We start from the raw sequence: 562,459 nt of genomic DNA on the forward strand, positions 1-562,459 counted from the left end.
AACATGCAGCCAAGTTTGTTCTCGAAGAAAAACAGCGCTACTTTTACCGACAAGGCTCCGTGTATCTCTTGAGAGTTTGACGGGATGAATTTGGTGTCGGTGGATATCTCTACGCCTTCTCGAAGTCAGGATCGAGTTTGAAGGGTGGTAGTGGTGACGCAAAGAAAGATCCCCGATCTTTTGATCATAGAAAGTTAATTATATTACAGCTGGTTGTGATAATGGACTTAAAATCATTTTGATTCATTACTAAAATGCAAATGGCAGCAAGGGCGGATCCAGGATTTTTTCTGGGGGGATAAGAGTCTGACAGGAAAACTGACTTCTAATTTTTGGGATTAAAAACAAAATACAACAATTACTGTACGAAATATTCTCTTTATTTTAATATCAAATTAATTTATCAATATGAAATTAAATGAATGAGGCTGCGCAATACACAAAACTAAATGAACGTAATGATAACCACATTAAAAATCCTTTGTATTTTTTAAGCGTCTCGGGAGAGGGGGGGGGGGGGGGAAATGCCTATGAATGGTAATGACGTGACTTTTCGGAGTAATCCGAATGGGCTTAAAAACCTAAACCTGAGCTAAAACGGCTTTTAGATCGATGCATTAATAATATCAGTTCGATCGAAGGAATAAGTCCTATTTTCTTAGCAATATCATTATTAAAGTATTCCACCCGTTAGGATAGGTTTCCATGGAGTACTTAACAAGCATTCTGGCAGCCTCCCCTTCCCTTTAATAATGAAAAACACTTTGTACTTTCAAAGTGTTTTTCATTATTAATATGGAGCCCTTCCACCACGTAAATGCTTCAAGTTTCGATTTAATCCTCTTCCCTTCCTTGACATTCCTCTTCAATTCACAGTAAGGCCTACTCCCTTTCATTCTATCTAAATATCCTATTCTCTTCCTTCCTTTCCCTCGTCTACCTAACATTATTCCCTCTAATAACGTTTTCAAAATCTCCTCCCCGCTAAGCACTCGCTCTATTCATACCTTTTGTCTCTTCCGTATCTCATCTAGAAGTTGCCCCTCCTCACCCACCATGTCCAGCACTTCGTCGTTGTCTTAGCAATAATCATTAGTAAAATATTTTTTTAACTATTCGTATAATATCATTAAAATTTTATTTTGTATTGAAGGTTATACGAATAAACAATGCCTAAAAGTGCCCGTGGCCATGGTAGATGATTCCTTTCCAAAAACCCTCAGAATATTTTTCTGACTTGCCATTAAAAATTACTGGATTTCGTTGCAGTTACATTTTAAAATGCTTTATCAGTGACTAGTGACAACTAATTTAAAAAAAAGAAGTTGCTAGGTCAAGTATGATTACAGTTAGTTTTTGTAAAACCTTTTAAGAATTTATAGAGATTGACGAAAGAGCATTAATTGAATGATGCTTCTTCAGTTACAATTTCAATATACTGTATCCATCATCAACACTTAATTAATACAAGGTACTTGAGGATTTTCTCTTGTGAAGCAAATGCAGAGCTAATGTGGATAACCCTATGCCCTTTCTAGAGGCGCTATTGGTCATGGCTCGATAGTTCAGTATTTTAAGCAAAGCAACGATTATTATAAGGGCAAAATCAGTAGATTAAAAGGACTAGTCACATTTTATAAAATAAAACGGTTACAAGTAAAAAAACACGCAAAATTTAATCGCTATCGGTGAATCATTTACTTTTATTCTACTACTCCCCGACCCTACCATACAACAGTGATTTCGAAATTCGTAATCGGACGTGTCAATTGCCAAGCGTACTCTCGGGCTGTCTCAGGGACGAGCCAGGTCGCGTATTCGAGGGGATATGCATGGCGCGTGCACCTTCCTCCCAGATACGTGATGGTGCATCCCAAGAAGGTGGTCCGGAAGGGGTTTCGTGCCGTTGGGGACTCGTTTTTGACTCTCTTTGACAATGCTCCGGTTCCTCGCTTTCCCTGCCTTCCCTTTCTCATTGCTACACCAACGATGCCTGCGGAGAAACAGCCTGCCCTAAGGGAAGCACGTATCAAGAAAGCAACTTAAAATTATGACACGAATTGTCTCAGTTATAATTTTTTCCACGAGAGGGCATTGTGCCGATTTGGAAATCTCTTCTCCTGCTAGCCAAAAGGGACTTCTCCGGGATGAAGGTGAAAAATCCCCAAGGGGTTGAGGTTAAAGAAAATGCAGGTGTTTTTCTTATTGCCTACAGCAACAGTAGGCACGTAGCCGTGGGGTGGTGTCTTCAGCCCAACCAGAAATGTTATTACTTGTGGCTTCTAACTACCCTCAATGCGTCTGAAGTTCTTCATTTTCCGGAACGCACTTTCCTTAACTTATTTTAGAATTGAATTATTAGTCTGTTTTTTTACAAGTTATTATTTACATTTTATTGCAATTTTTTGTTTTGGTTACGAATGTATAAATTAGAATTTTTGGGGCAACAAAATTTGATAAAAATGATATTTGACTATTATGTCTTTTGTTAACCAGAGGCGGGACGCCGCGGCGTTCCGGCACCATAAGATCGTGATCTAGAATCATGTTTTACCCTGTCCCTTGCGGAAAAATATTACGTGGTATTTGTCAGGACCCCTCCCCCTCGTGTGATTAGGTGAGAATGGGCTTGACCCGCCTCACAGTGGGCGGAAATCGGAAAAAGCCGGACAAAATTACAAAATGGCTTTTTTTGAGTTATAAACTTGAAACTTCGCAGGTATACTCAAAAATGATTGAAGTTTATTGATATGTACTTCATTTGACATAGATCGTACCCGTTACTGAGATACGGAGGCTCAAACGTGAGCAAATTTCCATAAAAACGCCCGTCTTCAATTTTCTCTGAAAATCTTCCAAAGTAAGTGAATGGTGAAGTTATAGGTGGATTCTTGCCGAATAAAAAACCACATAATCTGTTAGCATGGTGTTTTTTCTTTAATTTTCCGTAATCTTAAAGAATACAGCCCATAAATTCTTACCGTGCAGTAACAAAATGGCGGATACTGTTTTTCGACGAAGTTTTACATTTAGGTAGAGTTTCAAATAGGTTTTCGGCAAGGTCGCGCAGAGTAACTTATATGAGAGCATTTTTTGAAGATTTCTTGAGGTCTTTATGCAGTTTTCTTTGAAATAAATTTGCGTCGCCGGAAATTACATTGATTTTTCGATCGCGCGGCAGGGTTCTTCTCCGCGCGTCGGGAGTTGGATTAGCCGCGCCGCGGTAAGGTTATTGAAGCTGTATGGGTTTTAACGCTCAACATTCACCGTTTTTATGTTTTGCTTCAAGACACCGATTCTCAAATGGTCTATGGTGAAGACAGTGGAGGTTTTTCATGCGATGTACTTGCACGTTTCATCGAAGTTCATTTCGTTATCTTTGGATACGATCGAAGACCATGCTTCTATTAAAAGCGTTCAAACCTCGACAAAGTGAGTTGTTTTCCTGGGACTCATACAAAAAGACCTACCAGAAAGATACCAGCTGAAACCCTTATACCTTCTTCAATCACCGATCCCTGACCCTCAGGATTCTAATTTCGAAAACGGTCGTTTTATGACACCCTGGAGTGGAGCCCTTGGCCGTCTTAACGGAGGTATTTCCATGGGAACGAAAAAATGAACGATTTTTGTGTCGCTTCAAAAATTGGCTCGCTGAATCCATAACATGTCCGGAATATGCTTTGCATTACTTTCTCAATACTTCTACGGGAGTTGGTATTTTTGTAAAAATCTATTTCTTTCAAATTTATTGAATAAATACTATTCCACATTTAGCTTTACGTTACAAAATTCATACGTACCGACGGATCAATATTGACATAAATGGCGTGAATTAATTATTTTGCGACAACGTTGCGCTTGATAAAGGAAACTTACCCATGCGGGACTCGAACCCGACACTTCTTTGACAGGCGAGCATTTTACCCCGCCGCACAGTGGGCTGAAATCGAAAAAAGCTGGACAAAACCTCGAAAATGGTTTTTTTGAGTATGGAAGTTGAAACTTTGCACAGTTGTTGCCAACACATTAGTGCATTTTTTGACGAAAAATATTTTTCTTAGACTAATTTTTTATATAAAATACATAGCCTCAAAGTTGAACAAATTTGGCGCAAATTGCCCGATTTGAATTTTTTTCGAAATTCAGCAAGTATAAACTAATGTCACACCTTTAGTATTAATTCAATAGCAACAACAATTAATAAAATTGTTAAACGGTTTGTTATCATCGATTACCATCAACTTTCACGACTTAGTTGTTGTATTTGTGACCAATACGATACAAAATGGCGGACCCTGTTTTTCGTCGAATTTTTGTGTTTATGTAGGATTTTAAAAAAAGGATCACCGAGTTACCTCGAGATATTTGCACCACATATACAACAAAGTATATAGATTATGATAATCGGAAGTACAGCTGCGACCACCTGCGACGCCGAAATTAAGATCGATTTTTCGAACGTGCGGCACCGCCCGGAGCTGGCTGCTGGCCACGGGAATTGCCGTACTCGACGGATGTTGGATAGTGAATCATTTTAAGCAAATTTATTGAATAAAAGCTATGATATATTATTACTACATTTATTTTCCTTATGTTGTAACCTGTTTTCTTTACTGTCTTGTAATATTTATCGTCGATGCAGTACAAAATGGCGGACGCTAATTTCAGTAACATTTTTGCCCGTGTGTGGCTGTATAAAAAGGAGGACACCGAGTTGCTCTCAGATATTTACATCGCAATTGCATCAAGCCTTTTAGAGTCTCCATCCACGGAAATAATCTGCGACCGTTAGCAACAAACTAAATAAAATCGATGTTTTTACCGTGCCGTGCAGTCCGCGGCTGCTCCCTGGGTTTAGGGAATGTCGTGACGAAGCGTACATCATAAAGCGCTATGAAGTCTTTGCTGTGGATATGTTTTATTCCAACATAATTATAACTATTTCATTTCAAGTTGGTTTGTTGTCACTTTAGGTAAATTAATTCATTCCTCTATCCATTTTTACTGACTAGTGACTATTTACCAAATTCCCGAATGCAAACTTGCTGACTTAAAACTCTGACAACTCCGCTCGTGCATTTTACCCCTTGGATGGGTAAAACGTCTCTATTATCCTGCTTCTTACCTCAAAGACAAAATAGATTTTACAACTAGCCGACCAGCCTGCAGCTGGTTGGTATTTGCCCGTCCACCTCATGCGGTAGTCGCGAAAAGGGTCTTTTTATGACCCCACGTTGCTCGTGTGCGGTCCCTTTTACCTTTTTTCGGAAATTCCGTTTCCAGAAAGAAATGCATATATGAATTTAGGTTTGAATAAACAGTGAAAGAGGTTAGTTTTGCTGTGGTTATTTTGAATGCACTCGGATACACGCGCTTTGGATATTGAGTACTCCGGGGAATCTCATCGGTTTTCTGCTTTAACTGCATTGGCGGTGTAAATCACTCATTCACCAGGCATCTATCATCCAAACTGGTAAGAGATTTTCTTTTGTAGTTATTTAACCCTATTAATAATATCTTGCCTATTTTTTAAGCGTCTGGGGTGGTGCAAGTGCCCCCTTGCCCCTAAATGGTGAACCACGTGCCCCTAAATGCTCCCCTATGGTGAACGAGACGAGCTACGAAAAAAAGGACTCCTCAATAAATTGGTGGCAAGTCTGTAGTTTTCTCAAGTTTTTTCTTATAGATCCTTTAGTAGTCAGTCGCTTAGTTTATCCTTTGTTGCAGGCCTCACCCGTCCCATTAAGCTGATTTTCTCCCGGAGAGTCAGCGTTGCGTAGCATAAAAGTTCAACTGTTTCGCATAAATGTAACCACGATATCCGCAGTCATCAAAATGTTTCAGTGGTTAGCCAAATGACCAGTGCTTAACGATGTCTCCACCCATGGGCCATTCTAGCACGGATAATCTTTTGGCGGGTATAGGTGTAGGGAATCTTTTCATGGGAATTTTGCGATTCAGAACGCGTCAATTTTTATTCGATACGCAAGGCGAGATGTGAAGTGAAAGTTTTCGCTAATTGGATTTTTAAGACTTCGTTTCAAATGGCTTTTGTTGCGCCGATCAAGTGGACTATCGGGGACGCTGTTGAGGAGAACCCATTGAAGCAAGCTGCTCGGGGAAGAAAATACCAAAGCAAGAATCGGTGTTGCAATCCTTAAAGCCCGCGGGAGTGCATCGGCTTCTGCTCAGATTTCGGTGATACAGAGGTTGAAAGAAACGGCGATGTAGATATGTAAGGCAAGGGCGCACCCAGGATCAAAACTAGAGGGAGGCAAGCGGTGGTCGTTCACGTTTTAACACAGAAAAGGTTAAGGAAACCATTATTTTTTTAAATGTATCAGCGCTTTATAATTTTTTAAAAATTATTTGCTCGAAAAATATTTTTATTTTAAATACATGTTTTATAATAATATCACTTTTCTTGGATTTAAAGAAAATTTGATCAAAACTTTCGTTTTACACTAAATTTACTTTTGCTTCTGGGGGGGGGGGGGCTACCCCCTTATGCCCCCCGTTGGGTACGCCCACGGTGTAAGGCAAGGTATTTGGTAGATGATGTTCGAGGAAGAGCTTCTACAGCAGTAAATATTGGATAACAGCTAACTATGTCTATTTTATTGGAACCCTTGATCGATGATGTATTTGCCTAACTAGTTTCACAAACACTATGATACTGTATAAGATTATTAGCGTTACAAAGATATGACCAATTAATAAAGATATTAGCGCCATGACGGAAAGGTGGGGAAAAAAGCTTTATAATGGATGGAATGTAGAAAGAAACCCGGCGTCGACTTTAGGTCGTTATTTAAGATAGGCACCAATGAGATCTTGGCTTAACGTCTTTAGCATCTGATGGACCGGGGAATGTACTTCAAATTCCCTCAATACTGCACCACTAGTGGTAATTGGGCATCCCCTAAACACTCCGCCCATTTCCGGGCTTTCAACCTGATTTATCGGAATGAGAAGCTAAAACTCCAGCCACCGTACCAACCAGGGGCGCAGCTAGGAATTAAGGCTGGGGGGGGTTTAGATGTGGGGGTGTGGAATATCCACCAGGATAAGCGGTAGGTGCGGGATTAATAACTTGCGGAATTTTAAGATAAATGGTTCAAAAATGGTGAGTTTTACGGCTTTGTGAGGGATATATTATTAATCCTTACACTATTCCATTAGCAATATCAATCCAATTACGTAAAATGTATTAAACTTAAAAATTTCTCTGAGCTCTGGGGGAGGTTTTATCCCCCCCTCGCTGCGCCACGAGTACCAGCCCCATCCCAAGTGATCATTACTATATAGTGATAATTATAGCTCATTACTCCTCGGAGGTTTGCTCAAGTAATCTTATACTAATTGTAAGATGCAGATCAGGGTGGTGTCTTGACTCCATTTCCTTATACCCAGGTGACAATAACTAATTATACAGAAAACTTCGCCCGTTATTTTGTGGAAGCCCAATGTACTTGAAAAATAGACTTAATACAATGATTTTATTACCCAAGCGGTTTAAACACTTCAGTTCCGTTTTTAAAGGGACTAATTGGGGCTGAGTTTCTTGAAAAGCGCTTGTGTCCCTTCTAAATAATACTGAAGTATTGAAACGGGTTGGCTAAAGATATCATTATGAAGTAGTGCAAAGTCTACTTTTTAAATTACCTATGTATGTTACCAGCTGTTTCCTAAAGATTCAGTCTCGAAATTCATAATGTAATCTCAATCCCTACCAACGTGATAGGTATATCGATAGCCCTTTCTGGCAGTAATCTGTGTAAAGTTTTAAAAATTGGACTTCAACCTTAATAGCAGGGGAATGAATTTTGGTTACCATGGAAAATGAGCAGCGTCGTAAGGAAAAGAAATTCTTTTAGTATAGCGTCACCACAATTACGCCGAATTTGCCTCGGGCCCGCATACTTGTGGGAGCATTGCTAAGATTTATGGGAAAATGTTTATGGGTTTCATTGCATGACGGGCAGAGAAGAACGGTTAGGGTATTACTACGCAATTCAAGCATATATCCCCAGAAAATCACCGTTATGAGTTTTCCAAAATGTATTGCAAAATTATTTCTGTATGCAACATGCGCACATTCATATCGAGCGAACTTGAAGGTTAAGATGATTGTACAGTGAAATCGCAGAAGGCCAATAAAAAACAAGTTAAAAACTGTGTAGTAAAATTTTATGAGTTTATTAGTCACATTTAACAAAATCTCGAGGAAGCGCGAAGGAGACGATGCATTCACTTTATTTATCAAAGTGATATTGTTTACCATTTTCGTGGAAGCATGCCCGAGCGTCAACAACCACCATTATCTTAACGGAAACGATTGATAATGGAATTCTTTTGTGATGAACGTAAGATAGTTTGTGTCCTCGGTCGCTTTTCCCAATTACTTATTTCGCAGTTATTTCTCGGGATGAGTCATTGAGGCCAAGCGCAAGTTATCACTGCAATGAAGTGATTGAAGTGGTTGTGTTGCGAAGCATAAAATTAATCACTTGCTTTCCAATGAATACTATCTGCTATACGACAATTAATTTTCAGGGATATTTTGGGTTCGTCTATTATGTAGTTAACATGACCATGAAGATGGGGATTCTCGATTCGGAAATATCATTCTTCAACTATACAAATACTTGATTGAGGACATTTTCAGTGTGAAAACTAAACCAGCCCAGTCTGAAATCCGAAAATTAGTGTTAAAACTTAGAGGAATTTTGAGGGTCAAATTGATCGACCGAGTAAGTAAAAAGGAACTCCAAAGAAAAGTAGGAGTAGGTAGACGTAGGAAAATAGATAAAAGTAGGAGAGAGGTGATACTTCACGGAAAACTTATCAATTAGATGGAAAAATTAAGACAATCGTGTAGAGAAAAGTGGGTGGAAAGAACGGGAAAGCAATACCCCGAAAAAATAGAAAGGGCCAGTGAAGACGGATGTGAAAGAGAAGAAATACGTCTGAGTGAAAAATCGGCTAATAAGAGAATTTAGTTAAGTGTTTAGCTTCGCTAAACCAATCTTAGGATTTTTTACCAGTGTTGTTGCTGATGTGCATTGAAACAACATATATTTTACTGAAATTGACCGTGGAGAATTTTACTCATCATGCCAAATTAGACATTTTTACGCAGTTCATAAACCGTGCTAAAACTCTCACATGGAGATTATTTTTCCCCGTTGATTTTTTTTCGTAGAACAATCAATATACAGGAATAAGTCCTTTTAAAGCATCTGAGCTTTCTGTTGTTATGTAGTTCTTAATTTTTTCTCCTAATAAACACTTCCCTATTTATTTTTGGCTCACTGTCCTTCTCTCGGCCTACAATGAAAGAAATTATGCCCTGATTTTCCACCATGCACATACAGGACTTGCGAGAAGTGTCGAGGTAGTCGTTATCCCTGGAATCCAAGCTGTACGCGACGACTGCGGGAAGCATAGATTGTTGGGTGCACGAAGGGCATGCATGCAGGGGCGGATCCAGGATTTCTTTCTGGGGGGGCACAAGCAAGGTCATATTCAGGATTTTGTTCTGGGGAGCACAAGTATACCTCGTAATACAAAACGAACGCAATGATAATGGGACCGTATTGAAAATCTTGCACATTTTCTAGGAGTCTGGGGGGCACGTGCCCCCGTGCCCCCCTAGAACCGGCCTATGCATGCATGTAAGTATGCTAACAGTTTACCGCGGGGCCCGCCTCGTATATAGACGGACCTTTGATCTTGTTTTTCACATACGTTTGTCTTTCAAATTAACCCGTTGAATTGATGTATTCGTTTGCCCTAAAAAATTCCCCGACAAAAATATTTTTTATTGGTGGAATTAGGGAAGGGTTTCCTACGAGGTATGCTTTTTAGGATGAATAAGAAATATCCATCTCCTCGCCGTGTAACCCAAGAGCTTTCACCTTCACTACGAGGCACTCCCTAACTATTTTGAAAAGAGGATTTTAGTGAGATAAAAGTTTCGTCTTTCCCCCAAACATCCGCGGGCTTGAGACACCTAGATGGAAGCATAGAAAGTCTTCGGGCGTTTCACAACCTCAAACATCTGCGGTTCCCATGGGAGAGTAATATCACTTCCAATTAACCCCTGTTATCAAAATATAGGATTTGTGAATGGCGCAACGGTAATCTCTAAAGCCTCTCTCTCTGTCAATTAGCATATTTTTTGATTTCCAGTGGCGAAGTATTTATACCCGTGGATGCCTGGAAGCCCGATTTGCAAAAATGTGCATTTCCTTCAACTCCTACCGCACTATTAGTCCAATGTAGTGAGTATCATAACGCTATCTATACAATTTTATGGCGCCTTTACTATTTTTCCTTCACTTTCAAAACTTTTTGTCTATGACTCGCCAAAAAATTTGTTTATTTCATTTTCGTAGGCTTTTTATGCGTAGAATGGTATATTTTAAGTGATTAGAAAATGTACCCGAATGAAAGATGTTGTTAAATTAAATACCTATTTTCGATTTTAATACCCTGGTGGCTGACTTTTCTGAACTTTCTGACTTTACACTGAGGGGAATGGATTAAGCAATTTTTGTAGCCATGGAAACCTGTCCCAGTGAAGAAGTAGTCACCGGAATGCCGTGAAACGACGAGCATCGCAAATTAAGATTAAATTACACATTCCCGCGATGGGTCACCATCCCGTATGAAGGCTGCCGTTGGAATCAATGCATGCCTATCATTTTTATATTGCAGACGTGAAGAGTAATTCTTCAGGAATAAACATTTCTGAAACCACAGTTACAGTAATTTCTATCGTAACTCTCGATGGTTAACCTACATTATTGTTCCACGGATAACCACATATTCAAATTCATTGGATTTTTGACAGCATCAGCAGTTTTACATCTCTTATTGTATGTTGTTGATGCTAATATTTCATATTACTGCGAAAGTCAAATTTGTAGCATAATTATTTGGAGTGATATTTAATTATATTTTAATAAAAAATAAATAAATCCCAGCGCCATCGAATGGTAGCTGCCAACAAAAGAAGAAATGATGCCCTTATACCCGTTTCTGAAGATTGTACAGCTTGTTATTCGTAAACTGGAGAAATTATGAAGGAAGCATTATTAATTTTTTAATCTAAACGTCGAAACTTAGGACCAAATAATGTGCAGAATTCCACGAAGTGAGAATCATTCCCTGTCACCTGGACTCAAACCAGGATTCTCCTAACCCAGTGGCGCAGCGAGGGTTTTTTTTCGGGATAAACCCCCCCCCCCCCCCCCAGAGCTCAGAGAAATTTTTAAGTTTAATCCATTTTACTTAACTGATTGACATTACTAATAGAATAGTGTAAGGATTAATGATTCATGCGTGTTTCTTAAAATATCCCTCGCAAAGCCGAAAAACTCACATTTTTGCACCATTTATTTTCAAATTCCGCTATTTATTAATCTCGCACATACCGCTTATCCTGGTGGGTATTCCATACCCCCACTCACCCCGGTTGCAACTAAACCCCCCCAGCCTTAATTCCTAGCTGTGCCCCTGTCCTAACTCATATCGCATGATTTAACCTTGCAGATCCTTCTATCGAAATTCTCTATGGCTTTAGAGAACGAGATGCTGCTGCGCTTCCGGATACAATTACAATAACAGTTAAAAGCATGGACCTTCTGCAAATTCAGATGAATGGTCCGAATGTACGTCAGTCTATCGATGTTTAAATATTAATTCCTTTTTTGCGAGCATAAAAATACACCAACATCACTATTTTTTTAAATGAGATTTTTGGTTATTTCGTCAATAGTTTAGCAATAGCTTTAAATTAAATCAATTATTCTTCGAATTTAGCATTTTTGTACATTCAAAATGAAGAAATAGAATATTTTAGCTATCGGAAGATTTACAACTCAGTTTCGCTACCGAACGAACGGTACGGGGTTCAAATTCCAGGTGGATTCTTTGGACCCCATGCAATAATCCTTAATACGGGTGGCTCAGGGAATGAAACTGACCCGCCCTATCTCTGAATGTGTGAAATTCACACGACTTAAACTTAGTCTGGGCATGCGCAACGCGCTGCCGTAGTGGTAGGGGCATTTCAGTTTACATATATGATCGGAGAATAGAATAGTGCAATAATTGATGCACTTCATTTCAAATGAACTACCAACTTCGTTGGCTCTCTCTGTTGCAACCTTTGATCCACTGCCTTTGGCAACTGCCTACTTTGCCTTGTTTGCATTCCGGCTTTGATTATCCTTTTCATAACTAGATTCTTCGTGACGCCATCAGTAGGCTATACGTTATTTTTCAATAGCCAACCTTAATGGATTCCGTAAGCACTCATCAATGCCCATGTCTCCTGATTCTCCGAATTCCCGATTTCTTCTCAACTATTACCGCTTTCCCTAGAAGTCAACACAAGTGTGTTGTGTTATCTTCCGTTTGCTTTCATTGGTAAGGGATTACGACAACCTGCCAATTCGGGTGTTGACCTGAGTTTCGGGACCATTGTGAGGAAATGCTAAGTCTGCTCAAGCTGAGACCAAGCGTACCGGAACTTCACCGCGCGTTGGCTCATGCGATTTTATTTTAGTGAACTTTGAGGTGCGTGCCCTGGCCGAAAGTGGAGGATTGAGAGGCGCTGGTCGCGTCAAGGAATACACAATCAGTCAGCCTTCGCTCGGAATTTCGCGCTCGAAGAAAACGATGCCAAAAAAGTTATCTGCTCCGAAATGTTTTTGCGCGGCTCCACGTCTTTCACGCGGAAATCCCTCTGAACTCATGTTTATTATTGTTTCCGAGGATTGGGAATAGCGTATCAAAACCACGAACTCGACAAAAAAGTTATTCCATATACAATTTTAAGTAGCCTCGACCTGATTAGCCATAGCATTAATGAGAAATAGGTTATATGCGTGGGGGGCAAAATGTTAGAAGTAATCTATGAATATTTATGAGGTAAAAAAGGTGCCTCGCCGGGTTTACACCCTCGAGGATTCGATTTTTACGCACGCAGACTGCCCAAAAATCATCTAAAACTTGTAAATGTATCATTTCATGCGTGTTTCTTTGGTTCAAATGGTGGCATGTACTTTCATGAGGCAATTAAATGCAATCCTCACTAATTATAAGGAAACGGATGGCAGCACAATGCCATCGTCACAAACGTACCTACGTCTTCTCCCATCTTTAAATTCTCTAATAACTTGATTGTTTTATGAAAATTTTGAGACGCAAAATCTATATCTAATCTCATCAGAAAGGTTTTTCCTCCCGTTAATGTCTTTAACTATACGGTGCATTGCGATACGGTAATTTTTAAGCGCGTTATAATCCTCTACAGGAAAAAATCGCTTCTGTTGAGAATTATTATTTTAGCTTTGTTAAGTTTTTTTTTAAATATTAACGGGACATATCAATGCACCAGACAAATGTCTTCAACTTCCTGAAGGACAATGGGTGTAGAGAGAAGTTTATTGATAAAATCAGTGTGGCTCATGGGCGAGGGGCAGGAGAGGGCAGCTGCCCCTCCCCCCATTAGAAGGAAAAATCGCACGTCTTTAAAGGTAAATAATATTTTTTTCAAGCAAATAATTTTCAAAACTTTTTAAAAAAGAGTAAAGAGCTTTTAAAGTTTCTTTAAATTGTTGGTTTTATTCACCTTTTACATGCTTAAATCTTACCTATAACTTGAACAACCATGGCTTGCCCCCCCTAGTTTTGATCCTGGGTACGCACTTGGTGTGGTTGAAGGTTGCCTAAATGCATCCAATCCCTTTTACTTCCAATCCTTTCAATGTGCAGCTGAAATCTTATTTAATCTTATCTCCTTCTTGATCTTACGTGTTTTGGCTAAAATGGATTGACTATATAGTAAGTAATTCCTATCAAAAAATAAGAATGAAATCCAAATTTTACAAGCAATCAATTTTAATCTATTGAGTGATAAGAAGAATATTTGAGCTGAAGGGGCATGTGTGATTCGTTAAAAAATACGGTGTAATATGGGTGGCATTTGCCAATTTACGAATTGTGTATTACTTCAATGGTCGCACTGTGTTGTGGGATGTATTGAAAAGGTCCGTTTTCTCGTATAAAATAAGTGCATTTTCAATCTTTCTAACATAGCGGGAAAACGACTGGGAAAGAAGGGTTGAAATACTTCATTTATACTGATCACCACCCATAGGGGAGTTCGATAAAATTCTAGAGTACATCGTATATTGAATAATTTTGATTTGGTGCTTTGAAATATTGAAAAATGAACAATATATACTCAAGGGTTGGATAATTGAATTTGTTAAGAAATTTTTCGATCATTAAGCCTCTGTAACTAGAGGACGTAGGCAATTTTCAATATATCTTTCGACAACTTTATTCCTACACTTGAAACGGCTATGTGGTGCTACTGAATTTTACTTCTCTTGTCTTGGAAGGGTGGAAGAGGGCCATCGGATATTACCGAGAGGAGAAAGGATGCGACGGTGAGGGATTAATAGCATTTGAAAGTGGACGTGTAAAATCAGTGGCGGATCCAGGAAGGGGAATCCTACCAATCCAAAATTGTATTTTTTGCTGAAGCAAGTAATTGAATGCTGTGAGATTGAGGTTTATCTTTAGATTTTTACGGTTATTCTATCATTGGAGATGACTCCACCTCGCCTCCCTAACATTGCTCCCTCTAATTCTACCGCCAACCAATATGGTCGTCTATGGAAAGCGAAACCTTCGCGAATCATTTCTGCTCCGTAGAACTATTTTGATATTCTTTTGAGGGAAGGAACTTATCTCATTAAGTATTTTTCCCACATCCAAAAGCGAAAGGATAAGGATTCTTGGAATGAATGCCGGGTGCGCGTGAAAATTCATGTATTGGAGAGGCAAGATGGACTAAAGAGAAAAGGTTTTTTGGTATGACACCATGCAAGGGAATATATGTAGCAATGGCGTCACTTTCAGTTGATCACGAATCACAATTCATGACTTGGGGAGAACAATCACGTACTGAGGACTAAATGAGATGGTAGCCTTACGAGGGTGTTTTTTCACCGGTTATCTATCTTTCCTGGGTTCTCATCTCATGAAAATGAGGACTCAGACACGTTAGTAGCGGATACAGAAAACACTCAAGGGGGGCGCATTTGATATTTTGAGCTGCCTGTACTTTTATCGTAATGAAAATTATCTAGTTACATGCAAAGTTTAAGAAAGTTTTATTTAAACAGATAATACACATGTACATGACAATGCCATCTTATGACATAAAAAAACTACAATTGTGGTTCTGCAATGCTCGGCAATGAAGTCGGCCCCGCAAAGGTGTGCAAGGGCTTTAGGAGCACCTATCCGGTGACACCCGATGTTTCGATATAGTTTCATTTCATAATGTCTGCCAATAATCAGCGATGAAATTAACTTTCAGCATCACGCAAATGAAATTTATGGTTTTCCGATGCGTGCGAATTGACTACCTATTACCATGATAGGCAACCCGCACATCAACCCAGCACCCCACTGAAGCAAATTTCTGGCTACGTTCCAGTTAGGCCTGCATAGCTAAAGTCTGAATCTCACGATCAGGATTTCCGTACCTTAGAATGATAGCTCCAGCGATTCATTTCCAAGTACCAAAAGAGTGATCGCCCAGTTACTGCAGTTTTCTGAGCCACTGGACTCCCGCTGAACAGGGCCGGATTTACCGTAAGGCAAAATAGGCACGTGCCTCGGGGCGCCTTCTATTAGGCATTGATCTGTACTGGAGGCGCCTAGAAGAGCACCGCCGTCAGCAGGCTTGTTATGTGGGTTCCGTCTGCCTGCAGGTGCCCTCTTTGCTAGGACTTTAAATGTGCTAACTGTTTCATGTAGTTTTACTCCAAGCTGTTTTTTGAATTGTTTATGTTTTCCTGCGTGAAAATTCAAGTATAAACTTATGCTGTCAGCCATATATCTGTTTATTCCTTTTTTTCCGAACCTTACCTCATGCGAGTGGCTATGCCTTATAAAAATCGGGGAGGTGGGGGGCTCAAGTGAGGAGGGGCGCTCAATGGGGAAGTGACTTTGGGTAAATCCGGCCCTGTGTATACAACTGTCGTTCAATTAAGCCAAGCGGGCCGAAAAAATCGTTGTTAGCGGCCGCGCGTTTTGAAGGACGGAAAATGAGATTTGCCGAGTGATGGAAAAAGGGATGGGATTTCCATCCCTCGAGCAATCGAGGAAAATGATCGCGCGAAACGGTTTTTTTGCCGCCAAATGGAGCTATCGCTGGAGCCGTCCCTCGAAATGGATGGAAAAATGATCATGTGATTCAAGCTTTAGTTATAAGGCTGAGGCTAATGAAACAACAAGCTGGATGTGATGCGGTGGAAACATTAGACATCGAGAAATATAAATTGGAGAATAGATGTCGAAAAAAAGAAGCAATTTGGACTTTTCCAACGGATTGTGGGAATATGAACTTGAGCAATGGGTCAATGAAAATTTAGTTGAGGCAATGACATTAGTGTATACAATCAGGTACAGGCGCATATCTAGGGAGTGACAGTCGCTCCCTAAGGCCGTTTTACACGGGGCACGTACTTGCACAATCTGACGTGTGTGCGAAGGCGCAGTCAAAATTGCGTCGTGTAAAGCGGTGAATTGCTAGAACACATGCGAGAATGCTAGGGCTTGTGATGGCAAAATAGCTTCCGTTCTAATTTCGTTCATGCATTCGCGCAATTCCACGCAATTTTAGAAATTAATGCAGCTTAGCATTTGGACTTTTCCAACGGATTGTGGAAATATGAACTTGAGCCATGGGTCAATAAAATTTAGTTGAGGCAATGGCATTAGGGTATACAATGCTATCTTAAAATGCTGTATATATTTTCACCTCCGGATGCATAGAAACCAAGGGTTGTATGCAATTTGTGCGCATATCCCATCTTTCTTTCAAACTAATATTTCAGTCCTACGTATTCACAAATAGTTATTTTCTTTTAAAGCTAGAGGGTTCTCTGTTGTTAGACAATATCTATCTTAGCTCCCTGCTACAGTGGGAGGCCTTCATTGTGTCAGTGTTGTAACTAGGAATATGTTGGGGAGGGAGGTGGGATGGCCGGAGGTGGCGATCCCCCCAGACAATGGGGGCGGGGGAGGGGGTGGTCCGGGAAAATTTTTGAAAAATGGCATGCCTGGAAATACATTTTACATCATTTTGGCTCTAAAAATTTAACTTTAAGCTGGTGATGTTATTATACGTCACTACTAGACAATATTTTTAAATATTTTTTTAATTTCTCTGAGGCGCTGGGGGATCAACCCTCCCACCCCCTCCATAGTTACACCTCTGCATTGTGTACAAGCAATTAGCTCATTATAAAGAAGTATACTTTCAGTGTCCAGCAAGTTATATGTTGGATAACAAATTTTTAGTTGAATGGACATTATAGGGAAATTTAAATAATATTTTTCATGATGGTCAGTTAAGTGGGATTCTAGTTCTCTTATTCAGGGGCGCAGCTAGGAATTAAGGCTGGGGGGAGTTAAGGTGCAACTAATACCGGGGTGTGTGGGGGTATGGTATACCCACCAGGATAAGCGGTAGGTGCGAGATTAAAAAATTACGGAATTTTAAGATAAATGGTTCAAAATGGTGAGTTTTACGGATTTCTGAGGGATATTTTACTAACCCTTACACTATTATATTAGTTAATATCAATCCTATTAAGTAGAATTGATTAAACTTAAAAATTTCTCTGAGCTTAGGGGGGGGGGGTTTATCTCCCAAACCCCACCCCCCTCGCTGCGCCACTGCTCTTATTTACACTAAAAAGATAGCATTTGACATTCTATTAGATACTGTCATGCACCCCTAATAGTGAAAGCGATGAGGGAGCTATTTTGTATAAAATTTATAGTTTTGGATTTGGGTTTTTAGAATCACGGGTTAACAGAATAATATATGTCAACTGAAATTAGATGTCTTTTTTTGTTAAAATGAACATAACTTTTGATTTTAAGGCTCTCAAAATATATGAAGCATCCTATGGAGCAGGACTAGAGACCCTCATCAAACTGACCCTAAGGCTCCCTATCCTGGGGGCAACACTAGGTAAAACACATGGCTGTAGCCAGGTATATATTTTGGGGCCTGGGAGGAGGGTGGGAGCTCATTTGCAGGACTGAACATTCTGAGGGTTAGAACCCTTTGACCCTTCCCACTCTATTCAGCATGGGCTGGACTCCCTGCATCTGGGCCTGTACACCACGTGCCTCCATCTTCAAGTGGCAGCTGCCTCCTTATGACTATGCTCATCAGTGGCCTAACTAGGAAAATGCTTAGGGGGGATAAAGGGCCTGGAGGGGCAACTACCCCCAGGAAATGAGGGTTCGGGGATTTTCACAACATTTTGGCTCTGGAAATTTAGGCTTCGCTCATAAATCAACCGGAAATCATCACAACATGTGTTGAGTCAAAAATACATAATAGTTGTAAATAATTGTTTATTTCTGTAAGCCAATGGGGGGGGATCTATTCCTCTCATAGTTATACTGCTGATGCCCATGTTACTGAAAATAAACTGATAGAATTTCATATCATTTGTATTAAAATTTTTACAGAGCTATGATATCACTTACTAGCTTTTGGTTTTTTTTTAGTTTTTTCCTCTGGTAATAAATATATATACAACGGCACTCAATGTCTAGTGTTTTTTTACCAAACTGAATGGTATTTCTCTGCATATCTCTCATACCTACCTATAAATTCTGATAAATGCAATAAGGGTCTTCTATAACAAGTTTTTCACAAAGAGATTCTTCGTTGCATTGGTTAAAAGACTAAACCTGCTGCAGGAAATTATATTTCCTTCTAGGTTTTGGAGGTATAGGAAACCCCAAATATTTATAAGGGCTCTCTCCCCTAATACATATAACTCTTGAGACTTTGGTTCATAGATACCATTCTATATAATTTCATCATCAGCTTATAAATTTTCAATACTTTAAATTTTGGAGATTGTGCATTTTTAAGAATAAAACAAGGAGAGCATGGATACATGATAATTTAAATTGAGCTTCAAGGGATATACCTTTACTGCAAGAGTGTCAATAATTTGAAGTATGTTGTCTTTCTGCTGAGAAATGCCCGCTGTGGAGTTTCGTGTTCCAGTGTGTCGTTAAAATTTAGGAGCAGGGATGAAAATACATTTTAGAGGGAATAAATAAAAATTAATAAATACAACAATGTAATAAAAATACCAGTAAAATGAATTTTGAGAGGCACTTGCTATAATAAAAAAAATGAATTCAACCAAAATACAAACACATAACTACATTTTGGTTGGCTTATTAGTCTCATTTAACTTCTGTTATGTAACACTAGCATGCCCGAGTGGGTCAATTTGACCTTCTATGACCATGTATGCATATTTTACTAAAAATACGTATTTCCTTCCCAGTTTAATTATTAATATTGTTTATAAAGCATTTGGGAGGGTATTAGAAATTTTAATTAGACAACAATATTAAAAGTGTAGTTGTTCAACAATTTCTAAGGTGTTATGGGACACTAGCTTCCACAAATTTGTGAATACCTATCACTTTTCCTCTGATGGGTTCGAGAGGTACAAAGATTTTCAATGGTATCAGGTTAAAAAAAAATTACAGTAACCTTTTGTATATTTATGGTTTTTTTTTGGGAATATCCCGCGTCAGGTTATTAAAATGGCCGACGTTTCTTCTCCTATGCCGGAGACCTCATCAGGATCATTTGCCTTGATGAGGTCTCCGGCATAGGAGAAGAAACGTTGGCCATTTCAATAACCTGACGCGGGATATTCCCAAAAAAACCATGAATCTACAAACATGGACCGCGAAAACTTTAGTAATTTGAGTAACCTTTTGACAAAAATCAATATAAAGCACACCGTCACATTGAATACAAAGGAACAGTAGAAAGTCTTCAAATGAATTTGATAGTCTGAGTCAAAATGAGCCATTTGGGCATGGCAGGTATAAGTGATGAGAAAAAATAGAAAAAAAAATATCAGGCCTAACATTTGCACAGTGGTAAAGTAGTAAGGTAGTTTAAAGTCATGATATATGAGTCTAAAATTTATCTTCCTTTCAAAATAATCAACATAAATATTCTATTTTTGGGTCATATTGACCCAGCCGGGCATTATAGCGCTAAAGGAGAAAGGTGAGATTGATTTAAAGGAAATTTCTGTTTCCAGGATAATGTTCGAAGAAAAATTATGGGAGGTTATCTGCTTTTGGCAGGCTTGATTAGCATGAGGTTAGTGGGTGATTGGAGCGGTAAATGTGAGATGTTCATGATAAATGAAAGATTTGTTTTTAAGAAACTTTCTATATTTCTAGCACAATATGCAAATTTGAATGACAATGTTCTTTTGTTCAGAATGAATAGCAAGAATTTATACCAAGTTAGACCCGAATCCAATCCAGTTAATGGACTCTAAAACACAATTCATATGATCAAACCACCATAGTACATGCAGTAGAATATATTCAAATTATTCATTTGGTGTGGCCCAGAGGTGTGCCCACATGAAAGTTATTATTATTTCTTGAGAGTTTTTTCTGATATGTATGTATTAATGTAGTAACAGCAGCATTACTCAATCCACTGAGTTACCAACAGCAACATTAAAATGGCCCTCAGATGATGTCAATAAAAATTCAGTTTTGAAATTGAAATGTTCCTGTACTTCCTACAAAGCATGTGGTTGAAACTAGCAACATTTCAGTGATGCAGTCTGCCCTGGCATACCCTTGGCATTCATAGGGAAATTTTGAGATCTTGAATTATAGCTGATGTTTTTATAATGGGTCATTTTCGTTGTTTCAAAAATTTCTTCCCTGCCATTCGTAAATTACTGTTGGCCATCATCAACCTTATATAATTAATTTATGTAATGAAAATAGTATTTAAAGTGATATCTAAAGAGCCTCGAAATGTAGTTATTTTAGCCTCAAACATTAAAATTGAAACTGAATAGAGAAGCAACAAGGACAATGACAGTGAAAGGAGCAATTTATACAATGAACCAACCCATTAGGTGACATTTTCCAAAATGAGTAAAAATTGAAGCGAAGGATGACCAACAATTAGTTCACACCTGCGACTGGCATCTAAGCATAGAATTAACCAAGTACTCTTGGCTTTAAACCACGCCCCTATCATTGCTGATACTTTCAATATAACAGAGAAAATTTTATCATGGCTGTCTTTTGCATGTCTTGCATGGTTAAAAATACAGTCTTTAATTCTATGGAAAGACTCAAAATTTATGATTTATTCATGATTTCAATGCATTTGTGAGAAAATAGGAGAGTCTTCCTAGTTACTTATATCTTTGAGAGTACTCATTCTGACCTAGGGGTTATTTATTGATTACCATCATTTGCATTGAAAAGTGAAGAAAATAAATAATTCAATCCAGGATTATTGATGTAAGTTTGCTACCCAATATAATAATTCCTTGTTTAGAGGAGCGAAAGACTTACAGTGGATCTAAGATTAGTGATGACTATAATAGGAGCCTCAAAACCATGGTTCAAATGGCAGGAGCATGAAATCCACATTATCCGTGAATGAGGGAATGCTTCCTCAAAAAGATTAAAACAGAACTAGGAGAAAGTGAAGTAACTTGCTTGTACAGATAATATTGCTAATAATCGATACCACTTTTCAGAGGAACATAATTCCATGCCACTACAAACTTTGAGCACTTGCAAATATGACAAAACGAAAACCTTTTCAATAAGTAGCCTCAACACACCCTTTCAAAATACTTGGTTAATCATTGAACCTCATGCAAGTCATGAAGTTAAGTACTTTTGAAGTTCTCCTACAGGTTACCTAACTACTTAATTGTACCTCATAGAGTAAATAAATATAGTTTAAATGAGCATTCGAGATATGTACCACTTATTAATGATTTCCTGACACACAATTCAGGTGAATTCTTCTTGGGAATTCCACCAGGTGAGTTAATCAAGCATGGCCAACTTTTCATTGGCTAAATCTGCTGTTGTCCTCAGGACATTGACGCAACTGATGATGGCAGAGTTAGCCATCGACATCTTATCAACTCACCTGGTGGAATTCTTGAGAAGACTTCACTCAAAACATTCAAGATACCAAAGAAACTACACCATTGAAGGTTCTATGACCATGAATAAATAGTCAACATAAAGGTGAACAAGAAGAAATTCATACTAGGCCCACTTCCTCTATAAGTATATGCACTCTGAATGTATCATATACATCATCTATCAACAAAATGATGGAAAATCAGAGGGGCTGGCTAACACTGGGATTCTATTTTAACTATATTACTGTAAATTTAAATGGAAGCCACAGGTAAGATGAAAAACAAACAATTTATGTAATACAAAGTTTATTAAACTTCAATGATAATACATCTCAGCGATAATATAAAAAGGCATTAAAAAATGAAAATGAATCAATGTTATGAATGCTTTAAAGGTACATGAGAAGATAACACGGCTGTTGAATTGAACCTGAAAAATGTAAGGACAAAATGAGTGAAGGAGACACAGGAAATAGGAAACGTACTGCAATGGAAATTAGAAGCTATTTTCACTCACATGAAGTATCTATTTCCCGAGCAAAAGAAGCTTTTTAAGCTTCAACTTCTTCAACAGAAAAATGGACCTTTGGTCAGACGGTGAATTATTCCATCCCTTTGATTCATCTGTAGGGTCGTCATCCAGGGGTAGAGCTATGGTGACATACACCATCACTGCAACCAGCATCAACACAATTGCCTAAATGTAAAAAAAACACAAATTTAGAAGGCAACTACGGACACTTCCCGCTGCGGAAACGTGGAACAACCCAATACAAAAACACGGCGCAAGAGGAAATTTAACGGCAAGAAAATAAGGTGAAATGATTACAAGATGAAACTTCATCGTGGTCTTTAAAGCCGGCTTCTGAGACTATCGTCCTCACTCAATGGATACGGTTCCAAATGTGGTGAATGACTGCCGCTTGTCAAGTCTTATATACTACCCCGAGTTTCGAAAGCCCGCGCGAAGTGGCCACTTTCACTACATTACAACACCCAGAGTCATCTCCGTCCTTCTTTCGGTCTTTGTCCGAAACCTTGAAAATTCCGAGCCTCACCTTGGCTATAATATCCGAAGGACTTCCTGGGCTTTTAAGGTATTCCTTGTTGATGAAGTCATTTGCTTTCAGGCGATCTTCGTCGATGTTGACGGACACATGACAACGCCCTTCATCTTCATCACTCTATTACAGGTGGCTACTGGCAGTTGCACATAGAACTGTTAGCTTAATACCTTGCAGATCATTCCAGAATCAATTCCTTCGCCAATTCACTGTTATCAGCGTTTACGTAGCCAGTTTAAAATATGGATGTAGATCCACCCGAGCTCGTACTTCTCATCCTTCGCAGCCATCACAGCTGTTGGATTTGGACACCTTCGAAATGAAAAGGGAAATATTTATAATACTCAGAAAATATGGTAAAGTTATCACTTAATCCTAAAGTGCTTTAATTCTTACAATCACATATATATAAATAACTCTGCGAGCTAGTTCGGGCGGATTACAGCATTGTCGAAATGGGAGCGGAGCTAGCGCCTGATGACTTAACCTACTCTACGTCAGTTGTATGCATGTAGATATTTTACCTTACCTGTTTGAAATTTTAATAGATAAAATAAGACAAAATTATTGTTTTGCGCTGTTGCATGATTCAGAATGTTCGTTGATTGTGCAACATCGCCTTGTACGTTTCTGCCCTCTATTCTCGCTAAGTAAAAGTAATCAATGTGCTGTAGAGGGGTGAAGGAAATGTTGCCTGGAAAAGCCTCGTTTCCAGTTTTCCGTGGCGGGATGTAGGCAGCCATCTTGGATTTTACTCTTTGGGAAGCCGGCTCACCTAAAAATACTTTAAGGAATTGGAAACTAAAGACGCCCTCAATCTGGCTCGTATTTGTAATTGAGACGGTTTAGATCCTGTAGATAACCAGGAGGACAATAATTTGGGCTCGGAATGTATTAGGTATGGAGAGTTTAATTTTGAAGTTGTGTTCCTAGCTTATTACTCAATTCAAGTCCTCGGTTAATGGCGTGCTTCTCCCCGTCGGAATGTATTAAGCAAGTCTGGCCCGTGAACACGAGACGAGGAGTGGTCTAAAATGCCTTATTAAAACAATAATTTTTGTTTGAACGAAAGTGCTGTATTCTTAATTTTATCGGAAATCCAAACTTAAGTTAGGAAATGGTGTGGTAGACGTGATGTGTCCCGTCTAGTGCGTGTGTGGTGCCTAATATGCTCCTATTTCTATAATTTTCGATATGAATACCAATTTCTACGCTTTATAACGGAAAGGTTTTCCGTTTAGTTGTCTTTTGAGGTGGGTGGTGAGTTGCTGTAAATCCCATTAGGGACTTGAGGTGATATTACACTAAGCCTGAAATTCTTCGTAACTCGATTTCTGTGGTATTTCTTCCGAAGGGCACCTCTTTACATCTTTAACGGTTTGAAGGTAGGCCAGTAGTATTATTGTAGCGGTATTTTTAAATATATATTTCATTTTCCGATGGTCTGTAGTGTGAGCTCAGATTTTCATTTGCTATATTAGCGCCTTCCTCATATCATTGTCATTCATTAAACTCAATAACGCCAGGTTTGGCATCAAATTCACTTTAATTTGTTATTGTCTTGGGTATGTTGGATATAAGTGTCGTTTGTGTTGGTCAGTATCCACATCGCCTTACTTGTTGTACATCATCATCCTAGTTGTCGTACTGTGCGATCGCAGTAGATATCATCTTTATGGTTTCTACTAGTAGTAAATTACTAAAATATGTCATTTGAGACAATACCATTGCCGCGTGGGTGATATTTGTGTTTTATGGCCGATATTTGTCTAGCGTTACTTGTCCATGGCCGAATTATGTTCTACAAGTTATCTAATACCTTTAATTTTCTTATTTTCTCCCCCAGTCGTTATTGGTAATGGGTTAGGGTGCCCTTGAAAAATCTTGTGTAAAAGTAATAACTACTACGTGATTTATTTGCACATCCATTTCGTGCTTTGGGATTAATTGTGTTTGTGGAGGCGTGGTTTAAAGTTATCGCCAAAATGGTGTGAAGGTGGCGAATATATCGCGCATAAATTTATTTATTCTTTTTAAGCCCTATTCCTGATCCTTTTTACTCACTTCATGTTTATGCACGTTTGTCTCTGCCATTTGCATTGCAGGGGTGGTTGTATAGCTAGGCTATATTATTTATTCGAAAGGACCAGTTTGCTCCATTCATATACCTCAGAATACTTTTCCATATATCGTGGTCGTAATCTTACTCTTGTATAAACATAAATTCAATTCATCGGAGCTCATGTGTGAGTCAAGATTGTAAATGGCGATATGACCAGAATTGTTTTGGGCCTACTGCATCTATGTAAAGTACGATCAAGTAAGTAGAAGGCTCAAAAACCTAGATATCGTTTTGATTCTCAGGTTTTGCCTGTAGATTTTCCATTTGTGGGAAATTAGTGAACTTAAATGGATATAGTTTTTTTCAATCACGGCTTACCCGTGGCAACTGGCAACGTCATGAAACGGTCCTCAAGCTAATTGTGAAGTAGGGCCTTCATCGTCGGTTACTTTAGTAGAATTTCCAGAGAAACCTAAATTGTAAGCCTCTTCTCTTAGGTTGTTGGTAAAATTTTTGTGCTTAACCTATCAATGACCATGCGTGATAGAAGTGTGTATCTATTGTGGTGTATGCCTTAAGTGTCAATAATTACTTGTGGTTGGTTCATTCGTTCTATAGTCGTGTTTCGACTCTTTTTAGGAGTCCAAAGGCAGGCTTATGGTGCGGCTTCGATTTCCTTCTTGAAGTGGTCTGCTGCCTCCACAACAGCTTACCCACGACCACTGCTGCCCTCACTTGTTTCACACAGTTTTTCAACTGATAAACCCAGATCTGGATTGGGAAAGCCGTACATGATGTCTCTCCCTAGTCGAGCCCGAGTGTATGCAGATGTCAACTCTCACAAAGCCCGCGAATACTGGGATTATGAATCATATGTGGTGGACTGGGGGTAAGTAGTGGTGTATGGAAATTTTGTGATTTAAAGCTCATCTTGATTTCATCTCAAGGCATGCTGACTGTTCTAGTAGCTTGTGTTTACCTTTGCTGGTGCAGTTTTTTGTAAACCTCTTTTCCCTGAATTCTTTCACACTTCACCAAAATTGTAATAGAGGTAGGCCGTTGTGTAATTAGGGTCAACCTATGTGTAGGTTTAGTTTCATTAAATGCTGTATCATTTACAAATAGTATGGTGATGTGGGTTGAATAATTGTATGAGGCATAAATTCAGTGAAAGCTGGCGTATATATTTGTGTTAATATCGCATTAGCCATAGTAATGCCTACAGGGATAATATTTTTTTAAGGTGCAAGTGACACTGTTAATGTTTTAACTAGTGCTACACCGGTTCCAGAAATTTATGATTTAGATTGTTATACAATTTCATATTCTCAGGCACCATTACCTGTAAATTATGATGGCGAGGTGAACTTTTCCGCCATAACATTTTTAGTATGTCTCAATCAACTAAGGAAGGAAATCACTGAGAAACCAATTACTGAGGGAAACTGAATTTACAGAGAATGTTTAAAGTATTTACTGGAGAGTAAGGCCATGTTTTAGAACATTATCATAAAAACATTTTAATTTCCACCTTATGTCCAGTTAATAATAGTAGTAATGTTCTGTTACTTATTGTTGATACAAGGAATAAGATTGTGTCATATCCCTCCATCGCCAAGTCTCTGCTTACCATTGAGACTTTTAAAGCTCGTGAGAAGGAATGAATCTTTGATGCAGCATTTCACGGAAAGTTTCATATTAATGCGGTAGTGGTAATAGTTATGTTTAAGTAAAGGCATGCGGTGTTAAGTTACTTGCCTATTTAATTATTTTTTATTTTCTAATGTAATATCAAAAATTATTTACTTCAGCTCTCAGTTATACATTTAAAAAGGGTGGAAGATTGGACTACAAGAGTTAAATGCATTACCTTGTTTTAGTGGCTTCATGGGTGGTTAAAAGTTGGATGCGATGTATTACATTTTGTATTCAGTTATTTATTCAATATTGGTGCTACTAATCCCTTAAACATCAAGTTATCCTTTACGTGGATGCTATTCCATACTAATTTCAATCTTGCAAGCCATGATATGTATCAGTCCCATCCTTTCTTAGGTTTTAGGGTAGATATATATATTATTTTTGGAGACTTTTGGAAACTCAATTGTATTTAATACTACACGTTCAATGGTTTTTGTCAACACATGGGTGTGCAAATGGGTGTTGTGGGTGTTTTATGGTACACATTTGAATGTAATGTGTTGTCTCTTAAAAAAGTTTAAGGGCAAAGTCTGGCACCACTTCTGCTCCTCCTCCTCAAGAAAATTTAGTTTCTGTTACCTCACTAATGATCATGTGCATGACGGTTCATTCGCAAATTTTTACGTTATACACAGCAAAGGGTTTCATTTGCATGAGCATGCAGCATGATCATTCACCGTGTATAGTGGCCTCCAGAACTTGAGCTTTGGTTGATGACTGTTATCAATGTAAGGCTTCACATTTTATATTCTAAGAGCATAAAATGATTGCTATGGTGATACTCTGTTGCAAATTATGGATGATGATATCTGATGACATTCCAGGTGATGGTGATGGCAAAGAACGATAAAACATGGTAGATAAATTTAAGTAATATGCTGAAGATGTACTATTTCTCTGAGAATATAATTTTTAGGGTTGGATCAGAAAAGCTACGACATGACTAGGTTCTTGGCATTATTTACTTGTGGCTGAACATAAACATTCCCACGAACTTCTTCCTCAGTCGTGTATTGTATGCCGTTTTCAATTAGGGGCAGAAAAAACTTCTTTCTTGGCTCCTGGCTTGGATATAAAACAAGAAAATGTGTTTTAGTTACATCAGAACAGGTTTTCATAAAAATTATGAACAACAGTAGATTATCTAAAAAGTCAACCTTTTTGGAGCTAACGTGTGGTAAGGTCCTCACCTACCAATCAAGAGGTCGCGGGTTCGAGTCCTTCCTGGGAATGTTGCTCCTTTCCAGGGCATGGTTGTTTGTACTCATTTAATTTTTGTAAAATGGCCAATATGTGCTGTATTTGGTGGTATGGGAATAAATAAAAAAATCCATCCTACTCGGTCACGAGGCTCTTTAACCAGAGATTCTCATTAGTCGTAGGTTTAAATGTGCAGACAATATGATTCATTAACTGGGATGCAGTCTTATGTGCGAGTTGAATCTCATTTAAATAATGGATATCAGTAGAATTTCATTTTTTGTCAGTTAAAAAAAAAAAAAGTTTTTAGAAACATGGTTTCAATTTTGTTTTGTTATTCAGAATGTTGATGTGTTCTTGTTCGAGCCTTATGTAATCTTTGTAAAGTTTTAGTTGCCTGACACCGAGTTGGGAAAAGAAAGAAGTTATGTAAGGAAATAAGATTGAATATTTCACCTGAAAATATTATATAATCATATATCATATAATAATAATATATCCATGAGGTTTTCTCTAGTAGTAGTGATGAGTTTAAGGTTTCATTATTTTTCAAATTTGGGAGAAGCTCTGTACCAAAAGGGAAGTACGTTAGCTGAGTGGGCAAAGTGCTTAATTGCTGTGGAGTGCCAGTTTCAAGTCTCTGTTGAAGTCTTGGGGCCTCACAAATCAAAATCCTCCAAAGGTATCGGTGTAACACATTCAGGGTTTAGATGGCAGTTTCTTTCACAGGGACTTTTATTAGCCTTTTGGAAAAAAATGACCTTGGAGACCAAATTTTTGATTGTTCTGTTCTATGTCTATATGTTTGTAAAATATGGGGTACAGCAATCAGATCTACCCCACTGACTGCGACTTTGCACTGCCAAGATATGTCCCAATTGTCTTACTTCTGCTTCCACAGACTTCACTGTCATCAAAAGGCCATTGGAATCATTAAACTTTGGTCGAGGGAATGATTTTTTTATTTAACGACTTGATTTTCTGCCTTCATCGAAAGCTGGATATTTGCACACTTTTTATATAGCTCTATGGCCCTTTTTTTTACTGCTTTGATTTTTTAAAAGATTTTAATAAACACCATCTAGGAGTGAATATAATGTCAAAAGAGATGACTGTTATTTGGGCTTCATATTCTTGCACTATGGAAGCCACTACATGGGATATGGGTGATAAATTAACCTATTTTAATTCTATACCTATTTTTTCTTTTAGTGACTGAATCTTAAGGTATATCTAAAACCACAGTAATCACGTAATTATTTATTTGCTTAAAATTTTAGAGGTGTGAATGTTTTTTTTCCTTGCGAGGGTATAGTTTCTGGTTAGTGTGCAATTAGCTATGGGTTATAGCCTGCACTATTGTAAATCTTGATGTGCTACATTGTTTATCACTTGTCATGAATTATCATCATTTCTATTTTGGCATGAGGAGCCTTAACTATTGGGCAGCTGTATGCATAGTGTACAGTCACTAATTAAATTTTTTAATATTCCTTTGGGTACCAGTCCTCATAGTTCTTAAAGAACTCATCTCCTTTATTACAGGCAGCAAGATGACTATCAGCTTGTTAGAAAATTGGGCCGAGGGAAATACAGTGAAGTATTTGAGGCCATAAACATCACCAACAATGAGAAGTGTGTAGTAAAAATATTAAAGGTAAACTGCTTAGTCCTTTTATCCTTCTTGATTTAAGTGGCATGTTATTCAATATGAGAAGAAACTTGTACTTGTGTCTTTTAATCTCTGATAAATTTTTTATCCTTTACCTTTTAGCCAGTGAAAAAGAAGAAAATTAAGCGAGAAATAAAAATCCTTGAAAACTTGCGTGGTGGAACGAACATTATTACTCTTCAGGCTGTAGTCAAGGATCCAGTTTCTCGTACACCTGCCCTTATATTTGAACATGTGAACAACACAGATTTCAAGCAGCTTTACCAAACCCTTACAGACTATGACATTCGTTACTACTTGTATGAACTGCTCAAGGTAAGATTTTAGTGTGGTGACATCTGAGAAATTCATGGACTTATTATTACCTAGAAAAAGAACGTGCTTATTATTGATTCCTCATGTAGTGTAGGCTGAGTGAAACATATCTGGCATTCAATATTAAAAATTAAGCTCTTATTTATACATATTTTCATGGTTTGAAGGAATTAATCTGTAGTGCATTTTATTTACATTAAGTGAATTCAAAAGGTAGCTGGGTTTTGACTGTTTGTAATTTTTAATGATTATATATTTTCCAGGCTTTGGACTACTGTCATAGCATGGGCATTATGCATAGGGATGTAAAACCTCATAATGTGATGATTGATCATGATAATCGAAAGCTTAGGCTCATCGATTGGGGTCTGGCTGAGTTTTATCATCCAGGTCAAGAATATAATGTGCGAGTAGCGTCCAGATATTTCAAAGGACCTGAGTTGCTAGCAGATTACCAGGTGATTATGTTTTAATTTTTCATGGTTTTTAATTGTGTGGTACTATTTTATTTTAAACTAGCTGACCCGGGTATGTTGTGCTGCCTAGTTATTAATGAACAGTTTAGTTACACTATTTATAAATCAAGAGAGACTGTGCTGATTTGAATAATTCTTGACTCATTGTAATAAATTAAGAAAAAATTCAACGAAACTACAAAAATTAGCATTATAATGGCTTGTTGGGAACACATTTTCTTCATTCAATCTACATAGTATAGACCGGGGCACGCATATGCAGGGGCATTTATTTCAATGAATTTTCTAATTTTTATGTCTTTAATTAGGACATTTTAGACATTGGTTTTATAAATCAGTAAATAAAGTCAACATTTTATGCATTCATTTGTTGTCCTATTTTCATTTTTAACTGTAAAAAAATGTTTTTATGTCCAAGTCTTGTCCCGTTCTTGGGGCAAGTTTATGCAACGCTGGACCGATGCTTGACTGACGCTCAACATCTCGCGAAAATTGTCTCTTGAGAGCAGCAACAGAGCCGCTAGCAAAACTAATGGTGTGCGACATATAACTCGGTTTGGAAAAGTGCACTGCGTAAACATGCCCCAGTGCCGGATGTCTTAAATGTGCCTCGGTCTACCGTGCACATTCGTCTTTATTCACTTGAGTCAAGTACCTTCTGATATACAACAGTTTTTGTTTTGTCATCAGGCAGAAGAACAAATAAAGTGGATGGTTAACCATCACGTGAACATGCAATATATATTTGACCATGCGAAAAACATGGTGTTTTTAGATTCAGAGCGCAAACACTCACCTTGTGATTTTCTAATCGTAGTCGTGAATGCAACTTGATGTGAAATTAATTTCGTTTCTTACTCGAAGGGCATATCGGTTGGGATCATGGGAATCCTTTGAATTCCTTGTCTTTGAATTTTCATTTGAGTGTAGTTGTGTGAATTACATTGATTTTCAGTTTTTCAATTAACAAATGTATTCCATTGCATAGTTTTGGTTGGTTTAAGGATTCAAAGCATCATGAACACCGAACCTATCTTCAGCTCTAAATTGACCCGTGGTAAGCCGCGCACATCTGAGTACTTGAAAAGTTCAGATGGTTAGTTGGTGATTTCGTCTTTGTTTGTTACACTGTCAATAGATTTGTATTGAAGCAGAGTATAAACTATTTGATCCCGATTTACCAAGTTTCAGTCAAATCGTTTGTTGCCACCAAAAATGTTCGCTGAATCTACTATTTGTGATTTTTGTGGTTAAAATTGATTTTTTGAGGCGTAACTTTGTGAAAGCGATTCATAATTAAATTAAAAAGAAGAACTTTGTGCTTTCACATTAATATTTATTCACGACCATGGTTTCAACGTAAGACATCATCAGGTCTCCTGACCTGAGACGTAAGACGTCATCACCTGATGATGACGTCTTATGTTGAAACCATGGTTGTGAATAAATATTAATGTGAAAGCACAAAGTTCTTCTTTTTAATTTAATTTTTGTGGTTATCAATCAAGTTTGTGAACATTGATAAGCTCTTTCGATGGTACGAAATTGCAAAACTTCCGAGGAAATGAAGTCATCCCGCTTGATTCGTCGACAGGCGCACGGCTGTTACACTGTTAGTCAACAATTGCTTGGAGATTTGTTTACACACACGGTAGAGAAGTGATTGTTGACATCTCAATTTGAGCTGGGCTTAGCTTGCATCAAATAATTTTAATATTTTAAATATATTTTAACTGTTGAAATGTTTTAAATATTGTTAAGAAGCTCTGTCATTAAATTGGTTAAAACAAAACAAATCATCTGGTTTTGACCTGCTTGATAGCTTTTGCAGTGTTACCAACTTGACCAAGATCAATTTTTTTTAAAATCTTACTACTTTTTAATGTTTTTTCTGTTTTCTGGGTCTGAGACTAATCCAAAAAAATAAAAATCATTCAAATCGGTACGGGCATTCTCGAGTTGTTAATGGTGTAACTAACACAATTTTTGACTTTGTTTTATATTTATAGATAATGAAAAAAACTTAATTCTTCCATTAAGCATTTTGAAACCTTGCTATGCCGTGAGCTAACTATTGATTGAAGAATGAACTGTGTTGAATTGCATTTGGAAGATGGAACTCTTGTATGACCTTTTCCAATTATCCTTGTGTGTTGGGTCATAGTTTTTGTGAATAAGCTCTATTTATTTTTAATATAACACAATAATGCAGAAAACGGAGTATGAATCATTTCTCATCGAGTGTAGTGTTAACTTTTGTTCCGTAAAATTAATGAGTGTGTTGTTTCTGGCATTCTGGTTTTGTGATAGGGTAATACATTTTCCTGGCATTTTTGGAATAGCTTAAGGGAAAAAACATCTGTGGCTGCAATTCCTAATCTATTATGACCACTATCTAATCGCTTCTGATGTGACATGTGCACTAGTAAGAGTTTTTATATGGTGGGAGCATCTACCCCTCATTTTTGTGATTTAGTGGGATATTGCCAACTACTCTTTCATTCTCAGCTCTCAAGATCTCCCCCTCTTATCAGCATTTAATCGTTCTCCCTAATTACTTTTCCCCAGACTCTGTCGCATGCTTCCTCTTACTCCATTCATCTACATGTTTTTGATCCTATGGCAGTTAAGGTACATAGCAACATCTGTATAGACAATATGGTAAGGGAACATGGATTGGGCCTAAGTACATTTGAAGTAAAGATGTATCTATCATCATTATTTAAATTGCAGTAACCAGGGGGGGGCAGACACCAGAAATTTCCATAGGGTTATTGGTTTAGATCTGATTGATTGATAATGCATTCAATTTTTTTTAGCATCCACACTCAAAGCAACAGGTGGCCTTGTACAACTTTGTGATAAGAAATTGTAACTGCAGTATGCTCACAAACAACTTCATTATGAAGTGAAGTCATGGACTGTACCAAAGGGTTATGTTAATGTGTTGTAAAAGAAACTATAATCGAATTTTGCTTGTCATTAAATGATGTCATGTGGATGTAACAAACCTAAGTCATGGTCCGAAAAGTGTTGAAAAAATGTTGCAAACTTTGATGCTCATTTTACAGGATATTGAATGTCCTCTTTGCTTAAAAATCACAAAGCTTGCCATCTGCCCCACGCCGTAGAATTTTAGGATTTCTGGTCTAGCAATGGTTGTTTCTGAATAGCAATTATATCATGATGGGGTTGCCAAGGGATTGGCAGTCCTTGAGGGGCGCTGAATGTATGGGAGGCATGAGAGTGGCAATTCAAGAAAATAGTGGGCGTCGACATCACACAAAATATTTTTTTCCGTTCTGAGAATCTTATGGGGAAAATACTTTTGTTAGAAAGGATGTGAAGTTGGGAAAGGGTTCATTTCATCATCCATGCAACAATAACCTTCCAAAATAATGTCTGCAATTTTTCGGTCTTCATCACTTGCAGTTGCCATTACAGACCCACTGATTTTCTGATCACGGCTGTGGTCATGTAGAGAATTTGATACTTACCAAGGTTGAGGCCCGTATTCTTAGTCGACCCTGTAGGGCCAGCTGACCCTGGATACGTCATCAGCTCCTACATAAACCGATCTTGCCCTAAATATGCCACATCAAGCACTACAAATGGCCATTTTTGGAACAAAAAGGGTCCTACTTAATGCAGGGTGCTCGAACCAGCCCTGCACCATACAAAAACATGGCGGCCAAATTTCGTCTGCTGATCACTTTGATTAAACTGCAATTTTTCGGTCTTCATCACTTGCAGTTGCCATTACAGACCCACTGATTTTCTGATCACGGCTGTGGTCATGTAGAGAATTTGATACTTACCAAGGTTGAGGCCCGTATTCTTAGTCGACCCTGTAGGGCCAGCTGACCCTGGATACGTCATCAGCTCCTACATAAACCGATCTTGCCCTAAATATGCCACATCAAGCACTACAAATGGCCATTTTTGGAACTAAATGGGTCCTACTTAATGCAGGGTGCTCGAACCAGCCCTGCACCATACAAAAACATGGCGGCCAAATTTCGTCTGCTGATCACTTTGATTAAAGAATCTATGTTGTAATGGCTATTTAGGAAGACAAGCTTACACAAACCATTTTAAAATGTACAGTAACACAGCAGAAATTAATAATCCTACCACATTATACCCATCAAGTGAAACAAATAATGAAATTGGCTGAAGTATGAGTACAATAGTGGTATACATTCTTGTTTCTGCGGATATATATTAATATTTTTCGTGTAGGCGCTCAGTACACTTTTGAGAAACCAATATTGTTTGCATGCAATAATAGAAAACATATTTTCATGCAGCTATTTGCCACATAACAAACTTAAACTATGGAAGGTAAAAGCGAATGATGAACCTTGATGATGTAATGTAAGTTCTCACGTCAATGATCATATTTGTCCCACAATTATCTCTATCTTGTACATACAGCTTTTGAAGTAATTTAAGGACAGTATGATTCTACTTCTGGCTCGATATGAGAGTATTTGTAGTGATAATTATTGTACCAATATGACCTGGCGGACAGCACCGATTGTTCATTTACCTTGAGCCGTTGCCCTAACAATATGCCAGAAAATTATTGGACGTCTTTTCTTAGTTGCATAGTTTGGTCTCATTACGCTACCAGAGTGAAAAACTGGCACTTTGCCATCATCTATTCCATTTCTGGGAACTTGACGACGGAATTACCCCCCACCACTTATGTAGGGTTGACTGAGAAACGCATGTAGGGGCCTCTTGTTATGTAGGGATGGATATGTAGAGTCGACTAATAATTCAGGCCTAAGTAAGGATTCAACGTGAATAATTTGTTTACTGGGGATATATAATAGGACTACAGGCGGATTTACATGTTGAATGATAAATCGCATGATTATGTGAATGATCTTTCTACGATCTTTCACAATGGAAAGTGGAAATTTGGCGAATGATGAAACAAGCATGTGGTGTCCATCTTTCAGTATCTGCGAGCAAAGGCAAAGTAGCCAGCTGAATCGAATGCCTCCACTCTGGCATAGCAGTAGAGTAGTTGGAGAAGCAAAATGTGGTGAATTATTGAGTATGTATTCATATAATACGTGGAAGAATGCTAAGAGGAGGCATTATTCCAATTCATTACTCTCTGGTGGAAATTGATACTATGGTTTTTAATACTTGTAAATCTGATCAGTTGTTCAGTTATTGCTCAAGAGTAAACTGTGAAATGGTTCATTGCTACCCATATGGAATCATTGAAAAAAAATCCTAAATTAGTCATTGTGACAGTATTCAGAGCCTGCTTCTTTTCTTGCTTGGGTGCACTTTATCTTTGTTAAGGTTTGGACTTTTTCTTATCTGGCAGAATTTTAGCTGTTTTACTGCTAAAGTAAGTGGGCATTTCTACTGTTTGTGCAACTTAGGAAATGTCATTGGAAAAGATTTCAGAGATAGTGAAAATTTGGGCTAAAAATGATGCAGCACATGATATTGCCGGTGTTAATTGAAATGGATTTCTTTGCATATAATTGCCTGTTATCTGATTGCCAACCATGTAAATGAGAGTTAAACTATTACAATTTTATTATTTTTATTATAGTAATAGCACTAAATAATTAAAATTGTATAAAACAATGATGTATTGGATGACTATTTCGTTGAGAATGCAATTTTTTTTTTCGATGTTTCTAAAAAGCAATGTTCACACGAAGTTTGTTGATACAAGCCTCCAAATTTTTGGTCCTGTGAACTTCGTTATAATGGGAATTCCCTGTTATTCTGGACAGTAACTAATAATATGGATTGTTTCATTTCTTCTAATTTAAATTGTATTTTTTTTCAGATGTATGATTATTCATTGGACATGTGGTCTCTAGGATGTATGCTTGCCAGTATGATTTTCCGAAAGGAGCCTTTCTTCCATGGCCATGATAATTATGACCAGTTGGTGCGCATTGCCAAGGTGCTGGGTACCGAAGAATTACTAGAATACCTTGACAAATATAATATAGTTCTTGATGCTCGGTTTACTGATATATTAGGGAGGTGAGTGGCTTTTTAATTACCTAATACTCAATATGATAGTTCCCTTAACATGTTATTTGCTCATTGCTGTGATTTGCTCATTGAAGTGATTGCTCATGCAATTCCTTACTATGGGGTATTTACTGTGGTAGTAGTGTGAAGGTGGACGTGTTGTTACAACAAAACTTCAGCAAGTCAAAACTGAAGGGACAAAAATTTTGCAGAGGATCACAACTATGAAGACCTAGCTTGGCTCTTTAAGTTCTGCTGGCTTTGTTTAATAAACGCTTTTTTTTGTAAAATGATCACTACAATGGATTAGAATGTAACTTAAGTGGAAGCCGTAAATAAGTCTTGTTGAATTTCATTAGATAGAACCTTTACTATGAACTGGGGCATGAATTTACTTCATTTTATGCACCATCTATTGCCATTTCAACATTATATTACTTCCTTAAGTATGTTATTGAAATTTATGCCATTTGACCTTGCAAATTGTGTGCCACCTTGTGTTTCCTTTGTGAATAGCATGTTGGTGGTTGTAACTATGATGAAATTCCCCTTGTCATATTAAGCAAACAGCAGAATTTGTACATTCTTGTGTACATATATGTCCATGGTCCATGGCAGATGATGTATGAAGTAGAAAGTTTAAGATTAGAGATCTGTTTAAAATTTAATTGTAGTAGATATGAAGTTATTATGGCAGCTTTATCTACTATGCCATCAGTTATCTTTCATTGCGAAACTATGCGTGAGCAAGGCAATATGCCCACCTAAAGTTAGCATTGGCTGATGAAATAAATGTCGCACACCTTTTTCTGGAGTTACAGTAATACCTTGATCTATCGTTTCCTCATTGCCCGTTCTTCTGCTTGTATTGTTTGCCATGCCTGTCGTGAATAAAGTCCCTTGTGCTTTTGATTTCCACATGCATTGTATCCCTAAGTATTGTTTTCCTGAATTATTTCCAAATCACAGTTCCTGCATTGCCATTCCTGCTTTCTTATTATGAAAAAGACAAAACAAAGAATTAACACCAATGTAGCATTTCAGTGTTATATGCATTGAGGTTCAAATGTCAGTTGATCACCACAGGATCCAGGACTGATTCTTCACAACTTCTTTGTGCTAATAAAAAATGTGTTTTTCAAGAATATCTGTCCAAAGTGGCTGAAAATTATATTGAAAGTTTGCAAACCCAAATGCTCATTGACAATGCAAGTCAAATGAGACTGTTACCTCTCGTCTCTTTCTACTGGCTGTGACACCTACCTGGGAAAGGTAGAGGAAGTGGTGTTTAGACATTTAAATTAGAGTTTAATTAACTGAAGTATTTTTGTGACTTTTATTAAAACTCTGATAAATAGGCATTTCAAACAAACTGCTGTCAGTTATGCAGCTGTTACAACCATGTGTTTGAGGGAGAGGAATTCTTGAGCATGGCCATGTTCCTTCTCATCCAGTGTATGGCATGGGCCTGAATTGCTATGGTGTAATTTCTTATTTTGGCTCTGTTACCAATACTCTTTCACAGTGTAAATTCTTAGAGTTATGCAAATACAACCACACTTGTTGGAATTTATCATTTTGCCCCGATTTCCTGCTTTTTCCTTTTATAGCTATGCTTGTGATAACCTGTTGCCTCTCCACTCTCTGTCTCATGGGTTGCGTTGTTCCTCCAGGTCAACAAGAGTTCCAAGGAGGTTTCTATTAGGATGAATAGTGCAGATTACTCTATCATAGCAAGTATTTCATGGGAAGCGCAGCCGTAGTGCACATTCTACCCCATGAATTTTTTGCGTGCTTGTCACCCTTGGTGATAAGTCTAACGAACTAATTTCTATCTCTGTTACTCTTGCTTTGCAAAAGAAAAGCTTAGCCAAGTGACTTCGTAAACTTTATGTATTTTACTTTGTTAACTATGTTACAATGTGTATAATTTATTACGTCGGTTGTAATTCGGTCTGCAGTTCTATTTTTTCCTTAAACAACATCAAGGTCAGATGATCAGGACCACATAAGACAGAACTTTTGCTAGCGGTTATTATCCTTTAAATTATATTTTCAAATAGCGCAAATTGATTAATGTAGTGATATTGTAAATTCTGCAAAACTATTTTGTGTAAGAATTTAGCTTTCCAATCTGAGAAGTACTCAGTGGGTTGTGCATTATTTCACTGAGAGTATAATTTTTAGTGCAGGATTCATGAAAGCTATGACATAACTAGGTTCTTGGCATTTTTTACTTGTGGCTGAACACACACAGCACCCATACCACTCTGCATCAACTGAAGGAGCTCATGAACCAGTATGCCCATTGGTTGAGGTTTAAATGCCAAGGTGATCCAATCTGATAGCCGTACTATAGTAATGCACTGGTGTTAAAGAGTTAGTTCTGCGGATCTAGTTATGCGGAGCGTCTGCTGTGGCAGGGAATTTTTCCTTCTATCCTATATCTGTTTATTTACTTGTCAGTCATAGACCTTTTGACAGTACACTGTCAATGAATTGTTGTAATGTGCTTCTTGCTGTATGCTGTACTCAGTAAAATGAGCCTTGTAGCTGCGTTGAGATAGTGTGTGTATGCAAAATAAACTCGTATGTAGAATCATTGGTAACCAAGGATGACTATCTGAACTCCTACCAATTAGCAATTGTTGCTCAAATATGTAATGATCAAAAGCACTAATCCTAAAATGACTAAGTCCTCAAATTGAATGTTGTTGGAGCGATCACCGTCAATGGGAGATTCCAAGCAATAAGGTTTCATTTGTCTGCTCCAATGATATCTTACCATGATGAAATGTATTGTTGAGTTGAGCTTACTACCATCATGCAGTCAAAGTTATTTAGTGCGGGGTTATCCAGAGAGTTGTACATCCCAGATAACATCAGCAAAGAAATAAACTCCTTATAGTGCTATTGCAACCGCAAGCTCTATACAAGCAGATAATTTCCCCTAGATTCTTCACACGTGCCAACCAACAAAAAATCACTTGCTACTGTGCTACCATCACTATTGACGGCACTCACTTTAATGTACCTATCCTGTACCTATATCATCAAATTAATAAGTGCCAATTGTATCAATGGCTCTTAAATTAGGCATTCGGTACCCATGTAAATCTCAATTCTAGAGATGGGTCGGTTCCAGTACCTGATTCTCAGTACTGCTGGTTCATGCCTGTGGAACCGGTATCGAGAACCGATTGCATAAAGTCTAAATAAATTGCTTGTTTTCTGTAATCTTGTGTATGTCTTTGGCATGTTTATTTCAAGATTTATTCATGATATTTACTTCTTTCAGGCATTCTCGGAAGAGGTGGGAGCGATTTGTTCACAGCGAAAATCAGCACTTAGTATCTCCTGAAGCTCTGGATTTCCTCGACAAGCTTCTCCGCTATGACCATCAAGAAAGGCTAACAGCACAACAAGCAATGGAGCATCCTTATTTCTGTGGGTTTATTTTGTCTTTTGCATGATTTCTTTTAATTATAGCTTGGAGTTGTAGGTTATTTCCATGGTTAAGTCTTTTTATGGGTTTGAATTGCAATTAAGTTTTTGCCGGAGTTAATCCTTCTATTTGCTATCCTGCTGTTAAACAAAATACGAAAATGAAAGCCTTTCCTGACAAAATTGCATACCATCAAGTTGGAGTAGCTGACAACTACTTAGCATACAATAGCATTCATCTCCTACAACTATACAACATATTACAGCTGCATACTACTCACAGGTTTAGGTACGAAGAAGGAGGTTGTAAATAAACTGGAGGGGGCACCACTGGTTTCGAATGTTGAGCGCAGTGTGGCAGGAAAGCGGGTGCTTGGGTAGGATAGCCGCACTTACTTTGACCAAAACATTGATAATCCCATAAGAGTCAATGCTGACTATTTGGTGAAATATTTGGTCATGATCGTTGTTATGTTAAAATAAACTATTGCAAATGAAGACAGTAAACCTTTATTTCTACCATCATGGGAAGGTGTCGTGAATATATGTATATATCTTTTCCCTAGGAAGAATTTCGTTAATACGAACAACGTTATTACGAAGCAAATCGTTGGTCCCGACGAAAAGGCCTATCCAAGCTATAGGAAAAGAAACGTTATTACGAACCTCAGTCCCTGTCCCGGCGGTTACAAAATGAACTTAATTGCGAATTCCCACACATAAGCAATGGCATTCAGGTGGGTATTCACTACGCTAAGTTTTAATAGTCGCGCCAGGTTTAAGTTCTCCGTGTGTACTGTGACCAAGAGCGTCAATTATGGTTATTTCTTCACCATAAACGCAGCATTATATAATAAGCTTCATTCCTGGGGAATCATGATAACCGACTCATTACAGCTCGTAAATTTGATGCACAGTTAATCCTCTTCCTACGCACATTCGATTTATGAACTTTCACAGATACCAGCATGCAAAAATCTCTAATTTGGCACCTTTTGATTTAGCCATTACTATGCGGAGCGGAGTAGAGGAACTCGCACTCGTGGCATAATCTGAATAAGATATCATTGAATCCAGTGTGAAGTTAGGAACTGTTCAGCGTTTCGCAGGTTCTTCCTTTCCCCGGAGAGTAATTTTTTCTGCTCCGGCTACATTGCACGCCCAGCTAGATCAATTCATCTCAATCGTTAGTTAGAGCACAATTTTATGCAGTGTTGCATTCTGCAGGATAACCGTACTCCTCGATGCCTTGCATACAGTCCGGTTGGCGAGAGTTGCCTATTGGCGGCACAATAGGTGGAGCAGATAACCATGCACCAGCACGGTTTACAGCCAATCGCTGTCTCCCAAATGCACCTCACACCATCGCAAACACCGCTCATACAACATTGTCAAAACACCGACATAAGCCTGATCCACCAAAACATGCCATTTCTTCGAATCACCAAAACAAGTGATACTTCCGTTGGGGCCTTCACGCTCGCGTCCCTTCCGGCTCCTTTCTTCACGGAGCTCTTTGTAGACATTTCTCTTTCTAACTTGGCAACGCTGCCCCGACCTAGACCATTCTGCCTGTCATAGGACAACTCTCGGCGGCTGGACCGTAGGTTTATCAACTTAGCAACAAGGTCTTGGAACGCATCTAGTATTACTGTATTCGGAAAGATATCAACCCTTGATTACATCATGCCGCATTCTAATTTATGAGAAATTGAAACGTATTTTCCTGTTCATATATATTTCCAAGTAATTTAACCGCATCTATCATATACCGTATATCTCCGAATATAGTCCCCCCTTTTTTTCCAAAAATGGCCGCGGAAAAGTAAGGGGGGGGGACTATAATCGAGTGTAATCCAATTTAGCATACTAAAGGTGACCATAAAGTAATAAATAACGGCATAATGGCTAATGTTCTCGTAGTCTTTCTATTTGAGTATATTTATGAGGATTATAATCGGAGATATTAGTAAATACTGCCACGTTTTACCGGAAATTAAGACAATTTTTACCACAAATGTTGTACAGATACGATTATTCCGATTCAAATAGCATATCGAATATGCGTTTTCACGGAATCCATCGGGTAGCCGCTAATTTTTCTTGGAAAAGTATTGTTAGAATAATTCAATCGACACTGATCACTTAATGACGCACAACAGTAAATAATTAAAATGAAAACTAGACACACTATCATTACATTAATCGAACACTAGAATTGAATCAATAGTATATGTACCCGCCGCTCATTTAATAACTACACGATTTAAATAATTGCGAAAAATAAACAGATAAAGTGAACCTTTCGTGACGATTTAGCATTTCATTGCGTCCGTAGCTACTATACGTCCGTGCGGTTCGTGTTTACAACCACTGCCTTTACCGCCTTCACAGAACAAGAATGCGCAATAGGTGATGCATTTGTTTCTGAAAAGGCGCAATAATCGACGACTTTAAAGAAGCGCCGGCATTACTGCATTTGATCGAAATACAGCGACTCAGCATCGAAAGTGTAATCAATTTATTGAGGAATATCTTCAATTCGTCAGGGTAAATAGGATCGATAAATTACATCGCATAACGTTTCGCAATTATTTCCGCGATATTTTCTTTATTAAAAATAATTTTACGTTCAACAGTGAGGTGATGGATCAAGTAGAAAGATGAGGATCAATCCTGCCGCAGATTAGAGGCCTTCAAAGACGGAGTTTCGATGCCAATTTAAAAATAGCCGTTGCAGAATACGCCGTAAATCATAGTATTTACAGCGCTAGCAAAGCGCTAATACATCGCGGAAGTCATTTCGGGGGTCTCGATGCGGCAGATTCAAAGAATTAGAGGAAAATATCTTCGAATTTGTGCGCAAATGCAGAGCAGAAGCTCTTTGTGTAACTTATGCAATTATTCGCGACGAGGCATTGAAAATTGATATAATTTTTTTTCAGTTTTAATGTTTGTTGGAAAAAGTTTATTTCTTAATTTTATTACTTTGATATTTGTAAGTCCTGTAGTTTAATTGTTTTGCTTAGCAGGCATTTGATAGCAATATTTTTATAATATTTATAATTTATTTAACACAATTTTATTTAGATTTCCTAAATTCTTCAGGTCACTTGGATTTGTGATGACTTGATGGGTGTGTTACACTGGATCTAGGGAAGTTTCAGGGCCAAATGCAATACTGTTTATGGGCTTTAAGTTAAAGCTTATATATTGATATTGTCTGTTGTCATTTGGAAATCAAAAATATTAATAATTTGTGAAGGTTTAAAAAATACAATAGCCTTGGATACTTAAAAAAATTTCACATTTCTTCATTACATCTGGTTAAGGAACTATAAATTACTGATACATGCAATGGATCACAACATGTTTTAGGTATAGTTATTTTGTTGTGATGGAAAATATGTGAACAGATTTGTTCTTAATCTTCACAGAAAATAATAGTTTTTATCGAATCTAGAATCTTAACTTGCTAATCACAGAAAAATTGCCTTCCTTTACATTTTAAAATTTTTCCCAAAACTGAGGTCTCAAAATTGGGGGGGGGGACTATATTCGGAGATATACGGTACTTTTTTTTCGAAGATTCCTCTAAGAAACGTTCATACTAACTTCGTTATAATGAACCTCTGGTTTTTCGGTCCCGTGAACTTCGTAATAACGAGCGTCTACTGTATTGTCATTCACCATGGTTCTGGTCTGCAACTAGCTAAGCCAAAAATAACTTTTTACTAGTGTAAAATATCCATTCCCCTGCACTTATATTAGTAATTAATAAGATTACAGTCAATGGAAATCTTACGATAGACGACCGGTCGCATTGATAGTACAAAAGTACCGTATAAGCGTGTGTAAGAGGCGCACCCCTATTTTGAGCATCGAAGCTATGAAGAAAAAAATTTTGCTGCATATTTTTATACTATCGCGCGGTTTTGCAGACGTATGCCTGGAATTTCGGCAGTTATTGAAATTTCCTCTTTGAATACTAATTGAAAGAGGAAATTTTGATAACTGCGGCGGTAATAGCGGCATAAGAGGGAGTAGAAAGAGTTCCGATCCTCTCTTCGCATACGCCGTTGCTCTACGATGCTTGTCCTATTCACGAAAAATTTTGTTTAAATGCTCTCACAGGAGTATTGCAATAGAATTGCTGCTGTGGAAAAGTTTAAGGCAAAACACGACAGGCATATAGCATGAACCCTCCTAAGAACTTGGACAACAATCGGGGCAATCTCAGCGCCGTAGGATAATAACCACGTTGTAGATTTAACGGAGCCACACTCGGCCCTCCATCAGCCAATACCTCTGCCGTTGTTTTTTCTTTTCCGAGACCCCACAGGAAAATATCAAGTTACAGGGGAACAATGGAAACGTGTTTCACCCCGTCTCACCAACTGACCTTGATCGATCTCCCAGTTTCTGGAGGCCAAATGCCGGTGAGTCATCTACTGAGCCCGAAGATATCTCGATAGCTTTCAATTATTGTATGACACGCACGAGGTTCAAAAAAGGAAAGAGATCTCGCGACGCATATCTGACAGAATTTAAGTTTTTTTAAGCTCTAATTGTTTGACACAAAGATTTATAGTTACAACAAGGCTACTAATATTAAAAATAGTCCAAACAGTACAATATCAGAAGAAACAAACGTAGCATAAGCGCATTCAAACAAGATGAGACGGACTGGAAACTTGAAGGCAACGCAAACTGCGTATATCACATTGCTGCGCCTTCGCCCCTTCGCTTTGAAGGCAACGACGTCACATGCATGATCGGACATGTTCGTCCCTTGCTCCTTCGCTTGTAGCCTCGTTGCTTCGGAGACAGAGGGATCGCTCTCCCTCCGCGCTCTTCACTTACAAGCAATTCTGATTTCTTCTATCCACAATTTAGTCCAACAATGGACACACACGTTTGAATTTTTTTTAAAGCGCAGGTTTTGACACCAATATAATTTTCAGTTGCAATAATCCTCATATTAGCGTCTGAAGATGATTTTTGAAAAATCAGGTCCTAAGCGTAATGAAAATTACTCAGCAAGGCAGATATTGACTATTTACCAGGTATTTCCTTCAAAACTACGCGATTCTCTACGTTTGATAAGCGATTACTATATGCAGTATAAATGCCGCGGGATACCCACTCGTGGCAGTAAATTTAGTGCGCCCTCCGGAGCAAAAAACCCCGCGCGATCTTTTCCATGTTCGCCTCTGGGGTACTGACGTGACGGCGCTATGCTTACAAAAAAGCAAACAGGAGCATTTTAAAAATACGTCATTTAGGGAGAAACTCCCCTGCCTGCTGCTTGTTTTTGACCTAGGGTTTCAGATGACTGACTCACGCTGAAAACCAAGGCCACTCAGTTCCCCTTGGACTTGCGACCGGTAAAGGGGGGGGGGGAAGATAAGAAGTTTGTGTAAGAGGCGCAACCTCATTTTCGGCTGCAATTTCTGGGAAAAAAGGTGCGCTTCTTACACGCGCTTATACGGTATGTTCACAATGATTAATTTACTACCAAGATATGACTATATGGACAGTTTAATATACACAGTAGTATGACGGACGATCAGAAAACTCTTGACGAAAATCAAGTAACCGTTGCATTTTCATTTTATAAATCAGAGGTGATATAAGGAATAGAATAATTAATTATAAACGTACACTGTTTGAGACTTAAGTCTGAAAATTGTCAAACCAAGGAATTCTGGTGGAATTCTGACCATGTGTAAAACTAGAGCACAGCGCCTCCAGATATTAACAACCTCCTTGGATACGAAGGACTGGACACTCATGGAAATTGTTAGCATGGAGAGTGAAAATGGAAAATTACTTTATTCAAACCCAATTTTCAGCCCAGAATTGTGTAAGGTGTCGTTTTCATGGTGTACAATACAGGTGTGCTTAAATTTTACTTCGTGTGTCTGAAGTTGAGCAAGACACGATAGGTAACTGCCATTTTGGCAAGCGTTTTAACTTATGTCATGAGGTTTTTGATGATTTTAATGAGTTTTTGGGGTCACAATAAACATTAATACATTAAAAAAATATGATTGAACAGCTAATTTGATAACAGTTTACTGAAGCATTTCTGTGGACTGAAGTCACAATTTTGAACAAGAATGCATTAATATGGCAAAAATAGCTTTTCAATGGGTTAATTATTCTTTCCCATCTTAGAGTTGCTAGTAAACAAAAACCAAAATTTTCTGGGAGTTCCTTGTCCCTCAAATAGAAGAGGAGTGCAAGTTGTTATCACCTTACATTATATGTGGGCTGGATGGGCTCATGAAAGTAAAATGCCAAGTGCAATTTTTCATATAAGGCTCTCAAGAGATGTCTGCTAAAATTGATAAATAACCTCATCAATAATGCCATTTAATGTCACCATTGTGAAAAATAAATAACCAACAATTGTAAATAAAAAATTCCACAAGAATTAATATGTTGTCCACTGTAGGACATGTAAATCAGTGCTACTGTGATTCTCTCTGCTTGCAGTTGGTTAAGTACATAAATATTCGATTAACATTCAGTAATGCTTACCTCTAACATTATTAAAAATTTGAGAAATTTAGTGCATGTCATATAAAGTGAAATTATGAAAGTGTAGCAATATTTTGTGATTGTTTATACTTATGTTAATGTGATGAAAATAATTGGTGGTTTTTGAATTTATATATTGTCGTGTCTTAAAGGTGTTTATGCCCTTTAACCCTAATAACTTGTCTCTTCTTTCAGATCCACTGTTGAAGGAGCAAGGGCGATTAAATATGATCTCCTCGTCTCCTACTCCCATATCAGGCTCAGGGCCTGTAGGTGAGTAGACCAGCAGGTAATGGAATCATCTTTACTCTCATCTTAATACATACTCAATATCTTGGTTAATTAAGTTTGTCTCTCCATTTTTTATGGTATTACATCGAGGCAAATTTATTTGGCTAAGAGTTATGTTGCATCAATCATGTTTTGTGCTTTAGTCATTGTTTAGGAACTTAATGTTGATGGTATTCTTGAATAAAATGTTTGGGTGTCTTTATTCTGTTTGAATGCTTCAATTTAACAAAGTGTGGTTGGATTTTGAAAAAAAGGTTTGAGGTTGCTATTTTGGGCAGTGAATGTTGTTCTACTTTCATTGTGTCTGTTGGGTTTTTTTGCTCTTGTAAAAGTCTGGTGGCCTATGATAATTTTTAAATGTTGATTGTTGTATCATCTTTGATAGCTTTATTTTTTGTGTGGTAATTTTAAGTTACATCTGCAGTTTTGCTTAAAGAGCTACTGGGAAAATAATGCCTATATATTGAAAATAATGACCTAGTGTTTTGCTGGAAATTTTATTCATTTTCAAGTCTGTGGCAGAAATAAATGTGGCAAGTATGTTAGGACCCATTGTATAGGCTCAAGTGTAGGTATTTCAAAACCACGCTTACACCACTTGAATATCCTACTTCGTTTCTTCCATTTGTATCTTAAGGCTAGTTATGCATTGATTTTCTTCTGCCTTTTGATTTTGCCTGGTAGTATCCTAATAAGGGTTTCTTACTTCAAATATGTTGGTTCTCAGCTTTTTCTGTTTTGAGTATCTGGGATAGTTATGTCTTGTATCATGAACTTACTGCTGCCGTCTCTTTTGATGAATCTTCCAGATGTTCAGTATTGCGGTAATCTTTCTGATGATTTCATCACTTATTTTATATACATAAAATGTGCATGCCACTTATGGACCCTTAGTACAGAATCATCATTATACTTCCTCACTGACTTTTTTCTCGATAAATAATTTCATTGCTAAGATTCATGCCTGTGCCATAGATCATTAAACTGCAATGAAACAATCCAGTAGCTGAGAATCTTCACTAAAATTTTATCTTAAACAAATTTTTCTGTAGGTTCATATCCTCCAAATGGTTATAATTATGCTCTTCAGGTACATTTATAGTTCTCAGGCTTTGCTTAAATGCTTTCAAGAGTACCACTACCCTTGCATGAAAAAAGTGGTCCCTGGTCAAGGCATTGGTCTTTTTATTATGAGATCAGCCACATGTTGGGTTATCAGGCTACACTCTTGCTATTGGTAATATTACTTGTTGATTGTTATTCAGCAATTAGGGAGTAGAATTAATTGCATGATGTTTAGTTTCAATTAGTATGAAATCCAATTCCTGGGGATATGTTACATGTGTATGCAGAAAATTTCATAGTGTGGGGTTTGTGCTACTCCTTTTTTGGGCTGCCAGAATAGAAATTGTCTAATAGTTAATTTCACATGCTATGTAACCATTTGCTAGATAAGGAGAGTGAGCTGCTCAGTGCATTGCCTTTGTTGTATTTTCTTCTTCATTTATCATGGCTATGGTCATTCAGTCTCTCATTCCATTTGTGGTAGCAATCTTCTTTTGGTGCCTGCTCTCAGTGTACAGTTGAGGCAGAAGCATAGTAACTAATAATTTATTTTCAAATCCTCAACCATGACTTTGATCATTCAATGGATAGCTAAACTTGCAACTGTAATGCAAATTGCTTCCTGCAGGGCCACACACATCTGATAGGTAAGGATAGGAGCCAGGCATACGATAGTATAGTGGACTCCTGATTATCTGGGTGCAGCTTATCCGTGTTGCAGATTATCCATGCTTGAGTTCGTACTCCTTCGATGTTTTCCACCATCTTCGTAAAAAATAAATAAAATCTGAAGCAAAAGCAGCTGGATATTTGCATTTTAATGTATGGCTGCAGCGGGCCTATTATTTTCATTATAATTCCTGTCAAAAAAATGGAATTATTTTATTTACTTGATGACGAGGAATGTTCTGTTTACTCGGACGTCTGATCTAGCATTGCAGATGCCAATCAGCGGCGGAGAAAATAACTAGAGTAATTTTTCGAAGATTCTTGAATTGTAAACGAATCTTAAATGATGCCCTGGACTTGCATATGGTAGAAAACGGCCCAAAGAAACCAGAGATTTCGTTGCACTCGGGGATGTTTATGCCATAACTAGTCCAGGTTAAGCTGGAGAGGAAGGGGATAGTACAAGTGAAGGCAGCGAGGGAAGTGGAAGTAGAGATAGCATGAGTCATAGTCAGGCACTTGCTTGCGAAGGCAGTTTGTCATAAGCCTTGGTTTCCTATAACCACATCTGGGCGATGGGATGATCGTGCTCCAGCTGCCATCATGGGAGTTCCATGTTCCCATTTTCCAAGCATCACAATGTGCAATCGCACTCAGTGATCACGAATCTGCGTCCCGGGCAACCTGTGTGAGATGAGGCATGGCACCTGACAGTGTAGTTTCCGATGTCACGCAGTGCTTTTGAAGCATTCATGCAAATCAAGGATCTGAAGCCGTGATCTCACTGCCATGGATGCACTGTTTTTGGAAACTAGTAATTATATGGAGCAGTAAGAATACGAGTGCAATCACGTTATTGCCACCAAAAAGATCGGGGAAAGAAAGCTGCTAATGATTCTGCAAAGAACCTAAAATAACATTATATGAGCGTAGATAATAATAGAATGATGGATTTATGTATATGATGTAAATTACAAGAAATCAAAGTGAAAGTTTGGATTATTCGTGCCACCTCTCTCCATCATGAGCTTGGATAATCAGGAGTGTGCTGTACTTCTATTGAATCTTAATTGCGAAATCATTTTTTCCTTTCCTCAGAATGTTAGCTCCAGCGATAGATTTTCAGGGACCAAAAGAATGATTGCTCGGCCCAATATTTTCTGAATCACATGATCCAGCTTTTCCTTTCCCCATCTCCTATTGCGTTTCATTTTACATACTAACTGTCATTCAATTGAAAGCTAAGTGTGGTGTTACAATCGCTGTTAGCAGCCACGTGTTGTGATTGGCTTAAGTATGGTTCTAGTGATGGTTTCAGCGACGGAAAAACAGATGTGCTGAGTGATGGAAAAAAGGATGTAATTTCCATCTATACAGTCATTGTGGAAAATGATTGCATGAAAGTAATTTTTTTGCCATCATTGGACTGATCACTGGAGCTGACACTCAAAAGGGATGGAATAAATGACTGTGTGATTCAGGCTTCAGTGTCACCACCTGAAATACACTTAATTTGTTGGACTTTGCACTTAAGGGTGGGTTTGTAATTGGGCAACATGAGAAGAAAAACTGGATTGTCTAATCAATGAGCATTAGGTACTTTTGCAACCTTTCTGTGGTTGGAAACTGATTTATGTTGTTGAAATATATTTCCGTGCATCATAAATGAATGGTTCTAATAGGGTCATAGTGGCTTTAGGAGATGGTTTCTTGGGGAGGGAAGTTGAGGAATGATATGGTTGGAGACTAAAACTGGACATTATGGAACCTTCGTTGAAGGGGATTTATTTTTATCATTAACTTTGATTCTTTACACATTTACTGCTCAATCAGTTAATTTCAATCATCGAGGAAGGATGTCTGAAAGCTTCTCGTGAGGCTGGAGTCCGGGATCCTTTTATCAGCAGCCTAGTGCTTTGTACTCTAAACTATCACACTTTCTAATGATGAAAATGTAGAAATGCCAATCGAAAAGGTTGATGTTGATGAAGATAGTTTTCCTTGTGAATGCTCCTGGTGAAATCTTCTTAAGCTACTTTTGTTGCGGCTGACATTTTTTGTTAAGGAGCTTATCTCAATCCTGATTATATTTTTTATCTATGCATTTTGCAAAACATCTATTAAAACATCGGCAGTCATGAAAGAACTAATCTGGGGAAAGCTTTGGCAAAATGGCATAAGAGCCTGTGGGTCTTAATTGTTTTGGCCCTTTTCACCTATCAAACCACTGCACAGGCCTTGTGTACATTTATTTTGTTATGCTCATTTTTTAGTTGATTAGCTGAGGTTATGTATACCCAAATTTTCTTATTCTTTCTACCTTGTTTATTTTGGCATTTTTATAGTTTACTTTGCTCAACCTTTGTTCATTAAAGTTTCTTCGGGAAGTGAAATTTTTTATAAATTTTGAGTTTGCGAAAACATTATATGATGTTGCCTTTTTGTGTTAAAATCTTTAATGAAAAATTCAATGTGTAGAAGTTTCAGCCCTAATATATACTCTATGTCAAATGGTCTCCATTTGCTCTCAAGCCTTATCTAAAAACTCAGTTCTTTTTAGGCCTCTTTTAGTTTTTATCTCTTCATATGACCAACATTTTCGAAGCACGTATGCTGCTAGTTATTTTTCCTTTGCAATGTATAATTATGCCTTGTCTTGTTTTGGTTGTCTGTTTTCTTAAATCTCTCCTTATATACTACTGTCTTGTAATCTATGGCTCTTTTTTTTTTTTTTGAAAATTCTGAATTAGCAGTTGTGTATTTCATTTATCATGATAATGGAATGTTACATTTAATTTCTATTGTTTGTTTGAATTGTTTATTTATCATGAAGTACTGTTTTCATGTTTGAAACTTTTATCTCTTTGCAACATATCAAATGTTAAACCTCCAAAAGATCTGGTTTGTGTGGTGGCTAGTGTGTTAGCTTTCCACCTTGTGGTGTGGGATTCAAATCCCAGCTGTAGCAGAGAATTTTCAGAAGTTATCCAATTGCTGCTTCAATGTTGTGTTGAGGCCACTTTGTGTTAGCACTCTCTCTAGTTGATGAGATTTTGAGTTTTCCGTTTGTCAGGAGCAGACTGATGCCGACACCAGGTTTCTCTCAACCTTCCCTTCCCTATGGGCCATGACCTATGTCTGTTGCCTCCTTAAAGTGTACCTTTTAGCTTGACCTATCAAGCTTATTTTGGATCATGTTCGTCCAAAATTCAAGATGAAGTAGCGATAGAGGTTTTCATCTCCAACTGTTTTGTAGGAAAAGAAAAGAAATCACAAATGCCTTGTCATCATTTTATTAGTGAATTTTTGTGGAATTGATATAAATGACTTATAGTTGGCAGAAAGATGATTAGTTATAGGTGCCTGAGTAAATTGGCTTTTGAAAGTGCACTTGTTCTTATGTTCATTTTCGTATTATGTTTTTGGCTGAAGATGTTTGTTCGTAATACCCTAGTTAAAATGTTTTGCATGATTCCTGGTTAACTCTGCACTGCTGTATCATTTTCATAAGTTTTAATGTTATATATTTTTGTATTTAGCATATATTTATAATTAATTATTTAGCATTGTCTGCATTTTGTAATGTTTCAACACGTAATGCTTGCTTGTTCATAAGCCTTCCTCACTATGTGCAATCTTTGTTGACTGTGTTTCTCTCTTCTACCTTGGCATCTAATCGCGATTGAAGGAGCTGGAGGGAGTGGTGACAGAGGAGGGGGTGGGGGCTCAGTGGCCTCTCCAGGCGGACCTCAGCCCTCTTCTTCATCAGCTCCTCAAGGAAACTCCTCCCAGCAGTGAAGCCAGCGCCTCGAGACGGTTCTTCAGGCGAAGTGCCAGTGAGTGGATGTATGCATTTTGGAGAATGCGCGAGGGAATGCGCTTTGAGAAATCATCCTGCTGCCATTGGAAGTTGTGTATATTGTGTGGGGCAAAAGGAAAGTGGACATTCAACAACTTGAAGGTGCAGGGGGGGTTTTTGCCACCCTGGTTACCCTCTTTCTGCCCTCCTTTCAAGGTCAATGTGGGAACATAAGAAATAGCTGACCCTTGGCCGTATTGCCTGTGTACTCTAGTGCCGTGTGTGTTGGAATGTGCATTAGTGCACTGAGGATATTTTGACAGGGACGGGAACCGACGATTCATTATTATTTTTTTATTTGAAGCATTGTTGTATCTGAAGTGCTGGTGCAGAGCAATGATTCAGTTGAGCAGAAGCTCTTTAGGAGGAGTATTTGTGTGAGTGCTTGCTCTGTAGGCATACCATTTGCAACTTGTATTGGCTGAAAGTTGTTTTCACTCCGCAGGAGAGAGGAAGTGGGAAAGGATGAGTGTATTAAGATTCGTTCAAACTCACTGAAAACCCTTTCTGATTTATTTTTGGCACCAACCTCTGCCTCTCTCTCTCTCTCTTCTGCATGTCTCCCCTTCCAGGTCGCTGTAATTATGTTCATGGTCTCCAATACTCTGGAGTCGTTCATGTCTCTTGTAATTTCCCATGTCTTTTGCATCCTTAACCTCCATGCTTCATTCCCATCTTGAAGTTAATTATATTGTATGCACCATGTATATGTCATGTTGACAATATGCTTTTGACTATTTGGCTGCATTTTGAATTTGAAAAAGGTGTGCATTTTTACCAATATAAGGGGAGATGTTTTTCCATGTGGGCAGAAGTAGCACCCATTTTGAGTGGTTGAATTTGAGTCTGTTAACCTAATCCTTCATTTCCTATCCAAATACCCTTTCATTCCCATGAGGATGTTATCTTGAAATTTTAAATTCTTAAAACGAATCGTCATTTAATTGTTATGGCTTCTGGGATGAAAGTGTTAACAATAAATCAATGGTTCACGTGAAAAGGTCTAGTTTCCTTATAGATTGTGAATTAAACTAGGAAGTGCAAAATTTAAAATTTCTACAAAAACTGAATTTTATGTAGAAGAAAGTATTACTATACATCAGGTGTAATGTAATTCATGGCATTGCTTCAAGGGAGATAAGGTGAAGGTGCAGAGATGTGATTCCTGAGCTCATGGGTGTTAATTTTTATCCATGTGTGCATGGTTTTGATGAGGTTTCTGTTAGAAGATAGAAATGAAAGGTTATGATTGGGCAAGAAATGAAGGTTAAAATAGTCTCTTTGGGGAGCATGGGGCATGGGAGGAATTGGTTTTGCATATTTGTTGTGCAGTTACGTCAAGTGGTTGGTGATAATGTTTTAACCAGTTGTTCTGTTTGAATCTTTTGTCCATTGCCTTTCAACACCATTAGCCCATTGTTTGCCGTCCTAGAAAGCTACACAATTCAGTTCATCATTAATGTACCTCCTGTGGTTTTGTGTGCCATAATTTGTCATGGCTGATGGAATTCCTCCCAAGTAACTTGGTGCATCCTGTAACCTATCTCCCTGTTGAGGAATGCTAATTGAGAAGGCAGGTTTTTTGTGTGTGAATGAAAGTATGAATGGTTTTATTGAATTGCATCCCCTTTGCTGAAAGCTGAAAGGAAATGCCCTAGCTGAGGTATCTTGAGTGATGGCTCTTATTGAGGCTTCGTCATGTGCTGGCACCTGATTGAACCTCCTTTCTTGTGGCTACCTCTCTCAATACCTCTGGTCCCCCATGGCTCCTTCTATTTCATTTTAACATTTTTCCCTTCTATCTTTTTGCACTGCATTTTAACAATCTGGCATTTCTACTTCGACTGATCCTCTTTAAAATTTATTTATGAGTTCTGTTTGGGTTTAAAAATTGGGTTGTTTATTTACATGCAACTAAGTTTGACCACACTAAGGTTGAGTTTCTCAATTGATTTTCATCAAACATCGCACTTGTCGACCTGAATTGATTCTTAATGATGATTTCATAATGATGGCCATTACCCGTGAAATACCGTTGAATTCAAAAGTTAAAACTCATCACATGTAAAAAGTCAGCCCTAAATTTGTCGGACATGAATTACATTTTGCTTAAGTTGCCATCAAGAGGTTTTCTCTTACCTTTGTGAATAAACTATTTACAGCGATAATTGGTTGCTATAAATATTATTTGAAATTTAAATATCAACATGATAGAGCTACTGCCCAGGCACTAAGTTTTCTCTATTGTATGCCTAATAGAAGCACTTATCTCTTCTGGTAAAATAGTTTGCGAACAATAGTCTTTTACTAGGCATATCTGTTGTGGTTTGTCCTTTAATTTAATTCTTTACCCTTGCTGGATATTTGAGGAATCTTTTCTGCATTAAGTAAGAGGATTTACCAATTATATATCAACTGGAGGAGAACACTTGAAGGATGGGAAAGCTGCATTACTGTAAAAAATGTGAAATTATCATTTTTTGTTAGTGTGAGCTTAAAGCATGCTTTGCATAGAGAGAACAAGTACTATGCACTTATTTATTTGTATGAAGCCATATATATATGTGTGTAAATAAATATATATATGTTAACATGAAATAAAAAACTTCTACTGGATTTGTAATAATTTAGGTTGGCCTTGGTGGGTGAGATACTGTAAATGTGTGAATAGTGCTGGTGGTGAGCTGAAAATCCACTGGCCACAAGGCTTACTCTAGTTGCGGCTTTCCCATTCTATAGCACCTCATTTGTAAGAACACTAAATTCCTGATGTAATGAAGAAAAATCTCCTGGTCAACGTGGAGACCATTTGAATGAGTTATAGTAAATTGTGATGAAAGAGAGAGAGAGAAAATGACTGTATGATGAATGTGTGTGACATGAATAACAGTTGTTCATAGTTTCAAGAAGCTTGAGTGGTGACCTTGTTTTAATGTGTCAACTCAAATACTTCATTATAAAAATGAACCTTTCGTGTGTACAATTTAACATCTGTAACATTCGGTACTTTGAGAAAGGGACTGTAATAAACATTTTTTCATGTATAAAACGTTTAAATAACAGTTTAAGTCAGTTTTTCAAACTATTTTAGTGGTGCCATAAGTTATTACTCCTTTGGACCACAACTCACTCTGTAAGTATAGTCACCATGCTGCATTTTGTACATAGGCCTTTTCTCAGGTTGTCTTTAAAGGTATTCTTTCGTAAGCATCTAAATGGGTTTGGAAGTGGACTTCTATTGGGGCCACCATGGTGCTCATCCTTAAAATAGTATACTTGTATTTATTATGATTGTACATTTTACATTTGTTAGATTTAATTATAGCCAATAATTTTTAAGTTTAAAAATTTTGGTCAATAAAACATATTGGTTATATATTTTTGTTAGTTTTCAAAGAGAAGGCCACTCAGAAGGTGTTGACCAAGATCTTGTTATAAGTAATTTGCCAGGAGAAAGTGCCTTGTTAAGTATTATCTTGCTTTGTTTTGAGTCCATTTTAAGCTATGGTGTTTTCATAGGATTCTAAGAAATTTCAAAAAGCAGTTCCATTGAATTAGGGCTAAATACTCTCGTATTTTATGTTGAGTTGCCCATTTACTTTGCATGAAAAACACAGATTAATCTACCTCATGGTTGTGGCATTTTGTGTTCTGTGTGTTGCTTAGGCAGCTAAGACTTAGTCACACTGTTGTTTCCTTGGTTGCAAAATTGAAATGGGTGGGGTGGTTTAAATGATGAGTGAGCAATGGTGTTTAGTCTCAAAATTCTGAAGGAACTACTTTAAAAAAGAAGCAGTCCTTTCTAGAATGGGAGAGAACAAAGTGCTAGTTTTTCAAATTGTATGTATTGGAGTTAATGCATGCATAATTCTGCTCTTCTAACTTTTCAATTGCGTATTCAATGTGAGCATTTTTTAAATTTTATAATGGTGCACGAAAGTTTTTTTTTTTTTTTTTTTAAGTACAAAGGTAATACGGTACCAGTTGCTCTCTAAAAATGGCTAGATGCATAGATGCTGGTACTTTTAGAAGTCTGGCTTTGCCATTGTTTCTGTTTCAATATCAATTTTGCATGAAATTAGAAATGAACTGGATCTTACCAGTGAGACTTTTGAGATTAAGAAATTAAAAAATTCCCTATTGGGGAGATCACTCACTGAGATGTAATTCAATCTTCAAGTGCCGCCTTTCGTCAGCATTTGATATATTTGATTTGTGCATTATTGGTAATTTTGATCCAATAAATGGATCATTGTTTTTCATTAAGTTGTGCAGGAAGAAAGACCTGCCTGGTCTCCTTTGTTGTTATTAGCTAATGAAGTTTTTAATTCAAAATAAATTTTTATGAAGAATTGGAGGTGTTAATAATTGTTTGAACTCAGTGAATTGCTTTACTTCATCTTCCTGATTATCTGGACATTTAAGCAATGAAAATCTCATTGGTGATTGTCATTTTAGTATTTAATTCTAATGTCAAGCGAAGCTTGTATGCTGTTTGATGCGCATTGGTTTTATTTAAGTTTGTAAGTTTTGAACTACGAAGAAGAATAATTTAAGCTGGTGGGAACTCCAGTAATTTTCTGCCCTTATGATTTACTTATATAACTTGGTAAGTATGAAAAATAATTTTATTTTCTTGTGATGGTAAACAATTATGATACAGGTTTATATGAATATGATATTTTGTACATTTGAGTGATTTTCTTCAGGTTGGGCTGTACTCCCTTAGTGGTCCATATGGTTTATATTTAGTGGAAGATCTCAGTAGAGGAATATGGGCTTCCTCAGCCATGGCCTTAGGTAGGGCAGCTTGATTGTTGGTTGACCTGCCAAAAAAAAGTCCATTTATATAGCAAGCCATCTTTATTGGATGAGCAGGAAAATTAATTCCCATATGGCAATGATTATCTATTCCTTGGGACTTTTGGTTGACATGCTTTTGATTTTAATATAAGGTGAACTCTGAGGTATTCTCAATTAAATGTAGTGGAATGAAGTTGGGGAATCATTTTCTTTCTTTAATTCATGTGCTTACCATGTTGCTGATGGAGGATTAACTTATTTTATCATCGATAAAAATTGTAGGTGGGGTGTTGAAAGTGAATGAAATGAAGATTTGTTTAAATATTATATATTCCTCACTAAACTTAAATATGTAGCAGATATTTACACATTAAGCAATGGACCCGGTCAGAAAAGTGGTGGTGAGGGGAAATTAAAATAACCATCTTACAGTATAAGAAAACAATAATTGTAAGCCCTTCAGGGAATTTTAAAAAGTAGGAGCCTGATGCCAAGTGCCAATTCTCCTTGATGTGTGTATGAATATTGTCAAAAGTAGTGACTTCGGACAATATTCATACAAACTCGGTTACACATCAAAGTGCCATCCTGGAAGTGTTGGCTTTGGTAAATCATTTTTCTCTGGAGTAACAATTCTGTCAGCGAAGAGGTTAATTGAAGCACTAATTGGATTGTATAGGCAACGTCTGTAAATCTCATTTGAATGTACCTGAATTTAATACCCTCGTAAATATTAGCTTAGGACTGCTAAAACAAAGCAGGAGAATGACCAGTCAGGGAAAGTGAGCCATACTTTCATATGATACGAAGGAACAGAACGAAATTAGTAGGTCCTATAATTATCAGAACATTTACAACCTCCACCAACTTTACTTCCCATCCTTTCACATAATTTGTGGCAGAAGCATATTAATTAATATTGAGCGAAGGACTGTGCATGCAAACAAATTTTTTTGGAAGTTTTGCTCCATCATCAGCCCAGTGTATATAAGAAAATTTTTTTCATTGTGTTATTATTTTGTTAAACATATAATAGATAACCACACCAATGTCACCTTATCTTGGTAGTAGACTAAGCATTGCATTTTGTAAATCTAGTGTGTGCAGATTAGATAGTGCAAGTGTTGAATTTGGTCTGAGCGTATTAGTAGGAAGCAAAAATTAATTTTGAGCAGATATATTCTATATGCATTGAGAAATATTACCAATACTTTGTATACCTGCTCATAAAGTTCATTATATTTTTTATTTTTATCTCTGCAATTGTCAACAGTTACTGTCTTCACATACAATTAGGTAAACAGTGAAACTTAAGTCAACTTAATTAAATTTTTCTGTCCTGTGATTCATATTTGATATCCACTTATTTACTTAACCTTTTCCCTACTATACACGTATATATACGTGCGGACATTTCCTGACCCGGAAGACGACGGGCATATATTTACGTGTGAGAATTTCCTGGCCAGGACAACGAAAGCTGTATATATACGTTTTCTAGCTCTCCCCCTTTTAGGGCGGTCGCGGGTTTACGTCGTCTTTGTCTCGGGACCCAACCCTACAGGGTTCAGGATTTACCCTCGGGGTTTAGGATTTACCCTCGGAATCCGGGAGCAGGTACCCGGACCCCTCGCCTTTTATTACCCCTCTTAGCGGTAAGGGACAGCGGTCGTACAATTGTTTATCCAGTCAGTTTTCGAAATAAATATTAGTTCACTTCTCATGAAAAATGAACTAAGAATTGAATTATTTGTCTTTTGAGGAGCGTTTACAATTTTTAAGCGAAATTCTACAATAAATATTAACTTATATCTCGAGTTATGTATAAACATCAACATGGAAATCGTTGCTGCATTAAATGCGTTAATATTGACCTTAGAACTTCCTTTAAAATTTGACAATGCTCAGAAAAAAAATGAGGAATTCAATTCAAAGTCTGCAAGTTACGTGTAAGCAACAATTAAGCATTTGCTAAATATGTATAAGCAATACATAAGTTGACCGCGAACCAATGCCGCAGGTATGGTCATAAACCCGGAAAGGAGGGAGCACAACTACTCTCGAAGTCCGAGATAATGTGGAGTCCCAGCGGGAAGGGGTCGAAAAAGGTTCAGCGAGACCCTTCTTAACGAATGTCCTCCAAAAATGCTCCGTATCACTAGAAAGAAGTCTCTTGGGGCTCAGTACAGCAGTCATGCTAAGACGAAAACTCCGCCATCTCGAAAGGGTTAAACATAATGGTAGCTTCAGGTCATCATGTATTTATGCAATATTAATTTTAAGCATTGGCATATGTAAAGCAATCAGAATGTGTTACTTAATAGTGAATAGATAATAAGTTTTCAGGGAATTGGAGAATGGTATTCTTTTTCATTCACAGTTGAGTAATTCAATCCCTTTTTAAGTGAGTGAGGGCTGCAATTGCTCCTCAGTAGTGACCAATGAGTAAGCACACTACCGTTAAAAGTTGAGTTCTTTTCATAATAAAAGTCTCCTCATGAGTCCTGGACAAGCCCCGCAAATATGGAGTTAAATCTGTCATAGGCCCAGGTTTCGTGCCTGCTTGAGTGCTGGGTAAGGCTCCACATTCTGATTACATCCAACCCTGTTGAAGATGCAACTGGCACAAACCGTTCAGGGCAATTTGGGGTTAGAATGGCACCAGCCATAGCAAGTTCATCTGCTAATTCATACCGAGTAATGTCAAAATGTTATGGCACCCAGTTGTTTTAATTTTGCGTGGGCTAACGTGAATGATAAGAGTGCCTTCTGATAACTGATGTGATAAGTAATCCACCAATTGAAGATGCCCTAACTGGCTCATTGGCTGAAACGACCTTGTGAGAGTCACCTCAGGAATCAAGGCTTGTGCATAGTCACACGTATGCCCATGATTGCAGATGGGTGTTTGCGCAGTTATTTGGAGGTTGCCTGCTGCACTACCCTCATACCTTCTAAACTACACAGCGTTGAAACTTAAGCTGTTATTTTGCTTGCTCTAACAGAAACAAAATGGATGCAAAAGATTATTATGCAATACTTACTCTGAAATCATTTGTTAAGCTCCCAGATTAACTTGCAACTTTGCCGCTGATGGTATAGGATCAACTTAATGCTTGATGGCGATATTTGGTGGAACTTGGTGACAGGAAACAATAAAAGACACACTGTTTTATGTTCCACAGAAGTTTATTTGACCGACCCAGGTTTCGAATATACACTATGTCATTTTCAAAGGTGAATATACATACACAAATTTGCTAGCTTATTCATACCAGGGAGAGGGGGTTAAGGCAGTGAGGAGGCGGTGATGGTGGGAGGGGGAAGAGCTAACGAGGAAATGGATTTCTTAAGGTCAGTGGGGAGCGGTCTAACAAATGCTTTGCAAAGTTAGAGGTTGAATCACCTCTTACCCAACATTTTGTGTGTTCATTTGCCCTAATTTTTATGCCACGTCCAGTCTGACCAATATATGTATGCAGAATTACAATTAGGAATATTACAATACAATTTATATACACCGCTTTGGTCCTTGTCAATAAATTTAGGCTTTGAATTAAATAAAAAATTGCCAACCATTGTCATATTATAAAACGTTAGTCTTACTTTATCTATACGAAACATTCCAGTCACCAGATAAGATAGGGGGCCAAGGAATGGTATTTTCCGTCAAGAGGTTGCAGATCTGTCACTGTTAGGAGATGTAAAGGGCAAGGTTGTGATGGTCTCCATTGCCTCCTTTTTAAGAATCCTATCAAGGACTTTGTCAATCATAACAGATTTATACCCAATTTGAACTGCAATTAATTTTATGGGACTGCAACCATAGCAGCGATTTCAATGTTAAGGTTCTCCACAATCGCGGTGAAGGAAAAAACGTTGGACTTTCTTGAGCATTTAGAAATTTTAAAAGCATGTCGCAATAAAAATGCACGTGTGGTAAACGACCTTTTGTACCCCTTCCACTCCTCTCCTTTATTATCAGTTCTCCTGGACTCAGCACATAAACCCACTGTCCTTGAGGAATCCATTTCCTCGTTAGCTCTTCCCCCTCTCACCATCACTGCCTCCTCACTGCCTTAACCCCCCTCCCTGGTATAAATAAGCTCGCAAATTTGTGTATATTCACCTTTGAAAATGACATAGTGTATATTCGAAACCTGGGTCGGTCAAGTGAACCTCTGTGGAACATACAACAGTGTATCTTTCATTATGTTTCCTGGTGGTATAGGAACTCAACCTGCTTGGATAGTCATTTTTCTCATGAATTGTCATAATTATTTGTGTAAACATAATTTTACTCAGATTCGGTCTTACATTTAAAAGATGATTCAGCCAAAATTGGGTTGATATCTGTTAATGAGGTGAAGGGTAGTGTTAGCTTTAATTAGGGAGAAGCCAATTGTCACCTTTCCCAATATTTTTAGAAACTTCCTGCTGCTTGACAATGCATTCAAAAATGTGGGATCAAGTTACAAGAAGTAATTGGCAATGCTAAATATCAGGAGAACACTTCAGTGCTTAGCTGTTTCCTAAGAAGTGATATTATGTAGATTATTTTTTATTAGACTTTGATGCCGTACAATTGAAGTACAGAATGTGGTGACTAGTATAGTTTGAAATTGAATTTAATGGCTGATAGATCAATTTTTTCTATAAAACTTACTTTCAGTGGTTGAAAGACTCCAATTGTTTCCAGAGGCTCGTTGCAAGCTTCAGAATTTCTGCAATTTGAAACAGATAGGCTTGGCAAAGAAGTATTAGTGGTAAAGTTGAAATAATTAATGCTGTTAAGTAGCTGCTGCATGCATTGAAGATATTTACAAATCAAGCATTCAGTTATGTGCAGAGTTTTGTTTTTTTTTCAACTGATCAACCTTAGAAAGCAAAAAGATTTTAGTTGATGCATTTTGAACAGTATTTCATGCTGTATATGCTCTGTTGTCAGTGCACCTCCACCATGATACATAAAATCTTAATTTCAACAGAAAATATGAACAAATTTTCACTTACATAGCATAACAATCTCTTTGGTTGGAGCTTAGTCTTATATGCATGTACTAAGAATCTGTTAATGGTGGTGGCTGATGAAATGCTTTAGCGTTATGATAGGAGACGGTCCCGATAAAGCAGAAAGACTTTAGTTTGTATTTGAATTATAAATAGTTTTAGCACAGATGGTCAGCCAATTGAAACGAAGTTTGCTAGTAAAATATTTTAGCAGCTGACAAATAAATTCAGGCAGTGAAGCTCAAGATGCACAGTGAGGAAAAATTGCTCTATGCATAATAAATAACAAATGGCTTGTATTCAAACTCCATTTAAGATCTTGGGTGCCCCTCTGTCTAACCATATGTTGATAGCTTTGAAAGCAAAAGTGACAGAATATTACAAATCTAAATTAAAAGTTGAAAATTTTCATTTTATCATTGTGAGAAATTCGCTCAAGTCAGATTTGTTTTTTTATTAATTTCCTAGAGGGAAGTAGAGTATACTCTGAAGAGCACACTTTTCTGGAGGGATTAGAAATTGTGTTGACCTAAAAATATAGGAATTGTCCCAATTTATATTACCTTCATTGAAAGCAAAAACAGGTCATAAGATAGCAGATCATAAGAAGAAACAATCGAAACCTTCACCAATGTACTAAGAGAAGAGTTCTATGCAAACCTTTTTAGTTGATTTTCGTTTCTTACATCACACACTTTATGCAACTATCGACATCATTACCTTAGGTAATATTGTAGAGTATGTCTTTAAGAAAATAGATGACAATTTTCTCCTGCTTTTAAATTGCATTAGTCTTGACCAAAGCGTTGAATGGGTGAATCATGTAATTGTTAGGCTCTTTTTGCTACCTCAGAAATGATTTTTACTGGTTACATCAAACACCTAAGAAAAGCAGGAAAATAGTGGGATGTGGGTGCTCTAGAGATTACAGCTGCCTAATTTTTCTTACTTGCCACAGCTACGCACAATGCATTAGCTGAGGACACCATTCGCTCAGGTCCACCCATCCTGTCTATTTTTTAATATACCTAGTTAGGTACATTATATTTTACCTGAAATTTGTCAATGATGATTATAAATGGCAAACTTAAACGAAAGGTGGAGCTGATTTATTGAAATGGCATGGCTTTCTAATGTGCGAAAATTGAAAACAAAATATGTATCAGAGTAGGCAACCCACGCGCCACCAAAGCTCTCTTGGAAGCAAATTTAATTCCTGCTGTCTATAAGTTAATCTCATGTTTTGTAAACGAGAGAAAGTCTGTAATCTGTAAGAACTATTTGCGAATGTGTGCGGTTCGAATCCCGGTCAAGGCGAATGATTTTTCCTTTGCGGATTTTTCACACAATTTGTGCATTGCGGGTGACTCCGTAAAAGTTATCACCGTGGCTAGTCCTGGTATACTTAAACTTGTGAATGTGTGTTTCTCATTTGAATCTTACCCATTGGTGCATATACATTACCGAAATATGACTCCCGCGTATTTTGATTTGCTATTTTTCCGTGCGATTGAGCAATTTTCAATATCCTCTGCAGTTTCTGGCAATGGTTGGTGCGCAGTTTCAGGTAGCAGGAATGCAAGCCCTCCTCCAAGTAATCCAAGTAAACCCAGAATCAGGAATGGGAGGTAGAATTGCACATCAGCCTATTGTGTTGGAAAAAATGGGAAAAATTTTCAATCTGTAAAAATCAATGTAATTATACCGTGGAAAGATATCAGTTCACATTGGATACCAAAATTTTTTCTGCAGTACTTTTCATGTTTGTTTTACTATATTAGGGAGCGGAGGGGTTATTTACCAAGTAGACGATTAGCGGAGAGGCTAGAGATGCCATGTGTCCAGCAACATGCACAAAACTAGTTCCTTGTCCTCTTAACCTTGTTGGAAGAAGTTCTACGAAGAATTGCAGGCATGAATTGAGAGCTGCAACTACACACAGTCGACCTACCACAGCTATTGCAGTTATCCATGCTGTAGATGCTAATTGGGTAGAAAATAATGGATATATTTTACCAAATGCTGTATGGATTAAGTATAATTATTGGATATTATGCAATGAAATAATGTCGCTATTCATTTTTTCACATGGATAAAAGAAGATTAGTAAAACCATATTCGGCAAGAACAGCCCAAGGGTCTATCTACGGATATGGATACCAATCTAATTTGTTCATAAAACGTATGCATTTTGTTCCATTGCATTTATAACCCACTTTAAATATTTTCATTTCAGAAAATACAATCAGTTTTCAGCCTATTTTCATCAACAGTTCCTCTGTAAAAACTTTAGCCATTAATTTTCCCTTAAAATGAAAATAAGGGGTGATAGGCTATTGGGATTCTGTCTATGATGGAACGTGGACAGGCTGACGTAACAGCAGAAAAATTTGGAGGTCAGCCTTGCTAATTCTGACTGGGAAAAAAATCAGTACAAGGAATCTTATTTACTGTCAAAGATTTCTAGGAATATGCAATTAAAATTATATTGTGTTACATTACATTGTATTATATTGCATCGCAATCTAATTATGTATTACATACTAATATTTTATGTATGAATTGATGCTATTTAATATTTAGGGATAGTAGAATTTGGCTCACATTTTGGTATGGCCACTATGATTAAATATGATATTCCTGAAAGAGCCAGGGGTATTCCAAACGAAGGCCGTCGTCCAAAGCGATTCAATGTGTAGGCAGGTAACATGCATGCTGGGGCTTCCACTACTCCAGTGACACTGAATGTTAAGAATAAGTTGGTTCCAAGATTTTCAACATTTCGGACATGCCCATCGTAAACAACCGTTAGCAGAACCCTGAAAGAAAAAGTACAGTTCATAACAGATTATTGATGCCACTCCTGTTGTCACAGAGATAAATATGTACATATATAGATTTTTAGCAGCTTCTGATGTATTGTCATGAATTACTAACTCAGTTGTAATTACTTGAAGTGAGTGAAGTGGTTGTGTTGACCATTTGGTATTTATTTATGTGCTTTTTTTGGTTTAATTTATCTTTTAAAGTGAAGTCAGCAAATTATTTTATTTTTAAACTTTCATTCAAATTGACATTCCTGAAATTGAATGATTTTGAGAGTGCTTTAGGCCAGTTTCATAATTTTTTTTATCAGGATTGCATTATAACCATAAACATTATAGAATCAGTTACACTCTAAATTTTACTGTCAAAATTCCTTGTGTGATAGCAATGGGTAACCTCAATCATCTCCAGTAATTTTTAGGCTATAAACAGCTCTCATGGAATCTACTGATTGAAATTCGTAGAAAAACTAGACTCATATCAATGACTTTTTTGAAATAGTATTAATAATCTTATCAAATTACAGGGTTCATACCTGCGAGGGGCAGTGGCACAGTGAGGGTGAGTTTTGGAGGATAAAACCCCCCCAGAGCTCAGAGAAATTTTTAAATTCAATCCATTTTACTTGATTGGATTGATATTACTGATAGAATAGTGTAAGGATTAATAAAATATCCCTTAGAAAGCCGTAAAACTCACAATTTTTAATCATTTATCTTAAAATTCCACAATTTATTAATCTCGCACCTACCACTTATCCTGGTGGGTATTCCATACCCCCACACACCCCGGTATTAGTTGCACCTAAACCCCCCCAACCTTAATTCCTAGCTGCACTCCCGGTGAGGGTAATTAGATTGTGGCCAGGGAAAAACTTCAGAGGCACAAAGGTGGTATCACTAGTTGAATGCACGGAGCATTGCTGAATTCAAGAGGCAAGATGGGATATGTGATGGCCCGTGTGTTTTTTGTGTTCAGAAAAAGAGATAATAAGGTGAATATGAGGTTATAAGTGCAAAATTTGTCAGACCTGATGTGTCTGAAAATTAATTTGCGCTAAAAATTTGGCTGAAACTAAGAAGGCTATAGAAAGGAGCTCATAATAATGAGCAGATGATGAGGAGATGCCTGCAATATGTAATGGCGAGCTAATGATAAGTTAAGTTGTTTTTGTGATCATTAATGTGATATTTAGTAATCTCAGATTTTTCAACAAGGACGGCTTTGATTTTTCATTTTTTTTTTAAATATCAACTGGAATATGACTACATTCCTAGGATTAATATATTTTATGCTGCAGTGTACCTTGCTGCATTTTTCTATGAAGTAAGAAATTGAAATTGAAAGTGGAAAGTTGGAATGAACCCTGAATTGAAAGATTTCACGGCAAATATGTTGTGATTTCTGTGTCCAACTCCCAGTGCTACTGTGCAGTCAGGGCCGGATTTACCACAAGGCAAAATAGGCACGTGCCTAGGGGCACCTTCTGTTACCTCATGCAAGTGGCTATGCTTTATCATAAAAATTGGGGAGGGGGTGGGGGTCAAGTGAGGAGGGGCACTCAATCGAGGGGTGCCTATAGTGTAACTTTGGGTAAATCCAGCCCTGTGTGTAGTTCAGCATTGGTGACAACAGTTCCTCAAACATAGAAAGTGTCTTGAGGTCAAAGTGAGTTCTTTGACTATGCCTCCTGAATTATGTGAGAAATTTCTGTCACTAACATTGGCCTACTCCATAGCTCTGGAAAATGCCAACATATACGTGTTATGTTAGTTAATTTTAGGTTGATTGATATCAGCGAGCAGAAATGATCATTGACAGTTCTTTTTCTTACACTATGCCCACCTTCATATTCCTTTCCTCACCAGAGAATCAGCATGAGAAGAACCCTTTTGCGGAGTTTTGGAGTTCTGAATAAGTCTGCGGTAGATGCACTGTACTTTTCTGCTTCTTCTGCCAGCTTTCTCCCTTTCTCTCTTATGTCATCGTCAAAATCTTCTCGTAGCTTCCTTCCATTGATTTTTGCTACCTTTTTCAAAATCTTTGCTGCCCGACTGTGTTGCCCTTTTGATAAGAGCCATCGACTGGATTCAGGCACTACCCTATTAATATCAAAGAAATATATGATAGAAAGTAAAAATGAACTGACAATGCCAAATTTTATAGATAATAAGTAATTCTTTGACTTCCATTAGTAGGTTTTAGGTATTTTTACAAAGATGTTCAAAAAATTTGAAATGTCACCTTTGATTGGGCATATACTTACAGTGGTGCCAGAACAATGGATGCTACTGGTATACATATCAAAATAGAGAAAAGGCGCCAGTCCCATGCCAAGTAGGCTACCCATGGCAAAGCAACCAAAGCCATTGTCAGGAAGACAGCAAAAGGTAAATTTGCCATAAGTGCCCTTTTTTTGGTGTCCACATACTCCAAAACTGCAAAAACAAGGGATGCATTGAGATTATAAACGTCATTAAAGAGTATTGTGATTGGGAGTTTCTGCTAATTTTTAATTTAATCGTAAATTATGTAAAATATCCAGGTATATTTTATTTGTATCATCCCCTTAATTTAAATTATTATTATTAAGTATTTAAGCACATACTGTTGACCTAAATTATGTGCTTGCATTGGGAATCGCATTAATTATGAACCTTTAAAAATAAAATAAATTAATTGCATTGTTTATCTCAATAACATTATCAATACTGACTGTGAATGATTGGGTACTATGTTTTTGCAAAAAAATGTTCCAATAATGTTTCTATATATTTTTACTTACTACAAATATATGCCATCATGTAGCAAGCATCGTATCCCAGGCCATTAAAAAATCGTAGAAGTAAAAACATGGCATATGGAGACATGGAATCATTGGTTGTTGTTATGGAAAAATTTTGTTGATTGACTCCAACTGAAGAGTTAACAAGATGGAGAGTACTGTTCAGATTCATTGGAATTTCATCGTCCATAATGGCGGAAACTTTCGTTGGAATGAATGCTGTTCCTATTCCAGCGGCAGCAGAGACAGTGTTGGCTGCCACCAGAGATGGTACTCTCCCCCACTTGTCAGCGACTGCTCCCAATATGATGCTGCCCAATGTTGCTCCAACAAAGAATGATGCCTGGCCAACTGCTGGGCGCCAGCTATCATTGCAGACCCAGTTCATCTGATTAGGACAAAATTGAACTCAAGCATTTGATTTCAACGCATAGTGCACGTTTATTATTCAAGTAAGTATGTACATGGGTAAAAATTTTTGAGGCTAAAAAAGAAGATAGTAATCATGCCTTCCCATTTATCTTTCCTTTTCAATGCTAGGGGTTGGGCTCACCCGTATCTGTGTTCCCGGAAATGAGGACAGTTTGTTAAAAGAAATGCAATGTGGACTCGTTTTTCTAAACTGCCACCTTCAGTCAAATTCCTATGTTCTACCCTTTTTCAATTTTTAAGGAATGGATGTCCAGGTGATTGCAAACCTGGGTGGGTAGTTACAATTTAAACTAGGTGATAAAATGAGTTTGTTTATTCTTAGAGAAGCTGATAACCCTCTATGGTGAAAGTTGTTGCCATAAATATTGGCTGTTTGCAGTTGCTAATGGTTCCCTGGAATTGTAAAATTTAAACTTCTACTAACTTAGATTTATTCACTTGGCTTAAATTGAACTTAGTTTGATTCAGTTAATTGAACAGTTTATAAATCTTTTGAAATAGTGTACAGACAGTTAATTTTGCCCTAAAATTGAAATATATCTGTACAAATGAGAACATATGGTAATGAATCACTTTTGAACATGCATTGAAAAAGGGATTAAATGTTTCATATAATAGCATAGTTCGTACTTACATCAGAGACAATTGTTGGGAACGTAGCATTTAAATCATACTCCCAACCATACTTGCAAGGTATGATGGACCAAGGCCCAGTGGAGTTTTCTTTAATCTGTGAAAATAATGATTTACAATGATGACATTAGTTTTATAGACTTAAATTGTTGCCATCAATTCTAGATGCACTTAGTTAGAATGTGATTATGAGCAAACAATCTGAAATGGAAAAAAGCTATTTGGACTTGTATTTCAGATTGATAAGAAGATTGAATGATAGAAATTTTATGTTATATCAATGAATTTTTTGCAAACCCCAATTCCTTTGCAAAAGTGATGGGGACTTCTTTATTGGCAATCGCAAAACATGTATCATTTCTAATGGTAGTGAATTGAGAAATAAAAATAATTCTCTGATCCAAAAACTAAAGATGCAATACATACACAATATAAAAATATAGAAAATTGCTATATACATCACGAAAAAGGCTACCTAATGCCTCATATGGATGAGTAGTTTTTTACTGGAGAAAATTACTTTTAGCATCATATTCCAATATAAAAATATGCATTTATGTAATTATAAATTTGGATTGTAATGGAAATGTAGGGGTAGGCCCCCATGTGTAGCATATGGAGGTGTACCATGACTAATTATTTTTATTGGTGGTATAAGCCACTGAGAAAAATAATGTTGTAGTGTAAATCGCTGGTTTAATGCCACCTGTCACAGTTTTATAAATTTTGAACGTAGTTTTTCCTTGGACTAATGGATTTAGCAATTAGGTTTTTCGGCCTATCCAAAATTCAAATAAGTCAAAAAGGCAGAGTTTTAGGCATCAGAACCCTCATTAAAATAATTTTTGTGTGTCACAGGCACATGTAGGAGGGAGGAACCAGGGGTCTCATGCCTCTGCCAAAGTGAAGAAAATTTTAAATGCTTAAGCTGTCCATCGCCTGCCACTTGGAGTTATCACAGTAATTCATATTAGTCTACTAGTTACGTTGTGCTTCCTTATTTTTTTAGATGCATATTTATAATAAATATAAAATTATCATTTAATGCCCTTTACAAGGGGCGGATTCCGCATCAAATTTGAGGAGGGGGGTCACAGGGGTGCAGTTAGGAATTGAGACTAGGGGGGGTTTTCGGCACAACTAATACTGGGGAGTTAGGGGGTATGGAATACCCACCAGGGAAAGCGGGAGGTGCAGGGGCCCTTCCCCAGAAAAATTTAAGAGAAATGGTTCAAAATGGTAAGTTTTACAGCCTTCTGAGGGATATTTTAATAATCCTTACATTATTCTATAAGTAATATTAGTCCAATTAAGTAAAATGGATTAAACTTTTAAAATTCTCTGAGCTCTGGGGGGGGGGGGGGGGTTTATCCCCCAAAACTGGAGGGGTCATGCCCTGGGTTCGGGGAGTGTGGAATCTAGAAAGTAATACTAATCCATTAAGTAAAATGGATTAAGCTTTAAAATTTCTCTGAGCTCTGGGGGGGGGGGGGGTTTATCCCCCAAAACCCCCCTCGCTGCACCACTGCCTCAAACTAAACTTCGCTCTCCCGCCCAACGATATGTTCTATGTGAGGTAGCGCAATGTGATTTCCTGAGGATTGACGAATGATGGAAATTCGACCAACCTGTGCACTCGCGTCTCCAGCGTAGCTTCTGTCGTACATGCTGCATTGGCTCCAGTGACCGTCGGCCGTCGGAGGGATGGATATGGACCGCCGCACGTCTTGCGGAAGGTGGCCGAGTTCCGGCACGCGGCACCAGTGCTCCGGAGAGTGGGCGAAAAATATTTGGCCGCAGTATATGGAGGTGTAGGCGAACATGACTGGGAGAAACACGAGTGATAGGCATTTCTGATATTTTCCAAACCCTCCGACTTCATCGAGAATCCCCTCGAAGTCCATGATTTTTCAGTCCTCCTCCCCGGCAGTGGTCGGCTTGCCAAAGCCCGTGGTGTTGATGTACTTCACGACTCCACGCCGCGTCAGAGTATTTTATCTGAAATGGAATGGAAAGAGATTTTTTATTGGTAGATTCCATCATCTTCTCTGAGCTTAGTGCTGCTATGTTATCTTTGCGAACTCGCGGATGAGCTAATGCAAACTTTTTTAGTTGCTTTTCGTTTCTTGCGTCACACAGTTTACGCAACTACCGGCGTCGATACCGTAGAGTATGTCTTTAAGAAAATGGGTGATAATTTTTTCCTGCTTTTTAAATTGCAGTAGTCTTGATCAAAGAATACGTCATGATTGGAAGTATTAATTAACAGTCGTGCGAAAGATTAATTAAAATTAAATTAGACTATTAACATTCTTCAAATATGACCATTTTCGTGTCCTAATTTTTTGTACCAGGAAGAATTTTCTTTAGCGAAAGCGTATTAGGCCAGGAAACTATTATCCACCGGCGTAACAGCTATGCGATTGTCTTTCTTTTGGGGCTGAAGGAATGTAATTAGCATTGGTCTTTATTAGTATGAATTTAGTTAGGTCACTCGTCAAAAATTGAAAGGGTAAAAAATGTTTTTGTTGAATTAACGTAAAACATGATACCTCTCCTTTTTACTAACAGCGAAATCTTCAGTTGTGAAAAGTAGTTCAAACTCTAAATCTTCTTTGCATGAGAACATAAAGTAACCTTGAGACATTTGATCTCATTTGATATGTATCGAAAACGAATATTCTGTAGCAATGAAATTACTTCGTGCTAATGATAGTGTACTGCTGCTGTTTTAAAATTAAGCTCTCTCTTCCGAATAGGCGTTCTTACAAGAAACTCTGATGTTCATGAAAGTCTTATGTGAGAGAGCTTGGAATCGATAATCATGGTTTTGGGCGAAAAAATTGTGCAATGCTTTGCAAAAATTGTGCAAATGAATTAGGAACCGTCATGGCCTGCGAATCTGACAGATAATAATTTTTCATATTTGATACGGATAAATAATTTTCATAAAATACAAAACTTCAGCAACCCACATTTCTTTAAGCCTGATGAAAAAGTCAAGTCTTAAAACAAATAAAATATCAAGGCTTTCTTAGTGATCACACCTCTTGTGAAAAGGACATGACAAATGCGGCAATGCCAAGGATTGCTCTTTATTACGTGTAATGAATGGTATTTTACATCCAGTAACTCCGTGAAATATGCCCCTGTGCATTCCACATGTGAGTTGAAGGAAGCATGCCTTTAAGGATGTTGAATACTCGACCGGAAGTATACTTCCGGCAGTACGTAATCTATCAAACTTTCATTTTTAATCAGGGAAATAATACTTCATTACGAAAATAGGTGCCGCCGCTGATGTGATATAGTCGAAGGAACTTACATTCTCATCCAGGAGGTGAAAATAATGGCACTCTATACACACATTTAGGCAGTCAAGGAAAATCGACCCTCTCCAAAAGTACCGGAGAATCAAGGAAACGGTACTTAGTTTTAGATACAATGATAGGAAGACGATTATATTCACCTCCTAGGGGCGAAGAAGGGGCCACCTTTTTTTGCGGGTAACGAATACAGGGACCGAGCATCTCGCGGAGTAGAGAGATGCATTTCTACCTACTGCCAATGGCCTCCTCGGGTTGTGGATGATCCACCCAAGTAGGGCACCCTTTTGCTCTTGGGATGTGAAACATCCCTAAAGACGTTAGATTCACAAAATGTTCAACGGCATACGATGGAAAAAGCTTCGGGAATGCACTGGGAAGATCCGAAGGGGTATTCCATATTTCAGTGGCTAAGATGAGATGAACAATTTGGTTCAATTCCGAAGGTAAAATAGTCCGAGCGGGGAAAACCAATGAGATAGATACATCTACAAAAAAGGTAGGGGAAATAGAGAGAGTAAACGTGTGAAGCTGCTGTAAATAATTCTTTGGATTGACTACCAGAGGTGGGAGGGAGAAAAGAGACGCTCTTTTCGAGGTACGGAAAGTACACTATTGAGTGGTTGTATCTACCCAATTATCGTTCATCTCATTAATTGTTAGTGAATCGAATAATTTCTGCGACAGCCGAGAGGATTGTGCTCAGTTGAGTTAAAGACCTCATCACATCGAGTATTTATCATTTTTCGTTGTGGCACTTCGAATTATGCTCTGAAGTGTGGTGGGTCATGAACGACAAGTGTACGTGGGTTCTTAAGAACCAGTTATTTCAGCCGTACGACAGCTGGGAGATTAATGGCTAATTTCAGAGATGAGTCTCGTCTTATAAGAATTTGGCCACGACGCAGCACAATTTTTTCTATCATGAATATGTGACAAGGTCATACCTCCAATGTATAAATTATCTACAGTTTGGTTTCTTGATTGTTAGGTAAGGTCATTGGTTCACTCGTATTCGCATTCGTTGGTGTTGGCGTTAATAGTCCTCGTATTAAACCAGTGCTGATTTTTCGGTACCACCCACTCACCTTTCTGAGCTTGGGAAAATATATCCTTGCCTCGCGATTATGCAGCAAAAATTCAAGGTCTTTCGTTATCTGAAGATGATTATTTTCAAATCAATGAGTAGGAAATTGTGCTGGGAGCATGTACCCTCTCTATAGTCTCTTTCATAGCTGCCGCAATAGAATCTTATTGTAGCGCAATCCTCGCAAGAAAATATCGTATGAGCGCGGTTGTCTTTTAGCTGGAATAATCAGATGTTTACTATCAATTAAAGCTACATTCACAAATAAGTAAGATGGATTTCTACAACGTGAAGGCATCTACTATTCAGTGCATGCATTTGCATATTTATTTATTGAGATGAATAAAATGTAATAGAGATTTGTTTTCTTTCCGCCGGTTGTTGAAGATGAATGTGTGTGAAATGTGACATATTTGATGTGAATGCGCAAATTTTCCTCGGAAATCCGACATAAGGCCATCCAGATCCTGTGACGATTTTATACGTATAACGGTAACCTAGGTTCTTTCGGCTCAATTTGTATAACTTATGTAAGTATAACTCCCTCATTCACATTAATTCCAATGCGAAAAAAATCCCCTGGACCGGGAGTCGAGCCACGGTGCTTTGGCTGTAATTTTTTCGCATTTGAAATTTTTTTCTCATGGCAGTTACTGTGAATTTCACCGCCGTTCACGCAGCAGGTTTGAAATAAAACACTTATTCTGCCAAGCGCTGGTATAGGGGCGTCCATTAATTACCCGCGTGAGGTGTTTTTGGCGATTTTTGGTCCCTCCTCCCTCCTTAGTGATGTATTGTGAGATTTGGCTCGACTCCCTCCCTCTAAACTCACGTGAGATTGTTCAAAATACTTATTTTCAGTGTAAATACATTAATATATGCTTCAATGCCTTGGAAGTACTAAAAAACAATGTTTTAAATTATTTTCATAGAGTAACACGTTTCACTCAATTCGAGCCAGTTTTCTAAAAATTTTACACTGTTTCTTGTGGAAAAAATAACGTGATACTTGCCAGGACCCCTCCCCTATCTCCTCCACGTGAGACTGGGTGAGAATCGGCTCGACCCCTGCCTCCCCCAGACCGCCTCACGTAATTAATGGATGCCCTCTATGAGGATTGGGTAGTGGCTTCTTTGAAGCCCATAATCCCACGCGTTGCCATACTGATGGACTATAAGGGTCCAACAGTTAGCACCATAGGACATCTGTAAAATTGCCGTGGGAATTTAATAACGTGGATAGCATAATGGACTGTGCAGTGGCCTGGAAATTCAAAGGTTCGTGGAACGATTACCAGTCCAGGGAAATTTTTTCTTGTGGCAATTAATCTGAGTTTCACCGCCGTTCAGACGGCAGGTTTGAAATAAATCACGTATAGATATATCTCATATTTCGTAATTTTCATTGGTTTCCATCTCCTGTAAATACTCTTGGTTTGTGCCAACTCAAATTTTCTCTACCTACGATAGCATTTTAAAAGCAGATAGGTTCGAATAAACGATTGTATTCGCAGGAAACTTTCAAACCGTGCAAGACGCACCAAGTGTTTTAGCGGAAAGTAACTTTTTAAAGGAATTTTTGGAACATGCGTCTTCGAACACGGATTGAGAGAACTCGGCCTCAAAATCCTTTTTGAAGGAGCAAAAAATATATTTAAAAAATGAAGAGTAAGGCCAGCAATGTACGGTCATTTGGCAGCAGTGAACGGAGCTAAACCAATCAAAGGACGTGAACAGAGAGGGTGGACCATCCTCAAAATGCTTGGAAGGGACTTACCAGACAAACAACTGATCAGCGAGCTGTCTAACAATAAAGCTGGTTACTTAAAAAGGGGCTCATATCATTCGGAATTAAAAATTTCAAGCTACGAATTCCAAAATGAATCTGGAGCTTGATTAATTTTAATTCAAAACGACTTAATTTATACCATAAATTCCTTGTTTATCAGTAGTTTTGTCTTCTTTTTCGCTTTTATTGCATCTTAGAGGCGTAAAATCCCTATCATTCATTCTCGTGCAACTCGTGTGGAAATGATTCGGGTGATTGCGCAGATTCTGGCGATAGATTACAAATAATATTATTACGCACAGTTAAAATAACCCGATCTCATGTTTGTTTGAATGGGATATTAAACTTCTTTCCATGGCTATGATGCGGAGTAGATATTTGTCCTTTAACCGATTTTCTTTCTGCCTAAAACTGTATAAAAGTTACCTGTGAGTTGCTGAAGGAATTCCCAGTCCACTATATCTTCATCTACCGCCCTCTCTGTTCAACAATGAATTCGAAGGAATTACCTTACTGGTTGAATAAATTAGCTAATAGCTGGAAACACCCTGCAGTCTAGATCTAATCTATTTACATTTTTGAATTAGGAAAATAATAAATTTCTACAATTCCTAAACAATGCACATTTACGCCAGGAATACTCGACACAAAATATTGCGGAAACAAATTCGGCATCTGATGAGAATCAATAATTTTAGGGTGCTACACTCGACTCGAATCATTCACCTCTTGCCCTGAGGACCTCTTAGTGTGCTTGTCTGGCGGTTTTACGCGCTGGTTGGTGTTTTATGGTGTTAAATCTGAAGGTACGGCATAGATTCGGACACTCCATGCACATCTACCACGTCTCTGAAGAAGACGCATTCCGCCTCACTGATCAGTGATGGTAGACGTCGCGTCGGGATGGAAATGCAATTCTCCCATTCCTCGCAGCCGCACCGTGAGGTAGTGCATATTGATCACTTGCTGCGTGCTGTGGAAGACTTGGATGTCCGTTGTTTGTTCCTAACGAGTGGACTTCTTTGGATTGCCTATAGTAATTTCCGATACCAAAGAAACAGACAGGATCAGAAGGAGGGATAAATAGTCCTAACAATTCACTTATTATCGATACTCGCTTTAAAAAATGGGAAACTGAGCGCGAGTGATTGATTTAATTTGATTTCTTGAAAAGCATTTGATTTCTTCGATGGAAATTATATCTCAACGTTGCGGTTGTAGGCGCTAAGAATATCTAGTGTAGGAATTGCTTGAAAGGAAAATTAAAAACTCCTACGGAAAAATTGATTTACGTTTCCTCGTTAACTAACTATAATTTCTTCCCAGATTATTTGTCATTCATTTTATGTTATGTAATTTATATTCGAATGACCATCTTTCTTTAGCTTCTGTTTGAGGTATTATCTTTTATTCACTCTCAAGCTACACTCTCTTGAGTTATACTCTTGTTGAAATCCGCAAATTAAGTAAGGATTTTATGATTTAATCTCTTTTTTTTTTAGAGACAGTACACGTAAACTTTTCAGATATATTTTAAAGCAGAGACTATCTTTCAGTCATCATTAGATATGCTTTTTTTCAAATTTTAGTTTACCAGTTAACCAAATTTGTAAATTGCTTCTTTATTCCTCGACCACTTTCTTTTTAGGTAAATTCATTCGCTGGTGTTTTTTGCTTGAAATTTTAATTTGCCACATTTATCTCCTTTTTATTTCTTCTTTTTTCCATTAATATTACAATTATGTATACCAGTTGCCGTATAATGTTCATTGTGGAACCTGTTGAATTTCATCCCTGATTATGGAATTAAAGATTCCAAAACTTTGGCTGTGGAATAAGAATTAAATGACCAAACATAAAAAATCTTCGTAGCTATCAAATTTGTTAATGCAGAACGTGGTAAAATTTCGAACGTTTATTTTTAGCACTCTGGATTACGGTGAGCTCTGAAGCTAGGCCTCGAAGCCTTAACATGTGTCACTTATAAATATTGTCTTTTATAAGCTTTTATCTTGCTGAAAAATTTAAAACGTCCAAAAAATGTTCACCCACGTGGATTCTACGATAAATCGGTGGCTTGTAGAAATGAAAGCTGATTTAGCGCAATCGAGTGATTCCATAGGGCCGAAATTTAACATTCGGTTCGGAAAAACCAACCCTTTGTTTATGAATGGCAAATTTTACAAGAGGAACGTCATTCTGCACATTTGCCTAAGCGGTGATTTCACCGAGTAAAGCTCGATACCTTGAACTGTGTTGATAGTATTTTTTGAAAATTTACTCATGATAATATTAGAAATATTCTCACTTCTTTACTTTTTCAAAAGGCCAGTCTATATTTATGTGACCATAAGTTCGTATTACCATAGAGTAAGTATATTACATATATACTTACTCTATGGTATTACCATTCTGAGAAAGGGGACCGACGAATAATAAAAATTTCCTTTATATTCATTAGCGAATATAGGACTATGAAACACTCTCTCATAATTTATTTGTTATAGTAAAAAAATTCAGGTATCCCCTGGATGATGGATATCATACCCTGTCGGTATTGGGATCCACGACCTTATGCTTGACCGGAAGGGACGTTACCTCACCGCCACCGAGACCGCCCAATAGTGTGGCATGTGTCCAGAGTAATATTTTTGTAGACCTCGATTTAAAATTCAGCATTTATAGTTGGTTCGTAGCTGCACGTTATGATATCACAGTTATAGACATTCCAAATGGCCGTGCATAAAATGACTGGACATCATTATTATCGTTTTTTGGAGTAATAAACCGGTTAAGGTGGATTTAAATTGAACTTGATTTTTTAATCGGGCGTTTCTATCTATAGGGTAATTCCCGTTATTATGGTACAAATTCTAAACATTACTAAAGCATTATATCAGTTATGGTAGTTGTACATGGGGCATTTTGAAAATTTCCCCGACCATCATGCCCTTCAAAAGTGAACTTTCCGTTGCAATACACTAGAAGGCCTGCTCCATTTCATTGTCTGTTAATCGTATTATCTTCCTTTTTCTCTTCCGCTAAACTAACATTCTGCCTTCTAAAACGGATATCAGCACACCCTCCTCGCTCAACACTCGCTCCATCCAAATTAACACAAGCCAACAAAAAAATTTTGTTTGGAAACTTTTTTATTTTAATAGCTGATCTTTATAGATTTTTATGTGCCGAATCTAAACCTGGCCTTAGTTTTTTTGTATCACCCATAGTTTCCAAGCAATATGTATTTTAATATTTAAAAACTAATTTCTAATTTTAGTCTAATACCCCTATATGGTATGTTGGGAAATCAATGAAACACTATGTTACATCATAAAATTGTTTGTATTTACTTTTAAATTACTTACAATAGTAATGTAGCGCGATAATACAGGGTTCACTTGTCAACTGGAATAGGTCTACATTTTCCCCCCTTGAAGGTTCTTGTGTAGCTGTTTCTGCGATGAATCGCTTGCTGAACTTCTCGGTGAAGTGCCAACAATAATCCCCCATTATCTTCGTTCATTATATCTACTTTTTCAATTTTATTTTATATAAAAAAGCTGTTAAATTCTATACATATATTGTTTGATTTCATAAATTTAACTGTAAATTGTGAATAAATGGTGGGTGATACAACATTTTAAACATCACATTTGAATTCAGCAACTTAAAAAACATAAGAATAAGGTATTTTCAGTAAAAAAGTTTTTTCATCGTTGGCCTGTGTAATAAAAGAAAGCTTAACATACACGAAAAAGTTGTGAGTCGAGCCACTGAGATGCAACTTGAACTATTTTCCAGAATTTTCATATTCATGCGTTCTCTGCTGTTTCGAACGGACCGTATTGGTGACGTAGCATGATGGTGGCGACAATATCCAGCTACTGTGCTGCTAACACACTTAATTGGAGCTAACTAAAAATCTTCCTGGATGCAGGTGTATGACCGAGAACGGGTGCGACGTCCTTGTGGTCTCCAGTAATTGTACCGCTTCATTTGATTTGACTACTTAGCGCCCGTCATCACTGTTGCCTTTTGGTCGTGACTGTTTATCTCCAATCGAACAGATTTTTCATAGAGTGATACATTAAGCGGCATAAAATCCGTTAAATGTATCTTGAAGGTCTTGAAATATCGAGACCTTCGCAAAAAAAAAGTGTTTTTGAGTTATGGAACTTCTTCATTTATTAGAGTATTATAATGACTGAGATAGGTTTATATGCAGTAATTACGAAGTATTCTGACAGTAACCCCTACCTTCATGGAATTATCTTCTCAATTCACAATGCAACCCACTCCATTTCATTCCATCTAAAAAAATCCAATTCTCTCCCCTCCTCTCCCTCGTTTAACCAACAATCGGTGGAACTTCTGAAGTTGAAAAAATCATATTTTTCAAGAACTTAATTTTAGGGATGGATTAGCGTTGTTCCTATGTATCTTTATACGGAAAAATGTATGGAATGCTGTTAGCAGTTGAATTGGAAGCGTTAAAGTAAAAAAACGACCGTTTTAAGGGTTATGAAACTTATAATCTTTCTTAATCGTTCTTATAATCGCGAAAAGTTGGCTCTTGGAATGGTGTTCATAGGAATCATAATTGTCATACTATGCCCAGAAAACTTTTGATTATCAGTGATAACCTTATAAAATAGTTGAGAGACGACAATGTGTCCCAGTTTCACGATCATAATGCCGTAGGCTTTTCGAATGAATGCATTTCCCAGATGTTCAACTCCTTCCCATTATTATCCTATCTAAAATGCCTCTATCGACGAAATAATCGAAATTTAAATCATCAGTTAAGCGATCATTAAAAGTCATGTATGTTATTGTTTCGCGATTATGACGCCTTTCATTTAGACACTTTCAAACAACACAAAACCATTCATTATTTGAATTGACTAATCTACTGGCTGGGTGAAGACATTGTTTATCTTTCATTTAGATAACTTTAGCCCCTTACCTGAAATAGCAGTAAAAATCGAGACAATTAATCAAGACAGAGTGAGATATCTGTCTGGGTAAACCGATAAAAGTGTGTCATAGCTGCAGCTGGAGGATTCAACGGCGCCAAGGAGTAGGTGGAGAGGCGATTGTCTGCTGCGCTGGATAGAATCTGCCTCATGGCAGTGTACTAGACGAAGGACAGCTGCTAAGAAGTATTCTACAAGTAATCGAAAGTCAAGATTGGTGTTTATAACTCTGTCCTAGAAAGCACTGGGAGGGGATCGGGTTGGTGTGGTGGCTTGAGTGTTTGGATTCCCCCACGGCGGGATCGGGTTCAAATCCCGGCGGTGGTAGAGAATTTTCACAGACTGCCCGATCTCTGCTTGTATGTTGTGTTGAGGACATTTCAAGCGCAACACTCCGTCAATAGGATGGGACGTTAAGACCTGGGTCCCCTCAAATACCATAAAAAATCAGTCACTACAATAGGATATGTCATTGAATGGATTGTGTGAACTAATTCAATGCTAATAGTTGATACAGTCAGTCCCGGAGTTATGATGCCACGTAAAAAAACGAAAAAAAATTTTGATTCGCTTTTTTAAACTGATAATTTAATGATTATCTGAGTAATCTCTACCTATTTTGGAATGATCGAATGCATCTATTCAATTTTCGTTGACGTAAATCGAATCGCACATATGTCAGGGTAAATAGATGGCTTACTGTATTGTGCTGAAAATAGTACACTTAGGGCCATTGAAGTAGAGAGTTTGACGTTTTATATAATTTTTCGCACTCCTCTACTCTCACGTGAGACAATCTAAGATTTAGGTTATCCCCTTCACTCTCTCCTCTTTCAGTCTTATGTAAGGCGTCAGGCAACGTATCGTGCGGAGGAAATCTTATTCTAAACCTGACCTTCAACAAACCAGTGTGGATGACCAGAATTCATCTGCGGCAGGAACCAGCGTGAGCCGCTAACGGGTCATTCAGGCGTTACGTAAGACGTTTTGGGGGCCTCTTAGGGGATCTTCTTTCATTGCCATCCACAATGAAGCGGGGGTGGAGGAGAAAGTTTAGAGGACATAAAACTAACTTACATAAATAAGAGACAAACAGCCATTGTAATATTCTCACTTATTCGCGCGCTGTAGAGCGAATAAATTAGTGTGGAAAATTACTACGGCTGTCTGTATCTTATTGATGTGAAATTCCACTAACAATAAGTAAAATTGTCGAAAATCGATTCAACTTACATAAAATTTCAGCCCTTAGTGAGGCAGACTTATTGGTCTTTTTGTTTGTCACTAATATAGAAAACGAATGCGGGGTATCTGCTGTCAAGCTGTCTTTCATGCTAAGTTTGTTGTCAAGCTATCTTTCAAGTCGAGTTTCTAAAATTTACAATAAACATGCAAAAACATTTTCTGTGGCTAACATTAATTAATTGTGATAATGTTTCAGTCAGTTATAGGAGGAGCTAAGGGGAGTTCGGAGGGTAGTTGCTCTCATAAAGAACCTCCCGTTTGTTTACTCAAATTTAGCTAAATTGACCGGGACCTTGTATGTTAAATAGCAAGTTGTGTCAATTATAAAAATAAAGGTAAGTGATCAGTGATGCCCCGATGAACTACTGTTTCTCTTTCTTGCAATAACATAAGAGAATCAATGATTTAAAGTGTTCGGAATATACGACGAGTTATTTCAGGACTGATAACTACTATTTACAGGCATTACTCTCTCGTCAGTGTCTCGGATAACCTTAATCTACGGTATTCACATTACGATATACTGTTATCATTTTACGAGACCTTGTTTTATCATTGCCGCTAACTGCTGTTTGTTTTTCACATTAATCCTTTTGAACTGGCAAATATTATTGTGAAAATGCTCCATAAACTGGACGAAACTTCATGTAAGATTACAGCATTGGACAAATAGCGTGACAGCATTAGAAGCATGTTATTTGTGAGCGGATTAAAGATAATAAAACAGAAGTCGATTGTGAAAACACCGTGTCAGGAAAATATGAAAAGTATAAGGAGATTAAGTGAATTAATGAATGATTTAACCCTTTCCCGGCGAATAGAAAGAATAAACTTCTTTCGGGTTTGCGTGCGGTTAAGCAAATTTCGAGGCAGCCAACGTTTCGGGTTCCTTCATGTTAACCATTCTCGAGGCCTTTGAGTAAATTGATTAAATTAGCCTTGAGAATCGGTAACGAGACATAACCCGAAACGCCAGCTGCCTTCAATTTTCTTACCCGCGCGCAAACTCGAGAGAAGTTTATATATGGATCACACAGGCCAACAATGAAAAAATGTTTTACTGAAAATACCTTAATCTTTTGTTTTTAAAGTTGCTGAATCCAAATATGATGGTTTTAAAGTTGTATCATCCACCATTTATTCAAATTTTACAGTTTAATTTATGAAATCAAGCAATATTTTTTAGAATTTAACAGCTTTTTTATACTTTAATAAAATTGAAAAAGTAGGTTTAATGAACGAAGATGATGTGGGATTACTGTCGGTATTTCACCGAGAAGTTCAGCAAGCGATTCATCGCAGGAAAAGCTACACAAGAAGCTTCAAGGAAAAAAGGGAAAGAAAATGTACACCAATTCCAGTTAACAAGTGAACTCTGTATTATCACGCTGTAGTAAATACAAACAATTTTATCACGATGTAGTGAACAGTAAATACAAACAATTTTATGATATAACGCAGTGTTTCATTGATTTCCCTGTATACCGTATAGGGGTATTAGACTAAATATTAAATACATATTGCTTGGAAACTATGGGTGATACAAAAAAACTAAGGCCAGGTTTATATTTGGCACATAAAAATCTATAAAGATCAGCTATTAAAATAAAAAAGTTTTCAAACAAAATTTTTTTGTTGGCCTGTGTTATTGAAATTTGAAAAAGGAAGAACTTACTTAATTCATTTGAGTAAACGGCCGGTGTTCCAAAGATGATTAGGGTTGGTTTACCTTCTTGTCGTAAATGATGAAATTAAGGACTTCGAAGATAACGTATAGGAACGATATGAAAGGCAATCTGTTGTTACGTGCAGAATGAGGAGAAGGATAGCGTCGTGAGTGAATAACGCCAGCGCTCTTTCGGAACTGGAGTGTCTCTCGAGAGGCACGTGTGTATCCAAGGCGGAAAATGAAAGCGATTTGATTTGACCGTTGGGAAGCTGTGGGCGTGTTTAAATGCGGGGTGGAATGAACTTGGGAGGGAGTCAATGGTGAACGGAGCCCGGGAAAAATAAGCAATAAGAACTTTGAAAGGAGAATAGACAGTGCAAGGGAACAAAATCTAGGTCTATGCGTGGTTAAAATGAAGGTACCGGTGGAACTCGTGTGGTTTGACCGGAATTCAAGTATGCATCTCCGAAACTGATATTCATGTGGATTGGTCGAGTGATTCGATTTGAATAGATAAGGATGAAAGAGAAGTTGTGAAGAAAAGACGGGTCTTTCAGTAAGCTGCAGTTGTGAGGCTGGTGGTATTGGCCAGATAATATATATATTTTTTCAGGCATAAGATGCCATAAATCTGTAGAAATTCATCTTGAAAGAAAAGTTTCATTCCATTCTTATTTCAAACTGCAAAAAATGGAAGGTAACGGTTTGAAGTCTCTGAAGAGTATATTATTGTACATATATACCATTGATCAGATGTTTTAATGGAGTAGATGGGGATATTTTAATAATTACTTTTTCCCCTGGTAATGAGTCTTGTCTTTAGGTACGATATTTTCATATCAAAATGCCTATTATGAATTTTGAAAACCTCTCCGAAGAAGCTTGTTATTGTCGCTGTCAGTTCCTGGTAATATTTTCCATATTGTGATTTGCATAATTATTTATATTAATACGTCACTGTCACCCCAACCCTCGAAAATGATGCATTGGTTAGGTCATATTTATGTATTGTCAACAGTATTACCTTATATCGTACTATTAATGATAACTTTTAGCGATTTCCTTATATCTATCCCTCTTTCACTCCAGTTGCTTTGTTTTTCCGGCAAGAAAGCAAAGACCGACTACAAAATCAATGGGTGTCTAATTAACATTGGCGATTGATAACTATCTATCTATTATGTAAGTAGGTATCTATTAAAAAAAAATATCACTGAACGCGGATGAAGCAGCAATAATCGATAGAGTTCCTTCCTTATATGTTAAATTGAAAGATTCTTCTTTATCTCTTGGATTCTACGAAATTGATCGAAAAAACTTATTCAGAATATCTATGGTGTGCTCATTTCGATGAACTCTAAAGTTGGCTAATGTATCAGCTATAAAGGCTATCGGCTAATATCATCTTCGTAAATATTTATTTACCTGTGTTATCTCTATTTCTTTTTGGATTGTTCCCAGATTTAAGGAAATTTTGTTGGTCACAAACCTAGTCGGTATTTGATCCAATGAAATGTTTTGTAATCATTTCGAAGCGCTACGCAATATTTTCCAGACACTGTAAATTTTGGTGGACTAGCCAGATAAACCTAGGAGAATGTGGAATTGGATACTCCTATGGCTATTTAACCTATATAAGCCGCTACTACGCACGCTGTCGATGAGGAGACTCTAAGGGCTTCAGAACCCCTGTTTTTTAGATTTTAGATTTCACTCAAAGGTATTGCCCTCGACGGGACTTATTCTCGTAATATCATTTTAAATTGGAATATTTCATCCGTGAATTTGCACTCTATTTTAGTGATAGTGACTTACACTTATCATGTGCATACGTAGCCCTACGTGCGCACATAATTAGTTCTAATTCGGAACTAAAATAAGATTTTTACGACTCAGATGAATAACTAGCCCCTCTGTCCAAAAGGGGTTCCAAAGTTTATATGTTGTATGGATTAATCAATGGAAATTACTTCCTGTAATGATTCTTCAAAGTAGCAAGCAATGATGCAGCTTCCGAAAGCGCAAGGTTATGTCTCGCAAACTAGATTTCAAAACATTCAAAAAGTGATTTCTGCTTTTTATCCTACTTTTTGCCTGCAATGATGATAAGGATGGAAAACAAAAGTAATGAACTCCCAGGGGTTCACTACTTATCATGCTTTCATTTTCCACGATGGAAACGTTTCCTACAGGAAAGGCTGAGATTTGTGACATTATAAAAGCAAGGTGTCTGTTATTGCAAAAAAACTTAGGTTTCTCAGCGTTGCTGTTGGGAGCCGATCAACGTTGGAGATGCTTTTGTGGCACACCGATTCATTCTCTTGCTCTCCTCGGAGAACACTATAAGCGCAGCTCTACATCCCTCCATTGGGACGTAGAAAAGGATATCTTGGCGCTAAAAATCCTTGCTAAGCTATCGAAGACGTCCGATTATCCCACATAATTCTTCTATTACGTAAACGATCGTACCTGTGCTAGACTCAGTATCTATCCTCAGTAGCGCAAATGACCTTATTTCTTAGCCTAACGATCATTGCCTTCAGCTCCAAACAGTGAGTGTAGCGGCTTACGACTCACGCGAAGGCTAGCAGTCTTCGGATGCGCCGAGTGGAGGGGTGAGATGCGTGGGATTGGCAGGGAGTGTGCAATTAGTAGTTTAGGGAAGGAGTAATCTTAAGGGATGCAGGTGAAAGGAAGAGCATGGCCATCAGTTGCCATCACTGTGCTTAGACAGCAAAAACATAATTTAAAACTGATTTGGAAAACATGAATAACCACGGAGTTGTCAATTTGTAAGACCGTCCATCAGCTCCACTGTATGGATTATGGATTGGAGGCATTTACTATTAGTGATTTTCTGATTTACCTCTATAAGTATTTTATACTAGACATATAAACTACCCTAAATACTATTTTTAGTATTGTATATGCAATAATACCATCATTATTGTTTCTACTTTATTTAATAGAACATAAATATAGTTTTGCTGCTACTGAAATACTGAGACTATTGAGAGCTAAGGTCACTCGATTCCTCAAATTCTCTCCGAGCCCTAAATATGAATATGAGTGAACAGCCGTTTAGCCGGAAATATATAATTGTATGATAATGCATATGCTGTTGATATTTTTTTGCATTGCGTCGAAGAAAATAATTAGCAGCTAAAAGTCGACGCTGGTCTTAGCTGGAAGTCAATGCGACAGTCATTAGCCGAATATATTCAGTCCAAGATCCCTTGCCGCGCACTAAAATATAGTAAAACTCATTACTCGTCAAGTCCCGCCTCTTCATGGACCACCCATGTACATATTTATTTAGACAGGTTCATATTTTATGTTTTTATTATTATTATTTTATTATTTGTATGTACATATTTATGTTAATGGGGTATGTGTAGATGAAATGAGACATACGCGGATGGTATTAAGACAAATGTGCGCTACGCCATCTCTTCATCATGGTCCAACTTCTTCGTTGTGATCGCTGGAAAATATGCCGTAACATTTTTGTGATTTTAGGGCACAAATTTTTTTAGTAATTTTGTCCAAGCTGAGATGTTCTAGGGGAAAACTTCGCAAATAATGCGTCTTGTCGTTCATGCGTCTTTTTTCGTGCTTATATGCATGTTTTGGACAACATTTTGGTTTTTACTATTGCATTTGTTGTATTCATATTTGAGATATTTCATCAAAATATATCTTAAATTAATGCCAAAAGTGATGCATATTCAAAGAATTCACGGTGCACTTCCTGAACTCTCTTATCATATTAATTATTGATTTTCATGGCCGATAGATGCTACCGAAGAATGATGAAGATAAAACGGATCGACCGTGTAAGCAATAAGAAAGTGCTAAGGAGAGTGGGAGAAAGGATAAGAAAAGGGAACTCTTATAGAAACGTTGAAGAAAAGACAGGACAACGTAGTTGGCATTGATTGATTAATTATGAGACATGATGGCCTGATGAAAACAATCGCAGAAGGTGGAAGGGAAGAAGGGCCAAGGGACGGCCACGAATGACTTACATAGGATGGGTTTTAAAGGACATAAAAGAGAAGGAATACGTCACTACGAAAAGGTGAGCAGACAGGAGAGCGGAATGGAGAGCTGAGTCAAACCAATCTTAAGGCCGTTTTACACGGTACACGGAATTGCGCAGGTTGGAGCTGCATTAATTTCTAAAATGGCCTGGAATTGCGCGAATGCATGAACGAAATTAGAACAGGGGCTATTTTGCCGTCTCGCATCCACGCATTCTCGCATGTGTTCTAGCAATTCACCGCTTTACACGACGCAATTTTGATGGCGCCTTCACACGTACGTCAGACTGCGCAATTCCGTGTACCGTGTAAAACGGCCTTTGTCGACTTATGAAGATGATGAGCGATATGAAAGTAAGCGAATTTAACGCAATCATTTGCCTCTTTCCCTAGTGGAAATTTGCCCTATTTGATGGTTTTGAAATCATATATGAATGGTGCGGACACTTTTCCTAGATTCTTGCCGCTATTTGCTTACGTGCAGAAAAGTGTCTCGGGTTTTACACCGGTTGATGTTTTTCATGTCTCTCGAAGTTTCGAGCAGCGTTTTGCTGTTCATCCTCAGGGGATCTTCCGAAGGGAAAACATCAACCGGTGGAAAACCCGAGAAACTTTTCTGCACCTGATACGCCGGGAAAACCTAAGATCATACATTTTCATACGTGATTTGCATGTAAGGCAGGCACGCACGAAGCCAGCGACTTTCTAATTCCTCTCAGTTGTTTTATCAGCCCACGAGTAGTGGTTTATCCCGGAAATCCTTACTCATGGCTTGGCAAACGATCAACGTAACAGGTTAATAACGAATTCATTCGGATGCATCTCGTTGCCTTCCGGCTTGATGAAGAGAAAAGTGGGTACACGTGGCGTTACTAAGACATAAGTTGTAGCTCAAGTGAATTTGTTCGCATTTTTATGGCTCGTATCATCTTAGAGTGGATTATATAACAAGTCACTTAAAAAGTCACGAGAAAAATAATATATTCAAAAGCTGATTCCTATCTCTCAAGTTGATTCTTGAGTGCTTTATCTATTTTAAAAACAGTGTAAGGGCAAAGCTAGTATCTAAATAAAACGTAATCTACATTAACGTGTTACTTGAATTTATTTCATATACCCCATGGCTTGGATTATTATTTTTGGACCGAAGTGATAATTTTCGCCCAATGAATGAATAATTGAAATCAATCCATTGACCTGAAAACGTTTTCTATACAGAGCGTAGAGGCCATTGCAGCAGGATATTTTATTCAACCCATGGCTTAATATTTCCTATAATGTCTATGTTGATGAGCTTGCTAATGATTACATTTTGAATTGCCACTTCCAACTCATTAAAGTTCAAAAAAAGTTTTACTGTAATTCTACATTAACTTTCATTATTTTCCATGCTCGAGAACCACATGCTAATCAAAGAAAGGGTTAACCAGTTTTAGAGAATTGACGACATAGTAAACAAAACCTCGCTATCCGCTAATTAAACATGTCGTTATTATTCTCACACGGGGAGTATCACTCTATAGGTAGCCTAAATCGTACGTAATTCCTAACCACGTGGCTACTTTTGCAAGCAATCCCATTCCAATTTTACCACCCATTCGATGTGCAACGAGAGACGCACTAATCAACCTCGGTTTCAGTGGCATAGCGATGGGGGAGGTCTGGGGGGTCCGGACCTTCCCGAAATACGAAAATGCATTACCTTCCTTCATAAAAGGAAACAAAATATTGAAAAATCGTGAATTTACAAAAGATTACTTTGACAAATGAAGTTTTTTCGAGTATGTAAAGTGTTACAATTAGTTTAAAAGCCTCTATCTAGTACCGTGTTTTTCAAAAAGTTTCCTCCTGGTTTTGAAACCCCCCCGAACGAAATTCCTGGCTACTCCACTGCTCGGCTTGAGTGTTTCTTCAGAATTACATAAATGCTACGGTCAATGAAAATTTCTCGTCACGAATTGAAAAATGTGGCATGCTCACTTATCATTCACGTTCTGGTATAATTGCGAAGGAAGTGAATATCGTCTATTCATTGTGGTGAGGTCGCCATTGCAATCCCGTTAGCGTTCTATCAAGGTTATGTATCCTCTTCACCCTCCGTCGAACAAGTTGTGAAAACTTCAAATTTATGCTGATATTATTCTGTAGCAAGGAAGATAGTTTCTTCTGTCGAGAGGCATAAAAAACTATCGTAATTCCTCTAAAATCGGTTTATCGATTGATGCGGAGTGTTTACAGTAATAAAAGGAATATAAACAAGTCGTTTTGGTCCATGAGATTCAAGTCACGCCATGTTAAGTTGTGAACGATGTAGAAATGAGTATATAAGTAGACATGGGAGCCGACAGTTAATAAGTATTTGATGGCAGCGGCTAATTTCTGCCGGCGTCCAAGCCAAATGCCTTTACGGCGCGATATGGTAATCATCAATTTAAAGTTAGGTAATAAGAATTAATTAGGGTAAAAATAAGATTAAATACCAAATATGCATCTTAATACTGAGTATATTTTGGAAAATTCACCATAATGTTCTTCGTCAGAATCAGCGGCATCGGCACCGCGATGTGGACCAGTTTTCGGTGCTGGCGGCACTCACCTCTAATCCAAAGCATTTAGTTCAGTGAAGAGTGCTGGTTTTTCACCAAGAGGATTGGAGATCGAATCCCGAGGTGCTGGAGATGTTTTCTTATGATTCTCCATCTTCAATTGGCTTTTGTGTAACAGCCTATTGGAAGCAGGGGCAGCAGCTAGGAATTAAGGCCGGTGGGGGGGGGGGGTTTAGAGAGGGACTGCATTTAGAGAACCAAGGCTAATATCAGGGCGCAGATCTCACGTCTGATAGTCTTATTCAGCCTTGTATAAGAAATTCAATTGAAATAGAAAGTTTACTTGGATAAATAGTAGGTACATATTAATGCACCTATGCGGAGATAAGTGGACATTTGCCAGAAGTTTCCTTTAGATGGGACGCTGAACCTTGCCAAAGACTTGTTATATAATACATTTGAAGGCATTGCGCGGCGTAAAAAGAGAGAAGCGTGTCTCAGAGGTAATACCAATGTCTCTACTAGGTCACTTTAATTCACTTTCTACTTCACGAGACGAAGGAGGCAGGGATGACTTGCCATTGCGGATAGGACGCCAAGACTAGGTTTTCACGGCACCTTTTGTTGAGAGTCGAAACCGACACCGGATATTCCCTCCATCATCCTTCCTCCTCTCCTCTTGAAAACCAACCTATTGTCGCACTTCATTTAACAAGGATAAGGTCAAACACAGGAGTATCTCTTTGATTCCATAATTATACATTTAGGAGAATAGCCTGAAATGATGATGATCCAACTTCAATGGAGGCGATCAGATAAAAGTAATTCGCTGATAAAATCAACGCCGGCAATAAACAGAAAAACTAACTTTTTTTCAGTAGAGTCATCAATTCCAACTACAAATGATTTTACGATGAGTTTTTGGATAGTTTCGATGCTTTACATGTAATAAAAGGTGGAAAATTACAATGATAAATTGAATTCCCAAACAAGTTCATTTTATGGTAATTTATATTAAACTAATGAAACCATTTCCTTCCGTTTACCCGTCCGCCTGGTAGTACTCACCCTGGTATAGTTGCTATGAGTTCTCGATAGTGTATCCAAGGAACTAATGACGCTTGTTGGCTTCACTTCACCAGCTACAGTCTCGTGGACTTTGTGTCGTGGATTTATAGGAATAAAGTTGCCCTCCTATTGATACCTCTTGGTTCTTATTGGCTATTTTAATGAAGGATACCAGCCGATACGATGCATCATGGAAATAATGTAACTAGGTCAGGCGAATTATGCTTTTGCTGCCGTAGGAAGATACATTTCTTTGCGCTGACCTCAATTTGATGGGTATCGGAGTTGACATGCACTACGATACTTATCAAGCTAAAATTTTATCGTGAAGTATTCGTGATTTCTGTTTTTTGCATCATGTAGGTTTGAAAAATCATTTGCTGAGCAGTATGCTTGAACACCAATAGTAATTACTAGTTTCCGATTGTAATGCAGTTTTCCTTTTTTCCGAATCAATTATTTGATTTCTGTTGAACTATGACTGGAACAATGGAACTTAGAAGTATTTAAACATTTCAACTGAAACAATGAAATTGAAATCACACATTGAAGTTTCATAACCTGAAAATAAATTGTTCCGATACTTACAGGATCGAAGGCCATTGCTCTCTTTACTTGGGTATCTTAGTATTGAATAATTAATGGGCGCTTTAGAATCGGGTCACATAAAAAACCATTATCTCTTGAGAGATTACTTTCTTTAATTATTTAGCTTTTTAATTTCTTTATTTAAATTAATTAAATGAAATTCACCATGATCCTCGGAAAAAATGCCAGATTTTTAATCTTGTGGGCCATGTACGACGTTTCATTTACAGTCGCTAGTCACGGAATTCCTTCATCTTGTCATCCTTCTCAATTAGTTAATAGTTTTTGCGATCTCTTCACTATCTATAACATATTTATCTATCCTATGCGATCATCGAAAGTGCTTCATTTCCCATTTATCAGAAGTGTCTCTCTTTAAATTGTCACAGTGGCAAAATCCTTTTTTTTGTGGGGATGCATTGGCAGTGAGTGTGTAACAATCAAATGTAAAAAGATGAATGCAGAACATAGTAGACCGCTCCCATTCATGGCGTGAACTGTTACTACATCGTGGGGTGATTCGCAGCGCTGGTCATCGATCACTGATAAGCTCGCAGTGCCCCACTTATAGATGCATTTCTTCTCGAAATGGGATATAAACACGATCTAGTTTCATCTCAGAGAATTGTGTCATATTGACACTGGACGTTGACCAAGAAAAGTTAAAAGCTCTGTCTATATTTCGCCAACATTATGTGGGTGTTAGGGAGCAAAGTTGAGTGCTTTACTCCGGATTGAAGGGTCGCGGGTTCAAATCCTGGGTGAAACCATTGGAAAAGCCAATGCATAACTGCACGGGGTACAAGGTGGCCTATGGAAAGGCCTTTGGCTACTTTCTACCGTGAACTCGAGAATTCCATACGCCTGTGGCTCAGGCCGTGGCGAGCTATTATTAGTAAAGAAACTCAATATATATTATTTACCCCTGGTTTCATGGTTGTCATTGCCTATCCATACCAGTCCACCGGATAAATCACTTAGCGTGGAATGGGTCTTGTTTGATTCTTTATTATGTGAACTTTCGTTGGAAGCCAAATATACTCGCCTCCATCTCTATGAAGACTTGAGAAAATTTATGCAAAAACAGAATCACATTTAAATCTAGGATCAGTGAACTATTTTAGTATTATTTCGATGCTGCTACACATCGAAAGGGAAAGTTTTTGCTTTGCCGTATGAAATCAGTTGTTCCGGTTATCACGAATCCGCCGACACAGATCGCTTTTGCCGTGAACAAATAAAATGAATCGTAATGTTATTTAATTTTTTTTTCGACGGTTTATTCTTTTCCCAGTACAGATGGCATGGGGAAACAATTTTTACTGAGGAGAAATGCACTGATAGCTGTTAAACAACATGTTTTGTAATGAATGATTTATAATGACTAAACTCAAGGAATAGTTTTTGTCCAAGGTATCATCGCTGTTTAATATCTGCTAGGGCAAAATTCTACTTTTCATCGGAATTTATCAATTTACTTGTCACATTAATATGGAATGCAATTGAAATTAGATTTTTTAGCCTAATGTGGCACTGCGAGAAAAATTTTACCGAAAATCCGATTTAAAGGGATTGGCTGATAGCATGTATACTTTCCTCATATTCTAGCAGAGGCTAGAAAAACCGCGTTTTTGCGGGAAAATGCAAGCAAATGTTTAAAGATTGCTATGTGATTGAGAGCAATACCTCTTCCACCTCGCCTGATAGTAGAGAAGAATTTCACTCTGTATCGCCCCTATATTCTCTGGCTAGTTGCGGCGCGGCGAAGGTAGCTACGTGCTGACGCTACGTGCATTGCATCCATTCGAATATTTCAAGGGCAGGCTGGAATATTCTTCTCTTGCCGTAACTCTCCTCGCTTAAGCCCAAGATGGGAGAACTTCGTGCCAGTAAATACGTTGGGGGCATTTTTCGAAATTCAAACGTGGTTATCGTGGAAATCCTCATGCGGATGTAGTTATTAATTTCTCAATTGTGTCTCTGTTTTGTTCAAATTTGTTGCGAATCTTTACGAAACCACATATGTTCCTTTTGTCAATATTTACCAATTATTGTAAGAATTTCTAGAGATAAGCTTTTCCCAATTAGTTGATGTATTTTAATGCTCCAGTTTTATTTTGTGTCTCTCTTTTCGTTGGGAAAGTCGTGCTCATCGCTCAATGCATACTTTAGAAGACATTGCATTCACATAAGAAGATGTAAATACCATCATTTTATAAAATTTTGATAAACGTGCCGCAAGATTAGCTAATCCTGCTCAGTTCAATATTTGCCACTATTTGGCGCCTACTAAGATAGATATGCAAATATATCAAGTCGTTTTTCTGGAAAGAAGTTTTATGAACAAAACTATTCAATATTTCATTTGGTGATTTGAAGACTGAATAGTATTTAGAAAAGGAGAGACGCAAACGGATAATGCATCCCAAAAATACGGAAAACGAGGCTGAAATTTCGGATGCTGCTCCCGGTGGTATCTTTACTGCGCCACGTACAAAATTTTACAACCATTTTCTTTAGTGTTCCTATATTTTACTGAAAATATCTTACCCGTCTTTTATTGTGGTTTAAAATTTTACGCTTATATCTTTCGCTTATTATTGAATTTTGAACAATGCATATTTATAATTATGCATAATTACTTGAACATTTACTTTTAAAGACCAGTTAAAAAATACCTACATCTAAACAGTAGAAACGGGGGAGGATTGGCGTCGCGAATAACAGACGCTCCACAGGTTAAAAGCAAGGTCTTCTATCTCTCCCCTTGAGTTCTTATATACCTCTAGAACCGATTGGCATTTGCGCATGCACTTTTTTCCGAATGGGTTACACCGTCTCCTTCTTACAAGCTATTAAAAAATATTATCGAACGTAGTTTACCTTGCGGGAGAGGTATTCGCCACGGTAGATCGATGCGGGGCTGGCCATACGATTCAGCACGGAACACTTGGCGACGGTGTGCAATCGCCTCGCCGGTATCCAGCGATGGAGTGATGATTCTAGCTTCATGAGTTGTTATCGGGGTTGTCCCACGCGGCTGACGCCATGACCCCTTGGTTGGGCGCTGGGAGGAGAGTTGTTGTGTTTGGAGGGTTGTAGGTTTACAGGAGGGAGAGGGTATTTTTCTCATTTCACCTCGGGGCCAAGCCGCTGGTGTCACTAGCGTCGAAAAACGTTACTCTGGTGAGCATTCTTGGTACTATGCGTTGAATCGCGAAAATCAATAATGCGACGGTCCTGAAATGCGATTGCTTTGGCGGGTTTACAAATTGCTTCTAAGCGTAAAAAAATGGAAGAATCAAAGCTCATGTTGCGTGCATCACCATTGGAAGGAAATTACCGACATTTTAAATCATGACTAGCTCCTTTGCTTTTAGTAATCGAAATAACTAAGTTAAGTCACTTAAAAATCTATCTTTTTAGCCTTAATTTGGCCTTGGTGAAAATAATTTTCAAGTTGAGGTTTACGTTATATATTTGATCACTTTTTGAAGCCATATCCTGTTGCAATTTTAACCATATAATGAGCATTAACGATTATCATGTGCAAGCTATCGAGTCGGACATCCATTGACGTCAAATCAAAGAATGTTAATGATTAATACAGTGGACAACCAGAGAATATTAATTCCCCAATAGGTATTACGAATCAGAGTATGTTTTAAGCATTATATTGTCGGCGTGTAAGATTATCAGGTGCTCTCAAGGCATGGTAGTTGAAGTTTGAATCACAGATTGGGTTATCGTTCATTGCATGGGCGTACCCTGCGAGGGGCAGTGGGGGGCAGCTGCCCCCCCACTGGAAGCAAAAATCGTAGAAGTCTTTAAGCAGAATCAGCACTGAATTGAAACGAAAGTATTCAACAAATTTTCTTTAAACCCACGAAAAATGATATGCATTAGTTTAAGGTATGTAACTAAAATAAAACCATTTTTTTCAAGCAAATAATCTGATAAACTAATAAAGTGCTGTTATTATTTTCTCAAATGTTGGTTTCATTCACCTTTTCCATGGTAAAATGTCACAACTTGTATTGCCCCTCCCCCCCATAGACCATGGCTTACCCCCCCTAGTTATGATCCTGGGTTCGCCCTTGGTTCAGTGACCTCGGTTGTGCTACATAATTGCGTCGCCTTTGCACCTTTTGGCTGGTGGCCATCGAGGTGAAATCGGAAGGATTTCCGCGTTTCGTAACCACGCGGTGTTCTTGAAAGGACAAGTAGGAAGGGGTGGACCACTAGTGTTTACCCACCCGAACTTGACGAGTATTTCTCAACCCACAAACTCTTGAGCATCGTCTCTCGCTGACATTGAGTGATGAAGGTACGCCCCACACTATGCCGACCTCGTCATTTGCGTCGCTGTTTTTTTCACGGCCAAACTCATCTTTTCACTTGAAATATTCGCCAAATGGACATATGACAAAGGTCGCCGTCGTAAAATACCGTGAAAATGTGTCAACTCTCGTTATCTATACTTCATACACTTCATTAGAGAGGTAAACATTAGTGCAAAGCAGGGAAATCATTCCATTCGGTGGTATTTATTGTTCGATGGCAATAATTCCTCAATATCCATGAGGTTCTTCACCTTTTCCACAACCCTCCTAATCATGCTTAATCTTCTTCTTAACGCCTTCTAAATCCTTTTAAGCAATACTAAAGTGAAATTTTAATTGGAAAACGTCCTATTTTAATTTATTATGCCTTTTATACACTATTTAATAAAATTCAGCAGTCTCCAACTTTATTTCGCTCTATTTCGCCATAAGGGGTAAAAAAAAACCGTAGTACAATTTCACACTTCCTCACGGGCTGAGATGTCTTCCATACTGTCGGCAAGAAAATAAACTGCGAAATACTTATTCCTTAAAATTAAATATTTTGATTTTCTTTCACAACCTCCTGAACAAATCTTTTTCCCCATTCTGCCGCAGATATTGAAGATTTTGGGATGGTTTTTCCCTAGGAAGAATAATAAAATTCTGTTTCGAAATATCTGATTAACTCAGGAGAAAAGTGCTGAATTTCATTTAACTCCATCCGATTACAGTGGTCTTGTTGGGTTAAAACGCGCTCCGATCTTCCTTAGAAGAAAGACTATCAGTCGTGACGAGGAACCTGAGAGAGGTCCCCGAAGAAGCCTTCCTGGGCGCGTACCAGTCATGGCAGAGTTGATGGAATATGTAGAAGCCCAATGGCAGTACTTTTAAGAATTTAAAGTGTTGGTGCAAATATTTTCAAAAAAATTCTTTAAAAAATTAATTGCATTACTTTCAGAACGCATCCTATAGAAGTGAGGAAAAGCGAATGAAAACATGAAGTATGTAATTATTTCCTAGTTGGCTCTGCAGAACAGCATTTTAATTTGAGGAAGGCAGGAAAACATTTTTATTTGAATTTTTGAGATGCTAAATTTCTTTGTCATAAAGAAATCAAAGTCAGATTCATGGTCGCGTCGGCTATTACGTTCCTCTTCGAAAATCAAGGTGTTTCAACACGATGCTAATGGGAATCAGATTACTGAGCACATCTCATCCCCTCATTGAAGTCTTGGTTTATTTAAGATTAAACAGATTTTTTCTTCCTTGTCCTAGTTTAAATTTTGGAACTTCTAAGCCAACGAACTGGAGGCGCTGTTTACCAACAGTACGGAAGTAATTTTCAATGAGAGCAATATATTCTGTTCCGCCAATTTTAATAAGTAATGCACTTTGAAATGTATATTAGCGGCAGCAGCTTGAAATACGGAAATATTCTATGAATTCTTTCATTTCTAATCACTATTGAGCTTTCGTCATGCATTAAGGGAGAATCAATGTACACAACTAACCGACGTAGGATGGTGTACTATTAACTACGCTTTTTTGGTCTTTTAACCTTGTTACCTCAACCGGTCATTCACTTTCCGGTACCCGACTTTAGGAAAGTATCTCATTTTTAATGATATCATAAGCCTTTGATTCTAATTTCTACATAGTTTTGTATATCACCGAAAAAAATTGCCACTTCCATGTAGTAATGTAATTATTTTCTTATTTTTACCACCATCGGGATTACCCCAAAGGCCTGTCAAAATTACCCCAGAGACTGGGAAAATACCGACTTATAGTAACAGTCAGCGAAAACACTTTTTTTTACTTTATAATTGTCATTTGTTAACATAACATATCATACGGATGGAGAAAATCCCTACAAATTTTCAAGTACTTCAATAAAAGACGTAACTAAATTAGTAAAAATCTTAAAGTTAAAAATGTCTTAAGGTGTCGAAATTGCCCCGATCTACCCTACTATAAAAGCCAAGTCACCACATTGATAGTTACGAAGCATACGAGATAAAAATTCAGGGAAAGTTTGAAAGATACATGACAAATTTGAATTTTAGTCGTATTTGCACTTGTATTTTGTTGAAAATTTAATTTTATATCTCTAATTTGGCACAAAAAAATTTCTTAAAAATTTAAAAATTAAGCACTGGTCTCTAAAACCTCCATTTGTTAGATGTTAGAAACTTAATCCGCTATAACTCGTCTGCTTCTTTGACACATGCCGTCCACTTTCACCTCAAATCGGCGAATATTTTTTACTGAAATATTAGTGTTTGCTTACCGGCCAGTGAATGCGTTTTTATCTTTTACAAAGAAGATACTTGACGGGTGTTTCGGTGAATGACTTGTCAGGGAGACTGGTTATTCACTGGGGGTATCGGCTATGGCTTAACTTGTAGAGCTGCGTGGAGCCAATGCCACCGTAAAACTACCTGCGTGGTGTCTAATTGAAGTTGGCATAACCTTTTATCTAATGAGAAATAATGTGATCAGAGAGTAGAACCACGACTCAATATAGAGCCCCATAATCGTCAAACTCATACTTGGCGGGGTTTGTCACTGTCGACTATAATCCATCTGGTGGCCGATAAACACACGTAATCAAATGAGTAACGAAAAATAAGGGAGGCAATAAGGGAGGCTTTGGATGTTTTCTTTTAAAATTTGTGCATTTATTTTACTAAATTCATGCTCCAAGTTCGATACGAATCGCAATATTGATTGAATAGTAAAGGTAAGGGCATTTTCCACAAAATGTCCGGGGAAAATTCGGAGACAACAGCTGAGCAGGATTCGTCAGATAATTGGTGTGTGGAATGCTCAGATGATGAACGCTATGAAGGAAAGGTCAAGGCAAGTGAAAATAAATGAAAATACTCCTTATCTCAGTGTCTTTCGTATATTTTGAGGTAATATTGTGCCATTGCTCTCGATCCTTGATGGTATTGTGGAAACATTTTGTGTTAACAGTCTATAACTCATTCTTATGTTATGCATGATTTGTGCATTCAGTGTGAGATAATAAAGTAGTCGTGGGATATAAAGGACAGAATTGTTATAGAGGAGACGTTGATGATGTGGAATTGTTAGTGACGAGGGCGGGCTGATGTTAGAAATGAAACTATATCCCATTGGAGTAATATCCTTATTTCCTTTCTAGGGATCCCGAGGGTGGGAGCCCCCCGCAGACGATATCATACGTCTATACGAAATACTGGACCGAGGAGGTTCTGTAGAATTGGAGTGGCAATGCCCAGGCCGAAGGGCTCCATCACCTGCAGAAGCCGATTTTTACCCAGATGAAGAAGAATCTCAAGAAAGGTTTGGCTATGAGGATTTTACATTCTCTCTCATTTTTTAACGCTATTACTTTCCGCATGGACTATATTCTTACCAGTCATGTTTCTCCGATTTGGAAGTATAGAAATGTCACTGATATTTTTTCATATGATAAGTTGGGACAGATGACATATTTCCGATACAATAATTGATGTTGTGCTATGAATTGTGAGAATCTTCGGTTTCCCCTAAGGATGTATTTTAGTCAGGTTTATTTTTAGCTCTCAAAAGTTATGGACAACCATTGGATCATTATGTTATTTTATTATTAATATTTTCTGAGGAAATAGCTGTATTTTAGTTAGCTATTATAATAATTGGTTCATGTCTTCTTAATTCATACTTGTATTTGAAACATACTTTGTTGTTCTTGTAAATGAAGCTGAATGCTCCGGAGCCGTGTGAGGAAGATATGCCACGAAAGGAATTTGTCTCTTGTAAAATTTGATTATCAAAATATGAATTATTAAATGGTTTTTGAGGAATTTTAACTGCTTGTCTTTGAAAAGCCTTCCTACCCAAGCAAATAACCTATAGCTCACTTATGTAGCATGAGAGCTCACTCATGTAGCTGTCATGCTACTTGAGTGGTGAAGTGTCCAGTCATCTCCGCATTTGCTCATGGCTAAACCAAAATGAAAATGATTAAGATGACTTAAAGAAAATGTCAGAATATGAATAAATAACCCAAAAAAAAGAGGATATCTGGATGCTAGAAGTCATACTACTTATTCTTATTTATTTACTCTTTGTAAGCACAGCCAAATTTATCTCAAATCATGACTGCAACCTTGACTTAAGCTGTAATTGTATGTTACACAAGGCAAAAGTTATCTGACATAAATGCTATCCTTGGAAGAATGTTGCTAAACTTAAGGCTTTCTGTGAGGGAAGATGTTACCAAGGATTACAAAATGGGTATTAGTTGATATGCATATTTGGTAAATGGGTTGAATTTAGATTTTAGCGACAAAAATTTTTTGATGCTTGCATAGTACATATATGTGGGATTATCAAGTGGTCAAAGATATTTTAACCTTATGTTAAATATATGAGAGAATGAATATGGTTGAATACTTGCCTTTCAGTGTTCCAGAAGAAAAATCGGATTTTGATTTTGCAGAAGACTTTTCTGGATCAACACTGACTCCTAGACGTGCAATAGGTGCAGGGACTCCAAAGGGTAGTGCCAAAAAGAAGACCACAAGCTTAGATGGTGTGTTATCTAACATACGCCGTCATAGACTTATTCAGCAAATGGAAAGGGATGAAGCTACATCGTCAAACACGACTCCATCCCAGCCTGTGTCGCAGGCTTCCTCACCATCTACTTCTGCAGCAGCAACAACAACATCTAATTCAGGGAGTAACACTAAAAATCAAGAATCATCAGACTCTTGATATTCGTTCATGTGACATTGAATACAAAATGTGAGTTAAAAATTCTCGTTGCCTTTACTTCATATCACGTCGTATTTACTTCATAAAACCATAAATATTGGTAGAAACTAACTTTTATTTCGACTTGTATCACATCTCACTCGTTTGAAAAGTTGACTCAGTGTTAATTCAGGGTGCAAAAATTTTTTATTGCCTTAGGTTCATTTGTGTAAATCTTTTTTTCCCTCTGCTGTACTCTATCTAAATGTAAAATTAGTTTCAGTGTCAAATACAGTGATATATCAAAGTACAAATGCTTTCTTGGAGGATTGAAATGCAGTTTGTATGCATTCTTCCATTTTGCTTTAAGTGATAATATTTCTTTTTTGTTTTTCCTTGGAGTGAAACTTTCTTTGTTATGTAAATGTTCTTCTTTTATCAAGGAATGATTGATAACTTTGATTGTATGTGATATTTGAGTGTAACATGGACTGTATGTAATTAAATATAATTTGTGATAATATGAATTTTAATAGTTATTCCATATATGGCATCAGGGAGATATTAACATGGTTAAGAAATTAGTCTTACATCTTAGAGTTAAATATCTGAGACTTAAGTTCCTATCAATACATATCAGTAACAGAGTAGATATATTTAGTGGAAATCAAAGGTTTACCTTTTCATTAGTTAGTAAAGTGAGTGCTTGTTGATCCAGAAGTGAGTTTGGCAGAATATAATGATTGAAATGAATGAAAGATGGTATTTACTAGTAAGTACACCATAGTTTGTTTAATATAAAATATTTATTTTCAAGGGAAGTCCCTTCTGTTGATCTCAGACCAATGCCAATGTTAGATTTCTCTCTGCTGTACGTAACTTCTCTTTCTTCATTGGTGCAAATGACCTTTGTTGTTTCTCATTTTCTTGCAAGTGTTACATGAGAAATCTCTTCTTTCCTTCTCCATCATATTATTACACTCACCTTTGTAACGTTGTCCTACTAAATAATATTGTTCCTGAGCATGGCTTCTGGTTCACGGTGTTTTTATTACCTCTAGCTACAGAAGTGTAGAAATCAATTCTAATGCTGGAAAAATAAGTTTCCTGGAACCAGGTTTCTCTAAATTCAGTCTAAGTGCTCTTGCAATTTTAAATTGTTATGTTTACACTTATCCTAAATCTCTCGCCTTCTTGTAGGAATGAAAATTACTGAAATCGACTTTTTCCAGCATTGTGATGAAGTCTTCGATGCAATACATATGTGGTCCATTTTGGCCCGTCATTTTATGTTGAAACTTCTAACAGTTTTTCTTCCATGTCCTCCACTCAAAAGAAATACACTGTTTCTTTTTGGATTGTTCTTTGATGGATGCAAATGGAGGTAATACGTTTGACGTTTTGCTAATGCAGAAATGACCACTATCAAGAAAATAAAATTCAAAACTTTTTCAATGTTATCTTTGCATTTGCAATACATGTATTGTAACAGTATAAAAAGTATGTAAGTGTTTTAAAATTTGCAGAAATCACTTCTGGATACCTTCATGCGAATTCTGTCATATTTAAGGAATTACCTAATTTTCCATTTGACTATGTATATCTTTCCTGGATTTTTCCCTGAGTATGGGTATTCCTCCTATTTTATTTCCTTGCTGTTAACATCTGTGCAGCTTTGAAGTGTGCATTTGTGCAGCAGTGTTTCAGCTATGAAGTGTGCATTCTGTTAAAAAATTATAGTTCCACAGGTATTCCTATATGTACATACTAGACTTTTAAGTGGATACTTTTTCCTGTGATGTTGTTTGAATCCTGCTTTGTTATTCACGAGAAAGCTTTATCCTTGGGACACTGTTATCACATTTTGAAAGGCTATTGGCTGTCGATTACATGTAAATATTCACTATCGTGAAAATAACCAAGGCTGTAGCAAGTATGAGGGTGTCAGGGCCTTTGAACTCCTCTTCTAGTAATTTTGGAGATACATTCTTAAGTCTAGGGTCAATCATCTGTCAGATGTTTAGCTGTTTCTTCAAACAGCATTTTCATGATCATCAACTATTGCCCATTTACTTTTTTTTTTTTACATCAGGTGCTCAATTTTAGTCTTCGCTCTATTGATGAAACAATTTGTCAGTATTACTATAATGATTCCCCTTTATACATTTAATTCTGTCTACATATTTCTCAACAATTATTATAAATGCTGTTGCATCCTATATCTTCACCTTGTAATGAATCAGATTATTGCATACATGACAATGTGAAGTCCATTTGCTTTTTAGGTTTCATGAGGTAAAGAAAATCTTTGAATAATGCGTATAAGCGGGGTTGTAGAATTGTAATACACCCTCTCAACCTTTTGTTGTTTATCACCCTAATCCATTTCAGAATTCGGCAGCTTTAAGGGTGCATTCACACTGAATGCCCCCTCTATACGTGTACATTATCACTAAGTGTTGCACCATGTAGAATCAACCTTTTGTTAGCAATGTAGCTATTCAAACCAGTGCCTGTTTGTCAGGCGTCGAGCCTTGTGTTAGGATAAGTGAACTAGCAGTGTTTGTTAATCGCCTGATGTGAAGGGATGCACATCATGGAGGAAGCCGTCATAAATGCTGTTTTTGCCAGGGAAGAGATTTGGAATTATGTATGTACTTGTACTCTTCTTAATTTCCCACCATGCTCTAATAATTTGGTATGAACTCCCTGCGAAGTGTTAAGCTTAGCACAAGCTCTAGTTCACTACACATGGCATCTATTGGTGTTTTTCCTCATTGACCATCAGAGAATCATGTTGGCAATCAGTGTAATTTTACTTATTAAGGTACTACTGCTGGATCGAGGGTGACTGCAAAAATGTTTTGATTTAGTCAATTCCTTTTGTCTCCATATTAATTGGTTGTCTTTGATACTTTTTGAGGTTGTTTATTTGATATATTTTTGGAGTAGAAATTTTTGCTGTGCCTCAGCAGTTAAATCATAAAATGGTGTCTTAATTTAAGTGACAATATTCTCCAAAATAGAAATTTCTGAGAATGATTTGAATTTTCTCTTTCAAACTTACCTTAACACATTCATAATAACTCAAAATGAGTCACTCTTTCATTCAGTGTCTGGGCCTTTGTGTATCATCCATAGTGACCTATGTGTAGTGAGTCCCAGTCCTCTGTGAAATGTGATTGGGATCTTATTTTTACCTATCTCTACACTTCCTCTTTTATTATGTACTCCCTCTGAAGCAACTCATCAATCTGGTATATCCTTATCAGGCCCAACCATGCACAGAGTCCCCCACAATATCACACTGGGTTGCTCGGACGTATTAAATCTTCTTAGTGAAATTTAATAAAAAGATGAAATAATCTTTAAGTTAGGTACCCTTAGGCTTCAATGAGAGTTTTGTTTGCAAGAGTTGAATGACTTAAGGTGCCTTCTATCTTAGGGCATATATTTTTTTTTAATGCAGCAATAACTTTAAATTCTTTAAATGAGTAATTTTTTATGATCTGATGAACTTGGTACCCATAATTAATAATAGCTGGTAATACATCCTTACCTCCCCAATTTTAAAATGGTCTCATTCTAGGTAGATCTTGAAGGGTTTGGACTTCAATAAATGCATCTCTATTGTAAAATTAGGGATAAGTCTGTTTGTAAAAGTATTTTTAGCTCTATGTTCATTGTTTGAGGCATGTAAAGGAACAATTTAAAAAAGTTTTCAATTTCACCTAAGGAGGTGGTTGAAACAGCAGAGAAGTATGAAATACCTCTGATTGTGTTTTCATTAACTACAAAATATTGATTACAGATCGACAAAATCATTTAGTCTTCATTTAAATTCTTGGATAATGATTTTGAGTACCTATTGGAGGGGAGAGCTTTGCTTTTGTTATTTGCTGGATGTTACTAAGCACATTCTTCCAAGGCAAATGTAGATCTCTCTTATGGATTGCTAGAGGAAGATACTAACACGTCAAGGCTAGAGGAAAGGTTAAGGGCAGTGGGTTTAACACTCCAGGTAAACCCTGGAAAAATAAAAACTATCAAGTCATTTGATACATACCATTTTAATGCTAACCTTAAAAATAACATTCAGTCTAAATTGGACTTCATAATTTTACTTTTTTAGACATCAATTCTTTGCATTACTTACATTCTCTATAAGGCCCATGGAACTTTTGATTTTATCACAAAGGATCACCCTGTCAAGTGCCTCAAATATTATAAAAAGATGCTAAGGCATACCTCCGGGTAAAGATTTAATTTGAAGTTGTGGTCTGGCTTTGAATGGAAAACATAGGGTGCACACGTTCATATTTCCAAGAATTTTACTCACCATTTGCTTCATCACCTTTTCCCTTTCAGAAAAGTTGGGTTGTGGAATATTTTAACTGTTTGATTATTTGAATGTTTTTCAAAAATGTATTTTACTTTTTCCCAATTTTTTCACTAGCAAGAAATATCAGAATTATTGGCAAGTCACATAGAGCCCTGCACTAATATTTAGAGAATAGGGCAATGAGAATTTTTGATCCAGTGAAATATGCTTTCACTTTACTGTGTGAATGTAAAATTAACATAACTAGGATAGAGTTAAATATTGGTAGTAAAGGGTAAGGTACTCAAGATAAAAGCTTTTGCCAATACTTTTGATGGTGCGATGATGTAAACATTGAAGGCAGACAAATAATTATACATATTACGAATGTTGATTCATCACTTTTTTCTATTGAAAGATATAATCTTTCATTGTACAATTTCTTACAACATAAACCTGTGCAGAGCTCTTATATTTTCTATGATACAATTTTTCATCAAATATGTGTGTCTATTAGGTTTCATTGAATCAATTTCTTGATTCCATTGATTTTTTTCTATCTAATATTCAGTTTAACGTTTGTTGGAAATAAGTTAAAATTCCATATTAAGATGTAAAAATGTTAACATTTGTATTATTTTGCCACAGTTAAACTAACATGAAAGCCTACAATTTGTAATAGAATTTCTCATTGCTTAGTAAATAGGTTGATAGCCCTTTGTGAAACTTGTTATTATTGGGTTTGGTTTGGTTTAAAAAAAGGTTAATCTCACTTATGTGATCATAATAACCTGTGTACTTTGTTGCACAGTGTTATGAGAAAGCATAATAGAAATTGTCCCAAATGCTATCATTATTTTTCTGTGTTCACCGAGTATTCCATCTGCCACATGTATTCTTTTACTTCTAAAACATTGCATCTCACTCATCATCTGAGACTGAAAATATACTTATATCCGCTCTTTTAAGTGAAATGTGACTAAGGTGTTTCTTTCAAGCATATTTAATTTCAGAAGGCATTAATGGTGATGAAGTCAAGTCCTACCATGTGGCTATTTAAACTATTATGTTTTGCCCTGCCAAGCTGAGCATTCGAATTTTATGTGATCATATTTAATCATTACATAAATTTTAGCCATACTTATTATTGCATGGGCTTGCATTACTAAATGAAGGGGTTGTAATGAAATATATCGTTTTGCCTACCAATTAAATGTCACTTGTGTTTTGTTTATTCAAATGTTAAGATGACCATGATTTGATGATATGCAACTCACTAACTTTTGCTTTTTTCCATTATATTTATTTGTGTCCAAAATGTTTGGCTAATTTTTCAGGTACCATGTGATATGCACTGCCTAGTTTGTTAGGATTGGCTCTCAATGAAATTTTGATGATCAATCCATGCTAGACTCCATAATTGATAAGGTACCTACCACTAATTTTGGAGAGAAAATGTTGCAAATTCACAGCAGGAATATTCTGAGATAAAGTCTAATGGCATAACATGTAGCTGAATGGAAAAAACTAAATCAATATTCCAGCTCAGTATGAGACCTTTTGATGTTTCATATGTTGGATTACGCCCAGTATGTAAGATTTTTCATAATATTTTCCTTAAAGCCAATTGCTGAATATCAGTTTTATTTTTATTTTATGCAAAAGAAGTTCTACCATGCTTTTAATGTTTCATGGAAGTGTCAAATAAGAACTAGTTTGACCTTTTATGTAATGGTTATTTTCCAATACAAAGTTTATTGTGAAGGAAATTCATGTGGGAGGATTTTTTATTATAATTTCAGAGTGGAATGTTTAATATATCGAATACTCATAGTGTAATTTTTTAAATGAATAACATGACATTTTATTATTGAAGGAAAAGTGTGGTATGGTGATGAAAAGGAGCATTTAATGGTTCATTTACATATATTCATGAGGATATTTGATACTCATGGCTGATTGTGATCAAGTTTGGGGTTATAGGTATTATTCCATGGGATGGTGGGCTGTGTTTCAATTGTTTTGAATGGCTTCTTGAGATAAAAAACTTAGAAGCCACTGGAGTTCATTAGTTTTGCTCTTACTTGTGTCAAAAGTGATGTCATATCTGGTTGTTTTCAAATCATGTAAACATTTTAAGCTCGTAAGTACATCCAAACATACTTTGGCTGTAGAAAATCAGACAATTTCTAACGTTGAGTCACCGGCAGGAGCACATTTCCTGTTACAGTTTTACATTATCTTAATGTAAATCAGGAATAACGTCTCATCTCCTTATTAGTATTTGCTATCCCAAGTACAAAATATATTTGGTCCTCAGACGTAGCCCTGGGCTTCTAACTTCAATGCTGCCTCATACGAAGGCAAACCTGATGAGTCTATTGGCAGGCTAGATGATTCAATTGTTCCTCCTACTGCTCCTTCATCATTAACTCCTGTGGTCCCTTCTGAAACAGCTTCTTCCCACTTCCCCACCGCCACTTCGTATGATGGTGGGGGCAGGGGCACCGAGAACACATCATCAAATTCAGGGCAAGTCCTTGGGTCCTCCGACATGTAGAACACACCAGATCCTTCGTAGCACTGCTGTTTAAAATAAGAAGCAATCAATTAGACCCTATGGCGTAGCAAGGGGGGAGGTCCGGGGAGTCCAGATCCCCCCCCCAAATTTAAAAACACCATTACTTTCCTTCATAAAAGGAAACAAAATATTGAAAAATAATGGATATACAAGAGACTTCTTTGACAAATGAAGTTTTTTTCGATAATGAAAAATGTTAAAAATTAGTTTAAAACCCACTACCTACTTAAAAATCCCCCCCCCCAATTTTTGGTCACCACCTCTCCCCCCTGAATCAAATTCCTGGCTACCCCATTGATTAGACTGAGAGAATTTAGATTTATTTGCACTTCCAATTGCTGTTAATTGGTTTTTAGGTGGATTTAGAAAACTTTCATCATAGCTACATAATTTAAATAATTGAAAAATTGTTCTCCTGCTAACACGTACTTACGTGATTTATTTTTGAAACATTGAATATGAACTTTATGGCATTGTTAAATGTGGGAATTGAAATGTGGCATATGGTGCATTTAGATTGTATTTCATGAGCAATGAAAATTATTTCATTCAGGTATCCAGCAACTAAAATGAAAAGTGCATCTTGACTCATTACAATTTGTTGGTATGTAGCCTTATTTTTTTTAAAGGATTGATTTAAAAATTTTGATGTTATGGAATGGGAAAATGGTTGCAACTTCCTTCATTAATGTGGTGTGAGGTAATTATTTAAATAAATATATGTATGAATTGATGGGAACATAACTAGATATCAAGCTTTAAGTTCAAGAAATGTGTTCTAAATTTACTTCTGTCTGTAAATTGTCATTTACTGAAGTGAACATATATTATGGTAGCATCCAAATAGGAATATGATTTAGGGGGAATGGGATGGCCTAGGATGGCGACCCCTTCTACTCACCCCACCCCCCCTAGGCAATGGGGTTTCCAGGAAAATTTTTGAAAAATGACATGCCTGGAAATACTTTTTACATCATTTTGGCACTAAAATTTACCTTTAAGGAGATGCAGTTATAATATATCTAAACAATAGTTTTAATAATTCTTTTATTTCTCTGAGGCTATCTCTGAGGGATTCTATCCCCTCATCCCCCCCTAGTTACCCCACTGGTAGCATTTGAAATAGGCTTGTTAGGCTGGGAGGATAAGGAATTGAAGGGATGCAGAGGACAGGCTGAATATAGAAATCCTGATTTTATGCATTACTTGGACAAGTTTATATATTTTATGGATCTAGCTCTAAAAATCACTTCATAATCGTTGACTCCATATTTTCCATCTGCCTTAATATGGCATTGAAATTATTTCATTTGATAACTTGCCTCTCACATGTAAAAGTGGTTAGGTGAGAAATGAATTACGCATTTTAATCATCTGCAAAACTTGTCATTTACCATTGTTTCAAGTGCAAAGCTTTATGGTTTCTGGGCGTTTATTGGAATTGCGTTATTTGACTGCTTGGGTATACCTATAGTTTTTTGCACAATTCAACTATACGTAATGGTAAAATGTAATGTCTTTCTGTCTTCAGTAGTATTGGAAATTGATAGCTCTCTTAAAAATGTTTTAGCAACTGGTGATGGATTGGGAGAAATCACTGATCATTGCTGTGTTAGCAGGGCTCCAACAATGAACTTCAGTGTTTTGGGGCAAAAGATATTGAGGAGGGTTGTGGTAATCTGACTTAATGGCACTAAAAGCTGGTGCATAGCAGATGAATGAAGTATATGCAATTCCACCTGAGAGTATTTTACCCTGGCACTTAAATTTTCATCAGTAGATTTTATTACTTTTTAAAATACTAGTTGGAGCTAACAGATTTTGTAAACTTAAAAAAATAAGCCTTTTCAGCTTGAGGGCTGTGGTCTGGCATAATTATGAACTTGTGTTTTACAGGAACTATTACTGATACATATCCTGAAAATTCCTTATTTGAATGGCATTATGTTACCATAAATAAAGGACAAATAAAATGAATGGTTCTTTCACAGAAAACATTTTTGATGCACACAAATAATGTTCTTAAATAAACTCTTCCTGGAAATTATGGAGGAGGTGCTGACCTGTTGTACAAGGAATTCAGCAAAGGTAGTGGGGGTTTGCTTTTCACATTCTTGCTAAAGTCTTCAAACTGACACCCTTTCTGCATTTTCATGTGAATGCCTTGATTCAATATTTTGTTTTTGCTAAGTTTCATGGTACATTATGTATGGAATTCAAATTTATGATCAGATTTTACCTGTATTGTTTACCCTGTCTTTAACCTTGGTGAGTACTGTGTCAGATTCCATTATGGATAAGATCTAGGCTGTTGCCCAGGGCACTGAAGACCTGGAGTCTTGTTCAACTTGAAAACCAATTCAACACAGATGTACCAGGTACTGGAAAAATGCCCTATAGGTTATCAAATATGGGCGCCGTTAAAATGTTGTTGTCTTTCATGTATTTTTGCAGTTAAGTGATAATTTTAGATCTGTGACATCAGCAATAGACTATTTCCCTATACACTGACATTGCTGGTACTGGCTGCTGGTTTGATTTTTAGCATGTATGTAACAAGGGAGATATTATGTGAACATAAAACCTCTTATATGGCACCTGTTGAGTCAATATCCACGTGAAAATGTGCATTCAAAAGTATGAAAACCGACAGATGGTGCCACCATCGGCTGGTAACTTGCAGTGCTCATCATCTGCTCCACATGCAAGTGCTGTGGTGGACATAATGTGAAAGCTTTCATCAAATTAATCATATAGTACATATCTGTCATTAGTGCCAGCAGCAGTTTTGCTGGTGCCTGCCAAACTGGCGGGATGACACCTCTACTTAGGGTATTGAAGCTCTAGAAGCATGGATAGCCTGACATTGTGTAAATGCCAAGAGGAATTCCTCTACATCATTCTCTTTAAAAGCATCGGATAACACATAATAGGTTTGATTCTCCTGACTCTCGAAAATTTCCCTCTCACAAGACTAATGAAATACATATGTAGTTGAAAAGGTAACTGTGGAGTGTTACATATCACCGATATTATGAAAAGTTAACTTAAGTGTATACCACAATTTAACACTTTCTTTCCATTCTATGTATTGATTGCACAGAATTAACCCACTTACGGCCAAGGGTTATATTCGGTAGAAATTTTGTAATTTATCATCATATTTAGTCTCACTATGTGCTAGAAAAAAATATTGAAAAACTTGAGCCCCTAAACAAATTATTTATACCAAAAAAATAATTGCGCAATTTTGCACCTTTGGCTGTAAATGGGTTTCAAGTTGTGTTTGTCATACAAGGAGTCAACATATAGGAAAGAAAGAGAGGGTAGAAAAGGTGAGGTGTGGGTGATTACCGATTCTGGAGATGTCTATCACCATCAAGTTCGGTCATGGAAGATGGTGTTGTGGAGAAGGCATGGATATTACAGGAGAAAATGAGGGATTAGTGCATCTAGTGAGAATTGTTGTTGTTGTCACATTGTTGTTGTGCCAAACGAGGCCCCTTCTTTTCAAAAGGTCACTTTGGCATTCCTCTTCCATGTAACGCTTTGAGATCTCTATTCAACCCTCAAATTTTACTTTCCCGTATTGTAATGCTTATTGCTTGGTCACTATATCCAATACAGAGCAACATGAAATTATGAGTATATTATCAAACTTCGGTAGCTTGATGAACTACACAACGTCAAAAGGGCGCAATCGCTAAGAAAGTCATATGAGAAAAAACAACTGAGTGCCAAGAAAGTAAGGACCGATGTGTAGACCTCCATGCTCTGTCACCTTTGGGTATGAATGCATTCTCTGGATCATCTTTTCTTTGCGTAGGTATGTTTACGTTCATCAGTCTGGCTGCTACTGCTTTGGCTACACTACGAGCTCACTACTTCATACAAAATATCTCTGAAAACTGAGGTGGTCATTTCTTATGCAGTGCCAGATTTAGCACTAGGCGAGGAAAGCGGTCACTTTAGAGCCTTGGCCTCAAAGGCGGCCTCGCAGGCTCAAGATAAAAAAATTGAAATGAAATTTGAAATATTGATAAGAAAATTTATTGTTTGTGAGAATTTTCAAATGTTGCAAAACAGAACTTGGATTGGTGAGGGAGCAGGACAAAATACAAATCATAATATTTGCTTTAATAGAGATATGCCAGTGTAGTGCTGTAATGTTGAAGTGACTGTACACAGTGGTTGAGCAATTGGGGGGGGGGATCCAATACAACCCCATTGGGTCGAAACACACACTAGATAAAATCGAAATTTTTGGGGGTTGCTACTTTGTACAAAAGCATTTAGCTATATTTTCCGATATATTTACCAACCTTAACGAGTTGATATACAAATAAGGTCTAAGGCTAGGGCTTATATTACACGCTTTTGGTATATTACAATCTAGTGACAGATTCAGACAAGCTAGGGGTGTTAAAGCCCCACCTTCGGTATCCAATTTACTACTAGATAGAATGGTAATTTTGTTCGGACCCCCACCAATGTTAGGAGGTTACCCTCCATTTAGCCCCCCCCTTGTCCTTATCCTGTATCCGACATTAACTGTACACTTGCGAATCAAGTTCAGGAAGCCCGAGGGTGGGGTGTAGCCGAGCGGACGCTGACTGTATGGTTTGTTTACTATTTTCAGTACACTATGTATGTGCGTCAAGGACGTATTCACCCACCTCCACCCTAAGATTTGGGTGGGGGGATCTTTGCCTATCTTGCTTTGGGGCCTCAAAGTTCTAAATCCGGCACTGCTCCGATCCCATTCGATTAGATAAAGAGAGGCGTTAGAGAGGGTCCGGGAAGAGCGAAGTGCGTGGGCCTCACCTGCAGCTCGAGGTTGTTGTTGAAGAGCGGTCTGGGGCTGCCGGCGATGGCCATCTCCTCGAGGCTGCGGATGTCGGCGCTGGTGACCACGCCGCACCCGTCGCCGCCCATGCACTCCTCGGCCATCCACTCCCGCTCCAGTCTGCGCCGTCTCTCCCGCTCCTCCTCTTCCTCCTCCTCGCGCTCCTCGTCGCTCTTCCGCATGCCGCGGTGGCAGCAGTAGCACACTAGGACCAGCACCAGGATCAGACCACCCAGCATCGCCCTGTCCACGAAGAAACACAAGGTATGAGCTGCTGTTTAGTATCACATGAACGGAAGAAAACAAGTTTCCAGGTGCCAATTGAATTAAGTTTATACGATCGCAGAAAAAATTGTTTTTCGTTTGACTTCGGGAACCATCAATAGGGGGGAGATAGTACTTTTACCTGCGATTCATTTGGTAAGCGCTATTTCACAAGTCCAAAACCGCAGTTTATACAGTTGTGAATCCTCAAATAGGCAGACTGCCGAATGCATACTTTGCCTTTAGCGTCAGTGATTTTTAAATGTAGAGGCATTGGAAATTCTAGAAGTAGCACAATCTCAGGCAGGGGCGGATCAAGGCCGTTGTTTTGAAGGGTGCTCATTACTTACTGCTACGCCTTGCTGGAATAAAATATATCACAGTGGTGATGCGTCGGAGGTCTGAAATGCGTAAATAAGTGGCCTTCAGATATTCATAAATTATTTTTGAACTTTTTTTGTTAAGGTGGCGAATTTAAAACTTACACTGGGGGGTCACCTAACAAATTGCCATCTTTTCAATTTTTCCAGAAATGACGACGAAAGAGGCGGCCCCACGCAATCCGACGCAGGTCTCAGTAACGTCAGGGCGTTGCAGGCATTGGAGGCAAACAAGTCTCATGTCAAGATTCTCCTCGGCTAGGTTCTTCCTTAGCCCCCACCTCCTGTATCCCCTCCCGCCCATTCTGTCTCCCCCTCCCTCCGTCCCACTGAAGGAGCGTAGAGAACGGATGGGTCTCCTCACTCCCTTCGTATGGTTGAATTGATCAGTTGAATTGGAGTGCAGGGCTAGATTGCTCGTTTAACAACGCGTACCTGATACCTCGACGTACGTGAGTAGTCTAAACCCTCCTTCGGTCCCCTTCTCGCTCCCTTGGAGTCCGAAATCGGAACCAAATCCCTTCGGCCCGGCTTGCACATCACCTTGTGGTTGGCTGACGTGTGAATAGCTCTTCTCCTCTGCTGACGACCCTTCTCTTCTCGTGAGAGTAACTCAAACCCTCGCTTGGGGAATGGCGGTGATAAGGGTCTGGGGGCCGATGCCTCGGAGTAAATATAGCGTAATAGCCCCAAAGCAGAGTGCGCAGTAGCCCTGAAGCCGAGGCCAATATTGAAACTCTAAATTAGATGATATTACTAAAGCCTGAATCACACGATCATTTTTTCCATTTCTTTGGAGGGACGGCTCCAGCGATGGCGGAAAAAATGAACGTTTCTCGCCATCATTTTCCGCGATGGTCAGAGGGATGGGATTTCCATCCATTTTCCATTACTCTGTACGTCCCTTTTTCCGTCGCTGAAACCATAGCTTGCACGCTAGCACCGTCCTTCAGCCAATCAGAACGCTCGGCTAACTAAGAGATGACATAGTTACCTTTCTGTGTCACGAAATAAGCTTTTTTGATTCAGATTGATGTCTCAGCAAACTCTGATTTGAATTCCGAAATCTTAAAATAAATAAAATGAGATATATTTACTCGCCATTCGCAGAGAAAGTTGTATGAAAAAACACCTGAATGCGAAGAAAGTAGCGTCCGATGTGTGGACCTCAGTGCTTTGGCGTCTTTGGGTATCAATGCATTCTCTCGATCATATTTTCTTTGCGTTGGTATGTCGACATTCGTCAGCGACTGGCTGCTGCTACTATGGCTACACCACGGGCTAACGCCTTAAAAAAAACATTTCTTAATCGGTTTTGAGGTTTCCGCGGCGTTTCTACTCATCAGAAACAGCTTTGAAGCGTTCCTCCGCGTAGTTTTGTCCATAGGCGACGACAGTTTCACCAGCCTTCTGCCGACAGAATCTCATGACGCCAGGAGCATGGCTGGAGTAACTGTCGTCGCCAATGGACAAAACTACGCGGAGGAACGCCTGAAAGCCGTTTTCTAAGTGAATTGCATCTTAAAACTGAGGCGGTTATCTCTGATCCTATTCATGAAGTTTTCTTGGGGCTTCACTACAGGTAATTGGGCTAATTAGTTCCAACGTTTCAGTGGCCATGTCTGCCACCGTCTTCAGGGCTAAAAGCAATATTTTTTAAAACTCGTAGATCAATTATTGTTTAAACAATTAATGTAACACATAGCGTTTTCGTGATTCACACTGGTAAATTAGTGGTTAGCAATAACTAATTTATGAGTCCTACACCCGAGAGAACTTCATTAATACGGTCTAACAGGAAGTATAAAATCATGTATCTTTGATCGTTTTTAATCACTCGCGTGGGATTTCGTTCTCGCGTGTTGGACGCTTTACCGCAAAAATCTTTATTTGTATAAGCGTAATCTTACGAAGTCTTGAACCCTTCAAGCATTTGTTAGTCTCTGCGCCGCGGCGCGCAGGTACTTTGAGCATCATGCCAGCTTTCTTTAAAATGCTCTACAGTGGCGTTGAAAAATGTAATTAAAAAAGGATTTGAAGGAATTGCGAGCAGTTGGAGAAACAAGTTGACTCGAGGGAGGGAAGATAAATCGATTTATTTGAAAAGTTTTTAACGGGAACATGCTAGCTTTGAATTAAACTTCCTTCGGCTGTTTTATTTGTGATACAAATAAGTCAAATTCTTCGCCGCTAGGATAAGTCTCTCTCCATTCTCTGACAGAATCCGGGCAAGGTAGTTTCCCGTAAGCATAGTTCTAAATTTACGAGTTGTACTATTTAGCATCTTATTCTGTCAAATTATAAGATCTTTGTAATGCTGACGTTGCTTCGTGGTAATCATAATTTTTGGCGAGAAAGGGAATATCATGAATTTTTTTATTATGTATCATATTCATATTTGGTCATAAAAACATGTGAAAACTTTGTAATGAAATGGGTAAAAAATATCGACACACCCCGTTGCTACAAATTAATAAATATGTATTCTGTGGACTCCCTCGCGGCGATCTTCTGTTGACCGTTGGTGAAATTACTTTCTCCAAGTTTTTTCATTCTCGTGTCAAAAAATGATGATTTGTCTTTTAACTGACAATTTAGGGCCAAAGTCTGTTCCTAATTAGAGCGAATGCGACCGACGTGACGGGTAAGAAGGAATAATTGATTCATCCAAGCTGTATCAACGTGTTGAAAGTTCTCCCCCTCGTAAAAAAAATAATCTCGACTCGTCCCTATATCGTTTTTGCGTCAGTCCCGCATTTTTTTCACGCCCGCAAAAATCACTCCCAAGGCGTCGTGAGAGGGGTCGATAATTGACTCCCGCAGGTCATGTACGGTCAGAAGTCTGCTGCAGCACCATTCGGCGGTAATGATCCCTGTCGGCCACCGGATTGCGGTTCGTGTGGCCGGCCCATATGTTCCACCCATCTCTTCCGCGTGCACATTTCGCTCCCGTTTGTTCGACGTCCATAATTAAAGAGGAGGAGACGGTAGGGGGAGAAACCCGATTTCGGAATTGGCCTACTCTGGCGAGAGCACCACGCCAACTGGCGACCTCGACTCTTCCGACATCCCCGCCGATTTACTGCTCCAACGTCCCCAATCCGCGAAGACGACCATATAGTCCAGTAAGCAGATGTACCCGTTGTGATGGAATTATTATTAAGTCTTTTACCTGTCAAAGTGGGTTTGCATGAAACATTTTACGAGTCATCCTGCCTGTTCCATATCCCATAAGTGAACTTCCCTCTTCAGTTCCCAGTAAGGCCAATTCCATTCATTTTCTATGCATAAACCCATGGGCGGTCTGGCCAGGACGGCTGGTCGGCGATCGCCGAGGGCCCCGAGCTGAGGGGGTCCCCACAACGTTCACTTCTATCGTGAAGCGAGCGAATATGAATGGTATAATAAAAAACTCATCTTACTTGAATTTATGTTTTTTTTGCAACCATAAAGTTCTGCGTTTTCATTGTTTGCTTTATTTACAACATAGTGCAAAAAGATTACACTAAGAAATAATTAAAGGTGCCAGCAGATAAAAAGAAACGGTTGCTAATTTAGGCCGTTCTACATGCGGCACGGAATTGCGCAGGTTAGAACTGCATTAATTTCTAAAATGGCGCGGAATCGCGGGAATGTATGAACGGATAGAACAAGGGCTATTTTACCATCTCACGTCCATGCATTCTCGCATGTGTTCTAGCAATTCACCGCTTTACACCACGCAATTTTGACTGCGCCTTCGTACACACGTCAGATTGTGCACGTACGTGCCTCGTGTAAAACGGCCTTTTGAGAGGGTTATTCGGAAAGGTTATTTTAGAGTTTTATTTTTTAAATTTCAGTGCGGTTTCAAGGAAAAAATTCACTCAATAGATAATAGAACCCTAATGCATTGTCATTTGAAAATATTTTGCTCCAAAAAGGTTTGTGGAAGGTCAAATGCAGTCACAAGCTAATAGCAAGAATAAATAGTGTACGTACTTTTCAAGTAGTTTTTTTTTACAGTCAAAGGAGTTGCATGCTGGAGCCCTCCCTATCCCATGTCAGTTCTTCTACTTCCTGTGGTACATCTAATTTGCATGCAACATCACCTGCCTCAATTATTCGTATTTTGGTCTTCCTCCTTTGATTATTTGCTCTTCTTTTTTCCCACAATTATATACGAGGTGGGAAACTAAGGGGTACAAGTGATTTTTGTCTCAAATAAGTTAGGTAAAGTTAATTGTTAGAAGAAATACACTAAAATTGGTTGCCAAGGGATACGAGTGAGTCTCAGCCAAGGCCAATGGCCTTGGTCTCAGCAGTCCTGTGCTGACATCGAGTGGAAAATCAAATGCACAATATAAAATATCTTATTCATCTCGTTTGTATTCTATACCTAATTTCTGTACCTAACTGTGCAAAAAAATAGAAATCACTTGTACCCATTGGCTTCCAAGCCACTCATATTCGATGTAATTTTTTGTCTTGACATCGCCATTGTTGATGCGGCCAACGTATATGGGATGGTGTTTCACAACGCCTTAGTTTCTGCACTGAAGTTTAGCTCCATTTCTTTCTTCTGGGTATCTATTCTTAAAATCTGATCAGTTTTACATTGGATTCTCTGGAGGAAATATCAGATCAACGAAATGTTTAACTTGCTATTTTATTTTCTTTCCGATAACTTTGACTTTCTAAAGTAAAATCTGGTCGTGGAATAGCGCTTGGTCTGCGTTTTGATAAACTATAGCGTTATAGATTTTGGAGAAGGAATTTCACTACCAACATTATCTTGAAATCGTTTCTATCCCAAAGTACGAAATAATTTGTTGGGAAAAATTCAGTCACGCGAAAATAGATTGAACTTGGCTCTTTCCTTAGTCTGACTAGTATTTGCCTCATCTGGAAAAGAATACACGAATCACACACTGACATATCAATGACATTGAGTGTGGGAGGGAACGATGCCCCGTCCTAATTCCTCAGCAAATACTAAAACAGTTATAGTAATAGGGTGGTTTCCTATTATTTTTTTATTGCCTAAATCGAAAGATTATTACTCCTGGAGTACGTATTTCACGCTTTTAGATTTTTAAATGACGATATCTATTTTTCGCGATTAAATGAAAATTGAAAATTTTCAAGCGCGCGAAAACGAGACGCTTAAGTATGAATGCCGGGAAATCTCTCTCCGTGTGGCGTAAGTATTTCTGGTTCCTGCTGCCGCCTTGTGAGGTGACCTTGAGGCGAGTTGAGCGCTGATACGACGCAGGCTGCTAGCGGGTAGCTGAGTACCCTGCTGGCTGGTAGCGCTTGGCTTAAATAAGGATTATTAATACCTTATCAAATGAAGAAAACTTTCCGACCTTAGCCAGTTTTAATAAGTGATTATTAAGACATGTTTCCCTGAGCTCTGCGCCTCATGCATGCATTGGTAACCTCAGACGATGCATAACTCCTATCTTCTCGTATAGAAACTAGGTCCCTGTGACGTCACGTGGAGCGGCATCGCATGGGCGCCAATCTGGCCCTCTTCAAATGAGGATAAAAATGGACCATTGCCATTCGTCTAAACCGGTATTTCTAAAACGAAATAATTTTTATACTATGAATACAGTAATGGTGGGTAACGAATCGCAATAAATGCCTTTCGTTTTATTTGATGAAGGAAACTACCCTATTGCGGTAATCCAACGAAATAAGGATGAATTCTCTCCAGGCGCCACAAAATGCAGGTAACCACTAGCCCCCCACCAGCTTCAACATTCTTGTCTTATGATGGCAAAAATTATGCACATTTGAAAATTGACTTTTCATTTCGCTCGCCAGAATAATGCCATTTTTGGCATTATTTTTTAAATGACTGAAACTCCATGAAAAATCTTTGAAAATTATTCGTGGCCAAATTTTAAACCACTTACATTGATGTACGAAATATATTTCATGAGAAATATCCCACATAGTGTACAAGTGGGAGTGGGGAAGAAATTCCATAATATTTGCCGACATAGATGCAAAATGTGTTACAAAGGATGAAAAAGAATCGGAACAGGAAGGAAAAAAGCATTAAAGGGAAATATTTTCGAAATTTAGCTTTAAAGAAGCGGACTACGCTTTGAGAGGAGAAAAGATACTAGGGGCTACGGAAGCTTTGAATTCTGTGCTAGATGATAATAACGAGATAAAAATATCTTGGTCAAAGAAAGCTAATAATGAGGAAAAGTTCTTGTTGTAGATCACAGGAGTTTTTTGGTTATGAAAAAGCATACTTGGTAAAATGGATTATGAAAAAAATGAATGCATGAAAGGGTTCGTAGATAGCCGGTGCTTGCTTATGTTTCATGGAAGTTAATTAAAAAAATATGGAACAGTGACTTCAAATAGATTTTTGTGTAAGATTGTGCTTTCTATTAAAATTTTTAAGGACTAGATGAGTAAAGTCTATCAAAGTTTAGTAAAGGGTATTGGATCTTCTATCACTACGGTAGTTATGAGAGTCACAAAGAAAAATTAATCAAAAGAATTAAACGAACTCATTATTTCTATTGTATTAAGCTCATAAGAACTAAGTCTATTAGCAGTAATTAAAAAAGAATAATCTAGCTCCGCTACTAAGATCATCAATGGAGATGGGGAATTAAGACTGGTTATTTTTCATAATTATTATTATATAGTAAATATAAAGAATACTTTATGAGATTACGCAAATACATGAATATAAGAATTATTTTTGCATTAAATACGAGTTTCCGTCTAAACCTCGGGTTTAAATTCCAACAAGAATTGTCGATAGCTACTACGTGCTAGCTTGGTTAACGCCTGTTGAATGCAGACTTTAAAAAAATCATTAAATATAAACATCAAAAGTATTTCCAACTCTATTTACTTTCCCTAAATTCGACTGCGGCTTTTATTTTTTATCAGACTTTGGTAATTTACTCTCTCTCGTGTGAAGATGACTTTTTTGAGATATTGCCTCTTTTGCTTAAAAAAAAAAATCATTTTTTCATACCTCAATATTTAATAAGTTTATCAACAAATTTTGAGCTATTTTAAATAAATTTGCCATAAAAACGTGTAACTACCTGTTACCCATCAAATTTGGCTATCAAAAATGGCCAATTTTTGTTGTTTTTGCTCTCTTCATGGCCGTAAAAATGTCAAAATCGACATTTTTTATGATTTTAAATCAATATTGAAGTTTATGTTACGCTTCCCGTTTAGCTTAAAACAGTTCTTTCACTATTTAGTGAAAAAATCAGAAATCACTCCTCAGTTAAGACATTTTCAAAATTCTTGCCTTATTGATGGCCAAAATTATACCCATTTGAAAATTGACTGTTTTACTTTGGCTCGCCAGAATAGCCATTTATGGCATTACTTTTTACAAGACTGAAACTCCATGAAAAATCTTTGAAAATTATTAGTGGCCACCTTTTATATAAATATGCAAATATACTCTATGAGAAATATCCCAAATAGTGACCACGCATTTTTATTGGAGCCTGAATGAATTGGAATGGAATGGCTCAGCCAGAAAACTCGTGGTTGGTGCCATTGTCGTGATAGACGTGGCAAATTATGATTTTATATTTAAGTCAACTAACTAAAAATGTAGCAATGAATGTGGAAATATGATTTTTAGGTCCAAAAGGGAAGAAGGTGATTTTCACTTATCCCTGTATAAACAAGGATTCTAGAGATAGTTAGATGTGGAGCAATGATTTAGTATTAACTATATGCGGAGCAGTTTAGGTATAAATTTTAGTGAATCTGAGAATAATATAATTGGACAAAAAGAATCGGGAATGAAAAATTTCATTCCACGAAAGTTGAAAATTACCAATCAAATAGTGCTTCAAAGACTCATCATCACGTTAATTTTCTCCATTCGGAAATGATTTTTGCATCTGAGAAAAGAGAATGCCATTGGTAAGTTAAAAAGAGATTTAAAAACTGCCGTAATTGGGTTTCTCTGAGCTCCCCATGGCTGATGGCATGGTCTCCAAGTACACACACACCTATGCTTGCTGCGGAGGGTTCTGCTTATTGCTCAGGTACGGGAAAAAATAATTTCACGTTCGCTCGTGGATTGCTGAGAGATTGACATTACTTCTTTTGTTAGGAGACACCGAAGAGAGGGAGGGAGTTGTGAATAAATGCTAACCAACCTCTCCATTATTTTTCTTTTGAAGACCTCTTGAAAAGAGAGAAGCATATGGACTGGATTGTGACGGTCTGTCCACTGGAGTCCTCTCCACGTGAATTAATCCCGCGGTCTGTACATTAACGTCCTCCTGGCTTGTCCCCACGAATCATTTTTTCTCTTCTCTCCCTCTCTATATTCCTTCCTCATTCGCTTTTCTTTCCGATTCCCGTGATGCTCCAAGTGGGTTACCGCATTCTGAATAAAACGTACACGGCCCTTTTGATTTTTTTCTTGAATTCTTGGTTCGAATCCAGGAAACGGTGCATCCTCTCTCTCTTGGTCTGCCAACGACCCGGGGAAATGAGCGTGCCTTTTCTTTATTCCCTCTCTTCTTCGCCGGCAGACATCATTCTCTCTTCGACGATCGATTCTCGCGTCGTGCAGAGTTTTGCGTACCTCTGTCCCGTCTCTACTTAACCAACGTTAAGGAGGGATTTTTGAGAATGCACGGTTTAAAAAATTACTCCTTGCGTATGTTATTTAAAACATGTTTTACTGTCATCGACGACAGGCGGAAACTTTGAATATCTAAGTAAGTGTAACGAGAATGTGGGTGATTAAATCTTAATTATTTTTAGCTTACAATTTTTCAAGACATTTTAGACGATCATGGCGCCATTTTCATGTGGCTACCGTGATATGACTTAAGTTATTGCATTCATTCGCTAGTAACTAAAAAATTGGTTCGGCGACAAGCCCAGGTTTTACTTTGGGAGGAAAAAGTTGACCCGGGGTGAATCAAAATTTTCATGAATCACGTTTAAGAGATATTTGGTATTTTAATAAGGTATTTTTTTCGTGCAGCTTACCAAAAAAATAATATTTTACCGAAAAAATACCTGTCGCTGCGTCTGTTTATACCAACGCAACGTCTCTCTCCGCTGATGGAATTTCCTTCATTTAGAATCATCTACTTTCTCCACTGAAGTAGGAGTGCGATCGGTGTGTTTACTCATGATTTTGCTATCGGTATGAGCGGATTTAACTCTTTCAAATTCACATCAATTCAGATGAATTGTGTCAGCCATTGTTGGTGACACCATGGAAAACTGAGGTACTAACTTTAACATGATTCAGAGATATTGTAGTTGAGGATGGTTTCATGAAGGAGGAGGATTAAACTGCTAATTTTACTGGAAAATTATTTTTTTTAAAACGAGGTGTAGGTGTATACGCTAAATGTGGTGTAAACTGGGCAATAAAATGTTCAAGCTTCAAATGGAAAATGGTTTGTGGTGTTATATTATTGGCAGCATTAATAATTTCTGAAGGTATTCCATTTCATATAAATGTCATTAAATGTATACTGGTATTGTTCGTAGCAATCAAAAACTGAGGTAACCAGAATTGATTCTCAGAAATTTTAATAAAGAAGTTTCCTCTGTGAACATATGAAATAATCGACAAATATTCCCTTGTGATACACCTCCACGACCTTTCGATGACGTCTTGCATCGAATTTGGGGTTGGCGATAAATTATCTCGTGTTACTAAAAATAGTTACCCGTTCTTAATTGTGCTTTTATATCGCCAAATTGCATGATAACAATTTTAAAGTATTGTAATGAGCATTTATGATTTATTTTTATATGTAATATATGGAAGTAATGAGTACTGACTAAGCTGTAATTTCGGTTGAGGTGAAGATTTAAAAGCATGTATCTTTAAAAGGCATTGCATTCAAAGGACTTTTTTACGAAAAATAGTTACTATGTAATAATAGTTTCTATGAAATAAAATACCTCTTGCCTATTCATTGATAATTAAGCAATTGGGGATTAAAACAGTAAATAATCGTAAAGACAGTAGTTTATCATCATGACGCAAACACGTATTAGTGTTTGCATCACTTGCGGCTCGAGAGTAGCTCGCTAGGTAACACATCCATACTTGGGTCATTAGTCTCCGTTGAGGAGAAGTTTTCAAGGTCTCCAAGGCCCGCCAGAAATCACCTTTCCGCCCCTCGGGTTGGTCCTCCCCGCGACCGGAGTTTATTCAACCGTGTGGTCGTTACTAACCTTTTGGCCTCATTAGATTCTTCCGACCTTCGATCCTCGCAACGGCAGATCGTTTCGTGACGAAGGAAGTCGCCTCCTCGCGCCATTCAAATTTCAGAATTCCTCCGATGGCGTGCCCAATACTCCGAAAAAGGTTTTTACGGCGGGTTCGGTGCGAATGAGATGGTGGTTATGCGGTTGAATTCTAAATGCGCGGCCTGCGAATTCAGCGGCGGGATCCAGGGATTTCCCATCCAGGTTTTCGCCTTTCACCTCGCGCGGCCAACTTTAATTTAATGCGTGTCGGGGGAAACCTTCGCCGCGTTTCCATTTCGGTGCCCGTTTGTAGATAGGGTGGGCACACCCGAGCCGTTTCGGGGTGCCGTAAATGGTCTATGCAATGGGAGATATATTGAAAGTAAAAATTGTAATGAGTCCGCGAAAACTTTCAGCTGGAATGGCGTTTTGGAATAAAGTTTGTTGCGCGAAATAATTGGAGTTTTCGTGAGGGAGCGTTCCACGTGAAATGTATTTAGGTATGATGCACAGAGAGTGGGGAATATATTAGGGCGTTGACTGGAGCGTAGAATAGGTGGGTACACTTTGTGAATCGAGTTGACCTGCTTTTCGTAGGGCTCGGATTCAGTAGTCTTTGGGTGGAATACTAAATTATGTACCGAGATGTTTAACTCAGGGTGAAAACTGTGAGTTATGTCTCGGTACACAGTTTTTTGATGCATGATAAGTTTTTTCTTTAGAGTTATGTGCTTTGAAACTATATAGTCATCGACCTAAAATGTTGCTTGTGAGCGATTGTACTCATAAAAGCATAAATATTTTTATTTGCTTAGTCTATAGTGAAAAGCCCGGGGAATCATCATAAATTCCAAGCACAATGGTTATTTACCCGGCTCACATCAGTAACTATGAGTGATTTAAATGTACCCTTTGTCCCTTCTATTTAAATTAGTATTTCAGTTCAGAAATTTGTGTGGATTTATAATAATTTTGGCAGAAAAATTATTTTTTTTTCTAATTAGCTTAATATAAGTGTGCAAATGATATAATTTCAGCAAAATTAAAAAAAAATGAGAATACCAGATTTTGCAACGTTGTTCACCTATATTGCTATCATTTTATTCTCCATCGTTCCTGGTAATTTATTATCATGCTTTTTTATTCGATAAAGACGGCAAAAATACAAGGCAAAACCCACCAAAAATAATGTCGAAATAATAGTGCTGAAAAATCCGAGATTAATTAGTTTTTAACAACACTATTGCAAAGTCGACATTAAAACGAATTCACGTCATATAGCCTTTTTACACCTTACTTACCGTCTCTCATGTATGACAATGTGTTCGTGGTAATTATATGGCTGTTATAACCAATGAAAATAATGTTCTTGACTCTTTATTGACAAATTTCGATGAAAAGAAAACTAGGTTGTAAAAAAAGGGCGGTTAGAAAAGTAAGTTCCGTTATGGAATGAAAAATATCACAGCATTGATGGAAGCTTTTATCATGCCTCTAAAACGTTTTGCATACGCGGTGATAAGGCACATTTAGGATGTTGTCTTACCTAAAAACAAGCTTTTGTGTATCCATCGAATGTAGTAGTACCGCTAGTAGACTGCCAACCATCCATCGACGCCGTCCTCGAACTCAATGTCGTGTTGCAGTTTATATGAGTGATAAGTGGCTGTATTTTTTTATGAATGAGTGGAAAAAATTCAACCAATGCCCAGTTAGATGTATATGCAAAAAAACTGTCATTAGTAGTTGGAGTTATTCTTGAAAATGTGTGATGGATGTTCGATGGAAAATGTTAATTTTTGATGAATATAAATATTTAACGACTCCAGAAATGATGTTGCTTACATTTGAACTTTGCCCCTGCATTTATTTGTTGTTCAATGATGAGAAAGGTAACTTGTCTGAAATGTACCGTCACCGTAAGCAAATGGACAGAAGGTAATTTTCGAGGTCCTGGAAAATGAGCGATTTGGTTTGGAGTTAAGTAATCAGGGTTTTAATTCATTTTTTAACATGAAACCTTGAAAATTGGAAACAGGTATTCGTTTCTGAAAAAATATATATGATGGAGATTCGATTCAATCCTTCCTAGCCTCACTGCCATACAATTTTATCATGACTATTTAAAAAAATTCATTTTACACTTTTTTAATTGATAAAGAGGTACCGCGTCTCTGATGCATTCTGCCGGACATCTTTCCTCTGCTACCAGAAACCTAATTGAAGTAGCTTGCCTAAAGGTATAATTATCGTACAGATGAACCATAAAATTATGAATCAATAGTTTAAAATCTCTAAATAAAACTTTTTTCTTCGTAGTCCTCGTTCAGTTGAATTTTCGACTGTAGCGACATAAAAGGATGTCTTCCTCTCGTTTGACCTGTCCTTTTTTTTTGATGTGTTACTCGTTTTAAACTTATGATATCATCATACGCCTTAAAGACTGGCAAGTTTTGATAAAGATCTATGCCTTTAACTGAGTAAATTTAAACGAAACATAACGTAATCATAACGTGCATTACACGGAGAGAGGATGGTAACCTGTTGGGTTGAGCGCTTGGCTGCGTAAGGGTCCCGGGTTCAAATCTTGGGTTAAACAAGCGAACATTTCCAAGTGAAAATCCTTTATTTGTCAGATGGCCCAGAAAAAGAGAAAGGGAGAAGCTACCTCCCCCCGCGACCCTGTTTGCATGAATTCATGCGCCTACTCGTTTGCCTGGAGGAAGCTCTATCCTCACAAATCCAAGCCAACATAAGGGACAAATCTCTGAGGAAGTGAATGAACGTGAAATGAGTTAATAATAATAATTTCGTCTTTATTTATTAACCAAATATAGGGCTACGCAGCCCTTTCGTTCAATTAAGTTGATGGACACTCATTTACATCCATGCCCTGGACGGAACAAATCCACCCAGGCGGGATTCGAACCAGCGACGCCGGGATTAGCATACAAGAACTTTAAACCCGCTGCCACCGATGACGATTATTAGAATTATGGGTCACCAAAGGGGCAAACAAAATACGGCCGCGATGCGTCCTCTTAATCTATGAAAGTGAAACGGAGGATGTTGGTATTCTTGTGTTTTCAAGAGTCTTGAATGCTTGTGGCGTCCTTTCTTTTCTCCTTTCAACGCGCTCATCCAAGGTAGAAAATCCTACCCCTTCTCTCTCCCGCCTCGATCTCAACGCCAACTCTCGCACTCTTCCGTTTTTTATCCTTCTCCGCAGTCACCTCCTTTCATTTCATCTCTCCTCGCTTCACATTCTCGCCACCGCCGACGAGAGTGCCTCGCCACTTGAGTGATGCCACTTTCATTCCGCGGAAGGCCCACTTATCCCTCTCTCTCTCACCCTTTTTTCGCGGAGATTAAAGCACGCGCGTGCCGTGGAAATGATTTTGAAAAACGCGTCGAGATTAACCCGATTCGGATCCTCGCCACCCGGAAGTCACATTGCGTCTCGCTCACTTGTCACTTCGCTTTCTCGGAAGGACTTACACGATTAAAAAAAAAAATTATTGTTGTGAGTGCCCGCCCAGTTTTACCGCATCACGTAAACTTTTGTGCTCTCCTATCGTTGAAATTTTCTTCCTTTAACCGTGAAATGTTTTCATGCTTAATTTCTCTAGTGCGATAGGAAACCACTTTCATCGGAAAGAAAAGTTTGCTTGGCACGAAGGTACTGTAGCCCATTTTCGTTCAGGAAGGTACCTCTAGGATTTCAATTGAGACTGTTGCCTCTTTGCTGCATACTGCTGGTAAGGGACTGAAAATATCTTCTGTAAAAACGCAATTTGTTTCCAAGAAAATTCGCTTTACGATAGGGCTGCAGGTGATTATATATTATGTATTGGTATATATATATATTATACCTATTTAAAATTTTGTCGGAGTTAGAATTATCTGAGTCGTACTCTATCTTTTTCATGGTTATTCCTTGAAAATTATCAAAGCCTAATCGTCATAATGGTAGAAGAACATTGAACTTGTTCAACTCACTTGCGCTCGATTGCGCTTTTGTCATGACTATTTGATTGTATCGCACTTCTGCTTTCCTCTAAGCAGGAGATATCAGCATCCAATTAATTAATGGCGTTTACGTGGTTTTGCTGAAAAATCTCTTTCAATAATTCGCATGGAATGCCCAATAAAACAAATCACCAAAATAAAGTAATTTTTTATGTAATTACCATGTTGTTGGATGACTAGCTCCGTTCATAGCCACAGAGTGTTAGTAATTACGCTAGAAATTATGCCAGGCCCCACCCGGTAAACCCGCATGATGGCGTACAGAAATGGCGTTCTTTCAGAAAATTTAATTTAATTCTAAAATTAAGTAATTTAATGAATCCAAAAATGATGTTACATTTTTCAGCCCCGCATTCTGTATCTGCTTGTCACTCCACGATCACAAGAGTCTCGCTTTTGCAATTCCCCATAACCTAATTCAACATCACCGGAAAAAGCTAATTTACGAGAATCCGCGTAATTGACGGTGTAATTAGATTTTGAAAATCGGATATTTAATAATATTTTTATCATTGAACCTTGAAAAAGTGGTAACAGCTTATCATTTCTGAATGACATCATAAAAATTCCGCTCAATTCATCCCAATCACACTTCCCTTCAGAGTTATCATGGCTGTTTTATCATTTTACTCCTTTTTATCCACCAAGTAACTCCACAATTCATGAAATGGAAGCATTTCTTGAAGTTTTGCGGACAATATTCTCCCAAATGATATCCATGGATTTCCCGCTGGGGAATATTTCCGAAGGAGAGCTAATTTCCGATAAATCATGTAATTAATAGTGAAATTAGAATATAGAAAATCGGATATTTTATGTATTTTTGCCGTTGAACCTTGAAAAAGTGCTAATAGCTTGCCATTTTTAAAAATAACGTCGTAAAAATGCCATGCAATTCCTCTCACTCACACTGCCATTCAGAGTCATCATGGCTGTTTTATCATTTTGCTCCCTCTTGTTCCACCAAATAACTCCACAATTCATAAAAATCCAAGTCTTTTCGGTAGCTTTTCGGACAATTTTCCTCCAAAGGATATCTATGGATTTCCAGAGGAGATTTTTCCCCATCACAGTCTCCCATCTAATTACCTTGGTTTGGTGAGGAAGAACCGGATACGGGGCAACACAATGATTGCTCAAATCCTTCAGCCAGTCGCAGCTCTGTGGCGGTCGTTATTTTCCGCAGGGTTGCTGTCGCTTCTTTTATACGCAAAGGACTTGGTCGTCTCCCACCCTCTTCCCATACTTCCCTTCCCCCGTCACCTCGCCTTCCGGCGACCCTATATAGTTCCGTCTCCTCACAAGAGACTTTTTCTCTCCCCCCCATAACCCTTTTCTCTCTCTCTCTCCCCCTCTGTTCGCTCTCATCTTATCCTTTTCTCTTTTCGTATCCTATCCCCGTTCGACCCTTCACAAACCCTTCCTCTTCTCCTTTCCCTGGCATATTCCAAGAATCTCCTCATTGAAAGTTTGGCTCGGTTAATTAACATTGTTATTCGGATATCCTCTCCCCTCGCGGTAATTAAGGAAAAATATCCCCATACTTTCCATTCTTCGGTTCGTTTCGTGAAGGGGGGGGGGGTTGGAAGGGGTTCTCGTGGAAGGAAGGGATGAAAGAAAATGAAGAGAAACAAGGAAAAAAGATGCGTCTTCGACTCGGCTCGGTAAACTCCTTTTCGACGTGCAAAGATTACCAAAAAATGACGCCCAAAATGCGACGTAATTAAGGTTTGTTTCTCGAGCTCTTCGGGCACTTGAGACGCCATTTATTTCTTGCTGCCAGATGTCCGCGTTCTCTTCCCTTTTCCTGCGATTAATGAGGGTGCCATTTCGTTAAAGGAAAAAATGTTGGTATGAAATTTCTGGCTGGATTAAAATTGATATTTTAATTTTTCAACCGATGAGGTGATGTTCACGCAATATTTTTTTTATTCGAGTTATCTCATTTTTCACTTCACTCGAACGGTCAGTAGGATTATCCTGCATTTTTGGAAATGCTCAGCTTGTGGTATCTGGCCTTCCTATTTCAACACAAACTCAACGTATTCGTCGGCCCTGTCGTCTCCATTTCAAAAATTATTTTTTTAAATTCACGAACGCATTTTTAAATGTGTGGTATTCCATTTTAAGGTATCTTGGATGATTTACTATTACCTATACCACTTATTTTATAATTATTTACCCTTGATGATGATTATTTATCAAAACCCGGGTCGCTTTATTAAAAAAATAGGTGGTATAAGCAATGCATATTCATCCAAGAAACCTTAATTATTTTTTACTGTTCTTTTTTATGACGCCCCCATATTCGCGTTTTAAAAGCTGTGAATTATATGCCCCACTTCCTAAAACTCTACTGACTTCATAAAATAAACTAGGGCATGATATGATACAGCATATGCTCACATATTATTTCTTTTCTTTTTCATTATCTGAGAGGTTTTTGAAACTTTTTTCCTTAATCCATTTTCTCATACGAGCGTAGTGAGGACCTTTATTCGGAAGATTTTCTGTAAATTAGAAAACAGGGCTGATTACCTGGCTTATGCTAATGAATTTGCTATCCTTTACGTTTCGCAAGCATACGATGTAAAGGGTTTATTCATCTACGAGAGAATGTGCTATATTAAAATTGTTTTTAGGATAAATTTTGAAGGAAATTCTTGTCATATTATGATAGGACGAGTGCATAGAGGTACCATGAAAGTCATGAAGCATATATTTTCTCATTGTCTCAGCAACGACCTTTATATGAAATCTCCTCTCAATTTTTAGAGAGGCGGTACAGATCCTCGTTAAAACATGAGTGAATCACGATGCGGTTCATGTATCGCTGGGCTTTCCGCGGTGTACACGAGCTACCAGTTATGAAGATTTCTATCATCACATCCGTGAAATTTCCCTCCACTCACGTAACCTCCTCTCTCTCTCTCTCTCCGCGCGGGTCAAAAAAATATGAAAATCTTGAAAAAAAAGACGAAAGGGTGAGCGCAATGGAAAAAAAGATAGAGATAACAAACCATATCGCTCCCCGTCTCCCATCACCGGGGCGGCGGAGATTTTGCTTAATCTTGCTACGCGGCTGAGTGGATATCGCCCCGTCGCGCCCGAGGTGTGTTTTAAAACGGGTGGATTAGTGCCACACGTGTTTGTGCCTCCATCTCTTTGTGTCCCGTGTAACTATCGACATCCACTGGGGTGACTCGAGGCGGGAAACGAAAAAAAAAATGAAGAGCGGATGAAAGTGTGTTTCGAGTGAAATTCCTTCGCGAGGCGGGGCGCCATGCTCCTCTCTATGGCGGCAGCAAGGGGGGTGTTTCACCCCGGGATTCAGGTCGATTAGCGGGGAGAAAGAGCTCCTCGCCTTTTGCATATCATGAGAGAGTGTTAGTATTGGTGTGTGCATATGGTCGAGGGGATTTAAAAAGAATATACGAAAACGAGCGAGGCGGGAGTGGGTTAAAGGTGTTACGGGGTGGGTTAGGCAAGGATTAAAGGGGGTACTCCCTCGTGTACTCGGAAAAAAACAATATTTAGGGATATATTAGACCGGGGATACAAGGGAGGGGTGTCGCTGGTAATAAAAAGAGACGGAGAAATTGGGGCTTTGATTGTACTCTAACATGTATTGAACATGTGACATGCCGATTTTGAGTCTCTGCCAAATTTCTGCATCTAAATTCTATCCAATTAGTCGCCTCAATCCGCGTGGCGGGAGGATACCATCCATAATAGACCCTGAGGAACAGTTGCTGAATACACTTATTTAAAGTAACTTATTTGTACAAGATATGCTGGAATGTCATCATGATTACGTTCAATTTGATTTCTCCCCAATCAGACTCCGTGGCTGAAAGGCGTCTTATATTTGTTGGGAGGTTATCTATATTGATGTGCGGAATAATTTTACCTTACACTATTTTAATCACAACTATTGCAGTTCGGTAATTTTAGGTGTCATGGCGTAAAAATCAGAAACTTTACTTGTTCAACTCTACTAATTAATATTAATATGTCATTCCTTATCTCGCCCTCAGCTCTATACTCCTTTGAGAATTTTTCTAGGATAGGTACTGGGTAAATCAAGGGAGGCTTTAAAAAAATAATAGTTTTTTGGCGAAACTCCTGGAAAATATATTTCCTTGGATATTGGTCTCATTATTAAATATATAGTCCATATTTTCACAATGAAAATTCAATGTATTGGAAATTCTAAGAAATATTTCTGGAAATTATTTGCCATCAATACATTTTCATCGGTAGACAGGGGTAATATTTCTGGTGAATTTTCTATGCGCGAAGTGAGTCTGCTAGCCTAAGAAATAGGAACCACTGCACTTAAAAGAAAGGCGTATTTACGGGGTAGTTTTCGAATCAGTGATAGACAGATAAATGATCGAATCGAATCTTAATTTTAGCGTTCGGCTAAGCCTCTCTCCTCTCAGTAACTCTAAATCTCATGCCGCCTATATGTGTGCATATAACGTGAAAGTGTAACTTTAGGTAAAACATGTCACGTAAAACAGGTATAACATTCGTTAACGCTCCCTTGATTCTCATGTATCTCCTGCTTTTTATACTCTATGGGCTATCATTTATATTCAACCTTTTAAGTACGTGTATAGGGTTTGCATAATAATTCCATTCTCTTGATTGAAGCTTTCGCGGCTCATGATGATTAAATAGAGACATACGGGAGTATGCTGCGTGATGTAACGAAATCGGTCACGATGTTTCGTGACCGATTACTGACCACTTCCATGGTGAACCATTGCCTTGAAGAAGTGGCCAGTAGTCGTTCACGAACGTCGGAGCAATTCCGATACATCACGCGGCGTGCACCCGGCTGTCTGTCTTTAATCAATTCCATACTCATTTATTTAGTTTTGAAATGAAAGGTAGTTGCACTTTCCCCAATAATTTTATGCATACGACAGGTTTCGGCTCACCGAGTCATCATTTGGTACAAGGCCTTGGATCAGATGATGGCTCTTTGAGCTGAAACGCGTCGCACGCATTGAATTATTCTGGAAAAGTGCAACTACCTTTGATTTCAACATGTTGAACTTCCACTAATCACGTCTGAATCAGTTGAACTAATTTATTTTGTGTTTTCATTTGAGCCAGTCACACGTGCCATCTTCCATATCAGAATTCTGCACCATTGGCGATTTCGCGGCACTACTGAAAGGTCATTTGATCCTCTCATGGAGTTATAACCATCTCGTTGAACAGCGTTATCTTCGGTCGAAGTGGTTGCCGGTGTATGGACAAGCATGTGGTGATGCCATCAAATTTGACGCGCGGTCCTAATGACAATCTGTTCACCAAGCGCCGCATGCTGTCGTTCCATTCCTCTGAGTCGACGGCCATATTTGAGTATCAAACTTCATCAAAAGGGCGTTATGGGTACATTATGTTCACGGACAACATTTTTCTCAAACAGGTTCTTCCTCCGGCTTTAATCAAAAACAAAATGCTTTTTTCTTTATAAATTACGCCATCACGGTTAGACTAACATTGTAGTGTTACATAGGAAACCCATACTATTTAACCTTACAAAACCTTGCGGTAAAGTAGTATGAATTTGATTGGTAATTAATTTATTATCCACCAAAATGAGTCAACTCGGCACTAACGAGAAAAATAATTATCAATTCCATCACTGCGGAAGCTTCAGTACCAGTTTCAGAATTGTTAGTATGAAAGCTGTTTTCCTGACAATTTACCCGACCCACATCACAATTCTAGGATAGCGTCGAAAGTGAGTTGACAAAACAAGAGCATTGTTGGGGTGAAAGTACTAAGGGTATCGGCAGGAGACTTTGGTGAAGTAGGATGGATATTCAAGAGTCTGGGGCGGAATGGGAGGGAAAAACAGTGGGGTGGGGGAAGGAGGAGGGACGGAGGGGGAGAATAGGGGAGGGAGAAAGAGGTTGGTTAAATGGGTCGGAAAGGAAAGAAGAATCGAAGTGGGTGACGGGAGAAGAAGGAGAGGGAGGGAGACCTAAGATGACTTTAGAGATCCTCGCCATCCTTTTAAGGGTTAACGGTCCTTGAAAGTCGTGAATGTCAAAAACCCATGGACTGTTCCCTCGGAGGGGGATGAGGGGGTAGTAAGCATCTCTCTCTCTCTCTTTCTCCCTCTCGCAATAAAAACTTCGGAAACGGAAATCGGTTGTCGAGTATGCGGCGAGGAGGAGGGAACGAATGAGTATGTGCGGCGGGAAGAATTATTCGTGATTTGTGAGGTCTTTGAGCGCGGAGAAAACATTATTAAAGGGGTTTGGGGAAGCGTTGGGAAACATTAAAATTTTTTCAGGTTTCGTGCTAAATGGGGATGTGGGATCGCAGTAATGCATTGAAATTCATGTTTTTTTTTTGATCGATCAGTCCGTTGAGGAGATGTGGATTTGATTAAAGGACCGAACACAAAGAGTTTTGTTCTCTACGTGAAAAATTATTTTGTAATCATAGTAGGTTGTTGATAATCGTTAAAATTAAATACTTGCCTCACAATATTTTGCCATTGAAGTCGTTTTGTTTTAATTGAAAAAAAGAAAGACTCATCACCAAGTATGAGTTATGATTTCGAATACAATTTGATTATTATCATTCTGCCATTGTTTCTTGTGTTGTTATTGTTACCCTGGGTTACTAGGTCTGATCCCTGAAAGTAGATCCGAATAAAAATATTTATTTGTAGCGTGCAGTAATATTTTACGTACAAATAGCAAAAAAATCACACGCAGAATAACGGGGTTTATCGTACTGAGAAGTACAAAGAAACATATAAAAGTGTGGGTTAACGTAAATTTAACCTATTTTCAATGAGTATTACTCGCTGTCCAATTAAAAGATAATTCTCTGAGAACGTTTATGAATTAGCTGCTCTCACGATGCTTGTTTTTTTGGACGGTATCTCGGGCAATGATCAGTTTTGATTTTTCATGTTTCACGCTAAATAGGGGTGTGGTACCGCAGAAGTGCATGGAAATTCTCGTTTTTTTTTTTTAAATCAATTAGCCCCCTATGGCGATGCGGAATTCATTGAAGAACCGAACTCTCGAACCGAGTTGTGTTTTCTATTTACAAAATTATCTTGCAAGCACACAAATGGATGACAGTCTTTAAAATTAATTTAGTTTCGTATGACAAAACTTTAACTCTTATCACGGGGAAGAAAAAAATGGTATATAAATATCCTATAGACATTGTTATTTGGGTAGAAGTCCAGGAATCAACGCAATGCGATCCAAATGGTACCAACATTTGTTATTTCAGTAAATGATTTTCAAACCGTTGCGTTGATGCCACCGTTAATTTTAAAGAGTATTGTCATATTTTTGAGTTGAAATCTGATTTTCAGGCAAATGAGAAGCGTGAAGGGAAACGATCGGCAAGTGTAAAAACCTCATTTATTCAGCCACCCGATAATAAATATCGAGAAAAAGGAGTTTGAAAAAGAAAAAAGTGGACTCAGTGCATCTTAAATGAGTCTCCAGGGATTAAATTTGGGGAACACTAATTAAGAGTGAGAGAACACTCCCCTTCTAAAGAGAAGAGAGAACTCTAAAGTATACGGTAATCTCCAAAATGATTTTTAATCAGCATTTATGAGTTTATGAAAATATAACTGTATGTACCCTTGTGTCCATGCCTAATCGGAATATTAGCTGATCTTCAATCATCACCTCTTCTATAAGTGATTAAAATTTGTTAAGCATTATTCTTTCCATCAACTGTGCACGTTGACCTACAAGACCCTTTTTTTAAAATTTAGAAATATTAAACAAATATTTTCACCTTTTTATTACGCATGAATCGTCGATAAAATATAATGATAATTATAATTTTTATGTTGATAATAAATAATAATCAAAGCTTAAAATCTATGAGTGGTCTAATTTTAACATTTGTGTTAACAAGTAACTTAGGCCTAAGCATAACAATTTAAAATAATGGATCTCATATTATTTGTTTGGAGTTAATTATTATTTAAATTATATGATGAAATACTGCTTAGGATCCGTATTTCTCCCGCGAATGTATTGGAGGTTCTGACTCAAATTTGCCTAGAATGCTAAGTTTGGAACCGGCGTTGAATATTGAGAGGGCAAAGATCACGAAACTATCGAGTACCTACTCCGAGTACGGAATCGTTTTCAAGCCAATATGCTCCACCCGGGCGTGCTCTGCTGTGACCGCAATGTTTTTCGCATTCCATCGTGTTTTTCGTTCTGCGTCGTTCAGTCTTTCTGGAGTGGATGAGTGCTAGTGACGGTCGAACATTTTTGCCCAATCAATCCGGGGAAACGTTGACGCACGCATAGCGCAACATAACCCGCCGCAACGTAGATGCCAAACATAATCTCATTGGTAACTCAGAAAAGTTAATTTTCGCGACCGACAAATCCCCTCGTTTGATTGGAAGGCGAAGTCGGCACGTGGCGAAAAACATTGCATTTCGTGGCGAAAATGTGCCGACTTTTCGCGCCCTCCTCCATTTGCTTCGACTCCGCCGAAAGGCATGCCGGGTAAACGAATGGGTCGAGTGGGCGCCCGCCCGCCGCAAACATCGGAAATAGCCACTTCTGCGGGGGGTTAGACTCTCTTTCCTTTTTTTTTATTTTAAACGGCAACTGTTCGGTCGTCGACATTTTTTCCTCTCCTTTTGCATGGGGTTTTCGTTCCTCCTCGACGGAACCAACTCGCTTAGGCGAATCAATTCTAGGCGCGCGCGAAAACGCGCGGGAAGGAAGAAAAAGTGGTGGGGAGGGGTCGAAATGAGGAAATGGCCGCGGTTGGTTGGTTGGTTGGGAGAGGGAAATAAAAAAGTGGAGTCGCACGATGCAGCATGGGCGGATGTGCCTCTCATTTTGTTAGTCCCGAAAACGCGTTTACCAATTTTCAGGCATTTTGCCGCCTTCTAACGGAGTCCTCTTCCTCAAGCGTGAACTCGATGATTGGTGAGTTGCCTAAGTGGTTTTTTTTAGCAGTCGCTCTGTCGCAGAAGTGCGAATAAAATTTTGTGAATTCAAGTGGCTTTCAGCTGATGTCATAAACCCTGTCGAACTGTATAAATATATGAATAGTTTATTGACGCAAATAAATTTTATGGCACGGCCTTGGTGCTACACAATGAAACTTGATGTGCGTCTGTATCCTGTTTTGTACAATGCAATCTTAACTCAAAATAAAAAGGAAAGACCGATGGATATCATATGTTTTCTATTTTCATAAGTACTATGGAGGCAAATTCTCTGGGAATTTAATCTTCTCGCGTTTAACTCTCTTTCATTTCATATTATATCTTTTCCTTTTCCATCCGCACACGTCCCGCACGTTTTGAGCATACCCTCATTCCTTCCTCAGTTTTCTTGTTACATGGTTATGCCATCAATTTCTTATTGCTGATGCTGCTGATAGTGGGTCTTACTGTCAAATCTTCATGTCATTACAAAATCATATATTGGAGTACACAATGATAGGTAAAAAAAGTAAGCGTGATCAGAGGATCTGTGTACAACTTCTTCAGCCACTCTAATTGTCTGTGGATAGTTAAATTTAAGAGGAAGATGAGACATTTTTCATAAAGAACGCGTGCACTTATTCGAGACTTAATAATTTTAGAATTGGATCAAGAAACTTAAAAACCCATATCGAAATATTTCTTAATTCTTTGGTCTTGCAGAAAATAATTGATATGACCTTGCAATTCTAAACTTTAAATTCTTTGCAGCAATTATTTTGTATAGATCCACTTCCATTTCATGAAATATGTATTAAATTAAATTATTAATTATTAAATATTTTTCTGAGGTTGCATTTTAATTTCAAACTGACAATGTGGCGAATTTTTTCGCAATTGTGTTATAAATATTTTCTGAAGCTTATAGCAGGAGGCCATTGACCTTAAAGAAATAATGTAGGTAATTGAAGGTGCCGGAAGTTCGCACGATAGATATCGGGGAAAGTTGAAGCCTTGTTAGAAGCTCTAACCGGCCTCTATGTGCTTGAAATCCAAATGTGAAGGTGAATAGAGACGATGCAATCGGCGTGAATAAGGAAAAATGAGGAAGCTCTGAGACTAAAGCATGGGTAAAATCTTACGAGAGGAAATTAGGAACAGGAAGAATATAATTTTAGGGGCATCCAAATCAGTTAAATAACATAAAATCCATTTTGACATTTAAGTAAGGGTTAAATACCCAAAAACCCACACATTGGGAGTTGTTATTATCATTGTTATAGAATTCTACCGATTAAGGCAGGTTTCCATGGAGTACAAAAGAAGTAGCCTGGGAGTCTCCCTTTCCTTCCAGCCACGCCTTATTCAATTCACTGTAAGGCCTACTCCCTTTCAATCTATCTAAAAATCCTATTCTCTTCCTTCTCCTCTCTTGTTTACCTAACATTCTACCCACTAAAACAGTTTTTAACATCCCCTCCCTGCTAAATACTCCCTCCATCCATACCTTCTGTCTCCTCCGTACCTCATCTAAAAGTTGCCTCTTTTCACCCACCAAACGCAGTAAAAAAATAGTTTTAGAATGTTATGGGAGAGTGATATGTTCTGTTATTATTTTTTTTGTTTTACTGCTCGCTCACGTATTATTCCTCTTGATGAATACTACGTCATTAAACCTCTTCCACGGTACTTAGTTGATAAAAAACGTAATTTTTACTTGCTATTTTCCTCTCATTTTGCTCTCTTTGAAAAACCCTCGCGTCAATTATCTGGAGGAAGTTGCACAAGCAACAAACGTTTCTATTGTGGTTGTCGTGTATGAGGATTTTAATTTTGACAAAATTAAATTATTCAGACATGCTGCAGATTTATTCCTTAATAATAGCGCAATAAATCGGAGAAAAAGATTGATCATAGTTCTGCTATGTTTACTAAAGGTAATCTGACATATTGTGATAACTACTTAAGTTTCAAAAAAAATATTTATTGGTTTGAATAAAAATTGGGGCGTGATTAAAAAATATGGAGCCCCAAGCTTTTAATCTAGGTAATCGATGACTTAAAATCAATCTTTAGTTCACAAACGAACGGAGCTCAAGCTTTTGCTTGCTGAGGAATAAACAAGGATATATTTTCAAAAATCAAATTTTTGCCAAAGGCAGAAAGCGTTACAGAAATGTACCAGAAGCAGCATCGTCGCTAAGAATGCCAGAGATGAAACCGTGATGTTCTTGCATAGCAGGGGTGTGCATGTGTTGCTTAGTCGTGTGGACTTGGTGTTGGGAGGGGAGGATGTGATCTCTTCTCGTGGGTGCAGTTTCCTCAAGAGTACGGGGGGGAGGTTGAATCAGCGCCGCTCCCGTCCCAGTCTGCACGATTTCCTTTTCCTCGGGAAGCGGGAAAGTGGAGCGGCCCCGGGTGTCGACTTCACAGGAGCCAGCCAGCCAGTCGGCGCTGCGACCGAGGTAGACAGCTATGTGAGAGAGCGTGTGGGAACTAGAACGGGAGGAGGTGCAGCCACGTCTACCGGGTTGCCAGTTTTTTCTTATAAATTTCCTGCACAAATGATGGCGAAAAGTAAGCTAGGATGACCCATTTTTATGCTTTTAGCGTATCTTTTTATAATCGATCGTTATTTTATATTCGTTATCTCGGACATGAATCCATAGAATTGATTTAACTCAGTGAAATGTAAAAAAATTAGTCTTCGTCAAAACTTTCGCGGGTACTCGTCACGTTGAATAAAAACTTTTGGGCTATGTCGCCGCTTCAATTCTTGGGTGGCCCGACCGATGCTGGTCGCTTTCTCAAGGGATTCTGAAGAGTTGGGAATTTAAATTCATATATATAGGTATCTGTGTCAGGTGGTGGGGGAGGAGAGCGGCCAAGAATTCAGCAGCTTCAGAATCCCTTGAGAAAGCCACCAGTATTGGTCGGGAAACGTTGGGGCCACCCAAGAATTGACGCGGTGACATAGCCCAAAAGTTTTTATTCAACATGTAAAAAAACCCTTTGTAATTCCAAATAAGTTCAATAACAGACCCTTTGTTACTTCCACAAAATGTTTATAATAATTTCAATGACCGGAAGTGTCTATTATTGGTAATATGGAGTCCTTCCACCACGTCCAAGTTTCGATTTAATTCCACATAAGTTTATTACTTTACGACCAGATGATGACGTGCTTCATCAAAACCTAGGGTGTACAGTAAGAAATTTATGAGGAATTACAAAGTGTTTTGCATTTCACTATAGATTTAATATGCTTTCGTTTGGTTTCTCTTCGAAGGGCCTCAGGTTCAAATCTCAGAAGAACCCTTCGGGCACACTCAGCCAAAAACCCTCGATGTTCGAGATGCTCCAGGGATAGGACTAGCCCCCTATCCTTAATGTGTGAAATTACACACCTGATACGTGGGTAGGTTCTGCCCTTATCTATCCAGGCCAACCTTCGGGTTGAATTTAGTACTGAGATTGCGATTTTTTTTGCAAAAGTAAATTAGTTCCATTGTAGGCGTGGGAAGAGTAGCTTAATGTAAAAGAAAGCGTTTACTTGGAATAAATATTCTATCCAAGGTGTGAATTAATATAATATGCATTTGTAATAAAGGTAGTTTTTGACCCTAATTCCAAAATATTATCACATTAATCGTGGGAAGTTATTCTGGAAACATGGCATGCTTCCTTCGTTTTATGTCCTTCGGTCCACGCCATAATTGCGCGATGAAAAAGTTGAGCGGCTAGTATTATAGGACTTAGATTCCCTGGGCCATCGACCGGGAAATGATATCGGAAATAGTGATTTGAGGTTATGTGAATCATCAATGATAAATGCACGGGATAGGTGCTCTGTATTATTAAGGAAACGACGAGGGGGATGTGGTTCCTTATTCATGTTTATTTTTTGATCTTGTTCTGTTTTTCTTTTTGTGGGCACACGTTTATGCTCATGTAGATGGAAGTTCGTGTACAGGTTGACGTAGTGGCTCGAAAGCTAAATAGCCATTTCCAATTTGAGTTCAAATACGTCATAGGATTGCAAACTTACGGCATGCATGTCCTAAGTGGCACGCAGGGCTGTTATTTTGGTACTCGAAGCTCGAGAGGCGGCCCCGGGCAATTCCGCGGTAAATTAGGTCGCAAAGCTGAAATAGAAACTGAAATTAATTTACGTTCCAGACGGAAGACAAAGATAAGCGCTGTGTGCGTCATTACCCTTGCTACCGGAACAATACTTTTTAGTCTAGCGGTGCAAAAGTTCAAGCGCCCTATCCTATTGTTGTCGATCCGATCAGCTATTGTTCTTACTTCTTGGTTTCAATTACTAAATTTTATTTTTTTACGTCGTCAATGTGGTGTGAATACTAATTTTTTTACTGGACTTACAGATATTTCAGCTGTGTTTATTTAATATTATCTTTGTCATCATCCATGGCTTATAAGGCAAAATATAAATGTCGACAAAATTATTGTGATAAGCGTATTTTAATTAGTATTTACTTTAGTTATGTCCTATGCATTCTCTACAGATGAAATTTTTGGATTTTTAAATCTCTGTCCATTACTTAGCTTATACATAGTTAAAGATAGTAGTAAGCATTTATAGTTTTGGAAAATACGCGTAAGAAATAAGCGTATTATAATTTGCATCTACTTAAGTCCTATGCATCCTGTGGATGAAAGTTCTGATTTTTAAAAAATCTTTCTATTCATTAGATTCTAGTTAGATTAGTAATGGAGAGTATTATGCTATTTATAGTTTTGGAAAATACAAGTTTCCACGGCGGAATCCAGAAAAGGCTCATTAAAATGTTAATGAGTAAGCAATTCTTTGATTCCCCGACTAAATTGCATGCTTTTCAGTGATTTAGTAAAATTTTGCAAAATTATCAAACATAAATTTTATTGAATATTTAAGATAATGTGCTAGAAAAAAAATAAGATTTCCTTGTGCCTATAGAGGCTCTTAGTAGCGCAGATACGGGTCGCAATAAAAAACTGCGGAAAATCCCAATGTGATTGATTTCTTCCACCAACGGATGCCATATCATGGTCCTCCCCAAACGGCTTTGAGTGTCACACTACTTGCTCGCGGGTGGAAAGAAATTCATTCAACAGCAGTCAAGGTTTTCCTTCGATCACTTTGTTCATTTCGCGTAATAATATCTTTTGGTGGCGGGTCTCTCAAAAATGCCAGCGGCTGCGTCGCATTGGCGTGGTGGAAGGATGGAAAGCTACGGGGGAAATGCACGAGAGATATAAAGACGTGAAGGAATGAGAAAGAGGGTGGGCACACTTCGAAGACAGCGGCACCATTATGCACGGGTCGATTTTCGTGAATTCGTGACGTCACGGGAGTGGGGTGGTGACGCGGGCAGTGTAGTTGTGGGAGGAGGCAGGGGAATTGTGGGTAGGCACTGGGGGTGGGGGACGTCGGAAGTGAGGGGTTTGGGAATGGTGTGTGGAGGGGGGCGTGGTTGTCGTGATGGAGTGGGGAGATTTTTCGGGAACAAAGAAAATGGAGGACAGACCGTCTTCTGAGCTATAAAGAGCTATGTCCAACGGCACAACTCAAGCCTCGAGATTTCTCTCCGTTAATATATCGCACGCGATTTCTCAGAGGATAGATCTTGCCTCGGGTTTCAAAGAAACGCGGTACGTATGTACTGCTGCCTTCCTATCTCCTATGTACGGCTATTGAAATTTTCAACATTTTGCTATTGATTTTCCCTTGTCCTTTGTAGGTGATTATATTAATCCATTAGCGTTAAATTATTTTATATGTTTGTATTCAAACACATTGGCCTTCATTAATATTTCTTTAGGTTCATTTCTACGATTTATTTCGTTCTGTAATAAATTTTATATCAGTAATTGTTGGGCAATAACCTTTCTTTACTAACATAAATTTTTCTCCATCGAGAACGCTCTACGAACGATTTTTAAAAAGTATTATAAATATTAGTATTGAGAAAAAATTTAACGAAGAGATGAAAATATGCGATTCATTAAAAAATAATTAATTGTTTCAGTTCTTCAACGAATGGATATACAATGAATGTGGTCATCTAGACTCTTGTTGCTCTCAAGATTATTTCGTTCTTCTACTCGTGGTGTTGAACTGCTTTCTTCGGAAATAATTGCGTTTTCCTAGTTATTCCATAACTTAGCTTATTTGTTTTATACTAAACAGTAAATTTTGATCAAATCCATTGCCATTACTTTATTAAAAGCGTTGCTCATCGTATGTTATAGAATGGAATTTATAGTTTAAAGGCCTGTTTACACGATGCATTAACACGTACGAGTTACTGTACGTTTGCGTGAATGATTTTTGTGGACCGGAACGGAACATTTACAAATGCATGAACCAATTTAGAACAGGATCTATTTTCTGTGCATGCATTCGCCCAACTTGGATGGTTACGCGGTGAATTTTGGCGTTCATTCTCGCGTTCATTCTCACATTCATAAATTTAGACATTAACCCGTACGTGTTAATGTACCGTGTAAACAGGCCTTGAGGAAATACCAGCTTCCTCTACCGTTTCCAGAAAGAGTCCTTAAATAACATGCAGATAAGATGATACTTCTGTTCTTCTCCTGTCTTTTTTTCGTGGAATTACAATTTAATGAATGTTAAAAAAATTGTAAGTAATTAAATAAAACCATATATATATGTTAGCGTATACTTCATTTCCATGCTAACAATCGATTTTGAAGTAAAAACTTTCATTCTGTAGTTGGTATAATATCGAAATGGATTGTAGTGAGGAGGGGGAGAACTTCGGAGTGGCCTCCGAGTGAAGCAGTGCTGCAATAATACTCCCTCACGAGAGGCGTGTGGCGCGTGCACGACCCAAGTTAGCCGCGGAGAGAGCCCGAGTCGCGATGGAAATCGATGACACGGATGGAAATGCCTGAATGTTATTGTTATCAGCTTGTTTTCTTGCCCGACTTTCAAGGTCCCACGCCCGCGATTGGCTGAGGCAAAATGAATTTCGACAGGAGAAAGCGAGAATCGCTTATGGTGCAGTGTAAGTTTTTTTGGAGGGGGGGGGGGGGTTTGTGCAATTTTGAAAATAAAGGAAAAATATTTAGAGGGTCTCGTAATCAATATACCCAGTATGATATGTTATTTAATATTAATAATGTGATATTGGTAACCGGGTTGGAGGAAGGAATGGAGACATATGGAATGAAAATAAACGTAAAGAAGACTAAAGTGATGAAAGTGGGCAATGTAGATGGTACGAGGGTGAAGACAAAAGAAGGTGAAATAGAGAATGTGAGAACCTACAGCTGCTTGGGAATTTTGATAACAGAAGACTGGAAAAGTATAGGAGAAATAAAAAGAAGGATAGGAATGTTGAGAGAAGTTTTTAAGAGGAAGAAAAGAGTGTTGTGTAACACGGGACTGGAATTAAAATTGAGGAAGAGATTGGTGAAGTGCTAGGTGTGGATTGTGTTTATGTATGCATATGAGACTTGGACGATGGGGAAGAGAGACAGGGACAGGATTGGGGCGTTTGAGATGTGGGTTTGGAGGAAGATGGAGGGAATGCGGTGGACGGATTGAGTAAGGAATGAGCAAGTGTTGAAAAGGGTAGACGACGAAAGAAAATTAATGAATAAAATAAATAATAGGAAGAGTAAGTGGCTGGGATATGTGATGAGTGGGAATTACATTTTGAAGGTAGCCTTGGAGGGAGCGGTGGAAGGGATAAGAAGAAGGGGAAGGCTGAAGTTTATTGACAACTTAAAAATAGGAAAATATAGAGAGTTCAAAGACATTGCCAGAAACAGGAAAGAATGGAGACAGCGTTGGCGCAACGGACCTGCCGACGGGCAGAGCACCAGAAGAATGAAGATGGACGAATATAGGCATCCGATTTTTACATGTTAGGTATGGTATAAAACCTTAATAAGAAGACGGAACAACCTTATAGGCCACATCTTGAGACATGATGGCCTTATGAAGACAATCGTCGAAGGACAAGTGAAAGGCAAGAATGGAAAAGGAAGACCTCGAACAAAATATATGGAACAAGTAAAGAGAGATGTGAAAGAGAAGAAATACGTAGGTGTGAAAAGATTAGCTGATAGGAGAACTGAGTGGAGAGCTGCGTCAAATCAATCCTAGGATTGTTGACCAGTGATGATGATGATGATGAGGTATGGTATTGGAGGAGGCGACCGACAGCTGACGTCATTTGCACCATGAGGGATGGGGTGGGCAAGGAAGGGTGGAGAGAAACCCGGCGTCGGCATTAGCCTGCTCTTAACAAAAGGCGCCAAGGGGACCACGGCTTGTCGTCCCATCCGACGGACGGACAGTTGCGCTTGAAATGTCCTCCACACAACATTCAAACAGGGATCGGACAGTCTCTGAAAATCTCTGCCACCGCCGGGATTTGAACCCGAGCCCGTCGGGTGGGAAGCCAACGCTCTAGCCACCATACCAACCCGATTCCCTTTATACATGTTTAAAGAAATCTGCATAATGGTCGAAAATAGGACGGTGTGATTACTGATAAGTCCGCAAAAAGGCTGGGAATGAAGACTTTGATTTTCAGGACATATTATAATGTTTGCTACGTAATGTAAATGTTTACATTGACTTTTGGGAGTGTGGGCTGAGATACCAAGCCTAAGATGTTGTTTAGTTGTCACTCCTCGATAATTATTTAGTAAACCCTTAATGCTGCATTAGAAGGTGGTGCATTTTCATGAAGTGTATCAAATGTGACGAGAAAAAATTGATTTACGAACAAAGAATGCATTCGAGGAAACTGGACTTTCGGGCTTACGCGGAACCGACGAAGGAATATCAACGCTGGAATGGGAGGTTGTAAAACTTTTGTCTAGTGGTCGTTATATAAACCTAACTTAACCTGTAGAAATCCTTCAATCGTAATCGCCGTGGTAGTGCATGTCTATCTTATTATTATTATAGTATTCTACCGATTAAGTTAGGTTTCCATTGAGTACTAAAGAAGTGATCTGAGAGCCCTTTCCTTCCAGAAATTTTGAGGCAACATAATCGATAAAGTGTTATTTGACTATTATGTCTTTTGTTAACCAGTGCTGAAACGGCGTTCCGGCAGCATGATACCGCTGCTGGGGACACCAGAATGGCATCTGAAAAAATTCTAGTTCTAATAAAAATGAACGTTGACGCGACCATACTCTGGGTTCTATGCGTGAACGTAACATATTCGCTGAAAACAGAGACTGACATTGTGTGCGATATTATCACCGCAGCTGTTTTCGGTAGGACGAGTATTTAAATATGTATGTATTATAGCATGTGTAAATGAGCTTGTGGTTGTATGTCGCTTGCCGCATCATTGAGCGGTCACTCGATTTGAGCGGAACATCTTGAGTCACGGTGCATTCGGCTCTGGGTTACCTGGCGATGAGTCGAAGACAAATGTGGGAATGTCTAAAAGTCAAAGGGGCCAGAGTGACACATTCATTGCTCTGATATCCTTGGAGGGAGGGTGAGGGTGATTCACGGTTGCTTGCAGAGTGTAGGAGCAACTTCAGTTGGCGTGTTTTGTGCGAACGGTGTGCATGGTCGTGCGTGCATTTTCTCATCGATAGTGAAGAGTAATTCTGCGTGCTATAATTCGGATAGTATTAGTCGATTCTACCTAGACCTTGAAAGAGTATATTGTCTGCGGTTCAGCCCTGGAAATTTGTGTGAGCCTTGGAATACTTCAAACAGCAGGACAAAACGTGACGCATCTACAATGAAGGCAATTTTCAGCAGTGGTGAGTGTTCCGTAGATTATGCAATGCGCTATTTCATCCCTAATACCGCGAATATCACAAAAGAAATTCCTTAACTCGGCCTTTAATTGTGTCACCCACCGTGCATTTAAATGGGTTTGCAAAAGTTGACACTCGCGTCGCTGACGGGCAAAATGATCCGAGTTTCACGGGGAAATAAGGGATAATTGGGGGTGTTAATCGGATTTTATATACATGATGATGTGATCTATCAAATTCATTACTTTTCAATGCTATTCCTCGCAATTACGAACATAATAATGTAAAATTTTGAAAAAAAGTGGATTGCATTGCACTCATCACCGCGCCGCGGACATTTTTGAAAACCGATTAAAATGCGACCGAAGTGGCAACAGAAATCAGCCTTCTACGGGATGGAATTGGATCTCCTCGATGCAGTCCCCTTGCCTAATACCATCAGCTTGTCGCAATTCGAAGATAATTAAGGAGAATTGTATTTTGAATGTTGGGAGCGAGAGTTTTGAGTGGCGATTTTGAATTTTCTCGTATATCTCTTCGGGTAAATGCATTTTATGTCAAAAATTACCTTTATAAAATGCTTTACAACATCCTTTAAATTCTGCAAGTATTTAGAGTAACTAAGGTGACTGTATAAAGCACCTCGTCCTCAACTGTTTAACATTTCAGATGTCTTTTTCACGAGTTTTTCACCGAATGAGGTGTTCCATAACAAGTATGGGATATGTTTTGTTCGGAATCATGGTTCGTCTGACCATTAGCTAACCCTAAAATATTTACCCAAGCGATGGAAAACGCAGCTTATCCATTGAATGGTTATTTTGGCTTCCAAATGGTGAATATTTATGTTATGCAATAGCGTGATTTATCCCATCTACTATTACTATTATTGTTAGTTAGCTGACCATTTTGTCCCAAGCCCGTTTTGCCCCTCGAATATTAGAAGGCGGTGCCTTCGTTTAGGTTTTCCCGGGACCTGATTGGGTGAATTTTACACAATTTATGGTCGGAGCTAACAACAAAAAAGTGGATGAAAAAATGACCGCAAAGCGCCGCGTCACCAAGTGCCACGCTAATTTTCTCGTCAATTCAAAAGCAGCCATCCGAGCTATTTAATATCTGTGACAGACATAATGTTGCTCTAATGCTAAATATCTTCCACAAATCACAGCACTTGCGAGAATGGTATTTTGATTCGACGAGCGGCCCCTAGTCAGCAAAGGAACTCTCAACAATCACGAAAATCGACATTTATTTAAACGGATTAAGTTAGTAGACTCGGAGGTTATGTGATAGGCTTAAATAACTTCGGCAATGAAGATTAGAAATCTTTCAGAGAGTGTGGGGAACATTGTCTCAAAACCGCATGATGTTTTCAGACTCGACTGAGACGATAAGAGTGGTATTTAGCTAAAGCGCTATTATATCAAATGCGTCACGTTTTGCAGTGTTGTTTGAAGCTCACAAAATTTGAGGAATGAACCACAGACAACGTACTCTTTCACCATCCAAGTAGAATAAACTAGCACTATGCGGGTGTTAGTACGCACAATAACATTTTACGATTGAGGAGAACATTTACACGCGACTATCATACCAATTTTAGCTCCAATTTGACCAGGTTCAGTGCTATTTTTTTCTATGAACGCCTAAACTGATGTGGTGACATTGAAATCTCACGCTAAGTGTTTCTTAGCTAAATTATTACTAATTTTTATCCTTGGAATCGGCCCGTATACTTTAAAGAGGAGGAAAGAGGGAGCAAATTACTTGAAGGGACTCTAGGATGGGGGTTGCGCGAAGGGAAGGGGTTGTAAGTGGAAGTAAGGGAGGGGGAGGAGGGGAGTGAAAGGTTAAAGTAGTGGAAGGGGGGGGGATGAGGGAGAAGAAAATGAGAGGGTGACACGAGATGGGAATTGGGAGAAAATGGCGGAAAGAGCGGTTCAGAGAGTGGTGGAAGTGTGGCTGGTGGAAGTGGAGCTGGAAGAGGACGAGGGTGAGGGGGAAGTTCATGAGGTTCCACCACGTGAATCAATTCGTAGGAATATAATGGAAGGAAAGATTTCAAACTTCTACGCATGCCAGCTGAGAGGGACGATCAGTCAGTCAGAATTTTTTTTGAGTAAATTGTCTTAGGCGATAGCTAGTGGAAATCGAGAATCGATATCATGTTAAAGATAAAAAAGTTGTTTTATTTCCACATATATTTATTTCTTAACCGATCTAGTTTTCTATAGTATACACTGTCATTATCAACTAGTATGTCACTCACATTATCAAGTCGGTATTTTTTAAATTTTGGGATTACTTATTTTTCAAAGTAGTTAAATGAAATAGAGAAATATAAAATGAATTGATATCGCAAGAGGGGAAAAAATTGCATGCCAGTTGGGGTTCGCCATCTCTGGAAGATTAATTGTAGGCTGTAGTATATAATTTATATACTATTGTACACGCATGATATCATTCCTAATCTGGTACCCATTATCCTATGCGACACCATTTGACTATTTAAGGTTATCATTTAAATCCATATGCTTTCCTGCAAGCAGCCTAAATAGAGCGTGTTAGCTCACCAGTCGTTAACCTGTTAGAGAATGCAATAAAAAATGAGGTGCTGTTGTGAGAAGCTTGAATGCCTGAGTTTGAATAAGCATTTGTTGAAGTCATTAACAAGATGATTTCCTCCACCTGTCCCTACGGGGAAATATCTCTCTCATCGTTTTTGTCGAGCCAGAAAAGGTCATGCTTTAAGGTAATATATTCTATGTCCCTCTGAAATATATCTATTCTTTGTTTCCAAAGCTATTTCAGTCAATCCCATTGCCCCCGTGTCTCCTAATTTAAATCGTATACAAATTGTCGAGTTTCGTGATTGACGTGCGTTCTTCGCTGAATAGGAGTCACTACTCAAATCACAATACCATTCTGTCAAATGTTGTTGTGGAAGATATATGTTTAGCGTTAGATCAAGATATCTTACAGATTTTAAGTAGCTTAAGGCCATTTTGTGCGATTATTTTTTAAAATTTCAATAAAGATGGATTTAGTTCTTTACCTATACGAGATACCAGTAGTGGATCTAGGATAGGAACAAGGGGGGGGGGGCTAAGTATGGGGTAAACTCCCAGAAGTATTGCTGGTCCGAGCAAATATTACCATTCTATCTAGTGTAAATTGGATGTCAAAGCCCCCTAAGCCCCCCCATCGATTCGCCACTGCGAGATACCTTCCTTTATTCTTCAATACTGTTTACATGCGAAATAATTTTCTGAAAACGGGGAAGAACAAAACAAGTGACCACGTTCAATGGAAAGCATGAAAAAAATTACTCAAAATTTTTATTTTTTCGGTTTGTTCAATACATCTGTGGTTTCAAATCTTCGCGTATCACTGTTGAAATTTCCTGCAAACATTTTGAGGACTACAGGCGTTAAAAACAAAATACGTGAAATATTTAGGCGTATTTTCATTCCGTAATGGACTCGACTCGTGTTGAACGAGTGGTCGGAAAGAGTTAAATATGCGTCGCGGGTACATTCACTCAACTTTCGCGGAGTTTTTGAAGCCTCCCTCGAGATTCCAATCTTGTCGCCCTGCCGTAGCTCATTATACTAATCATACGTATGTGCTCCAATGTAAAATCTATTTCGCCGTAAGTAAAAACTGTCGGACATTTTTTTCTCAATTTTATGTGGATAGGAATTAAGCTTTGCAGTTGTAAAAGGAATTTCTGCGGAATTTATTTCTTATTTGGGAGTTTCCACGCAGAAATGATGTAAGTGCATTTAATTTTCAGTTTGTTGTACTACGAGTATACCGTCTGAAATTCAAAATATTTGGCATTCCATGGTGTCCATTCCACAAATTCTTATCCGTTCGGCGACGTGTCTATCTTGTTTCTCTCCTGGAGGTAATGCAGTTTTTTTATTATGAGCACCTTATTACCCTGGAAGAAATGTTTTTTTTTGATTAAGAAATATAATCCTTGTACTTCTTGAAACTTTCGAACGAAAACTGTATTGTTCCATGAATTGAAATTGAAATACTAGTTGATGCATGAATATGAAGATAATAGCTAAGTTACAGTGGTTGTTAGAGTTTTTATTTGCTTGTGATTTTTCAGTTTCACCATAAATCAATGGGAAGACCTTATAGAAAATTACAATAAATGTTAGGGTATGCGAAGCGGAGGACATGAGTGCTCGAGTCTGATTTATCATTTATTAAAGTCCTCTATTGCTTAAAGGAAAAACGAATTCCTTTTCGTTCGGCAACGTATGTCTTTTTATGACACACCTAGAAGTATTATGCAGTTTTTAGATGATGTGTTCCATGTAGCTCTGGAAGATATCCCTTTAATTTTTTTAGTTTTGAAATCCAAGCCTTGCACATAGCCTTCTAAACTCTAGCCGTACCCAACCAAGTCCGTGTAAAAGCTATGCAACCATTGTATTAGATTTTGATGAATACGCCGGAGTTTTTGATGAATCTCTCCTCTCTTCTTTTTATTTTCTAAGTGACCAAATATTTCCGCACCGGATTCCACGTGTTTGATGCGTATTAGAGGAGAGAGGTCTGACGAGTATGAAGTGGCTTCTCTTTATCTTCTATCTTTTTCGTCCGAGTACCTTCCTGCTACACGCTCGGCGAATTCATGGCTCTGACGTAAATATTTGTCGCATATTTTCCCAAGCTTGAAGTTTTGGTAACTCCCCGATATTTGACTTCATCTGAGGTCTTTGCTTAATCTACCTTAAACATATACGTGGGGATAATTAAAGACACCATACCTCCTCTCATTTCCTGAGATCTAATCTCCTCTCTTACCTCTACGCATGAAAGTTGTTTAGGTCGATGAGAGGATTTTAAATTTAGAGTCTCCATTAATATTGCAGCAGACGACGTTGACAGCAAATAAACGAAATTTAACGCTAGTTTGAGATTTGGGGTCGTTTTTGTGCATAAAATAACAAAATGGGGCCTCTGGATAAAACTATCATTTGTAATAAGCCGGATATCGCTTAAACAGCATCATATTTCATTCAATAAACAATTACTTTTTAATTGAGATCACTCAGAAAGTTGCTTGTGAAATATGTAAGCTTTTAAGGCTTAGCTCGCATGAATTTGATTAAAAAATAAGATTTCCATTATGTGCCCTGTGAAAGACCAACCGAAATCGAGGAATAAGTCGTCAAATTTCTTTTTCGATTCATCTGAAATGAGAATTTCCCGAAAAAAGAGCATGCATTGTGTTTCACGAGATCTACCCTCCCGAAACTCGTGTTGGGCCTTCGAATGTTCATAATATTGCTAACAACGATATTTTTCAGAACATTGCGTGCAGTCGCTCTTAGCGATATTATTTTTTTACTGTTACTAAGGAAGCAGCAATTACTCGAATTATTCATCAAAGTTTATCACCATGGAAGTGTTATATATCTTGCGACTCAAGGCCACGCCATTTGAACTCTTTGTCATTTATCTAGACCAGGGGTCTCCAATTTACTAGGCCACGAGGGCCACGTTCCAAGTTCCGAATCGCCCCGCGGGCCGGAGAGCAAATTTGCCGATGACTGAAGTATTCGATACCAAAGTCTACTGAAGAATCCTGTGGCGTATTTCTTATTTACGAACAGTTGAAGGCGACTTTGATGTGCAATACAGCGCTGCAATGCTCCTAGCGGCGTCTCACAGAGTTAAGCGAGCGAGAATCGCGCGATACTTGAAAAGAGTGCGCCGGATGAAAGCCATCCCCGGGTCGGATCCGGCCCGCGGGCCGTATTTTGGAAACCCATGACCTAGACTCCTCACGAATGCGATTCGAGGTGTTACTATTTTTAGCGTTATGTTACCGACCAAAGTTGGGCATAGTTTGATGAACCACTCTCTTCGCAGAAATACAGATTCTACAACCACTCTCTTCGTTTGCTCACTCTGTACACTCAAGTTTCTTAACTACGATCGTTAATTCTTCACCTACCATCCCACGTGACATCCGCGCTTTCTCTCACACGATCAAAAATTCCTATTCTACCTCTTCGTTTATTACGGCCTAAAAAATGAGCCGACAAATATGGGGACGTTTTGCGTAAAAGTTTTACGCCCCTTCCATCTTCTCTCTCTCCGGGTGTCGACCTTGATTAAAAGTCATTTTTTTCCGCGGGAGTATAACGAGTTGCGTGAGGACGCCACAAAATTTATCGGCAACGCCGCAACGGCGTGGCGGTGGCGGCACACATCGACGTAATTAAATGGGAAACTAAATGAAACCGAAGCTGCTTGCGGAAAAAGGATGGAATGGAGGAAAGGGTACCTGAGGAGGGAAAGGAAGAGAATCCATATCATCGAAGAAGAGAGAGAGAAAAAGGAGAGAAAGGGAGGAGATGAATTCGAAAGGGCGAATGTGAGTGAAATGGAGGAAAGAACGGAAGCGGCGTTGCCAAATTTAGTACTTTGCTCCAAAAAAAAAAAAAAAAAAAATTGGGAGAAAAATTCACGTTCGCGAGGTGAAGGGTTTTGTTCGCGCTCATTTTTTATTCCTTTTTGTGATATGGAGGGCGTAAAATAGAGCCTGGCTTTGTGGCAGAAACCAGGACATTGAGGAAGGAGGATGGAAGTTGGTCAAAGGCTTTTGAGACATGAGTATGTGGGGAGGCGGCGGTGTGCAATTATGTGGTTTACCCCAGAAATTTTCCGCGAAAAATTCTTGTTTCACTCTCATGTAGTCTAGGATTGATTGAGAACCAAGTATGTACATTGTGCTTTAGAAAGATCTGCAATACTTCAGGAGGTGGTACAATCTGTAATTATTTAGTAGTTGGTAGGGGAGACAATCTCAAAATGGGTGAGATTGGGAAATTGTATTGTTTATGCTTGCTCGTTTAATTCAGGAGGTGGTACAATCTGTAATTATTTAGGAGTTGGTAGGGGAGACAATCTCAAAATGGGTGAGATTGGGAAATTGTATTGTTTATACTTGCTCGTTTAATTCAGGAGGTGGTACAATCTGTAATTATTTAGGAGGCCGGAGGCGGATACACATGAGGGGCGCAGGGGACGCGCCCCCCCCCCCATCGTGTGGCTACCTGCATTGCCGAGCATTGCAGAACCACAATTGTAACCTTTTTATACCATGAGACAGCATTGTCTTGTACATGCGTATAATCAGTTCAAATAAAACAATCTTATATTTTGCATTCAACTTGATTATTTTTCATTATGATAAAAGTATAGGTAGCTCAAAATATCTTAAACTCTATCCACTGTCCCCTTGAGATTTTTCTGTATCCGTTATTGTAGTACAGTGTTAGAGGAGACAATCTCAAAATGGGTGAGATGGAGCAATTGCATTGCATTGTTGTTGATACTAATTCGTTTAATTAATCTCAAATATTAATCATTTCAGAAAATTATAATCGCATGTTTTCGTCCAAACTTAATAATTCAATGTCCTTAAAAATTTAGAGTATTAAATAAAATGTCGTGAAGGCTGGATACCCAAGAAAAACCGTTTTCATGGTAACTGCAAAGTGCACCCAAATAATGTTTGCGTTGCCAAAACTCAGTAACTAAGGAATTGCGACCCCATGTTTATGGATTATGGACAAAAAATGATTAAAATTTGTCTCCCCTACCACCTACTGTATATACCTTTCAGGAGGAATCTACAATACCTGAAGTATTGTAGATTCCTCCTGAAATGTCCTGTATGGTATTATTCTAGATTGCAAACCTGTTAGTTTGGAAAAGAAAATTGGAGCAGCTGGAGTTTAAACATATACAGTTTAAACATCTAGAGTAGGAAAATGAATGAGGTGAGGATTGGTTGTTTGAATGATGTAGGATATTTTTTTTTTAGAGAGTCAAAACGCAAAATAGATGGTTGGAGAGACTTCTGAGGTGTGGAAATTTAATGTAGTTCAGGATATTAAGTGGGCAGAGAAGATGAAAGAAGGGGAATTGCTTCATTTTGGCGTCGGAATGAGGGAGTCCGTAGGATGATCTAAAGTTAGAATTTGTCCATGTTCTCCTATATGAAGATTTATGGAGAACAAGTGGTTATACTAACGTAATTAACCTCTTCTCTTTAGGATATATAAAAAATTATTCTGTTAATTTATATTTAGCGCATTATTTATTGAATGAAGAGGCGTTTTATTTGTAAAGCGGTTGTTTTAATTCCTTTCAATAAATGAAATAATGGCTATGTACTCAATGCATTTTGAATTTTAAATTAATTATTTTATTTATAAGTTTTCGCAGTTTTTGAGAGCATTATTTGGAAAATTATATGCGTACATTATCTAGAAAACATTTTCTGTTGTTATGAAGTGGCATATAACCAATATAACGTGGAAATTATTTTAAGAAAAATTAAAAATCGATATTAAATAAGTTTCCGCTAAAGACTTTAGTTCTGAACAGTCAAAACGTACCTGTATGGCAAAACTTACTAATTCTAAATTGAGGACAATGACTATGTTATTACAGCAGCAACTTACATCATTATAATTTTATTTCCACGTCACAAAAACGATTTAAGTTCGTAGAATGTACGTGGTGTCCTCCAGGAATATCGCGGAGACAATCCCCATTCGCGAAGGAAATACGTTCCGGAAGCTATTTCCGTCGCTCTGGGTCGCAAACATCCATACACACGTAATACGGTCCTTCTTTTCGGCTGCCTCATTGATTGTTCCCGGCGTGCCGATGGAGTGGTCTCCCGCTCGTGTATTTACGGCGTTTTGCGGCTTTATTTTCTCCCAGCGTCGCCTCCGTCCCTTCATTTTTTTTGCGCATCAATGCGACAATTTTCAACGGCTCGGGTTTCCGCGTGAGCGCACGAGGGGCTTTATACGGTATTTACTTGCTCGAATGTGTGGCTCGAGGCATATGCGAGGAAAAGTGCCTGCCCCCCACCCGACAATCAGCCGCGGCGGAATGTGCGGAGAAAATATTTGTCACGGAGAAAATGGGCGAGGAGGGATTTTCATAGAATCCATACCCTACTTGCCGAGGGAAAAGGGAAGCAGGGCAGAAGCAGTCGGAATAAGAATAGCGATTTGCAAGCGCTAAAAGGCATCATAGGATTTACCTTACATCCTCACGAAACATTAGGGTGGCTTGTTTTAGCTGTAGGTTTTGTGCGCCATAATATTTGCCCGGATTCCTTTTTTTATTTAGCTGTAGCTTTTGTGGGTAATTGAGCGCTAACTCACTGATAAAGCCAATTTTTGGTTTTCACGTTTTTCACTAGTGAAATGGGAATAAATTATTATTTACTCTGGCACACCCACAATAATTGGCCGAGCGTAAGATCTAAAAGCAATTTTCCTAATAATATTTAAGGATATGATTTCAAATAATTATAAAAAACTTATATTTTATTCAAGCCTTGGTTGGTAGAAGGCAGCATTGATTAAATTCAAGTATACTGTTAAAATTTTTTTGTGTATAGGCACTTGCTCTCCTAATGTTATTTACATGGATTGTTTACCTTGAGGTCGTTATGTTCGAGTAAGTTTAGATCTTCTGCTGTTAAATCATCCAGAACCTGTCTTTGGTAACTTATTTTTAAACCATTTAAATGTCATCAAAGAAGCCCGAATACCCTTCTTTACTATATTCGCCGGGAAAGGATCAGGTTTTACTTATATAAACGTCAATTTATGTATCAGAGGAGTAGGTCTGGATTGCATGGTATATCTAGATGAGATTAGAACGGAGTTAATTTGGAAATAACAGGTGGTAAGAGGCTTATATAGAAAGTACGAGTAAGTACCGTTTTGCTCTTGCACCGTAGCAATGTTGCTGTCATTGCTTTGAGAATGTGCATCAGCCTCCTTGTCACGTTGGCTACAGTTTACGCCTTGTTCTAAAGGGTTCCAGTCCTGCTTATTATTCCCGTTTCCCAAAATGAAAGACTAGCTCTTTTAGATATCAGAATTATTTGCTTTCTCTTGTGTATTTTCTTATCTGAGTGCCCTTAGAATGTTTCAGACTATACCTGAACCCGTAGATATTGAGATTTGTTCAGCTATTCGGTTTTTGGACGCAAGGAGCATGGAGCTGGCCGAAATTAATGGTCAAACAAAAGACGTTTACGTGAACATGCGCGATGATATACTGAAAAAAATGATTAAATATTTCAATGAAGGAAATGAAAGGCAAAAGAAATGTCCACGATGAAACTCGGAGTGGTTGGCCATGTATTCTCAATGATGGTCTCATACTCTCTCGCAGTCTTTGAAAAAAGAAGATTTCACAATCAAAAAGCTATCTGACGATTTTCCCTAAATTCCAATTCAATATTACTTTCTAGCTGTTGAAGTATGAACTAGCAGGTTAAAGTTTTCAAAATTATAACGAAGTGTTAAACTTGTTGCAGCAATGGCTGTAATCTTGAACGGTGTCGTTCAATAAGGAAGGACTACACAAGTTGGTTGATCACTATGCTGAGTGTCTCTACAAACTTGGAAACCATGCTGAAAGTAGTTTTAGATGCATTGTTTTGATTACCTAAAAATTCATGCTTGAGGAATTGTTTTAGTTTTTTTTTTTAAACGGTACGTATTTTCTGGATAGCCTCATATTTCTTTTGTTTTCGAAGGATTCCGTTCTAGAAAACTGTGACCAAAAGTACTTGTTTCTTGGCACGTAATGCTAGGGATTATATCGCAAATCCTATAAATTAAGTAGTAAAATCCGTTTTCCTCGTTATTTTTATAATGTCGCCAACAATTTGACGAAATGAACAATTTGATGAGACAAACGATATTTGAATGGCTTTATTTTGATTTTTTTTGCAAATTGAACATATCAGGGTTCTTTGCTGTACATTAGTTTCGCTTCATTTCTCCCTAAGTATTATGAGACGAAACGCGAGACGACAAGAAAAAGAAAGCGGGCACTTTATCTTTTGGATTCCTAATATCTCGGCTAAAATTGTAGAACAAAATCAACGTTTACGGACCCCTTTTTGATTACTGAAAATGATCACGGAGCTAGTCTTTTATTTTGGTAAACGGGATAATTATCCAGACGGGAACTTTTTAGAAACACTCGACAACGAGAAAAATGAAACGGAATATATATCGTATGGACGTAGAATTTATTTGTTTTATTTGCAGAAATAAGAATATTTTGGAAGCCCAATTAAATGGTTATTTCGGGTTAAAAACTCGTCGATACCAATTCATAGTGGTCTATTGTGCCACCAGATACGCTGCTTTGGTAGTATTTCTCCTATTTTCTCGATAAGTCCTTGTTATTGGCACGTGTCTTCCACTGCTTTTCAAATGACCTTTCAATCAGTCTGCGAGCATTTCATTACTTCTGTTCATCCATTGTAAGGAGTAAGACCCATTTATTTTTTCCCAATTTCAATTTCCTCCGCCTCTATTTTCATCTGTCATTTTTCTCGTCTTGAAAGCCGCAGTGAGATCCAATTCTTCAAAAGTGATTTATGAAACATTTTTATGCAGGAAAACTCCCAATATGATACCCAATATTTGTTTGATAAAGGGGTATATACCTTTGTTGCGTCAACTTGACATATCTCTGAGATTTACCTCCAATGGTCTTGGTTTATGTCATCGTAGATATATGTATATACTTCGTAAACGAATTTTACCGAATCCAGCCTAGGAACAATCGTTTGAAATGAAAAACAACTTTTGTACTAATGCCATAAATATGATATTTTCGCGAAGAGGAGAGATAATTTTTTCCTTGACTTGAACTCAAATCTGGATCACTCGAACTCTCACCAAGTTCCTTAATTAATTGAGATACCTAGGCAATTACGGTAATTGGTTGAACTTGGATTGACGCGTGCTTAAGTGTTAGTTGACCTAGTAAACTGAAAAAGATGGCTAACCTTATTTGCTTAAACCACTTGAAGCAAAGTGGAGGGATCCTGCTTCAAATCCAAGTCCAGGCAAATCATTTTTACTCTCATTAAACATGACTCTTCACCTGCGCTTGTAAAGGCTCCTTGCAGGCTGTATTGAAGTTGTGATAATAATCCATAATTTTTGATCAATTAAACGTTAATTATAGTGATTAGATTTTTTTTTAAATATTAAAGTGCTATTCGACGTGTTTCATATTCAATCCAAGTTTTCATAATATTTTAAACAGAAATATTACCTTGAATGTCGAAACCATCGTCGGTAGTGTAATAGTTTTATATAAAAGTGTGGAAATTACTATTTGTAATTTTTATCTAAAGTTTATCGCATTTCCGTCAAGTGAAGCCTGAAACGATTTTTTTCTGTAAATATCCTTATGTAATGGACCAATGGGTTGCTGCCTAATTCACTTGAGTTTTATGTACTGCGAAAATTTTTTTTTATACATCCGATTGGTTTTAAAGATTTAACGATAGTATTAGTTCCACCTAGATTTGAAATAGTTGAAAGTCATTCTTTCCTATAAGCTTTATGATTTTCTCTCAAAAATATCGGTGAATGTGTATCAATTTTTTCAATTTCCATGGTGTGATGCATTTTCATTTTTAGTTGTTTTGTAGGAGTAAAAGTGTTATTAATGGAAGGGAGAATCCCAAATGTTTTTAAATCCTGCATTTATTCAAAAAGTAACTTGATGAAAGATAGCTAGACGATCATGTCTCCATTCAATCCGGTCCTTCATTGAATTCTAAATGAAACAAAGAAGTTCATGAAACAAAAAAACATTCCTACAAAATGGATGGAAATGTTGGTAGTGCTAATAAGTGGCTTGTGAAAATTAAACCTGATAAATAAATGAACCTTATACGGTGGTTAAAGATTTGAAAGAAATTAATTCCTTAACGCTGTACTCTTTGATTGAAAGAGTACGGCCTTAGGGAATTAATTTATTTCAAATTGAACCGTGTTCAACTGAGGAAAAAATATTAAAATTATCTTCTTACCGATACCTTTTATTTGCATGATTTTTCTTTGAATGGTCCTAAGTTGATGCTGACGAAGATTTAATGTATTATAGGAGATGGAGTGTTTCCTCTGAAAAATAAATGCGCTATGACCATCGTTTATTCTCAGGTGAAGCCCCAAAAACGTCTGGAACTACAAAAAAAAAAATAAAAAAATGGAAGCAATATGGCTGAAGCGAAATTTTTTTGCTAGCTGACCATGCTTTCTTTCAGCCTCCAATCGCTGCAAAACATGAAGTAGCAAACAATCGAGCTGCCATATTGGATTAATTTTGATAGCTGTCTTATATTTCCTTCCGTCCCCGGCAAAACAAGGAGCATCGGAGTCTTCTCCTATCACTTTAAATCGCATCGCATTCGAGGAGACTAGACAGTGCAGGGAATGGATGGCGCTGGCTGGGATTTTTCCGAGCGAGCCGTTTTAATGTTGGTTTTGTTGTGTACACTGAAGTGGTGAGGAGGGGAGGGAGTGCACTCGAAAGTACAGAGCGGGTGTGGAGGACGTTGGAATGGATTGCGAGAGGGGGGGGACAGTCTCAGAAGAGCATGCTTTCATGGCGTAGGGTTCGAGCCAAGTGTTATTCCACTGAGGGATCCATTTCACATATCTTCTGGCTCAGTGCAGAGCAAGACTTTCTCCTGCTCAACAATTCTCCAGCACAGTCGCATGTCTCAAATCCTGAAATGAAATCGATTTCCGGACCCAGGTCCTCCCGTGGATAAGATTTTAAATCATTATATCATTCGTAAAAATGAAGCATGGTGAGGTTTGAAGAATTAAAATTATTAACGAACTAATAGAGAATCCAAACATTGAAGAAAACTTTGGCGGTTTATATTTTTTTCCCAAATTTTCACATTGTGAAGTATTGCATTGGATAAGAGCCCTTTGCCTTTCTTATTTCAATGGTTCAACTTCAGGGCTTGTTTGATTAGTCGAGGGAATAGAGTACCCTATATTAAGCCATAGCCATTTTATTTCATATGTTCAGGGTAGGGCTTTCCCTGAGCAGCTTATTAGTTTGAGGATGTCTGAAGGCTTCACCCGGGATATGAACCCAGGACGCTTTGATTAACAGCAAAGCGCTCTACCCACTAGGCCACTGCTCTACCATTTGCTTTGTTTATATTTAATCCAGATTAAGTGAAACATATTAGGTTGGTGGGATTGATAATTTGGGGTGGATTTTGAGAAGGTAATTTGGGGAGAGCATGCTTTCATGATGTGGATTTTAACTCCTAAAAAAATCCACCAGAGGATCTTTGCTAGAACTTTTTCATATCTCAGGGCACAAGTCTAGTTCAAGTTTCTCTCAAATTCGAGTATTCTAGCTCTATGAAACTTCGAATCGGGAAACTTGGAGCCGGAGCGATTTTCGGACTAAGGTTCTTGCAAGGAGAAACAGTAAAATAACTAATTTCCAAAGACTGGAGTGTGTAAAGATCATCATTATAAGGAAAATGTTGCAGGAGAAATTTATTAAATAGTGTGGTTAATTTTTGTTAACTTTAAATAACATGACACAGAGAGAAACTTCCAATTCATTTGCCCCCACCAAAATGTTGTTTGAGGTTGGCGTTGATTTTTCTCGCTAGAGTTTTTACAGGAGTGGGTGACACTATTAAGAATTACACTGTCTGGTCCATTGTTAAATACTTAAAAAATATCAAATTTCTATAGTTTTAAATTGATGATCTAATAGGATGGAAGTTGATTCGTTCGTTAAGGAGGACGTAGGGAGGATGGTGTGGGTTAAAAAAATCACATGTTGAAAGTTGAAAATACGGATACATTTTTGGGTGAGCTTCCGTTAATTAACTCCCCACAAAAATTTCTCCATAGCGTAGAATTTGATCCTGCCAAAGTCGTTAGCTGAATCACGTTAAAAAAATCGGATCGAATGTTGGCAACACCCCCTACCGGAGCATTTACTTAATGATTATTTTCGAGTTGTTACTGCTGACATAGTTGTACACCAATTAATCTAAACTGGATTATTTTACATTTACCAGATTTTTTTATAACTCGATTTTTAAATTAGAAATTTTAAGAGCGTCCCAATTCGATCCCATGTATATGTATATAGCAATATGTATTGGAGGTTTGTCTTACGTCAACAACACGGGCAGATCTGTATTTTATGGGCAAGAAGAAAAGAATAGGAGATGACGAAAGGAACCTTAGATTTTGGTTTGGAAGGATAGGATAGGTGAAGGGTAGAAAAAGGTAATTGAAAAGAAATGTTGAGTGAGGTTGTGGGGGTGGGGGGAGGGGAATAGTGAGATGAGTAAGAAACGAAAAGGGAGAGGGAGGTAGGGGTGGCTGTCTCTTTTGCATCCCGCCCCACTTTTCTTTCCCCTCCACTTCTCTCCAACCCCTTCTCACCCACTCCGCGTCCGCTGAAACGAGAGTTCCGCCGTCTTTCAATTTGGTGCTCGGGAAATGAACCACGAGAGTAGGGTACGGCGGTGATGGGGGGGAGAAGGTGTATGGCAGGGGGATTGGGAAGGAGGGAGGGAAGGTTCTTGACAAATAAACCCTTGAGGAAAGCGTTGTCGGAGTCTTGAAGCTATATATGCATGCTCTCTCTCCTACGAGCCCTGCTCTTTTTTGTTATCACCATCCTCCTCGTCCCCTTTCTCCGATTCTCCATCTTCCGCGGCGATTTCCTCCACGTGTAGTATGCACCATGATTCAAGACCCAGTTTTTTTTTTTATTTTTGGTTCTCATTCGTATTCTCATGTATTTTTGTCCCACACTTTTTGCCGCTCATCATTTTCTCGTCCCGTGCATGGATGCACGTAGTGTCCGCATATGATGATGCTTCCATCTCCACAAAAGAATTGAAATGGAGAGAAAACAGTTCTCCTAACACTTTACCTTCTTTGCAATCGTACTCCTGTGTATGCCGCCTCGGTTTTACTGTTGCACAGCAGTTCCAGTATTTTGTGATGACGCTCATGAAATAAAAATAGCCCTATTTTTCTGATGGTTATAATTTTATTCTCATCATTTTTGGTATTTAGCCATGTATCATTTGTTAGCAATCGAAATTGCGAAATCAAAACTTTGAAACTCAGAAGAATTTCGCTATGGCAAACCTCGAGGTTGAATGTGTTCACGAATGTGCAATCACTTTCAAAAGTTTTAGTACAAAGTTTGTCGATTCAGTTCTACTTTTCAAGAAAATTTAGCTTCCCTTACTTCCTGTTCAGTCCTTGATTACTCACCACCAATATTTCGTTTTTGTATGAATATACATGAGCTCCATGGGAGAAGTTACTTCATTATTGCAAAAGTATCATTCTCTTTCGATTTCGGTCGGATGTAATGATTATTCCGTGAGAATTTACGGCGCACATGCCCCGGTTTTCACTATTGGATTGTAATATACGTATGATAACGCTTTCTTAGTAAATGACAGGGGAGGGATAGTAGGCATAAATTGGATTAGAGAGCGAAATAGGAGATTGTTTGGGTCTCGGTCGCAGGATATTTAATCTTAATATTTATTTCAGCTCGTTCAATTGTTTTTTATTTATTTGCAGTTTTCTACGCGTCGTGAAATTGGCTACAGTTGATTTGTATATTTTATGGTAATGAGTCATATACAAGTTAGGGATTGGGAAATGGCTGCATTTTCGTTTTATGAATGGCTAGAAATTAATGGTTGGGGATTTTCAAAAGAGGGTAATCGTTCGATTATTCTGTTTCCATTATTGTTGGTTTTAATTATTTGCAGTATTCATTTACTATGCACTTACCTAATTGATCCCATTGAGCTCATGTATATTCACACACAAGCAAAATATTTGCGGTGAGTAATCAAGGACTGCAAAAGAAGTAAGGAAAATTACATTTTATTGAGGAGCAAATGTGGCGCCACAAACTTTGTCCTAAAACTTTTGGAAGTGACTATATGTAGAATCTACGTATGATAACTTTTGAAAGAGACTATATGTGGTATCTACATCTGATATATTTTTTCCACTCCACTCCATTTTTATGTAGTGATGTTCGGTTGAGTGCTATTTGATACTCAGGATAGATAACCAAAATTCATCAATGTTCTGTTACGGTAATTCTCTAGATTAACTGAAAATACGCCGAATTCATATCAATCCTCCAGATTTTAATTTAATAACTTGATCAGTAAATTTTTGCACTTGATTCATTAGTTAAATTACTTCATTTTAGTATACAAAATCAAGTTTAATATAATAACTGACCCGGATGTCAACACCTTCTGCCATCTACTGGGTATTAGTAGATTTATTACTAGGGTATTATTAGTACGTTATGAAAGGTGATTATATTGAATTGTTAAGGACTAAAACCAAGTTATTATAATCATCAATTCCGAAAGCTTCCAATAAATTGAGAATGACATAATTACTTTAATTTTTTCACTTGAGAATGTCTTCACTGTCGCATTTCGGTTTCGCTTCGTGTGCCATGCTCAGGAATCGGCAGAAACGAAAATCCAAGAAATGGAAAGAGCCGGACCGCCACAGTCCAATCTCTATTTCAAACTAAGCCAACCTCACTACCGTCACCACCACACCTTCCTCACAGCACACGAGACGAAAGTAGGAAAGGAGCGCGAAATAAAAGAAGTGTGCCACGCGCGCCACCGTAAACGCCAAAACAAAAGCGGATCTCTCTCCGCGACGGCGTGGATGCCGAGAAAGGAGGAAGAGTAAGGCGGGTGGAGAGACGTGGATCCTTCCGTCAGAATTTTTTTCATTATTTTCCCTCGCATCGAAAGAGCAGCAGTAGCAGCCGAGACTCTCTGTGCGGGATGCAGGTCGTGGAGCAAAATGCAGTCGGCCCAATTAGGGACCGGTGGGTAATTCAACTTAATGCCCGAGGTAGGGATTCCTCGCGGGGCCATCTCCTTTTCCGCCGCAGGGTAGCGTAATTCTCCAGGGCATAAGTGTCACCGGGTTTTATAAAGTCGGGACGGGATCCATGGAAAGGATACGCTCAAGTGTCGGTTTTGTTTTGATTATTTTTAAAGAAGGGGACGTTTTTTTATTTTTAATGATCATAGTTTCCGTAAGGATGCCTACGTTGAAATAGACCTAGGGGAGAGTTAGGAGGAAAATATAGGGGAGAGATCGGTGCGGTTGCTTCAAGTATTATAAAAGCGCTGTCCCAGGGTTTTTAAATGGTGTTCTTAATTTGACCGTTGGGGAATACACCGTTGGGTATATCTCTATTTCAGTTTTTGACGCGTCGCTCGCGTTGATTTTGCTGGCCTATTTAATGCTCATTATTGTTGATGAAATGACTTTAAACATTTATTTTTCCATATTTATTTGAATAAAAGAATTTACGTGGTATCCAGTGGAGAATTAATTAGACTAGACTTGTTTCGATACTCGATATGTGGAAAATCCAAGTCATTGCGATTGCTTTGACTTTATCCTAAAAATCCATCACATCAATAACAATGCAGTTCATGTTGCCTTCGGATTCGAAAAAAATCTTATTTATTTTACTTGTATGTATTTCCTTATATGTTTTACTTTCCTTAGATATTTTCTTATAAAATATGCGACAGCAGTGGTATTTTTGGTTAAAAAATAATGTGTTTTATTAAATCAGCTTTCATTTTAAGTCGTTTGATGTACGTTTCATCATTATCTTGCATCAATTCAGTGCGTTTAGCTATTTTATTTTAAGGAAGATGAACTATTTTTGGATGGCAAATGAAATATTTTAATTGAATTTTAATATAAATTTCATTTTCAGTATTCATAATTTACAGCAAATTACGGTTTACTTCATTAGACTAGTAAACAGCAGATTGTTCGAGTCCTTGGAGTGAGGTAGATATGATTTCCTCATCATGTCAAATCATTCATCTTCAAAAGGTTGCCTTGGTGATGGTAGAATTACCTCGATGAATGGGGAACATGCATGAAATTTGTTCATCATGCTAATGACAATTTTCTCACGAGTCCAAATAAATATGCCAAAACTTTCCTTGTACCCCACAAATGTCATTAAATGCTATTTAAAATGCTCGAATATCGCTCTAAGTCACGTGACCTGAAACGCCTTCTGACGTCATCGGAAATCGGTAGAAGCCTGAAACGATTTTATAAAAGCTATCGATAATAAATGTGTGTGGCGCCATATTTTAACTCTCCAAATATGATTATTATTATTAGTATTCTACCATTTAAGGTAGGTTTTCATGGAGTATTAAAGAAGTGAGCTGGGAGCCTCCCTTTCCTTCCCGCACTACCTTCTTTAATTCACTGTAAGCCTACTCTCTTTCAATCTATCTAAAAATCCTATTCTTTTCCTTTCCCTCCCTCGTTTCCCTAACATTCTACCCTCTAACGCCATTATTAACATCCCCTCACCGCTAAGCACTAGCTCCATCCATACCTTCTGTCTCCTCCGTATCTCATCTAAAAGCTGCCTCTCCTCGCCAACCATATCCAGCACTTCGTCATTCCTTTTCCTCTCCGAACATTTCACCCTCTCCATTCTTCTCCATACCCACATCTCGTATGCCTCCAATCTTCTCTCGTCTTCTTTCCTCAGTGTCCACGTTTCCGCACCGTAGAGAGCTACACTCCAAATCAAACTCTTCACTAACCTTTTCTTTAAACTCTTACACAACGATCCTCTCAGAAGCTCCTTCCTGTTCATGAATGCCTCCTTCGCTAATGCGATTCTCTTCCTTATGTCCTTACTACTGTATCCGTTTTCCTCTAACGTACTGCCTAAATAGTTGAATTGCTCAACCTGCTCAAGATTTTCACCACCCACCTTTATCTTGAGTCTCACATTCCTCTCTCGTGATGCTTTACAAAACCGCATAACCTTAGTTTTCTTATGATTAATCCTCATCCAATACTCCTCGCAACGCTCGTATAACGCATCCACCAGAGCCTGAAGCCCCCTCACTGACTGGCTAATCAGCGCCTGATCATCCGCGAATCTCACTGAATTGAACATCATTCCTCCCACTTTTATTCCAGCTTCTAACTCATCCCACGCTTCCCTTACCATCTCTTCAGCGTACACGTTAAAGAGCAGCGGCGATAGAGGACAGCCTTGCCTCACACCTCGGCCAATGCTTGCCCACCCAGATTCTCCGTCCGCTACCCTCACTTTCGCAGTCTGGGCCATATACAGATTACGAATCAGTCGTCTATCCCTCCAATCTACACCTATTCTCTTGAGAATATCCATTAACTTAACCCAGTTCACCCTATTAAACGCTTTCTCAAAATCCACTAAACACGCATATACGTCCTGGTCATATTCTAGGTTCCTCTCCATGAGGGACCTCATTATTGCTATTGCATCACGAGTTGACTTCCCTTTTCTGAAACCAAACTGATCTTCGCCCAAATACTCGTTTGCCCTCGCCTCCATTCGTCTGTTCAATATCCTCAGCACCACTTTCGCCGCATGCGATATTAGGCTGATAGTCCTATAATCTCCGCATTCCACAGCTTTCTTCTTTTTCGGAAGCGGAATTAAGACCGTCTTCACGAAATCCTCCGGCCAACATCCCTCCTCATAGATCCTGTGCACTAGTTCGAAAAACCTTTTCTTACCTTCCTTCCCCAGATTCTTCAGAAGCTCACACGGTATATTGTCCACGCCTACTGCTTTCCTAGCCTTCATATCACGGAGTGCTCTCTCTATTTCCGAATCTAATATCTCCGGCCCAAGATTATCCTCCTCCACTGCACTTACCTCCTCTAGAGTCAATCTCTCTGGTTTGTTCATTCCGTCATACAGGTCCTCCACGTATTCCTTCCATCTACTCTGTACTTCTTCTCGCTCGGTTAGCATCCTCCCATCTTTGGCCTTAATTTTAGACATGGCTTGTCCTCTTTTGCCGCCCGATAGCGGCTTCACTTTGGCGTACAACGCGCCTATTTCTCCATTCTTCTGGAACTTTTCCATTTCCTCACACTGTCTTTTCCACCAAGCCTCCCTTGCCCTCTTAGTTTCACGTCGTAATCGATTATTCAGTTCCCTATACATTCTTTTTCCCTGTTCTGTGTCCACGTTCTTCCACTTCCTCCTCTCCTCCATTTCCCTTATCATGTTCTCCGTAATCCACGGCTTCTTTATCCTTCTACTGTCAACGTAACCAATTGACTTCTCCGCCGCTTTGACTATTCCCGTTTTAATATTATCCCATCTTTCCTCAACAGGCTTAGTACTTTTAATCTCCCGTATACTAATGTCCACTAGTTCCTGATATTCTCTCCTCATACTCCCCTTCAGGGCTTCTACGTTCCATTTCTTCGCCTTCCTAACTTTCATAAGTCTTTTGAATCTTGCGTTGCATTTCATGAGCACTAGATTGTGGTCCGAATCCGCATCCGCTGCGGGGAAGCTGCGCGAGTTTTTCACACTATTCCTAAACCTCTCTCTTACCATAATGTAGTCTATTTGATATCTCCCCACATCCCCTGGACCTTTCCATGTGTACCTTCGCCCTTTATGATGATTGAACCACGTGTTTGTTATGAATAATTTGTTTCTCCTACAAAATTCTGCTGCTTTCTCTCCCCTGTCGTTTCGTATTCCTAGACCAAAATCTCCTATTTCGTGCCCATTCCTCCCTTCCCCCACTGAGGCATTCCAGTCCCCCATCACTACCAGATTTTTCTTACCCGGTGTGTCTCTAGTTATTTCCTCGAGCTGTTCATACACCTCATCTACTTCTTCCTCCCTATAATTGCTAGTGGGCATGTAAACTTGGACCACCACAAGGTTTGTGGGCCGCGCCTCAATTTCTACCACCAGAATCCTATCGCTTACCTGGTCTATGCCTACCACACGCTTACCCATCTTCCCGTTTAATAAAGCTACCCCTCGCTGGCTTTCCTCCCCACCACTATATATAACTCTATACCCATCACTCCAATAGTTCCCCCCATCCCTCCACCTCACCTCGCATAATCCTAAGATATCTATCCTTCCTTTATCCATTTCTCTTTTGATATTTTATAACTTCCCCGCCCTCATCATTGTCCTCACATTCCACGTCGCTACATTTATAGCTGACTTCTTCTTCTCCATCTTCTTGGTCTTCTTTTCTTCTTTCTTCATTGCTGCTGCTAATGATAATGATGATGATAAGTCTCTGCAAGGATTTCGCATGTTGACGACCCCGAGGACCTTGCCGACCTCGCTGCCGTGCCCGACACCCGCCCTTTGCGGACGGGTCCCGGGCGATGAGATTCCGAGGCTCATTTGGTTGTACTCCATGTTTTCAGGGAAGAAATAGTTGGTAGGGTTTCCCACTTCCATTCCCACAGTGTTTTTCACGTGACACCATCACGTGGACTACCTTTCGTCTGGCTCCTACCCTTCGACCTATCTGGCATGGGTGGCCCTACCGGGAATAATTTAGAAATAATCCCGCCAGTGCAGCTCTAGGGGTCATCGGAACGCGCAAGTCCACCGCGACAAGGTTGTAGCCCAAGGGAAAGGCCAAATATGATGGGAAGCGAAAATACTAAATATGTTAAGAAATGTACAATTAAATTTGAAAGTTATACTAACAGTAAAGTGTGCGTACGAAGTATAGCTCGAGACTATTGCATACAAGGCGACTCAATTTTGTCTCTCCGGCCACGCTGCCCATCTGTTTTGAGTCTACCTAGAAGAAAAATCGAAATCGAGAGTTTAGCTCAACATTTTTCAAGGAAATGAGCAGCAATTTTAATTTTCGCCGGTGAAAAAATTATGCGATGCTTATTTATACCATTTTAGCAGGCCACCCGTCGTTTCTCGGGAAGGACAGTACCCAGAAAAGCGAGAAACTTGGAACTTGGATTTCATGATCACATAAGATTTTTATGTTTTATCTTTGATATCGTGTCAAGAGGTGTGCCTATTCGTCAGCATGTCCAACCGCAGAGATTTATGACGTGACGTAACAAACGGTAATGAGAAAACAACGCAAAGAACGCAATGGATACAACCGAAAGCAATCTACGGAGTCCGAGAGCATAAGATGCACCTGTGTACTAACTTTGGTTGCAATCCGTGCCGCCGTATGGAAACGCGTAGCGGACAAACAAACACACATCCCCTTTTATGCATATAGATTTTGTTGGGTATGACGGCAAAATTTCTCCTGAACGTAAGTTATGTTGCACTAATTTCTCATGCAGTTATTAAACCGAGTGTCTTCTCTCTTTGTATTCGTGGTCGTTTCTAAGATTGCCTGTTTTCTCAACGCAACTCAGTCATACTTATCGATCTGAGCGGCCATTGACCCTAATACTTTGTGCCTCGGGTCGATATTCAGAAAATTATCTGACGTTTACTCAGGCGATAGAGCGTCACCTAGGTAACAAGTCACCTATATGGGATTCAATAAATAAAATATCAAAGTACACCTCTCAGGAGATAAAATATATTTTTCAACGTAATGGCAATACATGATGGTTTGTTACCATTGATAACAGAAATTTTTACATGATTATCTCCCAAATATGGATCAAGTTAATGGTTAAGTCTAATGGACGAGTCTTCTACTCAATTTCAGGAACTGATATGATTGAAAAATTTAAATAACCTCTTTTTTGTACAAGAAATGTGTTGCTATAGCATTGTGTATTTGAGTATTGTACCGGAATTGTTATTTAAGGTGCAGCCACAGGTGATAGTGAAAAATATAACTGTCGATGATTTCATTTAAAGAATGAATCTCCTAGAAGCTTGAAAATGGAAGTATTATGTTACATTGTATTTATCAATCATCTATCACCCTAGTCTCTGTTTATGGTTTTTTTAAGGAAAGAAATAGCAAAACTTCTTTATCCATCAAAAGTTAAAAAAAAGAAAAAGAAAGGCATTAGAATTGGCAATCCATATAGAGTCGCAAGTTTTAACGTCGGAATAGGTACCAGAAATTACGAAAGCACATTCTATGAATTTAACATCAGATAAATCATTGTGAATGTATTATCTGATCCAATTCAGTGCTCTAAAACAACAAACTGAATTAAGAACACTACCTCTATGTGCAGTGTGTTTGGAGGCTGTACAAATGATTGTTCGCGAAATGTGAGCTTTTTCGTGGGAATCCACACCGTTTTGATGAGGGGGCTTTTGTTGACTCAATGAGGTAATTCCAGCGTAATCTCGCCTAATTAGAATTTCATTCACATTCACTTGGATTCCATTCGAAAGGTATACTTGTGTGATTCATTGAATCATTGCAAAGGCATAGGACGGTGGTTGAAATTTGAATCGATGTTCCGCGATAATAATCGAGAGCACCTACTATTTTGCTTTGAATTTTGAACGAGTGGCATAGGTCACATCAGCTTACCCAGGAGGGATTTTCGTTGCTAATTACCCTCCCGATCCAAAATGAGTTTTCGATTGAGGTCTCATTGAGTTTCGATCGAGGCTAGAAGTAAACATTAGGATGTTTTCGTGAGAAGTTAATTCCTGACTGATTCTTCAGTATTGTTTATTTTAAAGCAGATTTTAGCATTGAATAATCGTTCCCCGTGCTCATTGTTTGTGTTAAAAGAGCTCTAAAAAGACACTACCCTTTTATAGAACCGGAAATATTTTTCGAATAAACTGCCGGGATAAATTGCGATTTTAAAACTCCTTGAGCATTCATAAGTATCGCTTCTAATATTTCGAAATGATTTGATTTCTTTATATATAAATTGGTTTTGCAAAATTCCTCTTATTGGAAATTGATAGAAAATACAGTCCAGCAATGTTAATAGTAATTATTATTGGTCTTATCAATGGAGCTATGTGGTAAAGATGGGTACAAGTCAACTTCCTAACGATTAAATTTCCAAATCGTGATATCCTCTTGTTCCTATAATTGATTTCCTTTTAAATTGGGTAAAGTGTCGCATTATAAATAAATTAAAGTGTTTTCAAAGCCATTTCATGAAAGTGACTATTTCCTCAATTTTAAAGGCCATGAAAAGGGTGAAAATATGATTGAAAGGCGGGGAGGTTATGCGTCAAAAGCCACACACTATGGGAATTGGGAGGTAAATCAATTTGTATAACCTCGAATCAACTATTGCTGAATCCTCTGAATTCAATTCAATAGACACCTCTTCCCCATTGGTGAAACTAAAATTTGAAGCGGTTTTTCTTTTCTCGATGACGACCCTTTTCACTGACCTTGCTGGACGGCCAACTCTATTCAACTGTCGTCGAGCACAAATCAATATTAATTTTATTTTTCTCTTCGATTCTCCTGTTTCACTGGCTTAATCTGAAATTCAATCCTCGACTTAGCATGCTCGAAATAGAGGTCTCTTGATTCGCGACCGCAGTTATGCCGTTGAATGCCATCATAGGGTAAGGTGCCTGCGACAGTTGGATAATCTCCCTCGTGTTTAATTAGACTAAGGCCTTGAAATTCGCGAATAACCTTTTCGAAAATCTAATTAATTGTATCAGATCATAATCATGCAGGAGTTTTGTAATGGTTGAAACCGTATTCAATTTTGTTGATTACGTCGAAAATGGAGATTAATGTCCGCCAACGCACAATTTAGTTGAATTATCTGCCGTCAAAAATCCAATTTGAGAATTAAAAGCTTACTGATTGACAAGTATATTAACTTCAAACTCCTTTGGTGAGTAGCAGCTGATAATCTCGTTAAAATTTAAGAGTGTCGGGGATTTAACAGTGATTTTACTATCATTACATCTGCTACATAATACTTTTAATTTCGCCCAAGCTATACTTTTTCATGCAAATTCTAACGTATCAGTGTTTGAATATATGATGTTATATAAGTACAGCTGTAGATTAAATCAAAGGGATGTTTTATTCTAGTTGTTTCTGGTGCAGTTTGCAGAAAATGAGGACGTAAAGTTATCTTTTTGGTCGTTCTCTTCGGGATATTATATTATAAGATTCGGAGAAGGTAATAAATTGTTGTCAGTATTACATAAATATTTATCAAATTACCATTTCCCTCCATCCATATCATTCTCTCTTTCAGTTCTAAATTACCTGTGTTATATAAACGAAAATAAATGCTTCTCTTGAGAAATGTTCCCCCTTGGTTTATGGTTTGAAACTCTTTACTTGTTTGTTATATTTCATGAAATCATTCTTGTAGGTGTGCCGAAGTTATAGTGAAACAAAATGTAATGGCTATCCAATTGCTTTAAGAGCAATATATCGCAGTTTCTTAAATATTTTCAACGGTCGTTTTCCTAGCAAATAGCAGATCCCATGCGTAAAAAATGTTTCCTGGTCTTTTCGTTCCGTCTTTTACGCAGTAAGCAAAGTTTATACAGTATGCAAATTGGAAAAAATAAAATATAATGTGAAGTAAAATTGAATTAAAACGTGTTTCATTCACATGAATTTCATGTGCAGTTAATACTCGCACATTATGTCAAGAAAATCGGTTTTCCTGTCGTCCATAGTTGTAATAGAGAGATACTTCACTGATAGGTTTAAGTGACTACAAGAGGTTTTATAGCATCTGAAATGTAACTTTTATATAAATTTAACGCAAAACGTCTATCTAGGCAACCCACAGGAAGCAACTATGAACAGCAACATATGCTTGACCAAGTGGACAAAAGCCCTCAAACGAATTTGGCATTGGTCAGATTCCTTTCGTGCAGAGCGTAAGTAGTACTATGGGTAGAAATTTAAGGAGTGAGAACTTATAGAAGTAGGACAACTTGGGAAAAATATTCATTGTCAGCTATAATATTAAAAAATATCATGGGTACGTGAAATACATCACACCTATAGTATTTACGCAGCCATTATTACAAAGAACATTAAGATCAGGAATCGCAAGCATTTCCAGACATGATGCGTAGTAAATATTGAATGGAGACAAAACCTGAGTTACTCATGGAAGGGTGAAATGAAATGAAAAACGGCAATGAAATGTCTAAATTGATCGAAAATGGAAAATATTCATTGAGAACATTTTTTTAAATCAAACAGCTTTACACTTCATTTTAGGGGACAAAACGTTTTCTGTTGAATGTGGTAGCTGTCAATATCTGGCGCCATACCCATTCTGTATTAATGTAACCATGTTTTCGAATAAAAAAACGCATGAAATTATTAATTTTTCACTTTGAGTTAGTTTTTTAGAAAAGATGTTTGGCTTGGTAACAATAATGATTTACCTTGGCAAGTAATGTTTGCGGCATTAATTTTGGCCAAAAACGATCATCTACCCGAAGAAAGCTTACAATAAGCACCGTACAACCCCCAAGTTATTGATGCCCTCCCAAGTTTTTCCTCTTCATTTCTGCCCACTCTAGCCTGGATGGAAAACTTTCCACCTTTGCGGAAAATTAAGCCCTGGGGTAGCTCATCGTTGGGCTCGTGAGTTGTTAGCTTATCTGCCATGGATATGAGAAGTGAAGCTATCTTTCCGTCTGCTGACTCCGATACACCGTCCGGGTCGATATACCGCTCCGTCATGCCCACTCAACCTTCCACGGGAAATCCGTCGTAGACAAGAAATTCAATTGCATCCTCGATTATTGGATGGAAACCTTGGGGAAGCATTGTTACTGGGTAAAATCTGACATAAAACTATAGGAATATCTATCAATGGATAAATGAAGAGATGAGGATACATTTTTTATTTATCGAATGTATCCACGTTGTCCAGCTACTTTCGATGTCTGATAATTTTATTGTTTTGGAATCTTAGAACTTTGATAGCGTCATCTAGAAAAGGCCATGGAACTGTCCGTAGTTTATATTTGTGTGAGGCTAGAATGAATGTAAATGCCTCTATTTCAGTATGGTTTAATATGATGCTCCAAACTTTTTCTTCGGGAAAAAGTTTTCTTCATGCCGTAAGCACCATCCTGAAAGCCCATTTATGAACTCATTGGCGTTTCATCTTTACCTTCACATTGTGAACAGCCTCTTGTGGTAATATTACGTGATTTTTCTAAAAATACTATAATTCGGTAAGTATTTTTGAAGGTTTAAATAGTAAAGATTTTTTTCTGTATGTGCGTATGTATTTTAGTGAAATCTTTGTATCATGTGTGAAAAACTTTTTTTTTCCGCAAATCGTGACTTCACGACCGACCGTTTGCTAATTCAGGCAAGCAGTCATTATTTGGTCAAATTATACAAGTCATTATCTAAATTTTCATAACTCGTTCAGAAATGACAGAGCTCACGTAAAATTTTGAGATGAAATCATTTAAAGACTATAAACTAACAAGTAACGGTTTTCAAAACAAAAGGAAGGAAGGTGCAATAAAACTAAAGCTGGCTATAGCAACATGCATTGATAATTACGATTGAGTTTCGAATGGTTCACTTGATAGTAAAATATATTATTGAGGTCTTTCACTCTCGGCTCAACACGCAGCGCGATTCATAAATTCTAGTGATGGATGTGCAATTTTTCGGTGGAGATAGTATTTCAATTTAATAATTTTGCCTTTTCATTTTAAATTCCACATTCACTAAAATGTGGTATCCAGTAAGTGCACGTCGTCTTCAGATGTCCATTGGGAATCAAGGAAAGGATAATGCTACTGATGATGATCGGACGGTAGCATCACGTTACGTCAACAAGTGTCCACACCTCTTTTCGTTAAAGAGTGAAACCGTGGTTCTTTTGTTGTCAATAATACGATAAATAGCTGAGTAGTGGATCAATGATGCAATTTAGGGGTTGTTTTGTTGATTACCTAGATATCACTACTAGTTGACACCAAAATAAATGAAAATTCAAGTGAGCGACTTAATATCAAGCGTACGGTGCTGCTGTGAATGGAATGAGCGACTTGTGAAAACATAGATGAATAATTCTTTTTATAAAGTTTCTTGTCATCTTTTTCATGTTTATTTTCACTGAGACATCGTGAAACACTCTTTGAAAAGTTTTTGAAATGCCATCATCTGTGCAAATAACCGCCATAAATTTCTTATATTTCTTTAAGAGAATATTATAATTCTATCCATAATTAGAACTGCTTACAAGATTATATTCCCTGGTCTAATGACGTAAGCGAGGAGGAATGAATTTAGAGGGCAGTTTTAAATTTGAAATTGAGAATAAATCGAGATTAAAGGAATGAAAAGGATCGTTCTAAGAAAAGATAAGGTTCTTTTCACCCCGTACATGTATTTATAGCGAAGGCAAACAGACTCGCGTGCGGAACGAGAATGGAAATTTTCTCCCCTCTAGAGTCGCCGCCTCGGCCATGTTTGTCCCGTGAGAGCGCCTGCTGGTCATTGCTGGGGTTTAGGAGGAGGACTGTTCGGAGGGGGTGAGTCAGGGTTATGAATACCGTTCTCGAATCTTTATCGCTTAATTTACTTTGCGATACCGTCGCCGAACATTTTTTCACGTCCGTCGCTTCGAGCCTCCCCCCAACTCCTATTTGAACCTCACCCCTACCAGTGCGCCTCCACCAGGAACATGGGTCACTATTTACCCAGAGGCCGTGGTTTTGGGATGGAGGTTCATTACTTCCCGCGGCGCCCTGGTGGTATGCAATATGCTCTCTGCGATTATGCTTTAGGTATTCCTCCATTATTTACCTAAATCAACTGTGATATGAAGCTTAGAAGTTGGCAGCAGTAGAGAAGCCAAGAGTAGAAATATTCGAAATGTGGTGCTATTGAAGAATGATGAAGATGGAATGGATTGACCCAGTAAGTAACGAGGAAGTGCCAAGAAGAGAGGGAGAAAAGAGAAGCCTCATAAAACCCTTAAGCTGAATACGGGACAACTTAGTTGGTTACATTGTGAAGCATGATGGCCTTATAAAAACAACTGTAGCAGGACAGGTGGAAGGGAAGAAGGGCAAGGAACGGCCACGAATGACTTAGATAGGACATGTTATGAAGGCTATAAAACAGAAGACATACGTAACTATGAAGGCTAGAGAATAGGATAGAGGAATGGAGAGCTGCGTCAAACCAATCTTCGGGTTGTTGACTAATGAAGAACTTATTATAAATAATACTCAAACATTGTTTGTCAAACTGGTGAAATAAAAATTTACATTGGAGACGCAACTTAATGCTCATCATATTTTCAATTTTTCCATAAATTACGGGGGAGGGGAGTGAGGTGGCCAGCCCCCTTTATTTTCCACTACTCATTGGTAGAGTAAGGGAGGTCGGTAGTTTTCTTACCTACCAATGAAAGGGAGTAGTCAGCCTTATTTTGAATTAAAGAGGAAAGAGTTCGAAGAAAGGGGAGGCTGCCAAAATGCTTCTTAAGTACTCCATGGACAACCGCCGGTAGAACACTTTAATAATAACAGTAATGATTATTATTTTTTATTTATTCTGGTAAATTTCCAGGTTATTAATGAAAAGTTACAAGAGCCCGGGTATTTTAAATCACATTCCTAATTGCTACCTCCACTTCTCCTGCCTGCCCTTTCCTCTTATCCTCCTCTTACCCTCACCATTTAATCGACCAGGAGGATCAGATGGCTTTGAGTGGTGTGCGTGTGGCTGTGTTGAAGAGGGTGTGGGTCGCTAGATGGCGCCGCTTTGCCCGAACAAGCGGACGGATTATTTTTACGGATCACGACGGGCGTGAACGTGGAAAGGTTGAAGCGTGACATTTTCGAGGGCAGTGAATTTCCTTTGTGGTGCCTTAATATAATAGTTCCATTATAATATAATCCTCTTCAGTTACCCACCGTCAATTAGCTTACTTAACAAAAGTATAACAATATCCTTCAACTTCAGGCATTTATAGTCGTTGATCGCAACGAAGTTTAGAATATTTATGAATTATTGTGTTTAGTCGTCGGACTTCCCTTATAACCTGTCAGCCACATTCATGTTCGCCACACTTTAGCATTTATCAAGTTCAGTCTTTATATTCACTAAATGAATGTCTGGAAAGCGCTCGACGTTTTCGTAATCTATTGCTGCGGACATAATTAAAACAATTTAAATTAAGATATTTGATGATTTTATGTGGTTATGGTGCAGTTTCCATGTTACTTGGTCAGCTTATGGTACAATTGTTTCAATTTCAAGTGTGATATTTTTGTTCTTCAACGGGTGTCCTAAAAAATGTGGAAAAAATATTAATTTGAAAGAAGCTTCACCGCTAATAGGCCAAAAATACGATTAGTGCCGTCAATAGAATGCATATCCGTTATTTGAAGATTAGATTAGAGGCCACATGGTTTTATTGTCTTTCCGGCATTATTCCTTCTCTAACTTTTAAGGCTGCTTACGTCTCCACAGCGGTAAAAAATAGGAGGTAATGAAAAAAAAATCTAGACTATATGCTATGTCTCTAGGAGAATGATTATTTTTTTTCCTCGTTAGAAGAGAGCTATTACATTTTTTCATAAATATGTCTGATGATTGAGATTCGGTTTAACGACGGATTACCTCATTGTTAACTTTGCACCATTTCATCGAATAAAAAAATACTCCCAGCTAAATACTAGAATACGACCGATGAAATTAGCATCAACTGTTCGATATCATTGAGACTAGATGCAATCAGCATGTAAAATCATTAAATTTTAACGGAAATTTGGGAGGAAAATGTTTTTCTCTCAAATGCAGCCTTTAAATTTTGAAATTTAAGTTCTACTTTGGTCTCTTTGAGATTATGTGTCGTTCAGATACTCTCTCTTCTATTATTGAAATGATTTATCCTGAATAAGTCTGTCATATTTTTCTTATGCTGGTTTTATTTGATTGCATACTTTTTTTCGACGTTTAAAAACTTCACTCATAGTCTGCATTTCATTTAGTCTTACCTTCTTTGCTTACATTTACACACCCAACTATGGGTGCTTTTATTCTTATCGCTGTTTTAATTCCGATATTTAAGAAATGACTGATTGTAACTTTGATGATGACATTGGTAAAATATAAATGAATTTGCTATAAAGCAGCTTGCATGTATAGTATGTGACATTAATTATATTTAAAAAATGTAATAAGTGAAATAAATGAAAGTAAAATATTTCCGATGATATATGGATTAAAAATATAAGAAAATACACAAGTGATCATGATGTTAAGGAAAAGTAACAGAAAGTTCGAAAAAATCTAAATACCTGCCGGAAAGATAACCTATCTATTCATTGTGACAATTTCCTAAAAATTCCGTGACTGCAAATGTAACCAGTGTGCAAAAATTACGTTTTCATAATTTAATAAGGCATAAAATTATCGTAAAAATAATGAACTTGCATGCTGCTTTAAGTTAGCAATGTAAAGTATGTATGGAGTTCAACTCTTCTTATTCTTCTTTGCTTTTAAGCGATTTTTAAATGCTTAAAGAAATTGTTCTACTACCGGGTGTCAATAGGCTCAAACGGGTATTTGAACCAAATACATAAAATTGAAATAATCTTATGAAGTATGCTTATCATGTAAATTATCAAATATTATCATTTAAAAATTTGGCATGTTTTGATCATATTTTTTGCTACATACGATGGAAGACATAATAATTATAACGAATGGTAAATTAACTCTGACTATCCTGAACACAGAGAGTTTATATTGAATCGTAAATAAAAATGAAAAGTAGTTATCTCGCATGAGTTTATTGTTAACATCATTACAATTGGTTTCTGAAAGATAAACTTTTTTTGCGTTTCGTTGATGAACGTATAGACATATAATGAGGAAATGACGAGGAAATGGGTTCCAGATAGAAGCCTGATTTTGTGCGGCTCTCAGGTGATTGTCTTAATTTCCGTGGCTGTTTTTTTGGAACAAGAGCGTTGTTGTTAAAATACACATAGAGATGGCATCATTAAAGGAGCTATCATTGCAATGATTACCATTAAGGAACTCAGAAACCATGTTGGCCCTCTGATAGGTCAAACGACTGATGCACAATTTTGAACATTTTGAAAGTTTTATTTCTAATTTTCAGTTTTATGCTTTCAGTTGAAGATCTTTCTAGGATGGTTAAATGTTTAGAAATCTGCCATTAAATTAAAAAAATCGGCGTCTTGAAGTGGAATATCAGGCTAGTTATCCTATTATCTTCATGTTAATGTTAATCGTTGCACTTCTCCGGCGATATTGGTATTTTAGTTAAATAAGGTGCTTTCAAAAGTAATATTACAAAATATTCATAAAACTTCTGTTTTTCAATGTTAGATTTCTGAAAAATTTCCGCGTAATATCATCGCAGCTTTAATGGGAGGTAATATGATGTATCTCTTTTTTGTAGTAGTATACGGACTCTCCTCGGTCATCCCATTTGATAATATGATCATGAAACAGGTGTAGTTTATTTCATAATATTTAAAGTTGAATGAATAGGAATTCGAGAACTAGCGAATTTTTTTTCACAAAAGGGGATACTTCCTCAATACGTTAATTCAAAAATTGTCAATTGTGAATGAATTGGTTCATGATATGCATCTTACATGGATGAAGCTATAAAAAGAAGAGTACATTTTATAATCTGGATAGATCGTACATGGTCTCCGAGTACTGCGGTCAACGTAATGTATGCCTCCTCCAAAAGTTCCTCCGATTTATTTATTCCTGGTATTCCAAACTCTCATTTGTGATTTCTATCGTTGACCTTCACCTTGCCTGAAAGCCGGTGAGCCGAAGTCGGTGGATAATATTTGCGCTCGATAATGCTAAGTGCCTCTGAATATGCCACTTTTAAATGCTTTCTGTGCGTTTTTTCTAGCCTATGCTGGTTCCCTCCAGTCTATTGATTGGTATGCAAGTCCTGCCTTATGTATCGGTAGAGGACGGAATATGGATAAAAGTTTTCGTAAAAATTAGAGCTCAAATTCACTCAGGAAACATAAGTTGAATTACAGAGGACCACACTTGGAAAGGCTGAGGATATTGGGATATTGAGAACTACTGTTAAATTTAAAATTATATGAAGTACTTAGTATATGCTCATGCCTAGAAGATCCATCGCTGCAAAAAAAGTATTTATAAATTTACATATGAATGTTTTACTGTAAAATCCATTGAATTTTGTGGTAAAAATTTTAAATGCATTCAACCCTAAGTATACTTTTTTATTTCAATGAAATTTTTTTAGAATAATTTAAGTAATCTTTCCGAGGAACAATTTTTTAACGTTTCAAAACTATTATATATTCAAGTGCTACCTATGTGATTTGGACCCTAAAAACTCAAGAGAATATTTTATTGCTGCGTGTACTGAAGCCTGCAAGTAACAGATCACTTACGTGGAGGAATGTAAGCGTAGGATTAGGCTTTTAGCGAATCAAAGTATGTGAATAATGGTTACATAACTGGTAACTTTTAAGATTTTCCAATTGGGAAGTTAGTTATGGCCACTTGTTCAAGAGGTCTCTCAAGACGATTTTCCTTACGCGCTGCATGCAATTTGTGGGGTTGCCGGGCCATCAGACGCCTGCTTGATCGATGCACCTGCATTTCGTTGCCGAGGGGGAAGTTAATCAATATTCCAACTTCTAATACCAACCGCTTGCAGCTCACTCAATTGAGAATATTAATGTCAAATCATGCATGAGAGTTACTCAAGAAACTTGGGTACCTTTGAGCAGCGGCGTAAGTTTCTGCCGCTCGAGACAGATGCCTAATAGGCCGTCCCTTCCCCCGCTCTATGTGATAAAAATATGAGAATTGGAAAATATTTTAGAGCGAGAAATATGTCACGGAAATGTAACATCTTCAATTATTTACCACCAGTGACTCAAACTACAATAAATTATAAATCAGTTAAGAAAATGTTTCACGGATGTTAATAATTACTAGTTCTAACATATAACGTGAAACACAGTATCTTTAACTATTGGAAAAAATATAAAAGGAAGTATTAAAAATATTGTAACGGCTTAAATATGTTTCATAGTTTTTTGCCGAAGAAATTAATTAAGCATCAAAATTTTATATAAATCTAGATACACAAATAAAACAATTTAAGGATTTTACTGACGATTCTTTCGCGCCTAGCATGATTCCTCTTGAAGCTATTACCCCATTTAGTACCTGTACACCTCTGGCATGATCAGTAATTCAATACATAATTTTAATATGCTTTCATGAATATCAAGCGAATAAATGCTTCAATAGAAATTCCCATGCTACTCATTAGCTCCACCCATTTAGCTTATTTCAGCTGGCATGCATCCTACCTCTCTTACATCATCCATTAACTTTGTTTCTGCCCCTCATTCGTTTTTGGAATATCTTTTTTTTTGACCAACTTCAGAATTCATCCGTCAGAGAATTGCAGAAACTCTGAATGGAAATAAATCCGTAACTCACCTTAAGCAGTGCTAAGCAAGGATACATAATTTGTAGTGAGTGCCATAACACTATTACATCCCCCAAACTTTCTTCCTCTGTAAGTTCTTACCTGAAAAAAAACACGAGAAAAAATTAGTACAATAGGCAGAGAGGTTTTTGCCATTGACATTTATTTTGGATAAAGAAATCGTGAAAAAGAAAAGATGACAATCTCCCTCAAAAAGATATCAATAAATTGTTATTTCCTTGTTTCGTATTAAAGTCTTATCGGATTTTGAGTGATAAAGTGAAATGCATTTAAAAATATTTTTGGCCATACATATCAACTCTGTTTGAAATTAGAGAATCTCAAAATTCAATCATAAATCTCAAACAATGTTTCATCGATTCTTATCGAATTAATGGCCATTACAATTGAGATTTTTTATTGACTTAAAATATTTCAATCTATATTTCAAAGAAGAAATATCGTCATTTTTTGTATGAAAGGTTAAAAACTAGTGTTTCCAGTCACTTTTGTCTGTAAAACTTGGGTTTACCATCCGAGAAAGGCGTACTTTTTGAGATGCTGTGGAATAAACGCCTGTACTAACATAGGCGATGAAATGTTACCTTTTTTCGGTTTCATTCAAATGAAAAAATGCCGATCCTCTCAAAAGCCTTGTTCATCAATGATCCTTTGAAATATTCGCGAAGTGGCGTTTGTTCTTTCCAAATGGCGTTCGTCGATGAAATCGGGTTGATATTATAGATTCAAAATATAAGAGAGTACCCCGCCTTTCTAATTCCATTGGCGGATAAGCCTGAAAATTTGTCTTCAGAGTGATGTAATTAAGTCCACCAGTTTCGGCTCTCTTATTTTGTATTGTTTATAAATTGTGTTTCGCTGTTTTTGAAAATGTTCAGAATTCAATGAATATAGCCCCGGAATTATTACTTATTATTTTTAAAAGTAGTCTTTCAGTTAAAGTATGTTTGCATGGAGCATTTTGCCAATGACCACGCCTCTCCACCATGCCATTCTCTAAATTTGGCTAGCCTCGGTGGTGGCGGAATACGATCATCGCCTGCCAAACCGAAAGTCACTGGTTCGAGTCCCGCCTGGATAGGTTGTCCCTATCCAAGGCATGGATGTGTTATAGTCCATTGTTATTTTGTTATAGCTCTCAGATGTAAAGCCCTAATAGTGCTGTTTTCGGAGTTATGAATATAAACTTTAAAATATTTGAATTCCCCTCTCAAATTTCCAAGGAGATAAACCCTGTCTCACTCTGTCAATATATCCTATTCTCATGTCTCAATTCTCTTACTTACCTAATATTCTTCCTTTTAACACGGACTTAAAAATCCCCCCCCCGCTGAGTACTCGCTCCATCCAACCCTCTGCCTTCTCCGTAAGTCACCTAAAAATTTCCTCTCACCCCATCTTGTTTATTAGCACTTCGTTGTTCATCTTCCATAACGACCCCCCCATCTTTATTTTCCTCCACATCAAATTCTCTAATATCTTCAGGCTTTCTCCTACTCATTTCAAGGGTCTACGTTTCCGAATCGTAACATCATAGTTAAGTTTCAGAGCAGACTGCCGAAGAGCCATTTTTTCAAACGCTTACATAACGATCCTCTTATTAGCTTTCTCCTATTAATAAACGCCTCCATTGCCATATGGCAACTCGGAAATAACATTTTTTTAGTGGGTCTCGTTTCCTTCATAAAAATTAATGGCGTTAAAAAGTTAGTATTGACAAATTTTTCCCGAGTTTTCACGGAAAGATTTTGACTTACTGAATATTGTTCTATTGTATGACAGAGAAATTGAAAAACGTTTTTCAAATATTCTTTTCATGATGAACACATTGGTTTTTAAATTATTCTGACACCTTTTAAAATAGCTTCGAAATTAAACTTTATTCAAACCGTTTTTCATCAAAATTTGCCCAGCCGCCCTTTTAAAAATGGCTGCCCAAAAATATTTCGCTATTAATTTTTTTTCAAATGCTATTTGATGATTGTCTACTTGTAGGGAACCAATGATAAAAAAATCAGGATAATTAAACATTTCGAGAAACATTGCCTGGGTGATTTGAAATGGATTGACCCCATAGCAATTCCTTTCCTGATGTCCGTATCGCTAAAATATCTATGAAAAATAATCGAACAAATTGTTTGAACATGGAGGCATAGGGCCAAGTGATGTAAATAGGTTGAAGAAACAAATATAGAGAGGGTAATCGGCGAACGAGTTATAGATGTGCTGGCTTACCACTCCGCGGACCTGGGTTCTAAGTCCAGCGGTAGTGAAAACTTTTGAGAGACCGCTCTATACGTGCTGAGCGGAGTCCAATTCATGCAAAGCTCTCCATCCGTCGGATACGACGTTTAACCATGTTCTTATGGGCGCCTTTCGTTAAAACTAGGCTAATGCCGACGCCAGGTTTCCTTCCACGCTACCTCCCCTTACCTTCCCCTTAGGGCGCAAATTCCTCAGCTGTCGGTCGCCTCCTCCAAAGACCATACCATAGGGAAAAATATCTGATGCTTTCCCGGCGTATACTGGTAGTAAAGGCTTCTCGGGTACTCCACCGGGTAATATCAGCCCTCTATTGCAGCCCGCTATATCATACCATAAGAGTTAATTTTTCTTAGCAGCCGTGGAGGAGATCACCCGGTAGAGCACCCAGACAACCCTCTTTATTATAGCATTGGAAATGTTTTTTCTTGGCAGCTCTTGAAGGAGATTACCCAGTGCTCAGGGGCAGTCCGGCCAGGTCGGCTGGTCGGCGATCGCCGAGGGCCCCGAAATGAGGGGGCCCCCAAAACGCTCACGTCTATCGTGAAGCGCGTATGAAAAGTGTAGTAAAAATAATCAGATCATTTCAACCAAAGTTTTTTTGCCATTATAAAATTCTGCTTTTTTGCTACTTTATTTTCAGCATAGCGTGAAAAGATCATATGAAAAATTAATAAAATAAATGTGTCAGAAGATTAAAAAGAGAACCATGTGCTTTTTTGAGAGTTATTTAAAAAAGTTATTTTAGAGTTTTTTTTTAGATTTCAGTGCAGTTTCAAGGAACAAATTCAGTAAATAGATACTAGAACCGTAACACATTAATACATTTTATAAGATGTGAAATTCTCACTTCGCGCAGCATTTTTACTTAAGAAATTGCTCTTTATTTACTAAATTTTATCTAGTTTTTAACATCCAGAATAGCGTCAAAATCCGTTTCAGTGCATGCATTATAAAAGGTTTTTCCGGAATAGGACTCCCCATAAGGAGGGCCCCCATCATGAGCCCCAGCAGAGGGCCCCCAAACACCCCAGACCGCCCCTGCCGGTGCAGCATTCAGACAACCCTCTCTATCATACCATAGGAGTTAATTTTTCTTGGCAGCTGTGGAGGAGATTACCCAGTGGAGCACCCAGACAACAATCTTCATCATAGCATAGGAGATGTTTTTTCTCGGCAGCCATGGAGGAGATTACACGGTGGAGTACCCGAGTAGCCCTCTCTATCATAGCATGGGAGAAAGTTTTTTTCGTAGCAGCTCAGGGATGGAGGAAATGGAGAAGGAATGAAGAAGCTATCGTCGAGGGATTCTTCCTACTTCTCCCGCTGCTGGCTCCGATGGCCTTGAAGCCCGCGGAGTGACGGGAGACGGTGCCCAAGGCGAGTGGAGCTCCCCCCTCTCCCGTCTCTTGCTCCTCTGGGGCACCGCGAGGTATCTGGGGGGGAGTTGGTGGATTAAAGGAACTGAGGGAGGAGAGTCGGCTTTCTTTTCGGAAGAGCACGGTTTGGCTCGGGGGCGTAGAAAGATGAAGGGCGGAATAAGAGAGAGAGAGAGCTTTAAAACGACCCTGGGTCGACAAAAATCCATTACTCGGTTCTTTTTAACTTCTTTTCTTCCTCCTCGTATATTCTTTCAACTTCTTGCCGCCATCCCATGGGATGCACTCTTTCAAGGGTGTAAAAGGCGGTCCGTGGCCCGAGGTGCATCTATCTATGCATGGGGCGGGAAAAATATAATGCCCACGAGGAACTGTGCCGTTCATTCCTCATTTGTTTTTACGCCTCAGGTCGTTTTTCCTTTTGGCGTGTACCAACTCTCCTCATTTTGGTCCGCTTTATCCGGTAGTTACGCAAATCAGGTATTTTTCGCTATTTTTAAAAGGAGGAATCATTCCCGATCAATCTATCTTTTTTCACCAAAAATTCCTTGTTTTAAACATATGCTATCATTTTGAAATTTTCATGGTTTGCAGAACCCCGGACAAAATTTGCCTGCATTTCAAATTTGAAATGTCAGAATAATGTTTTGACCTTTTTTTCTGACTTTTACCCCGTTCTATCGAGGAGTTCCATAGTATAAAGGTTTAATGGATCACGCTATGGAGTTATATAGAGGTTATCTGCGTCAGAAAAGATTGTACATTGAGCATTTGACTTAACAACACTTCCTATCAAATTCAAATTTTTCTTAAGTTTTTTTTCATGTGTAGTACAAATATAACTAGGAAGAAATGATTTTAGCAGCAACGATGAAATTGTAAGCAGTTAACCTTAACCGAGTCAGCTGAAAGCGCACGAAGTTACGAAGATTTTAGAGAGAAAAAAAATCATTTTTATTGACCTTTACTCAATCTGTGATCTTACAAATTTTGTAAATAAAGACAAACGCCTTGATAATTTTTATTCTAAGTGTACGTGGAAGATATCATAACTGGTCTAAATGACTGGTATTTATCTCAGTGTACGTTACTTTAGAAAAGAATCGGTAACAAATTTCTCCGACTGAGTTGGAGTAAAACCTGAAGTCCTCTTAAGGGAAAGGCTATTTCTGCTGACTTCGGCAGTTGCCTGACACCACAACGTGAGCAGGAATACTGTCCAAGTTTCTAAGTCTTCTCCATCCCTTCTTCATGCAGTCGAAGGAATGTTTTTCCGCCCCCCATGCGCCTTCGTTTCTCATTCAAGAGCAGAAGAGGCAGGCCTTGGCGGGAAGTGCATCCCTCTTTCGAAGAAAAAGTGAAGATCAAGATCCGCAGGAACCGTCGTTTGCGCTTCGTTCTTCATTTGTCCTCTCTCTCGCCCCTTTCCGTCTATTTATCGCTCCCCCGTCTTCTCCTTAATGCGCTTGCATCCGTATCTTCACATTTTTCTCCAGTCCTAGTTCCTCTTGCTGCTGTGCGTGTGAATAAAACGTTTTAAGATTTTTTTCCTGAATTCCCCTGTTCTACCTAAGAGTTTTATAGCACAAGGGTTCGGTCGACCACGCAATGGAGTTATAAAGGGTAGGAGACCGGATCTATATACGCCAAGGTGAGTCACAAATGTGAGAAAAATCTCTTTTCTTTGTAAGTTCTCGTCTTTGTGGTTAAGGAGAATATAATTTCTTCGATTCTCTTTGAAGCTTACTCAAAAGGATATGGTTTATGAACGAAAAAATGCCTCTTTATGCTAGGTGGAGAATAAATTGATAGGAAAGTGATATGGGAAGTAGGATAAAATTTCCTCGCGCGGAGTAGATCGTTTACAATCATCTTAGGCCTCAGTATTTACCACCTTTAATTTTTCTTAAAGCTTACATAGATATTAAGAATACATTATAATGCAATGAAATTCTTTGAATGGGAAGTGTCCCTTGAAATATTTCCCAAAAAATATGTCGATATGGATGACATCAAAAACAGTTCGTCAACGCATAACTTTATTTTGTTTTATCATTGCAATTTTCTTGGATCAACAAGTGACTAATGATGCGTTCTCCGCTATAGACTTGTATTTCAGGATTATATACCGTTTGGATATGCTGATTTGACTGCTGTGATCAGCGTGTTGGGTTCGAATACATAGATCTTTTACTTTTCCTGAAGTTACAGAGCTTTAACACCACAGACCTTTGAGCAGAAAATAGCTTTAGCTAGAAAGCTTGGGACTAAAATTATTATCCCTTACTCAAAAATCGTAAAAATAATATGAACACTACTTTAATCTATGACTAAATATGGGCATAATCGTAAAATATACACTTTTTGGCAACACATGTGAAGTATAAAATTATAGGCTTTTCATGTGTGAGTTGACTTATACTAAACTGTCACCATCTTATACTTTGCGTAGTTGTATGGCTAAATAAGGGCATAATAAAACAATACAATCTTTTTGGCAACACATGCAATGTAAAATTTTAGGCATTTCATGTGTGAGTTGTCTTATACTAAACTGTCATCATCTTATACTTTGCGTAGTTCAAAGCTTCGATTCATACCAGTTACATATCATGTGCCAAAGAGGAAAAAAGACAACCCAATGGAAGAAATTTGCCGGGAAAAAAAGGCTTCGACTCGACCGGGACTCGAGCGTGGACCTCCAATTAGCCTGACACATGTGCAACCAGTTACACCCGCAAGTTAGAGAGATGTGGGCTAGTATCCCGGCCTGGCCAAATGATTTTTTCACTGTGAGACACTTCCCTGAAGGCATTCGTTGGGAGCGTTTCCACCGAGAGTGACCAAAGGAGACAACCGCTTGGCTTGTATCCTTTCCTTGCGCTCGCTGCTGCCGCGGGGTCCGTATTCATTCCATCGATTTCTGCGAGACACCAGGGGAGGGTGTGGGGTCGGTGGTGGACCAGGAAAAAGCCCATTGTCTTGGTGATTTATAATCAAGATTCCTCAAGGGGTCGCCCTGCCCACTCATCTCTCTCTCTTTCTTTCTCTCTTTGCACCATCCCTCTTCTTACGCCCCCATCCCCCACCATTACCCCACGCTATATTTCCTTCTCTCACTTGCCACGCCGCCGTGGGAAGGAAAAAAAAAGGTTTTGTCTCTCTAGTCTTTGCCTCCAGGGAGGAAGATGAGCACAAACCTTACGCCAGAGTATGCTTGCAGTAGTTAAATCATTCTCAAATAATTGCGATGCAATCGTCTACGTTTTGAATTCCCTCTATGTGACCGAATCACTATAAATTCAGTTATGCTTAATGAATAATAACGTACAGCTGATATGAATGGCTACGAGAAAAATATATAAATTGGCTGAATAAACTACGGGCAGAAGAACTTGTCTTTGGAGCTGCTTTTTGACATTGTATTCAGCAGTTAATAATTAAAGTAGTGATACTGATTTGGGTTTTACCGCATTATAGTAAAAGACCATGAATTGAATACATTTTTGACTTATTTCATCGGTGTGTATTATTTACATTGTGTGAATTGTAGCTAAATTTGAGTTTCATTTTGTAGGAGCTACTGTTTTGTGGCTCTTCGTGCAATCCTCAGAATACTTCACTGCCAAGGATGCATGTAACTCTTGGCGAAGTAGCCAAAAACTATTAAGTCGTCTTCATGGTGCTACGCATGGCATTATTTCTGCAAATTTGAAATGCAGAAATGTCGGTCATATTACCGATATTATTTAATCTCGCATTAAATCAAGAAATGAGTTCTCATCTAATTATCGGTGCACTTTATTTGAAATCATTTACTCTCGTTTTTCCTACGAAACTCATTGACTTAAAAAACATGACATATAGAATCTTTACCATAAGGTTAATTTATTTCCACTGCAAGAAAGGAAGTGCCACTGAATTTTAAAATGCATTTTCGTACCAAGTAAATCCTAAATGTGGGAATTTCTGTAAGTAATGTCAGAGATTTAGTCAGCTCGTAACCAAAGCAACTCTCCCTTCTATTTTGTTCACATGTACCTTTCTACTATTCAAAGGATTTTTTACAGATTGAAAATTTTGAGCCCGTATAAATTTTTATATGGTAAGAGGTCCATTATGAGTGTATTTTAACTTGAAGTGGTCAGTAATTTTAAGTATTTCATCATAATAAATTGAAGACTCACCATTAATAAGTGAATTTTAAATGTAGGCTATCATTGAACGGAGCTAATGTTTCATGCTATAACTCAGACTTGCATTAGGTTAGTTAGGATTATACATGCTTCCTCCCTAAACTGTAGGCTTGCGTGTGGCTTTTTCCTTCGCGAGATAGATGAAGTCAGCCGTCAGCACTCCGCAAAATGCAATGATTCCACTCCTACTAATGAAATGGGAAGAGATGAACTAGATAGCTGATGACCCTCTGAGCCTCCTTTTGAAGAGAAGGACAAATTAAAGTACATATTGTCATGGCGCACATGAAAATAAAGAGCACATACCCTTAAATTCCAAATAATCAACAAAAATACCTTGCCCACCTGGCGACGTATAAAGTTTCTTAGCTTTGTTTATCGGGCCTCACGGGGAAAATCGTTCCGATCGTTGGGTTCAACGTGGGCGCGCGGCCTTGGAACGGGGGATGGTATCGCGAGGCAGAACGCGAGAACGCTAGTTAACTCAGCTTTAAGAGTAATTTCAATCCATTCAGTTGATTTTCTCTCGCTGAGTGTGCGCCGCTTTTCAAATGGGGAGCTAATCCTGGCTCATACCCATTTGCCTTAGTTTGCACCTACGGTTGCACTTGACACTTTTAGGTCACGATGAGTTCTGCTTTAACGTCAGGATCTGACGCATGTTATCCCGGGGCCGCTTTCGTTATGGATCCTCCTCAGTCACCCGCCTATTCCAATGTAAGAGGTACGCCCTTTAATTTACTGCTTTCGTAATCATATCAGGTCCAGTTTACTGATCAATTATTGAACTGCCAGTATGCAACTTATTATCTTCTCTCTGGTTATAAAGTCTGAAAACCCAAATATGCACCTTAATGGTAAAGGGAAGGTGGTATGAGATATGATGATTTGAAGATTGATTCGCCTTGAACATTTTGACCAACACAGAGTTGATCATTGCGAGTATTTGCCTATTTCTCACATTTGAAACTTTTTCCCCGGCATTTTCCAGGGTTTACTCCTGTATGTTTGTTTAATTATTCTATCGATTGAGGTAGGCTTGAATGGAGTATTTAAGAAGTATTCTGGCATTCTCTTCTTCCTTCATGGACTTACCTCCTCATTTCATAAAAAGGCCTATTCCCTTTCATTCAATCTAAAAAGTCGATTCTATCCCTTCCTCTACTTCGTTTACCCAACTTTCTACCCTTCAATACCGTTTTCAACAACTTTGAAACGTTAAGATGATAGACCTAGTTTTAAATAGTAATACGCTGCAAATAAAGACTAAATGCGATGAGGGTGGAGCGGGAGTGATGGGTCTCCTTAACATTTAGGGATCGATCCAGCATCCTTTTAAACATGATTGGAAATGGCCCTTGGCGCAGTTTCGGTGCATCTTGGCTCTAGTCCGCATAAACGCAAATAACTCCACCCCGAGGTCGATTTCAAACCTGTGAACGGTGGTAAAACTCACATTAATTGCCATGAAATTCCCTTGTACTGGGGGTCGAACAGCAGACCTATCGCTTGTCGGGCCTCTTCGTAGACCACACTGCACTCCGGGTTCTTTAATTTCTATTGTAATTTTACCGAAGTTTAACGGTGCTAATTGTCCTTGCGGTCCTTCAAAGATGGCAACGGTAAGCCAAAGGTCCGAAGCACGGATATTACAAAAGAGAATTCTCGAGTCGGCCTCGAAATGTGTTATCAAGCACCGCGCATATAAATGTGTTTGCAGAAGTCGCCACTCACGTCGCTGACGGACAAATAGATCCGAGTTTCACGGGGAAATAACGTATAATTAGGGGTATTAACCGAATTTTAGATTCATGATGGTATGATTTTTCAAATTCATTGCTCTTCAATGCCATTCCTCACATTTGCAAACACTATACTGCAAAATATTGGAAAAAGTGGATCGCATTGCACTCATCACCGCGTCGCCGACATTCTTGAAAGCCGATTAAAATGCTACCAAAGTGGCAACAGAAAGCAACTTTCCAAGGAATGGAGTTGGGCCTCCTCTATTCAGCCCCCTTGATCCGAGGTTTGATTCCCGGTCCTTGGGAATTTTTTCTCATGACAATTATTGCGAATTTCTCCTCTATTTATTGCATTCTACTCTATTTAATGTGTTCAAACCTCACCTATTATTGATTATTACAATTCGGATACCAATCCTAACCAATTATTTCCAGTGTTCTCGGTACCCAGTCATCGAATTGGTTGTAGATGTTATGTAGGACATGAATGAATTAGGGGTGGGAACGTCGACTTTGTACTTGCACGTTTTTTTGGTAAAATTCTTAGCAGCTGGCACGAATCCCGCGAATATTTCGAGTGCGCTTATCCTTTTCTTCAACGCATAGGATCGTCAAAACGTAAACTTTGATTCAGGGGCGGAATCTCTGGCGCAGATCCCCTTTTCTGTGTGCTTCGTGCCAGATTTTTTTTCTCCCCGGATTCATTTTTCTCCGTGACATCCATCCACCCTTACTCGATTATTTTTCTCTCGGTCTCCCCTCGTTACCCCCTTTCTCCGCAAGCTCTTCCCTCACCCCTCCCCTTTAAATGACAGGTGCTGCGTTTCTGAGCTTAGTATCCGCGAGTTGGAGAATTCACTCGGTCGCCGTAAGACCCTATCGTTCTACCGGCTTGGGATCTAATCCTCCGCTGAAATAATCATTCCTGATACCGAGATTAACTTCGTCTTTTCGGAGGCGAATTTTGGCAGATAACGGTTTCAGTCGTGTATAGAAGATGCAAATGTATAGAAAACTTCCTTTTATTAGTTCTGTATCTCCGCCGAAAACTGGTACGATTGTTTTTATCGGTGGCTGATACCAAACTTTTTTATGCTCAACCACAAGACCATGGCCGTAACTTGCATACCTTCAGCGTCATTTAGTGCAGAGGGAATAAAAGATATGCGATTTCTGTAGCCTCTTGTGGAATTTATGTTCATAAATACGCTGAAATTAATTAGATTACACGAATATATCTTAATATTCTAAAATTTCAGAATGAAAAGCAATTATTTCCTCAAAAGTATAAATTTTTAGTTTTTATGTGTTAGCATAAAAGGTAGGTATTTTATCACAAATCATATTTTAATAAATGGAAATAAATATTACGTGATTAGTGCCGTCAATTTCATTAAAATAAGTCATGCAAATTGAAAAATATCACCATGACACTGTTTTGAAGTACTTTTGGGTCGCTAAAATGCATTTTCATATAGATAATGCGAGACTCACATTCCACATCGCAAATGCAGATCGATTTGTCCACCTTTGTTTAGCATACACATGGAGTACTCCAGTAGTTCTTGGTCTGAATGCTTAGGTACCTGTTAAGAGGTAGCGAGATCTCCTGGGAAATAAGGGACCTGAATGAATTCTATGGTCCATTTCTCCAAATGTTTCAAAATAATAGCTTAAATTGAAACATATCATAACTTCTGATAAAATCTCAGTCGAGCGTTGGTTATGTATTCCCTCAAGTGAATATAAATGTATGAAGTGAGAGACTTGGGATTAAAAAATGCCCAGTGTTAATACAAAAAAATTACCTTATTATCAAAATTGGTTTGAGATTTCTTTAGATTCCTGTTTTACTGTAGCGTAATTTTTTTATAAAATTAATCCTAATCGCTAAGAAAATATAAAATAAAGATTGAGTTATTACGAAGAGATTTGGCATGATGGCTCACTGTTCATTTTTATTAATATCTTAACTTTCCATTGGCCTCATTGCTCTATTTCACGGCGTTATATTTTCTAGTGAATTATGAACTGATTAGGCTGACAAAGATTTTAATATTTCCAAGTGGTCACGGTCGAAAAAATATTTACCTAGCCTTATTCATCTCTTGTCACTGTGTGGTACTCAATTTTAAAATTCCCTTATATATTTACATAGGTGGATTTAGGGGCACATGCGTTATTAGGTTCCTTTTGTTTAGTGTATTACGGCACCTAAATCATTTAATTTCATATTTGATGTCTTTCAAATTAAAATAAAAAGAATATTTCGTACATTAAGTGTTGTACATATCTTGTTTTCAATCTCAAATATGAGAAGACCGTTTGTCTGTAAGACGTCCTAGTGCCCCTCCAGAAATATTCTGGATCCAACCTTGTGTATTTAAGAGCACCGGTATATACTAAATCAAATTTGGAGAAAAAGGGATGCGGAAAATGTTGCAGACTTGCAGTTAAAAATGGTAACTCCTCGATGTGTTGCCCTTTAATCTTCCTTTTATTCACGTATTTATCCACTGCAGTAGAGTTCAACCGAGCTTCATACCGCTGAATGTTAGCCGTGTAGTTTTCAATGCATTGGGGAAATAAAAGGGCTCGATCAATATTTTGAGTTCGCGTATGCATTCAAGTAAATATTAGGGGTGGTTGCGAAATTCCCTTGTTATAATTTACAAGAGGCTCTATTGTATTTCAAACGATGTGAGTTGGGGAATTTTTCCAGCGTGAATGAGGAAATAAAATGCCTGCCAAAGTTTTTAATGTTTTTTTTTTCGTTCGCGTCGTTAAAATTGAACTGTTTGAGTCCAATGTGAAAAAAATAACTGATCCCATCCGTGGAGCCCTTTTCAATGCTAAAAATGACGCATGTGAGGACTTACTTAACTGAGCCAATTTTTAAGAGCAAGTAATGGCGCACAAAAAAATGAACGCCGTGCTGGAAGTATTTTATGCTTCACTCACTCAGATATTCAACCCGAAGGTTGGTTTGGATAGGTGAGGATAGAGGTCACCTCGAACTAATCCGCGGGCGTTCGAATTTTACATATTCAGGGTAGGAGGGTCAGTTCCTTTCCCGAGGTCACCTCGCACATCGAGGATTTAGTTTGGTGGTGTTCGAAGGCTTCACCCGTGGTTTCGAACGCGGGACTCCTCGACCTGCAGCCAAGCACTCTACCCACTACCAAGCTCCACAAATGTTATTAAGTGTCGTTTAAATTTATTTCCGTAGATTTTTCGTTTATTCGCAATTTTTTTACATCTATAGATGAAGGTGGCGTATCGCTGCCATCATGAGGCCATTTACTTGCAGAAAATAATTCCGATGTATATATACATGTCCCGCATGCCGTGGAGGTACTACTGGTCGACGGCTCCGTCCGCATAATTGTACCTATTATGGAGAAATATAAATCGACGTGAAATATATGCAAATGGGCAATCGTAGAATCAATTATAATATGTTTTTGAGAAAATTGATAGATCAGAGGGAGGAATTTATAATAGGTAGCTGTTTCCTCCATAATACGTAATTGAAACACCGTTTATTGCCCTAGAAAAAACGCTAATATTTTAGAGGGTCGGCGAAAAGTCATAAGTAAAGGCAAATATACGCAATGATGCATTCTGAAATTATATTAAAAGAAAAGTTTGTAATTCGTTCACTGGCAAAGAATCCGGTAGAGTAATTTTCCAGTAATTGCTGCAGTTATATCCTTAAAGTTACACTTACTTGGGGTGTAGAAAGTTGCCTCTTAAAATTCATTGATAATGAGATTATTCCTCGAGGTTTCACGTCGCTTATATTATAGATCAAAAGGGTAATTTATGATTGGGATACCTAAAGAACTGGTTGAAAATGCACTTAAAATAGCTTGAAGCATTGGGAATGTCTAGGGAATACGTTAGAAACAATAATGGAAGAAGGAATTAATGGATGTAATTGATTATTAACAACCAAAGTTCAGTATATGAATATAGTGAAGTAAGACGTTCAAGTTAAGATTTACGATGAAATCAAAAGACTTTAATGTACTGAGGTTTAAGTGGAAGGCTACATGGAAGTAACGCTTGAATTTAATTTACAGTGTCCGGCGATATCTGGTGGAAATTGTGTGGAAGTTTACCATTTTAGTTTATTCTCATGAACGCTTGAATCGATGACTACTGTTGACGAAGAGGAGTGTTCTATCTTTTCCAATGCTGGAGAGACCAGATCCTTTGACGCATTTCTAACACGGAGGAAGTTATTCTTCTCCGCATTAAATACGCAAGTTACGATAGGTTGAATGGTAATGCTCACATAAGGATTTTCAAATGTTTGTGTTTCTTTTTTTTCTCCCAGCGTCTTTTAGTCGAGTCCATGAGCCATTTTCCACTTCTCGTGAGCAGATCCCGGGTGATAAAGGCTCCGCTTTCGACGGATAGCTATGGCTCCGTACGGAGTTAGTATGTATGGCTTACGTCACTCAGTGCTGCACGAACAACTCTCGTGATGAGGGTGGTGATGTAAAATGGTGGGAGGAGGAGGAGGTTATCCCAGCCAACATAATCTTTAGAGATGCGCCGAGGCTTTGCCGTTCAGGATCGCACTTGAATCTATTTCCCCTCTTATCTTTCCTCGTTGATATCTCTCTCTCACTCTCATATCCCATTCTAAAGATAACGCTCACAGCTTCCCCATCACTTCTATGGAAGCACGCTCATCGGAGCTGCAGCTAACTAATTTCGGTGGAATATTCACCCGTTCTTGATGTGGATCGTCATCATCCTCTTGATTTTGGAATGAAGATAAGCTAGCTCCTTTAATTCATCCACGCGTGTTTTCGAGGTGCTTTCCTACTTCGTTTAAAAAATACTCTTGTAGAATTCAATGGGAATGAAATATAAGGGGAAATAAAAAAATATATTGTCTTTCAATGATAACTTCTTGAACTCGTCTTGAAAAATTTTTTAAATACAAATTTAGGTCTAAAAAGCTCATATTCGTACCATCAATTTTCTTTTCAATACTGCTAAAGTCATCCATAATAGCAAGGAGAAACGGTGGAGGAAAAGGCGTAAAATAAATGAAATAAATCACATATTGGCATTATGCGCAAATCCCAGCCGTGCATCACGGTGTAATGCGTGTAATTTAACGTCAATAAATGTGTTAGTTATTTATCATGGTAGATGCAGAAAAGTTTCTCGGGTTTTCCATCGGTTAATATTCTCTAAGTCTCCCGACGTTTCGAGTAGCGACTTGCTGTTCATCGTCAGGGGATCTTCTGAAGAAGGGGATCTTCAGGGTAGATGTTTAAGGTAGATGATTCAGGGTAGATCATGGTAGATGTTTAAGAGAGATGGGTGATGTTGTAGAACCTGTAAATTTGCTTCTTAAACACTAATTATATAATAGAATAATTTTTAGTTTATCTTGGTATTTGGCCAAGAAAAGAGTTAATTTTGCTTTTCCAACGTATTGAAAGTTGTATTGTCTTCTTCAGGCTTGGGAACTTGATTGGGGAACTCGGAAATACATATAGAACGTGTATTAATTTACAAATTATTTAAATATAAGTCAATATTATGAATAGTTTATAGATCGGTCCGTATACTCAGACTCTTGAATGTGTAGTTAACGACTCATTTGGACTCTCTACTTCCTGTATTTGCCAACAGCAAATTCCTTTCTTCAGCCATTCTATAAAACCCTGCTGCGTCCAATTACCTCTTTGCCCTTTTCACTTTCTCGAACATTCTTCAAAATCGCATAAGACTATTCTCATCCAATGCATTTCCATCTTAAGCTTTTCATTACTGATTATGTGAAATTCTAACTGCTTCCATAATTTGAGGTTTTTTTATATCGTCTACAGCAAATTGAAATATTAAAATCATCTGTTCAATTAGTGTACTTTAAATGTAAATTATGTTTTGTCTCCTTTCAGGGCGTTAACCAATAAATTGGAAATTCTTTCACATCCAAATCAAAAGTTTGTTGCATAATTTATCCCTAGTTATTTAAATGCCTTCTCTTTCAGCGATCCTTCCCGTCCTGAGTTATTTTTGGACCTTTCATGGATTCTTTCTCGTCGCGTCAAGAATTTCTCTCCACATTTTCACCTAGTCGAGCCCACCCTCGTTCATTAGAAGCCTGCTATGCAGGATTAATGCCAAGCGAATTCGTATTTTTAAATATTACCTTCCACTTCAATCTAGAATCAAAAATATTTTTTGAAACATAGCTAACGTGTAGAAGCAAGCCATATTGTACGAGAGTACATGGGATATCATTGGTATAGTACCGGCTATTCTTTTTTAACACATGGCTGGAGAGATGTCAGTGATACGGTTTTAGGATAGGTATGTATATGAGAGCATGTTCCCTCTACGATAATATCTCAATAACGGCACGTGTTTTGGTGAGAAAATTATTTTGTCGTAGGACACATAAAATAGAAGTGTGCTCGCCATTCTATCCGCTGAGGTGGCATACCTGTATGTTTGCATTCAGTGTTGGTGAGCTTCTTTTAAATTACGTGTGAAATAATGGTTGCAGATTATAGAGCGTCGACTAAACAACGCGGTTCATTGTATCAGTGAGTGACAAAAGCATCTTCGTGAGTGGTATCTAGATTAAGCATTACCAGAAGTGAAACTCCACATGGCTTAGTGGGTCGCATCTTTCCATCTCAGTCGTTCTTTTATGATGGCGTTTTACTGGTTTAAAACTTATCTTCACATCTTGAAATTTTCAGGGTATATGAAGTGGACCCAGGTCGAAATTGGGTACAGAGCAGGGAATTGTTCACATTTTAATGTGTCTCAAATTTATAGATTTCATCTCATCGTTTTCTGAGATGTAGTTTTTTATATTTGAGATATAAGAGAATATCCTCAACGGCGTACTGTGTACACACTAGACACACAAGGTGTAAACATAAGTTAATATGCAGGTGTGCCACCTCTGCGAATGGAACATTGAGTACACTTCCATTTTATGCCCAAAAGTGCAGGCCATGGTGGTAGCGGGGGGGTCCTCGCCTGACGAATCGCAGGTCGCGGGTTAGATCCCCGCCTTTATATCCAGGGCAGGGATGGTTTTAAACGTGTATATCTTATATTGAATTACTTGTAATTGGGGACACCTGTAAGAAATATAGGAATTATTATTATAAGTTGAGCACTAACACACCAAATATAAGGCCAAATACGAGTGATCGATATGGGGTGATGGGTTCTCTTTGCATTTAATTCTGTGATTTCTTCAATAAGTTCATTGGAAAGTATGACAGGCTTTTGATTGCACGACGGGCCTCATACCACCACGAAATCTGTCCTCTGGTTGGATGAGGTTGTGAGGGTGGCGGAAATCGAGGATGACATCGTGCGGGGGAGGGGATGGTTGACGGGGAGTGAATGAAAAATGTACGCGAGGAATGCGATGACGTCGGAGATAATTATGACGTACTCCCTTTCCCTCTCATGCTCTCATATACACAAACCCAAGTATATGCACGTGCAAGATTATAACCCGCTAGTCTCTCTCTCTTCGACGGGAAAGGCCCCGCTGATATCTGTGGATATGAAGGATCTGAGGATATGAGTGGCGGGCGGAGGAAAGAGAAACTGGCGGATATCACTCAGAGGTGAGACAGGCATTACAGATGATGGAGAGTTAGCTATGGGGTGCTGTAGCAGCGGCCGAATACCTAAAATTTCATTATTAAACGATTTTAAATTTTCCTGGTGAATACTATACAGGCATTCCTCTTGGGCTCTACACCAGGTTATTTCGGTTGCATTAGCCGAAGCTTCGGAAATTACTCGTTTTCTATTTTCAAAGTGTGTTTCTGTCTCAATGTAGGATAGAAAGGACGTTAATAACTTTGAACGTTTCATTAATTTAAGGTGGAAATCCAACTCTTGAAACACTATAGAAATTAAAAGCTATATATATATATATTTTTTTTCGGGTGTAGATGGGTTGGTCTCCGTTAATGTTTATTTTTTTCTTTGCCAACTTTTAGGAATATTAATGCGTCTCCCTCAGGGTTCGAAGAGATTATTATAAAATAGATGTGGTCGACAACCAAAATATCAACCATTTCACTACTTTCATATAAAATATATTATAACCAAACTTTACTGGAATTGAATATTTATGTTTAAATTTGATGCCAGGGCCGTTAACTATTAACTTGCGTGCCCTGAGTCTGATTGGTCGAAGTCGGTTTCCTCCTCCGAATCAACTGAATTGAGCTTATGCAGAAAACAGACCACTGGACTATCTTCTCCATCCATGTACCTAAAGCCGTGATTTTAGTGCGTGTCAGTGCGTAGCTCAAAGGTGGCAATTGTTAGAGAACTATCGGCAGATAATATTTGAGTTGAGATTGAGTTTCGAAACTAATGACAACAATTTAATCAAATAATAAAAATTCAGAACAAATTCAAAATTAAATTTTGCCACCTATTACGTAAAAATTTTACATTTTGATCAGTTAATATCTCTGTTCATCCGTTTTTTTCGTGCTGTTTAAGGCTTATATTTAAAATAGTGATGGGAATGAATGACTTCGATGGTCATAAGTTATCACAGGGTGTTAGTAAATTAAATATCGTTAGAAAATTTCCTCCAATACTTGAATTTAGTTCAATACAGGTTGCAATGCATTTTATATTATCTTTTGGCCCGTAGAATGACTTTAAATCGCTCATGAAGTAACATTAAAGTATTTTTGGGAAATGTACATAAACTTTTAATTTACTCATAAGTCAGAATTCCTCCAGATTAAGTCTGAAATAACTTCCTTCCAAATCAGAGCCAAAAGAAGCGAACTTAACAGGCGAAATATTTGTTTTTGCATAAATTTATATGATAATGTCCCCCAATTTATTTTATGCCATTATAGACCCCTTCCATCGCGTCATTGTTCTAATTTAATTCATAGTAGTCATGGCACTTAATTGTGGTAGAAGTGTGGTATTTTCCTCCTGCCCTGGGCGGCATAAGCCTACGCTACGTCGCTGGGGGTTGTGGAGTCGATGCTGGGAATGTGGGGGGGGGGGGGGGGGGGGGTAAGGGTGGTCGAAGGAGGAGTTGAATTTGGAAGGGGATGAGACGGTGTCATTAGTCGGGGCAGACGGAGTAGTAGGGATTTGCCGATCCTGGCCCATGACGTCACAACGTTCCCTTTCACTCCCGGTGCATTCCAGACACGTGCCGAGCCCATAGCTTCTCCCACTCGAGTTGGATATGTTCCCATTAGCAGTTACCAAGGTCTTAACACGTGTGGTTGCAACGTGACTCCTCCCACTCCTGCATATAAATGACTCCCGAGTGATTATTACCTCATTCAACGTTAACATGACCTCCAGAACTGTTGCTGAGCTGCGAAGAGATCCCGAAGCCTCCCTGGAGGACACCAATCTCCGGGTGGAGAAGCAGTCAGATCCGGATACTTACATCGTGTACATCCCTCAACGAGGCACAGATTTTGTGCTCTCGGTACTTTTTAACGAAGTTTACTACTGCGTATTCCGACACCAGAGAAAGATATTTGAAGTGATCGGACATAAAGTGACTTTCTCCGGCTTCGAGAATGAGAATGGTGTAGTGGAGAGATTTAACATAACGAACCAGGATGACATCACCGATCCGGAAAAGCAACGCCTCGCGGACAAGCAGCACCCAATCATCTGGTTGGATGTGTACGAGTGCTACCAGCCCCGAGTCTACGCAAAAGGAGGAGGAACGAGGACTCAAAGTGATTGTATTGACGGACCAAAACCTGTTTGTTATACAGACCATAGAAAATCAAAAGTGGATTATGGTACCACAGACGCCATTAAAGGTACCCGTCTGAGAGTGATAAAGTTTATACTCAAAATTGAAGTTGATATGTATATTTATTAACAATAAATATATTAAATACTATACTATGTGTTTTTTATTTCGAAATGAAAGACCAGGGTAAATTTTAACAACAAAAGTTTATTTTCTTCAACCACACACAGATGAGTTTGTTACATTGTTCACCATATACATGGTTTCATAGTTCATTTCCCCACTCATACTTATGTTATAATCCTCTTGAAACAATTGAACAGCACGTCTGAGCGCAGACAGTTCTCTAGCACTCTCGTTTAAATAACCACATTCGATTAAATATCCCCAGATACAATCATATTGTCTCAATTGTATAGCATCGTAAATGATCAAAGTGAACATGATGATGTAAAACAATAAAATGATACATTTGACTAGAAAATCTAACATATTTTATTTCGTATACACCAATCAGCTAGCTTAAAACAATTTTTTCTGGCACATTGTAGATTACCATCCATATGAATTTCAATTAAACAACCCTCATTCGTGGTCAATTTCGTGAATGAAGGACACCCATAAAGTTCCAGATTAGCCACACAAATTCCCTTGGGAAGAAGACTTGTTAAGAAGGCAGCTTTTTGAGCACCCTTTGTGAATAGATATTTAAAATTTTTAGTATAATTGTGAAGTATACTCTCCAGTTCTGAATAATCCACATCTCCAGAGTATTCGCACAAGCCGTGATAGTTGTTTCTCAGCCAAGAAGACTCTTTTGTAAAGAGCAATCTCTGTGGTGATTTAAATAACCACGTATTACAGCATTTATTCTGGACAGCGATAATTGCCAATTCTTTGACAATAAAATGTCCATTGCTACCCGTAAATCCTTGAAATTCGACAATGGCACCCATCGTGATGTATGTCCAACTTACAAGGTTTTTACACCCAATGCCAGGGGTTGAACTTACATCAAGACTCTCTAACTTACGGAACTTTCATTCACGCCAGAGGTTAGAAAGCCTTTCACTCACACAGGCTATTCATCAGCCGAACCATACGCTATGAGTACCATCTCTAATTCAAGTCTTTCAAAATCACAATCTGTGATATTCTTTGCTAATTTTGTGGCGAGAAAATGTCTCACTTTGTCACGACTAGCTGAAAGTCTCTGGAGAAATAAATCAATCAGCTTGAAGAGTTTCACCAATGCAAACCACTCTTCTTGCTTTAAATTAAAGGTCTTTTTAATAACCAAATGAGTCTTCCCAAAGTAATTCGCATAAGCCAAACAGGAAGTTAAAAAATGCTTTTCTCCTTTGTAAAAGAACAAATCCACATCCTTTTCACAGTTCAAGATGTTTGCCCACTCGCTTTGTGAAACAATTACACTTTTTTTTCCAACTTGATTAAATTGCACAACTGATTCAAAGTCTCTACCAGGATCGTAACCAATACACACACTCTTTGTCTTTGTTTTGTTCAAATAATACACAGTTTGAAGAAGTAAATTGTCCGATTGTCCAATAGAAGGAATAAAATTTCCAGCAGGTTTCTTTCTCTTCACCGGAGGAGACTGATGGTCTGCATCCACCGATGACTGCATGACGACTGGCGTATGGTGACGTAACCGTCCTTATTTAGAGGTTGATGTAGGAGGAGGGGTGGGGGAACAGTCATCCGGGCAAGGATCAACTTCGGTTTTGAGACGGTTATACTGGAACCACTGGGCGAGAGAATGTGCATCTCTCAATGCGCAAGTGCTGTTGCGCAATTTGTGACAAGGATTGAGGCAGGAAAAGGCAAGAAAGGAACATTTTTCGGGAGGGGGACAGTTTAACTCTTTTTCGAGAGAGATGAAAGTGCGTCCCGTCAGATCGGTCAGGAACTCACACTCTGCTTCGCTGAATGCGTAGAGAGCGGTTGCACCCTCAGTCATAGCTTCCAGGGTAGTTGAAAGTTCGGTGTGTGAAATGAATCCTTCGTTGAAGGATGTCTCATCTCGCTGTAAGGGGTCTGGGAAACGTAGCTTCTTTCCTCCAGCGATGAGCTTCCCATGTTTCTTGAAACTGCCCCAAAATAAACGATTTGAATCCACGTCGACGGCTGCAAGCTCCGTCACCCCGCCTTGGCTATAAGTCACAGATACCACGATCTGCATTCTGCGGCTGTTTCTTCTCAAATAATCACCTCCTCTTCCTGCTCATCGTATTTATTCGGGAACAGCACCGCTGAGCTCTGGGATGACATTTGGCCCGCCGAACCCGCTTGAAGGTCTGATGAAACAGCTTCAGGGCTCGACAGTCGTTGAGATGAGGGATGGTGTGATGAAAGTGTGCGAGGAATTTGTGTAGTGTTTGACCTAATGATTTACTAGCGGTATAGAGGCAGCAGTATTCACCGCAAATATCCGAACGAAAGCTTTGAATTTGAACGTGATTGCGAGTGACTGAGAATGACTTTAAAAAATTACTTATATTTGAAACAAAAGGAGGTAAGCCGTAGGAATCAAAATACTCTGCATAATTATTATGCAAATAGACTGCAACCCAGTGTGAACCCGGTAATTTAGATGGATCTAAATTTATTATGTAAACTCCATTTCGTGGTGATTTTGGTAACCTATCAGATGCGTAAACTCCGCGAAATATATTGAGTGGTCTTAGTAACCTGTTAATTTGAATTCCATCCATGACTAAAAGTTTGTGATAATGTTTCTGTTTTTATCAATTTCCACTGTTGCATCATACTCTGAGAAAAGTAAACACGTAACCGTTCTCGATAATTCGTTTTCAAATCTCGCCTCTATTCTCACCACACCTCTATCTCCTAAACTTATATAGTCCTCATTACCCGAATCATCGGGTGTTAGATCGAAGACTAGCATAAAATAACCGTGTCCAAACATATCGTAAGTGATTTGATTACCCCGATTGTAATGCTTTATCCCACTTCCTGAGAATATTGTGTCATACGCTCGCGCCCAATACTTTTTACTTGAAAAATTGCATTGTAACCCCTCGGACGGAATTTGCACACCGTTCACAAAGAGTGAAAAATTCTCGAGCGAATAGTGAGAGAGAGCAAATGGATTCTTATTCAAACTTCCCGCATATGCTTCATTATCCACCATTGTAAAAATAATTAAATTAGGTATTCGACCCACGATCGCATTGTCAAGGCTTAAAGTTCGTCCACCAGAAGGAACAGTAAAAGTTTTCAACTCGGTACGCTTGTAGTGATATTTGGCATTGTTGTTTTCCAGGATTTTATTATGTGCAACTAAAATGGATGGGTTAATATCGAAATGTTGAACGTATAAAGTTGCGTCTAAAATTTTCAATAGTCCATCATCATTCCCTCCCATAAGATGGAAAGCATGATTAGAGAGCAATAGTCTTATACCGATGTCTACTCGATCCATCATTAATTGTATCTGATTAAAAACATCTACGTGCAGTTTACCATACAACTCAACCTCTGCACTGTTCTTAAACCAACCCTTACGCCTTGTATAACCAGAATTTGAAGTATCTGTCAAGTTAATATCGTCTCCCGTGTCCAACTCCCACCCCACATTTCGTAAATGTGTTTTGCTCGCATCTGTTCCATAATTTAACACATTTTCCAGGTAGCTTCTGTAATGGTAATTATCCTCTGATGGTGTGACCAACGTCCCATTGAAATAAACGTTACACTGCTCGAACAGAGAGTGCAAAATATTGTTCACTACTCCCGGTTGATTGGTAGCGGATTCATTGTAATCAGTCCCGTCTTTTTTGCAAAGTTTCACTTTAAGTCTAAGATATATACTATTCAAATCCTTATACGCATCCCCAGAGTCTTTGATCAGGAATTCTATAACCGATCGATTATCTAGCGAAGATATGGGTTTGTAGGACACGAGTCTTTTTGCCAAGATGTTAGTTTGCACCGGCGGATTGGGCTGAAATAAATCCAACGAAGTCAGCATATGCTCTGCCATTATCGCGAAAAAATATCTCCTCCAACAACCTTCTTTCCTCTTCGACTTCTCATCGACTGTCGCTTTTTTCTTACGCAGCTATGTTTTATTTTATTTAACCTTGGACGTTTCGCAATCCTCAACCCACCCCCAGACATGCCTTTTATCTTTTCCTCGGCCTTGCGTTTCAAGTTCTGACCTGCCTCGTTTATTCTACTGCGCAGTATCTCCTTAACTGGTTTTGTTCCAAGGTCTCCAAGAGCTGCTGCCCCAGCGCTCGCGGCCTCCTTACCAACAGTCTTAAGCCCGCTAAATAGCAAAGGTTTTGCAAATCGCCACAATCCCGCGAGGAAACTCCCGATACCTCGTCCCTTTTGCACCCTATAAGAAGCTCTATACAAGGATCCAATCTCTCCTCCCACCTGTTTTGAATAATAACTATAATATCGATCCATCACCGGCGCCATCTCGTCTTAAAATGATGTACTAACGTGAATCAATTCTTTTTTATAAAGTGTAGCACAACTATCGAGCTTTGCTCCCCACTATGAAAAGAAATTGCTTCACCGAGTTTATCTGCAAAAAGAATTTCAACACTCTCGATATTGTTTTTCTCCACGGGAAAATAATAAATCGGATTGAAAGTTTGATATTCACCAATTTTGACATTTATGATGCGGATGCATCGACTCAAAGTGTCACCCACCAACTGCGGTTTTATTATATCTGTGTAAACGTAAACATTTTTTGAGGAGGTTGCAATGCTTCTTTTTCCTCTGTTTCCTATGCCGTCTTTAGTGTTAATCTCTACCCTAGCATCATCGATGATTTCAGCTAACTCATCATCTGTCAACGTTGAATCTTTAAATGATAATCTAATAAGAACAGCCGATAATAATGATAGGTCATTTTTTATCTTTTCCTTGCCTTTTCCACTAAAGCCTGACAAAGTTCTATTGAATAAGTTAGCAAACGAATCATACGTTCCCGGAGACAACGAGTATTTTACTCCGCTCGCAAAAATTTGCGCAGACCGTGGTAATATGCGTTCATCAACTCCAACCTGGTTAATCCTTACACTCAGTTTATCAATATAACGCATTACTTCATTTGAAATGTACGTTTGTTTTTGTGTACTGGAGGTAATATATGGTTTTGAAAATGCCGCCGCAATACTGTCATAAGTACCAATGGGAATTGTAAAGTATGAATCATCTAAAAGTTTCACATTTATAACTTCTTTATCCCCTCGAACTAATCCCTCTTCACTCCGGGTCCTATTATCCTTAGGAGGAAATTCGTCTGCTACGCGAGGCGCTGGAGTAAAGTTTTCGATAACAGCTGGTGTGTCTTTGGAAACTTTTTTTACCTCAATAGAAGGAATCGAAATCTCAGCTAGACCGACATACCACTCGTTATTTTCTAAATCGATGCGATGACTCAACTTTGTACGATAATGAGCGATTGTATTTCTTGGGAAAAAATCCCTCGAGCTATCGCTGGGTAGTGTAAGATAAAATTCGTTCATATTTTACGCACGGAAGAAGCTGAAATCCACGAGTTAAAAGACGGTGGGTATCCGTCCCACTTGATAAAATACTCCAAATTAGGACCACTCCCCCGACGTCTCAATATTTTCTCGATCCTGTACTCCGTGTCAGGAGACACGTTAACTTTGACTAATTCTTCCGCATAGAAACTACCCTTTATATCCTCCCCGTTCAAATCATTCAATTTATAGGTTGGTATTAGTTTCATTCGATCAATGTTTGTAACTTGAAATATTTCCTTGGTATAATTTGGTGTGTATCCTTTGGTGAATGGAATCCTCTCTTTACTAATCCTCACATAATCACCTTTATTAAATTTTGCATCCGTCTTCTTTAAGCTTTTTCTCCGACTAGCAATGATGAATGCATTTTTAGCATTCACTTGAGAGGGAGCGATCCTAATGCTAGAATGCGTACTATGGTTATAAGAACTGATGAGTTTTGGAAGCACATCGATATATTTGTAAGTTGCGTATTTTGTAAAATATTTATACATTTTTGTCTTGAGAGTTCGATTAAAGCGTTCCACGAGGCTAGCTTTAATTTCTGGATTATTTGTAGTGTAAAACTTTACACCTTGATTCGAGAGAAAACTTTTAAACTTGCTATTAACAAATTCCCCTCCCTTATCGCTCTGAATTTTCAATGGCTTGCGCTCGCGAAATATGACCTTAAATGCTTCTATAATTTCCTCTGGTCTTTTTGACTTGAGAGGACTAGCCCACGCATAACGGGAAAATATGTCTATTACGGTTAAAATGTAACAGAACCCGTTGTTGTATTTTTTCAAACTTCTCAAATCATTTAAATCACATTGCCAACACTCATCTATATAGTTTACTTCGTAACGGTTTCTAACAAACTTTTTTCTCGCCGGCTTGTGACGCGTGTACGCTTCTTGAGATTCCAACCACTCGCGAATTGTTTTTATAGGGATTCCAGTCGCTTTATTTAATTTTTTATCTGTGGAAAAACCAGCAGGATGTGCGGGATTGTTGTACACGCTAGCTATTACGTCGTGTCCCACTCTGCCCCGAACATTTTTGGTACCCTTTTTCGCTTGCTTCGCCTTGGAATTGGTCTCGGAGATGTCCATCGCTCCTTTGGAGATGTTCTTTGCTCCCTTGGAGGTGTGCTTGGCTCTCTTGGAGTTGCTATTATCCGCTTCATTTTTCTCGGTGGAGAATCGCTTTCGATTTGTTCCTTTATTCGTGCCCATGTCGAATCCAACTCTGAATTTGTCCTCCTAATTTCGTCTAACCGCCTTCTCATTGCATCGCTACCTTCATATAGCCGTGTTGGTGGTGAGTGTTTCACTATCGGAACGTGTACGGGAGATTTAAAGTCTGACACTGAGTCGAGATATTTATCGAGTATTCTTTTATACAAATGCCACTTCTCAATATCCTTGAGCCCTTTACTCGCTAACACAAGTTTCATTTCCTTATCCAATTTACTCAACCTAGCCTTTGCATGACTTCGATCAAAGACTTCGGGACTCACTACGAGCATTTTCTGCAAACTCATTTTCCCAGCAGGCTACCGATCACACCGCTTAAAATCGAACCCAGTAGTAATGGCAAAAAGCCACCTTTTTGTACGAGAAGCGCTCGTTTTCTTTTTACACTCGTCCTCCGTTCAGCCAACTTTCTCAGTGTGTTACGATGCTTGGATAATTTTCGTTTCAATCGCTTATCGATCTTATGATTTCCGTTTAGAGTATTGAGGCAACAATCGCAAATTGTTTTAATCAACTCCTCGTCCGAGCTATTCAATATGGCAGTACGTAATTTAGGCTTTGCAGATTTTAGGACGTGGAGCAAGTGTTTATTGTTCTTCAACCTTTTCATCGCGTTGGGGCATGTAAATGACAGTGGCCCCGTCTTGGGGAAAAATTTTGGTTCTAAAGCGGAATCTCTCCTCCGTGTCCTGACCAAGATCTAGAACCAAATAACCGAATGGTTCTTGCGTAACCTGTTTATATACCCTCTCCAATTCCCCCGATTTTTCCGGATAGACCTGCCTAGCTAAATGACCAAATTGTAACTTATCTCTGGGATTTTTGAACGCTACAATATACTTTGAATTCAATGATATGTTTCTCGATTGCTGGCTTTGATAGAAAATATTCTGCGTGATCAAAAACACCGAAATGTTAAAATGATGGCTACCTCTGGTGAATAATCTACACACATCTTTGCTGTAGGCTCCCTCACTCATTAAATCATCTATAACGTACAAAGTAGGAACACCACCAAATTCTTCGAAAGGAGGTATTTCAGAGTAAAATTCAACTGGTATTCGTATGTTAGGCTCACTCCCTGGGGCACAGCACCAAACCACTTGCTCTATTGGACTATCTATCATATAATCCAATTTTTCCAAAAACTGCGTGACAAATGTGGTTTTTCCACAACCTGACGGACCCGCGCAGATGCATGTGAAAGGATGTTTCCAGGCCAACGTCATGATTAACACTGGAATTATGATTACGATGAAACTAGTTTTTATCAATTTCAATCATTACCAAATGCCTGATCATGTGTACGTTTCCGTGGAATTTTGTAATGTCCCCAAGCAAGCGTATTCATTCCATCCTCGCAAATATATCGTTTATCATCGGATGCATTTAGTGTCACCTTATTTATTTTAACAGTGTATAACTCGTGCATTTTGCTACGGATTACGTTCATCTTTCGAAATTGCGTCGAGTTCTCTCTTAAACAATTAATATAATCACCAAATTTTAGGCATTTTTCCTTCACAGATTTCGTTATCCCCTTTGCCTTCTTTTTTTCTTTACCCGATTCCATCTTGAATGAGTACAATTTGCTTCTTAATCCAACGAAAGCCGTTATAATGAGACCATCGCATTCGTCTTTGAACTTTCCAATGACCTTCTTGTTTTTTTCAGAATAACACGGATGTTCTTTTGGATAATTCGAGGTGTCGAATGCATCTAGGTATTCTAGCATATCTCTGTATACATCATCCGTTCTAATCTCATACATGAAGCTGTCAGTGTCTGTGTAGGCGAGTGACAATTTATTTTGGTACTTGGGCAGCATGGTGCGGTAATGAAAGTCGTACATTAGAGTTTTGCTGAGATCGAGAACGCAGAAACCAATGTATATTGGCTTAACCATTTTGATGGTGGCTTTCCGCATGTGAACGGCTACTAAAGACTCGTTGAAAATTGTCCTATCCAAAAATGTCGATTTATTGATTAATTTTTGAAGTCTTTTTTCGCTTGTCACTAATTGCATATTCATCCGTTTCCTTACATTCTCCATTGTCTTGCCAAATACGGCGTTATTCATGAGCTTGTAAAAGTCCTTCTCAAATTCATTTTTAGCAACTTTTCGACGATCTGTATTTAGGTCAATATAGGTCTTTAACCACGAAGACTGTTTGAACTCGATAACTCTGTGCACTTTTTTGAGTATGATGCCTAATTCTAATGCCTGTTTCAGGTTCATGTAATGAATTACATATTTACTTTTATTTTCGAGGGTGGTCAAAAGTTTTTCATGTTTACCGTTAGGTGGTGTCTTGTTTTCCGGGCAAAGAGGGAAATCTGAATGCGTATCGTGCAGCCAATGTGGGTACTCAAGATCAACTTCGAGAATGTATCCAGTTTCACTGTCATCGGGAACATTTTCCACGCTAAAATCGTCAATTTCCTCCTGTTTTAACCACCGAAATTCACCGTAAGGAAGGGGTCTGGAGAGTGCCCATCCGTAGAGATTATTCGCGTCAAGATAGGTTAAAAATATCGAATCTTTACCTGGGTCATAACCTGACATGTACTTATTGTTCGATTCACAGTATCTTTTACAACACTGTGAAATTCCTCCGCGAATTCCGTTTTCGATCATGAGTATCATATCGTAATCAGTCAAAAGCTCTAGCTCTATTTCGGTATATTTTAGCATTGCATCAAATGTTAAACCTGGTGCAGTGTAATACCACGCCGGATCTAACTTGTAGGCTCCGTAGCACACGTCACGAAAGTTCTCAAAAACATCGGCGAGAAGAGTGACGTCACTTTTCAAATAAACATCACTGTAATCACCGAGTGTTTCACATCCAAACGAAGACCATACGTTCAAAGCGTGACCATAATCTTCGTCTGACACATGCTCGTCGTTCAATCTGTTGTAAAAATTATCCTTGTCCGGGAGCAAGGTTTCATCGAGCTTATTCAACGAATCAGTGTAATCATAGGGATAAACCCCCTTTCGTGTAACTAGTCGCGTCTTGTCACCAAAAATTTCTGTGGTATATTTAAATTTAGTCAGGTTCGAGACTAGAGAAGCAAGAGAAGCGGGCATAAATCGAAAGGTATCGACAAAACGAATTTTAAAATTATCCTCTATAGACTTGGAAAAAGTGATATATTTTTCTTCAGAATTTGGAATAATGAATATTTCCCTCTCATCATAGTCTAGCTCTCGTACAATGAAATGACCATCATACGCGGACAGGTTATGAATAAAAATTGGAAGAAATTGAGGCATCTTATACTGCACATTGCAAAAGGAATGAGCTGGACCTCGATACTGTCCCGTCAGGTGATCGTGATCCCTAACCCTATCCTCGTTCAACTCTTTCCCACAAATGTGGCACGTCGATGCGTTTTGGAAAGCGCTCTCTTTTTCCTCTGTGAGTGGTGTTATAGGAATAGTATTTTTGTACAACTTGAAAACCTTCTGGGCTTCATCTTTTATACTGTCAATAAAAACACGTGCTGCATTAGGCCCTCGATACAATACTGGCTCCTCGCATCCGTTTGGAGTCATCATGATATAACAAAAGCTGAATGGCTCATGCTTCTGTATGATGTTAGTGAACGAAGTATTAGAACACGGTTCGCATGTGTTTACATTTTTCAGTAGACATTCAAAATCGGCATATATCACGTAAGGTACACGGAAAGTGCGATTAATGTTGGTAAATTTCAATAATTTATTGTCCTCGTCTGGTAGCACTATTTTACTTGGTGTCCCCGTTCCTCTACATAAGTCTTTGTGAGCCTGCAATTTTTGTTCGTCATGATAAAGAGTAAGGCAACGTTTGCAAATAAATATTTTGTGCTGATGTTTTGTTATTTGGGAGCCTACGAGTTTTTCAAAATTCTTTATCCAGCAGTAGTGAGCAGTTGTTTCATTGGTTATGTAGAGGAGGTCGCGATGATCCTCGAGCTCACAATCTACAATTTTCAAAGGATATACATTGTTTTTATCATCTAGTCCAAACACATTAATTGAAATGTTATTGGTACGTTCAAATTTAGGGATATCCTTCAGATCAACCGGGTAATCGACACATTCCCAATGGTAACTTTCATGAAATATATTAGTATTATACTTTGAAACTCTCTGGGGGTTTTTAGCGATATTTTTTGCCCATATCGCATACTTGAAACAAAACTGGTCTTCATTTTCCACGTTTATAACTGCTTTGGTATTTTTTATCTTTCGTGGCAAATCTATATACGTTGAACCTCGAAGGGGGGTGTATTTGTTAATACGGAGCTCTAAACCTACAACTTCAGCCAAAGTCCATCCTGACCCTTTTGCTTGAAATTCGGACTTTTCTTTTAAAAGTTTAGAAAATTTCTCGTCCACAATCTAATTTAACTGATCAACAAGTAGGACACGGTGATTACTAGTTTTAAATGAAGTATCTAGCTCCTCATGTTCTCCTTTTCGAAATTTGCAAATTAATACAAGGTTGAACTTTATACTTCTGTTCGTCCTTATTTGCTCTCTAATTTTCTCAATCAATAGATTTTTTATTCCATCGAGAAAAGTTACGACGTCCTGAGCATCCCCCTCGGGAGTTATCCAAAAGGTTTTAAGCCTGGATCTAATTGCCGATTCAATTTCATTGAACCCTCTCCCTATTTGCTCGTTAATTTTCATCCGGTGTGCATTGGTATTCTCATGAGGCATAGCCTCATCAATGTTATAGAAGATTTCGCAGTAAGAGCAAAATTTTCTACCATGTGCCTTATCTAATGCATCTTTCATTTCATGAGAAGTTTCCATTTCATCAATACTATCGTTTTCAAAAGCTACTTTTCTGTAAATGCACGCTAACGCTTGTTCAAGATCCTCTTTAGTTGTGTATGCATTGTTTTTAAAGTTAAAAATGATGTCTCTAATGGATGACATGATTAATGTGAGAAATCTGAAAAAATAGAGAAAAGTTTAGCTAATTCTTCGTCTTGGATCAGATGTAGGATTATAAAAACGTTCAATTCTAACCTCGTAACGAATGCAATCTACTTAAAATCTCAATAAAAATAAAATGGTAGTGTATTCTGCAGTGATTACTTCCTCAAGGTAGTATTTTAAGGTGGGAACTTGGAATGTCTAAAAAGTTAGACTTACCAAGATCTAGATGGCGATGATGTTGTCTTCGTTGAGAGCAGATGACGTTGTCTTTGAGGAGTAGTCACCAAGAGGAAGTTCTCGGATCAAATGACGAGATTGCAATGAATGCTTCCGTCTTCGATCGGTATTTATAAAAGGAAATCTTCTCCTCCTACTCTTCAGCGGATGGCTGCCGAGTGGGTTGAGAAGACTGTGAATGATGTCAGCTGCAGAGGTATTCCAACAAAGTAGAAAAAAAAACCGAGGTCAATCCTCACGGATAGATGACAAAGTTATGCATTTCCTTACACCCAAATAAGGTAAGGAATGCGCAAAGCTGCTACTGAATGACGCCAGTAGTGTGGAAAATACCTAGCTCAATTCTCCCCAGGTGGATTGCGAAGTCATTCCCTATTTCCTTTCACCCCAAATAAGGTAAAAAATCCACAAATAAGGGAGTTATAGACCATCGCACGAATTATCTCCAGAGTAAAGGGGTCACATCCTTGGAGTGAGGTGATTTCTTTTACATACAAAAGATGAGTTGTCACTTAGTCATCAACATTCAAATTTAAACTATGGTCTTATTTGTTCAAATAAGGGAGTTATATACGGTCGTAGGAATTATCTCCAGAGTATAGGGGTCACATCTTTGGAGTGAGGTGATTTCTTTTACACACAAAAGATGAGTGGACACTTACTCATCAACATTCAAATTTAAACTATGGTCCTATTTGTTCAAATAAGGGAGTTATAGACCATCGCAGGAATTATCTCCAGAGTATAGGGACCACGCCCTTGGAGTGAGGTGATTTCTTTTACACACAAAAGATGAGTTGTCACTTACTCATCAACATTCAAATTTAAACTATGGTCCTATTTGTTCAAATAAGGGAGTTATAGACCATCGCAGGAATTATCTCCAGAGTATAGGGACCACGCCCTTGGAGTGAGGTGATTTCTTTTACATACAAAAGATGAGTTGTCACTTACTCATCCACATTCAAATTTAAACTATGGTCCTATTCGTTCAAATAAGGGAGTTATAGACGGTCGTAGGAATTATCTCCAGAGTATAGGGACCACGCCCTTGGAGTGAGATGATTTCTTTTGCATACAAAAGATGAGTGGACACTTACTCATCAACATTCAAATTTAAACTATGGTCCTATTCGTTCAAATAAGGGAGCTATAGACGGTCGTAGGAATTATCTCCAGAGTATAGGGGCCACGCCCTTGGAGTGAGGTGATTTCTTTTACACACAAAAGATGAGTTGTCACTTACTCATCAACATTTAAATTTAAACTATGGTCCTATTTGTTCAAATAAGGGAGTTATAGACGGTCGTAGGAATTATCTCCAGAGTATAGGGGTCACATCTTTGGAGTGAGGTGATTTCTTTTACACACAAAAGATGAGTTGTCACTTACTCATCAACATTCAAATTTAAACTATGGTCCTATTTGTTCAAATAAGGGAGCTATAGACGGTCGTAGGAATTATCTTCAGAGTATAGGGGCCACGCCCTTGGAGTGAGGTGATTTCTTTTACACACAAAAGATGAGTTGTCACTTACTTATCAACATTTAAATTTAAACTATGGTCCGATTTGTTCAAATAAGGGAGTTATAGACGGTCGTAGGAATTATCTCCAGAGTATAGGGGTCACATCTTTGGAGTGAGGTGATTTCTTTTACACACAAAAGATGAGTTGTCACTTACTCATCAACATTCAAATTTAAACTATGGTCCTATTTGTTCAAATAAGGGAGTTATTAAAGATTTTCTTACAAAGATACCTGCTACTAACCTATATTCTCCTAATACCATCATTCATATATTGGCCCACCGAATCTAAACTATTTGCTCTATCAAAATTTTTCAAACGGAATTATTCCTTTACTCATCTCCCCGAATTTTAGAGGAGAAAACGAGATTACTAGGACCAGGATTTCTACCATACCCTTAGTATCCTAGGATACTTAAAAAATTTCATCCTGTTTTTTGACCGGGAGTCGAAGGGGGATATTGAGCATAACACGCTCATGAATTTTCTCGGTTCTAAAAGCAATAGAAAAAATAGGAAAAATCCGAAAAACTCAGTTTTACGGATCATATTTACCTTAAAGCGGCAAACTCCTTCGGCTTCCGGGTCTCTGATGATTCTTCCGGAATTCAATCAGAATTCATAAAGAATTCCTACAGAATTCACTTCTTGAAGACCTACGCGATGATTCAGTTGGACCGATGGAATCAGACTAGTTCTGAGACCGCTGGTGATTCTCTCAGTGACTGCACGACCTTATATACTGCTTAGAGGGTACCGTGGAAGGGGCAAATCTAGGCGTAACCTACCCATCCCACTTGGATCGCTTGGAAACGACTTTCACTTATAGCCTTGCCTCCTAGGCGTAACCTACCCATCCCACTTAGATCGCTTAGAAACGCCTTTCACTTATAGCCTTGCCTCATACCGTAGACAATATGTGCAGTTTTGTGGAGGGTTCTGAAAATGAGTATTTATCGCTGTGGTGACGAATTTTCGGAAATGCTTAAGTATTCTAGATTAAATTTGATGATGATAGGAATTTGAATGGTGATCATAGCATAAATATTAACAAAGTTATTGCGATTTTTAATAATCAACAATTGTTTATAAGACAAGATACTATTTATCTTGATAACTATGACTTGTATCGAAAAAGTGTAAGAGATATTTTTTACTGATAATTACTTGCTCTTTCACTTAAAAGCATTTATTTTCAAAAATGTTCAATAACAAAGAAGTTAGAGGTGTAATTTCGGTTATTTCCGATGCCGAGACGGGGAAATACGATTCACGTTGCAACCGCACGTGTTTAGACCTTGGTAACTGCCAATGGGAACATATCCAACTCGAGTGGGAGAAGCTATGGGCTCGGCACGTGTCTGGAATGCACCGGGAGTGAAAGGGAACGTTGTGACGTCATGGGCCAGGATCGGCAAATCCCTACTACTAGACGGAACTTCATCGCGTGCGTGAAGAGAGAGGGAGAGGGAGCTTAGTTTCCGGGAGACGGGTAACGGCGGGATGTCAATATTGTTATTGGTGTGGGTTCGTCTTGTCTCATTCGAGTGTAACAGGCGTATCATGCTCGAACGGAACCAAAAACGACCATGGAAGGCGTATTCAAAGAATTCTACCATCCGGATGGAAAGGAAAATTATGTAGAAAAACTACAGCTAATAATATTTGAATGAAATCCGAAGATCCAGGCGTGATGGAGTGGAATGTTTCCATACCGAAATAATTTATTATAATTTTCCACGATTATAAAATCGATTACGACCAAGGTTTCAATGTTACTATATCGTTTTCAAGGATACGGATGTCGAAGATGATGTAATAATATTGAAATCTATGTCGTAATAAATTTTATGATCGCGGAAATTTTCAAGTTTTTATTTCCACATGAATATTTGGAGTGATCTGTATCGATTAAGATAGGTTTTTGTTGGAATTGGATATAGGAGTTCCACCAAACGCTCCGAGGCTGAGTATTTCTTGTTTTAAATAAAATATTTTTGCCTATCGAGGAATGCAGTTCTTTCGATCTCCTCACCACATTGCGCACAATGGAAAAGAGTGAAGATTGCCATTGTTTTTACTTCGATGAGGACCATTCCTCTCGTTGTGCTTCTGCATGTACGAAAGATAGTTTTGACATGTGGGAGATGTTTTTATTTATTTCCCTCAGAATGGGGAGTGGAGTGCGGGAGACGGAGTAGTCTTCGTTGCGTGTGTTGGAGCAGACTTTTGTTTTTGGGGAGTGGAGTCGGGGCGAGAGAAGCGTTGGCTGGGAGGAGGAGGGTGGGGCGGAGACACGCGGATATCGATGTTCCCATCGGAGTGGGTTCATTATGCCTCGGCGGCCCAACTCTCCTCATTCATCCCAACTACCTTGCTCTGAAACGTGGAAGAAATTAATGAACTCACGCATCACGCATTAATTATAAATTTTATAATAATGTGCACTCTGTCCCGGTCCCTGAATTTTACATTCCATACTCTGTTAGCATTCGAGAGACCTATAGTAGGTCCCTAATCGGATTATCGTCTAATGTGGTTGTCAGTTGTTGTTCTACGAATCACTTACGTGGAAACAGTCTCTTTTTATGCATTTTTATTTGCGAAGATTATTTACAGAATAACTCATAACGAGGTGGAAAAACATACCTTCTTAAAAACATACCTTCTGAGAGCAATGATAATAATAACAAATATTTTATTCCAACTCTTATGATACAGATGAAACAATAATAGTAAAGAAAGCAAGGGAAATCCTCTATCAGAGGCATGCATTAAACGTCAGTAGTCTGAGTGTATTGGAACTTTACTAATGCGTGTACTTTATTTTCTATGAGCACGTTGGGTACAAATCCCTTAAGTATGAAGAAAAGTAAATTATAGTTCTGAAAATTACTGATCTAACATACATGATGGTCATAAATGAATAAAACGATAATCATTATAGTCTCAGGCTCAACTTTGTGGGAGTTAATTTCAACAATTAGAAAGAACAAACTTTGTATTTATCCACCAATTCATTTTCGTCGTAGGTGCAACTAGTTTCGACGAGGTACCTGAGGATGACGCCGCTGCGTCGAAACTAGTCGTACCTACCACGAAAATGAATTGGTGGATAAATACGAAGTTTTTTCATTTTAATTGTTGAATAAAACTACTTGTGAAAAGTTCACATAGTGGAGAGATTTGAACTAGAGTGCTTCGAATGAAAAGGCTACAATTAGCTATCGGACCCAACGGAAAAAAATTAGACCACTGGCAGCGGATCAATGTGTTTTTAATGCTATTTCGAATTTACATAGTTTCAAAAATGCATTTAGTGAAAGAAACACTGTGTAGTGATTTTGTCATATGACTTTAGAAAGCACATAAAATTTCATTCATTTGAAATAGGGCTGAATGTTATCTATAAAAATGTCATAACTCTTAAAAAAAACTCAGTTTTCTCGTAATCATACCTCGAATATTGGAATATGGCCAAATTACGACGCCGAGCGAAATTTCTTAAAAACATACCTTCTGTGAGTAATGATAATAATAGCAAATCTTTTATTCCAACTCTTATGATACAGATGAAGCAATAATAGAATTTCCAATAACAATGTGGAATTAGATACACCAGTAGAAATTATCTGTTTCTGGGGTTCCCATCATATCATAATAGGCAGAATTCTTTCTCATATGTAAATTTTACATACGTCCCAGCAAGTCATTCTACTACAAGAGGATTTAAAAAAAGATCGTAAAAATGAAAATTTTGAAAACGAAATAAAAATAAAAATACTTTTTAACATACTTTTTCGCAATATATACAACATCACATATTTAAATTTAAAAACCAAAACAAAAATCATACACGCACGCTGTTTCCATACATTTTCAATTTAAAAAAATAAGATAGCGACTGGAAGTTAGTTAAAATTACCACTTGCGATTTGATGATGTGTTTGAACTGTCAGGACTTGCGCTGAAGAAAATCATCGAAAGAACAAAAGAAAATTCTACGGTCATGGTGAAAAGGAGAGGCGGAGGAGGCGACGGAGCCCATGCTACGCTTGACCCGCCGTTAATCTAGTTAAAAAGTGGCGAGCGGCAGACTTTGCCGCTCCTGGTGCGACTCAGGAAGATGAGGAGGAATCGGAAGCGGGGAAGTGGCCTGTAGTTTGGGCGTCCTTGTGTGTGCTGGTCGGGTGAACTCCCTTTTGCACTCCCTAACACCAACTCCCCTTTGAATTTGTCCCTCGTGAAAGGAGGCCGCAGTTCGCCACGTCGTACAGTGGGCTAGAGCCTAAAGAATTCGCCGAAATTATAAAAATAACGTTTTTAGAGCAAAGAAATTGAAGCTATAGAACAATCCATGATAAAATATGTACAACAAATTGTAATTTTCACACTTTAATGTATAACTCCACTACCATGGTTTCGACATTCGACGCCATTTTCTTTACTTTTCAGGCCACCTTAAAAATCACATAAGAGTATCAAAACCGCACCTTTCTTTACTTTTCATGTCACATTGGAAATGACAGAATACCAAAACCATGGTCGGTAGGGGAGTTATACACTAAAGTGTGGAAATTACCATTAGTTGTTTATATTTCATTATGAATATCGCATTTGCACCACGTCAAGCCTGGAACGATTTTACAGCATCTTTGGAACAATTTTCAAACATGATTGGCAATAAAAGTAAAACGTGTTAATTGCTATGTTGAATCGCCGATTTTTTTTAGTAAGAGACATGCAAGCATACTCAAATTTCCTTAGACATAGCTTTTTTCAGTTTTCTTTGAAAATGCTAAGGATTAACCACCTTTTGAAGAAATTAGAACATTTCAAGGGGATAAAAATGGTATCATTTACATACTATAAAAACCACTTCCGACTGGCAGACCAACTAAATTATACAATTTTTGGGGTGAACCAGAAAAAATAGGACAAAAAGTCGTAGAATCGGACGTCAACGCATGAGCTCGTATAGAATCTTCCAAGAGCGTATCAACCCATGGGCTGGCTTGGATCTTCCAAGGGAGTTTAGTGTAGTTGTGGGTGGTTCTTTGTACCTTTGCAGGAATTTTTCTTTGGCACAATAAACAATGAAGGAAAATAAGGTGAATCAGAGTAATCACGTAAGTCCTACTTTACTAATTCACTCGCACGAAACGAAGGGCAATAATGTGCGTAAAAGCATTTTGGAGACATTTCAATAAAGTACGAGGAGCGTAGTAGGTAGAGCACAAAATATGAACTTGGGACCCGTCTATTTGAAAGGTCTTAGGTTTAAATCCGGAGTAAAATCTTGGGACACCCTCAAATAAGAACCTCGAACTGCGTGGTGGTCTGGGGAAAGGAACTGGCCCTCTTGCCTTGATTGCGTAATGTTCACACACTTGTGTCTAAGTTTAAAGTGAGCTCCACCATCACCTAGAATGTGCCTTAGGAAAGCAATGCGATGATTTGTTAAAAAAGAAACTTATTGCACATATTTGTAGTGAATCGACAATAACAGGTATGTGTCCAGGAAGGCTTCTTCTGGGACCTCTCGCAAGGTCCTCGTCACGACTGACTGCCTTTATAATAAGGACGAAAAATGTGTTCATTTCAGGGCTACCTTAATCTGAGGTAATGGAAAGAAACTAGGGTGACTTCTGGACTATAGTTGGGTTGGGGCAGCGTTTGAACTTCGTATTTTGCTAGGCCCTCGAGGACTCGTAGAGCGTTGTGGCAAGGCGCTTTGTCGAGATAGTGTAGCCAGGTAGCGGAGATGTCTTTTCTCGTCTTGATGACCCTTTTTCGGAGTTTTTCCTGCACTTATATGTAATAGGCTACATTAACTGTCTTTCCTTGAGAAATAAATTCCTTACGGACCACTCCTTTTCTTCATTAAAAGGCAATGAGCTCTGATTTCACTTTTGATTTGCTCTTCTTGCCGTTTTGGCGATTAACCTTTTCCTGGCCCTTCTTAAAGGCCTTTAACCACCTCAAAGCTTGTGAGGAGGACAGAGTAGAGTCTCCGTAAGCCGCATTAATCATTTTTTTTGACTCCTCAAGAGATTTGTTCAGTTTAGCATAAAACTTAAGCTCTGCTCGATTGTCGTTTCCATGTTTTTCATGGCACGGATGGCACCCAGAGGTTTACAATAACTGATGTCCTGCCGCTTTCACAGCTTGGAGAGCACTGAAATTAGTTTCGTTGTAAAGGTTAGCGTTGACTTCACCAACTTTAAGCGATTTGATTCCATCCAACCGATAAGAGCGGCGCAGGAAATTGAATTGCATTACTTTCGGAACGCACCCTGTATCCCGGTTACTGCATCATTTTTGACCCATGACGGCGGGGTAAAGTCCTTGCCTACTAATGCCTAGGTCGCGGGCTCAAATCCCGCCTGAGTGGATTTTCTCCCATTCATGTCGTCTTCGTGTCCATCAACTTAATTGCAAGAAAGGACTGTATGGTCCTGCATTCGGTTGAAAAAAAAAGACGAAGTTATTATTACTAATACTGTAGTGATAGAAAAGTCTAAATATGGCTTATAATATGTATTTATACAAGCTATTTCATCTGAATTTTATGAAAATTTTTATACTTAGTTTTTAAGCGATCAATTTAATATGGAACCAGCCTACAAAACTGATGAGGTTTGGCAAGGCCATAATTTCTACGATTTATTTTCTTGCTTTTTTTCGTATTTTATATATATTCACAAAATTCATACGATATAACTTGAATACATAAGATATAAATAATGTTTATGTGTTTTTATGTACACATAAGAAATATTATAAATTTCAAAGTTGGACTATTTTACAAAAGAAACTAGTATTTGTTTACAGGCATGCTATCTCAAATCAATGTACAAACAAAGAATATGTATATTATTATAACCTATCCAAGTCAACCTTCGGGTTGAGTCACTGCATGAGTGAGTCGAGTCATAGTCTCCCCAAGCCCCTCCTCCCATCCTTTGGAAACGATTGTGATCTCTTCCTGTCCCTCCGTGTCCATTCACATCACTTTGCCTTCCACGGCCGTGTCCGCTTCCTTCGCTGCCTTTCCACCGCTCGGATGCCCCCGCCTCGGTCCCTTGAGCGAGTGCTCGCCAAGGGAAACGTCCGTCCGCCGATTTCCACCTAGTATCTTGTGTGCGCTCAGGAGCGTGGAGTTTGGTTGCCTTTCGCTCCTTGCGCGTTCTCGGACCAGTGGAAGGGTCTCCCTGGGTCGGTCTCAACACTGTAAATTTACCATATTGTCAAAGTTAGGAGTTTCACATGCGGTATTTCATGGTCTCTTGCAGCTTCGCACGAAAAGCCCGCAACACTGTATTCCTCCCTGTGTATTTTCGAGAAACGATTACAAGTGGAAGCTGACCTAGACAGTGGCTTTAAGTTACTACCCCGAAGTTCAAAACGATAGCCCTATGATAAATTTTCATTGACTAATATTCGAAGAGTTCTTCCTGTTTTTCATATACTTAATTTCATTTCGTGGTCATCTCCTACGTCATTGGTATGGTTCCTCGATTTGTTCGAATGCAAATTTTCACGAATTAATTATTTTTTGCAGTTTCTATATGAGGCGATAGGTAAGGTCTTAGCACCTTTCTCAGTTTCGGAAAAAATCGTTGATTACGCTGCGAACATTAAAAATCGTGGAAAAATTACAATAAAAAATAATACACCCAATTTTTCATTCGCGAACATCAGGGATCCGTTATCGTCGATAATAATGGTGACTATTTATAATGTAGGCGCCGGTGCGTACTTGCTGCAATCTATCTATCACGTGACCACTTCCTTGAAAATATATTTTGCGCGGTGCTCAACGGATGCATTGTGCTTGTGGTGGAAGCGAGTGGCCCGGAAAGGCCGTTGTGATTCGTCTCGTGCACGCTAGGGCTGGAGAAACGTTGCTCCGTTGTTGAGTATGCGTGGCTGGATCGAATCTCTCTGCCTCCGCCTATGGCGCCACCATCGTGTCACGGTCATTTTACTCGACGAGTGTGTGGTTCAAAAATAAACCCTGGAGGGCGTGCGATGGTGTCGACGTATTGGGTACGGAAATGCAGTGGAAGTGTGCAACCCTGCAGCAATTCTCAGGACATGTCATAGCATTTCAGCTTCGCAGATACCCCTGAGATACAGTATGCCTCAACGGAGTCGCGGCAACGGTAGATTACTATTGTGGCTATTGTGCGGCGAAGGATGGTTCAACTGTTTCACTTTCAGTATTTATTTCTGTACGGATATGCGTCTTATGGGGAGTTATTAAATAATACACAGCTCAATACTTTAAAGAAAAGTTTATAAGTACAAATAATAAAAAAATGCGCTGGTTGAATTGTGAACTTTGCATTATTATACTTCGTATATTCATATGGATTATTATATAAAATAAAATCTAACTCTCTCAAATAATAAGCAACGACAAGGTCTTACAGAGGTCTCAATAAGAGGATGCAACGGGTTCGTGGTTTTATGCTTTGATATGAATCTATGTCCATAATAATTGGTTTGCGTGGATGTGATCATATATTTTTCCGTTAATATTTAAATAATTCTATTTCTTCATGTTGTCGTTGGGGCGATTGTAGTAAGCCTTTAAATTATTATGCTGACGGAAGGAAAGTTTTTACCGAATCTAAGGTTAATTTTCCTTTTACCACAATATAGAGTCAATTTATAAGAATGGGATTCACCGTACGTTAGCCACCCTATCTGATACCTTTGCAGGCATTTGGAGGCTTTTATTCATCGTGTTCCGCAAAGTTACATTTAAAAATTTTTAACCCATTATTTACTATATAAGTTTTAAGCACTTTCATTTACCAAATAAAAGTGCTTAAAACTTTTCTTTCATTTTACAAAAATCTCAATACCTAAAATAAATTAAATGGCCTTGGATATTATCAAATTAAAGTAAACGAAACGACAAAAATTCAAGCCGGTGAGGAAATAATAGCACATTATACTTCGGTTTTCGCATTTTTTTGTTCGTGGGAAACATTAGGGCATGCCCCTGTTGAAACACTAACTAGCTGGATTAGAGAAAGCAGTGGTCGTAAAAGGGAAGAAGCTCACTCGCTCTAGATTGAATCAAAGCGCGCAATTCATCATCCTTATGCGGCGAAACAGTGAGGGGACGCGATAGGAGAACCAGTGTGCTACGGTCACAATCACAGGTTTATGTTTACATGGCATGGAGATGTGAGAATATGACGGTAACGTGGTTGTATAATGCTTTTAGAATGCACGATGCGATTAAGTTGGGGTCCGTAGATAACGTCCTCATGCGCGGGTTGCTGCAATTAGTCCAAAAATAGAAGAATTTCCGAGTGAAATCATTTTACCCAGCATAATTTAGGTGAAGTGTTCTCCCAGAGAACACGCTCTGTTTTTTTATTACCTTAATTTAATTCTTCGTCCGCCGACGACGCTAACGACTATGCCGTTATAAAATACTATCCTCGTAACGAAGAGGAACTCCCCAAAATAAAAATGGTGGATGTATCTACGAAAATAATGTACTGAGTCAAGCGCATGCATCTTTTTACGTTATCTATGTGCACACCTGGTGGGAAATAATGAAAATTTTAAGAAAATGTTTCGTCAGTTGAAAACTTGTTAGTGCGAAAATGAATGATGGGCGAAAGGAATCTTTGGAAAATATTTCCAGTATCCAGCGAATGATGTTAAGGGTTATTGATTGATGTTTCTTAGTCTGTGACTACTCCCTAGGATTCAGCGGAGCTTCTGCGCTACGTATGAGTGTAGTTTGTAGGATCATTTTACGTAAAATGTTTAGAAATGAGTGGTATGAAGGCCTAGATACAAGAGAATCGCGTTCCAATTACGAACTGAGGACTTCAAGGGTTTTGTATTTTATGAAGATATTTCATTTCATATCTAAGATCAAATTTCCATTTAGAAATTGATTTAATATATTTTTTTAATTGTTTATTAATTAATTAAATGGTGAAGCTCTGATGTACATATCTGTGGGGTTTCAAAGGCGGTGACTTCACCAGAATATATTTTTTTATCACCTCGTTCTCCTCGGGGCTAGAATTTCATCACCTACCATACAAGGCATATTTTGATTGCAGCGGGGCTAACCGTCGCAAAAACTGAACAAATAGGGTAGGACTACAGAATACCCGAAAGTCACAGGACCACAACGTGAAGATGTGCCGTCTAGTGAAATTCGTTACGTCTCTAGCGAGTTATGTAACTATCTCGTTGTAATTCGTCGGAAATAAATATATTACTAATGAAGAAGGTAACTGCTTGCCTCTCATGAATCAGAGAAAATTCATACCCTGCAAATATGATCGAGTTCGATTGGGGATGAAATGTACTTAAGGATGAAAAAATATTGAACGTGCGTAAAGGATATGAGACAATATGGCAGTAATAAAGTAAGCACTTACGATAATCCTACTATCTGTACGTCCGATAAAAACGACACCTTTCTCTTCAGCTATACATTTAGGGGTGATGTATGGATTGAAAATGCTAATCTAAATGGCAGGGATCTTATCTCAGCTTGTAATGTAAACATTCTCTGGGATCAGGTTGGTATTGTGGATCTAGAATTGGCTTTCCATCGCGACGGTTGTTGTTCAAATTGTTAATAGCCAATAAGTTATAGATGAATGTCGATCTTTGCTCGGTTATTTTGCCTCTGGAGACCAACTGTATGAGACCTGTCCGTCGAAGGTGCGAGCTCTATGGTCACTAAGAACATACTAACGCCGGAACAGCGTATCTATTTACTCCACCAACGGCGAATATTTTACATCGTAGGTACATTTATGTGTGTTAACTCCTATGTGAACCCATGCCTGTGGATAATTGCACAGTGAAAAGCATCGAATTGCATCAATGACGGAACGCAAAGCTGGTCGGGATCTAATTTTGTTTATACAAGTTTACACACGTCTCTATCTCTGACGTATATTCGATAACACAAAACATTTCACCTTGTGAAACGGCCATAATTTCGATTCCGAACTTTTTCAAGCGGTTTTATCGTCAATCCGTGAGCATACTAGGTGAGAAGGGAAGATTAGAATATTCCCTTGAACCACACATCCAATAGATAATGAGATACCAACCCGATTGTGTTAAAAATTAGTCTTCTCGTTTCTTAAGAGATAGAGCTAACGCTTAGAGGAGTCAAACTCGGCGAAGTCTCTGCTTTCTTATAAAGGATATGAAAAGGTCAACTTTGCTGTATTTCCTTGAATCCAATGTTGAAGGCTAATTAATGTTGATGCTCACGTTTCGAGGTGGTGGTATAATTTTGTATTTTCCTAGAATATTTCCGCGAAAGTTCATGAATTCTGACATCATTTCTCAAGACATTACGGTTCATTACATCAAATCCTCTTGGCCAATCTCGCCATTCAACAAATTCATTCATTCAGTCAACGCTCCCGAAACATTATCCATATTTTTCACACCAATGGTATAAAGAGGACTTGTTACGAGTGAACTCATCACTTTACCCTAATTTTGATGCACAAATGTTGAAAAACATCCAGTAACAGACAATTGTGGACAGTAAGGATTATTTTGTATTTTATTTTCCATGGCATCTCATCCGATGTAGTTGACTCTTATTTCCTCGAAAATAAAAATGAGAGCTTTATTCTGCCGATTGCATCGACTTCTCATGGAAGGTAACTTGTCACACGTTCTGCTGGTTATGGAAAAACCTAGAAAGTCATTGTTTCCTGATTATGCTATTAAGTAAGATACTTCTTCACTGAAATAATGGTTAAAGATGCGGTAGCAAACTTTCCCACTGTAGGCTATGTTGAGCTTCATTTCGGTTGGGATCTAGTACCCTCCTAAATATTTCAATACTCCCTGGATTTTTAAATAAATAAATCGCACTTTGGAATGCGAAGCGATTTGTCCATATTTTTTTTCATTGGCGCACTCGAAAAAAAATCATCGGAGCGCATGAAAAGGGAATGAAATTAATACCGGCCTTGCATTTGCGTCGCTTGAATAAGTCAGGCTATTCTCGAAAGAGAACCAGGTCAAATGGGGCCTCCACGTAATTCGCTTCCCGCGCAATTCGACGCGACTCTGCCAACACACGCATCCTCATTTGTCACGCATCAATCCGTCATTTTCGTCAAAAAGCTTACCCTAATTTTTCCGCCTCCCATCGAAGAATGACTCGAGTCATTAATCTCTCGTCTTATCCTCGAATGAAGTGCAGTGACCCTCCCTGAATGAGATCATGGATCGAGTTCAGTGGGAAGGCTCAACCTTCGTGGCTTGCGTGCGTGTTCATATTAACGGTCGCTTTTCAGTTTATCTATTTCCTCAACCAAACTCGGCACTTTTTGGTGCAGTTTTGATGGTGGGTGAATTAATTTTGTTTAATTTATGCATGATAAATTAAAATAAGAGGCACTATGTACTTTCCACTCTTATTTTGATGCTTGGCAACCGGTTTCGACGTGTTCTACGTTAGTTGATTTGAAAAGCAGGAAAAAAATAAGGGAAATTGAGCTTAAGAATGACGTAGAACACGTGGAGACCGGTTGCCAAATATTTAAATAAGAGTGGAAAGTACAGGGTGCCTTTTTATTTTACTTTAACACTTTTTAGTGCATTTGATGATAAAATTTACTCATTTCACAAGTGCACTCGGCAAGCGGAGATAGGAAGTAACGGAGTTAAAGTAAATTAGTTTCGGTTTAAAGTTGACCTGGGGCGTGGTAGCCTAGTGGGTAGTCTAGTGGTAGCCGAAGGGTCCCAGGTTAAAAGCCCCCCATCGGACACCACAAAAACAAAATCCTCGAAGTGCGAGGTGACTCAAGCGAAACTAACTTGGCCCCTTACCCTGAAAGTGTTAATTTCACAAGTCTGTGGCTTAGTTTGGGGTGAGCTCCACCCTCACCTATCCAAATCAATTTTGGGTTGAACCACTGAGTCACTGTTATTTTACCTACAGTTATTTTATGATGAAATCGTCAAGTGAAAATACTCAACCACGTACCATGTAAGATTCTTGAGGATTTTTATGAAATTATAGTTATCTACCCCAAATTAAATTATTAAAATATAATTTTTGTGCCCCAAAAGGTACGTGATTAAAGCTGGTAAGAGACAGTTTAATTTTTTTTTCTCTGAAACCTCGCCAGATTTGAAGCTGACTCTGGTTATTTAAAAATACAATTGGAAATTTTGCTGTTCTTGTAGATCTACACAAGAAGAAAGGTAGCTATCTACACGTTTGATAAGTTTTGACTCAACAAATTGTCGCTTGCTCAACCGTAATCCCACATGATTGATTCCCAGTCAATTTTTACTTTATCGAGAAGTGATAACATTGCTTATTCAAGAAATCACAGGTGATTGGAGTTACAGGTATGAAACTTCTGTTTCCAAGTGATTCGTATTAAGGTTTAATTTAACAGAAAATATTCCATGAAGAAAATACTCGTGTTAACTCTTAACAAACTCTTTTTAAAAAAGAATTTGAAAAATTTATTGCTAAAGGAAATTATAATTTATATGTAGGTGTATCAAGTCTCTCAAACATTTTCATTTCTAAATAAATAAAACTTTGAAAGTATATGCGCCCGTAAGCCCAATCCAAAACTTAATTCTCTCTCTATACCTGTTTGTGAACAGATGATTTCATTTGATGCGGTGTTAGCGACGTAATAAGTTAACAAATTTAAAAGATAGAAAAGCGTGCTAAATTTTTGATTAATTTTTTTTGCTTCAATTGACATGTCATTTGCAATTTCGTGTTATTGCTAGATAAAAGTTTATTGTTTAAATTAAACCTATAGAGAGCCCAAGGCGATCCGTAGGATATATTGTTTCTAGGCTATATTTCGAAGCTATTTAAAAAAAAATTCCTCTCAAACGTGATGAAATTTGAGCAATGTGGCTTTTATTTTTAGGTGAGTTTGACATTTGAAGTTTCTGAACACCCTCATAAGCTTTAATATTAGTTTATTTCTTTTGAATTTAATTTCATTTCTTTAAAGAAATTTCATAATTCAAGCCTAACAAAGTCATTTAATTCTTACGAAATGCTTGCATTTTATTAATTTGGGACATACTTATTAAAGCAACAGTTATTAATTTTCTCTCGCCTTTATCGAATTCCTTAACTTTTTAAATGACAAAATATGAACTCCAGCTTCACGAAAGACATACCACCGCGTTTTTATGCGCATTTCAGCAAGTAATACCGGAAACATTCTTGAACTAAGGAATTAGGGCTCGCATGTTCGCTGTGTGAGGCATATTTGACAAAGCTTGGCTATTCCGTGAGTTTTGGATTATTCTATATTAATGCCATTAATGATGAAAATGTTAGAGAAATCCCATTTCATTCGCAATGGAAATGTTTCTCATTCGCAAATTGAATAACGTCATGAAGTAATGGAGATATGAGTCATTATATATTTAATGGGCGAATAGATTTTCTGGTCTTATATATTTATCTGCTGTTGGTACTTTATGCTCTAATAACTAGTAGAAAGAAAGGAGTGTGAGAAGACTAAATTTGACCTGCTGCACGTGCGAGTAAGAATAGAGAAGTAAGAAGCTACGAGTCCTAAACCCTCCCCAAACAATAGCGGTAGGCAGGAAATCCGATCCACCGATTCGATATATGCACAGCATTTTTTCCAACCTTTGGCAATGGGTGCGCATATTTCGGGTGAAATATTTAGTTCCGCCAAATTTCGTATTTGCATTGAAGAAGACATTTAATACCCTGCCTCAGAAACTGATTTATGCTCTTATTTTTAGTAAAATTCTGCCTATCAGCCTCGGATTGGAGCCTTACAAAAAAGCTTTCGCTCTTGGCCAAAATCGCAGTCGGCTGCTAGTGAGTCTTTTCCCATTCCAAGTTTTCGCGGGAGAATGGGCAAGGAGCCTCCACTCTGGCGGATTAATCGGAAACTTGCGGCCGAATCGTCGAGTACAGTCATAATCGCATGGTGAAGCGAGAAATCGTACCTCCCTTTTGCCAGCTCCACAGAAAGCTCCTGCGCAAATCCGTTCATACTTGGCGGTTGACAGTGGAACCGAGGCGAGTGAACGGTCGAGCTAGAATAGGCTTGGGCCTATTGCCTTAATATCAAGAGGGGACTGCACTCAAATTAATAGAAAAATTAAGATTACTTTATTCTAAAAGCAGTGAACACTAAATCACTGAACCGAAAATGGATATTTGATTAATAAACGAACAAAAATATATAGGTTAAGATATTTTATTATCTCTTATATTATTTACAAACTTAAAGTTAGGTAAAAGGGTTTCATAAGCGTAATAACCTAGGACCTCTTTTCATCTAAATTCGGCCCTGGGTCGAGTACAGCCATACTCGGTTAACTCAAAGCTCCAGGAAACAAATTAGATTCCACCATTAATAGTGTAAGTTGACAAGTTTGGGAGGCGCTTTGCAGATCTCTATTTCGGAACTTAAACTGCATCACTAGGCCCTCTTTTGCAGTAGAGGCGAAGTTTAATTTTCTTTGAGGTTCAACATTTCTTGTTTAAGATAGTATGCGTGCACATTTTGCAGCAGCAAATAGCATACTATCGTGTTTTGTTTTTCGCTTTTTCGATTTCAGCTTAGCATTTAACATTCAGCTTAGTTCTCGTTGATCCATGAATTGGCCTCACCAGAGTGATCTGGAAAGCGTGATGAATCATTCCAAACCAAAATTTATGGAAACCTACGTCTAATAAGTTAGGCTGGTTTTAGACGTAAGAGTACGACGTATAATATCTCTGTTGGTGAAATCAAAATTGCTCAAGCTAATGCGCACATGCCCTCAAGATTTGGGAAGTAATAAAACACGACAATCCAACGTCTCTCCCATGTAAATACGGAATTAAAAAAGAAATACTTTCACATAAACTCAGACTGCGCAGTTGAGCATGTAATAATCATAACAAAATACATGACCTTATAAATAAGTTATCTCTGAAGTAATGTAGTTTGTTTCACTCTCAAATGTATCCTCAGTTCTACGCATTTTTCCGATCTATGCTTATATCAGCCTGTTTAGCCATAGTTAGCCATATATTCCTTTATTTATCCTTCGACATATTCCAAATTCAAGGTTAATTTTTAAATTTTAGTATCAGCATTTCATTCAAATGTTATCATCAAATTCTACACCTCTTGAATTACACCCGATTTATGACCCTTTTCGTCTGCAAAATTGAAGAAAATGCATTTACTCTGGAATTCTTCATTAGATTTTCATTTATCAACTCAAATTCTCACCGCTAATTTTCATAGATTACTTCTAGTCCATATTTCTTACGTGCGAGTCTCGCATTGAACACAAGTCATCTACTAAGCAATATTTTAATGCGTTAATTATTTGTCAACGATGCTAAAGAAGTTAAGAAGAAAATATATGAGAGAAATTTTCCCGGGATTATTTTTTCCTGTTCGTTGGATTTAATGAAATGATAATTTATATGCGGCTAGTGCGATGATAACTAGGATGCATATTTGTGTACTTTTAGTCTAGAAAAATTGAGAATATCAGAGCTTGATTTCTGTTCCCAACGTAATTTTTCCTAAGGATTATTTTGTATTAAATAGCAATCTATGTCAAGACGAAACCAATGTTATAAATTATGCAGTAGGTATACTAGAAAATGATCGGGGAAGTGGGCTCTATTTTACAGTGGCTACGGCGAGGAAAAAAAATGCAGCACTCTCCTCCACCTAAGGATACAGGGATGCATTGCCTCTCTAATTTCTGGGATATCTATCCACCCTCGAGATCATAACATTCGTCCTTCGCGAGAGATTCCAATATCGTTGCCGAGGTGGATCCTAAGGATGAGCCCATAGATACCGATATACCTACGTACGCTCCTGTTCTCCGTATCTATACGCTTCTGGTTTCAATCCCACGGCATGGAAGACTTCAAGATCTCTCGTGCCACGGAGTGAATTTTCCTTTTTTTTGAGCTATACTTCTCCTCCGAAGGAGAGCTGGAACGCCATAGGAAATCACATAAAAAAAGTGGAAGACGACGACTTTGTCTAGATGCTATATCCTTTTGAAACCGATCCAAGCACTCGAACGGTTCTTTCCTCGCATTATTATTTTTTTTCGAAAATTCTCCCTCCTTTTACTCGCGAGACATTTTGCGATTCATGACATTCATTTCGAATAAATCGAAACTTCGACCTCGAGGTAAGGGACGGACGAACAAAAAAAAAGAGGAATGGCGGCGTTGGACGTTTGCGGAACTATCGGAAAAGTCTCATTAACATAGATGTCCTCACAAAGTCTCTTTTTCGCTTTTCATTTTTTTCTTCCCTCTCTCCTTTTCCAATGGAGACGGTGGGTGGTTGTCTCCCGCTTGCTTGGGAGCGCTTGGAAAAGAAATTCCTGCCGCACACACTCAGCTCACTCCCTCTGTCATTCTATTCCTTCTTGAGACGTATGGGCGAGGAAAGCTGGGGGCGGCCGTAGATATCGGTCGATGACAATGCTACAGATAATTCATGATATCCTCCCGTGTGCCAAGGGTCGAGTAAGTCACGATCTGAGTACTGGTTTCCTATCCCGAAGGCTCTGCTCCAGCGACTGTAATATTATTTTTTTTTTCAAATAATTTCATTCTTCTCTTTCCTGGGGTGTAGGGAATATGGTGTCCCCTCTGGAAATATACCCTTGGTTTGCTTACTTGACGGCAATAGCGTGAATGGTCGGTTTAGGCCATAAATTAATGTGACTGTGCTGGAATGGCTCATTGCAGCGACATTTTTTGAGCTTGTTATTAGGAAGATTCTGCAGTTATTTTATAAATAAACTTAAATGGTGATTTAAGCCTTAAATTTAATTTCTCTGAAAAAAAAGCGTTCACTGATGTCTTGATCTAGCAAATAATACACAGGATAAAATATCAAAACTTGGAAATTAATCACCGATTTTTTGTTCGAAAACAAAGCGAATGTTGGACTTTCTCGTAACCTGAGAATTCTAAGCCCTATATAATCGTCTCTTATTGGTTATAGTTACCTTTTTGCAGTAAGATCCATCATTGTTTGATTCACAAGAGATTAGCCCGTCAAGTTTAATTACTTACCTACTGCTATTTATCACCCCATGGGGTAGGTATAAAATTTGTACTAAAAATAATTCAGTTCCGTTAGAGCTGTAATAGCGCTTAGAATAACGCTGTCGAATTAAAATTTGCCCTTTAAATTCTTTTGATTTCCAACCTTCAAGTCTTTTATTTCCCGTCCCTTTGTTTCTGGGTGATAAGCTTTTTAGTGTGGACTACCATCCTTGACGTCTGTCAGGCGAATTGTAATCGCAAACGTATCTATGAGGCACCATTTATAGTAACCAAACGGTGACTCCCTTTGTAAAATGATTTAAACATGCAATGAATAGAATATAATGCTAAATTGTTGAGGAAGAAATTATTTATCTTCTCATAGAATGAATACTTGATAAATCTTAATCCTTTTCTTCTTTATAATGTCGATAGAAAAAAAAATTGCTAAAATTAGTTGAAATCTATATTCGATGAAACGAACCGTGATTTCGCACCGTGCACCTAGCCAGAGGAACACCTATGTGAAAACGGAGATATAAGTATTTAGATTTACATATATTAGGTTCCGTGCAAGCCACCACTAGGGTGTGTGGCAGGGGGTGATTCAACACCAAGTATCAGCTCACGAAAGGAGGATCTCAGAAGTGGAAACGGAGAGGGGATCAGCACTGAGGGGTTAGAACCAAAGGCAACAGGAAAGAGAAGGTATTTTCCTTGATTTTGAATGACGAATAGCATGCAAAAGATGTCAAACTGTGCCGTACAGAAACCAGATTCAGTTGCCTCTCACCAAGGCTCGCGTGAAGGATATAAATTCTGATGTTTGCGCATAAGAAGGGGTTTTCTATTTTTAGTCGATTTGTTTGGTCATCAAGTGGTCGAATTCTAGGACATAAAGGGTTTAAGATTTTATTCTCCTCTTTTTATTACTTTGTTGTCAATAAAACGAAAATTTTTGGTTTGAATAGTTGTTGCTTTCACAAAAAAGTGTTAATTTATCATATAAATTTTAGTTTTCATCATAATAAATGTAAAGCGAGATTTTACTAAGGTCAGCCTATGGATTGTGCTAAATTTCACAAATAGTAAATGCATGACATTTGAAACAAAAATCAAAGCATTTTTTGAGAAAGCAATGCGTATTATTTAATGTGTGCACCACTACTGACGCCAATACTATGTTCGCCTCAACTCCAAATCCCCTCAAATACGGATTGTAGGTACTTATCATAATCATTCTTGTAATTTTCTATGCTACACGAATATGCCGAATAGTATGAGTCTTATTAGTTATTGATCTTCTCAAAATAAACAAATTAGTGCACAGTCATTTAAATTTTAGTAATATTGTCGCTAACTCAAGCAAAGGTGCATTTGAAAAAGCGTTCAAGGTGAATAATTAGGTTACAAAAACACTATTGTCAAATGTACACGACCCAGGGGAAAAACATGGTCTCACTGGTGGGTAATTGATTATTCTCACTAGGGTGGATTGGAAATGTATGCTCTAAATTAAGTAGAGAATTCTGTTCTGAAAGTTAATATAATATTGTAATAGAATACCAGTCTCTTATGCACATCAGTGAATAAATGGAATGAAACTTTTCTCAATTTTTGGAAGTATACGAGCGATTCTGGAAATGTCTACTTCTGAAAGTAAAAGCCAAAAACGTAGGATTTCAACTGCGTAGTTGTCATTTTTGTTACAAAAATTGACGAGGTGATGATACTACGAGATGAATGGCTAAGGTGATACTTAAGGGGTCATTAAACGTACACTACGGTGATAAAAGATACCAAGTAACATTCTTCAACAGTTTATCTATTTTGGTGGACTCGGACTCCTGAGACTTTATTTTATATGCGACTTTTCCATTTGAAAATTCACCAGTTTATACACGTAAATTTCGTCGAAAAAATAACCAAATGAGGAGATAAAAGAAAAGTGAAAAACATCTATTGAAAACGAAACTATTGAAGACTCTTGCAAAAATATTATTAGGGATTAAAATTGCGAATAGATGTTGGCAAAATGTTTAAAAAAATGAATGAATGTATTTCCAAAATAAAAATCAATATTAAAATGAGTTTTCTTAATGTATTTCCATTCCAATGAAAAATTTTCTGTACCGGCAGAACGCTCACTGCTGAGCGCGCATCGTTATTTCTTTCCTGTGTTCAACCACTTGAACTGAAAAAAAGACTTATCACGTTTAGCGATGTAAAAGTATCGTATAATGCCAACGTAATTTTCATTGGTTGGCCTTCAAAATATTTCAAACCCTCCGAGCATGCGCCACGAGGGATGCAAAACTCATTTTTGTATTAAAAATATTTCTTTTTTGTCAGCCAGCGATGCCGAGGAAGTCTCTGCGAGTATCATCTAAAGGGGATGCACTTTCTATCTATATTTAGAGTTTGTGTCCGCAGAGGGCGCCGTATGAATGTCGTGGCCTGGAGGGAGGCATGACAGCGTGGCTCTTCCTTGTCGCACGGAGGTGGGGCAATGAAGGGGGTGTGGGGTGAAGGGTGGAAAAAGTGGCAGATTTTTCAGTGCTATTCCAATTCCCACTTGTGTCATGTGGAGTGCACTTCAAGTGTGGAACTCTCTCTCCCCGACCTTCAGATGGACGTTGAAGCTCTTGCAAGCCCCCTTCCTCCCCCTTGGCACCACTCTTTAAAAGGTCGGCCGTTGCTATCGCGAGAATTCCTTTTTTTTTCTCTCCACCTTTTCGCCCCGATTCAAAAAATGTCTACCCTAGCCTACTTATCCAACCTCTCTCCCCGGTAAATGGCACAGATATCGTCATCCGCCGGCCTGCTTCATTAATAACTACTTCCACTAATCCTGCTTAATGACTTGAAACGCCTCAGGAGACAGCTTCGTCCGATGAAAGTAACGCTGTGCCTTTTATACATCGCCGCTTCTTTCGCGATGGAGTGCCATTTTCATAAATTTGGGAAAGATTGCTGCCGACAGTAATTTTTACGCTTTGGTTAGTTTTTTATCCCTCGTCAGACTTGGAATCAAAGCCTTAAAGATAAAATATCACGTGTAAATCTCCCCATTATGAATTACATTTTTTGAATTGCATTATAAAAATAGGCCATTGTTGTTTTAAGCAATGTAGAGGGTTAGGATAGCCACGATATAAATGGTGTCAAAGTAAAAGGAATTAAGCAAAGCAGTGATGGGCTAGTATGTGAGGATTTAACAAGTTATTAAGGGAATTAGAGCGGATTACTCACCAATTATTAGGTTTCTGTCGTTGAAGTGCATGAAAATTTTGGTATCGATTTATTAAGGGGAAATGTTGCCTTACGGTAAATGGTCGTTTAGGCGTTAATGAGACAATACGTACAGAAAACAAGGGTCAAAACCGGGGGAAGTACGCAGTAAATGCACACGAAACAATCATTTAATCCAACATAAATCGAAACAGAATATTAAATTTGCAAGTAACATCTGCCTCGGAGGGAATATTTATTCTTTCGCCGGCCTCGGTGGCGGTGGAGTAAAGTCCTCGCCTGCCACACAAGAGGTCGCGGGTTCCATTCCCGCTTGGGTAGATGGTCCCTATTCAGGGCATGGACGTTTGTGTTGTACTTTGTAAATATTGGAAACCTTGGTGTAAAAGGCCGTGCTGTTTACGGGGAAGTTGGTAGTAAAATAAATAAATAAATATGGATAAAAAATTTCCCAGATTGGTAAAAGTCATTAAACATCCAAGCCAAGTGGCTATGGAAAATATCCATCGCAGGAGCGTCTGCGTTTATTTAGACCAGTGCATATTCCTATAACTCAAAAAATTGCTAAGTAATGTAAACATTACTGATTGTCTCAAATAATTATGTTGGTAATTTAAAAAAATTCAAATCGACTATAAAATCCACTCTTTTTATTTTAATATCAATAAGGATTAAATACACCATGTTGTTTTATTACCATGACGACCGATTTTCAGGTTGCAGATTTGATTTGAAAAATACATGCCATACGCTTAATGCGAAATATGCCTCAAATTATGGCCCAAATCGGGCGAGATTCGATGACCGGAGGCAAACGTTATAATGTATATATGAAGGAGAGTTCAATTACGAATTCAAATGATTGGAAATAAAATATAAATATTAATGAGTTTTGGAGACCCCGGGACGTAAAGCTTTTCAAATTATGCCCGATCAAAAGGATAAATCGTTTTTTATTCTACTTTATACGGAAGTGCATTTACCATTTGTTGTAGCTAAGTTAGCAAAAACACTGCATTGAAGCTATATTATTAATGAAAGGAGGGTTTCATTTTTTCTTTGACTTTGCTTTTTAAAACTATGTTTTGCTGAAGTAATGTAGAATTTCTTTAATGGTTTCAAAGATCGCTGCACGCTTGTACCGAAATGATTACACTGCATGCTTTCATTGCATTTACATTAGAGGAGATCCCGATGTTCAAATTGAAAACAGTTTGCATAAATAAATTGTTGTGATAGAAAATTAGAGGGAATTTTGTAGTTGATGGCTCTTTGTAAACATAGAGGGTGATTTTTTACTATATTATGTTACTGTGATTATTTCCTTGTCAATTGTGATATTAGTAACTATATTTTTTGACATTGCAAGTTTTACGTTAGTATTTGAATTTTGATCAATTTTGCACATTATTTTTTTAAAATGATGCTTGAATTTAATAGGCAATACGGATGTTTTAAACATTTAATTTCCCAAACTACCGCCTGATTAGTCAAATGACCAAGGAATGAAACTTTGTGTTTAGCTTTAAGTACTTAACTGATCGGTTTTAACTCCGTTGTTTTGAATTTTTTAATTTTTTTCCCCAGAGGGAATTTAAAACATGTCATTTTAAAGATTATAATATGATTGTAAAAAAGGGTTGGGTGATTGAGGAATCAATGATTACCCAGGAACTGAATGACTTCCTCTAATAACATTATCGGGACATTGTGTTTATCAAATTGTCAGGCTAATACAATTAAACAAAAAAAATAAACATGTCAGCTAGATGTGCTAGCAGCTGAGATTATTGCCCTACAAATGATCGCCACAATCGAAGCTTATCCTCTATAGCGAAGTGCTATTTAGAGGAATTTTATGTCTTTTGAGAGGCATTTCATGGATGAAAGCGTTTTATGGATTTAATATTTCGCTCAGATCCGGGGTCCTCCGTTTTTATCCCTCACTGATTCCAAACTCTGGTTCCCATAAAATTTATAATGGAAAATGCATGATGATATTATTACTCGTAGTATGACGGCAAAATGGTATAAATATGGCATCTTACTCTTCCCGATCATGGTTTCAATTTAACGCATCGCAATAATAAATTGATTGACCATTACTTTTTGAAAGATTTGATTTAACATTGAATTTATATCTCATTCCTAGGGCTTTGACATTATTTGATCTGCAATAGAGTGCACGTACACGGTTATAAGCTAAAGTCTGCCTTAAGTGTGTGGGTAGGGTACTAGACCTCTACACGCTCTGATTGAAAACGTAGATTTGAATTAAAAAATCCCCATATTCCGCCGCTGTAATTTTTTTGGTATCAGCCACAGCTATGTATTCCTTTTTGGTATTTTTCAACGATGAATTGGGTGCAACTAGTTTATGGCTGAGATTTTTTTGTTGTACCAAAAATTTAGACGACGATAATATTTTAGAACGAACGTACGATCGTAAATGATTCAATTCTCGTTTCATTCCTTTTCGCGGAAGAGCGTCGGCCGAGACTGTCAACTTTATTCCCCATTTGTATGGAGGATATGGAGCCGTGCGTTTAGCGACGCGGGCTCTCTCCCTGGGCGGTAGGACGCAGAGGATCAAGGGCAGGAGAATGGCTTTCCGTATTAGTCGCATAAGGGGAGAAGAATGGGGTGGGCGAAAAGGGGGTGGGATTGAGTTGGGGAACAGAGGCATCCGGGGGTGTGGGTTGGAAAATCCTTTCTCGTCCCTCTCTCTCATGCTTCACAATCCGACTCCGCTGCCGGGGTTCAATGAGATTTTGGCGGCAGGAACCGAATGCGGTGGCTTCTTTCTGCAATCCCTTTTCTCTGCCTTTACTCTATTTCATATAGATATAAAAGTCCCAATTTCTTTTTCTGATTCCCTCTTGCGTTCCCATAGAACCTCCGCTTAAGCCTTTCTCTCTTACACCGCATCCATATATGCCTTAAGCCTCCTTTCAGTTAAAATGTTTCACGCTGAATCGGAGAATAATGTGGATAGTTTATCGTTTTGTTCCCCTGGTATTTCAAAACGGGGGGGCCCGCTGAATTTTCGGCGTGATATTTTCTGGGGAACATCCAGATGTGTAGTGATAAGGTGATGATTTGATATTGAAATAAACTTGTTGCGAAAAATTGCGATTTTTTTTGTCTCTTTACAGCGTTTTATCTATTTTGATTAGCTTACTATATGTATGTTCTAATTGTCATTGCATTTGATTTCGTTTTATTTTCAACTCCCAAGGTTTCTAAACTCTTCCCGCAATATGGCCAGTGTGCAAAAATTATTGACCGACTGTGAATAGATAAAAATCCCCTTTTCTCTTGGAAATGAATGAACAGCAATTGTTGTTCCTGCCCGGTAAACTCTATGAATCATTTACCTAGTTAATTTTTCAGCTCCTAAGTGATTTTGATTACTTAGTCATGAATGAGTGGCAGCTGGATTGGTTGGTGATAGATTTTTGTAAAAAATGCTGGATTCATCTAATAGTGGTACCACGAAATTGTTTTGTATATCGTATACTCGCTAAGCAATAAAATTCCGTCACCTTTTTTATATCGATTCTTATATAGATTTTTGTCCTTTTTCGTGATCTTAATTGGATCTGGCAATTTTAACTCTGCAATTTTTATGCAAAAAGCAGATGTTGTCTCTCGCCAAACGACTTGTGAATATTTTTTTGATTACGACGATAGGTGCAGTTTTTCTGACTTTCCATCATGTCAAAATATTTTCAGTGGAATCCTTTCCTCTGAATCCAAGTCATGAGGGCAAATCGTAACCATGGAAACTTGAACCCGCATCACGCACCCCGAACTTTTGGCTCCTGCTGATTGGTAGATATCCGTAATTAAATTGTTTCATTAAAAAATTTCAGTCGTCTATCTGGAGTCAAAATTTAGTCAAAATTTAAAATTTAAAAAAACTAGATTAGGACTAAAAAATAAGGATATTTATTCACACAGATAGAAGAATTGTCACCCGTTTCATTTCGTTTTCCTTATTATTAATCTGCGGTTTTTTTCCGTCTTGACCTGTTTTGGCGACAACATTACAATCTTCCAAAATAATGAACATTTTTTCCCTCCTACCTGTTTAATTACTTCTGCGATATACTAATATACATTTTCCACCTATTCATCTTCATAGTCTGTTATTGGCATGTAAACTTGTATCACTATTGTGTCTAACGGTTTGGTGCAGATAAAAATAAAAATAAAATAAAAATCATTATCATAATCATCCTTTTATTTTAATGCAGTAAACTGTTCACACGCATCCTGGCAATTTTTCTGAACATTATAACAACTGCACCATTACGGTTAATAAATCCTGTGCGGAAAATCCTATGCCTTCCACTCCAAAAGTCTTTTTCAGACCACTTTATTTCACTGATTCTTATTACGTCCTGGGTCAGTTTTCACATTTCCTTGATAATAATTTTTGACTTTATTTGGGAGTCACACTGTATTAACGCACCTCTCAGGTTTCGTGTAGAGTGGACCTTATCTTTAAGATATCCATCCGTTTCAGGGAACCGATCGCAAAGCGAATTCCATCATATGTTGAATTGGCATTACTTTTGGCCGAGTAATCAGTTATAAAGAGGATCAGCACATATAAATAATTCAATGTTAATAATTGTATTTTTTTTACAAATAACACATAGAATTTTGTGATTGATTATATGCAATGCGAGTGGAAAAAATCAACGAAATTTGGAACGCCAAAAAAGCCTGCGAAAATCGGCTGAGATCGTACACCGAATCCATTGAAAGTCGAATCTATAGTAAACCGGGTGTCTGCGGTATCGTGTATCTACGGTCAGTGCACTTGTAATCTGAGGTAGAGAGGCGCCAGCCGAGGAGACATGAATAAATATCGGGACGGAAAAGGATAATAGAGGTGCGGGCAGGGGTTGAATGAGGTTTGGTCGGATGGAGGGAGTGGAGGAAGATGTGAGGGTTTATTGCTTTCCTTTCGACTCAAATGGGCATAAATGGCGTGGCATTGATTTTATGGCCGCAGAATTAACGGAAAGTGCCTTCGAAGTGCGATGCGGAAAGGGAGAAGGAAACAAATAAATAAACGTGAGGGAGAAGGCAGTGTAGGGGGATGTGTTGTCGAAGGAAGAGAATCGTGGAGCGAGAGATGTGAATAGGTACGGTCGGAATGGGATAAAGTCTTTCCGCGCTCCGCATCTGTCGAATTGGGACGATGACGGTGGCGAAGGGTATCTGAAAGTAGATCAAATCCCTCCTCGCTCGCTGGCGTGGTAAAAGACTCACAGAAGTGTGTTGACGCAGATTCTCAAGGAATTACAAATGCATGCTCGCTGGACGATTTTGGGCATCAAAATGCGAGGACCAAAGAATTTATTTGTGGGCTTTTACGTCGTTGGCAAGCATCGAGTGACGGACAAAAATGTTCATCGAAAGAAGATTGTCTACGACAGTACGCAATTTTTGATGTTTATCGATATCAGATGGTCATAGGAATAAACGTGAGTGCGACCATCTCATATTGGTTTCAAATTGATCCATTGTAGATCAGTTATAAAATTGATTTCTATTGGCAATCAACAGACAATCGAGTTCGGTCAAAAATCGCTCGGGCTTAACATGCGATTCTTAAGTTCATTATCATGCATTCGATGGACGAAAGCATCGACAGTTATTTCCATCAATCGAACAGTCAAACCGTCGTCGACTTATGACTTAGAATTAGGCAGGATATCAAAAGTTGTGAGTGTTTTGAAGGAGTTGAAAGTATGTCTCCAAATATGCTCTTTTATTGAATTAAATTCAAAAATGCATCTGTGGATTGAGCGATCACATATTCTCATCCATGTTTCTCATCATTGAGGTTTCCGTACCGTACAACGACACTCCATAATTTATTTAAGCTTATTGTATGACGGAGAATATTAAAGCATGATTCTCGGATGCATACGCAGCTGGTAACGTAAGTAAGTTGTGTCAACGTAGCTTACAATATGAATTGAAATAATATAAAATATGAAATACAAATACTATATGAAACTTTCTACCTCCTAATATTTCATATCGCAACGTATCTATTCTTGGGTGAAATTAGTTGGCTTGGATGTTATTACTTTTAATTTTAGGAACACAAAAATTTCAAGTAGGGAGGGAATCAAAGCTCTGGATTTAAAAAGTAACTTTGTACGCAGTCACGCAAACGGACGCAAAGTTATGTACACCAAGAATGATAGTAGACATAAAAAATAATTTGGCTCAGCTGGGCTTCGACCTATCATAAAGCGAATTCTCTTGTACGTTGAATTGGCATTATATCCAGACGAGGAGTCAGATCATCAGTGTATATAAATTTCTCGATGTTACTATGCTTTTTTTTTGCAAATAACACATGGATTTACATAATTGATTACATAATGGGCGAGTGGGAAAAATCGACGAAATTCGAAACGCAAAAAAGCGTGCGAAAAATCAGTTTAAATAGTATGCACCGAAGATATGCCACCAAGCCATCTAATTTCTCTGTAAATCTCAGCCAAATGATTTTTCATTGCAAATTTCATTCCTGGTGGCGAAGGAATATGGTGAGGATAGAAGAGAAAAGTTACAGTAGGAATATCGAGTCTGATCTCTCAAGGTTATAGACGCAGAAATGGACGGAGAAGATGTTCGAAGGAAGTAGGATGGGGTTGAAATCGTGTCAGAGACCAAAGATGGATCGGATTAACAAAGTTAAGAGGAAACGTCATTACAGGGACTGGCAGCGACCAAATTATCGTTCTTTTCCCTGAGAATGCCTACAATCGCATTAACTCGGGCTGACGGCCATGGAGACTTGTGACTTGTTTTCGGGACAATCTTATTCAACAATGCAATTATCGGAACTCTACCTACCTGTCAAGTGGGTAACGCCATCTGCATCCAATACGTTTGGATACAAATTGCATGTTTTAATACTTGGCGTACTATCGTAATTATACGGGGGTTGAGTTTATTTCCTGCATTTTTTTCTTTGAGGTCCCGGAAATTTATTATTTTGGTGCCTTTCAATTACGTGTTGGCGAAAATCCATCATTTGTTAAATTACTGGAGTGTGCAAATTTCAAAGAGGAAAATTAGTGATTCAATTATAATAAAACTAAATTTTGTTATTCCGGTTTCAGAGATTTCGTAACCTAACTTAATTTGAATTCGGATGTTCCCTTCTTCGGAAATAATCACTCAAAGCCAATTACTTGATCGACTTAATTTACCAACAGAGAGATCAGGAATGATTTATCAAGAAAAAAATAATGATATCGTTACCGAAACGCATTAATAGTTATATACATCTTATTATAAACAATTAAAATACTTATATGTTGAATTTACATGCCGATTTCTGTATAAACAATGATGTTCAATCTGCATTTGACGCTAAACATTACTTATATTGTTTAAGATACCCTAATGTATATGAACCCATGAAAAGTATATGATTACTTGGGATGAAATTACATCTACGGCTACCTTTACGATTCTGGGCTGATTTTTGAGTACGTGAATTTTCAAGCAATTCAGTTATAAATATATTTAAACCATGCGGATAAAATTCACTTTATTTACCATAATCGATGTTTGTGCTCTTGTGTTTATCCTAGCCAATTGTTTAGGCTCGTGTTTTTAAAGTTTATAGTTGCAATTTTATCCTCCTCAGTCATATCCTTACCATATAATATCTCCATACCTCGGAGGTAAAGGAAACTATTACGTTCTCCTAATTTTTCAGGATAGTGGTTTTAATATTTAAGAAGAGATATAACCAGTAATGACTAGAAGGTTACCTATAACATTGTGATATAAAAATGTTGGAAACTTTTTACCAAACTTTCTAGTAATTCCTAGCTAAAAATCTTAATTTAAAAAAATCCTCCAACTGCTATCGTAAAAAATGAGGAAAACGGACATAGTGTCCTTTACTCTGAGGCGCAGATATAGACTCCACATTGCTTTCCAGATTCGTTCGAATTCGCTAACCTTGCCTGCGTCTAATCTTTTTCCCCGCTCCGTTCAGCACAACAAGTCTCTCCCATTCATCTCTCGCAGTGTGTTGTGCGCGCATTCCACTCTCTCCTTTACCCTCTTAATACCCATAATCTTCCTCCCACACCCTCCCTCTTCTTCATATCCTCGGTCGTATTTTCATCTGAGTGGCCCTGAATGTTTTTTAATAGTATCCACCGCTATGGCTCATCCGCCCAAAAGACCAGGCGCGATTATGGTTGAATAAGAAAATGGACTGTTTAATATATGAGGGGATGCCAGTTCAGCCATTTTGGACCCATAAAGCTCATCCTATATACTCGCTGGAATTAAATTTTCGTGCCGCCATATTTAATTAAAAATACAACCCATTTGAATTGGTTGCTAGAATTCCTTTTATATTTCGAAATCTGTATCAATTGTGATTTTTAGGCTTTTCTCACGAAAAAAATACTTTGTAAGTTTCTTCAGGTTAACAGTTTCAATAGTATCCATCACTCGACAATGGCAGTATCTCTTCCATAACATCATTTGCTATTCGTTTGGTGTCTGACATAGGATATTTGAAAGCCTAGCCAATCTCACAATTCGTATTATTGAAGCGTTATAATTTCTTTTTAATATCAAGCCGTAGTTTATCAACAGTTATTTGTTCTCCAATTAATTTACGTCCAGGAATGGGAAAAATGTTGTACTTTTAATGGGAAACTCCTTACAAATCATATGAAAGAAGAAGCCGCATGCTTTACCGACACTTTGTCCAATTTATTAGGTTTACCCTCGGATAATCACTCACGATATGAATACATGCCTAATATTTGACCTACTTAGAAGTAACATACTTTTTTTTACAATAAAGAGAGGACTCTTCCAAGCACTTGAAGACTCAACCCCTTGCATTTATGTACCTATAATCCTTTTGAATTAACCTGAAAGTTGTAGTGTAGTTGAGTAGGGTCAATCTTCTCAGTAGGTTTTCAGTTAGGAGTTAAATTACTTTTCCTTCGCAGTTCGTGGCTGAGTAATCAGTCCCAGTAATTCGGTATTTAATTAGTGCATTTATTTATTTATATTTATTTTCATACCACCGAAAACAGCTCTGTATGGCCGTTTACATGGGTGTTATTAACGTGTAAACAGTTTAATGTACACAAACAACCATGCCCTGGTTAGGGGTAACGATCCCAGGCGGGACTCGAACCCGCGACCTCCTGTTTGGCAGGCGAGGACTTTACCCCGCCGCCACCAGTAGTTATAACATGACTAACAAAAGGTACCATCCCGCGGGCGTGCTATGGTTCCAAAGTTCGATGGCTTGAGTTTCTGAATTTTTATTTGGTGGTTTTACTTGTTAGAGTCTATTGTCGTTTCTCCCTCTGTTCTAATTAATCAGAAATCTATTTCTCATCATGGTGGATCCAATCTGCCGTTCTGTTCTTTTACGCATGATCGTCGAGAGGGATCGAACTTCTTCATTTTCAACCATCTTCTGCGTCGTCTGCCATTGGATCCGTACATTCTTTGATCTTCGAAGTTCTTCTCTGGCAAAGAGCCTCAAATATTAATTTTTTTCGTGCCGAATTTTTAGAAAGGTCCATGTCCCCGACTTGTTCCCACCCAACTTCAGTGCTACCAAACGTACCGATTTCATATCTACCTAGTTATATCTATTTTATTGCAGCATAGCATTTGATTCCTCTTCCGTTAGTTCATTAAATTCAGTTTTACTCTATTTATGACACCGGCATAATCTCTTGAAATCAAATAATTGTCAGAAGGTGCACTTGTTGATTTCAAATTTCCATCAATTTATTGTGATTTACGAAAATTTGATTTTTGGTTCAATATTAATTATTTTTATCAGTTATTCATCGTCATTACCCTTGCAAAGTAATATTTTACCCACAGCTTACACATTACCCAAATTTCCAAACTTTTGAGCCTCATTGAATAAGCATTGGCAATTCTTGATGAGTTCATTCACTCAAAAATAATTTGAAAAACGTGGCATCTACCTGATATAGTATCATTCACTTCTTTTAATGGTGAGCGTTTTCCACCCGTATTTTCAATTTTAATTATTTATATGAGGATCTAAAATTAAATTACATTCCATTTGCTTGGTTATTGGTGTGTTTTACTTCATTCGCATTTCTTAAAGTGCTGCACCGTTGTCATTATGGATAAATACTGTCAGCACATCTGGTATTTCGTTGAATGTAAGTCATTCATCATAGGTATTCTGACTTACCCGAATGATAATTTACTGTTAAGGTATTCCGGCGGTTGGAGTTAACCACAAATATTACAGAGGAGCATCTTAAAGTTGGTCCCTTAAATGTGTTGTCATCCTCCGCGCTAAGAAAGTCGCCACTCCTAGAAGTCACTACTCGCGTCGATGACAGAGAAATTGATCCGAGTTTCAAGGGGATATATGGTGTAATTAGGAGTGTCTACCGAAATTTTCATTCATGATGATGTGATTCAAATTCATACCTCTTCAATGCTATTCCTCGCATTTGCAAAGACCTTAATGCAAACTATTGGGAAAATGTGGACCGCATTGCACTCATCACCACGCATTGGACATTTTTGAAAGCCGATTAAAATGCGCCGTGGCAACAGAAATCAGCTTTCCATTGAATGGAAATGGACCTCCTATATCCAGTCCCCTTGGATTTAAGATAGGCCATTCAAACGTAGCTATTTTCTGGCGTCAGGGAGGAAGTCTCGAGGCGCGGCAGGTTGTTTTGGTTACTCGGGAAGGCACCCGGCACCTGAGGCCATTCTCGGTATTAGTGGAGCGAGGGTTGGATAGCAGCATTGGGATTATTTCGGAAGTGAAGGAGCGGTGGGGGAAAACCAGTCTGCGGCGTGACCTACTCTTTAAGACTTCCTGTGCATATAGTTAAGTTTCTTCACCAAGAGATTTTAATCGGCAACTATGAACATGACTGACCAGAAAAATTGCGGAAAGTTGAATTATGGTCAAACGCCCAAGAACACGGATGTATTCGTGCTTCTTGCTCGATATTCTAATGCGGAGAGATATATTTTTTTTCAAAGAATTGAAAATCCTTAGTGGTGACGGCTTCTTGAGGAGTTTCATATTTCAAGTAATTACCTAGTTAAGTAGTTTCTACCGATTTGTTTCCGCGCCATTAGTTACTGCATTGATCAAAAATTAGTTTTCTTTGATACGTGAAAATCGGTCAGAGTACAATTCTGCAGCTGAAAAAGTTTTTTTTTGACTCACACACCATGCAATTTTCCCAGAAGAGTATATTCTCAACCAACAGTGTAATCTCGTGGGTTGCTCTTACCTGAAAAAAGAAAGAATATGTGTTAATTACTCTAAAATATCGAAGTTATAAAATAACAGCTAAGCATTGTTTACTATATTAAAATACCAGTTTGTTTGCAAACACAGTAGTGAAGTGTCAAATTGAGATGGACTTAAAATTTGCTCGAATTGAATTTAAAAAAATATTTCAGTATTTTAAATATATATAACTATTAAAATGTTATGATGTTAGAAAGCTCAGTCTTTTAATTGGTAAAAACAAAACACATAATTTAATTAGTAGTTTTGACCGACTTAACAGCTTTTGCAGTGTTACCATATCCTAAAAACATACCCCTAAGATAAAGGGTAATTTTTTCCGTGAAATTTTACATTTTTGTGTGTTTAATCTTTTATCCGGGGCTATGACGAATCCAAAAAAAACAATTATCATTCAAATCGGTTCAGCCGTTCTCGAGTTGTAAATGGTGTAGCTAACACGATTTTCGACTTTGTTTTATATGCATAGATTGTGATGAATGAATGATGTGGTGGGAATTATTTTGTTTTCATTAGAAAAAAACAGTAATATCAAATGAGATTGTAAAATCTTGTTTTTATGACGCTGAATATGACAGCTCATGGCTCCCGAAGCCGCGCTCATAGTTTCACATCTCGATGGTGTCAGAAATTTTTCACTCTTCTTTTCTACCCCAGCGAGGGTGTATTGAGGGGAGTACTTAAATACCTGCAGAATTTCGCCCGTATGGTGATATGTCGTGGCCCCTTTGTCGTCTTAAGTTAAGAATGGGCTTATGTTGGAGGTAAGCTTCTCCATTTCCTTCCGCCCTACCTTCATGATACGACTTAAACAACGTTCATTTGTGGAGTCAAGAGTGGGGACTCGAACTTAATCTGAGCAAATGCATGGCGGTACATTTTTTGCGGAATTCGTCCAACACTAACAATGTTTATGCAGTGGATGGCATTAACATAAAGGCAACAGACGAAGTGAAGTACCTGGGAGTTACGATAACCTCGAACCTCACGTGGGGAACTCATATAAAGAATATTTGCGGCATAGCCCTGAAGAAATTAGGATTCGTCAAGCGTATTGTGGGAAGATTTTCGGATGAGAAAGTAAAAGAAAGGTGCTATTTCGCTCTCGTCCGACCGCACCTTGAATATGCAGCGAGTGTATGGGATCCAGTGCAGAAAGACTTAATCCGCGAGCTGAATAAGATACAAAGGAAGGCTGCGCGTTTCGTCAAAAACCGCTACGGGCGTACAGACAGTGTTACCCAGATGTTAAGCGAATTAGGCTGGGAGCCGTTGGAGACTCGGAGGCTGCGCGCTAGGCTTAGATTGCTTGAGCAATTGAGAATGGATATATTTAAGAGCGACACAGAGAACATAATCTTAGAGCCACACTATATTTCCAGGTCCGACAGAAGCGATAAATTAAGAGAGATTTTTAGCCGAACGGATAGACATAAGAATTCGTTTTTCCCCCGAACAATAAAGGACTTTAATAAACGCTTGTCCCAACCTCGTTAGAGCACTTCTTCTTTTTTTTTTTTTTTAATAGCTGTAAACGGCTGGTGTCCTAACACCCCCTGCCACACGCCTTTTAGGCGGCTTGCGGGGTATTATGTAGATGTAGATGTAGATACCTTCCATTAAATCGGTTATGTCGAGGTGTGACGCCTTTGGAAAGCTACTAATTACGCCATGTTTACGTATTTCTTAGTCGACAGGGAATGTGTTGGATTTCATATTAGTACATTAGATTTACCAGGCTGAAATCCATGTGATCGAATAACTAAAGGGAATTGTTCGAAAGACGATATTTTACTTTTCCAATTTATCATTTGATAGTCATAATAAAAACGAGTTTTTTGAGAATACAGAGGAAAATTCTTAGAAAGTGATTTTTTCTGTGGAATATGCCATTGAAACTGACCGAAATTGTCAGTCTACTTATTATGTATACAAAGAGCATTTAATGAAGTCATATCGTGAAATTTCCTCAAAGGAAATAAAAAAAACTAAGTTTGGAGACGATCTGTTTGGGCGGGACCAGTGGCGCTAACAGCTTTAAATGGATACCTGGGTGATGGGGGAGGTGCACCTGGACCTAACCCTCTGAAAAGGGCCGACCCAAGGTGCCAAGGAAAGAGATTGAATTAGTGAATAATGTGATGAGGACCCTATTTCCCAGCTGTGCTCCCAGTCCCAAGAAAATATAGTTAAGGCGGGAAGAGGGTCGAAAGGATATTCAATTTTGGGACATGTACAATTGCTCTTTTTGGAAAGCGGGGAGGAGAAATAATGATGACTTGAATGAGGCCTAAATTACAGTAATCGCCACCCTAGGTGGTTGAATTTGAAAGGGAATAGATGAAAGGAAATAAAATGAGAAAAAGTAGCCGGATGAAGAAAATTCTCGACTGTAACAGAAGGATAAATTATGAATCACGAAGAAAATATGGATTGGTAATGATAGTGGTCGGACTTTATTATTCAAAATGATGAAATTACTTGTTAATTCAATAACAGAAAATATTAGGCAGTAGAATTACTTACCTTTTCATTTTTCTAGCTATTATAATGGCTTCATTATCATAACCGAAGCAAAATTATGTAAGAATAAGATAGTCATCAATCTGAGTTATAATTTAAACAGCACTGTAGTATCGATCGGTTAGTTGATATAAACTACTGTAAGTTTTGATTGTCAGTGATTCCGTTCACTGTGAGTACAACGAATGGGATGAGATGATGTTTTTATAAATTTCCTTTAAAGCCTTTAACTTCCATTTATTTTGTGAGGAAAGAAATTAGGTTCTTATTGATTTGTTATGCATAAAACCATTTTAAAAATGATGAAAATACTATAAAAATTCCTAGATGTTTCAGTGGATGGAAGCATCCGTTGGCATTTAAATGCAAATTATTATGGGAAGAATAACAGTTTTTGGTGACGAGTGCTGTAATTTTTCTTAGAATTGCCTATGTTAAAGCAGAGGGAATTCAAATTTCTTATAAAAAAGAAATATAATGTATGTAAAAATCCCAAACGAGGATGAATAGGGTTTTATGGATAAAGATGACTGCATACGATGCCATTGAGTGGTTGATTTCAATAGGGGTGATGAAAATTTATAATGATATAAGCTCGCTGCTCGCCACATCGATTGGCTATTTCACGTAGAGCGTACTCCATTTTTCTTCCCGAGTGTTCTAAAGTTAGGGAGCTATCTCTTGATTGGGTCAAAGGATTTAATGTATATATGTAAATCATTTTTTGCGGGTGCAGTGGACATGGGATAGGATTAATTCGCTTACCAGTGCGCTCTGAGCATTCATATCGCCAGAACCCACGTTTGGTTAATCCTAAAAACTTCACGGACCTTGCTTTTAAATTGGCTTCATCGATTGGTCGATGCTTATATTTTTTATCCTTATTTGAGTGGTGAGGGAACTGGGGTATGAGAGCTGTCCTATTGCTGTGGATGATATCCAGAATGGCTGCCATTAGTACGGCTATTCATAAGTGTACAGCCTTGAACAGAGCTCAGTCACAGTTTCGTTCGTAGTCACAGTTTGAATACGTGGCCACTAGTATTTTAATAGCATGTGTGCTTTAATGAATAAATACTTTATTATATTAAGTTATCTACAATGCGGATCCGGTTTTTTATTGAAATGCAGTGAAGTAGTTCAGCTGAACCACGTATTATATACCTTTATGTATTTTACTGGTAATGTTTTTTTTTAGTTTAGTTTGAATTCATATGACCAAATTCACGAAAAAGATAAATGAATGTGGAATCAGATGATGACATCTTACTTTACTTACTTAAGCCAGCTTTATTAATTACTCAATTCTAAAGTATTGACTGCATTCACTTATATTCCTTTAATACTGTTAAATATATGCTAACCTTCAAACCTCTTTTTATTTCCATTTTCTTCCAAAAGTTTTGAATCTCACGCGGAACTTGGTATTCCACCATTTAAAAAGACATGCTGCTCGAAATAAAATTTGTTATTCGTACTTATAAGAACGTAGAACTGTATTGTGTTAAATCACTTGATTTAAACAAATAGCACGCTTACATTTTCGTGATGATATGTAAACTAATTTTCTCCTAAACCCAACGTTGGTCTCTGAAGGATATTTTAGAATTTAAAGCTCTCAAGAGCCTAAGTTGATCTCTCATCAGTCGACATCTTAAACTATTAGGAATGTTGTAGTTTCTTCGTCAAACTCCTGGAACCGCTCGTCAATTCCCTACTCGCTCAAAGCTACTATACGAAGGCAATGTCGACGGTTATACTAAGTTTCCTTTATTCCTCGTCAATCTTTGATGGACATGTTAATTTCTGAGCGAAGTTGATGGCTTGAGTCAAGGTTATGCGGGTTTCAAGAAAACGATAAAAGAAGCATCAATGAGAAAAAATTCCATTGGAAGACGATTTTGAATTCTTGCCTTTCATCTTCTGCTCTGCCCTCAACTCATATCCATCTAGGGTTTGAATTTGATAGGCGTCTGATGCTATCCTCATAGATTTTTCTTACTTCAGAGCTGTCGCATCGCAGGTTTCCTCAATTGTGTGTCGAGAATGAGAGAACTCGAACGCTTTGAGTAAAGTGGGGGAGTTGTATGGGGTGAGAGAAGGAATTCACGGAAAATATGCGGTGGAGGATTGGTGACTATTCACTGCATTGTATATTTTCAACCTCCAGTACGCATTCTACCTTGTGATCTCTGTGCCACGTTTGATATCTGTGTACATGGATGTGTTTCATGCTAAAGGTCCTCGGCGGTGCATTAAAAAGTTATTATAGCTGAAAAAATTTATTTTTACGCTCTATCTTTCGGTAACCTTGGAAATATTTTGAAAAAAAAAGTTCTGAGATACTCATAGGAAAGTTTTGAATGTAATGCAAATCTAATTATTGATGCAATATTTGCTTTTAGATTTAGATAGTAAGGAATGGAAGAGGAACAGGTTATCCTATTGCTATATACCTGCTCAAGAATCATATACTGACCATGTAAGTTATCTGGCAATAAAAAATTAGGTAATGGATAAGCTACTTGGAGTTGCCGTAATGAATTCACATTGCATGTCTGGCACGTGCAAGTTTAAGAATTTTCTTTGTTCACATTGTCGGCCTAAGTTTGGACTTGTTCTTGTGTTAATTAATTTCTCGTGTCAACTTGCGGTCGATTGAAATATATATGTATATATATATATAGGAGAGTGAGGTATAGTAAAGTAAGGGAGAGAGTAAGAAGTGCTTCTTTATCAATAAGGTGTAGAAATATCCAGAGTTTGACTTCGTTGAAAATTGTCTGCCTTTTTGCACCTTACTCCGCCTGTACCAAAAGTTTTATTACTCGTATGCTTGATTATCAAAGAACGTTAATTACGGCAAGTTATTACATTTTTGTCAGGGTTAATTCATTTTCATTTCCCGTCAGTTCTGCCAGGGACGCTCAATGAGTGACTACCTTATAGTTTTTACCAAGCACAGAGCCTTGGTTCTTTTTGGAAATTACAGTCATTGCTACTCATGGTAAATGGCTAATTCGTTCATGGAGGAAAAATTATGTTAAGACTTTTCTCTTTACACTATGTCATTTGATGATGACCAGTCCTGGTTTACTGTAGCCTCGTCAGGGTTATTGATTACTGCCGCTTAATGCTCTAAGCCAAATGAAACCAGTCGAAATGAAATTTTAATAAAAAACAAATTTTATTTATAATATTTTCCTCGAGTAATATGAATATCATGCCCATGGCGAATCAATGCTGATATTTTATTAATCAATAAATATTTAAAACATTGTATAATCAATCTTCTCGCTGATAATTTGTTCCGATGATGTGGAATCCGATTTTACCGTTATCTTTACATCGCTGGATCGATGATTTTTATTTTACCTTCTGTCTCTTATCTCGCTTTTCCTATCCCATGGAGGTCTATGTCCCATGATGCCTCAACGTAAACATTGATCGCCAGTCATCCTAGCTCGCATCATAGATTAGGACTCATCAGGGAACTGAGGAGACGCGCAAACAGAAATATAAACGGTGCGGCAGCAATGTCCAGGGGAGTTGAGAAGCGAGGGGAAATGGAAAAGAGAAACGCTGGATGTAAAAAGGACTGAGGGAGCGGATCTGTGTCAGATGAAGAACTGGAACTCGGAAAGAAGGCAGAGAAGGAATTGAGATACATATTCAGATTAAGCGGTTAATGCCGCGAAATATTTTTTCCGCTTGGAATTGCATAAATATAAGAGAGAGAGAGAGCAATGCTTCATTATGCCCTAAAAACGGAAGCAAACTATTTTTTCGTCCACATTTAGACGCAATTACGCCGGGATAGAGAGGATTGAGACCATATCGGATTATCGATGACTCTAACACATCTCTATCGAATTTCTTTATCAAATTACAAAGCAGAGAGAGGAAATCGTAACATACCGCTACCACCCTTCACCCTCGACTACTTTTTAGAAAACACACTCTCCTCCGTAATAATGTCTACTGTAAACTTTCGTATGGCTGTAGCCCAAGCGTTTCGAAACAGATCAACTACTGAGCTAGGTGGAATGACAGTTTACGAGACTAAGAGGAGATTAAGATGCTAAGTATTCACGAAAATATATGACCTGTTGGCGCGTAGATCTTATGAGGAGGGATTCGATCCCGCAAATTTCGATTTGCCTTCTACTTCGACCTATCCCGGCGGTTACAGATATTTGATCCTTCTAGCGATTGCCGACGGTTCAGTGTATCAATGGACAATGTTTCGTTAGAATCCATTTTTCCCATCCTTACGACTGAGGTAGAGCATCGACCGTCGAAAAGCCCATCGTGGGGACCGCCGAAAATTATAGAGACACTGTCTCGGGTGTAAAACCGCAGAATGATTCTCCAATGCTGTCTGCCGGAAAATCAAATATATTTTATCAATAGTATTGGTGGCACGATATTTCAACTCATCAGTATTCAAATAAATCCATACCCTGTCGCGGGGTGATTTGAAAATTTTAACAGGCAGGAAAATCCGAATGCGAATTGAAGCATGGGAAAATGTATTTCCGAAACCAATTTTTCAACAGAATTAGCAATCATCTTCGGAGAGGAGATTAGAAGTGTGAGGTGCTAAAAATTAGAGTTTTGTAGTTTTATTCGCCGACTCATTTTTTAACTATGTGCTATTCCATTTAAGATTTTTTTCAATGAATCACTGTTACTTATACCACATATATTTTTTTTTAGATAAAGCGACCTGGGTTTCGATGAATAATCATCATCATTTATAACCAGGGCAAAAATCTCATACATGAATGCGGTTTCTGTCTTTTTCCCTTATTCTGGTATCCGCTTAAAAATTTATCTCATATTCCGTTACGTAACTAAGGTTACAATGATAAGATAAATAGATGATAATACACGACAGGATGATAATTATTCACCGAAACCCGGGTCACTTCATTTTAATAAAGTGGTATAAGTCATAGTAATTCATCCACGAATACCTCTTTTTAGCTTTACGTTAAAATTTGGATGGCATTCTGATTATCCTGTCTGTGGGTATTTAACTTATGTCAATCATTAGCTCATATTAATTCTTTTAATTGTTATATGTTATATAAAAGAAATTAATAAGAGGACAAGGTGAAGATGGCTAAGGTCTCTTGACTCCTAACAATCTAAAGACAACCTACTCCCGGGAGGCCTGAAATCATTTTTTATAACTTTTCAACTTTTTGGCCCACTTCTGACACCATACCAAATATTATGTCCAAGTATAATAAAGTTATTATTGAGAAGCTTAAGGCTGCTCAGCTTTGTTGACTTTTTGCCTGCTATTGACAATCTATTGTTTTGGTGACATCCATGCAGTATTTATATTGGTATATATGTTACACTAATGACGAGACGTTCTAATCGGGAGTGAGTCGGAATCAGTGACTTTATTCTTTTTGTGTGGTTAGGTCTTTTTCCGTCATTTTCACGACCAATGAGTTGGTATCGTAACTCGATTACATTGGCTGTGGTCGGCAGTTGTCTTTCAAGGACTGTGCACGAAGGGTGGTGGCAGTAGAACAGGGAAAATGTCCCGTGAGGGACAGTTAGATATAGGGGACACATCTTCCTCATCCCACGAGGACGCTTGCTTCCTCATCCGCCTTTTCCTCCAGAGGTGGAATTATCCTCCGAGAGCCAAGACGTCAGGGAAGGAGCAAAAGAAGCTGGGGGGGAACTCCTTTTCTCCCGCATTTCTCTCTCTTTCTGCTTCACTCACTCAGCTCACCAACGTCTCCGCTACCGCTGGAAGGAGACGGGGAGGAAAGGAGTGAGGGATGAGAGGTTTTACGGGAGGAGGGAGTTAGATTCTCAGAGGTTTTCAAAAGGCGGAGACGTGAGACCCTTATCCGAATCTGGCGCACTTCAATGATTGCCCAAAAAACCTTTTTCCACTCCTCTCATCCCTCACATCTACCACCCTCCTTGATTTTTGACTCTCTCCCAACCCACCCCTCTCCCCAGACTTATCACACCACCCTCTCCCCATCTTTGTCACTACGATCCTCGACTGATTTTTTTCTCTTTCTCTCAGCTCTTGTGTTGTGATTCTTCTTCCGATGTGTAAAGGCCGTTTTACACGGGGCACGGAATTGCGCAGGTTAGAGCTGCATTAATTTCTAAAATGGCGTGGAATTGCGCGGATGCATGAACGAAATTATAACAGGGGCTATTTTGCCGTCTCGCATCCACGCATTCTCGCATGTGTTCTAGCAATTCACCGCTTTACACGACGCAATTTTTATTGCGCCTTCGCACGTACGTCAGATTGCGCAATTCCATGTACCGTGTGAAACGGCCTTAAGAATTGTTTGTAATTAATGGAGAGAAGCTCATGTATCGCACTATGGACTTAGCATAGGTTGGCTTAAAATTTGTTGCCGAAGAAAATATTTGATAGAGACCCTTTTCTTTAACAAATCCAATGAGAAAGAATCCATAATTACCAAAGTGAAATGCATTAGCTCAGGTGTAAAACTACTTAAAAAGCATCTTGCATGAATCGCTATATTTTGCGTTATCCTGTGCCTACAGAAACTGTGTATCAAAAGTCGTTCATTAGCTAATTCAGCAAGTAATAGGATTGCCCCGCTGAAAAATGCAAAAAAAAAATCCATTTATGTTTCACAAAATGAATTATAGGTAGTTCTACTTAGTGTGAAACAAAATAAAGCTTATGGTCGATATTTGAAACATATCTGACTAATGATTGTGAATCATTGTAAAAATTATTATATTGTTTCCTTGTCTGTCCTCTTTTTGCTTGAATATAGTAAACATTATTTATCTATATTTGTTTTCATGCATTGATATTATTGTTGCTGATCGAAGTTCTTTTTGCAATAGAGCGTGCTCTAAGAGTCTATGCCTAGATCATAATAAATTTGCATTCTTAGCCTACATCCCTTACTCTTCCTGGAATGAGGAGTGATGAGGCCCAGAACAACTTCACGAAACCTCGCTCCCTCTTCCTCGTGTGCCGGAGTGCCGTCTCCCGAACACTTTTCTCTCCGGGACTCTTATTTCCCCCCTCTCATGTTCCCTTTTCCCCATCCCTCTTTCTTTTTACCACACCAAGAAGAGGTAATTCAGAGCACACACGAACAAGTCATTCACCGCATTACTCTCCAAATATTTCTTTCGCTCTCTGACTCCCGTTTCTTTTTCCGTTTTCTACGGTTGGTGAGAAGAATAAGACTTCACGAGTGCTGCAAAGGAGCATAACCGTCACGATGATGCATGGTCATTCTCATTGAAATAATTGGCTGCAATTCACCATATAGCGTAAAATGTCTTTCATCTTTAGCTATCACGAAAAATGTGTAAAACGGAAGCGTCAATTGGTAGTTATTAAGCATTAAATTGTGGAGGAAATTTTGAGAAAATACATCACGCTTTGAGAAATTGAATAAAATTCTGTCTGCGTTCGTCAAGGATAGTTTCCTGCTGGTGTCTTCAGCCACTGCCCATTGAAATATTTTTTGATTCTTTTCAATGTATCCATAGTTATAAAAATGATATTATGAAACCAATTTATTCCATGCCACACAATTCGGGTTTAGGGGTTAAGTTGATGCTGGTTGCATATCTGCTCCAAAATCTTTTGCAAAAACACTAATCATTGTGAGATGCATCGCTGAATGCTTGTATATATATACATGTTATATTTTATATCTTAATTGCTTGTGTAATATTTGTGTATCCTATGTATCTTATGAACTATGTTGTATTTTGCATGTAACATGACATTAGCTTTCACTCAGTAGGTTTTCGCAGGTTTTTCACGCCCCCCTTCTTGTGTGGGCGTTTTCCTGCAGTGGGTTTTTTCGCTGAAGGATATTACACCCTTATCCTCATGTTTTTTCCCACCAACTTAAATCTTTTTTACACAAAAATTTCACATATAGTTGTTTATATTTTTTGACATTTCACAAACAGTGTATATTGTATATTCTTGGTACTGTAAACGTTTGTCTAATATTTTATAATATGCTTGCATTGACGTTATCGAGGGGTTAGGTGGAAGAGGGGACTTTCCAGTCTCAACCTCGCCCGAATAAAGGCATTTTATTATTATTATTAATCATTGGTAAAACAGAAGCACTCCTTTTTTCAGCAAGATATTTGATTGACAATGCTATGCTGCAGATGATGAACTTTCAGCATTTTTCTTTGTTGGTAGGGAAATGGCGATTGTGCATTTTGTGGAGAACACTGAATGCCACGATTTATAGCTATCTTAATCACACATGCGCACAGTATAGTTAAGGATATGACGAGTTTTACGTAGAGATAGTGACGAAATTATTTACTACGCGAGAGGGACTTGGTGTCAAAAGTGAAACTGTAGGTAATTTCGTATTTTTCCCCTTTTTAGAGTCTGGCCTGACTCTGGTCTCGGGTCTCACTGTAGACTTTGAAGGAGTAAGTATCTCGGTGTGTGTGTGAGAGTAATGACCTGCTATCTTCACTTCTGACCTAAATACGCCAGCGGGGATGCTGGTGAAACTGTCATCAACCAGATTAAGAGGCGTCGTGGGAACTTGCGGAGTAATCTTTTCGTTTTTGAATTAAATGAGCGTATACTTCCCCTTGAGATCTAATTTGTAGGTTTTCTGAATTTTTAAAGTTATAATTTTTTATATAGAGCCCACTTCTCTAGGCTATGGATTTTTTTTGCCACCATATCTACCTTTGATGCGTTGTGTCCTCCGTATTGGTAGATTAGCACTTGCGACGGGCTATTTGACCCAGCGCTCGCCTACCTTCGCATGTTCTCTGTTTTGATCACTATATAGTCTCCTGAAGAATACATTTTAAATCATTTTAAGAGCAATGGAACGGGTAAAGTCAATCTTTAATTATTTTCCTCTAAGGAAATATTTGCTATAGAAACATAACTTGGCCTTAGCCAGATGGTGAAAGCTTTGAAAAATTATTTTTTTCACGGCGAATGTCATCCTTGGTGTAAATAAATCTGCATCCGTGCGCGTGACTGCGTATATAGTATCTTGTTAAATGCAGTGCTTTATTATTTGTTTTTAAAATAAAAACGGCGCCTTGCACTATTCAGGGGCGCCATGTTCGTCCATGAACAATTGAGAGGCTCAATTAGCACCTGTTTCTTTGAATTTTTAATCTAGAAAATCTTTCGGTAGGATTTAGTTGTGCCAGTGGAGTTCACACTGCATTTAACTCTTGGCGTGCGAAATTATCCATTCGGGGAAGGAGGGCCTTGTGCCTCCAAGATATTTAGGGCTGAATCAAAACGAATCACATGCCTTGTTGTGGCACCGCGTTCAAAGACTTTTCCCGTATTTGAATCAAGTTTTTTATCATATTACCATGAATCTCATCACACGTAAAATCAACAGATAAAAATTTGCATTACTTCGTCGTTTTTATCCCAAGGTACCAACTTCTAACAAGAAATATTATGTATTCCTTAGTGTTACCTAATATGCTTATGGATACAAAATGCGAATATATTTTCAAGCGGTTCGGAACCGACAAAGATTCTCTATGTCAACATGTATAATTAAGCATATAAATATTTCTGAGATGGTCAATAAGGGTTTCCACTGTAAATCAAAAGTAGAAATTCTGTAACGAGCTGATTCAAAATGTGGCTATGGAAACAATAAAAGTGTACGTATATTTGGAAGAGACGCGTGAAGCAGTTACGTGCAGCAACGACAGGGTTTATAGTGACATTTTATGCAATGATAGCCACCAACGTTATCCTCATTCCACCCATAGAATATCCTCCAAGATAACGTCACACGATATACTTCACCTCTTCCCTCTGCAACCCTAGAAACCTACTTCCATAGAACCACTCCCTGGAGTTCCCCATTGCCCTTCGCGCTCTTAAACCACGAGAAAGCCTCTCCCGTTCTGAACAATGAACTATTTTCAGTGACAACCTTTCATTCCGATACTAATAATAATTCCACCTCTCGTCATTTTCACTTCCACACGTACACCTCGATATCCTTTATATTTTTATTAATACTCCAGCCTCTCTCCCCTCCCCCCACTTGGCGGTTCTCGGCATCACACAATGGTTTCTTGCGATATTTTTTCATCTCGTCTCCCCGTTCCCTTTTCTCCGCTCTCTTCATTGTCTCCGTATCTCCGCGTCTTGTTCCCCGAGCAACCGTAAATAAATAAATAAGTCCCTCGCCGCGTAGGAGGGGAGAGTGTCTAGCGAATCTCGCGGACAAAACGCCGCAGTTGTCGTTTCAAACATGTCATTTCGCAGCAGACATTTGTCTCCAAAGTGTGGCTCGGACAAAGAATGCCTTTCTATAACGTTTGCGCAACTTATGGCTTTGCTCCGATTGTGTGTATTTGTTCGCGGCGTTTGCCCAGTCCCGTGCCATTTGATCAACAGGCGAAGTTTGCCTTTCCTTTTCGCGGTGTACCGTGCACTTCAACTACCGTGGGCGAACTTCAAGGTTGTTTTGTGTGAAGGGGTCATAGAAGGGGAGAAAGACTTTCTTCGAGGTCCAAAGGTTTCCTGGAAAAAATGTTAAATTTTCTACCCGTGCATATGGTTTAAAATATTGAATGGAATATAATGGAAAACACAATAAGACCCCTCAATCGGATACAATGTGATTTATACAGATTTTATACCTTGGAAAAACATCTAATTTTTTTGCAATGAAACCAAAGATATATGAATTTAATCGTTGTAGTGAACGTTTGGACGTCTTATGGAAAGGTTCTTCATCCAATTTTTAGTATTCTCTATGAGAGATTTAAAAAATTCTAGATGAGCTAATGTTGCCTATGGCCGAAAAAGTGAATTTCAATGCTTCAATACGTATTAACCGCGTCCTGTTTCCCGCAAATGCGCTATTTTTTCCTCTTTAAATATTTATGGGAAGGCGTCTTGGTCAGCATTTCGTCGCTGGACGGAGACCTTGAAAAAGTGATTCACTGCATGAATTTTCATGCGATATACGGTGCCTTCACCCGAGGCGGATTTCTCTGGTTAATTATTTGTGAAATCTCTGCGAAGGAACTGAGAAGAAATATCAGCTGTGCTAATACGAACCAAAGTAAACAAGGGATTGCCAGGGAGGTAAAAAAACTTAGTGGAAGCTCTTAGACTAGTTTTTTGTGGCTTCACATGGTAAGTGAAGCGGGTTGTGCGTCAAGATATGGTTTAGTACGTTGTAATTGTGATGTAATGTTTGACTTCGTGGTTGGCCTTTTGTCACTGAACAAAGACTTCAAAATGATACAATGTAAGTGTGGGGTACAACCATGTCTGTATTCGGGTCAGTGACGTAGCCAGGAGGGGGGCCCGGACCACCCCGAAATATAAAAACACATTTATTTTCCTTCATAAAAGAAAACAATACATTGAAAAATCATGAATTTACAAAATATTTCCTTAACAAATGAAGTTTTTTCGATTATGAAAAGTGTTAACATTAGCTTCAACCCATTACTTAGTACCCTGTTTTTCAAAAATTTTCCCCCCTGGTTTTGGACCCCCCCTCACCGAACGAAAGTCCTGGCTGCGCCTCTGATTCGTGTTAACCATCATTATTACTTAAGGATTGCTCTGTGAATATATGGCGAAAATACATTAACAGTGACCTTGCGAGTCAGTAGACTCAAGAGGGATCACTTGTTTGGGATGGAGGGAGATGGATACGAACAAAAATGGCAGGCGCCTTCGACATATTTTCCTTGAATTTGACTGATGAGGGTAGTGAGTAAACACATCAGGTCATGTTTGTGCATGGATGAGATATCTAGACAGAAAGTGTATTTTTCTTGAACATTGGTTGTTTTTATATTGCGGAATGCCGTCGACATTGTATAAGTCAATATGCTGTCATGAATTATATGAGTCACTGAAATTTCGAGCTGCGGTAAAGTTGAAATGCACATGGATTCTAATATTTAACAAATTTATTGGAAAGCATTGTAATCCCGATCAATTAATACGTTTTTTGAAATGTTGCTTTTGTGTTTAAATACAATTTCTCAGTCAACATTTCCCGTACTTCCTCTCCGTAGCATATCGTATCGAGTATCTTATTCTTCAAGTACTTAGAAAATTCACATCATGTAATCTTAAACCAAACGATTTCAGTTGATTCCTGGACAAGGCAGTGAAAGAATTCCAATGAAGCATTTTAGAGTTGCTGTCAAAAATAACACAAAAATCGCCTTAAATCGTTTGGAATATAGACGATTATGTGTGCTTGATATCAAAGCACGAGCATAAAATTTGAAAAAAAAGCGATTCACGTTTCAACATATAATACCCTTATCCGTTGCACTTACTAAGCACTTCATTTATTTCGTATTTTTTATGAGGCCTTTTCATTACTGCATACTTAATGGCAATTTCTCTTATCCGTGAGAGAGAATAGTTCCACACTTAATCAGAAAATGGTATTCTCATATGAATTGGGGATTTACCGCTTTTAAACTATTCGGAAAATCACTCAAAAGTAATAGGAAGTGGATATAGACGTTCAGTCACTTTAAATGCTAATGAATAAGATTATGCTGTCACGTCACGTCATAGCTAAAATGTTAAGGCTAGGCCGTGGATCTTTTCTTTGTGTGTAATGGACTGAGCCCTCAAAGACTTTTATAAGTTTCATTCTTAAGTATATACAAGTAATTTTAGAGAATACTTTACAATTGTCTCCATAACTACGAGTAAATAAATAAAGTGTGAAAATTTCATAATATAAAGACTATTTGATTTGACTGGAATTCGAAATCGTATTTCCCAAGTGATGTCAGGGCAAATGATTTTTTCATTATGGAATTTTCGCACTCCAATCGAATTTTCTGGTAGCTCTGAAAAGGTATGTCCCCGTATGTGCCACGATTATTTCCTTCAATAATGAATAGAATACATTGTATTTTACCTTACTCATACGTGAAGGATTGGTACATGGCAAAACGAAGATTTCACAGAAAGGTTTTTCATTTCAATTGATATTTTTTGGTCTTGGCGTTTTTCTTCCTTTTATTCATACTCCCGTAGATCAATACCCATGATCGCGCCTAAGGTCTAACTCGGACTCTATATGTGATGGTACATTTTGGTTAGCTTTTGGAAAGATTTTCTGATGGAGGCGCTGTGAAAATTCTCTGTCCAGCCGACCCACTGCCGGTGCATATGTAAACAGGCGTGGACACATGTTTAAAATATATGCAGCTCTTCTTGTATGTATGTTCGTGAACTCTCCCCTTTACTCTCGCATGCACATGTATATACCTCTTGGTTCCCTCTCAGCCCCGCCCAGATGCACTTCAAGAAAAGGGCAGCCACTCACAGCCTCTGGCGAAATCAAGGGAGGGAGTGACTCTTTGGTGGGAAAAAGCGGGGAAAAAATGAGGAAGAGGGTGGTAAAAAAATATAGCTTGCCTCTCTTCTTTCCTCTTTTTAAGGGGGAGTCGAGCCTATGGCATTATAGTTTCTTTTCCGTGTGACATGGTCGTGGACGGCAAAGGAGAAACTCTTTATTCGCCGTGAAATCGCCAGGAGATTGTGGCCTTAGGGAGGTGGAAGTAGGTGTGCTCATGTGTGTTTGTAGAGTAGGGGAAGAAAAGGAGCTGTGGAGTAAAAGTGGGAGGGAAGGGAACGCTTGCGGTCAAGGAGCCAAAGAGCCTGGAGAGAAAGGACCGAAGGTTGTTGAGAGGACCGAGAATCGAGGACCTTTCAAGAGTTACTGCGGAGGACAGGGGTGCTTATCCGCGTGGTCCACGCACCGTTCCGCCGGCTTTGATTCGAGGCCTGCTGAGGTCGCGGCACCTCACCGCTGCTTCAAAAACTGTTGAGTTATTGGTCCATTGAATGATTGGTCATTATCAAAGACGACGAACTCCTCAGAATGCTCGCAAGCTGAATACTGCTACGAAGGGTGGGATTTAGGTTTGTAACAACGCCTGCAGCCAAAATTGTTCCGAGGTTTTTTTTATAAAAAATATTTCTGTAGAAATTCATTCAGCAAACAATTGAATTTTGTATAGTTTCTTTTGAAACTGACCATTAGTGTGCAGTGACTCTGATTAAAACAAGATAACGATTATTTGTCCGTCACAGTCATTCAAAGACCGTGGCAATTGTTTTGGCATAAATGATGGGTGGATTAATGACAGGTAATTCTTTGAGAGATGAAGGGGAAGTTTTGTCTATGAAAAAATCGAGAAAATTATGTCGAGAACAGCCTTGGATGGTTCGCTTTTAAGAAATTTGTGAGATATATTTACTAGATTAAAGGGCTAAAGGTAAAAATGCTCAATACACAGATATACCAAATATTGAAAAAAAGTCTTACGTCAGGTGTCATTCCGTTTTTGAGAAACACTTGGCTTGGCATAGGAGGAAACTGAGCTGTGATTGATGGTGCTCAAGATACAATCGGCTTGGTATGGGAGATTGGAAGTTGACTTCGGAAATTGAAAAGAAGGATATGTGGATGAAGCTGGGACGGGTTGAAATTGAATGTAGGAGGGTGCAACTGCGAGGAAAAATATTCAGACGCCGAGAGGAAAAGGGTGCAATATTATAAAAAAAGGCAGGTAAAACGGAAATGAAGTGTACTAAGGAGAACATGAAACTGCCAGTTTGAAGGACCTTTGGAAAGTATTCTAGAATCATGTATAAAAAAATAACAGCCCATAAAACAAAGATGCTAAATGTACTTATCTACAGGAATTATTTGAGAAATAAAGGGTAACTATATGATAATTTGTTCAAATATGGTCTTGGCTAGTTAACCAACAAATCGAAGTTTTTTTAACTTTCCAGATTCTGGGTATTGCACTTATTCTGTGGCTGAAAAATGAGCAAAATATTTATTATTGCTCTAAAATTCACCAAGTAGAGTGTTTTTTTCGAAAAAAAATGCTGGCACTTCTCATAAAAATGAGCTGATTACATGTACAGAGAAGATTTATGATTATTGGTTGACCTGGGACGTGACGCATATTTGAACGTATTTAGAGCGCATAAGGGGAAATATTCACGTATTGGAGGAGGCTGTATCACACACAATTTCATCAAAAGGTTCTCATTAACTCATAACTAGTTTGCTTTGTGTTAAGAGTGGTGTTTCTTTACTCATATGCACATCTTTACATATCGTATTAAGGAATGTAAATTCGACCTCAGATAAGACACTAAGCTGCGCATTAAGACGACTAATGCGTCGCTTTCGCCAGATTCAATTGTGACGTATATTAAATTCCCTGTGATTTCATATATTTTAGTTGCAGCTACCTATCGATTTAAGATAAAAACTTTTTTTGTCCATAAGTTAGTTTTCAACAACAATATTTATCACAACTTTAACCATTTTTCTTCTAAAGTGAGTCTTTCTTACGAAGTTATCAATTAATGTCCAATATTTCCCAACAATTAAACGGCTGTAACGCAACACCATTTGGAAAATAAATATGCTGCGTTGCAAAAGAACATGTTTTTGTGCATTACACAATAGTATTTTATGAAATGTGTACACTTAACTCCTTTAACATTTCGCTCGTAAAAAAAACGAGTTGCATCACTACCCACACCGCACATGGGCGAATATAACGGGTTGAGAGAGGGGATGGTGGAAGAGGGAAATGGAACGGGATTCCTGGGCGTGGAAGTGAATAGAGAGCCGTCGAGATGGGCGCAAAGGATTGGGAGGACGAAAGAAGCTGAGTGGGAGGAATGGGAAGTGACTGCTCGAACAAACGAGCGCTGGTGGGCGTGTGGGAGGGTGTTATGTGGAGGGAACGGGGAATAAAAAGGAAGATCGACCCCTGTATAGAGATGATCGGAGAGGAATCAAAGGTCTCCCTCCCTCTCTCCCGCTCTGTGTGTGAGAAGAGTCAAAGTATGTTGGAGTGAGGCGAAAGAGACGCTAAGGAGATTTGTGCTGAGGCAGTGTTAAGAGGGGACGATTCCCAGGTTCATATCGAGTGTAGGGACTTCACTCACGGGCATGGCACGACTCAGAAAAAAATTTTTGGTACTGAATTTTTGGGTTCCTCTAATATATATTCATACGAGAACAGGAATAAAGGTACAATGGATTCGCCAGTTTTATGTTATTGTTGATTGTGATTATTATTATTATTATTATTCTACCGATTAAGGTAGGCTTCCATGGAGTACTTACAAAATATCTGGCAGCATCCCCTTCATTCATGTAATTCCCTGTTCAATTCACGATAAGGCCTACTCCCTTTCATTCTATTTAAAAATCCTATTCTCTCCCTTCCTCTCCCTCGTTTACCTAACATTTTAAGCTCCACCCTCTGTCTCCTCCGTATATCATCCATCATACCAGTCGTTCCTCATCCTCTCCGTCCACTTCACCTTGTCTATTCTTCTCCAGAATAGTTTAAAACGAAGAATAAAGATGGAGCGTAGTAGAACTGTATAGTAAAGCATACCACCGCACAGCTTCAATCAACTTCTCTTTGTCCATTTCTGCACAACTCAAGTTCTGTGACTGAACTGAATAGAGGCTATTTTATCCAAAAAGAATGTACAGGATCAGACTTGTTCGGAGACGCAGCGTATCTGGTAAAAAATTCTTCCGTTGAATGACCACATTTCGCCCGTTGTCATTCCGTGTCTGTGCGGAAGCGCAACGGGTGGTATGTATTTTCCCATTCAACTTTCCACAGGAAAGTTTGCCTGAACGGAAAGGATACGGACAGGCCCCGTGTCTGAGCGGACTGTTTAAATCCACCTTTCCCCGTGTAAACTCTTTCGCAAATAAGGTAATGACATCACGAAATTATGTTGAGCGCGTCACCACTTCTCTCTTGCTAATCGGCCTCTTTCATCTGTGTATTGTGGTGCGTTGTTATTGCACTCTCGTGAGCGATTCCACTCCTCAATCAGTGGCTCTCTCGAGTAAATGAGCGTGAAATCTAATGACGTCACCAACTCTTGAAAATCGGGCTGAGACGTCGCGTTTTTTCTTATTGAAGATATGTGAGAATGGCTATATGTAGAAGATTTTTCTCCATTGTCATTTGCGTTTCCCTTCCACCTACCGCATTCTATTAATGACTTGCCATTTCTGGTTTGAGTGGTCGACCCATTCTTCAACTACCCTAACTATGGTTATATTGTCGGAAATGGTCGATCAATTTTTTGAAGAATAAATGCGTGAAATATGCTAGCTATTGATTTTCTCATTTGGATGTGGATGGCGAAAGCTAATCACTATAATCGAATGGAATCATTCCATGTCCGCATGAATGTAGGATTACGGATCAAATTCCATACATTATTCAACTCTACTTTTGAATCAAAATTTCGGTATTAAAAAAAAATGATTCAGTTCTTAAGTGTATGGTGGTGCTCTTCACCATGTTGTCCTTGGAAAGGTCCTTGAAAAGAGAAGGATAGGGAGAAGATGGGGTGAGGAGAAGCCGTTACGATGAAGGTGAAGGTTGCGCGGAGGATTTTTCGGACGTCCGAAAAGGGCTTGGCTGCTGATTGGAGGGAACGCCCCCAAGGTCCTTCCCTTCTTCGGTAGCGCCCATCCCACCCCAAACCATTACGTCTAATGCCGCCCGTGTGGGGACCACGTTGTAGGAAGAAGGCAACCCATAGGCCGAATGACGCCGTTGAATCGAACTCAAAACGACGAAAACAAATGAGGCTCACGGTATTTTTATCAACCACTAGCATTTATAATAATGGGATCTCTCACTTATTTTGAGCGGTGTTTCAGGTGGAATCTGTAATACTTCAGGAGGTGGTAGGAGAGACAATTTTAAGCATTTTTTGTCCATAAACATGGGCTCGCAACTCCATAGTTACCGAGCAATACAACGCAAACATTTTTTGGATGCACATTGCAGTTACCATTGAAACGGTTTTTCTTGGGTATACGAGATTCGAAATTTTAATAAAGACTCTGGATTTTTAGGGAAATCAAATAATTAAACGTGGAAAAAATGCGCGATTATAATTGTCTGTAAAATAGTCTTTGAGCATAATTAAACGAGAGTTTTGAGCGACTATCAGCAAATACGATTACGCAAACTCACCCATCCAATAAATCGAAGTAAAAATTTTCCTTTGATAAAATACAAACTATGGTCAGATCATCATCATCATCATCATCCCTGGTCAACAATCCTAAGATTGGTTTGATGCAGCTCGCCATTCCTCTCTCCAATCGCCTAATCTTTTCATACCTACGTATTTATTCTAATTAATATCCTTAATCTTCATAGTCAGATAACGTAGTAATAGTAGTAAGAGATAGTAGGAGTAAGAGTAGTAAAAAGAGAAGAAATTCGTTGGAGTTAAAAGATTAGGTGATAGGAGAATTGAGTGTGGAGCTGCGTAAAACCAATCTTAGGATTGTTGGCCTGTGATGGTAATGATCTGGTCATAGTAACATCAGACGAGGAAAATACATAAAATATTCTAATTATAAGTCTCATCATTAAGCCCTATTGTTTTAGTTGCTTGATCTTTCGATTATGTTCTTTGACGACATCAACTAGTTACCATCACCTTACTAATCTACTCCGGGTCCTGTTATGCAGAATTGCCACTTTATTAGTCATCAAACTCTGACCAGAGGAACTAATGTCAATAAACTGGAACTTTTTCAAGGGGTTCATGTACATAGTGAGATAGTGGTGCTTTTATTTGCGAGGATGTTAAAACAGCTTAAAACATCTTAAAGTTATGGCCAGTTAGAGGAGAAGTGTATTGATGGGAAGCATTCAATAATTACCCATCACCAAGGCTCAACTTTGAAATGTACACAAAGGATTAAATATTTGTACTTCCAGAAATCCACGATAAATGGATATACGAGCCGAGAGAGTGGTATTTGCGTTGTTTATTGAGAGGACGAGTGATGGAGTGGATAGAGGAAGTTGTGGTTGGTTTCGAGTGAATTATTCAATGTTGCGAAAGTTTGAATGGGAGTAGAGTGTGGACCGAAGATTGTTCGCTGCGAGTGAGCGGTTTCAACTAAATCAGAGCGTACCGCAAGTGTGCATGATGATAACGTCGCTAAACACCACTTTTTTTGCACCAACGTGAGGGAAAATGAGGAGGAAATAAAGGAGACTGCAAATGTGCCGCTGAGAATTTAAACGTGACAGTGCTTCTAGCGTCACGAACTGCATACTCTCAGTACGTACACACTAGATTCACGATTGGGTTTACGAGTTTAAAGCTAGAGAATTGAGAAACGAGAGTAGATGAAACATAAAACCCAAGGAATCATTGTTTGATTTCAAGGATGAATGGAGTGTTATATAATGAGAAGTGGTGAAAGGATATAACAAGAGGATTAGTTGGCGTTTCAGAGCTATGTTTGCGGAAGATTTTTATTTTTTTAGATATATGAAAGGACCTAAAAGGCGTACGGATGCAGGGAGCAGGGTAGCCATTACGTGTGGTTCATATCACGCCATGAATGTTTGCCTATAGAGAAACGAAAATGAAAGCTTCCCTTCGCGAGATTTACCTATCTTTTTTCATACCTCATAGAATGGACGTAAAACTTGGGCAGATATCTATTTCAAGATATGCTGAATGCGGTCGGCATACTAGGAGTGTTTGCGGTAAGAATAGGAATGATATGTATATTTGGGAAGGAGTAAATGGGCCATGAGAGAATAAGATATTACGGTAATGGACCTGCAGGAGAGGAATGCGCATTGTCGGCTTGGTCAAGTGGAAATGTAATGGATAGCACAAGAATCGCCGAGGAAACTTTTGATGGAGGAGGAAATGGCTGTAAAAGAAGGGTTACATGGAGACTATTATTGATGCATGTGGTGGCAGAGACGGTAAAAAGGAGTTATATTATGATCGTGTACTGCTGGTTCTAGAGAAAGCATGAAGTGATAATTTCAAACGAAATTAAGCGGAAAAGATGCGTGTCAGAATTGAATATTGTGAAGAGATATATTACTTAAGGTGAGACAGACTATCATGTGAAAAAATAGAAATTTTTCATACATTGACTGTAGATTTTCATATGGAAAAGGTTACATTAGAATTATTGGTAATTTTTCCTTTATTTAGTGTTGACTCCCTCTATTCAATCAATTGATTCCTGTTCAATCCGTCAAATGGATCCTGAATTCTTGTAATTAGGTGCCCTGCTACGGATCATTTGTGACTCATTGCGACCAATATTAGACCCTTCATCTGATGTGCGTTATATCTGAAGCCGATTAAAATTTCTAACTCTCTTTTTTGACGAGTTTGGTCTACAGACAACTCGAAAATTGAAACTTTAATTTATCCATGTTCAGAAAAAAACTTCAAAATTTGCTGGCCTAGTTTATTCTAACCAATACAAGAGCTCTACCAAAACATCAGTAGCTGATGAATTGGCATCCGCCAGCCATTAAATAATTTTAATGGGTGCTTCATAAATGAATATTTTCTAACAATTGACAATTTTATTATAATTCATTTTTTATTGGCATTATTGCGTATTCACAGTGATCTTTGGTATTTATTGTAAAACAGACGTTTCAACCGTTAAATAGTCACCACCCACAGATTTAAAACCACTGCAGTAGCGGAGCCTTAAAATGTCAATAAGCATCGACAGAAAAATTGAGGGCGGGAGTCTTTTATGAGTTTAATTATTTCATAGCAATCAATCATAGAATGTGACCTTATTTGGGCTCTTTCCCAAATCCTGGAGACAAACCATCCCGAGTCATGTCTTGAAGTGACCGTGAGTGGCAAACTGATGCCGCCCACAAAAGAAGTAAATTAAATGTTTTGGTTAATATAGTTTTGCGCTACTGATTAAAAACATGCGAAGAAGTACTTTGGGAGAATCAGTGAAGCTTCTAAAGTTTTTTCGTGTGGGACAAAGGCGTAGGTAAGTGAGGATTTTCAGTTCACTTTTCCCTCTTCGTAAGGGTTGGGTCGTGAAGTCGAAGCATGGGTTTTAGAGGCAAAGGAGTTAAATTATTCACCAGCCTGAGATAAAAGGATCGGTGGCTAAGAAAGGAGATGGAGGTAGGAAAGCGAATTAATGAAGAGGAGATAATGACAGGAAATGTAAATCACCAGGGAGGTTGGAGGGGGCCTCTTGTCAAAAGCTAAAGGCTTTGGGTTGGAGGAAGGGGCACGAGAGGAATTGGAAGTCTTTCACGAGTGAAATGTCGAAGATTGATGTTGTGGAGTGGGATGGGGTGATTTCTTTTCGTTTGTGCGAGGATAAATGCTCATGCAACGCAAATGCTAGTGAAAGCTATTGTGAGTACGGTATGGATTTTTAGGAATATGGGTACTTATTTATTCGTCAAGTTTTATAAGGCTTTACATCATGTATATATTTTACAATGAACGCGGTGTTTAAGTTCTACGTGCTAAGAGCTGCGGCAAAAAGTTTCAGATTTGAGTACGCATGTACGCTATTTTCTGAGCAAAAGTTTTGAAGGAATCATTGAAAAACACCGTTTGGGAGACATTTCACAAATGAGATAATACTTATCATCGATTTTCAGATAAAAATGTGATTAATCCATGCAAAATTTGAGAATTTCAAAATATTTTGGCTTTTACGAACCAGGCCCTGAATCCGATGGCAATTTTGACATTCATGGCCATGCATGTGAACGCATTATTATTTTTGCTTCAATATGCGGGGAAAGCGGAATTTATTTCAATATGGTTTTTAACAATGCATCAGTAATCCTGTTTTTTTGTAATGCTTTGTTTTAACACGAACTTCATATTTTTTTTCGATGGCCAAATATTTCAATACCTTGTGTATTTGTGGTGGAAATGTCCACCATTTTTTGATGGTTATTGTGTGGTCTGATTTAATGAAAGTTCCCCCAGCAAAACCACCTATTGGCTGAAAAAGTTTTGAATTCATATTTAAAATTTTTAAAATACTTTTGGTTCAGCCCGGTCCTTTGTGTTTGCTGCGGTTTCCACGAAAATCCGGACTCAATAAACTCTCTCTAATAATTGGATTCACTCGCAAACATTTTATGGCAAAGCTGTCCACTTTTGGTATTGAAATATCTTCAGCAAGTGATAATATTTCAATGGGATAGCCTATTATGAAATATTTCTCACTGTTAAAGTTGCTCTACTCTACGAACAGAAGCGGAAAAACAAGCCATTAGAGATTTTTGTTTTCTATGTCTCAAGAATGTGATTTCACTTTAAGTATATCATGAGTGTATTATACACGAATTTGCTTAAGCAGATTAGGACAATAAGCTTACATTTTATAATTTATGCCTTAAAAACTTCCTATTATCGCAATTGAATGTAATCATGTAATTGCATTTGGAATTTATTTGTAAAGGAATAGAGTAAAATTAAAGCAGCCAAGAAGCATGCATTTAAAATTACTGAATCACCTATGGGAGCCACCTTTAGCTCAAAATTTGTTCTTATAAGCGAGGAATCAACTGTATAATGAGCCCATAGAGATTTTAAAATCTTTTGCTGAAAATAGCTATAAGTCAAAGGAGGAGGCCAATTGGGTGAGTACAGAGAAGATTAGTACTTTTGATTAAGTCTATAAATATTAAAATGATACGTCTTTCACTTATGTTTTTTGTTAATTCGATTCCCTTTAAATAAGGTCAGTGTACGTTTGATATTTTGTCATATAGGGATTGGATACTTACCATAGGTGCCAATTATTGGCGAATACTTATTTTGGAAGAAAATAAAGATATAAATCAGTCCATGCTCACGTAAGACACCAATAGCAATTTTAATGCACAAGTCAGATCATGGATGAAATATGAACTTTGTTATAACAAGCTTAAGCGAATGTAACGATTGGTAATTGGCTGCAAGCAGGTAGAGGAGAATAATAAAGCCTTTTGGAACGCAGTATGAAAGATTGAATGCCCGAGTTCGGTATTCGGCATAAAGTCCTTTATTTTTCGGGGGATTAATGAATCCCTATACCAATCTGTTCGGCAGCGTTTCCCTCCTATTTTATCCTTTATGTCGAACCAAGAAATTGATTGTGATTCTGAGACGATGTTCTCCACGTTGCTTTGGAAGATGCCTCTTCCTTATTGCTCGAGGAATCTAATCCTAGCACGTAGCTTACCAATCTCCTGCGGCTCCCATTCTACTCCGTGTAAAAGGTCTATAACGCTCCTTGTCCGCTCGTAGAAATTTTTGACGAATTGCGCCGCTCTTCTTAGGCTTTTTCCTTCACTTCAAAAGTTGAGGAGGATTAAGGATACGTGAGGATTATTTTAATAAAAAAAGCTCAGAAAAGTTCAAAATCAGGTGAAAACATGTCAACTTGGATTAATTTCTCCACCCAGCCTACATTTAATAGCTCGATTGTTAATAAAATTTCAAATGGAAGAAGATTGTGATAATTTGTGTGACTAATTTTCCGAGAAGTTATTCGAAATGTACACCAGCATAAATTTTGCCAAATTGCGCAATTTTAACAGTTAGGAAGGCCATATATATGAGAATTGTTTCATGAGATAGCCTTTAGAAAAGCTCGATTAAAGAATTAGATTATATGGAACCGTCACGACGGGAGATCCTTAAAAAATGCACCACAAAGCATGCTACAGATCATCGTCAAGGTGAGGAATTTATATACAAATAGAGGTACCTATGTTCTGAGTTGAAGCAGCTGTAAGAGGTGTTAATTTTGGCAAACTTTTGTTACCTAAGTTGAATAAAGCTGTCCTAATTTTATTTTGACATGAAAGGTGGTTATCATAGAATTTAAATAATCCTTTGTAAATGCTGCATTTGAGTATTTTTTTTGCATTTGAGAGCCACGTGCGATAAACGTGCTCTCGAAAATCCCTTGGAATGAGTAGGTCATATGAAAATAATGCTTCGCATGGAGCTCAAGCAGGTGGAAACTTGTCACTTTGGATAAAATTATACAGCCCAACCAATATTTAATGGCCTGTTTGTAATACATTTTTAAAATCGCAGCAGATTTTTACTGTGATTAGTTTTCCGTAAAGCTATCCGATATGATTGATTTGTGTATTGGCTATAACCTGAGGCGACGACGGAAAATTCTTAAAAACAGCATCCGAAGTAGGACTGAATTTTCAGGATGAGCATTTACATAAAATAGCGCCATATACGGAGCACAAGTAGCTTAAATTCAGTTTGCATTTTGGATAAATTCTTTATACTAATCTGACTTTAATCTCCCTTTTTTTTATCAATGTGCCGCCAAAAAAATCAAAGATTTGTCAATTAAATGGAGGTAACTTTAAATACGGATATCAAGTTGTTTCAAATGGTGTCAGTATAGATAAAATTTAGTTAACTAAACTAAATTTAATGCATAACGGATACCTTCAGGCCTGCGTAAAACCTTTCCCTTATGGAAAATGAACGAATTAAATTGTATTAGGCTCACCAATATATTTGAGAAAGCATGACACGGGTTTTATGACATAGTTACATCGTCTTTTTCCATAAATTTTATACCCCAAATTTTTTTTCAACGATAATGGAGATAATTTTGCTAGATTCATTTGCCATGAAAAATTTTAAAATAAAGGGTTTAATCTTTTTTTTTGGATCGTGCACTCACGCTGTAAATTCCTTAAACACTGCACCAAAAAGTAGCTCGAGTAGTTTAAATTAAGTTTACGACATGGATATCTAATATAAAATAATGTGAATAATATGAAATTATGGATAATGAAATAAAGTATGAATTTAATTTTCCTTCTTTTACTGATCAACGCACCCCCAAAAAATCTAACGAATAGTTACTTCAATGTAGGTAACGCTACATACGGAGCTAAAGCAGTTTCAAAAGTTGTCAGTATGAATAAAATTGAATTGAATGAACTAAATTTTATATCCCGAGCATTCTTTTTTTCAACAGTGAAGTAGTTAATAATGTGAGAATTATAGTTCATGAACATTTTGTGAAATGCAGGATTATGAATTTTTTCTATTTGATCGTGCAGTCACGCTGGAAATTCCTTAAAAACCGCACCAACCGGGTACCCGTAACCCTATTTCTGAGAAGCGTCCGGGGGTTGACGGGAAAAAAGCGGATCCGCCGTGGAAGGAGGAGAGCGGGCGGGTATTTCGAGTCTGGCATGGTGAGGAGGGGGTAGTCAGACGGGTGGAGGGCGCTCAGGGGGAGGTCATCGATTCGCTGCACGTGACCATGTGCTCTCGGTGGGGGAGGGAGGGGTGGGTGGGGGTCAGAGGGTAAAGTGGGGGGAGTCCGTGTGGAGGGGAGAGAGAGAGAGAGAGAGGACTGGCCCATGAGGAAGGCGGCGGACGAAAGGGGGGGGGCGGGTGGGTTTCAAAGGTTTCCCTTTTCATTCACTCGCATGTCGCCGAGTTCATGCGTACCTGATGGCACACAGTGGAGTGGGAAGGGTAAATACCCGGTGGATGAGGAGTTAATAAGCGGGTATTTACACCTGATATAGGCAAAGTGACGTGTCAAAAGTGGGGTAAAACTTTTTATTGCTGGAGATGCAGGTTATTCGTGCCGATATTAATTTCATATTTGATATGTTACTGATCCTTGATGAGGGATTGTTGTGTGTATCCTAAAAAATTTAAGATTATAGCTTGAATTACAGGATGAACCACGAAATGACGATAACATATTACGGGTCGCGCTGAAGTGATTCAATCTCCCACTGCTCACAACCATTTCCTACACTTTTTCGCGTCTCTTCCGAGAGTCTTTGATCGGAACAATGCCCTGGACACTTGGTGTTGCATATTGACCCAAAGGGGGGGCGTCGGGTGATTTTAATGGCTTCCCTTTTCATTCGCTTGAATGTAGCCGAGTTCGTGCGTATCTGGTGGCCCTCAGTGGTGAGGATTAGTATTCACCAATGATTGGCACCTATGATAAGCATCCAACCCTAAAATGATAAAAAGAACAAACGGACCCTGCCCTTATTTAGAGAAGACCAAATTTAAAAAAAATCATCATGATAAATCTAAGTCATGTCATTTTCATATTTATAGATAAAATCAAAAGTTGCCTCCTGTTCATTTATTCAATATTCCATCTTCCCTATCTATTAGATTTTTTCAGCATCACTTTTAAAAATATGTGTGGGCTTATTATACAGTTGAATTCTCTCTTTCATAAACAACTCTTGGCAAACAAGATCAGCACCTAGTGGCTGAGGTGCTCATAAACGGGTGTTTACGCCTGATATAGCCGAAGGCATCTTGTGCGTGATTATTATCAGCTTAAGTACTCAGTATTTTGATTCAAGCGCTTGGATGTTGGCATAGGGATACCGGGTTCAAATCCCGAGAAACGCCTTGCAATGAACCCATGTTAAATCCTCGAAGTGCGAGGTGGTCTTAGGAAATGAATTGACATCCTATTTCCTCAATGTATGATATTGGCACGACACGAAATCAGGTTAGACCTTTGAATTAAAAAACTAGAAGGAGCTAGCGTTCTTGACATGATTTAACCATTAATTCTTTACTATGTAAGGTGCCGGCCTAGTATAATAATCTTCTCAACTCAAACGTTGTTGTAACTGAAAATTTAAATTTAATGCATAACTGTTGTACCTTATCCATAATAAAAAATGCAAGACAATATACCATCTGCACCATTTTCTGAGGACTGAGGATTTGCAATTTGAAGGAGTTGCATGAGCTGTGCTAACTTGGATATGGATGGATGAAATATCTTTAGTATTTGTTTGGAATTACTTTTCTGTATCTCTGCGGTCATCCAGTGATGGAATGAGTAATTTCTAATTACGAGTTACTGAGCTGAATATATCGAATGCATATACAAATAGAATCAATATTACATAATTAATACTGGTGGTACGATTAGACCACCTGAAAATTGAAACAGAGATATTGAGAGCACACTGCATAACTTCATGGAGTGGAGCTTAAAAATAATTCTAGTTGTTTAAAACCATTATTTGTTACCAAATATTGGCATAAAATGCATTTATGCGTGTGTTAAAATTCTTGTCTGAAAAATGGAAAGACTGCTTTTTCGATTGAAAATTTTGTGAAAGTATTTTAGTCTCAGCCTGCTCTAACACATTGGTTAGATACTCCGCAAAGTCGCTGAATCGCTACCATTGCCCTACGGGAAGAATTTGATATGGCGAAACAGGCTGGTCCATGAAAATACGCCTTGATCAATTCGACAAATGATATTTGAACACAAATAATTATATACACCTACAACATCCTCGTCTACGAGGCTGATTTGGTTACTCGACTCAATTCAAAATCCGAGGTAGCCGAACCCGTAGCACTGGGCCATGCAGTCGACAAATAGAGTCGTCGTAGTAGAAGTCGATACAAAAGTCGTCGCCGTAGTAAAAGTGTTAAAACAAAGACCGGCGATAGAAGAGATAGAAATAAAAATGGGGGAACGATACCATTACGATAGGGACAACGGCCTCAAAATCAGCCGAACGTGGCAACAATTCATTATGAACAACAGATTGCAAACCGTTAACCGTCCTCTCTTCCCACGATCCTTCTTTCCTCCCTTTCCGCCAGATGCAGCACCTAAACAGATGCGAAGAACAAACACGGCCTCACCAGAGTCCCTTGAGAAAGCGACCAACATTGGTCGGGAAGCGATAGGGCCTTCCAAACATTGACGCGAAAAAATAGTTTGTAATTACCTTGACGACTACTCGCGAAAGTTTTTGGTTTTGATTCCGCGGACTTGGTTTAATTAGTTTTCTCCAGTCGATGCCCATTTTTACATACCCAACATCTTCAGTCATTACCTGTAGCGCTTAATTAGTTACGAAGGGAGTGAGGGAAGGGGAATACTATATAATCTTTGATAAAGCGGAAATGGTGATAGAAAAACTGTCACACGTATTTTTTCAAATTGAATTTCGAATTTTGGTATTCCGCAACTCATAACTCGAATAGTAAGCGATTTATTATATAATGAGAACCGAGAAATGACAAACCGAGAAAATTTTATTTATTATTTTTTCCGGTGGAAAATCCAAAATATAAAGTTGATTCCTCCATGCCTAATGCCTACTTTAAAGATTCCAGCACAAATAATCATCAAGGCCTCATTTTTAGAATTCATTAATTATTAAAATAAAAACTATAACTAAAAATTCATTATTAAGATTTAAATAAACATAAGGAAAATGAAAAAAAAAATCAGTAGGGTAAAATACACGCCATCGAAAGGATAGGCGTAATCTAAAAGTAGGAACGAAGTTTACGTAACAAAAGTCAGGCGTTTTAATTATTAGCTTGCTTAAAGCTTTTTTGGTCAAAGGAGCTGTTTTCCTGTTGCTGAGGTCTGAATATTTCCTGTTAGCCTTCACTCTTCTGAGATGGTGTCTCTAGCACATATCTCTTCCTATGCTTCTCTCTCAGCCTTGGGGTCTTCGTTGACGTTTCTTCCATTGAGATGTAGTCATATGACGTGGACAGCGGCGATAAACTCGAGGATCACACAAAAATACACCGTATCATGCAAACAAATGTGGGCCTTGCAGGGATGCAAACTTCTGGGAAGGTCTCTCCGTCATATACTACCTTCCTGTGACTTTCGTATCACCCTCGTTATCTCTTAGCAACCCAAACTTTCCCTCCCGTCATCCAAACCCTTATCCCTTGTTTCTATTATGCCTTTCGAGGACGACTGTGGAATTGCTCCCTTTCGTTCGCCTCACCTTGAATTCATCGTCGTGACACGCACGTCCGTGTGTTTGCACTGCACGCAAGGACTCGACCCTCCTCCCTCGACGCCCTCAGCACATCACGCGTCTCACGCCATCACGGGCGAGGTCGAGGGCGTTCTAAATACCGCCGCCGCTCCTGATTTCCTTCCGTGATCAAGTAGGTGACCCTGGTCCTGAGGGGCGTGGTTGACATGGCTCGGAATTATTCCGGTCGGTTTTCATTCCGAACGGTTGATTGCGATTGGTTGCAATAAGATCTGTATGTGTTGTGCTTGATAATTTTCACTCCGAAGGCTCACTGGAAGGGCTCAGGTCATCATCGGAATGAACAATTTCAAGCATGACAAATTCCGATCGCGCTCCAAACCGATCAAAATCAAAAGATCGGAATTTAAACCGTACGGAATAATTCGGAACGGAGTCAAGCACACCTTCTTTGCTTCCCATGCAGAGAAGGTCTCGCCTTCCATTACATCCACTCTCCGAAATGTGGCAACTACTGGCGATGCATCAGATGAAAAGACAATCCTGGGGTACTCCATTCCTCTCCTGACCCTCAACTTTTCCATTGTTATTCACATTCTGCATAAATTTTGCCCGGTACGGAAATTTTGTGCATTCATTTACTGTCTCAGGTTCAACATTTAATGAAAATGGGGTAATATTAACCTTGTTAACCTTTCTAAGAATAGTGGGAGGAAAAAAATACCTTATGAAAACCCTAATGAAGGTGGAACAAAGGGTATTGCGGCTATATCTTTAGGCATAAAAACAGTTGACGAGGGACAAGTAGATGTCGATAATGCCGTCAATGCCAAGAGAGAGACCACGATTACAATACAAGGGATAGGTACAGAAGGTTATGAAAAAGAATAAATATGTAGGTTTGAGAATTTTAGAGATTAGCTGACCGGAGAACTGAGAGGAGGGCTGCGTCACCTCTTTTAAGGACTGCTGAAGATTTTTGCTGAAGAACCATTGAAGATGATGAAATGAATAGTTAAAAAAATGGAAATTTGACATTTGATTCAGCAATAGATGCATTTAACTGATTCAACCGTGATAAAGTGGAACTTCGAAGTGCTTAAATAAAATATATTTTCAATTTCCCGCAAATACTTAATTGCATATGGCACGTTTCGGCTCACAGAGTCATCATGTCTTGTACCAGATGTGTAAAATGTGGAGAAACGAAAAATTTACATTTTATTTTAACAGCAATTGATAAATTAGTAGGAGTTATTAGCAAAACCTCACCGATGTGAAATAACAAGCCAAAATTAATTCTACTAGTGGTATTAATTAAATTAGACTATATGAAAGGGGTTATGACAATTTGCTTCTTGGAAAATCTAAGAGTAACACGGATCGTTTTTCTCATTTCGTTGAATACTTCAATGACGACAAATGTAATTTTAACTTTGTTTTCACTATTTTTACATTTTTATAGTAATGGCAACATTATTTGGCTTATGAATGCGTGTAATTACACTCATTTAGTATTATTATTTGTCGAACATATTGTTTCAACATCTTTTGGTAGAATCAACATCAATTAATTAAAAATGAATTATCGTAAATTAATTATAATTTATAATAAATAGTAGCATGCCAGACCCACGTATCACGGTTGAAAATTGAGGTTTCTCTTATCCATTTCAGTACTTGCTATATCAAAAATAATTTTTTAAAATCAAATTTGATTCCGAAATTTCAGAAGATCCTTTAGGATTGATGCATTGTATTAATTTGAAAATTTTCTCCTACACCTCAGAAAACATGGAGTACAGATCAACGCTTTCACACGAACCTCTCGAAAATTTGTTACTCGTTAGGGTAGAGAACTTGGTTTAGGGAAGTAACATCCTGCTTGAGTGCATATGGACTCCGACTCGCTCTGGATTCTCATGAATCCTCACTCTGAGAGTTTATTTCTTGCATAAACATCTCTTATACTCTCTCGACATTTTTCACACTTCTTGTTTCTTGTCGTGTACTACCCCTCCTTTATTTAAAATAAAACTAAAAAAAATTCTCTCGTGATTTCGTTCAATTCTATCTGCGCGGTCTGGAGCAGCATTCCCTCTCTAAGTCTTCACTTGTCCAATAGTATTGTTTATTTCGATATATATTTTCTTTCATTCTTCTCGTGCTACGCTGTCACGCCTGCCTTTGTCACCCTCGCCGTTTCTGTAGCCTTGACGCTCGGATTCTTACCGCCTCGTTATCGAGGCGTCACCACGACGGCATCGCGCATCGTGTGATGCCGAGGAGAACATGTTTTGTCTGGCCGACACTGCTTGGCCGGAGTCGCAAAGATATCTCGAACGAAGCATTTTTCACCTTGAATATTGTCTCATACTCCATGGATGTGCTTCTGACGGGTGAGTTACGAGCAGATGAACATGATGGTTTTTACAAAGTTATTATTCTTTTTTAGGGCACAACGTTGAATCAGCAATTATATTTTTTAATACGAGTTGGTATAAAATCATTACCATGTTTATACATGGTAGTGATGGCGAGTAAATATTAGACCAAATTCCTAGTATTTATGTAGTAATCCTGTATTAAAGATATTGAATTATAAACATGAAACATTTACGTGTTTGAAATCCCAATTTTCCTCACAATCAAAATATTTTAAAATTATTGACAATTTTACGATCATGCTCAATGGTAGTAATAAATAGGGAAAATAAAACTTTAATATAGGGACTATCTACGGTGGTATTTATCTAAGAGCATAGGTAACTAAGAAAAATATTATGAAATATGCGAAGGTACACATGCTGAAAAATATTGGTCATGTTACATTTTAAATGTGCACTTTTTATCGCTGGACGTGAATTAGTATGGATTATCGTAATAGTTTCTATAATTTTAAAGTGGAAATTGCTATTATTTTATATTTGCATTTATTTCTTTCATATAAGATGTGCGACCTGCGAACTCGATGGTTTAGAATGTGAAACGGAACGTCACGGAATAAGTAACATCGCAGCAGCGGGAGGCGATTCAGTAGGGAATGTTAATAGTTAATGACCGGTAAAAATGTAGCAGTCTTTGTATTCATGTCAGATATAGCTGAGTTAATTAGTTAATTAAACTTGTTTCGAATGAAATTATGTTTATCATAGGAATGTGAGTAAAAGTTGGTGCAAACTGCATTAAGCGGGAGGGACACAAGGAAATAAAACGGGAAAACACCACATACGATGATACTTATACGCGTCATAATCTTGCAAGAGACTTCAAGATGAGTTACATTTCAGCTGTTATTGAATATTTCCTAGGTCAAGAAACCTGATAAAAATTGGATACACATCTCTGAAATCGTACTTCTGTTTGGTTATGCCAACCGTCTGCAGGGAATCGCGCTAATATGACTAGTGCCAGGCCTACGTGTGCACACCTAACCTTCTGTCTTTTGTGAAGGTAATTTCCATACTCAGTACTTTCCAGTCAATTTCCATACTGTGCGTAGTATTTCAGCAAACTACTGGGAAATTAGTTACTTTTTACCATATATTACTCTTCAGGGGCTTCTTCTTTATGTTTTGTAAAATTCTTTCTCATGATTTAAGTAAACAAACGCCCCGTAATTATCTAATATTTCTTGAATACTTTAAATCTTATATGATAATTTCGTATCTCTTTTCAAATGATTCAGAAGTTTATTTGCAAAATTTATGTTCGATTTTGACAACCAGCTAGACAATCATGTTCCCAATGGTATTTTATTTCATGTGACGTTAATATTCTTTCATATTTCGTTTATATTGTAGTCATTACAATTTGATATCCGTGCATTCGTAATATATTTCAGGACTAAATATCCACGTTGCGGTTGGAGAGCCAGGTTTTTGAAGATTTGTTTTGTCTACAAGATTTCCTCATCGGGAGAGGGTCGACAGAATCAACCTTCAGAAATTGACCTTGTCGACGCCGACGTTGTTCCCCTTTGCTGAAACATTAATGGATAAGGGGTATGTATTACGCTGCTTCTCTTATCCTCTATTGATTTCCTCCCCCTCCTTCTTTACCTCTGCTTGTGCCACACAACTAGTACAACGAATCGCTTTGCAGATAAGTCTTTTGTAGAGACCAACTCCAGGCGGAGTTGCTCTCTCGGTCTCAAACTCCCCACATCCCGTGCCGTCTCTGTTTCCATTCCGCCAGCAATTCCACGTATTAATACGTGTATTTCTTTTCAGGTTTGGATGTTATTTTTAGTATTTTATGCTTCGCAACTATTTCCTTGATTAATACGCTCTCTCGGCCTTTCTCTTTCTCGCCAAAGATTAAGTAGAAACTATTTTTCAATAGGAGAAATATGTAAATCCCTCTTATTTTCCTATCCAACATTCTGTTCCTTTGTGTATGCATGTCTCATCTATGCCTCTGAATCGGAATCTTGGAAAAAATAATATTTTTTTATTCCACGGGAAAAATCCATTCCGTATTTAATCTCCTTGCCGTCATCATCTTTTCATCGCAGCGCACTCATTAATTTCTTTCTCCCTTTCCCTCTCTCTCTCTTCGTTTTGCGATCGCCCTCATCTTAATTACTTTTTTCCATCGTTATTTATAATCGCTCACGACCGTGAGGCAAATAAGGACCCTGGGAGTAGACGGAGCTCGAAGGAAAAAGAATGCTCGTGGCCACCCCACGCTTGAATATCGTCATTTTCCTCTCTTGCCATATTCACCATATTTCTCTTGCCGGAGATCGATGGGAATATATCACCCAACACCAATTACCGAGATCTGGCCGTAATATGTTTCTTCGAGTCATTTTTATCCTCGATGATATTCTTTTCTTTTTAATGCCAGGCATAATTTTCGGTTAGGCCTTAATGCTTGCAAACTTTTATTTTTGGAATCACTGGCAATTAAAACCAAGATTCTCTCAGTCAGTGAGACCCTAAGATTAAACGCAAGGATAATTGGTATTGGTGTGGATTTAGGCATTTTAGATTGATACAGTGGTATGTACGAATATCGATTGCCCGTTGTATCGGATTTTCGTCACCGCTAATTACTTTCATCCGGGCTGCCTCAGCAGTTGTTTCCTGTTCTGAGTAGTATTGGTTCAAAATAAATTTAGGTTATCTGCGGGGAAACTTGTTGCTTATTTTTTTTATCCCTCGTTGGGGGTCGCCTTGTTTCTACTTATTTTCAAATATCCAATCTCATGCTACATGTAGATTGAATCTAAAGTCTGTATTTACCTTTACTCTTGTATTTTCATTTTTACCTAGGATTTTTTGTTTATCCCATATAAATACTCAAGAATTTTTTTCTGATCTATACTCATCGGTTAGGACGATCCCTCGATTGTTAGTTCAAGATTGTTAGATCATTTTTTCAATATCCATCCATTAAATTCTTAAACCTTGATTTTCTCCTGGAAATTGCTTTATTTTCCATGCATTGTGTATTAATCATTCTTGACGAGACGGTGATAGCGAGGTCCAGCGAGGACTCTATAATCCTTTTAAAATATCTTTCCAACTGACCCAGTCGTGTAAGTTCGGAATGTTTCGAGCTTCGTCGCTGCAGGAGGTGGGGCCTGAGACACTAGGGAGGTGGGATGGGGAGAGAGAGAGTGAGGGGTGTTGCCATATTTTCACAAAAGACCTTGTCAGTATATAAAAATCAATGACTGTCTCAAAAATCCTCTACCCACTCGGCAACACAGCTAACTTACTCACGAAGCGTACGCCACAGAGTGAAGTGAATGAGTGAATACATTTTCCGGAGGCTTAGCTCCACCCATCACATTTTGGTTCGTTTTCTTTAAGTCACGTGCTATGAAGAAAAGCTATTTGAAATGAACACTAGTGAGGCATTTTCATTATCTTTGAAAGTGGGCAATTAATTTAGTGCTGGAAAAATCGATTTCAATTAAAAACGAAAATCGATCTTAGCCATTTCGTTTGATCTCAGCAGCATTACTATTGGCATATGATAACGTCATGTGGAAGACTTCTCTTAGGCCAATAAAATTGGAAAGTCACGCCCTCGATCATCAGGAAAGAATCCCAATCAGTTTATCTTTCTAAAATATTTTAGTGAAGCCGAATGGTTCCAAGCGGTGATCTCAAAACTTTAATGTGCGTGCATATATAAATTTTTAATATCACTAATTGAACCATGTTTTCTAAGTAGATATTTTTCCACCACTCACAGGTGTATTTTGCGAATAAATAATAGACGTATTTTTGTAGAAACCGTATTTTTCACAAAAAAAACCGTCAGCTTTTTCGATTAATTGATATTTGGGTACAAATTTCGATTTTAGGTGAAAAGTTGAAGTTTTCCTTTCGATTAAAATTCGTTTGTTCGAAAAATCTAAAATTTGCAATCTCTAGACTAGTCGTAGCTTGATGTATACGATCCCAACTGTTTCATTACTCGATGGCGAGCCCGAGAAAAAAACATTAAGAGAGTTAAGAATTTTTCATTCCTAACTTAAGTTAACCTTATTAGATGCAATGGCGTCGCAATTACGCATGAACAAGCTCTATCAGTTCGTCCTCAACACCTCATTGGGTCGTCGCCGCCCTCCTTCCATCGCGGCTCCCGCGTTCTCACCCCGGCGGCAGCCGGCACAATCTAATTCGCGGTCTCCAAGCACAGTGCCTAGGCGGTCGACACGGCTGGCTCACCGGTGACTCTCCCATTCATCCGACTGCGGGGAAGCTGCGGTGTTGGCTGGGGCTGAGGTAGGGGGGGGGGGGGAAGTTGGTTGTCTTGGCGTCATCAGTGGGAGAGGATTTTGAGAGGAGGAGGGCATTTCTAGGTTCAACAAGACACGAAAGCGCAATATGGCGCCCAAACGAGTTCCTTCATTCTGATTCTACTGCTCAAAATTCATGGACTCTCGGGATAAACGAGAAAAAGATTTTTATATAAAAATGCTTGTTATAAATTCAGTTATACGGTCGTAATTAAAAAAAAACAGTATCAGTCTATGACGTTCCACTTCTTCCGATTTCAAATCACCATGACTCCCGACCCTTCCTCAGTTCTTTATCCAATTCTATTTAAGCCATTTCTTTCTATACTCTGAGTAGGTATCCAGCTTTTCTTTGGCATGCCTCTCCATCGTACTCCCTCGGAGTTTCACCACAACATTTCTGTCCATTGTCTTTCATTTCACATTCGTTGTGCGTGCCCAAAACATTCTAAGAGGAAGAGGCAATCAGCGTCAACAGCATTCCTTTCCAAGAAATTATTTTAATAATTTTTGTAATCCGCCACCGTTAACTGAGTGATTATTTAAAAAAAATATTTAATTATCAACTTGGAAATGCTTTATCACTCATGGTACTCACACGCCAAACTCTTGTCAAGCACGCTTTAACACCGGGAACAGAACACTATGTCTGTTTATGCCTTTTAGGGAATTTTTCTGTTACGATACGCGTTGAAGTTGCTACATTTTAGGATAATTTAGTTCAGTCATATGTCTGTAAATATTTACTCCCAATTGAAGAAGCAGTTTTCGTTGACTGCAGAAATAGCATTCGCATAATGCTGCAGCCATAAAAAATTAATGGGATTTATTCATCTCAGATCCTGCCTAATTAAAGTGATTCAAAAACAAGACTAAAGAAGCATGAACAGAAGTTCCTTTTTTTCAAAATTTTGATAGGACACTGTGAGTTTGTTTTAATACAAGTGCAAAAATTCTTATTTGTATTCGTATACAACTTCCTTTCGTTAGTTCTTGAAGTTAAGATCCAAATAAATTGTTTGATATTCGCGCCTTAAGTGGATGTTCTTTTTAGAATAGAATAGAATATGAAATTTATTATTCCGGGACAAGTTTGTCCCTTAGGAACATATATGGGTATAAATATCATAGAGTCAGACATATTACAAGAATAAGTAGATTTACATTATACATCGATTTCACAGAATGCGTCTACATATATGACAGAGTAGAACAAAAAAATACATCTGTATACATAATTATCAGCAAGACAAACGTATGAAGTCATAAATACATCTGATTTTATTAAATGCGACTAAATATATGGCAGGGTAGAACAAAAAAAAATACACATGTATATATAAGCATCATCACGACAAACGTATGAACTCATAAATACATGTGATTTTATTGACTTTAACATCAGCACAATAATCCGTTTACTTTAGCATTAGCACAATAATCAGTTAAGTTACAATATTCAATTTACATTTAGCAATATTTCATAATATTTCTTTTAGAATTGTCTTACATTTTTAGATTTTTTAAAATCGCTTGGCAATTGATTCCATATTTCGCAGGAGGTGATGTATAAAGACCTAGCGTAAATGGATGTTATTTTTAGGATTTTAAGGCCTATGAGCAGTGAGGAATTTGCTCCTTATCTCTACACAGCTATTGGAAAATGTTTTGGTTATCTAATGCATTCATTGGCTCATGAGGCTACGAACCCGGCCTCACTCGCTGACGCTCCGTGCTATGGGTAGCATAGTTATCTTCAAGAAGCCTGACGCATGCTGACGGTGGAACCTGGGGTAAGTCACTCAGTACTCTCGGCCAATTATCTTTTCCAGTACTGTCCACTTTTTGTTTTAATTATGGAATGTCCGACACACATCTAGCTCTTTCGAGTTCCGGCCAAGTGCGAACGGAACGACAGGCATAAATCATGTAAAGGAACTTGTCTTCTTAGATCAGTTGTATATTATGACTTTGTTTAAGTAATCAATGCACTCATTTATCTCACTTATACCGAGAGAATATTTCAGCAGCTCTCAACACCTGATGTTGCGCTTCTTTTCATTTGTTCGGAAATTTAATGAGAATTTCGGAGAAGCGTTTTTTTTTTTGGAATTTTCACCTCTAAGCTGTATCTCCCTTTACTGGGCGCTGCTTCTAAAAATGATTTCGGGCGGCAAATTGAGCCTCTCTTGTGCCGAGAAGCTTTAGAACCCGGAATTTTCGGAGGGAGCAGCAGTCTACGTTCGTCTATTGGCAATTGGCGATGGCTCTGGGGGCCTCTACTTCCGTCGCAAGTTCGAAAGAGCGAAATGAAACGGGCCATGTTTGCCGTCTTAACGGGTGTCGGAGGGGTATATGAGGCCCGCCCCAAAATAGCTGTTTGCCCGAGAAATTGACGGGCCAGCCAGGGCGAGTTCATTGTTTCTCCGGTAATGAGATGCCGCGCAAGCGAAGCAGATAAATCCATCTCCTCCTGATCGCTCCGCGTTTGTTTCCGACGCTTTGGATCCAAATTGGAACAGCTTGAGCTCTTTCATTAGTTTTTCGAGTGATTTGATTATCGAGGGCTCGTTTTCTTTTATCTTCGCCGTGTTCGCTCGGTTTTATATCCACGTACTTTCCTGTTTGCTCAGGAGAAAAATAGTTCAAACGTGTAGTGACTATCTATCATGCACACTTTCCTAAACTGATTACTTTGATCAGTAATCTTTTTGACTGAGTGGTTTTCTTCGGTATCTGATGTACAGATGTGTTTATTATTTTTCCGCATCCTTAATTGTAAAGAGGATAATTGTTAATTACTCTCTAGTTGTTTTCAATATTTTGGCTTTCGAAGATTTAGTGCTCCTTTTTTATGGTGGATTACAAACTTTGACTCATCTGACATTGTACTCCACGAACATCCAACTTTTTGGTGGACCTCACAGTGTCTTTGAATTTTTAATTTTATTCTATCTTCCCTTTTCTTATCTTACAAATCTATCCATTCAAACTCGATTATGGCTATAGCTTCATTTGCAGATAAAGATTTGAAATGTGTCCCATTTCTAAACCGCAAAGCGTTATACATTTCTGTATTTTTATAGTTAATGTAGATGGAAAATTTTCCGTTAATCTTATCGGTCAGTGTGCGTATTTACAGATCGGAAATGTTGGCACAATTCTTTTGATTGCATTCATTTTATTAGGGGGATTTGGTTTCTGATACCCTATTAAAGCCCTATCGAATAAAATATAAAATATTAAATGACCGGGAATATTATAGTAATTAAGGCCTTTCATCAAAAACAATTTCCCTATCTTTGGCGTTGGTCTAATTCTCATTACCAGCGTATTTTACACGATAAACTATCATATAAAAGCAGATATCATGTTCAATCATTTATTTCCCCGTATCCAAGGGATATTATGTGGATTAATGATATCAGTTGAAGACGTACGTGAGGAAAAAAATCTCTCTCTGGTTGTATTTATTCAAATAAAATGGGGCAACTGCTTTAAATTAATGGATCATAATTTTCGAGACTCATTAGGCTGGCAGCTGTATCTTGGAATTTATTCCACGGCCAGATTCCTAAAACGCATGCGTCAGTGCAGTTATGAGTTCAAAAGAAAACAATATTTCCTCGCGGAGTCCTTTTTTAGCAGACTCATTTGTGGGGACAAGATGAATCTGTCTCATTTGAATTGCAACGCGCCCCAGAATGCTGAAAAGGGTATCGGGGAATAAATAAAATTGCCGCCCCATTGGTTTTATCACCCGTTTTCTCGCCATGTTTTTCCAGCCATTCCTCCACATTTCATTTTTTTCCGAGACTGCTTTAACTGTGAAATAATTACGTGTTCTAATTTGCACCTTAACTACGAATATGCATATCAAATGAATAAGTCATATCACGGAATGGTTTTTATATTGTCTGTGTGGAGAAATTTAGTCTTGTGGTATTTTGCGTATTTATTATTAGACAATTTTCCCTGTTTTATGAATGCGTGGGGTTTTACATCATGTGTACCAACCTAAGGAATAAAAACACCCGCTAAATTCATTGGTAAAATATAAAAATTTCATTGCTATCGATAAATATTTTAAGAATCAAAGAATATTATGAAAAAATTCAATTTAGTCATGCAGCATCATTTTATATGAGATTTTGTATTTTACTTTGTAATTCTTATATTGCGTCGAAACAGATGCAAATAATACTTTTGTAAACAAACGCAAGCAAAGATAGAAAAGGGGCTGTAAGCATATTTTATAATGGCTCAGTTTGGGATACATTGCTTATTTTGTGGGAATATCATGGTTAATTGTAAGTATCTTGGTATTATTGGAGCACTGGTATTTTAGAATTGGTAATATATGAACACTGTAAACAGTGTTTGAAAGTACCAAATTTTCTCAATCTACACTTATGTAACGCAGAGTGCTTGAAGATGATTGCTAATCGAATAAACACATATGGCCCGATCGAAACTTTAACTTAGCCAAAGCAAAATACTCAGTCATTAATGCGCTGCCGATATTTTGTTTACCCTTTCAAAAAAATGTTCACTCCTTTTACTATAACTCAATGTTTAAACCCAAAAACTGGTTTGCCTGGGCAAAAGTAGAGGTCATCTCTGACTGAAAATGAGCCACAGACGTCAAATTCACCCATTCAGAGAAAGAAGGCCATCGCCTATCCCTGGGAAACTTTGCTCTGCGACGATTTTGGTTGAGAGCTTCCAAAATCTTCTCCCAGAATCGGAGTCTCTACCCTTTGGTGAAATGCCCTACTCTTAACTTAGTGCGTAACTGGGCTGCATTGCTTCCCACTCTCAGCAGCTGGGTAGAGCTTAGGGATACCGGGTTCAAATCCCGGCTGAAGCCTTCGAACACCCTCAATGAAAAGTCCTCCAAGGACGAGATTGCTCGCGGATAGAAACTTGCCCACCAACATGGAATTTCACGTGTTTCAACACAGTCCTGTGGATTAGTCTGAGGTGAGCTCTACCCTGACCTATCTAAACCAACCATCGGGTTGGCTTTGAATGTCTCCCTGCCTTCTCACCGAGTTAGGCACTGCATTTCTGCGGACGGTTCATCAACCTGTCCTGAGGACGATGAAAAAGTATTTCGTCGAAACGTCGGAAGAAATGGAGTGCCTAACCCGGTGGGAAGCCCGTTAGATATTTACAGTGTCAAAGAAATAATTTTCGGTGGGGTAGGAAAGCACTTTCCTGCATCGGTCTCGCTACAACCCAGCTCGCATACAAACCTGCACGCTCCGATTCCGTTTTCTTGTCCATATTGACCTACAGTCGTTCTTGATCATATTTTTAAATTTCCTCTTCTTTTCCCTTTCCATTATCTGCCTATCCTAGCCTAAATAACTCGCCGGGAAAGAATCAAATCTCTCTTAAACCCTCTCGTTGATTTCAATGAGTGAGATTAATGCATTTGCCCAGGAAATAGGTCAACGGATAAATATCCATTTTATACATACCCTACCAATTAGGTATTTACTCGGGCAACGTCAATAGTCGTTACTGATGTAAATTCGACATCCCTGCCGCTTCCCTTTCCGACCACGTTTTGCCCGTTCCACGGCCCAGTCGTGTTCGCCGTCGCTTAACCTCCTCTCAAGGCGACCCCTCGTGGCCGCACATCCGAACGTGACCCTCGCAGAATGCAAAGCGCCTTCGCTTCGCGGATACAAGTCGACGCGGACCGCCGCCAACCACCTCAATGTCTCTCGTGAATTCAACAGAGGGAGTGAAGAGCAGTGAAGGAGGGATTTAGCTGTGCTTAACGCTAAGGAGCTGGGAAGGCTGGGGGAGTGAACTAAGGCGGGAGAATGGACCCAGAAGAAGGATTAGGCTAGCGTTTTAGGGATTATCATCCTGGTCTGGGCTAGAGTTCTTCAATATACATTGACACTGCAACAGATATTGTATAAAACATATGGAAATTAATGTAGTAGAATTTATTAATTGCGTCATACGTAATGTAAAATTATACACGAAAGCGTTATGCATGTTTTGTTGCGAGAAAATATTTAAATCGGAACCTAGTGGTGTTTGGAAAAGCAATTTAGCTTCAAGGCAATAATTAATTTCTTTGGTGGTTATACTTTGTTCAACTGCGAATTTAAGAAGTTTTGTCTGTTCTCTCTGATTTCTGCCTGCTGTGCACCCTCCTACATTGGTCTCGCTACAACTTCACTCGCATACAATCCTGCACACTTCTAATCCCCTAATCTATTTTCTTGTCCATCTTGACCCAATATCTTTCCTCATCATTTCTTTAATTATACTTCCTTTCTTCCTCCACCTTAGTTACCTATCCTTACCTATTATATAATCTTCTGGATTCTATCAAATTTCTGTATTCTGTCCATTCACATATTTTTACATATTCTTGGTGCTCTTCTAGGAACGTAGGCTTTTGCTTTTACCGGAGTAAGATCTAAACAGTGTAGATAGAGCTCCTTATTACAAAAAATTGGAAGAGAAAACTGCATATAGATAGCAAAGTTCTAACAACAAGTATCTCAAAAATAGCAACTTTTCAGGAGAGCTAAAAGATTTAATTTTTCTAATTGTACGCTAAAATTAGAAAACAAAAATTCATAAAACTGAAAAAGAAGCATACATTTGCCAACAAAGAGTTTTTTCTTGAATTTTATTTTTAATGTTATTACACTTTGTTTAAGATACCTGAGTCAAACCGATCAAATTTTGAGATACGTGTTGATAGAACTTAGCCATCGATATAGTAAAGCACTACAAACACAAAAACCTCTTATCGTATTCCTATTAGTACTCCTAGAAGTAAGCCAATCAAATTAAGAGTTCAGAAATAAAATTTATAAGAACGCTGCCAAATGAAGACTAGAAGTCAACTCTAATTTGGTGTTTTAGCGCATGCAGAATAAAATAACTTGGGAGTCCTTAATTTTGTGAACCTCATTTACTCTACATCGTTTCCTTCCGAAACATCAGAATACAGCATAGCACAGAGGTGGGGCGGTACTCTAATTCTAAATGCACACAGTGTAACAGGCTCTAAGGAACGACGGATATGGGTTGGGGACGGATGGAAAGGTTAAATACGACCATTTTACCCCTTTCCGAGCGATGTCGCGAGTCGTGCGTGACTACAATCCCTTAAACACGCAAGCGTCAAACAACAGCAAAGAGGAAATACCCGCTTGGTGCCATGAGTATGAGGTAGAGGTGTGATTCAGAATATATAGGGAAGAATTATCAGATATTTTCTCTGCAACAGTGGTGGGAAATGCAGGTGAGCTGTTGAAGTTGAGTAGCACTATACTACAAGATTTAATAATTGCACTTGTACAATTTTCGTCGTTGTTAATCAGTAATAGTGTACATATTTGAATTATAAACTCTCTGCGTATCATCATACCTAATATGGTTCGTGTAAGACATATTTGGGTCAGATCATGTCTGATATTCTGTTATGCGACACAATTTAAAACAGTCTAAGACATTTATTCTAGTTCATCCGTCGCTAGGGTTTATTTTAAGGTAACTTAAGGTAGTCATTAATGGATCGAATAACAATTATAAAGAAACTTCATTCTTATGCATCTTAAGTTAGCATCCACATCTTAATAAGAAAGATAATACATTTCCTATTATAGTACGGTCGAAGGAAGCATTACACCAAAAGAAATATTCTACTTACAGCTGGAAATTTAAGCATATAGGTAAGGAAAATCAGGGGTAGAGATTTTCCAAATGTGATGCTACCAAAGAATGATGAGGAACAAACGAATCAACCAAGTAAGTAAAGAGGAAATCCAAATAACAGTAGTACACACGAGAAGCCTCGAGAAACATTGGCAGGAAGACGAAATAACCTAATCGATCATATCTTGAGTTCCTATGAAGACAATCGTCGAGGGACAAGAAGATGGTAAGAACGAAAAAGGAATACCTCGAATACAGCATATGGAACTGGTAAAGAAGTATGTGGAAGAGAAGAAATACTTAGATGGGAATAGGATGCCTGATAGAAGGATTGAATCCTTTTATTACCTTCAGCGTGTTCGTATGTCCCGCAAGTCAGTTTCCCTTCCTTTAGATATGCTAATCCCAACATGTGGCCAATAGTAATTTTTGCATCCACACAATTTAGCGTGCAGAGAACATTTGCAAAAATAGAGTGTAATATGAGATTTCAAAATAGAGGAGTAGCAATTCCACAATGCTTGTGGCAATGAACTCCCTAGCGAAGAAGGCGGAGGAACAGGCAAGGTTAGCTCTACAGCCTAAATAGCGAAACAAAAGAGTAGTCTCCAATGCCTGTAATATTAGGGATTACGTCACATGAACGTAAAAATTATAGTATTGGTTTACTGAAACGGGAGGAATCGTAGCAGTGATAAATACCATCCTCTCAACAGCAAATTCTTCACAAACACTCATTCCACTTGAAGGAAACTTAGCGAGGATTCAAAAATACGCACCAAAACAGTTTCGTTGGAAGGTGGGACATCCAAAACATCAGAAAAATAAATAAAGCAGTGATTTCTTTTTTTTGCATCGTACATACTTCTTCGATGAAATATTGCATTGCATGGGCATTTTTTAGTTAATAATCAATTTTTTTGGTTAGCTCTGTAAAATGAATCATTGCTTTCCCCATTTTCTGAAGCCATTTGAAAAGTTGATTTCATTCTTCTGAGTACAAAGCTGATAAAATAAATAGAAAGATTTTTCTCAATAAGGCCCAAAAAGGTTATTTCTATTTTTTTATAGCTTTTATATCTTTTTAATGAAGTAGTATTAATTTTATTAAGTTATATTTTATTCAGAAGAGTTCAGAAACTAACAGATTATGCATCCAAGTTTACCCTCATGTGCTTCAATAATTACAATATTAGGTGAAGTAATTATTTATAATGACCTCTAATAATTTTTGGATTTTGTGGGGAGTCAGTAATATTCAGGAATGGAACGCTGAATTGGTTCTTTAGAATCCATGGAGACTCGTCGTTTTTTTTAATCTGTACAGAGTTGAAATTTGAACAATGCCGGAAAACACAGGTATGAGTATTTTGTCGTTTTTTTATTTTGAGTATGAAATCTCCGCAACATTAATGCTAGGATTGAGCTTTTGAGATCATCGGTGCTTATCATTAGTCAGATAAATTAATTGGAAATTAAGTGAGTGGGCATAACTTTTAAGCTCCATTGAACGTGAAATATACGTATTGTTCGGTTGTATAGAGGCATTTATCAAGAGCTGAGCGTAATTATATTAGGAAGAGTTTTAAATAAATGAATTATACCCAATGAAGGCCAAAAACGAGCTCTAATTGGCGGATTTTGTGCCTTTAATCCAATTATTGCGGTCTTCGTAGAATAATGATGTTACTCAATTAATATTAAAAAGGCTTCAGAATGCGGTTACTCGTTTTTTTTATGACTGCCACTTTAAAAATTCCATTTTTATATTAGCGTTATTACTAAAAAAATATTCTTTATTACGGTGATATGTGTTGATCATGGCTCAGAAACTATCTAGTCCAATAAAATTGCGATTAAATATTTTATTATCTTTCACATATGTTTGCCGCTATATTTAATCTTTTGAGAGATACATCCGGAGGCGACTTATTTACGCTGAATAACACTCTCATCTGCATCTGAATTATGTCCGGGAAGTTATAAGGACTATTTTAATTTGCTGTAAGCGTTAGGAATCCACGGCATTTAGCATATGCTTGGGCAAGAACGAAGTCGATTGCAAAATGTTTTGAACGTATACTGCTACTTCAGGAAAAAAAACGTTTTTCCACTAAATGAAGAATGATACTATCCTGAAAAGGATAAATTTTCACTCACGACAATACTGTTACTGAGCTAGGAAGTAAATTTGGAATGAAATTAGATTTATCTTCTTTGGAGTTTTAATTTTCAAATATGATTGAGTTGAAAGTTTGAATTAATACTTTTATCCCAAATGCTCTAATATGGAGACATATTAAGAAATAAAAATCTCTAGCCTAATTGGTCTACAACTTTTTGTATAAATTTATTAATGCATCATTCGCATTTAAACATTCATGTTGCTACCACAAATTTGCCTTTCATAGAAATATGCATAGCAGAAAAAATTAAAATAAATTACCAGTGACTTGAAATTATGATTATTTCCCTCGGTGCTAAAAATATGTTCATCAAGCATTAATTAATCCATTTATGTCCCTAATTTATCTTGAGCAATTGATAGGGAAGCCTTCAGGGACTGCCTTCCCATTGACGTAATTCCTACTATTTGTTACTACCGCTGTTGATTATTTATGGCATGAAAGGTAATAGCCAATCCAATTTAAATCTTAAAAACAATAATGTTTAAAATATCAATGAAGTGAAAGATCAGTTTAAACATTGAGTCTCAATACTTGAATGCGGAAATTTCCACCTACACCGATAAAAAAGAATAATTCAGATTGGAGTTTACATATACTCATTTTCCAGGAATTTATTTATATTCAGGTGTAATACAGGATATAATTTGCTGTAATGTTACTTCAGTTACACAATATTTGACTGCCTCCAAAAATGGGGACTTGGAGACCTTCATTTGATAAGGAGATAAATTCAAAGCATGTGTAGATTGAAATAAGGATTAAAATCAGCAATTTATGTAAGTAAGGGAATTTAAATACTGGTAATCCCATGATTATTAGTTGCTTATTGGTATATTGTTAGATTTGTAACTGTTAGTTAATGCAATAATTATATCAAAGGTATTGTTACTACTGAGGTTTTTTTTAACTAGATCTTATGTACATCAACACGTATCTATCAGTAATTCACAATGGTGGAATAGAATTTAATTTTGAGGACTAAAAGTAGTTATTATTTTGTGAGACGAGCATTAGGAAACATTGTTACATTTGCTCCTGTGGAAAGTAACTTTCCTTGGCGCCTAGAATCCGCGGTAAGTCCTGATTAACAAGTTTCCCTCGTGCCCATTCCTTGAGGCACAGTTTCTATTGTCGCCATGCGGCAGAATCGTCTCCGTGAGAGAAATTTAATGACCTTATCCGTTCTTTCACTCTCCTTTATTTTTTCCATCCTCCCAGTTGAATCTTTTCCCTGGATGGATCGCACGCTGCCTTCTAAGTGCTTGAGAATCCTTGATATTATTTTTTTGCATGAAAGATGAGGGGTTTTAAGCGACAAAGTTAATGGACTGGAAACTTAAATGCCTAACCGTTGTCTTTTGAGGTAAATTCACTTTTATAACCGTTGACCTACATCTTGAGTCTCTGGCAGCTTTTTGCATTAATGGGAATGGTATCTTACGAAAGGAAGGGATTTAGGGCATGATCCTTAAAAGGATGAGATACTTTCAGTCGGGATTCCAGTCTTAGAAAACTTGATTAAGCTCCGTTTACGTTAATTTCATGACGTTTACTTGATTCCAATTAGAAGAAGTAAAATTTTGGATTACATCACGCGGTCTTTCTTCATGAATGAATTTTATGGTGTGTGCACGAAATGCGTCGTTAAATCGTTAACTTGCACTTAACTTATTAGTCGTAGATTTCAGTTTAAAGCCATAGTTCATATGATTTCGTCAAAATTAACTGATGAGTAGCGTATATTTTGGCAAACCAATACAAATTCACATTTCAAGTCGTGTATGCAATAAAGTCGATCGAAAGTTAGAGTTAATTTCATGCCGTATCATCAGGAATTGAGGATCTAGAAATAGCAGATAAACGCAACGGCGATGCAGTGTTAGATCGTAATTGATGGTAGTACACTGACAATTAATCCGTGGATTTTTTTGTAAAAATAATTTCGAATATTTTATGGAATCAGCATTTTAAAGATACTCAAAAAGGGACATTACTTGTGCAATAGGATTCTAATGTGTACTTATTTACGGTGGCATTATAGGCGTATGAATGTTTTTCACGGATTGAGGCGCATATTATGAATTCCGTTTTTGAATTTTTATTGGAATATATGATTTTAAGCGGAGAATGAAATTAAGATCAACTATTATTTAAGTGTATTTAGTAATATACCTCATTCTGCTCAACTTATCCTATTCTCGAGTACACAAGTTTTCGAAGGAGAACTTAAAGCGTCGAATAGTATTGGTATTGAGCAGTGATATCTATCATTTCCGAAAAAGATTTCCACATTTGAACAACTTTTTTTTAGATGAAATGAACGTATTCTTTTCTTTAATTTTTAAACTGCACACTTCAATACACTTTTTACATTAATGAACCTGGGTATTAAATGCCTAAACGTTGTCTCCAAACAAAGAAAACTCCATAGCATAGCATTTTAACTGAATGATTATATCAGCGATAGTTATTTCCACAGTTGATATTGAGAGAAAATTTTTTATAAAAATGATACGAAAAACTTTTCCTGGCTGGATTTTTTTTCACTTTCAACGTGAAGATAATTACGTTTCAAACTAATTTCGCTTGGTTTCAAAGTATGTAGTATAGCATTTTGAGAGAATTTTACAAGAGTGTCATGATTTTAATGGATATAGGTAGCACCGCACTCTGATAAACTACATATATGTGGTATTAAAATTTATTTATACATATTTAAATAAAAAGGTGAAGCATGAAATCGATCACAAATTTATTTGGCTCCAAATTGTGGCCAAAAAGTCCCACAGAGGTGAAATATGACCGGCAAAGGGGGAGTAATGTATCTTTTTAAGTCTCAACATTTTAACCGACTCCGGGAACGATGACTTCCGATTTCCATTCAAGACTTCATGTCTCGGTGGAATTATAACTTCCATCCCCTCATTGTTGCAGTATTATTCTCCACAATAGTCAAAACTTTCTACTTCGAAATCCGCGCAATGGCCAAAGTGCCTTCTCTCGTTGGCGACATGTGTTTACCCCATCATATTCTCCGCAACCCATCCGGGAAAGTACTAAGAGATTTACATGGGAGGAAAAGATGGCAGGATTCCACTTCCTCGTCCGCCGCTTCCGCCGGCAAAGTCATGATTCGTTCACCGCGGTTGTTTTTGCAAAGACCGGAGCCACAGCACTCGGACTGTTCCAGAGATGAAGATAAGACTCGGGCGAGGAAGTAAAACGTAGGAAGCAGCGCATATCGAAATGAATGAAATCCATCGCACGAAGGAATGGAAGGGAGATCTTATCCCGCTCCTTTTTGGCACATTTGCTGTGCACTGCGAGCATCCAAGGTCTTTTCATAAAAAAAATTAGGTTGAAAACTGCTAAAAAGCCTGACTAAAATTTAAAAGTCTTAGCTATTTCTTTAGAAGTTTCCTTTCTTTGGAATATATATTACGAAAATGGTGTTTTCTATTTGTATTTATATTTATTTTATCTTGCCCGTGAACATAACGATTTTCAAGAGTTCCACAGGACATTTCACAGGGAAAAAAATTATTCTCCTCGATCGAGATTCGAACCCGGATCCCTGATTACCGGTTGACTGCTTTACCCAGTTAATCTAAACCGGATCATCTTACCCCTCTGAAATAGCATTTTCCCAAGCTTCACTTTTTCCCTATTCTGGCTAGAACTGTATGGTAAATAAATATTTAGAATTAGTCATTCATTGGTCTTAAAGTTCAACTAAAGGTGACTTTATGATCGTTTATATATTTGTTAAAGTTGATTTTCTCCTTAAACGTAAGAAACTATGCCATTAGGATTCAACATGTACTTTTGCTCTTTCAGGGTCACGATAGTGTAATCATGCCATCCTGATCACGTTTATCGCTCATAATAGAGCCATTATCACTTCCCCTGGAGATGAAAATGAAAATGTATCGAAGGGACAGGTTAGGCAAGGAAGGATAGACCATCTTCACTCAAGGAAACTCTGTTTTTTTTCAGACGAAGTATTAAAGAGGGTTGGTAACAAGGGAAAGGGTTGGGCTTTAAGGGTGGTTAGGGACCTTATCTCTCAAACTTTTAATGACGTTTCATCTCCGCTAATGGAACAGTGGTTCCCCAGAGGCAGGGGAGATATGGCATATGCTCCTGCAAACACAGGCATGGACCGGATTATGGTGATAAGGCAAGCAGAGAGAGGGTTGTTGTCGTGCACTGTTCGAAGTAATGGGTTGTAAATGCGATCGTGGGGATAGGGTTCATCAGGGTAGATGAACATTTTGATAATCCCTGTTGAGATATCAATTTAGGTACACTCAAATGGCAGCCAGATCACTTTGCCTTTCCCCTGTTTAGCTTAAAATTACCATTTCTATTCACCATAGTACGGTAAATTCAGAATTATCCCTGATTTTTCGCCCTAATGGTCAATTTTTATGCCTTCCTGTACGACTGAAGTGACATATTTTCTTTTACATCGGACTACAGAGTTTTTTCATGAGTGGGGGCACGTACCTTACTTCTTCGTTTTACTTGCATTTCATTCGGTCCTCAGCCATAGATAATTAATATCCTGTTTTTAACATTCTCTATATAGTGCATATATTTATGTGAGACGCTGATTCAGATAATTTTGTATCACTCTTTAAATCTATTCATATGTTGGATTGTACTCCATTTTACATTTATCTCCAGAATATTTAATGAAAATTCAACACCTATTTAAAACATTTTTTCCGGACAGCTACCAATTTCGATGTCAAGTTTTTGTATTTATGACCCCACTATCGCTGATAAAACAATTGTTGTTATCATTTGTTGGAAGAGTTTTAATTTTTTATAATATTGTTTACAGATTTCTGTTTCCAATAAAATGAAATATTTTTGAATTGTTATCATGAAAATGTCTCAGTAATCACCAGAAAAATCCAAAGAACATATTATACAGCTATTTAACAATAAAAAAATAGAACAGAACCCAATATGTGGTTTTAAGATGCATTAATACAAAGCTATTATGGTCACTGGCAATGTAAGCAGCTATTATTTGGAACAGGCGCAAGGAAATCATTCTTTTTACATTCATTAAATGATTTATCAAGCCATTAATGGAATTTACGATTGTTATTGAGAGTTGCATTGCTCACAATCATATCCATAGTAGTATATTGTAGCTCTGATGCATGAAAGAGAGCTGTAATGAGGTATCAATATTTTTAAAAATGTATCTCGGGAAAGTAATAATCAAACCTATTTAAATTTTCATGCGAAGAAATATCGGAGGAAAAACCTTTTGGAAATAAATTAGGTGTAGGAGAAGATAATTTTATGTGGGCACAGAGAAATTTGTGATAAGTGTGGAAAGAAGGCGTCTGGTTATCCTCAACTATCAATTTTCAAAATTACGATTTGTGAGTCGAACGAGTTTATAGCCTTTGGAAGTGGGGTATCGATTGAGTAAGACATTTATCGGGCGACTCTCGTTTGCTAAGAGCCGTGTGCGGTATTATAGGAATAAATAGAGGAGTTACTGCTGTCGTTTTGGCTTCATTCACTGAACTTTTCCATAAATGGTTTTATTGGGTACGGGCTATGTGGAAAAAATCCATATTACCCTGAAAATTGAGTGAATTCGAATGCCGCAGGAACAGCTCTGAGTTTAAATATATTATAACACTCATTATGACACATTGAAACTCTAAAATAAATGCCCAGACGAATTTATTGTGTTAAATATCAACTCTCCCATGAATGGTGGTCTCAGTTTGTATTTCACGGTTTTTCACGGAGTGCATGTAGTTAAAATAAGGAAACTAAGTTTACTTCTTTGATGGGTAAGGGAAAAAGGGATACATTCAGCACCAAGTGATAAATAAAAGTAAGGGAATTGTTATTTTATGGTTATAGTAAAGAATTAAATAAAATAATAAGTGCATTCGCACTTTGTGACCATAGAAACTGTGGAAACTACAAACTTGATATCCTAAATTAATGCATCCCGCAACTCAATTTTATGACAATATCCTAGGGAGCATGCAACCCTTTCATCACCTCGTGAATGATGCGTTATAGGTGAGCTATTTTGCAAAGAAATTGGAGTGTAATAGTTTCTGGAATATTTTCGTACACAAGATCAAATAGCATTTCTAATTGGCTGTTGATTCCTAGTGGTACAGGATATACATTCTGGCGTTTACTGCGAAAATTATTTAACGGCTCCGTAAAAGATACGCATCGTGCATCTCATCAAGTATTACAACATCTCATTTTATTGGGCTGAGTGCTGGTTTTCGTATTGCTGTAGTATTAATAAAAAAGAGCTTTATGCGCTTTCTTTTTTATTTGCGAATACACTTTTTATTATAGGTTTCAAATATTTCATCTTTTCATACGAATATATTTTGACGAAGCTGTATTTGATACAGATAATTAGAAAAGAGGGCACTGCTAGATTTGAAATATGGGCCAACTGCATAACACACCATCTAGTTACCAATGCATCAACTACTTTTATTTAAAATATACAACGAGAAGCATATGAAATATAGTCTGAAATTTTTGTTTCATAGTTGCTGTGATTTATTGCCAATGCATATAACATGGTTAAAAACCTTGAACATTCAGCTATTTCTTTTATGTAGCCGCCCTTGCCTACAGTGACTTTCCGCATCCGTCAGACGAAATTTCGTACTTCTCCTCGAATGAACTTCACACCGATTCTTGTAGTTAGGCAATAACTACTTCTTAAACGTCGTCCTCGTTCGCGAATGTTTGCAGTCCCAAGTCTTTCTATTGGGTCGGAAAGGTATGAAAGTCACAGGGGGCAATGTATGGACTGTAAGGTGGGTGATCAATCACCTTCCATTCAAATTTATCGAAGAGTGACGTTGTTTTGTGGCCCACATTCTTGTTCTTTTTTGGCATCACGCCTTGTCCTGGTGCAATCGAACGGCCTTTGTCAAATTACCGCGTCTTTAGTACTGAATAGCCCTTCGAAGTTTTCATTGTGTCTCATAGTGACTCGAGTGGTCGATTTTTGTATCTTTGGGAATGAAATCGACCGGCTGAACACGTTTTCTGTCTCAGAAGACGTTAGCCATAATCTTACGCGCTGATCATGAGAATTCCACTTCTCGCCATGAACGTTGAGGCAGCAAGCAGTAACTTTTCTGCACCACTTCCATACATTTTTCAAGTCTATGCACTTTGGACACCTCTTCCAACTGGCGATGAATTTAAATCGGAGCCGCCATCTTTGAATGCAGAAATTAAATTATAGAAAACTCTTCACACTTGGCGGGAGCACCAATCGCGACGCCCATCGCGAACGGGTGCTGGACTGGTAATTATCTTGCTAATGAGAAAATGTTTGTGCGACGGCAAGGGGAAAGGTCCGATAAACATGACAGGTTGGCTAGATTTTGATCAGTGCTACATGCTTCGACGCCTATGCTGAAGAACTTACTTTTCATATGCCCCTCGTATTACCCTTAAGGAACTCTAAACTGCGAAAGAAAATGCTATTTAGAAAAAAATAGAGAAAAGTAACAAAAATAATATGGAGGCATGTCCTTAATTGCCAGTGCAAGTTACAATTCAATGAGTATGCGGGTGATTCTTGCTATGGATTGTGCCTCCATTAATCGGAATGACTGTGATTTGCTTATTTGTCACTCTGACATACTGTGAGAGCTATCAGAAGTCCATGCCTCTACCATTCCGCTCCAAATCCGAGGCTTAAAATTCTTTTTTTTTATATCAGAACAAATATTTGGAGAGCAAAGCGAAACTCCGATTGTGTAGCTATTTTCTACAAAAAAATAAAACTCTCCATCCTCTTCCTGCATTGTGAATATGCACTCGTGACGTGATTAAATGATCCAACTTGAGTGCTTCCGCCATCATTATCAGTAGGCCATTCGAAAGTCGGGCATCCAATCCATCAAAATCTTTGTTTTCCGCTCCGAAAGTCTCATTACGGTGGGAAAACATGAAAGCCGAAGGAGGAATATTTTCCCAATAAAAAATCTTTATAGAGTGTGCAGTAAGAGCGGGAGGATTACATTCGTGGCTCTGCAATTATTTCCAGGACGGCATCTATACGGAAGTTTTAATAGCATTCGCTCCTCATTGCACGTCGTAATTTTACAAAGAGGTACTCCGAACTACTTCAACTCTTTTTAAGTGCATTATCGAGAGCAGATATTCTCCGGAGGCCAACACGTTCTACGAACTCCTTGGGATGAAAAATTGAAACAGAAGCAATAATTGAGTTTTTTCTTTCTCTTGACGTCTAGGTTTAATGTTGATTCGATGTCTTGGGGCATAAGCCTTGAAGAATTTTAAATGCAAATTTTTGTCAACGTTTTGGTATATTTTTACATCTTCATCAGGGCTATTTTACCAATGAATTAGAATTTTTTATTGAATTATTTGTTTATTGTTCATCAATTCGAATCATTGCAAAAAGCCCTATGAAAACCTATAAACACACCGAAAAAATGCATTAAAAATTCTTAAAGATGTGTAATCCCAAGATACTGAATCAATGTAAAAAATAATGATGGTAGCAATAAGGAGCTTAAATAGATCAAACTCCGCGTGCATTGCCCGGAACAAGGAGATGGAGGAAGGCCAGAATTATACGTCGATCGCATGAAATCTCACCGTCTGCAATGATTGTTTTTTCAATTCGACTTCCATCCACGGGTATGGCTGGGTTTATGTGGGGTAAGGGAGCAACGAAAAAAAAAAATGGGTTCACATCCTATTATTCCTACTTTTGAAGTGCTTATTTCTTTCTGCCCCCTGAAAGAACAGGCAGTACGCGAGGGAGAATAATGGGATATTTTTTTTGTTTCCTTTCTGATTGTTGCTTCACCTGTAACTTGGAAGTCATTTTTTTCACCCTCCTCCACTACCCCATCATCCCTGAGTAGTCGGAGAGTAAGGAGTTGTCGCTCTGGCTACGTTGCATGAGGGACAAAAAAAATTCTCTTCAATTCTTCTTCTACCGTATTTTTATTTTCAAGATTCTTTTCCTTCTTTTCATTCCCAGCAATGGTTCCTTCTGCCTACCTACGCCTCCCTTACCCTCAACCTCCATTCTTTTCCAATCTCACGCAGCGGCTTCGCCCACTATTATTAACCTTAGACCGAGTTGCATTTTTTCCTTCGCTTCCCACATCGCTCGTCGCTCGGTGTTTGTGCAGGCGGATTTTACGTGGTATAACTAGCGCTTGAGGTTGGTGGTGAGTGTGTCGCATGGACAATTTAGACCGTGCATATTCGGGTAAAGAGTTGAGTAAGGATGAGGGGAATGGAAATATATGCGGTGAAGGCAGTGCCAATCCATTTAGTACGAGAGCGATGGAAACATACTTAATTAAAGATAATGAAAATTAGTTGTAAAATAAATTGAACAGAAATTCCTTGTGATGTAAAAAAAACTGAAAAAATTCCAAATTAATACTTTGTTGTGAGCACCTGGGAATAAAAGATTACTATGTACACCCCAATTAAAGAAAAACATTATAGGTTCAGTGTAAAGGTTGCAATTGATAAAAACTGATATGGCGATTGAGACCATATTGATGGTTGCTTTCCAGTTTTGAGCGGAAACGTCCACTTTTCTTTTCGGCCACATCTAGGCCTTTGAATACATAATGCTTCTTATGTGATACTTCATACATGAACAGTGGTTTAGTTCAGGTGAGAGATTCACTGTGGTGTCTTTTGCCAAATGTTTTTTTTTAAATTTTATTCTCTATTTCCTTTACTTTCCTTAATATTTGTGGAGGAAGATTTTTCCTAGTTATGCGCTTAATTTCTGTTGTTATATGGTGGCAGGAGTGCAGAATAGGTATCTCTGGTAAGGTAGATAAGGAGGAGAATGGAAAAAAAATTAGAAGAGTACGGCGATTCCATGTATAGTGAGCTCAAATACAGAATAAGCCTTCTAATAACATTCCATAATTTCTATATCAACAAATGGTATAGAGACCCAAAGTCATCACGTGATAATAAGTGAAAATTGAATTTTACCTTGCAGGTTTCATAAAAGATTTTCACCTGGAGTTTAAGATTTTACCGCCATAAATGTAATTCCTTTTGAAAGATATTCATGACATTATAATAACCAAAAGTAACTTATGTTCTATGGGGCCTTAGCTTAGGTCGCCAAAAGTAAATTATGAATATTGAGGTATGTGAAGGGTATTTTAGATGAATATGAGCAGTGCCTATATTTCTTTCCCTCGATTTCTGTTGAAGTAGTAGCAAATCGAACGAAATGTAACTCCACTGCTTTATAGTGCAATACACGCTAAAAAGTTGGCCTTTGAAATAAATAAGCTATAATGGTCCGGAATACGTTTTTCATGTTTTTTTCACTAGTACCTGAAATAGCGCATCTGCTTACTCAGGTTTAGATGTAGTTTGTATGATTATCTGCTTTTTATCATTCATGTATGATTGCGATGATTTTTGTGTCGCGAGAAGTCTCCGTTGGTACGTTATTGCTACATATGTCACCGTTTTTGAAAGCTCAAACTTCGCAAAAGCAAGGAATGCCTTTATGCTCGTTCGAAATATTCTTTTGCCTTTTCTAGTTTCTTTCTCCAGCCTTCCCCTATTTTGATTCGCGCACTCTCGCTACACAACGCCCCTGCAAATCTTCCCCCTCTCTGCCATCACTCCTCCCCTCCCTTCCCTCCCTCCCTGACTTGCCCTAAATCTCTCCGACCAGCCTTCAACCTTTCCGCAATTCCTCGGCCATCTCCATCCGGACTCGGCAAACTGAAATACTTCGGGGATAAAAATCTCATCCCTTTATCCAGAAGCTCTTTCACATAGAAATCCACATGCATGATGCAGTAAATCGTGGAGGGAAAAAAAAAACTTGCGATCGGAAGATTCCGTGTCCCGCACTACGTGTCCGGTCAATTTAAAAATTAACCCATCACTCTTTAATAATGGTTGAGGGTAAGGGCTTGGAAAGATAACCATGGAGTACGCTGTGTAATGTCTTTATTTGGGATTGATTTATCGGACCGTTTCGGTCCAGTAGGCAGGTAAAATGCTGATGGAAACCTTTTTTGAAAACTCATTTTCTTTACTCAGCCTTTTAAATCCCTCCTTCAGCATAGCTTTCAGTCAATTTAATTGCATTAAGTCAGTTATGATAATACTATTAAGGAAACAATAAAGTTATGATAAATGTTTAGAAGAAGATGCTTATCATACTTTGCTTATCTTAGAAAGAGATGATCTGTATTTTTACGTTACATTTTAAGGAGGTTATCAAATCACCTATTTGCTTCTTATTCAACTGGGGACCATGAATAGTGAGATTTCAGTTATTTTTATTACTTTCCAGGTTTCGTTTCTCTCAAATGGATCAGCGCAGTATTCGACCCGTTATAGGCATTCTTTCTAGATTTAGATCAAAGTATTTTACATTTTTGTCCCTATATTTGAATCATATATTTGAAGAACGCATAAGAAAAAATGTGTTTATAATTTTACAATCTTTATCAATAGTGTCGCGGTATTTGATTAACCGGAGTAAAAACTATATTTAGTAACTGCAAGCTAAATGTTGGATCCCGTGTGTAAGTTCATTCATCAATTGTAGTTTTAAAAATATAGACTAATTGCATATGTAAAGGGCTCCTGCATATTTGGTTGTAGCCATATAGCGAAAAAATAGACAAATGTCTTACCGTAAGGCAAATACATGTTCGGGTAATCCATAGGTTGGCTATAACGTAGATGGTACGGCGATTTCTGCCATTTCAACGTTAGTTAACCATCACGGTTAAGTGAGCTGTAAACATCCGGAGTAAGGCACATGAAGGCGTGATGTATGAGTTGCTACACCAAAAGATGACCCAAGAAATTGAATTTAAAAATATTATTATCTCGTAATCCCCAGCCATCTAGTTAGGTAAGCTGCCAATTAAACTTTGTCAGAGGATAACATATAAAAATTGCGTTTTCTCCCTGTGCAACACACAATGATCGAATAATAATTACTTTTTTCTGATTGTACGCCATTTTGTTCGGGCAACTACATGACCAAAGAGACTGGACGCCTAAAATAACTTTGGAAATCATATTTTATACTATTCACTCCAGAAATCTCGCCGACATAATTTGTGAACTACATCCCACCACTCAGCCTAAGCCCTCATTTTCACGGATATCCACCAATGCACAATTTCCCAAAACACGGTCATCCGGACGAACGCGACCCCTTTACGTCCTAGTGCACCACGAGATCTTTGAAAGGCTAGGGAAGCTTCGTGGGGATGTAGGCAACTTCGTTCAGGTGGCCCGGAGTGCAATTATTTTTCACTGATGTTAATCGCACGGTACCTAGCAATCTCGCTCTATGGTCTATTCACGAGAAAGGGGACCCCGTTTTTCGAACGGAATTCCCCGGCTCGCATTAAAGTGGAGAGAAGTCCGAGGTAACCTCAAATGTGCCTCCTGATCTCCCCAAAATGGTCCAGACCCTCCTCCTCCTCCTCTTCTCGGTCACAAAAGAGCGGTGTCCGCTCTCCTTCCTCACACACGGCAATGGACTGCTTGCCACCCGCAAGAGCGTTCGTTCGTTTTCACAGCACTCCCGTCCTTAACCAACCGCAGTGTGGAATCGAAGGGCCCGGTCCCTTTATGCCCCAACCACTCCCATAACATTTTCCGCTTTTCCTCTTCTCTCTACTTGGTACTCTGCGTTTCACGTCTTCAATTTTTGAAGTGAAAATTCTTAATGTATCCTCCGGACGAGAAAGCGAAGGTTCAATGTGATCGTGATACTAGTGCGTAGCCTGGTCCATGATACAGTCTCCTAAAAGAAATGCTGAAGCAAAAATTAAGGTTAAGATTATCTAAAAAATATAACCTATGGGTGGTATTTTTTATGCTTGCGAAATACGTAATTTTTATTGAATTTCAAATTAAATATTAGAGTATAACTCCAACTTGAAATTATGTAAACTGGTATAAGCATGCATATTAAACGCAATTTGTATATTACTATAGATATTTAGAGATAACTGTGTAGTATTTCTTTACTGTATTTGGTACTGTATAGTAAATATGTATTTCAATACTTAGTAATACACACTAATATAGATATTTTGAAATAAATTTGTAATATTCCACAGCAATCTGTAATTATTTGTGTGGAATTTTATGTTTTGAAATGTAACAGATTACTGTGAAATTTTACGGAGTCAAGTTACTTCAAAATGTCTCATTGTGGTTATAAAAAGAAAAGCCTGAGGATATGTTATATACTACTATGGGTTTAGAAATGAATGCTAAAATTGATGCCTGTTCTATTAAATACCTCAATTCTTCCTTTAATTCTGATATGAGACAAGGCAGTTCTTATCCTAGCCGTCAACTTTAATCATGAATAAATTTCATTATATTATATTAAAATTACGTTACCCCTTTTCCTTCAATATTTGTAGGAAAGGAAACAGGCAGAATTAATTACATAAGTATAGAGTTGAGTTTTTTTGTCAGGTCTCGGAAAAGTCCACGAAGCGATAAGTCGCTGGTAATCGGTTATTGATCCTCGTTTTACCCTATTTCACAAGCAGTGGAGAGCAAATTAACCCCACATCAAGTTTGACTTGAACAAGGTCTAATTATTTAGGTAGGTCTTTTTCCTCGCAATTGTGCATGAGGCAGGCTGTAACTGCATTGATGTAAAATATCTACAATGAGCATACTAAATGTGTAAAGAGCTAAAATTACTTGATTATATCGTGCCGAATTTCATGCGTGAACGAGAAAGTGACATTGTAATGCGTGTCATTTCGTAAGTTTTGGAGTGTGTTGAAAGGGATTAGTTGCATAGAATGTATTAATCTGGGGAAGAGTTGTGGATACGAAAGGTGGTAATAACCCCGTCGGTGCGGTGTTGCGAGAGAATGCGTAATCATCGCTTTCTGCTTGTCAATGACCGGGGAGCGTATGGAGGCGGGACCAACAGAAAAGGCACGCCCCGTTATTATCAGGGCGTCTCCCTCGTGGAAGATACTTATAGTGCGGGAATGTAAGAGACAATTCAGGCGTCGAATGAGCAAATCTGAGGGATTTTTTTCATGATTCTTGCTATGTAACTGGATATAAGACTGCACTAAGCATCGTGTATAACTTCAATTTAGCGTTTAAATATGCCCAACGACGGAATAGAATGCTGTTATCAGTATTCACAAGGAATATGTGCAATATTTATTTCACTCCGGATATTTCAGTAAAACAATATTATTGGAATAATAGGTAGTTTTCGTAATAGTAACGTTTCGGCTCACGGAGATAATATGAGGTACAAAACACACAGTACATGAGAACATAACTTTTATACATTTGAGGAAGAGGTGGGGGAGAATATGAAATGTATGAGGAAGGGATGGAGGGGGTATTAGAATAATTTTGGAAAATTGTGAAAACCTTTTATTTCAATATGTCGAACTTCCACAATGTAACGTCTGAATAGGTTGAATTTAAAGCAATATTATGTGAACATAAAACCGAGCGTGTTTTTTTTTCATTATCACTCAAATTATTATTAATTGAATACACTTTAATTAATCTAAGACAGTAATTCGCAATGAGAAACTGTTTTGGCATTACTAAGTTTCGAATATGAATAACCATATTGATACCTTACGGCTTTCACGGCAAACGATAACACATATAGAAGAGTGTTAGCGAGTTTTTTTCGATCAGAATTGTCATCAGTAGGTACATTGTAAAGATGGGAATGCTTTTGATTCTCGTCTTGAGCCCAAGTATAATCCTGGTACGGGCAAACGATGCTTTCATGCTTGCAACATATGGGTTTTTACCAAGAGGAGCTGTTTTCGAATTCTTCCAAAGACCCCTACACTCAACATCGTTCCACTCCGAACACAAAGGATAATAAGCAAGTGAATATGAACGGCAAGTTAATTTGAAAATCAATTAAATAATATCCGTTGATTCCAATTAGGGCCGGATTTCCCTATAGGGCTAACTAGGCTTTAGCCTCGGGCCTCAAGATCAAAGAACAGTTAACAATGAAGCACTAAACCGAAATCAAGGAGAAATTATACGCATATGAATAATTAACAAACATAAAAATCTATTGGTTCATATTATTAGTTATGTATACTCGACCTTTTTCAATTTATTGTCCGTACCACATCCTTCATAAAGGTTAGCACCTATCACAACATGTTTCATTTAAAATGTTATCACAGTAATGTTGTATTCTATTATCCCTTATGTAATATACTAAATTAAAAATGGGAGGTAAAAGGCCCTCTTAGGTGGAATAGCCTATGGACTCTTCTCATCTTGATCCGGCCCTGATTCCAATGCATGCTATTAGATAAACCAGCAAGACTATTTAATGGCGTTCTTTGAATAGGATTTTTGGTAAACCTCTGGTGATGATGCAGTAAATTTGAACCTGATTTCCTAGTGCATTCTTTGTTTGCGTTTAGGTTAGCTTGCATACTTGAAATGTGTGACACTATTCTCGCGGAAAGATGTTCTTAAGTATTCTAAAACTTTTGTACCTTCCACTATAGTTCTGGTGGAAATATACAGGGGAAGAAGGCGAATGAAAAAGGTGAATGAATTGATGAGAAAAAATCCCGCGCGACGGGCCTGGATTTACGGTCCTGGTGCCCAGCCCACTTCTCGCCAACAAAATCCCACGGATCTCTTAACGAGGATCCTCCGCGACACTTGCCGAAGTCGCGCATATATTCGTGGGCCTAGTACACACTCCCATCCCGTTCCACCCTTTGGGGAACCCTGTGTCGCGACCCCCATTCGCCCGCGCGGCCTTAAACCCCGTACACGCCAACAACCTATTTCCAACTTGCTCCAATCCCTCCCCATCAACAACCCCCTCCGAAAACCCTCGCCGATTTTTGACCTCTCTAACCCCGACCCAGTAACGACTTCCCCCGCCGCTCACCACGGCCCGACGACGCCCTGCCAACAACTTGGGTCACGGTGCCTTGCTCAAATTTCGGCATCGAGGTGTTGCGAAGGATCTGAGGAGTTTTTAAACACGTCGAGTCGCGTTTTTCAGTGTGATTCGCTGCGCGTTGGTGTAAATGTGATGTTTTCTTAATCGGATTCAAGCTTTATTTCGTCGTCATTGAAATCAATTAACCTTTTTATGGAGGTGGAGTTTTTAATGGATGGAATTTTAATAATAAAATCAATAAAATTTATACGAGAGTAGCGTTGTTCATATGAAAAAGAGGGACTTATTTGAAAAAGCATTGCATCTGAATTATAAGCTGGGATAAGGTGCCTTATTACTTACTGTCCGTATCCGGGTATATGCAGTGACATCCTCCCAAATTTTGTAGCTTGTGACTTAAGTTGAAAAACGTACTTTAATATAGCTTGTGAAATAATGTCTGGAAGCTCTGTTGGTTTCTGAGGTAAATGTGCCAAGAATACACTACAAAACAAACCAGTCCCCCGCCTGTTTCAAGTATATCATGCTTTATTACATTAAACCTACAGCGTACAGCAATCTTAATGAAATCGTATTTGCAAAGAAGGCGACTGACTTTTAAGGGTAGGATGTAAGTGGCGAAAGGTGGCGGGGTCGCTCGTTGCACTTTGCGTTTTAGGTAAAATGGGAAGAAGTTATTTCTCCCGATGACATCCTAGAATGGTGAGTTTATTAGGCATTATTTGAAGAGATAAAACCGGAGTAACGTTTGATACGTCGCAAGACCTTGCTAGTACACTATTTAACGATTGGCTTACTTGCTGCTGGTATCCTATCAATCTTTTCCATTCTTCCGTTTGATAGATCGAAGGGCACCACGATTATGGCAAAGTGGGATTTTTGCAATATCTTTTTCTTGGTAATGTGCAGAACTTACTGACTAAAAGTGAAAAATATCAATTTATTTTTACTTATACGCATGCGACATAGGTTAGAATGGCAAATCCATCCAGCGCTCCCGTGATCTGGGATTGATGGGCTGGTTCTAACCATAGCATTTGTTTACATTTGTTCATTTCCATTTAAAAATGTATCCATAAAATTCGATATTCTAGATGAAAAGGAGCATAAAAATTTTAATAAAATCTATTCATAAGTATAACAGTTACTAACGTTTTTCATCACCATCAGAAGTCAGAAATCCTAAGATTGGTTTGATGCATAATGCATATCTCCCTTCCGCTCTCCTACTTACTAGTCTTTTTACATTGACGCATTTCTCGTCTTTGACAAATTGTTTCATTTCCAAAGATAATAGATAAGTTGGTGGTTTCATTTTAGCTTGTGGCTGCAACGCAGTGGATACTATCTCCACTATGCTTATATCTACTCACATGTTGGACCTTTATGATGACTGTGTGGTTGACACCTTTTAAAATATTTGGCAACAGTTCACATTTTTGTAATTTTCCACCAAATGTCAGCTGAAGTACAATATATTTGACCGCCAAGCGGCATTACAAGGTGAGACATGTTGTTCTAGCGTTAAAATTTAGTGGGAAAGTAATAATATCCAATTATAAATACCAATTCCCATGAAGTAAAAACTGATGAGGTTAAACATATGCTGTTGTAGTAATTTCAAATCGAAGCCGATCCATCCCCGCATGGTATAGCCCCACCACTTCCATTTCTCCCTGCGATAGCAAAATCCCTTTTTTTCGGGGCCCCAAGTTGTAGAACTGAAACAAACGAACCCATACACGAGCCCCACATCCCACATGGTCCAACCATCCGTGCCTTCATCCTTAGTCGCCTTTTGTCCGATCAGCGCCCTCCCCTCCACCCTCTTCCGTTGTCTCCCCTACTCTCTTTCCTGGCAATCTCTCCCTCAGTAGGAGGGGCGGCCGGCTCGAGTAATTTATTTTCTTTCTCATTTTTATCTTTTAATCCTCTCGGTCCCTACCCTCTCCATCCTTTGGCTCCGTGTCACCATTCCTAGCGTTTGCTACTCCCCCTCTTCCTCCTCCTTCTCTATGCCTCCCACATCAGGGCGTTCCACTTCCTCCGGACCTACAAGTCTCTCGCGGGCGCTCGACATCCCTCCCCCGGACAGGTGACTGTGAACTTTTTGATGCCCTTAACATTGATTTTGTTCCCATTCCTTGGATTTTATCTCTCTCTACATCTGGATCTAGTGTATTTTATGCCACCCATTCCGGCAGGGTTTATTCTCTCCTCTAGTCGGTCTTATATTTGATCTCGTGAGGTCAAGGGCCTAATGTATTAAATATTTCTTGCGGCTTCATTTGGTAAAAGTTTATGATGTGACACACGAAAATAAACTTGGATATAGATCATCCAGATGACACACATTGCTGAAACCATAGTCGATGTGGTTTTAATTGTGTCGAATAACAACAAATTTTTATCAAAATATGTTTATAAACCCGTGAATAAATGTTGTGTAAGTTAACTATGGTTTATTGAATTCAGTTAGAATTGTATTAATCCTTTTGTGAAAAAATACAAACTCTGACTGGTTTTGGTGCTTATACATTCAATCTCAAGAAGGTTTGCTAATATTTAAAAAAATGTTGAATGGAAATTCACCAAGAGCTGTGATTCAACGATCTTATCACCTACCTGGTACTTTGAAATCGAGCATTGTCTTATTTCTCTCCTTTATTAAAAATGTCAATCCTTTCTGCCTTATATAATGGTTCGACGTGAAATTCTGTGATTGGCCCGATTAATTGAGTAAATTACGTGTTTTTTAACAAGGCTCACACGCATTCACAAAAAAAATTAGGGAACATGGTACCCATTTACCACATTACTAATGTGATGAAAATCCGCTGAGAAGAGGTCAACATATGAATTTACGTGAAATACGTCAAATGGTTTCTTTTAATGTTTCCAATATAATTTTTTACTTTTTAAAATAAGTTTTGAACGATTAATTTATGTCTACCATTCAAAATTACCGTTAAATTTATTAAAATTACACATGAAGAGTGAATATACCTATTTAAAAGTGATTAAAGCGTATGATCATTAAAAAAACTCAAAGAAAATATATTGCGGTAAGTTTAATTTTTTATTCTATAGAATCTCATAATAATCACCGAATTATGGTTCCAAAATAAACATTATTTGAATCAGGCTCTCTTCATTCTTTCCCACGTTTATAATTTGCTTATGACGTCTGCGTTTGCGAATTTCTCAGATTGCGTTATCGAAGGAATGTAATTATCGTGAACTCATGCATACAGTATATTTTACACCCCCAGAAAAAGTCTCTTTTACCTTTTACAACGGAGGGTTTAGTAACAGGTAACAACGGAAGAGTACGAACGACATTTGCCGTTGACTGACACAAGCTAAGCAGATTCCATTCTAAACCAAACTTCAATTGAATATGTAGTTAAGGTGATGTTTATTTTTAATGCAGTGTAACGTTGTTTTAAAAATTAGCTCCATTCACAAAACACCGGAGTATCTCGAAAATACCTCTACACACTACGAACTGAAAATTTTGTACATTACTCAAACGCCTATTTTCCTGCCATCTAGGTCGGAAAAGTGCCTTCAATATTCTTGATCTGAAATTATATATTTTTTCAACCTTCGCCTTTATCAGTGAAAGTTTCCACTTTCACCGTCATCGGTGATAAATTTTTATGGTCATCATTTGTTTCGTAGTTATTGTATGCGATGCACTCGCCGATTTGACCTAGTCTTTCGCGCGCACACATGTGCATTTTCGATTTTATTGTACCATTTTTCTGAATCCCGTTGGTGTGAATGGGGCATTTTATTTTCGTGACAGGGTCTGTTGGCTTTGCTCCTAGGTGAAGGGAAGTAGATCTGAGCGTTCATTCTAACTATCCCAGTGTAAACGTGACATACTTGCTCGAGTTGTGGTGGATATTTCGGAGGCCCTTGTAGCAGTCCTTTTCATTTTCGGTAAATTTTTACGCCGGTGTTGCAAGGTTTCTTTTTCTCTCCGTTTTTATTATTTCACGGTCCGTCCAAAACCGTGCCGACACATCAATGGGATCAATTTAAAAATCTTTCGGGCGAAAACTACATGCAAGGTCGTGATTTTCGGCGGACGTGTTGGCGTTGAATTGTTAAAATATGGGTGCCCGAACTTTTTGCAACGTTTCAAAATACTAGAGAGGGGATAAAGAGGAGTTGTCCTCGATTTTCTCGCAACTGTCGAATGTATGTCGGGGACCATTTCTTCCGAGCGTGCGAAGAAATCGTGGAAAAGTTTCCATGACCTTACGGGTGAATAAATGAATGAAAATTTCAAGCTAAGAACTAGTTAAGTCTACTATATGCCCAATGATTAATAATTTTTTTACTGTTAACTGATTACTGTTGACTGCTAACGTTTACTGATTAATAACGGTTTATAATATTTTCGGATGCATTATGCGTCACTGCACTTGAATAATAGGATTATTCACAGAAGTGAATATTAAAGATGCTTCTTTTGCTTTAATCACATTCTAAGAGGGATTCCTATAGTGCATTTATGTGAAGAAATGAAGCCTTTTAGAATAAACCGAAGATATTCGTAATTTTTTAATCGGGAGAAAAAATATTATTTCCTCAAGTAAAAGCATTCTGAGAAGGGTACTTCAAGCTAAATTTAATGGAAAAAATAAAGGCTTTGAAAATTAGCCAAAGACATTCGCGATTTTGTCAACGGAAGAAATTATGTTTTTACCTCAAGTGTATAAGCAAATGTATATTTTTGGAAAATTATTTTCATGGTACTTCCTTTCCTCCTTCAAAGAAATCTGACAGGTGCATGTTAAACATTAACATGAGTTATGCTCAAATCTTTAAATAATTCATTTCTACCGTTAAGGGCTTATCACTAACTCGAGAACCTGCTGATATAAAGCTCGAATGAGATACCTGAAAGCCTCATTTTCCGGTAAAAGAACCCAATCATACCGACGATGATGGAGCTTGAGGTAGTAATCATGGTGGAGTTAAAGCGAGAAGGTGTATGACAATTTCCTCGTATCGCGAGTTCTTATGTTATTTTTTTCCTTTCATTACCACCTGCCTACTTTAAACTATATTTGTATCTTGTCATCTTCTTTAGATGCGCATCATTGAAGGTAGGATAAGAGCCATTCCTCTGCTTCAACGAATCAAGGATAAGATCAATGAAAAATAACGCTTCATGTTGCTTGTATGGGTGAATACTTCATTTTATTTATGAGACCATACCGACTCGCTTAGCTTAATTGGCATCGAATCAAGAGAGGAAAATCCAAAACGATCGAGCATTAATAAAATCAAACGGGATGGTGGAGAAAATAAAACGTTGGGTTCATCGCGATGCAGCCATTTGAGTGCAGACGTGATTATGGATTGTGCATAAATATCGATCGCTTTCGCTCCGTCTCGCCACCGCTGTCTCGAGCGAGGCCCGGCGGGAGTTCCGGCCCACACGGCCGAGAGCCGTGATTCTCAACAATCCCTCTCAGCCGTTGTCCGAGCGAGGACCCATTTACGTATCCTTTCCCGTGGATTATGCAAATGGCCATGGCGGAATCGCACGGGTAGTTTCCCAAATGGAGAGAAAGCTGGATGGTTTGCTGGCGGCGACCGGAGGAAAAGTTTGCTCGCCATGCAGCGACGACACGGAAGATACAGTGTAAGTACATGCACAGAGAATATAGTGACAACTGGCCGATTCGAGGTTTATGTACGGGGGCGGATACATAGCACAAAACTTTGGAGTCAAGTCAGATAAGGTTGATTTCCTATTTTACATATAGATAATGACGATAAATTAAAATTTATCGTCATTTTCCATACACATATCTACATGTGAACTGGAAGATGCTGCTAATTATGTTGAAGCCGGGCATGAAAAGAAATTTTTTAAAAGAAAATCTCGTGCAATTATTTACTTATTAATACGCCAAAATTCCGTCAGGTTAAGAGAAAAAACTCTCTATATTCCAATTTTGAAGTTAACGTTATCACTTACGTATTAATTATTATTTATTTAGGCACGTCACCGGAAAGGACTCTGTTATAGGAGCAACATCCTATTAATATTTTCCCATAAATCACTAGAGCGGAGAAGTTTGTGATCATATATCATCGTTAAAAGAAGAATAACCTTTGAGATATGACTGAATAGCGATTTGAACTTAGCTGTTGGCGGCAATATGTACTCCAAGGCGGGACCATAGGCGGCAGTTTGCGATTACATCGATATGAATATTTTGGGACAAAATTTTTAGTTTATATTAGTCTCATTGACGATATTCTTCAATCCCAAAGTCCAATCCAAAAGTAGCATTCATTCCACGTACTGTTTGGCACTTCATTCTTTAATTTAGGTACCTTTCCTTTGCAAAAACCTACCATGAGAGAGCTTTCTTTCAAAATTCATGTATTATAATAGTAATTTATTGGGCTGTAAATTAAGAGGGCATACTATGCATGGAAAACCGTAGACCTTCTCTAAAATATATGTATATTGCTTCCAGGCAGAAGATCAGCAGCGTAAAAAATAGATCTGTTACCGCAATCTGTCGCGGCAATTCATAATTTTCATTTATTAAGGTTGATTCTATATTAATAATTTAAGTGATTTTCATAGATTATGATTTAAAAGTCGACGGAAAATTACTAAAATTTATACTGATGTAACAGAGAATGGGTTACTTCAATGGAACTCGACGAAAAAAACCTCTAAGTGCTCAACTTAATGCTTGATGGCGATATTTGGTGGAACTTGGTGACAGGAAACATAATCAAAGATACACTATTGTATTTTCCACAGAAGTTCACCTGACCGACCCAGGTTTTGACATTGCATTATGAAAATGACATTGAAAATGACATAGTGTAGTGTCATTTTCAAAGGTGTCGTCGAAACTTGGGTCGGTCAAGTAAACTTCTGTGGAATCTACAACAGTGTATCTTTTATCATGTTTTTTTCTAAGTGCTCGTTAACACTGAGGAAGGAATTGGCCAGTCCTGCAGTTGTAAAATCGCGCCCCCGAGGTTTAGGCCAGGGTGAGCTAAAAAATTATCGAATTGGAGCGAGTAATGAGCAGGTGTAAATTATTTGTCATTGAAATTATTTACGTCATCATTAAAATTACCGAATTTTTTTGCCTAAGACGTTTCTTCTCGTTCATATTAATAATTGTTTCTCTTAAAAATTCGGTAACCAATTTTTACCAACTCACGGGTTAATGTTTAGAATGAAAGGAAAACATTTGAATAAAATTATTGTGTACTGAGCAGGTATGAATTATTTATAGTAGTTAATCATGGAAATCAAAGGATTATTGGCTAAAATGTTTCTTCTCATTCTTATTAATCATCGGTGCTTTTAAAACTCCGTTACATAACTAAACCAACCCACAGGTTCAAGTTCAGGATGAAAGGGAAACACTCAAAAAACATTGTTGGATGATAAAGTATTCCGGAGGAGAAAGATAAAATATTCCGGTGGCTGGTGAAGAGCCAGGGTCAAGCGGTAATGTGAAAGCCTTTACACCGGCCGTCCCGCCATGATTTTTTCTGGGAGGAAAGTTGGCACGGCTGTCGGGGGAGGGGGGGGGGGGAGATGCGGCTTCACCATAGGGCGCCCACTTTGTTTGGTCGTTAATTGCCAACGATCAGTTTTGGATGAGACACGCCCGAGTATTGAATGCGACCGAAAAAAAAAGCTTTATGACGGATTATTCCGTTCAGAAAGGAAACGACGATGGAGTGTCCTCGACTCCCCGCGTGGCTTCATTGTCCAGGTACCTACCCTTTTTGACATTTCTCATCACTCATTACTCCGCTCAGGGGAACGAAAATAATAAGAGAAAAATGTGACGTAGAGAATGGATGGGGAAAAGGGTGATGGGGGCCGAAAGAATGAAGCGATGCTGAGAGATGAGAAAAAAAAGAATGCCACTCGATGGCCATCGAAACCTCACAGTGAGCGATTCAGGGGAGTGCGAGTGACGCGGAAATGATCCAAAGCGCCAGTGATCTCTGTCGTGAAATAATTATTAACAGCAATCAACCGGTCCAACAATGTATACACTGCCTCAAAAAGTTCCTCTTCTTTGGGTCTTCCGTATATCTTAACCTTCTACCACTCGTAGGTTATTAATTAGTATTTTTTTTCGTTTTCAGGTTTTGAAATGCGCAAGGAAAATATCAAGAAAGAGATAAAAATTACAAAATTACCAAGGAATTCGCAGCAGTGATTACAAAAAATATGAAAAAAAATAAAAGAAAGTTACCAGGTTGGTACGAAATAAAATAGAAAAAAATAAAAGGACAATGAAATATTCAATCATTGCATTAAATTATAATTATTTCTAGTACCCATGAATTACGTCAAAAATTATTATTTTTATGGTTCCTCTTCCAGAAAGTACTTTCACTATTGTTTATTATTTACGCTGCACGGCATGGCACTGCTCGTGTTATCGAGAAATTCGTGTTATCAAGGATTTATTGTTGGGGAAAAATTATCCTGACGAAGCGAGCACCGCTACCAGAGATTAATTGTGGATATAATTTACCAATTGAAAAATGGCACGCTCACCCTGACCCGGAATCAAAATATTTGCTAATGGACAGAAAAAGCAGTCATTTCGAAGCTGTGAATATAAGCTTTGAATACATGAGTACGGAAGTGATTTGTATAAAATTATAAATTTACTGAAAATAATAGGTTGGAAGCAAATCATTCAGAGCGTGCTTCTTTGTGACCGAGGGGCTTGGAGGATAACGGCTACAGAGAACTCAAGGTTGGAATCTTTCGAAATGTGACTTTATAAAGGAATAATGAGGATCAAATGGATAGATCGTGAGGGTAATAGGGGGTTCCAATTAGAGTTGGTGAGAAGTCTCTTGAACACGTTTGAAAAAAGATGCAACAATTTCATCGGCTAAATGAAGAGACTCGATTGTCAAATGAAAGGAAAAAAAACTCTTGAAGGAAAGGTGAAATGGGCAGAAGTAGGCCTCGTATGAGATACTTAGATCAGGCGATTAAGAATGTAAAGCAGAACAATTATGTAGGTGTTAAAATATCAGCTGATACGAGCATCAATTAGAGAACTGATTCAAAATAATTTTAGGCTTGATGACTATTGATGGCGAATTTGATGGATTGTCGAATAAAGTTATTTTTATTTGCTTAAATGGCTATAAATGGTATTTGGTTTGCATGCGTCATCAGAGTTGGGGATCGGGTTAATGTGGGGGCTAGAGTGTTGACTTCCATCCACGTGGGCTCGGGTTCAAATCCCGACGGTGGCAGAGAATTTACAGAGACTGCCTGATCCCTGCTTGAATGCTATGTGGAGAACATTTCAAGCGCAACACTCCGTCCGTCGGATGGGACGTTAAGCCGTGACCCACTTGGCGCCTATCAGGCTAATGCTGACGCTGGGTTTCTCTCCACCCTTCCTTGCCTACCTTTCCCTCATGGAACAAATGATCTCAGCTGTCGTTCGCCTCCTCCAAATACCACCGCGTGAACGCAAAGCATGGATTGATTCGACCAAATTCTAACGCTATCCTTCACTAAGTACTACGTCTGGTACAGTTCTTGAATATTTCCATCAATCACGAGTTAATTTCTTTGAATATCAACCGCTTGCGATGTTGTGAGCTGAGCTAAGGTAAATGTAAAGGAAGTAAAGAAAGGAAGCATTATATATTTCCCACCGTCATCTGTCACCTCGCTGCTTGTGACTCTTGGGGCAAAGGACCTCAGCTGTCGGTCGCCTCCTCTAAATACCTACCTACCTACCGTCATCAGAGTTCCGGTTCGTTAGGTCGTGCATGGTAAACCGTTCATTGAGTTCGCTCACAAGAGGGTAAAAACTTGAAGCGGGTTGTTGATGAGAGATAGAAAGATGACATTTAAGTGCAACATTTACTCGTGCAATTTGTTGTAACAATGGAAGAAGATATTTGAAAAGGATTTCACAATAACCTTCCTGTTAATAATGCGAAAATGATGGATGACCTCTATAGTTTGCGCTGCTACCACGGTTCTGTGAAAGAATCGGTTTCTTTTGATGGAATACCATCAGTTTGACTGCCCAGAGTGTGGGCGTTGGCGATGGGCGCGTGAACTCTGACAAAGCATTGCAATTTTAGCCAATATATCGAACGAGGACTCTTCTTACAGATGAAAATGTAAGCGTTGAATACATAACTTAGGAATTGACTAGTATAAACTAATAATTCTTATGAAAGTAAAAGTTAGGAAGGCATTTATTAGGTCTAACATCGCACATTAGATTAATTATTAGTGATCCCCCTTCTGCCGAGTTCTTAGCGGGTTAACGCCTGTTCTCCCCCCGTTTCTGCTCGTTTATGACAGTCAATAAACAGCTTTAGGAGATAATATTCCTTCTTACTTTAATTGGCATTTTTAATTCCTGTGATGACATAAAAAGTAGTTTAATTGTCCACCTTGCTATTTCATCTCCTAATATAAAATTATTTTTAAAGTGCTCTACTCGTAAAGGCAGGTTTACATGGAGCATTTTGCCACCATCACCCCGGCCCGTCCTTGAACTTGGAGTTCCCTCTTCGAATCATAATAAATCCCTTATCTCATTCTATCTAAAATCCTATTCTCTTCCTTCCCCTCCCACGCTAACCCAACATTCTTCTCGCTAATAATGTTTTCAGTACCCCCTACCCGCTCAAAATTCGTTCCATTCCAACCTTCTGCCTCCTCCGCATCTCATCTAGGAGCTGCCACTCCTCATCCACCATGCGTAGCACTATTTGTTGTTTTATTTTATTTTTTTTAAATTATTGGATGTATTATATTTCACCAGTGACTTCTCGGCAAAATTAGCACTTTTCTTAACTTTTTTAAAAGTGAAATATTACTCTGTGTTGTTTCATTGCAAGTAATTATTTACATTGGATTACTACATTTTTTGTTTTGGTAACGAATTTATGTATTAGAAATTTTAAGGCAACAAAATTGATAAAAGAGTTATTTGACTATTATGCCTTTTGTTAAACAGAGCCGGAACGGCGTTCCGGCACCATGACAACACTGCATTTCACCAATGCAATGCACGCATCTACTCTACGCCTTAATTTCCCTTGAGTATCTAGTCAACGAGGAATGCTATGCTTGAGGTTTCGCTGCTTTCATTTAGTTCATGATGTTAGCCAGGTGTCGATGGAGTGAAACGCAGTTGGTTTATGTCTTTTCTACATTCGGCAGTATAATTTGCTTGAGGCTTGGCGGTCATCTTTATGAATATAAATTCACTGTATTTATTATGCGATGAGAGGAACGAGAAACATGGAAAAATCCCCGTTTTCTGAACCTCTCGAAATCATTCTTTTTCCCAATATAGCCTCTCAACCCCATCACAGTTGTGATTTTTGCTTTTCTCCCCTTTTGTTTTTCGCCTGCTTCAGCGTAAACAGTCCTTTCGGGATTTATATCTGGAAGGAAGGGAGGGGGGTAGGGTGCCACTCTGAGTTTTAGATTATGGGGATCGGTTGAGGGGGAAGGAAAGGGGTGAGATGATGGAGGGTTCAAGAGGGTATCAGGGGTGGGCGGGTAGGGGAGGGGAAGGGGATCGCTCGGTTGGGGATCAGAAGCGCGCCAGTGTATCCACGTGATTCATTTTGCTTCGATGCAGTCGAGTCTTGTTTCATCACGGAGCTCCGCGAGTCCAATAAAGCGTGAAATGATGTTCATTGGAGTCGCGTTTTATGCAGTCCGTCGGACTCCCTCTCTCTCTCTCTCCCTTCCGAGCGGCTGAAAACCCTCTCCCCAATCCTCCGACCGTTTTCCGATCCTCTTCTCCTCGTAATCATCCTGATCCTGCCTCCTGCTCTCTTATTCGACTCGTATTTTCCGCAAGGGCTCCACCCTTCTCTCTTCCCTTCTCTTCATCATCTCTCCTCTTTCTTTCTCTGTGCACCCCACCGGACAACTGAGTCCACTTCCTTGCTTCTTAAGAGTACGCACACCCCTCCCCCCGGTCGACTGGTCTCATTCTTTTAAAGACGATTTTTTTCTTTAAATTTTAGCTGCCTCTCTGAAATTTTCATCTATCAGGTAGACCCTCTTCACCAGTTGCCTGGTTCTCTGTTGTGTGAAATTCATCAGAGACAATACCTAGGTAAAATATCCTTATTTGATATTCAGGCCAATGCTTATCTAGGTCTATCTTAATTACTATTAAAATATCAAAATGGTATCGCAAATATTTGTTCGATAATTCTTCACCAAAAAAGACCAGACAAGCCTTGAATCTAATATTTGGATCAGACAGCCTTGAATCTAATATTTGAATTATTCATATTCTATGCACTTTTCGTTTGGATATACACTTCTGTGGACGTTAATTATGGTGAAGAAATATTGTTTCAAATAATATAAATGAAAAGAATTTGCTTTGAAGCGTGCAGTCGCGAATCTCCTTCCTTAAATAGTTCTGGGCTGCTCGCGACAATAGCCTATGGTTCTATCTTTTATGCGCGTGTGTCGGTATTGACAAGAGAATCGGATTCCAAAGCACATGGTCAGGGTTTGAAGATCGGTGGTTACGGGAAGAACTTCGCTCACGTTACACGTCGAGGATAATTATACCGACTTAAAATAAGAGCGTTGGGAAAGTAAATTGGCAGTATCAATTTATAATGTCAGCGCATAATCTAACATTTTTTTTAGGAAGAGAAATATTTCAAATATATTTCCCTGCAGGTTACATATATTTTTATACCAACCCAAAATATAATTGTAGTGCAGACACGAATGCAATGATGAACAAGGCATTTAAATTAACTGCTTCGAGTACGACTTATATTAAAAGAAAGACTATGACTTACGCCCATCGGTTAATATAGTTAATTGATTTGAAATTAAAACTCCACGCCCTTAAAATGAATTATTGGTTTATAATATTCTCCTTCACTTTTATTGTAGCAATATTGATGAAAATAGTAGTATGCACATACTCAGAGCTTCATCATTCATATCTAAAAGCAATTATGCATTCAAAAACAGTTTTGCTGACTTTTGACTTTGTATTTAAGAGATGTGGGCTAAAGCACAAGTTTAACCTTCATTGTAAACGAAAATAAATATTCTAATTGCTCCCACAGCTCTTTTCCCTAATTTAATTTCGCTGTTTCGCCTCTTTTCCCTGCTCACGTTTACATACATACTTTATAAAACGGGCGAATACATACCTGCATGAATCCATACTCATTTATCCCTTCATTATTGTCGTCGCCGATATTTCATCCTTTACTCTGAACCTACCCATCCTAATTTCGGAGCTAAAAACGCCCTCTGTGAAGGAGTCTCGCCCCATAAAAAAAAAACGCGCTCGCGAATTAAAAAGCTTTGGCCGCGATGGAAGAAGAAAAAAGTATGAAAAATAAAGAGTCGCCGTAGTTGTCGCACAGTATTTCGCGGTGCCTAGGAACCGTTTCATTTTATGCTATATATTTTTCGCTCTCTCTCTCTCTCAAAAAAATGTTTATTCTCGGCGGATTAACTCCTAGGGGTGGGGTAAAAAGGCCATGGAACGAGTAGCAGACGCTGCTATAATCTGTCTCGCCCACTCGTGAAATGTAGCGCTAGAGGGTGGGGTTCACAGATTAACTCTTGCGGAAAGTAGGTGGATGAGCTGGAATGGGAACTAATGCACTGCGGAACCGTATTGTTTCGCTTTGCTAATCCGTTCGTGCTGCTATTTTTTTTTGTTGATAGTACGCAATAGACTTTCGGGCCTCGCTCGTTTACTTTTTTTTCGTATTTAACGTTCCCCCTCAATGAGTTATGAAATCGTAGTTTTTTTTCCTGATATCTAATTGTTTCAAAAGCCATTTCGCCGCTTTAATTTCTGGGCTTATGGTGGATAATTTAATTTTTTACGGTGGCTTTAAAAAAAATATCCTCGAGATCCCTTTTCAATACGTTTGCCCCTATTTTCTCTCCCACGGCTAACTTTACTCGGCATCCACATTGTTCTCTTTACTCCCTTTTTTGTTTATAGTTTGATACTTAAAATTAAATTTTCATAATAAGCATAAAATATCAAGCTTTGAATTTTATTTAAATTCAGACGGAATTGGAGTCGAACATGATGCCTGTTTAGGGATTCTTCATTACCAATACCGATCGAAAAATTATATCAATTCTATAAATTCGAACAGACTGGTTTATCAGTGAGAATATTCCAAAATTGGGTCACTTTTTTCACCTTTTTAGGTATTTTTTATACGATCGGTATGATAAACGGCAGTTAAGTTGTTAAATGTGGATTTGATTTAGTCATATGATTTTCGTCCACGAAAGGGAATATTGTTTACGACAGGTATAACCCAGCGTGATCCATTCAATTCAATATTACGAAATGAAAGTGTAAGTACTCGCATTATATGCGAATCCTTCGATTACTAACTCATCTTCGAACTTTGCTTCATGTTCTACTTCACGAATGGTCTATTATTTTACCACTAATATTAATGGTTTTTGTATCGATCCAATGAAAATATGGAAACCTTATGGCCCACGGTGATCAATTACAAACTATTATAATCCGTAATATCTCTCGGCTTTAGAAAATTCTATTCTTAGTCAAATTCATATAAAGCTTATTTACCTTAAATATACCTTTTCCAAATTAGCTACAAGTTCCATACCCATGTTACTTTACAGCGTTTTGAGTAGGTACGTTAAACAATGAAGAACATTACTTAATCATTGCTTCAATCCGAAGATTTGTTTCTTTGGTGAGGGTAGAGCTCAGACAAGATTTTGCCTTAGGTGTATATATCATACACAGTGGGTATCGGGGTCCCTTTCCCAGACCACGTATGCAACCACGTATGAAACGAGTATTTTGGTATGATGGTGATCAAAATGTTTCACTTGGGTTCAAAGTCGGTACCCTTCTGTTAGTAGCCAAACGATATGTCCACCAGACCACCACGCACGAAGAACTCACGCATATCCCGCTGTTAACGGAGAACAGAACCAATTCCGTGATTGATTCTACGATGTCCTCAGGGACCATAAAAGAGCAATCACTCATCTGGTCAGGTCGTGACCATTATTCCAAAACTCAAAGCAAGCGACGACACGGTAAAACGCTTTTCCCACTTTTCAGCGAGGAAAAATTATTCCAAATCGCCGAACGCGAAAGGGCGCAACCCGTCACGATTGCCCAAAGCATTACTCAGGCCCTTATCCTTTTTGAATATTTAATGCAAGACTCGTCGCATTCGAGATAATCCAGTCACGGGCAGTAAAAAAATAATGTTATTTCTCTCTCCGTCTCACTCTGACTCTTTTTCTATCCAACTGCCTTCCCTAAGTAGGGTGAACAAAATTTTTAGAAGGGCAGGAGGGTAAGCGAGGAGGGAACTAGAGGGGGAAGGGGTTTTTCACGGTGGAACATGATGAAAAAAAAAATTCCCGCGTCCCCGGTCGCTCCCATCTTTTGCGCCCGAACTCCTCGGCTAACTTAGTTTGCTCGGGAGGCGTGGGGGAGGAGAAGGAGGGCAGGTCGAGAATGATAAAAATATTGCCGCATTCCAAACTCGCGCAATGCTTTCGAAGGAAAGGAGCCGTTAGAGGGGGTAGCTGAAATGCCAATGGGGTGAGACATTCCGCTGGTTTTCGTCAAATAAGGAGCAAATCACGGATAATCCAAACTATGGAGTTAATTACTCGGGCTAAACGTATAGAAGTCAGATCATCCATCCACCTTAAATAACAGATACTTTGTTTTTACTTAAACTGTGGATCATTCTCTGGTCATTGTAAATTTGTATATTATGAACACTTTATGTTATTTATTTTATTATGTATTTATTTGTACTATTTATATTATTATACATAATACCCTATGTTGGGAAACGAGGGAGGGGAAGGAAAAGAATAGGATTTTTAGATAGATTGAAAGAGAGTAGGCCTTACAGTGAATTAAAGAAGGCAGTGCTGGAAGGAAAGGGAGGCTCCCAGATCACCTCTTTAGTACTCCATGGAAACCTACCTTAATCGGTAGAATACTATAATAAACATAATACCCTATACATTTAGGCTATTCTACTATTAAGTTTACCTGGATATCAGATAATTACTTATACCTCTTATTTTTTATCAGAGCGCGACCCGGGTTTCAATGAATTATCATCATCTTCAGGCAAAATTCAGTCAATAGGAAATCAATTTGCGCCTGAAGATGATGATAATTCATTGAAACCCGGGTCGCGCTCTGATAAAAATATGTGGTATAGGCAATTGTCTGATATCCAGCTAACCTTATAATGGAATACCACAAAGTAAATCAAGAATTAGTGGATTTTATTGTACTATTTCCTTCTGCAATAAGCAGAACTCCTTCACCTCCTCAATTCTGCAGTTTGTTGGTTTCATAGATTTAATGTTCCCGGCGTAAGTTTGATGAACCACGTTTTCATCATCAACAGCCGTCAATCCTAAGATAGGTTAGACACAGCTCTCTACTCACTCGCGGCTTACCGTATCTTGTAAGCCGCGCCCTCGTGTAGGGGGTGCGCGAGCCTTCTCGCGAGGAAAAAAAACTTCCTTAGGCTTTTTGGGTGCGGTCTAATGTAGGAACTCGTGATTCGTTCCTAAATCGATAAATTTAAGTTTCCACGATTAATAAGGTTAAATAATGTTAGCGATGTAATTCCCGCGAAGGTTTCCTAGTTCCAATGGAGAAATGGAGAAAAAACTCTGGAGAAATGAGCGACAAGAATTTAAGGGGAAATGGAACGCGGCTTGCGTTAAAATTTGGAGGATTCACGTAAGCCTCCCACGCCCATTTTTTGACCGACATTTCCGGAAAAAAAGGTGCGCGGTTTCTACGGGTAAATACGGTATATATTTTGCGATACCTATCGCCGTTCTCGCAATGTGTATTAAGATCAGGGAGGGAGACATCCAGAATATAAATAATAATCACAAATCAGTCCTCAAATTGGAAAATAAAGAAGCCTACTTCCTGTTAAACTCTGTGAGTTAAAGTGAAGTTAGCGGCGTCTGTGATTCGTGGTGCGTCTCTTGGCTCACTTGAGGGAAATGGAGAAGTGGAGTAGAAGGGTTGTGAAGGGGCGGAGGGTATTTGTGTGTGATGAGGGGATGTTCGCAGCGTGAGGGGGGGGATTTGGTGTTTCGGTGGGGGAGAAGGGATTCTCGTGCTCGTCGGCTGTGGTGTTCGAGGAGAGCGACGACTCAAGAGAGTGAGGGTAGGGGGAGGAGGGTAGTGTGCTGGTGGGGGGGAGGGGGAGTGGGATTCGGGAGGAAATGTTGGCGGCGCTAGGTAGAGAGGGGGATGAGGGAAGGACACTTTCCGGGGGATGCCGTTGCGACGTCGGGTCGATGGGAACACTTCCTGTGTTCGATCGAAAACGGGAGGTTTTCTCCACCTCAACTCCTTCCATGCATCCATTCCACTCTCTCCATTAGTCCCTTCCCACTTTACTCCCGCTCTATTTGGAAGACGCATACCTCCCGCTTGACCGGTCTTTTTGGCAACGGATCAGTCTAGGTCTCCTTCAATTTCGCGAATAATAAAATTCTGATCCCCTTATTGGCTGTCGAGTTGAATCAATAATGGTAATTACAAATTTTAAAAGCTTATTCCACCTCTCCTTCAATTTCGCGAATAATAAAATTCTGATCCCCTTATTGGCTGTCGAGTTGAATCAATAATGGTAATTACAAATTTTAAAAGCTTATTCCACCGAAATAATTTATTTTATTAAGCATTTATTATTATTATTATTTATTTTTCCACAAGATTTACTTGGAGGTCTGCCAGTGTCGGGCCTTGCTAAGACACTGCCTCAAGTTACAATTCTATAAAAACAACCTAACTGTTCTACATCTATTCAGTATTGCAGATTTTTGAATGTTATATATTGTTTTTCTTTTAATTGTTTAATTCTAAATTTAAGTGATGAATGTGTTATTCCTGTTGATGATATTACTATGGGGATGGTGGTGACCACGTCCTGTTTCCAGATTACCTTGCGAGGTCTTGATATTTTTGTTTCTTTTCCCCGTATTTCTTCTTAAGGTTGTTGTCAGTTATTATTATTATTATAGTGTTCTACCATTTAAGGTAGACTTCCAAGGAGTACTAAAGAAGTGATCTGGGAGCATTTACGATAATTTTCTGGGAATTAAACTCATAACTAAGTTATTTATGCTAGAAATTCGTTCTATTTGGAGTACGCATACCTCCTGCTCGACATATCTTATCAGATCTTTCAGGCAACGGCAATTAGTTTTTCAAAATAATTTTCATGAAAAATTATATAAGTAACTGCAATTTAAAAAAATCGTATCGCCTTATTGGAAGTTGAATAAAATAATTTTATGGTAATCTTACTTTCCGCTAGATTCATTCCTTGAAACATTTTCATTTATCTCTGGCAATCTTATTGCAATGAAATTATTTATTCTATGAAGCATATTTACTATAATTTCCTGTGGATTTAACCCGTGATTAGGCATAAGTAATATTTCGAAGCCTGCCGCGTAAACAGCGGTGACGTGTACCTGAATTGCCTGGAGTAAAAATTCCCCTGGACTGGGTATTGAACCACGGACCTTTTTCCACTACGCTAACTAGATTCCTGAATTGTATGAAGCCTCATGGTACTAGATATTCATGGTAATAGACACATCTAGTGGTATGAACGTACCATCTGGTAGTCTCGGTACAATTAGCATGGGAATTCAGGAACTAGGATTTCGTAGTGGTCTTCGCAGCGGCCTGGTAAATCCGTGGTTCGATTCCCGTTTCAGGGGATTTTTTTGCCATGGTAATTCATCATAAATCAGTCAATTAAGTTAGAAATGGACTGTATGAATTGTCAGAAAAAATTTGACGAATATTATTTCGCAAACATTTCGCCAAAAGAAAAAGACAATGGGAAGAAGTCCCTTTTTAGAGAAGGGTCCTAACAGATTCACCATTTTTATCCTTGGTTGATCCCTCGCCATTGTCCTCTCCTTTTTTTGTTATCAGCCTCGTTCAGTTCTCTCTTTCTCTTCCCTCCCTTCCTTCCTCCTCGTGTCCACTTCACTCCCTTCTCCTTTGAGTCCCGCCTCTCCTCATGCTCCCCTCATTTTGCCACCTTTCGACTTTTGTTACCGCAAGGGAAAGAGGCGCGTTGCATGTCAAGCCGGCTGCCTCCTGAAATGGTAGACGAAGGGAAGTAATCGTAAAAAAATAATGAGTGGGGAATGATTCCGGGAAGGGACGAGGGGGAAGTACAAGCGAGCGAGAGGAAGAGATTGCGAACTGGTTATGGATGACTCAAGCCCCGTTCATAAAAGCATAACTTGGCGTAGGTTTATTTAATGACACCCAGATCTATGAGTTAAGTATTTCACCTATCACAGCTCCTATCGTGTCTCAGTCGTGGAATTGATGAAAGAGAACTTTAAATACTTCATCTGGATGTGAATAAGTATTATTATTTTCCTTGCTAGCGGCAAATTACAAGTGGTATTTGATTTTTTTTCAACTAATGACCATTCCAACGCATGTTATGCCACTTGAAGTTATTGATATCCAAACGCCGCACTTCTTGAGTTATCAACCCCATAATTTCCAGTTAATCGTTTGTAAACGGGGCTTTTGAGTACAAGGATAACAACTATTATTTTAATTTATATTTTTATATTCTCGTAAATACTGACAAACTATGATTTTATTTCTAACTTAAATAATAAACGTAAAAAAATCATGATTCCTTTCATTGCTCTGAATACAATTATACCATATTATTCTAGAATAATATTGAATTGCCCAGCATTGAGACAAGTGATCTTTGTGTTTCTAACTTAACATTTCAGGACTGGCAAGGTCCGATGGAGGTGGGATTCGCCTCAGAAATGTGTAGTATGGAAGCATAAAAGAAAATGTAGAATGCATTGTTTCCTAGTTAAAACAATATTGGCCAACGGTTGGGCACAATATTAAAATCAAGAACTCTCAATAGAAGGCGAATGAGTAGAAAAAACGTTTTTAAGTCGTGAAAGTCCTTCAACAAAACGTATCTTGTTTGTTTGTTTGTTGACTGTAGCATACACTTTCCTTCCCCATACGCCCGGGTTCGGAACGTCGAATGAAGGACGTGGCATTCTGTAATATCCGGGTCCCTCAATTTGCGTACCCCGCTGGGTATGTCTGGGGCAGCCTTTTGTCCGTTGGATGGGGTGTAAAAATGTGGATCTCGCGGCGATTTTAGTTCAGAGCAGGGTTGAAGGGAGAAGGGAGTAAGCAAAGTTTTAACGGATGAGTTCGAGTGGAGAGCCCGAACACTTTTTTCCCTTTCTCTTTTCCGTTTTGAAAAAGCTAACGAATAGTTTCCTGCTTAAAATCATCCTTGCTCAAATTTTTCAAATGATTCTCTTTCCCGATTATTAAAAAAATTCACTTTTCCCATCATTATTTTGCAAAATCAGGATAAATAAGGATCTACACTCTATCATTCTTGTCCTAAAATGAATATAATCAATTTGCATGGTAATTAATTGCTGCTCATGCATCAGAGCCCCTTGATGGCCATTAGACTTACTGAAGACAGTACAAACTCCTGCAAAATTCTTAGGTGTTTTATTGCGAGTCAACTTCATAAGAAAAAATGCATTTCAATTAATTGGTTTTGAAATCATATCCAAAATGTAAATGCAGGGGCTGTTTATGTCCAAAGCAGTGTCAGTCCGAGTGTGCGGTAAGATGATTCTCCTTACTTTCACAGCCTCCTACGACAAAGTTTTTACCCATCTTTGGAGCAATCAATTGAACTGAATGGTCGTCTTAAAAAAAATGCATTGTAATGGTTGAAAATGGTAGAAGTATGGGAGGGATAGAATTTTTGCCTTCACGTCGTCGTCCTGGTTTTATTTTTTTCATCCCAATTTGTCAAGGTTGAGACGAGATAGCGAGGAGGGAACCACCAATCAAAAAGAGGGTCATGATAATAACAGAGCGTTTCCATTCACGTCCGTGCTGTCCGATCCACTGGTCACCGGGATACTAAAAGCGCAACGTCATACTCCATGATGATCGTCAGCCCCTCGGGAGGATTTTATTATTTTTCACATCTTCCACGCTCGACGGACATCACTCTCCGGGTGCACAGCTTATAAAACTTTCTATTCCTGGTCCCGTAATTCCTCCCCTGGGTGTGTGCGGACGAGCCGCGGCATCTCCGAGGAGCGGAGGGGATTTTTGCGAGTCACCGCTGCACTTTCTGACCGGTGGGTGAATGTCCACGTACACACCGACACACGGAGTCGACGTCGGGCTTTTAATTCTCTCTCCCTCCTTCCCTTTCATCGCCTGCAGGCGTCAATGGCTTTGTTTGCGGACGCGCCTCCTCGAAGCAGTGGAAAATACCGTTTCGCTGTCAGCATTTTCGTTCGCTCTACCTTATCTCCCTTCTTTTTTCCGCTGTCCTAATCTATCCGTACTGTTATTACGAGTCCAGTGCTGAAACATCCCGCCTTTTAATCTATTCCCACCCACATTTGTTTGTCTATCCCTCACTCACTCGTTCCTATCCTGCACCACTCAAGTATATTTATTCAACATCCACGCTCAAAATTCTTTTCGAGAAACTTTAGCTGCCGATATATAAAAAATTGATAATTTTTAAATATAAATCCCTTTAAAATAAAAATTGAAAATTTTATTATCACCAAATAAAAAATACTGCAATGCATACTTAATAACTTATTGATGATTGCTTTGAGTTTGGAATTTAGCTTTCTATTTACAACTAGCAGAACTGGATATTTTCTAGGCTAAAGGCTATCTTATGTTTAATGAAAGGAAAAGAAATCCACTTAGTTTTATGATTTATTACTACAATTTTCTTCATAAATCCTGCTTTCCTCCCTTACCCTTCTAGTTACCCAAATAATTTTCCACTCTATACCAGTGTACAGCAAATTCTCTCCCCTTATTACACTCACAGCCCATCAAAACCCTCCGCCTCTTCTGTATGATCACCTCTTTCACCATGTTCAAGTCTTTCTTGTTGTTCTTTCCCACTGCTCATCTCATCTCCTCCATTCTCCTCCATATCCAAACCTCCAAACCCTCCAGCCTCTTCTCATACTCTTTCATCACATTCCACGTCAACAAATCTTACAATCTTTAATTCAATACCAGGCTCTTTGCTAACCTTTTATTCTCTTACTTAGAGAGCAATCCTCATATGAGCTTTTTCTAATGATAGAGGTAGATGAAAGGGCCAAATTGTCAACCTTAGAGGGTTAAAGTATTTTTGCCGCTTATTCTTCATAGCCCAAATCCATTATGCAGTATCGTAAAAACATCGATCAGCTTCTTTGGATTTTCAGAAAATATGGAAGTTTATTTACTCTTTATGCTTAAAAGAACCTGCAACATAGATTATGAATTTTAGTGTAGTGAGGAAAAGAACGAAAATTCGGAACCAACATAAAATTCTTTCTTAACATTCATTTGAAAAGTGTAATAAAAATGGCGACAGAAAGTACACCATGGCGTTTATCCAGTGGAAAGAAAAACTATATTGTGCAGCTATATTGATGACATGTGTTTTAGTGAATGCGTTTTACATGCATGTGTGAGTGCATGTAGGAACACATATCTACGCCGTATATTCGCGTATCGTTAGTTTCACATGAAGTACGCTTTGAGAATAGCGATCCATTCTATCAATGGCACTCCGAAGCGGAAATGCCTCGACGCCTTCCTTCAAGAGCACTACGGATTTCCCGATACCGATCCTCCATTCCCCGGCAATCATTTCCACTACAACTCCGTGCGACCTTTTCTCTGCAAGTAAGCGATGTTGAATCTGTGAGAATATTTTACATCCATGAAACGGAGGAAGGTCGCAGAGAATCTCAGCGAACGGCATTGGGTAATACTCAAAAGAGAGCTTGGCGTAAGTCACTGGTATAGCATGCTCTAAAAATTAGTGCTCCCTCCATTGAAAAGTAATCATATCCACGAGTGGGAGAGAGAACCAAGAGACGCCACCTGTTTCCTGTTAGATTAATACCAGAAACCCTAATAAGCAAACAGTTGGGTAATATCCATATATAATGTTAGGTAGATATAGTAAGGATAAAGAGTAAGATTGCAAGTAAAGAAAAATCCACCCGTTAACAATCATGGACACAAAATATTGCTGTTTTGGTGTAAATATCATTTACATAATGCATTACTATGTTGATTATGTCGTACTTTAAATTATAAATCTTACGAATATTAAAAAAAAACTTTATTCAGACTGGTGTCACTATTGTGCCTAACTTCGATTTGCCATTCGTTCCATAAGCGCTAAAACGGGTAAAATATTACAGTGAGGATATGAGGGAGCGATAGAATTATTTTTGTAATGTAAAAGGCATTATTTCTTGTTGAGAGCTTTAAACATTAGCGGTATTTTACATTAAACTGTTGCAACCTGGAGTCGATCTCAGGCTTCAAGCACAAGGAAGACCTTGCATATAGCAGAACGAGATCATTCTGAGTGAGGATAGGAAGGAGCGATCTCTGTATTATTTGTAATTCAAAAGGTATTATTTCGTATTGAGAGTTATTAATATTAGGGATATTTTTTTTTAATTTCGCTGTTATAACCTGGACTTGAACTCAGGCTACGTGCACTGGAAAGGCCGTGCGCATATCAGCGAGCGATAATTCCTCTGTGTGAACTCATTTCAACAATTTTTCCCATTCCTCTCCTTTCCCTCCGCCTCCCAGTCCTTCCTTGCTTGCTCATCAGTCTGGAGTCGAGCACTTCAACTTCTCTTCAATCTGCCATTCGACCCTTTCACGCGCTTCCATATTCACTCTCTCGCCTCTTTATACCACCGCTCTCCTCTTTTTCCTCTCCATCTGCATAAAAAAATGGAGTCGTTGCCTTCCCTCTATATTTTCCACCCGTCCGTTTTTATTCTCTTTCCGTCCTCATTGTTTTTAAGTTTTATTTTTTTTTCTCCAATTCTTACTCTGATGACAGCATTTTTTTTCTTTTTATCCCACACCTCAGGGGTTCGAATAAACGTGAACTCTAAACTTAAATTATCGCCATATGATTCGAGCCTGCTTAATTTTGAAAGTTTTAAATTATTTTTTACGAGGAAATATTAAATTCTACTTAAATGATGGACCTTAGGAGCCACATAGAGGTATGAAAAAAGAGCAAGGCAAGAGTAAGTATGTAATTTAAGTCGACTTATATTCCAGGATATTTGCTATACATTTAATAACTTAGTGGAAGTGGTGTCTAATATCTAAAGCCCAATTTTACTGCACCTAAAATGGTCAATTTTATGCTTTTCATGGCATGATTATCGAAATACTCTACATCAACTTTCTAATTCTTATTCGTTCTCATGTGGATTTCATTTAGCATTTATTACTTTTATCCATCGCAGCAATGTTTTACTTCAGAATTTTCCATCGACAGCACAGCCTAATTTTTTATACTATTCATTTTTGCACGATGAGAAATCATTAAAGTTCTTCTTAGTCATAAAATATTAAAATAATTTATTATACACTACCACTTAAAAATGGGGATATTTGTGTCTTAATTTTTCTACCTACCGAATGTTCTTGCCGAAGGGATTATGTTATTTACGAATCAATGTTGTCAGCTATATTTGGCATTTTTAAATGCTTTACTTGGCATGATCTTAATAATATATCTTTAAAAAAATACTTTTTCCGAGGTTTCGCGAATCAGCAATATCAGATGTGAGTAAGGTCTTCCTTCTAAGGTATCATGCGAAGTTTTAAAAGTTTTTTCAAAAGTTTCGAAAATACATCCATGCTTAAATTCCTCAGCTTTAAAAATACTTCATTTTTTCGCCAAAACATGTTTGGTCTCTCTGGCAGAGTTCATTAGTACGGATAATATCCAAAGATGACTATGTTCAACAGTGATTGTAACGGAAAGTAAAATGTATTTACTACCTGGAACATATCCTGTAGGATTAAATGAATTTATATTCTCCAGAGTCAATATCAGGTATTCATATTTTCAGATTGTGATATATGTATGTGCGTGCTCTCATTAGATGTAGCCAATATGAGAAAAATTAAGGGTAAACTATTGTATTAAATAGCATATTTATTCAAATTACCAATGATTTCATCCTCGAAACTTCTTAATTTTTTCATTTTGAATATTTTTTCTGAGTATTTTATCGTAATTTTCATCCATCTTTTTCTCTTCCTGTCGCTATCCTTCCCGTATTTTTTTTAACTTCTCGCAAGCGCTTCCATCCCTTTCTCCTGGCCAACACTTCCTCCCCCCTCCCTTCCTTGCCTTTTCTCGCCTCCGACCGCCTCTTTTCATTCCCACCGTCCCTTTGTCCTTTCCCTCCCTTTGACACCCTCCTCTCGCCCATCCCGCTGCTGCGCCCATCCTCCGCCGCGGGAGATAAACCAGCAGTCATCTTAATGAACCTCCTCCGTCCCATCCCTTATGTGACTTCTCGGCCCCTCCCTCCCTTTCATACCGCAATCCCTGGCTCACCCAAAGAGGACACACCCACTGATGTAGCTCTCGAGGTGCAAACCCTACGACCGAGCCGGCCGGTTCCCTATTTTTTTCTCTCCTTCTCAGCTGAAATTCCTTTTCCGAACGTATATTAATGCCTCAAGTTTTAGGCGGGGGAAGAAGAGAAATACAGAGAGTGAGAATGAAGGAGGAAGAATTATATGCGTTATACATTTACAGAAGCAAAGCCAGATAGCGAATGGGTGTGGACTGGGAAGAGCTTTCTCATAATCGTGGAAATGACAATACTTACTTAAGCTACATTAAAAATTTATTTAATCAGCCTCAGGATTGAAATGTTTCGGAGTGGAACTCCCTCCCGGCCCTGATTGGTTCAACTAGTTTTTTTTTCTGGTGGTGCATAAGAAGAACTGTGACAATATAGGATTAGTCTGAAGATGAAGTGATACATCGAAGCCTGGGTTGCTTAAATGAAATTTTTTATTTGGAGTAACTAAGTCAGTATTGTCATTGATATTATGAATCGGTGCCTTGCCGTCACGCCAGAGGCAATCACTTCTCTTACATATAGTGCACAACAAAGGGTGATTACTGCAAATAAATAATGGACGATGTAATAAATGATAATTGTAAAATATTCATTAAATTACTTTCTATGGTGCTGCGTGTTAAGAATTTCTGTTATTTCTCGATTGAACTAATATTTAATGGGAGAACCTTACTCGGAATCAGACCGATCACAAACTCATTTTTTCTTCCGGGGTGAGTAATAGCTGGGTCCTTTTCACTCTCAAAACAAATTATGTCCTCCTAGATTACTCAAGTAAGAAAGGTAAGAAGGTAGTGCACGTGCGTGGTAGGAGGAGTGACGTTAATTAGACCTAAGATGTTAAAACCGATGTGGAAAGATTAATGCGCTTTTTCGTTCCTCTTCCGCAAGTTTTAGAGGGTAGCCGCAGATTAGCTCGCATTTAGTCCTAATGAGAGGAGATGAGATTTACCCACAGGGAAATGTACATAAATAATCTCGCAGATAAAATTTACTGTGACTAGAGCTAAAAAAACGAGCTTCCTTTTATTTGAGCTGGTTTATTCTTCAATCTAGGTAACAATGTACACTTCTTCTTGTTATCTTCGGTTCCAATTATTTTTATAGAAACTACGATAATCCTTATTCGTATCCAGTTGAGGATATTTCCTCCACGAAATTTTTGAGTATCCACATTTATTATTCATTGTATTACTTTCTGGGTAAAATCTTCTCGGCATTCCCCTACCATTCGACGGAAAATTATCACATCATATTATTGTATTCCATTGTTACTCCTGACGGAATTCGGCTAGTTATAACTTTTTCCACATTTGAATTTTCCGCTGAGTAGGAAAAATAAAATGCTTTTTCATGATCTGCTGACTTAGTAGGCTCATTCTTGTATTCTGAATAGAAGAGGCTCTCTCTCCAGCAACATAACCTTAGATGCGTCCCTATGATATTTCTACTTTCTCTTGATCTCCACCTTTTTGGTAATTCCGAGACTAGAAGATGAAAAAAACAAACAATACCACGGTGCCTTAAGAAAAGGGAAATGTATCGCTGCTTCCATGTGAGTTTAGAGACGTTTGATGGAAAGTTATTGCATGATGCAGGAAGGTATGCAAAACAACTCATCATGCTTCACCGCTCTAGTACCAAGATGAATTAGTACGAATTGATGCTTACATTCATTGACGTTCACATATAAATAGGTTAAAGCAGAACGCATTCCTAGCATTCAATACCTATTGTATATCAATCAAAACTACCCGTTTAGGTAGACTTTATCAGTCGAGCAAATTCCTTCCTATAGAGTCATCTAATATGTCACATAATTTCTTAATCAGAAAATTCAACATGTTTAGATGATAATGAGTGTAATGGTTATTAAAGTTCAATTGTTGAATATCAGAAATAATGTGATGAAAAAATTGATGTCATATTTTTCAGTGGGTATATTATTAGCATTTATTTTTGTGCCTAGCCAAGACTAAAACGAAGAATATTATCTTGAATTTTGTGCACGGAAAAAGAAAGAACTTTCTAAGGGTTTGATTTTAGTGTCACTTGTATATCCTTTTTTAAGCCTTTTTTTCTAAGTTGTGAAAAATTAAATAGTGTTCCAGCTAAAACTAGGCGCTAAATTTTAACGGAGGGAATTCACATTAAATTCATGCCCCAAAACTGAAAACCCTGAGGAAACCTAAGTAAGAATTTATATTAAATACTATAATTTATAGCACATAAAACTAGTGGCAATAAATACCTCAGGTATATTCTAGCCGACATCAGTATTCGAATTATACAAGTCCTAAGTTTGCCGAGGTATGGGAATATACCTTTAAATTCGACCTGACGACTACGATAATGTCCCTCTATTCTTGGCTCTTTCTGTAGGCCTATGCGATATCTATACGAAATGTATCTCCATGGATCCCTCCATGGCTCTTCTCTTAAGGCTATCAACAAAAAAATTATTTCTCGTATTCGTTCCATATGCTCTTCGAGAGAGTGGGATATCGGGTTTCGCTTTTGTTTCCGGAAAACTTTTGCCCCACATCTCTGCATCTTTGGACCCGCAAACGTCGACCTCCTTCATCGTGAATCCGATTTTTCGATTTCTCGTCTTCCCATCGCCGTGGAAGGGATGATGCTCTTTCCTTAAACCCTTTCAATTCTTCTCTGATCCGAATCATGAGAAAGAAAGGTTTCTATCCCTCGTACATTACACACTTGCAAGCGACGAAGACCATACCACCGTCCAAAAATCACAAACCGCAGTTGTATTCAGGCATATTTTATGTCTTTTAAAAGTAAGTCTTTGCAGATTTTTCGCCCCACCCATTCTTGCGTAGGTGTTCTACCGGAGTGGTTTTGTATGAAACAATCAGTGATTGTTCCTAAGTTTGGCCTTATTCTGGTCAAGGGGACCTCGGTTCATCGAACGGACGAAGCGTTGTACCTTAACCACCGCCAAAATTATCCTTGCCACAACTATAGTTTGAAAACGAAACGATTGCGTTGGAGGCAACATCCCAGTCATCATACGGAGCCTAACCCCTTTCGCTCGAAACTGCATCAATCATATAACAAGGATATTTTAAGATTAGTGACGATTAAGCTCAATCTAAACGCAATCGCTGGCGTGTGAATTCCATGCATATGTGGTCGAAAGACCAGTTTCTTCTTTAAGGCCTCCACGCATTACGTAGATTCTTTTGTATCTTCGTAGAAGAAGGTCAACGGAATGGAACGGGGGAAGAAGTGCAAACGGTGGCAAAATGACCAAAATATAGAATTAGTTCAGGAATGGAATTCGTTGAAGGAGAGTATAATTCAACTTGTCTTGAAGCGGTGGAGTATACTCAATGCGTCGCCAAATCTACCAAGCTGGGACTACCACCAAGAGTCAACAACAAAGTCAAGAGAGACGAAATTTCCTTCCATTATACACTGTGAGCCACAGCATTCAAATTATTTTCAAGGTGTGTAACAAATTTCAAAGCTAGCGACAAAGAAAATAACCCACCTTCCTCCTTCGAAAGGTGGCGACTTTAGTCCTCGTGAGATGAAAGGATACTCTCATCCCAAAATCGTCGTCTTTGCAGCGCAATAACCCTCAGTGCAGTTTGTAACTTTTAATGTGTGGCCCAATGGTTTTTCAACGTGACTAATACATTCGCCTAATAATTTACTTTTTCAAAATTGATCAATCATTTCCATTTTATGCTGTGGTGTTGAATTTTGGATGTCAAAGTAAAGAAATTTATGAATACCACAAAGATGGCTGGTTCTGTATAAGAATGTTTACGAATAATATTGGAACTAAGGGAAATGGAAGAGTCAGCAGTGAGGCCTCATTGAAGGCCATTTATCGAGAGAGTAATTATTATTTGCCACCAGTGCAACAGTTACTCGTAAGAAAATATAATTTTACGCTATTATCTTGATATATATTGGTAGTACTTGAATACATTAATTATTCAGATCATCAGATTTATTTTTTGTAGAGGATATAAAATCAGAGGCAAATATAAATATTTATAAATTTCCAATCTGGTTACAGTCAATTTGAATCTGATTACACTCTTGACTATCCGACGAATACATAAAAACGTGATGCATACAACTAGTTAATCCTCAGTAAAGTATTTTGTGATCGAACTAGTGGCCACATGAGAGTCTGCAAAGCGGCTGGTCGAATTCGCTCAAGGCCACCGAGGCGCCGAGAAAGAAGCGTGTGGAAGACGAGCGCACGGCATTGCATTCGTAGAAACGCATTTATTCTTCTGTTGTCACACCTGGCGCTCACACATGTATCCTCAGAACATAGCCAACACCTGAACCACTTTCATGTATAAGGTAGCTGGAGTATTCATCCCTCACGATATTTCTTCATCATGTATTCCTCTTTCAATTTCAATGCTCCCACACTCTTTTTCAGTGGCTGTTTGCGTAGTAAGAAGAAGAATCTCCTTCGAATCTGTTACCTTCAATATCTCGTATAAAAGTCTCATATTTTATGTGATTAATGTTTCTGACGTGTGCGGAAGTATGCATTGAAAATACTACTTGAAAATTGGCTCAATTGAATGTGGAGTGCGTGTTTCGTCTTATGGGTATGGGTAACACATGCACGAGTATTAAATAAGGAAATCATATTGATAAGACATCTGCGTCAAACACATATATTTCTCGTGAATGTGAAATACAAACCTGTATGTGATAGCAACATACCTTGAATATAAATAAGCCATATGTGGTGGTATTTTTAATATGCCACCAATTCTTTTACATGTGGCATCACTGTACTCGGCAATCACCTTACCTTTTTTCAATTCATTTCCTCTCCTTAACTACTAAGGCATTTTCCGAAGGGATAAATGTTGCTTATATTATTATTGTGAGTTACTGGATTCTTGTGCCATCTAGACAGTCATTCGTCTATTAGAATCTACCCGAAATCTAGTCAGTAGCCGATCCACTTTTCTATACCCGTTTCATAAAATAAACATTGTTTTACTCTGTTTCCCTGATATGATTTTCCATGATTTTACCTTTTCGTCAATCAAATTTCCAACTATTAATAAATGCGCTTTGTTGATAAAATTATTTCAAACATTTAAATTGATTGTAAAATTCGAGGGAAATTCTAAAATCGTTTTTACGGTTGTTACTATAATCCGGGACTCTTTGAAAGGAGTGGGAGGCAAGATCCGGCTAAAAATTATTATCAGTGAAAGACTTCTTAAGTAATCACAAAAGTTAGATAACCACTCCAACTATTCATCATTCATTTTATTCTACATCGTATTTTCTTACCTATCTTTCGATTGCAGGGATAATGATGAGGGTCCTCCTTCACAAAAAAACCCTCGAGTAGTTTTCTGACTACGCCACGCTCTTCCATTATTGTTTTCGTATTACTTTATGTGGGCTCGTATATTTCCACCTTCTCCTCCCACCGCTCTCGAATCAGCGAGCCCTGCAGCTATCATCCCCCACAATCTCCACCCCCTTATACCTATACCCTCCCCCTGTCTTCCACGCCGAACCCTTACAGAAGTCCCTCTCCGTCATATCGGTGTTCATCTTTTCCCTTCCATTGTTAAGTGAAGGAAAATGGTCTTGGCTGGATGATAGGGTGTAGCGGGTGCGGGGGATAGGGGTGAAGGGAGGGGGTGGAAAGAAGGGGTTGCGGAAGACCGTTTAGGAGGGGTTTGGAAGGGGGAGGGAGTGGAAGGGGACGAGAAAATGAAGAAGAGATGGAGGAGAGCAGAGAGGGTCCATTGTGATCCGACTCGGAATAGCATGTGTTTTTTATTTATTTATTTATTCTTTTCCTCATCTATCCTCCTCTCTATCTCTCTCTCCTTCGCGTTCCCAATACCCAATGACCCAACTCTTCGGCCATCCACGGCGTCGGGCGGATGTTCATACGTAATCTACGTTCTCTTTTTTCCCCTCTCTTCTTCTTTATTATGGTTATTTTTTTATTTCGTCCATGCTTAAAGCGAGGCCCATGAAGATGACGGGGACGCTGATTTCGGTGGACGGGAGCATTTGGTCGCCGTGTATTAGGGACAGATGATTTTTTGTTACAGTCGAGAAGGGAAGGCTTTCGCTGAATACTTTCCGTCATCTACGGACAAGATGACTTTCTTCGGTATGCATCGGTTATGATCCGTCGCTAAAATTACTGGGAAATAATGCCGGTATGTTTTATAAAAAAAACATTATTTTTGACATACTTTTCAGCAGCCAGGCTATATTTATCTCAAAAGAATATGGATGATCATTCTCATGCTAGTCTTTCGTTCATAATGATAAATTTTTGGTTGTTATAAATTCAAGAGATAAACGAAAAAAAAATAAATGCACCCATAAGCGAAGAAAAAAATTTCAAATTCGAAAAAATATAATTTAAAGTGAAGGTAAACCTAGGTCGGTATGTAGGTTTATCATCGTAAGATTTGGTGAATATTCGTTTCAATGGAGAAAATAGCTTTTTAATATCTAATTAATGACGGAATCGAAGACCAACGTGGGAATCAAATTTGTGTTTCACACTTGCGTATTATTGTGCTTGTATGAAATAAAATTGAACGTTAAAAAACTTCTCAACTATGTTAATTAATTATCGGAATAATATAGAGGTTAGAAAGTTGACCCTCTTCATGTAGAATTTATCGGGCATGTATATTATATAATATATTGTATAATTGACGAATGCAAACTTTAAAATCGGCTTTTTCTTTTTATTATTTTATTTTTATCGGTACTATACTTCTTTAATCCTCAAGTCATTATGTAAAACTGAATAATTAAAGACGTAGAGAATATAATTTTAACCGTGTGCTTAATTCATTCTATTTTTAAGATCATCTTTGGATTAAAATTATTCAAAGTGCACCATTGTATGTACGCATATGAAGCCTTTACTTTATACACTGGTTTTCTTACCGATTTTTCATAAAGTATCACGGAAATAATGTGTTATACACATGTATTGTGTCATGAAAGTGCTTTTTCAAAATATATCAATTTTGGCTGGTTAAGGCGTAAAGGTTAAAAATAAAATAAAGTGTGTATAGAAAACAATTACTGTGAACAATAACTACATGTCCCCTTTACATCGCAACCTTTAAGAGACAAGAAGCTACCTAATGCGTAGGAGGAAGCTATTTGGTTGAATGGGGGAAGAGTGTTGCCGATTTTTAGTATTTGGACTGTGCTTAAAATGAGGAATGGAAGGTCACGAGGGTGGAATGCCGGTATCTACCCTTCTCCCTCATCTTCAACCCTAATTCGTATTCTTATCATTCGATCCCGAGGCACCGACTCCTTGGAAACGGAATCAAAAAGCGTAATGATGAACAGACAGGGAGTTGTTTCCAGGTAAGGTAAGCATTTATGGACACCCTGACTGTGAAGCTACGCATCTGGCTCTCATCTGAGGCATCGTATATCTCATTGTGTTGACGAAATTACCATTTTCCTCCTGCATAGATATTTTTCCTAAACACTGTTAAATTAAAACGCAGGATTGGTGCTATTATTTTATTCGTTCTCCTTCATAATTTTACCTATATTGCTTTACGATATAAATATGACCAAAATAAAATTAAAGGATCATTGAATTGATACTTTCTTCTTTTAATTATTTTTAATCATTCATTTAAAGTCGCACTCTACACGAAAGAACACAACAAAAGTCAGTGTTTTAAGGCCTTATTTATTCGTATGCACCATTATGTTATTAGTATTAATAAAAGGAGTGAAATATTTGAAATATTGAATATGAAATCCTTTTAAATGGAAAAATCATTGAATACGGGTACATGATAAAGAAGCTTGAAAGTTATTGAAAATTTTTATTTTCCGTTTTAAAAGAATTATATTTGTCAAGGTCCGTGTTTCAGCCAATCACATTTATACTCAGAATGAATTTGGAGAAACATGTGGTAGCTTATATGAGTGTTTAAATGTAACTAAGTGTGTTATTAACTTGAAATTGAACTAAAATAGCGATAGAATCAATAAAGAACTAGCATGCCGGTAGCTGAGAAAACGGCGAAAGAAAATTCCTCTTGGTAAAAATTCATTTTGTTGCCAAACTTTTAGTACATATCTCCATTTTGAAGTTTGAAACTTACGACCTTATTTTGGATTTTTAATTAGCCAGAAATAAGAACGTTGCGCGTGGCTAATGGAGCCTGAGCAGAGTATTTATTTACGGTATAGTGTGTTAAAGTTTCACAACTAGGTAAGCATAACTTTAACTATTCTATTTCATCTGTAACTAGGATGAAACCAGGTTATTACTAGCGAATCCTTCTGAATTCACCGGTAGCTTTAAAATAAGATGTGTTACTCAGCTGGACAAGTCATACAACGGGACGATCGCATTATTTGCAAAGCTCTCAGGTGAGACTTACGCCAAGGATTGACATGGGGATTGATGGAATTTATTTTAGGAAAAATCAAAGACTAACTAACGGCAAACTTCAAGGCAGTCAGCAGCAAATAATTTTACTGCGTAAAAATTCACCACCAAGGCTATTATTCACCTTGAATTGGTCTTAAGAAGTATTATACACCTTGACCCGATTATTTCTCTTTTGATGTAATTTAGGTACGTATTTGACGATAAAGTAGTTTGAAGTGCCCTCTAGGGGCAAACTATATTCCGAAATGTTGAATGACATGTGTAAGTAATTACTATGCACTGACTCGGACCTAATTGGGAAGGTTGGTTCAATTAGGTGAGGATGAGGCTGGCCCTTTAAAATGATTGCCACTTGCGTGTTATATTACGCATTCAGTGAATGGATAAGGATACATCCATCCCTTGGGCAGCCTTCCAATGCGAGTATTTTTATGTTGGCGTATCCGAAACCTTCACACTTGGGGAATTGACCTGATGTGTTTCGATCTGCGGTCGAAAAACATACCCGCAAGGCCAGGACGACGAGAGGCCAAGTATTACAAGTGAGTTTTTCATAGCTTTGAAAACTAATTTTTTTAAGTTAAAGTAGCATGGAGTTGTCGGGGAAAGGTTTATATAAAAAAATCAATATGTCAATACATGTGATCACAGATCACAGAAATACTGGTATCCCCCGGCCACTAAGTTTTTGTATACTTCATCTATCAATTTCTGCATCCAACTGTGTTTATAAAAAAAAACCAATTTTACCATTTGGCTTCTAACCCATGGGCGTGCACAGCGAGGGGCAGGAGGGGGCAGCTGCCCCCCCCCCTGGGAGCAAAATCGCAACTGTCTTTAATGACAATAATATTTTTTCAAGGAAATAAATTTTAAAACTGTTACAGTTTCCTTAAAATCTTGGTTTCATTCACATTTTCCATGCAATAAACTTACCTATAACTTGAACAACCATGGCTTGCCCCCCCCCCTTAGTTTTGATCCTGGGTACGTCCTTGTTCTCACCTCCACCAAGCTGATATTCAAATATAAGGCTGGCGAGGAAAAAATCGTGGTATGTCAGCATAATTTTTTTTCTTTACTCTTTGGTACCCTAGGTGGAAGAGAGAATGATTGAAAAGGCGAAACGGTACTCTGCGGAACGGAAGGTCAATTTTGAGTGAAGTTCATGGCAGGTGGAGGGCAGCACGGAATAAAAGGAGTAGGAAATACTGCAGCGGGTAATCTAATCCGTAACGAGCTTAGCGCTCCCCCGCTCAATGCGGGAGCTCTCTCCTCTTCGGCAACGTCTTCATTTCGCATGCATCTATTAACCGAAGCTAGAGGTATGGACTGCGGAATTTTTTTTCGGGGACGAAATGCTAATTAGCCGCTTTGACTGCGAAATGGATTTGGAAAAAAAAACATTACCTGCCTTCGTTCGATCAAATAGAAGAGGGAGACGCGGATGAAAAGTTTTGGGAGTTAACTGCAGATGTAGTGGGGACGATGGTGACATTAGATTAAGGGCAAAGGACAACTTTTTAAAGTGAACTTACGTGCTATGGAGGAGTATTGAGGTCTAGGTATTCAAGGCGAAGGTTTTGCTGAAAGTTGCAGGTCTTGACTGGAATATGGCACGATGGATGTAGGAATGTGGTTAAATATAACTTTTTAATTATTTAAGTGATGTTAAATTCTTAATGTGCGTCAATCAATAAATTCATTATTTATTTCTCCTTAAGATTTGTTGCTTTTGGATTACTTGGGTTGCATTTTTAGTCCCTCGGGCATAATGAGTGTTTAACGCATAAAAAATTCGTCATTTATTAGAGAAATAATTGATATGCAAATGCTAACCCGCACCAACCTTCTTTAATAACTAATACTATTTTCATATGGTGTTTTTATGCATTTGTCATGCTTTAGCCCAGAGTTTTTAATAACAAATTTCAAAATTATGCCATCCGTTTGATGTGCAGAATACAACTGCATGCAGCTTACTACTTTGGGCACTAAGAAAAATTGTTTGCTTTTAGAAAATTTGTTTGCGTTTTGCTCTTAGAAAATTTGTTTGCTTTTAATTGAATCGAAAGTTTGATAAAAAACATTGGCTTTTTGCTAAGTTACACTCCTACATGCGTTGACTTTTCCACCCTTATTTTAGGATAACAATATGTTTTTTTGACTCTTTTCTTAGAAAATTTGTTTGCTTTTAATTGAATCGAAAGTTTGATAAAAAACATTGGCTTTTTGCTGGCTATGGAGTTATATGGTAATTAAAAACTGCTCAAGTTGGCTATGAGCCTTTATTAAATGATGGTGAACTTTAGTTCATTGATATTTATTCCACCTCAAATGCTTTTCTTAATGGAAGATCAGCAAATTTATGAAATTCATGAAAGTTATATGGTAATTAAAAACTGCTCAAGTTGGCTATGAGCCTTTATTAAATGATGGTGAATTTTAGTTCACTGATATTTATTCCACCTCAAATGCTTTTTCTTAATGGAAGATCAGCAAATTTATGAAATCAGAAAAAATATATTTCATCATATTTTTACATGTATGAAATAATATCGGAGAGATATACGTAACAAAAGCCTAGCAATTCCAGCAAATATAAACGAATCTATTAATGCTAATTACTTGAAGATTTTCATCTACCCGTCATAAAGTTACCTCTAAACGTACGGAAAAAGTAATTCCCAGCTCTTTACTTTCACCAAATTTCTTTTAAGCAAATGTTTTCATACCATTGTGCCACTATCCAGTAAGAGATATGATCCTTGTTCACATTTGCAAGAAGAATGGAACCTAATTCCTTAATTTATTCCTCTATTGTAGTTCCTGCGTTCCTGTATATGGCATTATATAAAACAGTCTGTCATTTGAAATTTTAATGATACGTTTTATATTTTAGCATCTTGAGATTATATCCTTTGATTTGAACGAGACATCAAAGGTTCTTATTAAAATTTATGAATGCCTTTCCACGTCATGTTTGGCTTACTTTGCTGTAAAAATGTAAAAAAAAGGCTGTTTTCATTTCCATTTTTTGATACATTTTTATGTACATATCCACTATAATTATCACTCGCTCCTTGAAATAGGAATAGTTTTGGCATTTATGCAAAGCTCTTCATGTTCCCTCGACTGATTTCTTTAAATTGAGGTCATTTTCACTGTATAGCAGTGGGCGATAATTCTGCGCCTCAAAATTTCTTTTGATGATGACTATTGAAAAGTAACTGATTTTTTACATGTTTACTTAATTATTTATCAAATATTTATATTTAATCAATTGTAAAAACAAAGAGCTTCATAGATAATGCAAAAAAATGTTAGGTGTAATTTTGAGTTTTCACTCACTCGCTTAATGTTTACTCTCATGTATTTAAACTGTTTAGATTGCTAAAATATTTCCTCGGACTCCCTTATGCGTGAAATAGCCGACAAAGGTTCAATGTTTAGATTCTCTATATTCAATTAAATGTCGTAAGTTTATTTCTTTGAGTGATATTTTATGACGGCCAAATACGGATTGAAACAATCCTGGCGGATATTAAGGTCTCATCTAGTGCCTATGGACAGTAAGTACGTCTAGTCCATTGAAACTTATCATAAAGACATCTTTTGACTGTTTCATGGAAAAAATATAGATTGACCATCGTTATTTTCTAAACCCTAGCATTCCTATGTCGTCCCTTGATCTCGAAGAAGTAACGAAGCGACTTCGTGGCGTTTCTGTATCCAGCACAAATTAAGTTGATGCCTTGTTAACATTTTAATCTGAAAAAGTCGTCACCTGTAATCTTGAGTAATGCGCACACTTCCTTTTCAGCTCATTCATTCTTTCAAAGCCTTTCCCAGGCCAACCGCTTCTTCTGTCCCTCCAGCACACAAGGAAATCCCAGTAAAACTTGGGCGCTCTAAAATAAAAAATAAAAATAAATAAAAACCTGACAAAAGAGAAGCGAAGGCATTGGGGGTGGATTGAAGTGGTCTTTTGTGTTGACGGGACGGACTTACTAAATTCCTTTAAACCTGCCTTGTTGCATGCCGCTATTATCATAATCAGCGTACCCGCTCGTGCCCATAAAAAAGAATGTTATCTCTCATTACAGTCTCGACCAAGACCTAACGGCCCGGTAGCATCAATTGAAAACGTTAAATTCTCCGCAATTTCGAGAATTTTAAAGAGAAGATATTTTCTTTCCTCCTCTGCGTGGACATTTATGCGTACGCTTTTTCGTTTTCCAGTTTGCTTTCGGGGTTTCTTTGCGCGTGTATTCATACTTATTTTTTGGTGCATAAGCGATGAATTTTCCCCGAGCTATCGTTTTCAAGATATTTTTTAATAAACCATTGTAAATAAAATATTTCTGTCCTCATTGAGAACTTTCGGAAATGTAGGCCAAGCGAAATATGGGTAAAGACTTATCTTTCCTGGAGTTTTGGCGTGTATCTGTAGCAACGTTTATTTCACATTCTGCTACATTCAATTTGTGACTGTATGACCACCAATTTTGTGTACACAAAATATTTTAAATTCGTTGCTTGGAAATTAATAAATTTAAATTCAAATGTATCCGAATGTAAAATTATTATAATAAATTATTCTTTAAATCATGTAATGAATCAAAGATTTAGTGCTGTTACGATTACGGAGGAATCAAGATTTGGTGCGGGTTATTCATGCAATATAATTTTGATGTAAACGTTTTACAGTGGCACTGATCAATAGATTCAGATTACACCTCTGGAAATAATATTTTTTTACATTAATTTTATCAAAAATTGTTCATCAGAACGTTAAAACTGCTATAGTATGCCATACCTATCAAGGCGAACAATGCATTTTAAAAATCAAGATTATACGAGACCAGGACTCAGAACTTAAGTTTGAAAAATGCACTTTGTTAACTTTCAAGCTTGTGGCTAGAAAGTTTTCACCTTCATGTGCAATCATTTAAACAACATTTTCAATCTTTTCCTATGCTTCACGTGTGTGTGACAAAATATCACAATCTTATCATTAACATATTTTTTAGCTAATGTGTAAAGTGCCATACTTACAAAGGTGAAAAATGAGTTTAAAATTACGATTTTACTAGACTATTAACTTTTTCTTCCTCCCTTCGGGATAGCGCGTTCTCAATTTTTTGTACAATAATAAAAAAAATATATTTTCTTATACTTCACACGTGTGTGACAAAATATCACAAAATTATCATTAACATGTTTTTTAGCTGCTGTGTAATGTGCCAAAGATATCAAGGCGAACAATACATTTTAAATATCAAGATTTTACCAGACTATTAAGTTTTTCTTCCCACCTTCAGGATAGCGCGTTCTCAATGTTTTGTACAATAATAAAAAAAATGTATTTTCTTATACTTCACACGTGTGTGACAAAATATCACAAAATTATGTATTAAAATGTATTTTAGTTACGCTTAGGGTCGATTCTCTTACGATGCGTTCGCTCCACTCGAGCGAAAAGCACAGATGACTGGTGCTTCCCATGGGGATCGACCACGCACCAGTGGCACACATGATGGCGCAAAGGGATGCTGGCGAGAGATGAACCCCTCCTCTGACTGTTGGCCGTTTTTTAAGCGCAGGGGATGGGAGGGAGGCGATTCTTTTTTTCGAGCGTTGGAAGCGGCTGGGAGCGACTGGCGTGGTGCGGCACACGGCGGCCCCGTCGGGAGCGGCTTGAAAAGCGCGGAAGGGAATGGGGAGTCGGTGCACAGAGGAGTGGCGAGTCCTCCTCCTGTTGGGCGACTTTGGAGCGATGACGCGGTCCTCTGGTGCCGAGTAAGCTGGGGACGATTTCGCGTGAATACTGGTGGCGGAATGTTTATTTTTCTTTTTTAAAAATTTATTTTCTTTCCCACACAATGGGAGCTGAGTTTTATTTTTCGGTTATATTACTCGCTTCTCCCCCATTTCGCTTTATTTCATCTCTCCTTCTCTTTGCCGCCTGATTCCTCCCCTACTCCTGCAACACGGCCCGGTTCTATTTCGCACAGGAGGGACGATGCCTATTGTTTTTTCGATACGTGTATATCTGGGGCAGGGTGAGTGCACCACTGGAACAAGGGAGGGATTTGTGTGTGAGTATATATATATATATGTATAGGAACAGAGAACGAATCTTGGGGGTGGGGGGATTAAGGGGGTAGGAAATTCATTTAAAACTATCGAAAAAGTGTATCCATTATGCATGCTTGCATTTCGATGGAGCTTATTTGAAGAAGTAAACGGAATGTGAGCGACGAAAATAGATTTAATAAAACGTATTCATGTAGCTCTAGTAAAAATTTTATAGCTTACTAGAATTCTTATCAAATCGTGAAGCGAGGTTTGAACGGCAGCACGCGTCATCTCGCATCGCGAATTGCCATTTGAATTACGTGTGTCTTAATCCATTACGTCACGCATTTTCGTTCTGGCAATGGAAAGAGCGTTGAAAACCTAAACGAACTTTTTTAACGACACTTGAATTGGAGTGATATGTCTTTTTTCCGTGGAAAGAACAAGAGGAGGGGAATAGCGACAGCAAGAGAGGTAAATTCATGAGTTGAGGATACGAAATGAAAACCACTCACGAACTAATGCAAATAAAATTGGTAAATACGCCAATTAATCTCTCTTTGCATAGGGAACTTATGATAATTTTGCCTGACTAATCATCCTTTATTCGAAAGGTTTGTAATGTACTGCTATCAGGTAGACACTCCGTTAGCCACCTTAATGTGTTTACTTCGAGTTTAATTAAGCAAAGCACTTATGACGATAAACACGCAGACGTGTGGGAGAAGGTGAAACACGTGGTGGTATACCGAAGAATATGATGAGAAAGGAAGCTTTCGTGTATCAGACGCCAGAGAAGAACATGGTGGATCAGCTATGCCATAAGACATAGAAATTACGTCATCGATACAGTTGAAGGAAAATATGGCTATCAATGACATCGAACTCATTTACACGGCGATATCCGCGCGTACGAGATCATTGTCCTTTCGTCATCAAATTATGGAAGTCCTCGAGATGAGTATATTTGGGGCAGAAGAAAAAACTCAAAGGAGGAGAAAGTCGGGAAACTGTGGGAACAAACTTGGAGAAGGAAAAAAATAGACACTTACCGTATTCTAATCTTAGTATTGTACCATGAATGAATGAAAATTTAATGGATAATGGAATTCGTTTAATTTTTAAGGTGATTTTCAGAAGTGCCAATGATCAATTTAACTCGACTAAAAGTTTACTTGATGACGGAAGACAACAATCTCATATGCCAGCTTTAGAATTACCTCCAATAATGCCGCCGGTAATGTGGTAATCGCCGATTTTAATAAATGAGCATCGAATTTCCAGCACTACCACGGCGATGACCTATTATTTTCTCTTCCGTCGGTGTTAGTTCATTACTTTCGCATGAGGTAGTTGTCTTTCGTCATGAAGTTAACTTTATTATTGGCCTTTTGAGAACGCCCTAAGATTTATCGATCCATGTATCCGGTATAATCGGTGTATATCATGGGTACTCAATCAGACGCTAACAATAGAACACTCTTTATTTGGGCATCCGTGTCATGAGCGTTAAGTGGATGTTGAGATATATTGTGGGGCTATATGAGGATTTAGCTGGGTGCCCCGGTTATTTCAGCCGGGATGAGGTCTGAAGAGTGTGGAGAAGTAGGCGAAAAGATGCGGACTACGGGGAAACAATAAGCGGGGTATCCGAAGGAGAGATGAGAGGAGACGGCCTTCTTTTGTGAGTCTCGCTCATTATCTCCAAGCTACCATTTAATTAATCCCTATTCCATCTCGAGCTCTATATGGGGGATTATTGTTTGGGCATCCACCCGGCTTTTCCGCTGTACTAATCGATTTTGATAGCAGAACGGACGGATAAATAGTCTCGATTTATGTTTCCGAACTACCCACCCGTATCAACCCTCCCAAGCCCACCGTTCGATACATCTATTTTTCTCTCGGAAATCGCGTTCAACGGGAGATAAAATACTTTTTTCTATCAATAGAGAATTGCTTGTTCGAAATATTGACTACATTCGCGGTATGGGTTAATTTTTTTTCGATAAGAGTCATTATTGATTGTTTCCTGAAATATCCGAAGAGAAGCACTTTAGTCTTTCGGATTATGTGATCATCTGATACTTTGATTTCTCCTTCTAATTCGGGAAAAGCTCTTTTTCATGACGATTTTTGCCTTCATTTAATATGATTTATCGTCTTTTTCTCGTACAAATTGTTCTTTACCAATCGCTTCTTTATTTCCATAGCAAGTCTCTAATAGTTCCCATCGTTGCCATCTTCCAATGCAGACAATTATTTTCAACAAGGTGAACAGTGATTTAAAAGGATCTCTATGAAATCATATTTTGCCTGTTGATGCCAAAACTTGTTTTTTTGTTGGTGTAAAACGCATTTTTGTACCTCATCCATGGAAAATTTCTCATTTTTGTCTATATGAAATAAAAAGAGCGATTATTTTAATGTAAAAACTAATTTCGATTCTAAAAATTTTCATTATGAAAATCTTGATTCCTAAAACACCGTGACCGTCATTTCAGTCTGCACATTCGGTGTTTAGAATATATATTTCATCCTCGTTAAGTTTGCCTGTTTCAAAAATGTGAGAAAATGAATCAGCAATATGGAGCGATTACCAATGAAATTATCCACACCTTTTGGACGGTTATCTTAAAAAATTCCCAATATTTACCTTCTACCTCACCCTACATTAACTCATGTAGTGACTTATAGGGTTTCTCAATACTAGGCCTCCGCTTAAAATTCTAGTCAATACCCATTATAATTCGAGTCATACATGTAAGCCCTCTAAAAATTCTCAGGCTTTCCAGGAAAGGGTGTTCTGGATAATACAGCGAAAATCCTTATTTTCGTGCAAAAATATGTTAATTAGTTTATCACTGAATTTATCGAAGTGCTCGTAGCAACTGTTTGCTTCTAAAATATTACTTCCATTAAATAAAATCAAAATTATTATGCACGCCAAAATCCTGCTAAAGTCAGTTTTCATATGGAAATTATTAATAGCTTTTAATAACATCTACGGGGCTGGTTGCTGTTCCATGTGAGAGAATCATATTCCGCATTTGGGACCGCAATTTCCAGTCTTTGTCAAGTCACGCTGAAATAGATATTTTTTTCTGCATTCATTCCCACCGTGTCACCGTACGGTTACACTTTTTTCAGGTGCGCGCTGGAGGGAAAGGCAAAAACGAACTCACTTATCAAAACGTGGTACTAATACTAGAGGTAAAATTGAATAGATAAAAAAACCTTTTTTCTTCCGCACTCACGACGAAAGATGCATACATATTTTTTTATCGTAATCCATATCGTTCCGTTCATGAGTCACTCCAATCAGAACCCCTTCGTGGTTTTAAAATGATTGCCAATTCCACGTGACGCTTGAGTAATAATGAGAAAAAAATATATATGCGTCGACTCGAACCGAAATATTGGAGAGAGAGACAGGAACCCGAAAAGGAGGAAAATATTCAGCTCGACGAAACGGTCTTCCGTTACTCCGCCAGGCAGTGGGACATATGTACAGAGGGAGAAAGAAAGTCGAGGCTTCATACCCATAACCTCAGACCCAGTTCCACTGAAAAAAGGAGGAAGGGATAGCGGTTGCCTCTATATATTTATACTCCTGCGAGATTATTCAGACAATCCTCGTCTCCCCGCAGTGGGACCAGCCCGTGGATATGGAAGAGTAGAAAAAAAGATGGAAAAATAAACACCTTTATCGAGGATCGGAACGTGCCCTTGCATGAATTACGAGGTCTGACTCGGAGAGATGGCGGCGAGGGTGTGCTGGGCCGCAGCGGGATGTGCTATAGTTGGAACTGTGGTGGAAGTATTAATGGTAATTAGCGAGAGGAGGTAATAAGAGCGACCTCTCGGGGATGATAAATTGTTTCCTCTGCTGATGAGGAATGTTGTATGGAGTTACAGAGTGTGTAGTGTAAACAACTGGAATACCTGTACTTTAATACTGGCCCGAATCTTTGTTTTTGAATTGAAGAGACCGGATGGTTTTTGGACGATAGTTAGGATGCTTGAAGAAAATTTTCACGGGTTTACCACCAGGTGTGGTATCGGGTAATTTCTCCTAACATTTCAACGGCTGAGTCTGCCATCATCTTCAGGTGTAGAATCTTTGAAGGAAATGGCAGACTCAGCCCGATGGGAAACCCGATAAAATTTCCTTCAAACTATACGCCGGTAAAAGCTAAAATTCTACAAAAGAATGCTTGCTGATCACAAAAGTGTTGACCCTCCCACTTAAGTTCCACGTAAAAAGGTCAGTTTCTAGAAATGATCAGTAAGTATTAGGGGAAAATGTTACAAGCTGAAGGAAGGATGACACATTGAAGTAAATTATATAATTAAAATGATTGTCTCACTTTGTAATCGATTGATAAAGCTTTGTGCCATTTAAGATATTCCATTAACCTCATATATTTTCATCAATTATCTTATTCTTCCCGTTGACAACTCTACCTTCCGTCTTTCACCATGTAAAGGATACAACGTAGTTTTAAGGCTTTACAGATAGAAATATTTTGTCTGCTATGTGCGCGGCCGCGTCTCATATTGATCAAAGACCTAAATTCGTTATTTTTATTCAATTATTTTCACGGAATGCTATCGGTGTAGCGAGTCAAATTTCTCCTGTTGTAATGACTTATTTTTATCCACCTTTTAAAATAAATTCATCTTTTCAATACTTATTTTGTGATATTTTTACCAATTTTATTTTCTTAGACGAACTAAGAAATAAAGCCGCCACTGTGGAATGAAGTTGATATTTATCTATTCTCTTTTGGATTATAAAAAAATATTGAAATTGAATCGAAAAAAAGAGAAATTGAAAATAAAACTCTTTTCACGGCCAAATGATAAAACTAGAATGATTTTCGCTGGGTTTTCTATGTCTCTTTTTAGGTCTCCCAAAATTCGTATTTTTCATATTCCTCTCTCTCTCTCTCTTCATGATTGTAACCATCAGGCCTTGTTCCGGCTTGCAAGGCAATGCACATTACGCCAAGGGCTGGCAAATTCATTGGTGAACTCGGGATTAATTTAGAAACTGAAATTGAGTGGTAACCGATTGAATTTCACTGGACTGGTTATTTCCGGACGCAGGCGACAAATGGTTTCACTTATGCCGTTGTGGATGAATTGCTTGGAGCGTTAGTCTGAATGCCCAAGGGCTACGAATGCTTTATCCTAGTGTTCATTGCTCGCCCGCTCTAATATTGCTAATTGAGTACTCTTTAGATTTAGGCCGATCAGGAAACATATATAATGACCTCCTAACAAAATTTAAATATACTGGCTGATATGTATAAAATACCTAAATACCTTCAAATCTAAGATTGCTACAAATAACGCATAGGAGGAAATTACGTAAACTGGTGGATTGAGTAAAACCTTATAATATAATGCTGCTTGCATCTCGACAATTAAAATGCTGAGTCAAATTTTGAATTTATTTTGTAAAGAAAATATAGAACTCATTTATATGCGTTAAGAAATAATAATATGGTTCTAGTGATTAATATATTTTTTGATCGATCATATGTCATAATGTGTATAGATTGATGTATTCATTAAAAAAATATTATTCATGTATATATTATCTATAGTCATGGATCAATCATGCAGTAGTAAAATTGAATTTTATTTTACCTTTTTCGGTTCACCGATTTTTGGCTCTTTTCGAGACTCATGGAAGTAGGTATGTAAAACCTATTGCCGATTATGTTTCACTGGGATAATGAGACTCCTCCTAGAATAATAGAGTGCAAATAGGTCTCGTCTTGAATTTGGAGGAGACTGGTTGAATTAACGTATTCTGATACGCTCATATACGTGGGAACTTACCGTGCTCACAAAGATCATGAAAATTAGGTTGGTAGTGCTAATTGTTCCGTCACATTCAAAAGCTGTAGGATGGAACTATTTCGATAAGAGAGTAGAACAAATATAGAAGACCTCTCAGGTTTAAAAATGCATCAGCGTAGTGAATATTACTTAAAAGGTAAAAATGCTGATGACGGTCAAACATCGAAAATACAGATAAAATTCACCTCCCTAAAAAAGAACTTGTATGAGGTCTTTGCGATCGGAAAAAATTATTTTTTATATAATTAAATTGAAATACGTAAGGCTTAAAGTGTACAACCTAATAAAAAAGCGTGCGCGAATAGGCACAACTAAAGAGTATGGAGTAGGTACAAAAAATACTTTATCGCACTTAGTTATGAAATAGAGGTGCTAAGGGACATGATACAGGTTATTTGGAAATGTTACAACATGCGCTGTATTCTATTAATATGAAGAATAAAATTCGATGCATAAAATTTAAAAGGTGCTTTAAGTTGCAATTGTGCGTAGAATAAAAAAAAAAGCTCAAATCTCTACCTCCATGTCAAACTTCCGCTGGCGTATTCAACTCTATCGAATGGGGAATACGCCTCAAAGTTGTCTCATTTTACGCGAATCTATGGGGAATAATTTTTTTTGCACTTTTTCTCGCAGTACTTGCAATGGTTACAAACTATAGGAGAATTTTTTCTTGAATTTCTGATATATGAATTTCTTCCCTTTGGCTTTTTCCAAAAAAATAATTTTTTAATGGAAATTTTCAAATCTTCTCGCGCAGACAATGATTTTAACCAAAAAAGTGTATAAAAAACTTGTTATTGTTTCAATTGTGTTTGATTTCAACGAGGGACTAAGTGTTTTAAAATTCTCATTGTTCATTCAAGAGGGTGACTCATAAAAGCTTGTCACCCATGATTTAATGACTGATATTGAAGCAAAACAATCTCCTAAGCAAAGCAATATTGCGATTGGTAGTTTGCTGAACTTGTAGAATTTTATCTTGAATCGTAACGACGTAAATATCATACGTGTTGGTACTACTTATGATATGAGAACGGAGATTTCTGCGGTGAACGATGAAGTTCTTTATTTCCGGTCACTACCGCGTAGCGACCAGCGTCGTTTCTATGGTGATGATAACAGTTTCACTGGAACTGCTGCCAGCGTTTTCAGTTGGATAAACTGTCGATATGAGAAAATGACGATAAGAGAATAAACTGTTGTAATCGACACAGCAACCGACGCGATGGTAACTGCAGTGAGGAACTACTTATGATAGGGAAATAAGAATCAAAGTTACAGCGGCCAGCGTTACATAAATGGCCTAGTGTTGGAGTTACTATTGCATGTATACGTTCGTATTCCATGTGTTGCTCAGGATATTTCTTCCAATGAACATTAAGGGTCTAATATGCTTGTTGGACTCACCCTCCGAGCAGCACGTTGACATTTCCGTGCAGCAGGCTCTGCATCCTCCCGTTGCCTCCTCCGATGCCCCCGCTGCCCCCGCCGCTGCCGCCTAGCCCGGCCCCCGCCACGCCGCCGCCTTCGCCCGCCCCCACGATCACGGGCACGGCCACGTGGGCCACGGGGCCCCCGCTGCCCCCCTGCTGCGGCTGCTGCCTGCCCCCTCCCCCAGTGACCATGGCCTCCGACGACGAACCCTCGGTGCTCGACACCGAGGCCAATCAGCCACACCGACGCCCTCGCGGCAGCGGCGGCTTCTGCCTCCGACCACGCCCGCCCCCGACCGCACCTCCGCCAACCCCGCCGGCTGCCGCTCCCATTGCCGCTGACGACGACGCCGAACCCACCGTCTCCCTTTCGCTTGTCGGATGCAGAAGAGGTGCGGCCTAGCGGTGTCCGCTTGTCATCCACGCGGCGGTCGTCTCGAGGTCTGCCGCGCACGTTTTCTGGGCGGGAGGGCGGGATAGCGGGTTGGGGACGGCTGACGAGGCGCTCAGGGGTAAAAAGGACGTATTGGACGAATTTGTCTTTTTGTCTCGAATGTTTTAAAGCAGATCACATTTTATCCTGGGATTTGTTTTACCTTCTCGGAATATTATTCCCCTAAACGAGGTTGATCACTCCTAAATAAGTTTACGTAACTAGTTAGTTCAGGAGAACCACTCTTTTCTGTGATGCTGAATATTAATTGTAATCTGCATGTGATCACATTTAAGCTCAAAATACTACACGACTATTTAGACCACCTCTGACAGCACAGGACTTGCCTTTTACTTTCTATCGCATGTCAAATCACAATAACCTGTTTTCTCACACAGTTTATTTATTCAACAGCACTTGAAGTAATTATTGGTCGTCAGATTTGGTATTCAGATCACTTTGTATTTGGAACTTTTCTGGGCTAGTACTCAAGTCCTTTCAAGAAAAGTTATCACCCGTTATTCACTGGATTTATATAAGTTTGCAAGCAAAAATCTACCAAATAATTGCTACCTTATTATATTTATGTAGTCCACGTGTCTTTTGGACTTATTTTTTAATTTAAACTCTCAGTTAACTTTAAAATTAAAACACCGTTACACTCAACCAAGTCTAGTTATAATAATTAACTCACTTGTCACTCTTTTTTCTCTCAGTTCACCCTCGTTGCTCACTCTTAAATTTGCTAACCTTCTCGTCTTTAAAGTTCGTCCTCTCTTTTCAGCTCTTCCATGAACTTTTTCCTTGTGGTTTCAATTTTAGAGCACTTTCCTCTTCCGTTCCATCGGCATGTCACTCCTTCCTTCGATCGATTTCCTTCCTCGTGGATTTCCTTCACGTTAGAATTTCGTTTGCCAACTCGTCGGTGTGGGACGGCATAATGGCTCGGGAGGAGGGTTGAGGGAGGGTCACAGCTAGTTTCCGTGCTGGGGGAAGTTTGTTTCTTCCTCGTCACACTCTCCTATTCGCACACGTTCTCTTCTAAAGTTTTTTTTTCTGTCTCTCGCAATTCCGGTGCCAATCTCCTTCAACTTGAAAACACTTTCACTGTTCCGAACGTGCCCCTTGGGTGCGACGGAAAGCTATCTCCTTTATCTGTCTTTCCATGCATGTATGTATGTGCGTCCGAGTTGACTCTCTTCGGGTCAGGAAGGTGGAAATGTGTCGGGGAAAGAGGGGCTGTTTGGGTGAAATTGGTGAACGTGATGCGTTCCGAGTTCACATTTCTTTCGCGGGCGAGAGAAATTTTTCGCCTTCTTGGCTCACTGCTACACAACTGTGTTGTGTAATCGTAAGACAAGGGTTACGTAGAAATGCCGTGAAGTATAAACTTGAAGATTAGACTGAAGAAGAAGCGTTTGGATGCGTCGGAGCAAATATTTCCGCTTCTTAGGTGTTGTCTTATAGGCGGATATCCCTTATATGATTCTACGGATACGAATTACACTTTTTTCCCTTTCTTATCCAACAGATTTAATTATCCTTGTAAAAAATCTCTAATTCCCATAGGCCAGTGTATATTTTCATTCCCTCACACTCTTCCTGCTTCATGATCGGGGCTCTTAAATATTGCTGTTCATTTGTGTGGCTGCCCAGATAGTCCCTTGTCATCTGCTGGCTGGAATCGAATTTCCATCTTTCTTCATTTTCCGAGTCATTTTTACAGGATTTTTCAATCGTCTGATTCACCCCTGGATACACCTGTCAAAATAAAAGAACACATGAATTAGTTTACGTCATGCGATGGGTTGATTTTAATAATTCATTCCACTCTTTATTAATAGAAAAACTAGAAAAATCCTCGTAAACGAAGAATTATTTACAAAATTATAAATAAATACCCTATACTTTTTGTATGTAAAAAGATATTTTTAAGGGTTTTCATCAGGCCCCTTTTAGTTTGGTAAAAAAGTCTAATTGAATCTCATCCATATTTTACCTATTTTGTTATGAATTCTCACTTTGTAATTTAATAATTTAGTTATAGGTAGCCAGTTCGAACAAATATCATAAAAGTGGTTTTCTATGCTTTTTACCGTAATTTCAATAATCCCTCATGAGGTGTTACTCAACTAACAGCATAAAACACGTGAAATGATCATAATTTTATCTAGAACTGAATAGATTTAAAATTATGAAAAAGAGCATAAATAAAACCATAACTTTACTCTCTATAAAAGAAAAATATTTAATCATGCTGATCTAAAGAAGAAATATCATATGAGGTGAGCATGGGAAAGTAGAGGAATATATTGGGAAATGCAAGGTAATTGAATACGCGATTACAAGGAGTAGTTAGGACAGAGACAAGGATGAGTGAACTCGGCAAATATAAGAGACAGCTTGAATTAAAGGCTGGGAATAGTTAAAGGGAACGGAGTGTCAGCCTTATCATTTACTTTTCATTATACTAACGGATTCATGAAAGGGTTGGATGTGCTGGTTGGAGATTAAAATGCAAGATGCTAGTTCTACCTGTACACTCGGAGGAATGTGCCAGTGATGGTTGGGGAGCAGGAAATGTATGAAAAGTCTCCTGAATAAAATCTGTGAGATGACAAAGAGAATGAATTTGAACGTTGACGACATGGGATGAGTACAGTGGCGTTAGTTTAGGAGAGCGAATTTGAGCTGGTTACACAGTGAATAAGGATTTTATGTAGACTGAAGGGGTGGATAAAAAAACTCAATATTTGCTGAAGAGATTCAGATGTTTAAAGATTCTCAAAGGCTTGTTCAAAGACTTGAAATCGGACAGAATAGCATTATTCACATCCTCAAACAGAAATTATTATGCATGGCTATAACCATTAATGCCAGAAAGAATAACTTAAATGCTTTGAACCATTTTAGAACACTATGCGATTTAATTATGTATTGTTTAAAATGACTGAAGATTTGCAAAATAAATATCTGCTATCAAATCTAGGGTCCATCTTCGCGAATTAGTCCATGTTTGCGGAAATAGGCATCATCCGTGTTCCGGAAACTTCTCCTTTCACCCTACATCCTTGTGATATATGGATTATTACTGACACTATTTCCATAAATGATAGCGAGTAATTACCCAATTTTTATGAGTGTAATTTTCACTGCGTTACTGTTAACATCTTGGTGTTTCCATGTGGATATCTCGGTGAGCACTAAAAATAGACCTAATCCAAATACGTGGTGTGGCACTGATAAGGTAAAGAGCTCACTCGTGTTGATTGAGTACCCCTGGCTCGGGCGTCTCTCCTGCCATGGTGACAAATCTTTGGTGTATGCACTTCGCATCAAAAACGTGCACTTGCTCCACTGATTGCGAGTAGGATAATATCGATACTGAACACTTTTCAACTGCTCACAAATATCATCAGAGTCGAGTTTTGCATGACAAAAATACTATGCCAATGTAAACTACTGAAAGGTACATGTGCAAGTAAATATTTAAATATTTCTACGAATAAATTATATGGGATTGAATATTTATCAATCATAGATTGCTGTAGTTTAATTCTGTAACTTTATGTCACATGCTAAACTAAAGGAATTAGGGGTGTGCATTTTGGTTATGAATACATTGATCCTCCCGATATGAAAAAAATATTTGATTCCACCAAACAAGATATGCCCAAAAGTTTCAAGTGAAATATTGAAACATGGTTTGTGTTAATACTAAAAACACTAATTGCGAGCCATTTTCCCCGAACTAAATAAAAATAATGGTTTTCAGGAATCTGACACAAGATATAGTAATTTTTCCTCAAGGCCCAAGGGACCAAGTTATTTTATATCCCAGAATTATTTTAAAATATCGCAAACTGTTGTTTTAATTTCTCCATCGGTATGCTTCTGTAACCTTAACATGTATTGATTACAGTGCTTTTCTCCGTGCAAATTTGCGCTCTGTCTCAGTATGGGGCGGTATTTTTTACGGTTTTGACAGCAGCATGAATTTTTCGCTAATTTCCTTGGGAGTCTAGTACATTCATGCATGTTTATGAGTTATGAACACAACTCTTGTACTAATGACGGAAACATAATCTGGAAATGGATTTCATCATTTTGCTGCTAAAAATTATGCTCAAAACAAGATTGAATAAAAGTATAAAAATACGGTATATCTCATAATTATCTGCAAAATACGCTCAATTCCAACTTATCTCATACCAGAAGAATAAAAGACATTCATGCAAAATACCGAAATTTTTTTTGGGCTTTCCATTCAGTTCTTAAATGCTATTTTTGGCAATTTTAGAATTCCCAGTTTTAAAATTATTTGGGCTGATCAAGTTTTCTTAAAATTTCTGGAGTCTAAAATTTACATAACTTTAACGCGTTCATTTTTTTTCTAATTGTTGGGTGGAAGTTCTAAACTGACTGAGGTTGGACTATCGTGGTTTAAATTTATTATCATTTGCGTATTCACGAATATGGTCCCAAGATGATTCCCCGGTACAGCTTGAATAGGATATCTAATGACATCACCGAAGACTGGAAAGGTAAGTGGATAAAAGTAGCACTGAGAGGAAAATGTTTCTTTTCTTTGTCATTCTCTAAAGAACGTCAGTGAATATCTCCTTTTGAACTGCCATTTACATTAGCACTGCATTAGTTTGTGTTAGGCCTTTTTTCAACATAAGATGCACAGTAGTAAAAATACAGTCTGCTCATCAACAACGATTAGAGGTCTTTAAATTCGCTGAAAATTGAAATAAAATATTTTGAAGGGGCGTTTGCAGTAATTCTTGCCATTAGGTATGTCAAACGAATTATGCGATGATATGAAGTGGAGCCAAGGAAATTAAAATCTAGTTTGGTGTAGTCACCAAATTAATGAGAACATAACGTGAATGAAGCTGGTGAATGGCAAAGCAAACAAGTGTTTCAGAGAAAGGAATTCAAAATTATTTATTGCATTTTCATCCCTTTCCTAATTAAATCACGAATAGTCAGAAAGAACCAAAGGGGTGCTGACCAATTGAACTGTTTGGACGAGTAATCAAACGAGCTCTAATTTGTATTAGAAGGGGGAAAACATATAAATGTTGTCTGATTGAATATCGCCTAGTTAGGTTGCTATTGAAATAATTTCCAAGCAATATTTAGCCAGAGAAAACTTCAAAGGGAGAGAAAATGCCTGAGGTCTCTGTAAAATATTCCTCGATAGAGGATCTGAATAAGTCTAATTTGATTTGCTTGTCCGCCTTTGAGTCAATTAAATAACTCCTCTTCTTCAGATAATTCGTCCTGATTTCGATGATGGCTCTTGAATTATAAAACCCAGTGCTTAAAAATCTTTGGGTATAGATGAAGTTAACTTACTCAGTGTCTCTCCTTCACCTCTTACTGCATGAAATAGATAGAGATAACCTCATTAGCTACGGATAGGCGCGTAAACTCTAGACAGATTTAAAACTAATAGGTGAATGAGAAATTCTCGAAACTTCCGGAAGGATCACTTGCAATTAATGCGATAGGAATGAATATGAATTGAATCTCTCATGCATTTTAATCAAATTATTCAGAAAGACCTCTGAGGCATCGCTCAATTAGAGGGTCGGAACCATTCCTTATTCAATTGATATTGCTTATGAATATTTAAATTTTCCCGTTTTTAAGGGAGTTCTGAATTAATGGCCATGACAGTTATCGATACTCTCCTGTCTTAATATTCCCACAATTTCGAATAAAAAATTCTGTTACTACTTTTGCACGGTGTTCCGTCGAGTGAACAGCTGTTGTTGTTGTTATTTTAAGTGAAACCATTAATGTGAAAAGTTGCAGTTGTCATATAAAGTGAAACCATTTATGTTAGCTTGGTCATGGCTTTCATTAATAGTATCGTCTTGCGATTTTACTGAAATAAAACTTGAGTGAGCGTTCAATATACTGAGCGAACGAGAGAAAGAGGAAATTGGCCTTGTTTAATATCCACTTTTAGTTTAGAAGATTTGCAATCCCCGGTCTCACTGTAGTTTTGATTCCATTAATGTTTTCATTAGTGTACAACCCTTACGGAATACTTCTTCAAGAATTTACTTTTGCAGTAAAAACGCATAAAATTGTATTTTTCCTCAGTTTAATATTTGGAAAATATGATACAATTTGTTTAATTATGTGGTCACCGTAAGTTTTTCGTTTTATTTAAGTGGTTACCTGGATATTAGATTGATTTTTCTCAACAATTTGAAGTTCCTTGTCAAAAGAGCTTTTTTTTATTCTATACTCAACTAGAGAGTACCTGGAAGAGGATTTGATTCCATGATATGGGCCCACTGAATTAAAAATCATAAATTAAGCCGAATTTCCAGTACTTTTATTTTTTACTACATGAATTTTGCACTCGGTAATACGATGTCGAGGGTCTGCAATTAAATTTTGTGGGAGATCGTTTATTGTCGTGTTGATATAGCGTTGCAGCGGTGTTTAAATGAAATTACCATTTTCTTTCGCTTGATTCTCACGCTAACTATGTACTAACTATGTTTATGACATTGATTTGTATCTATGTAGGTCGCAATAGTAATTGGGAAATAGTCATTTCTGGATTTTAATAATATTCCAGTATATCTAAGTTACATATTTGACATCCTTTGTAAGACTTGAGGGAAAAAAATTTCGAGGTTTCTGAAACAAAATAATTATTTTTCATTTGAGGAAAGCCTACCAATAATTAACTTAATCAACTAATGCAACATTTTGATATTTCTTATGTCATCTCGAGATGTGAATCCTGATTCAGTCTTTTTGCGTTCCATTCTATGTGTTATGTAAACAATAGCTATCAAACGCGTACTTTAGCCTATTGATGGATTCGAGATTTTAAAACAAGGATATTACTGGTAAAATAATTTTGTAATTTTGTAGCGTTTTAGCATGTTTAAGAATCATATTCACCAAATCACGATTGAAAATACACTCCTTGTGTAAGTTTTTGATTTATACACAGCTTTTATTTCATGATTCCGTAATAATAACAAATCGTATTTCTATAGTATTTTGCATAATATAAACCTCTCTGTAATTATTCATTAATCCTTCTGCTTTCAATAATCTAAGAAATAAAATGCACATTGAAGGTTCGTGGAAAACTGTAGTTACAAGCTATTGAACTAACATTGGGAGTTTTGTTCCCAAGAGCCTCGAGAAAACATGAGTTTGACGGGAGTGATTGATTAAAAATAGAGCATTTTTCAAATACTTGACGTATGCCACTCAAATATTAGGATTCCGTTGTGAAAACAATGGGAATTTTATTCCATACTGCATCGTACACAAGCGCATTGCGTGAATTAAAAAGTACCGAGTGACAAATTTGAGTCATAATTTGAAATCAGTTGAATGCAATGTGAAAAGTTATGTAGAAATTGACGATTCTGCTTGAGTTTGCTGAAAACAAATTGGTTTTTGAGAAAAATTTAATTTCAGGATCTAAGATTGATTTGGATATACGATTTACAAATATTTTTTGTAAGATATTATCATTGTTTTAATTAATGAGGTAAAAGGTTCGCGATTGCCATTGTTATTGCCTCTTACGCAGATGGCTTAAGTGATTATACGAAAAAAATTCTTTAGATTTTATATCCACCATTTAAAATTGTTTATTTTACTGGGTAACTTCCATTATCACATATCCATATTACCATTAAAATTTCTCCGCGTTTCAAACAGTTTGTATTTGAAATCCATTTACGATATAGTGTTTGCTGTAGTGTGTGCAATATTGCAGATTGATGCGCGTATGATTTACGATTATTTACCACGGTATTACTGTTTACCATAAGATGTATTACATATTAAGGCCCGAAAGGAATGCTCGAAAGGCTTTTTATCTGTCTATGTAGTGTGCGCTGAATTTTGAAGCTGAGTGAAAATGTTTATTTTTCACCATCTCTTTACCTACGCTTTTAATATGCATTGCGAGAGTAGCATTTACCGTTTTCAATGTCCATCGTCAACTTTCTGGTAGAATTTGTTTATTTATTTATTTGTTTTTTATTTATGCTAGGTTTACCACATTCATAGTTCACTACGTTTCTCATCGTTATCTTCCACTATATTTTTTAACTTTGCTCGACTATTTTACTGCGTCAAATGGAATTTTGGGCATAGTATCCCGCAAGATGGTACAATGTAATTAAGTAGCCTTAAAAATGAAAAAAAATTACAAATACAACGTGTGGGATTCAATAGAAAATTTTAAAAATGAAACATGTTTTTTGAAATAATTTAGGTATATCATTTTTGTACAGAGCCTCCCCTTGGTTCATTACAAGTTTTCAAACGATTTGGAAGTGCATAGATAATGTGCTGATAGAAATGTTTAGCCACGCGTCAAGTTACAAGTGTCTAAAGCCACTCGTGCACCAGAATTTGCATTTCGGAAATAATTTATTCCCTTTGTTTTTTAAGGTTCTCCAGACACTTCACAAGGAGAAAAGTCTGACGAAAAGATGGATGTACAAGACTATCCAATTGGGCACTTTGGATAGTCTGAACTGTCAAATCGGATGCATGTGGTAGGGAGTACCCGTTTTTTACTCCTCATTTCAGGATGTAGGTAATTTTTCAGTGTATCTAAATAAGATTGACTGGTTAATGCCATTCCTTTATCCATGTGATGCTCAAAAAGTTTTCATTTTTCATCCCATATAAGAGTAAGCATGATTTACCCGGCAGACTGTTGACTGCGACTTTTCTTTGATTATGCTGATGAGCTTTGGCGTCGATCCTTGTTCGACCTCTTTGTTCATAGTTTCCCGCTTGTTTATTTATTTATTGTGTTTTCTGTTCGCCCAACATATACATAAATGAAAATTTTAAAAGTGAACATCTTTACAAGAATTATCGTAATGCACTGTAATTCTGTGAAGAATTTTTGTCGGTATCACGACTTCATTTTCACAGAAAGCACTACAGATAGTTAATCTGACGCTGAGCATGATGATAGCGGAGCATCCATCTTGTTTAGGGCATTGGTACTCTCTCAGGCGTTCACTCTACCAGCTGAAAATCTTTTTGATAACCTCAAGGATCTCAACTGCCCATTACCGAATGCATAAAAAAAATGTCGCAAATCTATGCCATTTTAAGGTTTTCATTAGAATCCCTCTCATTTTACTCGCTACAAACTTATTCTTAACTTGATTATCTGTACATCCGTTTCATCGATGGAATATTGTATTTGATTTAAAACCCACTTTACATTTTCCAATCAGCTTGATATTATGCACACGTACGTTCCTCTGACGACAATAATATATTCAATAGTCATAAGTTTTAATTTTTTTTCATGGTGATCTAATTGATAAATAAATTTCCGCATGGAAAAATAGTTTCAAATTTTCTCAATAAATGCCGTTAGTTACAAATATTTTGGTAGAAATTTCTTTAATAGCTCTGGTTTCATAGATTGCATGATTCACCGATGAAAATTAAAATATAAGTATTATTAAAAAAACACGCACTCCCGGAAACAGTGCACGGAAAAGGAAAAAAATGGCCTTTCATCACTCGAATTGATGATTCCGCTTAGATATTAATATTGCGAGCCAACCTTCACTCACCTGTCCTTTTGCACTCATTTCTAATAAAACTATTCACTAAAGCCTTACCTTTACTTTTTATTGCATGTCATACCGATTTTCGAAAGAACGTGTTTTTTACATCATTTTTAAAAATTTCATTTTATCTTGAATTCAAGGCATTAATAGGATGTGAAGCATGTTAATATGTACATGATTGTAAGCATGATTTTTTCAGCGCAGCATTGGTTTAATTTTGTATTGCGAGAACGGCTCCACCTTGTTTTTTTTCAACCTCTTCCTCATCCTGCCATTCCATATTTTTGAGCCTGCTCTCGACAGTCATTGCTTTTGTCGCCAAAGTTGTCAGTATCCTTATTTGAGTGCATATGCACCCAGGTTGGGGCCCCTCACTTTCGCCCTCCCCGCCTACTCGCAGTATCGGTGGGCGTGGTGAGGACGACGACGAATAAAATATTAACGTGGAGCGTGCCGAGGCGAGAGGCCACGCCATGTGTCCCTCTTTTGCGTCAACGACCCCACCACGTGATGTGAGGGATGGAAAAATATTATTTATAGCTTCATTTTTTCCCTCCCGCGTGAATGCTCGGCGTTCAATTGTTAACATAAAACCTACAATTCCCCTACCTCACTGGAGGTAATATCGACGCCTCTTGACCGTTGGAATAGGATGGAGTGGAGTGTGATAGGATGGAGTGGAGTGTGATGAGGAATACGTCGGTAACATTTAGTGAACGGGGTATTTATTTTGGGTTGTAAAATACAGTTCTGGGAAAAGTTTTTACAGAGGTATGGTGTTTAGTTATGCTAGTATCAATAAAATCAGAAATTGAAAAACGCATGGTATATTTTTTCTCCCAACCTGGGGATGTTGATGTTAAAAGGTGGCATTCAGAGTGTAATTTACTATTTTTGTAATCTTAATATACCTTAATGGCAGTGGCGGATCTATGGGGGGGGGGGGGGGTGGAGGGGGGAAAGGGGGCTATAGCCCCATTGGGTCGAAACACACTCTAAGTAAAATCTAAGTATTTGGTGGTTACCACTTTGCACAAAAGTGTTTATTTATATTTACCTACATATTTACCTTCTTCAACGGATTAAAGTACAAATAAACTCTAAAATTAGGGCCTATTTTACATAATTTTGATATATTACAATCCCAGGGTAGATCCAGAGGGGGGATTGGAGGGGCAAATGCCCCCGCCCCTCGGATATTCAATAAACACTGGATAGAATCGTAATGTTAGCACCTCCTTGTCCCTATCTTGGATCCCCCACTGCTTAATGGCACCTCAATATACTCTGTGCTACCTACATCAAACTCTGTCAGCTAGTAGAAGTAAACAATGTGTGGCGGTGCCAATTACTATTCTAAATCGATCAAATTGAAAATTCGATAGGCCTTGTTCGGGCTCCTTCGGATACTTTCGTGAAGATTGACCCTTTCTCGTACATGAAACTAATATTTATTGTAGCTATCTTCGAGTATTTTTAACAAAGGCGTATTTTGAAAATTTAATTTTATAGGTCGTATTTTGAACACTTTTCGCCTGACAAAGTACTTGTTATCAAAATTTTGAATTTTTAAATTAGAGCCCAGGTATTGGCTCAAATAATGCACAAAGTCGTGTTGTCAAAATATTGATGTCTTGATGATTCCCGAATACCATAATGGAAATAATAAATAATTATAATGATCAGTTTAGATAGTTTCAAACGACTTGCATGCAGAAAATATCGAAATATATGTTTATCTTTCATCACCGGTGAGAAGAATAGATCACGGCAATTTTCAGGAATGTAAGGTATTACATATTGGTACATATCGATGCATGGGGATTAACTGTAGCAATTAGCCGATGGTTATCAGCTAATAGCCATATCAGCCAATAGCTATATATGTATCTACCAGTTATCGCTAAATGGTACACCAGTGTAATTCTGTATCGGTTACCTTTATTTTAATGACCTTTTAATTAAAAAAATACTTTACCACCAAATGCTGATTCAGTAAATAAAATCAACATTTAATCGAAGCAAAGTCGTTTCGTGGTCTATTTTTACGATGCTAACTCTACCATTTATAACGTTGGTCCAAATTTTTCCTGGCCCTAATTACATGAAAAGTTGTTGAAATCTTTAGCATTTGTTCAACTAGCCCCTCAAAATGACTTCCTTGCAGTCAAATAAGCATTTTTGTACACGATTTCCCCTAACAGAAGTAAAATTTCATTCTTCCATCAGAAATTTTATAAATTCCAAGGAAAAAATATAAGTGTTAATTGATGATTTTCGGTGAAAATTTACAAGCAACATTACTAAATTTGCATGTGGATAGTTACTGCTGATTTTTCCATTTTTTATGAACTAATATCGGCTATGCTCAGTCTATTCTTGTTCTGTGGAGAAAAATTGAAGTGGAGTTATTCCCAAATGTGTTTTTACTCACAGTTTATGTTATGTTTTGATGCCTCCTCTGTTTCAAATAGCCTAACTTTTAGAATTTTTATTCGATCGTCCCCACTTAAGTGTTTATTTCCACAACATTTATTCAATAGAATGCTACCGAATACCAAGACCTCCTGTACGAAATAATTCTCTATCAACCATAAAAAAATTCACATTTTGGTTCAGAATTCGGAGTAGAATTTATAGGAGTCTTCATTCGTTTCATAGATTGATACCGCTCTCATTAAAGAATATAAGCTTATAAGATTCGATGTTATTATATCAAGTTGAATTTTGCGGAGCACGAAAATTGAAATTAGCGAATTATTTCATTGATGCTACTACCCTAATTGATTTTTTTTCTTGATTACTTTACACAATTGTAGTGTTAAACCATGTCCAGGCAACAGGAAGCTTTCCTTTACGTTTATAAGTCATTAGAAAACCGACCCTTATTGGTCTATCAAGCGTTTATGAATTTGCTACAAGATAGAACTTTATATGGACTTTGAGAATTCTTGTTTGTATTAGAGGTCACATCATAGTGATATCATTATTTGAGCTGGTAACTATTTAAATTGAGTTTTTCCACCATGAGATATTTTATAAATTCTGCTGAAGAGTAAGTGTGGATTGATAACGTTCAACTGAAAGCTACAAGAAATTTTACTATACTTTTTTGTATATATAGTTTCATTGAGGTTTATCAAGATAAGAGAATATTTTCTCATTTCATATCACGATTGAAATAATTTTAAGCGGTTTTTTTGCACCTAGTTGAAGATTACATTTCTTATGAAAGTGACTCCATAGCCTTTATAATTTATCTTCACCTTTCTCGGAAAACAAAACTTATAGTGGAATCAGGATAAAAAACATTATTTTTCATCTTTGAGACGCGTTGGACTACATTTGATTGTTTTATTTATATTACTTTTGTTATCAACTTTGTTATGACTTTAAATATGACAGTCACTTCAGTAACATCTATTTTATAATTATATCTCTCAGTTAACATTATTTAACGCGCTTTTTATCATATGTTGACAGTTTTTTGAACTTTGTGAGATGTTGTAGCTTGATACACGGGCGAAATCTTGTAAAGAACTATACTTTTTGATGAAGTCAAAATTCGCAATCGTAAATTTTTGTGAAAAATTGGAATTTGGGTTAATTTCACTCATGAATCTTCATGTTCATATTATCCAGCTAAATATGAAACCGTAGATGTATTTAGAGGTTCACGTACCTCATATTGTATCGGTTGTTGCCTAACGTTTCGTGGTTTCGTTGCCGTTGGCGGTTACTTTTTTCGAGGGAATAACTTAGCTTTTCAGCCTTAGCTGCAATTACTCGCGAGAGCTTTAACCAAGAAATGTAAAATGACAGCTACCTTAAAATACAGGCATCCTATTAGATACACACTCGCCGTGCATGCTTACTTTGTTTTGGTTATGTAATGAATTTATCTTTTCAAAAATTGTTTCACCACGGAAATGAGAGAGGTCGTTAAAAGCATGGAATAGTGGCTTCTCCTTTCGCTCATTAGCTGATGGCTTTTAATTATAGCTATAAATTTGTTTATGATGTCCATTTTTCATGAAACATTTTGCCTTATTTATAGTGTAGCGAAATAAAAAGAGTATTGTTTTTACGATCTCTTTTACATGTTTTACTTCTTGGGTATAACTTTTTTCATTGCTAAATGGCGCAAAAACAGACAATTTTGGGAATTTCTTTAATAAAAAACTTTGCATTGCAGTATTTTAAGGGGAAATGTGAGATGTAGCAAGAGCTTTTAGGGGAGAGATTTTTTATATATATCGACCGTTTTTGAGTTGAATTACACTTACGACTAGAAAGCATATTTTTCGAAATGTAAGGAATTGACTATGTACAAAAAGTAAAGAAAAACAGAAATGTGGAACAAAAAAAAATACTGGTATTATAGGATTACTGCGTACTGATGATAAGCCATGCATAAAATTGGTCAGCCTTTTGTGAATAGAAGAAAATTATTTGATTTTTTCACTTTCAGTTGTATCTATAGTTAGATTTGGACATCGGGAAACAACGCAATATCAAGCAAATTTACTTTTAAAAATGAACTGCGATTTGTCTAGGTTGCATTTATATCATTTCATATCGTTACGACGTATTGTAACTACCTACACATTCAGTAATGGACAGCAGGGTTGGTGCAAAATTGCGTAAGAAATTTAATCGTTGGAATATTAGTGTCTATCTCTGGCGATAATGAATAAATTGATGGCAGGAGTGCAGTTTTTTTTAGAATGAAGCAGCGGGAGTTATAATTACGAAAAAGTAAGAGAATCAGGACTCACTTTCTCCGTTAACACCGACTCCCTTCCTCCACGGTTGTGAGCTGCGCAGTCCACCGCTCAAAGTTCCGTTCCTTCCGACGAGACCTCATCGCCGGAACACTGTTAACAACCGCGTAGCTGATGGGAATCTCGCATTTCACCGTAACAGAACTCGTATTGCAAGGTGGAAGACTGAAGGTCACGGAATGAAGCTACTAGATGCAGATGGCTCTAAAACTTTAGGTCTGGCGCACTGGAACGAAAGGGACAGTTGAGTTGTCAACAATCCTCGGCTGACATCTAAAGTGTTCGTTGCTGCGTCAGGAATAGTCTCCAGAAAGTTACGAGAGGGATGAAATATCCTAAATTTGAAGAACGCAGCGCAAAAGATAAGGTAATTTATAAAAGACTGTTAAACTGGTTTTAATAGGCTCACATTCGCACTCACTTTTTATTGACAATGAGAAATATCTGAGGTTATAAAAAGTGATGCCAATGCTAGATGCACACAAGTAAAGCACCTGATAGATATCGTTGTCCAGGTGATCGCAAGGCTACCTCAACTCAACCGGCGTCTTTATGCTGTGACAACCCTTAGCCAAGACCCGCACGGCACTGAAAATATCACTCACGTAAAACGAGAGACGAACCGAAAGCCGCGGACTGCTTACGAAGCGGAGGACGTCTCTTAAATCACGATGAACTCTTTACGCCTAGAAGTTGAAAGGGAGGTAAGATTTAAGCGAGCGTAAATTAGAGAGGGCGTTTTCTGCATGAATGTTTAGGTGAGTGAGGATAAGCGGATATTCTGGGGAAGGTGTAGAGGGGTTTATGCACGGGGGATATATTTCCCTTTCCCTTCCGGATCGCGAAAGGTGGGAGTAGACGGCACAACTGTTTTTCTGAATGGATTATCGTACGAGGGAGATGTTAAGAGTGCGTCGACTAAAATTTTCCCTCCTCTCCCCGTCCACGTGTTTCCTCCTACCTCTCCAAGCGACTGGGAAGCGAGGCGTCGTGCGGGACTCCCCCCCGGGCCGACGACTTGGGGAAGACCCGCCACGCTTTCCACGCGCGCGCCCGGCGGCCGCGGATCGGTGTATGTATGTGGCGAGTTGGACGCTGGAATAACGGCGCCGGCGCGTGGTTGTGAGCCGGGCGAGGGACGCCGTATCACTGCGGGAGTCTCTCAACGACGCGGCGGTCTGAAAAGCGGGCTACGCTTCGCCGTGTGCCCGCCGGGCTGGGTGAGGGCGCGCGGGTTTCCACCGGAAGGGGTAGTGGCGTGTTTTTTAGGGGAGGGAGTGTGTGGTTTGTGTGTAATAGTAGGAGGAGGAGGGTGGTGGCGATAGTGATAGGGGTAGGAGAATTAGGGGTGAGACGAAGGGGAGAAGGAGGAGGTGGAGTTTTAGGGGCGAGAAAAGAAGGTAAGATTGAAAAGAGAGGAAGGAAGTGGGTTTTCTACTCCTTTTTCTCCTCCATCTCCTCCCTTCTGCCCTTGGAGACGACATGAGAGTATGCGCGGAAGGGTTCGAATACCGTTAAGAAGGATAAAGGAGGAATGAAGCAAAGGAGGGATGAAAGAAGGGATACATGAGGATGGAGGAACATCGGCAGTTTCGAGTCAGTAAAGAGCATGTGGAATTCTCAAGCTACAACTTGAAACGAAAATGAGAGCGCATATTGCATGAGAGCTGTAATGGTGGGGATATTTCTTATGACATAAGAATTAAGTGACATTAAGCTAAAAACACAAAATGAAAACATATTTAAAAATATTGTATAAGATATTGTAAAAAACCTATGTAAAATATTGTGATGGCACCTGAAAAGTGAAAAGATAAGAAAAAATTAACAGATAAGATTCAAATATTTGAAAAAGTTTTCAAATTAAAAATGCAGACTGACTTACACTTATCTCCCTAGTTGATGAATAAATATTAAGATTTTGTACTGCTTTAGCTTACGATAAACATCATGCATCCCAGAAATACAGGAATGAAGCAAATAATTATGTATATGTCAATGCACTAAGAATTTATGTGGTACTGACGGCTGAAGAATTAACAGTGATGAATTTTGTACGAAGGGAGTTTATAATTTACAGTTTTCATTAATTTAAATATCATGGTAAATGGGAAGGGAAGACGGGTAATGTCTGAGGAGATGAGAGCGGATGGTAACAGTAAAATAAAGACGAATGAATCAATATGAATATCATCATAAAGAATGATGTCGCCTAAAGATAGGAGGAAAAAGAAGAAGAGACCCAATGGGCTTAGGTGACGGATAACACGTCAGAAACAGGTGGAAAGAAAGAAAACAAATAGTGGAAAAGAGGAAATGGAAGAGAGGAGAGATGAAAAGAGGATTGAAGGAGAGTAAAGAAGTTAACAAATAAAGATAAATGTCATAGAATATGAAAGGATATAGGATTCTGTTGAGATGTAGCGTAAAGGAGAATGGGGAAGGAAAAAAAGGGAGGGGATGTAACGATGGATAAAGGAGGAAGTATAGGTAGAAATGGTTGAGTGTATGGGAAAGTGGGGAAGGAACTCCCCACGTGTGAATGTGAGTGAGGAAGGAAAGCAGGCGCATTATTGCGAATGTGACGTCATTTTTATTTCCCTAGAGCCCGCTTTTCGCCATCGCAGACCCCTTTCCACCCCTCCCTTCCCATCGCACGTCCTCCCCACCCCACACAAAGCGATCCCTCCGAACCAAACCCTATCCCTCCACTCCGCCTATCTTGCCATGACCTTTTCACGGTGCTGCCATCCGTCGGGAAGCTACCGAATTCTTAGTTGGTAAGAGAGAGAGAGAGGTTCATTTGTCGGGGTATTGGGATGGACAAGGGGGGGTGAGACGGAATAATTGCCCAAAGAAACTGTTTGGAAAGACGTGCGAATAAAGGAACCTACAATGTTTGTATGCCAATACTTTTAAATGTTTAAAATTCACGTTTTTGGAAAATGTATATATTTTAAAAGAATTTTACATGAAAGGTAAAATATTTTTCGCATCAATGTCATGAAATGCTTTTAGAGTGCCACACGGTTCCCACTGTCAAGCAGTTTCAAATTTATACGTTGGAATAAACCCACAATATGAATAACGGTCATTGATTAAAAACTGGAGATAAGGTTAAAAAACTAAAAATCGTGTTTCAATTTTTTTGGGGGTTAATTTCCATTCTTAAGGCCTGAAACTTTGGGGAAACACATAATTTTTATGCACTTTAAGTTTATATTTTTTCGTAGGAATAGAAGGATCAACAACTTTGCTATTTCCACATAGTGATTTATTGACACTGACCATGTTTTCGTTACAGAGAAACATCTATAATTATCTTTTGGAATAAACCCACAATATGAATAACGGTCATTGATTAAAAACTGGAGATATGGTTAAAAAACTAAAAATCGTGTTTCAATTTTTTTGGGGGTTAATTTCCATTCTTAAGGCCTGAAACTTTGGGGAAACACATAATTTTTATGAACTTTAAGTTTATATTTTTTCGCAGGAATAGAAGGATCAACAACTTTGCTATTTCCACATAGTAATTTATTGACACCGACCATGTTTTCGTTACAGAGAAACATTATCTATAATTATCTATTGGAATAAACCCACAATATGAATAATGGTCATTGATTAAAAACTGGAGATATGGTTAAAAAACTAAAAATCGTGTTTCAATTTTTTTGGGGGTTAATTTCCATTCTTAAGGCCTGAAAATTTGGGGAAACACATAATTTTTATACACTTTAAGTTTATATTTTTTCGCAGGAATAGAAGGATCAACAACTTTGCTATTTCCACATAGTAATTTATTGACACCGACCATGGTTTCGTTACAGAGTAACATTATCGATAATAGATAATTATAGATAATGTTTCTCTGTAACGAAAACATGGTCGGTGTCAATAAATTACTAAGTGGAAATAGCAAAGTTGTTGATCTTTCTATTCCTGCGATTATGGATTTCCACCAAGTTACACCCGCTAGTATTAATTGTATATTTTTTATTTTTCAAAAGCTCTGGGGGCGCTTTTCGCCATCTTAACCTGCTAGACCCTTTTCCCTGAAGAATTGTGTGGCCAACCAGTGAGTGAGTGCTGCGCAAGAGACATACGCAGGCAGTGCTAAGGTGTTGTTTGGAGAATATGGCATGGGGTGTTGGCGGAGGGAGGAGGGGGCTGATTGCCAGTCCAAGTTGAGGGGCTGGGTGGGCGAATAATGGCTTGCGCATGGGGCGGACGAAAATGAGAAAGAGGCGTGAAGTGGAGACGGAGTCCCATAGAATGAGAATACAGGGAAACGGGTGAACGACCCTCGGAGGGAGGGAAAGAAAATTAGTCCAACTGTTAGACGGAGGTTGATTTCGGTGGTAATATCGTCGCCACCCGCAACGATGGAAAAAGGAGGGAGTGACTAAATTATTCCTCGAGACAAACTGGGAGTGAGTCGTTGATTGATGGATAACTTCAAATATTGACTTTGAAAAGGGGCGGCTTATGATAGAAAAAATACTGCTGAACACGTGAGAAACTTGTTTACTTGCTTTTTTATAGCATCCATTTTTAATATTTAAATAGTTATTATTTGTATAATTACCATTTTAGGAACAGATTTTTCATGATAAATAATGAAATACAAAAAAACTTAATAATTCCACACATTTCGCAGTGTCTTGAATGAAAATATACCAGATGTTGACGTTTCATGTCAAAGCCTTGGTCGTACATTATTAAATTTAGGTGGAATTAAAAATTTATTGAATTTCATTATGTTAAGTTGATTCAATAAAGTCACTCCCAAAATACAACGAATTTTCATACTACGCTGTTTTTATTCTAAAATAAACATTTTAGGGACAGATGTAGCTCTTGTGTTTGTATTTGTTTTTCACAGCATTTGTGCCTACCATTTTCCATATTGTATTCAGCATGAAAAACCCGCCACGATGACACCCAGCGTGGAATACGCTGACACTAATTAAGGACAATAAAAGAGACATTATTGAGAATTTCCATAATGTTGAACACTTGAACTATTCCATGTTGCATGATGGAATAACAAGATAGAAGCGAATAAATAAGGATGCTGACATATTAGGCACAAGGGAAGCGAAAGAGGTGGACTATTGGAATTCGAAGGAAATTAATATCAGTTTCGGCTGTAATCGAAGAGAATATGGTTGAATGTCAAGATTTCTTTATTTATTAAACAAAACTTCACTATTTTTTACATTTCATAAGCTTTTAAGTGCATTCTCAGATATTTTTCTCTATGTTGCCATATTTTAGGATTGAAAATGCTGGTTTAGAGGGAAAAATTGATCCCTCTGGAGGTTCTCAATAATGTCTCTATTATTTTTCTTAACTAACTTTAGTGTACTTATCGATGGATATCATCGTAACGGGCTCTTCATGCTAAAAACTACATGGAATGTGGTAAGAAAAATTGCTGTTCTAAACTAATCCTTTTTCTATCACGCTTTTCTTCTTTATCCTGCGCTTAAGCTAAATTCTATCATATTTTGTTTTCTCCAAAATCTAACCCTCTTTTCATTCCATATTGTTTATATCTTCGTCCCGCTCATTCAATCTTTTATTTCATTCCTATCTATTTTTGCGATTAATATACTGTTACTCCCTTCCTTTTCATTTTAATCCCTTTCAAATTCCAGCAGAACCACCTGTTTTGCATCTAATATATCGATATTCTTATTGATTCGCTTCTACCTTGTTCTTTAATCACGTAACACGAAAAAGTTCAATTGTGTTACACTCTGGAGATTCTCAATAATACCTCTTTTATTACCCTCAACATCCTGTAGCGCAATCAAAGCTTTGCATTATCGTAACAGGTTTTTCACGCTGAAAATTAGAAACTGAAAATTAATAGGCACAAATTCTGTGGTTAACATAATAAAAAAGGAGATACATCTGTTTCTAAAATGCTATTATACAATTGACGACCATCAATGAATACAAAATAGCACTTCCCTTAATGATGAGATTTAGTCAACTAGTCTTAGTCAGTGGAACAATTTCATGTTATGATGAAATTGTGGACAGAGAGTATTTATCACTCAAAAGTAATTATTTTTCTACCATAAGCTATATATATATTAATGGAAAATATAAGGGTATATAATATATAATAATATAAAATATGTAATAATGTAAAATATGTAATAATATAAAATATGTATAATATAAAATTTATATAATATAAAATTTATAATAATATAGAATATATATATCTCCAAGCAATTGTTGACAAACGGTAATGTCCGTGTTCCTGTCGAGGAATCGAGTAGTTTTAACTCATTTCCTTGGAATGATTGCAAATTAGTTTCAGTGAGCTCATCAACAAAGAGTTCCAGAATATGATTGATCACCAAAAGAATCAAAGATGGTTGATTTAGAGAGCAAGAACGAAGATGTGGGTGACTAAAACGAGGTAAATTCAAATAGTTCGTACTCTGCATGGATTCGAATCTTTTAAATGTGTAACAAACGAAGACGAAATCACCAACTATCTATCTGAATATTTTAAGTCCTGAGACGTACCTGGCTTACCAAGGCACGATTTACAGAAAAATGTAGTTTCTGTACTCATACGTCTAAACCAACCATAACTATCCAACGGAACGTGTTTGGTTATTAAAAAAATTGGTGATGAATGTGATTCACGCAACTTTACTCAAAGGAAAATTCAAAGGTTAGGAAGTCCTCATTCCGTAGATTCTATGATCTCAACTCATATGCCCTTTTGAGCTTAAATGTATTCAATTTACAATTCGTGTTGCATTTGTGATAACGATTAAAAAATCGCATGGTCATTCTTTCAGTTTTTGTGTTGTTTGTGCTCATGTGCTAATGAAAACCCATGATTTTCTCATGGTCAATTTAGCGTGCTATGTTCACGAGTCGATAAACCATCCTCTGTATTTCTTCCTTCGCTTCAAGTGCGTAGCTAGGATAGGGGGTTTTGGGCGCAGCTAATACCACGGGTCTGTAGGGTATAGAAAACTCGCTAAGGTAAGCGGGAAGTGTGGGGGTACTTCCCCCAGACATTTTTTAAGATAAATGGTTCAAAATAGTGGGTTTTGTGGCTGTGTGAATAGTTAAATATGTTTTGTTTGTTAGTCATCCGTCCCCCAAATATTAATAACAAAATCTTTCATAAAAAAATTCTCTAAGCTCTTGGGGGGGGGGGGGGGGTTTATCCCCCAAAACCTCCCCTCGCTGCGTCACTGCTTTGCTTCGCTATATTTATTTAGTTTCATCCGCTTCATCTTGCGCCTGATAACAAAACAAAAACTGTTGTTTCTCAGAAGGTGCTTGACGCAAGACATTAAACCCGAATGTGTAGGGCTCACCGTGGTGCGTTTACGCATGCAGTACGTTTACGCAGTGCATTTTTTCCAAACAGAGATACTAAAACCGGCGCGCCTTAAGTCATTTAATGCGAATGCTGCTTCATAGGGGCTTTTCTTGCACGATTTTGAGCATCAGTCAAGCGTCGGTCTGGGGTCGTGTCAACCTGCCCCCTGAATGGGCCAAGTGTATGCAACAGACTTGGACCTAAAAACATTTTTTTACAGCTAATAACGCAAATAGCCAACAACTGAATGCGTATAATTTTTATTTCATGAACTGCTTTATTAAACCACAATGCCCAAAATTTCTTAAGCTAAAACGTAAGAAAATTTGTTGAAAAAAATCCGCGTAAACGTGCTCCGATTCACCCTCTGTAGATGCAATAAAGAAAATGTCTTTCTGACAAGCAATTTTGGTACTCATTTACGTAGTTTTATTGAATTTGTATCCTTATTTTATTATAATAAATTAAACATGATTAAAAACGACACAGCCGCTCTTGATTTATAAATGGTGTAAGTAAACTGTAAGTTCATTGATAGGCGGTACGAAGTTCGCCGGGTCAGCTAGTACATGTATAAAATTGGCGTGCGCAAAATTGGCGCAATTTCTGCTGTCATTATTAAGCGAGAGCGTGGGACCGTACGAGGGTGGGAGGAGTGTAACGGCATATGCTCCTTCGGGATGCGTGGAATTTCCGGGATGAGTCTTGAGATCGCTGTGCGAGGGAGAGAGATGTTACGCGGGAAGGAAAACGTGGAGGAGGAGAGAGGGAAAGAGCGCGTCGGTTTTATAGCGAAAGTGTCTCATTTGATCTCTCAATTCATGCATGCGCTCTCTTCCTCTGCAACGGGGAAAATAGGGGAGGAGAGTGCCTTGAAGGCGGCGCTGTGGGTGAAGACCTCTTGGAGCAATAAATTCCTTGAATTACGCCCCACGTCTTACTTGACTGCATCGATGCGTAGGTTTTGCAAAAGATAGGAGATGCCTCTGCCAATAGGGTAAGAGAGCACATTTTGAGGTCATGCCGCCGCGTCCGTACCCTTGACATTAGTGGCTATCAGGGATAGGAACTTTTTAGGGGCTCTCAAGATCTTAAAGGAACAAAATGTGAATGGTTTATATAATTTTCATTTCCCTTTAAGACGAGACACGTAAAAGGTCAAATTAGTCAGTGTTTGTGCTTGATTGATCTTGTTTAAAGTTCCAAATAGATAGAAGCACTTTTCACTTCACAACTAGCTAACTAGCTGGTTAATATACACGACACTGAGGAGTGCCATAAGCAAGCATTTTTATCAATGATTGTTTATAGAAGGAAAGAAAGGGGTTGGAACATATTATGGAAAAAGGACGAGGACAACGGTGCTGTGGTAGATGGAAAAAGCCAGAAAATCAGAGGGTAAAAATGCGGTCTTACATGCATGTGTAATATTTGTGTATACTACTTACCTCATTAAATATGCTGTATATTCCATATAACATGACCTTAGTTTTCATTCAGTAGGTTTTCGCAGGTTTTGCACGCCACCCTTCTTGTGTGGGCGTGGGTTATTTCTCTCAAGGATTCTTCGCCCTAATCCTCATGTTTTTTTCCACCAACAGAAATAATTTTCCTAGCACAACATTTTCACATATACTTCTTTATCTTCTTTGGCAGTCACTAATATTATACATTTTTATTGTAAACGTTTATTTACCGTTTTTGAACATGTTTGAATTGACGCTATTGATGGGTTGGGTGAAAGAGGGGACTTATCAGTCTCAATCTTGTCCGAATAAAGACATCTTATTATTATTATTAGATGCCACTCATTCATGTAAGTGGAGGTACCTAATTTGCTAATCTGATCGTGTTGCGAATTTTTTAGCTAAATTAAAGCTGTTTACTCACAGATATCGTTGATAAACCCACGAATGTTTTAAAAACATTAAATTTTCATCCAATAAGGACAATTAAAATCAGTAATTAATGCATTTAATGGGATGAAATTTATTCGAAACAGTTTTGCTGTGGATTACAATTTATCCTGATGTTTATGCAACCAAAATATCGATCTATTATTCCGTGCTATTGGGTTGTGAAGATTACCACTAAGGATATATGAGAATGTAAAGTATTGCACTGACATATATCGTATCAAAGGGGCCTTTGTTATTTATCAGCCGTATTTTCCGACTTTTAGGATACACTGCTGTCGTTCCGTGAAATGAAATTTACTGAAAATGCGTTTGATGTAACAACACCTCTATCCTCGAGTTTATGAAACATACGATCCATGCTCTTCCTTCACAAAAGCGGTATACCCTATGAGTTCATTATGGATACGTATGCATAGTTAATTGAGTTCAACATATGAGAGCATATCAAATGCTTCTAACACAATCATTGCATCCACTATTTGTTTTTGTTGATGTTTTAACCTGTTGATGTACAAAAATCTGAGTTATGATCTTGAATATATACTTATTTCCGTGATTTTATTATTACCGGTAGATCTTTCATATCTCTCTGACAAAGTGAAAACGTGGATAGATTGATATCGCATATGTTGCCACTTATAAGCAACGAAAGGAGATCAATGCGGGGCATTTGCAATTAGCAAAGTTATTCTGTATGGTTATTTGATGCCATCAAAAAGTTCTCTAACAGGTTGGCTTCTGAAAGGAGAATATTTGCTTTTAAGTCTATTTAATTTTGACAATTCGATACAAAACTCTTAGTATTGAAATGCAATAGAGAAAAATGAAGTGAACTAAAGGAGCTTCTTTCCTGGATGTGTGAATTTTTCATACCCTTCACTTAGTTCAGGGATGGCTTAAGACGCCTTTTTAACCAATCTCCGAGTTGAAGTGTGAAGTAAGTGAGTGAGGAAAAAATGTCTTAAGCATTTTATTTAATGATGCAAGCTTCATACAAGCGTAGTATCTTTGATAGCTATCGACAAAAATCTATGGGAAGCAAAACTCCAGTACCTACTCATTTTACTAGTTAGCCACTGATATATACGCGGGAGTGAGACTGATGTGAAAAATAGAGTGAGACTGATGATTGTGAAGCGAATCTTAAATTTACGTTTGCCGTTTTCCTGTAGTGATCTATGGATCGTGGTGTACGTATTAAGTGTTCATTTTAAGGGAGGTTAGATTGAGGAATGGATTACGAAATAATGACATTGAAAATTTTTTCTCATCATTTTTCCTTTGAATATACTTAAAATAATCTTTCATCCTCTTAACTCCTAATTACCCATATTTGGCCATTTGCAAACCCCACTCACGATGTTTTATTCAACTCGTAAGCTGATACAGTTGAGTGAATTCTAATCCAAAGACATATTATTATTAGTACACGCAGTACGATTTTTTCACTTTCAGCCCGAGGCTTAAAATTTCAACTTCGCCCAAATCCTAAATTTTTTTAGTAGCGTAGTCGGCCGTTATCTATTGATGACGCTCGGATCTGGGCGGAGTTCGGCGCATCATCTATAGATGACGATCTGTCTCAAAGTGTTAAAAAAGTTGTGGTGGATATAAAGAAAGGGAATTAATAATCAATAACAGACACTTTGTTATTTCCGCAATATATTTAATAAATTTCTATTTTTTGACCGGCTTCGGCTGTTACACCATTATCAAGTACATAAAAAGTTATTTTTCATACTTAATAGTGATGAAATTCAACATTTAAAAAATGAAATTAATAAATATATATTGTGGAAGTAACAAAGTGTCTGTTACTGATAATATGGAGCCCTTACACCACATACAAGCTTAAAGTTTCGATTTAAAGAGAATTGAATTTAAATACTACCAAATTCACTATAATAATTGAACATAGTAGTGAATAGAAGGGTCATATTGTACAGAGTAGTGAAATTTGGCTGATATGGTCGATAAAACAAGCTTAAAATATAAGTTGTTGCGTTTTATATTATGGAATTTAAGTGAGAATTTGTGGTTTCTTTGTGACTAAAAGCTACCAACTCAGTACTGCTCATACTTGAGTATTGAGGAAGTTACTTTATTATGGTACCTGAAGGTGATACAAAGTGCTCTTAAGGTATAGAAAAGAGGGGAATGGGGAGATTCTCAGAGATTTTAAAGGTAAATGAAATTCATTCATATTTTTACTTTGTAAATTGAAGGATTTTCCATCTCAGAATAAAATTATTTGCCTGATATTCGTAAGAGTAATTTATTACCATTTCCACACTACTTCCACATACTGATTCAATTTCAGGGACAATAGAATCTTTATTGAAAATAATCGCATGGGGTTCATGCGTAGAATCGTCATCTCTCTTTGTTAAAAAAAAAAAATGCTGGCTATTGGCAATAATTTATTTTTTAATTTTCCTAGAAAAAGAAAAAAAACTCAAGTGACCATAATGCTCGGGCCATAGTATTCTTATGCCATTCCCTGGATTCTTTTCTTCTGATTCAAATGTGGCAATTAAAAACATGATATGAATATATAAATTAAGATCTTATATTGAATAATTTTATAGCCTTCAAAGCTATTGTGAAAAGTGAAAAACTGTTAAGGCATACTTTACCTAAGTAATTAAAAATAGGAGTCTTATATAATATTTATACGATAAAACTTAGGATAACCTTTTTAGTAGATTTACAGTCTATCTCTATATCACATCTATGTTAATTATTATTGAAGGAAATCATCATAAATATTAAAAAGGTTGAAAAATACGACAATCATTATTTTTACAAGCCTTTGGAACATTAAATTAATATTTGGTTCACAAGGAGGAAGATATAATATTAAATCCAGTTGAATTAGGTCATGTTATTAATTTAATATGATCAAATTTATAACGTAGTATTAACTTCACGCGTTTTTTGTGGCTTTCTTTATTTTAATACCAATCTTTCACGAAGATGAATCAATGTTTTGTGGATCACTATCTCACCAATGGCAGGTAAATAGGTGTTCAGAACATTCAGAAACGGGCTTTGTCTCACTCGGTGGTTTAAGGGGACAGAGGGGGTTGACGTCGATTTGGAAAGATAGTGCCCTATAGTGTACATCAGCACTCCCCTCCCCCTTCGCGTCCACTTCCCAAATGCCCAAGAGACGGATTAGAGGGACTGGGGTGTGATATATCCTACCGGCTGATGTTGGGATCGCTCCTGACCTTGCGGAGAGATCGGTGGCGGTTTTTAGGGCGTGGAAATGGGTTTATCGAGAGAGAGAGAGAGAGAGAGAGATGAAGCGTTGGGATGGTTTTGGACAGGTTTTGATGGCTAGAGAAGGGAATTATTCGGTTGTCTTCTCGAGCTGAAGACAAAAGAGGCTGGCCGCGCGGACGAGTCGTGTAGGATGAAAGAGTGACACTTCGTGAATTGAAGAGTTCATGGCGCAGTTTAAAAATACGGGTGATACTTCTTGACCATTTTAGCATCCATTTTCCCGAATTTGGAAATAGCATGCGATGGGCTTTTTCAGAAGCAAAAGTTGATACCAATGAGAACGATTATATCACGATCACTAGTTCATTTATCTCCTCGATTTTTCTTGAAAATGTTTCGAGATGTTGTTCTTTTTATTGATTCTTTATCTTTTAATTTAAGGTTAGTAGTTCTTGACTTAGACACAAATGAAAATATTGAATGACCCTCTTAGCAGAATAGCTTGCACGTATCTCGGTTATCTATTGGTCTACGGTTTGTTTCGTTGTCGAAGAATGACTTTCACTAGAGAGCTTAGTAAAGTTTGACTCTATCATTGCCCAAGGGGCTGACACATTTTATAACATGTTATGATTTCTTTGGAGCCCAAGGTTAAGCAAACATTATTTATCAATAGATATAATCAGAAACCTTTTCTTTTATGAATGATAGCTGAACTCAATTGATTAAGAGAGGTAGATTTCAATTATTAAATGCAAAAAAACATCAGCTTAAGTAAAACCTCTCGTTTAGAAATGATAATTTACCTTCAGAAATTACTAAATAATAATCATAGAAGTCATGCAAACTTTTTGATCAAAATATGTTACATTTGAAAAGTGGTAAATTAATAAGATGATCAAGCTTGGCCGTATGGAAAATTAATATCGATATCTTGTTAACCTTTTGGTCAAATGGATTTTTTCCTGGATACGATTTGTTGTGCTGCATCGAAATTTGATCTTTTGATCCATTCGTAAGTTCATATTCATCTCGCCGATATATATACCGGTGTGTTTTGATTATTATTGCTCCAAATGATGATGATTTCCGTTTTACGAATTGAATTCTAGAGGCCGATTTTTCCTGACCATTTAATTTGGACAGAACTTCTATTTTATATATTAGTACCATTAATTGCGAATTTTTAATGCTATTACCAATTAGAATTGTGCATTGTAAATACTTGTTTCGTCGGTTTCAGTCAAAAATTATGAACTTTTTGTGCAAAATAGCGTTTTTACATTGTAACGTTTTTCGGTGTGTAACGTGCAACTTCTCTTATCTAGTACACTTGCGCCAAAGTGTCAACCAGGTGAAATTTTATTTCATGTATAAATAAAAATTTCTTTAATGGGTAATGATGGCAATTTAACCTACTTATCGTTAAAAATTTGTCGTTTATGCATTCTTTGGCTGTGATCCTCGTGCCATATGGGTAAGATGAAGAACGATGCAAAATTGGGTAAATTGTTGGAATCAATAACTTACATACGAGATAATTCAGAAGGTTTAACAAGTAGAACGAATGAAAATGTCTTCTGTATTAGTAGTGCCGGAATTACTTCTCTGAGAAAAGACTTCCTCTAAAAATCCTTCAAATGAGATTTTATTTTCTTCCAGAGAACCAATGGAAAATTAATTGATAGTGAAGACTCTGGATAAGTTTCCAGCAGAGGTTTAAGGATCTTAACTTAATTAATCCGGCTAAGAGGGATCATCCCTTCCGTTCAAAAAATTGGCGGAGGCATTTCATTTTGGTGGAAATAGCAGACGTATCTATCATGCTCTTTGAATTTCAAGGAAAGTAAAGCGGGGAATATATTCATTGATCCTTCCACCGTTAATTGGAACTGTTTCAATGAATAATCACAACACTATGCCCTGCTTATTTTTATCACTTTTGATTAGAAAATGACTGACAAATAGGGTGTTATAACGAGATGGTGGACCACAGGATGGGGAAGAAAGAAAATTAAGAGCTACTTGCTTTTAGGTATGACCTAGTTAATAGCACATAGCCAAAGAAAAGTAGGTATAACGTGAGGAGAGTAATGGAGGAAAGGTTTAATGAATAGTTCCCCGAGAAAGGCCATAATATATGAACTTTGGGTTGATAAAGAAGAGCATAAATAAGAATGTAACGAAATGGAAGCTAGAAATATAGTGCTGAAGCGAGATATGAAGACTGTCACGAATGAATCTAATAAGTATCCTAAATTGTGATTATTAACATGGCGAGAATTTGCAAAAATGTAGCAGATATATACATGACTGATAGTAACATCGTTATTTCTCTACTAATTGTAAAAAAAATTCAACATATTTCTCTCATAAAATTCCTTTATTCATTCTTAGCTGTTAAAATAATATTTCTTCATCCATTTTGCCAAATTCTATTTCTGCCGACTATATATATCATATTTGTGGAATCTAAATCGTGATGATAGTTTTTTTAGGCCCCAACTATTTTTTCTTGCATCATAAACTACCTAACCTGCTCATCCTGCAGTTCTAGACTCTTCTAATCTCCTTGCTTACCTCTTCAATTCGTTCCAGTATTGTACCTCTCTGTTGATGCTGAAAACCTGGCTGGCTTGAGGTTTAACATAAAGCTCCATTCTTCTCGCACACTCTGCGAAACACGCCCATGCCTACTTCCAAAAATCTTCATCTTCATTCTCGGCCTTCGTGCCTCGGCTACCCAGCAGTCTCGCATTCAATTTTTTATCCTGCACGAGTACAATCCAAGGGAACGTAAGACGAGGGACCGCAGCAGGTGTCGTTAAACGCGAGAACTCTTTTCGGAGTTGTAGACGCTCGAATTCGTCACGAAGAGCTTGCCTTGTCCCTCACTCGGCATAAATAAATTTTAAGCGTCTCAACTCCGGAGCAGCACTTGAATTTGTAAACGGTCCTGTTATTTTCTTAAAGACTGTAATATGGTTTAAAAAAATCATTTTTGCTGAAATACGGCTTAAGCTGTCCTCGTATGCATATTGTATAGGTAAGAATAACATCTGTGTTCTCCATTCAAAATGTTTTGGGGGCAAATTATTTTTTGAGCAAAAAGCGTTGCATAGTTTCAGAAAAGATTTCTATGAATATTTTCAATGCTGAGTAATTGTTTTGTTACTTTCAAAACATTTAAAGAGGATAGAGGTGTTGAATTGGTTGTCGGTATAATGTTCTGTTATGATTTAATATTCAGTTGAAATGTGGGAAATCTTGAGGAGACATGAGCCCTGGTTTAAACTTAAACATTTAATCAATTCATATGGCTATTGAACAATAAATTACTCTAAATTTGGGCTCAAGTAAGAATACTGCGAAAACCTCCTCATTCGAGCCTGAGTTCTCGGGGGGGGGGGGGGGGGGGGGGTAACATTAAATAAATCAAAAAATCACAAATAATTATTTGATATTTAATGTTTTATGCAATTACAGGAGAACGACATATTTTGTTACTTTTAATAATTCGTGTTTTCCAACCCTGGATAACTCATCTTTAAGCGGTAAATCATACGACGCATGAATATAATCTTTCCTAATTAAATTAAAGATATTATTGCTCTAAAGAATTAGTTATTATGCTTCCAAGAAATCTCATAATTCTCAGTATTTATAGTATAGTAACTGGTACTACAATAACTTTACAGTAGCTGGCCAAATGTGCTAATGATAACTTTTTCTTCATCGCCCAAGACGGAGTAGTGGGTTGATGTGGTAAACTTTATTTCAAATAGTATACCTTATATGGCTAACTATTGAGCAATTTGAAGTAGTATTGTTCCTTTAAATGTGGAATGATGCTGCAAGTAAATTTCAAAGGTAATATTTAATCAATGAAATATAGCACTAAGGCACAAAATAGAAAATTATATGGTTTAAGGATTATTACTTTCTGTGATTTCTGTGATCTGCTAGCCAATCTTAGTCATTAAAAGCGAATTTCATATTGAAACCATTTGAGGAAATTGGTGTAAGTGCCGCAATATTGAATAATGAAAATCTATGACTCATTGAGATCAATAACTTATAGAAAATTTCTTGTAGGTGACTTATTGTGCGTATGCACTCGAATGAAAAGGAGACTGGAATGCCACCAAAATCTAATACTATTGTGATTGCTCAATTTTCTTCAAATGGGGACTTGACGGTAGCTACGATACCTAACCGAATGACTCGGTCGTGATAACATTATTTAATTGCGATAATTAATTATTAAATTATGATAAGAAAATAAAGTTTAAAGAGCAGTAACAACGCATCCTTGATTATTTAACATGTGCATAGTTAAACTTAATCATTAATGAAAGAAAATGAGTGCTAGGTGCACATAAGTGATATATTGGAAATTATTTGATATGAAAGTTTGTAAGTATGTATAGTTTTAAAATTTGTATGCACTTTTGTTCTTAAATTTAGATTGATAAAGCTAATTGACATAAATATTATGGTATACATATTAATCTTTCTGCAGAAATAGTCCTCTTGTAAAACACTAATTTTTTTTAGATGCACCATTAGGACATTTGTAGGGATGAGTGAGTGAAGTATAGTTCACAGTTTTTCGTTAATTGCCCATTATGAAATGGTAGTAAGCAGTCAGAATTCGGCCACATATTTTATGAAATTAAGCCATTAAACTAATATATTTGTTTGATTTAGTCTTAATGACATCAATCCTAGAATAAACACAATTTTTCCCATGAGGTCTTGAGAAAAATAGTATTTGAATGTCATAGATTCATTTAGTTTTGGTCAGTAGTAATGAGTAATGAATTATCGTTCTGGTTTTTAGGTTAATGGAAATTGCTTTATTATCCCATAGTCGGTGAATTTATTGGTGAAAAACTTTGCAATTAATTTTTTATTGCCTGCTTTGCGTGGTCTAAAACGTTACTTTTTCCTCATTTAATTATAGATAAATCTTTCATGCTCTCTTGAAATTCATTTGATAGATTTTACCTTGTATTCCAGTAGACTACTCAGATTCTATACAAGCAACTGTGAAAACACGTTCCAGACCCATGTCCGTTCAACACCAATTTCAGCTACATAGGAAAACTTATCCGAAGTATACGCGTTGATGATTAATTTGAGATTTATGAATTCAATGTGCATTCGATGTTGGTATGTATTATATTTTGTTTATTCGAGAGGATATTATTTCTAATTTATACTCCATATAGCGTTTTTTGTGTTTTTTCATACGGTTTTACCTTAGAAAATTTGAAGTTTTAAACGGAAATTTAAACCCTGTTTCCTCCTGTAAAAATGCTGTGAAGTGTCATTGGACATACTAAAAACGTTAATTGCTAATTTCAAAAGGTTAAGTTCCGTTGGTTACGTTTCCACCTCAACAACATTTTGTTAGCAGAGAAAAATGCTTTTCCCGCCGCAATTGTGCGCACTTTTTCGCAGTTATCTGAGTAGATAGTACTTTTTAATAAGGCCCAAACTCCATTAATTTCATTTCCAATGTTCACGATATTTCCTATATTTATGATAATATTTAAAGTTTTCTCATAATTTTTGGCCCGTGTGAATTCGGTTGTGTGCTGTGAATCAATGTCAATTTTTGCAACATTTATATATACATAATTTTAAATGTGAGCCCTAGCGATCCGTTAATTGATATTGTAGAGTAAAATGCATATTTTTTTCTTTTCGTTGAGAAAACAGAAAATTTACTCAGGATGTGTCATCTAACAGGTTTTCGGCGAATATTATGTATGACATTGTCTTGGCATCACCCATGGGTAGCTTGTCCAGCTAAATCTGTTTCTCGCAATTTGAAGTGGCACTAATTATTTATCTATAGCTTGTGTTTATACGAAGTTATAAACTTAAGTGAGATACACTATCTTCAAAAATCCCGGATAAATGGTGATGCAAGGGAGCGGCTGAATTAGAACTCGGCACCCAAGAGGGAAGTAACTAACAGTTCCGAGTTTCTCCACCAGATGACAGAGCGCAGCATTGAACGTTTCCACCACCTTGTATAGGACGCTACCTATAGTGAATTTTAAGAACATTTTGCTGAATAAGAGTTCGAATTTTTGATTCCTATTTTTGCCATAGAACTTTAAGAAAGTCCATGTAGTAAATCAGCCAGAATATTATTTCCCATTTTTTAAGGCTATTTTAGCATCTAATATTAATGTTTTCCAAAAAGATATTGTATGGCCTGAACCACAGTAATAAATTCTAGTTTATATTATATAAACATTCTCATTTTCTCGTTAAATGATGTGAAATTACCAAAATAGGTACTGTTATTGTTGATGATTTTGCTCCTCCCTCTTATTATCTCTAATTTGAAACCAAACACTTACAGTGGGTCAAAGGACTCTTTACATTTAATTGTTTACAATAAGATGTTAGATCTGGTAAACACTTGGGTTATTAATAAATGTTTATAATATTTTTGTTGTAAAACCATTCAACAGTATTCAAACCGAATTTTTAATAATTTTTTATAGCTAATGCTAAATATATGCTTTTGAATTCGCATGTATCCACGAATATTAATAGTGAAGAGTTTTTGGATGAAAAAAATGAAATTTTGTTTTTACACAGAATTTTCATTAACACACACCATGGTTTCGACACTTGTAGTTTTCAGTAAAAGTTTGCAATTTGCAAGTCATTTGTTTTAAAACAATTCATCAGCATTCATACCGCGGAGTTATAAATAAAGTGTGCGTCGAAACCATGGTAGTTTGTTTATAAAACTTCTGAGGAAAAAGTTTTATTTTTTTCATCCAAAATTTTCAGCTCATTCCACAATGCATCGCCAAAAACCACCAGCTTCAATAGTGGTGAGGCTTGAAATAATGCCCAATTGTAAAAATGTGTTCACCTCAATCATTTCTTGGTATGAGAACTTATATGAATAACGTTTATTTATTCACGTTTAAGATCATCTAAATCCGGCCAGACGTAGTTGAATAATGCAACTTAGGTCTTATGTTTGGACTTCGCACTGCTATCAATCCTCTTATTTAACGCAGCTTTACGATACGACCTCCCGATGAGTAAGGCAATTAGCAATACACGCAAGATGTTTTTGCTGCATATGCGCAAGGATGTATTTCCTGTTCCAGGGAGGAGGAATAATCGAGCTAACTTGTTGTCCTGTTGAATAACTGTTACTCTGGCTAATATCTCGCACTCCGGAATATGAGACGTGAAATTAATAGAATTATAATCAAGGTAGTTTAATATTTTCTCCTCACCAGTTCAATGACTGGATCGTTCCAGCTTCCGCCACTGTTTCAGGATTTATTTATTTGGTGATGCAATTAATAAGGATGACGTAGGAGGGAGAGTATAAAAGTTTTGCAAATTAAGAAAATATGGCATTTAAATATTTAGTGTGACAGCATTATATTATTGTAAAGCGTGAGCAATGTTATTTCAAATGGTGAGGTCACACCCAGAGACCTTTCACTTATTCCAACATTGCCTTTAGTGGCAATGCGTGATGCTTACGTGGGAAGTTAGGCATCAGTGTTGAAATGAAATATCTACAAAACTTACCCAACGAACTCAAAATTATGCTCATAGTATTCTAAAATATGAAAGGGGATTCTTAAAATAGATTCTCGAAAATGGAACGCTGATGTTTACGGAAAAGTCAAAAGAGCAAATAATTAGGGAGGTAAGAAAAAGATTTTGACATACAATCTATTTTTGTCTGTTGATCAATTCTTCTCCGGTTATTAACTAGGTTTACTCAGTGGTAGAGGCTGACGTTTCGGAAGACGACTTGTCTCCCATTTTCAGGGGGAGTTACTAAATGAAAGTACAATTTAAAACTGAACCGAATCGACTGTTTAGCGAGCACAATTGGACGAAACCCGAGTATTATTGTTGTGCTCGCTTAACAGCCGATCTGGGTCAGTATGAAATTGGACCTTCATTTAGTAATACGTCTTGAAAATGGGAGACAAGTCGTCTTCTGAATCTTCGGGCTATACGGCTTAGTTAACCTGGTTGAGAGCCCGAGAAGAAGTCATCAATATAATTAACCAGGAGAATTTAAATTCGTTTATTTTTACCTAAGTTTATTCAACAATTGAAAATAAATAAGCATCGTAAGGACTTTTGATACATTGGTTTTCTCACAAATTTTATAAAATCAAGTTATTTAAATGCATATTTGGATATCTCGTTCTCTTAAAATAAAGATAGTTGTATGAGTTATTGCTCAATCATGACAATTTTTTATGTAATTTCTCATAACTTGGATACATAGTTGTAATGTTTCACTACCTTCCGTAGATTAATTTCTCGTATAATTTTGAACTTCCATTCTCGTATTGATTCTGTAAAATATCTTGTCAAATAAGAGGTTTGTCACCTCAATCGAAATGAAAATTAGATTAATCAGGAGGAACTTCCTTAATGCTCGCTTTTACCAGCTTATTTTTTAGTGGGGTGACTTCGGTGTATTTTACTTAGGTGATCCTGTTACAAATATATTGTTAGGAGTACTCCTTAGTTAGTAAATATATACTTGAGTGATTTACATTTTGTTTTCTACCTCAATAACTACGTTATAATAAATTGTAACTCTCCCCGAAAAATTACCAAATCAATTCATGACTTTATTTCTTGAATTTTGCGTTACCGTTCATTCTTAACTTCTTCCAAACATAAGTTATATTTTTTCGGAGTAAGTCTACATATTTCCTCAACAATGAGTAACTAGAGCATGGCCTAATAGCATCGGAGGGGGAAAATGTATAAACAATTGTGAATCAGGGAATTATTATCACATCATTTTCATCCCCTTGCATTACCGCCTATATATATTTATGTCACAACCATGTTTTAAATGACGTTATATGAAACTTCGTCTACCTATTAAGACAGTTTGATAAGAAAGCAGACCCACCGAATCGACATCTCACTCTCGTATTATTGCATCATCTGGTCATTTTTACTTTACCAGCTTGGCATTCTCATCAAAAATTCATTTCATCTTTGTGCTTAGTTATGTTATGATTAAGGTAAACAATCAATCATCAACAATCAATTAATCATCATGTATTTTATCATATATTATGTATATGTGTACGCAATTCCCTAAATTATAGACTTCAAAATTATCTCATCTCTCATTATATACTCCCTCAACGCAGGGATACGCAGTTTATTTCACAATAATATGCAGTTGATTACCCCATTGAACCCTTATTTGTTCCTATTCACCCGAATCCAAATTTTCCTCTCTATATATATCCGAATAAAGTTTTCCACATTCATCAATTCCATTCTTTGTCATTAACGTTCCTGGAGATCCAATTGCATGTTAAATAAAATGCTACCCCGCAGGTCGATTTATTCAGCAGTTTTTTGCTTCACTCGTCGATATTACCTCTTTATAAAAATTATTTTAGCAAAACTCAGCGTTGAACATACGTTATTTTTTTCCATAAAATCATTCCGGCTACAATTGCAATCAATTTTTGCATGTCGAACATGAAAAAAATCATGTTTTAATTGAAATTTACTCATTACTTTATTTAATTACAACCTTAAAAATACGCCAGTGAAATATTAACACAATCAATCTTTTTGTCTTAATTATAATAATTCTATTTCCTTTCTGTCTTAATTATTGTAAGAAATAAATTTTTCATTCCTAATGCCTCAAAAAACTAAAGCTAATCTGTTGAACGGAAAATGAAATAACCCGGCAAAATTCAAGCCATACGCATTTGCCATGTTGCTGAGTTTCTGATCGAGGCTATTTCCTGTCTGCCGAAGACACGAAAGTACCTCGTGCATCAACCCACTTTTTAATAAGGAGATACTTCCATGTGAAGTATTTTTCTTGATGCTTACGCGAGCGTCGTCGTAGTCGTTTCGCGAAAAACTTTCCTCGATTACCCTACGGGCCCGAGGCGAATGCTTGCGGAAGGATCCGGCGAGGTAAAACTTTCTTGGGAAGTTTCTCGGTGGCTGCCCCGCTGATGTGCCTCCGACGCCGCCGAAGGGAAATTTTGAAGATTTTGCGGGAGACCAGCCTCCTCACCCCCGTCCCACTCCCAGGGCGTCACTCAACCCAGCAACTTGGCCGAATAAACGAGCCGGAGATATCATTTCTGGAAAGGGGGAGTGGGGAATTGTGAGATTAAGTTTGAGCTCGAAACTGCGACGCGGCCTTTGATGGTTTATTCACGTCATGCACACGGTGAAACCGTGAGACGGGATGAAGAAGGCGCGAGGAATTTCCTGATGTCTTTAAGGAATCGTAAGCGGTTCAAGGGGCCTATCCTTGAATGATAACGTTTTCTATTTTGCGTCTTCAATCCTTCGTGGATGATGGCCATTAGGAAGAGAATGCTTACACTCTCACGTTAAAGGAGACGCATCTTCCATGAATGCAAACGACACAGGGAGCAACATTTTTTTCTCTTCAATTTTGACTGCCGTTTACAACTCTGGTGCTATTGAGCGTATCGATAATATTTGGTATTTTCTGTTGGCTAATTCGCTAGGAATGGCCCAGGGACCCCGCTTGGCCAATTATTTAGTTTAGGAGGGAATAAACGCATTTTTATTTAAAATAGTATGAAATAAAGATGAAATCGAATAGGATACATGATGTCTATGATTAAAATCGGGAACAGAGGATGTTACTGCAGAAGTGGAATTATTTTGAGAATATTATCGACAATTTACTTCCTGCCCTTAGCAGGAAACTGTTTTGAATTGAAATGACCGGAAAAGAGGCTCGGTTTACATTGTCAGCCTGTTATCACTTAAACATTGATTACAATGACGAATCAATTTAATTTACGGTAAAATGAGTTAGAAATATTTATTTTCCTACGCTTCTCATAAAATATTATAGAATGAGAAATGATTAGAAACGGAGGACATTATGGATGAAAAAATTAGGCAACGGCTTTCATATAAAATAAATGAAAATATGTTTAGGAGATTAAATAAAATACTTAATATATCTAGATTAAAATAATAAAATCATTTGATTATACGGCTATAAATAACCTTGACTAGGCTGAAGGTTTATCATTTGGAGAATAAATAAATAACCTATGGTTTGGGCAAAAAATGTATTTCTCGATCAATGCCGAGTAAACTACGGCCCGTGTAGAAAAAAATCTCTCCTTCTTATCTTGGATTGGACCCAGTACATTTCCTCTCTTATTTTACTACTTCACCCTCCGCTAACCTTCCATGCGATATTCAATTCCACTCCACCACCGAGTCCTGGCTGAATTTAACCCGTTTCATTACCCCTACCGATCGGTATACCAAACTTTAGCGACTCTGGGGCATCGTCAATCTTAGCCCCTTCCTCCTCATTTGCGGTCGCCCATTGTGAAGGCGGGTGAGAAAGATTTGGTGTCGGGTTTATGGGCGGGAACGGGGGGGAGCAAGGTGCAATTAAGTGCAAAATGCCCGGCTTCCCCTCCCGCTCAAAACAACTAGCCTCTCTTTCAAGCAGAACCACCCGCTCGAAAATCCCTTATCGGTGGCGATGAGTAGCCCGTTATCGCTGTGACCCAGTTTTGCGGGACAGGTTTGACGGATGAGGTGGATGAGTAAATTGAGCGATCGAAGAAAGAGCAGCAGATGGGTGGAGATGAGGGAGAAATTACGTGGAGAGAATCAGGGGCGCGAAGAGTGAAAAGGACGACGCAGATTTAAAGAAAGAAAGAGCATATGAAATTTCCACGTAGGAGAGAACCAACCATCAATTTTTTAATGATAGTATTGACTGTTAATTTATTAATAGTAGTTTTTCAAATATTATTCGCGATGATGACCTCTTACGAAAATTGTGGCGGCAAAGGGGATACAGCACTGTTATGGTTCCAGATTCGGGAAACCTAAGAAGCCGAGGAAAGGAATCTCATTCGTTTAAGGTGGCCCTGGGAAAAGGGCCATTCCCCCTAAGGTAAAATTTACTCGCCTGTGGAAATTACGAAAAGAGAAAGAAAGAGACAACGTGGCTAGGAAGAGAACAAGAATGTATAAACGCTCTTCCAGGAAGCGAACGATTCAGCACATACGTTCATGGGGGCATTGAGAGATTAATACTAATAATTAGAAATAGTTAAAATATTACTAGCATTTATGACTTCACAACGAAGGGCTCGCAAGCCTCGCAATGTGGTTTGATCGTTGGATTACTAATCAAAGAGTCCCGTGTTAAGATCCATCTTAGGCCTCCGAGCATTTCCAAATAAATGATACTCATCTACATCAACTACATACTACTTCGCAAGCCGCTTCGATAGGTTAGTAGCGGGTGGTGTTAAGACATCAGTTGTGTTGTAGCAGCAGCCAATCAACTCAGAAAACCACGTGTCTAAATTGCCCAGGGATAAGAATTTCCTCTTCTGTAAACCATGAATGATTGAAATTCACCTTCCTGCGGTCTGGTCTGGAGATCACATTTGCGATGGCCTACTGGGTGTAAAGATGATCAATTTTAAATACCTTCTTAGATGAAGTTGATGAGTGAGATGTGGAAGACCCACTATATAACTTTCATTCAAGGAAATAGCCGCAGAGTTGACAGTGGCATACACACACAGAGTCACGTGTAAGTGAACGTGAAGTCCGAAAATTTCACGGAAATAATAATAGGACCTTGACCGGAACTTGAATCTAGGTCTCCAAGACTTGCTGATTCTCCCAAGGTATCCTTCTGGTGCAGGTAAAGAATATTCTCTCATAGCTCAATTGGATTTATTTTGCGTGAGTTCGAATTCTGGTTAAGCCCCGTGATTTTTCTTCTGAGGAATTTTCTCATTATTTAGCGTGACTCTAACATATTTTTATGTATTAAAACCAGTACGCAGGAGGCTAAAAAGGTTAATAGAGAAGGAAAAATTAGCCAAGAGAAAGCAGTATTGAAATTTGAAACCGTTTTGTATCCTTGAACCACAACCTCAACTAAGAGTTTTCTTACATATGCAATGTTAAACTTGATCATTTGCCTAAGGAAATGAAGCATGAATTTCGGAAGGCACCTGTTTCAAAACCATAGTAATGAGTGAGGTTTACTTAGCCTCCATGGAAATATTTTACGAACTTCTAACTTCATCAAAACAAGACCCTTAATTCAGTATTTAATGCGGCCAGCATTAATTTTGGCACATATGATGTTTATATACCTTGAAGGTGGTACGCCAAAAAAGAATAAAAAAATCCATGCTTTCAAATATCTTTCTTAAGCTCTCTCTCATTGGTTATAAAATCATAAATTCCATACATATTTCGTTAGAAGGATTTGTCTATACGGCCAAATAGCACATTTTTATGCATCTTTTAGATTTGAGACTTATGTTGGATGCCCTATAATGAAAAGTTATTATCACTCCTAAGCTTCTCAAAGTTATTAATTAAGTTTGGATATAATGTTGACTCAAGTAAATAAACTTTGCGCATGAAAATGATCGTCATTGGTCTGAGGTTAACACAAATATCACCAAATCAAATCCTCGATAAATTGTAATGTTATGTGTTATGCATGTATAAGGCAGCCTAAGGAATTCGCTGTCTCAACAGAAACTATTTTAGAGCAACAAGATAAAATAAATTTACCCAATATAAACTAACTTTAAGTGAAGGTTATTCATTGCCAGTTTATTTGATTGCTGTGAAAATGAATACTTGGCATCCATTCAACTGGTAAAAAACACATCAGATTGACCCAGTGACTAAGGAAAAATTTGACCTGAAATTTGAAACATTTTGGTGAATAACCATTTGGGTGGTAGTAAATAGACGCGGAAGGTAGAAAATACATGAAAGGAAAATAGGAAAAAGGAAAATGGGAATCAAGAGAGGATATGCGAATGGAGGATAGAGAAATATAAAACGAGAGCAATGTTAACGATGGTCGTTACCGTGGGAAGGTGAGGAAGCTGGGTAGAGAGAAAGGTGCCGTGCGGTAGCGGAGTTAAGAGAGTTTGAAAGGGAAGCGGTGGAACGTCTCTCGTGTGGAGGAGATCCCTTGAAAGGCAGGAAGGCGGTCAATGAGTGTGGTGGTGCTCCTAAATCCCCCTTACCCAAGCGCACGTAACCGGTGGCACGTCGTCACGCCATGGGTAATGCAGGGGCATTCTGCTTACTCAGAGTTCCTCCCTCATATATTTTTCCTATTACAAAACTTATGGAGCAAGCTTTGCGAAATTCCATCTGGTATTTTTTTCGACAGCTACGGTAGGCTGAGGGAATAATGCAAATTTGGCATGTAAGAAACGCATTGAATTATCGAAAATCGATGATTTTGGTGCTGATTTCCCCCAAAAGGAGTCGTGAAAAAATCATCAAATTAATTGAATATCAGCAAAAGTAGCTTAAGATTCGTGATACGATTTTGTAGTTAAATGAAGCAAAATGTATGAAAATTGCGTACATTTATTACGTATCCTTGCTGCATATTTCAGCTGACTGAAAAAACTCGTAATGGTATCAAATTTTATTTTTTATCCTCTTTTTCATGTATTTCTCGAGCAGTTTTTAATTCACAGCAATTAGCTTAGCGCAGGCATTTTGTAAATACTTTCACGCGGCTTATAAAATCGCTTACTACGTTCATTAAAGGAGCTGATACAACTCATTGAAATTATTTGCGATTATGGTCAACAGCAATCATGGTGTTATCTTTTAAGATGTATTTACATGCGAGTAATTTCTTTTACTTTTAATGATTTCTTCAAAGCTTTTGAACCAAAACCCCTATCTTCTCCCAATAAGACGTCATTTTCGATTTGCTGAATCATTTTTGTGGTCGGTAGAGTGTACTTCCAAGTAAAACAAATATGGTGAAAAAAATGTTGGGGAACAGGAGTGTTGAAGTACCGTGAAAGAACTTCATGCTTGGTTTGAAAATAGGTAGTCCAGCTGTATAAATGAAGAACCAGTGTCCAGGGATGGTTTTCAGGGTTGGCTGTGAGAATATTATGAGCTCATGGGTTTACCGAAAGGATCGTTAAAGAGGTGTTAATGGTTGAGGGAAGGGCTGGGTCATAACTGGGGCGAGAAGCGGGGAGATTTGTGCGGGAAACTAGGTTGCATTGTTGCCACCTTTTAAGGCTGAGTGAGGCATTCTTACTAACTGCCACCATATTACTCGCTTCATCTAAATGCAGGTTTGGGCATGGCGCACATATCATTGAATTACACAGGATTAGCAAAAATGACATCCATAAAACAAGGGACAGGCTAGGGGACGTAATCGTTCCGGAATAATAAATATGTATAGATTAAAGCCTGACGTAGGGGATACGGGTGTTTGGAGTAGTTAACAAGATAACAGTAAAGCTATTCATAATCATATATGGAGGTTACTTACATTTAAGTTTGAAGGTAAAAAAGATCATCTTCTTCCAAATTTTTTAGGTTTCGTATTTCCGTATAGCATCTTAAGTTGACTCAAGTTGCCAAATTATTATTGCACTTTGCAAAGATTATTACACAATGAGCTCTCTTATGCTTACTGTTAGAAAACCTCGAAATGCATATTTGCAGACGGCTAACTACAGAAGTTTTACGATCTTAAAAAAAATAATATCGCATGAGAAAGTATGTTTTCCATAAAAGGATAGTTTTTTAAAGGCATTATTCCATCAAATGATTTTATATGCAAGGAAAGAGAGTAGTACCAGATAGTAGCACATAAAATTTTCAATTTTGAATAAAATGTCTTCAATTTAAAGTGCCTCCGAAGTTCTAAGCATAAAATTATATAAATGTTGAAGCCGAAATAAAATGCTGAATAATAGCACTTGTAGTAAAATCAACTCCACGCGTCGACATGGCTATGTGTATGTGAACGCGGGTCGGTTTCTTGCCCTTTTCTTCAAGAATTAGCAAGAAGGAAATGAGACACATCGAGGAAGTTGATGTCACCCAAAAGGGCTAACGGTTAGGAGGGAAACTCATCCGCGCAATGAGACACGTATGAACCCAACCGCTGTGAACGACATTCATGGAGAAAGGTGGGGAAGACGTAGTGGCTTGCTTATGAGTTTCATTCGAGACTCTTGGGTTTGTTTTCCTATTTGTTTACGTCTCTCCGAGAGAGAAAATTCCGTGGCGGTTGACATGCGCGGAAGTAGGCGTGTGCGGCTGGCGTCCCGTGGGGGTCCGCTCCTAGGGGATGCTGATGCATGGGGGTCGAGATGGTCGGGAAGATGGGGAGCCGGTGGCACGGAAAAGGGACGGAAGAGCAGCCGAATGGATGGTGGATGTCGGTTTGGAAGAGAGGAGTGGATGGATGGGCGCAAAAGTCGTGTGTGTGGAACCAAGGAGGGGGAGGGGGGTAGCGCGTGGATTAGGTTGCGAGGGCATTGGCTTCTCTGCAGGTGACGTCACATCCCTCCCTCTCTTTCATTCCCTCCTACACTCACTTTCTACTCTCCCCGAGGCTTAGATGGAGACCTCCTCTTGTGTTCCTCACTTTCAGCCTCTCCTCCTATTTTTCTCTTCCCCATTCATCACATCGCATATCCCACATCCGTGTTAACTTTCCCTTGTTTTTCTACCCTGTTCCTCGATCCGATGCTTATCGCTGGACGTTCATTAGGTGGCCATTTTATAAATATTTTTCTGCTCCTACTTGGGACCTCTAAGGTTAACCATTTTGTATGAACTATGAGAATCGCTGTACAGTTTCCATCATTGTCATCACCAGTCAACTATCCTAAGGTTTATTCCTCGATCCTCTGCTTAACGATAACGTGAATTAGGTTGTCATTTTCTTCGTTATTCCGTGAGTGCATGGTGAACTATGTTATGTGAACTATGATGATGAATATACAATTTCCACTATAATTTCTCGTTAGCAATATTTAAATTGGTTTTTTGCATCTCTCCACTAAGTTCTCCCGTCAGCCTATCATCTCAAACCAAGGTATTTCTTCTCTTTTTATCATCCTTCTTTACCTGCTTAAGGTCTTCCTTTTCCATTCATGATACTATATTATCCGTTTGTTGTTTTTCCGTTCCACTACATGCAATTAGTCGATTCCGCACTAATGATTCACTTATCCAAGAAATGTCTCAAAGTGCCAGTGCAAACATTTTGACGCCCAGAGAACTTGTCACAACATGATACTTATATACTAAATGATGCATTGCTGTAGTACAGAGGTAAATTTATTTCTACTTTGAAAACAATTAAGATAATTAATTTATAATCAGATTCGTTTATGTAGATTTTTTGTGCCGAGTACATGTTTCGTGGCTCAGTAGGAACATGCATCAAGGTGCTCTTAAGGGTTTAAGGTTGGAGTTTCAGATGCTGTAGAGAAGTCGCCTGGTTTTCACTTGATTTTTTTGCTGGATAAAAATAAAGCGCCCTCACGGCTAAAAGGAAAATCATACCACGACCTCTATAAAAGATGTGCTTGGAGGAATATATAGGACCAGGTAGATATTTTGGTGGAATTAGAAGTGACGTCATAGATATTTCCAATAGCTCTCATTGCTAAAGAGAGAAAATACTTTAATTCAAATGCACCCATTTTTATATCCACTATTTCCTCTTTTTATCCCACAATATGTATCGTCATTGAAAATCTGGGTACTCAGGATTTCTGCGACACCTATGAAGGAAGTAGCATAGGTAACGATGTAAAATAAACATGCACTTACATATTTCGGTAAAGAAACATTGAGTATTCACCAAGATAATAACCCAAACATCATAAATACCGGGGATTTAAATTCATGGAATAATAAAAATGAATTAGCAAATATGATAATATAAAGGAAAACATAACTACTAAAGAATAACTCTGCGATATTTCAATTTAGGCACATAAATTTTCTTCTGCTCATAATGTGTTTTGATAGTGTTTTTCGTATGGATGTTATTCTACCTTTTTCAACACAGCTCATTCTGTCTGTTCGTTTATTTTTCTATTTAATAATAATGCATTAAAGCCCCGAGGAAGTACATAACATGTTGGCAATGCAATTTGTTAAATTTTGGGAAACTGATGTATTTTATATATGGATATATATATGAAATATATTTGATAATTAATGATATAGATAACATTTTAATGATCAGACTATGCACTGAACTCCTTTCTTTAATGTTCCAGCGAGAATTGAAGCAACCAGTTACACAATTTAGTTTAAGACGAACGAATAATTCATGAGAGAGCTCGTGCTATAAAAATATCTTTATTTATATTTTTTAATAGACCATACAACATATGCGTTACTCGTAATGCTCTGGCTTAAAAAGATAGACGCATTAGAATTAACATACTATTTTTCCCGCTGAAGAACTGGGTACTTTCCGAAATATCTATGAATCTATCCCCAAATTCACCCAAATATCTGCCTGTCACAATGTATACCTCCACTCACACCTTTTTTTATAAACTCTTGATAGATTAGGATTTTTCTCGTAGCCACCAGGGCTCTTTATATTTATCTTTCAAGGAAAATGAGAAAACCAAGCGACCTCTTTAGAATGCCAGCACTCGGAATGACACCTTTTCTCTATGAGTTACAATTAGTAGAGTAATTAGCCCTAGCTCTAGTTCGTAACAGTATCCCTCAAGTAGTTCTCCTCTCCTCCTCTTGATTTACCTTCTTCAGAGCGACAAGTGTCTCGTTACCTTATCCTTAACACCTCTTTCATGCGTCGTTTGCCGTTTTGTCCGCGGCATTTCCATCCTCCTCTTCCCTCCCTGATTCTCCAAGTCCAACCGAGTTGACTTGTCTCGTTATCGCTTTTTGTCAGATTTTTTTCTCGTGCTTTTCTCCGCTTCCGGAGATGATGTTCCTCTATCAGCGGTCCCCTTCATTTTTTCTTTGCCGCTTATAATCTTTTTCGCCATCAGCGATGGTTCCATTTTCCTCTTTTTCCCCCACTCCTTTACATTCCTTTTCGTGCTTACTCCATTGGTTGCATTAGCCTTGTCTATATCCTCAACCAAGCACAGATGTACGTATAAAAAATAGCTTAGGCACTGGGATAATTTAAAATTATCCATTTGATTTAGTTGACTACATTTTAGATTATTAAATTTGGCTATTACATAAAAGTATTCTACCGATAAAGATAGGTTTCCATGGGGTACTTAAGCATTCTGGCAACCTCCCCTACCTTCATGTACTTTCCTCTTCAATTCACAATACGACCTACTAGCTTTTATTCTATCTAAAACTCCTTTTCTCCTTCTTTTTCCATAATTTTCCCCACTATTTCACCCGTTAATACTGTTTTCAACATCCCCTTTTCACTAAGTAATCGCTCAATCCATGCCTTCTGTCTCCTCTTCGTCGAAAAGCTGCCTCTCCTCATCCACCAGCACTTCATCGCTCGAATTTGGCTATGGGTATTAAACAAGCAATACGATAAATATCAGACAAAAAAAATCGATAAAGTTTTTTAAAATTCAAATGAGATAAAGAAAAGTATTGTTATCATGAAGCATCTAGCTCTTCTATACCTCTCAATGCTTCGCGATGTGCCGCGATGGAAGTCTTATTTGACTGTAATTAGAATAAATTAATGGATTTATATAAAGCTTAAAAATGATTGTTTGCAGGGTGAAATTTCGTGCATTATAATGCATTTTAATTTATTTTTGCTACTTGCTCCACATTTTGAATATCAAATGAAATATTATGCGTCAAGATAATTTGGTGGTCTTAATATGAACATATTTATCCAGAGATTGCTATGAACGATATTCCAAACCGATTAATGACCAAATTTTGCAAATGTTTTGTTCTTGAGTCTGAGTTCAAAGCAACAAAACGTGAATTTTTAAACTGAAAATTATATTTTTGAATAATAATAAAATGTATCAAACAAATTATTAAGGTTAAATAAAACTAGGGCTAGTTTTCCTAGCATGATGCCTTAAAATTTCAAAACCTTGTGTTGTGTCGTGTGCATCACAATGTAGCATTGGCTGTGACTAGCTTTTCGCATATTGCTACGGATAATTACTCATTGTTTTGAAAAAGAGAAATTACGCAAAACAAAGCTTCACTCGTTGCATATAATTTAGTAGACATTACCTCAAACAATCCTTTTCGCTCATCAACTTCCATTGAGTTATATCCATCTGTTCTCTTTTCTGGTTGTAGGAAAGAGTTGAAAAAAAGAAGATTCCTTGAAAGACGCTATGAAGCTATCTCGTATTTTTGTGGGGATCAAAACTATGAATGCCTATTATAAAAAGATCGTATAATGTAAACTTGGAGATGAGGTGCGTTTAGGGTGATGCGGCGTTCTGTGAGGGAGTATTTAATTGTCGAAATTACCTCCTTTTAAGACTCGCCTGGTTCGCGTCTCCGTTCTGCAGAATGAAGTGGATCCACTCTTCTCTTATTCATTCATTATTTGCGCACCCTTGGAATTTTCTTTTGTATCTCCCCTCTTACTTCGCCTGGTCTTGGGTCTGTCCTTTCATTTCTGCGAGAAGGAAAAAAAAACAGTAGCAATAACTTATGACCCTGAGAGAGAAGGACTTTATGAAATCTTCCTTCTAGTCACTTTTCTTCCCACCATAACCCGATTAAGAACTTATTTGTCATAATTTAAAATAATTGCGTCATTTCTACCACTGAAAAGCTTCTAACATTCTATATAGAAGGCGCATAAATTTTGACATGAGCTGTTGTCAAAATCTAAGAAGGTAATGTTTAAAAAAGATTGTTTTTTAGATAGAGATGTTAGGTTTTGTTTGATAAAAATAATAATTGTTTTAGGTACTAGCTTATTTGAAGAAATATTACCAAGAAATCGAGCAAAAATATGAGGCAAACATCTGTCAGAGTAATTATAATATATCATAACTCGTTAAGGTATTTCAATTTTTTTTTGCTTAATGATGTACATTCCCCTACCTCACTTTAATTTAAAACTAAACCTGGGTGTGCTTAAATGTTTTGGCATGAAGAATTTACCTTTTTTTGCATGGACGGAAATTAAAATTGCTGATCTGCTGAAGATTATGCTATTTTTTTAATAGACAAATGTATTTAAGTAGAGCGTGTGGAAGAATATTTTGTATTTTTGGAAAAATTTGAATCTGATTCCTCATTTATTTTTAAGCTTGGATTAAATGAAATATCCCTGATAGGGATCATCATTCACTTCATATTCCCAAATCATTCGAAAGATTGTCAGCAACCGTGTTTGAACTGAACCTTAAATTGGTAGGAAAATTCTGGTCAATACGTTAGTGCTGGTCTTTGCATCTGCTACGAGGACTGTGAGAGGGATTTGTAAGGAAAGAAGGCTAGCGAATACATGTGCTTATTCCACTCGTAATGAAAGTAAACCTATAAATTAAGCTATCTCTAAAAGATATTTAGAGATAGCTTGACGCAGATTACCGCTTCACCAGAGCAAGAGTACATTTTTATCGTTCAAAAAAAAAGAAGAGTCTTTTACGGTCTACTACTAAAAGGGCTGGACGATTTTCCTGTCGTTGTGTTTACGATAAACGCTGTTTTTATATCATCGACCTCATTTTTTCATGTTTTTCCCTCGTGTTCCTCTCCATATCTTTATTGTCTCCATCATCTTGGGGACCACAGGCTGTTCACTTTCCATCCACCCTATTCTCTTTCTCCAAATATATTATTTCTTTAGTATTTTTCTTTCTTTGCTGCTGCATCATTTCCATTTGTGAAACCGCTGCGAAAGCACAATCAGGATACCTTATTTTTAGACATTTTGATATTTTTTTTCCAATCTACTATTTCACATTTTTAATTAATTATTTCAATATATTACAATTTTAGGATCACATTTCAGAGTGTAACTACATGAATTTGCCTACCGTTTCAGATTTTTGTCAAACACGGTTGCAGACAGTCTTCCGAATTAATTAGGAATGCGTAGTGAATTGTGAGCCCTTTTACGAAGATTTCATTTGATCCAAGCTCACACATAAAGGAGGAATCAGCCTAAAATTTATCCAGAAATGCAATATCGCACGCTGGACTTAAACATATTTATCAAAATATAGAAAAAAATATAATGATGTAAGTTGATAGGTTTGGTTGCGAATTTTTCCTCCTTTGCATCCTTTCGCAAAAGGCATTATGGACCTATCTCCATACTGTTGTGATGCTATTCAGGATAGAAGTAGAGTTCCTTTAGTTAAAAGAAAGATATTCAAATTGCAAGCCTTTGCAGTTATAATGAAGTAATCAGCAGAATATTTTTATTTCATATTATCAACCCCAAGCTGTGAGGGTGGATTAGGTCAAATGACGCCTAACTTTACCTCACTGGGGGAGGATCATGATGTCGCTTAAAATGCGTCGTTAATTTTGTGGAAGTTCAATTCTTTGGAATTATTTCATGCACTCAAAGGTATTATAGACTCAGATAATTATAATAATAAATTAATAATAAAATAAAATAATAATTAGTGGGTGATTTATGATGGTAGACCAAGGTTTTGCTACAGCGTAAAGTTATCAAGGTGCCCTCTTACTCACCTTGATAATGTTACGGCGGCTCACCTTGATGATGTTACGCTGTAACGAAACTATGGTTGGTCATAATAAATCACCACGTTTAAAAGCCAAGTTTTTTATATCCTCAACTCCTGCGATAAAGGCGTTCCACCAAGTTGCACCCACTACTATTAATTATACTTTTCGATAGGTTTTGATTTCACATCCTACTCAATTTTTATCCAGTAACACGAGGATATCTTTTGTTTAATCAATGCTTTCTTTAAAAAGGTGGAAAATATGAATATTTCACCATCCGTTCTATAGCATCCCTTGTGCAATGTGCGAGTCTTTCCAGTTACAATAATTTTAACCTTTAACACTAGAAATACCGATGGAGTCGATTTGACTCCTTGAGATTTTTATTTCTCAGCTCTGAAAACGAATTTTTTTACGAATTTCGGCCTGAAACTCAGCGACTTTTATTCATTTTTGACGTATAATAAGGCTTTGCGATAAAAATAGTTCAAGAAAAAATATAGTACACATTTTTCTAAATTTACCGTTGACTACCAAAGAGAGGAGGTACCAACTGTAATGAAAATATTTTTTTATTTTATTAAATTATTTCCCCACTTTCTATGTAGCATACGTAATATTTTTTATCATACCAATATGATTATAAAATATGGTCAAAAGTTTATGCTTACTGTTCTATCCAATTCCTCAGTGATTATTATTATAGTATTCTACCGATTAAGGTAGGTTTCCATGGAGTGTTCAAGAAGTGATCTGGAAGCCTCGCTTTTCTTCCAGAACTGCCTTCTTTAATTCACAGTAAGACCTAACCCCTTTCAATCTATCTAAAATTAACGTGACCCACATTTTAAGAAATTCTAAAAAAATTTATGGCCCTGGTGAAAATCTTCCCTAATTTGGCATCCGGTATGCGGATCAAATTTCCTTCATTAATTGAACAATTATCACCATATAGTACGGCAGATGTATATTCCCAGCTAATTTTATTACAACTTTACCGTCACTCTAATTTCGTGTGCGTTTTCGTTTCGTAAATAACTCCAATTACCACTCAGCTTAATTACCCGGAAATTTAATGGGTGATTTTGAGATTTTTTGACATTTATACTAGAATATTTTTTATCTAACGACGGCGTTAGAGTCTAAAAAAATGATGAACGTAGTGAATGTTGCATAAATATACGTATATATTCTTGTTTATTTACAAAATAGAGACCTTTCGTCGCCACGCCACGCGGCCCCGTAGGCTGAAAACATGTGGCGCGAACGTCCCCGTGATTTACGCGCTCGGAATCTCCCTCTCGGCTGTGGCTGACCCATATTTTCCACGACATTCCCCCGACTACGATGCCGCCTCACACTCCCTTTCCCCACCGGGGAAGACCTCCCGCCTCAGCCGCCAAACGCTCTGCCACGGTTGCCCCCCATCGCGCGCTCCACGTGGAAAAGGCCCCCAGAGTTCATTGATCCCTCCCCTCTCCCTAGCCACCAATGACGTCACCTATGACGTCACCGTTACAACTTTCCCTCCATTTTCCCGGCAACCCCTTCTGTTTTTTCCCGCCCGTCCCTCACAATTACCGCACCACGTGCGGAGAGGGTTCGGAATCGGGTGAGAATGGAAACCATGACTCTTGGGGCCTTCTGCACTCGGGGAGTTTGGGGTAATAAAATTAGTGAAGTTATTCGGAGATATTTGGGGGGAAGGAGTAGGGTTGTGGGGAGAATACCTTATTTTGGGGCCACGTGGAATCGAATTATCGGGTGATCCTAAATGAAAGTCCTATTTTTAGGTCTGCGATCTCATTGTGTAAACTTGGTTATTCTTATTCTTGGAGCTGTTCCTCGGGCCAATCAATTCAGCCATTTTGACCATTCACCTTTAAATTTGTGTGAAAACAAAGCAAAATGATTGTGAATAAAGCCAAATACATGAATGGGCATGTTTTATTAGCCATGAAATTATACAGCGTCTTCATTCTTCTGGTTCTTAGAGAAGGTTTTTGTGACAGTGAAATAAATTTTATGTTAAATATTGAAACAAACCTACAGCGGACATGCGGAGTACCATTTTCGAATGTAAAGAAAAACATGACGATCGATGGATACCAGTTTAATACTCTGGTATTATTATTCCTTTTATAAACGCAAAGTACTAGACATCAAATCTATTTCATATTTCTATTTCTATCGAATCTAATATTTATTTCTATCCATCAACCTCTGATAGTTTTTGTGGTGACCGTTAAATATTTTTTCTCCGAAATTTTTTATCTCAAATGGAAACATGATACCGTAACTACTTATTGACAACGGTAATGTGCGTTATGACTATTGGTAGATGACTCCATAATGTAACGACAGGGAATGAATCTCTTCGCTATGCATGTATGATAATGCACGAAAATAGAGAATGAATGTATGTGCATGAACCTGAATAAATATCGCAAGGAACAAACGGAGAGCAAATGCATTGCTTGTGGCTATGTAAGTGGTGGAATACTTTTCAGGAAGGCTGGTCTGATGGAGCGTGTGAGTTACAACGTGCTAGAGAGCGGAATATAATGGCGGTAGAGTGCGACTGAAAGAGGAGAACTGAAGTCTCCACCACGCCTCCTCTCGGTGACTCAAAGCTAAGAGTGTGACGACAGGTTTTGAAAGGGATGCGAAGGACACGGAAAGGGGCGAATGGAGTGAGGAGGAATGGCGCAGGGTACAAGACTCACCCGCTTGGTTTTCAATGTGGTGCGACCCAGCGCGGTCTTCCGCCGATGGACCACACCAATCACAAAATTTCCCAGTCAATTTCATGGATTTTGTCCTGCCCAACTCAAATAAAAGCTGCTGTGGTGGAGTCCCTCTAAACAGTTTAGTAGAAAGACATAAAAAAAGAAAGGAATGAATGAAGCTATTGATTTAGTTGAACATTTCTCAGATATTTTTGATGAAGTATTTCTTTTTATTTTGAAAATTATAATGCAGTCTAACAATTCTACCATAATTTTAGCGCCTTTATTTCTTCTGGACCTTAATAAATTTCCGCACTCAGTTAAATTACCGTATTACCATGAATTCAAACGTAATTCAGAAAAAGGTAGCTTTTCTGTAACCACTGACTTCACTTTTTTATAACTCGAGAAAGAAATTTTTTGACATGGGTGTAAATATGGTGTGGTAACTAGGATGAGTTTCTTCCAATCGGACCTAGGTGTGGTCCTGGAGGTTAATGTTCCGAGAATTCCCGTATTCCATTCGGATGCTCTGTGAAGGTGCACTCCAAATGCATTGCAATGCTCCGCCCTTCGGAAGACACACTTAACGTGTTCCACAGGGCTGTCTCTCTAAGAAAGGAAATAACGTCTACTCAGTGTCTCAATTTACTACTTTCCTACCGATGAGCAATTGAGAATAGTGGTCTCCACGAGAGACTTGGAGAAAATCATCTACATTTCCAGGCCCTACAGCGGATGGGTATAGGAATTCGTATCTCCTCCGAACCTTTAAGGACTTAAGGAAATGTTAGTCGCAATTTCGTTTGAGCAAAAACGCCTGGTGTCCTACTTCGACTAACATCTCCCGCCACACGTATTTTTAGGCGGCTTGCGGGCTAGCATATGCTACAGTAGATGTAGATTTACCCTTTCATTGAGATTCTCGTGATCTTCGTTGAAGTTGATCCACCCTAAATACCGTATCATGGGATATAAATAGGTTAGTATAAAACGCTATCATAATTCTTCCATTTTTTTAACCTCCCCTTTTTATTGGAAAGTAATAAACCGAAAAATTCGTCTGACGATCTCTTCCTCATGCGATTATCTCTCCTCTTTAACTCTTCCGTATATTTTTATTTCCCCTCTTCATTCCATTGCGAGCCATGACTTGTGGCTTAGGATATTTGGAGGCTACTTCTCTGTTTCCTCTTCTTTCGGATCCCCAAAGTTGGCGGGAAAGTTTGCCTTCCCGATAAACTTCTACCCTTCTAAAAGGTTGCTATTGGATAAAAAAAATCAGTGGCAAGAGAAGTATTGGGTAGAGGTAAGAAAAATGTGTCTTAGGAAATATGTAGTGGGGCTGGTGTTCAATATATAATTTATATTATCTGATGATATAGCTGGAAAGGTTTGAAGGTAAATTTCTCATAAATATTACGGGTGCTAAAGTTTTCAACTGTCTGTACGCACCAAGTAATATTGGCTTCTGTGGTACCGGAAGTAAGTATTTTTGCCTTATAAGAATGCTATTTTAGTTTATAAGTCTATAAAATAACCAGAATAGGTGTTATGTTACCAATTTGGTATTAATTCATACTGTAAATAATAACATCGTGATCCGTTACATTTATAGCATTAGTAATCTAAGTCATCGATTGAAGACTCCTTTCGTGCATAATCGCTTTTCAGCTCACACCATTGATGCCAATGGACATGATGTTTTATCCGATATCTATTATTTCTTAGTATTGTCACATTCACAGGTCGTCGCTTTCTAGGCAGAGAAACAGGAAAATAATTATGTACTAAAATCATATAAAATGAAATAATTTTCTTTACATAGCGTTTTATAAAATTGAAACCAACATAAGCCCCTTGATCTTAGATATAGGTATTGTCAGAGAATACCACTAAAATTTACAATAGTAACGGTAATTTTGTATTTACGCGATGGATAATCATAAACACCCTAAAATTCGAATTAAGTTAAGATATAAATGGAAAATTTGACTCAATTAAACAATTTGAACCTCGGAAGCTCCGCTTTCTCTTTGAGGCGGAACTTCTACAATGGGCGATCTATTTTGTGGAGGATATTACATCGTGAATTTCCTCCTTTACAATGAGTGGGCATGAGCAATATTCCTTTTTATTTCATGTCATAGTGTTTAATGGAGGATTTTTTCGCTTTGGATCAGAAAACTTAATTATCAGTAAAGGCGTCCCTATTAGAGAGGGCGAAAAGAGCCACGCATATTCGGCGATCTAAAGCAGCCATACAAATCCAAATGAGTTCCGTAAGCCAAAAACTCCCCTTCCGAAATTTCTGGCGGTATCATTTATTAATCGCTGACGTCTGACTCAAATACCCAATTTTATCAATTAAACGACATTACTCTTTACTTAATCATTCTTCAATCTTTTCAAGTCTCTAATTCCTTTTTTAGTGCACTTGAATTTAATTTAGGTTCTTTAATTCATAAAAATATATATGTTATTGCAACCGCGTTTGTAATTGTGTGGTAACTCTTTATGTACAGTGTACTCCGAATTTTATCTATTAATTCATACCTCTGGCATGCATAATAGACTTAAGTAGTCCTCAATTGCAATAACATTGCTTGTTTTATGTTCCTTTGTTTCCATAAAGACTTAAAGAACTGTTTCGATTTAAAAACTTAATAGCCAAATAAGGCCTGGTGTTTCATTGAAAATAAATAAAAATTAGAGCCAGCTGGTTCAAATTTAATAGAAATCTGTCCTTGCTACTCCTAGAGGCATTCACGTTTAGTGGTACTAGGGTAAGGGAATTGGAAAATGTATGGCTTTAGATGGGCACATTTTACTGTAGTTGTTTTCTATTTATTACTGGGTACATTGTTATTCGTAGACACTTGGTAGTTTTTTGTGAAAAATTAGTATGACAAACGGAAAAATTAAATGCAAAGAATTAAAACTACCTTCCTCAATTTTGGCCTTTTAACAGAGGAAAAAATCATTTATTTTCCAACACACATTTGCAGATTCCTCCCGTGAATTACGTACTGGCGCTTGATACATCACCGAGGCGTGGCCTGGAATGAGAGATGGAGTTTTTTTTTAACGACTCGAGGGGGCAGTCTGTTTCGCATGCGACACGCGTTCGTTGGCGGGGAAAGGTGCCGACGGGCGAGGGCGCACGCGCGCCGTAAAAGCGAACGCTTTCCGCTGCGTCGCCTTGCGCGCGAGGGTAACGGAGGGCATCATGGGAGCAACGCTCGCCAGCCAGTGACGATGACGCTGGTGCTGGAAATGAACTCCCGTGAAATTTGCCGCGGCAACGTGTGTCGTCGCATGCCTATCCCTCTCCACGCGAGAGTTGAATGCCGAGTGAGAAGCAAGGAAAAAACCGCGGGAGTAAAAAGGGTGTAAATGAAAATGCGTTCAGCGACGAGGTCGAACGAGCGTCCTATCTTGTACAGCCCCACTCGCCAAAGCTTTCTTCCGCTCACTTTCATTTGTTTTTTGCCCAGCTCCACCAGCAGCCGGGAAAGCTATAAACGTTGTGAGTGCCGGAGTCAAATATCAGGTTCTGAACCACCGAGGGTTGCCCGATTGAAGACAGCGGCGGATTCAACATCAAATTTGGATGGGGAGGAGTCATGACCAGGAGTATTGAATACCCCCAAACTGAGGGGCGTTTTTACAGTAGTGTGCTACGCCCAACGATAAATACAACTCAAAACTTATCTCACGTTTGGCACTTGTGGCCATGCATTTTCATATGCATTCCCTTTACGCATTCAGTAGGATAGAAAAAATATTAAATTTATAAAAATTAACAATTTTTGATAAGATCTGGGTGAAGGGGGCTCATGACCTATAACTCCCCCTAAATCTGTCCCTGCTTGTAAAACAGCCTCCCTAAAAAAGTGTCCCTTGTATATATATTCTTGAAACAGTCTCTCTTATTAAAAAAAACAAAGACATGTTTATTAAAAATTGTTAAATTCATAGTCATAATACAAGAAGCCAAAATGAAATCCATGTAAGTCAGCACCGAGTAAATAAAACAATTGAAGGCATAGACCATCAGGGAATATTTGTGTATAATAAATTGCCAAGCTATGTAAAAAATATCAAAAGTTCCTTTAAATTTAAGTGTGCCGTGAAAAAACTAATTTTAAGGAAATTATTCTATAGTGTGGATGACTTTTTAATGTAAAAAAATTTAAGTGTGTAATTATAATGTGTTCACAAAAAAAATTGTAAACTGTATGTATTTATATATTTTTATATTGTTTTGTTATTTGAGCATTGTTTTTCCATTCATATTGTGTAATACATGTAACATCCTTGACAAAGCCATGCATAATGCAAATGCTTACGGTGACTTAATAAATCAATCAATCAATCAGCTGTCATACTCGATTAACATGTTTTTCGAAGTCAAATATTTTGGGACGGATTTTGTTTTTGGTGATTTACCTTAGTTCACCAGCTCGGTTTTTATCACTCCAAACATAGCAAAACGGCTTTGGTAGGCATTGTATAGATATTCTGCGGGTCTTTTTCTATGAGGCAAATAAAATTGATTGCATATTCGTCACATTAATTTACACAGCAGTAAAAATGAGTGTTAGTACAATTGGATGCTTGAACGGCTAATTACCTAAGTATGATAAACGTAGGAAATCAAAACAAATCTTAGCCATTAAATATGTCTTTGATTCATCGCAGATCCTAGTGGTATATACAAAACTATTTCGTTACACCTTGAGGCAATATTTGGCTCTGAGCCCCTCAAGAAAATCATGCAATGAACAAAATATTAACTCTTTCATGAAAATCTTCACGCACGATTTGAAACAAATGTCGTTTCTTTACCTGAAGTTTGCTTTAAAATCCAGTTGAAGTGAAAGAAACGAAATTATCAATTTTCAATGCATTATTGAAGATGATATATGTCCAGGAAAAATAAATGTCACTCTAAGCCCTTTAATTGATTTAAGTACCGAGTTTTTTTCGGATGGTTATCTGTTATTTGGAGATATTATTCATCCTTATCGCCCCTTATTGGGCCCTTTTCTGTCTTGGTAATTCAACCTAAAGGTAATTTCAGTCGTCTTAACACTGACCATTTTGTGACGGCTTCCGGGAAAAGGCTTTCTCCGCGGATTGCCCTTTGATGGGACACAAAAGATTCATTCCTTAGTGACCAGGTGCACTTCGCAGGCAATCATCACAGTTAGGATACGACGTGGGATGGGACGAGGAAGGAGAAGAAACTGTTGGGATGATCGTAACGATTCGCAGTCGTAAAAAGAGATAGGTATAGTATTTCCATTCCTTTTCATTCGTCTCCACACTTTACCCCTCCCCCCCCGGAATCTCGTGCTTTCTACGTCACCTCCCGTAAACCATTTCCTGGTCCCCTTTCTTCTCTTTGCCTGCGGGTAATCGTATCTCCTCCATCCTCCCTCCTCCTCCTCATCTTATCGCTCCTCCTCCCACAAGGACTCTTGCACCATTCTCACGAATCCCATGTTCCTTTTCTCGTCTTCGACCCTTCTTCCTCACACGAACCGGACCGTTTTTAGCGAGCGATAAAGAAAACGTCCCACCCCGGTGTTTATTCTCCCTCGATTGAATAAGATTGCCTGTTTGCTTATCCTTTTGTTGCCTTTACTCCCTCTCTTTAGCTCCCATACGTTTCGTGTGTTTCTTTTCTTCTTCTTCTTCTTCTCCTCCTCTGTGTTCGCCTTTCAATGCCATCTCTTTGCTGTGGTCTCGATTACCGTGGCGGCTTTTGGTCTTAAAGGTCTCCTTCCGGTTGTCTGACCTTCCCTTGCGGCTGCACAAAAGCAATGCGTTGCTAATTTCCTTCGTACCAACCGCGCTTTTCCTCCAAATCCTTGCGCCTTTTATATTTGCGATCCTCTACAGTACATTGTTGGGCATTTTTATGTAGAATTTATACTACGAATGAGGGTATTTCCATGAAGCTGATCATAACTTAAATCTTTTGCATATAATTTTACTTCTACTTAAAATCGCGATTATTCCAAAAAATTAGTGAAAAAAATGTAAAAGAGGCCTAAAAATGTAGCTGGATTACGGCCGTTAACCATTCAAATTTTATTTTTTAACTTTTGTATCCAATGATCGTTCTATCAAAAGAGTTTTTCCCTTGTCGTAATATTTTTAATCGAGCTTTTCCAATCTCATTTAGGAGATGAATTTAATAGAATTATTGGTGTCGGCGAGATGCAAAATTAAAGGAATTAAATTATTTACATTTTTGCACTGGACCATATAGTCAGCCTTCTATCGGCTCCGATAAAAATACGTACGTAACCAACAAAAAGAAATGGCTCTTATTGTTATTTTTAAAGTCACAGAACATCAGAGTTGGAGTTTTACTTACAGAAATAGATTTTGTGATATAAAGTAACATTTAAAGTTGTGACTGCATCTCATTTCGAAAACGACTCATTCCCGAGTCATTTTTTATTTAATAACTACATAAATATCAATTTGTTCATAAAAGGAAGAGGTCATAGTCAGGACGCATTTGTTTTTGTAAATTTCTTTTCATTAGAACCTTTAACTTCTCGAAAAATCGATAGTGGCTTTTTCTTAGCCTTATGTTTTCTTTATATTATCGTGGGTACGCATGAGTAAATTTTAGTAGATATTGGTATTTTCATCATAACGATGATTAAAAACATGATAATATAAAATTTTGTTAATGAATGATAGATTAATTTGCTATCCTCGGAGGAATATTGTTACTGATACCATGAGAACAATGTCATTAATCCTCGTGGTTACTGGGTTCTGATAAATTTCACTCTCTTCTTCTGAGCCATGTAATGCAGATTTATTTCCTTTTCCTTCCTCTCCACTCCAAATAACTCTGCACTCCACCCGTTCACATCACATTTCCCTCATCTTTCCTTTTCTCCTCCATTATTCTCTTCAGAGCCACTTCTCTCTCTTCATCACTTTTCATCTCTACTACGTGATGGAGTTGGGTTGGTCATATATCGTTATTTAGGAAGCTTCGACCCTTCCGCTAATAATAGAGAGTAAACAATTTTAGCATAGATTTTTTTTAATTTCCGAGACTATCAGTAGATTTCTCCACCCTCTGTGTATGAATTGGGCCTTAAATTCAACCGTTGTGTGCAGCTGCCCCTTCTGAAAGCTTAAAGTAGCTAAAAAATATTAATTGCTTTATTGAACCACTTGTCACTTAAATCATATTATGGTGAAGTGATAATAAGGCGATAGAGGTAAAGACATAGTGTGTGCAAGGTTCTCAAAATTACGAAATAGTCTATTTCTAACCCTAAATGTTATATTATATCTTGCCGTAAGTTTCATGCTAAAAATTAAAAATGCCGTTCATCACTTGTTTTAATTATCGATATTAACTTCTGCATATTTCGACTTATAGTAACTTTCGTAATTATTTTTTTTCGCTTTATCGGAGACTTCTGTAGCGTCGAGTTATACCCTCGATCGATGTTGCGGTCGTCGTGTTGCGGGCGTCAAAGACGACGTGGGTGCGGCGGCGTTAATCATGGAAAGGCCGATCCGCCGCCGACATCAATGGCGGAGACGACGCGTTGTGGCCGGCGCGCCGCGGCCAGCGAGAGTCTCGGGTGGCCGCGGTCCTCTCACTAACCAGCAGGCCTCGTACGTATTCATGAGCTCCCACCACGGCGAGAGAGTGCTAAAATAGGAGAAAGGGAACAATCGAGACGACCAAGGGCCGCGTTTCTTGAGCAGCCGTGGATGCTGCATTTGAAAACATGGTATTCAAGGATTTCATTTCGTCGAATAGGTTAGTAACCTAGCTCTTTTGCAATACTATCTTACTCATCAAAAGCCTCATAAAATAAAGTGAGGAATTATCAAAATAGATCGATGAATCAGAAAGAAAATAATTTGACGATCTCGAAATGCTATGAAATACACTATTTATTTTGCATTGGATAAATTGTTTTATTTGTGTGCCCATTGGCATGGCAATTTTAACAATAAAAAAGTTATTCAATAAAATTCTAATAGTATTAGGTGCTGATTTTTGAAATTAATTTATAGTAACAAGGAAAGGGCTTTAAAATAGAAATTGAAATATTATTTAAATTTTTAATTGAAATATAGAAATAAAAATATTACTTTTATATTTCGTGGCCAAACGATAGGAAGGACATTTAATTTTTCACCTTTGATAGCCTCGTGGCGTCAACTAGGTTTTGAAAATAATGTGGAGGGTCCTAAGCAAAGAGGTGACAAAAAAGCTGGTCACCATTATGATGCGATAAGAATTTTTAAAGAACTATGTCCCTAACGAGGAGCAACACATGAACCTAAGGGCATTGCAAAATTGCAATCTCCTCCATTTAAATCAGTTCTATTTCCATTAATCTCCTATATTTTTAATGGTTTAGCGTGAGTGATATTTTTCGCTTATTGAAAATAATTTTTCACCACTGAAAAAGCAACATTCTGATTCATATAAATGTGGATTATGAATGAATTGTGGTGGAAGCTAAATAGAATATTCCAGTCGCTTCAGCAGAGTCCGGTATGTGTGATGGTAATGATATTTCAAGGCGATTTTCGTCGTCAGCCCTTTGGGGTTCCCGAAAGGATGTATGATAGATGCACGTCTTCTTGCCATTGAGTCGTCTCCCCTTTCCACATCTCACAATCATCCCGCCTGAAAAAACCTGCGGCTCCACTATCCTTTCCCCCTCACCCGGAATACCATGTCTAACCACATCAATTTTCTGTCCATCTCGGCGAGTTGGACCCCTTTCTTCCTCCAATTCCCCTTAGCTTGCAGACCACTCTCTCTCCTGGACGCACCGAGTCTTTTATCCTTTCAAGGGTCATCGCACCGACCAAAACCAGAAGCCACATGGGGCGAGTCTGCCTCTTCGCTGAGCATGGGGAGAGCGAATTGAGATATGGGGTCAAACAATGGAGGAGCATATCATGAAAGAGATTGGTTGCTGGGACGAGAAGGAAGGTTGAGAGACAAGTGAAGTCAAGTCCACATTCCGAGGAGAAACACCTAAGGCAAAAAGATTTTCGCACTCTCTCAAATAGAGTTGAGAACATTCCAGGAGTATTGAGGAGGGAAAAGTGTAGCAAGTTGCATTAAAGAAAGTACCAATGGAGAGGAGTGACTGGACGGATAAATAATTACGAGTATTTTTACGATCAAAAATGGTGGGTGATGAGGGGCAGATTCTAGATGAGCTAAGGTGAAGAGAGAAGACATGGATGGAGCGAGTACTTATCGAGGAGGAGGTACTAAAAACAATGTTGGCTAAACGAGGGATAGGAAGGAAAAGAATAGGATTTTTAGATGGAATGAAAGGGAGTGATTTGAAGAGGGAAGTACATGAAGGAAGGGACTACCAGAACATTTTTTTAGTAATCCATGGGAACCTACGTTAATCGGTAGAATAATTAAATGAAAAATTAATATTTGGACTCAAAAATTACTTGGTATATTCTATCTTTATTTGTGTTTTATTGCTCAAAATTTGTGGACGGTATTTACAAAAGCAATCTCCGGCATGACGTAGAAATATAACAAACATATAAGTGAAGTCCGGTACTCAGAGTAAGTATTTGACCACGTATGAATGCCTTCCAAGATAAAAAGATCATCCTGTGGTCTTCATTTCCTAATGATTTTTAGATAGAATGAATGAGAATAGATGAGGCCGTGTATAAATTGATAATAAAAGCACTTACTCAGAGTTTTGACATAAAAGATAAATGTATACAATATTTTTCAATCGAAAAAGTACTACATCGATTTGAGTCACATGTTAAACACTTTTTGACAAAAAATGATTCTTTTTCTTGATTTTGAAATTATGATTCTTTTTCTTGATTTTGAAAAAGAAAAAACGCTTTTTGACAAGAAAATGATGAATGATGAGTATCCCTTTGCTGACGGTCACTAAAACTTATCAAAGACTCGTGATTAATTAAGGGGAAATTCTCAACGCTCAAGTAAAGGGGCAATAACTGGAACCACGCGTGCAGCAGGAAATGGAACTTAAGCAACCTTAAAAGATCTTCTTTACTCACATATGGGAGGTCCTCTTTCTGGAGACATATTTTGACGAGAAACTGCTTCAGGAAGATAATAGATGGCTGAAATAGGGCTTCATACTATTAGGTAGACGAAGGAGTGGAAGAAAGGAACCCAATTGAGATAAGGAGGAGTCAATGAAGCATTGGTGTGGTGGCTATGGTGTTGGCTTCCCGCCCCGTGGGCCTGCGTCCGGCAGTGGCTGACAATGAGAGTTTTCAGAGACCTCACCATCATGCCTGACATTATTGGAGGGGACATTTCAAGCGCAGCACATCGTCCGTCGGATGGGACGGTAAGCCGTCGTCCCTCCGGCACCTTTCGTTTAGAGCAGGAAAATGCCGATGTGTGGTTTTTCTTAACTCTTCCTTCCTTTCCCTTCCTTCATGGCGCAAATAACATTAGCTGTCGGTCGCTTCCTCCAAATACTAAACTATATGGAAAACGGATGAGAGGAGTGAGGAAGGAATGACGAAAAAGGAGGATGGAGGTCGAGAGAAAGACCGGGAAGTGTGGAGTGGTGGGAAAGAGGGATGGGAAATTAAGAAGTCGACCAATCGATCGATGTCAGTGACACCGCATGGAGGCGAGTGAGATTCAGGGCGAAGGGAACGAATAATAGTTAGGTGTATGGAGATCGTCGTCTGCTGGGGTTCAGAGAAAGGCAATCAATAATTGCAGTTTATCAATAATTGACGGACAAATGGATTCGTTTGCTATTTCTCTCCAACAAGGGCAATTCATTACAGAATTAATTTTACTGCTAAAAAAGGGTGGAAACTCAAAACCAATTTGAAATCGACTAACTATTGAATAATAAAGCATGGTGAATACTAGGAGTGAAGTTTTCTTGGGCTTTCTGTCACCGTTCAATCTGTTACCGTTACCGACCAGTGTTTCTGGAGTTTACTTTCGCAAACATCAGCATGAGCCCATAACAACTAGCTATTTTACATCGAAAATCTCAATTACACAAAAAACATGAAGAAATAATATTATATGCCGTTACATCGTAGGCGGAGTCAACCACACAAATTTTGGTAGTTATGTCAAACAAATTTTGAAGTAGCTTTACAGCTTCACTTATAATGCATTCTCTTGTTTTAGTTTTTTTAATTTATTTTCCTTATGTTTGTGCCTTAAATTGAACGTATTTCTGTTAACATTAATATTTCAATTAGTTCCTTTTTTGATGGACGATTGTAGGTTTGGATTTTGTTTCTGCCGGCTACTGAAACGCAATGGTAGCTAACGGTTACTTACGGTATTAATGCTGCGTATTTGATGCAACCGGGAAAGGCTACCACGTATGATACATCTGGAAGGCAAAAATGGGAGCGATTTAAATGATAGGTATTAAGATAGCTTGATGGGTGAGCATATTAACCATCTAAAACGTGCTAAAGCAATTTTATATTATCATGTTAAAATACCCTTCTTTTCAGAGCAAAATTTGCATTCTTGTCCCAACCCGGTCCCTTGTTTACGTTTATATCAGAGCAAAATCGGAAGCCATGAATTGTGAAAACACTGAAAATTCTTTTATTTACTAGTTTTAGTATTCATAATTCAAGTATATAAGCTATAGAGTTAAATTTTTTCTTTGAATGACAGTTATTCTAAATGGATTTTTTACTTTGGAGAAACAGTGACTGAAGCTGCTGTTTTACAATTTTTTACAAAAGTTTTACAATAACAATTGCATGAATACAGATTGAAGTTAATTATATACGAACCTACGTATAACTGCTTCACACATGGAAGTTGAACGGAGGAACGATTTTGCAGTGTTTTTTTACGCTTTGATTTTCTTTTTTATATCTGTTTTGCGATAGAAGATGGAAAATAAGCTATATATCTGCACTCTTGGATTTTATTACAACCTTGCTTTCTCGCGAAATGATTCGTTCTGTTTATGACCCGGAATGTGAAGTTTGGCTTTCTGAGCAAGGGGTTCAAACTTCGAATGGCAAAGGAGAGCAATAAAGAGTGGGGAAGGCAGTTATTCATTCCAGCATAGATTTTAGTGTAGTCGTCGTAAACCGAAGTATCGAAGCCGTCGCCGAGCACTGCGCACCGTTTCACGGGAGCATAACTCCCTCCCTACGCGATTCCACTCCTGTTTATGTTCCCGTGCGACGACTTGTAAAACTTTTGCTACCGCTCTTCAGGAATGTCGCCGACTGTCGAGGAAGCTACGTTCTTTTTTTGTGGTTGAGTTATCGTAATATGGGGCGAGGTTGAGAATTTACAGGCGATACGCTTGTCTTGATTCAAGTACAGTGTGCCGACGATAATTTTTAGTACAAAGGTCTATGACTAAAGGTATGCCGGACTCAATCTTTTCTCGCCTTCGTAGATTAGAGTAGATTCTTGAGTCTTTTCCATTAAAATAATTTTGGTTAACATTTAAATGATTCTCTTCAAATTATCAGATAACTAGAGAAAGTCATTGTATCTGTCATAAGCTCGCTACAATTTATTTATTATGCCAACATTGTGCGTCCTTATGAACCAGTAATATGCATGAGTATTTCCGTGATGCATACGAATGGTCAGTTATTTTTCTGCATACACGCAGTAACGTTGGTAATGCCTCAATTGAGACCCCTTTGATATTTAGTAAATAATAAAATATGTGATAATGATTTTATAAAGCCAAAAGTATGAGCTCCCCATTTTAGGAGAATATTTGTCTAATTGCAAATTTGCAAACACTTCTTGCTGAAATATGTTCTTCGCTACTAACCTTTTCCTTGATAAATACACCACAATGAAAATTATTATGTTTAAGGTATTAAATCATGATATTAAAAATTACGATTGCTCAATTTATCCCACCATCAATGTTACAAAACCAATTTGAGAACAGGCTAGTATTAACCAACTCAAATGATTTAATGATGCACATCATACTACTATCATCCATTTTGCTTCCGACATAGGCATCATTTTATGTTACTACAATTGATGAGTTTTGACGGCAGTAAATACGGGATTAATAAAAATTTTTAAGTATTGGCGCCCGAGCATTTATCAGTATCAAGTATCCAAGCAGTTTCAAAATTGATAAAAATATAACAATCCTTAAAGGTAAACCATTATACCTTATCCCAGGAATGTACTTCGTATGTCACATCAGAGATGGTCTTGATGTTTGCTAAATATCTACGTACCATCGAAGATGCATTCACGGTACAAATTATGGTCTTATGAATCAACTCATTACGGAGAACTGAAAGTAATATTACTTTCTATTTATTATTAGGACCTATTTATGGTAGTAATTTTAAGCATTTAGAATGTTGAAATGTGGGGAGAATGATCTTATTATACCAATTTATCTCGAGCTTTAGGCTGAGTTCGTGTTTCTGGTGGAAGCAATGTTATTTTCAATCGAGAGAAGAAACTGAGTTCTCCTTTTCGTACGTCACTTTCTCTTCGCTGAGGACCAGGAGAATGGCGAAGACGATTGAGTTTTGGAATTTGAGTCTCGCGTGTGCGTGAAAAGAGACGCGTTGTGTAAAGGATGGTCGGGAGCGTGCGTTTGCGTGCTACTATACGTACGTAACAGTTCCGAAGCGAAGTGGAGTGGCCATTTTGCAGAAGCAATGAACGAGCGGGAGCCATCCAGGTCTGTTTTTTTTTCAACCTTATAAGTTTTTGTTGAAGATGAAATGCGTGTTCATCCGAAGAGATTTCAAACAGGAGCCTTCGGAGAGAGATGTGATGAATTTGAAATAAAATAACTCCCTTAAGCTTTAATAAAAGTAATTGAGGCCGGCGAGATGTAGTGGAATAACACCAGCTTTAATAAATAAGGGAGATGGCAATTTTTCACGAATTTATTTAACAATATACGTGTTTCAACCGTCAGATCATTCTCAAGCACAAGCACAGAAACGGTTTGGTCGAAATACGTCGCACATTAACATAAATCTGTGAAAAAATTGCGTATCTCTTTTTCATTAAATTAAGTTATTATATTCACTGAGAAAGTTAACAGATTTGGGAAGGCAGGAATTGTTTTAAAGACATATTAATAGGTAAGTCAGAAGGAAAAATACGATAAAAATACACTTGGGGACATAACGGCACCCTCGCACAGGTGCTAGCTCACTCACTCACCAAGCAGATATACTCGAGAAATATATTTTCGTGTAGGTCTTATGCACGAACAAACTCATGTTGGAAAAGTTTTGATTGCACCCGTGCGAATCGTGCCAGAAAAAATGCTGAAAATACAAAAGAAAACCACACGAGCTCAGATGGAAGGTTTGGATGGAGCGAGTACTGAGCGGCAAACTATGCTGTAGGGAATAATTTAAGAACGGGGGAACTGAGGGAATAGAGTAGGGTTTAAACATGAAATAAAAGGTAGTAGACCTTGCTGTATATTGAAAAGGTAAGTCCAATTGTGCGGGGAAACAGGCCAGAATTATTCATCTATCTTCTATATATACAAAAGAACACGTCTGTTTATCTGTCCGCTATGCGTTTCCATACGGCGGCACGGATTGCAATTAAAGTTCGTACAAGGGTACAACTGGTGCTCCCAAAGACTGTAGTGCTACTCCTGGTTTCATCCAACGCATCCTTCACATCGTTTTCTCCCAACCTTTTTTTTTAAATCTCGTCATACAACTTCTGTGGTTGAAAATTCTGCCGGACAGGCACACCTCTTCACTTGTTCAAAGGGAAAACACAACTCAAATAATACTACTCTTACCTATCAATCCTCTGGATGCCAACCTATTTGGTGGTGCATGATTTCACTAGACGTTTTGGACTGCATACGAATGGACAAACACAGCGATCAATCAATTTTGTAGAGCGGGGCATAATTTGATCCCATGGGCGTTATACGGAATCGTTTATTCCATTGTTTGCTGTACATACAACGTGCCTAATCGTCCTGCTATGTGACCATGAACTCCAAGCTCCAAGTTTCCCTTTTCTCTGGGCACTATCTTCCCCAAGAAACGCCGGGTGGTCCGCTATTTTGAAAATAAAAACTACGTCAACCTGCCTTAATCTTTAGCAAACCTTTGTAATTATTTTGTTCAGTACACATTTATAACTCCCCTTTCAAATTATCACCATTTAATACCACCTTGACGACCGAAATGCCTGAGACGCCATCGATCAATATCGGATTTGATTCTGTGCGCACGGCCAATGGATATGTTGGGCAGGTGAGACAATCTTCTAGGAAAAAGAGGTGATGGAAGGAGGAGAGTATCGTAACAGATATCCAAAATATGCTATGGGAGGGATGAATATTTGGGATAAAAATGGATGGAGAAAAAGTTTATATACAGACGATTTTTGGAATTAGATAAGGCCCTGTAAAAAGGAATAAATCCATTTAGGTATCATCTGCCGTCGTCAATACATTTAGAAGCAATATGTTTAAAATAAATAAATTTAAAGCAAGTAATCACCAATGTTAAAATTTATCATTCAATCAATCTGGCAACATCGCGTTTATTAAGAATAACCTTCAGTAAATAAGACATGCCGTCTTGCCGGTATTCTTTTCAGAGCTACAAAGGAACGTATTTATTTTTCTAATTTTGTTTTTTAATAAAACCCCATACCTATGAAGCTATTATGGGTGACAAACATTAATATGAGACGACTCCTTTACAAAGGATCAATAAAATATATACGGTGAGCCTGTTTTAATAAAATTTAATATTTCACTTATAGCTCAATCTATTTTTGTTTGACGTTCGTTGACTTTCATTGTGGAGGTACGAAATAGGAAGTGAAAATTTACTTTGTGAATTGAAAACAAATTCTTTATTCCTGGCCATTGTTTCGGTAATGATATGTCACCATCATGAAGAGTTGAGTATTGTCAGAGCCATGTCCGGAAATATAAATTAATCGTAGATTGAACGAATTGAATACTAGTACAGTCTATCTTTATATCTTTTCTGGAATTTCGCAATAAAATTCCACCCTCTATAAACAAAAACTCAAGAAAAGGTTGGTGGTTTGCAAAATGTTTTTGAACGACGATGGCTTTTTTTTCACAACGAGAGACGATTCAGAAAATTCGTGCTCAAGGCAAAGGAGATAGGTAGCGTGTGTAAGGGATGCGGAGTGCCATGAGAACATCACGTGGCCGAGAACTGGGGCGAGATTGGACCCCTAGGGACACTTGAAGAAGAAAGGGTTAGGTGGGGTGTGCCGTAGAGACAGGCGGTAAACAGTGAGTCGCATCGGCGAGGAGATGGTGAGTGACCCAGAGGCGTGAGTGACGCCGAGGAAACCAGAGAATGTGTGTGAAAGACAAAGGAATCCCGCGGGGAAACTGAGAGATACGGGGAAAGGAGTGCCAAGAGAACAGTTGCGATCGATAAAGATAGCGTTTCGAATTTTTCGCGCTCGGAAACTCGCCTTTTTACCTCATCTAAAAAGGTTACCGATGCGCTTTTTATCGTAGATCAATTTTTACCTACTTTCAACAAACTTTTAGTTGATGCAACGGAATTTTAATTCAAAAGCAAACTCTTCCATCTCATTTCAGCAGTCCCGATTCCTCCTATCCAAGTCTAAATAAAACTTAGGCAACCCAACATTCACAAGCTGCATGTGTCCACACGTAACCCCACCAATAACTCAAATACATCAACATAAAAGAGCGTATAGTCAGCAGCTGCGGCTTACAGGGTGTATTCTGAGCAAAAAAGAGGTAAAGCATGTAAAAAATTTAATTTCGACTTCCTCCGTAATATTGCGGAGTTGAATAAATATATTTGGCAGTACTTATCTATTGCATGTTCCATTCAAAAACTGTATTTAAGCCACGAGGCGTTTGGAAGGGTAACTCAAATTGCAAGTGTCATTAGCTCACTCAATATTTACAATGGTATAATTAACTTCTAAATTTTTACTTTAATTTCAGCCTCTTTATTTTTCACGCGAAAATGATTTATGCCGTAAGGAGTCGAGTTTAGATATCATGAATCTGATCACACCTTAAACTTTACGTTTTATTAAGTCTCCGACTAAAGGGGATACTTTAGGGAAAGTTAACTGCGTTTTCTCAATTTCATTCCCAATCGAATACTCTCCAAGGTTCATCGGTGATCTCTTAGAGAGATGTCGCTGTTCCGACGATGAGGCAGGGACGTGGCATGGCGGATCGCTCCCCCAGATGAAGAGAGAAGTGATCCGCTAAGGGCCATTGAAAATGCTAAATTTTTTCCGCTGACGTTGCTGGAATGGCGGAAAAGGCCTGGTCGGGGATGAATGCTATCGTGAAGACTTGTTGAAGAATCCACCCCCACGGTCATCCACGTCACCCTCATAAATGGACGAAATATTCACTCCGTGTGTTTCAATATACTGTGAGTTTTTCAAATAAAAAGTACAAATCGATCTCCTTGAAAAAATTTGAAACTGAAATGGAACTGAAGAACTTATAGATTTCAGAAAATCACATCGCCATTGGTAGCTAAGTAATCCTTAGTCTAGGTGAGCTATAGTATAAACTATGCAAACACACCTTCAAGATAAATCACTGAATGACTTGTGTTTGCTTCGCTGTTGTTGTAAATCCGTATGCCACTGATAGTTTTATGAAGATTCCTGATGATAGATCTCATGACCATATTGAGTATTTAGTATTGCATTAGAATGAGCAATATAAGTTTGATAGGTCTTCATAGAAGCCGCAATCTGTATTAAACGCTCGAATATAAACATGTGTGTTTCAACTCTTGGTCCAGGTGAAATTTTAATCATCGAAAATATAATGTGAAATTTCACCAACCTTCTCGCGAAAGATCAAAAATAACTTCTTTCTATTGGATTTTCATAAATATTCTCTTTGATGTAAACCTTATTGATATAGTATATCATGGATTAATCCATCAGCTGAACCATTATGTATCAAAAGCCTTACTCCATTCAAACTGTCGTTTTGGCGTAAGTATCTCGTCAGACAATGCCTTTTTGCAATAGTTTGTACTTTTTATTAATGCATGTTCAATATTTACCATTCCATAAGCTTATCTTCATTCAAAAACTTGCATGAATGACTACACGAATCCTTAATATTACGCGATAAATTCATCAATAGAAAAATTCACTTTCGATCGTTCACCATTGCCTTAAGTTGGGTTGTCTCATGTCATATGTTTACTTCCAAATTCTTCATGATTACTAGCAGTATGAATCGTAAATAGTAAGTAGTTAAAAAGCATGATCTACCATTCTGCAGAAGTTGAAAACATTTCAAGAACAGAAATGCGTTATACGAATGCCTCATATCCCACTTATTCATATTTAAGGAAATAGCGCGCAACTTAATTATATATCAGTTTAAGTATAATATTCAGTAGTTTTCGTGAAAGAACAAGTATGTTCAGTAGCATTACATTCGGCCATGTGAGTAGAAAGTGCAACTTCATTCACAAATGCTTATCTTGAATAAATTTAGCGTGGTAATGGAGTTATAAACTGAAAAAATAACATCTCTTGGTTCACAACCACTGAAAATGGCGTAATTTGGCTCCGGGTAGTTAATAGCTGAGAATAGTTATAATATTTCTTGAGATATACCAAAAGCAATAAGATATTTTTGCCTACTGCGAACAATAAAAGATATCTAAAGTCCTCCTAAATCGAATTCACGTTTAACGTGCGATTTTTGATGCGGCTGAATGGATATGCCAATAATTTGCCGAACTAAGCCAACTCCAGAAGAAATTTAAAAAAGTCTAGTTAAGCCAACTTAATTTGCTGTGAACGAAGCTTTTGGCTACTGATTGAAGAAACTTAGTTTCAAATCCTGGGCGAGGCCTCCGGTCATCACCAAACAGAAATCTTTGGAGTGCGAGGTGACCAGGGAAAGGAGTTGGCCGCCCAATCCTGATACACACACGTCCATGGATTATTCTGGGTAAAATATAGTCTAAACTATGCAAACACACCTACAGGATACATCACTTAGTGACTTGCGTTCAGTTTGTTGTCGTTGGAAATCCGCATGCGAATTGATGAGGCAACCTGGGAGTAGAGGAAGGCGTGAAAAATGCCTTGAGGAAAGGTGCATGGTCTTTGAAACCCGGCGTAAGCTTACTATCAATGAAAGGCGCCCAGGGGATCGCGGCGTAACGGCGTGCTACACTTGAAGAGCCCTCAACAAAGCACTCAATCAGGGATCGATCAATCTTAAGGAAATCTCTGCCACCGCAAGGGTTTGAACCTAGTACATCTGAGTTTGAAGCCAGTATTCTATCCACCATACTAACGTGAATCCTTAATTTTAACCAGTATTGTTTCATCGTTTTCCTAAAGGTATAATGATCTATTGCTCGCTTACACAAATAGTTTTCTCCGGTCCTCATTAATTTTAACGCCAAACTATGTTAAAAGTGTTTAGGTAATTATACTCCAAAAAATGTTTTGATTAAAGTGGTAAATAATTACCTAAGTTGGTTAAAATAACGACGTTATTAACTTTGAACATCTTTTTTTTTGCTATTTAAGACTTCTGTGCGCCGTTTCTGCATTATAATATTTCGTGCCAGCGCCCATGTCTACTACGTATGCAAAAAGTTTGTGAAACCGGGGGTTAGAGGGCAGAGGTTAACTGAAGGAGAGGGAAGGAAGGGTGGATGAACTGGTGAGTGAGAAGGCGGAGAGGGGGTGGGGGGGAGGGGAGCAATTGGAATGGGGCATCGGCGGAGGAGGGGAGGTGGTGGCATGGAAGAGAAGTCCTTTTGAATTACCGGAGACAATGGGCTGTCATCAGGGAATGGGAAGGGAGCGATCTCATGGGGTAAGGGGACGCGATAAAGAGGAGCTACCCTGTGAGGAGCTGACGGCGGGGTCTTCTTTGAGTGGAGGTTCTTTGAAGGACGGGTTGGTTTTTCAATGGTCTTACACCTTGGCTAAGCTATTTGGGAAGTTATAATAGATGGCTATACTGGGTAAAAATTTTTGTGATGCGTTAACAGCCCAACTTCACATTTTATCACCATGATTCTTGGAGCAAACATAGACCAAACAGAATTTTTTTCGTTTATTTGAATTCATCAATTTTTCGAAATTGTTAAAAAATGTAATTTTCTTTGGTATTTTTACAAAATTAATACGACGTCATAAAACAAGAAATGTAAATAACTCAAGAATGCTTATAAATGATTATTGACGACCACATTTTCTGAATCCACTGTAGCATTTTTGTATAATCATACCACTAATGCCCCTCTTATAACTTCAACCTCTTATTTTGCTTTTTTATCATACTTGAAGACGGACAAGTAACATATACGGTTGAAAAAGGATCAGGCTAGTAACCAAGCTGAAAATCTAGTTCATAAGGTATTTATTACTGTTGATACGGTAGTATAGGTAAGTACCCACTACGGTCTTGTTGGTTGATATGACAGAGAGTGAAAAGTTATGTTTTAAGTCGAATGATGTCCTGAATTTTGACCATCGCGAAACTCACTCATTTTTTAATCCCCCAAATAGACTTCCCTCTCAACACAGGATAACTTCTACTTCCAAATGACATTGTGCACATCGCAGAGAATCCTTTGTAAGTAGCTGTTTACTCCTATGATTTGTAACTGTTAAAAGTGACTAGTTATCTTTTTGAAACCACATCGATTCAATCCAATCTACAGCTAGTAGTGTTAAGGGAGGATGTAATATCGGCATGCCGCGAAGAATAGAAGAACATGACGTCCAAGATGTGTCGACAAAAATGGAGGTGATATGTGACAGTGAGGATTAAGCATGAGAGTCGTATCGCTCTTTTTCTTATTCAGCATTTTATTTTTTCCCCTTCAACGTTTTTTTCTCGTCATCGGATAGTGTCGTAAATATAAAGGGGCTGAAAATATCTTTCATCCGTCTCGAGTCTTTTGCTCTTTTTTTCTTTCTCCGTGGCATTCGTCGTGGGGGTCTTTGTTTCTGCGGTGGCTTTGTGGAACGAGTCCTGTGAGGGGAAAGGTGTCTCGAACTGGATAAAGACCCGTGAGAGGCATTCAATCCATGGTATTGTGGACTCTTTAGTTCAACTGTCACGAATGTATAAATCGGAAAGATAGGAATGCATGCATGAATAACCAGCAGCTTAGTGGAGAAAATGTGTAGAAAGGATTGCATTGCTGGTCTTCCTAGAGTTGGGAGAATATTTGTTTCTTTATTGTAATCGAATTTACTCCAGCGTAAAGCATTGAACCTACTTAAAGTCCTACAGTTGCATTGTATAATTTTTCTATATTTTATTTCAATGGAGTAGTAAATTTTTCTATCCTTATATTTGACGCAAATGTTACATGTGGTTTTGTAAACAATTTTCTAAGCTCTATGAAGTTTGAGTAGGCGAATAAAAATGGATATCTCCAACTAATCATTGAATGTAATTATTAATAATCATTCGAAACGATGTTTTCTTGACAGTTATTGACGAAAAAAAGCCTATATATTAGTAACTACTGTAACGTAAGACTATTAATTTTCAGAACCCTTTTTATTTTCTTCTATTATCTCCAAAATCCTCCACAAAACCTCTCCTTTTTACATCTCACTCAACAATCCCCTCTCCCAAACAAACCCTTCACAACCAAAATAACAACTCAGATCAAACAAAACATCAGACGTTACAGTCTTTCCTCCACCCTTTTAAGAATTTTGTCCATAAATGTTTTAATGCTTCAATCACTGGACAAAATTTTATTGCGATGCCGTTGGAGTACCCCTTGCCAGATGGTGCCACACCCGAATACTTACCGACTTCCAATTTATTTGATGTCGCCCATCGCCCTGCTTAGCGCATCCGCGTTCTTATGAGCTGACCCCGGCCGATGCACGATCTCAAAATCGTATTGTTGAAGCATCAATGACCATCTCAACAGCCTTGGATTACTTCCTGACGTTCTATCTAGCCATCGTAAAGGATTGTGATCTGACACTACCTTAAAAGGTCTGTGACCATCTAGATAAACGTGGAGTTTTTTTACCCCCCAAACTATTGCCGCACATTCTTTTTCGATGGTGCTAAACTTACGTTCGGTTTCATTGAACTTCTTACTCAAGTATACAATTGGGTGTTCATGTCCTTGATTATCTGCTTGACTAAGAACTACGCCAATTCCCAAATCCGAAGCATCCGTTTGCAACACAAACTCTTTGGAAAAATCTGGTGCACTAAGCACCGGTTCCGCCACCAGCATCTTCTTCAACTTATTGAATGCATGATTGCATTCCTCAGTCCATTCTATCTTGCCTTTCTTGGATTTTCCTTTTAATGAATCTGTTAAAGGTGCTGCTATACGAGAAAAATCAGGAACGTATCTTCGATAATATCCTGTCAATCCCAAGAAACTTCTTACCTCTGTTTTGGACTTCGGTGTCGGGTACTGTCTCACAGCCTGAATCTTCGTGCCTACCGGAGACAGTTTACCTTGTCCTACCATGTGACCAAGATACTTCACTGAATGCTGAGCGAGTCTACATTTTCCTGGTTTTATTGTTAAATTTGCAGCTTTGATTCTAATCATTACTGCTTCAAGATGTTTCAAATGTTCATCTTAAGTTTCTGAAAATACAGCTACATCATCAATATATGGCACAGCAAATTTCTCTAATCCTCTAAGTACTTCAGTCATTAAACGGCAAAAGTCATGTGGAGCATTTTTCAATCCAAAGGTCATTCGTAATGGTCTAAAATTTCCAAAACTGGTTATAAATGCAGCGTAAATACTTGCTCGCTCAGTCATGGGAATCTGCCAGTAACCCTTAGTTAAATCAAACAAGGTTATGTACTTAGCTCGAGCTACTCGCTCCACGCATTCCTCTACGTTATGTACCGGAAAATACTGTGTTTTAATTTTTTTGTTCAATTTTCGATAATCCACACATGGTCTTGGGTCTTTCCCCGGCACTTCCACCAAAATCATTGGAGATGTGTATTCGGAAGGGCTCTCTGTGACTTTTCCCATATCCACCATCTTTTTCACCTCCTTCTCCAAAATCTCCGTTTGCCGTGGTGACAAACGATATGGCTTGATTTGCACCTTCTCTGAATCGACTAACTCGATGTCATGCTGTATTATATCTGTAATACCGGGTTTATCCGTAAATATTTCTGCATACATCTTCAACAATTCCCTAAGACTACTAATTTGAGAAAAATTTAAACGATCAGGTAATGAGCTTGCTTTGATCCATTCTAGATCTTTGGGGTTGTTGTCCTGAACAATCCTCGTTTCACTGTCAGGGACTTGTGATAAAAAATTTACTATCACCTCCATCGTTTCTCTTTTATGGTATTTTTTTATCATATTCACGTGGAATACTTGAGATTTTGCCCGTCGCCCAGGCAAACTGACCACGTAGTTTGTGTCGGAGAGCTTCTTCTCAATAACACCAGGACCCATCCATTGTACAGATAATTTGTTCTTCCTTCCCGGCATTAATACCAGAACTGAATTCCCCGTTTCAAAACTTCTGTGAGTTGCATGACGGTCGTAATATATTTTCCTTTTAAGCTTCTCCTCCTCCATTTTCTCCACTTCCAGTTCACGTGTAACTCTGAGTTTATTCAACAAATTAAACACATACTCCACCACTGATTGTTCCTCCGGATTCTCTTCCAACCATTTTTCTTGTATCAACGTTAATGGGGTACGTAAGTTTTTTCCGTATACCAATTCGGCTGGTGCAAATCCAAGACTTTCATGTGTAGTGGTCCTCAATGCAAATAAGGCAGCCGGTAGATATTTGTCCCATTCGTTTCCGAAATCTACACTCATAGCTCTTAAAACCTTTTTGAATGTTCGGTGCATTCTTTCAACCGGATTAGACTCAGGATGTTGAATAGATGAATATACAATACTAATACCACACTTGTTAAAGAAACTTGTAGTCAGCTCACTGGTAAAAGACGTTCCACGGTCCGACTGAACTTCATGTGGGAAGCCTATTCGACAAAATAAGTCAATTAATACCTCCACAATCGTTGGTGAAGAAATATCCTCAATCGCTATTGCTTCGGGAAATCTCGAAGACACGCATATCGCCGACAAAATATACCTCTTCCCTGAACTAGTTTCTGGTAGTGGTCCACAAGTATCGATGTTAATTTGATAGAAAACTTCTGACATAGATGGAACAATGGTTAAGGGAGCTTTCTTTCTGTCACCTCCCTTCCCAGCCTTTTGACATGCATCGCACGTTCGTATGTAATTTTCCAGGTCAACATACCACTTTGGCCAATAAAAATATCGCGCTAGTTGACTTTTTGATTTTGTAACACCTAAATGGGCTAGCGTTGTCTCATGGCATAGTTGTAAAATCTGAAACCTATACTGCGTTGGTATTACAACTAAATTCTTCATTTCGTTTAACTTATCCTTTCTTCTCAGAACAAGCACTTTGTTTCTAAGAAAAAATCCTTCTTCATTCTTGCTCTCTGCCCCTGCGGGTTTTAATTCCCGAAAACATTCCTGTAGCGATGAGTCATTTTTCTGTGCTTCAATTAATTCATCTTGTCTTATTGAGATCACGCTATTCGCCTCTTTCGGCGTTCTGCCGACTTCAAACCGGCATCCTCCTTCTTGATTTGAGTCTCTATCGCCTATTTCCTCTGAAGATTCCTTATTTTTCCCTTCTTCCATATGTTTTATTCGTTCCGCTTCTAAATCACCTCTTCTCTTTGCCGCTCGAGTCTGCACCGTATTTATCCAATGTTTTTCTGGTTGCTCTAATTGACATTTTTCAATTAGTTCTGCGGTGGTATTTCCCAAAATATATACACCGCGATCCAAATCATTCTGTACTACCACAGCCTTCCCAAATACTCGACCGAACTCTCCAATTACTTCTACTTCTGCTATAGGAAGAAAACGATCGCGTACTTCTAAAGCTTGCTGTATCCAAACAGTTTCTCCTGTATACATGTGTGGAGCAACATATTTCTGAGCCACTACATCGATTGTTGCACCTGTATCTCGTAATATCTTCATTGAATACCCATTTACCATTCCCTCTGCCAAGTATTTGCCAACATATTTTTATTATTTTCAATTTTTAAAGAACCAACGAATTCTTTTTCTTCGTTATCCTTCGTTTTTTTCTTTGGGCAATTTGCGAGAAAATGTTGAGTGGAACCACACCTGTAGCACTTGGGTTGAAACCTCTTTTCGAAATTAAGTCCCGAAGACGATGATTTAGGCATCTTTTCCATAGTCAAGTCACGCCTTTCTTCATCAGAATTTACAGAAACAGTCTTCGGCTTTGTAAACTGGATCCTTTTATTTTGTTGATCCTTAATGTAATGATCCGTGGTTTTCCGTCCCATGCTTTCTCTAATAGCATCAAAACTATCCAACTTCTCAGCCAATACATTCGGATCCTTAAAATTTGGCCATTCGTCTATCAGGAGATCTCGCACCTCTATGGGTACTTTTCTTTTCATCTGATCAGTCACCATCAGTCCTTTTAACTCCTCAAAAGAAATTATATCCATCCCGTCAATCCATCCTTGGAAATAATTAGTCATTTTATATACTACATCACTCCACGCCATACCATTTGATTTGGACTGCTTGTAAAATAACTGTCTAAACATTTCTGAGCTCAATTTGTATTTCTTAAGCAGTAAATTTTTCACAAATTCATAACTATCAGCTTTTTCCCTAGGTTCTCGAGAAATTATATCATTAATCTCGTTTGATAGTAATCCCGTCAAGTAAAATACTAATTGGTGTTCCGGAATACCGGCCCTATCTGCCTGCCTTTCAAAACGTTCAAGATATAAACTAATGTTTTCCCCGTGAGGATCAAATTTATCCATATGCCGAGTTATATCTATTTCCGGCAGTGTCCTCTGAGCGGTCTCCGTCTCCAATCCATCACACTCGCGGTTTAAATTGGTTTGTGAAAATTTTAGTTTCTCCATTTCTAACTGAAAACTTCTCTGTCTTTCAGCGTCTTCCCGTTCCAATCTTCTCTCTTCCGCTTCCCGTTCTAATCTTCTCTCTTCTGCCTCTCGTTCCCGTTCCAATCTTCTCTCTTCCGCTTCCCGTTCTAATCTTCTCTCTTCTGCCTCTCGTTCCAATCTTTTCTCTTCAGTCAAAAACTTCAGCATCTCTTTAACAAATTCCTCATCATAATCTTTACTTTTTAGTATCGCTTGTTTGTACTCTACGACTCTAGCTTCCCTCCCCACGTCAGCTCCTACTTCATATGCGATTTTGCACAAAACATCTTTAGGGACTCTAGCCAAATACGACATTGTTTAAATTTTTCCGCAAATCTATCACCTAAACAACTCACTAAAATGAGGAAGTCAGAAACAGCACCCAGTATGCTCACACCATCCGGCAAAAAGGGTACTCACCTTTCCCGAAGCAAAAACGCCACACCAGCGAATTAAACTTCCACTTCTTGCGAAAAACACCAATCCGTCTTTGCTTGCAGCTCCAACTTCTCAATGTGCGTCCTTCCTTGAAGCAAATACCATCTCCAGTCCGCTTCCTCGAACCAGCAACCGTTCCAACGCTCAAACCGGCCGCTGCGTCTTCTCAATTTCACTCAGGCTAATTTTTCCAAACCTGTGTCAAACATCCCATCCTCGTCGCCAGAAAAACGTGGGCTCACACTTACGTCTGTAACGTAAGACTATTAATTTTCAGAACCCTTTTTATTTCCTTCTATTATCTCCAAAATCCTCCACAAAACCTCTCCTTTTTACATCTCACTCAACAATCCCCTCTCCCAAACAAACCCTTCACAACCAAAATAACAACTCAGATCAAACAAAACATCAGACGTTACACTACCCATAATCCAGATTTGTATCACCGTTGGATATATGGGGCCCCATTAGGTCGAAACACACACTGATAGAATAAAAGTGTTATATTTTCCAATATATTTATGTACCTACTTTATAGAGTTGAAATACAAATTAGCTCTGACTTAGGGCCTATTTTACACACTTTTGGTACTTTACAATCCATTGGTAGATCGAGAGAAGTGCTAGGAGGGGCCTTGGGTATTCAATTTACACTAGATAGAACAGTAATCTTAGCCCCCCTTGTCGCTATCCTGGATCCGCCACTGATTAGTGTTAACAATCATATTTTATGTACTTACGCACACTTTCGTCAAACGGTTTGGACCATTTATGACTAAGAAATCTCAATTTTTTAATTATAATATTTGAATAAATTCAAAGGAACAACTTTCACAGTGTTTTAAGTGCTATAAAAAGGAAGGAACATCGTCAAAAAATATTATCTTCTCTTTAGCATCGCTGTATTGGCGTTACTACTACTATTAGGATAAATTGACATTGATATGCATGGGTAAAGTGGCGAACATACCACCTGAGTAAGAGGAAATTTCCATTTTTTTCTTTATATTTCCTTCCATTTTTACCCTCTCTCCGCAGGACTGTTTATGGATGAAAATGGAAGGCAGCCCGGATTGTTTTCAGGAGTGTAGGTAACATTTTTGAGGGGTATGAACTGCTAAGACTAAAGTGTAGAGGTAATGAAATTTTGTGCTATTTCTACCCATAAGTTGGTAACTCACCCACTTATTATATCATGTCGAGTCGCAAAATAGTTTTATTTGAAGGTTCATTTTGATTCTTCAAGTTCCTATTATTCATGTGAGTATTAATACTATAGTATTATACCGTTTTTATGGTTGCAGTGCGTACATATGGCTTTATAGTAACATGAATGAACTATGACTGCCCACCTTTCCAATCTGATGTAAAAGGACCCTTATCAAATTAACTTGTTTGTTCTAAAGTCACTGGAATACTTCCTTCATTCTCTGTTAGTATAGAGACCTCGATGGGACAAATAGTTAAAGTATCTATTCATTATTTTGTGTTACTTTTCCGCTTAAAAATGCCTTATCTTGTTGCACATGGTAAATCCAAAGTTAATTCGATTGCTACTGGAGCACGAACAGCACCATTGAGCCATTTACCAGCGAAGTCTTAGAGGAGGTTATTTTGTAGACATGGAATTAGACAACTATATTATAACATAAACTGGGGACTAATTGTAATTAGTGAAATCCTGAGACGGAATCAACTCTGGCACATTCAGTTTTGGTGAGTTAACAAACTTTCGCTGGTATCTAACCGTGTGTAATTCAGAAAATGTTAGCACACTGCTCATCAGTGCTATGTGTCATACAAATTTGGAAGCTGATATCAAAGATGCGACTGTCTTTTTGGATTCTTTTGCCTCATGTACTTGATAGTTGTAGAATTATATGGAAGTTTTCTCCTCAAATTTAAGGCTGAGCAATGTGTTTTCATAACACCACTCATTGTGAAATTTTCACCGTTGTGATTAATAGCTTAGTAATTGTTCTTTTTAAAGTATAAAATGCCTCACATTGTGGAGATTTTATTGATATAACACTGGACGGCATGAAAATCGGCCCTGACACCATTCCTGCTAATTCTTACGTAAAATGACCTCCTAAATCTGAATATGAACTCCGTTTTAACCCATCACCCACCACTTTCGGGGGAGCTCCCCCCCTACAATTTTTATATATTTTTCCTAAAATCCTAAAAACTTAATATTTATGGTAAAGAGGTAGATTTGGGGGAATAAGTCTCCATAAATTGTGTAAAAACGCATTAAAAATGATCAATTTTGCACTTTTTTCGCAAATTTTCACGTATTTTTCTAAATTTTCCTGCTTTCATTTCCCATCATCCTCCCCCGAATGATATAAAAAACATAATAATATAACAACAAGAAACAGCAGTAATAATAACAATATTTTGCTGCATAGCATAGCAACGCTAATTAAAACATGTAGCACTAGCTCGGAAGATTCACATTACTACGCTGACCCTCGCAGTGCCTCTCCAGCTCAGGCTTGGACGGCAATTCTATTTCTTTCGCAGCTAAAAAAGGAGACGTAATACTTTCTAATTCTACGAAAAATATAACATTGAGATTTTTTATATTCTAATTGGAGTTAAAAAGTATTTTTTCTCCTTAATCATGGAGTTCCACAAAGTATCAGCCCCTCAAATCAATTATGTATATTGGAGTTGTCGTCACCATCCCTCAGTGTACCACTAGTGATCGCAGAGCCAACTCTTTCGGTGTCCTGGACAAGGATCCTTTTTTCGAAGTAGTTTAAACTGTGCAAAACGGTAAAACTTGTTTTACTCCGGCCTTTTCAAAGTGAATGTTAGTATGTGGGCTTGAGTTGTGATTATTACCGTTATTTCATGTGTAATTTCGTTACGCGTGTGTAATAATCATCCTCATCGCTTCAGCTATGTTTTCGGTGAATTGACTTAAACATCGCAACAATAACCTCTTTCTTTAATTCTTAAAACTGCATATAAATTTTACTCTGGCGTCCAAATTGGCGGTCAGGGCTAGGATTAAGCTCCAAGTGTTTTCAGCACCACTTGTTTACTGTAATTTGACGAAATACGTGGTCAAACTATTATTGCTGCTTCTGAACTGCTTTCTTTGTGAATGCAACAGTTGCGCCCGAGAAAAAATTACATATTATGGAACTGGCCTCTGCGAGAAAGCTTCAATCAAGGTTATAAAAATGTCGCTCATGTTTCCCTGGTTCCGACAGATAATATTCACTTGCCACCATTGCACATCAAACTAGGACAGATGAAATGTTGTGAGGGCAATCGACAAGACAGGAGCTGAATTTCAATTATTAACTTTAAGTCCTCGTCTTAGTGAGGCAAAAACCAACGAAGAAATTCGTGGCCCCCCAGATTATGAAACTTTCCAAGATTCGAAGTTTATGAAACACCTGAATCATAACGAAAATTGAGCTTGCCTTGGATTCTGAAACGTGTATTAGAGCTTTTTGGGTGACAAAGAAGTGATGATTATGTCACACATGTCGAGGACTTGCTGTCAGCGTATTAGGCCATGGGGTGTAACATATCACTAAAAATGCATTTCCTTCATTCACACCCGGACCTTTCCATAGAATATTTTGGAGCAGTTTCCAATTAACACTGGGAACGGTTCCATGGAGATATCAACAAAGGAGAGGAGATTTTCAGAGAAGTTGAATGGGGGCATGTTGGTATGTATATTAGGCCTACTGCTGGTTTTTGTATGAGAAACTTCTACCTCAGTGCATAAAGGCAAATCAAATACCAAATTACTTATGTTATTAATCGTTTTTCACATTTTTTATTTTTCTCTTTGTTGATGCGCGTGTGGTATTGAGGGCGCCAGCGCGGTAGCGTACCTTCTGAACTGTTGGCACAAATTTTCATTATTTTTTCTATGCCGTGATCTTAAATATTATTATTATTGCTAATATGAGCTGTTGATATATTCTTCCATCATTCTGGGATATTTCGGGTAGGGGAATATAAAATGGGAGCTGAAAAATGAAGAAAAAAGTGAAAAAATTGCGAAAAAAAGGAAAGGTTAATAATTTTTAATGTGTTTTTTAAATCATTAACGGAAACTAATCCCCCCAAATCTACATCCTTACCATTAATTATCATGTTTTAGAACTTTTCACCTCTCAAAAACCTAATAAGAAACATATATGCTAATATAATCCCTTTTCAATCCTCCAAATTATTGTATAAGTGATGAATATTAGAGGGGGCTTCCCCCGAAAATAGTGGGTGATGGAGGAAAACGGATGTCATACTCGGATTCAGGAGGTCATTTTACGTATGAATCAGAAGGAATGGTATCAGGGCTCGAGAAAAAATTATTTTTTGCCGTCCAGTGTAATTAACCTAAATGCCACACAAGGTGTAACTGCATGAGACTAAGTTGCAAATCTGCTCACTTTAAACTTCTATCTCAATAGTATTCGAGGTATATATATTGGATCAAGATATTCCACTCAGAAAAATACTTTTTTCGACATGGATTGGCATTGAATTCTTCAGAAGTATCTGATAAGAAATTCCCTTTATCTCCTCAAAGTTTCCTTGTAATTCAAGATAAATAATTTTTCATTAGTCTGCTCCATTTCATTTATAGGATATGATAATAAATGCGGAGGTAAGGCTAGGATGCCTTACACTCACTAGTTAGATTGCATCATGGGAAGGTGGCCTAATTTTCTCAAACTGGCATTCGCAAATAACTCAGCTTAAACACGGAATTGCGCAAAATCTGTGCGGAATCTTCACTGAAGCTCACGATAATCAACGTTTTCTTGGACGAGCCTACTAAGATATGAAGAGGAGAAGAGGTCTATGGCTTCCATAGACGAGATTACCCTTAAAATTGTGGGCTAATTACCGCTGGCGCCGAAAGTCGTCCCAAAAGTCGTTATTTCTTCATCGTGGATGCAGTGTCATCACAAGCCACAGTAGGGCTTTGAGGGGCGGGTTCCAAGAAGCGAATTCAGATAGCAAGGGATGTGGATAACTGGGGAAATGAGGATTCATGAAGAAATGAGGATGGATGGTTCTCAGTAGGTACACAATGGTGGCATACAGAGGCGTAGCCAGGACGATGAGTTAGGAGGGGAGCACTACCTGGTGGGTCAGGGGGGTTCATCCTTTGGGGAAAGTGTGAAAATTTTTATCTTTAGAAATCACAAATTATGCTGTAGTAGATCTTAAAATTTTATAATTGATTGGTCGTTGGGAAGCTATTTTTTTTGCTAAAACATACTAGTCTATAAAATTCATTTTGAAAAAATAAGCTAAAATAAATTGGATTGGGGGTACCAAATAGGTAAGCCCTGTGCCCCTTCCTGGCTACGATATGGTCGTATATATAAATTCTTACAAGCTGGAAGAGGTTCAAGCCTGGAATTGCAAAGAAGGATGAAAGTATTTGAAATTAAATTAATTTCTGTCATAACGAATTTCACTACAGATTTTTAAAGAGACCCTTAAGCTTCAACCCAGAGAATTCCATTGTTATTTTCACCCTGGAGTGTACCAAGGATGCAATAGCGAAAATATTAAAGCAGGGCCTAGAAAATAAAATTAATTAAAAATACGATTAATTTGAGAGAAAACATTAAAAACTCGTGGTATATAGACAAAATCGCGGAAGCGAATCATGTTGAATGGTGCCAAAAACCTTTGGAGGGGACGTGGCGTACCCTAAATTAAATCTGCCCCATGATCTCCTACGGTGTAGAAGGTATTGTATACGGAGTAAACATTGATAACGGTATTTTTTCATCTTCATTATCGTCGCATCACCGTAAAACTATATCTCGTAACTGCAAAATTCTCTTTGCCATTATAAGTCAACCGAAAATTAAAGAGCTCGTGGTTTCATTCCTTATGCGGATTGATGAATATCTTTAAGGATTTTTCTTTTATCAAGCTCCCAAGAATATCATAAATGAATCTCCAAGATAATATTCGCACAAATGTGGCACTTTATCAACACTACCTCTCTTCAAATCATTTCAGGTGCACTCCAGGCTAATTTTTACATAAATTTACTTTTCAAAAAAGACACGCCACCATCTTCCCGGAAATTTTGCGTTTGGATTACTTAAAGTTAATGTACAAATTGGTCAATTTCTTTTCGAAATCTAGTAATTTCTCGCACGCTTCAGCATTAATGGTGAACATATAAGGAAGGACAACACTGATAGTCAATATTCGTGTGCCAATTATCACAGATTTTTCAAATGAAACATAAGGCAGCTGACCATGGACAGTAGATAGACTTCCGAAAATAAATACATAGAACATTGGTAATTGGTATAATCACAGCGATCATTGAATACCTTTGAGAAATGGTAGAAGATCAGCATTTACAAGATACTTTAAAATTTTTAGAAAAACAACAGTCAATGGACAACAATTACCATTCTTTTGTCGATTATGGGACCAGAAGCATTTGGTAGACCATCCTAATGGAGTACTAGATCATTGATAGATGGAAGATTATCGTCATTACGTAGATAGAAGCCAACCAATAGACAACATACTAATTGTTAACCACCCTCTACGGATTGGGTACTGAATTCCCGTTTCCCATAACTACCATTAGGTATAGCGTTGATAAATCGGTTGAATGCCAACCAACGATAAACAGTCGTCATACCTTGCCATTGGAATCCAGGGCTCGGCTCGGCCCTGGATTCGGCTCGTTCAATGATTCGTTCGATGATGATTACAATTCCTTGAACCATCGAACAAGCCCAGTTACCATTTCATGATGGGGTAGAAGGAGAGTGAATACTTCATTACTAATAGAACTGACCCGGTGTGTGCACAGAGGATGCGGACGTGGGTCAATGGCGCAATTGGGGGGGAAAAACTTTTGACGGACGTGGTAGAATGCTTTTCTGGGGAGAGCCTCGGAGCGCGAGCGTAGGAGGGAGATAGCGAGGGAAGCTAGAGGTTGAGGCAGGGAAGGAAGGAAGTGAGGAAGGGGAAAGTTTAAAGAGACCGAGGAGAGAGAGAGAGAGGAGAGCGTGTGCGTTTTCTTTCTTTTCTGGCGTTGGGAAATTTCCCTTCCCCCGTAAATGGGTGAGTGGAGGAGGTGTCGGAGGCCACCGTGAAGGAGGAAGAGGCGCTGGAGCCGTGTGGTGAGCAAGATATGGGAGCCGCGCAGGGTGGCCGCCTTTGTGTCCCTCAACTTCCCCAGCTCATCTTCCTCCCTCGAGGAGAAAATAAAGAAAATACGGTATACTTGGGGTGTGTCTCTCGCTTCTCTTTCCCCCTTCTTTTTTTCATGGTAGATAAGAGCGAATTAAGGGGGGCTGCGGGGGAATAGTGCCCAGGAGTCGGCGGCAGATAATGAATGGAGCTGTGAGACAGGAGCAAGGGGACTGCATGGAAGAGGAGGTTCAATTCCATCCCGTGCAAGGCTAATTTCTTTTGCCACTTTGGTCGTATTTTAATCAGTTTTCAAGTATGTCCGCGGCGCTGTATTGAGTGCAATGCGATCCACTTTTTTTCCAATATTTTGCAGTACATTGTTTGCAATCGCGAGGAATAGCATCGAAAAGTTATGAATTTGATCAATCAAATCATCAGGCATATAAATTTCTGTTAAAACCCCTAATAATACCTTGTTTCCCTTTAAATTCGGATCGCTTTGTCCGTCAGCGACGCGAGTGGCGACTTTTGTAAAACATTTTAACGCGCTGTAGGAGACAAAACATTTAGAAACCGACTTGATAATATTCGTGGTCAGGAGACTACATCGGGGAAACCGGACGCACCGGCAAAATTCGACTGGAATGGCCGGAAATATTCGGCTGAGGTATAACGATGTAGTGGAAAAAGAAGTCACAGAGCGCGCGATCGACTGTAGTGAATCGACAGTTATCGATTGGGAGGGAGATATTTATCGATGAAAGAGGGAAAATTTAAAACCCCATCATCCGTGAACGCATCGAGACCAAGAAAAACACACAGAATATTAATAGAGATAACAGGTTAAACATAAGCAATAAATGGAACCCAGTCAACCGAAAATTTTCTCCGCATTCCCTTCCAGTATCTCTTCCTCCCATCCTCCAACATCTCTCACTTGAAAAAAAAGCCAATATCGCTAAGTGTTATTATTTCCCGCGAATAAGTACAGTGGGTCACGCAACCTTCGGCTAAATCAGGTGCTTTACGCGGAATATCCCCGTACGTCTAACTATCGGTAAGCCACTGTTCACATTGTTACTTTTGTCTCTAAGACATGTGTTGACGTTAGTGGGAGGGTTGAGGTAGAGAGTACATGGCTGAATTCATGAAAATACTGTGCAAAGAAGATAATTGTTGTACCAACGTACGATTGCATCCAGGCTTATTGTAAGATAAACTCATGAAAATACTGACTTAAGTTAAAAGCTGGCATTTTTGCTATTTAACAGTCTTGGTTATTTCACCAGTAGTAGGACAGGAATTTCCGATATTGGAAGTACGCATTCTCTATGAGTAAATAAAACTCAAAATAGAATGCTGGAATACCGGTCCCACTGAATTATTCAGGAGAAAGGATAAGGAAAATATAGGGGTTGCCTCGACATGGGTGATTTATAATTCAGAGTTATTTTGCAACCAGCATTTGATTAATTACATAGTCGTAGCTTTATCACTTTTTTTGTAAACGAGGCGATATTTATATTATATACGTGTTTAGAAATAGTGATAAAGGAGAGACCAGATTTTGTACCTACATTGTAGGAGGAAATAGTATAGTTAACACGACCAGGAAGTTTAGAAAAGAGAAAGATTTTCATTCGGAGTGAATGATAATAGAGGATCGTGTATACATGAATGAATCCAGAAGGAAATTATCTCGAAAGTGCTTAAGTGGATTCAAGGGTTTCCATCCTTCATTATTGTCTGAGAAGAAGGAAAAGGCTCTATAGTGGGAAAGGGATAAACCTTGCTATGCTTCGCTTCGAAGAGGTTAAATTGAAGACCAGTATTTCGTATAATCAAGAAGTATAAGCATAATAACTGAAATTAAAAGGTGTCTAAAGGAATGAAACTCTGCTGGATAGGGATAAGGTATGAACGTGTTAGAATAGGCTCATGGCTTAAATACAAAAAAATATCAGAGAGTAATAATGATGAATATCAACGATTGAAAAAGTAGAAAATTTAGTACAAATTTTGTCCATGATTAGTGAATAGCTGGTATAGGTTTTTATAAATGATAAAATTTCCTTGAATTGAAATCTTTAATTTTAAAATGCAGATACCTTTATGCATATTATCCTTGTGTAAATTAGTATTATTTGTCAAATTGTACCGTAATAATCTATTCTACTACACAATTTAGTTTCATTACCGTAATATAGGTATGTAATGTTTAATGATTACGATTTTATCATCGATATCAGGTGGATATTTTAAAGCATTCATTTGTTTAACAATTTATTTATTAGCAAATGGAAAATGTCAGGGACTACACTTTTGTTTTTCCCTTGTTTATTTGTTATTGCCATTCATTATTGAAGCCCTTTTCATCCTCAATTCTCTCTAATACTATTCTCAAACCTGATTCAATGGCGTTGAGAACATATGTGAAGAACAGAAATATTGATATCAAGTTGTTACTGATGAAGGTTTTTTTGTTGAATTCTTCATAGATTGTTTTTTTCTGATCAATTCAGTATTAGCGTCACTTACGATAGGTATTCTCCGGATAAATAGTTATACAATGTTCAAGTCAGTTTACTTTTTTAAGTTCTTCTCGAAATTTACGAGGCATACGTACCCCAAATCAAAAAGGAAAGCATAAAAAATTGTGCATTCATTGGCATCAATCAGGAGACTTAATTTTTGCCTGTCGCGAATAAACATTGGTAGCCTGAGGGTGAGCATTGCGTTGAATATTTATATTATATATATTTACAATTTTGCATTGTTTATTTTTGTTTACGATTGCAAATTGTCTTGATACAAGTATTCTTTTTCGAGTGATGAAAGTATTTACTTGATTTTCAATGCTTTATTCAAATTAGAATATCTTCTCAATGTTTTTAAGGATATGCCGGTCGCTTTAGAGGAAGTATTCCCTTGTTTGACCGGAGTTTTTGGTAATGCATTGCTCGTTTCAAACTTCTGCACTATTCTTGGAATTTTATGGGCTCAAAAATTTTTGTCTATCGCGCCTGTATCTCTAATTTGAATATTTTTCCTCAGTGAACCTTAGGATGTTTATGTGCACAATTGGGCACATTTGGGCATTTAGGCATTTGATGCACAGACAAATGTTGATGATGGTCATTAACATATTCCCTTAAAAATTTCAAGATGACGTAAGTTTTAAATGAGTAACTCCTCACAAAAGATGACTAAATGATACCGGTCGAGACGGAGTTATGCATTCTCTTAATATAATTCACGCAATCCGAGCCTTCTCCTTCACAACCTCCACTCAGCGTTGCATGTTACTCCATCGGGTCCACCCGACGCTCAATTTGGTCCCGCCATGGTTCTCCGGTGCATTATGACCTACCCTGCAGGCGAACCCTCACATTTTTATCCAGCCTAAAGAGGAAGGGAGAAAATATGTAATATAATATAATGTAAAAATTCCCGTCCTCGTATCCCCGTCACAGAATGAACATGTGAAAAAAGGAGGCAAAATAATTTTGAAGGTGGGAAAAAAATAAGATATATTCCATACGAGAGCGTGGAGGGAGGGGAGTATGTTTGGGGGGGAGGGGTAAGGATTTTTTTATGAAAGCGTTGCAACGAGGGTGGTCGATATTCCTCGACAGTTTGCTGACGACAGCAAGGCCGTCCTCCTCTCTTTCTTCACATCCTCCCATTCCCCTTCCCGCTTCCACCCTTCTCTTCTACAACAGAGGGCCGTGGTCTCGCCACTTAAGCCAGGGACAAGTGCCATTGCTTCAACGAAAATGCTGCGCGCCACCCTCTCCGGCCCATCCTTCCCCCCCACCAATGGGAATCTTCCTCTCTCTCTCTTCCATTCCTTCCCTCCACTCCTCTCAAAAAGCTAGTCTCAAACGTTGATTGGCGAGACAAAGGAAACCTTGGTTACCGTGACCCGGCTTCAGTGTGTCTCCCTCTAGACCACTCCCGATTCGCTTCTTTTTTTTCCCTTGTAGCTGTCATTGCTGCTTTTATCGTTCGATTGTTTATTTATGCCGCGCGTACTGGCGATGTCTTCCTTTCAACTCTCGACTCGTAGGTATTTACGTTCCCGTGTCATCGATTACTCGACAGCGTAGCCCGAAAGTGAACGAGGAGGAAATAAAGATTCACTTTCTACGTTTTGTAATAATAATATATATTCTCGACCACGGTTTCGCAAATATTGCGTCATCATCAAGGTAATTCATACTTCGATAATGACAAATGAATGTTGAGAGTAATTGCTACCTTGATAATGACAAATTAACTTCTAAACAATTTTCGGGAATGAAGTATTAGTCTAGAATGTACGAAATGGGTTTTCATCTCTTATATTATGGATCCCCAAAGTAATGCCTCAAGCGTTGAACACCATAAAGAAGGGTTCTGCTTTTCATTGGGATGTGGGTATAAAGCCTTATGTAATGTGTAATAGACATGTGCTTTTACTGTTTTTTATCGCTTCGAAGTAGCACTAAAAAGAGGACGGAGTAGGGATTTTTCTTTCCGCTCGTGCGTGTTTAGCTGGGATAAGGCTTTGTAGAAATTGATCTCTAGTCCTCTTGACCTGGGCGATGTATTGCGTGTTCGCTCTCCAGCTCTGTCGCCGTAATAGAGCCATTCAGAAATCCTATGTGAGGAAAATGCATTTTTTGGATCATTCGTTGCAGCGAAAGGCGTCAGTATCGTTGAAAATGTGTTATTCATGCGTAACAACAATTGTCTAGCATGAAAGTTTTACGATACCTCAGTTCTCTTAGAGAATGACGTCCTTGTTCTTTGGAAGTCATTATCATATTAAAGACAAAGCGGTTGTTCAATAGCTGTTAAGAGAAATCTTAAAAATTGTTTTTAGTGACAAAAAATTTAAAATTCAAATGATGAAATAATTCATAGTTGCAGGATAGTACACACGAGATTGAGAGATTTTTATCTTCGTATGAAGAAATTAAGGATACCATGAAAATTTTAAAATCATATTTCACTCTTATAACTTGAATTTCACCTTCATATTGCCTTATCAATTTTTTCACAAAGGAAGCAGTGGGAAAAAGTAAGCAATGCAGTTGCAAGTCTGCATCGGTACGCATATCTCATGATTGATGCAACTATACATCTACATCTACATAATACCCCGCAAGCCGCCTAAAAGGCGTGTGGCAGGGGGTGTTAGGACACCAGCCGTTTACAGCTATTAAAAAAAAAGAAGTGCTCTAACGAGGTTGGGACAAGCGTTTATTAAAGTCCTTTATTGTTCGGGGGAAAAACGAATTCCCATATCTATCCGTTCGGCAAAAAATCTCTCTTAATTTATCGCTTCTGTCGGACCTGGAAATATAGTGTGGCTCTAAGATTATGTTCTCTGTGTCGCTCTTAAAGATATCCATTCTTAATTGTTCAAGCAATCTAAGCCTCGCGCGCAGCCTCCGAGTCTCCAACGGCTCCCAGCCTAATTCGCTTAACATCTGGGTAACACTGTCTGTACGCCCGTAGCGGTTTTTGACGAAACGCGCAGCCTTCCTTTGTATCTTATTCAGTTCGCGGATTAAGTCTTTCTGCACTGGATCCCATACACTCGCTGCATATTCAAGGTGCGGTCGGACGAGAGCGAAATAGCACCTTTCTTTTACTTTCTCATCCGAAAATCTTCCCACAATACGCTTGACGAATCCTGATATTTTCAGGGCTATGCCGCAAATATTCTTTATATGTGTTCTCCACGTGAGGTTCGAGGTTATCGTAACTCCCAGGTACTTCACTTTGTCTGTTGCCTTTATGTTAATGCCATCCACTGCATAAACATTGTTAGTGTTGGACGAATTCCGCAAAAAATGATGCGTACCCATTTGAGAGTGACTAGTACGCATATTGAGGGTTAATTCTCTCGTTTTGTATGACATTGGGTGAGTGGTTCCTGATCCACTTCCGATACTGTAAGAAAAAATAATTGGAGGTGCCTTGTGTTCTTAGACAGGTGGAACGAAACCCTTAGGACGGGCTCGCGGGGTACACTCCTGGGGCAGGGACTGTAAGCGTTAGCTTTTCTCCTCTACCACCAGAAGGGGAAGGACGGGAAGGAGCAAGGAAAGGAGGCGCCGCCGCGATGAGAGCCCGACGTTGCCTCCAGGGGAAGGACGGGGAAGGAAGGGAAAGGACGAGGAATCCTGCACCGTCACAAGGCGGGCAGGTCCTACTATTAGCGAAACCAAGCTTACGCAATTAATATGCTACCAATTTTTGTAGATTTTCCTATGAGGAAGAAAAATCTATCGACCAAATCGGTAGATTGTGTTTTTAGACAAGAATTCTCAGGGTTCAAGGCGAACCCTGCTAAGGGTACAACGCACCGGCGCCCGGAACCAAGCCCGAGGCTTATACGCCAGGACACCCGGGGAGGGGCTGGAGAGGAAGGAAAAAGGAGGGAGACGCCGTCGCGATCGGAGCCCGCCGACGCCTCCAGGGGAAGGAAAAGGGATGGAAGGGCGGGAATAGGGTTAAAAACACTCCAATGCTATAGAAGCAGAGGAGGCCCTACCTAGCGAAACCATGCGTACGCAATTTTTCTACCACCATCCCGGGGAGATTTTTCTATGAGGAAGAAAAATCCCAGATAGGGACAGTGGGAATGTGTTCTTAGACAATTGGGTAATAAAAACGGGGGCATCTGAGTGCTGCAGGGCCGTTGAAGGGTAAAAAACGGTTGGATAATACCAAATTTTCATGTTGCCATGTACTACATCAGCAAATTATACTTTGCAACTGCAGCTACAGAAGGAAATCTTCTCGTGTTAGCGTAAAAGATGAAACACTAATTATTCTAATTTAGTTTCATTAAAGGCCAAAAAATTGTTATTATTTCCATGAAAAACATTTCCAATGATAGGACCGATTATAAGTCTTGAAAAATATAATATTTGGCCACTTAGCATGCAACTACCTAATCCATTATTGTGACCTCTCATGGTAGCAGTTTTCTTAATCTCCTCTCTTTTGATTTGTAATCCAATGGGGAAATCCACTAAACTTAAGAGCATCAACCTACTTAAAAGTTGATATGATGATCAACGATCCTGGATGATGGGGAATAAATACTGTATGTTGAATCTAATTGTATCTTTACCTCCCCTTATGTAGACATGTTAACCTGGATCCGCCCAAAATATTTTTTTTGAGATTAATAATTCATATTCTAGGGGAATGGTAAGGGTCTCATTTTTACTGCATTCTGAAAATATTACGTTGATCGGTTGAGTAGTTTCCGAGATACAGGCTGTGACATAAATGTCACATTGGGCGGATATGTTGTCTTTTGGTGCAAGGTAATATTTCCCCAGAAAAAGCAAATATTTTTCGCATTTGAGCTGCACTGTTCATTTAAATGATAAAAATACACTAGAAAAACATATTATTAATTACATACACTATTTTAAAGCTTTTGTTTAAATTTAAAGTAAATTGTTTAAAAATTTAGCAATAATTTTCTGAGTTCCATTGCCCGCGATTCATAACTTTTTCGATCTAAATTGTTATTTTTTAATATGCACAAATATTTTGGATTTTTACTATGTTATTTCACAAATGTGGGGTTTATTTAAATTTATAATGTTTATATTATAAACTTGTCAAATGCACATCAAGAAAAATTATTATAAATTTATGTAAAGTTTTCGGCAGGAGTGTTATGAAATTATAGAACCTTGGATTGACACAATCAATGGATTTGTTGAAGGTACATTTAAATAATATTTTTACATGGCTAATAAGTAAAACAGTTGAAAATACATTTCTCAATTTTGGAAAATACATAGAATAAATATACATGTTTGAAAAATATTCTCGCAACACATAAGAGTGTAATACAGTATAAAATTGAATGAAATTTGAACCAATTTGTTTCATATAACCTAAAGATTGATTTAGAGTTCAATGCCGGCGTATACGTACCATTTTGAGTGGTAAGTAGTAAAGCAATATTTGTCCATATTACATGCATCGCATGCAGTACATTTGACGGAAGCGCAATGTTCTCCAGCACGGCGACGCAATCTTTTGTTATACTAAAACAGAGACTAATTGATCATTAGCATCATAACATATTTCACTGTCTGCCTCTGTTGAAAATGAAGTAGTACGGCGGATATACTTGGCTTTGCATCGATGTATGGTCAGTTATGTTTGCACTATTACACGCCTGATCTCTAATTGTGACATGCAATGACCATATTTCGCTCGTGAACAGATTGTGAACATCTACATCCAAAAGCCAAGGAAAAATATTCCACCACCACCATTAAAACTGATTGTCTTCCGCCGAATGAATTGCATGCAAGGAAGGATACCAAAATACGCAATCATTCTCCTGCTAAAAGAGTATTTTCTCAGTGGGAAAAACTCCCTTGAAACGCTCTTTCAATGTAGTGATCTACGGCGAAGGTCCCACAATTTGTCTCTTATGTCGGGCATCGTATTGTCTGCACAGTGAAGGTATCTACTCATCACAAAGAACCTATTCCTTCGCTAGGCTACGGTAATCATTGAGTTGTGAGCACCCCAATAATCTTCCCAGGAGCATCGCTTGGATGGAAACCAGTTACAACCTCATAACAGTAAAATTCCAATGAAAATTTTCATCTCCCCTTTATTGATGCTAGAAGATGAAAAAACAATAGAAGTAGTATAATTATATAATTCTGCCATGAGAAAAAAGAATGTCATCCGAAAAAACAATTTAAAAAATTTCTACACTTAATTTTTCCCTCTATTCAGGAAGATCTGTTTCGGGGAATAACCTATTTCTTACAAAATGACCTTCTTGTCACCAATTGGCAGCTTCTCTTTTTACTTTTTTCTATTGGAGAAGTGACGTAAGCTTCGTTGACTTCGAATCCTTTTCCTTACATGTAACTGGTACCGAAATTCTTCCGGACTTCTCTTGAAATTCATTAGTATTATCATTATCAAGCTGCAAAACAAGCTGTACTCTTGCCCGAAGTTGTCTTCCCGTTAAATTTTCCACTAGTCCACCAGCCTGGTCATCTGCAATGTCCTAATCAGTAACAATTGCTGCTTCTGGTGGCTCAAGGTATATTGTACTTCGTCTAAGTCTTCGTTTTCCGGAAGCTATTTGGCTTCACACAGTGCTGAGATATCGATTTCCCTAATATTGAAAGTTTTAATTCAAAAGTAATTATCGGAATAAAAGTAAATAAATTCAAATTTATCGATTTATTGAAAAATAATAAATCTTTTGGCGGGAATACGAAGGAAAGACGTTGAAAATGCAATAAATACTAAGTAGAGCAAAAAATTCGAAACTTTGAAGATTTGCATAGGGATCCGCCCAATGTGATATTTATGTCACAGTAACATTTATCAGAGTATATTACAGAAATGGAAAGCAATACCAAACATATTAATGTATTATTAATAATTTTGTATCATTATGTTGATACATACCAAAAATTGTCACTGCAGCGCATATAGTTAATGAAAAAATTAAATATTTACACAAAGCGAACGTCCATTTTTAGTGTCTAGCGAAGGCACCTAAGTACCAGGGGTACTTAAAGGATAGGTCTTCACTCTCACTTGACAATTCTTACCTTGAATTGAAGCACTTAGCTTCCTCTTTCTTATAAGGTATAAAACACAACAATATACCGTGCCCGAACGATGCAAGAGCCATTGCAGTGGAGCGATACAGGGTGTGACATTTTTGTTACATTGGGCGGATCCAGGTTAAAATGAAGATACGTAGATGAAGGAGTTTTGAAGTGTCAAAACATTATCTTCTGCCTCTCTGAATTCCCTGCATATTTTCTCAGAAATGTAATTAAAGGTCTTCCGATTTATTTAATGGAAGTTATTTATCATCGGTATGATAAAAATGACTTTTTTTTGCATTAAAATATTTTCAAGAAAATTACAAGGATTCTGTATTACAATTTGCGTCATCAGGTATGGGCCAATATGTGATGAGCCAATGTGAATCTTACGTAAGCAAAACAATTTTTTTAAATTGTTATGCAAAACCAAGATATTAGAATTGACATTGTCGGAAAACCAATGCTTTACGGCTGAATTTCCGATCAGGTGGACTTTTTATCAGGTTAATTCTCGTAGGCACAGTTTATTTAATGGAAGTTATTTATCATCGGAATGATAAAAATGACTTTTATTGCATTGAAATATTTTCATGAAAATTACAAGGATTCTATAATCTCTATATTAATTAATAATAATTTCTATAATCTGAAGATAATTTCATTCGCCTCACTCCTTTGTGTGCGATATTTAAGAATGGACAGGTTGAGAAAGCGGGTCCAGATTTAAGCGTTGGGGAATGGTTTAATATTGGAGGCATCGACAATCCAGGCCTCGCTAATTAATATGTGCATTCCCCGTACGCCCCTTTGATCGCCTGGGATAAACTGGAGATTTCGCGTGAATAAGCGCTTTGGAACAGTACCCTGTCCTACAATTCCCCAAAGAGATAACTCGTTCGGCCAAAATTAATCCCAGGTTACCCGAATTAAGTAATTTTTTCCCCCTAAAATTTTGCACCGAGCTCATTTACGAACCCCATGGTCAAGAGTGGCGTGTCAAGGAGGTTTTATTGCAATTTTTTTGTGCTACAGTCTCCTCAACCCTGCTATTAATACACCATCGCTCAATGGACCAAAAATAAAAGAAAAAAGTGTATTCGTGGTGCTCCCAAATTAGCTTCGCCTCGCCATTTTCGTTCAATACGTTTGAGCAAATTATATTTTATTCACTACAATTTTTTAATAATATTTATATTTGTGATATCTTTTTTCTACCTCGATGAGTCTCCTTGATTCGAGCTATCTGCCCACATTCCTCTCTTCTTATCACCGTTCTGGTTGCTCAACCTCTAGCCGTTGCCTAACCTCGGGGTCACCCTTATCTTCAAAAAATCCTTAATCCTGCCTCGCCACCGTCTCCTGCGCACGTCCTCGGTAGAAAAAGTTTCAAAAAGATGAGGGGACCTAATTCTTCAAAAAATCCACTTTGACATGAACGCTCCTCATTGTTACTTCCCTCACCCACCCACCACACATCCGTTCCCTGACTCACGCCCTCTATGTTGTCGGTCACAACCTTCTTCTCTTTTCTTTCCCTCGCGCCACCCACTCTTGCTTACTCCTCCCGCCTCACACGGGTGACCACCAAACGAGTTTATTTTTAGTCAGCCTTTCCCCTTCTAATCTATGCCCGCCACTCTTCAACTCGGTCGCCTAAATACTTCGCCTCCAGAAATAAACTCCACAATGCTGCTCTCCACACTCTCCCCTTTTTTTTCCCGCCATATTCACTTACCCCCGTGGCACCAACAATGCTTTTTTCCCCACAGTGCCCCTCCCCACTCCTTTCCTCGCTCAGTTCGTGTCCGCCTCATATTTTATTTTCAATCTCTCCCCTTACATTTCGATGTGTATAATAATTAACATTTCAGTTAATGACGAAATTTTTCGATGAGTTTCAAAATACTATATAGTTGGTGGTTGCTTTCGGGAGATGCTGCGTAGTGCTTACCTGCTTGACGTTTCACTTCTCCTACTTGCAGCGTTTTCCAGAGAATGGGAGGGAAACAGTTCTCGTCCCGAACTTATATAGGTTTCGTTAACCCATTGTTGACCAGATTTGAATTTACATCTCCGCAAGGAGTCATTACTCATCAAAATAATTTAAATGCATGTATAGTACGTTGCTGTCTTATCAAATTTTTAAACTTTTATCCCCAGAATATATGATCAACAGAACTTTCTTTATTAATTATCAAGTACTTTGTTTCACAAACTTTGGGCTCAGCTACTAAAACTTGAAAAATCAACAATGGGGTAAAGAAACCTATATGAGCTCGGGACGAGAAGTGTTTCCCTCCCATTCTCTTGAAAACGCTCCCAGTAGGAGGAGTGAAACGTCGAGCAGATAATGTTACCTACGCAGCTATTCTCGAAAGCAACCACCAACATTGATAATGGAAGCTGTGAAAATCTTCATACGAAAATACTATAAAGTTGACATTCGAGTCTCTTTCGTATTCTTCAGCTTATATACTTACAGCTAACTCACTGAGTAATTCAACCCTAAGGTCGGTTAAGACTGATGGTTGATGTATACGGCGTATTAAAAGAGACTTTGTCATTAGAATTAGGAAAATAAGAGAAAGATACGAAAATCTATGCAACGATTTGTTCACATGTTTTGTTTTCTTCCAGAAGTAAATGGCAGTGGGTTTCTCATATAAATAAAATACTTATAGTGCATTAATATAGCTTAAGTACTATGAAACTGATTAAAATTCCCATAGTATTTTTCGTTCTGCATTCTTCTTATCTTCATTGAACAAATCGATATTGAGGCATGTTTTTCATTCATAAAATATGCCGACTTTAATTTATTAAATTTGAAGATCCTAATTTAACGATCAAACCAATGATTTCTATTCATTACTTATATTTACTGAAAAATTCTTGAGCGTATGCCTAATAGTTTGCTCACATATATTCAACTTAATAGCAGGTATGCTACTTTGGCTGAAGAGTCGTATTTTCACCCTATCAAGAATGACATAATCGGTTGACTTAGGATTCAGTTGAGAGCAGACTAATGCCAACTGATAACTCTTTTGTCATTTCCATATTACCCTCACTACATTTTTCGATTTACTAATTGCTCTTCCTTACTCAACTTATAGAAACAATTTGCACAAGTACATTATAGATTCTAAATAATATTAGGAATATCTTTTGAACATTAAGATGTGATGGAGCATTCATCACTCGCATCTGCCTAATTTTAGGCGTTTACCTAGCAAAGTACAATTCTACTTTGATACTCAGGAGAAAACACTAGGTCAGTATGTCCATTTTCCTTCCGAGTACTTTTCCACGATTCTTCTCAACATTCCCTCTTTTCCCAACATGCCAAAATTTCTCCCTCAATTCGTGGGCTCAGGTCACATTTTAATTCCTTCAATGATGAAATCCATTTTTTAACACAACGACTGCATTAAAATCTTGGCGAATAAGAAGTAGTCGTTGCATGAGGAGGATGCCCAGCTATCGCATTTTACCAAAATCTGAGTGCTTTTTTTTTCACCTCCTTGTCGCCGAAGTCACGCTGCGCCCATCCCTTTATTTTCTTTCCCCAGATTTTTCTCGACCAGGGTCTCTTTTGCCACTGTCTCTTGAATATATTTTGCACCTTATTGAGCCCTTTTTTTCAGGGGTGACCCAGATCTCATTGCTTCCTGTGCAGTGGTAATTCGTTTCTTTAATTCAGCGACCTCCTCTCGGATAGACTGGATGCAATGCATTAATTTTTTTAAAGGGTGACGGGAAGAGATCCGCTTTAAATATGAGACGAAGGGATGCTTTTTATCATTCGAGTTCGAATATCATACTTGAGATTTTGATTCTGACCTTTATCCTTTTTTTTTTAAGAAAATTCTAAAGAATTTGGTCGAGTAGTGATAAGTGTTGGGATTTCTTGTTCGTTTCTTAAGCTTCCTATTCCTCAAAGTTTATGCGTTAATAAGACGTTTGTCTACAATCTCTATAGAATCTCAAAATAATGGCATGAAAAAATTATTATAAGAAGTAATATCATTTTTTCCATTGCGCCTATGTATCATTCAGTTATTAAAAGCCTTTAAACCTCAATTTCCATGAGGTTAATGATGCATATTAGATATAAACATGCGTGAAATGAAAATACACAACCTTGGTAACTTTTCACTGGAAAATAAATAATGGTACGACGCGTTTCGACGCTGAGGCGTCATACCAATAAATAATTTTCCAGTAAAAAGTTACCAAGATTGTGTATTTTCACGAAGTAAAAGCCGAATCAATTGAATTCATAAATATGGGTTTTGAGTGCACATTTTCATAGTTCCCAAAGAAAGTTTTCTGCCTAATATTCAGTGTGTTGAAACAAGTAAGCCTATTTTCTTAGAACACTGTTAGTGAAAACATGGCCGTTAATGTGCATCACAAGGCAATGAGGAAATTTGAATCGAGCCTAAAGTATTCTGGGATCATGCTTTCAATGATGACATTACTCTTGCTAGTGGTTACCGGGATGATAACTCCGTGGGCATAATGACCAACAGCACAGCTTCGTAATATGCCCTAAATACGTTTATGATGGCTACATCTAAACATCATAAATGGCAAAACAATTAGTACGCATCATAAATCCTCTTATGATAAATTGAAATGAATGATGAATGAGGATTAAGTATAGGGGAGGCTCGGGCAAGACGCATGTGTAAAGGGAAAGTGTAGAATAAATTTTCTTTTTATTTTATTTATTATCAACTTCCTCGTAAACAGCACATTACGGCCTTTTACAACGAGGGTTTCCAACATTAACAAAGAATAGCAAAGACAACCATGCCCTGAATAGGTATCACCTACCCAGGCGGGATTCAAACCCACGACCTACGGTTTGCCAGGCGAGGACTTGACCCCAAGGCCGGCAATGTATATAATGATAATGATGTAAATATATGATCAGGAGAACTTTCTTTATTAAAATCATGTACTTTGTTTCAATAACTTTGGACTCAGTTATTAAAGAAATAAAAACTTGAACGATAAACTCTTGTTGCCCTGGAGTCTTCCGTGGCGTTCAGAATTAGTGTAAAAACATATGAACAAAACTTTGCGAAAACAGCAATAAAACAGCATCAATCGTTCTTTTTCACTTCAACGGCAAACGCGCGCCTATATTTTTTGTTTTCACTATTATGGTGTCCCCTAGTTGATCAGCTGACCCTGCCTACGCGTATCATGATGCCATCTATTAGCAATATGTTGGAAAACCGTTTATTCTTCTTGCCCGGGCCTTCCCTATGCATGACCATTGTCGCTGGATCTTCATCAGAAGAGGGGAACATGTGAACGGTTGATTCACAACTATCCATCGCTTCCGGCTCCCTCCGGTCGTTATAGGCGTTGCGGTCTAAAACAAGTTTCTTTAAAATAGGAAGAAAGGAAAAATAACTCATCCGTTTGAACTATAAGTGACTTTGACGTTCCATAAATTATTTGTGATCCTCCAAAAAAGGCATCCATTGAGGATGTTTTTGGACAATATTTTCGATACATCCATAGTCCATATAATTATATATTTGAAAATTAGCGCCTATATCAAACGGAATAAATACAGGACTCAATCCATCCTTTACCAGCTTGATTCATGACATGTCTTCTCTCGGTTTCTAATCACTTCTTACAATATTCGGCGATGAACGGAGAAAGATCAATGTTATACCGAAATTTGCAATGGAACATTTTTATTCGCGATGAATAGTTTTGAAAGTAATAAATTCGATATACAAAGATAACTCAATATTCTCGGAGATATTACGTTAACCGACCTAATTTTATCGTATTTTCCCGTGAATTTCGGAGCTTAGCAATCAGCCTCGTTGTTTATTGACTTCAGTGGGCCCATTATAAGCGACTGCACACACAGTGGCTGGCTATAGGATACGTTTTAGTAATCTTGAGTAGAAAGATACGAATAAATATGAATGGATCGAATGGAGAACGACATCGGAGCATAAGGATATAGATATTACTAGAACATTCGCGGTTCATGTTTGCCAGTGGATTTTGGGAGTAACCCGCGTCAAGGCTTTAAAATGGCCAATGTTTCCTCTCCTACGCCGGAGACCTCATCAGAACTAGTGATTGTCATTAGCCGTGATTCCCTAGATGCAGGTTACATCCAAAATCCATTATTATTGAAAAATATAATGTATTTTTTAGGATCGTTCCTAAGTTGAAGTTAGTTCAACAATAAGAACCGTTTTCCCATCTGTTTCGCGCTATATTTTCAGCGTTGTTTAGGAGGTTGTCCCTCTCCCCTGTCAATACACATTTGCTTTCTGCACTTTAGGTATTTCTCCGATGCGAATCAAGAGGTCGTGCATTGCCAATTCCGGGGAAGGGAGACGACAGTGGGAGAGCTCTTTACACTCGTGGAAGGGAGGGAGAAGCGTGCGACAGCCGATTCAAGGTCAGGAGATTTTTTTTTCATTTTGCAGGTGAGAATGTGGTCCGTGGAAGTTATTTGATCTTTCATATTTTTTTGTAAAGGGCGTGTCACCGCTATTCATTTCGTAAACACAGATCGAACTTTCATATGCACACCGCTTGGCCAAAGGTTTGTATAGAAAGTGCCCCGATACGTTTCTTGTTCACTTTTATTTCCAGATATGTCTTTTGATCGATTACTCAATGCATTTCACGGATAAAATTTGGCAGTGAAGGGATGGAAATTGACTGGAAGTTGGCTTTGAACGCCATTCTCCTTTGTTTTCGACACCCTAGCGCATAAAAAAAAATGTTATCTCGATTGTGGATATACCTTTAGTGTTTCTGACACTTTTGGTGCAGAATTCTCTCTGATGCCAAAATAACAAGAATAATGATCAAGATTGACTCTATGTTACATTAAAATTGAACGGAGATGAAATAAATTCCTATTTAAATAAATGAAGTATGGAGTAATTTATCTCTTTGTTGCTTTAATGGGAATTCCAACTCGGTAAACCTAAATATGTGAGAAATTTCCTAGAAAACAATTTGAGTTAGAAGAACAGGACAGCTGAATGAGAAAAAATGCATCGGTACAAAATATTTTTTTTAATTTTACTCCCGGCCTTTTTTCCCCTGGAATGTTGAAAAATTGCCATACAGCAATTTTCAGCTGGGAAATTCTATTGTGAAGTGAATTTTCCCCCACATTTTTTTCTCAGCCGTAGTTTCAAAAATTAGAATACCCGTAGGCAAAGACAGCTTTTTGCTTACAATGTTTTCTAATGGTGCCTACTGTTACTTGGGGCTCTAAGACAGAATAGCTGACGTAAGGAAAAGGAAACTGTTTTCTTTATTATTTAACAACCTCTTTTTTTTAGTTCTACTAGCATAAAATGTTAATATGATTCTGTTTCCAATAAACCCTATATATAGCTATATTTACAATAATTACTATACTCGATCTATAATATCGCGTAATCTTATGATCCTTGGCTTTACAGGTAAAACATTTTACAGAGGAGATTTATGCATTCGTTGAGCTAACAAATTTGCTTAAAGTTCTTCCTGTTGGTACTATTGCACTTGATTTATAAGTATATTTCAAAGATAAAAAGAGGCTCTTTGCCGGCGTATGAGACCACAGAATGCTTCTCGGGTTAAAAAGTTCATTGATGCCAACGTTTCGAAGAGCGGTTGCTCATCGTCTTCAGGGAAGTCGGCGTCGGCTCTTGAGATGTCGGCGGTCACAGAGCACGCCATCAGCAATGACCATGCAATCAAATGGGATGAAAAAGAAAAACTCCGGCTGACAAAAAGAAAAAGTTTTTACCTAGACTAAGGGTTTTACCTCAGCCATTCATAGAACCTAATCATTAGGTGCACCCACCAATCACATTCACCATGACCCCTGAGCAATCTTATATAAGCCCGGTGGTTTGACAACTCCTGCTGTTACTGTTTACTATTAAATGTAAACTAGAAAAACCATTTTGACAAGCCCCAAAGAGGATCATTTTTGATGAATAACATTTTAAATTTTTATTTTTATTTTTAAAATTTTATTCATCCAATGTGTTCAGCAAATTCCACCAAGTATCGCCCGAAAACACCAACTTTCCTGCAAAGGAAATTTCATAAACAGGATTCAGGTAATTCAATTTTATTTAATTTATTATAGTGGGGCTTTTTGGCCCATGAGATATTATATTAGTGCAAGACAATTCAGGGAAAACCATTTGACAGAAGCCCAAAGGAAAGATACAACAGTAAGGCTCAGTAAATACAATTTCTTAGTTCTATCGGTAGTGATTTCCGTTAGTAAGGTCCAAGCTGTATATATGTATAAAACCACTGAATATGTCAATATTGTACACTAGCAGTATTGGAAATAAACGTTTCAATTCTGTAAATTCTTCCTCTGGATATCCATCACACTGCACTGAAGACGATTAGCTACGCGCTCTTCTAAACGTTGGCGACGATGGAGTTTTTAAGCCCGAGAAATATTGCTGGATGACCGGTTTATTTTATCCATTTTTTAAATAAAATTTCATCACCTCAGCAAACCCTTGAATAACTTATTGAAAATTCAAAAACGGACGATGGCAAAGTCGAGCATATAATTTTCTAAGTAAATATGGTGAAATTCTGGCAGATATTCCACTCGCCGAATAAATAAGTGCAGTGGTTTATCATATCATTACAGGTCAGTTTTTTCTTTGCTTGAGGAAATTTTAATAGCTCCCCTCTTTAAGGAGCTAGTATTTGAGATATATGTCTGTTTTATGAATACAAACTTCGTCAGAGGAAATCCGTGCCTATGGTAATGTGTTTAAGGTATCTTTAGCTATTTACAGCCTTCGCACTTTCACACCATTGTAAAATATGGGTTATTTAGTGGGTGAAATTGAAATGAACTCATTATTCAGAAGATTATCAAAAGTCAAATTGTCAAACAAATGTCTTTGATGATCTTGAATTTGAACACTCATTTTCATGCTATCACAAAGTCAACATTTTTTCGCCATATTATCGACGTGGCTATCGGGATAGTGTAGATAACTATTAATATGAAGAGAGACGGATCATGAATGTAATAAAGTATGGGGAGATGGATCACGTGTTTTTTAACAGACCTCAACGGTTCAGTGGGTACAGATGCAACAACATACCACCCTAAAAACCACCTCAACAGAAGTGTAGCTGAGTAGTGGACGTAATGAATAAAATTTTAATTAACTGATGGCATTTTAAGTAATTGTATAAGATTAAATTAATGATCCATAAGATTCCTATCTCTACGTTTTAAAAATCCACAGATCCATGGTAAGACCAACAAAGAGAATTCAGGGGTTCGAACGCCGCCATTTTTTGCCGCATAAACGCGATTCTAAGATGTCTTCAACGGTCGCCTGTGATTGAACATTGTGAGACAGTACATGATGTATTGCTGATCAATGGATAGCATCGCGTTGCATCACCAGAATTCAAGGTCGTAGCGATCGACGAGGTGTTTTGGGATTAAAATACCCCATAAAATTGTATAGAGAATAAGGCTTTTAGCGCAGATTAAACCCCCGAAATATTCCCCGCGCGTTAATGAACCCCATAGAAAATATTCCAGGCTGCGATCATGCTTGAATTATAAATTTTTGTGACATTCCGTGGGCGTTGATGATACAAATCTCTATATTCGTGGGATATTTGGTGGTGGACCTTTCCCAGTTCGAGGTCGGTGCTCTTTGAGTGATCACCAGCCTCGACGGCACATCACTCGGACCATTAACCATTGTGAGGGCCTCATTCACTCATCGCGTCAAGTCGATGAGCTATTGTGGCGCGGCTGGTTCTCGCACTGCGGAATCGGACATTACCGTCGTCGGCTGATTAGGCCTCGGGCGGCAGCGGTTTGAATGAGGGTAAGCGCTCATTAGCTCCCCGTTTCGCAGCCCCGTGAAGGTCGCATCCATCCAAAGCCTTATCCATCAAGGGAGACGCGGCAAAAACGTCTGCGGACCCCGGCGATGTTTCCCGATAGTTCGTCGAGGCCATTACGACGCGAATTTGCCAAAATTAATGCAATTTATCCCGAGCGTATCTTTGGCGAGCACCTAATGAGTTCTTTCAGACGTCTGCCAAAGTTTTTCAGCGTGCGGAAGGTTGGGAAAGGTTATTAGGAAAAAATGAGGTGAGGATTCAATACCGTTGGTGTCTTTTACTTTATGTGCTGCAGAAAAAAATGTGTTGTGGGTAATACATACGCAAATGAAACGTTCAGGGCCATTTGGAGCAGCGTAAGTTATTGTTGCTTAAGGAAAATAAGCTCGAGTATGTCCAATCCTACTACAAATATGTAATACTAACAATATCAACTCAAAAATTAAATTTCATTCTCATTGTAATTTCTTCATAAGACCTTTAAGGAGAAGGGCAAATCGGGATGAAAATCGTGTGCTCTACCTTTTAGAAGAATGTTTTGGCCTTTGGCCTAATACCCAATCTTAGGTAGGTAGTACATGCAGTTGGTACATACATACATGAGTCCTATGGTAATTGGCAACCTTTTAATGCCTAGTATCACCATTTTAAGGAATATTTCTTTCGAGAAAACTGCATTATTCCGAGGGTAAAAATTTCTAATTATATCTTATTGTGAAACTTTTGCACACTGATGACATTTACTCAACTGAGAAATTACCTGTAAAAGTTGGTATTTCCGTCCCAGGTTTCAAGTGTTATGCAACCATTTCATGTAGAGGAGTTCCCTGAAGCAACGGCTACAAGCATAAAATATATTTACACATATTGATTGATAAAACGTCCATTTATCCTTCTCACCTTACGAATTAGTCGAAAAAAGCTATCCCTCACGATTTCCAAATGTAATAATAGATAAGCTGTTATAGTTCTTCGGTCAACGTCATTGATTAAATCTAGATTTATTGGCTTAGCCTAGATTAAAGATGGATCAGCGACGGCAGATGTCTTTCGTCTTCCTCACGAATGCCCATATCCTTCTCTCCAACCGCTTTGCCTATCAATAGAGTAAAAATTCGAAGGTTACGAGGTTTAAATACAGGTGCAGCTAGACTTTAAGCTGGTGCATTGATACTGGGGGATTTATCTTCCGCTTAGATGTTTTGCCTTTGTCTCTGTCGATTCACGCCATCGTGGTGAGTGGGTAAGCCCTGCGCTGCGCTTTAAGCTTTGCCTCTTGATTCCCTATGCTTAGCGATACCTAGTCATGATTGCTCTCTCTCTCTCTCTCCTTGCCTAGTGAAATATTTTTTTTTCAAATCTATCTTTACCTATATATGTATAAAAATGGATATCTGTTAGTCTTTCCGCTATGCGTTTCCATACGGCTTTACAGATCGCGACCGAAGTTAGTACATAGATTCATCTTATGCTAACAAACCCAATAGTGCTATTTTTAGCTGCTTACAAAGCGTCCTTTGCGTCGCTATCTTATCACCAATTGTTACGTCACGTCATACAAATTATGCGGCTGGGCATCCTGCCCCATAGGCAAACCGGTTGGTTCGCTTAAAGGAAGAACGCGTGCCTAAAGGGGCGTTTGCACTGTGTAACATGTTATACAAACGTGTATATGTAACAAGTTACTTGTAACATTTGTTTTATAACAAGAATCCACCGGAGCCAAAAATGAACAAATAGCATGTTACGGATTCAGTCCTAGCCCACCCGTCAACTAGCTATTCCCATACGCCTCACCTCTTTTCTGTAACATGTTACTCATTTTCCCACTTCGTGCGGGAAACCAAAAATTTGTTATATGACACGAATTATTGTATCATTAACTTTTACGTAAAACATGTTGCATGCAACTTGTTTATATAACATGTTACACAGTGTAAACGCACCTTACGGATACTACACTTTCGGTGAAAACCTTATTAGTTGGTTCGTTAGCGTTCCTTACCTTTCGTTCCTTAGCGTTCACACGACATTTTTGGTCTATGCAAGTCCGGACACTCATAACGATCAATTCTGTAGAGTGGTGTATGAGCTGATCTGGTGTAAGGAAATCGTTTTTTCCCCTGTCTGCTGTTAAGCGTCTTACACTTTCCGTCTTACTTCAATTTTTAATCAACCGCGGGACACACTGTGGGTGGGGGGAGGTCGGGGTTTTCATTCATAAACCATGTGAACATGAATTCCAAGTTCCAAGTTTCCCGTTTCTCTGGGTACAGTCCTTCCCGAGCAACGCCGGGTAGCCTTTTAGTGACGTATATAGATGCTAGATTAGCGACTGTGGCAGAGGTAAAAAAATGTAGGACCTGGTCACCTGAGTCGCGTAGGATTACCGGGATTACACTGAAACAAACATTATTACGCAATTAGTTTTGACTCATCACCTAACTAATTTTATTTTTTACTGTTCACATTGAAAATTTCTACATGATCCATGCGTCGAAGGTTACGAAGTTTAAATACAGGTGCAGCTAGTCAGTGCCTCCTTCAAAATTACCCATGACGGCAGGTAGTCTTTGAATTGACCTCGTCACTTTAAATGACCGCTATATTTACATCATTTTGGTCTACTTTAGAGTAATTGCTAACTTTTTCTGCGAGAACCAGTATTCGAGTTGATGCACGGAGAAATAATATTATACACACTCTTAAAAATGATAAGGAGGGATTTTCTCCGATTACAGTTTTAATGCGAGACTTCCCAGTTTTAATCTCACTACTTTTATCATCAATCTTCATGTTTTCGTGATCAGATATAATTTTTGTAGGTTATCATTTACAAAACTATCATACACTGATCATGATGTGATATTCAAAAGAATAAAAATACAATTATTCCTAAGTATAAATATTAATACTATAATTCGCATGCTACTAGAGTTTAGTTTTTGGATTTCGGCAGTGTTTATTTGTTTGAGTAGACGGTACAGGTAATGGGTCATCTGCGATGTAATAGATAAACTAATAAAATACTCAGATATTTTCATATCAATGAAAATTCCTTGACTTGCCAGTCTTTTAGGCAAACTCATCTTTGCCCTCACCCTGACAGTTTTTTTTGTTAAAATAACGTATATTTCATGCAACATAATTGAATAGCGTGTATTGTAAGTATGAATTAATTCCACCGACGACGACGATTCCAATTTCGATGGCTGTCATATTTATCATTGAAACTCGCCGTGGTTCTGTAGCTCCAGAGGAAATGAACACCCGGATTGGAGTTGGAGTGTCACTAAGATTACAATAAAGGATTCTCATGTCGGCTAATCTCAATCTGGATGTATTTTCACTCACTGAGAGTTTAAATGGGCTTAAACCAAGTCAACATCCGTGTCATTGACGGACAGAGCGATCTGAATCTCTCGGAACTATATAAATTAGGACTCTTAACTGACCTTAATATGTATTCGTGATGAAGTGATCGAGGGAGCGAGGTAGACAGGTGGGTAGAGCGGTTGGCAGGTGATTGAAAAGTACCTACTGGGTTTAAATTCCGGGCGAAGGACACTCGCAATCCAAAATTATTGTACGGCGAGATTGCAGAAGGAAAGAAATGATCCCTCTACCCTGAATGTGAGAATATCACATACCTGTAGCTTAATACAGGGTGACCTCTACCCTCACCTATCCCCACCAACCTTCGGGTTGAATCACTGGTTGGGCGAATGTGTGATGATATGATTTATTAAAACTATAGATTAATTTTCAATGAAATTCCTCAGGTTATTAAATATTGCATAGTAAATATTTGGTATTACTAGATCGATCGGCACTCATCGCCGATTTGTGGACATTTTTGAAACGAAAGAGTCAACGAATATCAAGAGGTCAAACGGGATGGACTAGTGTCTCTCCTATGTCGGTCCCTTGCGGAGACTGGGGAGGTTTTCCATCGGTTCGATGGACACTAACTACTTCTTCTCTTCTCCTCTCAGCCTGTGATATCACTCCCTCACACCTCATGCCTTTTCAACTCTCTTACCGACCCATTCCGGTCCTCTTCGTTTTTGCAGTCCATCCGTCTCGCTCTCTGGAGATAGCGAAGGGAAATGACTCTTTCAATGACTGTCGAACTTCCCTCGTGCCAGCCGTCTTCGAGCAAATCTCTCCCCCACCTTACATTCGTCATCAATTGCTCAAAGCAAGGGTTCATGTCGAGGATGAGTAGCACATAGGGGAGGACAAAACGGATGCCCAAGACTCGGGGAAAGGTCGCAGATTATAGATCTGAGTGGCTATATTTACCAGGTGACAATATCCGCTTCACGAAGCCGTTTCACACGCCAGCCTAAGAATTTCCACAACCTCAGATATGATATTTCCCTTAAAGACCAGAGCTCCTTCAAATATTTAAAAGACACCTACAGTAATCTTACCATCAGAGAGAAAGCCGATGGTGGATGAAAATATTTAAATTACAAACGACAAGTTAAAATTCGTTTCTTTAATTTTTTGTTAACAGTGCGATTGGGAACTCTTTCTAACAACAACTCTTTCAACGGCTAACAATTGTTGAACATTTGGGTCGTATTAGTTTTTTCCTGCGCTGAGTTAGGGCTAAAATTATTTAAATTTATTTACCAAGCCATTTTATTTACTATTTGCTTTTTCTTTACGAGAACACTAGAGGCAGTGAAAAGTGTAATCATGTTATATTTCATTCCGATTGTTTACAGATATAATTATATCGAACGAGACTTCCTCTCATATTGGGCAAGGCTTCCTCACGAAGGTTTGAGTATTCACCTCATGCCTTTGGTCCAGTATCACAACACTTTTCACAGGGAAATGGGGAGCTTCAGCTGGGGTCCTGGCCCTTTTCGAAGCAGTGACGCCCTATCGCCTCCCACGAGCGTCTTCGACTGTCAAATAGGAAAGACTTCTTGGAAAGCCAATAGTGAGTAAACTAGTATATTTTTAATTGAAATGAAAATTTATTTATCGAACTAAGCGTTTTAAAAATTGCTTTAGAAGGGGCCTAATGGTTTGGCTTTTCCAACGTTTTAATTTACCAATTACTTGGATGAAAAATGAATTTTTTTCAATTGATGCCGGAAGACTTCCAGTACGTTTCACGCCAAAGAGGTGGAAAATTTCTCAACAAAGATTAAGAATGAACATTTTCCATCGGTAGTAAATGATGTTAGATGCCTTTTTTTAGTACGTTAATTGGAATAAATGTAACCATTATTGGGCGAGGCTTCCTCAATTATAAATAATACCTTTCACGTGAGCTCGCTTGATCTAGTTTCTTTTATTTTCTCATTTATTTTAGTTCTATTCCGTCGTATTATCTTTTTCTACCGAATAATTGGGGAAATTGAAATGCCTGCCCTTGGTTTAATATGTTTTTTGAAAAGTACCTAATTTCAAAGTAACTTAGCTTCAATGACATTTTGCAGAGAGTTGGACCATTACATATTATATACAGTTACTTTTTGTCCTTGTTTCGTTATTGCATTTCCTAGTACTATTGATAAATACTCTCAAAAAATCCCTTATTAAGAACAAAACTCCCTGAATTTTCCTCTGCTGTAGCATTGACATTTATAATAAATTAGTGAGTTATATACCGAGGTTATGAATATAGTTTTGCGATTGAGTTTTGACAAAATGCAAGAAAACCTTATTTTATGGCTTAGACTTCTATTTTTCCCATATTCCTATAATTTTATTTACATAATTATTTATGAGCCACTATAGAATGAAATGAACTAATTATTACTCATTCAAACATGTTATTGGTTCATATTCTAGTTTATATTCCAAAGTAATTTTTTCAGAAGAATGCTTTATAATTACTGTGTATTCACTTTAAAGACCTTGAGTGTTCTAGAGCATGATGAGGATAACGGTATAGGTTGAAAAGGTTACCTAAATTTCATTTTAAATGAAAATGGATCAAACTTCTATGGTTAAGCTCTCCATTTTTATGACAAATATTTTCTGTTTCAGTTGTCGGCCTCTACTTCACTTTCAGGAGCAGAGGTAATTGTCGCAGAAGCTGGGAATTTAATCAATTTCACTCATTCGCTTTATTGCTTTGCAATATTCTCAGTTTCGTCAACGGAGTCATCTACTACTGCCCTTCCCCTAATTCGGTTTATCTTATACTTGTTAAACGCTTCGGATCCAGAGAGTGGAAAATATATTTTTGTCTCGAGAGATTTGTGCAGCATTCATCAGAGAAAGCTAATTCAGGGAAGCATCACATGTCACTGAATTAAGGTTGAGTTCGTGGTGTCATTGGGTATGCATGTTTATTGGGTGAAAGTTTTCTCTTGTGATGAGTTAAGTTTGCTTTCTACCCACGCATTCATTCTCCACGTTATCATTCCCCATTGTCATTCAAATTTAGGAATTTTGGAATTGTCGGTGCTTCCACGATTTTCCACGAGTAATTATGCTATTCCAATGCCTGGAATAAAATTTATTCCTTTAGGAATCCTGATCTTCAGTATGTTTCCGTAATCAGTTGAAACTTTTCTTATGATTTCATCGGTATGTGCCGTGCGTTAAAAACTTTTAAAGCGCCGTGTTCTAATTATCTTATGTATTTTTGGTACTCCTAAACAAATTCATTTTCTTATGCGATAATTATTACATTTATAGGTTTTTACGCCGAATTAGTGCCATTTTAGTGCATTAATCTGAGTTAGAGATTTTTAATACTTCTTTCTCACCAGGTCAAAGGCTATTTTTTATTAAATATGATAACTACTATTTGCTGATGAGGAAGTTAAATTTGTAAATTCTATTGCTATGGGAATATATCACTATCTTAACTTCTACTATATTACTACAAGTCTACTTTCCACTTTGCTGTAAGCAGTCAAATTCCTATCATATTCCACAGGCATCTATAATTCCATGTAGAGATGACCCAGGATACCATCTTTCCTATCTAATAAAGAGAACAAGGCAGTATTAAATCTTATATTCCTCTCTTCCATGCTGGCCAAAATCACTCATTTTTTGGGCTCGGAAAAGCTTCGAGGCGCAGGGATGAACTTTATGCCTGTGTTTTAGAGCCCCATATTCCCGCGCCAGGCAATCAGTTCAGCCTATTGCTGTGGTGCTCTCAGCAGACCACGCGCGTTTGGGAAGAAGCTTAAGTATATATCGTGGCGTCTTTATAGAACGCGTAGAAGCGTAACTGGTTTGCCTTGATTCTGCTGAGGAAATAAAAGCTAACACCCTGGAATAGAATAATCTAATCACTCGAACAACTTCAGTTTTACTATTGGTACATGGCTTTACATGACAACATGCATACAGTACAGAGGGGTGATCTATTCTCCTCTAACTTTATTCGTACTCCAGTGCGGGGAATATAAGCTTAAAAGTGCTTAGTGCATCAAGAGGTGTTTGACTTCTCCTTAAAACCATGTGCAAATCTACTTGTATGCTTGCAAAGGAGCATTGCTGCGAGTCATCTTAAATGTTCGCAGTTTACAACCATGTGCTTTAACATTGGGTGTCTCAGATTATGAGTCTTAGAATGCTCTCAAACGTAGCATATTTGAATTCTGTCGCACGAGGACGTTATCCATGCGTGCGCTACTAATAGAAATAGTTTTAAACATTTCAATTTGAATAAAAATCACCTTCAATGCCAAATATATGATATGAACGACAAACTAGTGGAGAATTACCTCGTTATAAGAACTATGTGCTTCGGATCCTGATTCTTCCGTTCAGGGTTTTCTTGTTGTATATTGGCGGTTAATCTTTGGCAAAGTCCTGCAATTTGCTCCTGGATTTTTCTCAGAAAATCATCTCCAACTAACTGCTGATTTTTAATTTCGGCGTCAAGATTTTTTCAATTCAATGCAATTGAGGTAACTATATAACTTGATTGCTATCAAATAATCATTTTGAATATCAAATTCTCACCTTCAATACCCAGGCGAACTCCTACGCAGATGGAACGTGTTTTATTTGAATACGTTCGCAAGGGTCACGTCCAAAGTGAAATCAAGATTATTGACTGGCTGGCCAATGGGGGCAGCGAGGCACGCAACGTGAGGGCATTGACTGACTCCACGAGGATTTTGAGTTTGAAATTATTCTTATTAGCAGTTTCAATGAATTTCAAAGAAATGTAACACGTACATTTACATCATTGCTGAAAACTGCGCTTATTTTTAATTGTATTGATATCTTAAATAAGCAAACGTTTCGTAAGCACTTCAGTAAAAACTAATTTTTTTCTTCAAGACGAAAGTTTTTTTTTTAATTTACTTCTATCTAACTGAATAAAGACTTTTTTCCTCCCTGGTAGGCTCCTGTTTCATTTACATCTGTTACGCTAGGCCTTAAAATTTCATGTTTTGTAAAAAGAATCTGCACCACATTTTTGGTCGATAATTATTTTTTGATATCTTCCTAGCTCATCAAATAGAGAAAAGTCACTTTTTCTTGTCCGCTAAGCCCTAAATCTTCCTCCAGGAGCTGTTCTAAAAACTACTTAACCCCGTAATTGTATGACAAAAGGCGGAATTATTTCTCCATAGTATGTATCCCCCCTGCATTGCAATTTGTACCCTGATATAGTTATTTTGAATAAGTAATCTGAGTGAAAGTCGGCGACATGTGGAAAAATGAAAAGTCTTACTTAAATGCAGGGTAGAAAAGAAGATAGAATTAAGACAATCCCAACTAGCACTAATGAAAAACGTTTTTCAGCCTCAAAGTGCCTTCTTCATCTGCGTTTGGTTTCTCCATCTTCCTTATCTTCTTTTTACTCCCTTTTGGTGCTCCTTTTCATTCCTGGGACTTGCCTCCTATACATTTTCATTCTTAGTGCCCAAAGTTTGTGTTCTTTCGCGTGGAGCACTGGGCAATGTTCTTGTAGTGATAACTGGTGATTTATTTTCTAAAATGACATTTATTCTCATATCACAGAGCATAATTTTCATCCACTGTAAGTGTAATGATTAGCCAAATCAGTTGATGAAAGTGAACGATTTTTATTCAATAAAATTTAGCTTAATCAATTTTGGATATTCATTAATTCTTGTTTAAATTGGTAAGTTGGGTGGCTTTACGTCTTCGTCAGGCAGTGCAACACCTTGAATCTATCCGAACCGATGCTCTTCCTGTATACGAAGTACTTAGCTCGAAGTTTTGAGTATCCTTAGTGGTATTATTTTAACAAATTTATGACCTATTTGTGAAAAAATAGAGATAAAATAAAGACGTAGTTGTGATGCCGATTTTCACCCCCTTCAGCCTATATTTTCGCGTAATGGTTGCGGCAACTGGAAAAAAATTAGCATGTTTAGCAAAAGATATATCGTCCCTTAAAGGAGCCTCGTTTCTAGAGACCTCAAAGGTGCTTATATGAAGCCAATGACCTCAATTGGTGAACAGGTCTCGTAATGACCAACTCAGATCTCTACGTAATATTTTATTCTTCTTACGAGTCCAAGACGAGTACGGGAACATGGAAATGGTGGCTTCACTGTTCCATTTCCGGTCGCCTTTTCTATCTCTAATCCCACAAATTTCGGTCCCTAGCTTGAAGCCGACTCAGGGATGTCCTACGCCGTATCTTCGCCACGCTCACCGGCACCCGGGTTTTTGCTGCGACGTCCACTGATCGTGCCGGTTCATCGGCCCCGTTTCGTTCTCCCGCGTCTAATCTTTCCCCATCCTCTCTCAAACCGTGAGCCGCCTAATCGAATGTCTTTTTTTTCAACCCATCCATTTTGAAAGGAGGACGAAGATTCCCAGCGAGAGTCCCTTCCTCCACTTTGCTCTCTAAAAAGCTTCGCGCCCCGAACGCTGCGAGGTCCGCGACGTCCACTCCCCAACGAGAATCGATCGACAAACGAAATGCGCGTTTTTTTCACCGCCATTTCCTCAGTGCGATTATTATTACCAGGAAGATGCACACGTCCGCCGCAAGAATTGTTGTCGCTCCGCGCGTATTAAAATTAAATTACAAAATAGCCACTCGCGGCGCTACCAGTCATCGATATCCACTTGTTACGAGGAAATACACGGCAGTAATGTGTAATTGAGCCAAAAAATCAGATAAACCGCAAATTTAACGCATACGAGATGATTGAGTACTAAAAAAGACCACTTCCGCTACTGTTAATGGCGAAAGTCACACTGAACGAGATACCGCTGCCTACTGGCGCCACCGACTACCTACAATGCGCGCGAAATGGCAACAGGTATAACGACTAACAGCCATGTCCGTAGGTCTCCTTCAATGGAGCCCCTTTGATTGTTACCCTCTCCTCATTCCCGCCATCAGATTGCTGAATATCTTGTCTCGATTTTTTCCCCGAGATTCAACATGTCATGCGCCACTCTTTCAGTTGTGGAATTAGTCAAAAAGGACATTTTATTATCCCTTTTTCAAATGCGTGTATTTTCGTCGCCTCTTGGTGGTAGGCTAGTTACGAGTATTAAATACTTCGCGTTACCTCACGTTGGTAGGGAAGTGACGAGTATTTGATGCCTCTCACAAACAGCTGAATTTAGGCCCACATACTAGCCTAATAAGTTAGACAATGGCTGGGGAAATTGTTAGATATTACAATTGATTGGTTCAAATCTTTTTTCATGCACGAAGTGGTAGTGCTTTTTGAAAATATCCTTACATGTATTCCCTGCAAATTTGTTCAAATGCTGACCGGAAATTATCATTTGAATGTACTATACCTTTATTTTAATTTACATGCAACGCAACACCTCTGATTCACCATGCATTGGGTTGATATATTAGATATTTTTAACATTTCAGAGTCTTTTTGCCATAGTCAGGTGTTTTTATGCTTTTATCATGCATACTGAACAGTGCACGTTAAGGGTAATTATATTGTTAAAAACACTGAAACATGACCGTTTCATGCATTATTTATGAAAAGTTCTATAATCCAGAAAGCATCTTAAAATCTCTAGTGCTGCTAAAGCTCGATTCTTTTCTCTTATACCTTTTCGTACATCAACAATTGAGACGTTCTCTTAAATCGTTTACAATCTTGGAAAATACTTGGTAATAGATTGCCTGATAATAAGACGATTCATAAGCCTCTTTTGTGTTTAGCACACATATTTGTCAAAAATCACCATTGATAGATGATTATGATATCCGTGTGAGACAGCTATTCACTCTTCTCTACACTCAGCAAACCTTTTCATTTACATTTTTAATTTTCAATAGGTCTTCTCATTTGCATCTTGTTTTCCTAGTTCCCTATTGATCTGTCTCGTGCAGTACTCCTCCTCCTGGACCCGTCATGTTTGACGAGGGGTTAGATGGAAGATGAGACTCTCTAGTCCCAATCTCGCCCAATAAAGACGTTTATTATTATTATTGTTATTAAGGAGATTCTTGTCAGCATCTCATAATTTTTCAGCTAACACAAACTCTGTTGAATCTAATATGTGTTGCGTTAATTTCAATGATCACGCCAAATAACTTTTAAATGAATGCTTATGGGTATTTATTTCTTTTCTTATCAACAAAATATATTGTGCATATTCATATTAATTAAGTTATCCGACTTCAGCCAGATAAATAAAATAAAGGAAGAGCAGGTAAAGGTAAAACGTTCCGTATTTTATATAAAATTTTCTTATTTAAAAAATTAAATATCTGAAGTTTTTGTGTCTGAAATCAAGATCAGGAGATGAACTGTCTTAGTTTTTCCGATTACCTATCAACGAGGTCTTGAAATCTGCGAGGAGACTATAAATAGCTTTAGCAAATGTTTGTAATTATTCATGAGAAAAAATTATGCTTGGTTGGACGGATTTTACCATGAGATCTCGCTACGAAATTTTCCTATCTCATGGAGAGATTCCATGACTAGGGTTTTGTATTTGGCAAAGTTTTCTGAGAACGTAATTGCATTTTGTTAGAAAGACATGAAATGAAAAACAAATGGAGGTAGGGGAATGCAATCATTGGTTCTATTCAACTGATGTGATTTCTCGGATAATTTAAAGAGATTAAAGCTCTTTTCTTAGGCCTCGGTCCACGAAGTAGTCAGTATACTCAAAATATTTTCACATGCTGGAAGCATAGTGAACCTTTTTCCGAAGTTATTTTTTGTGATTGATATAATTTTTGGTCGTTTGTATTTACCCACTTTCATGAATAACTCTATAACCTATCTAACCTCAATGAAAGAGACTGATTTAAGTCTACCTATCAAACCTTGTGTTATTTTATCGAATGCCAAGAGTAAAAAGACTACTTAACTTGGAAGTATATTATTACTAAACGTGTCCTATCTACGTATCAGGTAATGCCTAAATAATATTACCCTTACGAAATTGTAACATTTTCTGGGTTACAATCACTGCCGTTTGTTTTCCACAGGTGGTACAGGTTCTTAAAAATATGTCCTGCAGAACGAGAATTCAGTGCATTAAAGTGACAGATGCGCTCTCTAGTTGCCAAGGAACCGCAATCTGAGTATGGTTATCGCTTCAGCCGCTCAGAACTTCTTCACGTTCATCAAATAAGTAAACAGCACTTGACGTCATTGATAATATTGATAAAGCTGCACGAGATATCTATACGTTAGTATAAAATCGTATCCGGCTCGATTTTGTTTCGAAGTTCTTTATATCCATGATAAAAAGAAGAACACAATGGTAATTTCCAAAATTACGTCAAAACCCTGACCTTCACTCCGATCCACTCGATGTATGTTTTCGTCCTTCACTCACTTGTTCACCAAAACCGTTTCCCCTCCCACTGCTTCACACCTAATTCCATATGCCCCCACCTCCTACCTTGGCCTGGTTATATATACCGAGAGAGTACTGGGTATTTTCACCTTGAAAATGACACTTACGTGTTGAAACCATGGTCGGTTGCTGAGTTGTGACATTAAAAGTGTGGAAATTACCATTGTGTTCTTCTATACGTTAGGGTCATTCATTGCCTATGAAATTTTGAAAATGTGATAAAATCAGTTAATCCTATTTAGAGAACTCCAAAAGTCGCAAAAATATATATTACTGCTAAAGTCAAGTGAAACCATCACGGACCTCTGCCATGAAATAATCTCTTATACTTGGAAGTTTTTCTTTCGTTCTAATCTACCTTAAGTATATAAAACAGCCAAAGCAGATACGTCCAGCGGCTATGGTTCATTGAAGAGGTTCATAATATTAATGTCAAGTTGTAAAATATTAATTGTAAAATTATTTTCTTTAAAGAAAAGGATGGTCGAAAATACCAGTACACTGTACTAACGTATTTATCGATTTTTGAGTGGTTCCCCCGTTCAGCACGAACCCTCACGTGTTCAACCTGAATGTATCCCATCAGCGCCCTTTGCGCTGCGTCAGAGAATAGCCTCTCATACTCCTCGCGCGTTGAAAAAGCCTGCTCCGGCGATCCATTGACCGTTACACTATCATGTTCTTCTTGAAGTACCTCTGCACTGATGGCTTGTCGACGACGGCCGGCGCACGCTCTCATTTAGACGCTGCCAGATCCCCGCAAGCCCATCCATCCATTGCATGTGCGCCACTTTCTCTCTCGCCGTCCGTGTTACGAGTCATATGCACATGTTGTTTTGGAAGCGTCGAGTGCCGTGGAATCAGTGGATTGGCAGAAGAAAAGTGTGGCAGCGCGGTCGCGTTTTGAACATGGAACATCCTACCTCGATTTGGGCCACCAACGATAACAAATGACGCTCTTATTTTGTATTCTATATGAAATGCCAATCTTAATTCTATGAGTAGTGAGAAAACCATGCTATGGAATCCAGTTTCTCTACCTGCTATAAAAAATATATGCCTTAAAGTTCAAAGCTTCAAAGAGTCACAAGACTTTTCTTTACCTTCACTGTGAGTGATCTTACGGCTATTTATTCTCCTGCTCGTTTCTATAATTTTTTTATCATATGTTTAGCAAGTTGTACGTCTCAATGGCGATGATTTCATATTAATGGTGGAGTATTTTAACTTATTTAGGAACAATATTCATGGTATTTAAATCGAGTTACTTCTGCTATTACTTGGTGCACTGAATTCCCAAGGCACCTTGTGTTTCGGATGACATAAAATTTTTATTTCAACCATATCTATAATCCATAATGAACCTGATATGATGAATTTGATATGTTCTTCAATTGTGTTGCTGTGTTTGGGATATTTGGACGTTACCAGGAATAATTTTCGGTGGTGTGGAGAGGGGTTCATTTGGAGTGGGGTGTCCGAATTGAAGTGGCTTTGAACTTATCGCTACGAAAGACATCACGGTCACTACTTCAGAAGAAAAAAATGAAGGCAGGGAAGTGGACTCACTCGTGAATAGAAATTTCCAAATATATATTCACTCTCAAACCGAAATTTATTTACTTATTATTATTAATTATTTACTGGATTGCTCCTAAATATTCCTATCGGTAATTAATTTCAAGTATTTTATTCTGAAATCTCTGTTTTTAGCCACTATATGCATGTCACACTCTCAGCCCAGAGGAAAAAATGTAAACTTTGCCATAATACGATTTTTTTGTAATTAATCGTTCTGTTGAATCATCTTCACCAAAATTTAAAACGCTGCTAAACTTTCATAGAATGTACTACTCATGTGGGAAAATAAAATAAAATCTAAAAATTGGTAATTCTGTAATTCAGTGCTCCCAGTAATAGCAGCAATATCTCGTTTTAAACACCGCACATTTAGGTCTCAAGTAGGCAGTGGAACTCTCCCGGAAATATTCATCCTCTCTCGAAGGGTTCACGGATGGTAGGTCTTTAGTCGGTCAGCTTATCCTTGATTGCAAAGTCCTCTGTCGAAATATCCGCATGTAAAGAGAAGTAAGGCTAGTAACCCTGTGTTTTCAAGCGAAAAAATGTTTAAATCCTACTCCCTCGGCTCCGCTTGGCCACTCCCGTCCCTCTCCACCCTCATCCGCAGCACTGGATGAATCGCAGCGATTGCACTTCTCCAAATAATGGGGTGGCGTATATCAGGGACGGGCAGGACCGACTTTCACCCTCGGCAACTGCTGCTGCTCCTGCTTTTTGTCGCCCTTTACACCCACCCCCAGACATCGCCCACTCTACCCTGGTTTAATGGGACCCACGCTCCATTCCATCCTCTGTCCCACTCTTTTCGTCCACCACCCTTTTCCCATCGTCAATTTATTTTTTCCCCTGTCCTCTGCACATTCTCATCCCTGTTCGGGCTTCTGTGTTCGGTCATCTTTCCTCTTCCCCCCAGCACGCTCTTTCCGTTGTTCTAATGGAGCATCTGGTGGATATTTTCATTGAAAAAAAAATATTTTTAGTTATTAAAATCATTCATGAAAGCCTTTGGATACCATGCAATATAATTATGGTCTGGTTTTTGAAAAATTACCTTTTTTAGTATTTCTGGGGCATAAATATATTCAGTGGAATTCTCTCAAGCCATCAGATATACTTGCTTGACAATTTTGTAATATTAGCTAATAATTTTAATTACTTTAAGTTCTCATGTATTATATTTATTTCTTCTCCTTCGAGACTGCTTATAAATCAACAGAATCTATAATTTGAGTTCAAATATTCCTCTCGAATGAATGCAAATGGGGATGACTACTGTCTGCTAATATCCGAACGTTAACAGATAAGTGGCCTGGTATAATTTTTTGGAAAAAATTATTTGCATAAATGGGTGTTGATGATGAATAAATTTTCTATAAACAACGTTAATAAAATCTTCTAAAAATAATGTTTATTATAAAAACAAACCTTCCACGGCTTGTCATCCTGCATTAGCGGAAATATCTTCTACTATCGCATTGAACCACTACCAAGTAACAATGCAAAAAGCTATTTGAAATGCAACAAGGTATCAGCCATCTTGTATAGGCATTTGAAGACAGGGTCACTTTTAAAGTAGGTATTTATTGCACATTAAGCCTTTCTTTTTCAAGCATTACGTTTCCATACAAAAAATACGGGTACTAATAAAAATAATATCTCATAGTTCTATTTTTGTTTTTATGAGTAGAAATCATGACTGTTCTCAGTTAATTTTTTAAAATCCAAAATTGTGTTGTGGTAGCAAAAAATACGGCTCTTGTATGCAAGCAAATCAGGGTTATTCGTACGGAGAGAGAAATGTGTCTGAACTGGGGGATGGATTTCTATTCCTAGTGCCCAAGACACACCTATGTTTTAGAGGAGATTTTCAGCTACATCCCGGCCTCAAATAGGAAGCAATTAGAGTGAGCACTTTAGAGAGCGCAGTACTCCTTCCGTCAGGCTTGATCTATGGTTCCCATGATGCCCTTCCCTAGGAGTAGACTAATTGTTACGACGATTCTCTCCTCCTTCACCAGCCATTCACGGAAAGATTTTTCCCATTTGTGTCCATCCGCTTGACCTTAATGCCTGTACTGACCTCTCCTTTCGATTATCATCCAAAACGGCTAATTATTATTACCCATCTTTTAATCCACGTTGTGACCGATGTACCTATCGGTATTCGTGATAGTCTTCATCAAACTGTATTGTTTTCACCTTAAAGTTCTCCTTTTTTCAGATCACACCTAGCTAGCATTCATTATTATTTAGGTCTCTGCTATTTTTCTTCCCATATATCTGTTTCTCGTTGGCACAATTGAAAACGCAGCTTTTTCTGTTAAAAATTAATATATCTCCAGCTCTTCATCTTTCCACTATTTTGAATGAATTACTCTTCACTAGGGCATTTTGTGAGCCATTGAATTATGTTAATTTTCTGTATATGTTAAGGTGCTTTTATTATCCCAGCTTTATATTTCCGCCGCTTTTATGCCTTTAAACTTCCTCCATCGTTGTGAATTTTTTTTTGCAGCTTGTGGTGACCGTGGTTCATTCATAGGATACAATGTTGCTGGAGGTCTTAACGCTGAATGCATTACCTAGGAGCTAATTCACTCAACTTCAAGAGGAAAATTTGCATGTACATCATAATTAGATCTTTATTTTTAATGCATATCTGGTTTCCGCGAGACAGATGCCGAGCCAAGGAAAACGGCTTGTCCGCGTATTTATGCAATGATATTAGTGAGGTGATTTTATAATCCAAGTGGGTTCATCACTACTGCGCTTCTTTTATAGCCGTGCATTTGAATTCTCCGTCAAGTATTTCACTTTAATTCCTCAAAAAGGCATTCCAGGTAAGGGAAAAATTATTTTATTTGCTAATGCGGGAAGATGGCCAGTCTTTGATGAGTATAAAATTATTGTGTGGGTATCTCTGCTACAACCGGTGAATTCCTTGAGTGTGTTGCTATTGAATTAACAAAAAGACAAGAGACGAGGTCAAGTAGAATAATATTTTTTACGTGCGTAATTGAAGTGCATGCAAAGTCATAGACTGGTATACATCACATCGGTAGTGACAGACCGGTACTAACACAACTTTATAATAAAAACAGTTTGTCCGACTATCAAAATTTAAAATTGAAAAATGTGTAGCGTAAAAGTAAGTATATGTTTAAAAATTAATTACCAGTGGCAACAAGAACAGAATTTTAAAAGAAAATGTTGCAAACAATTGATTTACCGATGAAGCCATTTTACTTATAGGGTCATGTCTGCGAAAAGTTCATGTAAGATTCTACTGATTTGTGTATGAACAATGAACATGGTTACTCAATCGCAGGCTGTTTACGATTGGTTATTACTTTGAGGTTGTTAGTTAGCGTTTTCCTCATCTCAGTTTCATTTCTATTGGATGTTTCTCCAGTGTGCGTTATTCCACAGTTGAACAGAATTTGAAAAACACAAGTGGTTGTCGTTATCTATGATTTGTATACCGTCTTTGGTAAGTAATGGACATTTTGTGAGATTAATGTGAAATATTTTTATACCATGTGTCTTCTCTATTTTTAAATTCTTTTTCATGATTTTTAGAAAATCAAATAAAATAATACATGGTAAAAAATGAAGATAAAGCTCTTTTCAAAGAAGATACTGAAGGCTTTAATGAAAAAAATATCAAGTAATTCTAATAAAACTTTCTGGAAATACGGCACAAAAACTGCTCATACGCTCCTTTCTTTTTTCATAGGGATTACATCAATTACATGCAAATATTTAGACATATGAATTTATGTGTCTCTTTATATGAGAAACGTTTAGCAAGAAACTCAAATACTTAGAATTTCCATGAGTAAAAATATAATTCAGGAAGAGGTGTGTACTCGCTCATTATTGCTACATTGGATATTTTCTATCACTGCAGCTGATAACTCAATAGTTTCATAGTAGTAAAATCCTATTCAAACTTGATTGAAATGATAAATGAACACGAGTCAAACGCGTTTCCTCCGGATTAGATGCTTCTTTGAATTTGTGGTCATTTCCACTGCACTATGCCAAAGATATCAAATGCATAGTTTGAATGAGATATTTGTTCAATCGCCATCGCCATCAAATGATGAAGGATATATCTCTCTCTTCATTCAACCAGTGACCGGATTTCTGGATGCATGTCGCCCATCATAAAAATACTTTATCGTTTTACAACGTTTATCGCAGTGAATGGGCGTAGGCAGAAGAATTCCATTCCTTTGTAGAGCGAAGGGATTTAGTGGTGAATAGCTTATGTGGGTAGTACTTTTCTCTTCGCGTGATATCCTCTGCTTTTTAATCCGATTCGCAGTCGAGTGTGAGGCTCCGAAAATCCCAATTATTAAATTCTTGCTGAAATCAGCGCTGTTCCCGATGTTTGAATTGCTAAAGGGTCGCGATGTAATGAGAAAATGCGTGGGTTCGTGTATGTGTAGTCCCACTCTCTGCCTCCGCGACCATCCAATCTGAACATATTTCTCTTTATACTCGTATCTTTCAAGATTTCCATCTCCAGGCGTTTCGGTTCCCAATGTCTAAATTAAAAGTCCTTTGGCATTCCAAATTTCACATCCCCTTGCATACCGTCATTAATGTGAGTATAAAACTGAGTTTAACAGTGTTATTACCGTAAAACTATAAATCTATGATAATTCATTCTCATAGAAGCAAACCACTAGTTATATCGGGATAAATGTGCTTTCGTCTATTTTTACTTAATTTTCCGGTTCGTCATTCATAGTTCCTCATTATGAGGCTCGTTTATTTTTATTTCGCTTTTTTGTCAGTAATTTATTTATTTTACAATAAGTTTGGTTTTAAAGAAATGCTGCTTGGCTATTTGTTGAATATGTGTCATTTTTTAAAACTGTCTTGAAATATTTTTAACGAAAAGAAGACAATTTTAACCAGCACACTCTGCAAAAGAAGTTTTTTAAGATGACTTCTGTCTCCATCAAGAGAATTTTTATGAACTCTGTAATATTTTACTTTGCTTTCAAAATGTGATTGTATCACACTGTGTATCCTTTTTGGCTCATGGCTTTAATTGATGTAAATTGAACTTTTTTATATACACGAATTAGGTTTGATATCGCCATTCGTACCCAGTTTTGTAAAATATATCAATTCATCTTTAACGAATCATTTCGAAAAGACTGTGGGAGAAATGGTTTTGAATTTTGTTCATGTGAGATGAAAGCTGAATAGAGCCGCTTATCGTATTGTAGAATAAAATTACGCTTTGGATATCAAATCCTTTCATTTATGACACTCTCTTATCCAGAAATTGATGAAACACGAAGAGATAAGCTATTAACCCTTTGTGTCCGAAAAAAGTGTCTTAATTTATCTTTGCCAGTTTTCGAAGCGGTGGACACGAATGTACAGCTGTTATCTGTCAATCCGGATGTGATAACATTTAATTGCTATAGAACTAAATCATACATCTGTATCGCCTTTCATTTTAATATTAAATTTTTAGACAGTCACATAATCACATTAAAATATGTCAAATTGCAAGAACGTTTTTTCATGTGATAGATAATCTCAATAGATTCTCACCATTTCTGCTCTAAGTTAGCCAATCATCTACAATTACCTCTTAAATTTTAAGGAAGATTTTCCCATCATTCTCCCTTGTTCCTAAATTTGATCCTAAATTCATCATCAAAGTAATCATCTTTTCACACAATATCATGATATATTTTTTAAGTTCCGTCTACAACTCTACAATCACAGCATTTCCTGAAATTCATAATTTAAATCTTTATACTGGTGTCTACAAATGATAAAGAATGTACTTTTTTCATGACTGTAAAAGTAAAAATAACTTGTCAGTTTTGTCTCACCTTCACCTCAATTGAGGGGAATAATTGCAGTAATTTCGTCCTCCTCCCCATATTACTGCTTTTCGCGTGGCTTAAGGAGTTAAACGCTGCATTACATGAGACGGGGCCTCTGTTTCCTCTCGAGGTGAGCTTTCCAAAAGAACAAGGAAAAATCCAATTGAAATACATGTTTAAAAAAAAATAAGTTTGCCGAAAATCTTATTAGAATCCTTTATGTGCCAGGAAAACAATTGGTCACCTTATGTTTATGTAGAAATAGATGTAGATACCCTTGTAAATAATTAAGGGGTGGTCCCTATCATCACCTCTCAGCGCAATATTAATTTATTCTCATACCACCGAAAACAACGCAAATTGGCCTTCTGCAAAAATCAGCACGTGCACGAACAAGGATTCCCTGGATGGTTGTTCGTGCGCGGACAGCGAGGGACAACATACCCACGCAGGACTCGAACCCGCGACCTCTTGTTTGGCAGGCGAGGGCTTTACCCCGCCGCCACCAAAGCCACCAAATGTTTGTGTTTTAAACATTGAGTGGGGGATAATATTTCGTCGACAGCCTTACTTCGCCGTGTCCCTAAATGCCCCATGCCTTTACTCCATTGCCGTCCCTGCTCCTTTATCGTCCCCTCTCTCTCTCCCTCGCATCATTCCAGGCGCACCCAACTTCATGCTCGAAGCACACACCCTTTCGCGACTCAACACCCCGCCTCATCTCTTTGCCCCCTGCCCCAATTTCGACCCTCACCCACCCACCGCCACCATCATCCCCACGCAAACCAGGAGACGCACATACCCCTTTTCACCCCTCCTGCCGAGTTTCGCGGTCCCTCCGCCAGGAGGTGCGCCTCTCGCTGTATCGCTGGTTCCCGCTCACCGCCGCCACTGCCGCTGCCTCCGCCCCCTTTTCCCGCCGTTCCCTCCCGCCAAAAGACTTCCTTCCTTCCCCAGCTTTCCCGCTTTTCCCGTTCCCACCCCCTGCCATATCCCTCACGGTCCTTCTCCGGATTCAGTACCGCTCCGACCTCAGTCGAACGCGGTCGGTCGTGTCATCGTGCTCACCCGAACGGTCTTCGTTTTCCCGCCCCGGGAGACAACAGGGTGCTATCGTTTAGGAAGAGCCAATCGCCTTGCAAGGAGCCAAGGAGGGACTCACAACTCATCGCCGAAGTTTTTTTACTCCCCAATAACCGCCAGGACTTTATAAAAGGCCGAAATAAATTACCTATAGGATTAGGTCGGTGAAACAGCGTACAATTTGTTTTCATCGGACCCTCGCAGTTTGTTTTGATAATAAAATGCACGTTCATCATTGCCTCTCAGTATCATTTTTCCTCCCAATGCACCCCCGTTGGTCGTTTTAGCTCGCCCGCTTATCAACGTGTCCGGCGCCTGGATGCAATACGCCGCACGGGGCGCGTACAACGCAATCAATGTTCGCCAGTTGTGATTCGGCGGCAAACTGTTGATGGCCAGCGTGTGTACCGAGGCAAATATTCTCATGCTTACGGGGAAGGACGTACAGAGTCACCTGTAGTGGGGGGGGGAGGGGTAAGTTACTGTGCTTTGAAGATTGTCCCCATCCACTCCGAACTAGCAAGATTCGTGGTTTCCTGAGTGAATCCTTATGAAGCTATTCCTACTCACAAATCTCTAACCTTCAACCTTCTGGCTTATACATTTGAGCATATCAACATTTTTCATTTTCGACGGCCCCAGTTTGAAACTTTAAAAAAAAATATCATCACAAAGTGTGCTACAGTTTGAAATTTTCTCTCTTCAACTCGGGATATCCGCTTTAGTATTTTTTGTTCGTCATGCTGAAGTGATGATTCAGTTGAAGAGGGAGATTTGCTATTTTATCTAAAGTATCAGCTTCCTCTTGAGATTGGCATACGTCAATTTTAGGATAGGGAAGTTAACAGGAGGGCATATTTGGAGTGGTCCAGCTGTCCGCGTCTTTTCAGCAGTTTCTTTGGAGACTGGGTGTGGTGTGTTCCATCTTTTCCCGGACGCCAGTGGTTAAGACATCCACGGAGGACCTCACCTGATCGCCCGGGCTTTGCTTGTCAACGTGGGCCCCGTCAAAGCTGTCGGTGGTCAGGGGTGATTCCCAGGGGGAGAAGACGGTTCTCGACCTTTGCCGAAATAGATTCATCATCGTGAGTATCGGAAAACACGCCGTTTTTTATCACTGCTTATCACTCCTTATCTGGGTCCTTTCTAAATAACATTGGGATGGCATGATGGAAACACGCAGATAAAACTTAATTAAAAGAGTGCATATGAAGCTAACACTGGAATATATCAGTATATGTAAGAAATACATCCGACTACCATGAATATGTTCAGTATAAAATCACTGAAGTAATTTTTTTTAGTCTTGATGGTGTAGTGTACTTGTCATCTATTTCATACATCCATGCACCCATAGTTGCAATTAACTTCTGGTGATCACATTTTGTCGTGCGTCGGATGGTATGAACACAGCATCTTGAATGGACTTTGAACCATATTCTGTGACAAATAATTTATTCACTCAAGGTAAGACAAAAAGTATGTAACAGAAACGAAAATCATGATAATGCCTCATTTGAAGCATCAAAATGCGTAAGATAAATGCTGTTTTAATATTTACTCATCAGTGTACGAATTTTGAGCGATCTTTCTTCAAGCGTGTCCAAAATTTTACTAATATTGAAATTTTCTGGGAAGAGTAATGCTTTGAAAATCTTTCGGAGGCACCTATCAATAGATACCATATTATGTTTAGGTTAACGTGAAGACAGGAACTGAAAACAATTTTTGACGAATTCTCATCGTCAATAGATAATTTTGGGAGAGGTATCATGGTTTTTTATGGTAGATAATAGCTGGGATGGTTTTTTTGGTCACAAAGTCCATTTACACCATTTCATTGAAAACTTCAAATGCGGTTCTTATTTCTCAATTATTTTTGATTCCATCTCCCCATTCAAAGGCCATGGGATAGCCGTTAAAATGCTAAATGTTTCGTGTGATGAAGTCGTGATGAAGTATCTTTACCAAATATCCCGATGGGTGAGACTCACCCATCGGGATAACTCTGGTGTCTGTACAAAATGTAAAATATATCTATTGCCATTCATGCGAGTCAGTTGAATGTACCCGTTTAGAAGAAATTGTAAAAAATCGAGGAAATCTTATACAGATGAAAGTCATACTAATTTAGCATGACTTTCATCTGTATTAGACTTATCTGTAGGCAATATGGAAAATTTCTACAGATATTGGTCATTAAAAAACATGAAGTGAGAGTCGGTAGTTCTCCCAAACCTTTCTCTTAAAGGTTTACCATATGGTTTTTTTAATACGTTTTCTTGCGGTCATATACATTATTAGATTTTGCTCACGAGGCACTACTAAGCAAGTTTTCATTTGTTTGCATCAGCTGTTTGAATCCGTTGCATTATTTTTCGTAGTAACAGTATCCTTATGCAAGCCTTCCAGTTTGAATAGAACGAGTCGATTGGGTGCTTGAATTCTTCAAGCGGGTAATTAGGAGGGTGGGAACATTGTTGTGTCACGTGTTGTCGAGTATTGTGTCCATAAGTGTTTAAAATATTCAAAAATTTCCCTGCCGGTTTTTGAAAGGGCAAGGAACTTAATTGTTTACTTTTAAAATTATTTGTTATTTTCAATATGATTTCATTTGACGGATAGTTCATTATTTGAATAGGCTAAGTTTAGCACTGAGACATAATTGGAATAAGGTTTTTAAAATTTCAAGACAGTGATGATTTTGTGGTTATTTTTCAACTCTTAAAGTCCAAAAGCGTTGTGATAAGTGAAACTTGAAAATGAGACGCAGATATCTTAGATAAATATATAAAGATGTACCACTCGCAAAACATATGTCCATAATGCAGTGTGTAAAATACTAAATTGTAACGATTCCCCAAATTTCTTTGGTACTAAAAAATAGTTATTCTCAAGATATTCCAATTTGAAAAAAATAGCTTTGGTATATTTGCTATCATTATCGTATAGAATTATCAAGTATACTGACACGTGTATTGAAAATTCGCAATCCTGTTCCAGTCTTCGATAATCAACCCTAAAATTCCTGGTCAACTATGTACGTGGATAGAAAATCCTGTATGTAATAACAATTCCATATATTTTAAGAAAAAGCAGATTCGATATATATCGAATGAGAAACTATACACAAAAAATATTTCAATTGGGCATTGTGAGGAATACCAAGTAGTACCCATTTACCAAGTGTCATTGGTCCAACGTAAATACTAATCATGTTATGCCAATTCGCGTATTTGCTACAATTATCGAATCGATCTTTCGATAAAACTGCTATCTGCACTGTAATATCCGCAATGCCGTAGATTTTAATTCCAGTTAATAGAAATCTTCTCTATATTTCCTGGTCAACTATGTCCTTGGATGTAAAATCCTATATGTTATAGCAATTCGACATATTTTAAGAAAAAGTAGAATCGATACATATCGAACGTGAGACTAAACGCAAACAATATTTCAATTGGGCATTGTGAGGAATCCCAAGATGTACCCATTCACAAAATGTCATTGGTGCAACGTATATACTAATCAAAATATGCTAATTTCAGCATTTGCTATAACTATCGAATCGATCTTTCGATTATACTGACATCTGCACTGTAAAAACCGCAACGATATTGATTTTATTTCCACGATATGGTCATCTTCTATATAATTGCTGGTCAACAATGCCCGTGGGTGTAAAATCCTAAATGTTATAGCTATTCGATATAATTTGTGAAAAAGCAGATTCGATATGTATCGAATGTGAGACTACATGCAAAACATATTTCCATTGGGCAAGGTGAGGAATACCAAGATGTACCCATTCACCAATTTTCATTGGTCCAACGTATATACTAATCCAGTTGTGCCAATTTGCGTATTTGCTACAATAATCGATTCGATCTTTCGATTATACTGACATCTGTAATGTAAAATCCGCAATGACATTTTTTTAAATCCAGTCTATGGTCATCTACTATATAATTCCTGGTCAAGAATGCCCATGGGTGTAAAATCCTAAATGTCATAGCTATTCGATATAATTTGCGAAAAAGCAGATTCGATATGTATCGAATATGAGACTACATGCAAAACATATTTCCATTGGGCAATGTGAGGAATACCAAGATGTACCCATTCACCAATTTTCATTGGTCCAACGTATATACTAATCCAGTTATGCCAATTTGCGTATTTGCTACAATAATCGATTCGATCTTTCGATTATACTGACATCTGTAATGTAAAATCCGCAATGACATTTTTTTAATATCCAGTCTATGGTCATCTACTATATAATTCCTGGTCAAGAATGCCCATGGGTGTAAAATCCTATATGTTATAGCTATTCGATATAAATTGTGAAAAATCAGATTCGATATATATCGAATGTGAGACTACATGCAAAACATTATTTCATTGGGCATTGTGAGGAATACAAAGATGTACCCATTCACCAAATTTCATTGGTCAAACGGAAACACTATTGAAGTTATGCCAATTAACGTATTTGCTATAATAATCGAATCGATTTTTCGATCATACTGACATCTGTACTTTAAAATTCGCAATGTTTTTGGTTTAATTTCTGGTCTATGGGTATCTACTTTATATTTCCTGGTCTACTATGTCCTTAGATGTAAAATCCTATATGCTATAGCAATTCGATATATTTTAAGAAAAAGTAGATTCGATATATATCGAACGTGAGACTACATACAAAACATGTTTCCATTGCACATTGTGAGGAATACCATGATGTACCAATTCACTTAATTTCATTGGTCCAACTATTACACTTATCATTTTATGCCAATTTCCGTATTTGCTATAAAAATCGAATCGTACATTCGACTATACTGCCACCTGTATTGAAAAATTCGCATCCTATTGATAACCCCTCCATTCTATGGCCATACCCTTATCCCTCTCTTCTCTACTATCCCCGCTTTCAAATTATATTGGTGACGTATATAGGGCGATGCGTGTATTTCTTATGGGGACCTAATACAAAAAGATATAAATTCATATTGATATATCTTCGTTAGGAAACAATACTCATCTAAATAATTTATGTGTACGCATAATTCATTTCTTCCCTTACATATTTTTATAATTTTTATCCCCGTAACTATGTAAATAGGTCTGAAAAATGGCTCAATCGAATGCAACCTTTTATCGATCATAACTTTGACTGTAATCGCTCGATTCGCTTGATTTAACTTTTGTCGAAGAAAAGACATTAACAGTAGTATTATATATGACTTTCACATTCATGCCTTGATTTAGAAAAAAGTTATTAGCGATTTAAGCGTAACCAAGGAGATTGGTATCGATATAACTCGCACATGAATCGATCGATCGGAATGGTCGTCATTGCAAAAGTTGACCATTGTGATAAAAGTATTACTCTGAAAATTTCATTTCTCTAGCTTAAACGGTTGCTAAGATATTCAAGATTGCATGCTCCACAAAAAAATGGCGACAATGATTTTTCGCGTGCAGGACATTTTTCGGAATTTAATTATGAATTAACCAAGAGGGTTACGGTGAAAGTGAGCTCAAACGTGAGGGTTCGGAGAACCCTCTAACGGTTTTTCTTGGAGATTCCAAATTTTCATATGGCACATGTCTCAAGGCTGAAATCCGAGTTTGAAAATTCGCCCATCACGACAATGTTAAATCGAAATCGTTTATTCCTCGGAATTGTTTCGACGTACGAAAATTCCAAGATAGCCAAAAAATTAACCAAAGAATTATCTAACTTTTTGGCAAAGGAATTTGTCGTACGATTATTGGAAGTTGGTCAAAAAAATTCCTAAAGTTTTCCCATAAGAAAAGCATTGAGAGCATTCAAACAGTAATAAAAAATAGTAAATATCAATTCGTCGCAATGGCAACCACACCAAAAAATCGACCAAAAAATCTAGTCCATGTCCATTGAAAAGCATGTTCCTCGGACGTTTAAAAGTACAAAATTAAAGCGATAAAGTCGTAGTTCCATAAGGCTCCCATGTTAATTCAAGTCGATATATCTCGAAAACTAATCGACTTTTTCAACTTTTCAGATTTTTCCTCCCGATGAATTTTTTTTTACTTTTACGTCCAATATTCCATATACCCACACCTATCACAGTTTGGGCTACTAATTTGTGTCAATCACCCAATCAATGAATTACTTTCCCACTTTAAATATGTAACGAGTCGATTGGGCGCTTGAATTCATCAAGCGGGTAATTAGGGGGGGTGAAAACATAGTTGTGTCACATATTTTCGAGTCATGTGCCCATAAGTGGTTTAATATTCAAAAATTTCCCCGCCGTTTTTTGAAAGGGTAAGGAACTAAATTGTTTACTTTTAAAATTATTTGTTATTTTCAATATGATTTCATTTGACGGATAGTTCATTATTTGAATAGGCTAAGTTTAGCACTGAGACATAATTGGAATAAGGTTTTTAAAATTTCAAGACAGTGATGATTTTGTGGTTATTTTTCAACTCTTAAAGTCCAAAAGCGTTGTGATAAGCGAAACTTGAAAATGAAACGCAGATTCCTTAGAAAAATATATAAAGATGTACCACTCGCAAAACATATGTCCATAATGCAGTGTGTAAAATACTAAATTGTAACGATTCCCCAAATTTCTTTGGTACTAAAAAAAAGTTATTCTCAAGATATTCCAATTTGAAAAAAATAGCTTTGGTATATTTGCTATCATTATCGTATCCAATTATCAAGTATACTGACACGTGTATTGAAAATTCGCAATCATGTTCCAGTCTTCGATCATCAACCCTAAAATTCCTGGTCAACTATGTACGTGGATAGAAAATCCTGTATGTAATAACGATTCGATATATTTTAAGAAAAAGCATATTCAATATATATAGATCGTGAGACTACACGCAAAGCATATTTCCATTGGGCACTGTGAGGAAGACCAAGATGTACCCATTCACCAAATTTCATTGGTCCAACGTAAATACTAATCATGTTATGCCAATTCGCGTATTTGCTACAATTATCGAATCGATCTTTCGATAAAACTGCTATCTGCACTGTAATATCCGCAATGCCGTAGATTTTAATTCCAGTTAATAGAAATCTTCTCTATATTTCCTGGTCAACTATGTCCTTGGATGTAAAATCCTATATGTTATAGCAATTCGACATATTTTAAGAAAAAGTAGATTCGATATATATCGAACGTGAGACTAAACACAAACAATATTTCAATTGGGCATTGTGAGGAATCCCAAGATGTACCCATTCACCAAATTTCATTGGTCCAACGGAAACACAATTGAAGTTATGCCAATTAACCTATTTGCTATAATAATCGACTCGATCTTTCGATTATACTGATATCTGCACTGTAAAATCCGATCGATATTGATTTTATTTCCACGCCATGGTCATCTTCTATATAATTGCTGGTCAACAATGCCCGTGGGTGTAAAATCCTAAATGTTATAGCTATTCGATATAATTTGTGAAAAAGCAGATTCGATATGTATCGAATGTGAGACTACATGCAAAACATATTTCCATTGGGCAATGTGAGGAATACCAAGATGTACCCATTCACCAATTTTCATTGGTCCAACGTATATACTAATCCAGTTATGCCAATTTGCGTATTTGCTAAAATAATCGATTCGATCTTTCGATTATACTGACATCTGTAATGTAAAATCCGCAATGATATTTTTTTTATATCCAGTCTATGGTCATCTACTATATAATTCTTGGTCAAGAAAGCCCATGGGTGTAAAATCCTAAATGTCATAGCTATTCGATATAATTTGTGAAAAAGAATTTTCGATATGTATCGAATGTGAGACTACATGCAAAACATATTTCCATTGGGCAATGTGAGGAATACCAAGATGTACCCATTCACCAATTTTCATTGGTCCAACGTATATACTAATCCAGTTATGCCAATTTGCGTATTTGCTACAATAATCGATTCGATCTTTCGATTATACTGACATCTGTAATGTAAAATCCGCAATGACATTTTTTTTATATCCAGTCTATGGTCATCTACTATATAATTCCTGGTCAGGAATGCCCATGGGTGTAAAATGCTATATGTTATAGCTATTCGATATAAATTGTGAAAAAGCAGATTCGATATATATCGAATGTGAGACTACATGCAAAACATATTTTCATTGGGCATTGTGTGGAATACCAAGATGTACCCATTCACCATATTTCATTGGTCAAACGGAAACACTATTGAAGTTATGCCAATTAACGTATTTGCTAGAATAATCGAATCGATTCTTCGATCATACTGACATCTGTACTTTAAAATCCGCATTGCTTTTGGTTTAACTTACAGTCCATGGGTATCTACTATATAATTCCTGGTCAACTATGTCCTTGGATGTAAAATCCTATGTGTTATAGCAATTCGATATATTTTAATAAAAATTATATTCGATATATATCGAGCGTGAGACTACATACAAAACAAATTTCCATTGGGCATTGTGAGGAATACAAAGATGTACCCATTCACCAAATTTCATTGGTCCAACGGAAACACAATTGAAGTTATGCCAATTAACGTATTTGCTATAATAATCGAATCGATTTTTCGATATTACTGACATCTGTACTTATAAAATTCGCAATGTTTTTGGTTTAATTTCTGGTCTAATGGTTTCTACTATATATTTCCTGGTCTACTATGTCCTTAGATGTAAAATCCTATATGCTATAGCAATTCGATATATTTTAAGAAAAAGTAGATTCGATATATATCGAGCGTGAGACTATATACAAAACATGTTTCCATTGCGCATTGTGAGGAATACCATGATGTACCAATTCACTAAATTTCATTGGTCCAACGTGTACACTTATCATTTTATGCCAATTTCCGTATTTGCTATAAAAATCGAATCGTACATTCGACTATACTGCCACCTGTATTGAAAAATTCGCATCCTATTGATAACCCCTCCATGCGATGGCCATACCCTTATCCCTCTCTTCTCTACTATCCCCGCTTTCAAAATTTCGCCTATGTTCTTATATTGGTGACGTATGTAGGGCGATGCGTGTATTTCTTACGGGGACCTAATACAAAAAGATGTAAATTCATATTGATATATCTTCGTTAGGAAACAATACTCATCTAAATAATTTATGTGTACGCATAATTCATTTCTTCCCTTACATATTTTTAAAATTTTTATCCCCGTAACTATGTAAATAGGTCTGAAAAATGGCTCAATCGAATGCAACCTTTTATCGATCATAACTTCGACTGTAATCGCTCGATTCGCTTGATTTAACTTTTGTCGAAGAGAAGACATTAACAGTAGTATTATATATGACTTTCACATTCATGCCTTGATTTAGAAAAAAGTTATTAGCGATTTAAGCGTAACCAAGGAGATTGGTATCGATATAACTCGCACATGAATCGATCGAGCGAAATGGTCATCATTGCAAAAGTTGACCATTTTGATAAAAGTATTACTCTGAAAATTTCATTTCTCTAGCTTAAACGGCTGCTAAGATATTCAAGATTGCATGCTCCACAAAAAAATGGCGACAATGATTTTTCGCGTGCAGGACATTTTTCGGAATTTAATTATGAATAACCCAAGAGGGATACGGAGAAAGTGAGCTCAAACGTGAGGGTTCGGAGAACCCTCTAACGGTTTTTCCTAAAGAGTCCAAATTTTCATATGGCACATGTCTCAAGGCTGAAATCCGAGTTTGAAAATTCGCCCATCACGACAATGTTAAATCGAAATCGTTTATTCCTCGGAATTGTTTCGACGTACGAAGATTCCAAGATAGCCAAAAAATTAACCAAAAAATTCTCTAACTTTTTGGCAAAGGAATTTTTCGTACGATTATTGCAAGTAGGTCAAAAAAATTCCTAAAGTTTTCCCATAAGAAAAGCATTGAGTGCGTTCAAACAGTAATAAAAAATACTAAATATCAATTCGTCGCTATGGCAACCACATCAAAAAATCGACCAAAAAATCTAGTCCATGTTCATTGAATATCATGTTCGTCGGACGTTTAAAAGTACAAAATTAAAGCGAAAATGTTGTTGTCCCATAAGGCTCCCATGTTAATCCAAGTCGATATATCTCGAAAACTAATCGACTTTTTCAACTTTTCAGATTTTTCCTCCCGATGAATTTTTTTTTGCTTTCACGTCCAATATTCCATATACCCACAAATATCACAGTTTGGGCTACTAATTTGTGTCAATCACCCAATCAATGAATTACTTTCCAGCTTTAAATATGTAATATGCCTATGTGACTTCTCGTTAATAGTCTAGTCATTCCACAGGTGATGAATAATTTCGTGGAGAATTCTGTACGTGGTAGAATGTGGATGGGAGCATATATTGAGGTGGAATACATTGTTATAAGGTAACTAAGGGGAGGCGTTTTGAAAAAGGGATGCCTCACGGATGCATGACACATTCGCCTACTTGAGTCGCCGCCTTCCCTATCTGTAAGCACCGTTCGAGAGGTTATTGAATACTCACAAGGGGTATGAATTTTTTCAGAAGGGACAGTTGACCCAGAAGCAATAGCTGCGAGAATGCGATAAGAGCTATCGCGGTGGAGTTTGAAAAAAAATTATGTCTGCTAGTACCTTGAAGCTGGTACAGGCTTGAATGGGCTTCGTTATTTTATGGGGTTGCTTTTTGTGTTCGTGTCATTTAAAGTGTAAATATTTTAGTTTAGTGGTTCCGCAATATTTTTTGTTTGACAAAATTTCAGAAAAAAAACTCCTAGGAAAAAGTCTGTTTTCCTCAGATGTTTCCAGTTCCTTTCATATTTGCGGGATTCCCAATTGGTAAAATAATTTCTGAACGATCCTAGTGCTTCAAAGTTAAAAGGGGATTTTCCATGGAATTTGATCCCAATAACCACTGTAATGAATCTTCACCCTGACGTGTAAATCTCGTTATGGAGATACATACACAATTAACCCATTTCAAAAGACAATGGGAGTAAAACACACGTAAGCTATGATCATTCTTTGTGCTAACTGGGAACATGAGTGTGACATACATTAAATGCACATTTCTGATTAATAAATGCATGGATTACGATACATATAGATTCCAAAATAGAACACAAAGTGAATTTTCTGCGGTTTCACGGCTATTTCAGTGGAAGAATTCAGGCACCTATATTTACCACTTACGCGATGTTTTTATGTTTGAACATTTTAAAATAAAGAGTTGAGGCATTTTATATAACCTTAGTAAGGAATATATATTCTCTCCTGGATTTTACAATGGTTTCTATGTAGTTGATTGCAAGTCTTTCAATTCATGAAAATCGACGCGTATATATTTTCATTATTGTATGTTATAGTTCACTGAAAAATTATTTATCGCTCCCATTTAACCTCATGTTAAAATTCTGTAGGGAGATATGTATGTTACTTACACAAATATTTGGAAATTCTACCTCTTAAAAATGTGATATCGAAGTATTAAATTTTTAATGGAGTTGAGTAATAAGGGACACTTTTCATCTTTTGCTGACGTCGGAAAAGGCTGAATTCTAAATTTGAACAATGCTGTGGAAATATTCTCTTGCAAATTAATTTTACCTTAAATACCGTTTTTATCGTGGAGCACAACTGTTATTGCTCCTTATAGCTATTTTTTTATAAGAAAAAAAAAAGAATTGATTAAGTCTTATTTGTAATGAAGCCAATTAAACGTAGATATTCATGACATTTTGTTGCGATCATTGAAGAAATTACGCAGCTCCATAAAATACATCAAGTTATGCAAGGTAATACGATTTTACTGATAAGGCATTAGTTTCTTGAAAGGAAATTTTGTTTGATCAATAATTTAATGATGTGAACAAATGTATCAAAGATATTTTGATCTGCTGTATATTTGCATTACTCTTCTGTAAACAACCCTTAATGCAAAATCTGTATTGCTAGTAGTTTTTTTTCAAACATAAATATTTTTGAGCATAATTTGGTGCCCTCATGGGTGATTTCATTTAAATCCAAGTGAATATTCATGACCTTAATGGAAAGGAATCGATCCGTGAAAATCACGCCTCTCAACTCAATTCCTCGAAAGGCGTGGATTTTTGTTTTTTGTAGAGGTAGTTGCGCATGGAGAGACACGGGATTTGCTAGGCATTTGCTGTAGAATGATTGATAAATTCGGTAAAACGGCCATTGAATTTTCTAAGTTTCTCTTGTTAGCGGGGATTCTGGTGAAACTGTTACCTAAGAACGACTTTATTAATTTTACTGGCCCTGAATGAATGAAATTCATATTGGATGCACAGAAAAATTCAGCGTTGTTTACAATGCCCTCATTAAGATTGATTAAGTTTGCCTGCAGATATCTATTACAGAACTTCAGCCTTTCCTCCATATTTTACCATTTACTTATCTTTAAAATCATATGGCCCGAGTCCAACATTTTGGGGTGTTTTAGTTGTACGTGTAAGAAATACATCAAATGGGGGAAAATGTAGGGGGAAAAAGTTAGCTAAAATGTTAAAAACATTAATTAGGACGTAACAACAACATTTTTAAAGGACAATATGAGAATTCGAGTGTAAGAGGAAGCTAGGAGGGAGAGCCTTCTCTGAGATTACGGAAAATTTCATTTGTATTGAAGCATTCAAAAAGAGAAATGGTCATTAGAGGTTATTTCGAAGGTGATACAGTTTCTTGCTGGTGAGAAATTTCTAAAAACGAATATGGTGAAAAATGCAAGTGAATCGAAAAGAATCTTCATATGTATTTAGGCCATAAGTATACTGCTAAAAATATTAATCTCTATCGGTAAGAAGCGGTATTTTGTGTGATTTCATTTTTAACTGCCACTGTGGGAATTAAATTTACGTGGCATTCAAAAATACATGGGATTAATGTTCACCATTGGGGTGGTATTCCTTGAATTTATTTAATTTATTATCTCGATGTCCATCAAATTAACTCTTTAATTTTTTATATTCTTTCAAGCAGTTTTTTTTTATTTCAACTAGCACTATAGGGAAAATTAAATTAATTAGTTAGTTGTTTTCAAGTTCACGTTCATCACCTATCATACGGAATGGAACGGATTGCAATTTAAATTAAGGCATTTTAAGGAATGAAAACAAATAATAGCTATTCTTGTTATATTTGATGGTGAAATATTGGCTCACGTTTATTACTCGACTTTATAGGAAACATTAATATTTTTAAGCTAAATATTATGCAGTGCATGAATTGTCGTAACACATTGGTGCGTAGCAAATTCAGTTTTAATCCTCGTCCCCTTTCAGACAAGCCACTTGATTCGTCTCAGAGTTCTTAACATATGCGTCTGTGTCTTAAATAATCAAATCCACCAGAAAGCTGAATAGCATTATTGGGATTCAAGCAGATGATGTCCGTCGTTTTATGCCAACAGCTGTTTGTGTCCGAGGGAGGTTTACCCATAAATTGGTCTGCGCTCGAGAATAACTCCGAGGGTCACGTAAACAAATCGTTGCGTATTCATATCACGCCGCCAGTGCTTGAATGTAAGCGCTAACCCTCGGGCTCCATGAGAATGAAAAATATTTATGCAGGTACCATGCATCTTCACCGCTGGAAGACAAGTTTGACGAATTTTCAATTTGGATGCAAAAATTGGCTGGGTTACCGAGGTTTTTGGATGCATACATCATCGATACGTCCATCATCTCCATCTTTTCTTAAGCATTCTCAGTAGAAAGTAATTATAAAACATTTGTGCATATCTTTTCCATTTATTTTCATCCTCATCTTATAGTGCTTTGAGAAGAAATATCTTTAAAAGTATTTAGCTTGATTACGAGGGAAAAAATCAAATTTTAACAAATTAGCCTAAATGGCGGAATAAAAAAGAATCAGAAAAACCGAAGTCAAAACAAAAACAGCTGACCTAAATTCTATAAGGTGAATCTGATGGCCTGAACGGATAGTGAAACGGTAACAAAAAATGATGAGTAAAATTCAGATTGGATTTGATTAATGTATGACAGCATAAGCTGCTATCAAATTTAATTATGATAAAAGAATCGTTGTCTTGCTTATAGATTTGGTATGGACGAATGGAAAGGATGTTTCAAAGGCTTTTTAAGCGTAATGTATTAGTATTTTATCAGTATAGGAAATTTATTCATACGGATTTACCCAATTTTTTTTAATGCTGAAACAAAAATGGGATAGAATGTTTACTCATTTTTTTAGCTAGCATTCATCCATTTCTGTCGAAATCCTATAAGCTTATTATATGATACATGCTTTACATTTTCTTCAAGTTAAATACTGCTCCGGCATTTTCCATGAATTCCTGAGATGTCTTTAGTCATATTCTCGTCCAGCCACAGCTGTCTCCATAATGATACTTGAGCTTTATATTCTCTAAAATTTATATTTTCTCCCAGGACTTCTCGCATCTAGGAAAGTAAATATTGCCCTTAAAAAGTTATTTCCGTACAAAATGCTAAACTGTATCCTCTTGAGCACTGGTTGGTGACGAGTGGTTACCGTAAAATTTGTTAGCTTTATGTGTGGACAATTTGATTTGGCTATCTTGCAAGAGATGAGGCGTAGATTTGTCGCGTTTATCAGCATTTTCATATCTTCATTGACATTGCCGTTGTATCCTTGCCGACGAAATCTCTTTTTTCATCACTTTCACTCTCATTCTCCTAATTTCCTTATCGTTTCTTAAACCTTACTTTACCTTATACCTTTACCAGTATCTCGCATCAATATCGTACGTTTAATCAACACATAATTGTGGATTCGTTTACAACTCAGACGTGTACTAACATACTTAATAGGCCATGATGGGATAGTTCCTGAATTGCGTTCCGATCCGTGGTTCCTGGATCAACTTCCAGGGAAAACCTTGTTTATTGAAAGGACACTCGATCGCCTCTGCTTGATTACAGGCTATTTCTAATAATATGCTCCTCTATTTGTTCAAAAGACAATCAAATTTCTCCTTGAAATCCTTTCCTAATAGCCGTCAAACTTCAGCTCTTGGTTCTCCCATTTTTTTCCAATCATCTTATAATTTTATTCCATTCAACCTACCCGTATGTACAAATACGTAAAACATTGTCGGTCATGAGAATTCAGAAAAGTAAACATTCGAATTAAAAAGTAGCTAAGATTAGTTTAGAGAGTTATAAAGATCGATCCTGAGGCTTTCGGCATTTGTATTTTTTCTTTAAAATTGGGCCTTAATAACGATAAAATATGGATTTTCTGATCCCGTGATTTCTTACTATGAAATCCTCTTCAATAACGGTGGAATGATTATTTTAGACGTTCTCAGGTATCACAGGTACATTCGAGGTGCAACTACCATCTAGTAAAATCGTGTGCTGGTTGATAGCAGAATTATACTTGTTGCGGATTCAGGTTCAGCACGAGTAGTGTCCTAGGGAGAGGCCATGACACGTCCCCTGCGTCGTTTCAGTAATATCCCCATGCATGCGTCATATTAACGCTCAGCCGTGCGTGTTTTTTTAACCGTGAATCAATAATCTGTCGATTTTATCTTGAATGAGTCCGGGGTTCTTCCTCAGTGACTCATTTTTTGTTTTCGTGAATTCCGCTCTACTTTGACATAAAAAAGGATTTCGGTGGCGGTATTTTCCTTGACTCACGAAGTTCAAACAGAATTACCGTGATTTCCGAATTCAAAATATTTCATATCCGGTTAACAAATGATGCATGCCCTTAATTTACTTTACCATTGAAATTCCATCACTTTATTAATATTCAGCAGAAAATGCTACAGTTTTTCCATTTATGTAGCTTGGTTCATGCGGCTAATGATTTTGCTACAGAAAAGTCTATCAATATCAGTATCTATTGGCCTACGTTCGTTTCCCGAATGCCAATGAATATGTTACTTATTAAGAATTTGATTGTATTTGTATTTTGTGGTCCAAGTGAAAATTCATACTGTGTTTAATATGAGCATTGATGCCATATCAGCCTTCAACTGGAATTCCCTTTATTTTTAGGTGGGTAAATATAAGAATTACGGACTTTCATATGCATACAAAATTTATATTTACAGTTTTTTTACAAAATATAAATTACTTAGAAATTATTTAGTCATGAATAGCTGCCATTCGGAAGATTAGGATATTTCCATCCGAGCGGAGTTTATTTTTTTTCTAGTCATGAGAAAATTTCCGGCAGCAGCTAATTTCATCCTAGCTTTCCTTTCTTAGCATTCCCAACCGTTGCAACAACGCGTTGTTCGCTCCTGCCATTCCTTCCTGTATTGGCTTAGTCACAAGCAAAACTCTCATCTACTGCTATTTCCTTTCACCCGAAATGTATACCTCTCTTTTCCGCCAGCGCGAATTCTTGCCTTCTCACATTCCAGCTTTTCGAATTCTTTGCTTAACGAATTCCGACTCGAAATTCCTCCTTACCCTACACCATGATCTTCTTATCTTTCACTCCCGCTAAGCTGTTCCTCGTTCCATCGATTACTCTTTCTGCTTACGAATTTCGTTAGAAAATCAAAATAAAATGTCGCATTTGGAACTAGGCGTGGCTGCGTATCTCTAGTATTAATAGATTTCTCCCTGTGTCCCATATGGTGCAAAATGTGAGGGGATAAATTTATTCATTCATTTCCGATTCATTGACGATTGACTGTAACGAATATTTCAACAATTCTTATTCATGCTCATATGACATATCAGGCATTACACAAAAGATAATAGCAATTAAAAATTCAAAAAAATATAATAGATCCTGAGGTATTCGGCCTTTGTATTTTTTTTAATTAATCCTTTATTACAGTAAAACGGTAGAATTTATTTTCACCGTGATTTCTTACTAAAAGATCAATTTCGGTTTTCAATAACGATTGAAATAAATAAAAAAATTCAGAAATTCAAAACGATAGATACAAAACATCATGTTCATTATTAGCATCTCAGATGAAGGATAAATTGTAAGAATTGCTTTTTCGTTGGCATATTTGGATTTCTGTCACATGAAAGGTCTTCTGTTATCATTTAATAGATGACAAATTTTAGCAGGGATGGTATTCATTTAAGCAATGGTCTACGAACTGTGCAAATCGTTTATAATAATTTATGGTTCTTCTGTTTATTCCCTTTGATCCCTTAATAGAAAAAAGACTATGATGAACTTTTATTTTAGGAAATGATCCATTTACTTTTTATTGAATAAATTTCGTTAATATTTAAGTTACTAATAATTCATATCCTTTTAGGCAACGTTCTCAAATGCTTGTTAAACCAAATAACCAATTTTATAAAATACCTGGAACACTATTGCAAAAAATATTTTTAAATGAAGAATTATTTCATAGTGTCAATATGGTAAAAGGTGATATGAAATTAAACGCAAGGATTTCTCGGTATAAAACTTGCCATATTTTTACATAAAACGAAAAAGGCACTTGTGGTCTGAACTAATACATTTCACATTCTTGAAATTCGTGAAATGTTCAATAAGCTACATTTTGATCGCAGAGTACGTCCAGTCGTGTTTCACGGCGGGCAAATTTCCTTCAATTTTATAACAGCACATTGAGTATAATTTATTCTTTCGAAATACATTTTTTCCCTCGGTGAAGGATCAATTTTTTGAATCGGCAAAATTTCCTTTTAATACCCTCGTGGGAAAAGGGTAAAGAAGCGTATTTGTTTTTTTTCGCACGGATTGCTTCTTTTTTTAATCTTCATAAATGTATGATGCTAAAAAAACGCTCAGAACCTAACCCTGAATACGTGTTCTCCGTTTCCCTAGTTAGAGGATTATTTTTTGCCAGAAATGAGTATATTTCCCCGAGAGACGGCAATAATTCAGCTTCCATTCGGGTGATAACAATGCTTATTTGCTTTTTATCATATTGAAGCATTTCTATGCCTCCATCTTTCTTTTCTCAAATTCACTCTTCACTGCCTCTGAATTTAAAATATAAAATAAATATCTATTATAAATATCTCAGACTAATAATGATTATAATTATGTGTGTGTTCTCAAAAATATTTGTGTACCGTAATGCTTTTTCATTAAAAATATGTGTCGCATGCTGAGGACATCTTTTTAAAATTAACAATATTTTTTTTAAATTTGTGTATCATGGGTTTTCATTCAAATAGTAAGTTCTTTATGAGGTCAACTTATATTTTAGGAAATTTAAATTTTAAAAGATAAAAATGGAATTTTAAATTAAAATTTCATCGCTATTTAATGCAATTCGAGTGCAGTTTCAACCATTTTCATAGTTGAATCCATCAGTTTCTGATTAGTGAGTATTTTTTTGCTTACGTAGGAATGTATTAGCGATACATATGGCATTTTATTACGAGACTTCGAGTGCTGAAAAAATTCTGGAGTTCTTAAACTGTTTTGATGATCACATTAGATTAATTTAAAGTATACCGGGACTAGCCGCGGTGATAACTTTTGTCACCCGCAATGCACAATCGTGCGAAAGATCCACAGAGAAAAAATCATTCGCCTTGACCGGGATTCGAACCCGGATCCCCCGATTTCCGGTCGAGTGCTTTAGCCAGTTAGGTAAATCTTAAGCTACCGAGGCGTCTGAACATGGCCATGTAAAATATCTTACGACGTAAATAGGATTTTCTTTAGTGATGGTTTTCCGGGTTTACACCGCGTTGATTCATGTTTTGCGGACGACAGTTTCGGGTGCTTTCCAGTTCCCGTCTTCGGGTCCAAATGATTAATACCAAATGATTATTCATTTGGACCCGAAGACGGGAGCTGGAACGTCCGAAACTGTCGTCCGCAAAACATGAATCAACGCGGTGTAAACCCGGAAAACCATCACCAATCAACTCACCGCGGAAGCCTCCGTAATTATTTAGGATTTTCTTTAGATTCCCCAGTGTTAATTTATTTGAATAAAGTACGGTCATTGCTCCGTCGGACTCGCTTGGTTTCAATGATATAAGAGCAGGAAAAGTTTCATTCAATTCTGAAATTCTTATCGAGATAGGACTCGCATTGAAGGATAAAGCATTTTTAGTGGAAGAAGCAAGGAAAACAGAGACAAAGGGCAGTGTGTGACCTTAAATTTTCATATTTTTCATTGAGCTGGAAGCAACTCAATAGCCAGCTTTCATTAGGTTAAGTCACGTGCGCTAAATTGGAGTATAATACCGAAAATTGTTATTTAATGTGGACAGATTTTATAGAATTAAACTTTTATTTTTTTTAAACTACTAATAATGACACAATGACAATAAAGGAAGTGAGCATAAATTTTAAATTCATCTATTTGCCAATTGTAGATCATAACCATTGTGCCTCTAACATGCTGCTTATATTATTTATAGTTGTAATGCTTTTTGTTTTGATTAATCAATATCGTCGTCTATATTGTGGTGTCGTTGTTCTATCAATTTTTATGTAAAAAATTAGAGCTTATAAAACGGCTTCTTCCGTTATACTCAATGCTATCCACGGTGAAGCTTTTATTCAGGGTTTTGAAACGTTAATTAAGTGTATTGTTGAGAAACACATTATGATGCGAGGTCAAGTAGTGAAATTCAAATATCAGCCTTTGATCGTCAACCAGTTTCTATGTACAGTGGTAGAAAGCAAAGTTTGTCATTTTTCCTAACTTAAAATGTATTTCAACCAGCTGAAGACCTCAAAAATTTAGTGCTAAAATATATCCCGCTTAAATTTGCGCTCAGGTTATTACTTTTGTCCGTAATCATTCATTATTTCGATTGATTCACATAATCACAGCCTAACTCCTCAAAATTGAGATTTTGCACATTCAACGGAGAGTGAGGGGGGAGGCATCTCCCTACTGGGTGACACTTTCGGATAGCGTGCTACGGGAGTCAGCCGGGGGCGAGGATTTCCAAATGGCTCCCCGAATGAAAGGAAGTCTTCAAGAGTACTTGTACGAGAGTGACTGCGTGAGAGTGGTCCTGCCTCTAGGTGGCGTGGTGTGTGTCCAATAGCCTCGGGGGATGAGGAGGGGGAGGTTAATTTTCGGCAATGGCAGCTGATTAACTCTTGCGGGTGGGGAGGTGTGGGCACCCGATAGAACACAACGGGCCGGCCTCAATTCAATCTCTCCCAGGGCTTTCATTAGTCACCCTCCCGTCTCTCTGGGGAACATCGGACTTGATCCGCTCCTCAATCCTTTTAGAAGGGGTCCCCGTTGGTCCTCGAGGCCCTGCGAGCTCTAAAAGAAGGGGTTTGAAGGGTTGGGGCTCTGAAAGAGGGCTGTTTGAAGCGGTGGCTAAAGCTTCCGTTTGCATCGGTTATTCATTCCTCACCCTTCATCTTGCCTGCAGCTCGTGTCCACCCTTCGCATTTTGCCCCATTTAACCTATCCTTTCCCTCTTTCCGACTGATTTATCTTCGGAGCTTAGCCTTAGTTTGAACAAGGAGGACTAGTGATAATGTTGAATCTTCTCGCCACCAAATCTTTTGGAAACCTATTTTAGCTACCTTAACCTCTCGGCTCTGTTGTATCCCTCTGTGTTTTACCAATTAGTCTTTCTATTGAGATTATGGAACCCGATTTCATTTTGTCCTCGTTGGCTCACTTGCCGATTCAAATTTTTGTTGTTCCAAATCGCAAAAACCATTTAGACAGCCATTAATCCTTTATAGCCCAATGTTGCTTCTAAGCAACACCAAAAATGTGTACATTTTCTGCTCAGATTAGTAAATATCTAAACTATGCATTATTTTTTTATATGTACTGCAATGATGAGATATTTATCTGCCACGATGTTGGTGATTGCGAGCAAAATTTTCAAGTTTTCATAGTGAAAAATGTTGAAATTTGATTTCTCCCAGAAGCAGCTCTGGGCTGGAAAGGGATAGGTACTTTCGATAGGAGGTGTGATGAGTTTCACAGTCAATTAACTACTTCATAGAATTGGAAATAAAGAGTGTGTGTGATGATGCTTTTATAGCAACTTCTTCACGTTTTCAGTTCAAAATATTATCTAATGCGTCCTCAGAATGATAGGGTGGTCTTTATGACATAAAGTAGCCTCCGGGCTTGAGCGCAGGCTTAAATGAGAGAGGTGTAGGTAGTACGCTCATCAACCGGAATCCGAAGTCAGGGGATCAAAATCGTTCCGAATACAGTCATAAAACTGGGAAAAAGGTGAAAACGATTGGTAAATACATTTTTTACACATCGTAATTTTAAATTAAAATGAACATGTCTTTTTCCCTATATCATGCGCAAATAGGCATTTTTCCGATCCCATGGATAATCATTAGTCTATTTCGCTGACAATAATTTTGACAGTAGCTTGATTTAATCAATAACAGTTTGTTCTAAGAAATGTACACACCGTCCACTTTTTTCTACCGCTAAATTTCATTTTTCAAATTATCGCTCCGATTTATTGGTTTCTTAATATTCGTCAACAATTAAAAAATAAAAACCTACATCGGTATTCAATGAATGCTACGCTAGTCTATCAGCTAATCAAACTTTGTGTCTATCGTACCGAATTTCTGTTTTGTTGAATTGACATCCTCGTCTTTGCTGCCTCACGCGCAACATAGTTTATCACGCACTCACCATTCATCGTTCTCACACCACTCCATGCATCATACTAAACTTTAAATCAGATAACTTTATGAACATGTGGACTCGTGTGATGATCTCCTCGTAAATCAGACATCCGTTGCTCCTACGCGCTAAAGCCCTCCCTCCAAGGCTTGCTGCCGCATTCATTACGGCAAATGAACTAAGCTGACATAGAGGGAGAGAGAGAGAGATAGGTGGAAAGCTAGTATGTACTAAGTTGCGGACGGTAGGGTGACTTTTTTAGAGCGAGCGTCAAAGCCAATTACCCGCGGGCCCACGTCTTTTCCGATCGTTAGGTACTCGTAACAAAAACCTTGAACCTCACCCACGCGGGTATTACACACAATTTTCAGTCCCCTGGATTTCGTGTTTTATGCTCGGCTATTTTTTTTTCCTTGGTTTGACGAAACGAGCGAATTCAGTGAGCGTCGCAACCAAGGGTTTGTCCTTTCCCAACGTGCAATCGTTCTGTCGGCCGCAGCGAATCACGCTCTTGCGATACAATGAGTCGTAACGAATTCTAGTATCATCACTCTATCCATGTCCGCAGTTGGATTTCTGGGAATGCAGCATTGAAAAATGTGAAGCCTCGAATGTTGTTAATGTTCGAAATTGGGTTGAAAGAATTGCGTTACCCTGATGGAGGTAAGTTCTCGTGTTTCCAATCATTATTTTTTCAAAAGTGAACGGATTTTTTTTATTTCCTGGAAAACGTTCACACCCATTCCAATTCGTATATTTGTGAAATTTTTAGACCATGATGAATCCGCTTTTATAAATGATTTTATTCGACCTGGATATCTTAGACCCTTTTAGGAGGCTTATTTATAATTTACTCGTTGATATACATTGGATAATCAACCGATTATCATCCTTTTCTGATAATTAATAATTTCACTCGCTCTACATGAATCCCACATTGTGTTGAGAATCTGTGGTTATTTTATTCAAATAAGTATCGATATTTATCGCAATACAAGAAAATCAGTTTTTTTCAACGTCTAGATTAAGTATCCTGCATTGAAAGCTTGTAAATTCCATAGGCCTGTGCTATGGCTTATTTTATCATGAAAAGGTTTTTTAAAAATATATCCAAAGTTTTTTCCTCTGGGCGTGAGCTTGGACTGCAATTTTTGTGTTCTGTATCCACTGAAAATAGGTATTTGTTGAGCTCAGATAAAATATTTGTTGTTTTAATGTATTATTCTTTCGTAGTGTCTGGCAGTGAATCTAACATAAATGCTTGTGTTAAAAGATAGAAGGGCTATAGCGTGTAGAAAAATTATTTTTTCCAAATGAAGGATATTCATACAAACTTCAATGCACGCAGATACTATCATTCTCACTAGGAAGTAAAAGAAATGGAAATCAACAAATTCAGAATGTTATATGCAGCGGTGAATATGTGCCTGAAATAAATTCATGACCATTTGTAAAAGAACAATTGTATTTTGGTGAAAAACATGATAGAGATCTTTTTAACGAAGATAATGTAGTGTCATAAAATATCGAAACTTCGGGTAAAATAGTTATTCCTGACTTATATGTTTTTTGTGGAGTTTTTCACACGCATAATAAAGTTTTTTTCGGTTTTATTTTTCCACGTGCGTAAATTTGTTGAATAAATTTCCATTGCGTTAGGGAAGCTGGTTTATCCTTTCTCTCCTGAATTATTCTTACTCATTTGACCATGTTTAAATGAAATAGCGTAAAGCGCAGTGATTACAGCTGAGCGATGTGATAATAGTTGTGATTTTGTGGCGCTTGGTTGGATAGTCGCAAGAAATGACGTTAGGGTAAGGTACGAGTGAGTTTTTTTAAATTCATCTTGCAGGATGAAAATATTATTTTAGAAACAACGGGGAGCCAAGCTACTGAATTACATGGGATTAAGACAAAAACTATAAATCACTAGATGATGTGACTTTTGATAACTTGCGTAAAAACTGAACTTTTTAAAGCTATGATTTAATTCACTAATCATCGGAATCATCGTTAGCAAAATGTGAGGAGAAAGCACCCCGCTCAAATTTGATTTGTTTTCGTTCGACCGATGTTTCTTGAACCGGTATCGTAAGATAACAAACAATAATTGATATATGACTTATCGCATTTACTATTATATTTTTAGATGAACATGAAAGTACTGTTGAGCTGGATACCATTATCCCATTTATTTTAAAATCTTCATGGCTTATCCACTTGGTTCAAACAAAATATAATCCTTTTTTTATTGAACCCGAATTGAATTGTTTCTATTGCTTTGATCCTTCGCCTCGCAAAGGAATTAAACCATGGGCGGAAGATAAATCAGCTCAAAAGCGTTTATTCATAATCATTGCAATGAAATCTAGGCTTGGTTTGCAGTAATGCGCACGCGCACAGAGATTCGTCCTGGTGTTATAATTCACTTTGAAGCAATTTCTTCAGATGGGATTCAAAGGCTGGATCTCGGTCCGATAATTTTCGTTTCCATGGGGATGATCATTCTTTGATATAGCATATCGCGTTAGTTTCATTTTGAGGCATAGGTGTGGGATGATGAATATATTTGAGGTAATAAGACTATTAATGTTAAGTTATATTGGAAGGAAGTGACAAACTTAAGGCATTACTGAGCATGTGCCTGTGAATCCTGACCAACTGTCCCTGATTTGTTCGAAAAAAGTTCTCCGCATAACGATAGGGTCATTAGTTACGGAAATTTCGGTAAATGTCAAAATTTTGATGAACTCACTATCTAAGGTTATCTTACTTCTCTCGCACTTACTTCAGCCACTAACTGTGCCAATACATCATTTTTTTACAATCGTTTCAGGTAATTTTCATCCTCGTTCAGTTCTAACCCAAATCTTTTCCTGGCAGTACACGGTGTGGTACATATTGTCTTCCTTAACTAAAGGCAAAAGTGTATTTTGATCTTCCTTTTATCAACTGCCGCTCATGTCTTTCCACTCTTCAAACTAATTATTTTCTTTGATTCCTTCATTATCAGTCGCATGTCCTCTGGCCCAGAACGCTCCCTTCCATGCGATTATTTTCTTCCGAAATTGTCTTCATTATTGTTTCCTTTCATGCCCAGCGAACTACCAAGATAATAAGTATGATCCGCCAGCATCACTTTATACCTATCCTTTTTCATATTCAATCTCGCCTTTCTCATCATTGGAAACCTTATATCCGTAGGCATATTTTGATAGAGTGATGTAAAAAACCAATGCTTGCATTATTGCACTGTATCCATGTATCTATCAACCTCGCATTGCTTTTTTCAATCATCAACCCATGCATAAAAGCCAGTATTGATGCCTTTAATACTGGGAATATTAATGCCTTGTGGACTAGAAATTCCTTTATCCATGGCATAAAATATCATTGCTCCAATTACACCACATCTATTGTGGTGTTGTCACAGGTGACGTTTCATTACTGACATATTTGGGCTTATGCACTAAACATATATTTCTCCAACACTCTTCCATGTTCTCGCTTACATATTTTGTCGCGCTCCATACTTCGCAATATTTTACGACCGCATCTCAGCAAGACCAATTCATGACGTTGTTTGACGCGGGGCTGTAGGCATGGGAGTTAAATTGGAATGGGAGATATCCCTTCGGCAAGGTTATATGTGAGATTCCTGAGTGTGAGTGTGTTTGAAGGTACTCTAGTCGTGAGACATAGAATTCAGGTTCACCGATTCCCGTATCCAGCTCCCGGCATTATTGCCTCTGTCGTCAAATGCAAAGTCACGGCTGGGGAGCACTCCAGAGAAGACGCATTTCCCCCTTTATTGCTAGAAATTCGAATAAATATTCAAAACGGAATAGTCCCACTCGCCTGTAGTCGAGGTTAGCATTGCTCACAGCACGATAGAGTCTTTAAAGGAGCTTTAAACTGTCTTGGGCCGCGGAAATTTTGCGTTTTCCACTAGTGATAATGACGTCTCGGCACCACCCAATGTTCGCCCTTGCCGGGGTAAAAGTCGCCCGCCCTCCGGCAGAAAATTTCATCTCCTTCTGTGTGCTTTGATGTAGGGGGGGAGTGGTAGATCGTTGGGTAGGCATGTCTCGCTCACGTCAGAGTTTTAGCATACAAACACCTCCTACGAAAGAACTTTTCGTGAATTTAAAGTGTGTGGTAGGCGTCGGTGGTTATTATGGAGTGAGTAGTATTAGATACATTAATTATTACATTTATTCGACCTAGAAGCATACTTTTTTAAGTCAAAATATTCTTTTTTAATAGTTAAATTTTATTAGCATTCATCTTATATTTATTTAGCTTTTATTTGCTTATTAGATAGAAATGTATTTTGGTGATTATATAGCGAAAACGGCGCATTTCATCATTGCATATCACTGCATCGGATACAGGATTCATAAGTATATGTTTCTTGTTACTTTGCTACTTTGATTTCAGTTTATTTGAACTCAAACTTTTGCCTCTACCTCATTGATTCTAACTTTCAATAACTTCAAAGATTAATATTAAATATTTAATTATGCTAGCTTCGTGAAAATAAGTTGATTGAGTGAAAAACCTTTTTTTAACTTAGAAAATATTATTTTTCGTTTAATTACATTGGCGTGCGTACTTTTGAATTTATTTCTGAGGCAGGTGATGCGTCGTTGCAAGTAAAATGCTTCCTTGCGATGATGCCAAAATCATTAAATGGGAATGTATTGTTGCGCGATAGGGAATCAACGAGTGACCCGGAAGATGCCGTGCAGACGGCGTGTCCCAGCCGAGGGTAACTGGATGCAATAGATGCCCTTCTCGCTGGGAGCGTCAAACGCTTGCTGCGCGATGGAAACCAATTTTCAACCTGGTACCCCGGCGATGATGGAGCAGGTACCCGCAACTTGTTTTGCGCGAGCTGAGGGAAGTAATTGAATGAGGGCGGAAGGAGAGCAAATGATATCAAAAGCCCCTTGGAAGCTTCGAGATTTACCTTATGTCGGAGAATTGAGTCATAGGTGGGAATTTTTGTTGCTAGTTACTTGTTTTAGTTTCTAGGTATAATTGCTCGGCAATGCCGATGTCCTCTTAAAAATTGAAGGCTTTTACTACTTAAATAAAAATAAAGTGCAGATTTCGATCAAGGCAGTTTTAACTAACAATAATAACTATTTTGGAGTCAACACTTTCCTAAGAAAGGACTTTTATTTGAAGTTATGATTAAAAATGTTTTTTCAGTAACTGGAATCCGTTACCGTGACCTCAGCACAATAAGATGTGTAAATTATTCTACAGAATTACAACATTGACGGTATTTCATATATTAACATTTCAATTCAATATTGACGTTAAAATTATTTTTTTACTTTGTATCTAAACTTTATCGTCGTGTGCAATGAAATACTGGAAAAATTATCATCAAAACAAGATTTAAGTTTGATTACCTACTTCCGTTAAAGATATTTTATAGATCTCACCACCTTTTAACACAACTTTAAGTACAATAATTATCAGCTCAGTAATGGCGTCTTATGACGCGTAAATATTTGCCAATTTTATTGGAAAGCGTTGACGATATTAATGGGTAGGTACCCCAAGTAATGCTATTTGCCGATAATTTCAAAATTCCTCTAAGGTCATTATGAGTGTCTTCGCGGCCCAAAGTCTATAGGTCTTTCCTTCCACGGTTAATAAATCCCTTAGCAATGCTTTCCTTTGAATATTGGATAAATATTTACTGAACCTTAATCTTCTTCCCTTAAACCGACTGTACATATGCTGTATTATGACAAAGTGTTTATAGCCATTTCACCTTTCCTCTAAATGAAATTATATCCCCATTGAGTTTTGATGGTATGACACGAACTATTTGAAATACTTTAAGAGTTAACCAATAAATAAGACTATTCTTTGGAATACCTCTATAAATGTTGTACCGAAGTTTCTGCTTGAATTCATGTACTCAAAATCTCAGAACTATGGGAATTTAAAATTTCTTCTCCGGTAGATAGCCTTCTGTAACGCTTGAATTATAATAGTAGGGGTCGTTGTACGATTCGCTTTCCATCCGTGATTTAACTGACGCATTGTAATGCTGCCCATCTAAGTCATATTTATTGCTTGGTATTAAATTTGAATGGAAAAAATTATATTCAGTACAGTATGAGTGATTTTGCTCCGTTAATGTTTTGATGTGGCATCCGTATCTCCTGGCAAATAATTTATCGTCTTTTTCTAGTCTCTCCGTTTCAGTTTCTCGGTCGTAAAATTTATTTTTGATGGTCAAAAGTGATTGAAAATCAAAAGTTCATATTTGTAATCAAGAATGCTTTTGAAACCTCACGTAATAGGTACATGTTCTCTTTTGATTGCACTTGGTATTTCAATTCAGCATAGCATTTGTGGGAGAACCTGCTGTTGCGCTCACAACTTCGTTGCTTTTAAAATATATTCTAAAATATCCTCTCCTAATTAAACGTCGAATATTCGATGTAATTCAGCTGAGCCGCAGTGCAATAAAGAAAAATGTTCCATAAATCAAAATAGTTTCCCCACGAATAGCGTGCCGTCATTATTGGTATCGTTGGATATTCAGCTTCTTCTCTTGCGACGCATTATTGGGATCACTGTGACGACGAAATTTTAACATATGACCACGCGTGAAATTATACCGGTAGGCTCATGTAATCCAGTAAATTGATTTACCTCAACCAGTATAAGATGATGCTTTGTGTTTTCCACAAAAATGACTCTTGCCAGCTCACTTGTGGTGATTAAACGAGGATTTTTCGATAAGTTTGTTTGTATAGAAAAGAAACCTATAGCAAAAACAGTTTTTGTACATTCCAAGAATACTTGACGCTCGAAGTGTTGGGTACTGAATGCAAAAACGTTCATGCTTTATTTGAATATTTTCTAAAGCGTCGGATGTCATAGATTCAAGCCCTTTGTGTATGAAATTATATTATCAGAAATTTGATTTTAATGGTCTAAGTATAACGTAGAACAAAAAAGGCATTGAAAAATAATCTATAAAATATGAGACGCCACTCCATTTGAAGGGAAAAAAATTGGCCTACTATTAATTACAATTTATGTCCTAGATGGCCTAAAATGCGAGCACTCAAGACCTTATTGTATCAAAAGTAGCTTATTCCTGATAGTAGCTGCTCGTTTGACAGTTTTCACAGCCAGAAGAATACGATACTATGAGATACAATTTCTTCCTTCTTCAGGAGAACTACCTGGACACGTTCCTCTTCAATCCCATTTACTTGAAGGCTCCAACGAAAACGTAACTTGGTGCGCGAAGATTAAAACGTTTTCCCAATGAATATAAAACACGTATTACTCCTAGTCAACTCCTCCCCTCTCTCCACAGCGTTTTCGCTCGCTTCCCAGTCGATTCCGACGGCAGTTCGATTGGATGGAGGATGTCGCGGTCTCCCTGCTACTCCCGTTAGTGTGCCTTCTCTTCCCAATACACGTCCCCATCGCGCGCCTCCGTCATGGCAAACATTTGCTTTAAGAGCCGCAGTCGCAGTCGTTCCCTTGTCTCCATCCCCCGCTTCCTCAAATAATCAAGGGCTCTTGACGTACCCCGCTCTCTCGGAATCGCTTCATTCCATTCTCGTCCGCCCCCGTGGCCTCGACTCCTCTCCATATTTCTTCGTCTTCTGTTTGACTAATTCTCTGTTCCAATCTGTCAGCCCCACGTCGGTGACAGTAGGTCTCGCCGACCGATAAAATAATGTATATTTGTATAATCTATGAATGAAAGTGTGTATTAATGAAATTAGCATAATGTTTCGGCACAGGGTACATGCAAAGTGTTTGAAATCTTTGTTATCAATTTTTAATCTCCAAAAAAGGTGTTTTTTATACTTCTGTTGACTTAGTGAGTCTTATGATGACAGTATCCCATGTGTTTCGGTGCCGTGGGCAGGCGTTCATCTGTAAAACGTCTAATAGAATGGTTGTATCCGAGAGTTCATCTTTTTGTTGCGTTATAAAGCATCAATAGGAAGTTTGTGTTCTAATTACTGCCTATCCTTTGGAATAGAATCTAGTCCCTTTCGCGCGTATGAGCGTAGCAAATATCTGTGCACATAAATAAATCTAAGCATAAATCAATGGGTTAGATTTATTCAACGAGCACACATTCTGTCAATTTGGTGTGCAGATCTACGTAATTGATTGAATGTAATCTTGTAGCGTCTTTTATCCAAAGTTTTCAAATTATTTCTGTTCTCTCCCAATATTTTGAGAACTTCTATTTTGCTATTAAATGATATTCAACATTCTTATTTAACACCACATTACGAAAGTTTTCAACCTTGGGGTTTCCTTTACTGTCATTGTCTCTACCTCTCTGCCGTACTGAATACATACATAACCTAGGTTTGTGTACACTATATGCAAATTTACTCAAATTATTATAATCGGAGGTCCTTTCAACTCAACAAATTGTGGGTCGTAACTCAATTATTCGCAAATCCTCAAAGGTAATATTTTAGTTCAAAGCAGACCAATTTGTGGTGATAGGTGTGTACGTATACGCGAGAGCGTGTTCTCTTTGCCGGTCTGTCAGTTGAACGTGCGAATAATTGTTCGACAATTTGCTTTTAGTTAAAGGCAAAATTAAAATATCATTCTTCTGTGCTTAAAATTCATTCACATTTTTACACTTGTTTTCTACTTAAAATTACGTTAAATATTAAATTATAAATAAATGGCGAAATATGAATTTTAATCGATATTTGCTGGGTAGTTATTAGTTTTCCGTCAATTTTTGTGCTTGGAATATTTGCAGTAAAGTTTTTTACCGTGTCAGTCTCATCTCAATACAACTAATGATTCACATGTTTTCCACATTTTTCGTGTATGATTCAAATCGTTCTATATCCTTGTTTAAATTATGAGTGGTGAGAAGAAGACTGTTCTAAAGAAGACTGTTACTGGAAAACATGTATTTTTTCTATGTTTTTACTTTTAATTTTACGTTTTAGTGCTGAATTACGTTTCGATTAATTTAATTATTAGTAAAATTAAAAATAAAAAAGATAAAAAAATACATGTTTTCCAATCTTACTTATCGAAGTATAATCGATTAAACCGTAGCTGTTGAAGACATTTCTTATACTTGAGTGTTGAGAAGACTTGAATTCGAATTACTAAGGAGTAAACTGAATATACCCACTTCAAGCTAATGGAAAAAAGAAGTGTACCCATAATTTGACAAAATGAAGGTGACATTAGAATTTCTGACGGATTTTTCACAGGAGCTCAGAAGCAGAAAAACTAACCTCAAGCATGCCGAAGAAAATAGAGACATTATACCAGCGTAGTTGGCATTCCTTCTGAAATTTCGTTGCCATATTTTTTTTGTTGTAAACTTGATTGCAGGACTTCCCAGGTTGGAGGAGTGCGAGTGTACCTACCTATTGACCTCTTCTTTTTTGCGTTCCTCCCTCGGTATCTTCGAAACTGTCCATTCTCTTCTCTCCTCGGTGCGTGATGATGAGGGAAACAGTTGAGGTGTGTGTCGTTCATGCGTGATATTTCATTTTCAAGTCGGGAGTTTCCCAGATATTGGCCGGAGAGGGCGAACCTATATCCTCCACTGCCGGTTAACTGGCCTCAGTATTGTATGAATTCCACCGTTTCGGATGGGAGGGTCTTGTTAGATTCATCCGGTCAAAGTTGATCAATTTTTTGAGGACGCGGAGGGTTCTTCCCCTCATTCCGTTCTCAAAACTTCTGTTGAAACATTTTCATGAAGCTGCTCAAAAAATAAGTCATTCCTTAAGACAAAATTATAATCATTTGAAAAAATTTCTATGAAAATTTACACCTTTCGATTAAGGTATTTCCTCAAATTATATTCTCTCTTCACCTTCGAGCGTTTTTCATCTGCTATTTATCTCTCTATTCAGTGTTAACATTATTCATATTTTAGTGAATAAGTTGGACCTTTTCGCATATTACAAGTATATATAGGTTTTCTTATTGTTTACGCCTCTATTTAAAATCTTCAAAAATGTCGTCAATGAAAATGTTTGAGTTTAAGCTTATTATGCTGTTCTCTGAGCTAAATTACATGACAATTACTCGTTTTCTTCAGTGGATAAACAGAGTGGTCTGTAAAGTCTGTCAGAAATTATTAACAAATGAGGTTTTGCATGGAACGATATTAAAGTTGCCAATAGCTTCTGCTCCTGCTCTTTACCAAACACAATCGTCGACAGTTTATGCAGTATGCACAATAAATGTTCATCTAAATATCGCTTGACGCTAATCTTTATAAACACTTGTTTAGCGTGTGTAAATAGGTGCTCATAATAGCAATCATCAGTAACTACCTACATTTACTTCTTTGCATACTTCTATTTTTTCAATCCTCACAGTTATTAAAGTTTTAAAATTTTTTAGAGTAAAATAGCTCACGCTGTAGTTGCTTCACGAAGAGGATCGCTAATTAATTTCCAATGACTCTGCCTTGACTGAATATCTAGCATGAATTTAATGTTAATGCTCCTTGAAAGTTTGCGCTGTGATTTGTATTGCAGGTAGGTTGACTAGAGAGTACTAAGTGCCATGACATATAAATATAATAAAAATTTTAGACTTGGAGTGTATTGTAAATTTTTTTTTTTGGCTTTGCAAATTATATTTTACAAACATTTAAAATTTCCCCGCTGAATCCTCACATTGACTTCATAAATACACGTTACAAAAGGTACAATTTGGGAAAACAGCTTACTTAATTTACTAATCCAGAAAGTATCATACTTGTTAGTACTATTTCTTATATTCATCTTCCATCCTAGTTATTACCACATCAAATTTGACTCCCTTAGTGGTGCAGCTTTTTGCATTGCTATCGGCGACCACTTTTCCAAAACCTGCTGGAATTCAAATGTCATAATGTGCTAGTTTATCCTTCTGGTAACCCAAGTTTTATTTCCGTCCAGGTGGCAATTCCTAGAAATTTCATAGCGAGAGAGGTTGGTTGTACTTAGCCTGCCGCGCCGTTTCTTCCTCGCCTGTCAAGGCAACGGTGTAGCCGAGTGTCGCCGTCGCCTCACGCTTCGGCTGACGGACGTCGTGTGCTCATTGGTCCGCCTAACCTTTCCTCCGCGAATAGCCGGGCGAAGTGGGAGGCAGGCAGGCAGGGAGCGAGTCTTCCCCTTGCTCGCCCTCTCTCTCCCACGTCTCCTCAATTATAACTTTTACTCTCTTCTTCCATCTCCTGCTAGCTCTATCATTTCTCTTTCAATCCACAACCTCTCTTGGCGTGGATTCGGCCTTCCCTATGAACTTGGATTGTGATTCAATGAGTTAAATTTTGCATTTAAGGTGTATTTATCCTGGCAAAACAAAATAAAAGAAAAGCTCCGTAGAAAGTGAGACTGAAATAACTTATTACTTTGCACGCGGCTTTATTATCCCTTACTGGTGGTGACCCAAAAGCGTCATATTTAAGGCGTTACAAAACACCGAAGCCATTTGTCTAAAAAATTTATACTCTGCATTAGAGACGGGAGGGAGTAGATGGTTCAGAGATGCCTTAATAAAAGCTATCGCTTTTGATTTTTAGCGTTCACTCGGAGCAGATGGTAACAGAGGCGTGTAATGAGTTGGTATTATAAGAGTTGGAGAATTACTGTTAAAATCAGTGAGGTTAGTGGGTTATCAGACGTTGATTAGCCAGTCAGCATAAGTTTAATTTAATTTAGTTTAAAGTATACCGGGACTAGGAACTTTCGCACGAGTCAGCATAAGGTTATCAGGCTGTAACGGATGAGTAAGGCAAGCGTTGCGAGTAATAATAATAATAATAATAATAAACATATTTATTGCTCTAGGAGTTATAACTCCTTTGGAACATACAAATCATGAATATGGTGAGCAGTACGGTCAACATAGTAAAGATATACATAGTATACAGCATAGTATAGTAAACATAAATTGACATTGTAAAACTGGAAAAGAATTTTTTTCTAGCGGAGAAATGAACATTAAACATACCAAAAATAAATGAAACACTCTTAAAAAAAAGGAAATTTAGGTTACAAATGAACAAAAACTAGATTACTACTTCTAACACAACAATAAGTATAGGTCACATAAATGAGGAAATGAATGGTTATTAAATTATATGATCACTGTTTATGGATAGCAAGATAGTAGGTGGTTGACAACCCTTTTCTTAAACATTTCCAGTGAGGCACTGTCTTTAACATATTTCGGCAAGCCGTTCCACAGCTTTGCGGCAACAACAGTAAATGACTTCTGCACTGTAGCTGTGCGGAACTGTGGAGCATACAGAAAACAGGGGTCTTGTCTTGTAACAACAGTAGTGTTTTTGCAACTGGGGAGAAAAAGGTCCTTTAAATACAGAGGGTTACCATGTTCAAATAGATTAAATATAAAACAAGCCATGCTATATTTTCTCCTTGTTTTAAGGTCGAACCAGGACAGTTTTTTAAAATATGGTGTGATATGTTCGTCTCGCCGTAAGTTAAAAATGAATCTCACACAGGTGTTCAACAGACGTTGTTGTTTGATATTCAATTCCTCTGTTAAATCATTATACACAAGACTACAGTAGTCTAAGTGAGGGAGAATGAGTGCAGTGACTAGTTTCTTTTTTAGCTGAAGTGGCAGTAAATTTCTATGGATTTTTAATTGATGTAGAATTGTATTTATTTTGTTGGATATCCTCATCGTGTGTTCTTTCCATGAAAGATTGTTGGTTAATGTCAGCCCCAAATTTTTCACACTGTTACAGAACGGTATGCTTACTTCTTCAACCATTATCATTGGCAGTTCTGCGATATTTAAATGCGATACTATCTTGCTATTGCCAATGATAATGGATTTAGTTTTTATAGAGTTTAACACGAGGAAATTTAGCTTAGACCAAGATGTAATAGCAGATACGTCCTCGTTAACCTTATTGATGGTATCACCGAGTTTGTTTGGAAAGCAATGGCAATAGATCTGCAAATCATCTGCATAGATCATGTATTTGCAGTGGTCAATACAATTTGGAAGATCTTTGATATACAACGAGAACAAAAGTGGCCCTAGAACGGAACCTTGTGGAACACCCCTAGATGTTGTTACCCAGTTAGATAAGTCTCCTTTGGAATCTTTGACAGATTGACGACGTCCATTTAGGTAGGAATGGAACCAGTTAAGGGATGAACTTGAAAATTTGAGATTTTTCATTTTTTGTAGGAGAAGAGCATGGTTCACGCTATCAAAAGCCTTACTAAAGTCAAACAAGACCAATATTGTCACCATCTTTTTATCAATAGCAAACCTTATATCTTCAGTAACTTTAATCAAGGCTGTCTGTGTGGAGTAGTTCTTTCGAAAACCAGACTGGAATGGGTCTAATAACTGATTAGCGGTTAGATGATCTACTACCTGTGAATAGACTATCTTTTCTAGACATTTTGAGGCGGCGCAGAGGATAGATATGGGTCGATAATCTCCTGGAGAAGTGGGAGTCTTAACTTTACAGATCGGTCGAATCAAAGATGATTTCCAAACTGCAGGAAATGTGCTAGACATAAGAGACGAGTTGAAGATATCAAGTAAGGCTGGAATCACGGATGAAGGTGAGGCTTTAAGGTATTTCACCGAAATATCATCAATTCCAACAGAATTTGATTTAGTGTTTCGTAGGACATTATGCAAGACATGAGGGGTTATATAGTTAAAGTAAAAGTTTGAGTCATTGAACGGAACAAAAGTTTCAATAGATTGGATGTTAGGAGTATGGGCATCATTCCCGTTTGGCAGGGGGGAGCCACATGATGCAAAGTACTCATTCATGGTATCTAATGATAGCCCGAGAACTGAACTTTTATTACTCTGCCTTACTAGACCGAGATTCCTAAGCTCGCGCCAAAGGTCGTTTGAATTAATAACAATAGTATGACAAGAGAATTAATCACTAGAAGATCAAGGTACTTTGGTTTTACAAAGTATCACGAGCTAGGAATGTGGGAAACAAGGTTAATTAGGTGGGGAAAACTTAAGCAGTGAGAGCGGTTCCACTATTTTGGGAGCACATTAGAGGAAAACGGATACAGGCGTAAGAAACTCAGGTAGATAATTGCATTAGCAAAGTAGGCGTTCATTAACATAATGAGCTTATGAGAGCATCTTTAGTAAGAAAGAGTTTAAACAAATGGTTAGTGAAGAGTCTGATCTAGCTCTTTACCGTGCGGAAATATGGACACTTAAGACGGAGGACGAGAGAAGACTGAAGGCGTTCGAACTGTGAGTGTGGGAAAGAATGGAGAAGGTGAAGTGGACGGAGAGGAGGAGGAACGACGAAATGCTGGATAATGGTGGGTGAGAAGATAAAAATAAGTGGTGGGTGAGAAGAGGCAGATCTAGACGGAGGAGACAGAAGGTATGGATGGAGCGTGTACTTAGCGAGGAAGCGATGTGAAAAACATTGTTAGAGGGAAGAATGTTGGGGAAACGAGGGAGAAGAAGGAAGAGGATTGAATTATTAGATAGAATATAAGGGAGTAGGTCTCATTGTGAATTGAAGAGGGAAGTACGTGAAGAAAGGGGAGGCTGCCAAAATTATTCCTATGTGCTTCATGGAATCCTACCCCAATCAAAAGCATACTTTAATAATTTCCTTCCATACGTACCTTAATGTAATCTCTTCTAAATATTTTAATTAAGACCGTGAACGGTTAAATTTATTTGAAAGTGGCCAATCAACTAGGGCCGCTGGTAATTTTCATCTGTACTGAACATTGAAGGACGTGGCTCCACATCTGTGGCTGAACACAATTACTACATTGTACAATCACAAGTGTGGTAATTGTTTTCACCAAACATATATTGAGACGGTAGATATATCCAGTCTTACATCAATGCTTGTTGGAAATGGCTTACAACAAGTTCTGCCTTCCTAACGAAACTTCCTCCGGATCGAAAATTATGTGATATGGCTTTTTTAATCCAGCTGTGAATAAAGGCTTTAGTTACTGCGGAATGTTTCAGCAAATAAATTATCTAAAATTCTAAAAATTATGGAATGCGTGCCATATGGATGTACATTATTACGAATAGGGAAATTGCTCATACATTTTATTAACATATCAAGCTGGTACGCAGGTAATATCTTCCTTAATTTAGTATTTTGAATATTTCACATTCACTTATTTAATTTTACGAGGTAGCAAATTAATGCAAAAATAAAATTTCAGCATATTTCTCTGAGGATCCCCAGAAAATGAAGATGCTTAACTGCTCGTCCATTAATACGCCCTTAAAAAATTTTACGGCGCGAAATTAACTCTAGGGAAGGAAGAGTGAACGCTGCATTATAATTTTTCGTGTGTTCATTAATTATAGAGGTCGGGGGTCGGGATGGAATGACCCCTGCTGACCCTCATCGCAAACGAATAAGGCCATGGGAGAGACTCGTAAAAGAAATAATATCCTCCCACTCGCGGATCAATTCCCTGCCAGCCCGGACACCCTTACTACCTGGCTGGCGGTGGTGTATGGCGCGCGGTACCTGGCCGTTCCATAGCGTCGCCCTCAATTCCGAGATTTTCCCCCTATTTTCCACTGTAATTTCTTTCTCTCCTGCCCCGTGGCAGTGCGAGAGAGAGAGGCGTGGGAGGTACGCTTCTGGTGGCTCCGCGGCGCCTAATGCTCCCACCCCCGATACGAAACTATACTGGCTTTTCGGAAGCTTTTTGCTTTCCCAACTCTTCGCATCGCATTAGACGTCTTCTTGTGCATATTTCAGACCGTCTTAATTACGCAATAATCAGTCTACGCACGCGAGCGTGGCGGGTGAGGGTTGACTTCTCGCTTTTCGGTAATTTCGCCGCAGGGCTCATTGTGAATGACGAGCGCAAAAGGAAGGAGCCTCGTCGAGGGCAGGAAAGAAATTATTCAGCTTAAATGCGTTGGGTGGGATTGGCTCTTCTTTTCCGCTTCTTTCACGTCATCCTCATTTCCCAAAGTGGCGGAATAGGAGGTATGTTGGGAATGATAAAAGGTGACTTGGAAACATGGGCTGCCATGTTTCTAGCGTTCGTAATAGAAGTGCCTCGGTTACCAGCCAATGATTTCTCTCGCTTAAGTTTTTAAGCATGCTTCTTGTTCTGTTTTACTTCAAGGAAAGAATTTCTTTTTTGTATTTCAATATTGCTATCCTTTTTCTCATTATTCTATGGATGGAACGGTTCATGTTTTGTGTAGAACCAATTCATTCAAGAAATATTTGTGCCATTTTTCATGATGAAATCCAGGTCCTTTTCTGTAGAATTGCGCTGTAGTTCTTTGTTACTTTTCGAAAAATCTTGTATTTTCAGTGCTCCTCTTGTTTTTCGCAAATAGCCCCTACAAAACTATTCTCCTCCTGAAAAGATTGTTTCTCTGTGAAGTATTTCAGCCCTCTCAGAGCACAAGGATTCTGGACAAGGCTCTTCGATATTTTCAGGTTCGTAGGTTTAATTGTTTATGAGGTCTAATGCGCACGTTTCTCATTATTCTGAAGCTTTGATAGGAATTGTATTCTAGGTATTTTTACACTGCAAATAGTGATAACTAACTCACCATTGGTCATAAGTGATTGCTTACCAACGCTGCCATAAATGAGATCGCAATTACTCTGTATGCAATTATTTGTGGGCAGTACCGATCGATGTGAAAAAAACTATTTTACTGCGGAATTCTTGACTGCAATTGTGTTAAGCGTATGTTTATTTAAGAGAAAGTCTTTTGATATGTTAGCTGGCACTTTATAAGTTCATAAGTATGTGAGCATTGGCAATAAGTTCTTAACCTTAATATATGCCGGATTTCATAGCAGATTTCATGAAATGAAAAAATATCATAGTTATAAAAAAATTATCATAATTAGTTAAGGATTTGGAAAAATATTGCGTTAATGAAGCTGAAAACATTCATCCCCAAAGGCTTATGTAATTATTCAAATTTATCCAAGGTATTTTTAGTTGAAATGATTCTCTGCACATTGTATTAGAATAAAAATCATTTTTTTATTGCTGGGAGCCTAATCTAGGCGCTTGCGTAAATAAATATGTATTTGCGACATTTAGCTGGTACGCTAGGGATCCATTGTGAATATGAAATTATCTGCAAATGCCATTCAACTCTTGGTGAAAATTGAATTATAAACTTCTGTTACCTGTTGAGGTTACTTCAATAATAATATTGGGTATGAATATTACATATCATATTCAATAATAATATTTCACTATTTATCAATGATCTGGTTTAAAGTTATTAGAAGAATTAAGTTAATTGGTGAAAGTCCCTTTTGAGTTCATCATACGATTTACGGAAGAATATCGAAAGCTGGGCTCCTACAATTTAATTACATTTTTCCATCGGTAAAAAAATATTCGAATCCGCTGAAGCATTGGCAAAAGAGAGCTTAACAGCATTTGCGCCATACCAATGAAAATCAAAAATTCATGAGAGGAAGTTAAAACGAGTGCATTCCATTACTTCCATTTTTTGCCGTTTCGGATATTTTTTTATAAATTCCAATTTACCTATTCGATGGAATCTCATCATTTTCTGTCAAGATTCGTGAAAAATTTAACTTATTCCCAAGGTTATTCCAATTCCTTGAACAACCAAACGTGGTAACTGTGGCTTTGCCTTTGAGGTGCATGTGAGGTAAAGAATGCATGTATAAAACATTGCTCTATGGGAGGGGGAGAGAGTGGGTATTCATTGGCAACATGATATATTTTAATCTGCATCGAAAGGTGAATATCCAATGTATTCCTGTAATACGGAAATACGTGGAATGCGGGCAAGGCCACGTAAGGGATGAGTCAACTCGCTTAAAGAATATAGCATTTTATAACGTATTTTAAAAGCATTTTGTGAATGGCAATCCCTAGCAAAAATATTTGCATTGCGAACTTTTTAAAATTAATTTCAATAAATATCGCCATGATGGCCAAAACATCTCATTCATTTAATATTTATCTGATTTCTGAATTTGTTATGTCATTTCTAAATCCAAAAATGAAAAATGGTAAACAATGTTAATCTTAAAGTCATCAAAGTCGTCCGATACTTTTTCTATGGAGGGATCGGACAAATTTGCTTTATTCAATGAATTATCGTCACCTCATGCTATGGTTTAATATGAATATAGTGCAAAGGTGAAGAAGTTCGATCAACCAGGATGTATTACCAATAGCAGATGCACGTAATTAATACCGGAAATGTTCGTAGACAAATTTTTGCGGTAAATATATCAACCATCTAATACTCGTGATTACTAAATTGAGCTGACATTGAAAAATGGAAAGAATGTGAAGAGAAATTGCGAATTCAATATTTTATTTCCTCGGTTCATTCTTTCGAAACAGACGCCTCAGAACACCAAAACACGTCGGGCTTTGGAATAGTCACCTTGAAAGTGTTTGCTTTATGTTTACCCTGTCGACACAGACCGCCTCGCGCCCCCAGTCACCCATGGCAGGCGGGACCCCTCCGAGTCAGGGAAGAATTAGCGAATGTCAAAGAGATAGGGCGGGCGAGATTGTGTGAGCGGGAGTTTTTCTGCGCCAGGAAAGAGAGGGAAGGTATTTTCCATTTTCCCCCTTTGGAGCTCTATTCACCAAAAGGGGAGAGGAGAAAGCGGAGACGGGTTGAGGCGGAAGAGTTGGCTGTTGACGCCAAGTGAGTGACACATGGAAGGGTCGGAAACGCAGAATTGGGAAATTCCGAGACTCCAGAGAGGAATTGATGGAGAGATACAAGAGAGGCAGGGAAAGGGGTGAATTCATCGCCTTGGCTTACGAAATAATAGGTTTCGAATGAATCTATTCAACTGTTATGAAACTTACCGATATGCTTCATAATTTCTTTCTAGATAACCAATTGGTCTGGATGACTAATGGAAAACGGACAGTTTGGCGGAAAGATATAAAAAAATTTAAGCCAGGTGATGCCTACATATTCCAAAACTAGCCTCCGTTGATTTGATATGTGCTCTACGACTTTATTTCATTTCCTCTACGATAACGACGAAATCATTCGAGAGTAATCATGTATTTTTATTTTCAATGATTCATGTATTGCCTTATTTACTTCGTAAAAATAGTTAACACACTTTTTTCTACGTTATACCATTTCATTAATCATTATCATGTCATTTCATTATCTATATTAAGATATATATACTAAAAGTAATACTTTTAATGAACATGCTATCGTCAGTCCCATTCTTCAACCGTGAGCAAGCTCTTGATGCAATTGAATGAACGGAATGGTCTTGGACATTATTATTTTGAAATATTGAAAAGTAACTTTGTTAATCTGTACGGCGTATTTTTATGACTCGAAAATCTTCTAAATCTTACAAAACATCGTGGTTTATGGTTTGTAGCTCTCATCATAAATATAGAAGAGGAGATAAGGTCCTATTGTAGTCACATATGATGTACTTTACATGGGTAAATTTAGTAAAATAAATCTGAGTATCAGTGAAATAGGTTGACGAAATTCTGTTTGTTTCTTCATGATCTTGAATTAAAATTTCTTTTGCAACGCATTAACATCCGCCCGAAGAGATAACACAGAAAGCAGTGTTTAGGCTAAAATATGAGCCATGTGAGGGACAGTTGAGTCAGGGAAACTCCAAATAATCCCCACCCTTACTTTTAGTTACTTGGGTATTCCGCACATTATAGAAGAGTGAGAGTCATCTCAGTGGTTGCAAATTTGTTTCGCTATTCGCGAAAGGCGAGGCTTACATGAAGCGCTGGGCCTTTCTCGGGATGACAGACGCAGAGACTATTGGACGAGGATGATGGATTGCATACTTAGGCCCGTGGACCGAGCGGAGCGCGCGAGTTCCTGAAACCCATCACTGTGAGGGATGGTGGAATTCTGCAGAGCGCGATTATACAAGATGGCCTGTATTCAAGACGCAAGACAAACCGTGAGAAATTTTGTGATGAGAAACAGTTTATACCAACAGTTCAATGCCGGAGAAGAATATTTCGAATGTAAAAGTCTTTTCGTTGCATTTACATGGGCTGTTTTAAATTTAGTTACTTAAGATGGTCTCTACGCAAAAGTTTTAACATGCCATAATTGTCGTAATTGTTATTGCATCATGTATTTTTACGTGTGTCCTGTGCTTGATTAATTTGTGTCCATATTTAGAGTATAGTTAAGAGAATTTTTACTATGGAAGACAAAAACATGCCTTTATATTATAGAGTTTCAACATTTGAGCTTGAAATTGAATTTCGCAAAACGTCTTATAAATGAGGAAAAGGAGAAATGATATCATGTATGCGTTATATATCCTATTGACACAAAAAAATTCGGCTCTATGGATAATTTCATGATGAATTATAATTATTTTAAGGCACGCAAAATGACAACATTTTAATTTAAAAGCATATTAGTAAGTACTTCATTTAAATTTGTACCATATTGCAATTATTGATGATATTAAAATCCGAAGATTCAAGCCCGATGAAGTGAAGTTTTTCCATATTGTAATAAATACTTGCTATTTTCCACGATTACTAAATTTATTACGACCTAGATTTCAATGTTAAAACATCACGATGGTCATCATGAGTATTAATTTCGACATTGAGAATAAATCGTTCGTTCATCACTTATAGCCACCCCGCGGACATATTTGGAAACCGATTACGTTACGCGCTCTATGGCAGTATGGAATCACGGACTGGTGACCTTCTTTATGCGATCCCCTTGATTTTTCCCATCGGAAAGAGGTCATTGACTCCATTATTTGGGCGTGGCGTCGACAGTGAAAAGAGTGAAAAAGGAGATAAGATGAGGGTGTGAGTGGTGGCCCAGGAATTAGGGAAGGAATAAGCGACTGAGGAATTCTCTCAATGGCTGTAATGGAGTTGTTTGCGTGACAAGATTTGAGCGTGAATATAATGGAAGGTGCAAAGAAACCAACGAGAAAGGAAGACGTGAGGGAACGAGTATTTTCTGGAAGAAAAGGATGGATGATACGATTATGTCCAAATGGTGAATATTACAATAAGAGAATGCGGTGAACTGAAGAAATTTTGGAGATAATGTCACATGTCGTGTGATGCTAAATGATTGACTTATATTAGGAGTCAGGATTAAATCAGTGAGAGAATTTAAAGGTCTAATAAAGTCTGTACAAGTTTCGGTAAGGTTATGTTGCATAAGAATTGAATTCAACATTTTCTAAAAGAAAAAAAACGAGGCTCTAATGCGTCTGATTTCCCTCTTGTTTTATAATGTTTTCACAGTCAGATCAATTTTCCATGGTGCCAGAATGCGCCGGAACACCGTTCTGGCACTAGTTAACTAAAGACATAATAATCCTCTAAATTTAGCAGTCAAAATTTATCAATTTTGTTGACTCAAAATTTCTTAGGTCTACATTCGTAATCAGAACAAAAAAATATTATGTTCGTTACGATTTAATTTTTTGATCCTGGTTATTATTAAGATGTAGAAATTAAGTTTCAAGCGTCTCGATAACGGCATGAAAGAGATTAGTAGACTCGCGTTAATCTTCACGGAATTAAGAGTCGCAAATAGCGCTTTTGTCATGAACTGTTTGCCCAATTCTCACGGAAGGTAGTAAAGAAACGGGGTTCACGAAATTTTGGTGGAAGATAAGTGGTGAAAGGGTCCTGACATAATTTTCAGTATGCCATGTAGCCATAAAACATGTTGAAAAGTTCGATAAGAACTGTGGTGAAGAGGAAAGTAATTTAAATTTAGACTACATCACTCTTGTTCAACTGGTCTCTTTTTCCGTCACTTTACTCGTTTGAAACTGAGTACTGGTATATAATACGGACCTTTTCGTGCAATGGCCTACATCTTATTTTCATTTTACTTCGTTAATTATTATGTTTAAAGTAATTATTTTTTTACAGAGGCTGGTAGGCGTTGAGAACAGTCAACCCTAACTTTTCTAGACAGAAAATTTCAATATTATGAAAGCAATGCGTTAGAAAAATGGGAAAAGTACGGCCAGTCAATCTCAAGCGATGAATTCTATTAAGGGAAGAGGTTCTTATTCCCATGGTAAAGACTACTCGAAGCTCTTCAAAAGTAAGTTAATACAAAATGAAAATGAAAAATATTGAAGATGGAAGAAAAGATACAAAATGAGAAATATTGAAGATGGAAGGAAAAAACTGCTCTGTGAATTTATGAAAGTTATGTATTTTATTTTTGGGCAGAGAGAGAAGATATTTCTGAAGGACCATTGTAGAAAAACCGGATGAATATGTAATTATTAATATTATATTATGGTGATGAATAGTAGTGAGATTCCCACGATTTGTTTTAAGATGAAAGTCTTACAATTGTTGTTGTGATAAGATATTGCAGTCGATAATTATTTGAAATGCGTTTTTGCCGTGATAATATCAGTAGTTGAAAAATATTTCAATCCGGCCTCGTGAACGGTGAAATTCACATTGGTTCTCATAGATAAAATTTTTGGAGTTTTTCCATTGGTAATCAATGTCAATGTATGTAGTTTTTCGTTATTATTGCCAAGTCAGCTGATTTGAATACAAAAATATGAAGGGAAATGATGAAACTATGAATGGGCGTTAGGTATGTTTTCTAAAGTCTCGGTCCCCTCCTTCTGTTTTCCAATTTCCCACGGCGTTCTCTTCGCTCTCTGAGGCTATTAATCATTCTTCGGAAAACTCGCGAGTTTTTCGTGCTTCGAGGCAATAGGGTGGTTTCCTATTATTTTTTTATTGCCTAAATCGAAAGATTATTACTCCTGGAGTACGTATTTCGCGCTTTTAGATTTTTAAATGACGATATCTATTTTTCGCGATTAAATGAAAAGTGAAAAATTTCAAGCGCGCAAAAACGCGACGCGTAAGTAGGAAAGTCCGTGCGCCGCATTTCTGGTTCCCCCTCTCTCCTTGTGAAGTGACCTTGATCGAGGCTCTGAGCGCTGATAGGACGCAGGATGCTAGCGGATAGCCGAGTACCTTCCTGTCTGGTAGCGCATGGCTTAAAAAAGGTTTATTAATACCTTATCAAGCGAAGAAAACTTTCCGACCTTAGCCAGTTTTAATAGGTGATTATTAAGACATGTTTCCCTGAGCTCTGTGCCTCATGCATGCATTGGTAACCTCAGACGATGTATAACTCCTATCCTCTCGTGTAGAAACTAGGTCCCTGTGACGTCACGCGGAGCGGAATCGCATGGGCGCCAATCTGGCCTTTTTCAAATGAGGATAAAATTTGACCCTTGCCATTCGTCTTAACCGGTATTTCAAAAACCAAATAATTTGTGTATTATGAATACACTAATGGTGGGCAACGAATCGCAATCAATGCCTTTCGTTTTCTTTGATGAAGGAAACCACCCTATTACTCTGTTCGAGCGATCGAAATGGCGAGGGTTTAAATTTCAACGACTGCCACGATATCCGAATTGAATTGCTCAGCTCGCTCGATGGCTGAAAGAATGAGAGGAATTCGATTAATATTGAGGCTTTACGAGTAACTGTCAGTAGTAATGAACACATACCAACCGGTTGTGGACAAGTAATCCGAGCATCAAAGATATTAGCCAAAACCACTATGGCCTACGCAACTGAAACAAGAGAAAAGACCACCATAAACCAAAATTCACTGACTCATTCTTAACTGTGTGTTATTCCATTATTAAATTTTTTTAACAGTTCACTTTTATGTATACCACTACTTCTATCACTATTAAACAAATTAAAAGTAGTGGTACAATTAAAAGTGAAATAATCAAGAATTCTTGCTATAAACCACCAGAAAAGTATGTACGTGAATGAAGTATTTCGATAAAATAACAACAATGAGCATGATCTATGACCTACCCTATATATACGAGAGAATAGTGATCAAAGAATGCACCTCTTATTCACTGGTCAATTTATTTGCGAATTTTATGAGTAGCAGAAAATTTTCAGGGCCTGTATTTAGGTGCCTCGAAGAAATTTATTTTCAAATGATAATCCGATAATTATAATCAGTTAAGTCATTGGGAAGAACACTTATTCCAATTGGGCTTCACGTTAGCCTTATTTCTCAGTTATTCCCGTTGTTTGCCGGCCTCGGTGGCGGCGGGGTAAAGTCCTCGCCTGCCACACCGAAGGTTTCGGGTTCGAGTCCCGCCTGGGTAGGTTACCCTTATCCAGGGCATGGGCGTGTGTGAATGTCCTTCATTGTAAATTGTTAATTCCCTCTGGTTAAGGGCGTTGTGCTGTTTATGAGTTAATGGAAATTAAGAAATCATCATCATCACTGGTCAACAATCCTAGGAAAAAATTTTTATAATAGTATTCTATCGATATGGAGTGCTAAAGAAGTAATTTGGGAGCCTCCCTTTCGTTCCAGCACTTCTCTCTTCAATTCACAATAAGGTCTACACTCTTTTAATAGTCCCTACCATCCTTCCACCTTACTTCGCACAATCCTAGGATATCCATCCTCCCTTCATCCATTTCCCTTTTAATATTTTCTAACTTCCCCGCCCTCATCATTGTCCTCACATTCCACGTCCCTACATTTATAGCCAACTAATTCTCCATCTCATTGGTCTTCTTTTCTTCTTTCTTCATTGCTGCTGCAGATGACGATGATGATGTTGATAAGTCTCTGCAAGGATTTCACATGTCCACGACCCCGAGAACCTTGCCGACCTCGTTGCCTTTCCTTTGCGGACGGGTCCCTTTCGATGAGATTCCGAGGCTCATTTGGTTGTACTCCATGTTTTCAGGGAAGATATAGTTGGTAGGGTTTCCCACTTCCATTCCAACAGTGTTTTTCACATGACGCCATCACGTGGACTACCTTTCGCCTGGCTCCTACCCTTCGACCTATCCGGCATGGGTGGCCCTACCGGGAATATTTTAGAATTAATCCCGCCAGCTCAGCTCTAGGGGTCATAGGAACGCGCAAGTATTTCTACCGCGTCAAGGTTGTAGTCCAAGGGAAAGGATTTTCCAAATGTATATCATTTTAATCCAACTTCCTACTTCTCTTGGCAAAATAATATAAGCCTGAAATAATCTATTTTAGAGAAAAACATTCCAATCATTTGGTTGCTTTCGTTTTCAGGAATTATAAAAAAATTTCAGGAGAAGCATTCAGGTGAGTCTTCGTGTGAGTACCGTTATTTTGTACTATGTGGATATGCGAAATCGATTTTCATGTGCATAAAATGATAGTTATAATGTCAATATCATCTGTTATCGTGCGAAAAATCCACGGAGGAAAAATCATTCGCCTTGACTGGGATTCGAACGCGGATCCCCTCGATTTCCGGCCGAATGCTTTAGCCAGTTAAGTTACCGAGGCGTCATTCTCACCTGTGGAAATTGCGGGTGACTCCGTAAAAAGTTATCACCGTGGCTATTCCCGGTATACTTTTATCTGTTATCGTCTCATTTTGTTTTTCATACACTGACGTTAATACGTGATTGGCTCTCATTCTACCCTTCTCGTAGTTTTCTTTGCGTGGAAGAGAATCTATCCACCGCGTTATTCTATATGTGCTATTCAAAACATAGTTCAAGCACCCCAAAGAATTCTAGATAAACGGAGGAAGTAATATGAGTAGGCACACATTCTTTTTATCCTGGGAGTGCAATTAGAGGGTTGAAACTTTGTGTAGGCAAGTTGGTGGATGCAGAAGAATGCCCGGATATACTCACTGGGAGACAAAGAGTAGAGACGAAAGGCGGGAGGTCGAAGTTAGAAATAAAAGTATCACGCAATAAAGTCAGGTGACTCCTAATTGGAATTCTTGTGGTCTCCAGCTCTGGAATGCTCAGATATGTCCCTCCTTTTTTCTTACGGTTGCACTGAGCTGAAAAGCACTGGTCTCGTATGCTTGAGGTCAACTGTATTCTGAAAAAGCCAATTTAAATGTAGAGGGCGAATAAATTCAATAATAGTGGTATTTTGATACATGTGTCTCTAGATCTTAGTGTCTTGCCGCTACCTACGCTTGTTTTGATTCATCGGAACTGTTGGTTGCAATTTTTTTCAAGTGAAATGCCGTAAGAAGTAATGATGCTTTCATAATACCAACTCTGGAGTAAGAAGGCTCCATATTGTGGGACACTGACAAAATTATGTTTATTTAAGGTTTCTTTGGCAACCCTGCTATAGGTAGTTTGCAGAAGCATCACAAAAAGGTCAAACTTATAACTATGGTTAAGAACAAAGCCTTTTATTGCACAAGAATCTTACGAAAATACAATCGCTCTCCAAATTATGAATTCCTATATTTGAGAATTCACTTATTTGAGTTTTTATTTTTGAGTTATAAAATCCAAAATATGGGTTGGATTCAATTTTCCTCTTCAGTTCTTCGTTTGCCAGTAATTATGAATTTTAAGTAAATTGGTTAAAACGCCATCGTAATATTCTCACACATTTTTAAGAAAAGTTGTAAGCAATGTGGTTTGTTTGAAGTAGAAAAAATCCCTGACGTGCGAGGTGGCCAAGGGAATCGCCACCACACCTTGAAAGTGTGATATCAGGCGCCTGTGGCTTTATCTGGTGTAAAATCTGTCCTCATTCATCCCTAATAATTTTTGTGCTGAATGAGAGACTGAGTGAGTGAGCTGAAAAAAGGCAGAATATTTTGGTACTGTTGGTCACTCAAACCCATTCGAAAGTTTTATACTAAAAAGAGTGCTCTAAGCCGACCTAATGTATATCCAATCTTTGTGAAGAATTCACCCATACGAAATCGTTGATTATGTCACCATGAAAGAGTCTTAATTCCCTTAAAGACCTAAAACAATCCCGAAGGAGAAAGTAAAGTAGTTTTCCAACTTTGGATGAGATACTTTGGAACGATCAAGTTACCGAATGGATAATTGGCGCTGTAACTCGAGTCTTAAGTTGCAATTCCTTCGCTCTAACTTCACCCAGGGGCAAACTTATGGGTAGATTGGGTTGTTGCGAAGTCATTGGATATGGGGGTATATGTTCGGAAAATAGATTTCGGATAATCGGTTTTCATTAACAGCAAGATTTGCGTCACGTTTGCCGTTGCTTAATTTCACGCGAAGTTTCTCGTCCCCCACGCACCTATCGTCGACTTCCACCCTCATCCGATGATCTAATCGACGAATGACGACGTCGCAGTTTCAAAGTTTGTCTTTGACAGCCGGAGATAACGCTGTTTCCTGAAAGGCGGAATCTTTAAAAAAACCTAAACGTGAGCTCTTTAAATTTTCCACGTTGACTAGTTACCTTTTGATGGTCGGAAAACACATACATGTCATTACTCCTTCAGCCGTGACTTTGGAGAAATATTTTGTGACTGAAATTTTTTTAAATCTACACGGATATTAATTACAAGTATCCAAGATTCAGGACTGTATGGCGTCAAAACCATGGTACATGCATTTAAACATGAGATATGTCCATATTTTTTTTTCGTTTGAATAGTAATTACGACGCTTTAAGGTGCAAAACTGCGTCCATTCTCATTGTCTAAAATTTGTATTCAAGGTTATGAGAGAATTATTTCGTTCAGTCCTTTGCTCCCCAAGACTGGTTTTCCTCGACACTACTATCATGCAAGTACTCCTGTCAACCCAATGGCGGAAACAATAGTATCCACTAAGTGATAGCTAAAGTTATAATAAATTTCGCAGTGTGTTCTCATATCAACAAAAACTATCCCTTTTATGTCCCGTAATACTAAAATGTTTACTCTATGTTTATCAATGAATGCGTTTTGAGTGATTATTCATTTAATGTAGATGTTTCTTATTAGCTCAATATTATAAAATGTTTATGTTCCCTATTACCAGCCTTTAAAGATATATAATTCCGTAAAATTTCATTGTCTCTTAAAGATAAATCTAAAAGCCCCGAGTTCTCAAAAATTTGTCTTAACCAATTATTTCAAATCCATACCTTATTGTCGTGGATCCTGGTACGATTTAATCCATCCTACTTTATTAATACATTATCTAAGCAGCCGAAAATAATATTTTTATTCCTCAAAAGTCTTACATTACATTTTCCTCGCAGGAAAGCTTGTGCTGGTTCAATCGATGGAATTATTTGTCAGAATATCCTAGATTTCTAGTTCGTGTCAACATAGACACTGGCGTTCATGGACTATCGTGTCTCTAGCCTCGGAAAACGAGCACTCATAGATTAAGCTTAAGCTCCCTGTAATCCGTGCAATGTTGGTCCGTGCCGGTTCTAGATCTGTTCTGTTCTATTCTACCTCTTTTATCTCGAGAGGATATCGACCAATACCTTGGCGTACGCTTTAAGCGGAGAAACTCCACTCGCGGGAACGTTCGTCACTACCTCAAGCTTCCTGTCCGGAACCTCGGGCCCAATTTCGATGTAGTCGGACAACGCCACAGTTGCTTCCGCGGGACGTATTTCTTGCGCTTGTTTGCATTCGAAGAGGAATTTCGGATCGTTTGGGTCGCAACTTCTAACAGCAGTTAATTATCGCCAGCTAACTTCAACTGATCGGTCCTCACTTAGGTGGGCGTAGGAGTAAGGAGCAAGTTCGTTTACCAACTGGCATCGGGTGCATAAGCTGATGGAGATCAGCTATTCCAACCTCTTCTATCAAGACTTAAAATAGAACATGTGGATGCTTCTCCGCGATACCATGATGCCATTAGTAGCTTGATATGACAAATTGATTTAAAAGATCGATTGATGGTATCAAATCGGCGTCTGTGACTCAAGTTTGCATCATAGTTCTGATTTTACTCGTTAAGGAAAAGTTATTTCTGGCAACAAACCTCCTAATACTTAGTCTGCCCAATCGCTATTCTCAGGTTTATATTTCTTGGTTAGTATGATTGACATTTTCGTGTTACTGTTAAAGCCTTTGTTGTAGACTTTGATGATGCGCAATACTTTTTATTTTTGAAGAGCTTATAATGATAACTGGTCAGACAAGCTATGTACCACATGTTATTAAACGTGTTAGAGCACGATTTGTATGCTACTATACTACTGCACCTACAATCTCTCACAATACAGTGATGCATTTTTTCCAATTATGAATGAAATTTCTTCACCTTAGTAAAATTTCATTATTTACCTTTGAAACTAGATAAACCAATTTGAAAAAAATACGATAAATACACAATGCAGTTTGGCGACTATATTCTCACCTCGTCTCTCGTGATGGTAAATAGGAGCTATTGTTCCGCTCAAAACGAATTCATCATGATTATCAGTGATTTGTGCCTTCGCGTGGGCGTTCCGATCGTGGCCTGGAGCGTTACGCAACCAGAGCTGTCGAAAATGAAATGCTGTACCTCTTCATTTGCATACTGTGGTGAGGAATGTTTACGGCCATTTTGCAATCGATTACCGCGCCACCAGCTCGTAAAACTTGCAGACACGAACAGTGGGCAGTCGCAATTAGCAGAACAGAACCACGATCACGCCCTAACAAGAGGACGTAAGGGTTCATATGCATGCATGTGTTCACGAGACTTGTTCGGTAGGAGTGACGATGATGGAGCAAAACATAGTATGGCTCGGAACGGGTGTTCCACGAATTACGAACGTAAGTTATTAATAAATGCTGCATGGGCGTACCCAGCAGGGGGCAGCTTCCCCTCGCCCCCCCCCCCCCCAGAAGCAAAAGTAAATTTAGTTGGAAACGAAATTTTTAACTATAAATCTCTAAATCCAAGGAAATTGATGTTATTACAAACCATGTAGTTAAAATAAAAATATTTTTTCGAGCAAATAATTTTAAAAACTAATAAAGCGCTGTTACAATTTTCTTGAAAATTTGGTTTTCTTAACTTTTTCTGTGATACAGCTTGAACGATAACGGCTTGTCCCCCTCTAGTTTTGATCCTGGGCACGCCCTTGGGATGCTGTGATTTCATAGTTATACCTCGATGGTGGGCGAATACCTATAAGTATACAGTCATTTAGTGAGATTTTACATTTATTCCCTGAAATTTTGATCTGTTGCCACGATGAAATGGAGAATTATATATAAATCATTGATATTCGATTGTGGAAAGATTCATTTATCCTATCCTCATTTTTGCATTTCGGGTAACTCAGTGGTATAAATGTTAAAGCTATAGAAAAATGGTGCATGATTGGGAAGAACTAACTCGCGTCTTAGACTATTCTGCAAATTCGAATGTGGTAGCACCTGAAGCGATGATGTATTCAACGGCAGGATCTATTTCATTGAACGAGCTTACTTTGTCATTAGGGCTTCGGTTACTCTGATAAAGACGTATTTAATTTTTCAAAGAAATATCCAATTTTCTGCAAAAATATCGATAATTCTAATGATTTTATTTTATTCGGCCTCATCAATTTTGAATGATTGGCGAGAAATGAGTTTCACTACTACGTAAAATAAAGTAAATGAGTGGCTGTTGTAGTTGGTTTTCCTCAATAATCTCGTCATTTTTATTACGAATAGGACTATACTTAGTGGCATATAGCTAAATTGAAGAGCGGGTATAATATTAATTGTATCATTTCCAAGTAGATATGAAGTGACTGTAAATGTGAGGAAAGGAGATGAGAAAATCGAAAACGCTTCAATATTAATGACTAAAATGGTTTAGCTTAACGTGCTCAAAGGGAATAAGTAAGCAAATATGAACAGGAGTTAATCGTTTATTTTCTGGATTAAATCCGTACGCAGCAATATGGACATTTTAAATCAAATAAAATCAAATGGGATTACCGTTTCAGTAAGTGAATGTGCTAAATGAGTTTTTCTCGTGCTATTTACGTGGCCTGGAGAAATGTAAAAGCCGAAATAATTTTTTTTAAGGCAACGTATTCAAGGAATATTATGATTATAATTATCACAAGGTCTTTCGTACACCAGGCTTTATTTATTTTTTGTGATTTATTTTTTGAGACTAAATATTAAGTAGGTACTTTACTCTAAAAAACAAGATGATTCATCAGTATTCCTTGCATAATCAAGTAATTTCATGCAATATGCTAAATAATTAGCTTCTTAATTAACAGATACGTAAAATTAAAATAATATTTATTGACCAAATAAGGAAGAACATTCGTTGTTTAGCCACAAAAATACGTAGTACTGCAAGCAATTTCGTCTAACACAGTCATTTACCTGTCAACATGCGAATGGAGTGAATAAGTTTCCGGAGCCTAAGCCATATTCTTTATTTCGTGGTGTTGGCAAATTCTAAAAAATTATTAGCAACATGTCAGGTAATATATAATTTCATATTCCAAGGCGAGTTTGTGAGAGCTCATTTTTTCTTTTTTCTTTCTTTGTAACAATTTTTATTTTCTAAACTGCGTGCATGCTTATGATATACCGTTGTCTTAGCATTTTCTTTCTCATCTTCAAGCTCTTAAAAATACACGATAATGCTACGAGTTTCGTTTCGTCAGTTGTATTAATATTCTAGCCTCATCGGACTCTACTCTTTCTCATCTGCAGAAACTGAATACTTTATGCTAGGGTGTCCCATTTTGACGCATTGGCCTTATGAATATTAGATTCGATTGTCTTCCGTAAATTATTATTGTGCCCACTTAATGTCAGGGCCTATTTCTTGATTTTTTTATTGACAATTCAAAATGAAAGCAGTTCTCAGCAGTTTCATTACAATGAAATTTCTCATTAATTTTATAGCTGTATAGAACTGTCCCTTATTCCAGACTGTCATCCTATTTTAGTATATTACGTTATCTTTAGGAAAAACGTCGTAGAACAACACACGTTGCTGCTGGATTTGTAGCGTTGGCGAACGATGAGGATAGAAAAAAATGCATGTCATGGTGAATGACCAAGAGCTGAGGCCGCGTGCGTCATATGGGATATAAATAAGGTTGGTTCGGATATGCGGGATTACTGTTGAAGGGTTATAAGGAAGGAGAACAATCGTGTAGAATTCAGTAACTGTGGAGAGATAAGCAGCGTTTGCCCGAAATAGCTCATTGCGAGGGAATAAATAGAATTGACGGATGGAAACTTGCTTGAATTTCTTTCATATAATTTGCGATAGAAGGCAGATTTTACCCCAAGTAAAAATCCTTAATTTCGCCCGAATATCAAACATCAGAAAGAAACGGAGGGTCATGCCACTTCATGGCGTTCTCTTCCAGCTCTTATATAAATTAAATCTCCTTCTTTTAACCCTTCACGAAATATCCCTCTTATTTAAAAAAAAAAATTGTAAATTTCACATGTCACATTTTACCAACGATCAGTTTCGTCTGTGTGCGACATTGTCAGGTCGCTGTGCAGTTAAATCACACATGAAATTTAAAAAGTTTTTTGTTTAAAATGAAGCAGGTTCACTTGGTCAGACATCAAACCATCAATTTTATCCCTCTCATATTCTGCTGTAATCATAAAATACATTAATAATTATTTTACAGTGATTTGATACCTAGAAATATATTTCAGTCTGCTAAATATTAGATTAGACCTTAATTTAGTAGTTGAAGATGCGAGTAATTAAAAAATAAGGTGAGCACAAACATTTTAAATATATTTCATTAAGTCTTTCAAAACCAGTTAAAAGGGAAAACATTCTACTCTTGATTCAGAAACAGCGGAATTCGATTATGAATTCCTTGTACCTACCTCCAAGCAAGCATATAAAGATGAAAGTTCAACGGAACTTCAGTGGGGCGATATTTCTTCTTGCCCACATTAATGGGGGATATTTTGGATTAATAGCTTTCTCTGCGTTAAATTGACGTTATTTCATGCTAAATGCGGCAATGTATTTATAGGTCTTTTCGAAGATTATTGCCTTTTTTAGCTTGAAACTGGTCTGGTATTACCTGATTCAAAGAATTAACTGCCCTTAATGGTCTCATTATGCATATATATTGGTTACAGTTTTTCTGTTGCAAGTGGTAAAGACGCAAATTCTAAAATGTAGACTTCTTCGTTTAACATTAATCACTTGACTATCTCGGTCTTCGGGGTGAAACTATGTCGAGTTGTCACTGCTCACATACGTGGCTGAATATGATCACTTGGTGTACCCAGAAGAGTGCTGCATCGCCTCTAAATCGTCGGCCAGGTATGTAAACTGTGGCTTTCGACGTGGTACCACCCCGAAGATAGTCATTAAATTCGAAGCAGTAAATTGTGGGAAAAATGCATTTATATTACATTATGACGGCTAAATCCTCGATTTAACAAAAAGATTATTAGGAAAACGCATATTTTTCCAAGTTTTAAAATTTGTTGGTGCAATCAAAACCTTCTTCGATAGTTTACCGACGTTCATTCCGAAGGAAAGACGTCTCCTTTTAAACGATAGGTGAAATTGAAATACATTCTATCGTTGGTAAAATTATTCTGTTCTAAGGAATTCTCATTTCATCCCACTTGGATGTGTGGTAATGAGGATCGGCGGAAAATACCAGTGGGAGCGGCCTCCACAGTGGAGTCAGCGGAGAGGGATAATTGCATCGTTTTGCAGCTGAGCAAGGCGGCAAGGTCTATCGCCTTTACGGAAAGAGATGTTGGTGGTTCGACGTGAATGTGTGTGTGTGGTGTGCTCGCATCCAGCGCCGGCAATTATCGCCGAGGGAAGCGAATTGAAAGGCCGAGCGACCCGGGGAAGAAATTAAAGGGATGAGGAAGAGGCTAAGGTCGGGAAAAAAAAGAACTCCAAGAAAGACTCGCGAAACATCGGGTTCCATTCATGGAGGCGAGGGTTGAAGAGTCGGAGGTGGATACGCCGCATTTTGTTATTCGAGAGATGCGGAGTTGCCAATGAGGCCAAGGGTAGAAGAGTATTAGTCCATCCCACAGTTCGAGAAAAGCTCACATTTGTAACAAAACTTATTTAGTTAGGTTTAATATTAATGCATTTTATGGGTATTTCATGCGGTACTCATATACAGAACTCATAGACATAACATCTGATAGAATCTTGAAATATGGCTTTAAGGAGTTGATTTTTTAAATTTCAGTCACATATGAGTTCTTCACCTTAATAATTCCATCTGACTTCTTTAATTTCAGAGCGTATGTTTAAGGCACCATTATTAGCAATCACTGTCGTATTTTTTATACTCACCCGAATGTTTATGATGTAAGAATTATTAGATAAGGTAGTAATGTTATTTCGAAGAGTTACGAATACACAAATATTTGGGGTAAATGCTTCAGAAAACAGTCTTAGATCGGTCCGATCACGGAGAGTACTGGATTTCTCCAGTGAGCTGACTCTGATCGTCAAATGTACCAGCTGTGACTGAATGTATGGATCATCTGCATAGTTCTGTATCTGCATCCATCCATTTATCTGCATAGCTATCAAAGTTTGTTAACACATTTTTACAAGTAATTTGGAGTGAGTTATCTACGCAAGGACAACCTCTAAGGAGGGCTTCGAGGACTACCTGCTATTTTAAAGTTATGCAAGTGTTCGTTTTTTGTGAATACTATTTTTTCAATATGGAAAATAAAATGAATACATTATGTATCGGACTTTTTATTGCAATTTATTGCCGGAAAAAGGAATGCTTGCACATATTTGGTAGGTGAAATTCCTTCTCTAATCGATCCATTTGCGTAGACGGCTCGATCATCTAAAGATAACATGGAACCAGAAATGCATAGCTCTTCTATTTTTCAGAATTAAAATATGTGTACACTATTCATATTAAGGTTCTTCTGCTCTCCTTGAGAAATCTAGATGACAGGAGTGTAGGCTGTGAAAGGAATGTTTTGAAGAGAAAGGGCTCCCGAGACGTGAGGTCCATGGGGAAATATTCGGGAAATTCCGATGTTGGTTCTATGCTGTCCATATAGGAATTCGATGTACCCTTGGCCTTTTCATTCCGGGAAAAAATTTGAATAAAGCAAAGAACAAGGATGCCGTGAAAGGGGTGCATGCTCAGAGGAAAATAAGCAAACCTCTTGCCTCTCATACCGAAAAATCACGAATGAAGATAAAATTCCTTTAAGAAGGGATATCAACTATCTGCATACTGATTATTACAGTGATTTACGCGATTGAAATGCATTTAAAGTCATAAAATCATATATATCTCCACGTCTTATTCCACTTATGCCAATATTTATATTGAGGAATGCCAAGAAATAATTCTTTATTCGGGGTATCACAGCGAATCATGGTGACTTTGTCTGTTTAAGAATTAGTAAATAGGATTGTAAAGAATTACGTTTGGTATGGAGTAAATTAAGAAAAAAATAATTTCCTTTTTTATAGATAAATTAATAAAAACCTGAAGAAGCTTAATTTGGATATAATTGCACATAATGAATTACTCCTTCATAATAATCGCATAAAATATCGCACACATCGCATCCAATAAAAATATAAATTTGCCGTATAAAATCATAAATAAATGGGGATCCATGAAATAGAAGCCTTACTGAAGTAGATATAAGCCAATGAGAGGAATTTGGTTGGAATATCAGTTCCCTATAAATTTAAACAGTGATTAGATGTATTGATGATATTTCAATTACTGACTTGACTGACACAAAATCATGTGCGACTATTTGATTTTCTCTTAAGATGCACCGACTATGCGAAGAGTGTACGTTTTAAGCCATGTCATATATATGAAGCAGTCAATATAGATGGGATATCAACCGGAGGCAGGAAGCCTGCGGAAAGTTATAAAAGGGGGAAAAAATGGTGGAAGAGAATATGAAGGGTGTGCGTGGGTAGGCCAAGCGATGGAGATCCGTCGGGTGTAAAGAGCCAAGGGGGAGCGGAAAAAGATGCGGGACATCTTTTAAAGGCTCACAAGGTGGAGGAATTGGGGAATCTGGAAAGAAGAAATTGGGGAATCTCCCCGCTCCTCGGCCTCTTACAACGGACCATTGTGGCTCGTTGTTTCTACTCTAGGTGAGCTATTCCAGCCGATAGTCATTCTCACGGAATGATGTCGATTACTCATGAAAAGTGGTCTTCAAATTACGTGTTTTTTTTATTTTTACACTAGGAGTCAAACTAAGCGGATGGGGAAGATGTTTTTGTCTGTATTTATTTCGCCTTCCCATCTGCAGAATTTTTATTTTATTTATTTCTAATTTCCCCGTAGACAGCACATGACGGCTGATTGAATTTCTCTTGAATTTGCGCGCGGGTTAGATAATTTATTCTTACCCGCGCGCAATCCCAAGAGAAGTTTATTCAATCTTTTCACTGGGAAAGTCTTAAATCATGCTTAGCACCTCACGGCCTTTACCGCAGGTGTTCCAGCATTAACAATTACACGTGCACGAACACCCATGCCCTGCATGGGGACCACCTACCCAGGCGGGACTCGACCCGCGACCTTCAGTTCAGCGGGCGAGGATTTACCCCACCGCCACCGTGGTCGGCTGATTTATCATAATGCGTTGTAATTTCAAATCAAATTGAACTCTCTATTGCAAGATGGTTACAAGCGATTGAGTTAACTTCTAAATTCTACTTACGCAATGATTTTCCAATTCAAGAGTTCACATCCTGAGCACATGTTGTGTCCGTTTGGAGCCTGCAATCCAGTTTTAGTGTTCCATAAGGCCTTATCCGTTCTCTCGTGCCAGAAAAGCTGATTGCTTCGCCATTTTGTCTGCTCCGGGGAATGGAAAAAGGGAAAATATCGCTAAATCTTGGAAGCTTTGAAGGGAAAGAGGTGATCGGGAGAGAGGTCGGGGAGAAAATGGAGAAGAGTCGATGTAAGCGGATTGTTGTGACCCGTGCTGAGCATGTAGATGGCAGATGCGGGAAACAAGAACGAATCTTAGTGAGATGAAGATCGGTTGGAGTTCAGAGGGATTAAATTGCTGTCGGTTTGTAAATTATTTTCACCCTCATTCGGTTGCAAAGAACTAAAATTATATGAATCATTCATGCCTAAATTTACTTCAAAAATTTTCAATTTTGTTTTGCAATTTATTTTGTATTTGTACTTCCTAAAATTGCTATGATGGAAATAATGCGAGGTAAGGCGGCTTTCAAGTAAACAGTGACCGTAGATTAATCCTTAATAGGGGATAAGTAACACGATTCACCCAAAAGTTTGGTATTAGTTAGACGTGTGCATATGTAACTTCTCATAGATGTCGTTTCAAAAAATATATGTTGGTAGATTTAACTTTGTGATTTGTTATTTATATATTTCCCCGTCTTTGGGCAGGTTTTTTTTTCACAAGTTAAGGATATGTAGTTGAGCATGAAAAGTGGCGGTGGAGTTGGAATTATTTCTATGCTAAAGTGTGAAAATGTTGGACATCTAACATTGCTATATTTCTTCAACTATATTTTTTAGTGATTGAACCCTAATGTCGATTTGATTGAGATATAGATAAAATAACCCTAATCAATAGGTATGAATTTCATATGATCAGGGTAAGGAGGCCAGTTCCTTTATCTGGTCCACCTCGCACTTCCAGGATTGCTGGGTGAGTCCTAAGGCTGCTCTCAGAATTTGAAGCAGCCTATCGCCCAACAATATGGGTCGCAACATCTTCCCTACTTTTTCATTATCTTCGTAAGTGTTCATAATGCACAGCTGACTGCCAAAAATGTTGATAGGCATGAAACTCTTTCATTCCAGATGAAAAAATGTAAGATAAACCCACCTTTTAAATAAAATGGGAATCCTAGTGGCTGAGGAATCATTGAATTGTTTTTCTGTTGGTTTCAATCTCTCGGTCTTAGGATCCTTTTCCACTCCCGTCCATTTATTACTTTCGATATTTAGGTTATATATTCTTCGTTAAATCAAGGGAGAGAATGAGGTATGCAAGGAAAGATATCGGCAACATTCTACCATGTCTACGTGCCCTCATATCTCGCGCTCTCAAAGCCTCCGTCTTGCCAACATTCTGACGATCAGTTGAGGGCCCCGAAGAAGACCAAACAATCAATTTCGTCTCGACCGCATTCTTAAAGAGGGCTTGGGGAAAAAGGGGCATTCTTATCCCCTCGATGGTTTCCACCCCTAGACTTCCCGATTGCTTGCTTCTCTCCCTCGCGTGAGCACTTCGGAGAGCCTGGAGTCAGCCAGCAGGAGACAGTATCTTCACAAAGGGAGATGAAGGAAGAAAGGAAAGAAGATGGCGGAAAATTCGTTCGAAGGCAAGAGGGAAGAAAGACGCGGCGGGATTGGGGGTCCTCAGGATTCCGGTTGTTAGTTGTCGGGTTTCGGGTCGTTTGACAGGAGCCTGGTTAAAATCTGCATGCCTTGATAATACCGTGCACGACGCCTCAAAGGTGTTTGGAATGAGTTGATTTTGAAATACTGTTCAAAGATATTAACTATATTGATGAGAAAAAAATTCCTTAGCAAGAACACGCTTATATATGGGCGGAGTGATATCTCATGAAATTCGAATCACCCCCCTATTATGTAAGAGAGATAGAGAAAGGCTAAATATGAGCATATTTATGATTCTATATTAATGAAAAACAAAAAATTGAATGATCTTCTGTTTTAAATTATTGCGAAACTTATATTTAGGCATATTCTATTCCTTGCTCAAGGCCATTGAGCTCATATCCCTGTCCCAGTCATGTTTAATAATGCCGAACCAACACACTTATCCAATAAAGTTTGTAAAAATTTGAGGTTTAACAAGCAACACTTTTTTATGACATCAACTATTTAATCACAGCGAAAATAACAGGAAAAGCACATTTCTCCGTCTCGAGCTAAAAATCACCCCGAAGTGTGGCAGATCTTGAGGCAGCATTTTTCGTTGTATTTGACTAAAGCGATTGAAGTGTCCACATTTTGTTGAGTTGGCGAATTAAACCCTTCCTTCTTGAAACTTAACAAAGAGTCCGAAAAGCCTTAACAGAGGGTTCTCAAGATGTGACCGAGGCTAGGCTGAGGAAGCAAGCGTGGGTGAGGAGCGGAAAGGATTGTTCGGAGAGGATAGCAGAGGAAGGTGGAGAAGGGGAACCCTGGGAAGGGTTTGTTAGGGTTCGGGATCGAGGGGTCGAGCCGGGGGGGTAGAGAGATACAGGGGTGGGGGACGGGGTAGACTGGAGAGCCAAGGCCGCAGAATAATGGGGTGAAGGTAATCATGATCCGGCCGAGTGGCAGGGGAGTGAGTGAGAGAAGACTTGGGTGTGAGGAAGGGTAGGTGTATAAGGGAGGGTGACTCACAAGATGGAAGCAACGTGCTCTTCGAAGGCTGAACGGACCATGGTGAAAGGAAACTTTGGGTTTTGAAGCCAGCCTCTCCCCCAATTATGCGCCTAATCCGGCTGCTCTTCTCCGTGTCGGAGAGAATGCACCATCAACTCTCTTCCCCTCACGAAAGAGCGATACAATGTCTCGGAAGGCTCAAGTCTTACGTCATGGCCGCAAAATCAGACTGAAAGTTTGTTCAAGGGTTTCGGTGCTTCACGGATATCCCATTATCTTAAGTTCATTGCTCTCTCTCTATCCCTTGGTGTTCCAAGGGTTTGCGTGTGATAAGCCAATCAGTAGAGGTTACGTGGACGTTGCTAAAGTGTGGTCGTTGAAGGTTGTGTTGACGTCTTGGAATTTAAAAATTGTATTTTTTCGCCTTACACCCTTGAAACCAATTAGTAATGGCACAATGTTTTCCCTTATTTTTGTTTATAATTATTCTAAAATGTGCAAAGTTTGGAGATAGGCCTCATTTATTTTTATTTTTGAACATTTAACCGTCGTATATGATAATTTGGGTTAAAAAGAATTAAAATTTCAAGCAAGATAAATTCATGTTTTTGGGAAAGTACATGTGGTCGAAATAAATCCATATATCATTGCATTGCCTAATGGGTTTAGTTAGTTTCAGCCAGAGTTTCTGCCAAGATAACATTTTAACTTAAGGAGATATAATAATTCCGAAGCAATTTAATAAATACTTTGTTATCGGTGGCGGTGGGGTAAAGTCCTCGACTGCCAAACCGTAGGTCGTGGGTTCGAATCCCGCCTGGGTAGGTGTTCCCTATCCAGGGCATGGATGTTTGTGTTGTACTTTGTTAATGTTGAAAACCCTCGTTCTAAAAGGCCGTCACGTGCTGCTTACGGGGAATTTGATAATAAATAATAAATAAATAAAAACAAAGACTTATAAAACTCAAGTTTAGTCTTGGAAATATGTTCTGAAATATTTTAATAGGACGAAGTTTCGATAACAAAAACTTGATTTTTTATGTAAATGATGCACAGTTGCATAGCATGGATGTCTGCTTAAGATAATTAGCTGACGGTATTCGCGCTGATAGAATCAGATTCTCATTTTCATTCGGACGAGGAACACTGAGACCATTGATTAGTAATAGAAAACGAGAGAAGTGAGGAAACTTTCTTTTCAGTTAATAGTTTCATCATCTTAATATTTTAAAGCAAGGTTTACGTATTAGATTACATGGATGGAACAAATCCGTGTGATACATGTTACATTATAATGTGTTGTATTTGACTCCATTGTAAAATATTTAAATGGTATATAACATTTATCTTCCCAGGGGCTTCAAACAGCTCTTAGCAATATGGAGTCAAATTACAGGTTTGGCCCTTTATATTAAGTCGATTGACAATTTGATTCATTAGACGCGTAATCGTTTACATTTGGGGTTCATTAACTCCCGTTAAGCCGCGTTTCACTGAAGAGCCATGATTATTTTCAGTATAGTCTTTATAATAACACTGTTTACTCTTTTTCAGCGTTCACCCCTCTTTAAAAGTGGTCGGTAATGGATTTTTCGTAGAGTACGTGAACAAACCTGTACAACAAACATTAAGCCCCACGTTTGCGCGGCCTTTAGGAATATATGCTACGCCATGAATGTTTTCGAGGCTTTGATGAAGGAACGGCTTGTAATGACTTCCGCCAATCACGTTGCGTGCCCGGAAAAAAACTTAACGTCTTTCGTTGCTGCCATGTTTTCACTTCGAATGACTCAGTTGAAAGCATAATTAGCATCGAGCTCAGTTTTACTAGAACGCCACGACGATGGAATGCAAGCAATGGTAGTGATGTGGGCGAGCAAAAATTGTGTCCATTTCGTGTTGGATGTTTGGAATATAGGAATGCGTTGATGGACGAGAAAAGTAGACGCTGCCAATCGCCTGGAAAATTGACGCGCCATTTTGGGATTTTACCACTCTTCACTTTTCATGTCATGAGCTAGTAACGCAAGATCTGCTGCTTTCAAATATGCGCCGTACGATAACTGTTGGCCCTATTGCAATCTTTACTTTTTTGAGTATGCGAACGGTTATCGCTCTCGGCTCTTGTATAAGGATGCATGCGCATGAACTGTTTCGTGTGAGAAAGAACTTGTAAAGAAATTTACGCTCCGTGATTACTATACGCAAATACACCCTTTATACGGCCTTCACTCATTGTTATGAAAATAGGTATATTTATGAAATAAATATGGCCTGTAAAAGTCATAAAATGACTATGCACGAGGTTAGTTTAAGCGCAAATTCTTGTAAAGTTCCAATTAGTAATTGCCTAGCCTTTTAATATGAACTATACTATGTTAATTGCAGAAATCCTCCGATGTTTTGAAATAATGCGTAGGGTAGGTATTGCAATGGTAATGATCTAATTTGGCTAACTGGCAATATAATGTTTGTATATTTATCTGAAAAATTCATTTTCGAATGCCATTTGATTTTTTCTGTGAAAGGCATCATATAACCTGATCAAATGAAAGTTATTTTTCCATTCAAGTTGAGTCGCGCATTTTATAAATTGCTCTTTTATGAGACATAACTTCATTGATTAGTACGGAAAACTCCTGTGTGAGATACAATTTCATTAGAAATTCGTATTGCTCATTTGGCCTTTTTAAGAAATTCGTTGTTTATTTAAAGAATGATTGTTTATTTAGGGATTTACGTCGAAAGCTGTATTTATTAACTGCTTTACTGCAATTAGGCGACTATAAATATTATTGCTATAAGTCTTGCAAATACATAAATTTTTATGGTGTCCAATTACGCTAAAACAAGTCGCAAAAATGAAAATCACACCATTAATCAATATACCGACGTGACGTATACATTGAGGCAAGATATAACTTTCATCGAGCGAATTTACTCCAGCCTTAATCGCCCCTGGAAATTCTACGATGTAACCTCAGTGATGGCCTAAGGTTGCCATCTTTTCTATTTTGCTACCTATCAATAAGTTAGGACAAGAAATAAAGACATCAAGGCTCTTATACTTCATGGGCAGCACATTTGCAAGTTCTTTCAAGTATCAAGTTGTCATTCACGCGTCAAAAACCATAAAAATGAACTTAGAAGTGATTCTACTTGGTCCTTTCTCGCTGCATCCGATATAAATCGAAACTTTAAACAAGTCAAGTTTTTTTGCTCTTGATGATTTTCATTTAAACTTTCGCAGACTGATATATTTTCATGGCATTCTACATTTGGCATCATTTTTCTGGTCGACCACAATGCATATTCAACGGTACATTTTCTGCATTGGCCGACGCTTTGAACTGTTCGTTTTTAGTCGCTCTCCGGTGTTCACTTAGACGTGTTTTCAGCGCCTTACATGTTCCACCTACTTCAATAATTTCTTTGGAGCACGCCTGGAGTGAACCCGAATACAGGATTGTATTTGAAAACGCTATAATAGCGAGAGAAGATAAATATTTCCCCCAATTTAAAGAAAAGTGGTAGAAATCGTCAAAAGACCAAGTAACTTCAACAGAAAATACGGTTATACACTCCACAGCGCGAGGAAAAGTATAGTTGAGCGAAAATTTGAGGACGTCCCCTGATTGACCGAGGAAATTTCTTGGTTTTGGCGCCTTAAATCTCCTATTTAATCGATAACCGCGAAGCTTCTTACCATCGTTTGCCTCGGTCACCCCAGGTCATCGGGGACCCCAGGAGGATAGCTGGCGAAAATGTTCAGAATCTTTGTTAACACACTTTATTTGTTTGGGGGGTTCGGGTTGACGTGGTGGCGAGAGAGTTGGCTTCCTACACCGAGGGTTTGGGTTCAAATCCCAGTTTTAGTAGACTATCCGATCCTTGTTTGAATGTTGTGCAGAGGACATTTTAAGCGCAGCACTCCGTCCGTCGGATGGGACGTTAACCCGTAGCCCTTTTGGCGCCTTTCGGTAAGAGCAGGCAAATGCCGACGCCAGGTTTCTCTCTACCTTTCTTTCCATACCCTTTCTTCATACCATACGCCGACGGACCCCGTTATTTTTTACTTCATCCATTCAATTCCGTGTATGTATGCAAATGAATAACAAGATATTAAGGACTAAAAAATCTAACTTTTCCTCCAAAATGACTCATGGTCGCCGAGGGCATAGTTGGGCATAGGTTGATCTCTCCTCTCTACCAACCTCTCAGAACACTTGATGGACGGGGTACCCAAGGGTATGAAGAGCTAGAGAGATTTCGACTAACCTTGGGTTGAAGCGGGAGAAAAAAAAGGTTTTATGCACGGAGATCAAATGAATGCGTCGGAAGAAATGAGTAGGTGGTTGGGGACAGCGGAGGAGGGAAATCTCGGACCCCTTGCAAAGCATCTCAACGTCCTCGCCATCCACGTAATTGCCACTCCGCGCGCAAAATAGAACTTCTGGCCTCGTCCTCCTGACTACGTATTTGTCTCCAGCGAGAGGGGACGCTTTCAAAAGGCACTGGACCGTGCGGTGGACGTAAAAGGGAAAAGAGAGACAAGATAAAAGTCGTGTTCCCTCTCTTATTCTACAACTACGGACACTTTGCATGGTATTCTTTGGAGTAGTTTCCGGGATTTTCTCATCATTTGCCCATTTTCGTAGAAGAGAGTCCAACGGGTAGTCAAGGCGACGTCTTCAGGTACCTGAAGTGCAGTGTACTTCAGGTACCTGAAGAGTACCAAGAGTCGCCTGGCGAAACCGTCGTCTATGAATGTAGGCGTATGCGGTAGAAAACCCGGGAACTACTCCTTTGAGTCCATACCGCACCGAAAAAGATAAACGATGATACACTACATCAGGGGCGTAGCTAAGAATTAAGGCTAGGGGGTTTTCAGGTGCAACTAATACTGGGGGATGGGGGGTTTTGCATACCCGCCCGGGTAAGTAGTAGGTGCGGAGGTCTTCCGCCGGAAAGAATTTAAGATAAATGGTTCAAAATGGTGATTTTTACGGTCTTCTGAGAGATATTTCATTAACCCTTAAAAATTTCTGTGATCTCTGGGGGAGGTTATCCCCAAAATCGTCATTCCCCTGGAAGGTCTTTGCTCATTTATTTGTTAATTTATTTGAAATTGGAAAAATTGATATTCACAATCATCCAGAATCAGTAAATAATATCTATAGTTGATGGGCGAAATTCACTAGATGCTTAAGGTAGCAGGCTAGGTCAAAGGAAGTAATAAAGAAGGAGAAATTTCTCAATAAATTCAGTCAGCATACATTTCTTCTTTTGGGGAGGGTTTCTCGGCCTAAACATGATAATTTTTCCTTCCTTCTTCTTCTCGTTCTTCATCCCCCATTCCTTTCCATTTCATTTGCCTTCTCTCTCTGAGTTACAACCATTCATTCGCCTGCTCTCTCTCTCTATATTTCTAACTTTCTTTCACTCGAGGCAAATTGTCTCGCCCAAGAATCCGTATCCTACATTCCCAGCCTCGTCCGCAATATCCCTTCGCTCTTTCCCAGAATTTCATTCGCCCTGTCAGCGTCACACCCTCCACCCCGGTGTGGAGTCCGGCCGACCGTGAATAACTGGCCAGTGGTTCCTTCTTTCATGGCCCTATCCTCTTTCGGCTCTTTGCCTTTTTACATTGGAGAGGGCCTGCATCTACTTATGGTAAGGAGAAGCCTAGATCGTATTTATGCAGGCACTTGTACACTATCATGCGGTAGCTTTATCATCGTGACTGCTTTGAAAACTCTTCTCAGGTATGGGTTTCCTGGAATTGAGTATAAAACACGTGAATATCGGTTGATGCAGACAATCTTGTATTTTGAGTAGCAATATGCATCATAATGGATAAGTTCCATCTGCTTTGGAACCAAAGTCATAAGCTTAAGTGACACGCGGAAAAAATAGTTCATAAAACTCATACTCACTTTTCATCAGATGAACTCCTCCCAATCTTTTTGAAATTTCAATAAATCCTTCAAATTTGTTAGTGATAGGGTTAAAATAAGTAGAAATATTCATAATTATAGGTTGAATCGGCTCTTTGAAAAAGGGGAGTTGTGGCTGTAGAAACAAAAATTATAAAGGTAGAAAAATATGTTTCTTTTAAATCGCAACATCCAAAACGCTTTTGTCATATGTAGTCGACAACTTACCCACTTTTAAGCTCCGTAAGGCGCAGTGTGTACAACGGATTGAGAGAGTTTATTCGGAGGTCTATTTTTTGTAATTCTTTTATTCTCTAGCATCAGCTGTGTTCTGTACACAGCCACTGATTGATTTTTTGTCGAACCCGACCGTTCTCGGGCATCTAAAGGATTGGGATCCACTCAAGTGTAGGAACGAGTGAGCGTTAACCCGAGAGGCAGGAAGGGTTGAAGTATTCGCTTTGGTTGCAGCATTCGGAGGTGTATAAGATTCGATGTTATCCCTAAGGATTAACAGCCGCCGGAATGGAGTCCATTGGAAGAGTTCGCCAGAAAAGTCCCTCCAAAACACGGACAAACGATTCGTGTCGCATCAACGTAGATGTGTGAGGATTGAGGACACTGCTGAGAGCGAGAATGTTTGGTCAGGAGAGATAGGGAGAAAGAGAGGGTTCCAAGGGCGGCTCAGAAAGGGCTTATTTTGTCGAGATAAATTTTCATCAGTTGAGAATGAGCAAAGAGATAACGCTAATATGTAATGCTTTGATTATGATAATTAATTAATTATATTATGGCCATTTCCCCCAAATGGATTATTATTCTTTCGTACGAGCAAGAAATATTTCTCTTATATCTCCGGGATGCATTATTTTCTTTTGGGCCGTGAAATTGAGACACGTGATCGTGTTTCTAAAAAATTAAATACTTAAGGATGTTATTGTGATTTCCCAACCGATGGTGAGGGTGACATCAATTGATCAAGCTTGTATCAATCCGATCTGTTTCTCGACATTTCGAGGTTTGCGAAGGCCGTCGGACTGGTCATCTTCCCACTTGTATGGAAAACTGAGAAAACATAATGTGTATCACTCAAAGTTTCATTTCCATCTCCCGAAGTACGACGCATGAAAACCGTCAACTTATTCCCGTCGCATTGAATATTTACATTTTTCTCAGGAAAGTCTCGAAGACCGGAATTCAAAGTTATATAACCGTTTCTTTATGGTGTACAAATTTTCTAAATAATTGAAATATTTTATTCCTGCTGTCTAAGACCGAAATGCCATGGGATCGAGAGCATTTTCGCTGAGTAATTTACAGCAAATCGCGATCTGATATACTCTATCAAGTGGCAGATTCGTACTTTTTGTTTTGCTTTGAATTAAATTTACTAATAAATAGTGATGGGTCGATTCCAAAATTTTATCGATTCCGATCCCGATTCCGATTCTGACATTTCGATTCCGATTCTACCGATACCGATTCCATCGATTCTGATGCCATAGGCTCCAAGAAAAATATCACTTAATTCCAGGCAAAGGGAAAACCACTTTAAAAAATATTACTCTGTGAAAGTGTCAGTCAAACAAAAGCATCTTTCATATCAGCACTATGTAATTACATTATAATAGCTAAATTTCAAAACAGAACATTCCTGAAAAGTGATGTTACATGATAGGTATTACTTTAGAATATTAACACTCATGTTTAAATTTAAAATAAAAGTATCTCCTTTAATATCTATCTTTTATTGATAATATCTTATCATTATCAATAATGTCTCACAAATTTAGTCTCCTTTTACAGACTTTAAATTTTTGCTCAGATATAAAAGCATCTTCACTCTGTCAGCTGAGTAGGAGATACAAGTCTTTCAGTATTTCCCAGGGAAGGAATTTGGTGGTGCATTCATCTATGATAAATAAGCTCCACTTCAGCTTCAACAGTGTTTGCTATGGTGACTTTGGGTACTTTTCCAAATGCATCACTGTATCTTGACTATATACCTGTCACAGGCTCCCTAGTCTGCATTTGCTCCTTTGGAATATAAAAGGGATTTCCAAGTAGCACTTTTTGATCTCGAGTCGAGTTGAAAATTACTCGCAAGTATCGAGTCAAGTATGATAATTTCTGAACCAGGCAATACAGCAATGCATATATGCAAGATACTACAAGATAGTATACTACAATATATTCTACTCCAATTTTCTATGATGAATGTCTAGCCTAATGTAAGAAGGAAAATATAATGAGGATCGTGTCCTATAATGAGCCCTGAGTATAGTAATTTTCACAGCTATAATAAAGATTACATACTAAGTATATGAATCATGTAATATTTGGCCCTTTCAAACTCTCAAGCAGAAAATCCAATTATTCTATATGCTCAGCCAGCAGGTTTTGACATCTTCGTATTACAGTATTACTGCCTGCAGAAAATTGGCTTTTGCTACACACTTGTGTGACTGGGCAAGTACTTTCCTACCAAAATTGCAAGATTTTGGAGACTTTGGAATTTTATTAAAAATAATATCAACGATTTATTTGGACCTTGAATCTTCATGGAATTCAAATGGGTGAAGCGAACAAACTATATAGAACTAAACTTGAGTTTTGTAGAGCCAAAAAAATTCTATTCTTCGCACGTCATTTAATCAGGGTTAAAGTCTCTTGCTTTTTTAAGTTCACGAAAGAAACTAAACGCTACAAATGAATATCACATCGGACGGATGCAGTAATAAAAAAGGCTAAAAGATGCCTTGTGATATGAAAACTCCCCCTTCCGCGCGACTCACCTCGGCGAAGGTGGAAAGGGAAAAAGGGTATCAGTTGTTGCCTTTCGTGGAAACAGTTCATTTTTCTCTATCTTAAGCATGCTGACTTAATTTCTTCATTTTACTTCAATACCCGAGCCATATTTCTTATGCGTGGGATGGTTCCGAAAAATATCCAATCCTTATAGTATTTTCTTTCGAGTAATGCGCTAAATGGCCTATTCGATCTATACATAATCCTTTTTAACATCCTCAGTTTAGTGTTTTCAGTCAATTAAGACGATTATCCATGCTTTACATGACGATTTTCAAGACTAATGTTTTAAAAAACTTGAAAAATCGGCCTCAGTTACCGAGCCTCAGAGGTCCGCGGCGTGTAGGTCAGCCTTGACGCGCGATAAAAAAAAAAACGCTATAATTTCCTTCGTCGCAAACTTTTTTCCAAGATTTCTACTTAGAAATCTTTAGAAATCTCTTCCGAGTTATAGTTTTCGTAAACGAAAGATAATATCTACTTTATGTCAAATTTCACGTGAAAAACGGGTCGGCCATTTTGCGTTGTAAAACCAGACAGATGAGAGCCAAAATCTTCAAAAGTCATTGAAAATATAGGGAAAGCACCAGGTCAAAGGAATATTGCGTTTCTTTGTTCCATTTAACTCATACCAACGCAAAACCACCTGGATAAATTCAAAGATTTTTTGAGGAAAAACGATATCTCGCGTGGCATTGAAAAATTGGTCATGTTTGGGCCACTGTATCTCACAAAAGGGTCGTATTTATGTAAAACGGCATATAAATCTATATCTGGTAATAACTTATGAGTATTTACGCTAAGTTTCAAGTCTCTATCCCCAAAAAGGTCATTTTGGACTTCATTCCAGCTTTTTCCGATTTCGGACCATTAACGGCGCAATTGCGCGCCGGGTAGGAAGACGATCGGCTGCCGTAAAGGTATTCGGCGCCCATGTCGACAACTATAGTGTATTCGGCAAGCTGAAACTATCAGGCCAAGGCATTAGGATGACTTATCGGCTTTAAAAACTGCATTATAACAGCAGTTTCATGATAGCGCTTCCTGCCGGCAGATCGCTGGACCTACTATACTCGAAAGCTCTATAACCTTAACTACTCGACTCGACATTCGTAATGCTACTCGAAACGCTCGAGTCGAGTACCAACTACTCGACTCGACTTGAATTTTCGAGTACTCGCACATCCCAGGAAGATATGAGTTTTTTTATCACGATTACGAGGCGCGAACGCGGTCGTATATTTCGTGGTTTGAAGTACTACTGGAATCGGAATCGATTTTTCACCTTGGCAAGTACTCGTTTTCGATTCCGGTTCTTGGCCGAGAATCGAGGAATCGAAGAATCGAGGAATCGAACCGACCCATCACTACTAATAAATAATGAGTCCTTCTCAATGCCTCTTCTTGGGAGTTCATCTGTACGAAAGCATTCATTTCTTCGTGGCGAAGTATGCAGAAACGTAATCTTTCTTGAAATGCTAAAAACGCTTATGAACTTTTTTGTGCTTTCAATACAATTTTGCGGATTAGATGTAATTTTTCAGCAGTAACAGTGCGTGTAAAAAAGAGGCAAGCATTAGGTTAAAACCTCTTCCTTCATCTTCTCACAATGAATGGAAAAATAAGTCAAAATAATAGCAAATCACATTTGTTTTTTTATGTTATGCTAGTATCTCTAAAATTCAGTCGCGCATATTTGTTACTAATACGGCGAGCAAAGAAGAACCCTGGATGGAAACTAATTCTTTCACTCATGGCAGTGGAAATCTAATTTTCCGCGTCAATCCCTTTTGTGTGTGGAATGCCCTTCAACTTTTCAAATCCCTGAGTCTCGTTATGCAAAATTTGAATGGAATGAAATGTGTCTTTCATGTCACTGAAACCCATTATTTTTATCGGAATGTAGGATGCCAACACATTGTACTGTTTTTTATACTAAAAATGAAGAAAAATATTTTTTACTCAAAATAGGGAACCCCCTCTGCAATTCATAGCGGTGTTGGGAGTAGTTCGTTAATATTAAAGCAGTAAAATGCCCAAATTCTACGAAAAATGTTGAAAAATTCACCAAGTTATTGCTAAGAGATCAGGGTAAATATCAACGCTCTATGTTTTCACTATTTTTTTTAGTAATGAAAGCTTTGGATAATAGTAACTTAAAGAGTTTTTATGTCTATAATGATTTATATCAGCGAATATCAGAATGTTTTATTTTCAAGCATTAATTAACTTCAAAACCTTGAATAGTGTTTGCTATTTTATCATAGAAGGATATCTACCAAAATTTGGATTGACTCACATATGCAGATCCCAGATTTTTATGTATAACCGTTCAATATGGCGATGCTAATCAAATTTTATTGTAGCCTATTTAACTTTCCATAAAACGCCTAAGAAAGATAATTAAAATAATAGATAATAAATGAAAATTGAGTAGTAATAAAAATCCGAAAACTCCGCCCTCTAAGGCACCATACTTCCCCTTTAGGAGGATGTTAATGGGTGAAGCAAGATATTTTTACATGGAATTGTTACACATATTTGACATTGAATGTACGTTTAAGAGGGGGATTGAATGTTTCCAGAAATCTTACGATGTCTAATGTAATAGTGCGGGGGGTAGATTATTCTACCGTTTATTGTAGATTTTCTTGGAGTATTTAGCAGATTACTCTTGCCTGTATACACTCTATAAACTTCGACTTACCTCTCCTTTTCGTAATAAGCTTCTTTTCACTATATCTATAAATCCTATTATTTTCCTTCCTATTCTTCGCTTACCTAACGTCCTTAATTTAAAATTCTAACCGTCATTTTTCATTCAAGGACGGTTTTTAGCATCCCCTCCCCGCAAGTTACTCTCTCCATCCAAACATTCTGTGGGGAAGTGGAAGGATGTCATAAATTGTCTCACGTGATACCCACTGTAGTGGATCCTTCAAAGCTTGATTTTGTTTAAGAAAGTAGGTACCTACACCATGTCTTCTCGATTTTTGACGAATCACCTTCTTCCCATGTTAGTTAGGAAATTCCGAGTGCGTGCTGAGGAATCGGACTCGTTCAGGTCTGATCTCTCATCGCCTTCCTAACTGAGAGGAAACTCGAGAGGTATTGAAGTGCGGGGATTTGTAATTGGATAGCCGTTTGCTTGAGCTCTTTCAGAGTACGGATTGAAGGGTCCTTTGTCTTCACTTCAGGCCATCAATTTGGGTAACTAAGATTCTCGCAGAAGACACTTGAAACTACTCACAAACAGCATCTTCCCACCCGCTTTTGAATCCCTCCTCCATCATTGCTATCATCCAGTTTCCGCCTCAAGGCCCTCTTCCCCTATGACAACAAAACAATTTTTTAGATATCAATTTCTCTGGAACGGTATGTAATTATATGCAATTCATCTGTGTAACTTGAGCTTCATGTAACTTATTGAATTACCCGATTAACATTTGTGCAATTACAAATTTTTTTCATGATCGTCATCGTAGGGCCATATTACCAGGATGAGATGAGCACTCCCAGCACTCCATAAATACTCCCAGAGATGAGATGAGGCCCAGAATACAATCAATGCACTTAGTTGCGGTATTTTTTCTACGCGAACGGTTGGAAAAATAAGCCGGCAAAGTTTTATTTTCAAAATTAAATTTTACATGGTATGAGTGATACCATTGATCTATTTTCTCAAATCAAAGAATGGCGGACTCAAGAGTATCCTGTCGACTGGTATGTCTCTAGTTGTCAAATTGAAAACTGTTTATAGAGTTAGCAAAGTGAGGTTCATTACGTGCCAATTTAATGCCCTAACTTTTTACTTTTTTATGAAACTGGAGATACATATTTTTTAAGGTTCTAACTTGATCAAATGCTCGCGTCTATAGCATTAATTCTTTTAGATACATACCCGATTGTGGCCCGACGTTTTTTCGTCGGTGCGTAAATACATTTAAAATGAATTGCCATGAGTAAATGTGGACTTTGATCGTATAACGTACCACTATGTATCATTCAATTATAGGAAGAGATTTTGATTAAATTAGATTTGCATAAATCTAAATCCACAATAAATCATTGAAATTGTTTTCTCAGTGGTAAATGTTGCTTAATAATAGACCCAAATAAGAATTCAAATATTAAATCCCAAACATGCAACAATGCACTCTATTAAAGAAACCAAATTCACGCGGAAAGAGAACATCTAATTGGTGTAGCTATCTTTGTGCGTCGTTCGTCGTGCGTGAGGAAATGATCAAAATGTACATTTTACAATTTTCTCCTAAATCTTTCCAAGCAATTTGACTCACGCTTCAGTTTGTGACGTCCCAAAATTTCCCCGAGAGCTAAACCTGAGAGCTGGAGAAATAAAAGGAAATCTGAGAAGGAGAATAGTAATGCTCAAAGGAAATAGGGAACGAGAGGTTTAACGAAGAATGTGTGTAAAAGAAAATGAGAATTGTTGACACGGGTATGATTTACAGCGTGTATGGGATTTAAAATGAAATCAGTCTGGACATATAATATGAATGTAGTAATAATATCTCGGTGGATATAGTAACAATAATAATAATATAGTTCATTTTTATAGGACTTGCCCATTGAGAAAATAATGTGACTATGCAATTCAATAAAGCTCATAATAGACAAAATTTGTAAGGGGAAAATATAGGGATAAGCGTATACATTAAAGTGAAAATAACGTGAGAATATGGAAGAGAAGTAATGACACAAGTTATACACTTTCGAGGGTTTGTACATAGCGAAGAAAAAACTTTGCTTAAAAACAGACAGAGAAATAGAATCCTTCATTTCCTTTGGAACACTGTTCTATTATCGTGCTCCGACAACAGAGAAAAATTTTCATAATTGTACGGAAATAAGTGAAAAGAGAATTTGCAGATGGTGGACGGGATGTAACCGAATTACTGTTGTTATTGGGATGCGATAATAAATAGATATTGGTACATTTTGTGATTAATTGAGTAAAATTAACTTGAACACTGATTATTTTCTCACTGCCTATCAAAAAACGAAAGGATCGTTAATTAATAACATGGAATGTAGCGTAAATCTATGCAAAATTGACGACACAATATAGTTAATTATTGCATTAACTTTTAATCGAATCTGTAAGCTTTTACTGCGTCAATTACTCTGATAAGTTTTGGGATTTATTTGTTAAAAAAGCTTGTAATAATTTTTATTTGTATTCATTCATTTAAATTAGTAAAATAGGTTTAAGTACTCGAATAAAATTTAGGAGGATTTAATTTTAAATTAGGGAACTAATTATCCGTATACTCCTTCTATTTCATAGAAACTTTTGGTTACCCGCATTTATATTCGATTTTATTTTTTGCTAAAATATATCATCCTTCGCAAATAATTCTATAAGTTTTGCACTCTTATCCGTCGTCGTATTTCTACCTCAAACGCTGTTGATTCCTGCACATTATCCTCTTTTCTTCTTTTGTATTTCCTTTTTCTCTTCTACCGTTTTCTGAAGTATTACTTGGGAATAATTCATGAATTTAATTGTAATATGAATGGAGAAAATACGTCTCGAATTTCCTTTTGATCATGTGAACATTTTCTCCGACTCCTCTTCCTTCTCAACAGCTATGTGACTATCCTCTTCAAAACTTCACCTCCTTCAAAGTGTCCTGGCGTACTCCCGTCTCTCCTGATTGTACGCAAACCAAGGCCTCCCCTAGGGTGAATCACAAACGTTTGGGTCACCATATAGAGAGATTTTCTGCTGATCCCATGGGAAGCCCATACAATTCGATGTTGGACTTTCGGTAGGGAAGTGTAGTAAAGCTGTTAGAGGGACTCTTACGAGAGAAGTTAGAAATTCGGAGCTTTCATCCCCCATGAAAAAGTATGCTTGAGATGCAACACTTCTCACAACTTTCAAATTCCTCAGACAAATGTTATTTATACTCCGTATTTCATGTTCGGATTTTACCAAGCCGTTATCGTACAGCATAAAAAAATCACTGAAACAAACTTAATTGACGTTGTGGGAGGACCTTACATTATTTTCTGAATAACCCTCTATGCCATTTAAACCATTACTAATACAAATATTTTAGCCATTTCATATGCTTTAACTTCTCAAGCGCCATCACCGTAGATTTTCATTTATACATATGGGAAAACTTCAAAAGGTTACAATTGATTGTGAATTATATCATTGAAAATCAAGCACTATCTAAATACTGTAATGACCTATTTATGGAATAAAATCCTACCACCTAACTATTATTTTTTTGGGTCTTAAAAAGGATCGTCTGAATCATGTAGAAGAGAAGTAATTTCACTATAATGGAGGAGAATTGAACAGAGCCTACATGGCATGCAAAATTGAACCATAATGCCGTTTTCTTCGAATTATTACCTCATGGAACACTTGCTTTCCCATGAAAACTGGATTTCGCCTCCATCTCCTTTTTCTTATGGATTCATAGCTTGAAATTTTGCCGTAACCACGGAAAATAATTCGGTGGTACCACTTAAATTTAATCTCATTCCGTTAATCTTTCCAATCGCACCAATTTCTCCGAAACACGCCCTGAGTGCGTAATTACATCCCTCTCTTTTTCCCCTGTGTTGGATCTAAATCTCTCAGGCCTTATTCTCTTTATTCCCTCCGGTGTGGTTTATAAGTCATAGGTAGGTTTCTTGGTTTTATTTTGTTCTCCGCTATAATTTCATTGAATGGCAATAGTATTACTTCTCAGGCCGCTTTTTCATTTTATTGCGTTTCCTTCCGAAGAACTTTAATCATTCATTCAATTTCTAATAACACCGTTGTTTGATCACTACGGCTCGATTTTTCTCGATCCTTCTCAGGTCATAGTGTTTATCTGTGTATGCGAGCGTCATGTCTTCCGCGTTAACATGAAGTAAGTGGTGGATTTTCTGTATGTAGGAATAAAAAAGGTTACCTACTTTGCCTTCTTTAATCCGGTAACTTCGTAATAACCTCACGTATATTTTTTTGGCTCCCAACTACCTTTCATTCAAGTGTGCCAGAAATATTGGTCACATAAACGATCGCCTCAAATGCTGTCCAACCGTAGATTCTTCACATTTGACACTGTGACACAGCCAACTCCATCAACGCTTGAAACTCTTTCCTCCATCCTCGAACTTTTTTTTGCCTGGTGGAGACTGTGCCTCTATAATACCTCCAATACTTGGGTGGAGGCGAGAAACTTTTTCTCTTGTTCTACCGGGGAAAAATGTGGTCTCGTTATCGCCTACCATTGGCGAATGAAAGTGTCTAAAATAATGTATTGCATACTTAAAGGCCAGTGCTAATATGTTTTATAAACACGCGTAGCATGACTTAAATATATTTAATACGCATTACGTTAATAAATACAATAGTTCTCAGAGGGTAATTTTCCAGTGTAAGTATGACCGCTTCAGAATCGTCAATACTAGAAGTCCCAGTGATCAGGTGTATTTAATATGATTTGTGGGAAAATACCACAGTACGTGAGTGAGGGTTGATTGTCACAACAATAACCCTGATCTGTTTTTATTTTCTCGATGAACAACAAAATTCCTTTAAATAAAGGGCCCATTATCAACATTCCCTTTCATACGATATGCATGATTGAAAAATATTTCAGTTTTGTGTTCATTCAGGTGATATTACGTGAGGACGGATCGGGAGGGTTTTTATATTTAATGTCATTCAACGCTGGTTTTTTTGCTGGAATATGAATGTTTATCTCTTTATGAAAATTTTATCCCTAGTATGATGCATAAAGCTGAATCCATCAGGAATAACTGTTGCCATGTCTCTGACCTTTTTATTTAGAATTTCAAAAGAGTTTTATTTATCGATTAATCAGGCTTTATTTACTTGTAAATAAATTAGACAAATTGAAAATTACATAATTAAAAAGGAAGAAATGTATTGCCTCAAACATTTTCATGGCCTTTCACGTATTTCTTTTCCTGAAAAAAAACACCCAAAATACCAATTATTTTGGTAGCAAAAGGAGATGTAATTGGACGAACGGTTCTATGAATAGGAATTTTTGGAAGCTTTCACTTGGATAACAAGGAAAATGTG

General features: G+C 37.9%; 4 protein-coding genes and 2 long non-coding RNA genes across 17 annotated transcripts; 2 read left to right on the forward strand and 4 right to left on the reverse strand.

Annotated features, from left to right (window-relative positions):
• Nucleotides 1-22,381: 22,381 nt before the first annotated feature.
• Nucleotides 22,382-23,809, reverse strand: LOC124165315. Of its 3 annotated transcripts, none has more exons than XR_006866197.1 (4): nt 23,682-23,809; nt 23,147-23,464; nt 22,606-22,785; nt 22,382-22,518 (listed from the first exon to the last, which is right to left on the reverse strand). It is a non-coding gene; the product is annotated as an uncharacterized LOC124165315 (long non-coding RNA). The 3 variants fall into 3 exon arrangements; XR_006866196.1 differs by lacking the exon at nt 23,682-23,809 and adding an exon at nt 23,549-23,670; XR_006866195.1 differs by lacking the exons at nt 23,147-23,464; nt 23,682-23,809 and adding an exon at nt 22,918-23,082.
• On the forward strand, nt 23,486-55,541 carry LOC124165283 (casein kinase II subunit alpha). 6 transcript variants are annotated; one of them, XM_046542663.1, is made up of 10 exons: nt 24,060-24,405; nt 24,507-24,537; nt 25,854-26,103; nt 29,661-29,772; nt 29,890-30,102; nt 30,366-30,560; nt 36,406-36,608; nt 39,898-40,046; nt 46,785-46,862; nt 52,303-55,541. In XM_046542663.1, the coding sequence occupies exons 3-10, from the start codon at nt 26,006-26,008 to the stop codon at nt 52,410-52,412; spliced, it is 1,158 nt and encodes a 385-aa protein (XP_046398619.1). In that variant the 5' UTR covers nt 24,060-24,405; nt 24,507-24,537; nt 25,854-26,005; the 3' UTR covers nt 52,413-55,541. The 6 variants fall into 6 exon arrangements, with proteins under 6 accessions (XP_046398589.1, XP_046398604.1, XP_046398619.1 ...); XM_046542633.1 differs by lacking the exons at nt 24,060-24,405; nt 24,507-24,537 and adding an exon at nt 23,486-23,508; XM_046542648.1 differs by lacking the exons at nt 24,060-24,405; nt 24,507-24,537 and adding an exon at nt 23,804-24,050.
• Nucleotides 55,542-57,083: 1,542 nt separating this feature from the next.
• On the reverse strand, nt 57,084-94,433 carry LOC124165271 (solute carrier family 22 member 8-like). Of its 2 annotated transcripts, XM_046542612.1 has the most exons (11): nt 94,186-94,433; nt 70,591-70,960; nt 68,964-69,059; nt 67,898-68,285; nt 67,379-67,550; nt 66,978-67,214; nt 64,891-65,105; nt 64,088-64,269; nt 63,751-63,932; nt 61,943-62,000; nt 57,084-57,299 (listed from the first exon to the last, which is right to left on the reverse strand). In XM_046542612.1, exons 2-11 carry the CDS (start codon nt 70,864-70,866, stop codon nt 57,270-57,272), a joined length of 1,836 nt encoding a protein of 611 aa, XP_046398568.1. In that variant the 5' UTR covers nt 70,867-70,960; nt 94,186-94,433; the 3' UTR covers nt 57,084-57,269. The 2 variants fall into 2 exon arrangements, with proteins under 2 accessions (XP_046398568.1, XP_046398560.1); XM_046542604.1 differs by lacking the exon at nt 61,943-62,000 and having other exon boundaries at nt 94,186-94,431.
• Nucleotides 94,434-98,253: 3,820 nt separating this feature from the next.
• Nucleotides 98,254-100,882, forward strand: LOC124165326 (PAXIP1-associated glutamate-rich protein 1). The gene is made up of 3 exons (XM_046542684.1): nt 98,254-98,489; nt 98,797-98,957; nt 100,064-100,882. Exons 1-3 carry the CDS (start codon nt 98,391-98,393, stop codon nt 100,374-100,376), a joined length of 573 nt encoding a protein of 190 aa, XP_046398640.1. The 5' UTR covers nt 98,254-98,390; the 3' UTR covers nt 100,377-100,882.
• Nucleotides 100,883-104,406: 3,524 nt separating this feature from the next.
• Nucleotides 104,407-357,854, reverse strand: LOC124165334. 4 transcript variants are annotated; one of them, XM_046542720.1, is made up of 4 exons: nt 112,853-112,954; nt 112,718-112,729; nt 112,082-112,346; nt 104,407-107,262 (listed from the first exon to the last, which is right to left on the reverse strand). In XM_046542720.1, the coding sequence occupies exons 3-4, from the start codon at nt 112,340-112,342 to the stop codon at nt 106,993-106,995; spliced, it is 531 nt and encodes a 176-aa protein (XP_046398676.1). In that variant the 5' UTR covers nt 112,343-112,346; nt 112,718-112,729; nt 112,853-112,954; the 3' UTR covers nt 104,407-106,992. The 4 variants fall into 4 exon arrangements, with proteins under 4 accessions (XP_046398676.1, XP_046398658.1, XP_046398650.1 ...); XM_046542702.1 differs by lacking the exons at nt 112,718-112,729; nt 112,853-112,954 and adding an exon at nt 357,789-357,854 and having other exon boundaries at nt 104,407-107,259; XM_046542694.1 differs by lacking the exons at nt 112,718-112,729; nt 112,853-112,954 and adding an exon at nt 357,789-357,854.
• Nucleotides 357,855-358,963: 1,109 nt separating this feature from the next.
• LOC124165358 lies at nt 358,964-373,812 on the reverse strand. The gene is made up of 2 exons (XR_006866213.1): nt 372,637-373,812; nt 358,964-360,008 (listed from the first exon to the last, which is right to left on the reverse strand). It is a non-coding gene; the product is annotated as an uncharacterized LOC124165358 (long non-coding RNA).
• Nucleotides 373,813-562,459: the final 188,647 nt, after the last annotated feature.

This window comes from Ischnura elegans, chromosome 1 (genome assembly GCF_921293095.1).
Source record: "Ischnura elegans chromosome 1, ioIscEleg1.1, whole genome shotgun sequence".
NCBI classification, from domain to species: domain Eukaryota; kingdom Metazoa; phylum Arthropoda; class Insecta; order Odonata; family Coenagrionidae; genus Ischnura; species Ischnura elegans.

Excerpts from the sequence above, each read along its gene's own strand:
- LOC124165283 (XM_046542633.1), top strand. The coding sequence starts at position 26,006 with ATGATGTCTCTCCCTAGTCGAGCCCGAGTGTATGCAGATGTCAACTCT. Across the intron at positions 26,104-29,660 it reads TCATATGTGGTGGACTGGGG|GCAGCAAGATGACTATCAGC; the intron begins GTAAGTAGTGGT and ends CCTTTATTACAG. Across the intron at positions 30,103-30,365 it reads ACTTGTATGAACTGCTCAAG|GCTTTGGACTACTGTCATAG; the intron begins GTAAGATTTTAG and ends TATATTTTCCAG.
- LOC124165271 (XM_046542604.1), bottom strand. The coding sequence starts at position 70,866 with ATGGACTTCGAGGGGATTCTCGATGAAGTCGGAGGGTTTGGAAAATAT. Across the intron at positions 65,106-66,977 it reads CTTCTCATGCTGATTCTCTG|GGTTCTGCTAACGGTTGTTT; the intron begins GTGAGGAAAGGA and ends TTTTTCTTTCAG. Across the intron at positions 63,933-64,087 it reads CTCCGCTAATCGTCTACTTG|GCTGATGTGCAATTCTACCT; the intron begins GTAAATAACCCC and ends CCAACACAATAG.
- LOC124165326 (XM_046542684.1), top strand. The coding sequence starts at position 98,391 with ATGTCCGGGGAAAATTCGGAGACAACAGCTGAGCAGGATTCGTCAGAT. Across the intron at positions 98,490-98,796 it reads GCTATGAAGGAAAGGTCAAG|GGATCCCGAGGGTGGGAGCC; the intron begins GCAAGTGAAAAT and ends TTTCCTTTCTAG. Across the intron at positions 98,958-100,063 it reads GAAGAAGAATCTCAAGAAAG|TGTTCCAGAAGAAAAATCGG; the intron begins GTTTGGCTATGA and ends CTTGCCTTTCAG.
- LOC124165334 (XM_046542694.1), bottom strand. The coding sequence starts at position 357,832 with ATGCAGAGCCTGCTGCACGGAAATGTCAACGTGCTGCTCGGAGG. Across the intron at positions 112,347-357,788 it reads GTCAACGTGCTGCTCGGAGG|GGCGATGCTGGGTGGTCTGA; the intron begins GTGAGTCCAACA and ends CTTCGTGGACAG. Across the intron at positions 107,263-112,081 it reads ACAACAACCTCGAGCTGCAG|CAGTGCTACGAAGGATCTGG; the intron begins GTGAGGCCCACG and ends TATTTTAAACAG.